Source organism: Spermophilus citellus (assembly GCF_964194105.1).
Source record: "Spermophilus citellus genome assembly, chromosome: 5".
Classification (NCBI taxonomy): Eukaryota; Metazoa; Chordata; class Mammalia; order Rodentia; family Sciuridae; genus Spermophilus; species Spermophilus citellus.
The window spans coordinates 4,606,784-5,107,481 of NC_138186.1; the positions used below are offsets into that span (position 1 = coordinate 4,606,784).

A 500,698-nucleotide genomic window follows, 5' to 3' on the forward strand; every position below is an offset into this window, starting at 1 on the left:
GGGGTTAGAAATGATAGTGAAATGAGATGGACATCATTATCCAAAGTATATGTATGAAGACACAAATTGGTGTGGATATACTTTATATACAACCTAGGGATATGAAAAATCATGCTCTATATGTGTAATATGAATTGTAATGCATTCCACTGTCATATATAAAAAAATAAAAAATAAATAAACCTTTTCACTTTTTAAGTTGATTATCTTAGGTTTTTGTTATAATGACAGAAAGCTTAGACAGAGACCTAGACAAACAAATGCAATGAGTACTTTTCTAAATTACTTGAAAGAGGAAAAAAATCCTTTGGTCTTGAATTTGGAATTAAAATTCTGTTTATGTTGAATCGTATGAATAGCTATTCATTGTTAAAATTTCATTTACATAAGTTTTTTGACAGAGATCTTGCGTACTTCAGAAAATCCTTAAATGACAAAACATATGTTCCTATTTACCTGATGTTACTTTAGTGAGGACGTCTTTCAGAAGCCCAAGAGGAAAGCATCCTCATGATTTCATAGCTGTTCCCTAATCCTGGAGTCCGTGGTTCTCACTCGTTTCATGGATATTATCTCTGCTTTCTGTGCGGCTGAAAGTAATGCTACCTCTTATCCTGCGGTTATCACCAGAAGCTGAGCCTCATGTGCATTCTGCTTCTTTCTACGAAACCCATGCCCTTTTCAGGAGCAACGCCCTCCTTCTCATCTATTCAGGTGCCGTGTAAGGTACGGTACCAAGTGGCCTGCAGGAGGGAACCTTCAAATGCCACGTCACCTATAATGGCAATAATAATACTGCTTCTCTCAAGCAGCCGACAGATAACCTTTTATCTTTTTCTTAATCTACAAGGATTCTGTGACTTTCATTCCGCTAATGATATAGAAGTGACAAGTGAAAAAGCTAAATGAAGATTTCATGACATACACCAGACGCACATTAGCAAAGGAGTCCTTAGAAACCAGAATGGCAGACAAAGACCTGCTTGAAGAGGAAGAAAAAGTGAGTAGCTCCTCATTCCTTACCTTCCAAGCTCATTAGGAAATGCTCTAAGGGACGTTTTGTTCTTATGATGTGACTCAGAGTCACACAAACTCTCCGTGACAGTGGCAATGTTGCCTTACAGGCCCCACATTGTTTGAAACATCCCATCTCTCGCCTCTCTTTGGGAACCCCATCACCTCGGCCTTTTTCCCGTGAACTAATAATGTGTTTCTCAGCTTGGCTTCAAGATCCTCTCTTTATCTGCCCCCCTAGATATTCCAGCAGCCGTACAAGAAGCTCAGTGGGCACATAAGCCTGAGAGCAGCAGCAGGAAGAAATACCAAGAGGGCAGCTAACCGCAGGTCCGGAGCTCCAGGGCCAGTTCTTTCAGCAATTCAATATGTTTTCCTCATTTTCTTCCTCTGTAAAACGTGATCTTCGGTCAGTTTTACACCCGGTTCCTCTGACTCTCTCTGACTATGGTGAAGACAAACTAGACACTGTTTGGAGGTTGTCCTTCAGGATGATTAATCTCGGCAAACACACAGATTGAAATTGAATTGGACGTAGGCAGGAGAAAATGGAAGAGAATCAATTATGGATATTCAGGTCGAGATAACCCAGAGAGAGGACAAGAGAGAATTTTATGGAGGCTGTAGAGGCAGAATAATTGCAGCGTACCAACGGGGTGAGTGTGTTGCCAGGGAGGAGGAAGAAAGGGAAAGAGACGCAACTCAGATATTAAGTGCAGGTAACAGATGCTATGAGTTTGAGAGAAAAGGCGAATTGCACAAGATTTTCTTTAATAATTCAGCGTGATCTTGCTTGAAGACGCGCAGGTTGAAATGTCTACCAGAGAGATGGAAGCTTTTCAGAAAACTTGTCCTTTCTGTGACAGCCAAGCAGAGTGTCATTATTGCAGGTGGATTACAGGTGTCTGAAAGACAGGCCACACAGTGCCTCCTACTCTGGGGTCTTGGTCAATTCCACTGGCATTTTTAATCTGTGCTTTATGCTTCTATCTTGTTATTAAAAGGAAAAGGGTGATGTCAGCCGACCTCTGTTGCTGATTGCATACACAGACAGGACTGCACTTCAGCATCGTGCCTGTTAACCAATGTGCTACTTGGGTCATTTTAAATGATGTGCCAAGTGGTTTTTGGTACTGAACATATCCTGGGCACTTTTCTTCTGATGGGGTCTTCAGCCACAGGACTGCTGACTTTGGATGCCATACATTTTATTTCTAAGGCTGTCCTGGGTGCTATAGCAGGTGAAGCAGCTCCACCAGCCTCTACCCGCCAGATGCGGGGCACCCTGCTCCAGTTACGACACTCACACACTGGCAAAGGCCCCCAGGAGGTGAAATCACCCCTAACTACTTGTGCTTTGAAACACCACTGCTTCAGACTGATGGGGGTCAGGACAGACTAGCCCAAAATATGGCACCTTGACATTTGAGAAAAGCCCAGACACAGGAGGGTCCCTCTGACCTTCTCCCTCCCTTCTCCCCTGAAGCAGGTCATGGAAGAATTCTCTGACCTTCTCCTGAAGCAGGTCATAAAGAAGCTCCATTCCCGAGAGGCCCTCCCCATACCCAGAGGAAAAGGACAGCTTTCTCCTCAGAGACACAGAGACACCAAGAAGAATCGGAGCAGACAGGCCTGACTGGGCTCATCAAGGTTCCTTACCATCAGGTCACGCGGGCTTTTGTGCAGTTGTACTTCCGCATGACTGTTCCTGCCTCATCGCACTGAAGTGTGAAAACACACCTTCCCCTCTTCCTTCAAGCCTTCATTACCGAGGGCGGACGTGGCATGTAAAATTTATATTAAATAAATGTGTATGCTTTTCTCTGTTGATCTGTCTCTTGTGGGAAGAGTCTTGGCTGTGAACCTAGGGTAGGTGAGAAAAATCTCTTCTACCATACAAGCAATAGCTTTTATATGTGAGCATCTAATTGGGGCTTGCTTTGTAGAGAAAATGAATCCTTTTTTTCTTTTAATGAGTAAACTTATTCCTTAAGATGCTTGATCTGGGTCTAACACTGAATTTTTTATATATTATGCTTTTACATTTCTTTTCTTTTTTGTTAAATTGAATGTCGTGTGTGTGTGCTTCCTTATTACAAATCAGAAGGTTACAATCATTTTCCATATTTTCTTGTGGTTATAATCATAGTTTGGCATCATTGATTGCAATCTTTTCTTTTATTGAAAGAATCAGCCTGACTGCATCAATTCATCCCCACATACAAACCATGAAAAATCTAACATGCTCATACTTGCTTCCACTTTTGAATGCAGGTATATTTTTGCTAGCTTTTCTTTAAGCCTAAAAAAAATTCATATTAGAATCTCCAGAGCCAGGATTCTGTGATCCCCCTCATCTCAGAAGGTTTCCACTGCCCCATGAAGGGTCACTTTCCCTGTCATTGAAAAGACTGGCATCATACATTTTAATCGATTTTGGTCAATACAGCATTCCACCTAGGAATTACCTCTTATTTATATGTCCATTCTCTTTCTTATCAACCACAAATGACAAGGAGCTGTGCTGAACAATCGTTGCCTTAATCCCTGAATATGAAAGTGTACATTACTCCAGCAACACGTTGCATTTAATGAATAAATAAGGAAAAAGATAAATGGACATGCCACAGTGAACGGATTTCAGACAAATTCTGATGGGAAGGAGTCGTAGAGTCCAAGGGTGTGCCCGCTGGACCCGGAGGAGAGCTCTTCCTCTGAAGAACCCGCCCTCATTCTCAGCCTGGACTCTCTGGCTAGATGCAGAAGAACCCACATGGGGGGGGGGCGACAGGCTGGCAGTGGGCCGGCTCACCCAGGGCCCCTGAGTTGCTTCAGTACCAGGACACTTGCTCCCTGACCTCTCAACTGACCCAATTCCTCCAGACTTCCCAACCCCTCATTCTCATCACAATGTCACAGTTTAAGAATGAATGGCTGCTCTGGAGTCTCAGGGACTCTGATCTACTCCTACAGCTTTCGGTTTTGTCTGGTGGGGCCTGGACTAATTACAAGTTTGGATTATAACACTTAAAGTTATCCCTGGCAGTAGGCATGGTTCAGAGTCTAGTTTCCTGTCGGATAACAATGATGGATGGATGGATGGATGGATGGATGGATGGAGGGATGAATGAGTGGGTGGATGATGGGTGGATAGATGGATGGATCAATGGGCTGATAGACACATTCACACAGATGCTAGGCAGAGAAGTGATAGATGATGGGATGGATGGAATGGTCCAGGACCAGGGGGCATGGTTCAGAGCCACTTCCCATTGGGCAAGGAATGCCTGTGTGCACACACTTAATATTGAAGTACAAAAATGTTTTACAAGAAAAATTAGCCTCTGCCTTACTGATCATTAGCATGCAGCTAAATACTTGAAGTTTTTACCTGAAAAGTGTAAACCTGAAGCAGAAACACTGTGCAATCTCCGTAAACATCATTCTTAGACCTGGACTTGGTTTATATCAGATATTATGATTTCTCCAAAGATACAGATGTTTGGGGACAAGCCTGTGACGGGAAGCTCAAAGAATAAGCTAATAGGGAGAACTCAGAGGCTAGATCCAGTGACTATAATAGCATACCTGTAAATAATTTTTTTAAAAAGACAACATTGCAAGGAGCATTTCCAAATGCTTCTACTGTGGCTTTCTTATTAAAAAAGCAAATGCTCTCCAGGTTCTGCCCACATCTTAAGAACTCCGGTCTTGGGTCATTTAAAAAAAAAATTCCACAATCTCCCCAGCCCTGGCCAATAAACAAGCATGACACACGAGCCCCAGGGGAAAATAACTATGTGTTAAAACACAGGAAGACAAGCTGAAGCTATTTTGTAGTTAATCTGAAGAGCAGGACATAATTAAGCCATTACACTTTGCTTATCCTGAAACAGGTGCCATTCGAGAATTCACCATTGACCCTTCTCCAATATGCCCTTCACAGTCTTCTATTGGAAATGATTTATGTTCTACCTCATCATGTTTTGGTAAATGACCATTTGAAATTTTTAAATCCATAAATAACACGTCTTTAATCGTTTTCAAAATTTACTCTGCTAAAGACAATTTACCACTAATATAAATTAAAATATCCTTGTGTTACATTTATTCTGAGGATTATTGAACTTTTAATTTCTTGTACCACTACGTCTTGCAGTAGACACTTCCTCAGGTTAAGCAATGCTTTTCAAATGCGTTGTCCAAAATAACAGAAGAAAAATAGAAACTTTTCCAACATGAAAGTAGGTAAAATGAATTAAAACACAAGTTCTGTTTCTAAGGAGAAATGAAAAACAACTTGATGTCCTATAACGTTAAATCTCAGAGCCTTTAGGAAAAGGTGGCAAATGCGTTTATTAGTTTCATGTACTAAACATAGCGTGAGGTCATCAACAACATGTGGGCCATTTGTCCCACTCCTTGGTGGAGGTGAGTCCTCAGCACTTGGTTGAGTCACAGCCATAAGAACAAAGATGGCCAACAAATGAAGTTTTCTGAGAGGAGACAAGTGCATCTGTAGTGAGCGTCTTAATTGCTCTAATTTAAGGCTGCTGTTTGATCAAGGGAAAGGCCGGCAGAGAGCACAAATATGAAGGCCAAAGGGGTGACATATGTAAGAGTCGGGGGTGGGGGGAGCACAAGTACAACTTTTTGCATAAAATATGTCCTCTGCATTATTTAGATCTTGCAACATCCCCTTCCCAGGAAATGTGGTCCAGTGGAACAGCCGGAAGCACACCATAAATTTCACAGAAAAACATGTACCTCTTCGCAGTCAAATAAATCAATTGGCCTCCACTGAATAAACACGACTCGGGTTTCCTAGATCACTCTTATCCTGGCTATCTACAGAAGCAGCAGCACCTTTAAATTTCGAGATTAAGTTGTCAGTGTCAGTTCTTAGGGCAGATTTTCTTGCTCTCGGAGTCTGGGAGGGGGGATGCGTGGCAGCACTAATTTCCCTATCCCACAGAACGGCTTCCTTAATCACTCAGACCTCCACTAGCCAGGGGGAAGCAGATGCAGAATCCCGCCCTAGCTTCCAGACACAGAGAGCCACGGATGTCCCACTTGAGGTTCCTGACTCGAAACCTAGAATTGCCTGAGCTGGGGCAGTTAGGAAGAGAGTTTCTGAGAGATGCAGGTCTTGGCTGGTCTCCCTGGGTCTCCATGAGGACCTTGGGTCAGCGGATGGTGAAAACACAGATGGGGCTCCCAGGACCCTAGAGAAGCAAACACGAGAGGAGGAGACTGTTTTCTAAATGGCCTCACCCATCAGCCTACCTCAGAGACAGCACACCTGGAGCTAAGGTCACAGATGCATGGGCTCAAAAATTAAAGGCAGCCATCAACCACTTCCTTCTTATTCATTATGACACTTCATTCAGGAAATCTCCAAAAGGTGAATGGAGCTTTTGAGCCCATGAAAGATGCATGCTGGTCACCTTGTCCTAGAGAGACGTGGGGTCAGAGAAGGTAGATTGATCATAAGTTAATAACAGCTGATCCACCTCTCTCCTTGGAGAGAGTGGAAATAATTGGCCAGAACGTTGGTTTTTTTGCATCGTGAACCAGGCTAAGTGTGAAAGCCTGTGTGCATGGGTGTGGGTTTGCCCTTAAAAAAACTTTACTAAAGACAATTTACCACTGATATAAATTAAAATATTTACCTCCCAAAATAAACTCCTGAGGGTCAGGAGAGAGACGGTGTTCATCCTAGACATGGGTGCACATGAGTAAAGGCTGAGTGATTTAGACTTTACTGTATTCTTCAGGTCCTTCCCAATTCCAAGTGATGCAATAACCCTTCCCTTGACTCTAGAATTCCTTCTAGATCCTTTGTATTGAGTCTCTCCAAGCCATTGTCCAATCTGTAAATGGAGATAATAATACAACTCTACATATATGTTAAAATCAAAAGCAGTGAGCAGATGAAAATACATATACTAAAATAAAGTTTCACACAGATGTGTCATTTTTGAAAGAAGACAACAATGCATAAAAACAAGAAAAAAATGAGGAAATTTAATCAAAATATAATGGCAAACTGAAAATCCTAACTTTTCAATCCTTATCTCCTGCTATTTACTGAATATATTTTGAAACGTTTAATTCACCTGGAAATCTTGAGTGAGAAATTTTATAATTTCATGATATATGAAAGTATTTCCTGAGTGAACTATAATATATACATTCAAGAAACTGCAGAGAGAGAAGCAGGTGAATTTTCAAGTAAATGGCTTCTATCGATTTACAGATCCTCCAACCCAAACTAGTCTCCTGATCTCACCTTCATCATTTCTCTCATTTCCTTTTGGTCTAATTAATCAAAATCCTTCATTTCTAGCCAGTTTGTCTTCCTGAATATGAATAAGAAATAGAATACCATTTGATGTTTGAAATTATGGAGGTAATCTCAATGACGGAAATGGATGGCCCCGGAAAAGGGAGGAGGGTGCCTGATTAAATATATTCATGAAGATGTCAAAGGTTTATAAAGCCCAGGCCCATGGCAGAGAATGCTGTGGACTGCCAGGTGTCCCCTGGAGAAGTGCATCTCTGCAAGGGTCACCACCATGGACAGCAAGCGGTCACCATGGAGAGGTACGTGCAGCAGATCACTTGGTTGTAGGCTTTACCATCACACCTGTGGGGTGAGTGTGCAATTTAGCTGAGAGCGGGAGGTTCGGGCTTATAGACTTGGAAGAACTATCTGACCATAGACCTAGGGAACAACTATCTATACAGGACACAAAGGATAAACCAGTGGTTCAGAAATGGAGGCATCGAATCCCCCTTTCTCTTGGGGACATTTGGCAATGACAGGAGACCTTTGGTATGGTCTTCACTGAGGTGCCAGAGGCCAGGGGAGGTGCACCTGTGACTAGCGGGATCCTTAGGTCCTACAAAGCATGGGACAGCCCCCACAAAAGGGCTCATGCAGCTCAAAGCCCAATATTGCTGGTGTTGAAAATAAGACTGATAGAGTCAGTGCACCCCAGTTGCCCAACTCACCCCAACTCCTGCAGGCAAGGCCAGCGTTACATGGCCCCTGAGCCTTCATGGGGACTGGCCACCTTGAACCAGCCCCTCTGTGGCCTTCCTCTCTGACACTGTCACGTGCACGAGGACAGCAGATGGGTGTCTTATTCAGCCTTGTCCATCTGGCTCAAGCCAAATGGCTTTTCTAAAGGAAAAGTGACGCAGTACAAACTAATCACTTTTCTTTCTTGGTGACATTTGCAGAAAAAGTAATTTAGAACGATCCTAAAATGTGTTTATAAAATGAACAAAAATATAGATTTGACCTCATCTTTGACTTCAACAATCTTTCAGATGAAAAATGTGTAGATAAATGCACTCAGAACGTCTATCCAAGTATCCATTTCCTAGAACTGCTTTTCCAATTTCTCTGTGTGCAAAGAACATTCCACTCACCCATAGAGATAAAATATCCATTTGGCCACACTATGTACTACAACATGCATAAGATAAAGTTTTGGAAGTGTCATATGTTTGGGAAGTTAAAAGTCCATATTATGAACCATTTCACAATATCACTTTGATTCTGTGCAGCTAAAAGCTTGCCTAGTTATATTTTATACCAAACAATGTTTGGGGTGTGGTTAGTGTTTAAGGTACTTGTGTTTAGGTACTTTTACTTAGGTAAATCTTTGACATTTGCCAGTTTATGTTGGATGTTTCCAACTGCACTGCTCAAAGCTCCTGTGGAACTTAGTTTTCTGAGAAGTGCATTTTTATATCAGATTCTTTTGGAGTAGTGTCACTGAAGTTGGAGGTGATTTTAATGTGGTGGCTTCATGCTGGTTCTTTCCTTTGGAGAGTGTAAATTATTGATATCTCAGAGGTCTGAATCTGTCTGTCTGTCTGCTGAGACAGTAAATTGGTCTGAAGCCACAACTGAACCTGGTCAAAGATTTTTAAAGTGAGAGTTTCCTAGAGCAGGGAGAGTGAATGAAAACCCAGCTTCCTGGGGAATCTGCACTCTCGAAGCCAAAGGAAAAGAGTTGTTCTTTACAAGGAGCAGCTGTACCTCTGAAAACACTGCCTCACGCTGCTAGGGTGGCTGCCGCTGCACAGGTGTAGGTGGAGAGCCCACAGGTGCGTACTGTGTGACAAGGTGAAGTGCAAAGACTGCACAGTATTGGTGCCTGTCTCCCCCACCTGCTAATAACAGGACTTGGGGAAAGTCACTTAACCTCTCTAAGCTGTCTCATCAGTATAATTTGATGACAATTACAAAGGCTCAGACTATTCACAGGCAATTGTACAACTCAAATTTAGAAAAAGAAATAATTGAAGCTTTGGCCAAGCATGAAGCCAGGGCATGGGATTGTCAGGATGAGGACGGGAGCCCAGGCCATGGCATCCCCGTCATGATGGGATGCTCCTCAGGCTCAGTACTAGTGCTCCAGCAACTGCCTGTTTATTCCTGTCGGGCATGAAGACGAAACACGATCTATGCTAGTCTTGTCCCCCGTGCAGAGATCAGACATTGAGCTAAAAAATTACAAACTCCAGGAGAGTCTGCAGAGAATCTGCAGGAACTCCGGAGACATTCAACTCTCTTAAGAGAATGACTTTGACATCCCGGCTCAGAATTAATTGAAGCTCCAAATGTTTGCAGAGCCCAGAGGGCCTCTGGCAGGAACACAAAAATGCAGGAAGCCACGCCCTCCTCCAATTCTGCGTGTCTGCAGGGATAACTTGACATCTAAGTGTGCACAGTGGATGGGTGGATGCTCCCCACCTCGCCTGTGATAACCTCAGCCGAGCACACCCCTAAGAGCGGCTTGTGTTCCTATCTAAGCAGGCTCACTCCTCCTGTTGCTGGTGTCAAACCTCCTGTGCAAGAATGTGGCCTCCCTGCCCATCTGTCCCAGCGGGGCTGTCAACTGCCAGGTGTCCCTCCGAGACCTGTTTGACCGTGCAGTCATCCTGTCTCACTACATCCATAACCTCTCCTCGGAAATGTTCAATGAATTTGTAAGTACCTCACATCCCGCCTCTCCCCAGGGCAGGCTTCGCACCGACCGCTGGGCTGTTCTACCTCTCAACCCGGAAAACCTGGCCAGCCAGATTTCAGAGAACATCTCGTTCGAGCTCAGAGAGGCACCATCCAAGAAAACATGGGACAGGAGGAAGGGAAAGTCTCGTGGAATCTCAAAGAGTCTCAAAGAACGTAGTGACCTTTTAAAACCGTATTCCACCTTATTTTTTATTAGAGGTTTTTAAAAATCTGAACAAACTGATATAAAGTCCTGCTGGGCGGGGCTCAGGAACAGTGCCGATTTCTTCTCCTTGCACAGAGAGGTCAGTTTCCCTGGGTCCTCTTCACTCAGCACCCTGAGGACACCCAGTAAGTAGCTACACAGCAGGATGTGAGTGGATTAGGCCTAATCAAGAGAGACTGGATCCATCCTGATGGGAGGGGAGGGGTCAAAATAGCTTTTCAGAAACTGAAAAACTCTAGGGCTGGGTTAGAAATGGAAACAGGCTCTGTGTCCTTGATGAAGGCCCTTGGGAAGCTGAGCTCTCCTGGGTCAGCCAGATGTGGACAATGGCGCTTCCATACATCAAAAGTCCTCCTTAGGGCATGTGGCTCAGGTTCCAGAACGTTCCTGCACACTCTTCTTGCCGTGCACCATATTTTCTGTCATTCTCCATTTCTGACTGGCCATCTCTTTCTCACTCTTCCTTGCATTCCCTTTAAACTTTCCCAATTTTTGTTAAACACTAGTTTTGAATAATAAATATTGATCTCTGTATTTTTTCCCTTGTTTTATTCTCAGTCCATGGCACAAAATTTCTTACATTTGTATGCCCTGTTTTTTTCTGACTCATTTTTTGACAATCCACAAAAGTTCTCTGAATTCCTGATGTGTTTGGTGAGGTGGGGGTGTGGGGATTCAGAGCAGCTGGAAGAGAAGCGAGATTTCCTATCACCCATCCAAGGAAAGAAGACCCATGTGGACTCGAAGGAAATGAGAGATTAAGTGGCTGAACCTAGATACACACGCAACGTTGGCATTTGACTCAAATACCCAAGGAAGATGGTGGTAAAAAACACCTCATAGATCTTAGGTTTGCTATTTTAGTGGTCGTTTTCCAAATTATAACTTGTAGGGAGGCGGGAAGGAAGGGTGATACAGCACTGGAGTCATAAAGGAAGTAGGAAAATGAGGTGGAAAACGTGAGATTCAGAGCTAATGGGAAAGAGTGGGCAAAGGGTTAGCACTTCAGGTTCCATGTTTATGCAGCTAACATTTTTAAATTACATATCCACCAAATGTCTTAATAATCTGGTGACGGATTCATTTGTTCAATTCTCAAACACCAACTAACTGGATCTCCTGCCTTCTCTCCAGGACAAACGGTACGCCCAGGGCCGAGGGTTCATCACCAAGGCCATCAACAGCTGCCACACCTCCTCCCTCTCCACCCCTGAAGACAAGGAGCAAGCCCAGCAGATCCACGTGAGTCCTCAGCTGGCCTCGTGCCTGAGCCACTGAGGCCGGATACGCGTGGCCATGCCGTCGGGCATCAGGGGCACCGTTGGGGGGTAATGGTGACCACAGGCACAGAGAAAAACGAGGAAGAGAGAGCAAAGGAAAATTGTCACAGTGTAGTTGATAAACTGTAAGAAAAGCCCAATGCTACCCAAGGATTTAGTGTGGGGGTGTTGTCCAGGCGGATGACATTATTCTGACCATGTAGGATTACAGATGCTAGACGGTGGGGACTGGATTGGCCATGGTTGGTAAATATCCACTCGTGTACATAACAAAGAGACGCAAAGGCAATTCTTATCTGTTACTCGAGACCCCTCCTCTGGAGCCTTTGACGTCCCTGACCACGGCCTTCTAGACTGCCCTCTGCTCTGCTGTGGCCTCTCTAAAACCACCTTCCTCGTCACTGAGACTCCTCCACCACGGGTCCCATCACACAGGATATCAGGTTTCTCACCAGTGCAGCTCTGACCTGGGTTGATGGCAGCGGTGTCTGCCTGTCCAGCCCCAGGCGTCTACCCAGCTCTGCCTGTTTTGTCAGGATGGCTCCGTTCTGATCCCCTGCCAGAACCACAGCCTGAACATGTTTTAAAGTAAACATCATCCTGTGTCCACCCCTCACACAGCACCTCTGTTCTCCCTCCACGATTTTCCTAGTGGCCTGGGTATTCTGTCTGTCTGCTGTGCTCATTAATAACCATGATCCTCATAAGAGAAAGAGGAGGCAGAGGAAGAAGAGGGCCAGGGAACGCTGGCTGAGGCCACCCCTGCCAGCACTTCACAGAGCGCAGGGTGTGCGTTCCTGCTCCTCCCGTTTCCCTGTTTCCAGTGCCACGCCCACTGGACTCTGCTCTTCCTGACCACTAGAGCAGCTACAGACACCAACACAGCAAGTGTTTTAAACCTACCCATGATCCTGCTATTCAGCATAAACTGGGGATAAAACTCCACTGGGACTTCCATCTGCTGTTTGATGATACCACTGTCCCCCCACAGGCTGCTCTGCCCGAGGCACGGGGCAGGGAGTTGTGCAGAGCCAGGGAGGCACACTGGGAGCGCCATGTTGTGTTTGTGGTCTCTTGGCTCCAATATCCCAAAATGAACCTAAAAATCACTGGTATGCTAATGAACAAACCCGGTTCATTAGTGAGAGCGAATCCTTGGGTGACCATGATCCGTGTCACTTGTCATGGATCCTGGTGGAATCTAGCTTTCCCAAGGCAGGTCCCATGAGTGCCTACTGATTTCCAGCAAAGCCTGGCTCCTCTCCACGGAGAAGCACAGCAATCACACCTGACAGATCAGACTGAGTGGGTAGATGGAGGGGGGGATTCCAGAGGGTAAACAGAAATGTTTCCCATGAGAACTCTCCTTGGAAAAAGTTGTCACTCAAATCAACTAGTTTTTTTGTTTCCCTTTCGTGCAGTCTAGGCCCTTGACTTAAATTTTACTTTTCTATAATTTTTATCATTTACCCCCAAATTGGGTCTACACACAAGAATAACCAAGAGGTTCTGTAGTTCAGCCTTTCTGAGCAGAGACCCCGTTAAGCGGTCCTGCTAATCTCTGCTGCTTCTAACGGGTCCCTCAACGTGGCTCCTCAGCACGAAGACCTGCTGAACCTGGTCCTGCGCGTGCTGCGCTCCTGGAACGACCCTCTGTACCACCTGGTGTCAGAAGTGCGGGGCATGCACGAGGCGCCGGACACCATCCTGTCGAAAGCCGTAGAGATCGAGGAGCAGAACAAGCGCCTTCTGGAGGGCATGGAGAAGATAGTGGGCCAGGTAAGCCCCGGGCGCCCGCTGTCCTCCTCAGGGAGGGAGTGGCCGCCCCTGTGGGAAACGAGCTTTCCAGCACCTCACTTGGCAGAAACAAAACTTGGTGTTCTTTTTCTAGACGGCTACTCAAGTAAGCCAGCTCCTCCTCACTGGTCGTGTCAGGCTCCAGTGTAACTGAGCCTAAGGGATCCCTCCTGATACTTGGCAGGTGCAGAGTCCCCTGTCCTGTCCACCACTCACCAAAGGCGCCTCCCTTCCTGGGGACTGGGGGTTAAATATTTTCAAGGGAAAGAAAACCAGAGAATAGAATTGGTGAGAGGAAACCATTCTTTGTCCTTTCTCCTCACGTCAGAGGACTAGAGTAGGGAAGGAGAAAAGAGGAAATCAAACCCAGAGGGAGCGGTCCCCTCCACCCCATGCTGCCCAAGGAGAGTGAAAAGAGGAGGTCACAGTGTTTGTGCTGTCCCCTGAGCTCTAGATCTCAGGTGCCACCAAATGGAGGAGTGTGTATTTCTGGAAAGTTCCTTATTTTATAGTTTAAAGAAAGTTGCTTCCCTCTAATATTTTAGTGCTTATGGATCCTAAATCAAAACTCATATCATTGCATTTAATCTCCCCAAATAACTTCATACTCAGATCGAATTAGTATTTTCAATATGTATCTCCATTCAGATAGAATCATTTCAACCCTGGTGAGATAACAGCTAAGCCGCTCTCTGAAGTTCTCAGAAATAATGTATCATCTAAAGAAAAACATATGATTATAGAGATAATAACAGAAGCAATTTTATATTTTTCTTTTTGTGTACTAAGTACACGTTATCATGTGTCATTTCTGTCATTTTCATGGAAGGAGAATATATCCAACACAAATACAAGGAACATATTAACCCAGGAACATAGGAAATAAACACCTTGATTTCAAGTTATTTTCCTCATTACCATGAGCCTACTTCCTGAGGTCACTAATTTATTCTATAATACTTCATTTTCTGATCCCTTTTTCCTACCATTTATTTATTCATTCTTGTTCCTATCCTTGTACCTTGCACAGTAAATTCTGTCTGAGGGCTCAAGCACCGAAAATTCAAGATAAAAAGCATAAGGCAAGAGACAGACAGACAGACAGACAGACACACACACACACACACACACACACACACACAAAGTTCTCATAGGAATCCAGATTTTAAAATATTCTCACATTACAGGAGTGAACTCAGCAGATCAGGTCTGTAATCGTGGGACTGTGCACTAGCTGGTCTCCAGGTCAGCTGACATCCTTAAAGGTGCCAGGATGGCCCCTTGGGCTCCGGGGGTCCTAGAGCACAAAGGAGCACATGCTCCCTCTCTCTGCTGTTGAGCTTGTTCTGTGACCCCAGTCTTGCCCCCAGCCCAACTCACCAGCACCACTGAGGGACAGCTGTCCCTCAGCACCTGCCCGCCCCTAGCTGCTCCTCCCAGCACCTCCCACCAGGGAGCTAGAAAGCCAGCCGCTGTCCCCCTTAGAAGCCTGGAAGGTAGCTTCCCTGGCAGAAGGAAAGACTACATCAGCAGATCATCTTCGTCACAGTCATCACTGAGCTGGCCACACCTTCAAGCAGTGAGTGCCACCCACCTCGCGCCTAGGGCTTTGGAACACACACGTATGGAGAACAGATTCAGTTCAAAGCAAGACACTATCAAAAGAAATCAGGTACGAAGGACACATGGGGGCAGATTCAGGAATGTAGATGTTCTTCAAATGAGAGAACAGAAACCAGCTCCTCCATTGTCCCAGGCTCAACTCCATGCCTACCTTCAAGGAACACCTTCTGGCTCTCTGTCTGTCTGCTCCTGCAGGAAGACTTCACCTGTGACCCCTTTAAAACTCACACACATGTTCTGCTTTGAGTTTTTAGATGACTACTAAATTTATGGTGCCTTCGCTTAGATACATAAAAACCAGAATCTATGCCTTTGGATTTATATTCTGATGTCTTCCCTAAATCTTGATTTAATAATTAGAAGGATGGAGGATCAGCAAACTCTAATCACGTGAAATAATAAGGGCCTTTCTTGGTGGTTAGGTTCACCCTGGAGTCAAAGAAAACGAGATCTACTCTGTGTGGTCGGGCCTTCCTTCCCTGCAGATGGAGGACGAAGACTCTCGCCTCTTTGCTTTTTATAATCTGCTCCACTGCCTGCGCCGGGATTCCCATAAGATTGACAATTACCTCAAGCTCCTCAAGTGCCGAATCGTCTACGACAGCAACTGCTGACTCCACTTCTGAGATGGTTCTTAAAGATCCATCCCTTGGCAAGCTTCTGTTAGTTGTCGAGCACTTTAATGCATGCTTGGGTGTATGGGTTCCTTCTCAAAAAAAATAAAAAAATAAAATCCGAATCTTTAGAAATGTCATAATCTGAAAAAGTCAATATGTCAAAGTTTTTTTTTTCTCCCTCTAATACAAAAATCAAAAGAAAATCTATCTCTATCATTGAGAAGCTTCTGTCAAAAATCATCACAAATAACAAAAGCTAGCCTTGCAAATAAGACGACCGGCAACTTACTTAAGAATCACAGCCAATAAATGTGGGTCAAGTTATTAGAGCCCTAGTCAGATTGCTATGACGCACTCTAGTCCTGTGAGAAAGAAGATTGAATTGTCAGGATCTTTACGAAGGCCAGCCACGTTCCCTGAGCTAACTTTCACAGTGTTGTGACAGACAGCGTAAGTACTAGGTGACAGCCGTGGCCCTAAATAGCATGAGATTTACTGAACAGTCTAAAAATTGTTAGGATACAAATGTGCCATGGCTTCAAATTCCTCTAACAGCTGTCTTCACCCATATTCCACTGAATTCCCACCCCCTCAGCATCATCTTGGACACATATACATGTTCCGGTCACTTAGGGCCTAACAAGTCCACTCAAGTTTCAACTCCATCTCCTCTTTGAATTATTAATACTTTCCCTTCCCTCTATAGTGGCTCAAGGGACACAGCAGGGACAGCAGGTATGGTTTGTTCCTGTAAGGTTTCATCCCCTCCGTCTGGGTCTCCATTCCCCTGGGGGATACGGTGGAATGGGATAGAGGAGCAGGAGAAAGGGAAAAGTTCTGAAATCACTGACCTACGAGGGGCTGCCACGGATTTCTCATGGCTGCAGGGGCTTGAGTTCCCTGAGGGACAGGTGTCTCTCTTGTGAGGCATGCTTGTAATCCTCCAGACACCCGCCAAAGGGGACACTTCACTCTTTAGTGTATTTATCAGAGAAATACTCAGACTTGACTCTCCTGTGCTCCCCATGGCTCCGCCATCTGTAGTGTTCGTTACAGCCTCTGCCATTGCTTGTCCTTCACCCTAAAGTCAAGGTCAGCTATCTGCCAAAGAACTCAGAGAGCATGCACGCACCAGAACACCTCCGAGCTGTGGAGTGGCAGTCATCCCGGACCACTGCTGACCCCTCCCTGGGGTCTCTACAAGTTCTCTCCTCTGTCCATGCAGCAACAGAGCAGATCAGAAAGCCGGGTTCTTTAGCAGACATTCACAGAGGAGGAAATGCCATTCTTCCCTTCTCCTCAGCCTAATAAGTAAGGATCCGATCAACAATCGTCTTAGAGTCAGCATCACAGACATTCTCTACCAGGCCACGGGGTGGGCCACCCCCAATACCTAGGCTTCCATTCATTGTGTCTGGACAGAGGTGAGCGGTGAGGGTTGTCCAGCTGCCTCTCACAGGGGCAAATGGGCCAGTCCTCTCCCCCGCCGTCCGTCCAAGGCTTGCTGCTACCAGGCTGCTTCTGCCCCAGGAGCAGGGGCAGGGCTCCTGTGGGCAGTTCTTGAAGGAGTGGAAAAGCAACGGGGGGCATCCCTTCAACATCCTGATGGACTGAGATACAAAGATGGAGTGGAAGAGAAGGAAAGAGAAGAAGGAAGGAAGGACAAGGTAAAGGTCACTGAGTGCAATATCCCCGCAGAGGATCAGAACAGCTAGAATCCTACGCTTGGTAAAAACCTGCGTCTTCCTTTATTTTTATGCCCCAAAGGCAAATAGCATCCAGTTCTCCTTCCATTTCTCCTTTCTCTCCTCTCACTTTTCTGAAAAGTCCAATCTTATCAAGAGCATGTTTGTCTTTAATCTGAGTCATTATAGCTATAGATAAGCAGAATTTGGAATCTCTACAGATGATAATTCACGAAAAATTTCCTACTTTGTTATTTTTAAGAGGAAAAATAAATAAATAAAAACAAAGAAGGAGAGAGAGAGAAAGCCTGTCCCACACTCACAGAACCATCCCCGGGCAAACCCATCTCTTCCCTCAGGGCCAGTTTTGACCTGGGTCTGCTTTGTCCTGTCACTGTGGTGACCCAAACCTTTCAGAACACAACAGAATACCTTGCCCCAAATCAATCTATGAACTGCTCTCTTTCCTCCTGAATTCTTGCAAAATGTCAGCACTCTCTCTCTCTCTTTCTCTCATATATCACTATTTTTCTTTTAAAAGGCAAGGGAGTAGGGGGAAACCTGTATATACTGCATTTCTAAGTTATTTATCATTGAAAATCTCATTGTTGCCCATTTAACTCCCTTCCCTTCAGTCTCGTTATTTCCAACAGAGAGGATGGTATTTACCAGGGGTGAAATTTGGCAACCGATGACAATGCCATTGTGTGACAGCCACATTCACCATTAGCAGCTTCATGTCCTCTTCTCTGACAGAGCGTTCATTCCAAGCATCAATTTAAGACTCTGGCCAACAACTGGGGGGGGGGGGGTGAGAGTAAAAGGCCCCTGCTTAGCTGTGACATATAAACTGAATGCTGTCATTTCCAGACTCAATAGAGCAGAGCCACAGGTGTTCTGTAGAGTCAGCAAGGGGCAGCAGGAGAGAGGATATTTGAGAGGCACATAACAATCACTCCCTTTCCAACTAGAATCAGTCCATTTTATCTTCTTCTTCTATGGATTTCCATGTAAAATTACACTCCAAGAAATAGCCCTGCCCTGCTCCAGCAAGAATAACAGCAGTGGTGTTGAAACTGAAATCAATCAGTCGAATCTTGAGATTCATTGATCACAAGCCAGCGCACAATAAGGGCTTAGCCAGAGGGATGGAACAGGTGTCTTCTAGGAGTCTGCTCTCTGGTTGTAAAAAGAGGGCCATGGTAATATGCAAATTAACATGCTGCACGGTAAAGAAAGGTCCCGAAGAGAGGAGTGACTCACAAAGGGCCAAGGTGGCTCAAGGCACAGCTTTGGGACCTGCAGATGTGAGAGCCGGCAGGGTCCTGGAGAGGCTGTGCTGATGGCCTTGTGGCGGAGCTCTTGTGGAAGACTCATCGGCAAAGCAGGAGACTGCCTATCTGCTGATTAATCTGAATTCACTAAGATTTAGGTGTCTTCGATGTCTTGAGCAAAAAGACCTGAGATGTTAGTACATATAGTATCGTAAGCTTTCATTAAATAACTGCCTTTGACTTAAACCTAAGAAATGCCCATTTTTTAACAGACATTTAATATCTCTCATTATTATGTATTATCCACGTTACAAAAAACCCAGTAAGGATCCTCTTTGCATTGTGGAGGGTCATTTATGTTCGTTTAGAGAGTCTGTACTTATTCTGTGAAGGAGTGGAAAAGCAAAACAGCTTAGAGCAAGAGAGCATTGTGTCCAAAATTGAAAAATAGAAATATGAATCTGTTTGAGGGAATTGTAGGAGTATGGGACTAGTAGAATAAAAGAGAAGGGCCCCAGAAACAAGTTGAAATGTTATTATGATGCTCTACAAGAAAATCAATGAGGACCCATCCAAGGGGAAAGAAGCAAAGGACCTGCGACATGCAGGAACATCAACAGGCCTGACTCTGCAGGAAACGAGGCAGACAGAAGAGTCAGAGACCCAGGAATTTGAGAATATGTGAATGAATGAAGGTTGGGAAAATCAGAGAGGAGAGAATGAGTGCTGAGTTTGGGTTCAAATGTGTATGAATTTTGTTTTCCTGTATTTCATTGACTTTGTGCCAGCAATCATCAAAAATATTGTTGCATAAGCAAATCACAGAAATGAGCACATTCAAAAGCTTCTACTAAGCCAGGCACCATGGCGTACACCTGTAATCCCAGCAGCTCTGGAGGTTGAGACAGAAGGATGGCAAGTTCAAAGTCCGACTCAGCAAGGGTGAGGCGCTAAGCAACTCAGTGAGATGCTGTCTCTAAATAAATTACAAAATAGGTCTGGGGAGGTGCTCAGTGGCCAAGTGTCCCTGAATTCAGTGCCTGGAACCAAAAAAAAAAAAAAAAAAAAAAGAAGAAGAAGAAGCTTCTATTAGACTATATACCAAAATAAAAGAATTGATACTGCCCCGTGGCGAGCTGGCAGTTACTGGTCTCCTTCAATACTTAATTAAGACTTGCAAGATAAAGCTCAGAGGAAGGATGAAAACCAAATGGAGTCAACCCATTTCTTTACAGACCCGGGCCTTTCAGCACTTGTCTACTTTCTCCAAGAATTTCTCTTCTGTTCAACTTCAGAAGGGTTTGTTTCACTGAGGCTCTAAGATGGACGAATGTTCTTCAAACTTATGCAGACACGAATATTCTGAACATTCTGTCTATTCAGTTGGAAGATTTTTATCAAGTATTTTAGGGTAAACTCCCCCCCAAAAAGATATATCTTTTTGTGTTGTGAATTTTGAAAATCTCCTGTGTCTAAAGGACTAAACTTCCAATTATTTTGATTCTACATCACTTCATCAGTGCCCCAAATTATATAATTTTAAAAATCTATGCATTTATGGCATTTAAAATTTGTGCAAAATATAAACAAAAGAACACTAAGATAAAAATAAATAGAAATGGAAATTCTAATATTTTCTTCTCAAAGGGATGAGGACATTCATTCTGAGGTCTCTGGACAAACGGATTCTATGTACACACACCTATGTGAACCACACGTGCTTAGCTATCATAATAAAATAATTTATTTTATATGCAAGTTAAATCAGGGCTCTTACAATGCCATGAGAAGCTGGGAGTAAAATTATATGTGAGTATCTCTCTTCATATGCATATATAAAATTTTGTAAGCTCAATCAAGTCATCACCATTAGCTCTTTTATTATTCCAGAAACAATTCATAGACTGCTAAATACTAACCCGAGTTTTATTACAGATTCCTTTCCTTCAAGAGTTTAAATCTCAAGGCACACTTAAAGCCATGGCCTACAAAAATAAGCAAAATCTAGTGTGGTCACCATTACACATATCCATCCGCATGGAGAATCAATGATACAAACCACAGGCACACGTTAGAAAAAGAAGGCACAGTCCTTCGGAGACAGTGCCTAGAGGAGCGTCCCGGTTCCTGGTGACTTCCAAAGAAGGAGGCACCCACAGCTTCCCTCACGTCTGTCTGGGGAGGAGTCTTCGCACCTCCTTCCCCACCCCTTGGTTTAAAAGAGACCCTGAGGGCTGGGATTGTGGCTCAGCCATCGAGCACCCGCCTGGCACTTTCCAGGACCTGGGTTTGATCCTCAGTGCCACATAAAAATAAACAAAAAATAAAACTATTAAAAAAAGAGAGAGAGACCCTGAACTTCCAGTTCACACAGAGAGTTTTTTTGCTCCACTGTCCACCCTAGAATTAGCACAGAGTGACGCCAGGAGATCCCTGATTGCTGCTATGAAAGAGACCAGGTTCAGGACTCAAGGGCTGAGCAGCACCCGTGAGAACAGGAAAGCCAGGCCCTGCATTTCCCCCCACCCAGCACCAGAAGGCAGCCAGGGAGGGTCAGGCCTCCCCCAAACGAACCAAAGCTCCTTAGAAAACCTGGGGGACACCAAGAAGCATCAGGGAAAATGGATGGGAGAAGTAAGCTCTCTCTCTCTCCAGTGGAGAGACATCGTGGCTGCCAAACTAGACCTGCAAGAGAGACCACAGAGGCCAGCCCCGGCCCTGTGTGTCTTTGTCTTCCGTGGGGATCCCACTACAGCAAGAAGCCTACCCAGGGGACACTGTCCCCCAAGGAGGAGAAAATTCCGTTGGCTGGGGAAGCCAGAAATTCCTTTCCATACTGGGGGAATTGGGAGGAGCGACTCAGTCATAGTCGACAGCAGAGCCTCGAGAGTCTTTAAGTCCCATAGGGCCTGAGACTCCCAGCCTCTACCCAGAATTCAGGGACAGCAGGGGACATCAGCAAGGAGAGTATGCCACAAGGACTGGCCAGGGAGGACTTTTCCTCCACGTAGATAAAAGAAATGACAAATGGTACATAGCAAAGTCAAATGAAAAATACATATTTTCCCATCTGTTCATAAAACATTCACCAACAACCATAAGAGAAAGTTCAACACCTTTAAAAGTACTGAGTTCATACTGAGCTCTAATAGCTGAAACCAGAAATTAATAAGGCAACAAGAAAATTTCTAAACCTGTATAAATGGAACAATACACTTCTCAACATCCATGGGTCTCAAAGGAAGTCTCCAAAGAAATAAAAACCCTTAAAGCTTAATGAAAATTAAAATACAATCCATCAAAACATGTGGAATGCAGCTATCACAGTACTGATAGAGAAACTTGTACCTCTAAATGGAAATGAAGAAAGTCCTGAAATCAATAATCAAAATTCCTAAGGAAACAAGTAAATCAGAGAAAGGAGAGAAAAGAGGAAATCATGCAAAACGGGAGTAGAAATCAACAAAACTGAAAATGTGCGATAGAGAGAATCAATGGAACAGCAAGCTGGTTCTCGGGAAAATGTCGAAAGAACTCTTAAACTTTGACTAAGTCTGACAAAGACACAAAGCACCAATCTTAGGAATGAAATAGAAGAAATCGCTGCAGGTTCTACACTGATTTCAAAGCTAGCGACATTACTGTGGTGAATTATCTGACACAGGCCACTTGGAAGGAAAAGAAGTTTTATTTAGCCCATGATTTTGGAGGTTGGAAGTTCCAACGGCTTGGTAAGGCTCTGGCTCTGGTGAGGGACCCAGGGTGGGTGACAAATGACACTAAAGCCCATGTCGGAATAAACTGTCACATCCCACACCAGGAAGCAGAGAGAGCAGGGGCCAGCTTGCTCCTTTGATAACAGCCTTCTTGTGAGAAGGACCTCAGGCTCCCAGGGGCCTAAGAACCTCCCACCCGTCCCCAACTAGGAAAGAAGTCACATCTCCCAATATACCATCAAGCCTCCAATGACCCGTGGGGGGACACCAAAGCCATACTCAGACTTATAGCGAGAGAATACCACAAAACGTGTGTACTCAAGTTCAACAACTTGGAAGAAATGAAACAGCTCCTCAAAGCTCACAAATTCAGACGACTCAGTCAAGATTGAATAGACAAATGGTCCATTAGTGAGACTGAAGCTATAATAGAAAAACTCCCCCCAAAGAAGTCTTCAGTCCCAATTGGTTTTACAGTAAAACTCTACGAGAATCTCAAGAAGAAATGAACATCAATTTTCCACACTCTCTTTCAGAGAAAAAAAAGAGAAAAAGGAACATTTCCAATTTGAGGAGGCCAGTATTTTCCTGATAAAGAAAGTGGACAAAAGCATTACAAAATTAAATCCAAGCCAAACTGCAGCTCAAAATCTGCATAAGTCTAGAGACAGGAGCCCTGACATTTATACAGAGTAAACTAAATCTGAGAATGTATAAAAGCTCACCCTAAATAACTTCCAGTCCCCACTGAGGTCTGACCACACCATTCGCCTCTTCAGAAGATTGAGCTAAGTCAGTGAGGCAGAGAGGGAGTGCCCTTTGTGGAATAGGATCACGGCAGCCGCGAGAGGACAGATCCCAGGCCTGGGTCAAAGCCGTGTGACAGAAGCTCATTTTCCCCATTAAAATGCATCATGACCAGAGTCATCCTCACTGGCCCAAACACAGAGACCCCCTTTTGAAGAGAATGAACAATGTTTCTCTAGAGTGAAGGAAGGACGAACCCGACTGCTGCGGTTACCTGCCACCTTCAAGTGCTCACAGCTACCAGGAGGCAGTGGAGAAAACCTTTGGTCCTGGGGCAGACCCACCTTCCCTTCATCCCTCGTGCATCCTGGCCCAGAGCTGAGGTGCTCCACCATGAGGTTCTGCATCGCCGCGGGCCCCAAAGCAGGGGGCAATTGACCGTGGAATGGAACGTCGGAAACTCGGAGCCAAGCTAATTGTCATGGTGACAGAAAGCTGCCTGACCCACTGACAATCCCTCTCGCCCCTCTGGAAGGACCCGGGTCCTTTCTGCCGTGTTCTGGGAATTTGGAGGCTGACACACCAGACCTCCTCCTCCTGGCTCCTTGGGCCTCCAGCTGCTCTTGAGTTTGGCCTGTGGTAGGCACAAGCAAGACATCAGAGACGGTGGAGAAAGGGGGCCGTGCAATCTGCTTCTCTGAAACACCCGAGCCCTGCCACAGGCCCTCTCCCAGGGCCAGGGCTGGCGCGACAGACCTCCTTTCAGACCCCAACACTAACTTGTCCCCTTTCCCCCACAGGCCCCGAGGTGTTAAGGCCTCCGGCTCTGCCTGTCCCAAAGATCTGCATTATTCCATGTCAGCTCTGACCGCAGCTTCTAATGAGCCCTCTGCGCTCTAATTAGCTCATGAAGCACTCCCCACTTTCCTCATTTGAAGGCGCCTTGTTTTCTGACAACACAGGTGTCTGCAGAGCGAGTGAATGGAGACGGTCCCTCCAGGATCTAGCACTTCTGTGCCTGCAGTAGGAGGGGGATACCTTTCTTCCTGCCTCCAAAATCACTCATCTGGGACCATCCTCAGGCATCATCAGACCAGGTAAAAATAACCGTAAAAACTAAAATTTTCAGTTTGCTTTTTTTTTTAACTTTTCATATAATTTGTAGATATTTCAGCCAATACTCTTGGCATTAAAAAAAATTTCTCACCTGGATAACTGCCCAGAGTAATTCAATGAATGTGCACATAAGGAAAGAATCTCAAATCAACTCTCCGATTTTAGACACATACACACTCACACACACCCCCCCACACACACACACACATACACACGAATGATTGTCACTTATATACACACATAAAACCAGATGGCAAAAATAACAACAGAAACTGTGCTCCCTGATTTCAGTCTAATGTGCAGTCTAATAAACAGGCTAACTCTTTAGAATTCTATTTTCAAAGTAAACACAATTGTGAGCATGCACTGCTTCGAACCTTGCTCTCCACATTAAATCTATGAACCTCATAACATCAAACATGACACAAGCACATTTGACATACACTTTAGAGGTGAAATTGCAATGAATAAATAAATGCTGAACCGTGAGCATCCTTGAGATAAGAATTCAAATGGATATATTGATACCCTCCTCAAAAGGCAAGTCACATTTTTTGCCACAGCGACGCGGAGCCCAGCAAATAGCAAATAGCACCTTGTGGAAATTGCAGTAACAGAAACTGAATAGTTCAGCTGTTTCTAAAAAGTCTCATTAATTCTATTCATATTTTTAGTAGTTATTATTCCTGTGCTTTAATTGCAAATAAATGCTTCTACATGACCATTAAGGTTCCATGGTCCCCTAAATTTCTGTTTCATGACTGATCATCAGTCTTCGCTTAGGCTGTACAATTACCAGCAAAACTCCTCAGGCAGGCTCAGATACCATCCGTGAACTTAGCCAAATATCACAGACCATATGTCAATATTTCTGCCTGTATGTCCTAAATGTATTTTCAAACTGGTTTTATTTGGAAGCTGACGTAACTATCAACATTACGGAAATATCTCCTTTCCTTTGGGCTCGATGCCCATGTTTAGAGATGTCCCTCCATAATTGAACATAGAGGGGGAATTGTACTTTTTATGGCAGTAATCTTTTTTTCTCTTTTCCCCCCATTTATTCAGCCAGGAAGAGGAAATGAAAAAATATGAGCAATGGAGTTGAACATGCTATAAACTTCTTCTATTTTTGGCAGGCAGCAGACCTATGTGCCGTCTTTAGGGTGACATGGGACAAACTTACTGCCTCTGTTTGCGTTTTGCTTATGCTAGGATTTTGTGTAGTACTATTTCTCTAAAGTGACATCAAAGTCCCCAAGGACAATATAGAAAATGAAGCCAATGCCGATGGCAGGGTGAGCCCAAGCCTCAAGATTCATATTGCTGTCATTTTTCAGTCTCTCTCTTTTTTTTCTTTTTAACAGAATGAAGCTTGCCTTGAACAAAATCCCATAGATTTCCAGATCCCGTATACCACCCCAAAGTAGAAAGCAGGAACGTTCTGTAAACATTTTGTGGCCAACTGGCCACAGCTCTGGCCAAGCAGAGGGAGCTGTTAAAGAGGAAGGAGACGCAACACAGAGAGAATGGTTCTTGGCCCTTAAAAACAAATGTTTGAACAAAAGTTAAAAAAACTCATTCTGATTTTATGAATATCCACTTGGCATCCCAAAAAATCAAATATTCATATTGTTTCTTCAACTCTCAACTACGGTATTTCAATTAGAAGGAAAATAGTGAATGGAAGACACTTTGCTTTCACTGGATTAAAAAAAAAAAAAGAATTCCCTGGAGGCCTAAGAGAGAGCGCTCTGGGGAGGCAAGCTGGGCCGAGGCAGATGGGGGGTACAGAGGGAGCCTCATCTGTTTCACAGAATGGACCGGACCAGGGCTGTGCTCAGAGAAGGAGAAAAATGCAAAAGTACTGCTTGCCACCAAACTGGGCCAGAACTCAGGGGAGCACATGAGTGCAACTTTAAAAGCAGTGAAATAAACTTGTGTGAACCGACATTTAAATCTAACAACCAAACATGACTTCTAAAATCAATGAGTTCAAAATGGCTCTCAAATTAACTTTTGAAGCAAAAGTTTTTCTAGGTGAGAGACGTCCTACAGGAGGCAAAAACAAAAAACAAAAACAAAAACATATCATGAAGCAATTTTCCTTTGGGGAGGTCTGTAAAGTTATAGAGACAACAACACCAACAAAAGTCAACTGAGACAACAAACCAGATATTTTGGATAAAATAATTTTAGCCCTCTATAGTGACGCTGTAGCAAGGTCTTAATTCCATTCAACTATTCAATAACACCATGGGCATCTTTAGATCTGAGTTTATGTAATTCACTAATTTGTCTATTGGTGAGTTATAAGGGGAAAAAAAGAAGCTTGAAAATCAAGTTGTTTAATGAGTCGATCCTTTAAGGCAGGCGTAGGTCTTCCGAGGTGAGTGGTGACATTCTTATCAGTAACACTCACGAAGACATCGCCGATGGTAACAATGAAGTCACTGACTTCCCACTTTAAACCATTTTGCAGACAATCCCGGAGTCATATCTTTTAGGTATGTATTGGTTTATTCACATATTTGTTATCTACTTCACCTGACTAGAGCATGAAGTGTGTTATGCTTGGATCTGGAACGTTCCCCAAAACTCCTATGTTGAAGGCATGGTCCCCCGTGCAGCAGTGTCCCGAGGCAGGGTCCTGGAAGTGTCTGGTCACAGGGCTCTGACCTCCTCTGTGGATTCCTCCATTGCTGTCTGGATGGACTCGTGGACTGCGGGAGGTGACGGGAACCCTGGGAAGGTGGGCGTGGTTGGAGAGGGGTCCGTGTGTGTGTGTGTGTGTGTGTGTGTGTGTGTGTGTGTCTCTCTCTCTCTCTCTCTCTCCCTCCCTCCCTCCCAGCTGTCATAAGCCAAGCACCTTTCCTCCACCACACTCTTCCATCATATTTTTTTTCGGCCCTGCAGCCACCACCTGACCTTGAACTAAAACCATAAGCCAAAATAAACGTGTCCTCTTTTAAATTTTTCTTGTCAGGCAGGTATTTTGGACACCACAACAGAAAGTGGACTAACATGAAGTAGTTGAGGGAAGACACATCATTCACCAAGGGCTCCAGGACCTAGAATACTACTTGGTACAGAGTAGTTGTTGAGGGAAAGAATAAATGGAAAATGTGATAAAATGATTTTGCTATACTCTTCCTGTTCAAAAAGTATAATTACTAATGCTGAGATAGTTGAATCTGTGGTTATTCCACTGGCTAAAAATTTCTTAAATAATAGCCTATGTCTTATTTTTTAATTTTTCTTCTTTATTATTTTTTACTTTTTTAAAAATTAATTAATTTGGGGGCTGGGGCTGGGGCTCAGAGGTAGAGCGCTCACCTAGCACGTGCGAGGCCCTGGGTTCCATCCTTAGCACCACATAAAAATAAATAAATAAAATACAGGTATTGTTTTCAACTACAACTAAAAATTTTTTTAAAATTACTTTATTTATTTTTACACAATTGTACACAATGGCAGCACAACTTTTCATTTCTCTGGTTGTACATGATGTGGCGTTACACCCCATGTGTACCTGGGGTAATGATGTCCATCTCATTCCACCATCTTTCCTGCCCCCATGAATTACTTTATATGGGTAAATGTTCATATAAACCTCACAAAAAAACTCTAATTACTTCCAAATATCTTTCAGTTACCTATCAGTAAATCACTAGCTTGTAAATTCACTACCAATATGGTAACAATCTCAGTCTTTACTAAAACATTCAGTTTCAATGAGACTCTTATAACTGTGATCCTATAAGGCAAATACTAAGAAAATACTTCTAAGCCCTTGGGTTGATAGCTGAAGAGCAACACTAGTAAGAAAGCTCTCTGCCTGAGAGTCAGGAAACCAAGTTTCTAGTCTAGACATTTACTTACCAGTTTGGGGAACTTGCAACAATCATTGGATTCCTCGGAGCTGACATGTAATCTGGTAAAATGTCAGATTTGATGATTTCTATGACTATTCTAGCTTTAAAAGTCTACCTGAGCAACACGTCTTGGGGGAAAGTAGACCCTAGGTAAACAATAATAGTAGATACCACCTGCACTTCTTACTAAATGCCAGACTTGCTTTCAACATCTCAATAACACACGGAGTCTTCTCCAGCAAGCCTAGGAGTCAGCTCTCATCTCTTCCATTTAGAGACGGGGATAACTTGCTCAAGGCCCCGTAAGACAGTATGTGCAGCTACAGATGCCAAGTGACCTGCCCCTTCCTGCGTCTCTCCCCCAGGATTACCTCCTACCCTGATGCTGCTGGCTCAGACCCTGCTGGGCTTCTGGTTCCTGAGAACACACATTTATTCCCTCCTCAGATCTTTGGCACATTTTAGAGGGCTCTCTCCCTGGCCCTTCTCATGGCTGGTTCCCCACATCATTCAAGCCTTGAAGGTCAGAGACCTGCCCCAACCCTTTTAGGCAACATTGTCATCATACAGGACAGCATTTCTTACTGGCACATCCATGATGATCAGAAACGATCTCATTTAGTGGTCTGTTAGTCCCTGCACGGATGTACCATCTGCCTCCCCAGTGCCTGCAGTCAGGCAGGTACACAGCAGCTATTGGCTGCAGGAATAAATAGATGAGTGGATGAATCAAAACCTCATAAAAGTAAGATTCCTACGTTCATCTTATTCATTCAAAAATTGCAAATGCTAAAGCAACTCACAGGATATATGGAATCTCTGACGTGCCATTTAAGTAAGAAGTCTTTTCAGACAAAGGAGAAATGAGTTTACTGACAATATTTAGTACCAGCATTTCTCAGAATTTCTGCTTTACTGTCAACTCCTATCAAAATAATTATGTAAACATTTCATTTTTTTATTAAATGAGTGTGTTCACTTCAGAGAAGAGTTCAGATCTTTTACTAAATCACCCAAGAAACTGAATGACAATATGAGTCATCAAAAACATTAAGCTCGCAGAATCTAATACTTCCAAGAAGCCTTAAATTTTATATTAAGATTTATATGCTCCAAGAGCACAGCAGACGTGATATAAAGGAACAGAAGCAGAGGTAACCGTGTTCCGTGTCCTCCCTGGGGAAGGTAGTAAAATATCACTTTATCAGCACAGAAAGAGCCTGAAGATAGAAGAGTGAGCAAATCCTGAGTGAAGTCTGACAGCAGGAGGGGCGGCTGGAAAAACACAGGGCTCCTGGACTCAGAGGACACGCAGCAGTGAAAGGTCACCGCTTGCTGCTCTCAAAACCCTCATGCTCACCTCCAGAAATTAGTTAAGGTCACTTTAAAAATCCACACAATACACTGAGGGCTAGTTAAAAAGAAGAAAAAAAATCTAGAAATATAATAAGTAGAATCAAGGTCAAGGTCAATTCCAATAGGAGAAATTAGTTAAAGCCAAGATTGGAGTGAAGGAACACATTAGGATGCCTGGGCATCCAGACTCCCACTAGAAGAAGGTCATGTAGTATTGAGGCTACGTCCTCCCAAGTGCAGCACAAGAGCCTTAGGTGACAGAGCCGTCAAGTGCAGGAGCATTATTCAGAGTGTGGATGCAGGGTAAAATGTGGCCCAGGACAGGCATTACCCTCTGAAGTTTAGGAGAATCTTCTCCACGGGTCCTCATAAAAATGACACTGGATGAGGAGCAAACTCAAGGGGGTCCTGCCCTGCACACAGCAACGTGTCCCAGGGCTGCTTCTCAGAAAGCCTTTCACGGCAGGCCAGGCCACTGAACCAAGGCACCCGTTCAGTAAGGCAACCATATGAGGGGCCTATGGCAATCTGCAGTTAGTGCACCTTCCTGCTGGGCCACCTGTCCTTCTCATGGTGAGAGTGTGTGTGTGTGTGTGTGTGTGTGTGTGTGTGTGTGTGTGTGTGTGTGTGTGATACTGCATGCTTTTCTCCAAGTGAGATATTCATGAAATTGGAGCATCAGGGACATGGAGGTATTTACCTGGAGTGCAGGTGTCTTGGGTCCCACCTAAGCTGAGATGGATGAACGTCCTCTGAGGAAAGCGCAGGAGTCTGCCTAACGGGACAGTGAAACACAGTTTCTCAAATCCCTTAGGGAAATGAAACATAATGTTCCATATACAGGTCTCCAAAGTTCTCCAGCAGAGGAATATGGCAAGCCAAAAACATTAGCCTAAAAAGTATAAATGTACACAAAGTAATCATGTCCTTTGGATTCTAGAAAGTATTAGAAAGTGAAACTGGAGCAGTTAGCCATGAACTCCAGGCCATTCTTCTGTATAGCACAGGTTGCAAAAAAATATGCTTAGAAAAGCAGGTGATTTAACCACGGCATAAGATTACCAGTGACAACCCTGTTGCATGCTACAGAGAGTGTGCCTAAAGCCATGACGTTCCTTTTAGAATGGTGCCCCTTGAGTCCCTTTGCTTATCAACAAATGACAGGCTAGGCGTCTCCTGAAGCCACCCTGGGGCTTGGCATGAGGCTCAGTGGTAGAGAACACGAGCAGGTGCTGGCACACGGAATGTCCCAGGTGCTCCACAGACAATAAGTTTACCTCTCCATTCTGGACTTTGCTTTATTATGATACTCCAGTAAAATATAACCTGAATTTAAGTATTTCATGATTATATTTACATTAACTTAAATGTTTTTATATAATGTATTTTATAATAAATAACTCTTACCTATTTAATATATAAATTTTGCAAAACATACACTCTGAAACCTTTGGCTATCCAAATATACCAAGGTTATTGTTTTTTATGATATTCTCTTAATGAGGGACCTGGGAAGAATTTCTTTCTTGGATTTGTACACAGGATGACTGCCCCTTGAACAGGCAGTCTATTTTTAAACATAAAAACTCTGTGAATTATAGAACTCACCACGTTGTGGTTTTCCAGTTGGTTGTTGGAAAGCATGGACCTATTTTTCTGTTCGTATAAGTGTGTGGGTTTTTATGGTATGCAATGAACATGTTCATGTTGTTTTACTTTTTACATTTAAATTATCTCTAACTTCATTTACTTTGAGGATTGTTATGTTTTCTTAGGTGTGTTTTTTGTCTGCTTTACATCTACAATAATAAAACAGATTTGCCTCAAATCTGCTTTTTCTTCACGCATAATATGGGCTTGAGTATGCTACCTTATTCTAAGAAACAAGAAAACTGGTAAATGTTTTTAATCCGATGGCTAAACTAGGGCCCAAATTATATTTTTGTATAGTGAATGAAATGTAGCTATAAGACAATGAGACTGATTATCATAGATGATGGTGGAATTAGTCTCATTATCTTAAAATGAGGAAAAGACAATAGATTGAGGACCTGTGTTTTTATTACTTCGGAACAGAATTGAAACAAGAGTGTAATTCCATAACATTATTAAAATCTAAAAATTAAATTTGTTTCTCTTCAAATATTGTTTTTGTTTTGTTGTTGTTATTGTTTGCTTATTGTTATTGTTGTTATTTTATTGACAACTATCAGAGAAAAGTTTAACTGCAAAATGAAATGAAATTCAAAATTTTTAGGACAAATTTAACTAAATGAGCTTATTATGGGATTTCTTAAATCACTCAGTATAGAATTTAAAACTTTATAGAATTTGTAACTATGTACTATTAATATCTTAATTTTTTGCCTTATGTTATAGAGAAATAATTTTCCTCTGTGCTATATCCAAAAATGTTGCTTGATGGATTTATCATATATTATTATGTGATTCAGTAGCCACTAAGGCAGAATAGAATGAATTTAATAAAGGTATAAAGAGACATTTTTGTTAACAACATTTGTTAACTATGGTGTGTGAAAGTCTAGCATGCCAGAGTTTAATATATTTAGAATATACATAGTTTAGAATATTCAAATAATAAAGTTTGAATAAGAATATTCAAATAAGTTCCTTTTCTATCCCCAAATTCCAGAGTAGCAGTGTTTTAAGCGTTTATAGTAACATCAATTTTCTGTCAACATGTTTTGATAGCAAATATTATGTTACTTGTGTTCTTCCTATTATATAAAGTATGGTTTTACTATTGTATTAAGATTATATTTTCTTACTTCTGCCAAATATTTTGTATGAAATTTTCTTCACTATCAAATAGAGTTTCCATACACATTGAATGACAAATATGAATATGTAAGTATTCTTAATTCAGAAAATGAGGTACAAAAAATGAAAACCATTTCCCTGGAACTACTTCTAATTACAAAACAAAACAAGAAGCCCAGGGCCCATAAGGCAGAGAGCGTGCAGAGGGCTCATGTGGAATCAGCCATGTTTCTTACTGAGACCTACGTTGTTTGAATGCACTGAATTACCCAGCGTGTTCACACTGATACAGCTATTCATTACCAACCTTCTCTGAAAAGACAGAAACTGGCCGAGAAGAAAGAGTTAACAAGTTTTCACAAGACGAAATTGGGGGAGAAAATTAACCTGTGAGGAACTTCTAAGAAAGAACTATGCAACTTTTTATCCAATATCTTCTAATGACTAAAAGGTGGCTTGGGAATCTTTTCTTCATCAGTAAAACCAACTCTAGGCCACCTACTGAAGTATTTTGGCTCTTCTTTGGTGAGAAGAATAGTTTGGGCCTGATTTTTAATAATACTACTTCTACACTCATCAGTCTCATTGTCTTACAGCTGCATTTCATTCCACGTTCAAAAATCTAATTTGGACCATAGTTTAGGTCTTTCATATAAAAGTCTTCTCTGAAATCTGTTCCAAATTCTTTCCCTAAGTGACACAGTTTGAATATTAAACGTTCCCCAAAGACTCATACACTTGTGGTCCCAAAGGCTTGGTCACCATCCCCTGGCACTAGTTGGAGGTGGGGAAAATTTAGGACATGGGATTAGTGGGAAGAAGTTAGGTCATTGGAGATGTGTCCTTGAGGGTTCATAGGACCCCAGTCCCTTCCCCTCTCTCTCACTCCCTCTCCATAATTATGTGAGAGACCCCCCCTGCCATGTACTTCCACCATGATGTCCTAGGCCACCATGGGCCCAAAGCAACAGGGCCAAGTGACCAGGGACTGAAAACCTGAGCCAAAATAAACCTTTCCCACTTATAAAGTTGATTTGCCTTAGGTATTTGCTACAGTAATGGAAAGCTGCCTGACATTAAACAAGATAAGTATGGTGGGAAACAAAACCAAGCCTTTTTTGGACAATCCTATGATAGTTTGAACACTTGCAGTGGATTCTGGCTTCATGACTCTAGTAATTAGCAAATATGAACCATGCATTTATCAGGTCTCAGAAGGTAAAGTTATCAATCAACTGACAAAGGATGTCACTTGCAACCCAATCACCAGTGTCTAGAGGAAAAGTACTTTACACATTAAAAGTATTATTGTATTTTATAATAGCTTCCAGCAAAATCAGAAAATAGTGTAACATTAATGGACTTGCCCAGTGTCATTAATTAACTGTGTATGTAATGATTTAATCTTTTCATCACCTCAAAATGAATGTACCTTTGCCTAGTATCTGAACTAATGACTTGAAAATAAATAAATATAATGCTTAATTCTGTTGGTCTTAAAAAAAAAAAAAAAAACAAAAACAAAAAACCTCTATGCAGTGGGCACAGTGGCGCACATCTGTAATCACAGCATCTCCAGAGTCTGACACAGGAGGATCACAAGTTCAAGGCCAGCCTCAGCAACTTAGTGAGACCCTGTCTCAAAATAAAAGAATATAAAAAGGTCTGGGGATGTTGCTCAGTGGTTAAGTGTCCCTGGGTTCAATCCATGATACCTAAATAAATAAATGAATAAAATCTATGCAACAACAGAAGAACCACCTTTAAAATTAAAACAAATATATATATGTAAAAAATGAATCTTGTTTCAAACAAGAGCAAAACTAAAATTTCAAATAAGCTGAAAATTTTACTAACAACAAATTTCCCTGATTGCAGTTATTTCCAACTCTAGACTAGATTGATAGTTTTATGATTAAAAAAATCCTTAATCCCACTAGTTCATTTTCATTGGCTCTAAGAGGTCCAAGAGGACAAGTCTAGAGATGAAAAGAAAATATTCTTTATCCAAGACATAGAAATATCCATGGGGAAATTCCAGCTGAGACCTAGGAAACGGATCATCCTAGGAGGGAGGGAAACGCAGAAGCCCACAACTGGACATTGAAGAACATTAAGTTACATTTAGAAAAGTGGAAAACCATAGTAGTGAGAGAAGACGACGCCGAGGTGCAGATGACAGAGGACAATGTGGAGTCAACACACTAAAGCTAATCATCCCGAGGAGCAGGGTGCCCTCAGCAATGGTGAAACCCCACCAGGTGTCACAGGGAGTGAGCACTGGGCACAGCCACCGCACATGGCAAGAGATGGGTTAGATGACGGTAGAGAACAGGTCCTCAGCAAGAACACAGAGCAAACCCAGAAGGTCAGGGTCATGGAGACATACAGAGGCCTCCTGTGTGGACCTTTGATCTTGATACTGTGGTCACAAAATGAACAAAAATGTTAGAGCAACAGCTGTGCTAAAAAATAAAAACAAAAACATAAAATTATGAGATATGTTCTTCACAACTTTGTAACGCTTTTTAAACATTTATGGTTGCCTTGGATGGATCAGCTATTTCTTTATTTCACCAATCTTTCTCTCATTTAAGTAATATTATAAATACAATTTCCTGCATCACCTAAAAATATAGTGGGACTTAATCATCTAGTTACAGTGTAAAGTGCAAAACAGTGGAGAACTTTTTCAAAAAGAGAACTTGGGGTCGGGGAATAGCTCATGGTAGAGCAGTTGGATTAAATCCTCAGCATCAAATAAGTAAATGGGTGCTTAAGATCCATTCATTTGAACGCTGTTCCACAACTCTGAGTATCATGTAGCAATTTGCAGTGCCACCAGCAATGTATGAGTGTAACTTTTCCCCCCACAACACGAGCAAACACCTACACGCGTGCATGTTGATTAAAGTTTTCTTCACAGATTAATCATACAATGCTTCATAAAATATGTTTGCATTATTTCTAAAATGTAACTCAAGTATCAATCATGCTTCCTCTGAATTGCCTTAATAAATTCAATGTAAATTGAAACAAATTACACAAATAAAATCTAAAGGCTGTTAAAAATCATACTTAAGAGGCACGTGTGCCACAGAGTCAATAACATTCTTTCAGGCCACATTCAGAAATAAAATGAATAAGAAATAGCCCTCAAATATACCTAATAACCCCTCCAGTGTTCCTGGTATGTAAACCCAAGGTTTAATTTTTTTCTTAGAGAAGCTTTAAGTTTAAAAGAGACTGAATTTTTAATGCGTGGCCATTTAATCACCCTTTAAAAATCAGCAGTCGCGTTACTGCTGGAAGAACAAATTGACCCCGAACAGTCTAAGACAAACATCTCTCTGTTTGGGATGGAAGGGCCCCTAGCACAGCGGGGGGCAGGTGAGAGCACACCTGGAGAAAGGGAAAGTATCAGTTGTTACAGGGAAAGGCAGATTATAGTTGCCCGTGACATTTGTTGCTAATTATAACAATCAGCTTCCCGGACAACCTAGGATAATGACAATCAGAAGCAGGTCTTCACCACTTCCCCCGGGCTCCTCAGCCCCTGCCTTCCCCTCCGTGGGAGTCAGGTCCTTCTTCCTTCCTCTGACCCTTTCCTCACACCATTAACAAAGAGCTCTCGTCTTGGGACTGAGCAAACTTTCCGTGAAAAAAGTATGAGGATACATAGAGAAGAAACAGTATCCTCTATTTAAGCAAATAAGCTATACATGGTGAATAAAAGCAAAAATAGATATCATAAAACAAAAAAATTGTATATACTAACTAAAATAAAATGACTATATGTGTGATTTGACTTACTCTGTGCTGATTCTTTTTTTTTAAATTTGCTCTTTTTAGATACATATGACCGTAGAATGTATTTTGTAATGTTATACATATAGGGAGCATGATTTATTCTAATTAGGATCCCATTCTTGTGGTTGTACTTGATGGGGAGGTACCCTGGTCATGCATTCAAGTACAAGGCTAGGAAAGTTATATCCAATTAATTCTACTGTCCTTCCTATTCCCCTTCATTCATTCCCCTGTGTCTAATTGAATAAACTTCTATTCTTCCCCTTCCCACTCTCACTTGTTGTGGGTTAAGATCTAAATATCAGAGATAATATTTGACATTTGGATTTTGGAGCTTGGCTTATTTCATTAGCATAATATTCTCTGCCGCAGTCTTGGCTGGGCACAGAATCACGAGCCACTCAAGCAGGAACAAAACTTTATTTTTGAAAAAGCCGCCAATACTCCGTAGGCGCCGGCAAGCCAAACCCGGTCCTCCCACGCAGGCGTCTACCAGAACCGTGCCTCTCCCCGAACCGGGGGGCCTGGACCTCCCCCGGAATTACCTCCTACTATCCTTCCCCAACCAATGGGAACTCTCCAGGAGTCCCGTAACATGAGTCCGGTAGCAGGCCAAGGTGAACAGCAGGAGCCCAATTTCCATATGAATGTAAATCTTAACATAATCATATCATCTCAGTGGCTAGCTGGCGTCACTGTCACTTTACAACCAAAGGTGCCATGCCTCATATTATTTGCTTGTGGCTCCTAGCAATTCTCCAGTTCCATCCATTTATTGGCAAATGCCATGATTTCACTCTTCTTTATGGCCGAGTAATATTCCGTTGTGTATATATACCACATTTTCTTTATCCATTCATCCATTGAAGGACACCTCATTTGTTTACACTGCTTGGCTGTTGTGAATTGAGCTATCAACACTGATGGACTGTATTACTGTAGTATGCTGATTTTAAGTCCTTTACCCAAAGAAATGGGATAACTAGATTAAATGGTGGTTCCGTTCCAAGTTTTCTGAGGAAACTCCATACCACTTTCCATAAAGGCTGCACCAATTTGCAGTGCCACCAGCAATGTATGAGTGTAACTTTCCCCCCCACATCCTCACCAACATTTATTGTTACTTGTTTTCTCTATAATTGCCATTCTGACTAGAGTGAGAAGGAATCTCAGTGCAGTTTTAATTTTCAATTCAGTAATTGCTAAAGATGTTGAACATTTTTTCATATATTTTTCAACCATTGGTATTTCTTCTTCTGTGAAGTGCCTTTTCAGTTCCTTTGCACATTTATTGATTGGGGCATTTGGTGTTTTGGGTGTTAAGTTTTTTGAGTTCTTTGTATATCCAGCAGATTAATGCTCTATCTAAGGTGCTGGTGCCAAGTATTTCCCCCCATTCTGTAGGCTCTCTGTTCATGTTCTTGATTGTTTCCTTTGTTTTGAAGAAGAATTTTTGTTTGATACCATCTCATTTATTGATTCTTGGTTTAAATTCTAGCACTTATTGAGGAAGTTGTTTCCTAAGCCCACATGATGGAGAATTGAGCCCACTTTTTCTTCTAGTAGGCACAGGATCTCTGGTCTAATCCTAGGTCCTGGGTCCACTTAGCATTGAGTTTTGTACAGGGTGAGAGATAGGGGTCTAATTTCATTTTGCTATTGTGGATTTCCAGGTTTCCCAGGACCGTTTGTTGAATTGGCTCTCTTTTCTCCAATGTGTGTTTATGGCATTTTTGTCTAGTATGAGAGAACTACATGTGGGTTTGTCTCTGTGCCTTCTACTCTGTACCATAGGTCTTCAAGTCTGTTTTGGTGCCAATACCATGGTCTTTTTAATACTATCACTCTGTAGTATGAGTTAAAGTCTGGTAACATGATGCCTCCTACTTTACTTTTCTTACTAAGGATTGCTTTAGCTATTCTGGGCCTCTCATTTTTCCAGATGAATTTAATGACTGCTTTTTCTATTTTTATGAAGAATGTCATTGGAATTTTAATAGGAATTGCACTAAATCTATATAGAACTTCTGAAAGTATGGCCATTTTGAAAATATTAATTCTGTCTATACAAGAACATGGGAGATCTTTCCATTTTCTGAAGTCTTCTTTCGTTTCATTGTGTATGTTTATGTTCTATAGTTTTCACTGTAGAAGTCTTTCACCTTTTTTGTTAGATTGATTCTCAAGTATTTGGGGTTTGTTTTTTTTTTTTTTTGAGGCTATTGTGAATGGGACAGTTTTTCCAATTATTCTTTCATCTGACTTGTTACGGGTGTAGAGGAAAACAATTGATTTGTGGATATTGATTTTTTTTTTTTTTGAGGAATGTGAACAAAAAATTTATTTGCTCATTTCTTGCATTTGAAGTACTCTTCGATGACATCCTTGGCCTGAGATTCTTTGCCATAATCCTTAACAACTACACAACCGCAACCAACCACTTTACGGGGCTTGCCCTCTCGGTCAATTTTACAGAGGCCTACCCATTCTCCTAGTTTCTTGTTGTCATCGACCTTAATTAGATTGATTTGGTGTTCAGCACAAAGGGCCTCCACCCATTTGACATACACAGGCTCATTACCGTTGGATGCAAGTACACAGAGATGGGCCTGGCGCACAATTCCTCAAAGTCCAGATGCTTCTGCAGCAAACATCAGCTTCATGTTTCATTCATTTAGCATAATGCTTGATTTGCTAACTGCTATAAATGAGGCTCAGAATCCTCAAAACGAGAAAAGAGCCACAACCTACAGGTTTTACATCCTGCTACATTTGCTGAATTCATTTGAGTTCTAGTTTTCTGGTGGAGTTTTTTTGGGTCTTCTAAATATAGATTTCTAAATATAGAATCTGTATGGTCCTGAGTTTTTCTTTCCATGTATAATACCCTGGGTCACAAATCCTGAAGTCATCGGCAAATAGGGATAATTTGAGTTCTTCTTTTCCTATTTGTATCCCTTTAATTTATTTTGTCTAATTGCTCCAGTTAGAGTTTTCAGGACTATGTCGAATAGAAGTGGTGAGAGAGGGCATCCCTGTCTTTTTCCAGTTTTTAGAGGGAATGCTTTCAATTTTTCTCTGTTTAGAATGATGTTGGCCTTGGTTTTAGTCTATATGGCTTTTACAATATTGAGGTGTGTTCTTACTATCCCTAGTTTTTCTAGTGTTTTGAATATGCATGGACACTGAATTTTGTCAAATGCTTCTTCTGCATCTATTGAGATAATCATGTGATTCCTGTCTTTAAGATATGATAAATTACATTTATTGACTTTCATACGTTGAACCAACCTTGCATCCCTGGGATGAACCCCACTTGATCATGGTGCACTGGAGCTTTCTAATATGTTTTTGTATGTGATTTGCCAGTAATTTATTGAGAATTTTTGCATCTATGTTCATCAGGGATATTAGTCTGAAATTTTCTTTCCTTGATGTGTCTTTGTCTGGTTTTGGTGTCAGGGTGAAACTAGCTTCATAGAATGAGTTTGGAAGGGTTCCCTCCTCTTGTATTTCATGGAATTCTTTGAGGATTATTGGTATAAGTTCTTCTTTGAAGTCTGGTAGAACTCAGCTGAAAATCTGTATGGTCCTGGGCTTTTCTTTTTTGGTATGGTTTTGATGCCATCTTTAATCTCATTGACTGAAATTGATCTGTTTAAATTTTCTCTGTCATCTTGATTCAGTGTGGGTAGGCATGGTGGTGCCTATAACCCCAGCTGCTTGGGAGGCAGGGCAAGTTCAAGGCCAGCCTCCATAACTTGGTGAGACCCTGTCTCAAAATTTAAAAAGGGCTGGGCATGTAGTTCAGTGATATGGGCACTTTCCAAGCATGCGTAACACCCTGGGTTACAAATCCTCAGCAGGAAACAGAAAAAAGAAAAAATCAGAAAATGTAATTATAGAATATTAGACAAATAACAGTCTAAACAGCATAGTGCTCAAAAATAAATAACATTGTCCTCAATGTTCTAGTATAATTGTCATGTAATTTAATAGGTATATGATATACATATTCAGAATAGATACTCAAATTCTTATGTACTTTTAATATAGCCATGGTCACTATTTACAGAACCTTGACCTAGTCTCTAATGCCATAAGCAATGCCGTATGCCAGGCAGTTCATTTACTGAAATGTGTTCAAGTAAAACAGCTTTTGGATGCAGACTCAGATCCAGGCTTTGCAAGACCCACAAACATATAAGGTTTCCACCTTAAGAAAAAAAAAATCACAAAACTACGGGTACGAAATTAAATACAACAATGATTATTTATTTGAAGGGAAAAATAAATCACCAAGGATTTCAATTGTGTAAATTCTAATACACAAATATTATTTGTTCAAGAAAATAAGATTTTTACAAATAAAATTTCGAATGGTACCCATCTCCGTAATAATTTTTTCCTACATTTTCAATCTTTTGATCACTTTATATGACAAAAAAATTACAGTATGTTTATAAAGAAACTAGACAAGAAATTTAGTGTCTCTTCAAGAATAATTAATTAAAATTTATTTTGAAAATTTAATGATGATTCTTTTAGCTTCTTGTTATATTATACATTATTAGTAATTCCATTGAAAGTTCTGTTGATAACTTTGTAAAACTAAACAATTATATGTGTTTGCACATATAACTGTAGGATTATTATTATTTTGCACACACAAGGTTCTAGCTCTCCACATTTATTTATTTTTAACCTTATTTTTTGGCCATCATTTCCTTGCTCAGCACCATAGTACATGTTCGCATGGCCCTGACACCTTCTTTCCAGATTCTGGGGAGAGCAGGAGGGGACAGAAGCCATTCCTAACCAGTGTGCCATCACTGTTAACTCTGCATGAGACTGTGAACCACATAAACCTATCCCCCTTAGTCAGAATAAACACCCCCAGTCCGACCTCTCTTCAAGTGATCACCAAAAATACCATTTGGCATGTCGATATTGAGTGGGGGGGGTACATATGCTGATTACCGTGATTGTATGTTATACTTACATGTTATATGTTATGCTTATATGTTGTACTTACATATGTCATAACATGTCAAATCATCTACTTAATATATGAGCACTTTATTATAGAGTATTGACACTTCAATAAATTTTGACTCAAAAGAAATACACCAGGAAGCACCTAATTAGGAAACAGAAAACACACAAATTTAAACGGAGAAGATTTGACATGAAAAATAATTAACCAAAATGAGAAGTAATGGCAAAGATGTAAAGAAGATGCCAATGGAAATGCTGGGTTTGAGGGAGATCACACAGGGAAGGATAAATATGGACGAGGTGCTCTCCTCAAGACCAGTTAAGACCTTGTCAGAAAATTACACTCACAGCTCAGCTCAGGACAGAGAGACCCCTGGAAGGTCTGAGGCAGAGCTGATCCATGGGTGTTTGGGCAAGTAGGAAATGCAGACAAAACAACCCTTCAAGTTGCAGGTGAAACAAACCTGCAAACATCACAGAAGAAGTCAGGTTGTCAGGAATACACTCTCTGGTAGGCACGAGGGCCAGGGAAGTTAGTATCCAGGCAGGAAATCTGGGCACCAGCCCAAGGGCATGCAGATGGGCCAGAGCTGATTGGAGATGTGTAGAGGAAGGTTGGTGTCAGCAGATGGCTGACCAACAGAGCAGAGCAAGCTTCATCATCAAGAAGGAAGAGAGCAAGGCTGGGGCTGGGGCTGGGGCTCAGCGGTAGAGTGTTCACCTAGCACACGCAAGGCTCTGGGTTCGATCCTCAGCACCACAAAGAAATAAATAAATAAAATAAAAGGTATGTGTCCATCTACAACTAAAAAATAAATATAAAAAAAAGAAAAAAAGAAGGAAAAGAAATTGCTGTCACCCCATCCACCCATCTTCTTAATGTTGTTGCAAGCCAGTGTGATAAGACAAGACAAAGAAATAGAAGGCATCCAAGTAGGAAAGGAAAAAGTTAAACTATCATTATTCAAAAATGGTATGACCATCTGTGTAGGAAATATTATGAAATTTACCCCCAAAGCTACACAAATTAAACGTTGAGTTTAGCAGGGTGCAGTGGTACAGGCCTATAATCCCAGAAACTTAGCAGGCTAAGGCAGGAGGATCACAAGTTCAAGGCCAGCCTGGGTGACACAGTAAGATTCTGTCTCAAGATTAAAAAGAAAAATGGTTGGGGTTGTAGCTCAGTGGTCATTCACCCCTGGATTCAATCCCCAGTACCTCAAAAAAATGAGTTTAACAAGATCATCATATCCAAATTTAATACTTAAAAAATAATGATTCTATTTTTATGGATTTACAATGAATAATCAGAAATTAATATTAAAAGATGTGGTGCCATTTATACAAGCACCAAAACTAAGAAATATTCAATTATAAAACTGACAACAGGCATGTAAGTATCTCTATACTTAAATATATAAAACTTTATAAAGACATATTACAGAAGACCTAAATAAATGAAGAGATGCACCGTGTTCATGGACTGGAAAATTCAGTAGCATTAAGATGACATTTCTCCATGAATCAATCCAGAGATTCTACATACTCCCAAACAAACCTCAGCAAGCTTTCTCATAAAATTGACCAATTAATTATAAAATTCATCTAAAAATAGCCCAAACAACTTGCGGATGAAGACTGATTTGGAGTACTTAAACAAACAATAAGACTTATTACAAAGATACAGCACTCAAGACAGTGTGGTATTGACATAAAGATAGAGAACCATCAATGAAACAAAAAGTGATGTTAGAAATGATTCCACATACCTGTGGGAAATTGACTTTTGACAAAGTCCAAGAGGGAAAGAACTGTTTGTCAACTAATGGTACTCAAATAACTGGATAGCCACAATGAAAAAAACACCCACAAAAACTTCAATTCCTACTTTATACCACATACATGCATTGCAAAAGAACTGTAAAGGAAACTGTTCTGAGTTATGGTTAGTAACTTGACTGTGGGGAGGGCTTATGTGTATATGTATACATTAAAACAGCAAATTGTACACCTCAAATATGTGTAACTTGTGGCTTGTCAATTGTACTTCAATAAAGTTGTTTTTAAAACTGAGGTATTTGTGTGCACTTATCACCTAAGTATCTTTCAGTGAATACACTCATACATACAAGTGCGCATTAGATATATTTAACAGGCACTTGTATTCATAAAACAGAACTTCTATTATCACCACTTGCTGGTTCTCATCACAAATTTACACGAGCACTTTATGAAAGATGAAATGTGTTCATGTGTGGGAATATTGTTCCAAATGAAAAAGCACTGCTTCTCGGAAATTGAGAGGAGATGTGTGGGCTTGGGCTTTTGACACAGTCTCAAGAGAGAAAGAAATGTTGGGATTCAGGCAGTTGGAGAGAACAAGGGGGCTGACTGGCCACAAAGATTGCCTATTCTTGCCACCAGTGCCCACACAGTAGGGTGATTAGCCAGTTCTGTGTCCGGGATTCAGAACTACAGATTCCCATGATCCTGAGCAGCAAGAATACGGGAGATAGTAGGATCCATGGAACCAAAAGGAAGTGTCGATAGTTTGGGATCTGATCCCTTCTATTTACATGAAGAAATCAAGGCCAGGGGAGATGAAATAACTTGTCAAATTTCGGGTGATGGCACAGGAGGTCTAGGACCCTGGTTTCTTGTGATCCAGATCCTGTGCCCCTCTCTTAGTGTCTTAGCACCACCCTTTGAGCATCTCTCCCCCTCGTACCCATTAATCATTTCCTTGGATAAAAGCATCTTCTTCTTCCATTTTGCATTAAGTGCGGTTTTGTTTAGCTCTAATGAAAAAAAATATCCCTGCAATTTCTCCCTTTGTCAAACCTATCCTCAGACTCCAAAGTTGACCTTTCTGAAAATTAGCTATTTAATTTATACACACTTGGACAATGTCCCCTGGCTTTGCACCTGTTTCCTTACCCCTCATTTTCCACTCTCGGCGCTGAAGACAATAGTCTCTGTCCTTCATCTAGAATAATTGTTTGAAACGCTCTTTACAAACAAGAGTACCAGGCTAAGGGTTGTTTTTATAGCAAAAGACTTTTTAAAGACCAGAAGAATATGCAAAATTCCTGGCACCTCAAAATTATATACTACAATCCTGAAAGAATTTAACTAGTTTAATTTTATACTTATGTATTTATTTTTTTCTTTTCATTTTCCTTTCTAATTTCAAACCATTTTATGCTCAGTCAAACTCCAGAAAAGCTTTAAAAAGATTAAAATCGTATAGTGTACACAAAGCCCTGGGTTTGATTCCCAGTAGTGCTAAATTAAATAAAAATAAAATACCCATAAACTCACCAGCCAGATGTAACTACTTCAAATATTTAGCATTTTTACATAGTAGCTATATATATATATATAAAGACCAACCAACACATTTAATAAAAATTAATGAGTTTTAGACAAAAGCTATATGACAGAAATCATATTATTTATAAATTATATGTCTTTTTTCAATTAACATATAATCCTTTCCCCATAACAGAAATTCTTTGCAAAATCATTCCTAAGAGATACATATTATTTAATCATATGGTCATACCATTATTTAATCTTTCTTCCATTGCTGAATACATTATTTTTAAGCTTTTATTATAAAAGTGAGATCAATTATATGCATATGAATCATTGTTAGCGTTTCTAATATTGTCATAAGATACATTCCTGGAAATGCAACATTAAGTTTGAAATTTTTAAATTTTCCAGTGATAGGTGGGCATACGGGCTAATTCAACCTTACATAGTTCTTCTTAAAAAGATTGTGTGCCACTTGGAAAGTAGGAATGGGACGCATACAAAGTGTCTTTTTTCATGCATAAGCAGCTTGCAGGAATAGCAGCTATCTAATTTTAAACATTTTGCTTTATTTCCCTTTGTAGTAATAGTGGAATCAAGTTTGCACACAAATTCCCAGGATCTGGACATTATGGTGGATCTGAAACGGAAAGCTGGCATTGCTTACAAGGCCAGTGCCTAGAAGATCTGTTGAAGATAAATGTTTAATAAGGGCACGAGCGCCTGGCGTCACCATGGTGATCAAGTGAATCTGGGAATGCTAAGCGAGGAGCCCAGTTAAGTAAAGAAAGAGGCCGAGGATACAGTGGAAAAGACTCAGCCAAGAAGGATCCAAGGGCGTGGCTTGGACAAAAGCCACCGAACCGCTAGAGCACGAGTTTCCAGTTAAATCACGCAAATGCCACGTGTAGTTTGCTTTCGCGTTTTGCATCTGCTTGCCAGACCCCTGGCGAGCTGGTCAGGGTGCCCACCAAGTGCTCTTCGTGACGCGGGGCAGACCCCAGAAACTGCCAGGCGCGCCCAGAGTGCCTGTGGGTGCTGCGCTGGGCTTGGTGGTGCAGCGCCAAGGCTGCGGGCGAAGGGGTGGGATTGGGGGAGCCCAGTCTGCACCCAGAGCTGCTGCTGGCTGTGCTCGGACATCCTCAAATACCGTGAGACTTCTGCCTGGGAAGACGGCACAAAAGACTCCAAGGAAAAGATGATTCCAGAGGAAAGACCACACCCTTTGCCACTCCTGCACGAGCCGCGCCTGGAGTTGAAAATGCGTGTGCCCGTTGTGTGGACGCACACTCTTTAGGTTAGAGAAGATGTTCATTACTGACGTTTCCCTGTTTAGAAGGAAAGGCCAAACGGTGGGATGAAAGAACCCGGTGCTGGATGTCCCCTCGTTGATTGGTGACTCTTGGTTTCCTCATCTGTCCTGTGAGGTCCCTCCCCCAAGGAGCTGTTGTGAGGACAGTGGTACCCAACGGAGCACTGGGAACATCATAAACCCCTGATAGAATACTAGTGTCAGCATTATTTATGAATCAGCTTAAGAGATACTGAAGTATTTCCAAGGTATTATTAGTTTAGAGTCATAGGACAAAAGGCAAAGTGGGCCCAAGTGTGGATGAGTATAATTATTTGAGAGGAGAGGATTTTTTTTTAAGTCGACACCTGATTCTTCCTTAGATATTTCCACTACCAAGCTACACGTGCTTTTGCCAGTGTACACATTGACTTGCAGACTAAGAAGTCAGCTGTGATTGCATTTTAAACCTTGGAATTGTGTCATCTTTAAGGAAAAGTCACGTCCGGACTGCTCTTCCAGTTGGTGGCTAGAGCAGGAACTCCACTCCGCTGAGCTCACAGGAAGTCACCCAGGGCTTGTGCTGTGACAGGTTTCCATTCAGTGGGGACGGGTGGACCCTGAGATTTTGCTCTCACCACCTCCTAGGCAGTGCCTGCCCCATCCACTATGGCACAGGACTCAACCAGGAGGGCCATTCTTCCCTTAAGGGGACATGTAGCAGTGCCTGGAGACACCTTTGATTGTCACAACTGCAGGGAGATACTGCTGGCCTCTATTAGATAGAGGCCAAGATGCAGTTCCACTGTCCTACAACACACAGGATGGTACTCGTCTCAAAGAACTGTCAGGCCAAAGTGTCAATAATGCCCCAAATGCCAATTACAGCAACATTGAAAAACCTAGGAGTAAACGAATCTAGCCCTCAGAGTCTCCCTCACTTAATGCAGACACCTAGCAGGAAGAACAAAATGCACAGTCCTTGATTTATGACTGGATTTAAAATTTGTTTTTTAAAAAGAAAGGAGAGGAAACAAAAGAAGCTTATGGGGAGGGAAATAACATTTAAAATATGTACTTCACCCCTGAAGTAATGACCACCTTGGAAACTACAGCCCACAGAGGGTCACACAAACCAGATGCCCCCTCAGGGCAGGAGCTAGCTCTGCTGTGTGGACGGATGGTTGTGAGGCCCAGGGGCCTGGCACAGTGAAGATGCTCATCTCATCAGGATCACACTAAAGGCATGATGTGTCTACACGGGAGGTGTCCACAAGTGACGTGTCTACACAGGAGGAGGTGGCTTGAGGGCTTCAGAGCTGCCTACCCTGGGTAGCACAGGTAACTGCCCGGAGATAAGAGGAACGGGGTGGCTGTCGGTCATAGGTGCAGGGCCAGTGCGCCCCCCCCCCATGCTCTTACTGTCCAGGACACCAGCACATCATTTCAAAACACCCTTTTCTAACTTGTCCTGCTCCTCCACTGACATCTGACAGATGATTGTTTTCGGGCAAACTAAGGTCTGACTCTTAGAATGAAATCAATCACCATGTTTATCAATAGATTTCCTTTTCCTGAATTTCCAGGTACCTCAAGGAGCTTATTTTTGTAAGTTGCCTTGAAGAGTCAGCAAAGATATTTTCATCATATTTATATATAAAATCAGCACCAGCTGTATTCAGAATTTAATTGACCCACTTGGGCAATCATTCATGTAACACAATAATTTATTTTAGGTCAAGAGAAAGATAAAAGACAGAGGTTGGAGTTTAAATAAGAAACAAATCAAGATTATAGAGAGGGTTTATCACTTTTAAATGGTGTAAGCAAGGTTCCTTGAAAAGAAAAATTAGTCTTCTAAACACAGAGTGAATGTGGGTAGACGTGCACCTCACACAGGCCAGAGCTATCATATGTCATGGGGCTCTCGGGGCATTCAAATGTGGCAGTCTAAACACCGAACAGAAGCTCCCTGTTCCAGTTTCCACCACAAAAATATAATGTGCATGGCCTTTTGTGTGATGCTGGTGAGATCAGAGGAATAAAAATGAGTTGGACCTCACATCTGCAAAGGGAAAGTGGACACTCAGCTACCCACCTAGTGGGTGAGGCCACGCTTTGTGGTCTTAAGATCAGGAAAAAAAAAAAAAGATATGTCCTCAAACAGAAAGGAGAGAAATTAATGGAATTCAGAAATCAGGAGTCTGATGGGAGTCTTTTGTGTGTATTTTTAAACCAAAGTTTGAAGATGGTATCTATGTAGATTAACTCCACTAAGGTTCAGAAAATATGAAAGTGTTATCTCCTTCACATTCTCTGACCTTTCTCCAATTTCCAAGTCAGTTAATCAGTATTATTAAGCACATATTATGTTGCATAATAGGACCAGGTCTGTAACCAAATGCCGGGATGGAAAAGGCCTAAATTCCTTTTAAATGACATAGAACGGAGGTTAGAGAGTGAATCCTTCCTGAAGGTTTTCTTTTTTTTAATCCACTGAGAGCCAGGGAGTGAGTGAAAAGACCCGAGGGCGGGCACTGTTGTTTTCACTTTGCCCTGAGTTGTGTGATGGGCATAGAGAGAAGGCCTCTGCCTGGTTGTAAAGTGCTTCGCGGCTCCCCCCACTGGGTAGTGACCACCGTGGGTGGTCTCCGGCATCGCTGTGAACCTCACAGCAGAGTGGAAATGTCCACATGATGAAGAGCAAAGGTGCCTTTTGGCCACGTGACGCTTTTCATTCTTGAAGCACTGGTCAATTTCATGTCCATCCACAGAGTCTGGGGATTGTCAGGAACCTCCCCCAGCAGGCAGAAAGGATTGTGGGAAGCAGGGCAGATTTTATCTGTCTTTGTATCTCTCCACCCATCCATACCTGGCTCGCCCATAATTAAATGGAGGCCAAATCAGGGTAAGCCTATCTACAAATTCTAAATGAATTCCTTAAGTGGTCTTTGTAGGAGAATGCTGGCCTTTTAAAAGGAAACAATTAGGAAGAAAGAGGTTTACAAGCGGGGAGCAAAAAGCAGGTTTGAGCTGTGTCAACACCAACCATTGTTTCCATTAGGCTACAATTTTCATGATATTTTTTAAGGATGCAAAATAAGGTTAGCTGGAACATGCAATTCTAATCCTTTCAGTTGCTTATCACTCTTCAAACATTCAATAGCCGCCCTTAATACCATTACCTCTGGGACAACATTTGAGCAGGCCCCTGCAATCTAAGGACAAGAGACCCAGGAGAAAGACTGTGGTTTAAAAGCCTGGTTAAAGATTAACACAAACAGTAATAAGAAGGTTCTCAGGAAAGAAGCAGGCCAGCTGTGGCTGAGCCCTGCTACCTGCTGCGGGTTGCTAGGCAACGTGGGCCTGCCACTGCCCCTAGGGTGTTTCACTTTACAGAGGATTTTTGAAGGGGAAGAGGGGGAAGGGGGGGTGGCTCCTAGTGAAGCTGATGTAGCTCCATATATATCCATATGAGTTGTTGTGTTATTTCTTTTTAATAGGGAAACGATGTCACTCAGGCCTTTCAAAGGTAGAACGTACTCTGTAAAGCAGATTTTTTTTTTTTGTATGTAGCTGACAAAAATCTAGCAATAACATGGAGTTTTAAAAGTGACATTTTGACTCTAAGGGAGGAATTATTTGCAATTTGTTTTGAACAGAAGCTTAGTTCATGTCAGTGGTGAACCTCCAGACAATCATTAGTTTAAACTGCCTGCTATGTGTTTAAAAATTTCAGTCAATTTAGAGCTGATCTGAATTGCAAATGGGATGGTAATAAGCCATTAGGGAACTGCCTATCTCTGTTTTGCACTTACAACCCTCTGCTTTAAGGAGTTCCAACTACACTGAAATATGAAAATATCATTTTAATCATGCGCACTGTCGACAAACACAGAAATGCTGGAGATTCAGAAGTGGGAAAGTGGCGTTCAGAGGCTAAACACAGGAAACGGTGACGAGAACGAAGAGCCACGTAGAACCTTTGCTGCAAATTATGTACAGTAGTAAGTTTTTCCAAAAACAAATATTCAGTTTTGTTTGTAATGCAACACGGCTCTCCAAGCCCAACATCTGGATAAATTTATTTTCTTTGGATTTTGGAATTACAGTTAGCCCAAACCTTTTTTTTATGAGGTCACTTGGGAAATCAAGGGAAATGCTTCTATGGTCAGATTTTAGCTTGCAATACACATAATAAGCTTTTAAGGTGCTTATCAATAAGAACTCTTCTTTAAACAGCCTGTTTCAGGATTCTAGAATACTCTATGTTAACGCTAGTCTCAGAGCCATCCATGCTGAGAAGTATTTTATTTTCTCAAAGTGATTCAGTTCAGAAGATCAGATATTAGTGCAAACATACATTGTGAAGGATGAGGTGGAATCTCACCCAATCCTTAGGTTTCTCCATTGTCAGCGATACAGTTAATTGACCAGAGAAGCGAGAATATGAGGTGACCTCTCATATTTTCAGCGGGTAAGGTTCTTGACTCTTAGACGCTAGTTTCTCAAGCCATTTGATCTCAAAGGAAGGCAGGACCAACCCACAGAGGAGCTGAGGCCTGGGCAGCCAGCTGTGTCCAGTGACTTGATACTGGTCTTTCAGCCTCTGAACTACACACATTTCTTCCAGTTTGCCTTCACTGGACTTGACTTTGCTTCACCTGTATTAATAGGACCCCAGAAATTCCATTGCTGCCATTTGTAGGAGTCTTTGGGAAATATGGAGACTTACGAGTGATTCATTCATGACATGCTTTCTCTCCACCAATTAAACATTTGCTAAGATGAAGACAAAGTGCGACATCATTGGTAAATATAGAAAAAGACAGAATTTGAATAGGGCTGGGGGGGGTGCTGGTTGGAATTTAACTCCAGGGGCCTAGTTACCCACAAGGTCAGGGTTCTGGCCAAGCCCAGTGTTTGTTCATTCCCTTGAGAAGGGCAGGCCAGGGCATGAACTGTGACATCAGTTATGTGGGTGAACGCATAGCCTCCCAAGTGTCAGCTTGTCTGCCACATCTGGACTCAAAACAATAAAAGATGGAATAAAATAAAATTTTAAAAAGAAAAAAAAATGTCCCCAAACACAGCATCTCTTTTTTCTCACACTACATCATTTCACTCAATTTCAGATTATTCCTCTTCAAACCATCCTCATGATAAGGAGAGGCTCCAGCCAGCGGGCAGTGTGAAGTCGTAGTGGACCAGTGGTGCCCAGGAGTGGGCCAGGGGGGGCGCTGCTCCTCTGCCCCACGAGGCTTTCCTTTATTTACTCAGCTATTCACTGACTCAGCAAATGTTCTGGGGGTCTCCTTTGGGTGCATGGAATTGTACTGGACATGCCAGGAACACAGACCAAACCAGACCATGGACCCTGCTCCCCAGGAATGGACTGAAGGAAGCCAAGTTCAACGTGAGTCGGTGCGATCGGGATGGAGGTGGAGATGTGAAAGGCACAGGCAGTAGGCCTCGAGGGCCTGTGGGTCAGCATCCTCAAGACCTGTGGCTGTGGACTCCGAAGGGCTCAAGGGCAGACTGTTCCCTGAACTTGAGAGACACTGCGCCACTGGAATAACCCGTTTCGCCTCAGCTAAACATGGAGAACTTTGTTCCCTCCTCGGCTGCCTACCTTCTCCACAGAGCTGTTTTCAATCTTCTCAACTCTCAAAACCTCTAGCTTCCTATTCTTCCCCTCACTTGCAGACGATGATCTCAATTCCCATCCTGCAGAGAAAATGAAAGCCACCAGCTGGAAACCCACTCAACTTCCTGCCGCCAGCCTACACAGCGAGCAGGATCCAAACCCTCACGCTCTGGGCTCCCTCCATGAAGTCCTGCTCCCTGCACTCCCAAGCCCTGCCTCAGGCCCCCTGGCCCCTTGGCTGTCTCCCAGAGATCCTCCGATTGATTACTTCCCTGCTCCATCTTTCAATGTCAAGCCTTCCCCTCTGCTGCCCTGGGCTCCTGAGCTTGCAAGATTGTGCAAGTCTCTACTCTCTTACAAACAAGGACAATAACAAAAACCCTCCTTCAACGTCCTGTGCTCTCTGCTCTGTCCTCCATCACCACCGCTAGTCACAGGTAGCTGCTGAAATTCAAATCGATGAAAATTAATTGGAATTTAAAACATTCCTCAGAGGCACTACCACATCTCAAATATAGAGGACACACAGGGCTAGAACGCATACCCAGGAACCCGGGGACAGGGCCTGCAGCTTCTGTGTCCTCTACTATAGTCCAAATTTATTGTGCACAGATGGTGCTGATTACTTTGTATATGCTACATAAGGAGTAGTGTATGCCATTGGACGCTGACATATATGTGTATTCGGATCTGAAAGACAAGCAAGTATCTAGCATGCATACCCAATAAGCACTATCAGAACCTTGCCCAGAACCTGGGAGGGAGTAAGTCACAGAGTCTTAGGCTAGAGCTCAAATCATCCAGAATGGGTTCAGACGAATCACACTGTTCTCAGAACGTCCAAAACCACTTCTCAAGATTTGAACAGTAGGGCTGGGGATGTGGCTCAAGTGGTAGCGCGCTCGCCTGGCATGCGTGAGGCCCGGGTTCGATCCTCAGCACCACATACCAACAAAGATGTTGTGTCCACTGAAAACTGAAAAATAAATATTGAAATTCTCTCTCTCTCCTCTCTCTCTCTCTCGCTCTCTCTTTAAAAAAAAAAAAGATTTGAACAGTAATACTGATGTTCATATCTACCTTCATAGAATTATATAGGCACTTAATTTGAGGAGTAAATTTCTAAAAATTTTTTTCAAAGGAGAGAGAGAGTGAGAGAGAGAATTTTTTTTTTGTAGATAAACACAACACAATGCCTTTATTATTATTATTTTTTAATGTGGTGCTGAGAATCGAACCAGGGTCCCGCCCATGCTAAGTGAGCGCTCTACCACTCAGCCACAATCCCAGACCCAAGGAGTAAATTTTTTAAAAAATGCAATAACACATTTCCCTCTACCCTACTCCCCCCCTCCCCGACACACAGAAAAAATCGGAATAAAACTGCAACTAAAGTCACAGGCAGTTACAAATCCAGACACCCATCAATCAAATCTACCTAAAGAGTTGAAGTTTCCTGTGTGGCCCACTCATAAAGCCTGGCCTGCACATGGCTGCCTGGTCACTGGCCTTACTGCTCATATGGTCATGGAGTGGTCACAGAAAATCAAGTAAAATCCAGTGCTCACGTCACAAATTGAGGATTCCTGGGTTGCTCACAATGACCTCTTGGAGACTTGCTGCTGCTGCTGCTGCTGCTGCTGCTGCTGCTGCTGCCTGAGAGTAGTTAGAGGCTCAGGGGTACCCTCAAGCCCCATCCCAGAGCCAGGGTCTTGAGGAGAGCAGGCTCCTGTCTAGGCTGTCCCCAGCCAGGGAACCTCTGTCTTCCCTCACCAGCTCACTGATCCTCTCACTGGGCCCAGACTCAGACATATCCAAAGCCAAAGGCTTCACCATCTACAACAACCAAATTTTTTGGGGGGGATATTTTATTTTTATTAATACATATTAATTATATAAACTAATGGGATTTAGTGGGATATTTCAACACATGCATATAGTAGACACTGATCAAATTCAACTTTTTTATCCTCCCCCCCCATCTATTTTTTAATTTAAATTTATTTGTAGAAATACGACCATCTTGAGTTAGTGTGGCCAGGGGAGGAACACGTTTCTGCCTGGTCTTCCCCACTCTGTACATCCTTCAGCCTTTTCTGCTCCACAGACACACACCCACGGAAGATTCCCCACTCCCCAGACTAAAGGCTGATTTTGCTACCCCAGGATTTAGCCCTCCCAGCACCGTTGGCCATGGGAATCTTGGTCCACGACAACGTTCACACACATAATGAAATGATATAGAGCTGGCTTTTTCCAAATATATTTACCTATCTCCCAATCATTAGGATGGCTACTACCAAAATAAAAAATAAAACAGAAAATAACAAGTACTGACAAAGAGGTGGAGAAATTGGAACCATTGTTCGTTGTTGGCAGGAATGTATCATGGTGCAACCAACATGGGAAATAGCATGGCAGTTCCTCCAAAAAACTAAAAATGGAACTACAATATGACTCACGACTCCATTTTTGGATATATCCTCCAAATAATTGAAATCAGGGTCTCAAAGAGCTGTCTGCACACCCGGGCTCATGGTAGCAACTATTCACAACACCAAGGGGTAGAAGCAACCTCAATGTCCTTCGGCAGAGGAATGGACCAGCCAAATGGACCAGAAAAAGGGGTACAAACGCACAATGGACTCATTCAGCCCCCAAAGGTAAGGGAATTCTGACATATGCCAACATGGGTGCATCTAAAGGACATTATGATGTGAAGTACAGTCAGTCTCCAACGGAAAAATACCATGTGGTTCCATTTCTAAGCGGTAGCTAGAGTAGTCAAATTCAGAGGCAGAACGTGAAATGCTGGTATCTAGGGCCTGCAGGGGCGGGACCAGGGAGGTTTTGTTTAATGGGTACAGAGTTCCAGTTCTGCAAGATGAGACAAGATCTGGAGACAGCCAGTGGCAAGAGGTGAAAAGGAACCGAGTTCCACTGAGCTGTGCTCTTAGAGATGGCTAAGACCAGACATTTTATGTTATGTGTACCTCGTGGCAATTTCACGTACGTGTGTGTGTGTGTGTGTGTGTGTGTGTGTGTGTGTGTGAGAGAGAGAGAGAGAGAGAGAGAGAGAGAGAATGAGTGTCTAGCATCAGGGTAAGCATTTTGCATGAGTTGCTTCACATTATCTTCACAACAACCCTGGAAGAAACCATCATCACCATTCTCTAGACATGGGCACTGAAGCCTTGAGGGATAAAGTGAGGTGCTCAAGGCTACACAAACAGAAAGGAGCAGCCCCTTGATTCAGGGGCTCATGATGATCACAATTATATTGTCACTTCCTGGCCAGGACTGTTTGGTGCTACCCATGGTCAGCTTCTTGCACTGAGTTACTCATTCAGATTCTCCTCTGGTGGTTTACTCTTCTGGACTAGTCATAAGGCATGTAGAATTATCATCTTCTGTCTGTTAAAGAGCATATTCTTTGTGGATCCCAGTGATTCGACCTCCAGTATATTTCTGTCTTCCCAGGTGTTCAGAGTTGTCATGAGGATGTACTGCCGAACCTGCTTTGCAGATCTCCTGTGATACCTCCAGGATCCCTACATGGCTGCATCCTCATTATCATTTGTAAGATGGACACACTGAGGCTTTGTGAAGTTAAGTAACTGGGTCACATATCCAGGGAAACTGAGAATTGCTTCTTCCCACATTGATGTCCAAACTGTCCCGCCAAGTCACACTTCTCTCTGCTGTGTGACTTCCGTTGGGTTCCTGAGCAGTTCAGTTTCTTGATCTTTAATTTGACCTTGGCTTAAGTATCCTTTTAGATATTAACACAGTGTGGTTATCTTTCATGTAATATGTATGTTTTTAAAGTCCCTTTAAAGAAAATATTTTCATCGGTTATCTTAGCAGTAGAGTTGGAAGGTTGGGATTAATGAACTCTCAGTTCTGACATTTTTTTTTAATCTGTAATTCTATTACATGGCTGCATTAAAATAAGAAGTCTCATAAGAAAGATTGAGAAAGAGATGGAGGAGCATAATTCTAAGAGGCCATAAGTTTCCTTGTAACTTTGATGCCTTCCTGCAGCCTAATAGGTCTAGCCTTAGAAGTGCACCCTCTTAATGGGAGTTTCCATATAACATACTCTTGACAGCATTTATTATTAATGATCATCCATGAGTTAGGAAGGCTAAAGTCATGTGAATGGAATCCAAAAGTCAAACAAGCATCTCTCAGAAGCAATTGAACCTTGTCCAACTGCAGCATACTTTTGAGAATGAGCTAAGGAGTAACACAAGAAAATGCTTTGCCTGAGCTGGTGATTTAATCTCTAAAAAAGTGTCACCAGAAATGCAGATGGAGGGAGCGGAAAATGGCCATAGTATTAAGAAGCACACATGGCCAGTCTCACCACAGCCAGCTGCGTGCGTAACTTTAAACCAGATGGATTCTGAAGATTTGGATGCAGCTATATTTCTCCGTCTAACATTTCCTAGCTCCTCGGTGTTGGCAAACGGGGTCAGGCTTGTGAAGGTCAAATGTGTTGAACTCCTGTCAAACTTTCCAGGGTGGGTCAAAGTCAATAATTTTCATCTTAATACTGAGGCCACAGTGTCAAGTCAGAAATCTACTCCGTATGTTCATGACCTTACTTCACAGAAATCCTAAAAGGTTTCTTCTGGAGAGCCCAGTGAGGTTCCAAACCTCCTCAGCCTCATAGGATTGGTTCCTCTGAGCCATTCAAATTATACTTATATCATTTGTGCCAGGCATGGTGGCACACAACCGTAATCCCAGTGCTCAGAAGGCTGAGGCAGGAGGATGGTGAGTTCAAGGCCAGCCTCAGCAACTTAGCAAGGCCCGAAGCAACTTAGTGAGACCCATCTCACAAAAAAAATAAAAATAAAAATAAAAAGGGTTGGGGATGTGGCTTAGTGGTAGTGGTTAAATGTCCCTGGATTCAATCCCTGGCACACACACACAAAAAAAATTGTCATCCTTAGTGACAATCTAGCAGACTAGATAATGTCATGCACAATGTCATTCAATTCTCACAACCAGCCAGCAAATCCTATGGCATGTCCCCTTTTCCAGAGACAGAAGTACAGATGGGAACTGACTTCTTCATGTGTGTCTAGTTGGCTGTGGCCTCTGCTCAGTGCTGAATCAAGTCTACCTGACCCCAAGCTCATACCCTTTACTACGTCACACTGATTCTCCACCTGTGATCTTTTTAGATTTTGAAAATGACAGATACTCTGTTCAAAACATGGAATACACCCTTATTTAGGAGGAAAGTGAAGCCCAGCAACAGGTTTTCTGTCCCTTACCCCAATTCTAGCTGACCTTCCCGCCAAGGTCATGCCATAGTGCTATCGTCCTGCACCTGTTCACGTGGATCTTTAGCACTATAGACTCACCATTCTGGAAAAAATAAAAGGTAAGTGTCTTGAATTTGCACCTGTAAGGTGGTTTTGTTTGAATGCCCATTACTTGTCTCTCTCTTTGTGTGTGTGTGTGGTGCTGGGGATGGAACCCAAGACTTTGTGCATACAAGGCCAGCACTCTACCATCTAAGCTAGATACCCAGCCCATCTCTTTCTTAATTAAACTGCTTTTGCAAGTTTTCAGAATCTTGCCATCCATTTAGTCCCTTCTACAATATAAATTCTGAACTGTCTCCTGTAGAACTGAAAATACTCATTTTGCTAACATTTGGAAATTTTGAAGCTAAAATGGAAAAGTGATGCTACCTGATCAAAGTACAAGAGAAAATCAAATCACCAGAGCCCAGGTGACTCGCCCTGATTCCCAGGCTCCAACACTGTGTTCTCACTGAAATTCTCTGTAGTGTTACCTTAAGAGAATGCAAATCTGACTCTTCCTTGGAAGATGCAAGTGAAGACAACTTTAAACTTCTATATAATAAAATATCATATCACCAGGGAGTCTCCAGTTAAAGATTTTTTTAAAATTATGAAAATTAAAAGGTTAAAAGAAGCCCCCATTTTTTTTCTTACATCTCCACTCTGTGTCAGGTACCCTGTTAGAGGTTTTTATCATGTATTTCTTTCTCAGGATAACCCAAGAAAGTACGTTTACTCTCATTTCATAAATGAAGCATCTGAGGTCTTAACAAGGTCATGTAATTTGCCCAAGGTCACACAAGGAATAAATGGAAAACCTAGACTCAGAATTAATCTTTAATTCCAAAACCAATTCCTTTTTCATTTTATTAAACTGTCACCTTGAATTTTAAAATACCTGAGGAAATAGTCACTTAACTATATTTCCAGCCCCTAATAACTATTATAGGGGAATTCTTACACAGTAATTCATACACCAGTAGAACTTGCCAAGTAAACATATTTTTAATGATGATGACCAAAGCATGCTCAGATGGCCATTTAAACAGGTGAGGTGATCATTCTGTCCCCCCCCCCCACCGCCTCGTTTAAACAAGGTTTCCATTCATTTAAGAAATATAACATGGCAGGCTGCATGTTAGGAAGAGATAAGGCATGCCTCAGAACCAGTGTGAGCGGGTGAAGGCAGAGACCCATGGTGTGCGGGGGAGACAGTGGCACAACATATATTTTATCTCAAAGAAGCATATGCCGAGAGTCTTTTCATGGACAGCCTTAAAACCCAAAGGGGGAAAAAAACTACAGAGTCTTTTCCTTATTTTCCTCATCAAAATGAAATGATCTATCTTACTTACCTTATGTTTTTGCACCATAAACATAAAATGTGAATAAATAGCAGTGCAGACAATTCCAAATAAGTTAGTACAATACCTATTGAATTGCTATGATGCCGTTAATAGTGAAATGAATCACATCGCACAGCTCATTTGAATCAGCTGTCACTTTGTTCCATTTACCTTTAGAAAGAAAGGAACAGCAATTGAAAAAAGGAGAAGAACATCACCAAACTAGCCATGTTAAGAAATCGGGCCGCTCCGGAATCTCGGTGAGACTCCTCGGGCTCGTGCCCCAGGGCCATTCCTCTTCTGCCCTTTCAGAAGCTCCAGCTCCACCACCTCCTGGCTATTCTGTTTCTCCCAAGACCACTAGTGCGATAATGCAGAACCCACCCCCCAGGACCATTATCACAGGGTCACGTCAAGTGGGAGGAAAACTCTGTGCTTCCAAGTCCTGGATTCTCTCATTTCCTTACAACATGCTCCTTTATAAGTCTGCAGGTGCCTTCTGAGTGGACACCTGGCCAGGACTCCTGCCCTGCCGGCACCCAGGTTTACCCTCTCGGGGTCTGACAGTGGTTTGCTCAGGCTGGCCTTCCCCAGCACAAATACTGGGCCACCCCACAGCCAGGGAGACGGGGTGCCCCTCTTCCTCAGCCACCTTCCCTCCCTCAGCCTTGGCTGTCTCTCAGCCGCTCCTCCTGTTCAGCTGGCGTTTGGTCACTACTGGCCCTGACGTGCAGCTCTTGGATTGGGTTGCTCCCATTCCTGTCCAGAAGAAGGGTCAGCTAGCTGGGCTCCAGGCTATGGCGTGGAAACTCCTATGGTGTGATTTAGTGAGGGTGTCTTCCATGTGGCACAGCAACCACTTCCTGGGAGGATGAGATGAATTCTAGGTAGGGCAGAGGGGTGGGAGGGAAAGGGAGGGGGGAGGGGATCAGCAAGGATGGCGGAATGTGATGGTCATCATTATCCAAAGTACACGTATGAAGACTTGAATTGGGTGTCAACATACCTTATATACAAACAGAGATATGAAAAACTGTGGTATATATATGTGTATTAAGAATTGTAATGCAAAAAAGTCCATGTATAATGGCAAAAATTTACATGAACATACTTTATATACAGAGATACGAAAAGTTGTGCTCTATGTGTGTAATAAGGATTGTAATGCATTCCACAGTTGTCATGCATTTAAAAAAATAATAAAATCAATTTTAAAAGTCAGATATAGAAAAAAAAGGAGAAAAGAAAGAAAACTTTAGAGTGATGTCTCTGGCACACTGTGGCCTGGGAAAGTTCCACCACCATCTTCCTCTCGACTTGCCTTGCATCTCTATTCACCAATATCCCATAGAACCTCTGAGAGTCCTTTCAGATACTTTTTTTTTTTCCTTGTGGTTACTTTTCTGCCATCTGGTGCCATGTTATTCAAAGGAGCTTAATTATTCTTCCAAATATGCTTTTAATATCATGTGTCCACATAAGCAAGACAACCTAACACACTGCTAAGATAATCACTGAGGAAGAATACTGGAAGATGCTATATCATTCTACCAATCAGTACAAGCCTTTCTCAGCATTGGACATGATTCAGAGTTAACTATGGGGTTTTCAAAAAAGTATAGAAGTCTTGTCCCAAGATTGACCAGACCCCCTACCAAAAGATCAGGCTGCCATTCTAATGTGTTTCTGCCTGAGTTATGCTGTACTTTCTCAGGTGGCAAGAATCAGAGACCTGCTCAGGGGGTCTCACACAATGGCTATATAAGGTCATATGGGAAAGGAGCCAAGCTCCAAAACCTCTCTCTGCAACACGTACCAAAGATCAGAGGCAGGACGCTGGTTGACTTCTTTTTAAGTGTGTACTAGTGCCTAAGGATCAATTCTAGAATTCACCTCATTGTGGCTCCATCAAGAAAACAGGGATTACTCTAAGTATTTCAAGTGGAAGGAATTTAATACAGGCATTGGTTTCGCAAATGGTGAGCTTTTTCACATAGGACATGCTTTTGTTGCCCTGAGTTCCCTTCACCAGGTTTGAGCATCCATCACCCAACCATGGCAGGTGTCAACTGCCAAAACATCAGCCTGCCATCTTCCCCAGAGATTCCTGCTTTGGTCAATAGGAATGGACTCCATTGAGAGGTCTGGCATGCTATGCCCTCCCCCCCGGGGGGCAACCAATAGCCAATGGTTGATTCAGACGTGCTGTAAAAGAGCTTAGCTTTCTCCCGCATACAATAAGCTCTATTATTTGATTCATTCTCCAGGGTCCACAGCGGGAACAACTGAAGCTAGATGTTTTCTGAAACCACATCTTTGCCTACCCTCCCCCCGTCTCCCTCGCTAGATTCTTCTGGGAGCACGCTTCAATAAATCAGTGTCACAAGAATTCCCATGTCACTCTCGGAATCTAGGGAATCCAAAGTACTATGTCTTATGTATTTTAAACTATGTCTTATATGTTTGCTTTTCTCTGCCATGATATCTAACTTAATGTTAACCCCCTATTAGGCATTTAAACAAATGTTGTCTGGTTGACCAGTGAGAATAGCTACAATCCAAATACCTACAAGAGTAAAGACGAGTAATTTCAACCTTACAGATGTAGACACCAAGAACATAGCTGCAAAATACAGAAAACCGGGCCGTGGAAAAATCTGTTCACCTGTCTTAACAGCTGATGTAAGTCACAGTTAGTCAGGAGCAGTGACTGGTATTGAATGTGAGTACTGCCAAAATGATAGGATCAAGTGTGTCGTTTGGAAGCGGCATACACACCCGGAGAGAATGCGAAGAGTGTTGCCACTGAATACTTGCCATATGCTTTGTGGATAGATTGTGTCATCGTCATGACAGCCCGTCCTGCAGAAAGGGTCTCTGAGAAAGTCAGAGGACAGCTCTTTTTCTGCTCCGTCCCCCTGAGACTACAGGAGCAGGTTTCAATTAAGGACCAGGAAGGAATGAGAGCCTCTCACAGCACTAGCAACGCGAAGTTTCTACCCTATTCCACATTACTATGCTCCGCATCATCCTAAAAGGAAAATGAAGTATGTTTCAAAGACACTGAAGGTCCTGGGCATCACAGGAGACCCAGCCTGCCCCTCCTCCCATAGCCTCCTCGTTACACAGCGTGGTATCATGGTGGTGCTGAATGATCGTTATTAATAATGTCCAGAAAACGTACATTCCCCACACGGACACACGCTAGCTGTTCCAGGTAGATGAGTCAGGATTCGTTGAGAGGCCAGTAGCAGAATCCCAACATAGATTAGCCTGGCACTACATCACTTGGGAGGGGAGTCCCCAACACCTTCTGGAGAAACCCAGCTGTCAAAGGTCCCGCAGCAGAACCCTGGGGAAAGACGCCATCCGAGGTGCTGGGACCTGAGAACTAAGGAGGCAGTGTTACCCAAAGAGTTCTTTGAAATGACATGAAATTCTAAAACTATGGTTTTCAAACTTCAGCATAAATCACCATCCCTTGGGCAACGGGAAGAACACAAGTTTCTGAGCCCCAACCCAATGCTTCTTTTAACAAGTGCCAGGTGATGTTGATGCTGCTGGATCCGGCACCTCCAATGGGAACCATTCTTCTAGGAAGGGTTAAGGAAAATAGGTGCGTGTGATTGACGCCAATGAAGGCCAAGCGTGAAAGCCAGAGGCCCTTCTGTGATCTCTCACCAGGAGACTCCACTTCCTGCCACAGAGGAGAGGAAAACTGGGCCCTACCCTCACTTGACAGAGCAGCCAAAGTCCTGCCCAGGGAAGCTCCCCAACCAAGGCAGGCAGTGAGACAGAGACCAGGACCTGAGGTCACAGTGGGACTTTCCACTTGAGATGGGACAACATAGAATAGAACCCAGCAAGATTTTGAACCTCAGAGGGTCTTGCCATTGTGAGGTCTGCAGAAGGGGCCTCTGCCTCCCAAATAAGAGCTAGAATCCTTTGCTTTATTAAAGGCCCCCTTGTCACGAGATGGCTGTGCTGCCATCACTGTGGGGTCCATGTCCATCAGTCCCTGGACCCCCATAGGCCAGACCCCAGGCCAGCACCTGTTTTGAGAACTCAGCCCACGGCAGCCAACCTCCAGCTGGTGATGCTGACCACCCCAGAGGACTCTTCTTTCCAATCCCTGTCCTCCTCACCTGTGAACCCGGTTCTGCTTCACCCATAATGCCCTCCCTCGGCCTTGTGTGTGCACCACGCAGTGTAAATACCAGGTCCACACAATAGCCACTCTGTGCCCAAGAGCCTCTCTGCTATCTTCTCTGATTCAGTTTGGGGGAAAAAATCTAGAAAAAGGCCCTTAGTGGTCTGGTTTGAGTTACACGTTCATAAGTTGGACTAAAATCTGTGCCCAGAGCCATAAAACACATGATAAGAACATCCTGAGCCACGTCCCCACTGGTGGCCAGAGTCAGGGACTGTTGAAAGGACAGGATCCCAGTGAGCAGTTTCGAATATGCCTGATACTGATCCATTCCAGCCTTCCATGTGTCCTCAATTAAGATAACAGCTTAACAAGGAGAGGAGAGAAAACGGGAGGGGGCGGCCGGGGAATGGCCACCACTTTACCACAGATTTCCATCTCCAACAGAGTGGACCCCAAAATCAGGGGTTAATATGGAAATAAAAATCAGAGGTTAATCTTTGTCCTAACCGTTAAACTAGCTTCAGCAGAGGCTGAACTTCCTGGAAGACTCGGGGAACCGCAGGAAGCCGGTGGCTCAGCTGGCCACAGACTCCAAGGGCACCCGGCCCGTGGCTGGTCACCCATTGTGTTGCATCCTGCCTCTGTATGTGGCAGGGGGACAAAAGAACGTGAAGCCACCTGCTTCCTGTTTCCTCACCTTGTTACAAGTGAGGAAGTGCCCTTTTTCTTTCCTTTCTCCACTTTGAACAATTATAGGAAAAATTTTGATGGCCCAGTTGGGTCACATGCCTGAGTCCAGGACCAATCCTAGGAGACCAGGGGAGCAGCTCCTCCGCCCTGGAGAGTCTTGGTTTCATACTCGCTACGAGAAGGGAGATGAATGATCTAAGGACATGGAAGAACCATGTGGCTCCTGAGCCAGAAAGAGTGTCTCCCAGAAGAGGGGATTGCCTTTCCTAGTCAGCCAGAATATTAGGGAAATCACAGACTGGGTTCAGAGGACATGATGACAGGGCGTGCTTTCTTCCAGAAATAGAGGAAGCCACATGCACAAGCCTGGCACAGTTTAGAATATGAAAAAATAATTAAAGTGGAGGAAGAAAGGAAGGTCTAAATCCTCCTCCCTCTTTTCCTTCTTTGTAAAGACGCAGGAAGGAAAAATAACCAGCGGTAGGTAGGATACAGTGCCTAAAGACCTTCCCCAAAGCCACCAAAGCAGATGTCATGGTTATTTAGATGAGGCAGCTAATGCCTACAGAAATGTGGCTCATTCAAACCCGCTACTTGGTGGTAGGGACTGTGACTCCCAGCCCAGGGCTCTCCACAGTGGGCCTCAGAGCTCAGTCTAAACCTCACTCATTGGAGCTCCAACGTTCTAGACCATGATTGTCCATATTCCCCAATTATCAGGGATGCTACGGTTTGGAATTCTTTCCTGAGCTCACACAAGTTTTTCCATGAGAAGCCAAAAAAAAAATAATAATAATAATAAGGTTTAAAATACCACTGGAGTGTAGAGACCAACGTAAAGTTTCAAAATTAATATCCTGGAGCCCAAGTTTTAAACCCAATATGTTCTACCCCGGCACAACTATTTAAAAAGGAATTTAATTACTTACCTTATAATTGCCTCAGAACCATGAGTTCTTAGAAATTTAAATTCTTTGCAGTTTGCCAGAGCCGTGAGGAAAGCTCAGTAACAAGAAGAAGAGTAAGGCTTACGTCTGTGCTCAGAGAACTGAGAAGGCATCTAGCCTGTCCAATAACACCAGAAAAAGGTGACCGTATGCTCGACTCTGAAGGAAAAAGTGAAACGAATTACTTACATTGGGTCTGAATGCTTTTGGAATTGCGAGGATAATGGGGTTCTGCTCATCACTCAGGGTATTCAATCGCCTTAAAACATGAAAAGAATTATTAGAATATTTTCAGGTCTTGCTTTAAAGCTTATATAGCAAAGGTTGTCGTCTTGCTTCTCGAATGACAGAGGAAAAGTAACAAAAAAGTCCAGGGGTGCTCAGGGCCCTTTACAATTATAGTTTTCCCATACTGTGGGTCTGCCCTGGAATTTGGTCTTGGCGTCTGGGTGGTCATGTACTTGGAAGTGGTCACTGTGCAGGTATTATTTAAAGCCATGGGATCACAAGAACGGCCCAGGGAGTCAGGGCAGATACAGTCATGGAACTGGAGTTCTGGGTCATGCCAACGTGGCACCCTTACCCTGAGTAAGGGTGAGGGGAACTGAGATGGAAAGACAGCGAGACAGGAGGAACGGGAGTCTATGTGGCCCCGGTGAAGTGGTCCAAGACGTCAAGTGACAGAGTGAGTTGAAAGTAGAAAAAGGTGTTTGGACTTGGCTGCCTGGAGGGTGGAGGAGAGTGGACAAGTGACCCACCATAACCAACTGGACAAGTGTGGGAGGAAACGGAAGGGGGGGCCTGGGGCCACCCGTCACGTGACTAGTGTCAGGAGGGCCGAGAAAGGGGTGACGCAGAGATACGTGTGCTCACACGAGCTGTGCCTGAGACCCGAGCACCGTGCTACGCTGATAGGGTGGCCGGGAGGGTAGGGGAAGGAGATGATGGAAGGACTGAGAAGGCCTAGGAAGCAGGATCCAGCCCACAGATGGTGGACAGCATACTCCTTAGAAACAAAGTCTGAGGAGGAAATGGGGAAGAGAGTTCTGGGAAACTGAGGCCGCAGTAGAAGGTCTGAAATGATCCTCCAAGGCAGCACTAAACAAAGGAATCTGGGGAGAACATACCAGAACAATTAGACAGCAGTCAGGATCCTCCCGAGGGCTTCATGCTTGCCTCCTGCTCTCTTCACCTGCCTGTTCACAGATGTGAGTGCTTCTCAAGAAATCTAGATTGGACATTGGCTGGAGTTTCGCCAAGAAGAGAGGGAAGGCAAAGTCTCTGCAGTCATGTCCACAGAAGCGGTGATCATGACAAACCAGGCAATCTGCCCTGAGTCAGGAGAGACGGTGAGATGGGTGTATCAGGGAACGGCAAGAGGTAGGGGTTTGCAGGATTGTTGGAATTGGATGCAGCAGAAGCGAGTGAGGAACCAGGGAATGCATTTGAACAGTAGAGTGCTTAAGACTGAGTTCCCTAAAAGGGCACAGTCCTTGACTGTTAGGGTCTGTAAACAAGTCAGGATGGCACCTGGCATTTTGCAGAGGGAGTGGTTTGTGAAGTAACGCCAGGGAGCCATTAAGTGTGGAGATTCCTTATTGGTTGACTGCTGTATCTAGTTTATGTAAATTAAGATAAGCTGTGTGGAATGTATATATACCCCTCCTGTCCTACAATAAAGGGCTTCCACTCCTGCTGTATCAATGTACACAAGTTGCTCGTCACCCCCCGGTTAGTTTGCTGCAGCCAGACTGCAGCTGTGTGGAATGTATAAATACCTCTGTTGTCCTACAATAAACGGCTCCCACTCCTGCTGTATCAACCTACACAAGTTGCTCGTCACCCCTCCCCCCCCAGGTTATTTTGCTGCAGCCGGACTGCAGCACTTGACAGCAACCAATGTGCAAGAGAGGAATGGACAGGGGGGTAGAAGGATAGGAAGATCACCAGAGGAGAAGAGGTCAAGGGACGGAGGGCACCTGGTGTTGGAAGGACCAGCTGCCCAGGTCCACTAATTAGGAGACTAGTGAGACTGCAGTGAGGACCTCAGGGTTTCCATGGTAACCGACAAGCCCTCGCATTCCCAATGCATGCCCAGCTGTAGCTCAGCGACCTCACCATACCATGACAAGAAGTCCGTAACGGGCCTCCGATCTCAACAGGTAGCATCCACAGTCACTGTCAAGAGGGAAGCAAGAGAAGGGAGCCAGCACATGCTCTTAAATGCTCAGCTCAGCAGCCAGATGGAGGAATTCCATCACCAAAGCATCACCTGCAGTCGCTCAGCACCCACAGGCGCCTGGTCACACCCGCAATGGTTGGTGAGCACTCCAACCTGCCACTGTGGTGACAGTCCCCTGTTAAGAATCGTCAAGGAGGTGAGATTTGGGGGAGAGATGGTGCACAAGGTGAAAATTCTTCAAAGAATGAAGGGAATTCGCCCGGAAGGCTGTAGGGATGGGGTCCCAGCAGAACAGTGGCCTGAGCAGCCAGGGCACAGAGGGCTCATCTGCTGGAAATTCCCCTCCTGCTCCTGTGAACTCTTCTGAGACCGGGTGCTGACCTCCAGTCTCTGGGTGTGGAGTGAAATGTTCCATCACTTAGGTTTTTCCTCAGGCAGTGAATTGTGAGCTCCTCAGGAATGGGCTGCCATGGGTCTGCTGAACACCGGCTCAACGTCTTCCCTCCGTGGGACACTAGGTTTTAAAGAACGAAAATGTGGGAACAATAAAATTTTACTGAACATGATTTATTCTTTCCTTGATGATTTAGAAGGCACCTTTAGCTCCTCTGGTGACTTGGGGACAGGCCTGTGAGCATCAATTATAATTGAACTGTGGATGTGCGTGGCAATAACTCACATGGGTTCCTTGCACACTCAGGCAGGGCAGCAGGAAGAGTAACTGCAGGAGGGGATGGAAGGGCCTAGAGACGGGGGACTGACCAGGTGGCAGCCTTGCCCCAGGGGTAAAACAGCAGTTGAAATAATAAAGTTCAACACGCAGAGAGGCCTCGAGTTTCATTCGGGCTGACACTCGTAACCAGGAGGCAGTGTCCCAATGCTGGGGACACAGGACCAGAAACCATTGTATTTACATTGCGGGCAGATCCTGTCGCCAGTCCAGCAGGTGACTGGTTAGAAGCAGATGCACGTGTTCGATTATTGGATTTTTTTTTCTTTTTTTTGTATGTCGTAGTTTATTAACCTAAAGCTGGAACTTTCAAAGAACCAAAGGAGCTTCTGATCACTGTGAGGCTCAGGACAGGATCTCGTTCACAGGAACCTGAAAGGCAAATAGGAAACCAGAGGATGAAGCACGGGCCGGGAAAGGGAGGAAGGGTCCCAGTTCAACACGAGCCCAGGCGCCAGGTTGAAGTGAGCAGGCTGACCCCAGAGCCAGGCACCTGCGATCAGATGGGGCTCCCACCAGGGGGGAAGGGGGAGAGGAGGAGGCGGAAGGGAGGAGACAGCCCACTGACCATCATCTTGGGACACCTCAGAGGACGCAGGACTGACTCCAAGAAGGAGAAGGTGAAGAAAACTCAGATTACTTCGCTGGACTGCCAGGAGGGCTCTGCCTACTTGCTGCTATACCGCCTGCCCCTGGCCCGCCACCCTGGGAACTCCCCCAAGGCCTGGGCTTAGCGCCCTTACTTGGAAGCAGGACAATGATACTAAGTGGGATAGTGGAGGAGAGGTCTTAGCAGTGAGACCGGATGCGCAGAGCAGAGCCCAAGGATACTGTTAGCTCAGTGAGGGGTTTGCTTAAGATCTTCCTGTCTCACAGACACTTCACTCTCCCTGACCATCGTCTTTACCCCACCCACGAACCCAGCCCCGCTCCCTCCACAGTGGAAAACCAGGTGGAAGTTAACCTGGATCCAAGTTCTGAGGTTGAAGAAACCTGGGTGCCCTGGGTAAGATAAAAGGGTGCTCCCAGATGTGCACCGAGGCCCGAGATGGCATGCAGTGCAGAGAAAAGAAGATGCAGCCAAGACCCTGGTCAGATCGGGTCATTGGTCATCAGTGGGTGGAGCTGACTTCTACCCAGGGCCCTCTTTTGCATAAAAGAATGAGGGTTATTTGCACTTTAAGTTTATTTTTGCTTATTGAAGTTTAAAAAAGATACATAATTTGCCTTGAATCATTAAGTTCAATTTGTAAATCTTCTTGCCTCCTTATAAATCTAGTAGATGCTATAGATACAATAAAGCAGTTTTACAGGGAACTTGGATTGGTGTTTGATCAACTCAAGTAACACAAAGTACATTTCCCTTAAAACAACCAGTCTCATTAAAAACTTAGTGAATTAAGTCCCTTTAAAATTTAAAACTGCATTTATAAACTGAAGTACCCTACTTCATATGCCTGATTGACTAAATTTATGTTCTTAACAAGCAAAATCTTTCCAAGTGGTGAACAAATCTTTAAAGTTTAAATAAATTAAACTTACAAATGTAGCAAATTAAAAATTCTCCTAAGTATTTCAATACTGATTACAAATTTATTGGTATGCATTTCAATAAGAACAAAAATTACATGAATTGATTGCATATTTAAAATCGCAACTAAAAACCTGATTTCTCAAATTCGGTTTAGTGCTTTCCCATTTAAAGTGGAGTCAGGAATGGGCAACCCCAGGAGCTTATTAGAAATGCAGAATCACAGACCCCACCCAGAACCACAGAATCGGAAGCTAAAGCCCTAGTCCAAGACAGGGATATTTTTTTTGGTGTCTGAGCTGCAGTAGGTGGCATGGTCCTATGGTCCATCCATTCATTAATTCTTGATTCCTTCCCTTGCTAGTAGCCTACAGCAGTCCAGAAAGCCAATTATTTCACCAGTCTCATAATGAAGTTTTCCAACTAGAGGGAGCAGAAATATTATATTTTAAAAGAACAGAAGGGTGCTGGTGAAATCAAGTCTGATCAATTCTAAGGACCATACTAGGCACAGAAAGAAAAGAAGTGTAAGGAGATTGCCCTCACTGGATGGAGTTTACTGCCTGAATCAGCAGCAGTAGAATAGAAATCCCCGTGGGAATCTCACTGAGAGACAGATACCAGATTCTTCTAGAAAGTGGGGTGGGCAGTGTGGCAGTGGGTATAGCCACGTATCTTCATTTTCAAATGAAGAACATTGGTTAGGATGCAAAGTATAAAAAGACACATCGCCAGGCAGGCTGTGGATGTGACAAGAACATCCTGGTGAAAGGGACACTCACATGTTGCTAGTGGGACTGCAAGTTGGTGCAACCACTGTGGGAAACCAGTATGGAGTTTCCTCAGAAAATTTGGAATAGAACCACCATTTGACCCAGCTATCTCACTCCTCCGTCTATACCCAAAGGACTTAAAATTACAACATTACAGTGAGGCAGTTTATAGCAGCTCATTTCACAATAGCTAAGGACCTCCTCTCCCCAGAGTAGGGTATCAGCAAGTGGGGCCCACTTGCAAAGAGGAACAAGATCAGGTGGGTGCAAAACACGGGTGTGGGGGCTCGGAGCTGGTGACCTGATAGAAAGTGATACGGAAAGCAAAGGCCCAACACCGCCTCCATCAATAATAGAATCATGGAAACTCGTTCCACGTGAAATGTGGGAAGAGCTTCCAGCCAACATATCAGTGGACGCACACTTCAATTATGGTCATTATGGATGTGAAATATTCCTCAAGTGTCCCAAGGAGGCCAGCGCTGGCTAATGGGGTGATCTCTAGTCATTTGTATAGTTGGATCTACCTTGATGGGATGTTGCCATTAACAGGGTCATTGTGTTTTCTCATGAGGGTCAATTAGTGGCAACAATCAGAGCTTAAGGTTGGGGGAAGGAAGGAAGGAAGCAGGTGAAAGAGAGAACAGTTCTTTCTTGAGCTGGAACAGTTGCAGGCTACGTCATTGAAATACAATTACTTTGTCAGGGGACTGTTGAGACCAGAGGTGACACGGTGTTCTGAGTCCCACTCCCCAGGTGTTGAAGATCAAACAACCGAGGAATGCCCCGGCAAGAGCAAAAAGGTTATTTACAGGATACAACAGAGAGAGAGAGACAGAGACTCTCTGCCCAGGAAGGGGGTCCAAGTTGGTGGTCGAGGGAGTGGGCTACCCTGTCCCTTTTATCCTTTCTTCCTATGCCCTCTGCTCCCCTTATCTTGCCTATGTGGCTAAAGGTGGGACAGGAGCCGCCCAGGGGTACAGGCAGGAAGGGAGTCACCCAGGGGCTACTCACCAACACCTCCTGGCTGGGAGGAACGGTTCCTGGAGGGAGGAGAACTTGGCCACGGGTGGAGGAGGGAGAAGTACTGTGGAGACATGAGTGTTTTATTTCCTTTGAATCAGCCCCCATCTTCCTGACCCAACCGTTCAGTACCTACACTGACCCCCACCCCCTGCCTCACAGTGACTTATACAATGGATTCTTGTGACTCTGTCTCTTTCACCAACCAAGATGAACGGACTTCTCAATCCACTTGTGGGCTGTACCACTGGACTGCTGGTTTACACAGTTGCTCTGCCCAGAGGAGAATTACTGCTTCCTGGTGGTTTGTAGTTTAGAGATTGTATTAATTCAGGTTGGTACCAGAGTGGTTGCTTCTAGTGGGTCTGCTAATTCACTTTGGGGCAGACCCCATTAAAGCGGATGAAAATTGCCAAGACCCACTAACCCGACGCTCATCCAGATTTCGTTGGAAACAGACCTCGTCCTGATAATTGGAGTTGTTAGAACCCACTTTGATTTTATTAGTAATAATCCACATTTCTGTAGTCCTTCAGTTTACAAGGCACTTTCTGATTACCCACATTCGATACCATCACAATAATCTAATCAAAGGATGTATCCATTTCCTAATGCCGTAACAACAAATGCCAACAATCTTAGTAGCTAAAAACACAAATTTATGTTATTGCATTTCCAGAAAATGGTTCCTCCTGGGGAGCATCCAAGTTCCGACCTGGTCCAGTGCCAAGAGCGCCTGAGGTCCTTGGCTTCTGGCCCCTTCCATTTTCATGCCCCTGAACCAGAGATTTTATAGATGAGGAAAACAAGATCCAAGGAGGTGTGATTATAATCATTTTATTAATATGGAACAAAACCAACTTAAAACTGGTGGACAAATGTTCACCTGCTGCTTGTTCAACTCCAGGAGGGTACTTCAATCGACTGAAGTTGCCTACATCTACCCACAGAAATGAAATTGAGTGAATGCCTTCTAAACCAGTGTGAAGTAGAAAATAAACCTTGATTTTCTACAAAAGGAAGAAATTAAGTCTCAGGAAAAAAAGAGATACAAAAAATCATGGTCAGTAGAAAATAAGCTGGACGAGTATAAATCAAATATAGCATTAATCACAATAAGTATAAAGGATAGATTGTTTATTGAAAGACAGGGATTTTTCACATTAATGGTTTTTAAAAGCACTGATCTGTTTCAAGAAATGATATATTTGAAAATTGAAAAGAGAATGGAAACATTCAAATAAAACTTGTACAGTAATATACTATCCGACATTTAAAATTGAAATAAGTCAATGTTTCCTTGAATTAAAGTGACATGACAGAACACATTGATTTAAAATTGCCAACAAATAAGTATCAAGTTGTTAATGTGGTGAATGTATAGGAACCTTGAACCACAACCTTTCAGCAGCATGCCAATGTTTGTTTCCTGGTTATAAGGAAATACCCTAAAATGCCTTCTCTGGTTAGAAAAATAATCTGAGTCTCCCCTTCTGCAAAAATCATGAATAATCCCATGCTTAAATGACCCTCCTCCTTGTACCTCTTATAAAATAAATACATACATAGATGAAAAACTAAAATTAGAAAATAACCTTTTAGGAAGGCTGAAGAATGGCCCCATTCAGTCAAATAGCTGTTTGTTCTCCATGCACCAAATTGAGTCATCCCCAACCCCAGTACCACCTCCACTGCTGAGTTAGCTGTGGCCGGGGTCTCCTTTTGTTTGTTTGTACTGAATCAGTGTTCTATTTCAGGGGGACAAATCTCCGAGCACATTAATCATTGGGTTAAATGAATTGCACTGTTGATTGCCTGGAGGAGACCTTAATTTCTCAAACAGATAAGTCCAATTGGAAGCTTTGCTCTCCCAGCAGTTCTCAATGTGTGGTCCCCTGAGTCGGCATCACCTGAGAACCTGAGAATGTGTTAGAAATGCACATTATCTGACCCATCCAGGTCCCCAGGAGCAGACGTTCTGTGGGTGGGCCCAGCAAGCTGTGTTTTAATACCACTTCCAAGCCAACCTGATTACTTGAGGACCGACTCTCTAAACAAGTTCAAGATTGGCCCTCAAAACCCAAAAACAAAATAACAGAAAGGTAGGATGAAATAATAGAAAGCAGTATGGGATTTCCTGGGCTTTATTTCCCTTCTGCAGATGCCTGAAGACTGAGATGAATGTTGCACTAAACTCTTTAAAAATGCTGAGAAATACAAATAATAACTTCCATTTTCCTAACTCAATCACCCATTTACGACATGGCATTCTTTATCAGTATAATCATGTTAGAAAGTCCCCATCCTGACCTACTTGTTACACAGAACAAGAAAAATAAATAGGCTTCTTAAATAGCAAATTCTTCTAACACATGATCACTAGAAAGAGACTTACTGAATGGTAAGAGAGGAATTTAGGGTTCATTTCCAAGTCCAGGGTTTTCAAATAAAAAGATCTTTTAATGGCTTCATGAGTAAAAGCTGAGTTGACGTTTTAAAGTACAATTTCAAGTTAATACATTTGTTGTGTGTGTATCATTTGGAGAAGATGCTAAGAAGTTGGTGTGTTTAGGGTTCAGATCAGCTTTGGGAATTCAACAAATACAACTGTCAAACATAAACCTGCAGGTATTTGTCTTGAGTTAAACCTGAACAATTAATGTGCTATGTGAGCACATAAATTTACCGAGGCCGGCTGGGGAAACCCATCACTCACCTTTAATCCCTTTTTAATCTTTGAGATGAAAGAGGAGACTTCAGGCCAGGATTCCACTCGAGTACCAGGGGTCAGAATGGGATCTTTAGCAGCATACAGAAAATTCATTAGCACAACAACCAAGACCAGAGAAAGAGGCAGAAGCCACGTTTCCTAAAATAGCAAGTACTCTTTTATGTCTTGAGACATATCAGCTGAAAAGAAACCATCAAGACTTGAAAATTTAGCATTAAAAGCTCATGTGCATCTTATTGTCATCCGGTCTTGTTCCACAATTAAGAGAGAAGGGTAACCGAGGATATAAAAATCTACGATCCACGTTACACAGGGAATGGTTGAACCCATGGCTTATTTTTACGTTGGAAAATATAATGCTTAGAAAATGTTTCTGTTTGAAGGAAGATTCATTGGGTTATTTTCTATACCTTTAACTCCAGAAGATAAAAACAGAACCAAGCAAGGAAAAAAAAAAAACTTAAAAGTTGACTAAAGACCCTCTAAGTCTTTTTTCTAGTACCTTGAGCTATCCTAAATAAGAATAAACCCTAATAAAGTGGGAAGCTGCTATTCCTACAATACCCAAAGACAGGGTAAATGGAGGAATTTGTGGAATTTCTGCATTACATGAGAAAGAAAAATGGAGAAAGAAAATATGCTTTAAAACAGGGGAGCAGATAACAGAAGACGCTGTGATTTGAACCTGCTCTGCGGAGTTTCCATGTTTGAAAATCAGTCCCCAGCTGAAAAGAAACTACAGCATTGAGAGGTGGTGGGACCTTCCGGGGTGAGAACAAATCTAGTAACAAACATCATCACTGTGGGAAATCATCATCCACGATAAGGACAGCAGGTGAGAACCTCATTATCTTAATTAGGATTCTGGTTTTCCATTCATCTATCTGGAAAGCGATAAGGACATTGCATTTACAAGTCATTCCACCAAACTCAAGCTTCCCAGAGAAGATTGGCCTTGGGGTCTTTGGTGGACTGTGTAACTGTCCTCTGTCCTCTTTCTGTGGCCATAGCAGCACACCTGAGATGGGCCATTGGTCCAGGAAAGACGAATAGCTTGTGGTTCTGGAGGCAGGAGTTTCAAGACCCAGGCTGCGGGACCTGGCCAGAGTCTAGAGAGGCATCATGATGTGGCACAGTAGTCAAAGGGCAAGTGAGAGGGTACCCGGAGCAAAACACACCGGGGTGGCCTGGCTGCTCAACAGCTGGCTCTCCCAATGACCACTCCAGTCCCTGAGAGCAGCTCCAACCCCTCTCCTTGACCTAAGCACCTCTCTCAGATCCCACCACCTCTCCACCATGTAAATCCCACAGAGCAGACTCGGGCCGCAGCGCCCCCTGTTGTTTGCCCCCTGTTCACTGTAGAAGGACCACACAGCCCCACCCATGGCCACGTGACCTGTGCCTCTGGGGAGGTGGCAGACACTTCCCCATCCCACTGTAAGGATGGCTTGCTTTGGCCCACCAGCACAGGAGCTTCGCACACGCAGAAGCGTGAAGGGGCACTGGTTGTTTCTGGAAGCCTCGTTGCTCTTCCCCTCAATGACACTGAAACAGAAAGTATATGGCACAGCCATTCCTTCTGCTGCTGCTTCTGCACGAAGGCCCAGGGAACAGGCCTGTGGCTGCCAATCCGCTAGCGGGCAGATGGAATGAGAGCAGGCCATGAATGCTGGTTCATGTGGATTAATGGGGTTCTACAGTTGTTGCTACTGAGCAAATCTGAAAAACAGAAGTGTAATCCCAGGTAAAGAGATTGGCACAAGAAGTGGGGTGACATCAAATGGGAGCCGTTGGCCTCAGAGCCAGCTCGCAGGGGATGAGACACGTACCACGGGAGGCTGAGAAAAATGACGAGTTAAGCTACGTGGTCAGGTGATGTTTGGTTAAAATGCCCTGCATGGTGGCCTGGAGGACCTCCCCTGCACCCGCGGAACTTGGGGCTTCAGACAGAGATGACAAAGCAGGCTTTTGACAGGATGCTTAGGTTGTTCACTTCTCAGCCTCCGGCAAGTTGCCACAAGAATGAAGGGAACACAATCAAATGGAAATGAACGGCAGGGAGAGTACACCCAGACTCCACTGCAGGCAGAGTGCACAGGTGCAGTGACTGGACTTTGTGTTTCATCTACAATTAGAGTAAAAATACTGAGCAACTCTCTAGCAACAAAAGTCAGACGTGATGGCAAGGCAGAGACCTGATTGTGAGAGTGGTCCTCACCTCCTAAGTTGAACACTGTGCCTGGTTTTGCATCACCCCCATAAACTCTTTCAGTTGGGAAAAATGCTCAGGATGAAAAGGATGTGTATAGCTCATCCCAACAGCCAGTAAATCTAGATAAACCTAGGGAGGCGGATGGATCTATCGGGCACCAACGGGAATCTGACAGACCACACGGGCAGAAGCCCGAGCCATCAGGAATAAGGACTATGAAATCCCAAAGGGTAAAAGAACTCTGTGGGGGGGGGCACCAGATTTCTACCATAGGATATTAGACTGCGGAGTCTGCCTGGTACCCACAGAGGACACACTGTCCAGTGCTCTCTTCAGATATTCAAGGAGGATGTGGGAAAAGAAAGGACATCTCAGGAGATGCAGTCCAGAGCCTCAGACAACTGGATGGAGAGCTATCAGAGGGCTAACGGGGGTTCATCAAGGAGTTGTTGTTACTGCATGTTTTAGTCAGATCTTTTTGCCACTTGGACTACAAGACCTGACAAGAACAGTTTTAGAGGAGGAAAAGTTTGGCACTCATGGTTTCAGAGTCTCAGTCCATGGTTGGCCGACTGCATTGCTTTGAGCCAAAGATGAGGCAGAACCTCAGGCCAGAGGGCCATATGGGAAGGAAGCAGCTCCAGACCTAGCAACAGGAAGCAGAGGGAGTTTCCGTCCCCAGGGACAAAATAGAAATCCAAAGGCACACCCCCAGGATGTACCCCCTCCAGCCACACCATGCTGCCTACAGTCACCTCCCCATTAACACCCATCAGCAGATTAATGCACTGATTAGGTGAAGGCCCTTTTAACCCAATCATTTCACCTCTGACTCTTTTTCCATTATCTCACACATGAGCTTTTGGGGACACCACGTACCCAAACCACATCATTCCATTAAAACTTACACAGCCTATTGATTAGGAGATCAGAATAGAGATACAAAATAGGTATGTATGTCTAATAATTGCCTTGAACAACAGACCACAAAGCACTAATTTGAAGTTTTTACTTCAACTATATATAAGCTGGGGTTAAAAGTATACTTATGGAACATTGTCTGATACTTAAACATACTGAATGAGTAACTTTTTTTTCAGAAATTCAAGCATAGGTGAGACAATATCAAAACTTTTTAGAAATGATATCTGGCTAAAATGAAATTTCACTGACCTTAATAAACAGGAAATTAAAACTTCCTTATACACAGTACATAATTTCAAGTTGTATTGTCTGACAATCTTTGTCTTATCATTGGAGAATTTAATCCATTTACCTTTAGTTACTGTCACATTTGTTTCAATATACCATTTTGCCATTTTTACAGGTATCTATCTTATGTTCCATTATGGGCCATCTTGGAGATTTGGTGGGATGGGTTTCAACCCACTACCATAAAGCAGATATCTCAATAAAGTGAGTTGTGTGAATTTTTTGGTTTCCTTAGGAGTCCTGTACCCTAATAAGTATGCACTGTCACCATGCTATTCTGTCAGTGTCACGTGTTATAGGTCATTATGTCTAATTAAAATCACTTTATTGCTGGAAATGCTAATGACCATCTGAGCTGTTGAAAAACAACATGATGCCAATAAAGTCTTCCCACCCAGGGTTGCCGTAAACCTGTGATTTGTACAAAACACAGTATCTACAAGAAGAAAGCCAAGTGCGATGAAATGTGGTGTCCCTTACTTATCCTTCTTTCCTTCTTTGAATTAGTCCACAGTTTTTATTATTTATGTAATTCTGTCACTTCATTTGTAATTTTTCCTTTCCTTTCTGCCTCTCTGTGCCTCCCCCTGGGGTCACATTGAACCATATGAAGAATTCAGAATTCTAGAGTCAATTTGTGATAGTGAAAAAAAAATCTCATCTTTTGCCTCTATGGAAATGTTTTAATTTGGCTATTACCTTGGAAGAACACTTTCACAAGGTACTGAATTCTGGACTGGCAAATAAGTCCATAATCTCCATTTTTTATTCTCCTCTTACCTGACTCCCGTCATTTCTGTTGAAAAGAGCTTCTTCAAATGTAAGTTTTACGTTGTTTCTTCAGTTTCCTCGTGGCCTTTTTAAAGATCACTTTCCCTACGAGGTACCCAGGTACAGCTTTTGAAGAATGTGGAATATTGACTTGAACACTTTCGTTAGGTATAAAAAATTCCTAGACAGTGTTTATGCAAATATTGTTTCTATTTCACAAATCTCTTTGGGATTTTTTCCTTAAACTCCATCTCTCCTCAGTGTGTTTAAATGTGGTCATTTGCCCTGACTTTTCTTACTGTTCATTAATCCTATGTTTTATCTCACCTAATTGATAGAAATGATCTACTAAACTCACCTAATTGATAGAAATAATCTACTAAATTCTTAATTTTAGATAATGTATTTTTCAGTTCCAAAATTCAACTTGATTCCTTATTTTTTAGGTTTCAGGCCTCTGAAATATTTTTCTGCCATTTTCTCAAACATACTATTTAAAACTCTTTTAAAAACCAGTCTGATAAATTTAATACGTGAATCACATTGGGGTCAATTTCTACTGTGATTTTTTCCCCCTTGGCTTTCAGTGGTTTGCTTGGTTATGTAGTGTGCCTTGACTTTTAAAATCTATTGATCATAGGTCTGTGAATGAAAGGTGTGAAACTGGATGATGACCTGCCTTTCTAGGTGAAGTGGGTATGTTGGTCTTTGGCGGACAGCAGCACAGCACTCTGACCCCGGGAAGGCACACTGTCTGCCTTGATACCTGGTCTGATTAAAAGTTTCCCTTACACTTTGCTCTTAGGATGTGGACTTCTCCAAGTCCCAACCAAAAGCCTGGGGTCGTTACCAGTCCACACCTCAGCAGGCTGCATTTCCATCTTTGTCTCCCCAAGAGTCACTAGTGCTCAAGTCTCGGCTGACTTCAGCCTAGAAGTTTGGGGATTTTATTCCGTACGCATGCGACTTAGATATTAGCTAGTAGTTCATCTGCAGGATTCTGACCCCACTTCTCTGCAGATTCTTTCCTCTCTAGGATTTTGGTCTTAGCATCCTAGCAACTTGGGCAGCTCCAAGCTGCCGCTGTGTCTTCTGGGACATTAAGACTATTGCCAACCCTCACCACCACTCTATCCCCGAAGGTCACAATGTGGCAGATGCCCTTGAAGGATCACAGAATACAAAACAATCACTGTAGTAGTCATAGTTAAGCTGTGAGCAGCAGCAGGTGGAAAACCAGGGAAATCATGGCTTGCTGTTGATGGTTCCTAAAGAAGGCAGAGCAGGAAGTCTTGGTGGAGACAGGACAACCATCTCATGGCTGTTTACCCAAGCTGATTTCAGTTTCTGCCTGTGGTTCTGGGGTGATCATCAACAAGTGCCTACTTTTACTCTCAGAAGTGGCCTAGGTGAAAATATAAATTGCAAGTTCATCCTGGCCATAAATACTAATTAAGGTGTATAGAAAAATGGCTTGGGGCCTACAGAGTGAGCACATTCCAGAAACAAAAAGGGCTGTCAGAGAAACAGAGGCAGGAATCAGCATCCTGTGCTCAGGCCCAGCCAAGGGCAGAGAAGGTCCTCAGACAGAGCCTGCAATGGAGACTGAGACCCTGAAGCAACGGAGAGCCATTGTCAGGCAAAGGTACAGGCAGGGAACATTCTGGAATCACAGTATTCCATATGAAAAACCATGTTGACGTGAACAAAGGCACAGGGAATCAAGAAAGAGCGGAGAGAACGGATTCCATTAATGCACAGGAGGAAAGACGCAGTCTTACTGAGGGATGGATAGCACTGAGGCCCACGCCCAGTCCAGCTCAGGAGACTGCGTAGATGTTCCTGAGAAATTTTACTGCAAAGTTGATTGAACACATGCTTTCTAGTGAGAGCGACCGACCCATTCTACTCTTGTTATAGGAATAAGAAAAGACCAAGGGAGGTCAGGGAAAGAGGGTGAGAAAGCAAAAGGAACGCAGTTCTGCCCCTGTTTCTGAAATAGGAGCACCTGGCATGAACATTTGAGGACCTCTGTTATCATGGCAACATGGACACCCTCAGCACACAGGTTCTTTTCTCTGGAAAGACAGCATCCCAGCTTGGGCTTCCATAACAAAATGCCCCAGACTGCCCGGCTTAAGCAGCGAAAATGCACTTCTCCAGTGCTGAGGCCGGCAGGCTCAATATCGAGATGCCGTGCCCAGCAAGGCTGCTTTGTGAGGCCTCTGTCTTCGCATCCTGTCCGCCAAGGTCAGGGCTCCCTTCCTCGTATCTGAGGTCGCAGTCCTATTAATTACGGGCCCTGGTTAATGAATTCTACCACCTCAATTGCCTCCTAGAGACACGATCCCATTGAGAGTTTGGCAGATATGGGGGTGAGGGGCACATTTTTGGCTCACAGCAGATTCATCTTTCAGTTCTTTTCTTTTACCAGCCTCTCAGGGTCCTTTCAGTTTGTATTTTAGCCGAGCAGCTGAGGGTTGGTGGTCATCCAAGATCCAGAAGACAGGAATGCACCAAACCCTCCTATGGCCTTCTGAAAAGGAGACTGGAAGACACAGATGTTCCTGTTTTAGTGGCTAAAAAGTGAGAAAATTAAAAATGTAAGTCTACACAGACACACCAGCAGCGGGGAACTGTGTCATCTTCTGACCCCTGTCAAAAGCGACCTCTGGGCCATTGTCCTGGGCCTCCTCTTCCCTGCCAGGGCATAGGAATCAACCCTGGCAGCTCACTGCCAACTGCAGACCCACCGTGCAGAGAGGCCCCAATGCTGCATCATTTACCTCATCCTTTCCTCCTACCTTAGGAAACAGTTTTGAGCAGTTTGGTTGAGGTTTACCACATATATGGTAAAATTTGCATTTTGATTATATAATTCAACAGCTTTTGGTGTATTAGTGTACCACCATCACCTAATTCCAGAACCCTTCAATCATCCTGAAAAGACCTTGTACCCCTTACCCTCACCTCTGATTCCCTCTTCCCATCCCACTGAACCACTAATCTCCTGTTTCTAACAAAATTCATTTTCAAAATGACATTGAAAATTCATAGCTTGCATTTGTTTCTCTATTTAGCCTTAAACAACTCAAAGAAATAACAGTTTCGATTCCAGCACCAGGGCCTTGGATATCTCATTTTGTTTGGTTTGGGTCAATAGAGTGGTGACAGAGGGACAAAAGAGTGGTGACAGAGAAAGAAACCAGTCAGTTGGGCCACTGTTGGGGGTTTCCATTCTGCTACGACTCAGCTCCAACGTGGCTCGCTCACACGGAGGAGGTGGGCACCTAGAGAAGCCTCTGCCTGAAAGCCAACCCACGGTTCTGCTCCTCCAGGCAATTTAGAATAAAAGTTTGTTAGATCCCTTTTGCAGTTTGACAAAATAAAAACACAGCAAGAAAAAGAGGGAAAACCCTCCAGCGCTCTGCCTCTGTCACAGAGAAGTCTCTTTGCTCTTCCCTCAGGTGTGAACACAGCCACGTCTTCTGGTTACACAACCAGGACCACGTGTGTCCGCGAGTAAGTCCCTGGCAGTTCAGCTCATTCAGAGGTGTTAGAGCCTGGTCAACCCCGTGGTTTTCAGAGGTGATGCGTTTTTCTCAGACTGAAGCAAACCTTTCTAAGACTCCTGCAAGACTTTAAGACTTCTTCCTATTGTTATCTAAAACTAAATGCTCACTGAACATTAGCCAGGCTTTAGATAATAGGAAACAGGAGAAGTCACGGACAGAGCCTGCGGTGTTGAGAGACTAGGGAGAGACGACTGAATCCCTCAACATTGACAAAGAGCATTTGGACAGAGCAGAGAGTGGGCAGAGGACGCCAGAGGAATGAGCCATTTATTCTGTAAAAAAGAATATGCTGTAATCGTCATGATTGGGTTTTAATCATAATATTTAATATAGCTCAAAATTCTTAGCAATATTGAAGTTAAAGATGAGATTTTTATATCTATCAAACTCAGACACAGAGTTTAAAAATCCACCCCTGGATTGGTATTTATGATGCTAAATAAGGCACAGCATGAAATCTGTGCACTGACAAGCAGTAGTCCTAGGAAAGCCCAGAGGAGAGATTTCTTCTGGATAACCCCAGAGGGCTTCACAGAGGAGGCAGTATCTGAGAAAGAGGATTGACGTTCCTGTGGAGCTGGACAGGCAGGTACAGAGTCCAGACTTGGAAACACAGGGCCTGGGTGGGGAGCTAAAGTACTCAGAATAGCCACTGAGGTCAGCACCCTCGGGGCCAGAGCTGCTCCTTCCACCCTTCCCAGGGAGAATGCTGAATGGCAGGGGACAGACTGAGGACCCTGCAGAGGTCATGCAGTCCGGGAAATAGCCCCAGGAATGAAACATGGTGGGAGCCCCACGAAGAACTAAGGGGAAAGAGGGGAGGTGGTAATGCCCCCAGGATTCCAGACTCCACAAACAAGAGTAGTGACACCCTTCCAGGAACCAGGACCCAGGATGAAGAGCCAGGGTGGGTGACAAGGTGACCCAGACAGAGGACTAACATGGAGTCAACATTAGCATGTGGGGCTGGGGGCAGCAAGGCACAGGCTCCACCTTCTCTCCATACGGTCAGTAAGCACCTTGGTGCTGAGGTCACCCCAGGCTACCTCCCCACTCTCCAGCCTTTGGGCCTCATCACAGGCCCTGGGCAAGCCAGGGGACCAGGTGTCAGCCTCATGCCAGCCTTCACTGTCCCCCAGAAGGGGAGGCTGATTGAAAGGAGTCCAGATGCACAAACCCACAGGGGCCCCACGTCACCCTAAGGGGCTCCTCCAGCCTCCCCCGCTCTCCATGCTCCATAATGCACCAGACAGCCTTGTTCAAAACTAGATCAGGATCAAACTAGCTCTCTAGGAAAGATCACGGATGGCGCCTCAGACAGGCTCAGCTCTTCAGCTGACCAGCTTTCCTCTCTTTGACCTTAGTGTGTCTCACTGAAAAATGAAGCGAAGAGTGGTTTTCCGTAGGGACTGAACTTCAAGGGTGTATTGGTGTATTTAGAAAACCTGGACTGGCTCCTGGGGAGGACTTTTCGTCCCCCTCTTCCTAGGGAGGAGGATGGGATCTGGGTACAAAAAGTCCAAACCATCAGTTCAACATCAGGTAAAGCCACAGAGACGGGATGAGGACACCTGTGGTGGCAGGTGCCTCAGTGTTCCCCGTGCCAACCCTAACTGGCACTGATTTGGGGTCTGGCTGTGTGATTTTATTTTCTCTATGTGCTTCATTTTTTTCCCTACAAGATTAGAAACTCTCTAAGAACAGTTTGCACCAATCATTTGGGGTCTTTGACTCTCAAATACGACACACGTAAGCGTCACAGTACAACGAGGTGTCGTTCCACTCACTAGGGCTGCTGAAACAGAGTCCCAAGGCGGGGGACCTACACAACAGAGGTTTGTGTCCTGAGGGTTCTGGAGAGCAGGACAACAGCAGGGTGGTTTCTTGAGTCCTTTCTTCTTGGTTGGTGGGTCATAGTCCCTTCCCTGGTCTTCTTGGGGTCCTCCTGTATTTCTGTGTTCCTCTTCGCCAGAGGACACCTATCCTGTTGGATTGGATCCCACCCAAATTATGCTATTTATGGATCTTCTGTCCAAATATAGTCATATGCTGAGGTACTTGGGGTTAGAACTTCAGCCTGTGACTACGGGGGGACAAACTGCAGCACACAGCATGCTTTTACCATAAAATAGCTCTCTCCAGTTTGCAAGAGTCCAAATCCAGCCGTCTTCTCACCCTGTCACACCACCTGTCTGACAGGAGGGATTGACAGTGGCCAGCAACCTAGAAGACCACACCAGCTACCTGTTGGTTACCTGTGCTGTGTCACCAAGTGAGAAGAAGCACACACATCTACCGTCACCTCTGAAAACGCAGAAGGTGACACAATAGAAATACGACCCTGGGTCTACTTTCAACCGAAAATTAGTGCCTTCACTATAAAACCTGTTTTGAGTTTTCTGATTAGAAACCTTGATTGGCAGAATCATCCTCTTTGATATAAAAATAATATTCCAGGAACCATTAAGAAATTTGGTTTCTGTAAACCAAATATTCCAATGGAAAGCACAGGAGAAAGAAAGTAAAGACAGGAGTCCTTGATGGCTGACACCCTGAGGCGCTTCTCACCCCTGATCCCAAAGGCTCTTGCCTCTTCTGACCACTTGGGCTGACAGCGCGTGCAAACACACCGTCGCTGTTCAGCACCTGTTGATTTAATTGAAGCTAATTAAGCTTCACCACTCAGACTGTACACATTATTGAGCACCTCTTAAAATGCCATCAGAACTACCTGTCTGCAGCCTCTTGGCTCTCGAGGTCTCCCAGCCCTGAGCTCACAAATCCTTAGAGCAGGAGTGGGAAAAAGGAAGAGGGGAGGTAATATACTTTTAGTGAGAACTCATTACCAAATAAGGTCACAATCCCATTAATCCCCCCTCCCTCCTCCCCCCCTCCTCTCAAAACTTTAAACCTAAAAACCAATTCAGTTTTACGGGGAGAGGTCAGTGTTCCGATTCTCCCACCCCCACATTTCAAAGCCATCATTTAAAATGCCTAAGCGACTTCTAGTAAGCCAACCTCCTAAGACAAGAAGGGCCATGCAATGCAAACACAGCTCCCTTGGGACCAGAGAGTCCACGATGGGTCGATGGGTCGGTTCTCTATCCATGTGGGCCCTTTGTAACGTGCACCTAATGGGGAGCCACAGCTCTTGTGGGCAGGGCTTATCAGAAATGGCAGCTGAAGCAAACCACTCGGGCTGGCCCTCTCCAGGGGTCAGACAGTTTCCTTCAACTTGATCCTGAAGATGAAGAATAGCTCCTTGCAGGTGGGGCAGGCCCTAGTTTGTGGGACTACAGAACCCTGTTGTGAGGGAGCCGCGGGCCTCGCTGAAGCAGAAAGGGAACGTGAGCACCATCGGTTTTAAGAGAAAAGCTAAGTAGGAATCTTTCCCTGCCAAGAAACACCCCGAAACTCCCACGGCTTCCTGCACTGTGACCCCCAGGTATTCTGCCATGACCTCGATCCCTTGGGTTTCCAGGGCCCCAGTCCTGTTCTTTCCTGACACCCAAACCTTGCTCAATAGGTCTATGTTGGATTCACAATAAAACTGGAATGTAAATCTTGAAGATCAATCCACTCCTTTATTAAAAATTGTTAAATAAGACACAACGAGGACGACTACTAAATACAGAATCAAAGCCTTAATTAGTGACACTTGAACTTGAACTTGAGACTTCCTAGTTCCTGGTTCATCCTGCTACTCTCTGACATCCCAGTAGGGCCCTGCGGTTGGTAAACTAATGCAACAGGGTCCACATATTTACAATTTGTTCTGGATCTTAAAAATGAGTCATTGCATTTACCAAAGAATTGAGCCTGATTTCAGACAGAGAGTGTGCCACTCTAGAGAGACGACCAACGGGAGCTTCAGATGAGCTCGGCCGTGCCCTGGCTCACTGTTCCGCCCCCTTGTTACTCTCCTGCCGCCCGGAAAGCCAGACCAGCCGCGGTGCGTGAGGGGGCTTTCAGTCACCCTGTGACACCCCCACTGACACACAGACCATGTTTTTATTTATGGCAGGATAATACTCTGAAATATTAGCTTGTGTTCCTTGATCCTTGCCCCTGTTATTCAGCTAAAGCATTTTTTTTATTCATTGCTTTGGAGAAGATATAAGCTAGCACAAGGCTAAAAGAGAAAGATAAATGGAGTCGATTCTTATTGTAAAAGCCAAAGTTTCAAGAAGGAATGGAAAAAAAATAATAAGCCAGAGTCTTGAGAGTATACGCGATAATGAAAGCCAGGTCCTCTTACTCCCAAACCAGACAAGAGCACCCTCCTGCACTTGGGGTGGGGGACTAAGGGAGGGAGGGAGACAGCTGATTCGAGCCGGCTTGCTGGGCCCTCCAGAGTCATTCAAAGTGCTCAGCACCTCAGAGTCAGACTTGGGGGTTTCGTTTTCCAAGCTCCAATAATTTCATTTGGTTCAAAGATTTATTCCTTTCCCTTTTTGCATCTGTAGGGAAAAGAAAGACATTTACTGCACCCATCACTAGGTTTCTGGATGAGACCCCAGAGTGAACGACAGATTAACAAGAGAGAAGCAGGCACACACTTGTGCTATAGGATCCTTGGTAAGGAAATAAAGACCCCAAGAAACAGGGAAATCTCTATATAACTAATGTCCCCCCAGGTCTGATGAAGAAGTGGTCAGTCATGGAGAAGCACAGTTGGGTTGTCACTGGAGGAGGCTCCACGGACCTCCCCGAGAAGGGAACCCCAACTCTGGATGGGGGTCCTCCATCGCAGCACGTCAGATGCTGAGGCACAAGCAGAGATCTGCTTAGGAAGGCGAGGATTGCTCCCTCAAGGGACCGAGATGCAGGGCGTTTGCCGCACAGGAGCCGCCTTGAGCTGGAGGGGGTCAGGGCGGAGGGCAGGCCCAGGTCTGCACCTTCTCCTGGCCCCTGCTCACTGAGCGCCTGGTGCTACTTCCTGCAGGCAAAGGCGGGGGCACACGGACCCTGCTGTGCTGGCTCACGAGTCACTCATGTTGAATTCCAAGTTTTCCTGGGCACTTTGCTCTTGAGACTCGGGAATTTTATTTTCTTGAACCCCAAGATTCCTCCCTTGGGACGAAGGGGTGCTCTGATGATAATAAACTGGGGTGGGGGCTTCTCAGCGTCTGTGTGTCAGGTGCTGCCCTGCGCCCTGGGTGTTCACAGAATGAGGTTCCTTTTCTTCTGAGGATGGGGAGGGCGCGTCTAGGGACCTGCCTCAAGGGAATCAGAGAACCCCTCCAGGTTTTGTGACCTGTTTCACACGACAAGGCTGAGTGGCCCTCCTGCTCCTGCAGGGTTCTCAACTGTCTTTAGCCTAATACACTTAGAACTGAGGCCTCAAGGGAGGGTGCTGAGGGGTCTGGTCTTCCATGACACCACATGGCCCTCCTGGGCTCTCTCTGTGCCACCCACGCCCACCGTTCTGGCATGGACCCCAGTCTTCTGGGTTGGGTCTTCCATTCATTCTTTCCGCAGCAGAGCTTTTGTAGTGACACATTTTCAAGTATTCAGACTACAGGGTCTTGATTTCACACATGAGCAGCCACCTTGAATGTTGACGCCATCTTATGAGAGAAGTCTCACTTTCCTCTACTTCCTCTTACCTGAACTCCCCCCATCCCCATTAGAGACCCACCCCATGGTACCATGACCCTAAGCCAATCCCGAAAGACACGACCTCTTGGCTCTGGAAAGCCCAGGGTGCCATGGACCTCAGCCAATCCCAGGCCACTCCTACCTGCCCAGCTCTCAGGCAGGCACCCCCAGCCTGTCCCAGTGAGCCACAGTCAACCTCCAAACCCCCGCCCCACAAACACTGAACACCCAACACTCGGGGCCTCTCTCCTCTCTACAGAGGGATGGCCTTTGGCCTTTGTCAGCTTTGACAGATAAACCCTCCTGTGGGTCTCTGCCTGGTCTCCGTCCTTCATTGCTCGCTCCCCAGTCTCTCCCTTTCCTACTTTCTTTTCAGCAACCGCTTTTGGTCACACAGTGAGTCGTCCATTTCTCCCTCCCCATTCTGATTCCTGAGAAACCTCGGGGGACCCTTCAAGACCTGCTCTGCCTGTTGTGTCACACGTGATGTTAGTAGATCTTTGTCCCCAGTTTCCAGCACAAGAGCAGGCAAATGCCCTCAGGATCTTCTGAGTGAGGGGGCGAGGGGCGCACCTTCTGTTGTTCATCATGAGCCCCTTCCAGCCACACCAGGACTGAAGCTGGCCAGGCCGCTCCTGCTGGGCCCTGGGTAGCCTTGGGATGAGGCTGGTGGAACCACTGAGATTGGAGGGTCTCATTACAGCCCCACTCCTCTCCTGGAGAGACTGAGCTGGCCACCAGTGGTTGTGCTTCAATCAGTCAGGCTTTCGTAGGACCCTCCATGAAAACCTGGAGGGTGGGCCACAGCGCCTGGGATGGTGACCACAGGGAGGTGTTGGGGGGGGGGCGCGGTGCGTTGGACAGCCAAAGCTGAAGAGTGAGACAAGTTAAATGACCCCAGATGAGTAGCGGTTCTGGCTTGTGTCAGGGCCCCTTTCAGACTCCTAACACTTATTTTTTCATTTCTGGTTTTCACAATTATTCATTCTTTAAGTTCTTTCCAGGATCATCATGTTGGAGGTGAACTTAAAACCCTCAGGCAGAGTAACTAGAAAAGCAAAGGGAATAAATAAGAATTGGAAACAAGAGAAACTGGTTCACACCTCTCTTTTCACGAACAGTCTTGGGATCCCATGAAGTTGGGTTTTCCGTCCCTGGCTGGCCTGCTCTCTACATTCATGACATCCCTTGAGTGCAGACAGATCGGAGGCCCCATTTTCTCTGGGTCTGTAGAGACCATCCCTCGTCTTTTTTATTAAGCCATAACTTGTCATGGCGTACTTTTTTTCTTGTTAAAATATTTATTTTTGTTCTCAGGTTGTTGAGGATCGTTAGATATTTCTGCTTTAAAGTGCCAGGGAATTCTCGAAATGACACAGAACGCCTCCACGCAACCTGGGTTTCAACCAGTCAGTGACATTGTCGGTACGACGCAAAGAGGAATAAGACGGATGACTACCTTTGATCAGCTCTTCATTAAAACAGAAATGTCACCGTCCTGACTGAAATACAGAGTCCTCTGCTAGAGGCTGGCATCACGACAACTGGCCACATGATGAAAGCCACCCAGTGACCCTCTGCAGGCACAGAGGGCAGAGCATAGGAGCCAGTTGCCATTGGGGTGGCAGAGGCTGAGCCCCTGCAGAAGGACACTGGGCTGCGTCCACGGAGGTCTCACAAGCTCAGACATGACGCCCCATGCTGCTGCGATGGCAAGAAGTAGAGAAATGCCCAGGGAGCCAAGGATGGCTTAGCTGGGTCGAAACCGGAACCCACCCCAGCAGAGGAGTGAGGGATGAAGGGGAGCCCCTTCTGGAATTTTGTCTTTATTCCATATATTTCAACTTCTTCAAAAATAATAGGGTTCTTAGAACGGATCACCGGAGACTTTGGAAGCCAAATGCACAAGTATTGCCAAAATGGCTGACGTGGGAGGTGGACCCCGACTGGGCTCGTCCTTCCCACTTTACAGGACATCCTCAGGTAATCGGGTCTCAGAGGCGTGGTCCAGCTCTCGCTTCTCGGATTCCGTCGTCCCTTGCTCACCATCTCATCCCAGGCCTTCATTTCAGCACTGTCCACGGTCAGGAAGAGCGCTGACCCCGAAGTAGGTCAGAGTCAGCTCCGTGCACCCCTGGGTTCTAGATCTGAGGACCGAACCCACCACAGATTGTAAATATTCAGGGAAAAACTCATGTGGGTTCCAAATACAGACAAGCTTTTTTACTTGTCATTATTCCCTCAGCCAAACAGTGTGACAACCACTCACCTAGCATTTACATGGTAGTAGGTATCATGAGTAATCTAGAGGTGACCTCAAACATGGGGGAGAAAGTGTGCATGTTATGTGTAAATACTGAGCCATGGTATAGAGAGGACCTTGAGTGTCCACAGAGCTTAGTTTTCTCAAAGGTCTAGGAACCAGTCCCCTTGGATACACAAGGACATCTGCAGATGCTTTAAAAGACTCTTTCCTTACTACCCAAGAAGCATGCATGCATAATCCTAGAATACACATTCCTCTAGGGCCAGGGTCAGCAAACGTTTCCCACGAAGGATAATTAATAAATATTTGAGATGCTGTGAGCCCTGTGTCCAGTTGCAACCACTCCCCTCTGTCACTGCAGCCCAGGAGCCACCACAGACTGTGCTGCTCAGCTTTCCATTGCTGTGACAAAATACCTGGGAAAAACAACTTAAAGGGGGAAAGGTTTATTCGGGCTCAGGGTTTCTGAGGTTTTAGTCCAGCACCACTGTTCCAAACATCATGGTGGAAGGGCACGGTGAGGCAAAGAGTGTGGAGCCCAGGAAACAGGAGAGAGCAAGGAAGGGGCTGGACTGCCAATATCCCCTTCAAAGTTGCGCCCTCAGCGACCCACCTCTTCCAATTAGATGCCACCTCCTCCAAGAGTAAATGGGAACGGACTCTTCAATATTTGAGACTTTGGGGGCCATTCCAGATCCTAACTGTAACGTTTTATTTGCAAAAACAGGCTGCAGACCAGACTCAGCCCACTGGCCATGCCCGTCAGTTCCTGTACCACAGGATATAATTCTGTACCTCACTCCAGCGTCCCCCTCATCACACACCAGGGAAGGCACACTAATTCTCTCAGCATGGCTAAAATGACTTTTAAGCTTCTTTAGAATGTCTTGATCCTTAAAGAGCAGCTATGTCCTTACAGGTCATCTTTACCACCACACGCAAAGGACTGCTGCAAATAAAATGATGTGGATGAAGTATCTGTCGACCCCACATTTTCCATCCTGTGTTCTGAACCACACCATGGACTTCCCAGGTACACGATTCTCCTTCCTTTAGTCAGTTCTCTGTTCCTTGCCATCAAAATCCTAAACAACCAGCTAAGTCAATTTTCCCTTTCCTGAGATTCACCGCTCATTTTACCACTGAAGGTAATACCACTTAAACTATTTACCATGACTCTTATTATTTTAACTTGACTGCCTTTCGTGAAAACCCATCACAAATTTGTTATATCTGTCTCTGTGGACTTCCACAAAGATGAACATCTTTAAGTCATCTTTAAAACCATTAGCATTACAAACCTACAGGAGAGTAGTAGTACATTTGTGAACAACTTTGAAGCGTAAAATACTCTTATTATAAAGTTATTCCTTACTACGATGCCGTGTGAGATGGCCAAGAAAGTGATCGTTGTCCCACAGGGAGAGAACTTAATTGTGTGACTCCTGCGAGGCCTCCCATAGCTAACAGTGCCACTCTGAAGAATTCTCACGGGTGCATTTCCCTCTTCCAAATGTGCGGTAAGTGCTCCTGCATCGGTGTCTTCCTTCCTGTGTGTCAGATCGCGAGCACTGAGTGACTTCTCTTCTTCTGCCACCTCCCTCCACAAACCGGCTTTCTCACCCTGCGAAAACCAACATGTGCTGCTTCTCCCATGGGGGTCCCTGGAAAACCAGCTGATGAGGCTTGTGAAGCACTGCGTGTTCAGAGTCCAATCCACACTGAGTGACGGTTAGGACAACCTGGGACAGTGCAGGAGAATAGCTTTGTGTCGGGGTTGGACCTGCTTTCTCTGGACTTCTTGCGAGATTCTGCATTGCCAGTTTTATTAGGTGGGTGCTGCAGAAAACATGGCAGAGATCCGTCTGCAGAATCTGCAGGAATTATGTTATGAGAGGTCACGGAGACACTCAGGAGACTTCCCTGAATACAGTGACACACTCTGAGCTCTGAACTTTGGAAAACACAAACATCTGGGGACATTACATTTTTGTAGCTATAAACAAAATACCTGACAAGAACAATTTAGAGGAAGTTTGTTAAGTTTGGGAGGTTCAGCTCAGAGACAACCGACTCCATTGATCTGGAGTCAAGCTGAGGCAGAGGTGGACGAGAGCCACTTAGTCCATGGCAGCCGGGAGGCAGAGCAGACACGGGAGCCTGGGTCAAGATATTTAAGCCCCCTGGGCATCTCTCAGTGACCCTTCTTCTGGCTACACCCCACCTGCCTATAGTTACCACCTAGGAGAGCAGTTCTCTCAAATTATTAATCCATCAAAAGGATTAATCCACTACCCAGGCTACAGCTCTCATAATCCCATCCTTTCATCCCTGGTTGCTGTTACATTGTGTCCTAAGCTTTGGGGGGACATCTCTTATTCAAATAATAGCACCGCGACCTATTTTTCTCTTGAAAAAGAAAATGGAATGGGGTATCAGTCTTCCAAGCAGGCAGTATAAGAGGATATGGAGCGTGGCTACCATGACTTCTTCTAGCTCTACTGCTGAGTAAATTGCTCCTACACTGCAATCTTGGGAAGGCCTAGCCCCTCTTTCCCGTATTCATTCCTCTTCTTTGGTCATTAGAAGAGGCCTGGATTTTTCCACCTTCATGAAAACAATTGAATTTGGAAATTCCTGGGTCCCAAAGTGCATTTTGGCTGTCTTTTGGGGGGCGGGGGGGAGGACACAACTTACATTTACCTCTCAACTGAACTTGGTTAAGCCTGGGGAAGATGGTTTTCTGTATACGGATCCAGGACGTTCCCAGTCCCTACAGTATGATGTTGAGGACTCGGATGCGAGGTGCATTTCTCATGTGGTCCTTTGGTCTTCGCTGTCGCTGTGGTTGAAACCCTCATCCTCACCCTTCCTCTGCCAAGGCATTTCCTAAGCAGCTGATGTATGACCAGGGTAAAACCGATTGTTAAGATAATGGGCCTTGTTCAGACTCACATGCTGCCATTTCTCAGGGGGTCTCTCTAGCCGTCTTCAGTCTGGAATGGTTCATTAGTCCTTCCTTGACTTTCACAACTTTGACACTTTTGAAAGTTATGGTCCAATTATTTTGTAGAATGTGCCTCAATTTGAGTTTATGATGCTTCCTCCTGATTAGATCCAGGGTTTCCATCTGTGGCAGGAACATCACAGATGGCTTCTTTGCATACTGTCAGCTGACAAACAGTTTTGATTTATGTCATCATGACAGTGTTCACAGGGATCACGGGTGAAGACGGTGTTTGCCATGTTTCGCCACTAAAAATTTTCTCCTGTGTTAATAGTAAATATTGTGTTGGGAGAGACATTCGAAAGTACATAAATATCTCCATTTGATCAACATGGCTCTATGGCTTTGCATTTTTAGTGGGTTATAATATATTATCATCACTTATTTTGTTTGCTTTTGTTTTTGTTTTTTAGATAAAATTTTAATAGTTAATATGTGCATAATCATCATCATTTACTTGGATGGTCAAATCATTCCCATTGGGGCCTAAGTAAGATTCTTTCTGCATCCTTTAGACAAGGTCCATCATTCCTTGAGCCCTTCCCTATCTTCCAGCATGAGATACTTCACATTCCATTTCCTCTACACCAGCTCTGGAATTTGGTCATTTTCCCAAGAAGTTTTCTGTGTCCTGGTATTTAGAAGCCAAGATGAGGGTGCTAAGTGTGTTCGCTGTTATTGTAGTCACGCTCCCAGGCCATACCAGCAGACCAAGGTGGGTGATACCACACACCCACACACCCACTTACACATACACACACACACACACACACACACACACACACACACACACACACCTACAGTATTCCCATGAAACTGTCTCTCCGGATCTATGAAGCTTATTCCAGGATTCCTCACAGATACCAGATTTCTGGATGCTCAAGTCCTTTATATAAAATTGTGAACTATTTGCATACAACCTACATGACCCTCCCAGTTTAAAAATTGCCTCTAGATGACTTACTAAACTAATACGAAGTAAATGTTATGTAAATGGTTGCTCTTCTGTGCTGTTTGGCAATAATGAGAAGGTAGAAGCTTTACATACTGAGTACAGACACAATTTTTTAAGAAAACATTTTCAGTTCAAAGTTGGAAAAAAAAGGTGGGTGTGGAACCCTCAGCTATAGGGGGCTGGCTGCATCTATCTGCATTTATTAAAATTACAATTTCATACCAACAGCTCCAGTTCCAATATCTTCTCCTTTTCCATATTTGTAGCTTCCTTCTCCGACAGTGAGAACTGGGCTTCTGTCACCTTTGAAACACTGGCCTGTTTGATCATTCTACCATACGTAAGCATTCCTTCATCCCCCTCTTCACCCTACCTGATATTCTCCTCAGCTTACGTGGGCTTTGACCCCCCAGCCCCACCACACACACATAAAGAAGGACCCTCCACACGGAGGCCATCTGCAATTTTCTTATTCTCCGATTCACTGCAGTGAGTCCTCTTGTCATGGAGTGGGTTAGATGGTGTCCCATCAAAATCCACCTCCGCACTGAGCCTTAGGCTATGACTGTTTGGGGAACAAGATTCTTTGCAGAGTTAAAAATCTCAAGACAAGATCATCCTGAATTAGGAAGGGTCCTTAATCCAATGACAAGTTCCCTTACAAGAAAGAAAAGGAGCAGACACAGGAAGACACCATGGGAAGACGGGCGGAGGCTGGAGTGGCCCACAGGCCAAGCCACACCAAGGACTGCCAACACCTACCAGTTGCTGGAAGAGTGGCCGGGATAGTTTGTCTCTCACAGACCCCAAAGGCCCACCCTGCCCACCAGAACTCTGGCTTCCAGAGCTACGGGGAAAAAAGTTCTGTTGACTTAGTCACCAAGTTAGATGTACCTTGGCACAGCAGCCCTGGGAAAGCAGTACGGAGTCTGGTGCCAGCGTTAGGTCCTGGACATGTCTTTGAGGGGTCACAATGCAACACACCATGCATGCAGGTGCCCTCCTCCCCTGGCGTGAGCTCCCGTCCCCCACACCAGACTGCCTCCATGTGTGACCACCCTCCTGACGCCACCCAGGCCCTAACACCCCTCACCAGGCTGCCCTCTTCCAACAGCCCTTGCCTTCTCTGGTCTGGAACACTGTTCTGAGCCAACATGGCCCACTTCTGCCCGTGACATGACTTGGGGACTGAATTTCAGAGTCAGATAGAAAGAGAGGAGAATCCCATTAACTTGCCACCTCAGTGTAAATTAATTCCGACAATGGAGGACGAGTATTGCTTCCCTTTTCTACCTTCCCATTAAGACAAAGCATACTTGCTTTCTAAAATAAAGTGAAAAGTGTTAAAATTGTCCCCATGCCTCTATGTGAGGTAAACACTTGTACTGTTCTTGGCAGAAAAAAAAAAAAAGATGTAAAATCTTTTTTTAAAAATTGTTATCTCTTATTGTCATTAATTTCATCTAAGTAAATGTGACATTTTTAAACCATAAATGTACTCAGAAGTCCCATGTACTGAACTGAATACAGTTCTTCAGAAATTAAAAAAAAATTCATCAAAAAAAAATGGCTTCAGATGTCGCATCTGGGATATTTTTGTCATCTTCCAGAGAAATTCCAAGAAGCAATGAATATACCAACTTCATGAACCACAAGGTTGCTGTAGAGCCCTAACGGAAGGCTGAGTATCACAGGGAGATCTTACAATATTTTACTGCAACAATGAAGTACTGAGTTGAAACCCTCTCCAAGCCCAGGGTCTTTAAAAGGCCATTCTCACATCTCTGAAACAAGGGAAGAAAGTGGGAAATAGCACTCATTCTGGGCTCATTTTCCCCCCAACAGAACACGATAGAGAGCATTGAGACTTCGCCAAAATTCAGAGAAAAATAAAGACTATAACTCTACTTCCTCAAGTTTATTTGTAAAGGTCCTGTCTCTCTGCTTTCCTTCTCAGCTGTTGGGACTGGCGTTCACTCCTGCAGATAAGTCACCATCTGATGCCAGATTGGAGCAAAGTTTATTGGTCTCTTTTGTTATGCAGCACTGAACTACAGTGGAAATTTTATTGCACATTTGCTGTTTTCAATTTCCCCAGATTGTTTAACAATTCTGTGCTTCGGAGACATAAAAGACAGGCCAGAAACCTGAGGCCACACTTTCCAGATCGAACATGACATTACAAAGTGACAGCGCTTGACAATTTAGCGTGTGCTTTCAAAGCCATCAGCCGAGGCCGCTGCCAAGAAACAGAAAACAGAAAGTCTTGCTGAGGTGGAATTTGAGAAGATGTGATTCCTTTTATTCACTGGCAAGTGTTGGCTAGAATTAGTGATCAGCAGCGTGAGTGAGAACAGAGACAAAGTTACTTGGGGGATAACTCAGTACCCACGCCGGTCCTCCCCTGCCACAGAGACAATTCCTGTCACATGCAGTCACCTGCCCACAGTCTGGACACTGTGGCTGCCCCTTCTTGCTAGTTTTCCAATGCTAAAGAAAATTTGAACAGTGATGGTCAATATAGTCATTTCTCAAGTGGACCTATTCCCCTCTCATCAAAAAAGAAGGGACAGGATGAACAAAAAGTGCTTTTCTGTGTTTGAATTACATTTTGCTGTATGTATGTGGGTGACTGTATGACCAACGTGATTCTGCAACCTGTACACTCAGAAAAATGAGAGATTATACCCCATTTGATTCGAATGTAATGATATGTCAAGATCATTGTACTCTCACGTGTAACTAATAAAAAAATAAAATGAAAAAAGAAAAACAGAAAAGAATTATATTTAATACCACAGGAGACAGAATTTTTTGGAACCCTTAAAATCTAGACCATGGCCTGCAGTGTTTTGGCCACACTAACTCAGGCCTGTAGCACAAATTGTACACAGTCAAAGCCTGTGGATTTGGTAGTCCATTGGCAGAGGCTCTTTCTTATCAACAATTTTGAGCTTTAACAAGGTAAAAAATGACACTATTGATTATCCTGGTTACAAGATTCTACCCAGCATTCACAAACCAAGGCTACCTTTGTCAGGCAATTTTATCACATCTTGCTTTGAAAAATTGGTGATTGGTGTTGATTATACAGTTTACATATTATAAACACACTAGTCTGTATTGTAGTGTGCATTTTTTATGTTTAATATATTACCTATCACACATTATAGCTCTGTATATAAATGTACCATGTACATTAATTTGTGGTGTGTATGTTTTAATACTTGGAACATGCAACAGAAAGCGGTTACCAGAGTGGGGTGGGATCGTGTGATTTCAGCTCGCACAGGTGGAGCGTGCCTTACCTGAAATGCTTGGCACCAGAAGCATCTTGGGTTCTGGACTTTTTTTTTTTCCCAGAAACTGAAATTTATGCATTTATATAATTAAATACATCGTGGAATTTTTCATTGTGGTGTCATCGTCACCATTTAAAGTGTTCTTGGTTTGGGAGCCTTTTGGACATTTGCATTCAGGATGCTCAGCGTGTAATTAATACTTACTTTTTGTTCTTTGAGCTTCGCTACTGCTACTTCCTTTGACAATGAACAGATCTCAGGTCCCTGCCTGTCATCAGCCTGACTGTCATCTCACATTTTAGTGGCCCTCCTTGATGTCCCACTGCCTCTTAGGTGTGGTTAGTCTACTTTGCATGAATAAAATCAATATATAAGTCTACCCACAATGTGCAAGTATATCACCTGCTCTTGTGTGTTTAGAGGAAGGTGGGAGTCTTCGTTTACATGACGGACAGAATCATAGAACCAAAATCCAGGCTGGAGTTAGCCAGCATCCAAGGTTGGCAGAATCTTCTCTCCAGTATCAAATATCTTAAAATTCCTGCCAGGCTTCCAGTTTCTGGACCAGAAGCCCTCACCGTGGTAACTGACTTCTTCTTTCCTATCTTCAGCCTGTAGCCCCATCACCCCCTTTTGTCCTGACTCAGTCTGCACCACTCTTCTCTGTCCCCACCTTCCCCACATTTCTTCCTGGGGTTCCGAGCCGTCTGAGCCAGCTAGTCGCTGACCTTCTGCACCCTGCTTTGCTTAGTCGATGCATCTTTACACACCGCTCTCTATGTGATTCCTCGGTTCTCTATCTAGGAAAGTATTTCTCAAGAAAAAAAGTGTCTCTTGAAAAATACATTTTACAGTATGATTTAACAAACATATCTCTATGCCTACACACAGAGAGTTGATCCTCATTATTCACAGATTCTGTTTTTGTGAATTCACCTACTTGTTAAAATGTATTTGTAATTCACAAATCAATACTCAAAGCACATTGTGGTTCACCCACAGATGAGTGTACAGCAATGAGAAATGGAGTCACACGACACACATTCCCAACTGAGAAAGGTGACATGCCAACTGAGAAAGGTGGTGTCTGCTCTGTCTTCTGTTTGGGCTCGCATCATAAACAAGTGTCCTTTCTGTGGTCTATTTAATATCACTTTTTTTTTTTTGCATTTGTGTGTGCGTTTATTTTTGGTTATTCCATTGTTTACAATGGCCTCAGTTCATTTGCTTTGCTATAACAAAATGCCCATGACTGGATAAATTACAAGGGAAAGAGGTTTATTTATTTATTTTTTGGGATGATAGTTCTGAAAGGTTAAGAGCATGTCACTGGCACCTCTCAGCTTGTGGTGAGGTCCTAATGTTGCTGTGTGCATGGCTGAAAACAGGAAAGAAAGAGGACACATGAGAGCTAACCTTTCCTGCAAGAAAAACCTTACCCCATCCCTGAGGTGCATCTTAACACCAGTACACTGGGGACGAGGCCTCAACACAAGTTTGGGGGTGGGGGGGCAAATGACATTCAAATAAAAGCTGTCCCCAAGCACAGGGCTGAAGTGCCAACTCGTGTTTCTAAGTTCAAGCTGTGGTGAGCCTGAGGGGCACAGTCCGTGTGTTCCAGGAGCCTGGGCGGGCAGGAGCTACAGTGCTGTGGGCTGCACGTTCAATGTCAATGACTCAATCACACATATTAAAACAGGTGTCTTCCAACAGTAACCTGCGGATGAAATCTCATGACCAAAGGTTCAGAGGACCCTGCCCCTGGAGTCACCCGGGGAACCACGGTTCCGTAATCACTAATTCAGGGTCGGTCACTGCCAACAAACACATAAATAAATACCTAAGAGCCAAGGGTATAGAGCTAAGATAACTGTTTCACAAAGACCCTTACTAACTGCATTTTGTATTTTCCATGCTACTTTATTCTATTTCATTAAAACAAATATGTTGATTGTGACCCATTTGATTTCACGAGTCAAGATCCAATGTTTTCTGTTTCTATAACAAATACAACCGATTATAAAGAGCAAAAGGTTTTCTTAGCTTACAATTTTGGAGGTTTCAGTCCAGGACTGATTGACCCCCTTGGCTTTAGGCCTGTGGCAAGAACAGGTGGCAAAGCAACTCACTCACATCGTGGCTGAGAACCAAAGGGGGAGGGGAAGAGGGAGGGGCTGTATCCCCCCCTTTCTGGGGTACAGCCCCAGGAACTGCAAGACCACCCTTGGGCCCCACATCTCAAAGCCTCCACCACCTCCCCAAAGTGCCTGGCTGAGGACTAAGCCCTTAACACACCTGCCTTTGGGGATCCTTTCAGATGCCACCTTCACACTGATGTAGGTCCCACTAATAGAAGGTGAAGCAGTTTTGGATTGCCCTACAAGGCCCTGCGAGACACCACTTCATTCTAGGTCTCAAATGTCTTCCATCCCTACTGGTCCCGTCATCTTGGCCAGACTTGGGAGATAGAAAGGGGATTGGAAGGTCCTGGGACAATTTCTGCTAAGTCCCACTGAGTCCTGAGCCCCGGGGTTGGAGGATCAGCGGGAGGCCCAGTGAGGCCGGATGGGGGATTCAGACATGCAGAGGCCCTGTGGCCTATGGCCTCTCAGGTCTGCCAGGCCACAGGACCTTGGGATGGAGACCGCTGTGTGCGGATCGTTTCTGATGCTCTGCGTTGATAGGCTTATTTCAACAGGTGGGTTCAGACAGTTTGCACACCCTCATGAAGTCCATGTGCTCACTCTCACTGAAATCAGAACAAAGCTACGTAAAGCCCAGGTCTTGTGGTCAAGACCTCTGTGTTTTTAAAATCAACTCAGAGTCCTCAGGGCTGGACTCATCTTTCTTGTCTCTGAAATTTTTTGGAACTAATTGTTTCATCTTGTAAACTTGCCCTCTGAATTGGATGGAGAGGTTTTTGATGATTGATGTTAATGTTTTAAACTAATAATCTGATTAAGAAATCTAAAATTTCCTTAGATCAACTGTATTTGTCATTTGTTTCATGTTACTGCATCTTTGCTAAAAAAGAAAGTCAGCCCCTCCTCTCCAGGGGGATGGGCTGGGTTCAAATCACGCTTCCACTGTGAACAGCAATGTGGCTCCAGGTCCTCGGCTTCCTATGTCCTTAGCTATGAAACGGAGGTCGTGCCGACGCCTTGCTGGGTTCTGGGAGGAGAGAATGAGACACCGCACGTCACATGCTTCAAAGGGTGCCAGGTATGAACTGCTGATCAGCATACCTCGGTTATCATCGAGGTGATTGTTGTGCACTCTCCAAATCAGGCCCCTCTCTTTGCTCTGAGCTTCTTTGTGAAGTCTTCTGACGTGAAGTCAACCAGAAACTCCTTATGGAGCTGGATTCTCCAGGTGGTGGCAGACTGTCCCGTCCTTCCTTCTGTCTCGCTGGAGTCTCCGGAATGGCTGTGGAATGTGCTGGGAACGCAACATCCAGGACAGGAAGGAGCTGCTTGGAGCCACAGCCCGGAGGGTCTTACTACTCCCGGGTAAGAGCCCAGGGTGGGCTGCTCTCAGGGGTCCCTCGGCTGTACTGCAAATGGGACACAAGCTGAGGGGCCTCCACCCACCCCGGCCAGCTCTCCTGAGCTTTGGAGGACTGACTATCACAGTCCCAGGCCTCTGTTGTCCCTTGATGCCCGTCTGTGAGACATGAACCTGCTTACTGGTTTTGGGGTGTTCTTTCTCACTTCACTCAGGCAAGTGGGTGACCAGTTCACAGTGAAACCACTCTGCATCCCATTTTTTCTTTTCTTTCTTTTTTTTTTTTTTTTGGTTAGAGGGTTACCAGGGATTGAAGTCAGAGGCACTTGACCTCTGAGCCACACCCCCAGCCTTATTTTGTGTTTTACTTAGAGACAGGGTCTCACTGAGTAGCTTGGCGCCTCCCTTTTTGCTCAGGCTGTCTTTGAACTTGTGATACTTCTTTCTCAGCCTCCGGAGCTGCTGGGATCACAGGTGTGCCCCACCACGCCTGGTGGTGCACCACAGTCCTGTCTAAGGTGCCTCTTTCAGCTCAGGGGAGAGAATCTGGAAAAGTGGTTCAAGAAAGATTGGATGGTTCAAGATCTTACTGTGTGATAAGCAAGACATGAGACTTTAAAAATACATTGTCATCTCATCGTCCCAACTTTCAAGGTGTGGATGGCATCGACTTTTGTAGGCAAAGAAGTTGTGGATCCAAATTTATCAGCTGGCTGCAGGTCACACATTTGATGTCACCACCATCTCTCAGAAACAGGACCCAGGGATGGGGAGGAAGGCAGGTCTCTGCCTAGCTCTGGTCTTCTTCTCCCTTCTCACCCTCCCTTGCCTTCCCAGATGTGATAGTCACTGCTGGAAAGTTACAAATACGAGGAGAACGAAGTCACTTACAACCAGGTTGGAGACAAAAGAGTCCCAACAGCAAAGGTTGTGCAAGGGCTGCATCAGCAAATAACGATCCACACCTCATTCAAGATTTGGTATGAAATATTTTTTATAAGCTAGTTATATTAATTATTCGCTTAAAATTATTTATTAGATATCTTTATCCCCAAAAAAATCTTAATTTCATCACACTGAATTTAACCAAAACTCATTCTGGATTTAGCAAAAATTAATTAGTGAGGTGGTTTCAGAGAATACCTGAGTGAGAAGGAGCTATTTATCACCCAGAATTTAGCATGTTAAGTATTTAACAATTGTAATGGCAACATCAGTATGCACTTCTGCTACTGAGTGTCATTTAATCCTTAGTGTGATTTTTCCAGTTTATATGTACTGGAGTCGTTCTATCTGATATGGCAGCTGCTGGCTAGTTGGGGCTATTTAAATTCACTAGGATGAATTTAGAATATAATAGCGCTCCTCAGAGGCACTGGCATGTCTGGCTGGTGACCACTGTACTGGCCAGCCACAGACAGAGGCATTTCCAGCACGGCAGAGAATTGTATGTACTGGACAGTGAGGTTCTAGAAGGTTCTAGACGACATTTTTTAAAAATTTCCTTAGATCAACTGCGTTTGTCATTTGTTTCATGTTGTTACTGCATCTTTGCGGAAAAAGGAAGTCAGCCCCTCCTCTCGTTTCTGAGACAGGAGATGTAGGATCCTGTAAGATTAGTGGTATTCATTTTTTTGGTAATTTTAGTAGAATTGACCAGAGAAGCCACTGGGACCTCTAGCTTTTTCATTGGGAAATTTTTAACTCTGGGTAGAATTTCTTCTATTGATAGCAACGGTGCAGGTGGACTCCAGTTTCCTACTTCTCCTGGGGTAAAATCTTGCATGTTGATTTCTTCCAGTGGATGTGTTCATTTCCTCGTGGTTGTCAAACTTATTGGCATTCAATTTCCATGACGTTCGTTCTCTTGCATTTTTGCGTTGATGGGATTTGTGGAATGGAGGTAGGTGTCTAGAGGCCAGGCACGCCGCTAAATACCTGCACCGTGGGACAGCCTCACAGTAAAGAAGTCTCTGGGGTTGGGAGTGTGGCTCAGTGGAGAGCGCTTGCCTGGCTTGCATAGGACCCTGGCTTCAATCCTAGCAAGACGAAAAAAGAAAGAAAATTAAAAAAACCAACAACAACAAAGAAGTTGTTTCTGGTCCCAATGTCAGTAAGCACTGAGGGTCAGATATGCTGCTCTCGGGGTGACGGCACAAATCCTTAAAATTCTACCGTCATTTTATAGCTGATCTTGTACTGTTTCATAAACCAGCAGCTTCGCAGCCTCAGAGTTGCCTACCGAGGCCCCTTTCCGTGGTCTACAGCTGTCACACTCTGATCTCTACCTGGGAGGTAGGTGCTGCCACACGATGCTACAGTTTTCCCTTCACACAGCCACATGTCTTATAAAGAAGTTAAAAGAAAAACGGCAAAATAAATGCAGTGGACTGAATGTCCGCGTCCCTCCTTCCTCCAAATCTCACGTTGAACCCCAAGCCCAGTGTGAGGCTGCCCCCCAACGGGGTCTTTGGTAGGTGACCAGGTAATAAGAGTGGAGCCTCAGTGGAATGAGACCAGTGCCTTCACAGAGTCCAGAGGGCTGGCTGCCCCCCTCTGCCATGTGAGTGGCAAGGGGACGGCAGCCGTGGACCTCCAGCCTCCAGAACTGTGATGTACATTTCTGTTGTGCATAAACCACTCGTTCTGTGGTAATCTGTTTCAGCAACACAGACTGACCTGGACAACGCAGTCCTATTCATTTTACCCAGATACTGACAATTCCTGATGCCCTTTGTTCCTCTGTAAGTGTTGAGGGCCACAGCCGAGTCCGGATGACGCATGGCATTTTTGCCAGAAGTAGTGGTTGAGAGGTGACGCCAGCAAGCCATTAAGATGATGACTTTTGAGTTCTTGCGGAGTTCCCTTTGAGTTCCAGTTGAGCTCTCACGGGGATTCCTGAAGAGTTCTCATTGGTTGGGGAAGTGCCGGAGGAGGGATTTTCCAGTTGGTGGTTCCTGGAGGAGCCGCAGTAGTGTTGGAGAGAGTTCCCGGCGAAGCGTGTGTGGAGAGTGCTGGTGGAGTTCAGAAATAAAGTTTGTTCCTGCTTCAGTGGCTCGTGATTTGTGCCCAGCCAGACTGCGGCATGTAAGGATCAAAATTCCCATTTACTCAGTTTCTATTCCATGGGATTTCTTTCACAAATGTCTTGTATCATGGGCTGACTAATGAGGAATACTTTCAGCTTTTAGCTTTCTTTCTTAAAAAAAAAAAAAAAAGTCTTCATCTAAATTCTTAAAGGGTATTGGAGCTGGGTATAGAACTCTGGGTTGACAGGACGTTTTCCCTTCTTCTTTTTCCTCAGCACTATACATGTTCCATATGTTCCATTCCACACTGTTTCCTTCGTCTTGGGAGAAAACTCAAGGGCGGACACACAACGATTCCCCGGGTGCTTGTAAGGTTTTCCCATCGTCCGGTGTGGGCTTCTCTGTGTACCCTGCCTGGCATTGTTGGCGTCCTGAATCTGCAAATTGTCGTCTGTTATGGTTTGGAGAGGGGGTGTCCCCAGAGCTCCTGTTAGTGCAGGAATTTTCAGAGGTGAGGTGAGTAATGGGGCCAGTTGTAAACTGACCAACACACCCTGCTTTGAATGGACCCACCTGGTGGTGACTGTGGGTGGGTGGCGCATGGCTGGAGGGGGTGGGTCACCACAGGAATGCCCCTGTCCTTTTCTCTGTCAGCTCTCTGGCCTCCCTGAGCTGAGCAGCCTTCCTCAGCCTCACCCTTGTGCCATGAGGTTCGGCCTCATCCTGGGCCCAGGGCAATGGAGTCACCAACCTTGGACTCAGACCTCTGAACCTGTGAGCCAAAATCAACCTTTCCTCCTCTAAGTTGGTGTTGCTGGGTGTTTCGGACACAGCAATGTCCTCCATCAAACTGGGGAAAATATTAACTATTATTTCCTCTAATCGTCCTTGTTGTATTTATGGTCCTGGGGATTGAACCCAGAGGTGTTTAACCACTGAGCCACATCACCAACCCTTTTTACCTTTTATTTTGAGACAGGGTCTCACTAAGTTGCTGAGGCTGGCCTTAAGCTTATGATCCTCCTGCCTCAGCCTCCAGGATGCTGGGAGTATGGACAGGTACCACCACACCCAGCTCCAGTATTTTTTTCTGATGCATTTTGATCTTCTATTTCTGGGACTTCAAGAATATGTAAATTCAGCTCTCTGATATTATCCAACAGATCTCTGAAGCTCTGGTCCTTTTTGTTCCCATATGCTTTTTCTCCATATTCTTCACAGTGGATAATCACTATGGATGTATCATTACTATGGATCTGTCTTAAAGTCCACCTATTCTTTCCTCTGTCAACGCTACTCGACTATTAGTTTAATTTTGTTTTCTTTAGCTATTGCACTTTTGGGTTCTAGAATTCCCATTGCTTCCTTACCTCTCCTGCATCTCTGCAGGGATTCCTCTCTTCATTCCCTAGAAGCATATTGGATTTACTACGTAGAGTATGGTCATGACGTCGCATATTTTAAATACTGTCTGTGACTTCCAACACGTGGGCCATCTTGCTGTTGAGGTCCCCTTGTCCTGATTCTCTGTGTGCCAGATGCATTTGGATCATATCCTAGACACCATGAATGGTAGAATGGAAAAGCTGAATTCTGTTCTTTTTCTCCTGTAAGTGTTGTTCCTTTTAACTTCGCTCAATGGTAATTTCGGACGACAGCCCTGGTCCCAGCTCAGTGCCTGCTCTGTAGCTGACATGCTCCAAACCTGTTCCAGGTGAGTGTGAATCAAGGAGGAGCCCTGCGTGAAGGAGACAGAGTGGAACCCTCCCTCGTAGCCTCCTTCCTGGGTCTCCCTTCTCTCTGGTGCTGAGGTTTTTCTGGACTTGTTTTTCTGGTTGCCTGTGAGGAAGGACCTCAGCCTCCACCTGCAGTCCCTCCCGCTGCGTGCCAGGTCTAAAGAGCCGGAGTCCTGAGAACAGGCGGTCCCTCCATTGGTTCCCCTTCTCCCTTAGACTCTGTCCGGCTCTGTCTCCTCTCAGTGCCATTAAGTCACTTCTTTGTGTTATGTCTAAAATCCCCAGCTGTCACTGGGCAGGGTGCCCGTCCGTCGCCCCACCTGGTGAGCAGGCAGAGTGAGATGGTTCCTTCTCCTTCCCGGCTCACTTGGCTCCAGGAGGCCTCTGGTCAGTGAAAGTGCTTCTCTCTTCTGGTTGGAAACTGGAGGTGCCCTAGTGTTTTTAGGCTGTGTCTGTCTATGCGTTGTTTCCAAGCTCACCCGCTGGTCAACAAGGCTCTCCCCGGGACTGGCCGTCCTGGATAGGCCTTGCCATTTCATTCTGTGACTTAAGAGCCCAGGTGCCAAAAAGATGGAGGGAACTCAAAGAAGATGTGCTTCGGTGATGGGATTCTAAAGTAGCAGTAGCTTCAGGGAGGAGTGTTTCTATGGCGACATGGAAACAGTATTGTGGGCCCCACATCTGGCACCACCAAGGCACTCATCACGTCGGAGCTGCTGTTTCCTCATCCCTAAAAAATGTCCACTTCAACTCAAACACTGCTTTTGGCCACTTAGGAAAAGTGCCAAGACATGATAAGTCCGAGTGTCACGGCATTCAGTGAACAGTCCCCCCTGCCCAGGGTGCAGTGGGATTGACCCACCCCAACATGAACACAATCACTGACCCACTCTTTCCCCTCATAAAGGAACTCAGCCCTGTGTGCCAAGAGTCCTGTTGCCTGTGTGTGACGACGGTGGCACCTTGCAGCTTGCAATGGTCACCGCTCAAACACTTCAGGATTGCTGGGAAGGTCATGAATGACCCCTTCGAGACCCCTAGGGGGTCATCCCATCTCTTCTAGTCGGGGGTTCTGTAATTTCCCTGTCGTCCTGAATCTGTGGGTCTGTGTGTCTTTCCCCACTGTAAGAATTGCAGCCTGAATCTGCTGGAAGTCTTCAAGCCAGGGGACTTCAATGAAAAGGGGAAAATCTTTAATAAGGCAGGACATCCATCCTGCGGAGATTACGGGACACCTGGAGATGGGTTTAAAATCATTCGACTGTGCACTGATGGAGGACTACGCCACCTCGGAGTTACTCGTGGGCACTCCACGTGCCACTCACTGGCCTTGACCTGCCTGTGCCTGTGGGTGCACGGCCAGTAGCCTCCAAGTCTCCACCCAGTCCTGGGACCTCGCTGCTCTCAGTGGCATCTCGGTCACTGTCCTCCCTGCACTCTCCGGGACACTTTCCACTGCCCCTCCACCAGGGCATGCACCACTGCAGCTGGAAAGCAGGCCAAGGTGGACAGACCCTGTCCAGGAGAAATGAATGGAGACACAGCTGTGACCGAAAATTACCTAAAAGTCACACCACGTTAAAAAGTAAAATAACGAATTCTAATAATATTTTAATTCAACACACTTAAAAAATTAGCACCTTAGCACTTTTCATTGCTAATACTGTAATCAATACTAAAATGGATGAAATATGCGTTGGACATTTCTTTTAGCAGGTTAGGTCTTCAGCATCTCTAGAGCGGAGTTTGTCCCACGGGGACATTTGAGTTCATAAGGCCACATTCTCCGACAGCCAGGAGTCTCAGTGGAGCTGACAGTGACCACATTGGACAGTCCCTGTTTTGGACTCTTTCTTTTCCCTTTTTATGCCTTTGTTATATATTTAATTTTTTGTTGTCATTTAATGTTGCCCAACTATATCAGGTTCAAGGCAACCAGAACTGGAGATAAAAAAAATAAAATAAAATAAACAGGTATAAATCTGGTAGTCTGTGAAACCCAGGACTCTTCCTTTTTCCTTTAATATGAGAACCTCCACCAGGGCGGTGTTTCTTTGTGATAGAACTTCAACTGTCGTGTCTCTGGTCTACTTGGAAACTGACTCCCTTTAATTCATGTCAGTCCATAGACCATGACTGAGTAAAGAGATCCTTCGGTCACAGCTTCAAAAATACAGGATCACTTTTTCTGGACACTGATAGACTGTTAGAGGAACAGAATTAGAGGTAACCACAGCAATTATCAAAGAGCCAACCTCTCACTGCATAAAACCGTCCCTGGAGAGATAAATGATTCGCCTAAGCTCCAATAGCTAGTTAGCGGCAAAGCCAGGTCAGTAATCCATATTGAGAGTTCTGATGTATCTTGAGCTTTCTGCTACAGTGTGTGGATTTCACCCACTGGTGCTGATGCGCTTCTACTGCGTCATCAGTGTGTCCCCTATTTCCCTCTCTGAGCTCTTAGTCAGGGCATCCTTGAGCAAGGAACCGGCCCAAGAAACTTCTAAAGCTTCACTGCAGGCGAGTTCTAAATAGAGCAGTCAAGTCCAAGGCACAGCCCTGTGACAGACAGAGGACCCTGGAATCCAGTGAAAAAGTGAGCGGTGGTTCTAACACTGTTAGGAAGGAGCTGTGAAACCTCAAGCAGATCACTTCACCTCTCCATGACCCGGGCTCTGTCTGCACAGTGACTGGCAGTGGGGGGATGAGGTTATTTCTAAGATCCCTTTCAGTTCTGAGATACTTATTCTAATTCCTGCTAGACCAACGGTTACATGATCGTAACTGTTCTAAGTTGGTCTTCTACTTACAAGAAAGAAGATTGCTGCTGGCTGTTTTGTTGATGGAAACTTCTAGGGACTATTCAAATAATACTGAAGGTTTGCGCAGAATACAAAGTTAAATCTCAAGAAATTACTAATATAATGGTTTTTCTCTAAGAACATTGCATCCTATCTAGTAAGCCTTACACAAAACTATGGCATGGTTAAAATCACACTTTTCTTCTATAAATTTTATTTTACCTAAATAAAAGTGATATCTTGTAACAATATTGCATGGATAAAATTTCTTATTCTTTTTTTTTGAGGGGGGGGGATGCACACCAGTGATTGAATCCAAAGATGCTGAATTACCAAAATTCACATCCCACTGAATTACCAAATCATCAGATAGATTTAGAGATAGGGTCTCGCTAGTTTGCTTACAGCCTCACAAAGTTGCTAAGGATGGCCTCTAACTGGTGATCCTCCTGCCTGAGCCTCCTGATTTGGTGGGATTACAGGCGTATATCACTCTTTTTTTTTTTTTTTAAAAGATTCAAACTGGAAAGCTAGTAGTCATACTGGAAATTTTGGCTTAAGATATCAACACTGCCCCCATCTTCAGTTCATTCAAGAGACATATAGATAAAACCTTCTCTGGGGCAGGCACTCCCCAGTGGCAGGAAAAACTGATCTAGTATTTGTCCCCATGGATCCTATAGACAGAAGGATAAATTTAAAGTAAATTAAACTAGTGCTCTTTTATGGATTGAGTATATAATAGAGCTGTGTCATCTTTCCAATATTAAACATTGTTCTAAAAAAGCAAACAGCTATATAAAAATATAGACTTTAATCCATGTCAACCTTTCTACCTGAACATGTGACTGAGCAGGCAGAGTTGGTATAAGGACTCCAAAGAGACTCCTGGAGATTGAGTAGGGCCCAACTTGCTAAATGTTTCTAAGTAGGTGGGTTCAGTCTAATGTATGAAGTATGATATGTCAAGAGCTTTGTAACGTTGTGAACAACCAATAAAAATAAAAAAAGAAAAAGAAAAAAAAAAGTTCCTACCCCTGATTCCTAGCAATTTGCAATATGGAGATTTGGTTAAGAGCAGGGATGAAATGTCCAAACTGTTTGCTGACTCTCATCTGAATTGGCTCTCAGAGATTAATATCTTGCTATAAGATTCTTTTTTTCTTATAGTTGTATGTATTAAAATAAACCTTAGGGATTTCATAATTCTTTAATTAAGAGTCCTCGGACTCTAGTAAAAAATTAATGGTCAACAAACATCACGCCTGTTACTACTGTTTTTTTTTTCTTGAAATAACGTGAAATGCAAAATTTTATAGGATATTTTTCCAATCAGGAAGTGTAAAGAGATCTCCTTAAAACTACCAATATCATAAATTCTGTTGCACTTTTCATTCTGAAAATAACAATAAAATTCAAGGTCCCGGGGGTCATTCTTGCAAAATATTATTGACATTCCTCATTCTGATAGCCAGAAACCTAAACCAAGTGGGCTTTGTGGTATGAACTTTGATTACCTGGCAAAAAGATGAAGTAAGGGGGCCCCGCAACAGAACAACACATAAACCCACAGGAGCCTGGGAAGGAAAACGGTTTATTAGGCACAATGGCCTCCGCCAGCGCTCATCGAGCATCTTTTGTAAGATTGATGTCGACTTCAGGTAACAGGAGGGGCTGGAGAAGCCCAAAATCAGAGTATCAAATACATTTGAAAAGAAAACAGGAGGACAGAGGTCACTTCTATAAGGCACCAGCCAAATGCCAATTTTTATGTACTGACTTCTTTCACAATATTCAATCCCACCTGATAATTGGCAGAGAACACAAAAAGGCCCTTCTCTCCCATGCTGATGCATTCACTCCGCTGGGGCGAGTGGCGTTTGTATCCACAGCGACAGCGAGCAAAGCCCCGGGGAGATGGCTGCCTTCAATTGCACCCCGCCTCCAGCCTCCCCGTTATTAACACACACTGGCCCCCCGGCTAAGAGACGGTCCATAAAGGCATCAAAGCAATGCTCTTCTAACATTTCTCTGCTAGAGAACCAAAGGGTTTTTTTATTAAGAAAAAATATAAAGACAAGCCAAAATATCAAATATCCAATTCAATTGATGTTTCCTGAATACCCTTCATTTAATAAGCCTCTCAATGGTTTGTTAGAAGGAAGACTATATCTCACAGAATAAGATACACATTTTATGAAATCTCCACAAAGGAAGGATGAGCAGTCCTGCCTGCCTTAGAAAAATTCCAATTTTTTAAAAAACTTGGCTTCTCATCTTCATCTCCATGCCGCACTGTCTAAATAGAAGTGTATAATTCACGGGTTCTGATCTCAGAAGTCACAGTAACATGTGTTTTCTCATCTATGAACTCTATGACTATGAAGCCTCTTCAATTTTAAATCATATTCTAAAACCAGCAGGGCAGATTAACTCATCAATATCACCATTAACATTTACTTGCCATTAGCTGTTTAGAAAATCCCAAGCCGGGCACAGTGGCGCAGGCCTGTCATCCCAGCATCTTGGGAGGCTGAGGCAGGAGGATTGCGAGTTCAAAGCCAGCCTCAGCAAAAGCGAGGCGCTAAGCAACTCAGTGAGACCCTGTCTGTAAATAAAATACAAAAAAGGGCTGGGGATGGGGCTCAGTGGTCAGTACCCCTGAGTTCAATCCCCAGGACCAAGGAAAAGAAAATTCCAAGTGTCTTTTGTAATATGAATCACCAGGATATGTGGACAGAAGGGACAGGTGGCCTTTGTTTCCCAGGACACACCCCTGGCTGCTCTAGCTGCTGGGGGGACCGTCTTTAAGAAAGAGGCTGTTCTGATGCAGGCAATCAGAGAGGCAGTTAGGAAACCAGGCTCTTGGTGCTTTGTTGGGGGGCTCAGGGTGCTCAATGGAGAGGTTGGCCTAGTCAATGAGGGGCAAGTGACCCAGGGAAACGTGACCACAGGGAGGACTGGAAGGACACGGGTCAGCTCAAGACTGAGGGATGCCCTGGGCACCGGGCGCTGTGTCGCCAGGAGTCAGGATGAGTGCTCTGGAGGAGCGCCGGCGCCAGCATGAGTTTCCCGTAACGAGATCACAGCCTTAGGGCAGCAGAGGAGTCCTGTTGGCTCCATCTGTCTTCAGCCTTATTCTAAACAGACAAGAACCAAGCTGCGCTTCGGTGACATCCCCAGAAGCGAGTATGTGAAATACAAGCCAACAGTAAAGCGCCAGACGTGCCAGGCCCACGGCCCTTCAGGGACGCTGGCTACCTCTGGGGGTCCCCGGGCTCCACGCTGAGCTCTTGGAGTCAGGATTCGTCCATCTGACTCCCCACAACCAATGTTCCCATTAAGGAGAGTGACCCCCAGTAAGGCTGCCAGGACCCCAAGCCAGATCCCCCGTGTCCTTGGCAGTAGAATGACACCCAGCTGTAAAGGCAAGAGCAGTTGTAGGATGGCAGCCTTGACCCCAAATTGTACTGAGCACAGAATGTGCTGGAAGGGCGTGGCATTCGCGACCCCACTACAACTCACATCACCTTTAGTTTATGAAGGTGCAGAAATTCATTAAAACGTCCCCCGTCCCATAGACCATGGTACCAGGAGTGAGAATCAAGCAGAGTCTCCCAACACCAGGCCCAGGCCCTTAGGCGACACCACATCTCTGCTCACTGCCTCCAACGAGGTCTACCAACAAGCCAGACCAGCACGGGCTGCCGCGTAGCAAGGGGGAAAGGAGACAGGGGTCCGAGAGAAAGGGTGGGGAGGGCCCTGCAGGACCTCTAACACTGCGGGCCAAGTGCTGGCTGGGGGAGAGGGGACTGGGGAGATGGGAGAAGGGGAAGATCTGCCTTGGGCTGCTGAAATGTAGTCAACCCCCCTTACCTACGGTCTAGTTCCCAAGGCTTCAATTATTGGACGTCCACTGCAGTCTGAAAATATCAAAATTTCATCCACAAATGTTTTCAATAACTTTTTCAGAGTGCATTGTAATAATTGTTTTATTATTGATGATTCTTATCTCTTACATGCTAAATGTGTGAATTAAGCTTTATTGAAGGTGTGAAGGTATATGAAGACCCATAGCACAAACAAGGCGGGGCGCCATCTTGCAGTTTCGGGTTGCCTTAGCTCGTACCCCCAGGGATGAGGGGAAACGACTACAGGAGCATGTCGTCTATGGGGTCATTAGCAGCTGGGCCTCCAGGGTTTCCATTTCCCACATTTTAAGCTTCGTGCCAACTCTTCAGACAGACTGGACTCCCTCTTTGCTCACAGGTAACCAACACCAGAAGGATGATCTTCCAAGGTAAAAAATCTTCTGCTGTTCGTTTATGTATATTGAACAACATAATAGCATTATATTTTAAGAAAGAGTCATCATCTTTGTTTTCATATTCAAGTTTTAAAATAAATCATTCCATCTGTGTCATCACTGAGGGAATTAAAATTTGGTTGATTGTGAAGAGTTCTCATCACAAATAATATTTATCTTCCCCTTTGTCTTAAATTTTTACTGAATTGTTGAAATCCTCCTCCCTTTTTCTCCAGAATTTTTTATCTTTGAGACACACTGAAGAATATGCACATACCACATCATCATACCCACAATGTATCAGCTCACGGTCATATGCCGGTTATGGTGCAGAGGCCACGTGGGGCCCGTGGCCTGTGTCTGTAGATAAAGCTTTATTGGAACACAGGCACATTTACTCCTTCACATGCTGCCTACGGCTGCTGTGCAGCTACACCAGCTGAGATGAACAGTTGCCATGGAGATCAAATGGCCCACAAAATCTAAAGTATCTGCTATCTGCTACTGTGCAGAAAGAAGTCGGCCGGCCCCGGCCCTCCACCATAGCCAGCCCAGGAACAGAAGCCCACGTTGTTCTTCTGCACAGCCCAGTCCACCCACTTGCTCATGTGTGAGCCTCCTGGTGTCTGGGAAGAGGTTTTCAAGCACCTGGCACCAAGATGAAGAAGGGGAGAGGCTGGGAGCAGACCAAGAGCCCATCCTGTGCAGGGGCTGTGTGGTGGAGAGGCAGAGGAGGACCAGGCAGAGTCAGGAGGGCCTCTGGGAGCCCCCGGCACGGACACGTAGGTAAAGCTATCAAGGGACTGTGGACACTTTAGCTCTTCAACATGATAAAAGTGTCGAGATGGTGTGGAAGAGAGGTGGATGGTTTGTGCCATTAGGAGGGCCGATCAGCTCCACTTGTCTGGTCATAAATCCCTTTCCCCAAGTTACAGGGACCCAGTGATATGGGGCACTGGACAGAGCACAGTGAGGGAAGCTGTTTAGCCAGCACCTAACTGGGCTTGGTACCCCACCACAACCATCTGCTGAGTTTCCTCTTGGCTTACCCAGCAACCACCCCCAAAGGCTCAGTGATCTGTGCTTGACCTTGCAACTGGAGAAGCCAGCCCCACCTGTGCACAGGAACAGGTAAATGATGGGGTGGGAGGAGTGTGCTCACTCCTCTGGCTTCTCAATCCCCAGCTGCAGGTGAAATGAATGCTACCAACTTACCCTGTCCAAAGGGATATGTAGGAGTTAGGCTTCACCAGAGCAAAGCGTCCTAAATCGTACTTTAAACTGTGCTCTTTTTGTTTTGAACACACAAAATTCTTACCTCTTTGGTAAGAATGAAAGCCAAACAATAAAAATAAATTCTTACCAACGTAAACAACCAAGTAAGATTAAAGATTCCATGTAATTGATTTATTTTTAATCAAATAATAAAAATTCAGTTTGTGTACTGGACCCTGGTTATGCTTTACATAAGTTAGGCATCTATGCATTAAAGAACGTTAATAAAAATTTTCCTTATGCCTAGGCACAGTGGCACATACCTGCAATCCCAGCTGATGGGGAGACTGAGGCAGGTAGAGCCCAAGTTTGAGACCAGGTTGGGCAATTTAGCTTTGAGACCCTGTCTCAGACGAATAAAAAACTACAAGGAACTGGGGATGTGGCCCAGCAGGAGAGCACCCCAGGTCTAATCCCCAGGACCCAAAGAAACAAAACCAAACCCTCATTTTCCTTAGTTGATTTTAAAATGACATTTTATTTCTATATCTTTACATTTAAATATTCAAATGATTACACATTGACTTAAACAAAGGACTGTAGAAGAAAAGTCAAAACGTTAACTTATTAAAATACTAAAAATTGCTTTATTTGGAAGGAGAAGCACACAAGGTAATCTTTTATTCAACAAATACAAATTGACATTTTATTCAATTATGAAAGATTGTTAGTGTGGTTGGAAACCTTTACAATAAATATTATTGTGGGGACTCTCAAGGCAGGCGAGGGTTTGATCTATTGCTTACAGCGTCTGACCATATATTCTATTTTAGCTTGAAAAGCTATATTTATATGCTTAGATATGAACACTGCTGGATTTTTTTTTACTTAAAGAAGAAAATTGATGGGCTTCTGGGCTCTTTCTCCATTCGATGTTTGGGGGGAGGGGTGGTACTTTGTGGTGAAATAAAAATGTGTTCTTGAAAACATATGTATCTAAATAGTTCTGAATATTTTTAAAAACCTAAATGAAAACAGAAAATCCACAACTAAATTTCCTCTTGCCTTTTTACATGTGGCCAAGAAATCCAGTGCTACAAGTTTATGAAGAGCTACATTATTCCTCCCCCTCACTTTTAGTGTAGCTAAGCTTCTTGTTTACTTGGGATATCACACTCCTTTCTTACAAAAATTAATTTCAAATCAGAAAGGCAGGATAATAACTACTTTCAGCACAAAAAAAAAAAAATGCACCAGAAAGAGATTGCAGCTTAAGCACAGATAGCATATAATTAGAATGAGAAAAATCAAAGTATTCTTGAACACACAGTGCTTTAATTTTTCTCCTGATGGACTTTCAGATTATCTTTAAAAGATCTATTAAAAATCCTCCTCTTGAAAAGATCTATTAAAACCACAGACACTTGGAGATACAGGAGAGGGGAAAAAATGGGTCATCTTATAAAATTGATTATGTGAGCTCTCTGCATTCAGTGCATATGTCAGCAACAAGGAAAAACAATCCCCAGATAAATTCTGCAGATACTTCCTTCTGGAGAAAAACCTTGGGTCTTTTTTGTGCATTATGAAGCAAAGGGGTGTGGTGGGGGAGCAGTTAGGTTTCATCCATGAGCATAAACAGCAGGCTGGTTTTCTGAAAAGAGAGCCAACCTCAAAATAGCCCAGAAAAAAATTATAATAAAAAAAGGGTATATGTTTTTTTTCCATCTATATTTGGAATTTTGACTATCTTATTTTAAACAAGCCAGAGATTGCAAGCTTCAATCTGTTTGGATAGAAAAGAATTTATGTAAATGTTTTGTTCAAGCCCAAAAGGGAAAGAGAGTTTAAATATACAGGGCGTGGAAGATGCATGTCCAACTTCAGAACAGCCCTGTGCACAGAAGAGCAAGGACAATCGACCTTCTGTTAGCCATTCTCAGCAGTCCTTACGCTTAAATATCTTGCGATTTGCAGCGTCGTTTTAATGACCCCAACAGTAAGAGATTAACCAAAATTTCATAACTGTCCTGCTCTCCTCCACTCATGGCCCTCGGAGGGTGTGGGGCAGGCAGCAGGGGAGTATCAGGAGGTCAAAGAACAAATGGAAACAAAATCTGTGTTTTGCACTCTTTCTCTGCACTTGAGAAAGAAAAACGAGTCAGATAAATCTGTATAATGCTAAACCAAATCTCTTTAATTCCAGTCAGCTCCTATCATTCAGTCACTGGGTCTGTGTGTGGAAAAATTCATGCTAATTCCCCCTAGCAACAGCCTCAGCCTATCAGGAGACTTTATGTCCCATGCAGCTGCCAGCCAGAGAGAATAACTTAAAGTAGGTCAGGCCTGTATTTCTAAAAATGCTACGGTCTAGTAACCCCACTGTCCCGTCTGTCTGCCCTGCCCCATAATAACCTCAATTGCTTGGTGACACAATGACATACGATCCCGTTAGAGTGCAATCACATCATGCTACATTATTCTGCTGCGGGCGTGACTGCCGGGTGAAGGACCCTCGGAGGGGCAGCATTAATCAGGCAGGCATTCATGTCCACCAGCTCTTCTCTCTGGAAATGGGGACTGCATTAATGACCAGCTGTTTGAACTAACACAAACAAAATAATGTCTTCCACCCTGTTGGGTGCGCGGAACACACTATTCTGATCTGGCAGGTTCCGCTTCTTGACTAAATCGAAGATGTAAATTAAATGGGCTCAGACAATGTCAGCTTTGGCAACCTCAAAGTGAGTATATTTAAATTATATAACATGTGATTCAAAAAGCTATTGATTTAATACACACAGCTCTCTGCCTGCCGACAATTTTCCCTAATCCACATTAGAAAAGGAAAATGCATACGTGGGTAATGCAATACATATGTGCATGTTACCCAGGAAGCCAAAGGCACAGAACTGAACTAAAATTGACTTCTCTTCGGGCACAGAAACAAAGCAGGTCAGGAGTAATTGTGCAGTGTGAATACAAATACAGATACAGAATGAGAACGTGAAGGGGCGCCTAAAACAAATAAGAGTAAGCATTCCAAGCCTGCCAGCCAATCAGCTCCTCCCTTGTCTCTTTGTGATGCTGTCATAGCACCAAAGTCTCCAAGCACAGGAGACCAGGGAGGGGAGCGAATGTGGCCCTTGAATCTCAGCAACTGTGGGACCCTGGCTTTCCACAGGATTATGAACACACTGCTGTTTGGCTTTAAGACAATTAAAGCTCCTTCCCGGCTTAAATGAGAGCTATCAGCAAAGCTCAGAACCCCACAGCCATTTTTGAATTCTAAAAGGGGAATGTTAGAATTCAGTCTTCGCTGTTTGCTTGAATGTAACTTTTTACTTCTCTCCACTGAAATGCACAAAAATAAACAATGATGTGTGGACACAGTGGAAACTGGCAGTGCAGCTTCAGGGAAATGTGTTGATAGAGCTCACAAAATGAGCCTGCATTTTTAAGGGTTCACTGTATCGTTTAAGGAACATAATGAACATTAGCCCCCCCCCCCATGCACACACATGCAGATTGGCAATTCAGCCTTCAGTTATGCAGAATTCAGCAAGTCTTCTACATGTAATCCATCCATATTTGATTTACAAACACAGAAAATTTCTTAATCCATCTGCCCTTGTTTGAACTGTGTGTGATAACTTAGTTATGACTATCTCCTTCACTCTGTGGCACACATCACATAGTTATTCTTGGAGAGATACAGTCACTGACGCAACCATGAACCGCTAATTACAAGCTGCTGACATTCTGCTTGTCTGTGCAGCTTTGAAGTCCTGTTTTTCTCTTCTGGGCTTGCTCCGTTTCCTTCAGCTTCTTTCCCCCTTCCCCCAGCCCCAACCCTGACTCCCTCTTTCCTTCTTTCCACTTGAAGCCCCTCGGGAATCACCCTAGGACTATCTGGAGAAAGGGGTAGGAGCCATCAAATTCCTCCCCTTGTTTTTCCCCTCTCTCTGCCCTCTCTCCCTGCACATAGATCTGCAGCTTGAAGTACAGTAATAAGATCCTCACCCTGCCCCGCCCGCAGGAATGCATCAACAGCTGGCCAAACATAATCCGACACACAGAGCTGCCTTTGTAGGATTAGTAACAAACAGGGCAAGGGCCAGACAGGCATCCCAGAAGAGCTCCCCATGATAACTGGGAAAGCTCCTCACCCACCCCAGGTTGGAGCTGGCTCCACCGAGCTGGGATCCGGCACCACGACTCTCCCCTCTAAATCCACAAGCCTGGAATGCCTGGTCCCAACCTGGTAGACAGAGGCTGCCTGGAGGACACTGGCCTCTCCAAAAGGCAAGTTAGATGCAAGCGTTCTCCATGTTACAGTGCCCTACTCCGCCTCCTGGCACACGCCCTGTGAGACTCAGCACCAGTCACTGTCGGGCTATCTGTGCCTGCACCTAACCATCTAGCCGTGAGCCTGAACACCACCTCTCCTCCTAGAGAAGGGTTTCTTTTTTTTTTTTTTTTTAATTTGAGGCAGACCCTGGCATTGTAAAGCATGTAAATATAACACCGTATTCATCTCCACCAAGCATTTAGCATCTGAAGCCTGTGGTGGCCAGCTGGTCTCAAAGTCATCTGGGATACATTTATTTTGATTAAATTGATCACATTTCTATTTACGGGATAGAATTTTTCACCATACTGAATACAGCTGTGTTTACAGGGATCTGTAGAAGAAGAAGAAAACAAAAACCCGCAATCAGCCCCAGCCCAGCACAGAGCATTCAGAACTTCAAGGAGTTAAAACCGAGGGGGCTTGCTTTTATAATAAAAAGAAAATTCTGCCAGCAGCTGCTCTGGCCATGCTTTCTGGCTAGTCAGGAAATGGGTGTTGAGCTGGAGCCGAAAACACAAGCCGCAATCAAGCCCGATCCAGCAGGGTGACAGACTTCCTGTGCAAAATGGTCAGCAATCCCCCCAAGTCTCTGCCCGCGTGGACATGCATTTCAATCATGCTGCATGGCTGCTGTTTTCTCTGGGGACACTGTATAGTCACCTAGCCCATCAGTTGCTTCCTTGTCAGCACCGGGGACATCCAGGGTACAGTTTACAGTTCCTCCATCCATGTGCGGGGTTATAAATTATGCCATCCTCCCTAGACGGAGAGCGTAGAGTGCAGAGCGAGCGGCAGACGACCACGGCATTCGGCATCTCCATCTCCACGCGTCCCCTGACTCTGCCCTTCTCCAGCTCTGCCTCGCCAGGCAGACACATCAGATGCCTTGTTTATTCATCTTCAGCTCCACTCTAGGGTGAAATGCCACCATATCTCGGCCTGGGCGTTGTCCCCTGACCAAATCCCCGAGAGCAGACCCGGGCTGGGTGCAAGGAGGAGATGCCGCGCCCTCCCCTGCACAGCGAGGTGGGCATTGGACGTGTAATATTCCTAGCTCCCCTGCCCAGTCCTTGGCATCCTCTCTAGCCAGCTTCACCCTGTCCTCCAAGTCCCCTCATCCAGCTGCGAGGAGACCCTGGCCAACGCTACGCCACCAGGTCCTTCTTCTGCAGGGCACAGAGACACCATTCCGGTTGGTGTGCACCACGGCGAAGCCCAGGAGGGTGACGGCAGAGAGCGCAGGTAACCAGGGTAAGCGTGGCGTGCCATGGTGATGCAGCCCTGGAGCTGGGAGGAAAGACAGTCTGGCTTCAGAATGTGAAAAAAAAAAAAAAAAAGAAGAAGAAAAAGAATTAAAAAACACACACACACACACAAAACAGCACAGCTCTGCGCCTGTGGGGGTGGAAAAAAAACAGATACAAACCATTAAAAAAAAAGCAGAGTTAAAAATCAAATCTCAAAACAAAGCCAAAAAAAAAAAAAAAAGGAGTACAGAGATCTGAATACTTCATGCGACTTTTATTTCTGATGTTTCTCGGTTTATTGGCCTCCCCGCCCCCTCCCAAGTCTCCCCGGTGCCTGAACACTCCCGTCTGTCCACGAGAACCGAGTCACAAATGCTGTTGCTCCAAAGTGCCGCAGACCCAGCATCACATGAGAAGCCACATGACGGACTAGAGTCGGCTGCTGATGTGGTCAACTGTTTCGGGAGGCAAGGGGGTGGGAGGGAGAGAAATCTCAAGTGAGACATGCCCCTCTCGCACTGCCAGGAAGATATTTCCTTAAAAGAACAATGGGAAGCCTGCATCGCTGGAGAAATGCTTGAGCAAACATATACTTTTACATATGCACACTTGTGTGGAGACCATGGGCATTTGAAGCCATCGGGGATGCGGTACCACTGACTCTAGCTGGATGGCAGCAATATTATTTCTAGCGTGTGTTCATCGGAGCTGATTCCACGTAAGTGGATTCCTGAAAAGCACACACCGTGTCTTCATAGCATGATCAGGCTTGGAAAACCAATTCTATTATCTCTCCTTGCAATCTGTATCTGAACCTGCATTCTGAATAATTTATTTTTAGACTAATAAGATGCTTGCCAAGACTGCTCCCTTTCTTCAGCAACGGCGCAGGCAATGTTCACCCAAGTGGGAAAACCATGTCCTTTTGTAGGGAGAAGAGAGAAGACGGGTTTTCATCGATTAAAAAAAATAAATAAATAAATTGCAATTCCTTATTTAAAGGCATACAAACACATGGCCATATAGTTCCCTCACAATCAGTCATTAAAAACAAGCAAAATACCTCTGATTCATGGAATTGACATGTCTCTTATTTGCAGCTTGGGTCTCATGCTGGCGAGTGGGGGTGATTTTCTAACATAGTACATGGCTGCAGTCAGAGTTCGTAAGCCACATGGATGCTGCTACTTCTCAGCCAAGCGAGAGCCCACAGTGGCTTTCTGGAGCACCCTTCTGCCGAGGTGCAGCACTGCCGGGTAGGTTTCCTGGTTACAATGAAGCATGGGATGGCCTCGGGGCCTCTAGATCTTGTCACCTCCCCTGGAATCAAAGAAGTTTGGGACATCGTTCTCAACATGTGACAATGACATCTTTTTAGAAAAAGAGTGGATCATGACAGCCGACTGGAATGGGAGGCTCCTTAAATAGGTGGATCACTGTCTGCCACTCTTCTTCTCTGACTCTGCAGTTGCCAAGGTGATGACCATCAACTCCTTTGTGGTGGCTCATCAGCCTCCCCCTGAATGTGACGGGGACTGTCCCCATCACTGGGGGACCCGTGTTGAGCAAGACAGGCATGTTCTCTGCCATCTTGGAGCTCAACATCTAGTAATTGCATGCGTCTTTTTAAAAATTCTTTCAAATACTACCTCCTCCCACTTTGAATACTCCAAAGTTGATCATGGGAGATGCCCGGCCGCCACCTCTCCACTTTCCTCTCCATCATCCCCCACATCCTATGGTTTCTTTCTTTACAAACGACCCTGGAAGATTTCCTCGCCATTCCCTCTGGGGGAAGGCTCCACCCTCAGCCCCCGCACTCCGCCTCCCCTCTGGTCTCCCTCCTTCTGTTTCAGTCTGTTTGTCTGCCCCCGGACGACTCCTCCATCACCACACTCACGATGTCACAACTGTTGTCCACAGGATCTCCACAACCCTCCGTGCAGCACTGAGGACGGCCCCTTGTTCCTTCATGCTCATGTGCTACCACTCAAGATCCTGTCACCTGCTGGGACACCCCTTAGACAGCGTGGTCCCTTGTTGAATCAGAAACAAAGTTTGGCTTATTTTTAATAACAGGCATAAATCAGTGTTAAGGGAAACAGTGACACAAGATGTACAGTCTCTGCCCGTAGGAAATGTACCCTTTTGCTGCGGGTACTACCCATGTGCTTGCCTAGCTGTCTCTGAGTCATATAAATAACAAATAGGTCTAATCTATTCTGTTCTCTGTGGTTGGATAAGAAGTACCATACATAGAAGGGCTGAAAAGGGAAGAATTACTTCTACCTGAATATCCCGAAAGGTTCCCAAGGGCCCCCAGGATTTTCAGTGAGCTATGAAGGGTCTGTCCAGCATGGGGTAGGGCTCCAGTATGCAGGAGGAATACTGGAGAAAAAATGAGGAATACTGAAGATAAAAACGAGCACTGTATGTGCCAAGTCTGTTCTAATCATCTTAGATATATTAACCTACTAAATCTTAACAGTCCTATCAGGAAAATACTTTTTAAAATGTTATTTTCAATGATATATAAGAGAACTTAAATAAGTTGCCCCAAACCACCCAGTGAGTAAGTGAAGAGGTGCATCTGCCCCCTAAGCCCGTGGCCATAACCAGCAGGCTTCGCTGTCCCGGAGCACAGGAGGATGGGGGGAGGAGATCACACAGATGCCTGATGGGGGTCGACGTGGTTTGAGCAGGTCCTCAGTTTTGGAGGAGTGGAACTGGAGGAGAGGCACAGCCCACCTTCCCAGGCTACTGGGAATGGTGAAAAAAAATGGCAGGATAATGAATCTGGAAGTCGTGCCCAAGACGGAGGGAGAAGAGGGAGTGAGCCTAAGGAGGCAGTCAGGGGCTCCTCCAATGGCCTCACCCCAAGGGACGGCACCTGCACTCTGGTAGCAGCAGCAGAAAAACCCTTCACACAGATCTTTATGAAGAAAGCAATGGCGTTGCCCAGGTTTCTGGGGGGACAGGGAGGGATGGTGGCACAGTCCACTGCCTGGCTTTCAAACACTCCTGGAACTTAGCAGTTGTCTCATTCATCTGCTTCCCCAGCACCTACCAAAATGCTCGACAGCCTTTTTAAAAATAATGAATAAAAAAATGAAACCCATGAGAAAATCAGAAGGAAAAACCCACCTGTGAATCTGGTATTTTGCTGGACAGCCAAGTGGTTTTGGTGGTTGGCATCCATGGTGACTTTCCGTACTGAGGAAGAGACTCCGTTTCTTCTCCACCTTTCCCCAGGTTTGGCTGCTTCTTGCCGGCCCCCACCGCACACCTGGGCTGCTGCTCTTGGAGCTGTCCCTGGCCAGGCTGAGCCTGCACTACCCGCTCTGGGTTCAGCCCACCCTGGTCAAGTTTCTAACTGGAAAGCTGTGCTTATCAAGGTGATAAAATAAGTGTGCCAACAACTTGAACTTCTTTTATTTGTTTAAATGGCAAAGGGATAAACCACAAAAGTTTATCAGCCTTCTCACAGGATCTCAGCTAACCAGAATACTACATTAACAAAGGCACCTCATTTCTTGGCCCGTTAATGAAGGTTAATATGACATACTGCCTCTGGCTCTGGAAGTAAAAAGGGGTGTTATTGCCTCATATTATAGCTGGGGGGAGAAAAGTGTTAATAATCTTTCTCATCAGCAGTAAAGAATTGAGCTTTTAATACCCAGATATATTTTAGTAAAAGTGTAGTATATCATCTAAGCAGAGTTCGAGAACAATGTTAGATAACTAGGGCATTCGAAAGTCTACATACATCAGAGACTCAAGAAATTTTTTAAATGCAGCCTAAGACAATTTTTTTGTTGGGATATATTTCTTTCTTTTATCACTTTAGATATTTCTAATCATTTCTAAACATAAAGGTGAAACCTTGGATCTTGGAAATAATTGACTTCTTTTGAATAAATGGCTAAATGTGTGAACAAGGTCATTGTTCAATTCAGCCACGGGCTTCTAGGCATTAGGTGGACCTGCCAATCCAAGAGGGATCATGGATCCATGAGAGAGGGGCTGAGATGCTGAGGAACCACATAGGCCCAGAGTACAGTACTGTTTAAGAAAATAGATGCTAAGCTTTGTCCCTGAGATCTCGGGACACAAGAAGGATGTGATGATAGGAAGGGAGGGGCCCGGGGCTCCACTGGACGGTGGCTAGAGGGCTTAAGAGACCCTCCATGTTTTCTGAGCTCCCCCACTGGATGCCCAAGTGAGAGCAGCTCTTCAGAGGGCAGATTGGCTGAGTGGCTGGTGGCTGGCTGCTGGCAGGGGACAGACTTCCCTCTCTCTGCTTGCCAGCATCATTACCCTGTTGCACTTTACAGGGGCCAAGTGGCATGTTGGAGGTAGCAGGCCTGTTTGTTCACCTGTGAGGGGTCTGACCTTAGGCTTTCCAGAGCTCTGTCAGGAAGTCGGTTTTTCCATACTCTTTACAGTAAACAAAGACAGTGTGGCTGGGCTCCAAATGTTACAGAAGGTCAGGAACCAAACTGCCTCAAAGACAAAGAGCGCTTCCAGAAATTGAAACACAAAATAGATGGGAGCGCCGTGGACATTCCAAACTGCGCTCCTGTTCACTCTCAGTGGTGGCTTGGAACAATGTGACACACAGCCGGCGGCCACACATAATAGAAACAGAATCATGAAGCCCCAGGTGCTGGAATGCACCTAAAGGTCACCCACCGGCTGCAGTCTCCACGGTGAATGCTGCCCTTTAGGGTATCTCCTCTGTGCAACCTCCAGGCTCTAGGGACACTGCCAAGGGCTGCCCACTCAGGCCGAAGGGAGAAGCCTCCTTGGAGTGCAGCAGCCTGAGTGCATGAGGGCCCTGGGCCAAGAGGTCCAGCCCCTGGCAGGGGTGCTCAGGTAGGTAGCCTCTGTCCACCGGTCACAGCTTAGAAGTGTGGGGCTCAGGTCTACTGCCGTCTGCATTGCGGCCCCTGATGTGGGGGACCTCTGTCACCGCTGCCCTCAGCCTTCCCTCCTCTACACAGATACTCAGTCACTTCAGCCGCCACCCTGCGCCCTCATGTCCGTCCAACCTTCCCCTTCCCACGAGGAACACCGTCCAGTTCATCAGCAGGGTCTTAGATGACGTGCCTCAGGAGCAGAACACCAGGCCCCACCGTGTGGCCACACGCAGCACCCTGGCCCGTAGCGACTCTCCCTCCAACTGAGTGTATTTCAGCACGCGCAGCCTGGCGGGCCTTCACATGTCACTCTGGGGCCTCTTGCAGGGCTCGGCTGTGCTGGGTACACACACCTGCCCCCTAAATTGTGCTGCTGCCATCCGCAAGCAAATTGCATTTGTTTGCCTGGGTTTGGGGCACCACACGTGAGAAGGTTCTATGGCGTTATGAAGGGTTTAAAAAGGAAAGACGTAGTAGTCAACTGCCCTTGAAGAAGACCTGTCCGTTGTCCCCATGGGAAGACCCAACCCGAGGACCCAAGATCCTACGGGCAGTGGCCACACCTCTGCCTGCCTGTAGCATGGCCGCACCGCAGGGAGCAACCAGGGGCTGATTCCATCCACCAGCCTGACGGGAGGAAAACCACTGGACATGAAGCTGGGCGCTCTGGGTTCTCGGGTCCTCTCTCCGCCAACTGTTTCCTTGCACCTCAGTCACAGGGAGGTCATTTCTCTTTTTCCAAACCTCAAAGTGGGGACCTCCACCACAAGCCCCTCCGCCCAGCCCTACACCCCTCTAGCAGCTCATGTCTGAGACCTTAATTAAATTTAAAAAGTCTCTTCTTTAATACAGAATAAATGAAATATCCACTAAAGTTTCCCATAGACTTTCATTGAAGTTAGCTGAAATGTCTCGTGAAATTGTGTCTCAAAACAAGTAAGTAAATGGGTAAATGGCAACTTCACAAATCAAAAAACGCATGTGTCCAGAAGGGTTTTGTTTTTAATGTGCCAACTAGGTAAATTGGGTACATCTGACTAGGGCTCCTGGAATCTTTACTCTGATAAAGTAACAGTTTGAACAGGTGAGCCAATTACTGAGCTTCTTGCGGCAAGGACTAAATGTCATCATGTGATATCATCACTTTCCTATAATTCAAATGGCTTTAATTAACTACACAGAGAGAACCTTTAGGTTGAAAGATCCAATTTCTCTCACGTTTTTAACCACAGCTGCCTGATGTCCATCAGCAGTTCTCACAATGGGGACACTCTTCCCGCTCGGAGCCAGCAGGGAGGGAAGGATGGCCTGTGGTCAGGAGGGGCATGTGCCAGCTCACCCAAGGTCTTGCTGGGGAGCAACGTTAGCTGCACGATGAGGTCCTCAGACAGACCCCCCCCCGACCCTCGGAACACTAACCTGACAGTATAACAGTTGGCCTGTTCACTCTTATTAGACGATGCATTTTTTCTTAGATTAAAAGAACCAAAAAATAAAAATTGGAGAAGTGGTTGTCACATTCTCAAAACCCAGTCCCATTTTGGCCCAGGCTGTCTGTCTGCACATCTTTCCCTTTTTTGGCTCAGCTCTGTTCCCCTGGAGAACAAGCCGTCTGTAGGTGCATAGGTTCTAGCTAATATCTCTGCTTATGTGTCAGGGAGGTGGAATAATGTTCTGGTTTTTGAAGATCTTCTGTAACGTGTACACTGTCTGTATTAGTCTCTTTTCTGTTGCTATAACAAAATATCTGATGCTGGGGACTTTCTATTAAAGATGTCTATTTGGCTCACAATTCTGGTGGCTGGAGGGTCCAAACAGTCTGGTACTAGGGTCCTGGCATGAGATCCCTGACTGTGTGGTGACATGTGAAGAAACAGAGAGGGAATCGTCCCCTTGAAGAAGGGGCCAGCCTTGGGGATTGACCTCACTTTCCCGCCTACTCTCCTGAGAACTTGGTCCTAGGTAGGGAAGGTGGAAAATACTGGGGAACAATATTGACCAAGTTATACTGTTGTATCATGTGCAGGTACAAATATATAACATCAAATCCCACTATCATGAATGATTATAATGCAACAGTAAAAATTCGGACCAACAGAACTCACTCCTTGAGATCCACATTAACCCTTTGCAAAGGCAGCACCTGTGACCTAATCACCTTGCAGGAGGCTCCACTTGGGAAAGGTTCCCCCTGCACCCAACATTGCCACAGAGCACTACACCTCCAGCACATGAGCTTCAAGAGACACCCTCAAACGATATTCAGACTAGAGCACTACCCCAGCTATTTACAATCCTGGAGGTCCACAGGTAGTATTTTCTCCAACTTTCTCTCATTTTTAGAAGCCTCAGCACTGAGTCCAGTGACATTGTCTAGCCTCAAATCCCTATGTGGAAGCCAGGCCGAGACTTCTCTCCACGGCCCCCAGGCTTGAGTAGCACACATCATGCAGCTATCTAGTGAGCCTGAACAAGAAGCCAGAGCAACACGATGCATATGTGGTCCAGGCATGAGCCGTGACACGAAGTCAGACATGAGCTTATTGAGATTCCAAAATACACCTCAGTAGCAAATTGTTACAGCGCCCAGTGGCATTTAACATGGACCAAAGTTATAGATAACTGTTTATTGACGGCAACAGAATAGAGACTTTAAAATGCAGTCAGCACAAATGACCACATCTCCATTCAAATAGTGAGGTCGACTTTCAGAGGAAACTTCAAAAATGACTTAAATAGCCACATTCAGGATGCCAAACACAGACAGTGGCACATGGCTGCTAAGGCAGCGAATCTCCCTCAAGCAGTGGAGGCAACCTGCAGATGGGCTCCGTCCGCATCCCAGGGCCTTCTCTGCAGGCCCCAAGAGATCAGTGTCACCGTGCCTGTGGGAATGAAGAGACAGGGGAGGGAAGAAGAGACTTCCACATGGAGAGGTTCGCCCTCTCCTCCACTGGCTCAGTGAATGGCTTATGCAAAATTCATCCTCTATGATCAAAGACCTAATTAGGATTTCAAGAGAGAGTTCTGGAACATGGAGATGATTCTGGTCCAGTTTGTAAAAGCCAAGTGGGGCTCAGTGATCAAGTTTTCTTCATGAAAATATTTGAGCATAGGTTAAACACTGGTTCTTAATTTCTTCTCCCAACACACACACACACACACACACACACACACACACACACACTGCATAAATTTTTTTTGTGTGTAGAATAATGTGTATATATATTTAAGATATAAAGTTATAAAATATGTATATTTATTCATGTACATGAAATTATGTAAATTATAGAAGAGATTATAGCATAGATCATTTTCCTTAATAGTTTGCTCCCACAGTGATGCTCCATATTCAAAAGATGAAGCTGTGTTATTACTAACAATAGTCAAAAGAATATTCTATAGAATCTAAAGAAATGTTTTAAGTATCCAAATATGTGGATATGTCAGCCTAAGTGCAGCACTTCTTGGTCTGACTACTTTGGAAGGAGAAACATTTATTTGTAAGAATATGCCAAGGAAACCTGAACAATCTTATTACTCTCCAATTACAGAGGCTGCAGCAAGACGTATCTGTTGGTGAGCAGACTGTCTGGTGCAGGAAATGTGAAAACTTGGGGAAAGAATAATTCCAATAATATCGGGCCCCAGAGGTCTTGCCCCAGCTCCCATGACTCTGCCATGCATGTCTCCCTTCGTTCCCTCCCTCCTACCCACCCCAACAGCCCCAAACCTAATCAAAGGCAGACATCTTGCTTGGGTCTGACCAGGCCTCTGCGGGTTATTGTGAAAACAGCAGACCACAAAATTCAGGGAAAAAAAAAACATTTCTAACATGTTTACACTAGTGAGACCCATTCAGATAACATCCTATAGAGTGTTTCAGAAAATTATAGTGGGGAGGAGGTTGACCAGCTCCCTCCTAGCACTGAGGTGGTCCTGGGAAGAACGTGCGGTGTATAAATCATGGTGTGGGGCTGAGCTGGGCCGGGCTGGGCGAAGCGAAGCTGGCTCCAGGGGACAGGAGAAGAGAGGGTGAGCCACACGGACCCCTTGGTCACACCGATGACAGGCAGCACAGATGAAGTGTCTGCGATAGGGACTCGGGCTCTCTAGAGGAGCTTAGGAGCATCGTGGGTTTTGTCACCAGTCAGCAAGTGTGCTGTCATCTTTCTCATTTGACATACAAGGAAACTGAGACCTACAGAGATCAGAAGGTGAAGGATCGATGGAGGCAAAACGCACACCTCCCTCCCCTTGACTGCAAAGGCTGTGCTCTGGAGATTCCAGCCTCAGCACAGCAGATTAAGTTCAAAGGCTCATCTAAATCAAGGAAGAGGTCTGAGTGGACAAACGGGGTCAAACTCCAGGCGTCCGGGTTGTTAGAAATGGCGCCGTTGAGCGGCACTGAGAACATGGAATCCCAGAGCGGAAGCTGCTTGCCCTGGTCATGGGCCTCAGCCCTGTGACCACTGTACACGTATGTGACTGACGCCCCGGACGGGTACATGCTACCTGCGACGGGGCCTGGAGGGGCCTGGAACATCTCCTAGAGCCAAGCCAACAAATCCAGCTGCCAAGCCTGCTGGGAAGTGGTCCCACCGCAAAGGCCTGGATGGGATCTGAAAACAAGAGAACTTGGAGTTATCTCAGAGAAAAGACGAGGGGGTGAGTGGGAGGTGAGATAAATGGGGCCAAACTCCTCAACGGTGCCACATCCACCATGGACCAAGTCTGATGAGCCACAGGAAACAAGATGGTGAGTTCCGGATAAGAAATGTCCATGGGGTGGAAGAACCACCTGTTTTATGTCACGTTCCAAATAACCAGATCACAGTGGACAGCCACTCCAATAATGCCTGCATGATACAGAGCATTATTGAGAATAACTCAATTCGCCAGGAGCTTAAGGCAGCCGATACTTGATAACCTGTCAGGGAAAGCAGAACAATAATTACAGAAAAGAATCATATCCTCAGAAAAACAAAAATTAATCACACTAAGTTGGTAAAGCCTATCTTACAGACACATAGTCTGGACTTGCGCTTTCAAAATACTGGTTTTCTTTTCAATGTGATGCCAATTATTTAATGCAATGATTTTTTTTCCTGTTACTTCAAAAACTAGACATATTCTATGACTCCTCACACCTGGCTTTCTTAAAGAATCTTAAGAAATTCATGATCACAAAGGAGAGAATCATTCTTCAGAAATTAAATGACGATATATTTTGTTTCTGTAGCAGAAAAATCAAAATGATGACAGTTGTATTAAAAAAAAAATCTGTTACTCCCATCACTTGAGGTCGTATTCGCTAATCAACATCAAACTGATAAGCAAGTTTCATTAAGTAGCATTAAGACTGAATTGAAGCACTTAATTGTACAATAAAAACATTTAACGTTTAAAAATTTTAGAACAGTTGCGGATATGCAGAAAAATCACAAAGACAGCATGGAGTTCTCAGTTCCCATCATGCATCTCACACCTGGCACGATTAACAAATAACCATGTGGTAGCAACTGAAGCCCATTCCTTGTTCACATTGCCTTATTTTTACCTACTGTCCTTTTTCCGACCCAGGGTCCCCTCCAGGTCACCCCATGACATTTGCTCGTCATGTGTCGGGACTTCTCAGGCTCCTGTTTCTGAAGGTCTTCACGGCTTGAGGCGTGCTGTTCAGGGATTTTGCAGAAGGTCCTACCACTGAGTTTGACATCTTCCTTAGGGATCCTCTAGGGTCATAGGTCTGGAGGAAATCCCAAAGGGAGAGGGTCATTCCCACCACATTACTCTAAGGGAGACTCCACCTACTTGTGGGCAAAATAGCTACATAAATTATTTGGGATTCTTCTACACAGGGAAGTTGCCTCTTTCCCATTTGTTTACTTAGTCATTTTTTTTATATAAGTACAGACTCATAGGTTTTTATTTTATACCTTGGGGTAGTATACCCAATACTACCACAAGAAAGAAATTTTTAATAGTGATATATTCACATTCTTTGCTGACACCTTTTGAGTCTTGGCCAAAGAGGCTGTGGGTAAGACAAAGTGTTTGGATGTCAAGTGCGCCTTCGAGGTTGAAAAGCTACATATCTGCAGAGACATTTGGGGATATACACTCATTTCCCGGGGAAATTTCTTCCCTTATTTCTAGGATAAAATTCCATATGTAGAAAGTGGCCTCAAAGTCAAGCATGACTTAGTTATTTAAATTCTGTTGGGAGATGCCGGGTCTATACCTTACTCTTAGAAATAACTTTGATGATATAAATGAGTATCACATAATTGGATACATTGACTATGTATATTTCAAGTATAATCATGAACAATGCTTGACATTCTAAAATTATTTGAAATGGAGATAGCACCATAGTTTAGGACACAGACATATATTTGGAAGTTAGAGGAATATAATAAGTGTTTTAGGTATTTGCTACAAATTATTCACTAGTACAAAGTAACGTTAGGTATAAAAGGCATACCAAGGTTCCACAATTAAGAAACAGTGCATGAAAGGAATGAGGCAGAAAGACACAGAACACAATATAGATTGGAAGGAAATAAAGACAACAAAAAGTAGATTTTATTCCTTTTTCCAACAACTCTTTATAGAGCACCTCCTATCTGCCGGCCACCATGCCAAGGGCTAGGTAGATCATGCAGAGAAAAAACTAGTTACCACCCTTGCTCCCCTGGAGTCTGAGGGCAGAGAGACATGACTCAAGCTAGCGGCGTGGCTGCACCATCAGGCCTGGCTGCTCACCTGGCACTGTCCCCAGGCGGAAGGACTGGTCTTGGCCTGGCTCCTCGGAGAAGCCTTCTGAGCCCTCGGCTGAGAGGACAGTGTCTTCTAGGCCTGAGGCCTTGGGCCACCGGAGACAGTTTGTGCCAGTGATCTGCAGGACAGTGAAGACCTTTGTCATACCCCTGCTTTGGGCCGTGCCGCCTCAGACAGAGTTGTGTGGCCTGGAGACTGAGGAGATCCATGCTCCGTGCCTGAGCTCCTGGCCTCCAGTGAGGTCCCCGAAGGCAGGCTCTCGGGAGCTTCCTGGGTTGACGACACTCCACATGCGGGTTCGCGGTCGTGGTCGGCTTTGTCACTGTGACCCCACCAGGAGAGGATGACTGGAAACCCGGCTTGGTTCCCCTCCACCCCGCCCTGCCCACACCTTCCTTTTCCTGATTTAAACCTGCATCCTCTCCGTGGACTTAACTGGAAACGGGCATGGCGGCTTTTTTGTTAAGTCCTTCTACAAATCATGGAGGCGGAGGATGTTCTTGAAGATCCTCGACACCTCACTGTAATTAAAACTGGAGGTGTATGCTCTGAGGCTAGGCGGTGGGGGGAGCCTTCCTGAAGAAGAGGGGTCAGAGGGGTGGTCTGCCCGATGCCTCAAGGTGGGGTGGGGAAGGCGGGGAGAGCTTTCTAGCAGGGGGCAGTGCAGGTACCCAGGTCCTCGGCTGGAGCCAGTAGGGTCTGTGCAAGTAACCAAGTGGGGACAGGCAGGGTTGGAGCAGAGAGAGAGCAGCAAAGCTCCATGAGAGACGGGCAGGCCAGGTCTGGTGGACCATGTCAGGACTTGGGTTCTTCTTCTAAGACTGGTAGGATGCCCGGAAAGGTAGCAAGTGAAGGCAAGATCAGCTGGTCCTCTGGGATGAGCATGAGAACTTATGGGAAGGAGGAGTAGACAGAATGAACACAGAGACATGGTTTTATGCAACTCAAGATGAGAGACACCACATCCCTGGCTAGTGGGGTACTGTGGAAGGATGTGGAAGGGAAGCTTTCAGTAGGGAGTTAGCGGACCAAGTTGAACGGTGTGATGGCAAGTTGGAAATGAGAGAAAAGAGGGATCGTGGTATCTGGGTGACATCTACCTTGTGGCATATGCAAATGACAGGAAGGGGGCTACTTACAGAGACAGAAATCACTAGGGGAGACTGATTTGCACTGATTCTGAAAATGAAGAACCAGAATGCTGTGCATTGGGTGCTGGATACTTTGAGATTGATGCACCTTTAGATCTGACAGAAGAGATTTGCTGAATCCGTAGATCCTTAGCTGATGTAAATTCAGGTTTCATTCACAAGTTACAACTGCAGCCGCCCAAGCAAGGAGCAGGCCATTTGCCCAGAATACTCCAGCTCTTGACCCATCCGGACTCATTTCATCCTTACAGCAACTGGACGAGGCTGACGCCACACATCTTCCTATTCAACAGACACTGGGAGTGTGGGGAGCTGTGTTCCCAAGGCATATGGCTGAGATATGAGCCCAGGCGCCCCATCTCCATTGCTTGTGGCTTCACTTACCACACCCTGGCACCTCGTGTGATTAGCCAAGGAAGGAGAGGAAACTAACTTGGAGACAGATAAGGGGTCAAAGACAAGAAGGAGAATGAACATTGAGAGTATCGATGTTGACTAACTAAATGCAGAGAGGACGTGGAATCTGTAGCCAGAAATGTGAGCAAAAGGAGGAGACCAGGAGACCCAGGAAGCAAGAGAAATGGGGTTTCAAGTCAGTGGGAAGGATCCACTTGAGAGAGAGAGGGGTGAGTACCTGTGAGAGGAGGGTGCACCAGGGGAGCAAGCATCTCCCGCCGTCAGGATGGGACATGTCCAGGCAGCCAGGGTTGGGCTGGAACCGCATTCACAGCACCTGCCATGGGAACTAGTGAGACCCAGGCTGGGACCCTGCCCTGCTTGCTCCCTGACATCCTCAGGGCCATGTCCCTGTGTGCCTTGGCTCGCCCACCTTCTCTCAACCCCGGCTGCCCTGCCTCTCTTTGTCAGTCACTTGACAGGTGCTGTTTTTTCAGTTGAGAATGTTCTACCTTCTCCCACCTCTTCACCCCCTTCTAGACTAATAATCATGTTCGATGGAGGCTGGTTGATCCACAAACGGCCCTCTGAAAATCAGTGTGATTTTGGCTGTTTGTCCCAATATGCTTCTGCTTTTGGTCACCAATATACAATCTTTCTCGACTTGAATCATATTTAAAGACATAGTATAGTATAATATAGCCATATTTTTATACTCAGGCTCCTATTGGTCACTCCCACAAATACAGAAACACAGGCAGATGCCATGTTATTTTATACAAAAAAGGCTAGTTTCAAGCAGATGACACACCTGTACTTAACATGCAAACTACTTCCCTCCTACTAGCCAACATGGAAAGCCACATTCTAATCAGAACATCAATCTATTCATTTACAACTGGATGTGCAACTGTTAGTTCAAGCCGACGTCCTTGTCAATCCGATGCATGTCTTCACCCTGGGCCTGCTACGGCTACAGATTGGTGAATCTCACATAAACTCTAGATGGGAACAGAAAACAGACCCATGGCTTCCAGGGGCCGGGGGCTGGGAATACAGGGATTGTTTTCAAAGCGGTAGGAAGGCATCTGGGAGGGTGAGGAACTCTTCTAAAACTTGACCATGACTCTCTTTAGCATAATGGCTCATGGTTTGTGGGTGCTCAGAAGAACATCAGAAGTTTCTTCCTCAGGAATCAGTTTGGGTACCAGAAATTCAGATAGCAATGTTCGTGGGAGTGTGGTCCTTGGAACCCTAGAATCTCAGGTTCTGATCCCAGCTCTCCAGCTGAATGGCTTACTAATAAGCAATGTGTCACCCCCAGTTCTGATCTGTAAAGTGCAGCTTGGGCAACGGTGATGTTCTCAAGGTCCTTCTGAATATTATGAGCAGTACAGATAAAGCTTTGAGCACGCGCCTGGCACACAATGGATGTGCGTCTTATCAGCAGTTTTGCTCTCGTAAGGTTCAAGCCCTTTATTCACGACTTCCTCTCGGCCAGACGGTGACTGCGAGGCATCAACCCTTGCCCTTGTGACTTTCCTCTCTAGACTTTCCTGGTCACTACCCTGGTTCTGTTGACGCAGCCTTGTTCAAAACAGGATATAATGCTCTGATTATGTTTCTGATCAACAAATCGTAAGGACTTGCCAGTCCGTGCCTCTCAGATGTTTTCCCAGAGACCACCTTGATCAACATCTAGGGGCTTCGTAATCTCCAGAATCAAATATTTAAGGAAAAACTTGGTTTAGCTGTTCCTCAGAATACATCATATTCATTTGTGAGGAATTTGTTGAATTTAACTCGTAAGAGAGTCAAGAGTTATAGCCCAGTGGTTAGGGTGGACAGTCTCTTTGGGCCCGTAGACTTGATACCATTGTTTAAATGTCTTTGAAGAACTAAGACGGTACCAGGAGTTGGGACCCTTGGACAGATCTGTGAGAACTGAGACCCCAAAGAAAATACTATCACAGAGATATCACAGAGACAATGCTTAGAATGGCAAGCTTCATTGTGCTGGGGTGGTCATTGCTAAATTGGGACTCGATATGGGCAGAAAGTGAGACAATACAGGGCCCCTCTGGAAAGCAGTGAGCACAAGTCCAGTTCCGGGGTGCTGACTAGAGCAACCTGAAGACGGAAAACATGAGGGGCTGAAAGTTGAGAGGACCACTGTACCCAGAAGGCCAGGAGGTGCCAAGCCAGTGACAAGACTCAGTGGAATGAGAACACAATTTGGATCCAGAGGACATGCCCCATTTTTATGATAGCAGCCTTAATCCACCAGTTCTGAAGCAACAGTTAAAGGAGTGTGCCCAAGATGTGCCCCTCGCCCGTCCGAGCCTGCGTGAGAGGACGGGAGTGCGATCATAAAGCCCACTTGCTGTTATGCCAAGTGATAATAAGGACATGTCGGGGGTTTCAAGGACATGGTGAGACATCTTAAAACATCCCTACATACCCACATATCCCAGGAAATAAGGGTTCAAGCTTTAAAGATCCTTCCAGGAAACAGGAAAAAAATCCCAGCTTCTGGCCTCGTAGCATTTAGAAAGGGAGCTTCCACTCTATTACGAAAGAAAATACCTACGGGGCTGAGGTCAGTCCAAGCAGTGAGAGGGAAGCACAGAGGCATGACAGGATGGGTGGCTGGTGACAGGGAACAGAGGCAGAAATGTGATCTGCCTGTTTCAGAACAGGAGGGTCCTAGGATCAGAGGAGGTGTAAGCAAAAGTTCCAGGTAAAAGAGAATGGCTTGGGTTTAGATTCTCCCTATTCAACCCCACACACTAAAGCATAGAAAAAGGAAAAGAGGTCCGTGAGTACCAGGGAGAGGGGGCGACCACCACAACATTCACTCTGTTTCTACTAATTCCTTTTAAAATTTTTATTCCTTTTTAAAATTTTTCATAAACATCTGAATAAGAATCCCCACAGCCTCTTTCTCTAGGTGAATCTACAGGGAGCACATGGAAAATGAGGGTGCTGGTGGGCAGGGGGGCGGCAGGGTCCTCCTGCGCCGGCTCACAGTAGCTAGAAGCTCTCTGTGACAAAATCTCCATGGAAAGTCATCTAACTTCCCTGTGCCCCAGTTTTTTCATTAGCAAAACATGTTAATAAGATAGTGATAGGAGGGAAAAAAATACATATTTCCCAAGGACAAGTCTCGTTAATAAATTACCCAACAAACCCAACAAGCTCTCAGAAAAGAGGAAGAGATCCATCATTTTTATTAAAGTGTGGCACGGTGGAAAATAAGGCCCAGAGGTCTCTGTGGCAGTAGCCTGATGTCATCTGAAGCATGAGCAAGAGGAAGAAAAAAAAATTGTGGAGGAAGGAGTGGAGGAGAGATCTCCTTGCACAATATGCAACATTGCTGGACAGATTCCAAATGCAGGTCCAAATCACCCTTGAAAACTTAAAGAAAGTCACATATCACAACTGTCTCAAAGCTGTCACCACATACTCAGAATTTATCTTCTTTTAAAAAAAAATCACAGAAAAAATACTATGATTATATCTGCTGCTCATCGTGTTTCATAAAGCAGATGCACATCTTTTGTCTGGAATGTATTTCAACACACGCGTGACGGACAGTGTGTGTGCCATGCTGGGAAATTCAGGGTCGGTAACATGGTGAGCCACAGCCATTGGAGTCTCATTTACGCAAGGGGACCTGAAAAGGTTGTTGGATTGTTGTTTGTTTGATCTAAATAATGATCCACCATGATTTTTATACTGAAATGCCCAGGTCAAGTTGGGAGCATGGGTCTATCAACCAAGCAGTTCCTGAAACAATACACTGGGACACACAGGGAAGAAATGTGGTTTCTGACCTCCTGGCTTCTTGGAATGTTGGGGGAGAGAGATCAGACGAATGGAGTGGGATGCAGAGTGGCTTTCAATGCAACCAGAGGTAAGGGCAAGGCGGGGGCCAGGCTAGACTTTGGGCACACGTGCAGAGGGTGGTGGCTGAGCTGGACCCGGGAGATAAACAGGAGTCACCTTGGTAGGGGAAAGAGGGGTTCGCTTCGGGGAGAGAAAACAGCAACATGACCCATCTGGAGAACTGCAAATGGCCACCGTGTCCACAAGCGCAGGAGGAGCAACGAGGTAAAGGGGTTTCTATGGCAGGCTTTCCTAAACCAGGTGGCTTCTCCCTTGGAATTTCACCACAAGGGAGCAGGGAAGGAGTGTGCTGAAGAAGATCAGGTGGGGGACAGTAAAATGAGCAGGTTTTTAAATTCTCGCCCACACATAGATGTTTTCAGGCAGACCAAGAGAAATAGGCGAGAAATCATCGGTGGACGGAATCCAGGGGAGATGGCTGTGTAGACCAGTTGTGTGTGTGTGATTCATGATTGAAAGAATGGGGGGAATAGATGAATTCTAGGTAGGGCAGAGGGGTGGGAGGGGAAGGGCGGGGGCAGGGGATCAGCAAGGATGGTGGAATGTGATGGACATCATGATCCAAAGTACATGTGTGAAGACATGAATTGGGTGTCAACCTACTTTATATACAAACAGAGATATGAAAAAAATGTGGTTTATATGTGTAATAAGAATTGTAATGCAAAAAAAAAAAACAACCAAAGTACATGTATAAAGACATGAATCGGCCTGAATGCACTTTATATACAAAGATATGAAAAGTTGTGCTCTATATGTGCAATAAGAATTGTAATGCATTCCGTGTCATGTATTTAGAAAATAAAATTAAGTAAATAAAAGAAAGAAAGAAAGGATATGTGACTGGTTACAGGAGGAAGACAGGAAGATGCTCTCGGAGCCTCGGTCGAGAGCCAGGCTTCGGCCTGACAGAGCACAGCCCAGAAGCGGGGGTGGGCTTGGAGGGGGATTCGAGGGACAGGACACCGCCAGGTGAGGAGCGAGTGTTTGAGCACCACCTCAGTCTCTGGCACGACTTGACATTTGCCTGAAGTCTAGAAATTCTTTTCTCAGAAAAATGCCCACACCCAGCACTACACCATATACGGTACGCATATTCAGGGCATTCACAGCTCACCTTTGAAACCTCTTCTTTCAAGAAGCTCCCAACACCAAATCAGACAAAAACCGAAAGGGAAACCCGAGGGTTAATAAACACAGACCATCCAGGGGACAAATCTGCAGAGAAAAATCAGAGTGAGGAGGAAAGCCCAGACGGAGGGCCAGCTTGGGATCAAGCAAGATGCAAATTTCCAGCCTGAATGAACCTCAAGTTAGAGGCAACGGCATCAAATTCACTAAGTTAAGTGGAGTGAGAAATGAACATCCGCCATGGACTTGCTGGTCCAAGGCCAGCCGGTTGGAGTAAGGAAGAAGAGGCAGCCTCGGTGCACACATTCAGAAAACAGCGACTAGGCAGCCTGAAGGAGGGTGGGAGGTGAGGGGAGACTGTTGCTCAGTGCTCATGGATGGGAGAGGACAAAGCTGGAGCACGCTTGCTGGCCAGGGGCAGAGCAGACCAGAGAGAGCAGCCGAGACCAAGGAGAAAGGAAGGAAAAGTAACTCAGAGACTGAAAATGACCAGGAGTCACTTTATGAAGAAGTGACACAGAGGAGGGCGATGGGGGAGATCATATTAGAAGGTGCTCCTCTTGTCTTCTCCATGAAGGTTGCACACACCGAGGGACGACACAGGCTGAGTGGTGGCGGTGGGAGAGGCGGGCTGAGGTCACAGAGGAGCAGGGTGTCTTGTCCACCACCGCAGGCCGGGGCCTAGCAGCAGCCCTGTGCACCATGAAGACGCAATACACTGAAGGAACAATGGCCGTCAGAGGAACCAGGAAAATGTGACCAGCTGATGTGTCAACGGAGAATGGAAGCTAACCAGGGAAAAGTAAAAGGTATTTCTCAGGAGAGAAGGCCCCAAAGTGCTGTAATTTATTTATACGCCCTAATGGAGAGCTCCGGATGACCCGCAGGGATCTTAGGAGGGAAAGATACGCAATCTCCTCAGGAGCTATTCAGGCTTGCAGTCCTCATGCATCCTTAGAAAACAGGTATCCTTTCAATGAATAAGTAATCACTGACAGTTGGCAGATAAGACATGCAAGTTTCTTACCCAACACCCAATACCCTTGGCAGAGATGGACAACGGAAAAAAGTTAGTTAATTGCACTGTCAGCTGGTCACCCGGACTCGGAGGCCCACATAGAGAGAAGACAGACAGCCAGGTCTGCAGGCTGCTTGGCTAGCCGTGTCGGTCCAGCAGATGAGAGGCCGGCTAATCTGTGCTTCGTATTCCACAGATGATTCTCTCACTCGAACGCCATTCAAATCTAAAAACAAGAATCCCTCCAAATCCCAAACAACAATTACCCAACAACGGAACATGGAAGGCATGTTATTAAATCCCCTGATGAAAGGCTGATGGTCCACGCTCCCAGGGACTTGGGCCGCGTGGCGGGTTACGGATGATGTGCTCAGGTGTCTTTTGAATCCACACCACACCCAAGGCTTCTCAGTGTGTTCACTTGTCCTATTAAAACTGTATTCCACCTTCCCAGGTCTGAATAATTTGTATAAAATTGATTGCTACAGTTCTCACTAGAAGCTCTAATTGCATTCCTGGTATAACTTAGAATGATAACCTTATCTTAATTAGTAACGTGATGCAGAAATGCTTTTGAAAGCCTCTGAGAATTAACCTGCATTTTAAAACAGAAGCCCTGAGGCTTAAAAAGAGAGAGAGACACATTTCTGTTGAATCCATAAGCCAATGTTAATTTACCAAAACTACAGAAGAAAATAATCACATGACGAGAAAGACGAGGCAGAGCAACTAGCATCTTCTCTGATCAAGTGGCTCGCATTTCTCATCCCAGAATCCCACACCACGTCCTCCTCGGGCTTAGGCCTCCGAGGCACCCACTGAAGAGCCTCGCTCTGGTTATTCTGAGGACACTAACCACCATCAGTGGTCGCAGGGGTAGGAATGGGTGGACAGATACACAGGAGGTTTGCATGGTCCTCCCCTAGGACTGTCGTGCACATCCTCTCTCACAGGTTCCAGCCTTAGCCTCTCCTCCTGTCAGCACCAGTTCTCTCCATCCCAGCCCTCCTCATTCACCCAGGCCTCCTAACATCCCTGCCAGGCCCAGCTTAGTATCTGAGCAACACCCCCAAAGAACAAGGTGCCCGGGAGAGGAGCTGTGCTCTGCATGTTTTCCGTCCATTCTGTCACTCTGGTAAACCCGTGTATATTGGTTGGCCCATCAATGGTGATCAGGAGCCAGCACACTAGGACATATGAAAACTAACATTTCAAACAGCCACCTTAAACTATGCTATGGCAAAACAGAGGACTCTGCAGTGAGTCATGACTGTAAACACCTTACGTAGAGGTTAAAGATTTTCCAGTGTAATGCTTACAAATCGGGAGTCTTCTAACAAACGCTGTGGAGTTCAGCATCTACAAATGGACCAGGAAAAAAAATGGGCACTTTTTCGTCATCCAAGACTGTAACCATATCCAACCCCAGAAATGCCCAAGAGTTGCTATTTCAAGAGGAAGGCTCTCCTGACCTTAGGGAGGTCTATGATTTCCTCCTTAAGCCATTAAACTAGGGGTAACCACCTTCCTATAATGTGATTTGGCATTTTCTTATTTGAAACTAAGTGTGGTTCAAAATAAATAAAGTATCTCCTCCTTATTAGAAGTTAAAGAGAGGTTTTATTTACATGTAAGAACTTAGGGTTAAGAGAATGTTAGAGAATGACATCATTAAAGAATGACGATATTAGAGAATGGCATCTTTAGAGCTGAATTTAAAACTCGTGGAGAGAAGTTAAAGGGTAAACACTTGTAACATTGGATGTAGGAAGAGTGGCATGCCTCCTAGCTTCATTTGTAAGCATAAAGTAAAATTAAACAGGAGGAAGCAGATGCATACTAATATGAGTTCAAAACTAATTTTTAAAATTGGTGACTGCTCTTTTCAATCGTATTAAAGAACTATTTTAAAGTACCTACTGTGTGCTGCAATGATAGGTAGGCAAATTGCTCTTATAAGATAGCAAGTCGTGATTTCAAAGAAGCATTACTGTGTGTAGTCTATGAGGGCACATATTTACATCAGCAGATATTCCACTTTTGAGTGTCATAGAAACATGGATGCTGTTGGGCATATCTCCTCTTATTCAAAACTCTACCTCCAGGCTTGAGAAAGAAGACGAAGGACTAAACATATATCAAACCCGTGAAAATTCAGTCAGAAAAAAACCCCAAACTAAGTGACATTTTCATCAACAGATATTTTAAATTGAGTGACCCCAAATCTATCTGACAAGATTGTTCTAAAGGAGGAAAGCCCGCACAGGATTTCACTTGCTTTTTGCTTCACTGATGTGACAGGCACATACCGATAGCATCTTCAGGTTGCAAATCCTGTCTTTTACCATTGCAGTTATAGTCTCATTTACAACATTAATGTGCTAAATAGGGACTGCATGAAAATCTCCAATTATTTTCAGACATTCTATGTAACACTGCTGCTAATTTTAATGCCCTGGCTGCACTATCATGGTGACCTCTGCTGGGATCCCAACAAGGATTCTTCAAGCTCCTTATAAATGCATTAATCACCTCTATGAAAGTCACTGCTTGCTTTTAACGAAGATAATGTATGTTACTGGGATTACACCACTGCTTGCAGAATCATTAAAGAAAAATAGACCAGAATTTATGATAAAGCCTTTGGACAGCAGGACACTATTTTAACCATAAAAATCACAATTGGCAAGGACAGTGGCCAAAGCAGAGGACCCATTAAAGACTTATAATTAGCATCAATCAAGGTGACACCACTGTTGACATCTTTATTACTTTAAATACACTAATCAAATACTTCTGCATGCAGATGGAAAGCCGGGTGGGTGGCTAGATTCAGAAGACATTCCTGTGGACAGAAATTGGAAATTATCTGTTTTCAAGGTAAGAACAAAGTATTGGTGATACAGAAGAACTCAAAATGGGCCTCAAGGGCATGCACTGTCACCAAGCATTTCTAAATAAATTCACAGGATCGGGTTCTTCTGGGCAATCCATGGGACCTATGGAAAAGTGACTCAGGGAAAAACCTAAATATGGGGTCACTCTGCACCATAAATAAATAGCCAAACACACCTGCCTATCATTTCCTCATTTCCTAGACCCTTTCTTACCCATGCACTGGAAATGAAAGATAAAGGGAGAGCAGAGCTAGGTGTTATTTATTTACAGCATTACAATAGAGGTTGTCAATATCATCTAACTGCATCGGGCTCAATTCCATATCATGCAGGCTCTGAGACACACTGCTATTTTTACTGCTCATATAAATATTTCAGTCTTAATGAACAAGAAGTTGCTTGGCATCTTTGCCACCCCTTGAGCCCATATGGCATTATACCTTAATGACTGCAATTTTCACAAAAGCACTCTTCCCCAGTTTCTGGCTTTTCAATGTTCACCAGCTGAATTCTTGAAGTAAAGGGCACAGAGCATGAGGAAAGGCCCGGGAAGTTGTTTTCAGATAGAAAAATCTGGCTTGGAATCAGTTCAGAATTATGGATGAAGCTCCAGCAAGGTATCTCTCAGGGATACAACCTTGTCTTTGCCTAATGAGGTTATAATAGCAAAAACTTTGATTATAAAGGTGATGAGCCCCAACAAAGTTCAACTGTATTTATAGGTTTCTTAATTGGTGTGTCTATCCATAGGTTTACAGAATATATTACATCTTCTGTGAATTTGACACCTGCCTCTCCAGGGGGAAAAGTGTGTGTGTGTCCATCCAAAGCTGAGCAGAGTCAAAGGAAATTCTGTACTGTTTCTTCCCAAGCAATAAAGAGGACCAAGGTCAGAAGATGAGCAACAGAGCAGATCAGCTGGAAGGAACAAACTACTCAAAGTACAGCACCCACCACTCACCGAGAGAGTAGCAATTAGCTCAAATCCAGTTCCGTTTTTAATTCCACAGTCACAGGGAGGGCTTTTAGGATACCGTGATAGCTGTTGCAAGGAAAATCACTTTGCAATTTGGCCACTGAAAATCCCCACTGGTTGAATTCAATGCTTATCAAACGGTTTCTAAAACATGAAGGACTCCCAGTCCTCCCAACTTCTCTCAAAGAATGACAGCGAACTCCTTTGGCTTGTAAAAGAACAGGAGCCCATTTCACCTGAAAAGGGATCTATGCTCCTTCGAGTCATTCTGCCCACATGAAATTTTGCATCCTCCCTGTGAAGAGGACCATCCACCCTGCAGATGAGGTCAGAGACTGAGCGAAGCCCCAGGCCCTTCCAAGGGATGTCTGAATGTGACCTTCAGCACCAGTGGCACGGCGCTGACCTTGAGCTGCTCTCCTACATTCCACGACCTTATTAATGAAGGGGAGAGGCCACACATTTGGATGAGGGTGTCCTACAGTAAAGGCCAGTTTTTAAGTGCACTTTGCCAAGAGAAAGCTGTTCTTAAAGAACCGGTTAGATGGATATTAAACATGGGAGCACCCTCTTAGTCTGAACCTCAGTTGGCCTCATTTAGGGCTTGGTCATCCTGCCACCCCATGCCAAGACTTTTTTTTTCACTTTTAAGAGCCATTTGATTCTCACTGACTGATTCTCACTGACGCACAAGGAACAGGGAGGGTTGTGAAATGCTGGAAGAGACGGAACTCACTACTGGAGGAACCGCCAGCCAGACCCAAGTGCCAGTTAACAGTGCGTCAGGGATGAGTTCCCTGCTCTCAAAGGCCTCTGTGTTCAATCCTTAACAAAGGATCTTGGCGTAAGCAAGGCTTCAGGGCTGGGAAATGACACCAGAAAGGGCCCGTCCCCCCTTCCTCATCAGAGAACATGCATTTGTAAGAATCTGCTGAAATGTGTTCACAATACTTCCAAAAAAGAGGTGAATTAGAAAAAAAAAAAAAAAACCTTGTGCCAGTAAGTGCTACTCTTCAGAACCAGATGCAGACATATTTGAAGACCAGCTAATTTTCTTTCCTACCCTACTTCAATAGCCCAAAGCTTATTAGTTCATATTTTCCAACTAAGATCATTTTTTGTATCAAAAAGTGGAGAAAAGAAAAGATGGTGACTCTGGGAGAGCTCAGTGGAAATGGGGGAGCCAGAGGGAAAAGCAACTGCGTGTAAAATGCATGCTACGTAAAAGGGAAAAAGCAAGACCTGTCTAACCACAATGGGAAACACCCGCTACCTCATGTCCCCTGCGAACTCTCACAAAGTCCCAATTGTGTCCCTCATCTCGTTGCCCCAGTAATGGCTCAGGTGATATGACTTCAGCCTATGTGGACCACACAACACAATCTGTGTGAGTCCAATGAAGTTTTGCAATTTTTTTTTTAACCCAGGTGAGGATTCTTTTCATGACATTTACACATTGCACAGTGGAGTCCCCACCCATGGGTACAACAAGCTGTGGACCATAAGGACACTGAGTTAATTAACAAACCTGTAGAAAACTCTTACAAGCCGTGGGTTTCTTAGCAGTAGAAATATTCTCCCAATCGAGCTGCAAATATTCCAAGAAATCACTTCAGACAGTATATGTGTTGGGTTGTCATTTTTCTAATGTGATACAAAAGTAGATTGAATTTAACTTGAACACCTTTAAAAATGTGTTGCCTCGGATCTGATAATGATGAATACCAAGTACCTAACCCCAAAGCTGACCCGGGCAGGCACACCAAGATGTGGGTGTCCTCACCCACATCTTTCATTAGTGCTGATTAGTAGAGACGGGCAGGAGAAATTTTGCTCAAGTGTGAGTACTCTAAAAATACTAAATGTAAAGAGAATTGCAAGGAAATTAAAGATGCAAATTTACAGTACTCTAACGACAGTATAGTCTGACTTTGAAAAGTCATGTAAAAGGGCCAACCCACTGTCTTACCATCCTAAAGGAAATTGCTTTAATAGTAAGTTAAATTGGTGGAGGGTACTGCATGGTCCACTGAACCCTGTTGGAAAATAAAAATTCTTAAGCAGGGAATAAAAAAATCTGTTCTGATACATACCATCAGAGAAACACACAATGGAGGTATTCGTAAACACGGCTGGTTACAAAACATACTTGCAATGGAAAAAATATGGAGAAAATCCTATAGATCTGTTTCTACAATCATAACCAATATCTTAACCAATTCACTTAGGCTCAATACTGTGAATAAAAAAAAAAAAAGCTACAAGGAAAGGTAACAAACATATATGAAGGGGGAATGTCTGAGCTGGAAATCACAGCCTCTCTCCCGGTTAGACCAACATGCAGCTACCCTCAAAGACCTGGACTTTGGAGAAGCGACACACACTCGTTGTCCCCAGCAGTGCCTAGTAAAGCAGGGCAAAGACACAACTCTTCAGGGCTCCAGGTCAAGAAGAGGAGGCGTAAATCCACTAATGCTGAGGCAAATGCATAGACAGAGGGGCGAAGTGGTCTCTGATACTTTGTACTGAAGTCCATATGTGGTTTGCAGCTGTCTCAGAGAATACCTTTGCTCTCTCATCTCCATAACCCGTTTCTTTCCTGACCATCCTACGGACAAATCCACGATACATAAAGGTAGATCATTTCTAATCTAATAGTGTCACAAATCCTTTGAACTTACACACTATTGACATTGACATAGAATATTGACCTTGAATTTATAAATCACTGATTTTGTTGTTGTTGTTCTCTACATCTTTCCTAGGATGTGAAAGAATTGGAAGTTTTTTTTCCGTGGGCTGCTGTTGCTGTTTTGCCTAGAGGTACTCAAAAGCTCTCACATGGACAGATTCTTCTAGAAAGATGTTTGTCTAAACAAATCAAATTGGAAGAATCAATTGCATGCTAGATTACAAGAGGATATCTTCATTTTACATGCATCCTGATAAACCACTGAGGCAATTTTTCTTTAAATTTAAAAAAAGTATAAAAGGACCTAAAAAGTAACTGAGGCCCTATGGTCGCACACAGCACTCAGGGGGTTTCCCAGGGAAAGACAATGAGGTCCACTGGAACAGCGTTTGTGGTCATTCCTGACCATGGAAGGAGGCTCTGAGCTGGAGGTGGGCCTCCTTCTCCTCTCTCTCCCCGGCTGCCTGCTTCTGGACGAGCCCCTCTGTTTCCTCGCCTGAAAGGTCTCCATGGTGAGGTTGACATTCCTCCGCATGTAATGGCGGGGGGGGGGGGGGGGGGGGCAGGTGGGAGGCCCCACGTGAAGGCATTCTGCACTCCATAAAATGCCCCAAGCACATCAATCATAAACGAGAGCACTCTACATATGTAAGTCGTCGTCAACCAAGAGGAAGGCGGACCAGCGCCGTCGGGTTGAGATCATACATCACAGCACAGATGTGCAAAAGACGTTTTTTTAAAAAAATGGCCTTTGCCACCACATGATGGACGTCACATGGCTGGAGAGTCTTCATTCCCAGGTGGTGTTAAAACACAAAACAAAGATTCTAAGCTGTTTCCTTGCTGTAAGTCAGGTTCCCAGAAAACAGGGTTTGGTAAATATTTGGGGTCCTGGTCTCCTGTCCCTCCCCTCTGCTCCTGACTCAGGGTGGCTCCTCAGAAGAAGGTCCGTGCAGTGCTGGGGCACAGACGGAGGACATCTGCTCTGGCTACTCCTCCAGGACCGGGCGAGGCCCAGCAGGTCCTGTGCGGTCGCACTGTGCTCTGCCTCCCTGTACCTCGTTCCTAGAAGTGTGCGATGGTCCCCTCAGGGTCAGTACTGGACCATGATTGCTCTAACCACCTCCCTTGATTCACCAGGCTCCTCTCAGTCTCAACTCTCCCGCGTGGCTCTGTCCCCTAAGGGGACCTCTGCTGGCGAGGGACCTGGAATCCTACAGAGGTTTCCCTGCCATGTGCAGCTGTGGCCCCGCAAGGTGTGGGGACCGGCTTGTGAGCCCAGCTCTCATCCTACCTGAACATCAGGGTGGACTCGAAGACACGGGGTGTCTGGGGGAGGTGAGTGGACGGGCTTTGTCCAGCTGGCGACGTTGCACCTCTACTGCCTGTGCCAAGGGGTTTCTCCAAAGCCTCCCAAGGTGCTTCTGAGGTTCCAGAGGGGCAGGGAGGCCTGCTCCACGGCTCACGCCTCACCGGACACTGAGCAATGCCACCTGGAGTGGAAGGCTTGGTTGCCAGCCTGGGGAGCCACCGGAGGCAGGGCCCAGTGTGATGGGGTAGGTCACTGGAGGTGTGCCCTCCCAGGGGATACCCGGGTGCCAGTTTCTTCCTGCGTCTCTCTTTGCTTCTCTACTCCCATGAGGTGAGCAGCTTTGCTCTACCTCTGCCATAATGCGCGGCCTTCCACACGTGCAAAACTGAAACCTCTGAAACAAGAACCCAAAATGAGACTTTTCTCTTTATAAGTTGATTTTCTCAGATTATTTGATCACAGTAATGGGAAGCTGACTAACACGATCTCAAGAGTTGTTTTTGGTTGTAGTCATCTTGCTCTTGGTCCCTACCCTCCGTGTGTCCTCACACACTGCCTTGCACCTCTGGAGGGGTCTGGCCTTCCTACGCGGTTCTGCCTCAGTGTGTAAAACTCCGGTCTAGATCTCCAGGCTTTCTCCTTGATACATAAATGGGAGCTTTAGAATTTTCAATGAGTCCTGGCTTTCATCAGAACTTCTGAAAATGACAATGACATCATTCTAGAACCTTCGAGAACCATCTGCCCTACTCGTAAAACAATAAAAGCTATCAATCCTGCCCGTGAGTGGGCAGCTGTGGGGTAAGATTGACAGGAAATTTTAAAAACCATCATGAAGTGTTTCAAATTGTATCCTTACTGACTTAGACATTCCAGGACTGTGGAAGATTCCAAGAGTTTCTTGAATAAAGGAAGATAACTTTGTGAAATGACAAGTGGATGCGTAAACATTATCAACCCATTGTATAGATGAAGAAATGGGACCCAGAGAAGATAAATGATTTTCCAAATGAAGCAGAGCCTGAAATAGGTGACGGCAAAATTTAAGCTTGAGGATTTGTATTGTCACTGCAGGACTCTTCTCACCACGAATACAGAAGTTTCTTAAAAGTATCTGTCAATCCAAGAGACGCAAATACAAATACACACTCCCGTCAATGACTTACATGCACAGCACACGCGTGTGCACACCCAGCTGTGTTGACGGTGAGGAGAGAGATCTGGCACATCATTGAACTTCTTCATTTGCTCTTCTTCACTCCGCTAGCTTTTACTGAATACTTCTGATATGACCAACACCGTGCTAGCCATCTAGCAGGAGGATTGTCCCTTCCCAAATCAGCCGTGTGGGTGTCGAGTGATTTCCAGGACCACAGGGCTTCGAGGTTTTTCCAGTCCGTGGTTTCCTCACCTCCAGTGGTTACAGGATCACACACAAGTCCTACAGGTAGAAGTCTCATTACACCCAGAGATGTGATCACTGACTTAGGTGGTGAAACATGCTCACGTCCAAAACCCTGCAAACCACAAGGAGAAAGACAAATAGAGAACACGCAGTGAAAGTCGCCGGAGCCGCCGGCCTCCACTTCCTCATGATTCATCGCTGGCCATTTCATTTTCCCAGCATCTCAATGCCCTACAAACTCCTCCTCTCCTGAGCAACCATAACTGGCCTCATCCTGCATGCCGTAACCACATGCAGGATCACAAGAATCTTCTGTCTGTTTTAACCTGTGCATTAATGATTTGCTGAGCCAAGCTAACCCAAAACGAATTGCAAAGACTGTGTATGTATAAGAGACCTTTGGGCACTATATGTAAATATATACGTAATTATATGTATGTATATATACATATAATTTATATATATACACATACACACACATATAAGTATATGCATGTATTTATGTATGCAGATATATATACACATATGTTTTCATATAAATTTATATATTTTAATCTATAAATGCATACATTTATACCTGTATGTAAAACTTGATAATTCTTTTTTTTTTTTTTTTTTGTACTGGGGATTGAACCTGGGTGCATTCCCACTGAGCTACATCTGCAGCCCTTTTTTTAAATTTTGAGATAGTGTCTCACCAAGTTGTTGAGGCTGGACTTGAACTTGCAGTCCTCCTGCCTCAGCCTCCTGAATCATTGGGATTATAGGCATGACCACCACGCCTGGCCCATTCATAATTCTTATGCATCTATATTAGATGAAAGATAATACGTCCAATGAAATGAGATTTCAACTGCTTTATTCTCTGCATGTTTTACTCATTCATTTTCCTCAACTCTGACATTTACCAGTGATCTGAGACTCCCTCCAGAGGTATGCTAAGACTGACTTAGTGTTTAAGTATCTGGTTATATAAAGGTTATATGAGAATAATGCAAATAAATTTTTTTGGTAGCTAAAGATTAACTAAAATATTCAAATACCAAATGTGATAAAGGGAAAAAGTAAAATAAATATGTCAAATTCTGTTCCTCCAAAAGCTGAAACTGAAATAACTTTTCTAAAACATTAAGTTCCTTGATTTCAAAATGGAACTTAATAGGCTGCTGCATCACTTAAACTATTAATTCTAATTAAAAAAGAAAAAGTACAATTATTCCCTAAATACTGAAGAGTTTAGAAATATTTTAGGAGAGGAAATAAAACACCCACAGTCATTTTTCCTCTGGGAGGGGTGGAGGCATTTACATATCCCACTATGGAATTATATATATGCTAATCACATGCTAATGTAAACATGAAAAAAATGTTATATGGAAATTACAAGTTGAAGAAATACCAAAAGAAAAAAAAATTGCAAAGGCAAAAGAACAGGTCTGCTTGAAAACAATGTCTGCCATCTTGCTTATTCATGTGTAAACACCCAATATGTGCAAGGCTTTGACATCTCCATTCGTTTGGGGGGTTTGAATCAGCTATAAATACACGACCTTTAATTGTGTGATTGATTTGTCAGGAACCCTGAGATGTTTTACACTGGAGACTAACTTCATAGGAAGACAAATATTTTCATAGTTTCCAAATTGACGATGACTTCTCCAGGAAATAAGACCCTCTGAGCTAATTGGTTTGTTTGTTCGACCAGCCATACATATTTTTCACAGCAGAGATCACATTTTTAATCTTTTTTTCAATTTATAGCAATACTCCCCAAAATGCTTGACAAGAGCATTCTGCAAACCTCTGTAGCTGGTGGAGGGCAAGGGAAGCCCCATTCTCCCATTTATATTTTAATACAATACAATCAGACCTCTCTAGACAAAATATCAGGAAAAAGGCACGGCACCCAGTGGGTTAAATGGCACAAGTTCTGAACCTTTCTTCCAGGTTTCTGTGCCCTCCAGCAATAAACTGGCTTTTGCATTTGGCAAACATATGTAGAAAAGTAGGCCAAATATGGCCGATGAATGTGGCCAAGTTCTTTCATGTGACACACGGTGACAGCCAACCCCAAGTTCCCAATGTCAATTCAATTTCCAAATGAAAACCTTACTTTTTTTCAGTAGTATGTGTTAATATTTAACATACAGACATAAACAAAACCAATTCACCTGTTTGGAGGAGAAATTACAAACCTGCAGAACTTGTATCAGTGGAGACGTGACCATTTAGACATAAGATGGATGTTACGAAGATGGACCTGAGGATTCGCCCAGGCAGTAAGGATTTAGAAGCATCAGGGAAAGAAAGGATTGTGCAGAACAGCTGACCACCAAGAGTCAATCTCTGACGTCAGATGAAACTTCCACACTGTCATTGAAACGTCAGGACTTCCAGAGCCACTACTAGTTGTCGAATATGGGATTAAAATGTTTCAACATTGTCACATGCTTTCAAATGTTGATGATAAACTTAAACAAATGCACACGCTTGCTATAATCTGATGTTTTGAGGCATCAGTGATAAAGCACGGAGGTTTAAATCTCCTTGTCTTCAAAGACTGTGGTGACAGATCTCGGGATTTCAGTGGAAACCCCAAACCCGGACTACCTAGATTTCAACCTGTTTCCTCAGACTTTCCTTTTCAAGCCACTTTCTTTATGTCAAGGAAGACGACGGCATGATTGAGCCATTGTGTCTGTTACACATGACTACATTAGAGTGACAGTTGCTGACTGCAGTATGACCAAAAAGCTGTGTTCTGACAGAGTGTGTATCAACACACATCAGCAAAGACGAAACAACTCTTTTCTGGCTAGCACATTAAAAAAAAAATTATACAGGGAAATGTGAAGTTTAATAAATGTCTCTAAACAGAGATGCATCTTTAATTCACGTAAGGAATATATTGAAAACGAGCAAACTGTGAATCTTTTGAAGTATCATCAGCAGCTAGAAAAGCCTAAAAGACTTATCCTCAGGAAACGCCCAAAACACCTATCCCAGGTACTCAGCACGACTCCCTGCACCTCCTCCACTTTGCTGTTCTGCTGGGATGGGCTTCTTTATCTTCTCTTGGAAACAGGCTCACTCCCGTCCCAGGCCACGTCCGTCCGCCTCTGTCCCCACTTTCTCCTCATCCTCAGCTCTGGGGAAAGTGGGTCGTTTCTACCGACCCATCCTCTGCACTCCACACTTATTTCTGTATCCAGTGGATTCTGGTTTCCGTCTTCTTAGTTCTAGAGGAACTGTCAGGGCTAAAGTTACAGATGATCTCCTAAATGCCAGGGACACCTTCCACCCTTCACCTGCTTCCACGGCTCTCTTCAGCGTGACCTCGATAGCATCCACTTTATTACATCACACTTCCCTGGGAACCTCCATCAAGGTCAGAGTAGTCCCCCCTTCCCGTCTGTCCCACTCCTTTCAATCTACCCTCCGACTCTGTGGTACACACAACGCTCACGAGGACTTTCGCCCCAGCCAGTCTGGGCTCAGGTCTCAGTTTTTCCATTCACAGGGTGTGAGACTTTGGGCCACTCATGTCCTTTCTCTGACTTGGTTTCCAATCTGAAACCAGGGGACCCTGCCAGTGATTACTTGTTATCACTCACTTGTGGGCCAGGCGATGGGGTGGGGGTTGTGCCATCTGTTATACTGATTGACTGGGCAGACACCGAGGCCTACGTCTTGGAAATGTGACCTCATGGATCCTGCTCCATCTCTTCCTGTGCTTCTGGGTCCATGATTTGCTCCCAGGCATGGAGAGATTGTTATGTGCCTTGGTCTGGCTACCGTGAGTTTTCGCCAGTGCCGGGGGACAACAGGGATGGTGGCTCTTGCTCCTGTGGCTTAGGGCTTTTATTCTATAGAAGGGGGGGAGGGTGATACAGTGAGACTCCATGCCCGTTCCTCCACAGCTGATCCATCCTCTCCGGCCTTCACACAAGGAAGGAACACGGCCCCATCTTTCTATCACAACCAGTGCCTCAGGGCGGAGGAACCTGCCGTCTGCATCCTTGCTAACCCACACTTAACCTCTATCAATTTGTTAAACATTTTCATAGAATTCTTCTCACCAGTGACCTTATGCACCTGTTCCAGACAGGCACGGGCTGGCACCTCCTTCTCTGTGGGGATACCTGGCCTGGCTTAGATTTTAAGTTGCTTGGTTTCCCTGAGGCCTGTGCACTCCTATGGGTTCAGGAAGTCATGTGCTTATGCACACTCTACCCTTTTGTTGTTGCAACATTGCTTTCATTCAGCATCACATTTCAAGGAAAAGCCCCAAATACTGATTTTTCAGACAACACCCCAAGGTACTTTAACAGATAAAGGAAAATCTTCTCAAATGGAGAGGATAGAACCTTTGACTATTTATTTGGGGGGAAAAATGAACCATTCCCCATACTTTGTATCACCCACAAAAATGGGTCCTTGGTTATCAAAGATCTAAACATAAAAATAAGTCTACCCACTTTCTGGGGGAAACAAAAGTGTCATGGAGGAGTCAAAAACATCAGGCGGTACAAGAAAACACTGACAATAAAAGAAAAATGTAACCAAATGGATTTCATCAAAATCAGCACTTTTAGGGCTGGAGTTGTGACTCAGTGGTGGAGCACTTGCCTAGCATGTGTGAGGCACTGGGTTCAATCCTCAGCATCACATAAAAATAAGTAAATAAAATAAAGGTATACAAAAAATTAACACTTTCACTCATGGGAAGATATCATTAGGAAAATAAGAAAACACCAATATACATTTTGGACAAAGGACTTGTTCGATTCAGTGTAGGCACAAACAATTCAATTTAAAATACACACAGAGAAGACTTGACTAGGCACAGCACAAAGGACTATGGATGAACAGCCAACCAGCCCATGGGAAGGTGCTCATCATGGTTAGTCATGATGGAAATGCCATGCCAGCCAGGAGACACCACCATACACCCAGCCAAGGGCTAAGACTCAACCCACCAATGACCCCAGATGTTCATGAGGACAAAAAGCCAGAGCCCTTCTGCATTGCTGGTGGGTGGGCACTGGATATGATCCTTGGAAATTGGTATGCAGATGTCTTATAAAGTTAAACATCTACCCTTTGTATTTACCCAAGAGCAAGGTAAGTCTATATACACAGAAAAAAAAAAACTGGCACAAACATATCCCTAAGAGGTTATGTATAATGGTCAAATATTGGAAATAATCCAACTGTCCATCAGTCAGAAAACAGATCAACAAACTATGGGTCCACATGTCAATAGGTCACGGTGAAAGGAAAGACCGCAATGGATCACAGCTACATGGGCATCAGAAAACCTCAAGAGGAACAAGAGTCAACCAGGAAAAGTGCACACCGAGCCCTTCCACTCCTGTGACACTAGTCTACGGTGAGAGGATCAGAACAATGGTTGTCCTTGGGAGACCAGGACGACTGGAAAGAAAGGCAGGAGCAATCTTCCTCTGGAAACAGAATGTTCTAGACAGCGAGAGGGGTGCAGGTGGCATCAGTTATACATCCATCAAAACTTCTCAAACTTGTGCTTAAGATTATACATCTCTAAGTCACATCAAATCAAAAAGCCAAATGTGAAAGACAGATAAACATGCACACACAAATATAAGAAACGGCTTTCTCTGAGTGCTACCTGATTGGCCCCTCCTTCTCTTTCTGACATGCCTTCGTCACAAAGCTTGCTAAGATCTGACGTTCTAGGATGTGTCTATTAATTCTCTCTTTGTCTGTTGGAATAGATGCTCCTTGAAGATCCGGGATTTTCTTCGAGTTTCCCTTAATATATCCAATGGCAATGAATAAAAAGCAATCACCTCTTTGGATACTGAGCTTTGAGTGGTTTTCTTAGTTTCTTAGTTGTCTAATGGAGGGTTTTAAAACCCATAGGAGAAGAAGCATAGTTAAAGCAGTTTGTGATCCATCAACACTATATCATCTAAAAGATGATTAAGTTACAAAAGATTAGCTGCTTATGGAAGACAGTCAAGGTACGGCACCGTAGATATTTCTATAAAACAGCTCACTGTATTGTAATCTTTCTTCTAAGAACTGTCTTCCCAAAGCAAGAATAGGGCATGGGGGGTGGGCAGAGAGCACCCTGACAAAGCAGAGCTTCTCTCTAACCAGCTCAGTCACAGGGATTGCTTCATTCCCCAAGTTCATGGCTTTCCCTTGACTCCATGGATAATAGGAATTCGTTATAAGATGGCTTTCGGAGACTGGAGTAGCCTAGCAGACCCAGTCAGATGGAGAATTTCAAGCCAGGCCCTGTCGGAGCAGTTTCAGATTTATAACTAATTAGATCCTGTGCACACCTCACCTGAAATCATGTTAGCAAGACCCACGTCAAAATACATTTACAGCTAGCAGGGATGCAGCACACACCTTTAGGCCATCCCAGGCAGCACTGTAACAGGATTTTTTCTATCTCAAGATTCCCTTAAAAGCAAAAAAATAAATGAGTTGGTTCAAGGAAGCCACAGATACAACTCCAAGATTCCAGAACAGAGGCATCTTGGTTACCCAGGAAATATATAAACAGATGGATAATTATAAACAAGTACAAACCCAGAAAAACTCACCTAGGGATACAAGCACAATTTTAAAATATAAATATATAATGAATGAAGAAAATTAAAGAGGAAAAAAAATAATACCTGATGAATACAGTACATTATTTTATTATGCAGGTATTTCTCAAGGTTCGGGAACCTGATTGCCTAACAATCCATTAGAATCCACGTTTTCGAGTGCCTTGCAGTGGACAGCACCACAGAGCTCTCAATTAGATGGAAGGAATCTCTTGAACGAATGCAAACAGTTTGTTTGACTCCAGCAATCCAACCTTGTTCACATAGTCGGAGCCTCTTCGTCATTACACACCTGCAGGCACAACCTCCGACTCCCAGAACACAGGAAAACATTCAAGTGTACACAGAGGGACCATCTGCCTGATGTGTGGACAGAAACACACTCGTCACATCAGACACGCCACCTCCACGGAGCTCAGACACGGGGAAGAAATGGAGGAATCTGCAGAGGGCCTTTAATTCTGGGTGCTCAGACCGTCATAGCTGTGGCAGGGAGCGCGACAGTTTTCTGTATCTCTCACAGACGTCTATTTAGATATTTCTGGTCACATATGCCTTGCATACACTCTCTGAATTATTAATCAGAATGGGGACACAGCTCCTCTGAGGAAATGGCATATCATCATCTGGGTGAAGCTCAAAACCTGGAGAAAATAAATACAATCAGGGAAACCCTGCCCCCAAATCAAAGCTCGGCCCCCAATTTGACTCACTATTGTCTTTTTTTTCATAGTCCCGTGGCCCTGGATCAGCCCCCGGCCCGGCCTCCTCTGTTTACTCCACTCTTATTTCTATCTGAAATGAAGACCCTTGTCAAGCGGCAAATTCATGCACACATTAAAAATAAATAAAAAGGAGAATGCTGAGAGTTCAGGACAAACATTTTTAAAGGCCTTTTCTTTCTCCTTGAAAAGATGAGCCATCTCATGAGCCGCCCTTCAAGGCTGTGGGAGAAGCAGTCACAGCGACCACTCCAAATGTTGTCACCAGTCCCAGTTCAATCACACACCACCCTCAGGATTCCTGAAAGATGACAATGGTCCCATGATTTAGATAAAAACACAAGCCACTGTCTGTCTCTCTTTCTAACCTGCTTCCTCGGGTGATTTGTGCACAGACACAAGGACTCTTGGGAAGCTAAGCTATGTCTGAAAAATCGGCCAATACCTACATGACAGCGGTTTTTCCTAATCATGCCAATTCTGTCTTGAGGAGGAGCTGACTCTGAGATGCTGGTGCTTTAGCACACAGTGAAGTAGAAAGAACATTTCCCACCTAGTTACTTTGCAGACTCACAGGGTGCCCCTGCCTCTTTGGCTAGTCCTTAATGTTAACTAGTAGCCATGTCCAATAGCTGGTCTGGCTCTGCATTTATTCAGACCCTTGGTTTCGATGCTGAACACAATACTGGAGCCCACAAGCTGAGACAACAAACTGACAGCCTCTGACAGTTCGTGCCTGGGCCAAGATCTGAACCACGAGGCAGGGCAAAACTCCCATCTGCTGTCCATCTGCCATCCTGCCCCTATCAAGAAAGGTTATATCATGAGCTGCAGACAGATGGGCATTGCAAAGATCTATTAGGGGGAGAAAAGAGTCTGAGGCGATTAGAATAATGACCTTTGATTCAACATGGAAAGCCTAGTAATAATGAAAATCATGCATAATTTCAAGATCTTTTAATTTTATGAAACAGATATCGTTTCTTTTACCAACAATAAAAATAAATGATATCTGTATTCTATGCAGTAAGCATAACATGTGCTAAATACAATATACCCTAGAAGAAAAGATGAAGGAAGAGCATGCATGTATATGTCTTCACTTAAAGTTGCTTTTCTCAAAGGCACATCAGTGAATTTCAACAATGCTATTAAACTCATAAAAACAGAAATCCTTTCTGAGTTGCCAGTAGTGTACATTTTCATCAAGAGCCTATTCTACATCAACAGGAACTAGGATAAGTCAGCTCATGTATTAAACAAAAACCTTGAGACATAAAGAGAATAGCAAACTCCTGAGCTAAAGCAAAGCCTGTGTTAGGTTTCCAGAGCAGAACACAACTTTCACAAGACAGATGCAAGCCCTAGACAAAAGGCAGTGGCTCAGCTCATAGAAAGTGCATGCTCCATGTTCCAGGCTGAGCGCTAGATGCCTAGATGGAGAGGGGCGTAAGCCTTGTGTGGTCCTCATCTCCAAGGAGATTTCGGGTCATGGGAGGGATGGCCAGATCAACTGTTTACTAAAGCGGATTGGGTCAGTATGAATAAAGGGTATGGAACCACGGGGCTGGTCCTTGAGGAGTGATATGAGCACCTAAGTCGTTCAGAAAAAGTGAGAATTTTATATGTGTGCTGTGTTTTAATTTTCATATGCTTTTAATAGATTTACAAAATTTAGTTTTTGTTGACAGTTTATGCAGGAGAACCAAATATGGATAACTCATGGTTTGAAGAAGGAAGAACAATCTCTCAAGACATGTTAGAAATGTTTAGAGTGATATGTACATCTGGGAACCATTTTTTTTTTATAGTAAAATGTCTTCCAAAAGTTGACATAAAACAGAAATTCAATTGACAAATTGCTGAAGTAATATAGAGTGAATTTACCTAATGTGAAAAAAATGAGAATTATCTCCACAAAAACAGTTTATATGAGAAAGTTTTAAGTATCTTTATTTGTAATAGCCTTGAAACAAAGGCAAGCCAAGTGTCCAGCAACAGAAACCTGGACGATGACTGCGGCATATTAATATGACTGAATACTCCTCAACAGGGGGAACACAAGGCCACACACACAGGAGTGAGCAACACCACCAGGAGGATCGCTGTGCAGCTCCGCGTACTATGAACCCTAAGTCCTCTTAGACAGAAGTCCTGCACAGACAGAAGCATGAAGAGCTCCAGGTGGCGGATGAGGGGCATGGGAAGGAAAGGGGTGAGAGAGCAGTTTTAGAGACAAAGGAAGTTCTTCCCATCTTGAACTAGGCTACGTAGGTAGAAAGTAAACACATAAGTGAAAAGACAAGGAACTTTAATATACCATGTGTGCCTTTCACTGAAGGCAAATCACATCTTAATTTTTTAAATGTAAAAGATTAAAGTCATGGGATAGGATCATTTGAAGACTAATCAGGTAAGTGTGCTTAAACCCTTGGATTCATATAACAAAATATCTAACCAAATAGTACATCATTTTAAAAATGATAAATTCTGATCATTGTTATTTCGGTACCCACAATTTCAAGGGACAAAAAAGAATAATAAATGCTTGGAAAGTGCCCACTAGGTAATTCCTTCATCAGAACTGCAATGTGTTCCTTATCTGACTTATAGTGAGAGGACTTAATCCAATTTGGGGTCAGAAGGGCATCTTAAGCATACGGAAAAGCTCTCGAGTTACCACCTACCCCTACATCCTTTATGTTCTAAAGAACCATCCAATCGCATTGTTATATAAATTGGCCTTGCTGCCCCCATTCCTCATTTCCTTGAAAAATCACTAGTCAGACCAAAGGAGGTAAAAATACAGAATGTGTGATTCACATCAGCCCCTGATCACATTCTAAGGGGAAAAAACTACCATCCTGCTTCCATAATGCACATCACTCAAACTCAGTATCTATCCTTTGATGTTTGTGTTTCATCATTATATAAACTGAACTTCATAAGGAAGTTGTCACCAACCCACCATTTGCACTAGACGAAAGGAAACATTGTCACCAATGTTAATTTTAAAGTCTTTTTCTTAACTAAAACTAATATTCAAATGGCCTCAAAGGGTATTTAAGAATTAAACTTTAAAGTAATAGTGTTACTTTGCTTCCTATACAGCTTGATTCTGATGGTTCCAAGTGCTTCCTATATAAAAATCAACTTTCTCTTTAATGATCCAGGGGAGGGCTAAGGGGTAGAGCACTTGCCTGGCATATACAATGTGCTGGGTATCATGCCAGCAATGCAAAAAAATAAAAAATAAAAAAAAATTTTAAAGCAAAAAGAAAAAGAAAGAGTGTAAGGAGAAAACATAGTATCCACTTCCTTGCCTTTGAACTAAGAACAGAAAATTGTCGGAGTGTGAAATGTAAAGCAAAACAGCACACAACAGCTATTTTCATAAACACTGTGTGTGAGCCTGTGTGTATAGAACACACTCTGCAATAACCTTTCCTCTTTGCTGCACAATTTGTTCACGAAAAAAAGAATTTGTTTTGTCTCGATGGTTTGGCTAACTTTGATAGACGTGTTCTGTGCTCTGACTTATAATATTTTTTTTCTGGAGACATACTTCAATAGGGGTTCCAGTTAAACCACAGAAGGGTAAGCTCATTATATTTCATTTCTTATACTGCTCACAACTAACATTCTAATCAAGTGTGTGTGTATGAGTGAACCATCTGAGGCCCCTCAAAAGCAAGATGATCGTTAAGTAAGTCAAACCTACAAAAGTGACCTGCAGAGCCATGAGCTTACCTGATTTATCACTTTTGCCTTTGTTTTTTCTTGTAGAGTGTGACCCTCAGTATAGCCCCAGCTGCAAAGGAGTGACGCAATGGTAGCCTGCACATGTAGATAAACTATGAAATGAACACTATTTTTCTAGCATTAGAAAGAGTGACTCCTGCAGACCAGAATTTTTTGGAGAAACCCAGGACAAAAAAAGGGGGATTCCATAATTCTTTGAATGAATTTCACACAAGAATGAGCTAAGTGCACATGAAATAGCCCCACGTGAGCCCAGCGAAGGCTTTGGGAGCTGAACGGAGACTTCAACCTCGTGTGCACATCCCATTCTAACCACTGAATTGAACAAGCATAGGAGAGACTCACCAGTATGGCAGGTCTTAGAGAATGAAGATTTGGACCACCTGTCATAGAAAGTGAGATGCAATGCAGTCTGGATTTAAGAAACTTGGCTACATGCTAAAATAACAGTATTGTTCTCTCGAGTATTATAATAGGAATGTTCCAATTAACTCTACAGAACAGAAGTTTCACAATATCCATAATACCTTCCAAAATCAATATACAAAGAACCAGGAAAATGGGATTTCTCAAGAGACAAAGCATTATATGATTGAGCTATTAAAGACATTTGAACAATGATTATAACTATGCTTCATTATGTAAGGAAAATACTCTTGAAATTAGTGAAATTGTATACTCAGTAGAGAATAAAATAGTAAGAAATGAATGAAAATTGTGGAAGTCAATAACTGAACTCAGAAGGAGTATGCAAGTTTATACATAGATCAATACAAATCATCTGACCTAAATAACAGAAAATGATAGTGAAAGACAAAGAGTAAAATAAATGAACAGAGCCTCAGAGACCCAAAGGATGATTTCCAAAGATGTTAAATATGCAATTGGAGTACAAGAAAGAGAGGAGAAATTGAGGGAAAAAACTTTAAATAAATTGTCTGAAAGCTAATTTGATAAACACATAAATTTATGGATTCAAGGAGCTCAGCAATCCACAAACTCAAAACCACATTTAGTTGCATCACAGACAAACTGATGAAGACCAAATATAGAGAAAAAAACTGCTGTAAACTGCTAGAATATGTAGCACACTCATTATACACGGGGAATGTATTAAAATACTAAAAATTTCTCATTAGAAGCCACACAGGCCTGGTGGTAGGTAGCACTTTGGGGCTGGAAAAAGAAAACTGCCTACCCCTAATTTTATAACTAGTGAAAATTTTCTTTAGAATAAATGTACTTTCAGATAAAAAATGTGAGATAATTCATCCAGGAGATGCAATATATAACATTGCTAATAGAAGCTCTCCATGCTGAAGGAAAATGATACCCAGGGGAAACATGGATCTTCAAGAATGAACCACGAGCAACAGAAATGGCAAATTTTTAGGTAAGTACAAACAGTATTTTTCTTAAGTCCTTTATAATACACATAATTATTTATAATATTTTTAGGTCTAGTGGGATTTTCAATGTATATAGATATATATGAAAACTATGACATAAGGGTTACTGGGGAATAATCGATTACATGGTTTTTTCTATGTTCTATGTGAAATGGTACAGTATTAACTCTAAATAGACTTGGAAAGTTTGGTATTTGTAAATAACTCTCAGAGAAAATACATTAAATGATAAAATGATTTGGCCAAAACACAAATAGTAGATGAATTGAAGTGGAGTGTGAAAAGATGTTCAAAAAAATCTAAAAGATGGGAGGAAAGGGCGAAGTGAGAATTGAAAAGGAGGAGAAAGAGAATACAGATAATTTCATGTTGAGTTTAAATGAGACCATGGTCAAAAGACTTATTCAGATTGATAGAACAGATATAAAAATAAGAAAATGCATTGGCTGTGAAGGTGTTTAAATATAAAGAAAATAGGTTTCAGTGATGAATTTAAAAATGTACATTATGCACGTAACAAGCAAGGAATAGAACTTTAATATGAAATAAGACAGAGAACATCTCCAGAGATGAAAAGGAGTGTTTCAAAGGATATTGGGGCAAATCACCTGGTAGACAGTTATCAGTGATGAAGTCTAAACACCGGTCAAGACACATTGAAGGCACAGGGAAGTCAGAGGAGCTCTGCCACAGCAGGCCCCCCCAACCCCCCCTTGAGTAACCAATCCACAGGCCTCAAAGAGAGGCAGCAAAGTCACATCGCTCCCAACAGCATGACTGACTGTCCTTGTCTCACTGACATTTGTAAATCTTCCTCCAACAACTTCAGAATATACGTTAATTTCAAGTCCGCATGCTGCATTCACCAAGACGGATGACGGTGGGCCACTGACAAAGTCCCAATATTAAAAATAATAGACACCATGCAGTGTGTGTACGCTGACCACAATATCTGAAAGCAATAATAATACCTAGGGAAGCTTCAAAGATGTATGAAAAAAATGTATGAAAAAATGAAAAAAAACACACTTCAAAATAATGCATGAATAAAAGATAATATGTGAGGCCATTATAAATTATCTTGAATTACATCACAACCAAACAGTGTTCTAAGAGTTGTGGGAGGGAGCTGAAGAAGTGCTGAGGGAGGAGCACAGACACTTAAGTGTTTATTTTAGAAAAGGTAACATGAAATTAATGACCTAAGATCCCACCAGAGAAAGCTTTTTAAAAAAAGAACCAAGTTAAACTCCAAGTAGAAGGGAAAATCAGTAAAACACAGATATCAATTAAAAATAAAACAGAAGAAATCCAATACCTTAGCTATTTGAAAATATCAGTGTAGTTGACAACACCCTAGGTGGAATGTTCAAGACAATGAAAGATGCTACAGATCACCTGCATAGGTATCAGGCATAAAGAGAGTCAACTGTACAGATCCAAGGAACTTCAAAAGTATAGGATGATAATATTACACTAAAATAGTAAAAAACAAAACAAAACTATACAAAAGAGACATGTTTTTGGAAAAATACACTTACCAAGTTAAAACATGAAAACCAACACACACACACACACACAGAGAGAGAGGGGGGGGGGAATAAAATGGTCAAATACGATGCTTAAGAAAAACTCAAGTATGCTGGTGCACACCTGTGATCCCAGGTACTTGGGAGGCTCAGACAGGGACAGGAGGATCACAAGTTCAAGGACAGACTGGGAAAATTAGTAAGGTCCTGTCTCAAAAATAAAAAACTTAAAAAAGGTTGAGGATGTAGCTCAAGGGCAGAGTACTAGCATATGGGAGGCCCTGGATTCAATCCCTAGGAGGAGAAGGAGGAAGAGAAAGAAAGACAAAAAGAAGGAGGAGGAAGTAAGGGTGTAGGGAGAAGGGGAAGTGGGGAGGAGGGGAGGGAGGAGGAGACGAAGGAGGAGGAGGAGAGGAAAGGAGGGAGGGGAAATTAGAGGCCAAATGATGCATTCTGGCAAACTTTCAAGGAAGAAATTACACTTATTTTAATAAATATTTCCAGAAAGTAAGGAAATTGGGATCATCACCAGTATAGCATTAATGCCAAAATCTAATAAATTGCAAAAAAAAAAAAAAAAGAAAATCACATTCCTTCTATAGATATAAAAATCCTTATCAAAATGTTACCAGATGTAATTCAATCATACATACATGTGACCATTTTACTAAATATAAAATAACTTAATAAAATCAAAAACAGTTCATAACACACACACACACACACACACACACACACACCTTAGCAAGTTTAGAATAGCAGGTAACTTTCTTAAACTAATAAGGGGTACCAACATAAAACCAACAGCCAAAAATCACATTTAAAGGTGAAAGATCAAAATCTTTGCCCCACAAGATAAAGAATAAGGCAGGAACACCAATTTTCAATATTCCTATTAAACAGCTTACTATAGGACTTAGCCATTAAATAAAAAAAGAAAAAAGAAAATAAATAAGAGATAATGATCAAAAGAGAGAAAATTGCCATTATTTTATAATATATGATTATTTGCATAGAAAATAAAAAAGAACTTATAAAAGTCTACATAGAGTAATGAAAGAATTTAGCAATGTGCAGAATAAAGGTTAATTTAAAAAGTATTCTATAAGGACATCTTAGGGGGAAAAGCTTTTTCAAATCCCTTCTGCAGTTGTGGGTAAGAATAATTATTTAAAATAAATCTAAGAAAAAGACATACAAGATCTCTGTAGTAAAACCCACAAATTGTTATAGATTTTTAAATATATAAATAAATGGACAGAAGTACCATATCCATGGAAGGCAGTTCTCTTGAAACTGATCTAAGATTCAAGATAATTCCAAACTAAGAATTTGGAATTTGTTTGTTTCTTGGTAAAAAAAAAAAAAAAAAAAATCATAATTTTATTCTAAAACTGATATGGAAATCAAACAACCCAGATAATCAGAAGTTGGACAAATCACTTCACCATCAAGATTTGGTATAAAGCTAGTAATCAAGTATTTGAGTTTTGGGAAAAGCATGCTCTACCAAGTAAAAGTGTCCAGAAATAGACTCACAAACATGGCCACCGGATTCCAACAACTGGGTTAAGGCCATTCACTGGGGGAAAAGAAGATCTCTTCAGCAAAGACGTAGACAACGACCATGCAACCTGACCTGAAGAGCTATTAATGGGAAACAACCCACTGTCCAAGCAGCGGGAGAATGGATAAGCCCGATAAGACACACTCACGCACAGAACGGGACACTTCTGGGCAAAGGGGAAACCAAGACAAAGAAACAAAATGCTCACACGCCCTGTAACAGAGATGACTCCCAAATCACACACGGAGTGAAAAGGCCAGGCAATATTACACCACAAACCCGACGGACATCAAGTTCTAGAACATGCAGCTAATTCATACTGAAAAAAAGCAACTCATGATTACCTGGGGGTGGGGTTAGAGAGAGAGAAGGATTGCAAAGACCTCTGGGGAAAGCTTAGATGATGATGGAAATGTTCTTTATCTTGACTGTGGATATGGTTTCAGTATATAAACAAGTCAAAACCGATTTAATTGTTAAATGTGCAGTTTATTGTATTTTATATATATAACAAAACATGAAGATAGTCCAAAATTTAAAAGCTGCAAATACATATTTGGTTTAAATAAATTTCTTTTATCTTATTTTAACTCAAAATGATTTTGGCTTTCTAAGGAGGAAAATAATGCATTTGACAAGATGCCACTGTATTCAGTTACAGTATTGCTAACCTCTTGTTATTTCAAAATGTAATACTGTGCTGTGTTGCTTTATGTACTTTCACTCAACCAGGTCCCAGTGGAACACCTACCCCTGAAATGCTTAATCTCATAATTTATCACATGTATGGAATGTTACACTTAAGAATAATCTATAAGAAGGGCCGACACAGTAGTGGTCAGAGTATTAACAAAAGCAATGGATTTTACCAAAGGGGCCACTTTCCTATATGCAGATGGTTATCTACATGTGACTATAATTATAGATTTAACATAAAATCTTAGTAGTCCTATTACAATCCAAAAGACCTATATTTACTTGGTAAAAATATGCATGAAGTATTACATATATCCTCACTTAAAGAAATATTGCTAACACTTTGCATACTTATAGCACATTTATTTTTGAAGTGTTTTCATACCTATTAAAAGGAGGTAAATGTGATAGAGCGTTACATTACCCTCCAGTGAGGAGAACTTTTAAAGATATGCTTTGCTTCCATCAGCTGAAGCAAAGCCTCAGGCCAATAAAGTGTGGAGGTTGGGATTGATTATTTTTTAACTCTCAACTTTACAATCTGCCTCATTATCATCCTCATGCTTATAAGGAAATCAGGACCAAAGGATGAAAAAGTAAGGAGTTGTGCAAGGTCACACGACCCGTCAAGGTCAGACCTGGAATTAGAGATCCAGGGGTTGCACAGCGAGCCTTGAGCCCGTATGACAGGACACACACTCATCGTCTGCAAGACTCCTGAATTTCTGCCTGCACGGGGAGGAATAAACAAACAAACAAAAAAAAAAAACAGGCACAGGCGTAGGATTCCAAGACACGTGGTCTTTTATTTTTGCATCTAGAATTCCCAGGGCACCAGCTCAGGAAGAAAAATAATTCTTTGAGAAACTAGAGCTATAATTCATTTCATCTCAGTATCTTTTTGATGGATATTTAACAAATGTGCGCTCAATAATATGATGACTAGAATTCCTTCCCTCAAGGATAATATTTAGGAAAAGGTCAGTTCGTAAACTTAATAGGGTAATTGGAGGGTGGCCACAGAGGTTCCCAGCAAAGATGAGGCTCTGTGTTCACTTCCTATTTTACCTGACGGGTTCTGGGTGTTTGGTTAGAAAAAGTGCACAGCCACACAAAAAGGGCGTGTACTGGAGGACTGTGGCTACTGGACTTTAGCACCTACTCTATTCTTTAACAACTTGGGATTTGGAGGAAAAGGATTCAACGCCTTCTCCTGTGAATCAAAATCACGGGCTGAAGCGGTAAGTGTATCTGTGATTCTAGCGACTCAAGAGGCTGAGGGGGGAGGATCACAAGATCAAGGCCAGTTTCAGCAATTTAGCAAGGCCCTAAGCAACTTAGCAAAACCCTGTCTCAAAATTAAAAAAAATAAAAAGGGCTGGGATGTGGCTGAGTGGTAAAGCACTTGTGGATCCAATCCCCAGTACCAAAAAATAACACACAGACACACACACACAAATACACACACACACACACACACACACACACACATCATTTCAACCCTTGAAAGTAGGAGCAGATGAATAATTGCATTTCCTGTAATATTTTAGTATAAAAATTTTCAGACCTACAGAAGAGAGAATTATTAACTGAAGAAAATCCACTTTCCTTTCACCTAGAGTCCATAATTAACATTTGGTTATATTTTCTTTTCACCAGATACCTGTGCATCTTCCCTCCCTCTGTCCTTTGATCAATCAGTTTTAAATTTTGATCCATTTCAAAGGTAGTTGAAAATATCAGTAAACTTTATTCCTAAACTTCAAAATTCCTTAGTGTTTTATAAGCAAAATTCAGCTGCAATACAACACACAAATTTTACATGTGCCAATTGATAAGCTCTTGTGAATGTATATACCTGTATGGCACAAATGTCCATCACGATGCAAAACATCACCCCCCCCCAAAAAAAATTTTCTGCATAACACTTTCTGGGCAATCCCTGCCCCACCCCTCCTCTTCTATTTTTGTACTTAATTAGCTTTGCCTGTTCAAAAACTTCATATAATTAGGACCAATTTTATTTGTTTCTCTTTTATGTAAGTTTTTCTTTGTGCAGCATAAAAGTTTGGGCAATTCGTCAATGCTGTTGCGTGAATCAGTACTTTGTTCTTTTTATGGTTCACAAATATGATCCCTTAGTTTTCTACTTTTATCTTGATGGACACATGGGCTCTTTCCACTTTTGGCTGTTCTAAATACAGTTGAACATTTTGGGAAGAACATTCTTGTACATGGTTTTTTTTTGTGTGTGTGGCTCACAGGCTTTTATTTCTCCTTGGAAAATACCTAGAAGTGAAATTGTAGGTCTGAATACAGGTGCATATACTTTTATAAGAAATTCCCAGGCTTCTATCCAAAGTGGTTGCAAAATTACACACTCACCAAAAAGTTAAGCACTCCAATTGTTCCACATCCTCACCAACATTCAGCTGTTAGTCTTCTTTAGCCCTTCTTATGGAGGTCTTTCCCTGTGGTTTATTTTGCATTTCCTGAGCATGCTGAGTAGAATCTGAGTATATTTTATTTCATGTGCTCATTGCCCATTTGTGTACCTTCCCTTGTGAAGTATCTGAGATGGTGCCCATTTTACTGAATCTTTTTCATTTTTGAGCTGTAGAAATACTCTGTGCATTCTGCCTACCAATCATCAGATATGAATTTTATCAATTGTTTAACAATGTCTTTCAATTAGTTCAAGTTTTCAAATATGATTATGTCTCATTTGTCAATTTTTATGGTTTTTGCTTTCTATAGACTTCCTTTTAACTATTCCCCACATTGCAAAGATATTCTCCTGTTTTCTTCTGAAATCGTTATTTTACTGTGAGGTCTGTGACTCATCTCAAGTTAGATTTTGTGACTGGTATGAGGAAGGGATTGATGTTCCAGGTATACCACTGCTATTTCTAAAAGTATTTTCTTCTCTCCCTTGTCAACTATATAAATGGGGATCTACTTCTGAGCTCTTAATTGTGTTCTATTGATATGTTCATCTCTTTTTATGTATGCATTTCCAAGTTTTGATTACTATACTTCATAATTGTGGAATCTTATAATGTGATCCTTCTGACTTTGCTGTTTCAAGGTCACTCTGGATAGTCTAACTCTAGTACATTTTCTATAAATTTTGGAACCAGTTTGTGCCCCAAACAAACAAGAAGTCTGGTGGTGCTTCAGCTGGGATTACACTGAATCTAGAAATAACAATACCTCAAGGATATTACGGATGTTAATCACTAATGAAAATTCTTTTTATGTACTTAGGTCATTTTTCATTACTTCCAGCAATGTTTTAGTGTTCGGTGTAGAGAGTCTGCATGGGTTTTTCTAAAGTTATTTCTAGGTATTTGTTTCATCATGTTCTTGTATGTGAAATTTTAAAAATAATTTTTCCAATTCACTGTACTTGCATGTAAAAATACATTTGTTTGTATGTCAGCAATTTATCCTGACCTCTTGCTAAGTCATTTGGTTTTTACAGTTGTTTTGTACATTCTTTGAGACACTGCTGTCAACCATGTCATCTGTAAACAGTTTTACTGTTCTTTCCAAACTATTTTATTTTCTTCTCTTATTGCATTAGCCATAATTTCTAACAAAATAATAATTGAAAGAGGTGAAAGTGAACCTAGTTATCAACATTAGGGCAGAAGCATTCTATATTCTGCCATTAACTAGATAGCTATAGATTTCCTATAGATTCACTTTATCAAAGATCCCAACCATTCCTACATTGCTTCAAGTTTTTATTTTAAACAGCTGTTCTGTTTTCTCTATGATTTTTCTACATTATTTAATCATTAAATGGCTTTTCTTTGTTGTGTGGTTTTAGTAAATTACACAGATTGATTTCTAAGTGTCTAACTTTGCATTCCAGAGATAAACCATTCAATTTGGTTATGATACATTATCACATTTATGCATTACCATATTCCTTTTATAACATCTTTTTTTTTTTACAAATCTTATTTGGTATCTGAACTATGCATAATATATAAAAGGATGCATTCCTACCTCCTCTATTTTCTGAGAAATTTTGCACAAGATTGGTATTATTTCTTCCTGAAATGTTTGATAGAATTTTCCAGTGAAACCAACTTAACCACCACCCCCTGGCTATGTTTTGGTGGGGAGAGGGTTACAATAATTTGACATGATATCAAAACACAAACAACAAAGAAAATAAGTTAAACTACAAAATTTAAGCCTTCTGTACAGCAATGGATACTACCATTAGAGTAAAAAGACAACCCCAGAAAATGAGAGGAAACACCTACAAATCATGTATCTCGGAGGACCGTAATATACAGATATATATTTTTAAAAATCCTATAAATACAAACAAACAGATTCTTTACCTTGTTTTGTTTTGGAACTAGGAATCTAACTCTGGGGCACTTTACCACTGAGCCACATCCCTAGCCCTTTTCTTTTCTTTTTTTAATTTTGAGACAGAATCTTGCTAATTTGCCAAGGTTGGCTTTGAACTTGCCATCCTCCTGCCTCAGCCTCCTGAGCCCACTGGGGTTACAGGCCTGTGCCACTGTACCCAACACAAACAAATTTTTAAAAAGTACAAAACATGAATAGACAGTTCTACAAAGATACACAAATGGTCGATGAATACATATAAAGATGTTCAACATCACCAGCCACCAGAGATATACAGATCAAAACCACAATGAAAGACCACCTATAACCGTCGTGATGGCCATGAGGTGGGGGACCAAAGACCCAGAAAATAACCACTGTTGGCAAGGACATGAAGAAATAGGAGTCTCAATACACTACTGGTTGGGCATGTAAAATGGGGGAATTGATATTGAAGACGGTTTGGAGATGCCTCAAAACAACACAGAATTATCATCTGATCCAGTGATTCCACCCCCGGGTACACACCAAAACTGAAAGCAGGGTCTGGAACAGATATCGGTGCACACACGTTCACAGCAGCAGAGTTCACAACAGAAAAATGGGAGCAACCCAACCTGTACTGCAGGGTGAACAGGCAAAATGCACTGTGCACATATAATCAAAGCTACTGAGAGTCATCGTGATGGCCCAGGCACCGTCTAAACATCTTGTTTGTTTTATGTCTCCTCTTCATAATAACTCTTCAAATTACATAAGACCTGCACTTTGTATAAGTGAAAATTTAGGATTGGCAGAAATTGCTTAAGTAACTTACCCAGGAGGCTAGAGTGTTCATTAACACAGCCAGGTAGATTGCGCTCTCAAGTTTCACTGCACCGGTGGAAAATCATGGCAGTTTGCAAGGTACACAGATAAATAGCACGTCAGAAATTGTTTTAACACAGGGCACTCATAAAATAAGCAGTGGCTCTACTGTTAAGATTGATTTTTAAAATCAAGAAAGAGATCATTTGTCTAAAACATATTAGATCCCAAATCCAACATCAGAGATGCCACTGACCTAATTCTCCAAATGTAGGCACACTGAGCAGTAAAGTTAGTTACATTTACCATCAACTATGGAGTGGAACACCCTGACTCCTTTTGTTTCAATATTTTATTTATGCAACTGTGTTTATGAAGAGCTCACAGCTAAATAAGTTACTGGCTATGTTTATACCTTCATTACCAGTTCTCTATCATAAACAGGCCTGAAAAGTTCATTTGTAATAAATTAAACAGTAGAGTGCCAATTAATAAAGAAAAAGACACGGTAAAGAAAATCTCATTTTTGCAGCCTGGGTTGCCCAAAACATCCAACATCTGATCTGATGCTAAAAACAAATAAACACTGCATATCTTTAGTTTCTTTATTGTTCTCTGGTAACCTGAAAGCGGCAGATCATATTTGTTTCTGAAGATGTTTCATTGTGTAAGGGATTTAGATCATGAGTGAAAAATAAAATTAAACACCAACGGTATCAGGCACAAGGCAAAACGTGCCTTGACCTAGCAACCTGTGGGCACAGTTGGAGAAAGGGAGGGTAGACACATGGCACCAACATGCACTTCTAAAGAGTATTTCCTTCATTTGAAATTACACATGAGCAAAAAGAAGCCAGCAAACTCCTTGTTTTTCTTTTTTTAAGGAAGTAAACTCTATCCACCCGCATTTCTCACTCATAAATGTGAGTTAAAATGCTCCAAGATTCTCAGCATACAGAGAGCTGGGGAAAAAATTAGGTCAACAGGGTTCAGTGTTGACAGTGTATCCAGCTGTTTATGGCTTTTCAAATTTTCCATAAACCTAACTGGTATCAGTGTATGTAGAGTTTCTAACACTTCCAGCTAGGGAATACTTCAGAGAAGAAAAATGTTTTCCTTCGAGTTTACAAATGCCATTTGGTCTGATTTTTCAGCGAAGGTTTGTCTAGTTAGATTATGAGATTTTTCCTGGAGAGCAACAGTGAGAGAATGTCTCTCATGCTGTCAGAGAAAGAGTTACATTTTCAGTCCTTGGAAGAAACATAGAATGTGATGGGCGAAACATCAAGTGGGTGGGGAGCTGTGAGCCCGTGCGAGCTTCCAGAGAGATCTCTAAGAAAAAGACGTTCTGAGTAAGACACCACGCCAGCACACTTGGCTACAAAAAATAGAAGAGATAGGGTGTCACGGGGCAGGACGCACAGGGCAGGTTCTTACCCAGGCAGCACTGAAGACCAAGCCAGGAGCAACTTAGGAAAACCAAGCTCCGAAAACTGGGAAGACTCAACACAGAAATTGAACGCATAGGGTCAGAGGCTGGGTCAGATGTAGCTGGGATTCTGTGTGGAGGGAGAGGACAGAGACCAAGAAAGCCCCAGGAAGGTGTCTGCAAGTCTTGGTACCACCGAGTCTCTGATGAGCGTGCCCAAGGCCAGCGTCAGAAACGCCGACGGCTAACAGCAGCGCGGGGTCAGGTTTCCTCCCTAACCAGGGACTCACATTGGCCAAGCAACCTGCCACGCCATGCCCTGTCCCTCAAGTAGTCCAACAGAGGTTTGGGGCTGTGATTTCTTTACAAATGATCTCCATTCTAAGGTGAACCTGATGTTTTAAAACTCAACATTTTCAAGGCTACCAAGTTTGAAGTTCATAGTGTCTCCCGGGGCCATATTCAGGAGGCTGCATTAGAGGACCAGGTAGGTCTCCAAACTGGTCCAGCGCCTGGTGGGAATCCAGGTGTAAGTGCTGTTCAGGTGCCTGCCTGTTCCCCTGTACACGGTGTGGTGATTGACAGCAGGAGCTCGAAGTCCAGCTGCTTGGGTAAATCCCAGCTTCCCCCTCCCTTAGCTCTAGGATCTTGGGCAAACTATGCCATGTTGCTGGGATCAGTTTCCTCCACCAAACCATGAGGAAAAGAGGAATACCTACCCCGAGGGGCTGTGAGAGCCCGCTGAGTCCTACCGAAGGCCTTTTGAGTAGTGCCCTGCTAGAAGAGAACGGATCCCAGAGTGGCTTCTTTTGACGTCACACTATGTGACTGTGAATAACCACGACGTTTTTTTCTTTTTACTTGACTCCAAAGTATTCTATTTCAAGGAATTCCATCAAAGAAAGTTGCCCCTTCTGTGTCAACATCTGCCAAAGCCCCTCCTTCAAGAAGTGGAAATTCCTTGGCTTATGGTCAAACAAGATGACTAAGACTTCATCTATAAATCTACAAAGACTGAGAGAAGAAATGGCCCCCTTTTAACATAGTTGCTATTTCAATCACCTGGCTGGGCTCAAAAGTCATGAATTAAGGGCCAACTGCTGATGTGTGCACCTCAAAGACACCCACACCCGCTCGGCTCGGTGACCACCGTGGTCGTAAGAACGGTGACAACTCAAATTTCACCAGCTGTTGGCATCACCTCCTTCACCCCATTCCAGGGCCAGCTTTCCCTGTGGGCATCCTGTGCACCCCGCTGGGCACTCCCTCAGAGGCTGCGGACACTCAGGGGAAAAGCCAAGGGTCAGGCTGGGACCAGGTGAGGGGAGAGCCGCTTTGCCCGGTGTAAGAGGCCAAAGGGGGAGCCCTGTCTCGGTGCCAGCTGCCGCCAGCGCTGCCTGCCTCTCAGAAGCTCGACAGCCCCGTCCTGTTCCCCTTTCCTAACGCCAAACTCCACCTCCTCATGAGTTCATTAAAAACCACTTAAATTCAGGTGTTTTTGTTTCTTATGCAAATTCCAGATAATTTTTTTTTTGGGGGGGGATCAGTTACCATATATAAGGAAGAATATATGTATTTAAATTAGGAAGAATGGAGATTCGACTAACTGTATTTACAGGGTGGCGTTTTGCCCACTACCTTCTTCAAATTCTGCTTCACACTGAAAAACATGACGGAGCACGTAGAAGAGGAAGGAGCCCCATCCAGGCCACTGAGAGCAGGGGAAGTGTCTGAAGTCTAGTAGGCACATTGGGTGAGTCGCTGGGGAGAGCGAGGTCCAGAAAAAGAAAGCCCCCAGACACTTTGTTCTTCGACATCACCCATGAGCATCAGCCGGCAGCAAGGAGCAGAATCAACCCACCTAAAGTCAATTATTTTCACAGAATCCTTAAAATACCTGCTAGGTTAGCCGTGTTGGTAATCTTCTATGGAACGACATTCATCAGCAGGGAGGGAAGGGGGAATTCTGAGCCTTCTCCAAACCTGTATCCCTACACCATCTACTATGGCAGCCATGAGCCAGAGAGGGCAATGAGTGCTTCTCATGCAACACACACACACCAGGGTTCAAAGACACAGTGGGAAATAAAGAACGTAAAATACCTCAGGAAGTCTATATTGGCAGCTTTATTGAATTCACAATATTTGGGGCATATTGATTTAAATAGAACATTATTAAAATTAATCTATTTTCCTTTTTACAGTTTTTATGAGGCTACTCAACATCTTAAACTTATTGGTGAGAGTTGCATTTGAAGTCCACATTATATATCTCTTGGCCACCCCTGGGCTAAACTAGTGAGAGAAAAAGAGATCTTTCAAAGTCAGCTTTCCATTACTATAACAAATATCTGAGCTAATGAACTTATAAAGAGAAAAGGTTTATTTTGGCTCACAGTTTCAGAGGTTTCAGTCCATGATTGGTTGGCCCTGTTGCATTGGGCCTGTGTCCTCAGCACGTCATGGCAGAGAATGTGAAGGACTCTCAGAAAAGCTGGCCAGCTCCTAGCTGGGAAGTTGAAGAGGAAGAGGGCAGGGTCCTGCAGTCACCTCGTAGGGTATGACCTCCCACTAGACTCACCTCCTAGGGGTCTACCACCTCTGATACTGCCATGCTGGCGAGCAAGTCTTTCCCACGGGGACCTCTGGAGGACACTCAAGGTCCAAAGGAGAGAGCAGGGTCAGAGAAAGAAGGGTGTCGTCATGAGGGGCGTCCCCGTCCCAGGGCCGGAGGCACCTTGACACAGAGGTCTTAACGGCTAGCTTCGCTTTTAATAGGCAAGTCTGTTAAAAGTATCTGTAAACATTTATTAAACGATGTCTCTGGCTTTGCAGTGATAACAAATGCATTGTACAGATCGTTGTGGACACAAACCCTCCATGGACGGCAGCCGGCCCTGGGTGTGGCACAGCTGGTGGGGGACACAGACTCCAGCCTACGCCCTCCTGCCAGAACCCACCCCCTCAGCAAACGGCCCAGCTCCCTGCCCTGCCCCTGGCCTCCTGGACCAGAGGCATGTGTGTACTAAGGCTCCGCAGGATGCCGATGGAAACAGCTTTTAGAAACTCCACCTCAGTGCTCATCCTCTTCGGGGTCTCGCCAGTTATTTAAAGGTGCAAGAAATTAGGAAAAGGAGAATTGGGAATCTGGCTGGTACAACGGAAAGCTGTTCCCCTTCGCGGGCATCCCAGGCGACGTGATGGGCTCTGGTGCTGGAAATGAGGCACCGCCTGAGACTGCACTCTCGGCTGCCTCACCCTCGCTCCTTTCTATTGATTAGTATTTAATAGCAGCCAAGGCAAACGAAAGCACAGACCCTCAGCAGAGTGGCCTGATGAAGATCAAGATCCCAGCGCTGCCCAGGGAGCTGCTGAATCCCAGCACAGTCCTGCCTGTGGGAAGGCTCCCCGATGGCCCAGGTCCCCTCCCCAGGTCCCACCGCTAGATCTGGACATACACTTCTGGGAGAACAGAAAGGACCCTTTCCTGTTGGACAGTTCAGCTGCTTATCATCACTGGAGCTGGCCTGAAAGCCAAGGATAAATTACCGCCCTCTCTTACCACCAATCAGGAAAACAAAAGCAACAGTGCAATTATCAGCACGAGGCTACCAACAGGATGTGAAGGCCCACATAGTTCAGGAACACATTGTCACAAGGCTCGGTGGCCCTCTGTTGTTCTGATTGCTTTAATCACAGAGATCCCACATTTGTATCTTCTCCATATTTACACCAAACCTGAACAAAGAGTTTCATTTTTCTGTATGTAAGAAGTCCGATGGATTGAACTTGTCTCCAGGCCCCTTACTGTCTGCACCACGGACTTTACCCAGATGGTGTGCAGACACGGACAAGGAACTACACCCAGCACTCCTTCACTGGGGCTTTCACTCTATGCACCATGTTTAAAGGTTCATTATCTGAAAGCTTAAAGTAGTCTTACAGGGTTAAATAATGAAAGCAATTTTTATTCTCTAAAATATAAAACTTTCGTTTGATAAAACTGTAAATACTAGAGCACAACACGCAATCACCAGTACCCAGCCACAGAGCACCCGTCCTGCTTCTCTATCTGCAGCCCGGTCTCTCACCCCCAGATCTCTACCCCAACAGAGTTATCCTCAGTATCAAGTTCACGCAAGAAATAAACCGACCCATGCGACGTCTAATTCTAATTCTAGTTATTGCTTCCTGAGTTTTCCAGAACCACCACATACCAACAGCTGCATTTCCAAATGGAAAACAAATTTTAGGATGGAAACTCAGATACAGTAAGTAGGGCCAACCATTGTTCTCTTGGAATGACACTGTGGAGTCCTGTGTCTTTTCTTGGAGCAGTTTCAAGGCGGAAGTGACACCATGCCCAGTTCACTAGCTCAGTTAGGTCTGCCCTGACGCTGGGGTAAGAATCCAAAGTGCTCAGACACAGGCCACATCGGAACAGCTCTGAAGTAAGTCACAGAATTGAGTGTTCGGGGGAAAGTTCAAGGGCAGGAACAAACGCCCTTTTTTCTCCGATGGAAGTCCTCGCCCGGTTGACCCTATTTATTATGTAACACAGGAAAAGTCGCGTTTGCATTTCCTACCATCTGAGGATAGGTGTTTCAATTAAGCTATTAAATGATAAAACGAACACCACCTTGCCTCTAACCAACAGTCAGGCTATACAACTGAGCCCCGAGCGATGACAATTTCCCCTGAGTTCTGTGACTTTAGGAGGGTGGGAAAGCCACATGCAAGCAGTAGACACCGTACCTCCAGCTTTGGGTCTCTGGACAGGTCAGCAAAGCACAGTGTGACACCCCCATGAGACCCAGGGGCTGACCCTCGGCTGCAGCTCCCAGCCAGCACTGACCCTAAGAGAAAGACAAGACACTCCACGTCGCATGGCGTGGCTGACTTACGATGCTCAGGAGGTGAGGTCTTCTAAGTGCATTTTTATCTGGGTGTTTTTGGCTTACAATGGGATGTGATCCGTTCCTTGAGCAGCACCTCTTAATATACTTCAGCCCACACTCCAGGGAATGATCCCACGGTCTTAACACTGAGCAGAGGTGAACAAGAACTATTCAGGCACAAGTGAGACTGGGGATATCCATTTACCTGTGCTCTCAGAGGGGGGACTGAGGAAGTTGGAAAAGAAGAGGAGGAGGAGGAGAGGAGAGAGACAAACAGTCCCTTTCGCACAAGCTCTACTTTTGACTTACACCTAAGTGTCACTCAGTGATACGAGGCCACATAATAGTAATTAGACAACCAAAGCCAAAACAGTGAAATCCTGCGTCCTGCCCGTCAGGCTCTCCGAAGGTCTTGGTGGTGTTTTTAGGATGGTAGCTGTGGCTAAAGACGCTGCCTTTACGGTAGCTGGCAGGTGCGCTGTGGAAGGAGCACCAACCCAGGGATCCACATCAGTAGTTGTCATCGGACAATGTCAGACAGCTCCCCAGCTCTCCATGCATGGTGTGGTCGCGGTCTGTCCCCCAAGGGGCCATGTGCTGGAAGCTTGGACCCCAGGGTGGCGGTACAGAGGCAGGGCCAGCAGAAGGCAACTCAGTCATGATCTAATTAATGCTGGTCTCCAGGCTGGGCTGGGTCTGGCAGGAATGTGTCAGTTCTGGGGAGAGTGGGTCACTGTAGAGGCCACTCCAGGTGCCCGGTGTCCTCTGCACGTGGCTGTTTCCTTTTCTGTCCTCCACTGAGTTGTGACACAGCCAGGAGGGCCCTTGCCGTGACATGTCTCCATGCTGTTTAAACCTCCCAGGCCTCAGAACTGTGAGTCAAGCAAACTCTAAGGCACCCAGCCTGAAGTGTTGTGCTATGGCTACACAAGATGGACTAGGACACCCAGTAAGTTAAAAATGTCCAAGACAGAGATGGGTATGGCACCAGACTTCGCCCCAGTTAAAAACAGCAACGGAGTCTCTGCTTCACACTCACCAACACAATAGGAGTGTTCTCCTCTCCAGATGCCTCTGACTATGTCTTCTCTTTCAAATGGGCCACCACTGGGGGCAGCACTGTTGCGTTTTCTCTTTCTGGATGTGGTGCTGTCTGGCCCTCATGATAAGGTCAGAGTCAGATCAGGGAGCTAGGGAGCCACTGGTGGTTCACCCAAGTGACCGAATCATGAAACCGGAGGGTGACTCTAGACCAGTCTTCCAATACCCACGGGAATCCTCACTTCTAATCTCGCTCTTTACAGCGGGCGAATTCCTGGCCAGGTTCTGTGTTTATGCCTTTGTTGGATGCACATCAACACGGGTGCCAGGAACAGAAAAATGAGAGAGAACAAAGAGAGGGTTCTTGAAAATTAAAAGTCTGATCACTAGAAACGAGAGTGAACGGATTAGAAGAAAAAGATGGCATCTCCCAGAAAGTGAGGAGAGGGATAAGGCCGTGAAACACAGGCAGGGAGGCCAGCCGTGCAGAGGGAGCGAGGGAGGACCCAGCAGGGGCCCACGGGCACCTCCGGGAGAAAACCAGGGGGGTCCATCCAGAGAGCAAGACAGGCCGTCCCAGGGCCCAGGGGCACGTGGCTTCTGGATGGCTCCAAGTGCCACACGGGATTCATAAGAGGCAGACATCATTCTGAAATCTGAGAACCAGGATTAAAAGAGATCCAAAAGTTTAATGAGAGAAAACAACACTGAACCTAGAAAGAGAATTCAGTATTTTTTTTTTTTTAAGGCTTGTATTTCTCCTCTCAGCAAGAAAAAACAAAGATCAAAAACTTCAGGATTAAGAAGTTGTACAACAAGGTCAGAGGTCAAGTTTGAAGCCCACTGAATGTGTTTGGTTTCAATCAACGATCCAGTGAGATGAGGGGTCTTCATTGAACTCCTTGCATTTGACCCCTTTCACAGAGACACGGAGGTCAGGAAATTGGGAAAGATTGTAATCACAGCATCTTAATTGGCCATGTAGTGAACAGGATTTGCTTAGATATACAGAAACATCACTGGCTTTCCATTTTCAGCATCAGCCTGAATATGTAACGTGAGGTTTTCAAATTGTGATGCAGTTAACAACCCTAGTGGTGGCACAGTGCGCGCACAGTTTATACATGTCGGAAAGTGGAAGGGGAGAGCGCTAGAGAAGAAGGCACGTGCCTCACCTTTGCCTCATAAACTAGATTTCAAATGTACTATGTAAAGTTTCCCAAGGAAATCAGAAGTAGAGCTTTAAAAAAAGGAGGGGGGAACAGTCAAAATTTGACTTGAGGAAATTGATGGAACATGGAGACATTTCTATGGGCCAGGATTGGTGCTGGGTTTGGGTGACAGTCTGTTTTATAATTGATTCAAGGTCATTATATTAGTGATTGACAATTAAAAACCAAGAAAAAAAATCGCATGCTGTGTTTGAGTCAAGTTCATAGATGGCATTGCTAGTAACATGTGAGACACCACTTGGGGACATGTCATGCAAGAGACAAAAGATTTCTTTTAATTCACAGGCCAGATAAGATCATTTGCATCCCAACAGTGCATCCCAGGAAGGACTCTGGAGGCTCGGGCAAGCCTTTCTTGGCATGCGCTGCTCGCTGTTGAGCCTTTGGATTCAACATGTATTTTGTGGGTTCAAATGAAGAGGGGGCTAGCTGGGCGGCCCTCAGCCAGAGGGGCCTTGGCCACCCTGGTTCTGGGGGCGGGAGCAGCGCTCAGTCACGGGCCTGGTCCTCTGAAAGCCCTGGCAGCCCCACGACTCTTCACACTCCTTTGTTCTTCCATGTAAAATGTTCCTCTTGCGGATCTTTCCAGATCTCTTGCTTCCGCAGGGTTTTCCTCTGCGGATTCCAGCCACTTCACGCATGTTGTTGTGGTCACCTTGGGTGCAAAGGTGGTTTTCCAACAGCTTGAGAAGTAGAAAGGTGAACACCAGGAATCTCATCTCGAAAACTGACAGGCAGAGAGCTCAGTGTGACTCCTTCACAATAGCTAGAACCCAATCCCTGTCCCCCAACGTCCCAGGCGGCTTCTTTTGGGGGTTCTAATGATATTAGTGTAAGCACCCCCAAATCCAGACAGAACACACACCGCCCAGGGCACATGGCCACATGGATGTCCAGCCCCCAGCTACTCTAATTGAAGCTATTTGAAAAATAAGATGAAGAGCTTCATCTGCAAATGAGCGGATTGCGTACATTGCAGCAGGACCTTGGGGAGCCCCACACAGTCCAGCTGCCTTTCTGAACTGCTCAGGATCCACGGACTTGTGCTGCTGAACAGAAAAGTTTGAATTTCAGTAATGAAAGCACAAAAAAAGGTGGAATTTCAGTAATGAACGCACACAAAAAATTCCAAAACCATTCTGTTCGAGTTTTAGGATTCGCAGATTGTTTGCCCTGCTCGAAATCCTGAGGGTTAAAAAACTTCTTTCAAGGGAAAAAAAAAACCCAAATAAACTCGAGGTTTTTCCTCCGGGGAGAAGAAGTTTATTGTAAACAGAGCCGAAGGGGAGAGAAGAAGGCGGGGGCCGAGCAGAGTGCCTGTAGAGCAGCTCTGGCACTAGCCAAGGCAGGAGGTCACCTCAGAGTGGTCTCCCTGATGGCCCCGGCTCTCTGCCAGCCAAGAGTTCCCTGGAGGGGACGTCCTCCATGCCAGACGAGCAAGCCGCAGGCCTGGGGAGAGAGCAGAGCTGGGGACACTCCCCCAGCATGGGCCTGGGCTCCACTTCCTACCAGCAGGCCGAGGAGCCCTGGGCCAGGAAAAGGCAGCCCTGAGCCCAGGCCCAGTGGACGGCAGGCTGAGGCTCTCCAAAGACGGGAAGCCTTCAGGTGGCTCTAAATTAAAAGGAATATTGTCAACCACGTCCCTGGGCCCTGAAACCCCCCTTCTCCAACCCGCTCCTCCTCTTCTTTTTAAATTTTACAAGCTCTGTGATTCAGCAGTGGAAAGTCCCTGAATATAAATTCAGCATTCTGTCCACCCCAGGAGCGCCTCCCGGCTGGCTGTCACCAGGAGTGCGGTATTCAAGGCTCTCCTGCGATTCCCAGGAGTCATTTCACGTGTGTGTGTGTGTGTGTGTGTGTGCACGTCTCGTCCTTGTCTTTCCCTCTGTAGAATTATCCTCCTTTATGTGAAGATACCTGGTGACCATGAGACACCCGGGGTCAGGAGAGAGGCGTCCCCTGAAGTTTCCAGCCCTCCTAGAACACAGGTCCTGCCTTTAGGAAACAGCACTAGTGTTCGTACAGCCGCGACTGCTGGGTGCGGATTTCCACCAGCCACCACAACGGTGACGCACGTCCAGTACCCAAACACCCAGGCCATCACTCCTGCCCGTCCAAAGACACAGATGCTGCTGCCCCGGTCAGAGGGTAAATGACACTGGTGACCACAGCTCGCTCTCACATGACAGGAGGAGCCTGGGCGGGGCCTTTCAGTGACAGCCCCTCACAGACCACACCCTGCTCCCTCTTCACATGCATGTCAACCACGGCCAGAGGGAAGGGATGAAGCACATGACGTGGTGGCTCCTCCGGCCTCTTCTGAGGTGTGACACCTGTGACCTCTGCTCACAGTTCATAGGCCAAGACCAGTGACTGAGACAGGGGGCAAGAAAGTACAACTGCACCAACTGTCCCCAAGGAAGTCCACTGACATATCCAGGAGCCCCTGGATGTGGCTGCAGGACTCACAAGGTTGGAAAGAGCAGGAACGAGGCAGATCTCACGAAGACTCATCGATTCCCAAGAGACACAGATACTGGGTCCCCTCTTCTCATCTCCTCACCTGCTGCAGGAGCCCACAGCTGCCTGCCAAAGAACTAAGGAGCCAGGACTAGAAAATGCACGCAGGAGGGGCCTGGCTCCCAGCTCCCAGGGCTCAGCACACAAGTGAAGCCAGACATTCCTTCTGCTGCTAAAGATAACAGAAGAGGGGAATGGACACCGTCACCGATGTCCTCGAGGGTGTCCCTGGTTCTGTACAGGAAAGTGAAGGGGGGCTCACTCTCTGGGAAGCGTGGTAAGACTTGCCTCATAAAGATGCATGGAAAGAATTTCGTTGCCACCCATTTAGAGGGGACCCAGAGGATATTTCATCACTTGCCTATCCCTTAATCCAAATTCAAATTTTCTCCCCATGAGACACTGAGGGACAGAGTCTCCATTTTAATGTGATCAAGTCTCTCTTTGTACATACAGAATAGCAAAAGAATGTCTGCACAAATCTTGCTTTCCCAAGGAACAGTCCAAAAAATTTGTTATCTTAGAGAGAAGCTGAAGGTCAAATGGGAAAGGAGACAGAAGAGGAACCTTATTTTCTCTAGCTCAGAAATACTTTCCTAGCATTCCTTCCCTGGTACATTAACCCTGCCCTGCACCCTGAACTTCTAAATGGGGAGGAGTGGAGGAAATTTATTAGCGGGGACTTGGGAGGCTTTTAGTAATGGTAGACTTCTGCTTACTGTTTACTAGATACATGGAGAGACTTAAATAAAAAATTCATGCCAACAGTATTTATACAAGAGACCAGCTGTTCTCATTTATTCCAACAGACATGGTTCCACAGGACTCCGAGCTCCATTATCCCAGCTCAGTGAACTACTCTGGCAATGACTGCACAGGTCTGAAGCACTTCAGGTCCCAGAGCGAGGGGCTCACTTAGACAGGAGCTACAGACAGCTGATGCTAAGACCCTGAATTCTACCTCAAAGCTATCAGACTGGACCAAGAAAGACACACATCCCCATAACACTGGGTCAGCCTACCTTCCGCCCAGTACATGCCCAAGACAAGGGGGCCCAGGCACCTGCATCTCCGTCCTCCAAGACGACCAGGGCAGGATGATGCCTGGTGTCATGGTAAAGCTCCACTGAACTCAAGCCCTTCGCCCTCAGCTGCCATTGTGTACAGCCATTTCCAGGGAAAGGTTTGGGGACACTCTGACTTTTTAAGTTTTAAATCAGCATTAGGAGTGAATATTTTTGGTGCCAAGGACTGGACCCAGAGATGCTTTACCACTGAGGCACATCTCCAGTACCCCCACTCCCCATTTTCTTAATATACATATATTTTATTTAGATACAGGGTCTCACTAAGTTGCTTAGGACCTCACTAAGTTGCTGAGGCTGGCTTTGAACTTGTGATCCTCCTGCCTCAGCCTCTGGAGCCACTGGGATTACAGGCAGGGACCACTGTGCCCAGCATGGAATGACTTTTGAGCCATAAGGGAGCAGTGCTTGAGAGAACTGGCTTCTATGTCTTTCCAGGGCCAGTGTAAGAGGCGCAACTGTATTGACCATGAGGCTGATGACGGTTTTCTCAGCACGGGCTTTGGGCCCAAAGTTAAAGCATCTCACTTAAACCTTAAAACAACCCTTTAAGATGAGCTAGTGATATCCTTCCAAAGATCTACAATAGGGAAAAGGAGAAAGAGAGTAAGCTGGAAGTGGCAGGCCCTCCGCCAGGGGGTCAAAGCCAACATGACCAGCAACAGGTGAAGGTGACCTGTCACATGGTGACCTTGGCCTATCACATGAACACAGGGACTTCACCTCTGTGCTGCTCCCCTCAAAAACTCATGATCCAGTTTGATCTTGAGATAGATAAATTCCAAGTGAGGGGGCTGGGGCTCAGTGGTAGAGCACTTGCCTGGCATGTGTGAGGCACTGGGTTCGATTCTCAGCACCACATATAAATAAATAAAATAAGGTCCTTCAACAACTAAAAAATATATATATAAAAAATTCCAAGTAAGGAGCATTGTACAAAATACTCTTCAAAACTGTCAAGGCACCAAAGCCAGGGATAGGATGAGGAAGCCCATGGATCAGGGATGTCTATGGAGATGCAACTAGTAAATGAGATGCGGTACCTGGGAAGAGATCCTGGAACCAAAGGGGCCATTAGGGACAAACTAGGGAAGTCAGAATTAACAGCTGAGTGTGGTAATAAGAGAGCATCAGAGCTGTGCTGCCCCTTGATTCTGACAAGCAGACCCAGCAAGGAAAATGGTGACAAAAGTGGAAATCAGGGGGGTGGCCGATGGCCTCACTCTTCCTATCTCTGCAACTTTTCTGTAAATCTTAAAACTATTCTAATATAAAAAGTTAAATTCAAAAAAAATCTCTGAGGTTGATGCTTTTACCTCCATGCTAGAAGAATTATAGGTTAAATAACTCCTCCAAATTACAACCCCAAAGCAAAAATACCTGGGCAGATAAAATCACTCCACATTGAAGCCACCAGCGGAATCAGTCTGCAAGAAAAGTCCTTGTGTGAGTATTTCATAAAAACCGTTTTATGCCAGATACATTAAGCTGAGAGAACTTATTTCACTTATCTCCCGAGTAATGAAACACTTTTATTTTAGCATACGTTTGAGTCCGGGGGCCATAACATGACTTCCGAAATATTTCATCTTTATTTCCACCGCAAACTAGATCGACTCTGTCAATGCCATGGGATGACCACATTTAAAGAGAATTCGCTTAAGGGTTTACCCAAGCCTCTGAGCTCCCCAGGAGCAGTCGCCTCAGCCATGGACACCCAGTGCAGAAGGCCCCAGCTTGGGACCATTCTCACTGGCCACACGCTCTGTTCTCACACACACCCTGGATATTTTGGAGCCGGTGAGCTCAGCCCACTCGCTGGGGGACAGGAAGAGTGGGTTAAAGTTAGCAGTCCTGCAGGAGGAAATGACGGCATTCACAGGAGGAAAGGCTAACCCACACTTGGAGTTTCTTCAGACAGGGAGACTCGAGATCAGCTATGGTGCTCCAGAAACCCAGAGCAAACCCGGTGCCCTCTGAAACCAGACGGCCACAGCGTTATCTCCCGAGCCAGCGTTTCCCACAGTGGAAGCCAGGCTCTCTGGGAAAACTCCAAGGTCCTCCCCAGAAGGCCTGAGCAGGCCAAGACATATCCTTTTTTTCCTTGGGACTTGCCAAAATCAGACAGTAGGATTCAACAAATATTTCTAAATACTGTACTTAATATATTGTTCCCTGTGAGAATGTAAAGTGGAAGGGATCCAGCAAGTAAGAAAACAGGCTGCTCTCTGGGAGTGATTAGATTAGCCAGCCTGAAACATGTTTTTCTCCATTCTTGTTCTACAAACAAGTCTTTTTTTTTTTTCCTTTAACTTGATTTCTTGAATTAATGATTTTACCATTCTGACCTTGTCTCAGGAAGAGCAAAGATTCTTTCTCTCCCGTTTTGTGCAGCAAACTGTGCAACTACATAATGGCCCCTTATCTGTTTTTTTTTTTTTTTAAAGAGAGAGTGAGAGAGGAGAGAGAGTGAGAGCGAGAGAGAGAGAGAGAATTTTTAATATTTATTTTTTAGTTCTCGGCAGACACAACATCTTTGTTGGTATGTGGTGCTGAGGTTCGAACCCGGGCCGCACGCATGCCAGGCGAGCGCGCTACCGCTTGAGCCACATCCCCAGCCCCCCCTTATCTGTTTTAACAGGAGGGAAGGACAGATAGAAAAGGGGGGAAGCCAATCTGACCAATTTTCCCACAAAATCACAGCAAACCAGCAGCAGGGGTTCAAATGGGCTGACTGCCAATTCCCTGGTCAGTGGAAAGAGAACCAAACCCAAAGTCAGACCTCTCCCCTTCCCCACCAGGGAAGAAACGCACCACGTTCAAGAAGCCACAATTACCCCTGTGCAGTGCGCACACACACACACACACACACACAGAGACACACAGACACAGAGAGAAAACAACGTTGCAACTGGCACTAACCCAACACAAACGTCTCCTTTCAAGAATTGTTACTATTTTTATAACCGAACTCATGAAAAAAAAATCTCTTCATTTTGTAGCCCTGGGTGCTGTGGCTGGAATTTTAAAACTTCTAATCTCATACCAGTGAGAGAGGCTGGAGTGCTGAGAGGTCACTTGGAGGGCTCACTTCCAAGATCAATCTGGGACAGAGGGGCTGGACAGAAGAAGGGCATCTGGGTGCAATTCTGGAGCTCAGAGACTCATTTAGAGTTATCAGGTGACCACGTCCTTGTCAGCCCGAGTCCTGCTGCCTCCCGAGTCCAAGCCTCTTATTAACACCCTCTGCAGACCCCACGTTCAGTTGGGTGGACACCGACCTCGCCACACTAAGCTCCCACCTTCAGATCCTGCCCGCTCTCTCTGGAGAGCACCTGCTGAACGTTCACCTGAGAGTGGGTTTCAAAGCTGAAAGCCCACAAGACAGGGAGGGGTCGGGGTTTTCAAAGGCCTCACGGATAAGCTCTTAAGTGTTCTTCAAAGTTTTCATTCAGAGTGTCAAGTCTTCCCCACGACTTCCATATTTTCTTCTGGCTTTCCAGACAAATGAAGCTGTCAACATGATAGAGAAGGTTCCACCGTGTGGGAACGCATAGAGCAGATAAGACACACATGTATGACTACGAAGCAAACTAGAGCTGGATGCTCCTTTTTACCTGCTGCTATCATGGTGTTTCCCTCCCTGGTGCTATTAACTTTGCTATCCAGTTACCTGGATGCTGAATTCATTCGGGAAGATGCTACATGAAGAGCACACAGCAGCCTGGTGTGGTGGTGCCCATGCCTGTAATCCCAGCGGCTCAGCTGAGGCAGGAGGATCCCGAGTTCAAAGCCAGCCTCAGCAAAAAGCAAGACACTAAGCAACTCAGTGAGACCCTGTCTCTAAATAAAATACAAAAAAGGGCTGGGATGTGGCTCAGTGGTTGAGTGCCCCTGAGGTCAATCCCTGGTACACCCCCCCAGCCACGCCCCCCAAAACACATAGCAGCACTGAACAGTACCTAGAACACAGTGGCACAAAAATATATGCTCAATCAATCAATCATCTTTGACATCTGATAAGCAGTTACCTCGAAAGAAAGAAAGAAAGAAAGGCAACAGAGGCAAGCTCTTAAGCTCCTTCTCTTCCTGGTATTCACAAATATTTCTAAATGCTTATGAATATACTCTTATGGCATTCTTCAATATTTAATATGCAGTTATACATATTAATATTAGGAAATTATTAAGAACAAACAGGCAAGATAAAGACAAACCACTCAGCAAGAACAACACTGGCTGTGTGTACATACATGAATGTGAGCCACACATCGTGTTGGGTTCTTTTAAAAACAAGATCACAGAAAATCTACCTCACTGTTTCATGCCTCAGCACACCAGGGTGTTTTATATTGTATATTACTTCTAAAATGTATCTGACTGCCCTAATGTTGTTCACACATTTAAACAAAGTATGTCAGAAATGGGGAACTTTGTGATATTCTTACAATTCAGATCTTTACATGTTTGACCACAGTCTTGGGAAACATCTGCCCTGAAGCTGAGTTGCTGTTACTCAGGGAAAGCACATTTTGTTGCTTTTGATTTTGCACACTGTGAAATAAGTCCCAGGTAGCATGTAAAATATTTCTCCCAAATAGTATGTTTTCTCTTAGACACATAGTAATATTGGATTCTGTAATCACTCTTCCACTTAGTTTAATAGTTAAAAAGTGAGTCTTTACATTTTTCCAAGAAGTAACCTACCTACCTATATTTAAGTAATAAACATAACATTTTGAAGCCTCAGCTCAAAGTTATGTACCCAAGAGCAGGTGCTAGTACTTTGAGGGACTAAGAATTTTATAAAAGGTACAAGGGGAGAGGTCTGAAATCCTAGCTAACAGTTTTCATCTTTTTTTTTAATTAAGATAACTCAAAACTTACATGGAAATTTCCTAAAGTTCCATTATATCCAACGGATTCTGTTTTTAAATAGATACACCTGTGCATGGTTCACCTTTCCTTGTTTTTCTGAGGAGCACCTTCACCTTATCACCTGAGTCTTGAAACTGTCTTAAACGTTCATACTCTCTCTTTACATCAGGGCTCACTTGAGTTTTGCTTTAAATTGGTGTGCAACTTGTGCTGCACATGCATATCCGTGAGCCCATACAGCTGTGCACACCAGCCTATACCTATGCATACGTGCATGCCTGTATACACATGTCCATGTGCACTTACATTTGACATGTATGCACAGCTTTTAGACCTCTCCTTTCTCCCCTGGGTCTTGGTAAAGCAGTTCATGTTGGCGTCTTTATGTTTACTATATTAAAGGAGTGATCCAAGAGACGTTCTCACGGCAAAGGACAACAGAAAGGAAAAAGACACTGGTTCTTCCAGATCTTCTCCAAGCCACTTAGCGGTGAGGGAGGAAAGGGAAGGTAGGGCTGCTGGGAGCACATGAGCTCCTGGCTCTGTCCCCAGGCACAGCGGGCTCTGAGGGGCCCTGCACCCGTGGGCACCGGGAACATAACTGCCGCCTGTGGGTGAGATGCGCAGGTCCGCCTGGGTCACGTGTGCTTGGGAGAAGTCGCTTGCACACCTGCTCCAACGGTGTGCCTGGGCTGCGGGTTTCCTGGGTGGTGTTGGAGTGCTGGGTGACTGCTCCACGCTCGCGGGGGGCCCAGGGAAGTGGGCTGTGCTCAGAGCGGTTTGCGGTGCCCCGCGCTTCCACTGGTGTCAAGAGCGCGAGTCTCCGAGGGCGCACGGCTGCCAGCAGGCTCTGCGCACCCTCCACCGGACGGAGAGGGGCCTTAAAATAAAACAAAACAAGAAGCTTTAGCAACCAGGAAACCAGCAAGCAAAGGAAGCAGCTGTCTCTTTTGCTTTGAAATAACCCGTGAGAGAGAGGGAGGGAGGGAGACACACACACACACACACACACACACACACACACACACACACGGCGCCGCTGCACCCTGGGCCACTGATCTCACCACCTTCAGGCCTCCGTTTTCATAGAGGCTTTTCATTTTTCTTGACTAAGCAAATTTGCTCCTTGTCCAAATTATAATGATGATCATAAAATCATTCTGACCTGGGGTGGGAGGACGGACAGGGGGCTGCTTCAGCATAGGCCACCGCTCTCTGTAAAGTCTAGGAGGGCTCTGGCCTGTTTTAGCACAGCCCCGGTGTGGCTTTGCACCTTCTGACATCAGCAAGGGCAGATCCCCTCTGTCAGGTCTTTGGGACACCCCCAGGAAGCCCCTAGGAAACCCCATCAGCCATGTAGGCTCCAGGCTAGTGATCTGCACAGCCCCCTCTGGCCTCCAGGCCCCACACCGGGCCCTACTATCACTCTTTCTTGCTCCTCTACTGTGAGTTTTTGGGGCAGTAACCACAATTTTAGAATTTAAAAAAAAAGGAAAAACTAATGAAGGGACTATCAAGCAGAAAATATTTATCTTCCAGAAAAGTGAACTTGCAAAGTACACAACTGGCAGAAACTTCACCAACTGGAGCGCCATGAGCACTGGTCTTGTGAACTCCTCCATGTACCTTCTCAGGAACTTTTTTGAGAAAATCCACCCAAACTGCAGTGACCATGTTCAACCCCAGGTGAAATCGCCACTTCTACCCAGTTACAGTTCTGCCGGCCTCAAGGGTCACCCTGGGTATTCCCTTAGATTTCGACATGGCCCACAGTACTTTGGTGATGTGGACAAAAGGTGTATAAAGCATAGCAGGTCTTCTTTCTCCGTCTCCGCTCTTTCCCCCGATATTCTCCCCCTCACTACTCGCGTCCTTGGGCTGGCCAGCAGGGCCAGATGGCACCGTGAATGGAAAGACACCTGAGCGAGTCCAGGAGCCAGGTCTGGGAGTGGACCCCAGTTTAGGCTCCCCAGGTAGGCCTGCACTTCTGTTCCTAAAACCTGAAAATGTAGGGGTCTAAAAACAACGTTTTCTCCTCCCAATTTTCCATTCTGGGACCTCATGTTGATATTTCGTCCTTCAAAATTTTCTTGCTTTTTTCCAAAAAGCATTTCATTGGAACACCAGAGTTTCCCAGTCACTGTCAGGATGGGAGACAACACTGCACTGCTATCTGCTACCATTCTGCAACAAGAGCACAAACTTCAGCGAAATATCCACATCTAAAGGAAACCTGTCTTTGCAGGAAGTAGAAAAATAGGCGGAAACCCCTGCATTTATTAACCATGTACATAATAACCAGGAAGCTCCTACCCGCACCTGGTGTGGCACCCACTGTGTGCTGGAAACTTCTGAGAGATGTTAAAGCTCATTAGAGAGAGAGAAGGTGCCAAATGAATGCAATAATAGAGAAAAAATGTTTGGAAATTTGAAGAGATCCGTGAGCACAGAGCTAATACACCCCCAATGCCACCATGGGAGCCTGACAAAAACTAACCCTAACTCCTGACTTTAAGAAAATGTGTTTGTGTGGTGCTCTCAATTCTGCCTCCTTTTAGGACTCTGAACATCTTCAGGTGACAGGGTCACTGTGGAGCTGGAAGAGTGGAGGGTGGGCAAGAGGGAAAAGAAACGCCAGGAGCTTAGGTCCAAAATTACACTTTCAGTCAAAAGAAAACCAGGAGTCTATTTAAATGGACTAAAGGATAAGATTTTTCTCAGTTCAGCTCGCGCCACCCTGAAGATGTCGGTTTCTGCTGGATAATTCCCTGAAAGCACCATAGAGTTTACATTGTGAGTCAAAACCAGAAATATGGAAGGTGCGCTTCGGAGTCCTCCCCATTGTCCCGAGCAATGGAAATGCTTGTCAAATTTTATAACACGGTCGATGGGACAATAAAGGGTTGGTATCGATTCACCTGTGACACACGGTGACTAACAATTATAACGCTGGATGTGTGTAGCGATCCACCTGGATGCCACGGGGACCATTATCAAACCTATATTAGAGTTATATAACTTTGCAAATAAACATTCTCCTTAAAATAACCGTTTCAGTGCATCCATGAGAGCCACACGTTTGAAAAACCAAAGCATCTTTGGGATCACGCGCTTGGCACCTGCAAGTAAACATGCTCGCAGCCGCTAAGCCGTCAAGGCCACAGCAGTGACAGCGGCTCCTCAGCTCCATCAGTCCAAGCTGGGCCAGATCCACGAACTAACAAACATTTCCAAAATGCAGATCCCAAAAGCCAGGGCACCTGCAGGAACCTCTGTCCCCATCACCTTTCTCTGTCCCCTTCAAGTCTGATGATTTGGCAGTTCTGGGAACTTTTCCGAGAGGAGTCAAGACTCACTCTGCCAGCCCCAGCTGTTCAGAGCTCAGCCCAATCTGTTCACGGAGCTGCTGCACTATAACAATAATGTGGCTACAGTTCACCTTCATTTGCTGCAAAGATCATTAACTATCCCTCAGAGAGACAGTATTAAAGAGAGAGCCCGAGGCATAACAAATGGAGACCCCTGGGTAGTCCAGTTCAACACAGGTAAGATGATGCCAGCCAGGCCACCTGACAGGGCCCACAGCCAGAGGAGAAGGGGAGAAGGCAAGGGCAGGAGGGAGGGAAGCCGGCCGAGGGAGAGAAAGCCAGGAGGTGCCTGGCACGCACACATGCCCGTGTGAGGAGAACAGAGAGCAAAAGGGAACCGTGAGACAGAGACAAGGGGACATTAACGTGAAGTCACAGTGGTGACATGACTCTGCGTGTCTGGCAGCTCGCATTCCACTACAGCGGTGCACGTAGACTGGTGGGGACGGGAGGGCGGGGGGGTGCAGCAGTCTCCCACAGGAACATGTGACACCTAGACACCTCACCTTCACACTGGAGCACCCACTGTGAATTCAGTGAGACCTGCGCTTAAGTCGTGCATCTGACCTGCCATTCATACAGATGCTGAATCACAGTGTGCTTTCCTCTCAACTCATGCACTTGATTATTAAAGGCTTAACGTGAGTCTCATTTGAATCTTGTTCCCCAGACACTTCCCCGGACCAGCACTGGGAAAGCACCCTGTGATCCGAGTCCCCTTCCCAGAAAGTTCTGCCTGTTATAGACACACCTGGGAGCTCTTGAGGCGATATCAGCAGCATCAAGGACTGAGTTGCAATCATCCCCTTAATCAAAACCAAATTCCAGTCAATAAGTGAGTAGAAAATTGGTAGCAAAACGGCAGTTCCACAGGCGGGTCCTTCTCCTTGAGATTCACCTCCTTTGGAAATGCATAGATAATGAACTGTAACAAAAACAGCAGCTCTCACTGTTTACTTCTCCTTAGTGAAATCCCTCCCCCCAGCAGTGGTCCCCAGCTGGGGGCCATGGGGTTCTCCAGGATGCTACTGTTGGTTGTCACAGCTGGAGATGGGCATCTAGGGGCAGAGGCCAAGGGTGCTGCCCCACATTCTACCAAGCACAGGACAGTACCCGTCCCCAGCAGGAATTATCCACCCCAAAAATATCAGCCGTGCGGAGGTTGAGAAATGCTCCAGAGACTTAGTCAGAAATCCGCCCCCCACATTTCAATGTCCTATATGGTTTTTATTGTCAAGCAGAAGAGGATTCGAATTGACATCTTGCTATCATTAAAATACCTTCTCTCCAGAGAGTAATAGCATTTGAATCAATGAAAAGGGGCCCAGGAGCAGAAGTTGAGCACTAACACAGAACCACAGTGGGAGTCCTCTGAATCCTTCTGTGGCGCCAAACTCTGCCCAGGCTCCAACCAGTGATTTAATTGCTCAAATGTCCAGAGTGTGATTTAATTCACCCAGAAGGATGCTTTCAAACATGTGGACCCAAAGACTCCAACATAAACTTTATGTTTATAAAGAAGAAAACCCCCTTCACCACATACACAAAAGCACACCCTCCCCACCCCACCCTGAAACCCGAGACTCTATGTAAAGTCAACTGACTGCAGGTAAAATGACTCTGTAAAAATTAAATTGGCTTGAAATAAAAGAGACTCACCTGAGGGGTGGAGGGGAGGGAGTTGGGACTTAACCCTTTCCTGAAGGAAGAGCCCATCCCTTTCTCCCCAGCACGCCTGGAGATGAATTAGCAGTTCTTTGATGTGCTCACTGTCCTCACCCAGGAGCTCGGGAGTCACCGACATTTACAGGGCTCTGAGGTAACTCAGTGTGAGCTCAGGTCGTGTCCTCATCTTGCCCAGGACGCCCCGCCTGCTGCCCTGTGGTTCCCACCTGGCTGGCCCTCCCCCGGCCCACCCTCCTGGCTTCCTCTGGGCTCCCTGTGTGGCCCCTGTGGGAAGGGCTGCCGTGCCAGCTCCCGGCTTTCCTAGAGTCCTCCTGGCAGTCCCACTTGCAGCTCCTGGGAAGGCAACCAGGAGCGCGTGCAGGCTGGGACAGGGTAGACCTGGGACCTCCAGCCCCAGGAGAGCGCGTGTCCTGCCCTGTCGGGAGGGGAGCAGCTTCCGAAGTCTACCCAGGCTGCAGACCGTCCTCCAGCTGTTGTCCCCAGGCAGATTTCCCCTGGACAGAACAGGCACAGGATGGCAAAGGGTTCATTCAGGGACTGTGGCCTGGGAGCACGGAGGATAGACTGGAGACTGGCGGGGTATGCCCTCAGAGGAGGAGAAAATACCCAAAGAGAGTGTGAACCCGCTGTTTTTCAGCTAAATGTTCCCTTTTATGTGGGTAGAAAACAGACGATGAATTGGGCAACTTCGTGTATGAAACTGTCCCTGGGTGATTTAAAAGGAAAACGAGGGCCCAGTGTTGCCACAACTCTGCCCACTTCCCAGATCTACCCCAAAGCTGCTGCTGTAACCGCCGCTGGCAGAATTTCTCACCAGCATGCTGGAGGTGACAGCAGGTGATTCATGTCTGCTGTGAGGAGGGAGAAATGTTAGGGGCAGAGGGATGGGATCATCTGTTTTATAACCAGGTCAATCATGAGAACTCCTACCAGCCAAGAGACTTCTACCCATTGGACCGTATTAAAAACCAAAGTCCTGCCCCATCAAACCCAGAGGGCAGGAGGAGGGGTCAGCAACGCTGCACACAGGGCACCAGGAGAGCGTGCAGGTCCTGGCAGAATACCCCCCAGAGAGTCGGGTTGGCCAGACTCTCATCCTGAACACAACACAACTCCTGAAGGTGCCTGTCCTGAAGGTGCCCTCCTTGGATCCAAGGGGTTAGGGAAGGCAGGGAGCCTGGAGAGACCAAACAGAACAAGGGGAGACAGCAGACTCCCCAAGCCACACCCGCAGCCCGCACCTGCTTTTGTACAGTACCAGGTCCCTCAGGCCCTTGGGACTCACGAAGCTACATTCATGCACTGTGCTGCGCTCCTTGGTTATTAGGTTGATTGAAAAATTATAAAGATTCGAATCACAGAATGAATCTCATAACAAAAGACAGGCTCCTTTCACACGCCAAGAACTATGCGCTTTCTCTATCCCTGGATTGAACGTGAAGTTGATCTTAGTATCTCCAAATCTTCCCCCATCTCCTCAAATCAGATCTCCATGAACGGTGGGCCTAACTGGGTCCTTAGTGATTTATTTATGGCTTCTTGCTGCGTTAGCTGCCCAGTTTACTAAGAAAAGTTAGGGTTCACAATTCAGTTGCTTAACTGTAATAACTAGCGTCAGGAAAATTTTCTTCATTTAAAAATTTTTTTTTTCCTAAATGAACATGGTAGGCGCTACGTTCCCATGCATCTTCTTGGAGAATGTAAATAAACTTCACTTGCTGGTATTTATCAAGAACAGTCCGTGTCATTTGTGGTATTAGTGACTTACCACAGGAAAATCACTTATCTTCCTCATGATCCTAGACAAAGTCTGCCGGATTTTCTTCCACTGCAGAAACAGTAAGTCAGACCATATAAAACACCCTTCACACTTATCTTAGCCATCTGCAAAGTTTCGTATAAGCACAAACCACTTAGCATCACGTCAGCAGCTTCATGTTGTCCCCAGGAATCCTACATTATTAAAACGTGAGCATTTTGCTGTCCCCGTAAAAACCCCAAATTAGCAAATTTCAGGTGCTCAACTGAGGAAGTCCCCACACTGTAGAGTCATGTTTAATCAAGGTCAAGTCTCAATAAAGCAGAGAGAAGGGGCTGGGGATGTGGCTCAAGCGGTAGCGCGCTCGCCTGGCATGTGCGGCCTGGGTTCGATCCTCAGCACCACATACCAACAAAGATGTTGTGTCCACTGAGAACTAAAAAATAAATATTAAAAAATTCTCTCTCTCTCTCTCTCTCTCTCTCTCTCTCTCTCTCTCTCTCTCTCTCCTCTCTCACTCTCTCTTTAAAAAAAAAAATAAAGCAGAGAGAAGCAGTGACGTAGGCTCTTGGGTAGTGACCAAAGAACCAGATTCTAATGCAGTCACAGAAAAACAGAAACCCCGAGAAGACCCTGGAGACGCACGGCAGAAAACCTGACCCTCCCTGAGGCAGGTGGCTTCGTTCTCCTTCTCCCTCTGCAGCATGCCAGGCTGCTAGGGAAGATGTCCCCCAGGCCAACCAGAAAGAGCCAGAGAGAGGGAGCAGGAAGCAGGGGGCAGGATCACCTCCCAATTTGACCCATAATCAGAGTGGCCCAGCGATGGGTAGAGGGATCTGGGCACAGAGGCATCTCTTTTGGAGTCCGTCAAGCTCCCAGTGTTCCGTTTTCCTGACTGTGAGATAATAATGGCGAGGATTCCAGCCCTTTTCCTACCCTGGCTCGCCACCTCCTGGGCCTTCCCTCCTTGCCCCCATCTTTCTGCCCTACTACGCATCCTTTGAAAGATTTAGCTCACATATCCGCTCATATTCACCGTAATTACTGCCTCCTCCTCTGTGTGTCTGTAGAACATTCCTTCTGCTAATAGAGCCCTCTTTACACTGTCTGGGGACTTACTGGGAACAGGAATTCCTGCCACCAAAGCCAAATGCCTTGAGGACAGATTCAGACTCTTATCCCCAAGGATGAGGGAGGGTCTGGAATAGAACAGGTGCCCAGTACACCTGCTGAACCAGTGAATGGGCACAGGAGCATCAAAACTACCCAAGGATGCCAAGAAGGCTAGACTGAAGAGTCTCATTTGCATATTTCCTACCTTCTACCATCCACTTAAAAGGACTGTAAAGACAGAATATTTTCAATTCTAAAGGAAAATAAAGCCCCAAACAGAAAAGGTAAGCAGCCTCCTGTAAATTATCATGAGGAGTGGACTTTTCAAGTCACAGCCCTGAAACTCCAGTCCTCTGTACGTAAAGTTCTGTTCATCTCTCCCAAGATTTGCTTCTCACCATGAGTGTGGTTCAGGCCGAAGACCAAGATGACATGGGCCCCCTGTGTACAGAGACACAAAATCTCCCACATTCTCAGCACTCACTGGGCCCAGCTGAAATTCTGGGTTCCTGGAAGGCTGCCCAAAGAGCTTCTCCTATTGGTTCCAAATGACTAAAATCCTCCCCCAGCCTCTCCCTCTGCCTTGAGTTATATATTTACAACCACTGTCCTAAAAAAATGTCCACTACTTATAATTAATAAAAAATATAAGCTGGGAAATAAATACACACACACAGAAATATTTCCTAAGTCAACTGAGGCCAAAGTCAAAGTTCTCAGGGAGCCACAACCATGAGCTCATCGGGCTGCAGAATGCTGAGGAGCCAGGCGGTCTGCACCCGACCACGCTCACCCTGGGACGCTGACAACTGACGAGTCCTCCCATACTGCAGCAAAGTAATGGCATCTACTGCACAGTCGTGTCACGCGGGATCAAGGGGAGAGCAGCTGGTGCTCTGTGAGGAACACAGAGGTGTGCGGGACCTAGGCATCCCATAATGTCCAGGGTTTTGCTGTGGAACCATCTTCATATGGCCTTGACTTTTCAGTTATTTTCAAAAAAACATTCCTAAAGATGAGAAAATGCTCCTCAGGGGCACATCTCTGCCATGATGTCACAGCTGTGTTGCGCACAGAAAGCAATGTAAGAACTGGATCCCAGAATACAGATGCTCATTGGCTGACGATGAGGTAACCTCCCAGTAAATCCACTGTAAAATAAAAGTATCCAAAGTGGAAAACATTCAGAATACCTCACCTACAGAACACCACAGCTCTGCCACACCCCAATCCATGAGCTGCCAGGCCGTCTCCTCAGGATGACCTGGAGCAGAGCTCGCTGCCACCGCGCAGCGTCACCAGGGTATCACACTGCATACTGCCAACCCAGGACCAGATCGAAATTCAGTATCTTGAGCTGTACTTTCTATTGAATGAACATCGCTTCTGCAACATCAGAAAACTAAAACATCACACTGAACCATCTCTAAGTCGGTTCCTGAATGTGTTCCTATAGGACATGAAATCATTGAAGGGTGAGAAATCACAACTGCCTTCACCAAACCCCACAGGTTTCACTGTGACCCGCATGCTGGCACACACACAAAACACTTTTTGAGCCACATGCATGATAATAATTAAGGAGCCTGCTATGTGCTGAGAGCCATAGCTGAGTGGAAATGACGCATGGCATTTTTGCCAGAAAGGAGTGGTTGCAGCAGCCATTGAGATGATGATGGTTATGTTAAGCTGTGTATTCAATTGTATATTAGACCCCTGCTGTCCACCTCAGCCTGCTACTTTGGAGTTCTCGGGATTCCTGGAGAGTTCCCATTAGTTAGGAAGTGCCAGAGGAGGGATTTTCCGGTGTGTGGTGTGTCCCGGGAGAAGGCTGCGTATCTGGCGTTAGTTCGAGTTGGGAAATAAACTTTGTTCCTGCTTGAGTGGCTCGTGATTTGTGCCCAGCCAGACTGCGGCAACTATGGATGCTTATTAGCATGTTTTGGGCCAGGTTACCTGATACTCTGTCCAGTCAGAACAGTTATTGTCACAAGCATCTTCACCATCACTAATGCCTTGGGTAAAAGGTAGATGAAGGAATATGTAAGGGAGAGCCCAGTACACAGATACTCCATGGTATCTTTAAACTCCTTTCCCCACCCCGTTTCCCCCTCCAGTGCTGGGGACTGAAGCCAGGGCCCTGGGCCTGCTAGGCAACCCCACTACCAGCGAGCCACATCCCCAGCCCAGCTTCCTCTCCCTTTTGAAAGAAAAAAATAATAATAATAATCAAAGAAAGCAGAATTATTTTTGGTTTTGGGGGGAAAGATAATTCAAACACGGTTGATGGAAAAGTTCTCTGTTTCATTTTTAAACCAAGAAAACCCGCTGCATTAGGAGGAGGAGGCCAAGGAAGAGCAGGTGTTGACCACAAAACTGTACCTAGGAGACAGACGGTGGAAGGCAGTGCCCGTGTCCGGTCAGCTCTGAAGAGACGGATGCTGCTCTCTTCCCTAGGCTGGGTCCTGGCGCTCAAAGGCAAGTAGAGGTGTAAGATGCTGTTCACTTTTCACTCTGGAGACAGCTGGTATGCGGCATCTGAGAACAGGGAATTTTATATCCTCCTAGAGTAAAATATTGAGCATACATAAGTCATCTAATAAAAATCAGATTTTATGTTCTCTCCCCTCTCCATAACTAAGCAACATAAAAAAATTAAAGGATGGACAAAATTTCAAAAGGATTTATATGGAGCCCTTTTACCCCAAATCTATTATTCAAATTATCTTTGCTTGTGGCCGAAAGGTTTTGATATTAGACTATTAGACGACAGGAAGAGAAGAATTCAGCACCTCACAAGGACACAAGGAAAGGTTACAATTATTTCAACTCTCAATAGCCCATGATCACATACTGCACCTCCAAATGAGCCCTACAGAGTGTCCACAGAGTAGCTCTCCATGCAAGTCCCTAGAGAAAACTCACACAGTATCACAGGTGAATAAAAAGTCAATAGTTTTTTTGCATTTTTTTACCCTTTAGGAGATGAAGGGTCAGAGAGGTCATGTGATCTGATGAAGCTGGTGCTGCCTATGAAGGAGGAACTGGAACCCTGAGTTTCCAACTTTCAGAACCTCAGGAGGAGAGCTGCAGACACCACCGGCAGAGAGCAGAGTGGGCCCCACCAGGGAGACCCAGAGGCGCTGCGTTTTGGGCTGTAGGTGCACGGAGCCATTGAATCTGCTTGTCAAAGGGAAGCAGTTACAGACGTCAAACTCAGAAGCACATCTGACACCCTCTTCCCTCTCCCTAGGCTTCCTGGCTGGGTGCTAATCTGACTTCCAGGTGCAGATACAGCATTCATCTGAGCTTTGCCAACGAGTCACTCCAACCTCCCCAAATTCTGAGGTGATATCACATTGATGCTGATTTTCACTGTACTCAGTCACTTCTCCTCAAAAAATTTCACTTTCCTATATCATGAAGATCCAAGGTCAGCTTTTATGCAGTCCACTCAATGCACAACAAGAAGAAAAATATGATTGGACTGACACTGACGATTTGAGTCTTAAAAAATGCATAGTACTCCTTATCCTCTTAGATACAGTGAACAAAAACCATATTCACATTCACGGGTAACCTGCTGCAGTCACGGACACACGTCTTTGTGGGTGGCTCTGCTTCTAGAGAGGTGCAGAGGTACTCTAGAGAATTGAACTGTTTCAGCCCAGAGAAAGTAATGAGGGTAAGGTGAGATACAATACGCACCGAAACCAGGCCTTGTCCCCCAACACAAAGCACTCGTTTAAAAGAGTCATCTCTACAGAGGTGGAAAGTAGAAACAGCTTTAAAATGTACTTGGATTACTAAACTGTTGGCACAGGCCTGTGATCCCAGCAACCCAGAAGTCTGAGGCTGGAGGAGCTCAAGTTCAAAGTCAGCCTGGGGAATTTTTTAGCAAGACCCTGTCTCAAAATAAAAAAATAAAGAGGGCTAGGGGTGTAGCTCACCTCCGGGTTCAATCCTCAGTCCCCAAAAAAAAGCTGGGGGAAGAGCCCTGGTTATGATACAGTGTAGCTTTACTGTTATTCCTGGACAAGTGCCAAATGTAAAAAATCTGATTTACTCCAATTTGGAGTAAAAGGACAACACAAAACACCGTCAGGAAATATGGATGCCTGGCTAAGAATCTAGGTCAGACAAACTGTAAAAAGGAAAGCTTGCATACGATGTTACATATAAACTAATATAACAATGACTGATTCTGGGTATTTATGTTACAAGGCATGCAACGTTATAAACAGCTTTTATTCAGTTGTTTCACACCAACACAAAGTTCACACCTTCAATGGCTCCACATGTGGTCCATGATGAGGAGTCCATGACAAGTCCACAAGTAAGTGTACTTTAAAACAAGAATAAGGACAGTCTGGCTTGCTGCTCGTCCTCTGAGGAACAGGCCTTCATATAATAAAGTTAGACTTCTACCTTCCAACAAAATGTTGTTGGACTTCATAAGCAGCTACACTTCTTCTGAAAAGCATCCACAAACCATCAAGAGATCCACGAACTTGCTAACTTTGAGAGACAGACGTTAGAAGGGTAATTAAAATTCTCCTGTCTTTAGAGAATACCTAAATACATTCTGCTTCCATTTTTGAAGTTTCCAAAAGAAGCAATTCCAAAATCAACATCTAGTCTTGAACTCATCTTACGTGTGTTTTTTTTTTTTTTTTAATTCTACAGAGTCTCCTTTCCGAATACCTAGTAAAAGATAGGATGCTGAGCCTTTTGCCTCATTTTCTTCCAGGGCTTTCCAGGACTCTGGCTTGACCAGTCTCCTCCGCTGGGTGGGGCAGACTGTGCACTTTGTGTGTGGACCATGTTAAGGGAAATAATTGGCCTGAATAACGTGTGATATTTTGGGGGCAATAAAAGATACAAATAGGATAATCCATAATAAAATAACTAAACTATTGACAGATGTATTGGACTTAAGGACACAGAATGGCAATGCTGAGAGAAGCCTTCATGACAAGCAAGGCCACATCTTATTCCATAAATAAGGATGTGAAGTCCATAGACACCCAGAAACTGACCCTAAACATAATCCTACTGAGCAGCAAAACCAAGACTAGACTTCCAAACTTGACTTCTGACAAGTTTTTTATTATGGCACTGGAATGAATTTTTATACCATGCCTACCATTTTTTACTCAGCCCTACTTGTTCCTCATTTATTTGGTTGGATGTTAGTAACTTTTTTCCAGACTTCATCCAGCATCCTTATAGTACAAAGTCGTTGCTCAGGGCTGAGCAGGAGCAAGGCCTCATGGACCTGAGGGCACTGGCTGGTGTCCTGGAGTGACAGGCAGGGCAGCCATGGGGACATGGGGACACTGAGGGGCACACAAGACAGACTGACTTCCCAGCACTGCTGGACACAAACCAGCTGCAAGGGCAATGAGATAAGCCACTCACCCTTCAGTGAAGAGCATGTCAAGGAAAGGAAATAGGTCAGGCAGCGCCATTAGTGAAGAGTTACTCCTGCTACCAGAAAATAAAGCTGATGGAAGACGGAGCTTCTTTCTCTAAGTTCCAGGTACAGCAAGCAGAGCAGACACTTGGAGAAGGGCTTCTGCAAAAGTCCCAAGCTCCTCAGGTTAGAGGAAATAGCCACTGTTTCCTTTCCAGATTTCCAAATTTATTTCCCAGTGTGTCATTGTGAGAAGTCAGAATCATGGAAAAAGAAATTCCCAGCTCCCACAATCGACCCAGACCGACACTGGTAATACAGAATTCCCAGAAAGGAGTTTTAAAACAACAACAACAGAAGCACTCTCCTTGTTTAGCTTTCCAGGTCAAAGTTAGGTTAATATTTCCCAACTCACCACCAGAACTGGAGAAAATTGAGCAAGAAGGCTATCAATATGGATTTTGCTTTTATTGTTTTTTAGCTCTACCATTAGCAATTTTTGGATCTTGGGACAATTCCAGTGGATGGAGATCAGAAAATGAAGATTGTTGGTTTGTAGCTTGCTCTTGATATTTTACAGGAGAATGGTATGAATGTTCATTCAGACCACAGCTCTACGAGCTTCTTCTACCAGGTGCAGAAGCAAGTTCACCCAGGAAGCAAACTGAACAGATTACAGATTGTGACATGCAGCTACCTCATCTAGAAAAACCACCAGAGAACCAAAATGTCTCAGCATCTGACAAATGATGAAAAGAGAAGGAGTTATAAAAATTTCCCTACACTCAAGCCACAATGGAAGAGGCTGGATCCCAATCCAGAGTTCCTGATGCCAAGTGCCCTTACCCATGTGTGTATACTTAACATCTTATCTCTCTTCCTCACAAAACTAGGGGGTGGAACCACCCCACGACCCAGCTATCCCTCCCCTTGGCATTTATCTAAAAGAACTAAAATCAGCATACTACAGCGATACAGGCACGTCAGTGTTTATAGCAGCAAAATCCACAAGAGCCACGTTATGGAATCAACCCAGATGTCCGGAATAGATCAAGAAAATGTGGTATACACACAATGGAGTTTGACTCAGCCATAGAGAAGAATGAAATAATGGCATTTACTGGTAAATGAACAGAAATGGAGAAAATCATGCTGAGTGAAATAAGCCAGACTCAGTGAAGGACTGAATGTTTTCTCTCATAGGTGGAAGTTAGAGCGAAATAAGGGAAAGAAGGCAGTGGGGGAGGGGATGCTATATCATAAAGATAAGGGAAGATCAGTGAGTAGAAGGGGAACAGAGGGAGGGAGGGAGGGAGGGGGATATGGGATGAATGTATTAGAATCCTGCCATATACATATATAAAGGGCCAAAGGGGGTCCCACCTTTGGGTAAATGTAGAAGGTGCCAATCAAAAATAAATGAATAGGGGAAAGGAGGGGGCAAGGGGGTAGGGATGATGGTGGAATGAGTTAGACATGTATGAAGACACGTGAGGATACCTGTGCACAATCAGTGACTTGAAAAGTCGTGCTCAGTATGTGTAATATGACCTGAATCGCATTCTGCCATCGTGTATAACAAATTAGAATAAATAAATAATTTATTTAAAAAGAAATGAATAAAGGAGTGAAAGTAAGATCAGTGGAGGAGGGAAAAAATAGAGGAGGAAGGGAGGACAGGGTGGGGGACCCCCCTCCCTGAAATCAAATTTCTTCCATTTGTGATTTTGTCAAAACAAATCCAAATACTGTGTATAATTATAATGCTCCAATAAAAAAATGTATTACTTCTTACTTTTCTTTCCCTTGCTGAGATTTGAAGAGCTGAGCATAAAAGGTTTTTGAATGTTACATATGAGGGGAATTCATCATTTCAGTTGTCCACACACTCTACTCCAAAATTCTTACTGATAACACAGCGTTGGCTTTATATTATCTTTTGGTTCTCTCATGGGGGAAAACAACCTAACTTTTGGAAATTAAAAAATATGAATTTAGCATATATTTTTAGGGGGCAGGGAGAAACTAATAATTTTACCTATCTTTGTCTTAGAATCAAAAGGAACAAACCTCAGGTGGAAAAGCCAATCCTACCCTCCAATCATACAAACCCAGCCTTGCATGTCGAGACCTATAAAACACAAAGAAAGGCACATGGAGGTCAGGAAAGACCCCTGCTCACCAGATCTTCATGTTTTAGGTCACTCCGAGGTTTGGGGGGTGAATGAACATAAAAGTTTTTGGAAGAACAGCTTTTTAAAATTCAAAATCATGATATTCTTTCTTCTCCCAAGAAAAGCAATCTGCAGATAATTAAGACGTGAGCAGAATGGCCAGCGCTCCAGATCCTATCAGCGTGCAATAATTAGCACTCAGACTCAAAGTCATGAAGCGATCCCTTTGCTATGTGATTCAGAAGCCCTGGCTCTCTATTTTCAGATTAAAATAAAGACCAAGTGACTAAGCTTCAACCACGTCTGAATGTCTGTGGGCCACTTTCCCCACAACCAACAACCTTACTTAAACTCCCAACTTCCAAACTGCTAGAGCCATGGAAACATTCATGACGATGTTCCTTCACCAAACCTCAGCTTCCCTCCTGCTTCTGCCCTGCCCAACCTACTCACTCCACAGCAGGCACCAGCACCCTGCTCAGCTATTCCCTCGGACCTCCGTACCTGCACCCAACACCTTCAACCATAAGAAAACCAGAACCCACAGAGAACTCCGCCAAGGCCACACGCTCCTAGTTCACTGAGGACAATTACGCAACCTCAGATTTTTAGCCCTTATCTTTTCAGCTGCCATGGGAAGGCTGTGTCTGGGTAGCTCAGTCTGTGTGGGGCAGTTCCTGGCCTCCAAGTGCGCATGTGTGCACACACACTACCCCTCTGCTGTGCCACACAGGGAAAATACACACTAAGTTTCAAATAAGCTAAGCAAGTATTAAACAACCAAGGTATTGCTTTGCTACTGGCAGAAGTGAAAGGCAGCTATTTATTACAAACACATTACCAACAAAATATTTTTTTGTGGAAATAAAAAATAACAGCTACTCGTTTTTCCTCATACATTCTATTGTCATGTATACCTATGAAGAACAAATAAAAATTTAAAAAATAATTTGGTATTTATCAATCACTAGGGATTGAATACTATACATCTTATATAATCTCCATAAATGCAAATTTGTAATTCCACTTTTACAGAAAATAAATGAGGTCATGAGAAGCTGAGTCAGTTAGCCAGGGCCAATTGGTAATAGCATCAGAATTCACACCCAGAGCCACCACCTCGATGTCCTGCTGGTCTCAGGGTGCTGCCTGACCACCAGCCCCTTGTAACAGTCAGATCTGGTCTGGCTACTGACCTGCCGAAGGAACTCAAATTATCATCGGTTTACCTAATAAAACTATGCAAAGTGCAAAATATTTTTATGCCAAAATGCCTTTGTCCGTAGGTACCATTAATGCTCTTTTTTCGTTATCTCCAGCATGTAAAAAGCATGCACCTATGACATTTAAACAACGTAGGGCCTTCTGTGTGGTCTTCACCAGCTCCAACCTCCTTCTGCTGGCTCCTTAACTTGCCACTGCCTTTCAGTCAAAATTGCAGCAGCCAACGTCCGCACTGAGAGCGCTGTTAAGGTTTGGGAGACACTGACCCTGGGGTAGAGAGAACTACTGCTCTACCGCTATCTCTTTCACTGTCCCAGGAAAAGTCATAGTTTTACTTTGGCCTCCTCTTTAATTGAGGTTCTAATTGAGATTCTTGGGACTTTCATAATCTTAATCTGATTTCTCCAGATAGAAAGATTATAGAATTCCCAAAGAAATCTACATCAATAGTGTAAGGTTTTAAAATGACTAAGAGATTGATGTCAGAGCAGCAGCGCTTTGCAGAAAGCCAGCAACATCAATCAGACGATGATTTACTGAATACTAACTTGTGCTGGTAAATTCTCCAGAAGGGCTAGCCTATCTGTTCCTCCCGCACAGTCCCCAGCCCACCTTGATTCCACCTGTCAACATGGAGCCTACACAGAGCAGAGCCGGGTCCCCTCTTTCTTCAGTGCACCTCGCTGGCAGGCCCCAAGAGCTACCTGCAAGAGTCTGGTAAGATTCTGGGTCCAGTCTCGTGACCTCACCTGACCCTGCCTCTGTGAACATTGCTCATCTGCTGGAAAGGGGCGTGTTCCCAAGCCTCTTCCACATCAGCAGTAGAAAGGAATTTGCAGCTCTGAGAGCTAAGTGACCTGGACAGAAGAAGCTGTGGGAGGGAGGTGACACTGGGGGGAGGAAGTGCCCTGAGGTCCTCCTACTTCTCAAGCTCCCATGGCTCTCTGGCTAGGCAGTGTAGAGAAGGCCAGCAGGCCGTGGAGGGTGAGCAGGAGCCCTGCCCTCCCCTTGGCCTTCTGGCTGGGAAAGGCCGACGTCTCTGCAGCACCCCACACCCCACAGGGAGCCTGGGGAGAGGCATGGACTTGTCTGACCACAGCGGCCATGCCAGCTACTCCAGGTGTCCCCGTATCTCCCTCAGAAGATGGACATGTACTCTGACCAACATGGGGTCAGTGAGGGTGGATGAAAGTCCATACAGTGACTTTCCAATGACAACCAGAGCTCTTGGGGCTGCTTTCTAGAGGTAAGTGGGGGGAAGTCTGGGAAAAAGAGGGAAACCTGAGTGTTTTCTTCCAGCACCACCATTTCAGCCGTCCTGCTGGGCTGCGCAGAGGGGCAAAGTGGTGTAGCTGTGGGGGAGCACTCTCCAGGCCAGGGGAGCACTCTCTAGGCCAGGGGCACACACTCCAGGCCAGGGGAGCACTCTCCAGGCCAGGGGAGCACTCTTCAGGCCAGGGGCACACACTCCAGGCCAAGGGAGCACTCTCCAGGCCAGAGGAGCACTCTCCAGGCCAGGGGAGCACTCTCAGGCCAGGGGAGCACTCTCCAGGCCAGGGGAGCACACTCCAGTCCAGGGGAGCACTCTCCAGGCCAGGGGAGCGCTCTCAGGCCAGGGGAGCGCTCTCAGGCCAGGGGAGCACTCTCCAGGCCAGGGGAGCACACTCCAGTCCAGGGGAGCACTCTCCAGGCCAGGGGAGCACACTCCAGGCCAGGGGAGCACTCTCAGGCCAGGGGGGCACTCTCAGGCCAGGGGAGCACACTCCAGGCCAAGGGAGCACTCTCCAGGCCAGAGGAGCACTCTCCAGGCCAGGGGAGCACTCTCAGGCCAGGGGAGCACTCTCCAGGCCAGGGGAGCACACTCCAGTCCAGGGGAGCACTCTCCAGGCCAGGGGAGCGCTCTCAGGCCAGGGGAGCGCTCTCAGGCCAGGGGAGCACTCTCCAGGCCAGGGGAGCACTCTCCAGGCCAGGGGAGCACACTCCAGGCCAGGGGAGCACTCTCAGGCCAGGGGGGCACTCTCAGGCCAGGGGAGCACTCTCCAGGCCAGGGGAGCACTCTCCAGGCCAGGGGAGCACTCTCCAGGCCAGGGGAGCACACTCCAGGCCAGGGGAGCACTCTCAGGCCAGGGGAGCACTCTCAGGCCAGGGGAGCACTCTCCAGGCCAAGGGAGCACTCTCCAGGCCAGGGGAGCACTCTCTAGGCCAGGGGGGCACTCCTGCCTGTGAGAACATAGGCAGGCTGCAGTGAACGGCAGGGAGGCTGGGATACTGGAAGTCCAGCTCACAGGCCTGTGATTAAATGTGAACTTGCTAGTGGCTCTCCTCACACACGAGGCAAAGAGTCAATGTTTGATAGACTGGGACCCATGCCAGACTCCAGCTCAGTGGCCTCTCCACAGGGGAATAGTTCAAAGAAATGAGATGTAGCAAAACAAATTGTGCCAGCTGCAAGAAAGCCCCAGCTCACAGGTCAGACGTCGGAGCCGTCCTCTGGGTGTCTGGACACAGCAGGCTGGCTCCTCCCCAGGGACTTGACATTTGCAGAGTTTCACTGACCATCCTGTCCACTAGGCAGAGTTGAAGGTGGGCCTCTTCTGGACTTTACGTCCTCAGCATTGAATATGCTGGGTCCCTACTGTCAAATGCAGTGGCTCTTGAGCCCCTGAAATCTGTCAATTCAAATTGAGACACACCACAAGTTCAAAATGCACAGTGGATTTCAAAACTCAGCATGGAAAATAAAGCAAACATCTCATTCATTCTTTGATTCATACAATATTGAAATATTTTGATATAATAGGTTAAATAAGTAAATTGTATTGGTAAAATGGATTTTCCAATTTCTCTCTTTGTTTAATTATACCTGTGGCTTGCATTGTATTTACATTGGACTGCACCATTCCAAGAATCCCATAAATGCTGTTGAAGGAAAGAATGGAAACTAATAATAAAAAAGGTGAATTAACATTAGCATCAATGCTTTTAAAGTCAGTACAGAACTAGTCATAGAAATGTTGTAAAATAATTGAGGCAAAACTTTTTTTGAAATAACCTCTGTATCTGGAGCTATGTTTTATTCTGAGTCATATGCTATGATAAAATGCTTACTAATCACCCAGGCCTCTTAAAAAATGAGGCAGCAACAGACTCTGAGCCAGGCCACACCACGGAGGCCAAACTCAGCCATCAGGACTGCGTTAAGGACTGAGAAGAGCAGAACAACCAGCTCACACACTGTGAGGGATTGTCAGAGATGAAACAACCAGTCAACAAGTTTCCAAGCTTCTCTTCATCCTAAACAACACTGTACCCTCAGTTCAACTGATGGCTTTGAATATATTCTTTTAAATTGTTTTTTAAAATGCACAGCTTTCTACCATTTTTTTGGTACCAGGGATTAAGCCTAGGGGCACTTAACCATTGAGCCACATCCCCAGCCCTTTTTATTTTTTATTTTGAGACGGGGTCTTGATAAGTTGCTGAAGGACTCACTAGATTGGGGAAGCTGGCTTTGAACTTATGATCCTCCTGGCTCAGCCTCCCAAGCCGGCATACCTGGCCTCTACCAAATATATAAAACATGACTAACTTCAATCTTTATTAAACTATTCAAAAAACTGAAGAGCAAAGAATACTTCCTAACTTGTCCTTTGATGCTGGTATTACTCTGATAAAAAAAAATCAGACCAAGACACTACTAGAACTGAAAACCACAGACAATATCCCTGAAGAGCACTGAAGCAAAGTTCTAACAAAATACTAACAGACTGAGTTCAGCAGCATATTAAATAGATTGTACATCACAACCAAGTGGAATAATTCCCGGAGTGCAAGGATGGTTCGACGTACAAAATCAATTAATGTCACAGGAGGAATTAGCATAATAAAGGGAGAAGACACATGGTCATGTCAAGTGATGCAGAAAAGGCACCTGACAAAATTTCACAACAATCTATGAAGAAAACACTCCACAAACTAGGAAGAGAAGGGAATTATCTCCACATAGTAAAAATCATGTATGAAAAACCCACCATGAACATCAGGCTCAATGATGAAAGATTAAAATCCTTCCCTCTAAGATAAGGAACAAGGCAAGGATGTCTGCTTTCACCACTTTATTCCATATGGTACTAGAAGGTTGGGGTAAGAAGGGGACAAAGGCATCCAAACAGAAAAGAAAGAAAATTATGTTTGTTTGCAGATGTCATGATCTTATATATAGAAACCCCAAATATTACACACACACACACACACACACACACACACACACACATCCACATGATCTTTTACATTAATAAATGAATTCATCAAAATAGCAAGACATAAAGTCAAAACAAAAGTCAGTTTCAGGGCTGGGTTTGTAGCTTAGTGGCAGAGTGCTCGCCTAGCACATGTGAGGCACTGGATTTGATCCTCAGCACCACATAAAAATAAATAAATAAAGTAAAAGTATTGTGTCCATCTACAACTGAAAATATTTTTAAAATACCAGTTGCATTTCTGTCTTGGACAATAAACAATTTCAAAAGGAAACACAAGTAGAATTCCATTTATAATAGTATATCATAAATAAAGAAACACTGGGGATTTTATCAGAGGTAAAAGATACAATGAAAACTACAAAACATTGATAAAATAAATTAAATATATAAACAAATGGAAATGCATCCCATATTCATGGATTGGAAAATTTAACCTTATTAAGAGGTCAAGGTGATCAACAGATTCAATGCAATCCATATCAAAATCCCAATGACAATTTTTGCAGAAATGAAAAAGCCCACACTAAAATTTATGAATCTCAAAGAACCACAAAATAGTCCAAACAACCCTGATATAGAAAAACAAATCTAGAGGTCCCACAGTTGCTGATTTCAAAACTTACACAAAGCTATAGTCATCAACTAGTGTGGTGTTGGGAAAATAGAGACATATACATGACTTTTGAACTGAATAGAGAGTACAGGAAAAAAATCCTCCCATATATGGCCAAATGAATCTTGACGGGGCGTCAAGACTCTTCAACAGGGAAAGGACGATATTTTCAACCAATGGTGCCGAGAAGACTAGATACCCACATGCAAAAGAGTGAAGTCGGGCTCTCATTTAACAGCACATACCAAAAAATTAACTCAAAATGGATCAAGGACATAAAAACAAAAACTAAAACTACCAAATTCTGAAGAGGTGACAACTGAGGGCAAGACCTTCACGATGTCGAATGTGGCAGTGGTTTCTCGGCTATGACACCAAAGCCATGGTCACCACAACAAAAACAAAAGGAACTGCATGAACACTTTCAAAACTTTGTGCATCCAATGACACAAGCAAAGGGCTAAAAATGGAGCCCAAGGAATGAAAGACGATGTTTGTACATCGTATATACCATAAGGGATTGATATTCAAAATCAATGAAACACCTAAATTCTACAACAAATCAAACAACCTGAATAAAAGTGGCAAAGGGTAAAAGAATTTGAATATCTATTTCTCAAAGGAAATTACATAAATGAACAGATGCCCCCAAACACTAATTATTAGGTAATACAAAGCAAAACTACAACGAGATACCGCTTCATACCCGTATGTATGGTCACTATTTCAACAACAAAAACAAAAAAAAAAAAAAAGCCGGAAAATAAATGCTGGTGAAAATATGGGAAACGGAACCACTTGTGCACCACTAGTGGGGTGTGAAATGGAAGAGCCACTGTGGAAACCAGTGTGGCCGTCCCCCAGTGCAAATGGAATTTCCACATCATTCACCCCTTTCACTTTGGAAACACTTAAAAGAACTGAAAGCAGAACCTTGAAGACATATTTGTATCCCCGTGATTCCAGGAGCGTTTTTCACAAATACAAAAATGTGGAAGTAAATCAGGAGTCTGTCCGTGGATGGATGGATGGGCCAAATGTGGCAGGTACACGTAATAGAATATTGGTCTCTCTCAAAAAGGAAGAAAATTCGGACACAGTCTGCAACACGGATGAACCCCGAAGACATTCTGTGAACGAAATAAGCCCTTCCCAATGGACTCACCCAGGTGCCTAGGGCAGTCAGTCGAGTGGTGTACTCGGGGGCTGCTAGGAGGTGGGAGAGATGGCTAGTGTTCCAGGGTCTAGAGTTTGGGTTTTCAAAGATCAAACAGTTCTGGAGATGTTGGGTGGCGAGGGCTGCTCAGCAGGGACAATACCTAACGTCCAGGGGCTGTACACTGAAGATGGCGGAGGGTATGTGTATTTTACCAAAAGAGGGGGAGAGGAAGGGGAGGGGTGGGGGAGAAAGAAGAAGAGAACAAAATGTGAGGAGAGTAAGAGGAGGTGGAGGTAAGAAGCCAGAGGGGCAGGAGATAGAAATGACCTTCAGTCATCCAAGTGGGAATTTGCACATGTGCCTCGTGACTTCCTGCAAATAGCGGTGGAGTGGCACTGCCCTGGGAGTCAGCCGGTCTCTGGAATGACAGCGTGACTTCCAATGCACCTACACCTCTGCATCTGGGCACAGAAACCCGCAGAGAGATCCACAAAACAGACCACGTAGACGGACACACAAAAATGAGGGGGTTTGTGTAAGAATTACTTATTCTTTCAACCCACCTTCTGTATTCTAAGTCCCTCACCAGTCCTCACCCAAGTCCTGCCCAAGTCAGGAACAATAAAAACCAGCAAGGCAAACAGCAAGAATAGTCCTGCAGATGATAAAGTGTTATTGCTACACTGATCTAATAATCATAATATGATTATTAATAACAGTGTATATTAATAATTACACCAACAATAATTATTAATAACGTAGAGGGCACTGCACGAAGCACATTGAAGGTTACATTTTCCACAACAACCGCATACTGTGAACTCCATTTCTCAGATGAGAACCCTGAAGGAAATAAAATGCCTCGACCAAGGACACAAGGGAGAAAAATCTGTCCTTTCCTGGAGTCCTCTTTTCTACACGACAGAGCAAAAGAATGACGTGAGAAGAAAAAGAATCAGAGTGAAAAGGGAAGGCTTCTTCAGCGCAAGTTCTGCCCTGAATGGCAAACAGCCTTCTCCAGAGCGCATCTCTTTCTAATGGACTTCATGTGCAGGGAAAGCCGCGAGACTGGAAGCATCATCGAATCCTCTGGTTCTTAACACACAGCTGTGACTGATGCCTGCCACCACCAGGTTGCCATCCTCACGCGCACACCCTGGAGCTCGGATTATTAGGCAATTCCGCGAAACGGGACTGAAAACCCTCCGAGGAGCCATGAGCTCCTGCATCTGCTGGACTCATTTCCAAACTCGCCCGGAAACCCAGAAAATCACCTTCAGAGGCACCGTCAGATCCGCGCTTCGCCTCACAGGAGGTGCTCAACTACCCAGCCTCCCAGCAGCCCGGCTCTTCCCTTTCCAGGTATGGGGTTTGGTGCTGAAACTCTCAGACGTCTCCCCTGACAACCAAGCCTTCCTCCAGCTCTGCCCACCTCTCCTGCCTGCGTCCCTTTTTAAGAAGGGGAAACAGAGGGTACATGCCAGGCTGTGACCCCCGTCTGGGCTTGGCCAAGCGGGATGGGTGATTCAGGTGTGTGGAATGGAGGTTTCCATGGCAACGAGACAGCCAGGCAGGCAGGGCCCTGGCAGACTCTTTCCACCAAGGTAACAGAAGCCACTGTGCCACCTGAGGGTCAGCCCAACTCAGAGCTCCCCAGGGAGGACAAGGACCTGGGTCTGCTTGGCTCCCACTCCCACCCCCAGCCCTGGGTTCCTTGGGTCAGGTATCTTTTCTTCTTGGGGAGGGAAAGGACTCTCTAAAGTGAGTTGCTTGGGAGGAAAACTCATTGATGGCTAGAAATGAAGAAGAAAGAAGCTGCTCTAAGACATTTAGCCATACACCCATGGACACCTGCCACCGTCTTCCTATGACACCCCCAGCCTCTTCCCCCTACACCCATGGGCCTCTACAAATCAGGCACAGTGACAATGACTAATAATAAAACACAACAGTGATAACAACACACTGCAATAAAAGTGTCACGAATGTGGTCTTTAGCTTACTCCTTAGTGTACTGTATTATTTTTGAAATATGGTTGATCACCTGTAACAGAGAACTCAGAACTCGAAGCCTCAGGTAAGGGGGACTATAGTATGCATTATTTTCCCCCTTTCTCCTTCCCCCTCCCTCCCCCTCCCTCCCCCCCCCATGGTCTTTTAAGTTCCTAATTCCTGTAAGGAATGGCCCTTTCCCAGGATCACTTCCCCAAGGAAGCCCAGTCCCAGCTGACTCCCAGCCTTAGGGTCCTTCCAAGGTGCACAGGGAGCTCCAGCTTCCCCGTCACAGCAGTCACCGCCCATGACTGCAAAAGCCTCTTCTCTCCATGATGCCCATCCCGCTGCAGGAGGGAACGAGAGGGTGCCTTGTCTGCCATTGACTTAACTTGGGGAATGGCATAAAGCAGAGGGTCAAGGGAGACGAACCAAAAAATAATGGATGGGTAAAAGAATTCGTGAAAGGACAAAGCAGGGGGTGGATGGTGGCTGGAGGGGCAGGACCAATCTCAAACAGCACCGACCACATCTACATCTACATCGTCATGAGCACCGAACGAGAAAACGTTTGGGAAATTCTCTGGGAGGACTGTAATAAGTCTCTATATGTAGTGCTTCCCAGCAGGAGGTTACATTATAGGGAGAAACCTGGAGCTTGGAGCAGCAGCAACAGGATCCACCAAGAGCACTAAGGTCACCAGAGCAGGCTTCCACCTGCAGCAGCACACACGGACTGTGTGCCTGAGAAATAACCACGTCCTGCTCTCACCCATTCTGGATCCAGACATTCGTGTTAGCCACAACTTCTCACTTACATACCTTGTTCATTTCGATTAAATATTACTACAAGTTGAATGTCCCAATTCCAAATGGCACCAGAAGTGCTTCAGATTTCAGAGTTTTTTAGATTTTGGAATATGTGCATGTCAGCGAAGCATCTCTTATCAGGACTGATCACCATATAATTTAAAATTAGGTTTGAAAGTCCCAGGTGCAGGGGCTACTTGGGAGGCTGATCCAGGAGAATTGCCTGAGTCCAGGAGTTTTCAGACCACCCTGGGCAACATAGCAAGGTCCCTCTCCAAATGGACAAACAAATGTTAAATTATATTTGAATTATAAAAATAAAATAAATACTAATTTAAAATAATAATTACAGATAGCTGTCAAGGGACATTGAGAATAGTCTACGTTCTTCAGCTACCTGGTGACAGAGCCTTAATTCCCTGGAAAAAAGGACTTTTCTCTAAACCCTATAACTACGTGTCCTCTGAAAAATGGTGTGTGTGGTTGTCTCCTCCACATTTTACTGTTCACAGAAATGGCTTTTAGGAGTCTGTTCTTCACTGCTTTCTCCATGAGAACACAGTTGTAAGAAGAATGAGCGCCAACCTGCTTCGAGACTTGACCTTTCCAGGAATTCAAACCGCTCTCCCGTCTCTGTCTCTCTGTCCCCAGCTCTGGCTTAACCACCACCAGCAGACCCAGAGGGCAGCATTTTCTCTCCCTCCTTCTGTGCTTTGCATGATGTTCAGAATAGTACCCTCTGCCCAAAGACAACTTAAAAGTTTCAAAAACACAACTCAATGCGAGTTGCCCTCTCAGACTATTTACAAGCACCACAGGAAACAACACGCCTGTGTGGGATCAAAAGAGAGGGCCAGCGGAATGTCACAAGTCAATACGCATGCATTTCAGATGACATGTGACGCGCTCCTGATTCAGAGCAAAACAGTCCACAGTGAGGCTGGGACAGGAAGTCAAAGCTGGCAGCAGCCCACCGCTGCAAAGGGGGAAATAAGTGGTGGTAACTCTAAATGAAAGAAAGAAGCCTGAAATGCTCCTGTGACCAAACCAGGCAATTAAAACATTAAATGTGAAATCCGAGGCTCTGTAGATTTCCTAATATGGTATAAGTGCTGACTTTCCAAAATGATGTTTTCTCATCTTTCAACATATCAAGGAGCATGCCAAAACCCCAAGGAAACATTTCCATTTTGAAAACAAAAATAAACCACACACATCCATATTCTATTAATAACACTGTCTTGCCCTGAAGATCCTGAACCCTTAGTCAAAACCCCCACTGCATATCTAAACCCTAACCTTATTGAAAACTCCACCCAAGAAAAGCTGGACCTGCGCCGTAGTGAGTTCACTAGGGCAGACCCTGTCCACTGTCCTTCCTGGAGACCTAAAGCCATGTCCCCATCATCAACCTGTAAATACGTTCTGCATCTCCAGCAGCAGCATTCCTTAAGAGAGGAAAGTTGGCACAGGACAGCACAGGTTCAAGCCAACTCCTCAACATTTACAGGGACAGGGAGATAGAAGAATGGAAGCTTGGAACGGAAAAGCCCAGAGGAGGTAATGCCCAAGTCCAGGATCCCCGGATCTAGACTACACTCCCTTGACCTGCCAACAAGAACCAAGAAATCACAGGCACGTGACATTTTATGTTTAAAGACAGTGGGGGAGTGATGATGTGGTGCTCCTTGGCATCAATTCAAACACCTTGGAGCTGTATCCCCTGCCAGGCACTGCCTGGGGCGAGGACAGCAGAAGTAAGTGACCTCAGTTCTGCACCCAGAGTGCTTCCATCTTCCAGAGAAAAACAAGAGCAAGACACAACCACACAAAAGAGCATCACAGGTCACCTGCTCCTTCCTAAAAGGCGAGCCACGCAACTAGCAGGATCCCTCCAACCGCAAAGCCTGCAAGGACAGCTGTAGGTCTTTACGTTCTGAGTCGAGGGTTCTATTTTGTCTCTGGGGCAAGAAGAGGGGAGAATCAAACCCACCCTGATCAGGTAAGCTGGGAGAGAATGAGCGCGCTGACTCGCGACACCAACTTGAATGTAACTTCAGGGAAAGGAGGCAGCACGTGTCCAGCGACATGGAAGCTCCACCTCATTTAAACCGCAGGATCCGAGATCAGAGGCTGCCCCAGCCACCTGCTGGTTGAACTGGGAGAGTTCACTCGCTCTTGCAGCCTCGTCCTTGCATTTACCAAATGCAAACACTTCTCCAAGCAGGTGAGGTTGGTTGCCACACTTCACAAATGGGGAAACTGAGGCACCAAGAGGTCCTGTGTCCTTAAAGTGGCTAAGTTATGATTTGAATCTCAGTAGTCTGGCTCCAAAGTCTGACCTCTGAAGCTTCGCGCTGCACCACTTAGAAACTACTTCCTTTGCAGCGAGGGTTGTGCTGGCCCACCCAGCACAGTGCCTGACATTTAGCAAAATCTGGAGGACGCTGAACACTTCACCTCCCGCTCTCCCTCGGCTCCCTCACCACACTGTGGGAGGCTGGAGACAAGCCTCTGCACACACAGAAGGCAGCGACGTCAATCTGCAGGGCTCAGGAGCTCTGGGGCAAGCTGGAAAATGACGCTCTGTCTTTATCCCTCGGCCTGGAACAAGAGCTGTAACTCAGGCAGAGAGGCCCAGTGTCTGCACACAGAGGCTGCCTCTATCTTTCAGAATCTGCATTCCAGGCACAGCACTGAAGACAAGCCCTGGGAAATTGGAGGGTTTGTGATTCCTACACGAGGAGCTATATGTGTATATGTCAATGGACAAACACACACACCACACACACACACACACACACACACACACACCATCCCACATCTAAAACTTACATCCTGACTACCACAGGGGGAAAATAATCTATTTTCAAGAAACTTCCACAGCCTACAAATTGGCAGAGTTTCTGTATCAGGCTGTAGCTTGCTTTAAGATGGACCAGATATTGCTGGAAGCTAAAAAACAGAGTCTCTTTTTGAAAATTATTAAGAACAAATTAAGCTCAGCGGCCCAGGGGAGCTGTGTTGTAAAATATGAGAAATTTTTGTTTTCCAGATCTTCAGCAGTATTTTCATGAACTAATGACATTAAAAGAGAGGACAGGGGTTATTTTTGTATCTTGGTATTTATGTAGAGTATTATCAAGAAATGTGTAAATGTTATCAATTATGTGTTCAGCTGGGCAAGTACTGACCCACACAAAATAGGGGACTTATTGTCACTTGAATTTTTCAAAGACATAATTATGCATGTTGCTAACTATGAGAAGTTTATTCCTGATACCAGGTAGGAATGCTGTCTACACACTCCCTCAATTTTTCCCTTAATAAAAAGTTCCACTTAATGTTAACACAATAGAAGAACATTATTTCATACATGAAAAAATATCACTACAATCAAGTATTGAGACAGTTGCTCTGACCCTGGAACTTTGCTAACATAGTTTAAAAGTCATTAAAAAGAAAGCTGACCTTCCACAGATTCAGTCTCCGTCACTGTGGCTACTGGGTTCATTGATGCCTGCCAAATCTTGCAAAACGACAGTACTGATCTCCATGTGCATTTCAAAAACTATAAGCTTCCATTGTGAATAAGCTTCACTTTCTACTTTCGGACTCTATCCGCAACCAGCCTGCCTGTTCTTGGGGCATCTCCCTAAGAGCCAACAAAGCCCAGGTGCCTGCTCTGTGCAGCAAGCTCTTTACATGTTTTAATTACAGTTTAGCATGAGTGATTGAGGCAAGAGAAGGGATCTTCATCAAATGTTCATTAGAAATGGCAATTTTCTATCAGGGAAACAAAAAAAGGCATCCTTCATCTTGTTAGTCTGAAAAAGTCCCCCAAATGTGAACTAGCCCTTTTGTAGTCACATGCAAGCCACATTTAGGCTCCTGGCTCAGCCCGGGACACGTGAAGGGGGGCTCGGTGGGCAGGAAGAGGAAGGAAAGGGAGTTAGCAGTCAAAGAGAAAGGAGGGTTTCTTGGGCTTTGTAGACCTGCAGAAAACAGCTCTTTCTAGGTCCTATTGAAGCCCTTAACCTTGGCAGGGAAGGCTTACTGTCTCCACAGCCATTTCCAAAGTCATTACAGTGGCTAAAGAGCAAGGCGGCAGAGCAGTTTCTGGGTGTATGTGTGTGTGTGTGCATGTGTGTGCGTGTGTGTGTGTGTGTCTGTCTGTGTCTGTCTGTGTGAGTCAGCGGAAGCCAGAAGCCTTACAAAACTACTTCAAACAAGCTGGACGAGGATAGCTTCCACCTCCAGACAGTGAGAAATTGCATTATCCTACGGGATGTGGCCACCCATGCTCAGTGTAGATAAGTGAGAACATTCTCTGCTCTGGCCAATAGGAGACCTGCAACCACAGCTGCTCACAGAAGCTCTGGGTGGCCTCCCATCCCGCGGCTCCAAATGGTTTCAAGGCAAAAAAAAAAAAAAAAAAAAAAAAACCACTGCTGCAGGGTGGCGCTCCCAAGTGCAGGGGTGGAGGGAGGGGCCAGCCCCACGGAGGGGGCAGCTGCCTCCCACAGGTGCTCTCCAGCCCCTCTTGGGGCTCCAGGCAATCAGAGAGGTCTCCGGCTGACTCCTGGCAAGGGGCCTCTGTGGGAGCAGGCCTCCTCACCAGCCCACAGCAATAAAGGCAGACTGTGCCCGGGAGACCCTGGAAACGCTGGAGAGATTTCCCTGGGAGGCAGTTCCTGGTGCTCCATGAGGAAGAGAGTAATTATTACCAGTTGGTGAAAGAAAGGGGCATTCCAAATTCAGCTGGAAATGAGAAAGAAACCTCACCGGCCCTGCACACAGATGCACAGTCCCATTTGAGAGACACAGCCAGATCAGATCAAGAACTTACGTGTGCAGGAGTATTTTAGACTTAACTGTCCTCTAAGAAAAAAGATCTTGGAGCTGGGGAGGTGGCTCAAGCGGTAGCGCGCTCGCCTGGCATGCGTGTGGCCTGGGTTCAATCCTCAGCACCACATACAAACAAAGATGTTGTGTCCGCCGAAAACTAAAAAATAAATATTAAAATTCTCTCTCTCCCCCCTCTCTCTCTTTAAAAAAAAAAAAAAAAAGAAAAAGAAAAAAGATCTTGACATTCTAGGAAAAGTGTATGCAAGTTTCAGTAGAAGCTCTTCGGAGATATCATGATTTGTATAAAAAATTGACCTCAATAAAAACATTCCTTTCACTTATTTAGTAGTATCTGAGAACCAGTTTTATGGTACCTCTTGCTTTCTTATATTCCTATTGTCTCCATTAAAAAAAAATATTTTCTTGCCTGCAGTTACTATGTAGAATGCTGCACCAACAAGAAGTCAGAAAGTATCAGATATATCAGCTGATAAAATAATGAAATCTTACACATGTGCATAGAGTCCCAAAACAAGTCACCCCTCTACAGAACCCAGTGCTGCATACAAATTCTTTTGGAAGAATATATCTATTTTATTTATATATATGTACACAAAGAAAAGGCCATTGAAGATTGTGTGCATACTGATTAAGAAGGGATTATAGGATACAGTAGGCAGAAAATTAATGCTGAAATTGGAGTACTGGCCACCAAGTTAGTGCTGGCAATAATATTTCATGCAAAACCAACATGGACCTAGGTGGTAAAAATTAAATACGAGTCATCTGGCATCAAGATCACTGAAATGGAGGTTGAAAGGCTCAGCTCGGCCCTTGATTTGCTTGGGGGCCTACATCAGGTTGGGCTACACCTCCACCATAACATCTGCAAAATGGAGATAACACCTCCTGCTACCTACCTCAGAGAGCTGTTAGAAGATTAGGAATGAAAAAAGAAAATCCTCAAAGCCCTTTGAGTTGCTCATAAATATGACACCCAACGTAATGAAATACCAGCCCTCTCTCCAAGTCCTGAGAAACGCTCAGCCATAGAAATAGAAAACAGACGCCTGCCAGCCACAGGGCAGGCGCTCCCTGGGCCCAGCGCAGTGATCAGGGAGGGTGGGCAACACTGTCCTCAGCTCCCAGGGACTCAATGGGGAAACTGAAATTCACATCTATGCAGACTAAATACAACACCCAGAAAAAAGGAAAAGAAAAATAGACCAATTTCAACAGACTGCCATTCCATGCAAAGAAGCAGTGCTCATGACGAAATTCCTATTTTTTTCCTTAAAATTCTAGATTTGCAAGAAGACAATCAAGTGACAATATAACACAGGCAGGTTTTCAGGCCGTGAAAAGTCTCTTATTAAAGCAAATTGGTTCTCTAGAGGGAAAATAGCCCCCCCCCACACACACTCTAAACAATATGTAGAGCATATAACACATAAATTAGAGTATTTCTAATTAATCTGTACAGGAAACAAAGGCTATACTTGCCTGTATCTAGTCATATATGGAATTACTTATGGTCCATAGGAAATTGGAAGAATATCATCAAGTATTCATATGTATCCTACGATATTCTGAATTATAAAAAGCTTACAATTTGAATTTATCAATTAATAAAGCACGTTATATATTTTTATTATATCAAGCACTTTTGGATCATGTGTCAGGTTACAATATAAACATAAGTAACACCCAATCCCTCGTTGTTCTCATGAAACTCAAAGCCTAGCAAGAAAGTCATAGACAAAATAAAATATCATGCAATCTGGGGAGAGTTTGTATCAGGCATAAACAGAGCGCTAAGGAAGAGCAGAGGGTAGAGTAACTGATTCTGCATGAAAAGGAGAGAGGGAGGGTCTACGAGCACTTCAGGGAACTTGTCACCAGAAGGAGATCTTGCAAATGAATAATGTTTCATACACAGAGAACAAGGGCAAAGGCCATTCTAGATTCATCAATGGCAGCCACATCTCACGCACATCGAGGAGTGTCCTCGTAAAATGAGACACATGGGCTCAATCATCAGGACGGGCCTGAATTGGTCCCAAAGCCTCTGTGGGGTCCCACGCACATCGAGGAGTGTCCTCGAAAAATGAGACACATGGACTCAATCATCAAGACGGGCCTGAGTTGGTCCCAAAGCCTCTATGGGGAAAGCAGTGTTCACGGGATGAAATTTCCCTTAAGGGGACTTGGATGTGTATGAGAGAGGTGAACTGGCAGGAGTGGGGAGGGGCACTGACCTTTGGCCTGAGATACACATTGTTTGTTATCAGTTTAAAACTAGCAGCACGGCTGAGGCCAGTCCACCCAGGGGAGGAGTGGAGATGCACAGAGCCTGCCACACTGACCTGGGATTCGGAAACGCTGGCACCGGCCTCTCCTGGAGAAGTAGCGGGAAGACCCACATGGGGGGGATACAGGGTGGGAATAATGGCTTCCAAGGATCCCAATCCCAGACACAGACGTGTTATTTCTTTGGCAAAGACTTTATAGATATGATAGAGTTGACCATCTCAAGAAGGGGAGGCTGTTCCGGATTGTCCCGCCGGGCCCTGGGTGCCATCATGAGTGTGCCTACCAGAGGAGGCCAAGGCAGTTGCGCTTCAGGCAGGCGACTTGCTCACGGAGCAGGCAGCTACTGGGGTCATGCAGCCACAGCCAAGCAACGTCAGCAGTGGCTGGGACTGTCGCCTACGGCCCTGGCGGGAGCTCAGCGTTGCCAACACCGTGCTCTGGCTTTAAGCCACCCCACTTGTGGTAATGTGTTATAGCAGCCAGAGGAAATCGATAGTGACCAAAAACTCACCCCTCCAGGTGTCCTTGGGTGTCACATCACCAGCCCTGATAAGAACAACTCAGTGGGAAGACGCTCCAGCTGTGTAGAAGTTGAAGTCCAAGCAGAAGCCTTAGAGGAAGACGCGATTATTAAACTGAGCCACTGCTCCAGATTCAGCCATAGGAATCCAGGTAAAAGACCAGATTAGGTCACTCGAGATGAACTGCAACGCACAGCCAAGAAATGTGCCCAAGGTGCTAGGAGCCACAAGCAAATAATATGATGCATGGCACTTTCGGTTGTAAGGTGACGCCAGCTAGCCATTGAGATGATATGATTATGTTAAGATTTACATGCATATGGAAATTGGACTCCTGCTGTTCACCTTGGCCTGCTATGGGACTCATATTACAGGACTCCTGGAGAGTTCCCATTGGTTGGGGAAGGATAGTAGGAAGGAATTCCGGGGGAGGTCCGGGGGGCCCCCCGGTTCCGGTAGACGCATGCGTGGGTGGACCGGTTTTGGCTTGCTGGGGCGTACGGAGTATTGGCGGCTTTTTCAAAAATAAAGTTTTGTTCCTGCTTGAGTGGCTCGTGATTCTGTGCCCAGCCAGACTGAGGCACCAAGGGGGAGGGAACTGGGTCTGAAAGTACTGGGGACTATCAGAGGTCGTCATGAGGCCACCAAATCTGGTCTGGGATCCTCACTGTCAGTGCCCATTGGCTAGGGAAGAAGTGAGGGGGGTGGAAAACACTTATATCCACCCCATCCCCATCAGCACTGACCTGGGAACTGTACCAGGGTGAGACCATCAAATCCAGCACATTGGTAAACACAGGTGTGGGAACATTATGGCAATGAGACAGACGGGGTAAGGCACAAACTGCTCAAGATGCTCAAAAGCTTGCATTGTGCTCTTCAGCCAATGGGAGAAAGAGCATAGGAGACCCAGCCCAGAAGGGTGGCAGTGGAGTGGGATCTCCACAGCAGATGCCATGGCCCACCAAGGTGGCAGAGCAGGACTGGGGATGATCAGGACCAGATTCACAGGTGAGAACAAAAAGGAGGCAGGGTGGAGAAATGTCTAGAGGGTGTGTCAAGTCACCTGGACAGGCACTGAGGGCTGAGGGGGAGGGGGCTGGGGAGAGGGGGCTGCGGGCAAGGGGCAGCCACACTCTTTGAGATACAAACGCAAAGGAAAAGGTTAGAGTTGAGCAGAGAGAATGAGCTTTGTTCTTACTGTATGGCCTTCAAGGTGTGGTCAGGTCCTACCAGGGGTGACAGGGGCAGCCAACAGAATGTGGGGACCCAAAACTGAGAGAATGAAAGAATCGTTCAAGTGTTTGAAAAGTTACTTGCAATGAGCTGCCTCTCAACATTTCCCTTCCAATTTATCACAATGAAAGAAACCATAAAAAGAGTCCTAAATTTTTAACATCCTAAAACACAAACTGTTTAAACTATACTCAAATCACCCACTTACAAAAAAAACCAACCCCCCCAAAAAAAAAGAAAAAACAACTTCACATCTCTCTGATGCTTTAAAGTAAATGTATCATAAATTTTCTAAGAAGGGGGTTCAAACTCTTGTCATTAGCCATTTCCTTTTTCTGTTAGTTTTGTGGACAACTGGCAGGACACACCACCAGGCATGGCCATCCAGGGACTGGGGAGACTGAGAAGGAAGTTCAGTAGTGACCCCAAGAATGATGATGATAGAAAAGAAGGCACATTGTTCAAATGTGCAGCGGACATCAAGTCAGGTGTGGTTGGAGCAGGCAAGGTGGATCTGAGAAAGAGCGGGGGAAATGTGCTATGTTCACGAAGATCCAGGAAGAAAATTATGCTCGTCAGTTGTGGAAAAGACTCCCTGTGCTCCAAAGCCCCAAACTCGCTACCAAAACGCTGGGTATACAGTGGTGCCCTATTGAAGAGTACAAGCTGCAACCTGCTCTAGCCCGTGCCTTCTCGCAGCTAGTGCTCACTACAACGTGGAAATGGCTTTGAGGGGCAGTGTGTGGAGGTCCAGGTCAGAGTCTGCAGGTATGACGATGTGGGAAGGGAGCAGGGTGTCACGCAAACATGTGGGGATGCTCTGTGCTCAGCAATTGTGCATGAGAAGACAGATAAGCCGCTTGACCTGGCGACAGAACCCCGACAGGGCACAAGAGGCAAGGAAAGGGCACCGCTTCTGTCAGCTTTTACTAGGAAAGCCCCGTAAATACCCACGGTGAACATAAAGGACCAGGGAGCACGTGTGCAAATAGACAGCAAGCAGGAGCACAGGCCTCGTGCGTAAGCCCCGCTACAGAACCACAGCTCAGTGTCTCCCATTACACTCGAAGCTCATGGGAAACCCAGACGGCAGGCTGCTGTTCCAGGACAGTGTCGGCACGAGTCCAACCTGCCCAACAAATCACCGCACCACGTTATGTTTGCACAGGATCTCAGGAACGCCGCCCCAGGCGACGTCTCCTTGGATCCCCAGCAGGACCCTGCATGTGTTGACAGCCCCAGGTTTTGACCCTGGATTCACTTCACTCTCCATTCCTTAGTGACGACCCTTGAGTCATCCCAAGGACATAGAGAGGTAAGAAACAACACCTGCCCTTGGGGAGTCAGAAAATGGGCAGGTAGCAGTTAAGGCAAGAAATGAGGCACCCAGGGAGTATGCACTGTGGGGCTTTCAGTGCAGGGGTGGTGGGAAGGAGGATGGGAAGGCAGGCTGAGGGTCATCAAATAGGAGAAAGACGGCTGAATGCAAATACGGGTGAAGAAGACCGGAATAGATTAAAAGGGAGCCGGATGTGATGGAAACCATCAAATAAACATGAAAAGGGAATTCCTGCTGCCGAGGGGAGGCCAGCTGACCTAGGGACCTGGGCTCTAACTGGAACCACTGGGAGTCCTACATCAGGGAAGAAAGCTAGAACATGGGCCTTGGGGGCCTAGGGAGGAAGTCACCCAGGGCTAGGGGTCTGGAAGGTTCTGCTGAGACTCCTGTGCTCAAGGCCTGAGTCCAGCTGGTCCTGCTATGGGAGGAGGTGGAAGCTGCAGGAGCTGGGGCCTTCCTGGAGAAGTAGGTCACCAGGACGTGACCTTGAAGGCCATATCTTGTCCCTGGACCTCTTCCCCGTCCCCTCTGCTTCCTGGTCGCCATCAGGTGAGTAGCTTTGCTGCACCAGGTGCTCTCTGCTAGGATATTCTGCCTCTTAAAAGGCCCCAGCCAAGAGGGCCAAATAACCATGAACCCAACCATGAGCCAAAACAAACCCTTCCTTTTCTAAATTAATTTTCTGGGATATTTTGTCATAGCAGCAGGAAGCTGACTAATACATCAGGGAAGACAAGACTAGATAACTATGTTTGGAAGACTAGTTAGCTACACTAATGTGAATTTGAAAACATGAACTCCTGGGAGGCGCGGAGGCTATGGCAACACTGAGGGACAGGTGGCAGAAAGAGCAGCCAATGAAGAACAGGAGGTTTGCCTGTCTGCTTGGATAAGGGGGGTAGAGGGCAGGGGAAAGCTAAAGTCAGGATTGCGCCTCAAAGAGCAGGTGAGTACGGCCATCATCAATAAGCTGTGGGAAGGAAAGAGAGGAGCTGGGTGGGGAAATGACTGTCCTTTGAAAACTCTTCAATTTGAGCCGGGGAAGGGTGACCCAGAAGAAATACCTCCGGAGAGGACGGGGATGAACACGAGCGGTCTAGCCGGAGGGTCTGTTGGAAGTCATTAATCTGGAAGGAAGTTGAAACAATAATATAGGCTGAGAGAAACCCTTGAGAGAGAATGCACAAGTGAAGGGCTAAGCAAGTCTTGCAACTTCTCAAACACACATCATAGCTTTTGATTTTAGTGGCAAACGATCAGGAAAAATTCGAAACCAAAGAACTTGGAAGCACTTCAGAGATGGGATTGGACTTACAGGGGGACTACAGTTCTCAAAATATTCCAAAGACAAACATCTACCAAGCAAAAGTCATCCTGAAATATCAAACTGTTGATTTCACCGTCAACGGCGACATGAAGTCGAGTTCTGTGGAATCTGACTATGTAAATAAATTACAGCCAACTAAGAAGCTGACTTCAATCGCTTAACACCACGACAGGAAACAGTGACCACCATCTCCAGTAGGTACCAGGGCCTGGTACTGTTAGCCCCTCTCACTGACACTATACCCACCACCATTGAAATCCATGTGGATGGGTTCCTCGGGCCCTGAACAGGACAAACTTCTGTGACAAAGAGCCACACAGGGTTTCTGCCACTAGGAAAGTAAACCAAATATTCTCCTCAGTTGTTTTCGAGCTTCTGGTAGAGGACATGAAGCCAGAAGCCATTTCCTAAGCTTTGCAGACAGAGGGTTCTGGAGCGTGGCCTTCAACGGAGGAAACATGCGGCTTCTGCTACGAAGGAAAGGACAGCAACGGGCAGGTCCTACCTGCCAGAGACATCCCAGGGATCCTATGAGAAACAAAGATCACGTTGCCCTCCTGCTTCCCTCTCTCCCCTGCATCTTCCAGTGTGCACCAAAACTAAAGAGGAAACCACTTTTTTAAGCAATACAATCTAAGAAGAATGGCTGATATTTCTTTAAGACTGATTATGTACCTGGTACTGTTCTAAGCTCTTCAATCTTCACACACACCAAAGTGGGAAGTAGTGTTGCTGTTATCTACTTGGTTTTACGTAAGGAGAAACCAAGGCATGCAGAGCCGGGACCCCAAGCCCACCACCTCGGGACTGGAATCCAGAGACAAAGACTGCAGCTTCTCACACTCCACCCCCTGCCTCTATACTGCTCCACAGATCTGTGCCCTGACACATCGTCTGCTAAAATAAACCATTGTTTAAAGACAGTAAACACTGACTCTGACCTAAGTGTTTTTTGATTATTGCAAAGATCTCCAAGAGGACCCGACACAAACAAACCCAAAGAGAAGAGTAACACATACACACAACTTTCTGAGGATAGCTTTCCTTAAAACAGACTCCATTTGGATACGGAGAAACTTTTGACCATGTAGGGTGACGAGAAGAAAAATGGGAATGAGCGAACTAGAAGAAAAATTGGAAGTGTCCACTGCTGGACAAAGATTTTTCAAAAGATTCTCCCGCCGGACTCACATGGATTTACCATGGATTTTGGACTACATGAGGTTATCTTATGATAACCTCATGATGTATTTTGCAGCTTACTGTCCTAACTTTCCCTAATCTTCATTTAAAACTGAGTTTAAAAGAATTTCACATGGATCTGATGCATGATCTTTGCCAAGCCCAGAAACTTTCTTTAAAGTTGATGTTTCAGCCTGAATTTGTGAGGAACAGATTTTAATTGATAGCCTTCACAATGAACAGCCACATGTCTAGTGTTATGACTCCTCCTAACATTTCTCTGGACCCCTGCTCTTGTTTGGCTAATTCTACCTAAGACATACTTATTTATCACCTTATGCCAAAATTTAGAGGAAGAAGTGCTCCTGAACTGAGTTCGCAAAAGGCAGAGAAAAATGCAGCCAACCAGCTACTGAACAAATGGTAGTTTCCATCTAATTCTCTTTCGAATTTGGAGAGAGGACAAAATGAATTTGTGATGCAGTCTGGACCCGTTGGTGATCCAGAGGCTGACAACACGGAACACAAGTATTCAGCATGGCACTCGCTTCTCCCAGGCCACATCATCAAATGGGATCTCAGAGTGCAGCATCTGAAACCACCGTGTCCTTAGGGGTCCCACAGAGTCCTGGCAAACCCTCCCTTCAGCCCACAGAGGTCTGGGGAACGTGACAGGGGTTAGGGAAGCCACCATGCTCTTTCCTGGCCTCACACCTCTGACAGGAGCAAGGCCGGGTGCAATCACCATCAAGATGGGCGCCATATGAGTGCAGCTGGATACATACAATCTCCAAGAAGACTTCACATTCCATGTTACTGAGAAAAAAAGAAGCCATCAGCACGGCCTCTTAACAACTCCATTTTTAAAATTAGTTACTGTCAATGGCAGTGGAATGGCATGGTATTTTAGGACTTCTCTACACTTTTAGAGTCTCAGCTGCACAGAATAAAACCCTGAAGGAGTAGAAACCCAGACTCCGACATCAGTGACACAATACTTCCCTGACCACACTTTCTTCTTTCTGCCTTCTTCCAAAAATGTTGCTTAATGCCTCCTCCTACACATAATGGTGTGAGCCAGTGTTTTCCAAACACCATGACACAGAAAACTAGCTGTTCACATGCATCCTGAAAAGCAAAGACGTTGTGCTCCAAGTGAGAGAGAGATGCCATGCTCTGATTCTTCCTCCTTGGGAAGGCACAGTGTGTATTAGCACATTCAAGACCCTGAGAAGCCCAGGGAAACTTTGTGAACTGTGACGTCGCCTGCTCAATGCATTTTCACAAATTCCTAAGTGGGGGTACACAGACTGCACGGCACAGGGTGTGCGAAATGTTCTACGCCAAGCTCAGCATTCACGATTTAACAATCTGACTCCAGTGACCCTTAATCCTGTTCAACAACATCCATCGCACAGTGGACCTTATGCCTCAGCTTCCCCTACACAGCAAACCTCTCCTCCAGTCAAGTTCATCTCCTTGGTTTCAAACAGAGACTTGTCCCACCATTGGGATCAGCACTCCCTCTTTGAGGATATCTACACAGAATTATTTGGCTCAATTTAATCCCTCAATTCTTGAGATAAAACCCCGCCTCCTCCGAGACTCCTCCAAACATCACCTTCCCTTTCCTGAATATGCACTTCAAATAGAATGGTGCTTGTGGGGGACTTACTCACTGCCCATCTTACAAGTCCTCATTTGCTGTACGTACACTGGTCGCCCAACTTCAAAGAACTGGCTGAGAATGGCTCTGAGCTATTGGCTTCTGCTAGAAATATCTAACACAGGGTATTTTGCTCGAAACAGAGCAGATATTCCATACCTAAATGTAGACCAATTAGGAAATCCATGCCAGTATCCACCCAAAGGTATTTCAATGCCACACACATAGCTTTCAGAATTAAATTACCAACTGACAATAGCATGACTCAAAAATATGTTAAGAGCTGGGCACATTTTATTTACTGGAAAACCTTCTGTCTTAGTAAAGAATAAGAACTCAGGTTTCCAAATTGAAATCTCAAAGGAAACCTTTAAGATTAATCAATGTACGTGGATTTAGCAGGCAACATGCTCAGCCCTTAAGAACCACCCTACCATCTGTGATAACAGGATTCATTCCTTACTGTCTATTCTGCGAGTCAAAAATCACCACTTCAGACATATTTGGGGGGTATGTAGAGAAGTCTTCCTTTACTCCCTGTCCAAGACAGCCATGGGAGGGGCCTCCGATGACACTTGCCTCTCCAAGCGTGGTGGAAATGACGTGGTACACCCATCCCTACAAACAGGAGAAGTTCACCCCTCGCAGAGGCAAGAGATTGTCATCGCTGGGCGATCCAGTAAGGAACCTAAATTACAAGTCTGATGTGACCATCTGTGGAAGTGAAGGGTGGGTGTCACACTGTCATTCACAAGCCCGAATTTGCCACGTTTTTATCTGCACATAGTTTTGGCAAGGTATACAAGATGAGCAGGTCATTCAGAGACCCACTTTGAATACGAAAAACATCAACGCTTTCCTCTCTTTCCTGGATCAAAGAAAGAAGTTGCAAAAGAAAATCCAGGTTTTAATAATTCTTTCCTTTAACACATTAATGAATGCTTTATGGGATAAAGAGGGAGCATACATTTTTATCTTATTATAGCTTTAAAAAAAAAAAAACCCTTAACACATTCACAAGTTCTTTCATTACCAAGTAAATGTAACTTAGTTCAACAAAGACTTAAAAGGTGTCACTTACGGAAAGCTCTGGAACCCAACCTGCTTGCTAAGGCTCCCTACAACACACGCTCGCTCAGGTGGCTTCCTTTTTACCCTGGGATTTCATACTTCTTTCATGTCTTCTGAAATGCCTTTTTTTTAACCGTTTTGTTAGACTGACTTAATCTTGTGGTCATTAATTGAACATAATGATTTTCACCACTGTTACTCCACAAGCAAAGCTCACCCCCATCCTGCCCTCATCCTTTAAGGACTGGCCTTTGGTGTGTGATTGTTGATGTAAAGTGGAAGCAGCAGACTGGAAACGGCAAACTCAATCCAGATTCAGGTCAGTGCTGCGGCCGCTGCTCTCCCTCAGAGCCCGGCCTGCTTACTCCCTGAAGAGCCAAGGTTGGGGTAAGCTATCCGGAGGGATGGCAAACACACAACCCGAAAAACCTCTCGCACTATGGCCCGTGTCCAAAAGCTTCTCATCACACATGTAGCCTACGGAAAACACAAATACACCCAGAGTATTTCTCATTATAGGCACAGTGAGATATGTAATGGAAGGTGGACGAGTATTTATACACAGAAAAAGAAACATAGGAAACCAGGCATCTTCCGCAGTGAAATCGGGGGGTGACTCTATTATTAAAAATGAGACCCTGGAATTTTGTTTTGGTCTGATTCACATCCGTATTTTATAAAAATGCCTAAGTTTTTTTTTTTTTTATTTAATGCAAGTGTATTTCAATCACACCAATCATCAAACATAAATAATTAATGCAAAAAGTGTTGGGTGTGCTGAAGCACCCCAACTAGCATTTTTTAAAATTTATTTTAATCAGGTATATATGGCAGCAGAATGCATTTTGATTCATTGTACACAGTTGAAGCACAACATTACATTTCTATGGTTGTACACGATGCTCACTCATATATGTACCCAGGGTAATGATGTCCATCTCATTCCGCCATCTTTCCTACCCTCATGCCCACCCACCTCTCCTTTGCCCCATCAAATCTCCTCCATTTTCCCATGGCCCCTCATTATGGATCAGCATCCACTTATCAGAGAGAACATTAGGCCCTTGGTGTTCTGGGATTGAAAAATGCCTGAGTTTTGCAGGAAAGGTGGTGGCCTATGGTGCTAACCTGCCCAGAGGCCTGGAGAGCACACCCCCACGCTCCCCAGGAGGCTGCCCCTGTTATTTCCACATGGCGATGTTTCATGGAGATAATCACCAACAGGTCAACCTCCAACCAAAGGGCCTCGGCGTTTTTACCTCCTATTAAATTAAAGAGAACTTAAAGGCATTTAGCTCAAGTTCCTCTCCTTTAAACATGTCTACCACAGAAGAATCTTGGGGATATAACTCCCCAAGTTTGAATTGGACCCCCAACTGGTTCATCTTTGGATACAAAATCACTGTTGTTCCCTCTCAGAGCTCTGAAGCCCGTGGATTCGGTACCGGCCAGCAGTTCCTGCAGTCATCCAGGGACGAGGGTAACTCCCTCTGGCCACCTTCCTGGTATCTCCATCCTCCTGCGTAACTGCTGCTCACTCTGATTGCTGGTGCAGACCCCACAGCTGGCCGGTGGACCCTCTGATGGCTAAATGAAGGGGGTCTCACACCACTTCACCTCGCTCTGTCAGGGTCACAGACCCCAATTTTCATAATGAGTCACTTCAGAAATGCATGTGGTTTTTTAAGTAATCAAGGAAAGAATCACTAGGTATTTCTGGGATAATTCTTCCATTATTTAACAATCCACTCCGACAGCCCGCCTAGGCAAATCCTGAAGGCGATCAGGTTTGGAGCGGGCTAGGCAGGTGGCACTCTGGAATCCTGTTCTAGATCCTCTTTCTGTATCCCAAACACCTGCAAAACAGCCATGCTTTGACCCCTTGCTTCCAAGAGCCTCGCCCTGACGTCCATCCCTGTCCTGAACCCCTCACTGCAGCACATGCCTGGCTGGACACTTTTACCTTGAGCTAGACCACGGCTTCTTAAACTCCAGTGATCTACAAACCCACTCCTGCTCTGGTGTGGACATGGTGTGATCTCCGAGGCCTCCTGTGTTGGGGGCATGGTCCCCAGTGAGCGATGTTAAGAGGTGGTGGAACCTTCAAGAAGTGAAGCTAGATGAGGGGGAGGCCACAAGACAGGACTCCTCCTGGTCACTGTCTGGCTTCCTGTCTCTGCATTCAACCCTCCTGCACAGTCTGTCTTTGTGACGCACCTACCATGAGACCCTCACAAAGCAAGCATGACTTTAGACCTCTAGAATGGTGAATTAAATTAACATATTTTCTTGGGCCGGGGTTGTGGCTCAGTGGTAGAACCTTGCAGGAGTGAGGCCCTGAGTTTGATCCTCAATACTACATATAAATAAATAAGTAGAATAAAGGTATTGTGTCCATCTACAACTAAAAAAAAAAAAATTAAAAAACACCTTTTCTGTATAAAGAACTCAGCCTCTGGCACTTTATTATAGTAACAGGAAATGAACTAATATACTCATATTCCCAGTACTGACTTAAATCACAGTCATCACTATCAGGGGAGTACCTCCATAGTCACCAAAATCCATAGATGCTCAGTCCCTTGTTTGAAATGGCAAGGTATCTGCATATAACTTACATTCATTCTCCTGAATATTTTGTCATTTCTAATTTCTTATAATACCTAATACAATATAATGCTACCTGAGTAGTTGTTATACTGTATAGTTTAAGGAAAAATGAATGACATGGGAAAAAGTCTGTACATTTTCAATACAGACTCTATCTTTTTCCCCTGAATATTTTTAGCCTGCAGTTGAACATACAGATGTAAAATCTGTGGCTATGGAGAGCTGATTATATTTTATTACATTTTCAAAATACATACAGAAACACAACAAGGAATAAACTTCTTCTGCTTATAACTCCCTTACAACTAGAAAATCAAAACAAATGTAATTTAAAAATTCAAGAATAGCTCTACAAAAACCCAGAATTTAACAATACTGACTGAATGCAACAGACGAGGCTTTGCTACAACCGATTTGCCCCTTGTGGCGTGATCTTGGTCAAGTCCTTTGAGCTGGTGGGCAGCAGGATGGCTGGATTCTCCTATCACTTTTTCTATTAGACCTCTATCAGAAAATGAGGTCAGCTGGCTAATGTTGGGGGGAAGCCATCATTTACAAATCCACCATGAGCCAGAAACAAAGACCGGTCCTGAGAGGCAGGCACACCGTAAACACAGGTGCTCAGGCCTCCGGGGTTGACCTGGTTATAAAGTTGCCTTCAGAGGATTCAGAAGGCGTTTCTACCAGTTTATTATTGTTGTCAAAATGAAAACCCGACGTTGACCTGTTCTGGTAGACAAGTCCCTGTGTGTAGATGTGCGGCAGTGAGGGCTACGGAGCCCCAAAGGCGACACTTCTTCCCCTACTTGCAACCCAACCAGAGTGCCAAGGCAATGCGGTGCACCCAGCCCTGTCTTACTGACATGGCTCCCGGACTGCCGAGGCCTGCGGCCGGCCTGCTGGACCCTTGGGAAACAGCAGTGGGCAGGGGAGTCACCACTGGGGAGGGTCGGAGCGCATGGCCACGTGGCACCTCCACACAGGCACAGCAGATCTGAGGCATGGGGGGAGCCCGTGCCCAGCCGAGCCCACGTGTGATTGCCTGTCACCCTTCCGTGGCCAGGCCTGAGCACCACAGGGTCTCCTGCTGCAGAAGCCGGCTCCACCCATCCGACCACCTCACCTCCCACTTCCTGGCCTGCATGGAGAGACCAGAAGGGGGGGGACCTGAATGGGAGTGGAGACTGGAGAACTGACCGACAGCAGTTACTATGTTTCCAACCTTAATTAGCATGATTGTGGACCAATAGCATTGATACTTCTTCCAAACCCTAATTAGCATAAGTTTGGGCCAATAGCCATGACCCGAGTGCTCTCTAAAGCCCCAAACTCTTCCTGCAGACACAACTTCCTGTTGAGGTGCCTTCTGCCTGGCAAGTGGGTTTTTGTTTCTGTGGGTCACTAAATCTTGACTCTTACGCCTGGTTCATTCTGGTCTGTGTGTTTCATTCTTCAAGTTCACCAAAGAGCCTGGTAGAAAAAGGAACTGAGGGTGAACTGCTAGGGTCCGTTGCGGCATTGGGGGGCACGGCCTGTTGTTAGGAGCTGCAACGCTTCTCGGCTGCAGAAGGGGAGAATCGAGTTTCATCTTAAAATTCTGGCTTTCACTACTAAGAATATTCTGCTCTTAAAAAGAAGCTCTTGGAAGAGGCCAACGTCTAACTTTAGGATCACTGTATTGGAGCCAGCTGGAGGGAAAGAGGGGAGAGGGAAACCGGGGAGGGGGTGGTAAGGCAAGGGGAGCCACTGTGGAACCTTCTTTTAAAGTGCCAGGCCTCTTCAGAAAAAGATGACTTTCCTGGTGTCGCTCAAGAACGGGTGCTCCACAGGTCCACAGAGTTACGCCCAAAGAGCTCAAAAGCAGCAACCCTCCCCAATCTTTTCTACCTGCCTTTGGAGAAAGCACAGATTTAGTCCTACAGCAAGCAACCCCGCAATGACAAGTTCTGCAATGTCTTTTGCTGGTACGGCCCGACCCTCAAAGGCAGAGAACGGCTTGAGCTGAAGGCAAAGCAGAGAGGTATCCATCCCTAGGAGGATGCTCACAGTCACACTCGCAATGTTCTAACCTCAGGCAGCAGGAAACAGCTACGCTCTCAACAAATGGAACTCACCAGCCTTTTCCCAGGGTCTATCAGGTGAGACTTATTCTGGAGCCTACACCTTTCAGGAAAACTACACTGCAGGGAAATCATCACCATCAGCAGCAGTGCTGGTGATAATAACAGCTCGCATGTGTAGTGCCCGGCACAGAGGATAGGAGAGCTACTGAGATTTTTTTTTAACCTCATGACTATGAAACATGTAAAATTACTGGAGAAGATAGTGACATCTATGACATTTAAATATTTATAAAGAGCTATTCCTATAACCATTAAGACTGGAACCCTGGGAAAGTCCTTACCATGCTCTGACACAGAAGGGCTCAGTATGACATATAATCATCCATGTACAATGGACTTGTAAAGAACTGACTACGTGCTGGGCCCCGATGGCACATGCCTGTAAGCCCCCCGGCTCCGGAGGCTGAAGCAGGAGGATGGTGAGTTCAAAGCCAGCCTCAGCAATGATGAAGCACTAAGCAATTCAGTGACACCCTGTCTCTAAATAAAATACAAAATAGGGTTCGGGGTGTGGCTCAGTGGTCCAGTGCCCCTGATTTCTATCCCTCACCCCCTGCCAAAAAAAAAAAAAAAAAAGAATTGAGTAGATACAAAACTGTTTGTGACGCAGGAGAGGTTGAAGGGTGTTCTTGTAAACTACCGCCACTAGTTTGCAAGGGCTGCTCTGTGAGAATTCCGCAGACGGGCAATACGTGACCGTCGACAGTAACCCACGGACTCAGGGCTCTGGAGGCTGGACTTCTGAGAAGGTGTGGCAGGCAGGTTTGGTCTGAAAGTACTACTGTCTTCTGATAGCTGTCCCCTAACTGCCGCTTTCCAGGACGGCATTCAGACGGGAACCCCCCGAGGGCTCAGGGCAGCTGCCCCCTTTTCACTGGGGCCACAGCTCCAAATACAGCCCCACTCTGGGGTTCTGGGGGTGGGACTTCAACACGGGAGGCCTGGAGAGAAAGCACTCAGGTCCCAACACACACCAGGAGGACAGAAGACATGCCCCCCCCCCCCCGCGAAGCCCCCTCTGTGGCTCCCTCCAGGTCCCACTCCCTCCACGGCTCTTCCAATTGCTATCCTGCACTTGATGATTTTACCAACCACATTTGCACATTTTAAAAATCTTATAGAACCATTTAAAGCAATAAATTTCCTTCTAAGCAGAGCTTAGGCCACACCTCCTACAGATTTTGATATATTGGCTACACATAATTTCATCATTTCAAAATGTGCTCTGGTTTCCCCTTTGATTCCTTCTCTGGCCTATGGGTTACAGGGAAGTGTGTGGTTTAATTTCCAGATGGGGGGGTGTGTCTTGATGGCTTTGTGTTATTAACTTCTAACTTTGCCATTGTGAGAGAAAATCCTTTGTATGATCTCAATCTTTTTTAAATTATGGAGACTTGTTTAATGGCTCAGCATATGGTCTTACATTCGGAATAAAAATAATAAAGTTAATAATAGCATAATTTAAAAGCACAGGTACAGCCACTGTGGCTGTTGACTCAAAATATTATAGGATTACTGAAGCAAATAATAGCAAACTCAAAGTTTTTGTTTGTTTTGTTTGTTTTTTAGGTGAAAGTCTGATTACCACTCATGGGAAAATGGACAAAGAATTTATTTTTAGGAACCCAAGGATTCTTTTTCACTCAAAGTGGTAACAAAAAGATGTTCAATGTTACAGTCATACCCTTTCTTTGGAAGACAATCCTACACAATTTCCAAACCAAATATTAATCGCTTACTTTATTTCTAGCAATTAAGAGAGTAGTAAGAGAGATTTTTAAAAAAGAGTTTAGGACTTACCCTGTAGCAAATTGAACTGAATAGCTATTTGACATTTCCTTGAGAAATGTCCAGAAAAAGGGGATTGTCTAGCCCCAAGGCTTATATTAGAAAGACAATATATAGTAGATATTCAAGTCACTTTTTCAGAGATTCCCAAGTATACCCTAGGAGAAACAAGCATATAAAACTACATTTGTGTTTCTAAAAAGATGGTAACCTAAATATATATATATGAAAGTTCCAAATGAAAAAATACTCAGTTCTTACTGCCTTACTTACTTTAGGGAAACCATTTAGTTAAGCACATTTTCCTCCAAATCTATTTAAACCCTGAGATTCAGAAGTAAACCTTATTTAGAGGACTTTCTTAGTCAAGGATTTGACCTACATAAGTTATATAAATCAAAAGCCAGGCAGCATCCTCCAAGGCAGGGGCCAAAAGCGGTTTAAAATTGTTCAGCCTTGGGATAGATAAACATGAGCCAAAAGAAGTATAAATTTTCCTGAATACATTGTATCACACAGCTAAGCAGAGAAGACATTCAATGCCTAATTTTCAAACTTTTAAAGGGAATTTCCCGTGAGTACCCTGGAGCTGGGATGCCCTAATTCTGGCCCCATTCACGGCCATATTTATGTGCCAGCTGTGACCTTTTCAGATAAGACCCATGGATCCAACATCTGGGGGCCGCTGCCTTCTAACATGCTCTGAGTAACACCGTGTACACAGAGCTGTGGTCTGACCGGATTCCTGCTAGTGCAAACTTTCCACGGGCCAGCCTGTGTTAGGGAGAATTCTCCTTTGCAAAGACCCTTTTGGGCCACTCCCACTGAAATCCTGTCTCCGAGCCAGCAGAGAGCCTCATGCACCAGGTCGTTAACTGTACATTTTTCAGGCATTACACCAGGTTTTTCTTATACAGTTCCCTATTAAAATGGTTTAGATTCCAACCCAAGCCTTGGGAAACAGAGCATATCGGATCTTGAGCCCTTCTACAGCATCTGCAGTGGGACCAGAGTGTTGTAATGACATCGTCTTATACTAGAAAGAAGCGAATCCTCACTCTAGGAACCAGGGGCAAAGCCTTTTGTTACCATGGATTGCAAAATATTCTTGGGACAATTTTGATTTTTATAAAATTACTCTTGGCCTTAGCCTGTGGTTACTTTCCTATCATATCACCACCTTTATGGCTCATTCTTGTCAAAATGACAAGGGAGAATTGATTTCTTTTGGTGCGGTATCCTTACCAATGGAAACTGCTATGCACTGATTGACAGGTATTAGAGGAAGGAACTATCAATTGATTTGAAATAAACAAAGCAAAATCTCTACTTGTGACTAGCAGTCCATAAAGACAGCACTTTTTCATCAGTAAATTTCTTTAAAATTCATGAAGAAGCCCAAGTCAACATTCCCTCAACTTATTAATAAATCACAGCTTTATTAAAGCAATTCCCACTAACACAGCCCACATTAAAGGCCACAGTCTGCAGGGTCATCTTAGTGATAAGTAAAAGAAAAGCAAAAGTCAAATGGAAAACATCACTTAGAGTGACACGGTGATGCAGTGGCAACTCGGAGGCTCTGCAGTCAGGAGGTCTAAATCCAAATTCCAGCTCAACACTTGAAGACTTTATCAAAGCTGTCAAGAGGCTGTTTACTCATCTCCAAATCTGCAAACCCCCCCTCCCCGCCCCGACGAGTAATGGACTACACTGGGTGCAAAGATGCATTTAATCGTATTTAAGAACACACTTCCAAGGCCTTCCCAGCACTTTCTAATCATGAGCCCATGGCACGGCGGCTAAGTGCCAGCGACCACCTCGTCAAGAACAAGAGAGCCACCGGAGCAGCCCTGTGGGGGGCACCCGGACGTGGACAGGAGGGACTGCTCTTCAGTTGCCTTCCTTGTAAATACTGACGGAGAAAGAGAACGAGAGGACTGGAGATGAGGGAAAGGAAGGTCCCACTTTCAAGAAGACAAGAAAGAAAAACAAAAAAGGAGAGTCCCAACCCTCCAGGCCACCGCGGCTGTTGCTGTTGATCCTGGACCAGGTTCTTGGCAGCACGTTCAAAGGACGGTTTGTGACGGCTCCAGAGAAGCAGGCAGCAGTCCAGGCAGGCGGCACGGGGTCAGCAGGGACAGGGCAGAGCCTCTCCTCCTCTGGCAGGCGAGCAGCCCGGCACACCAGGGAAATACAGTGGCCACCGCATGTTTGGACGTGAGTGGGGAATGTGACAAGGGCTCTCATGACAACTTAAAGGACAAGATTTTAAAATGCAGGAGGATGCCAGTCCAGTGGCCAGAGGGCCAACAAGGCCTGCTGTCGGCATCCAGTGGTGGGCGGTCTAGGGAAGGTCCCTAGGTGGGGCCTTGTCCCGGGTCCCTCTGCGTCAACTTTTTATTTTTTAACCAAGGACCTGGATGAAGCCTGAGGAATATCTGTTCAATATCTGTTCAATATTCATGTGAACAATTAAAATCCAATATCTGTGCGGTGCTTTATCCTCTCCCTTCTGTCCCCACTGTCTCTACATTCAGTGTCCCTGACCCTCACAGCTATTCCAAAGGGAGTCAGGACGTCCACTCTTCCATTTTGGAAACGAGGAAACTGAGACCCAGGGCAGTAAAGGATTCGTTTGGTGTAACAAAGCCAGAAAATAGCAGAGCTGGAATTTAACCTCAAGTCTCAAGGCTCAACTTTACATTTTTGACCAAAATCTGAGACAGGCAACAACCAGAGATACAAGATTCTAAATAAATAAACAAATAAATAAATAAATAAAAATCTTGACAAGCAGAAGGGAGAAGCAGGATCTGAGAATCGACTTGGAGCAGAGCACCGGAGTGCGGTCCCTGTTCACACGGAGGTCCTGAAACATACCGTCTGACTTACAGGATGGCAAGTTAGCTCATCCCACCAACCTGCATTTTGTAATTTAGAATAAAAAGGATTATAGTTCTCCCTTCTCTCTGTAGGTCACAACCCACTGGGTAAAGAGATTTATCCAGCAGATGTGATATTTACGATCCTTTCAACCCTGGGGTTCAGTGTTCAGGTGTAAGGTATATGATGGCTAAATAAACATATTTTAAAGTGAATGCTAACAGCTCCATCATATGATCACTATGACATCACACAGGGAAATAGATCAGAGAGCCTAAATCCCAGAATGCCAAGTTTATGGAGTAGTTATTTAAAAAAAAAAAGTTCACAATAGCCATGTATACACCACACACAATCTTAGCACAGACTCCCGACCACAGGGGTCGCATCTGAACAACGTATCCAGCACTACTTGGAGTACAATATGGAAACCCAAGGGACATTCTGGACACCAGGAAGCAGAAATGGTGGCAACCATTCCCAGGCCTTCGCTGCTCTTCACCCTCTCCATGAAGTTCTGCCCAGCAGCATCTTTGGAGTCCGTGCAGAAGGAGATGCCTGGAGGTCGCTTGTGTGCAGAACTTGTGGACAAGTTTTCCCAAGGGACCTGCTCTCCCTTCTCATTTTGACTAAGTGCCAAAGGGCATGGATTTCCAAAGGCAGGAGAAACTCCATCCAGCCAACCAAATGGAGGGGTATGGCAGCCTACCAAGACGGCATCAGAAAATAGGCAAGATTCTCCAAATAGCGCAGGAAATCCATATTTAAGCATATGCTCCATTTCCTATGCCAATAGCTTCTAAACTTGTCAACCTGTGCCTGCCCTCTGGCATCCAAACAGAATACGCTAGCTCGATTCTACTTTCGTACCAAAGTTCCTTCTAACTAATTCACAGCTACTAAACTTTTGCCTCCTAATATCCTCAGAACTTTGAAAACCACTTTACATGGTACCATCTTCTGCTGTTCTCATCTTGAAATGTCTCCTCCTCTTCTATTTCTGACTCTTCCCACGAGTTTCCTTGTTCCCAGCTTCCTGTGATCAACACCCAGGGCGAAACTCATTAAGTAAACAGGCTGCCCCAGAGGGGGGCGGGAGGAGGAACTAACTAAAACCCACACCACCACACCCGCTGCTCCCTGCTCCGGGTGTTTCTCCAGGAGGGGGAGGCTAACAGCTTACTCCGGAGCAGTTCAAATACCTCCTGCTGGGACCTGGGCAGCCTCTCCTGCCATATGCACCCGGTCACCAGCCAGTGCCTCTGAATGCCAGCGAGAATCTGCAGATTAATGCCACTCCTCCCAGCCGCAGACCTGCCACGGCTTTACTCCTTTTAACATTATAGGAACGCATCTCAGGCCCCCAGTTTACGGTCTGTGCTGATTTTCCTGATGGCAGCCTTACGCCCACCAAGACAGAGCATCCAGACAGCAACCCCAAGGGCAATGTAAGGAGAGTTTTCTGATTATGTCATCCAACAGGAAGCCTCACAGAGACTCTGGGATTAATGTGTTTTCCACTGGAGCTGGGCTGGAGGCAGGCCGGAGGGAGTCACTGGAACAGGGTGAGGGAGGGAAAACTGTTGGTGGAGGTGGCCTCTGTCACAGGACAGTTAGAGGGGCCACTCACAGGTCCCCGCGTCCTCAGGCCTCTGAGCGAGCAGATTCTGTCTGCAGCAGGGAGCAAGCTGTCTGAGCGCACCCCACCCAGAGCAGCTCTAAGCCATGGCAACGTTCTTGCTCCAGATGGCATGGAAAATAATTTATAAATGACAAAAGTTCAAGGAGTGTGTGCCAGCTGTTCAGCCCCAGTTCTCTGGCCACCCACTTCATAGAACTAAGAGCTTTCAATCAACTCCCGGTTCTCGGAGGGCCTTCAAACGGCCCAGAACATGTGTACAATATGTTCTCAGAGAGAAGCTGGCCAAATAGGAAAGATTAGAAAATCAAGAGACATAAAAATAGAAAATAGAAATATACACTTGTTTTGTCCCAAATCATAATCCCCAGCAGGGACGAGGAACAAAGGACTTGGCATTTCTGAAGCCACACCATGAGACCTCCTCGTAGCCTCCCAGCTTCCTTTCCACGCAATGAGAAGTATCTAGAAGCCCAACGATGCCATTTCAGTGACCAACGATGCCATTTCAGTGAGGGGCCGTCAGCATTTTGCTGTCCTCCTTCGTTTGCTCCGCCACATCCTTATATTCAGAAAGTATCTTGGCTCGGTTAACCGAGGGCCAACTGCCACTTGGGAACCTAGCACCCCTCCCCACCATTTTACATTTCCGTTCTGAACACCTGAGCAAAACAAAACTTTAAAAGACCACCCTCCTGCAAAAAGAAAGACTTGCCTCCCCTTTCTTCAGGAAGAGTGACGCAGGGGCTGTTCGAGTCCTGGGAAACCACTGGACCCAGAGGTGAACAGAGATGATCGTACCAACTACACCCTCCAAGCTATTTAAAAATCTAACTGGCCGAGGCAGCAAACGCAGCCTAAGCCACTTGCCACTTCCAGAAGAGCCAATCTCAAGCACGGCAACCACCGTCGCTTAGGTGGTAATTCAAGCAGAGAGAACTTAGGCTCGTCAGTGTGCTGAGGTCCATCTGCAGGACTGACGCTGGCAGGCACTCTTGATTGACTACAGAAGCTTGCTAAGTCTCAGCCCAAGAGAGCTCTGGGGGTGGGGGACAGACTGTGAAGGATGATAAGCAGGAGGCTGAGATTCTATCACTGGAGGCACCAACCCACCCACTCACTGCCGCTTTAGGCTTTTCCATAAATAGCTCTCTTAAAGGAAGGCTCATAGGAGGACTCCGAGGTGATGTGGTTGTGACATACATGGGGGTCTGCTAAAAGAGAGAGAGAGAGAGAGAGAGAGAGAGAGAGAGCTTCATGATAAAACTTATACTTATAGCACACCATTTTAAGTGAAGATATTTATAATCGCAAAAGATGTTGAAGAACAATCAGAGCCAGCCGAATCAAAATAACAAAATGGTTCACCAAATTCATTTTTAATCTCACAGGAGCGCTTGGTGGTGGCCTGTTCTTTTAATACCATGGAACTCATTGTTCAGTTTGTACATTGTCTTTTATGTAGTGTTCATCAGTGAATGAGAAACAGAAGAGTTAGGAGAGAAAATGGATCAAGCAATCCAGAGGAACACGGAAACCAATCATCTTCCATACTTTTTAAAACACATATATTTTCTGTGTTTCCTAGCTGTTACTACCGATAACAAATCAGCAATGCAGAGTAGAGGTTTTCTTAACAAGTAAAGGCATTTGGACACCAACCCAGAGCTGGGTAGCAGATAGAGAGATCTGGCAAGCATTAAAATTATGCTGAAGATACTATGAGGATTAAATTTCATACCAAAGAAATTGTATTCACTGTGCAAAATATCTCCAGTTAAACAGATTATTCAAAACTTGGGACTGAATACATTCCATCAAGCTGTCAAAAAACAAGGCTCCATTGTCTCCTTTCTTTGCCTTGAGGAACTTGGACAGACAGCGACCAGACAGGGCTCAACTCCCCGGCCCGCAAGGGTGAATTTCTAGAGGACAGTCTCCTGTCTGCAGAGTGAACTTCAAACAAGTCGTTCTGTAACTTCAGACTCCCTGTGTTCGATTTTTTACTAAATTAGTCTGAGTTTGAGGCTGCTTCTCACCCAGTTCATCCATCAAACGTATAACCCATCAAAACCAGCACCACCGTCCGTGTCTTTAACAAAATGATAATTATTTAGAACACAGAGTTGGAAACAAGGTAAAATTACAGTGGTCTTCGCCGTTAGGTGTTCTATGGCGCATGGCATAAGCAGCAGCCCTCCACACTCCGTACCCCAGATCCTATTCCAGCTATGAGGTCTGGCGGGTGATACCCGATTCATAATGTTCTCACCCAAATAAACAGAGGATCAAAAGCAGACCATTAAAACGACCTAGAGCACCGCTGTCCCGCAGAACTTTCTGCAGTGATAGAAGTGCTCCGGACCAGCCTCTCCACCCTGGCTGCCCCGCAACCACGACACCAAACATCTCAGCTGAGGCTACCGCAGTGGAGGAACCGAAGCTTCAGTCCACTGTGATTCTGTTTCCTTAAGGACCATCATACTGGATACCAGGGCTCTCAGAGTCCAAATTGGTAGGAATAAAAAAGCGACCACTCAGGTCGGGGGTAGAACAGTAGTAGAGAGATCTTGTCAGCCGCGAGCAAGGCCATGGTGTGATCCCCAGGGCAAATAAAAAAAAATTTAAAGGAAAAAAAAATTACCATTGAACCCTGGCTCCAAATAATGTTAAGATCCTGAAAGAAAAAAAAATTGAAACTAGAATTACGATCTATCCTTAGAATAAGGCAAAAGATCTAAAGGTCTGCATTTTAAAATTTTGCTCAGTTGATTTTCTGTAAACTAGACTATTTTGCACACCACATTAGGATCTAAAAACAGGCAAGGAATTGTGTTAAAAATGGGAATCAGGCCACCCCATGAGTATTCAGGAAGGTAAAGTACCACTGAAAAAAATATTCATTTTGCTCTGTGGGTACTACTGGTCCTTGACTTTAAGAATGGAAAGCTGACAGCTCATGCCTCCGTCTAGCACTTCACAATCTGCATGCTCATACCTTGACAGACACAACAAGGAGCTGATCTTGTCAGGTGTAAACAGTGTTTTCACACTTCCTGTAGATGTTCGCCTTCGGTATTATTCAACATTTAATTAAGTCAAAACACCAGCAAAGATCTGGCTGTGAGTTTCAGCACCCGCTCTACGTGACCCAAGTGACAGAGACAGAGGTGGATCCCCACCCTGTAAATGGTATTCCAGTCCGACACCTGGCATTGGCAGGAATGAACACAGTGCCAGCAGCCCAAGCTCAGTGGTCACCTGGACACATTGGTCAGGCTCCACAACCCTCCTCTGCAGGCCAGTGGGGAAGCCACATCTCAGTCAGCCTCAGCTGGCTTATCTGACTGAAAAATGGGGATAACAGGACGACTCAACGCTCCGTCAGCCCGGGGCAGAACGCCCTGCGTGCAGAAAGCAAACAGTAGGTGTACGCTCTACTAACCTCAGGAGCATGATGAGATTATCTTTGTCCATTTCAAGTTACAAGATCTCTGATGCAACCCCCACCCAATTTCAACTCATTCTTGGCTCTGAATGAACAGGGAAAATCTTATTATCCAGTGTTTTTTTTTTTTAACCACACAGGACAGGTGAGGCTCAGATGCATCCTGTCCAGATACTCAGGATGATGTCGTCTTCAATACAGAGAAGGAAACAGCCACTTTACCCCAGCAGTCTTCCAACTCTTATAAACATGCTCAGATGTTACCAGACACTCGTTTTCTTCTGCAAGAGAGATTAATGAGGCAAGAAGTGCCCATGAAGTCAAGATTCTAAAGCATGATAAGCTGAGGGGACTTCAGAGGCTACGCAGTCTATGCCCTTGGTTTTGTTTCTTGGAACCTGGGCTCTAGAGGGTAAAAAATGGACGTTAATATTTACTTAGAGGTCAGCAGTTCTGTGATCCTCGTATTGGTTTACTGGAGCCTTTTTAAGTGATGATAGCAACAATTACAGCAAATCATAATGTGTATGTGAAAATGCATATCGAGCATGGACCGTTATTATTAAGGGCATACGGGGTTTTACTTAAGACATAAATGGCCCAAGTCAATGGCTTGAATAAACACAATGGTTTTAAAAACATTGTTTTTTAAAAAAGCACAAAAGATAAATGTATTAGTCTGTTGGATATTAAAGACAAGTTCAATGCTTAGAACTTCATTGCTTTAGTTTCTCAGCAACTTATTTAGAAATCGCACTCATATCCTTCTCCTCTTCAGTAAGAACCTGAAACTACCTTTGCACTTGCCCTAAAGGGGGTGGGGGGTGGTCCCGGTGTTCGCTCTGGAATCACGACGGACGACTAAGTGCCATTTGTACAGGGCAGCCTGGACTCCCGCGACCTCCCAGCCTGTCCCGCAGTGGCCGGGTGGCACAGAGCACTTCTCAGCAGCACAGCAATATGCACACCATGGTGGGCCAGCAATGAGTGCAATGGCCGGAGAGTCTGGAGGTGGGCGGGAGGAGAGGTCGGGAGACATGGAGGCGATTAGGGCCTACAGGGTGGGCTGGCTCGATGTGTCGTCTCACTGTTTTAACACACTGGTCTTGAATGGGAGAGAATGGAAGAGTAACCAAGTGCTTGTTCTGTCTACCAAATGATAGAAAGAATGGCTTAGGGGATGCAGGTCTCCTTGGGGTTACAGGGACACAACAAGTGACCAGGAGAAACAGGTGAGGGACCCCAGTGGCCAGGAGGAGATGGAATCTGTGGTCACTCAAAGCAGAATAAAGAGGCCCGAATCAGGGGTGTAAATGCAGATCCAGGTCCTGCTGTAGGCTGAAGCAGGAGCAGGTTCTGGGAGCCCAGGGGACGGACACCAAGGTCAAGAATAGGGCGCCATAAAGAATCATCCCAGGAAAACCTACCAGATCCAATCAAAGGAAAATTTAACTCTGTGGCGTTGCTACATCTGTCCCCGAAGTCGTGACTCCTGGGTTTGCAACCAAAGGCAGCTTCTCTTCTCCCAGGAGGCCGCCTAGCTGGTGCTGGGCAGAGTCTTCTCCAGCTGTTTCCTGGTGCAGCTGCTGGGGATTCTGAATGGCTTAAGGGCTGGCGCCTCTGTGTGAAGGCTGAGTGTCCACTCAGAGGCCTGGAAAGGTCTGTCATGCTCTCAGTCATCCTGCGGCACGGGCCTTGCTTTTGTAGAGCTTATATCCTAGGACACAAGTAGGACAGGACACGTAAGAAATTAGCCAAAGAAGTGAAAGATAATGTCAAAGAGATTAAAGAGGCGAAAACATAAAAGTGACGTGCTAAGAGTGACAGGCAGGGCCCGGCCGGGCAGGGCCAGGTGACTTTGGACAGCATGACCAGAGAAGGGAAACCTGGGCTGAGAAGAACAAGGTGCTCTGGACACCCACAGCAAAAAGGAGCCTCTGGTGTTTCTTTAAAGCAAAACAAATGTTGTTTGAAGAAATCAAAGGGGAGTGGAATGAGCTAAGCTCTGGTTTGTGCCAGGGACCGTGCCCACCACCTGGCACTCATTAGGTCCTTAGTCCTCAGCACGGGTCTTGGGCTCCCTGTGACTGCTCACACTTGGACAGGTGAGAAGAAAGCCAGGTGCATGCAGGTGAGGCCAGCTGCCCAAGGTGAAGACAGAACAGTCACCTCCAAGTCTGTCCAGGGAGGGGTTGAGAAGCAGCCTGGAAGGAGGTTTGGTGAAGGCAGCAGCAGCCTGCGTGGGGGTGTCAGTGATCAGAACCCCACAAAGACAGAGGCAGGTGCTGAGGAAAGGCCTCAGAGCCAGGGGGCAGGCAGGACTTGCAGGTGAGATAGCGGCTTCACCCTGAGCCTTGGGAGAGGGCTGCGGACGCTCAGAGGAACATGGGGCTCAGAGGCTTTGGACAAAGACCGTGGAGTGCCTTCGATGTGTCAGCTGACTAGGGCAGGGTGGCTCGGAACAGCTGGACACTGACATCCTGACAGGTGGGTGGAAATATGAGCTTCAGAGGAAAGGGGAGGAATTACCCGGCCCTGGGCAGCTCAGAGCGTCTCTGTGCTGTCCCACAAAGAGTGTGGCATCCACGTTGGCTCCAAGAGCCCGTCCATCTCTCTCTAACCTCAGGCCACATGGAGCCACCCCCCAACATGACTCACCCCAGAAACACACAGAAACACACACACACACATACACACACACACACACACACCCATGATGAATTTAATTTTAAGTAATGGCCCTATTACACAGAGTCCAAAAAGACATGCAGAATGACATTCTGTTTGGATTCAAATGCATAGTGGTAAAATGCTGTGAAATCACGTGGGCTTCGTTTTTTTTTTTTTAAATGTTATTCAATTGATGTCATTAAGAGAGCAGAATTAGTCTTGTAATCATTCCCTTATGAGTTTGGCTGTCTGTCTTTAAAAAACGAAAGAGCACTCACTTCTGTCCCAAGCCATCTTATTGAGGGGGAAATTAGTTGAGATAAAGACCTCAAAAATCATGTCTCAATGTTCATGTGGGAAGAGGGAGAAAATACACGTCAGTAATGACTGCTGTCCCTCACCAAGCCAACCGCCCATCCGGAGCTCGGAATCCGGTGGCCACACCAGAGAGGGCCAATCCCTCCCCTCCTGCTTGGGCCTTCACCTGGCCTACCACCCCAGCACTCTGCTAGCATGCAAACGTGTGACTGCTGTTTTGTGCCAAGAACACTGTGAATTTCTGAAAGTCAGTATCCACCACAGCCACAACACAGGGGCACAGTTGTGAAAAAGACCCAAACTCGAGCTCACGGCATTATTAACCAGAAACCAAGAAGATGCTCAGGACATCATTTTCTCCTTTCTATCTTGTGACTTTAGCCATTGAATCCTCTTTGTGAGCCGCAGAAGAGTCCAGTTTTCCTAACAAGCAGACCTTCCTTTAACTCCACAAGGGAAACCCGCAGAAAGCCAGCCTGTCGGGGGACCGTGGTGTGGTGGACGCTGCTTGTTGGCAAAGGAAGTGGACCAGGAATCAGACAACGTGGCTCACGGTGGACTTCTCCCCTCTCTAACTCTGTGACCCTGAGGGCTCATCTCACCTCACTGAGAAGGACTGTCTTATTTACAGTGTGTTGTGGTACCTGATAATACCTTTAAGTATTTATCTGGTATTTTGTACCAGAATGAATCCGTGAGCGAGGAGTATTGCTACATTCACACCTGTTAAGACCTGTCAAGTTCTATAATGACTTTAGAGCCATTTTATGAATGTCTGTATCATCTTCATCTTTTATGGGTTCCGAGGGCTGACAAGAATACTTATGTGTTTGTCAGCTTTCTGTTGCTATCAATGAAATACCTGAGAAAATCTATTTATAAAGACAAAATGTTGACTTTGGCTTAGAGTTTGGTTCCAGCCCATGATTCCTTGGCCCCACTGCTTTGGGACCATGGCAGGGCAGGAGAAGGTGGCAGAAGAAAGCCACTGACCTCGTGGCCCAGAAGCAAAAGACCATGTGGAGGTGACTGGAGCCCCGTGACATCCTTCAAGTGTATCAACGCAATGACTAAAGACCTCCCACCAGCCTCGCCTCCTTCGGGGCTCACTGCTCCCCAGGAGCACCCTGCCTGCAGCCATGCCTGGAACACGCAGGCCTTAGGGGACGCTGACCACCCACATGCCAGCAGTGTTCTCTCCCCATGGGGAGTCGTTTGTGCTTTAATAAGATACATAGAAGATGATGAGCTAAATGCAGAGCAGCGAAGCTACTGTTTTAAAAAGTGACTTTTAATTCACAAACGAGTATCACCCGCGTGAAAATGCGATTTTAGTTTGAAGCACCTAACACGTGTATTTATTTCAAAATTCATATGGAAAAGCCAAGTGCACAGACACCTAAGTCCACCTTGAAAAAGAAGAAAAATAAGCAGGACCTACTGTACCAGATGTTGCATTAAAATAACGAGCTTTATTAACAAGACACTGAACTCCAGTTTAAAAAAAAAAGACCAGGGGGTCAAAGTGTCCCCCCATGAACTTGAAGAAAAAAATCACCCTAGGAGAAAACAAAACTAGGTTCCCGCCAACCACCCGAAACACAGGAACTTAATGGAATGGGTGAAAGACCTAAAGGTAAAAAATACGATGACAAAGTCTACATTTAAAAAGGCAATTTTTATAAAAGATAGAGAAAAATTTATTTTGCAAAACTCCCAAAGTAAAATATCAATGAAATGAATTACATCCAAATTAAAGAGTTCTGTTTATTTTTTTAAAAAAAGAATATACTGGACAAAGTTAATAGAAAAGTGTCGGGTGTGGATGAGTCTGTGGTTAAAGTACAAAAGCTTCCAATGGAAAATTGTACAGTGAATTTAAGGAAAATTTGCATAAGGAAAAAAAAACATGAAATAAGCATATGAAGAGATAATAAAATTCATCAACAATCCGATGAGAGGAAAATAAAACAAAAAGATGTTTTACAAGCAGTATTCAGAAGTAGGAACACCAGAAACCTTACAATGCCGAGTACTGGTGGGAAGGTGGGTATCTACCCCCCATGCTGCTGCTGAGGACTGAGTAAATCCTCGGCGAAGCCTTGGGGAAGTTACTTGCATACACATCTGAGCTGCGTCCACATGCACCACGGCCCAGTGAATCGACTATTAGTCCAGATCCCAAATCAAATCCCCCCTGGTGCTTTCTAGTCAGGGATGTGTGCGGGGTGAGACAGAGACAATGCTGATTCCCAGCCCTGGGGGAAGCATGGGAGTAAAACGTGACTCGGGCACACTGTAACACCCTGGAGCGTGTGGATCCCATGAACTTGATGCACCCACAGCAATTCTGTGCACTTGGAAACAGGGCAGAGGGGAGGAAATACTAAGAAAGACAATGGGATATACAACTCATATAAATTAAAGTGCCATCACTATAAATTTAAAGTAGGGTGCTGTGTGCATTTCAGAACATGCCCACTGACCAGGGCAAGCACTCTGAATGGTCGGGCTCTTGAAGAAATAGAAAGAAGGGGAGTGTGTGTGCCTGCCAGCACTCACGGGTGCCCACTTGTGCAACCAGTAGGCCCCGGTGAAAGCAGGCACGGATGTATGTGTGTACATATGCGTCAAACAAGAGCCTCCTGACGTAGCACACTGTCGTTTACATGGAAGGTTCTCTTTTGATACTGACCTTTTCTTTCTTTCTTTTGGTTCTGGGGATGGAACCCAGCAGAGCATGACCACTGGGCCACATTCCCAGGGTCAAGTTGCTTAGGTCCTCACTAAGTTGCTGAGGCCGACTTTCAGCCTCTCCTCCTGCCTCAGCCTCCTGAGCCACTGGATGACAGGCGGGGCCACCCCATCCAGCTCCTATTTCTTATTTTTTGACGCTGATCTCTGGCCTCTAAATCGGCCGTCTGACCTGCCAACGGGTTACAACTTCCCACTTTAAAGCCCTGATGCAGACAATCATGGGGGGGGGGGGGTGCTGGCGAGGTGCTGGCGCAGTCACAGGAGCGCCCCACACTCCCCCCGGAGCCTGGAGTCCTCAAGGACACTGCAGGCACCGGCAGCAGAGCTGAGAGGAGCCGGTTCTCAGGCAGCCTTCTCCAGGGATTCCTGTCCCTGGAGTTGCAGGGGGCTGGGACCGCTCCGTCATGTGACGCTGGCCTAACAGGCACTTCCGGAGGGTGAACTTTTCACCCCTACTTCAGCCCTGCCTTGTGGGACTGAGGCCAAAACTCGGGCAGGAAACAATATGCCAGTTGCTAAGACACAAAGGGATATTTTAAAACATAGAGGGACACTTGAAAGCATTCCTTAAACACACTAAAATGAGACGTAGAACCGTGAAAATAGGATCCTTCTCTTAGAATCAGAAAGTTTGCCAACAGGGTTGCAGTACGAAGGTCCTAAATAATCAAGTGGAAAAGCCCCAGGACAGGAGTGGGTCACACAGGCGCAGAGAGAGCAGGAAGCTGTCCGAGGAGGGGGAGACGCCAGGCAGGAGATCAGAAGAGTCCACAGGCTGCTCCCAGCCCTCAGTTCAATAAACAGAAATTAAATGGACACAAGAATGTCTCCCCCAAAGCAAGTGACTGTCAGCTTCCGGGGATAGCTCCAGGTCCTCCTTCTAGGAGAAGGTCTGCCCAGAAGCACATTTTGGGGACCAGTGCTGCAAACATCCATTTTTAAGTGGTCTGATGGACGTGGAGAGTGCTGAGCTAAACAGGGCTGGACACTCCTGGGGGAAACGAGGCTTGTGAAGAGCTAGTACTGGACATGGGTTCTCTCGCCACAGCTGTGCCCACGTGCAGAGGTGAGGAGGCACGCGGCCCTGGTGGTCACCCCGTCTGCAGCCACCGTCAGCAGAGGAGAGGAAGCAGCACGTTAAGCCCTACCCCAGCTGCCTGGAGGGCCACCATTGTAGAGGGGTCCCCGAGAGCCAACCACCAGAGCTTGGGTTTGAAGGGGATCCACAGAGGATTAAGTGAGGCGCTATTTAGAACAAAACAAACCAAAAGGCTATAAAGAACTATTTTCCATAGAATCCCCAAAGTGACCTGAAGAAGAAGGATAATCCACATATGGAAAAGACTGGCTTTGATTCGGTAAGGTAGGAAAAGGTAGAGAAGTAAATACATGGCCATGCAGGTAAAACGGGAAGGGACTGAGGCCAGCCACAGGAAGGAGGGCAGGCGCAGAGGAGCCAGACTGGGGGTTTAATTCATTTGCCAGTTTATGGTCCTTAAGTGACAGGTGATCCCACAGTACACATACCACACGGGAGACACTGACCAGCCACTGTTGCAAAGTCTCTTTACCTGCACATCGGCTCACCCCACAGCTCTGGAGGGCAAGGACTGTCCTTTTTCTGCCCATGAAGAAACAGACATCAGGATTAAGGGGCAGAACCGAGACTGGAAACTAAAGCCGGGGCTTCCTGACTTCAAATTGTCTTTTCAGGAAGCTTACTTATTCCAGAAGTAAACCTAAGTGAAAACAGATGAAGCCAAAAAAAGAAAAAACCCTCCATTTAAAAACACACTAGAAGGCTGGGGGTGTAGCCCTGTGTCCACGGAGCGCACGCCGAGAGCAGGCGAGTCCCTGGTTCTGCACTGAAAAACAGAAATGAACTAATTAATAAGAACAAACACAAAAATGCTCAGCTCTGGAAAAGTATCCGTGTCAGAGTCACGGTTTTGAGGTTGTCCTGTGGTTATTAAGGACAGTATCTTTGGGAAGTTGGGTGAAGGTACGTGAAAACTGTGTGCGACCTGACTCATGACCTATCATCAGTTTATAGAACAATGGGAATGGATGTTTGGGAAGGTTGTATAGTAATTTCTCTTTGGACACCTGTAGGTGTGCCTACAGGTTTTGAAGGCTAGTTCTCAACTGTCTGCAGAGACCTAAGGTGATAAACCATGCCAAACCCCTTCTATCCCTTCAGCTCAATAAGCTTCTCTCAGGTGTGTCTTACTGCATGGGGCCGTGCTCTGTCTTCTTCACATTCCTTCTTTGCCCACCACCTTTTGCCTACAGATACCAAGGAGGTACAGCTACAGTCACATCCAAGTTGAACCCACCCAAGAGTCAAAGCCTTCATAAGGGCAATTTGGTCACAAAATGTATGCATTTATCCTACGAATTCTTAAGCTACTTTTTTTTTCAATAAATGGGACAATTTTGAAGCAGCATTTATTGAATGCCTTCTTGTCAATAAATTTACTATCACAACATTATGAAACAAAAAAATACCAATTTTACATAGAAGGAAAAATAGACTATGAAAGACTGATTTGCCAAAGTCACACAGCTATTAAGAGGCAAAATGAGGATTGAAACTCAGATCTCTAAAGATAATACACCTCCCATGTACCTCTGCTCTGCTACACATTCACTCCTGTTCAAGAAACATGGATTGTATCCGATACCCACCAAGTTTTAAAGGCAGAATATCCATTCAACGCACGTTCACACATTTTTTTTTTTAATTCCTAATATTCATTCCTGGCTCCTATTTAAAGAAAAAGTTGGTTCCTAAAGCTGAAGAAAAATCCTAGAAGAACGAAAGAAATGCAAGTGTATTCCAAGCAACGTGTGCACGCTCAAGTGGGAGACCGGAGAGGAGCTGCTGCCAAGTTCGTTTTGGCCCCATTTGATACTATCTCACTGATCTGAGTCCAACTTACATTTGTTTCTCTCCATCTTTGCCTCCCCCACTTCCTCTGTATTCCAGAAGCATATAAAAAGCATAGCAAAGAAGCTGGGTAGAGTTTCCAAGAGCACTCTGAAACACTGTCCAGTACGGGAGTGGCTCTCTGGTCCCCGAGGAGCTGCGTTCCAATCAGGAAGACTCTAAGCACCTGAAGCAGATCCTTACGGGGCCCCGCGTGACAAGAAACAAGATCATCTAAATATTGGTTGTACAAACAAATGTATTTGGGGGAGAAACAGTTAAAGAGAACTAATTAAACTTGCCTTTTCATCTGTACTGATGCACAGGACATTGTAATTTCGTGTGATTCAACCTTCAAGCTGGATATACTTTTTAATTCAAACTTATATGTTAAGTCTGTAATTACATTTAATTCTACTTCCAGCCTTTGTTCCCCAGCACTGATTCCTATCTATTCAACTCTGGTGCCAGTGAACCTCAGATTTCTTATGCTTAAAATTAAGCACCATCAGAACTAAGCATTGTTTTTGAAGGTCAGCAGACTTCATCACGCTGACCTTGACTTCCCTCCACATTTGGGGGCCACTCTACATAACTGGTTATTTTATAAAAAGAACACCTAGTTTGCACTCAGTCTTGCTTTTCAAAGGGTCAGTGAAAAGGTGGGTGCTTGGATGGTCTTTTTGTAAGTCACCCTACCACGTTCCCCATACGGTGAGATTCAATGGCACCCCCAGTTCTTTCCTTACAAACTTCCTGGTGAATTAGAGACAGACCTATATTAGTAAAATGGGAAGGAAAACACAACTTTCTAGAAAAACAGATACACAGGCTACAAAGCCTGTCTGTTGTTCTTACTAGCCAGGCATGGCTTGGTGAACCCCACCCAACAGTGTCCTTCTCCTGCCCCAAGCTCAGGCGGTCATGCTATAAAGTTCAGTCCTTCACCTCAGAAAAGAAAGCAGAAATAAGATGCGACCAAAATAGCTGCGTCAGGCTGTGCTAACCTGGGAGAAACCACGGGAAATATTTTAGTGCCCTCTCTAACAGGTTCACACTCTGATGCAATAAAGTCAGCAGACTATTAGAATTCAGCGTGATGTGGAATGTCACCAGACGAGCACAGGTTGCCAGGGAATGTGTAGAGGGGCCTGAAAGAGGAGTGTGGGCACTGACAAGTGTTCCGTAGAGCAAGAGCACCCAGGGTCTAGGAAAGTGGACAGTCTGCATCCAGGGAGGTCCTAAAAATGACTGACAACCACGAGAGTTGGAGGATGTGCAGAAATGGGAGCCCTGGTTGTGGCTGTGGGAAGGTAAAAGGGTACCTACTGCCACATGGGAAAACAGTCTGGCAGTTCCTCAAAGGATCCAGCATAGAATTTCCCCAGGACGCAAAGTTCCACACTAGGGCTACATCCAGGAGAAGCCCAACACACGTCCACACAAAAGCCACACACGTGTGTCCACAGTAGCCTGTTCCAGATAGCCACCAAGTAGAAAGGACTCAGCGTGTTTGACTGATGGGTGGACAGACCAGACGTGGCACATTCCGAAACGTCTTGCTGTCAATGAAGTGATGACGTCGAGGAATACCACAACCCCCGGGACTTGGTGCTCTCTGAAGGAAGCCATTTGCCAAGGGCCCCACAGTCGATGATTCCACGTGGCTAAAATCTGCAGAACAGGCACATTCTCAAGTGCAGAAGGCAGACTAGGAGTTGTGGGGGCAGGGATGGGGTGTGAGTACTAAGGGTGTGGGGTTCTCTCTGGAGGAAGACCACGTTCTGGAATTCCATCGTGGTGACGGCCGTGCCATTCTGTGAATGTGCCGAAGAACACCGAACAGCAAACTTTAAAATGCCACATCGCGAGGCCTAAGAGTTATCTCTCGATTTTGAAAAGGGAGAAAAAGGAAATAAGAGGAAGCAAGACCAACAACTCAGGGGTCAGGAAGAGGGAAAGCAGAAGAGGGAAGGGGGAGGGGGAGGAGGGCGGCCTGTTGGGTGAGGGGGTGGTGCCGTCCAGAGCACGGGGAGGAGAGAGTCCAGAGGGCAGCCAGTGGCCAGTCCTGCATCAGGCAAAGGCATTGCCAGGGCAGGGCAGGGCTGGGCGCAGACAGGGTGAGGGAGTCAGTGCCACAGCTTCTGCCCTGAGTGGAGGGAGGGAAGTCCAAGGTCAGTCGTGGAGCTAGAACCACCTCTGTTAAGAACAGAGTGAGAGCGGGCATCTGACTGGTAAATAGGCCAGGTCCTGGAGTTTCTCACACCGGCCCTGTAAGCACATCTCCATATCAGACCCTGCAGAACGATTCTCCTAGGCACAAGTGAAAGGGGGCATCTTAGAAGAGATTTTCTCCTCTGCTCGGCCTCTGGGATCCCCAGGTCTGAGTGGACCCCAGCTTATTTCCCGCTGCTTCCTATGGCAAGATGTGCATCCTTTTCAAGGCTTCCTGTTCAGTTTTTCCATCGCTTCAGTCCTGCGGTGGGATGTGTCTGAGTTTGTTTTCTTGCATTTTGTGATACCATTTTAACAACTGGATACTGCAGACATAAAAAATGTATGTGATTATTCTTAGTAGGAAGCCTTTCGAAACCCTCAGGCAAAACAAACCTCCCCCCTCCTTCATTACATCTTCTCTTTCTCGACCGGCATTTTATAATGACTTCTTCAACATGAAGAAACCAGAATTCTGGGCTGGGGGTGTAGCTCCAAGGTAGAGCACCTGCTAGCACAAATGTGCAAGGCCCTGGGTTTGCTCTCCAGCAGGGGCGGGAAAAAAAAAAAAAAAGACCAGAATTCTAATTGGTATCTTTTAGATCTCAAGACAGGTTAATAACTTTTGTTCTCCATGCTGAAAAACTAGTAATTCATGTGTAAATAAATAATGTTAACTTTTGCCTGTAGTTTTTGAGGTTGACACAGTCTGAACTGGAAGATCTTGTCAGAAATGTCCCGATCAAGACGGGGATTTCCACAGGTGGTAATGGAAGTACCCCAGGTGGTTCACCTACGGAAAAGTTGGTGCCGACTAGAGGGGTGAGTGCGGGAGGAGTCACAGGATCCCTTCCTGCAGACAGTGGCCCCCGACCCCACGTTCTTTCCACCTTAGTTACCTGCAGCCGATCTATCTGCGCAGGTGAAATGGAAAAGTCCCTTACACAATTCAGAGGTTTTAAATAATTTTTATTCGATTGTCATGATTGTTCCATTTCTAGTTATTGTTGATCTCTTAGCGTGCCTAGGAACAAATTAAATTTTGCTGTGTTTGTATAGGAAACGTCCTAGTTCTATCTGTGTGTACAGACAGAAGGCCTTGGTATTGTCTCCCATGGCTAAGGGGGGAGGACTCTACACCAAGGTTTCCAAAAATATTGAAGTCCCTGTTCCTAGACATAAATATATACTAGCTAGCATTTTCTGAAAGCTTCCTATTGAGCAGGTACTTTTTCACATACATCCTCATTTTTTATGACATTTTACAGATGAAGAGAATGGATTGCCTAGGAACCAACAGAGCAGTACTCGTACCCAGCAGGTCTGACTCTTAGATCCAAGTTCTTATCACTGCACATGCTCCTCCACCCTAAGGAAGTCCCAAATCCTAGAGGCATGAGGAACGTTAGACTGCTCACCCCACTGTGTTGCTAGTGCTTTCCTAAATAGGTAAATGTGTCCAAAATTCAAAATACCTAGTCCGGGGATACAGTAAGAAGAGGCTGAATCAAGGGGAGGCAGCTTCCATTTTAGGAGAAATGCCAATTAGTGGGCTAGGTGACCGCCATGTGCTGATGGGTCTGAACTCCACAGAACCAAACAGGAACGGCCACCCTCAATGTGACCTTCACCTCTTCCTTTGTCAGTGCATTTCCTGCCCTCGTCATTCACAACCCACCTGGGCTCTGATCAATACCTCCTCCTTCTCTCACTCAAGGCCAATCAACCTCTTCCTTCACTTTTTACCATTAATTCAGCTCTGTCCTGGACAATAAGCATTTATTAGGATAAGAGATGATTCCATTTGTTCTTTTATAGCCTTTAAGAAGGAAGCAGATATATATATTGAATATATAGATATTTGTGGGTACATGTACACACACACACACACACACACACACACACAACACTATGCAAATGTCATGTACAGTGTGTCCCAAGCTCAACTGGGAACCCTTCAGGGACAGGACACAGTCTGCAGAGCCCCGAGCAGGTGGCAGGATGCTGTCCATTGGGAGGTGCTGTGTTTCCCAACTCCTTGCAAACATGTGAACATGCTGAGGTTCAACGCAGGAACGTGAAGCGAGGCCTCCAGTCACTCTTCGCCCCGTGTGTTTCTGCCGAAGCCAACATGTCCACCTTGGATCCTGATTCTTGAATCTCGTTTCCTTGGTATTTCTGGATAATACCATCTTTGTTTCCACTGTTTTCCCTGAAGAGTCAAAAGGTGTGCCTCTCCTCTCACAGAGGAGTGAAGAACCCTGGGATGTGTTGGTGTTGGGACTGGTTTGGGGGCTCAGAGAAGCATCTTGAAGGGTCAGTGCACGGTGTTAGTGTCCAATCATGGCCTTGCTGCATCTCCATCAGCAGAGCAGGACAAGGGACCCCTCCCCACAGGGCAGCTGCCCCTCACCATCCCTCTGGTGATAAGTGACAGACATCATAAGTGATATGTATGCGATAGACGTCATCACAGGGCAATAGTCACACGCAGAGTAAAAGCAACATAAAATTCACCCGAGCCAGGATCCCTCGTAAGCACCTTTAGTGGTGTGAATGGTGTGGTCCTCATAGTCCCCACGCTGGGGACCCTTTTAGTGATGTGCGTGTTACAGATGAAGACAGAGGCAGGAAGGGTGATTCACTGGCTCCGTCACCTGCTGGTAAGTGGGAAAGGCAGACTGGAGCCACTCACTCTCCCGTTGATCTAAAATGACTAGCCACACACAGGACACCCAAGACAGTGACCCTAAGGCAGTCCAGCGTCCTGGTTGCCTTCTCCGTCACAAATGAGTGAATCTGGGTGGGTACACGAGTCACACCAGGAGTCAGAAAAGCCCTGATGTACAAAACCATATCTTTTCCTGTCCAACAATTTCACAGAACATCCAGACCTCAGAGTCTGATTTGAGGACGACACCCCGGCAAGTCTCTCATCAAATAAAACGAGAGAGAATCCGGGTGCTTATGCCTTTTAACTTTGTACAATAAAATAAAAACAAAAAGCTAAGCATTTTCATCCTAGTCATTTTTTAACTTTTTATTTCAAAAGAATTTCAAACTTGCAGAAATGCTGCATGAGTGGTGTGTCAGCTTTTTGTCATTGTGAGACTAAAACACCTTGTCAGGACCACTCTGGGAGGAAAGATCTGTTGTGGTTTCAGTCCATGGTGAGCCACTTATTCCTGCAGAGTGACATTCCGTCAGGCTGCCGAGATGCCCCTTTACCCCTCGTGGGTGATGTGACCTGGGACCACTGGCAGGAGGTCATGCCTTCCAGGTCACTCAAGGAAAACGGCTTCTCCATGGCACCTGGTGGTTACAGAGACAGCCCCTCCTCCGGCTTCTGTCACTGGTAGCACCGGAGATCCCCTCCCCAGGGGCATTGCCACGGCGCCTGCCCAGTGGTGATCCTTCTAGTGGATGGCATTCTGTCCCAAGGAAGCGCTTACTTATTTACACCAGTGTGGACTCCTGGAGTCCTCCTCTATTTGGTGGGACACAGTCTCTATAATCTCAAGGCTCAGATTGCCCCGCATTAGACAAGAGATTAGCAGGACCCCTCAGGCTGGCGGCTGGGTACTCTGGGCATCCCCCCCATCTATTGAGTACTTCTGTATTTTCTGGCATAATTAGACACTGCAGTCCTCTCGCACCTTATCTGTCCAACTCTCAAAGACCTTTCTCAAAGACCTGTAGATCCCTTTAGCAAAGATGGGCATTTAGGAGAAGGTGGTCCATTTGCTCCTGTCTCCTGAGAGTCACTCATCGGCCTGTTGGTTGAGTGGGATTTGAAAATGCGTGTGGAGGATGTGCACGGATCCAGTCAAACGTCTAATTATACTTGAGCATTTATTTCAATGCACATGTTTTCCCCAATCCTGAAATCCACGTACATTCACACTGATCCTCTAACTCCCACCCACAGCACAAGGGTCAGCCCCACTCGCCTCTCTTAGTCTCTCTAACTCTCCTCTCATGATGGGAAGGGTGCAGCCCCCAGTACCTTCAACGTGTTGGCTTCTTGGCCTCCTGGGGCCTCCTTGCCCAGATCTGCCTAATGGCTTTCTCACTAAGTTATTAAGGCAGAAAGGAGGGAAATGGAGGGAAGAAGCAAGCAAGGCAGGCGGCCTGTCCCAGCATCTCCAGATCTGTCCGTCCGTTCATGATGCAAACACCTCCAGGCCACCAGCCACACACATCAATAGTGAGCCGTCTTCTGACACCCTGCCATCATCGATGGGTGAAGAAACACAACTGCTCACACACTAGGATTTTGATGTATGAAAGAATGTTACAGAGGAATATGAATTTTAAGCACCAGGTATGAGTTGCAAAAACGATAAACCCAGGTACATCCTCACTCAGCAAATAATGGGGAAAGTGGGGTCACAAAAGGAGACAGGCCCTGAAGCAATCAGTAGCAAAACAATCCCGCTTCTGAGTTCATGACCCTATCAATCACGGTGCCACGTCACCTTCGAAAATGCTTCCCAAGGAACTAACATACAACTTGAAAATGTGTCCACTGAGAAATATGCAATGCCACAAAGTCCCCAGAGAAAAACGTCCAAGGACAAATGTCACAGCCTACCTTGAGCAATCAGAAGAGAACCGCCTTGCAGGAGGATGTGTAAAGAGACACTTGGATACTTAACCCTGAAGATGGTTCCCATATGCCACCAACACGTCCTGACTTTGGAATTCAGCGATTTCTCCAGTCACCATAGTTAGCATCACAGGGGAAACATAGAGAAAGGAGAACTGGGACAAGCAGGAAGCCCACCTTGGCTATGGGGAGGATGGAGACAGTGTGGTGGCTGTGTCCACGTGAGCACCACGCGGCAGTCACACTGGATCCCTCCATGGACAGAGAGCACCTGCTAGGAACGGGACTGAACCAACTTTTTGCAACATGGTCTCTGCTCCAGCATCAAGCTGACTTCAGTGGGCAGGTCATTCAGATTCCTAGTGCAAGAGAAATTAAATCCCTGTCCCAGTGAAGACGAGCCGGGTGAGGAGGGGAGGCTTTGTCACGGTGCACAGTGAATTGTCATCCTGTTCCCCAGTTCTGAGATGAGTGTTGTTGGCGGGATCTTTAACTTTTCCAAACCTCCACTCCTTATCCATCCAACAGAGACGATGGCACCTTGTCTCAGAGCCGGTGTGCAAATCAAGTGAGAAAGCATAAATGGCACTTCACGTGCTGATGGTCCTCCGCATAATAAATGGCAGCCCCCAGTCGCCACCACCTTCTCCATTCCACCGCCATCACCATCACAGCAGTCGTCACTAGTGCCTTCAGCGCTCACTCGCAGGGTGCATTGTGGGAGGCGAAGGCTGTGTGAGATGTACAGTGGTCGTTGTTCTAGACTGAACATCTGTGACCCTCCAGAATCCATGTGTTGAAATCCTAACCTGCGGTGTTCCTGTCTGGAGGTGGGGCCTTTGAGACAGGATTAAGTCATCAGGGTGGGGTCCTCAGAGATAGCAGTGGTGTTCTTCAAAAGGGACACGGAGGAGCTGTCCTGTGCAATTTCCACCATGTAACAACACAAGGAAGTCAGCAGGCTGAAGCCCAGAAGGGGGTCCTCCCAGAACTGGACCCTGCTGCCACCCTGGTCCCGAATTCCAGCCTCTGGAATAGTCAGCAATGAACTTGTGCCGTGAAGCTAAATACCCGAGGGGACTTTATTATAGCTCATTGGTTTATAGTCATTGGTTTATTATAGTCATTGGTTTCTGGATTTGACCTCACACTCTCCTTCCAGACGACCCCAGTTCTAGCCCTCCATCCCCAGATGCCGCAGGAGGTCAGTTTACCCAACAACACGGGTATGTATGAGAGACAGAATCCGTCACCCAAAATGATCCTCTGGTCCTTTGCCACAAAAGGGATAAGTTAAGGATAAAATTTCAGAATAGAATTACAAATTAATAAATGAGCTAATATTATAGAGAGGGAAATGGCAAGACTCTTAAGAGATCTAAAACAGATCACAGACATAAACAGTCTTCAGGCAGGCCAAAAATGGTGGATGTCTCTTCATAAAGCATGACTCCTGGCCGACGGGGCTGTGTTATATTATTTAAAGGTTGGCTTTTTTTTTAACACTCTCTCTCTCCTCCCCTCCAGAAAATAAGTAAGTGGGGGGTTGGGGTGAGAGATTCAGTGGAATACCAGGTGCACTGTGGCTTTCTCTCTAGTTTAAAAACAAAACAAAACACTATTGTTGCTCAGGGCTTCAGTCTGGCCTGTCAAGCAGGAATTAAAATCTCTTTAAAAGGAAGCTTTGCATGGTTCATGTGTCATGTGGACATGAGCTGGATCGGCTTACAGAGGGGGCCACAGATAAGGCACCCAACAGAGGCCAGAAGGAAGCCGCCTCCGAAAAATCTGATTTTTTTTTCCTCATCTACCCCGGCCCCTCCTTTTGTCTTCTTTATAAGAACTGGTACGATCCTTGAGAAGACGGAAGAAAGAACCACCTCTGTCTTTCCCTTTGTTCAAAGCAGCACTGGATTCTTGAAATTAACCCTTCAGGAAAAAAAAATCTCCACCTCCCATTTCTAAAGATCTCTGTCTTGAAAATCATGAAACAAACAACAACAACAGAAAAACATCATTTTATTCTTCTATGGGCCCTTTGGTGTTATGAAGTCCAAAGGTACAAATCCTGTTCAGCAAGGACTGTTGGGTTGATTTTTAAAGAATGCATCAAGTATTAGCTGGAAATTGGTTGTAATCGCAGCCACTTCAGGCTCCATGGAAAGGAATTGCAGAGGCTGGGGTGGAAAATTGCAGGGAGCCAAAAAGAAAATTGAGGAGGAGAAAATGATGACTGATGGCTTTGGTGCTATTATCTCTGAGAAGACTAAGGACATCAGGGCTTTGGGGAAAATGGCATGGGTGACCTTGAGAACGAGCGGAGACTGAGAAGCGGCCTTGGTGTGGCTTCCCGAGGGTGGGTGTCGGCAGACCTGGGCCTCCACTTCCACAGGAATGATACAGACGGTTCCGATGAGCAGCTCAGATTTCCCTTTTGCACATGGAGCCGAAAGCTGCATCTCCAAAAGGAACCAGTGTCATGCCCTCCCTGTGACATGTGGCCTCTTCAGGAGCTGTGGACTAAAACTCATGATGGTCCCTGCACGACCTTGGGACATGAGAGCCTGGAAGTGAAGACCCAACTCTGTCCACCGTGACCCTTTCATTGCTTTCCTCTGTCACTCCGTACAGAACAGGGAGTCCCCAGCCAGCCAGGGCACCCAACCTAAGCTTCCTGAAGTTCTACTCAAATGAGACCTGGGAACAGATCCCGGACCCTGTGCCTGCAAGGGGGGCAGATCCCCACCCTACAGCTTGCTGCAAGATGTACTTGCCGACACATTGCCTCAGATAAATTGGTTAATCTCGGGATGCTTTCATTAACCTCAAAAATTACTGTGATTCCAAGGAGCTTTGGTTTACACAGGTCATACTAAGGAATATCTACCATGTTACAAGCTGGCACTGAGAAATGTTTAATATGTATTATTCCTTAAAATTATTTACAAATCCAGGGCTAAGGTTGTGGCTCAGCGGTAGAGCATTTGCCGTGCATGTGTGAGCCACTGGGTTCAATTCTCAGCACCACATATAAATAATTGAATAAAAAAAAGGTCTATCAACAACTAAAAAAAATTTAAAAAATAAATAATTTACAACCCATTACTGTAAGCATAATTGATATATTTTTATGAACCATTAGATTTTTCCAAAATGATTAGTGGCAAGAGTAGTGCTGCTGCATGCTGGTGGGGCATGTTTAATGTTGGTCTTCACAGGAGACAGCCGGAGTCGCCTACCTGCGGCAGTAATCACATCATTGGCAAATGGAGAAATCACAAAATAGCCTTTGCAGGTAATTGTGGATGTTCTCTGTCTGATCACCAACACCCAACTGCATGGTAGTTTCCATGGGCATCTCAACAACTCTCAGTGAGCCTTCCACAGTCTGCTCTATGAACACCTATCCGTCTATCTAGCACTTCGCATGGATCCCTTGTCCACACCAGATTCCACATCATGACCGATCATTAATGAAACATGGATTCCCTGATCTGTACAGAGGCCCCAGATGCACAGGGAACACTTCACTGTGATCTTGGAGAGAGAGTGATAAGAAAGGCAAACACCATCCCATAATTATCAAGAAAAGGTTTGACTGTGAAGACCACCGGGAAGGTCAGAGAGACCAGCCTTCTACAGACCACCTCAAGAACTACCAATAGCTCACGCAACTGCCCAAAAACAGGGTCTGAGAACGTGCAGGAGTTTTCTGGGTCAGAAGGGGTTCTTGGGCCAAAGGACTCGAAGGTGAAACGTGCCCCAGGCTGGCTTCCTTCTAAACAGGCTGATCTCCAGGGCTTCCAGGCCTTCTGCTCAAGGAAGAAGAAACTCACTGGATTTGATGACGCTCTGAATTCATGTGAGCTTCAGCAACCACCACCCTGAAGAGCCCAAAGCTGAACCCTTAAAGGTCTCAGGACAGTAAGCCAGAACCCTTTACTATTGGCATTTCACCTCTCTGCTAAATTCTGAGGTTAGGGACCCTGCCACTCATCTAGGGCACCCCGACTGCTGTTGGAGAAGTCTAGTTTCTGGTCTAGACCATTCTCCTCCATCTTCAATGCTAACTCCTACAGCAGGTTCCTGACTTCTCCTGCTCACTACTGTGTCCTGGTGCCTACCAGCAGGGCCTGTCCCTGTTCAGAAAGGAAAGCTCTTTAGGAAATTGGATGAATCAGTGTAGATCTGAACACTGTCAACAGGCTCCTGGTAAATGCCACCACCTAGGTGCACACTGAGAAATGGCAAACCCAGCCCTCGACCTCCAGGGTACAGTGACATTGGAACAGAGAGGGAAAAAGAGACGAACTATCTATCGATAAGCCAGCTTGGCTTTATTGGAACTACTTAATCCACGGCTGTGTTTGTAGTGAGACCCTCGTGCCCTTTAGAAACTCGGATTTGATTTGAAATTCAACCCCTAACTATTTTTAATTCAATGAGATGCAGAAAGTCACTAAAGAACAAAATCCTGCTGCAAATAGGCTGTTGTTGCAATGCAACCTGATCCTCTACTTAAGGAGAAAAATAAATGATCCTTTAAAGATCAAACTTCTGTCAAAGTTGGGCAAGAAACCACACTTTGACTAAAATACTCCCTTCTCAAGTATGTGTGTGTGTGTGGGAGGGGGGGGTTGTGGGCATATTGTGTGTGTAGTCATGTATGTAGTCGTTTGCAATTTGTGTGTGGTTGTGTGTGTGGTTGTGTGTGTGGTTTGTGTAACTGTGTGTAGTTGTGTGCACATGTAGCTGCATGCTGCACCTGTTCTCACGCTCCCTGTTGGCTGCAGAAGCCTTCCCCTGTTCCTTCGCTCACAGCAGCAGAGTGGGGTAGGTATGGAGAGGAGGGGCAGAAGGCTGGCTTCACGAGTAGCCTTATATTTCAGAAGTTTTGATCGTTTGGATTATGTAGGTTATTTTTTTTTATCGTCCTACTTGGGGAGGAAGTCTGCCTCCTCGGTGGGCAGAAGTGGCTGTTTGTGCAACAGAATTGATTATCTGCTCAGGATGGCTTAGGCTGCAAGACTATAAGAAATTGCAGGTGGTTTTGGTTACAAGGGAGCCATCAGTCTTCCTGAACTATTGACACGGTTTTATGTACCGTAGTCTCAAATCACTCGCTAAGGTTACTTATTCATCCATGAAATCTAAAATTTGGAGTCCTACCCAAGGGAAAAGAGGATTTAACCTGAAAAGTCCACTCTCCCCCGTCTCACAAGAGCATTGTGTTTTACAGCTGGATGGAAGGAAAGGCCCAGGCCCTGTGAGCGGCCACCCCAGAGTATCGCCCGTGTCCAGACACACACCTTGGTTCCAGTGATAACTGAGAGCCATGAATCCCAGGGATTGGGGGAAGCCACTGAAACTCTTTTCACAGCTTTGACTTACGATGGGCCATGAACTAATAAAAACTACAGTGAATATTTATTTTTCTTCAACAGCATCCTCGTAACCAGACAAACTGCAGATAAAATCAATTCCAGTCTGGTCCCAGAGGCTTAAAAGTTATTAAGCACATGCTAACACTGCTGCCTGAGAAGTCATGGTTGAATCATGACACAAAATGCCGAGAGTGCACAGCTCCTTCCAGAAACAGAGGGAGACGCTGCTGCCGGGGCCCTGTGGTTCCCCAGCACAAGGCGGACCTCCGGGAGAGGCCGGCTAATGGATGTAGGGTCAGTAGTTTTAAGCTCAGGATGCTGGATTGAGATGAGGCAGCAAACTGTTTTTATCAGCCTGTTTTCCCAGTATAAAAATTCTCTATCTGGATCTAAACTCATGGATGTTGTTATACCTCCATTCCACGGTCCCCCTCTTAAGTCTCAAGTGCTCTGCCAGCCCGTGTTCCATCCACGTTCCAACCAGGCCGTTCCGCCCTAGGACCCCGAAACCTTCGACCCCTCCAGTCATCTGAGGAAGAGCTTCCTTTCCTTCCCTCCCTTCCTCTGCCTGATTTTTGGGTATTTTAATTCACAGGAACATTATTCAAGCAAGACCTTAGTCAAGCGGATATCGGGACAAGATGTGATGATATCAGTTGTCAAAAGAAAGGAGCAGTTATCACGGGGAACAGAAGAACACCTCAATAATACTGCAGTCTCTGTTGTTGTTGATTTTCTTTTTCTTGGTTATCATTGTCTTGAAGCATGCAGTGTGTGGATTTGACCATCACTCTACGGTGTCATCAGAGGTGAGATATACTGAAATCCTCAAAGCATTTCATTTGTAAAAGAGAAAGAGGAAGAACAGACGCAGATCCAGGATCTTGGTGAACTACGTGAATCTCAGTCAGCTTTGCTCCCCCACCTGGCTCCACCGAGGGCAGAGGCTTCATTTCCTGACCAGTGGACAGGAGTACAATATAGGGAACAGTAACTGACCAGGACAGTAACTGTCCTCTCCTCCTCCCTAAGACGAGCACTAACAACTTCAGCTCTGCAGAGAGCTCTTTTTAGCACACTCTCTCTCTCCTTTCTGGAAGCATAATCCAGTATGAATATTCTCCATTCATTATGAACCATCATGAAACTTAGTTCTGCTCACATAAAAGCAGAATCACCATTCCCTCGGTTTTCCCAACCAAAATAACCCCTCCCTCCTTGTTCTGCAATCAGTTGGTCACCAAACCCCTTAATCTCGATTCTAATCTTTTAAATTGCTCTCACATCCCCCTTTTCTCTTCATCCCCATTTTCCAGAATATTCATTTCATTGTCAGGAGATAAATTAATACAGATACAATTTATTCAATAATAAAATTACAGAGAAGTCACCATGGAGCACTGAATTATAGAGTTGAGCATCACATTAGTCAAGATTAAAAGCACTGGTGTAAGTGAAATCTGTAAACGGAGCGCAAACATACAGCCTGACATGGAGGTGTTTTCTTATGGCGATTGAAAACCTTCCCACCAGCCTGATCAAGAGCATCTGAGAAACAAGGGCTCTGGGTGGCAGCCAGGGTGAGGCTAGTGTCATCTGAAATGACTGGAACACAGCATCCAGGCCTGAGAACACATAGGATCAGACCTCTTGCAAAAAGTCCTTCAGCTTCTACTTCAGTATCGTGGGGCAGATCAGATCAGACCAACCTTCCCACAGAGGACTGGAGTAACCAGGAGAGGGAAGGTGGTTAGAGGAACAGCCTGCCAAGGTTCTGTGATGGGTGGGGACTGCAGACAAGTGACATCTGACCTCTCCCTAACCCACTGAGACTCCACTGCAGATAGGGCACTTTTAAAACTGCCAGACACCTGGGATTCTATGGTAAGACCCGTATTTCAAATGTCAACAGCAGGACCTCAGACTCTCGAAAGGAATGTGGTAGCCGGGGAGACCCAAAGGGGGCCTGTGTGGGCAGAAGGGAAGCCCCTGCAGACAGAAGGGTGTCATACAGAGTGCAGTGACAGCCTGTGGGACAGAGGGGTCCTGGCCACCTGTCCTGGCCACAGAGAGTCCACCTCCAGAATTTCTAAACAACTCAAAAAACTCAATGATTAAAAAAGAAAGTAATCCAATTAAGAAATGGGAAAATGATCTGGAATAGACACATCTCAAAAGAAGAACTACAAATGGCCAACCTAGGAAAAAATACTCAATGTCATTACCAAATTCGACAAGAGACCATCTCACCGGGATCAGAATGGCCACTATCAAAGAAAGAAAGAAGAAAGGAAAAAAATAATAACAAATGCTGGTGAGGATGTGGGAAAAGGGAACCCTACTATCTGTTGGCGGGATTCTAAATTAAATAAACTGCCACTATGGAAAACAGTTTCTTTAAGAAACTAAAACAGAGTACGACCAGCAATGCAGCTCCCCACCCCGAGGATGTACGTGAGAGAAAACGAGACACCTTCCACCCTGTGTCTCCTGCAGCATTGTGCCCACAGCTAAAACGTGGAATCAGCTTAGGGGCCATCAATAGGTGAAAGACGAGAATGTGAAAAATAACCAGGATGAGTGTTATTCAGCCATGAAGCAGGGAGAATCCTGCCGTGTTCTGCAGAACAAGCAGAACTGGAAGACGTCATGCACAGTGAGGGAGGCCACCAGGGCAGGTACCACACGTTCTCTCTCAGGTGTGGAGACTAAATCATCAACCCGACACGGTGAAGCAGTGAGTGCAAGGAACGGTGCGGGTGTGGGGCGGGGGGGACTGGCGGGTTAGGCGTGGAGGGTAGATGGCTGGGTGTCACCAACTCCTGCTCCATGTGTGAGTGGGGCCATCACACTGAACCCCGTTAACATGGGGCCTATTTTAAAAGACAGTTCTCTGTACAACTTTTCTAGGGAGTACTTTCACGTAGATGTGGAAATAGAGATTAAAGATCTGAAGACTGAAGGGGATCTCTAGGTCTCCACTGATCTGTCCTGTTCAGTATTTGCGCCAGTCACCTGAATGGCCACTCATAGAAAATAAATACAGAAAATAGGAAATTCTAAATGCTCAATGATATTTAAGGATCAAAAATGTGATCCTGTGCACCATGAAAACAAAATGATTCCCCATACCAAAAAAAACCTTATGATTTAGAGCTGAATTTGTCTAGTCCTGCCCTTTAATACCCTGCATTCCCACCCCATCATTTCCAAACTGTCAAAACCTTTCCTCCCTTGAAGCCCCTTTGTAATTCCTCCAGCTACCCCTGACCTACCATCTATTACATGCCTCCTGTTCCCATTATGGCCAGGCACTGTGTTAGTTCTAGGGCAGAAAGATTATATTCCTTGCCTTCTAAGTGTAGAGGTTTCCTGGTTCTCTCCCAATTGTATCCAACTGAGTGTAGGCACCTTCTGTCCTACAGTGCCCATGACCTTCACCTGGTCTCATCTGTCACCTCAGCAACCAGAGTCTCCCTGAGACAGACACTGGAGTCTTCCAGCCAGGACACAACCCACAGGTCTCACACCATCGCGGGTCCATAGAGATCCATCGAGCAGGGAGGGGAGATCCAACTGTCGCGATGGAGTTCAGTCGACAAAGACAACAGGCACCTTTAAGATTTCAAAAGTGAACTCGAGAACTCTTGGGTGGGTGGGCCTTGGCTGGTGATGGACAGTGCATTAGCTAATAGAAAGCCGGGTGGAGTGCAAAGGTCTTCCTGAGGTTGCATGCTGTTCTTAGTGGGTAGGAGAGAATCATCATGCACAAGGCCCACTGCCCAGCCAAACACCCACGGAAACTAGGTGGCCCGCACGGCTTGCAAAGGGTCTCAGAAACCTCCCCACCCAGCCTGAGAGCAACTGTGCACCCATTTCCACAGCCCAGGAGAAGGCTCTCTACTGCAGTGCCTCTGAGCCAACCCTTTACCCCTCTCCATTAATTTCCAATTCTCCTGCTCTAACCCTGACCCTCGCCCTGAGTCCTTCCTACTCATCTCTCCCAACACCTCTGCTCCTTTGGGGCTGCCTTCCAGGTGCTGCTTCGTCTGGACCCCTCTTCTGACCTCCCCACTCTCTCAGGTCCCTCCCCTAAACATGCCCATGTGCTGGCCCATAACCTTGAAGGTGATCCTGAAGTCCCTCCTGTTTCTTCCTGACATGGCGTCCGTCTAGATCCAGGCCTCCTCCACGTATAAGAGAGTGGTCAAAACCATAGTCGGCTCTTAGTGCTGTTTGCAAAGAGCTGTTCCTTTGGTATATTCCTCTTTTCTCTCCCAAAGCGTCCGTGGTGACTCTCCTGCCATCTTATGAAATCAACCTCACAGGAGGGTCACACTGAGCCAGCAAGGCACTGCCATCTCAAAGGTGGCACCTCGGGCAGCACAGGGAGTCGGGAGCTGTCAATCAGGGGTCCCTCATACACCCCCAAGGACTCAGCCATCACCAAGAGAGAAGGCTCAATGATCCCAGGGTCAGAAAATCAAGGGCAAATGTGGTCAAGTTGCGATCGTGTGAATGAGAAAAGTATTCACTAAGCATTAGGGGCACAGCTCAGTGGTAGAATACATGCTTAGCACATGCAAAGCCCTGGGCTCCATCCCCAGCACCAAAAAGGAAAAAATATTTATCGAATCCTGTCGCGTCTACCCGCCGGCAGGAAAGACGACAACAGCAGGATTCTTCTTTAACACACTTTATTGGAAGCTTCCATGAGGTATAGATGAGAGAAAAAGGGCCCCCGGGCCCGAAAAAACCACCCCTTATATACTTCAGCTGCAGCCCTGCTCGTACACCATTGGACAAAGAGTGCATAGCAACACAGCAGCAGCCAATAGAATGATAGACCCAGCACTTGCACATAATGCAAGAGACACCCAGCTCCAGCTTGTGCAAAGCAACAAGCACTTCTTGAAAACAGTTTGTTCCAGGAGCTGGACAATTGATACATTGTATTCTAGGGAGTGGCTGAAAACAAAGAACTGGGTCTCAGCCCAAGAATTAGGCTCACGCCCACACAAGGCAGCACAGCAAAATGGCTCTCTACAGTTCCCCCCTTTTGTTTTCTAAAAACAATACAGGCAAGAGTAGAGGTGAATTGCCATTACTCATGCTAAGCCTTCAACCAGGAACCTTATCAGACCCAAGCAGGTCAGGACGTTCCCGCATGACCGGTATTGGCTGAATATGAAAACAGACACCACAGATCTTACAAGGCCTTGTGAGCTGGCCTCCTTGACGTGCATAAACTTCAGGGCTGGATCCAAGCCCTGGGGGCCGGGGGGAATCCACTGCCAGCAGTGTTTTCCTTTTGTTTGTTGCACGTCAAAGGGAATCAAGTAGCCCCTGTCTTAGGTCGTTCACTGCCCTTACATTGCTTACCCGTCCTTGGGGAGGCCCCATTCCCCTGTCTTAGGTTGCAGTGCAAGCGTGAAAGTTGCCCGTCTCTGGGTACTACAAGATCAGCTCGTTGTTGCCAAGGCGTTTAATGGTATCTACTCAGCCAGTCATTATTAGGTCTCTGAGGCTGAACTGTGGCTGTATAGAAATACAACGACAAACAAGTTGGCAACACCCTAAAAGAACGGCATGGGTCCTAAAGCGATAGAAAAGCACTAGTGTGGAAACCCATCTGCGTGCAATGGCAGTAAAGCCGGCAGAGTGCAAGGGCTTTCCAACACTAAGAGAATAGCAAGAAGAGACATGTCGTTCCCAGTGCAATGTCCGTAAACTTGGGGTGCAACGACCATGTCAAAGATTCACTGTTTAATTTGCGCAAGCCAAACTTGAGGTGAGTTGCCATTTTCTAAAGCTGCAAGAGCTTGTGTGAGCATAGCCTTATCATGAGCATTGCGGGCCTTAAGGCGACAGAGAAACCACAAGCAGAGAACCATACCGAAGCAACACATTGCACCAATCTCTGTAAAGTGCTATGCTTCACTTTCAGGCCCTTGGAGCGTAACAGACCATCTAGGGCCGAGAAAAGCGGACTTGAAGGTGCGGCACCCCTGACACAACAACAAGAAAAACACAGAAAACAAAAGACACAGACGACAAAAAGAACACAGAAAACAAAAGTGAAAGCACACATTGCAGCTGCAATAAAATATGAGGCCTACGGGGTCCCGCTCTCGGGGACGAGGGGTCCGCTCACGGACGAGGGGTCCACTCAGGGACGAGGGGTCCACTCACGGGACGAGGGGTCCACTCCGGGACGAGGGGTCCACTCACGGGACGAGGGGTCCACTCCGGGACGAGGGGTCCACTCAGGGACGAGGGGTCCACTCACGGGACGAGGGGTCCACTCACGGACGATCGGTGCACCACTCCTGTCGACTGAAAGTTCTGATTCTCCCGGGTTTCGGCACCACTTGTCGCGTCTACCCGCCGGCAGGAAAGACGACAACAGCAGGATTCTTCTTTAACACACTTTATTGGAAGCTTCCATGAGGTATAGATGAGAGAAAAAGGGCCCCCGGGCCCGAAAAAACCACCCCTTATATACTTCAGCTGCAGCCCTGCTCGTACACCATTGGACAAAGAGTGCATAGCAACACAGCAGCAGCCAATAGAATGATAGACCCAGCACTTGCACATAATGCAAGAGACACCCAGCTCCAGCTTGTGCAAAGCAACAAGCACTTCTTGAAAACAGTTTGTTCCAGGAGCTGGACAATTGATACATTGTATTCTAGGGAGTGGCTGAAAACAAAGAACTGGGTCTCAGCCCAAGAATTAGGCTCACGCCCACACAAGGCAGCACAGCAAAATGGCTCTCTACAGAATCCAGTATGAAAATAGCCACAATCAATCAATCATCAATTCAAAGAATAGCAAACCACGACATATTTCTAAATAATTCTTCCAGAGCAGTAGTTTCAATTAAAACTACAGAGTATTTTAAGATAGTCTGTGAAAGGACTCCTTGCGTTTTTCCACCAGTCATGTCGACGTGCTACAAAAGGAATAGCACTCTGGTTTAGCCGACGATGAAATCCCAACCTTGCTTACACTCCAGAGCAGGTACAGTAAGACTAAGCCATGCACAAGCAACGTCTCATGGTCCACCTCAATAAGAAAGCATTTTCTTACATGCAAAAGTCTCTCTCAAAAGTCCTCATTGGTAACCTCTGAGGCATACACACACTCTTAGTTTAAAAAGAAGGTCTTTTCTTTCTTTCTTATTTATTTTTATTTTTAAAATTTATTCTAGTTTGTCATATATGACAGCATAATGTATTTCAATTCATATTACACATATAGTGCACAATTTTTCACATCTCTGATTGTACACAAGGTAGAGTCATACCATTCATGTCTAAAAAGAAGGTCTTTTCAACCAGAGCAACTTCCGTTTTTCTTGAGTGCTTAGTACTCCATGCCAGGTCTTATTGGAAGCACTTCAGGTCCATGATGCATCAAAGCCACATAGACAGTCCTAGGAGACAGACTGCTTCATCCCCATACAACAGATGAGTGCAGCAGAACACAGAAATTAAGTCAAGTTGGCCCCGGGGCACAGCTGGTGAACCACAGAGCAAGCACCCACTCCCCGGCACTGCAGCCCCACGTGTTCCGTGGGGCCCCAGAGATGGTGTAGACGCTGGTTGCATCATCAGTACTCTATGCACAACACTGGGGGACAGATCTATGCCCAGCCTCCAGGAGCCACACCCAGGGGCTCACCAAGGAAGCGGCTCCCCTGGTGAGGTCAGGCCAGGACTCACAGTTCCAGGGAATTCTGCAGCTCTGCCCACCGTCTACCCTGTTGGCTCCAGACCCCTCTGGGACAGGAGAGACGCCCATCAGGTTCTCAAGCTCCAGGGTGGGTCTGGAAGTACTGGGGGCTGCCTTATAGGAAGACACGGCTCCTGTTCTTCAGAGACCCGGAGGAATAGCCTCTGTCCCATCCTCTCCATTTCTGAGGCACCACGAGTGCCAACTGTTTCAATGCAGGCTCCGGGGAGTTGGCCAACTTCTCGACTTGGTGAGAGTCCCATCTTAGGTCCGTATGGGACAATCCTTCTGGCCACACAACTGTGTGTTGTGTATTTACCTGCAGGTATGTTCTATTTTACCTTTTTATTTTTTTGTAAAAGTATACTAAGTCAAGTCCCAATACTATACACCAAAACATTTTTATACTTTGTCTTCAACTGAAAGCATCTGATACAGAGAATTTGATCAAGTAGTAGATTTTGATGTCTTAATAATTAAGTATATTAGCTGAGCACAGTGACCCATGCCTGTGATCCCAGTGGCTCTGGGAGGCTGAGGCAGGAGGATCGTGATTTCAAAGCCAGCCTTGGCAACTTAGCAAGGCTCTAAGCAACTCAGCGAGACCTTGTCTCAAAATAAAATATAAACCAAAAGGGCTGAGGATGTGGTTCAGTAGTTAAGCTCCCCTGGGTTCAATCTCTGGGACGAATAATAATAATAATAATAATAATTAAGTATTAATAATAATTAATAATTCACTGAGCTCACACACAAACAAAGTTCAGGTCTTCAGAGTGCCTCAAAACAGTCCATCTCTAGCCTCCCTCAACTCACGCAGCCCAAGATCCAGCAGACCTAGCTACCTGCCATTCCCCGAACCTGAGATGCCCTTCCTCTAATTCATGCAACAGATGATGACTTAGTCAGGAACCAGAGTTGAACAAAGAGATGCAGCCTCTGCCTAATGAGAGAGCAGGTCTCCTTCAAATCATCATGCAATTGATGCACCCTGCAGCTGTGCTGGGGGCAAAGGGCCTGAAGAATGAATGCGGGGGTGGAAGCAACTGACCTAGAGAAGTCAGGCTTCTCCCAGGGAATGTCTACTGCATCAAACCAGCTAAGAGAGGTGGGTGGTGTTTTCCAGGCAGAAGGCTTCTGGCTAACGTAGGAGGCAAACGTGAATGAGGATGTGCAAAAGCCCTGGGGTGATGAATATAGGGGCCAAAAGAAGATAATAACCTTCTCTGCTTTCAAAATCCCTCCTCTTCCTACTGCTCAAATGTAGCTTCTCCTGTGGGGCTGTTCTCTCCTCTCCATTGGCACTGTAAACTGACACCCCTCGTTCCATTATGGTACTCTTCCACCCTTCTGCTAGCACTTAGCTCACTGTATTGCAATTATCTGTTTATATGTCTGTCTCCCCCAGTAGACTGAGGCTCCATGGCGGACAAAAGCAAGAAGTATTATCTCTGTCTCTCTCAGTGCACAGGGGCAAGCACATTTTAAACACTCGCTGCGTGTTTATGAATGAAACGGAGCCATCTGAGCACACCGCACACGCCCAGACACAAACACATTGCCCTGAAGATGCATCACCTACTTTGTGAGTTGTCTCCATTCCCTGTTCAGACTCAGCTGTAAAGGAGGAACTTTTTAGAAAGCTCTTTCCCCCCAACCTCGATGAATCATAAGGTGTTGTTCACTTCGGCATCAGAACCATCTACCCAGACTTCGTTAGCACAACGTAATTCATTTTATAAATATCACACAATTATCTAATTTCTAAAAGTCTCTGCCTGCTTTGAAAGGTGCTATTTTGGAAACAAGTCCTGGCTCGTCCTAGGGAAATTCCCAAACCAGCGCTGTAATTGCTAAGTTTATCTACAGAGCTGAAAGGCCCCAGAGGACGCATAATCCCCTGCCCTGGACACTCAGCAGGGGCACAGCGGAGGCGGTCACCTGCAGCTGGACCCAGCCCCGCCCAGCCACCTGGCCTGCCTGCCCCTCCAGGCAGAGGCCCCTGAGCACAGCCCAGGAGCTTCCCTTCTTCAGAAGAGGGCCCAGCGGGGCCCCAGACCGCAGCACCTGGGGGACTAACAGTGGCCTCTTGCTCACTACCTTCTGCCCGGCCTTCCAGACAGGACCCGCAGCCCCGAGGTTTTCCTTACATGGTGTGAGCAGCCCCACACACTCTCCTCCCACCCCAAATCCAATCCCACCCTTTTAGGGAGAGGAAGCCCAAAGGAATCAAGATTAGGGTGTCCTGTTGCAACCCCACCCCAGGCCTCTGGCTATTCGATCCAATCTGGGCTTGTGTGATAGGGCCCTGCCCTGGGTCTATCTGTACCTGTCATCTTTACAGGGATCCAGGGGAGGCTTAGCCTGGTCCTCTGGTAATTTAAAACCGCACCTCCCGGAGCTGGGCATGAATGCGAGCAGATGTGGCTTATCATTCCCATTCGCCAGCTCTCTCTCTGAGGCCTGGAATTAAGGAAGACCATGTCCCTGAGAAGGCAGGCGCCCACTTCCCCCTCTGCCAGGCTCAGGCCTTCGAGGGCAGGATGTGGACTGGGAAAGGGGCCCTCGGCCGGCCCAGGCAGAAGGCTGGCCTTAGATCTCCTCCCTCCAGACTGAACTGTTCTGTGGGCTGCAGGCCAAGTGTGTGAGTGTGAGTGTGTGTGTGTGTTGGTGTATGAGTGTGTTGGTGTGTGAGTGTGTGTGTTGGTGTGAGTGTGTGTGTGTGTGTGGGTGCATGTGAGTGTGGGTGTGTATGTGGGTGAGTGAGTGTGGGGGGTGTGGAGGTGTGTGTGAGTGTGGGTGTGTGTGTGTGTGAGTGGGGGGGTGTGTGAGTGGGTGTGTGAGTGTGTGTGGGTGCATGTGAGTGTGTGGGGGGGGTGAGTGTGTGTGTGTGTGAGTGTGTGTGGGGGTGTATATGTGAGTGTGTGTGTGGGGGGGTGTGAGTGTGTGTGAGTGTGGGTGTGTGAGTGTATGTATGTGTGTGTGGGGGTGGGTGTGTGTGAGTGTGGGTGTGGGTGTGTATGTGTGTGCATATGTGTGTGTGGGGGTGGGTGTGTGAGTGTGAGTGTGGGTGTGGGTGTGTATATGTGTGCATATGTGTGTGTGAGTGTGAGTGGGGGTGTGTGTGTGTGGGGGGGGGTGTGAGTGTGTGTGTGTATGTGTGTGTGTGTGTATGTATATATGTGTGTGGGTGTGTGTGTGTGCATGTGAGTCTGGGTGTGGGTGTGTATGTGTGTGTGTGAGTATGTGTGTGGGTGTGTGTGAGTGTGAGTGTGTGTGGGTATGTGTGTGTGTGTGATCTGGCGAAGGTGGAAGTCAGTGCTGTATTACAGATTTCCTGCCTTTATCTCTGTTAATCATAAAATCTCCTGGGAAGAAGGAAAGGAGTCTGAGATGCCAAAGGAAGGGGCAGAACCGTTAGGGAAAGCCCAGCCGGCCCCGAGGAGGGAGGGCTGAGGCTGGTGGCGTAGGGTCTGCGCAGGCCTCCGCAGGATGGCGCCTTCGGTCCCACGTGACCCCATCTCCCTCCCTCTCGGGGTGGAAGCCATTCACTTTAGGTGGCTGGGGTCTCTTTTCCCTCCCCAGGACAGAGCTTAGGGACAGCTGTGAAGCTAGCAACGCCAGGCTACAGTGGGTGAGGGAGGCCGGCCTCAGAGGCCTCTGCACACACTCCCCTCTGGAGGACAAGGATGTGGCCAGTGTTGGTCCACTCCTGCTGCTATAACAAAACCCCTCGGACTGGGGAGTTGATCAATAAAGAAACTGATTCCTTGGAGTTCTGGAGGCTGGGAGGCCCACGGCCAAGGAGCCCGCCGATGTGACCCTAGCAAGGAAGGGCTGGAGCTCCATCCACAGGTGGCCCCTGCTGACCTGGGACAGGAGGAGCAGGGCAGTGCCCTTCACCTTCTTCATAGCAACCCTGATCCCATCCATGGGAAGAGCCCTTCCAACCTGTGGCCTCCAAAGGCTGTCTCTGAATGCAGCGGGCAGTGGAGATTAAGTCACATGTGGCTTGAGGAGGGACACTACAGCAGCTAGAAGAGGTCCTTTCACGGGGACCCTTTTTGTAGCCTTTTCTACTCTCTCCCCAAAATGTGCCCCTTCGCACCGTGTTCCCCTGCACATCTGCCTTGGGGGAAGGTCACCCCCAGGGCCCTCAGAGGCAGGAAGTCAACCCCCTGACCACAGCCCAACATCTGGCACATGGAAGGTGTTTCATGTGGATGAAGTCAATGGACTCTCCAGCAGTTTGGCTGTGAACATGCAGCCTCAGTCACACACATCAATTTTTCACAGGTCCACTTTGAATTCCAAAGAGTTGACACATCTAAGGAGCCCACATTCAATCAGAAATCATTCTATGCTAGCACTGGTCTTAGTAGGCACATCCGAACCTATAAAAGTAGCCCTGGTTGGCTCCTAAACTTCTTTATTTCCCCCCGATTTTGACATACTCTGTTGTAATGAGTCTTTACTGAGTAACTATCACCCTCACTTTTAAAACCTTCACAGGGACACTGACCCTGGTACAAAAACCCATTCGCAGCCCTGTGGAGATGCCCAGGATAGACTCCTGCTCTCCCCGTGCCCTCCCCTGGTCGCTGGGCCTGCCTGTCCTTGGCCGTCCTAGTCCGATGACGTTGCCTTTAAGCTTGCTGCCTTGGTCCAGCCAAAGTCAGAACTTCCCCCACTTGACTTCAACCCTACTGTAGATGCCGAGCACCCAACCACAGGAAAATAGAAGGAAATGGTAGGAAATGTGGCCCTGGGGGCTTCTGCAGGTTGAAGTTTGGTCTGATCCTTCCTCACCACAGAAGCGCAGAGGAAAAGGATCCATATTTAATAGAATAAAGACGCTTCAAAAATAACTTAGGGTTAGGCCAGATACTGCTGACTCCAGCCGTGGAAACCGAGTCCTCCAAACAGATAACAACCACGGCATGGAATCCAAAGTCACAGAGGCAGGCTCAACCCTCAGAGGCATATTGCAAAAAACACAGAAAGACTGCTCTTCCTGAAGCAGCCCACACACCTTAAAATCTAGAGAAGGGAGCCCCGAGTTCTGCTGATGTGTCCTATAACCCCGGTTCAGCCAATTTTCCCTGTTAAGGGACAGACAGTCCCTGTCCTAGCTGCCCCATGTGCCCTGAAGCCCCAAAGCAGCTGCAGTCACCAAGTGCATCCACTGATGGACCCGGCTGTTCCTATAAAACTTTATTTACACAAACAGATGACACAGGCCAAGGCTGAGCTCACGGACAGTGTGAAACCGCTCTCTGTTGTCCCGCTTGGAGCGTGGTTTGTCTGCCAGCTCTGCCTGGCCTGGTGGCTCAATAAGGGACAACAGGAACCAGGCTCTTCTGGGATTGAAGACCATCAGCGCTGACTGAAACGTCTCCAGTATGGATGGAACCCAGGCCTCCACTTTAAAGTAACCCAAGTCTTCGGAAACCGCGTTGTGTGTCCGCTAGCCGGACAGGTAGGAGATACACAGAAGGTAAGTCTGCTCTGGAAATCAAAGCAGCACTCCAATCTGCATATAGACATCGAGGCTGATCAACTCAGTCCCCCACCATTGGTCACTACCTGGAGCGTCACAGAGATCAAAATACATGAAAAAGTCTATCTCCAGAAGAAATCTGCACTGAACAGGATCTTATGGCTCGTGTGGAGGAACCCTTTAACGTACACAACAAAGAAATAAACTTTAAGGAAGAGCGGAACTGTCACTTGCCCGACATCACAGAGCTAGGATGTAGGGCAGGTGTGACCACATGACAGTAAACTGTAAGCTCTAACAAGGAGGCACCACATCCTCATGGCCCAGCGCTGAGTCCTCGGCTTTGACCCTCCTTCCTGGCCCCTAACAGGCAATTAGGAAAAACTTGTTGAATAAAGGAATAAAGAATCAACAACGGAGGGAAGAGAGGCCAGGCCGCTGAGCTTTCCCATGGAAAGGTGCATGGACAAATGCATTCTTTGTTCCAAAAGAATATTCTGACTTTCATCCTGATGTTGAACTGTACATTTAGCTCCTCAGACACCACAGAAAACTGCTGGACTACAGTGAGTGGCTAAAGGAGAGGAAGAACCACTCAAGGCAACGGATTCCGGCCTAAAAAACTGTTAATGCACCATGAGGATCTGTCGTCTGGAGCATCCAGGATGCTTTCTCTCACACCAGGACTCAGTTGCTGATACTGTCTGCCCAGGGTTTCCCAGGACCTGCAAAACTGTAAGCCTGGTTGCTCAGAGGGGTGGTGCCTTATTGCATGTCTCTGCAGCTGCCTATCCATCACCCTGTGACTTCAGGGCATACAGAGCAAGAGGCAGGATGCACTCCTGACTGCTCCTGCCTGTTCCCCTTCCAGGCTGAGAGGAGGGTCCTCCTCAGCCACCCTCAGCCCTGAAGTGCCCCACACCCCCAGCTCCAAAGTGGAAGGTCAAGTGGAATCAACCTGCATTCCTTTCACAGGTGTTGGCCTTTGAAAAGGAATGCAGACTTTGAGCTCCATTTGTTTTCAAAATACTGCTTTTTCTTTGAACCAGCATGGAATGTGTGACTTTATTCACAGACAGGCAATTTCAGAGCCACCCAGTTTTTATATGACTTTTCAATATTTCAACTGTCCAAAAAATGTCCTTAAAGAATCCCACTATAAATGTCTAGAGATAACTTTTCTGTGGAAAAGTCATATATAACTATGTATACCTGCATGTATATGTGTGCATACTTATTTTCTCGAGGATGAGAGCCTTAATTATGAGTGCCAGATTCTTCAACAGCCACTCTGGCCAGACTTTCTCTGCTCTAGCAGTGACCATTCAGTAGCAGGAGAAGGTCCTGCTCTTTAATCCCTTAGCTTTGTAAAGAAAAACACTACCAAATATGTTTGGCTAGTGCACAGAAGTTTTGCAAATTTTGCTAACTGTTGCAACTTAATAAATGAGATTAAGTTGATCATTTACAGAATAATTAAAAGGCTTTAAATATCTGACCTCTGGAAATCAGTATTTTAGATAACACTTTCTCAGTTCTTCTGTTATTGATACAACATTCTTCTGAAAAACAAGATGCATACTGAACTCACAATGAATTTTGAAATCATACTGAAAAGAAATACCAACACAAGTACTTTTCATTTTACTTCAGCTATACCTCATTTTCCAGAGTGGAAGCACACAAACACACCTTCATAGAACTGAAATGCCAGGATTCAAAATAAATTCAAAACATTTACAAGATAAATTCAGATATCTGAAGGGGTTTTCCCACAATTAAATTTGTAGTGCTATCAACAAAATCGGTTTATTTTAAGATTGCCTGCCCAATATATAAATTTCCCTTTGTGTTTGAAATACTTTTATCAGATAAGATAGCTTTTGTTTAAACTGCTATTTTCAGAATTTGCTTTGGGGGTTTTGAATGCACACAGCAGAGTAACTTGAGATTTCCTAGGCTGCTTTAAAATGTGTTTCTTCTGTCTGTTTGTATTTAGTAATTTCCTGTCAAATAACCTCACATAATTAACTTTCCTTGCTCAAACCTACTTTTTTTCCTATTCCTACTTCCTGCGGACGGTAATAAAATGCTGATTACATTGGGCTGTTATCTGCCTCCCTCCTCCGCCCCTCCCTGGCTCCCTTTGTCAGAGCCCACAGGGTTTCAGCAGTTCCTGGGGGGGAGGGGGAGACCTGGACCCAGCAGAGCCAGAACTGCCTGTGGGAATCCCTGATTAGCCCTCTGCAGGGGTAGGAGGTGGGTCTGGTTCTCCTCCCAAGTTCCAGAACTGAGACCAGCTCCTGCGGAGCCCGGGACTCCCTCTCCTTTCCTTCCTCACCAAAGACGGTGGTGGCTGGGAGCAGGCCATTCCAGAGCCCCGGGACTGAAGCAGGCCCACAGCAGTGACCAAGTTCTATTCATAGACAGGAACAGAAATTAAAGCAGGTGGTTTCCACGGCCCTGGGCCTGTCGGTACATGCTACTTCGTGATGACCCATCCTTCGTGTCTCACCGTACGACTTTCCGAACGTTTGTGTGGGCTTCCAGAACACCCCGACCCACCACCTTCAAACGCACCAGGACCCGCTCCTACTGTCATTGACACATTCAGCCTCCAAATTCTCCCTTTCGGGAGGCTGTCCTCCACATGGTAGCAAGGTTTTTGCTTTCCATGATTCGTTTTTTTATCTGACCACTATGAACACACCAAGCCCAATAATTCTTTGCTGTGCTGGGGACCGTCCTGGGGAAAGTCTGGCCACACTCATGGCCTCAGCCACCTGGAGGCCAGGGTATCTTCAATCTCTAATCCCCACAAACAAAGCATCTCTGGACACTGGCAAGTACACCCCCTGCCGCTCGCAGGGGAATCACTTTTGATGAAAATCACTGATGTACATTAAACTCAGAACAGAAAGCTGCGTCCCTGAGCTTCACACCCACAATAACAAGTGGTAAAATAAATAAACACCAAGCCACCTCATCAAGCGGAGGATTCCCTCTAGAATTCCAGCAAGGTCTCCATTCTGATCACCAAACCTGAGCACATAATGATGCCACCTTCACTTCATGACAGTGGCTTGAGATCACAAGTGACATCCGCCATGGTCCCCAAACCACCACACAGACTAAAGGAGAAATCCCAGGACACAGCCCCCACTGACATCCTCATGTCCCAGAAATGCCCTCTGGCAGGCGAGGCCGAGCCACAGGCTGGGGAACCAGAGTGGGGGGGGGGGGTGTCGGGAATCTAATCTGTGCTGTCCTGGGCGGTAGCCACTAGCTACGGCTCTAGGGACACAGCCCCCATCCCAGGCTGGGTCACTCCGAGGTGGGTGCCCCAGAGTGGAGCAGCAATGTGGGCACGGCTGGCACAGAGGAGGGTGTCCCTAACGGCACTGCTGATGGCACAAATGGAAAACACAAGGACCCACCCTGGGAAGGCCCCATGTACAGTGGCACGCGGGCCTGTGACATCCATCCAGCCATCTGCTCGGGAGGAGCCTACTGCTGCTCCAGGCCACAGGGAGGGGACTCGGAAACAGGATTCTGGAAAAAGGAGAAGTTTCAGAACACAGTGTACCACGAGAAAGTGCTTTTATAATGTGCAAATACAAGCAACGTTAAACCTGTTATATGTGTGTTTAAAGGCTACTGAAACCTGCTTTTAACACCACAGTGTGTATGTCCGTCTCCCTTAATCAGAATCCCACTAATAATCCAGGAGGAAGGGCACCTTCATTTGGGAAATCCCAAGGAAATAGTGCAGTTGAGTAATGATCACCCACGGCTGCTAAAATCATATAAGGACAACCAGAAGTTAGGGTCCTCCTGAGGGAAAGGGAGGGAGGACATCAATCAACCCAACCAAGCAAGCCTCCCAACCAGCGCTGTGCAGCACAGAATTCCCAGGAACTACAGGAATCTCATCTGTGCTGTCCTGGGCTGTAGCCACGAGCTAAAAATGGCTAATAAGTTTCTGAAATGTTGCTGGTGCAACTGAGGAACTAAAGTTTCAAGCTGTTTGTGTGTGTGTGTGTGTGTGTGTGTGTGTGTGTGTGTGTGTGGTGCTGGTGATTAGAACCCGGGGCCTTGTGCATGAGAGGCAGGCACTCTACCAACTGAGTTATATAGCTTAAAATAATCACATGGGGCCCATGTCCATTTTATGGGACAGTGAAGTTTGACATCTAATTACAATTTATAGGACATGCAGAGAATAAGAGAAAACAATGAAATTAACAAATTGAAACAATGGGAAGTTCTGTAGCACATTCTTAACAAATGGAAAAAATGGACAGAAGCAGGGGGAATCTGTGGGTTAATACAATCTAAGAGACAGGGTAACTGACTCAATACACAGAGTTTATTTAGATCCAGATTTTTTTTTAAAGTGTAAATAAAATCAAGACCACCAGAAATGTGAACACTGACGGGCTATTTGGAACTACAAAGGAATGCTGTTAATTTTTAAAGATATGATAATGGTACTGTGTGTATGTGTCTAAAAACAAACTATCTTTTTTAGATAACACATTACAATGCTTGTACATATTCCGGTTGTGGAGGGGAACAGGTATACCTGCCACTAGATGGACCATGAATTGACCAGAGTGGGCAAAGAGCACACAGGAAGGTCCACCACAGTGGCCACCATACTGTAGTGCAGGACTTGTTTCCCATACACAAAGTTCTTTCTCTCTCTCTCTCTCTCTCTCTCTCTCTCTCTTTAAAAAAAATAAAAAATAAAAGTACAAGGTTATCGTTTTACTCAAAGTCTTCACTTTTAGGAATACATTTCCCTAAAACATAAATCTGGAAATACATGAAGTGATTGGCATTGCATTTAATTTGCCCATTAATTCAGGTTAGTTTGTTTCAGCGTTGTTTGCAGATACAAAAAAGTAAAAGTGCACTAGCAGGTAAATGGTACACCCACACCATGGTGCATTACTCAGCTGTAAAAAGAACAAAGAAATTCTCTAGATGTGCTAAATTTCAGTGGGAATAAAAACAGGTAGAGCTTCATGTGTATAAATATTCTATGTATCTTGCAATCTTTTTTTCTGTGTGTGAATGCATATATATGGGAACAGACAGACACAGGAACTTGGAAAACAGGAAGAAATCAACAACATTTTCATGGTACTCCCACTAGAGGTTGAAAAATTTTGAGAGGCAGATTGGTATACTCTTATATCTCCCACTATATTTCAAATGTACAATTTTAATACAAAAAATTATGGTAATATTATTGATAAAACACAATATTTCCAACTTTGTATGAAAAGTGCTAGCCAATGAACTAAGATAATAATAATAGTAGTAACAAAGTTGAACTAGAAATAAGAACTTTGAAGCTCATATTAGTATATGTTATCTACACAGACAATCAAGAGAATCTAAAAATTATAAGAATTAGGAAGAGTTTAATAAGGATCCTGTACACAAAATAAACATTAAAATTTGAGAAACATTGTTGTAAACCAGTAAAATCATGCAGAAAACATAACGAAAGCAAAAATGAACTTATTCATGATAGCAACATATAATATAAAATTCTTAGAAATTCAACAAAATATGTATAAAATTACTCTGTTTAAAAATAAATGGAAATCACAGTAAGTGGAGATAGATATTGCATTCATGAATAGATGCGAAATTGAAAAACAATCTTAACTCACCTCAAATTAATCTACACATTAAATGCAGTGCTAAAAAAACACCTGTGGTGTGGGGCGTATGATACACTGTCTTAAAATGTCTGTAATCCAAAAGCCAAGAGCAAGTACGAAATTGTACAAGAGCAAAAAATTGGGGAGACGTTACCTACAAGGGAACAAAACTCCACAAAGCAGTCACTGGACAGGTGACCATGGGACAGGATGAGACTCCCAGCCAAGATTCACAAACACACGTAACTCCAGGACACAGAGGGGTCTCTGCAAAGCCTGAGCCTGAGGCCCGGGAAGACAAGAGACACTCAACTGGGAGCTGGCGAGGAAGTCCCTGTGCGGTGGGAAAGACATGCGCGTCACGGGACGAGCTACAGGGCGCTTTTCCATGTGGTGGGCTGTGACGGATGAGGGTCAAGGACACGTGGGTGACCATCAAGAGGTGTAAGAGGGGATCTGGGAGCAGGACAAGACTGTACTTGGTTAACAGTGGACACAAAGAGGAGATGGGGAAGCCGAGCTGGATTTCCACTAGGATCCCTGGAATCCAGAGGCGAGTCCACCCCACCTCCGCTAGGCGAGGAGCAGAAACACAGCAACCAGCTTGGCCCAGCCTGAGCACTGAGCTCTGGATCCCACGCACTAGCCATAGGATGGCACCCGCTGCTGTGAAGGAGCAGGAGCCCTGGCGCCCAGCTCTGGGGTGAAGCCCCCCTGGGTAGGGCACAGTCTGGGCTCCTGGGACTTCAGGTTCTGCACTTTTACTAGGATCCTGAATACTTCCTTCGCCTCCTCATGCCTCAGTGTCCCCACGGGTGAAATGTAGATGAGAATAGCACTCCCTCGCAGGACTAATGTGAACATTTAAAAATTTAATATGTGCAGAGCACTTAGAAAAGTTCTCAGAAAACACTGAGCGCTCAATAAACGGGAGCGGTTCTCATTACCAGCCTGCGTGCTCAGTGCCTCTGGGCCCTCGTCCTTGAAATCCCTGAGCCTCTGCCTCCTTTTTCTGAAAACATAATATCCCCGTCTTCATAACATCACTGGGCGGTTTGTGGGAGAAAATAAAAGGGAAATGGCTTCATAAATGGCAGTACTGCGGCCCCAGCAGTCACACAGCTGCATTCTGTTCTGCTGTCTCTCAAAGAAGTAGGAGCTCTGCTTTCTGTAGAAGTCGATGCTGGTGAACTCCTTGAGTGGCCAAGAACTTCCAGCAGCAATTTCCTTTACAAAATGAGCTGCTCTTGGTTCATAATAAGAAATTAAAGGAATTTTCTCCAGGACATTTGCACACTTATCAGCCAGGTACAGTGGACGGTGTGCAGCCATTGAGATGTCTAAACAGTCTAGCTGACCATCAGCAAGGTGAGGAGCATGCTCACACCCGCTTGTGCAGCTACAAGCGGGTCCGGCTTCCCTGCAGAGCCTTCTGGGTCATGTTGAGCTTTCTTTTTTATTGCTCCTGGTTATTTTTTTTTAATTGTAGCAAACTCAGGATAAACTTTTTGATGAAGTTTCTTTTCTGAAAACTCATCTCAGGATATGTGAAGAGACGGAGGCTGCGGGAATGCAAAAGCAAAGTCAGAGGATACAGATATAGGAAGGGAAAATGGGTTATTTTAAAGTCAGTTTCCTAAAATAAACCCTCCTTGGCACTCCTAATCCACTCTCTAGGCTGGCTCCAGACTACTTAAAAAGAGGTTAATTGCTTTGTGGATTAGTCAAATCTTCCATTCCGGTGACTAGTCACAACTTTCCCGGTCTCTTTTACTTCTGATAATTTTATTGATTGTAAACCTCCTTTACCAAAGCACACAGGGAAAGGGATCACGAGAAGAAAATATATACATAAGTGTGTGTGTGTGTGTGTGTGTGTGTGTGTGTGTGTGTTAGTCTTGCTTTCTATTTTCAGATAGTTCTGATAAAAGTTTAGAAGGAGGAGGAAATAACTAATAGCTAAAAACAAGGGCGTAAAATTATTTGAGTTAACCCGGGTTTAATAAATAATGCAAAGCATATCACCATCAGGAAGCGGGTCCCGTCAGTCACTTTTTGATGCCCAGAGACCAAATCTGAATGTTAAATGTGTGAACAGACAGTGACACCGCATGCATTTTGTTGGAGACGTAACTGCTGGTGTTATAAGTAGAAACTCAAGACAAAAGATAGCTAAGAGCATCAGTACCTGGGGCCCCATCCTGGGAGAGAAGTCAGGAGGAAGCAGCCCGAGGAGTCAGCCAGAAACATCCAGCGGACCTGGGAAAGGACCCTCAGACCCCCGAAGCTGATTCTGGATGCCCTGCAGGGAGTTATTTCCAACAAACAGCTGGCTCAATCTTCCCATCTTTCTGGTTATTAAAAAAAAAAAAAGATCTTTACGTCACAACATACATAGAGTTAGTCCCAGGTGGACTGCAGAACTTCGAGTGGGACAGAGAACAATGAGGCTTCCAGAAACTGGCATGGGAGAGAGGAAGAGCCTCCTACACAGAACACAGAAACACCTCGTCGGAGGGAAGGCGAATGAGGAGTCTGACTATACGAATATTCAAACCTTCTGTTCACCAAAAGCCAGCTTTGTGAGCACAAAAGACAAACCACAGAGTGGGCAAGGATGTTTGAGACTCGCAGAACTGTCAAAGGGCTCATTTCCAAAGCATACAAAGAACTCTCAGATGTCAAAAGGAAAAATAAAATCCAACCCCAAAACAGGCTGAATAAGCTCTTCAGAAAGAGGATCTCCAAATGTCCACTGTCAGCTCCATTAGTCATTAGGAAGAAATGCAAATCAAATCTAGGATGAGATGCTACAGCACACCCACCAGGGCCGCTAATGTGAAGAACAGATAATGCCAAGCACTGACGCAAATGTAGGCAAGAAGATTCATGTGCTTCAGTGGTCGGGCAAAAGAGTATAGTTAGTTTCAAAATCTGCTTGGCAATTCCTATCTTAAGGAAATGATCACAGATACAAAAATTTCTAGGCACAGTATGTCATGCAGCATTATTCATAATGGTGAAAAGGGAAAGTTCAACAATAAGGACATGTAACTTATGGCAGAACGGCTCAGTGAAATATTACACAGCTATAAAAAGTATACTTGTGACGCCACCTCCGTGGTCTTTTGCCAATGGCCCCAGAAGTAGGGAAGATCCGTCTTTCATAGGAAGATGTGCTTGGTGTTCTGGTCATCATGATGTGACAAGGATAGTAACAAGCATGGACTGTGCTGTGCTTCATGGGGTATTTTAAGACTATGGAGTCTATTTCTACCCTCACACAGCTGAGAATCTTGGGTACCACATTCAATGCACGATCAAAGCCAAACAATAAGATGGAAATGAACTGTGCATCTATGATGCTGAGCAGCATCGCTCTTTTCCCAAGCTCTGACCTCTCGGGGGCTTGGAGGCTGGATTGGGCTCTTTCCAGGAGAGGCACTCTGGAAAACTGGTAGACGGCAGCATCCATGCCCTCTGACTCCGGTAGCCACAGTGGCAACAGATTTGTGCACAGTCTGATGACCCATGTCATGAAGTGGCAGCAGCAGTGAACCGTGGCTCCCATGGGGACTGAGTGACAGTGCTGGGCGGGAGCACACTCTCTTCCCTTGGAGGTCATCGCTCCCTGCAGGCCCTGACCCAGGTGAGCACCAGCCCGCTGTCCATTGGTTCCTCAGATCCTTTGGATGACTGTGACCTCACTCTCCAGTTCTTTGCATTCAATCCTTCTCTGCTGGACATAAACCAGGCTCAGTTTCCCTGACTGACCCCTGACTCAGAGTGACCAGGAATTTCTGCTACCGGTCCCTCTTTGAAACAGGTGAAATCTTCCTAGACACACACACACACACACAGCTTGCTCATTCCACACCAACTCCTTTTAGCTAATTTTACCATGATCGTGCATTTTCTGTTAATTGTAAAGACTGGAACAAGATGACAGAAAAATTAAAATTTGTATCTCCAACATATGACAGAGATTCATACTCTCTTGGATTAGTAATGTTTATCTGTAAGAACACAATAACACATTAAGTACAGCACCATGTCCCCAGAGCTGTGGACGGTTCTGTCACCACTGCAGGGCTGGCCGGGCTCTGAATTACCTATGAAAATCATGGTTGTGCGCAGGAGTGTGCGGGTGCACACACACACATCAATATCAAATACCCTTTTTATTTGTCTCCCTATCTAGGTTTACATCATAATTTGATATATACAAAACTTAACTAAATTTCACCATAAAGCACCTACGACCATGCAGGGTTCATGAACAGCACAGAAGTAACGATGCTCCAGGACCGTCACTCAGGATCGTGCAGGTGGGGAGAGGGAGGCAGCTGCCCCCAAGCTCAGGCAGGATCGGGTGGGACTCCTGGTATGTCACCCTGCACAGAACTACATGCCTGAGCAGAAGACAGAGAGTTTGGGGACTCAGAAAAGCAACTGGCATCAGGCAAATCACAGACAATGCCTGAAATCAAAACTAGGATCAAACTAGCTGTGAGTCCCCCCTCACCCCGCACTCCAACTGTGGCCTCTGGTCAGAACTTGAGACGTGAGAGCCCTGGAAACGGCAGTGACGGGAGTTCCAGTGCTGGCTCATGCCACAAACGAAGGGCCCATAACAGGACAAGTCCGGAATCCCTGGCTTGGTCTTGGGGTCAGCTCTTGCGCCCTGGAACCCACACAGTCCCAGGGTAGCAAGAGCAGAGACCGTAATGATATGTTCATGGAGGGGAAGCTGCTCCCCAGCTGCTGGAGGACCCAGGAGGCCAACCTCCTCTGCTTTGGTCCCCTCTGTCATCCTGTCCCTAGGGTCCAGCAGAGGCTCAGATAAGGACAGGCACAGCAGAACCTGGAGGACCAACGTGGAGAGCCCCAGGGAACCAAGAGCATCAGGGAGCGTGTCAACAGGAAAGTGGTCCATAAAATTGTTTATGAGTTGCAGAGGTCATGACCAAACCATAAGGCGTGGGTGAGACTGCCCTTACACACCATGTCCCCCGAGGCATGAGGACAGACCGACCCCAAAGAGGTCCCTGACTGACCTAAGTGGGGGGTCCACCCAGAACAGAGTCAAGAGCCCAAGGACTTTGAAAAATAAACTGACATTGAGAGCACCCCTGCGGGTAGGTTAGAAATTGCAGCCTGAGCCTAACCCAGTCGAATGCCTGCCTTAAAACAGAAAGAGAAAAGAATCCACGCCTCCAACAGGTTCCTCACGACTCGGCCTCCTAACTCGATCTTCAACGTACCCAGGAAAGTTCCCAAGATCACTGCACACAGAGAGCCACGAGAACTTCAGCTCCCACAGGAAGAGGCTCCACAGACTCTCCAACATGGCACAGAGGCTGAGGTTATGGGGAGACATTCAAAGACTCGGCCGTGACACTGAAATGCACTTACATGACACCTACAGCTGAATGACAAATCATGAGCATTCTTGAAACAAATGTTTAAATTAAAAGTATTAGCAAGGAAACAGAAAATACAGAGTGGGTTTTTTTTTTTTTCTTTTTTGTCACTGTGACCAGAAGGCCTGACAAGAACAATTAGAAGAAGAAAGGCTTACTGGGCTCATGGTTTCAGAGGTCTCAGTCCATAGGTGGCTGACTGCATGGCTCTGGCCCACGGGGAGTCAGGGCACCATGGCGGAAGGGCGTGGTGCTGGAGGAGTACAGCTAAGGGTATGGTAACCAGGAAACTCTGCTCACCAGGAGCAAGACAAACCCAAAGGCGGGCCCCCATGACCCATCTCCTCCAGCCACCCCCTCCCTGCCCAGAGCCACGCCCAGTTAATCCATTCAAGGGGATTGATGTACTCATTAGATTAAGGCTCTCTTAACCCCTTCATTTCACCTCTAGTTTCTTGCATTGTCTCACATATGAGCTTTTGGGGGACACCTCATATCTAAACCACAATAAGAAGAGACCAATGGAAACCTTAACACGAAAAAGGCACTAATCAAAATTTTAAATTCACTGGATGGACTCAAGAGCAGCATGAAGACTGACAGAGGATAGAGTCACTGGACTTGGAGAGAAATCAATAGACTACAATCCAGCCCGAACGAGAGAGAGGAGAAGGTTGGGAAATCAAAAAACCAGGCTTCAGAGACACACGACTCAACAACCAGAGACCTAACATTCACGTCCGTGAGGTCACCAAAGCAGTCGAGAAAGAATGTGTGCTAAAAATATATGTGAAGAAAGCACACTGGAAAAGTTGGCCGTTTAGCCAAAGATACGAACCTATATCGTTTGAAGAATCTGAGCAAACCCTAAACAGGGTGAACCCAGAGAACCCCCAAAGAAACCACTAAATATGAAGGACACCGAATTTGGAATGAAGAGTTCCAACCCTGGACAGGGTGACAGCTTATGACATCACAGGTGCAACCAGTGGCACATTGTATGTGTGTTTTACAATTAAAACCGTCAAGAAATAACTTTCAAAGCAGCTAGCGTAAGATGATTTGTTCCATATAGAGAAGTAATCAGAAGGACCCCAGATCTCTTGTACAAACCGTGGAGACCAGAGCAAACCAGAACCCATCCTTGAAGACCAGTCACCCCAGACTCTATCACCATGAGAACCTCTGTCAGGAATAAAGGTGAATCGTGGAGGAAGAAAACCTTCAGAATGGATTGCAGAATTCTGTTTTGGCAGGATTGCTAGAGGAAGTTCTTCAGACAGAAGTAAGTTGATACCAGAAGGAACCGTAACTCACCACATCAAAGGAAGAGTGAGTGAGATGGACCACTGAAGCAGACCCGTGATCCTCCTGAGCCCTTCAAAGTGGGAGTGAAGGTCGGAAGCAGAAAGGGCCTGATGGGACTCCTCTGCAGGTCAATGTCCCATGAAGACAGCAGTGGCACAGAGGAGGACTCACAGAGGGACCGTGAGGGGTAAAGACTGTGCCCGAGGAAGGGAGGCACTAAGAACTACAGGTGGACGCTAAAAATCCCCGTGTGTCGGACTCTACGGAGCAGCACTCAAACGCTACACAGAGACAGGAAGGTCACAATCACAGCCGTCTAGTTGCTATGCAATGCTAGAAATGTTCAAGGAACCCAAGTACGGCAGCAAAAGTAAAGAAGAAGAAAGAAAAAAGAGATGGAATCGTGGATCTAAAACAGAATCTATTATGATCACATTACACGTACACCACCTAGATACAGAGCTAAATGTCAGCGGCTGTCAGATGGGATTGACAAAAGACAGTTTGTAGGGGAGTGTAGCTCTATGGTAGAGCGCCTGTCTAGCATGCATGAGACCCTGGGTTCCATCCCCAGCTCCACAGACAGACACAATTCAATTATTCGACAGCCATAGAAAATCACTCCAAATATATTTATGTAGGATTGGAAAAGATATAATGCAAAAACAAAAATTTTAGAAAGCTAGAAAAACAATCCAATTTTTAAAAATGGCAAAAGACAGGGAGAGACATTTTAGCAAAGAGGCTACACGGATAATAAATGAGCACATGCAAAGATCCTCAGCACCATTAGCCGTCAGAGAAATGCAACCGAAACCACAAGGTGACATTACGACACCCCTCTTGGAATGGTGAGAATAAAACACAGCAGCAAAACTTCATTCTGGCAAAAGTGTGGAGAAACTGGACACTCATCCCCGGCTGGTGGGACAGACACGAGTCAGCTGCTCTGGAAAACAGCTTCTCACAGAATGGGAGATCAGCAAATCAATCAGCAATAAAACTGAACAAATTATTGAAACCCACAAGTCGGATCGCTCTAGGGAATTACACAGAGAAGAAAGACAATCTTTAAAAGTCACATACTGGGTGACTCCGTTTATATAGCCTGTTCAGAATGACATGATTATAGGAAAGGCCAACAGATGAGTTGTTGCCAAGGTCAGGGTGTGGGGGAAGAGATGAGCCTGGTCATCACAGGACAGGACAAAGGGCCCTTCGCATGGGAACAGCTCTGTACCCGACTGTGATGGACACACAAAGGTGTGGCAAGATGCCCTGAGCTGGAGACACACACACACACACACACACACACACACACATAGTACACGTAAAACCGGGAGAACATGAACAAGATCAGTGATTTACAGGAACAGCTAGAGATTTAATATCAACATGAAAATCCCTAACCTAGTTTCTTTACTATATGCATTATCTATTTTGGGGGAGGGGGAATACCAGGGATTGAATTTGGGGGCACTCGCCCCCTGGCCCACATCCCCAGTCCTATTTTGTATTTTATTTAGAGACAGGGTCTCACTGAGTTGCTTGGTGCCTCGCTTTTGCTAAGGCTGGCTTTGAACTCCCGATCCTCCTGCCTCAGCCTCCCAAGCCTCTGGGATTACAGGCGTGCGCCACCTCACCCAGCTATGTGTATTATCTTAATATTTGAAATCTTATCTATGCGTTGGGATTAAGCCTGAAATGGCTCCAATTGTCTGGAAATCGCAGACTCAACGGAGTCTGCCCACTCTTGTGCTGCCAGCAATGCTGCACAGCACAGTGCGACCACGAGAACCAGGTTCTAGAAATGCAAGCTCTGGCTAGGCAGGTGCCTCACTGCTTAGAAGTCATCAGAAATGACTGTTTTTTAATAGGGCCTCTTTACCCTCATTTTTCTCTTTCTCCCCCTGCAATCTGTTATTAGCAAAAACATGGACTGAAGGACTCAGTGCTGTAAAACATAGTTAAATCCAGGCTGAGATGCTATCTGCCCCGACCTGAACCAGTCGGCCCAGCTGCAACTCCCCTTAGGTAAGTGTAGACACTTTAGGGTTGCAAAACCCTCCTTTTCTAAAACATGAATGCCTTTCAGACACTTGAGACGGGGAGGAGACTTTCTGGTCTGGAGGCAGTAAGGCTGGACCTCATAAGCGGAGGTCAGGGTGGAGACACTTTGTAAACTGTCAGAGAAGTTGGCTGTGATATGTAAGCCAGTGTTCCTGAAATTTCTAATTTTAACTTCTACTCTTATCTCCAACAGGTAGCAATGCAGCTATGTTAAAGGTAAAAGGAAAATAAGCGAAAAAGTAAACAGTATGAGCAGTACTAACAGACATACCAAGCCTTTTTACCAGGGACCACATCAAGAAGCCGTGTCAGCACCACAGCCTCCATCTGCAACTGACACTCACTCGACAAATATTTATTGACTGTCTATTGGGTGCCAGATGTGATACAGACATTGCTCTTGGGCAATACCTGATCCAGTGGGGGACACAGACATAAACAAACTATTACAGCTCACTGTGTTTGCTGGGACAAAGGGGCCCCAGACAACGGTATATTGACAGAGCCCTCGCAGAGACCCGTTGGCCAGGCTTCTGAGTGGGAAGAAAGATTCAATTCCCACAGTCAGGGAGCGAGAGAAGCCGGAGAAGCGTGCTGCACCCTCAGAATGTGGAGGGACCTTGAACACAGGAGGAAGACAAAGGAAAGCCCAGGGTCCCCAACCCTAGAGGCTCTGAGGCAGGGGAAAGAAGTATAAGAAATCTCCCCAAATATCCTAACTCTAGAGTCAGGCAGATCTATTGCAGTCATCTAGCAAGAAATAGGAGATAGAAATAGGAGGTGGAACTAAATGATAGCCCAGAAATGGAGCGGAGAGGGCTCCTTCCAGGGACATTCAGCAGATCAAGTGAGAAAGACTCCTGATGGGTGCCCTCCGCCTGAGGAATAAGGAGTCGGTCATCCCAGCCTCCACCTGGATGACCTAAAGGTGGAGAGGACATGAGGACACAAGGCTGAGTAAAGCAGGGGATGGATTCGCCTTGAACGCCTCGGAGTTCAACATGCCAGAGTCTTACAGCATAACTATGGGAACGTGGAGGCGGATTCTAGGACAAGAAGACAACGGGAAGTCGAGGTTTAGGAGTCAGTGGTCTATAGGAATTGGAGTCCCTGGGACAGGAGACATCAAACATGGAAAAAGTATGTTTAGGGTTATTGTAAGAAATGCTTTCTTAGCAATCACTGACGGGAAAGCGGATTTAAAGATTAACTGTAAAGTTTCTATTATTTCTAAGAGTTTGCACACACTATCCAAAGTGATCTTCAAAGAGCCCATCATGGGCAACTGTCTACCTCGACAATGGACCCCACCTCCCAGGGGAAATGAGAATCTGGCTCACCACCCGCCCCTCCAACAGCCAGGAAGCTGAGCCCACAGGTGGCATGCACTGTCACACTTGAGCTCCACGGAAACCCAACACATCCACCCTGATTCCCACCCATGACCTTGGCCCTTCCCCTGCTTTATTTGGAGGGTGGAATATATCCATATGCCCATTAGCACTTCTTAAACCAGATGATGCAAAAACTGAATACAGTACATTAATAAAGAAATAAATACGGAAAGGAAAAATTATTTCGATAGCTATGGGAAGGCAAATGAGAAGTCAGAACTACAGCAGGAAATACCACATGATTCAAGTAAAAATGGTTTCCTCGCTGGCAAATGTCAGGGTATCCAAGTCCAACCAACTTTCTTCCAAGTGCTGGAGGACTGAGGTGGAGGGGACAGTGTGGGAGGACTGAGGCGGGGGGGCGGGGCAGTGCAGGAGGACTCTGCCAGCCTTAGCTGCTCAGGAGCCAACCTAAAGCCCGAGCAGCCCCTGGCCCTGCCTATAGAGAAGCTGGTGTTCAGCTGCTGCCAGAACCCAGGGAAACCAACGTGCTAAGCGTTCTGAATTGAAATTATTAGCAGCCCACTTCCTAGCCAAACCTTCAACAGCAAAGGACTGTCAAGAACCTGAGGGATCAGGAATGGGGAAGAGCAGAGGGCAGGAGGCCCAAATCCTAAGGCTACCTGGGCTCCGGTGCCTCCTTCTTTCATCCCTCAAAGCCGTCCCAGGGGCACCTCTGTGGCAGCAAGATTGATGTACTCAGAGAGGAAGAACAACACCTGGGGACTTTGGCTCCTTCACCTAACGAGCAATTCAAATGAAATGTTTGACTATTTGGTGAGGCCTTTCATTATCACTAGAGAAATCTCTAAAAATACAGAAATATGAACTGCTGGTGTCTGCTTTGCCTGTCTTAGGGACTCAGAGGTTGTGGGGTGGGGAACTTTCCTGACTCGCCCTAAGGGTTTTCAGACTCCAGTGTAATAAAGATGATTGAAATGCATATCATGTCAACAGACCCTGTCTTGCAAAGCAGGTAACCAGAGGACAATACCTCACTCATCAGAAACAGCCAGACATACCTATAGGGTATGCAAAGCAGGCCAACAGTCTCCTAGTTCTGTGATCTGAAAAGGCAAAAATAGTTTAGTACAGATCTACTGAGAAAAGAAAAGTGTGCTCCCCAGTCCCATGATGGTGTCATGCCAGCCGCCGGTCTCAGGTCAGCTACAGTGCAACAGGAAGCTAAGGACAGGGATGAGAAGGCCCAGTTCCCCCAGGACCCTCCCCGTCAGGTCTGCAGCCTTGCTAATGACCTGAGGGAACAACACTCCCACTGTGCAGAGTGCAATGACAAACCGCCCAACTGGTTCTGCCATTTCAAAAGCTGGTCCCATACATACACAGGAGAATCCCATCTGCAAATCCCAGAGGGTGCCATCAAGGAACACACAGGCACTTCCAAAGTAGCTAAGCCCTTCAGAACCCCTGCATCTCCACCATGAGGCCTCCCATCCTGACCAGGGGGAGGCCAAATGGCGACCCTCCAGCAGCAACTGAAGCAAGGGTGGCTGACGGAAAGCAGAAATGTGGTCATCAATCATAAAAATGGGGGAACATGAGCTCTTTTTAATTGTTGGACTTTAATACTCACTCTTGGCCAAACCAATTAAGGTGTCCTTCTATGCACAAGGCTCTGGTGTGAACTGTGGGGCGAGAGGGGATTCGCAGTTTCCGCCACCACACCACCAAGTATTCGCTTGAGCCTTCTCTTCTAGGGAGGCTGTGCTGGTGTCTCTGCTGTTTGTCCTCAGCCCTCCTTAAACTATCAGCACATAATAAGCATCCTTTCAATAAAAGCAGGAGTGGAGGCGGTCAAGGCTGTTCAGGACTTCCGAAGGCCTGAGAAGACACAGCAAATTTAGGGCCCCGGTCAAGTGTTTTTATCTTTCCACTGAGAAAGATACTTGTGACCAGAGGAGTCAGATACTGGAAAGAATGCAGCCTCTCTAACTCTTTATCATTTGTAAATTCCCTGCCTGATGTGATAACAAATATCACTTTTCCCTCCGTTCCACTGGTGAGGAGAAAAAAAAATAGTCACTGTGATAACAAAGGTGCCATTATTTCTGGTAGCATGTCCCTGGGTCCTGTTAATGATCACACTTGCAGTCAACTAATGCTCAGGGTTCTCACATCACTAAATAAATATTACCTGGTGGCAAATATTAGGATCCCTAACTCTGCATTCCTGCGAAGTCAAGACACCTATCAGAAAGGTCAAATCTTGGTAAATAAGGCCGAGCCCCCACCCTCAAAATCCCCTATTTCAACACAGATACCTTGGCCTCCCACCCTCAATGGAATTTCCTACCAGACACACATCAGTATTCGCTGCAATTGTGTCCTGTGTGGCGTGACATATTCAGTTAGTAAAAGTTCATAAAGACAGTGGGGGCTTTCGGATCAGGCACTTGTTAATCCAAGATTGTTAAAAACAGGTGGTTCGTGGACACCTTGAACTTATGGTTTTTAAATTTCTGCACATAACCACTTTTCTCGGGACAGTATATTTCAGGGTTCCTAAATTTGCAGACTCGTACAACCCTACCCATTTTAGAGTCCCTGATAGCCCACCAGTGGTTCTCAATTCTTGCTGTGAATCAGAAGAATCTTTGGAGAGATTTTATAAAAAGCACACATCCGAAGCCCACACTAGAATAAACTAAACTAGAATAGTGACAGGATTCAGGAATGGGATTTGAAAAAATAAAAATAAAATAAACAGCCGGAGGAATTATAATATATAACTAGGGTTCAGAAACATGGCAGCTCCCCTTCATTAGTCTTTTTATTTTTATTTAATCACTGAACTTGAAACCTGGGAGAACGGCTAGAGCTCAGAAAAACAGCCCACTCCTCTTACAGCTCAGAGCCAGATCCGCTGAGCAGCTGGCAGGACTGGATAGCTCCTTACAAACAAGGTCCAACACACACTGCTTTAAGTTTTTTAAAACCACAATTTTTATTTTTCAAAAATCACAAAATTGGGTTGACCAGTCCTCTTTCTCCTCAGTCCTCAACCACCTCCTACGTCTCTTCTCTCACAGAAGTCGGCCGTCTTTGCAGCTCCGTGGCAAAAATTCACCTGTATCTACCTGAAGGCTGGAGTAACCGTATTCACAGGGACGCACCAAGGTGGGGAATTCATTATCAAAACTACACAGTCCACACGGGCCAGCGCCTCACCCACAGCCAGAGGTTCCACTTTATCAGAATTAAGGTGACCACAGTTTTCTATCCTTCCCTTTACAGCTGTTTCATTTTATTTCTAATTGTCAAAATCCAAGACCCAGGCGCCACTGGGCGTAAAGAGCCAGGCTCATCCCTTCAGGGAGCTGTTTACACATCCTGAACCAGGAAGCCAGGCCCTTGTGTAGCAGATCAAATAACAGGCATTCATCCTAACCAGAGGTTTCCAAAAAGCAATTTGAGTCTAGGGAAGAGAGGAAAAGAAGGAGGTGACTTTTCCTTTGTTAAATCTTACAACAAGTTGACATCCAGATGGAGCGAGCAGCCTTCTTCTCAGCAGCCTTCAGTAGCTGAGATAATTATACGACGGCCCACTTGATGCAGGAGTCCCCATTGAGAGAAGCAGGCTAAATCCCAAGGGCAGTGTTCCAGGGTGCTGAAAAGCACCCTTTCAGGGCACACGCACAGGGTTCGGGCAGGATCTCTCCCGCCCACTGAAAGAGCAGGGGAGAAGAGGGCCGAGCCCCTTCAGGTCAGGGACCCAGGCGGGCAGGGCCGCAGTGAGAACAGTGGACACCTAAGGCTTTCACATATACCCTACCATCTCCTGCAACCGATAAAAGTTCTTGTTCCACTTCCCTTAGAGCCAAGGGCAACGTCTTTATACGTCCAGCAGAGACGGGATGAACGTTCGGTGGGTGGAAGGAAAATTCCAGGGCACAGTTCCAACAAACAGGAGAATTTCCTCCATGACTACCTGAGTATCTTAACAGTGCTCCACAGAAAGCCCCAGGCCTCACCCCAAGGACAGCCGCCCTCCTGCTCTGTGAACACTCTCCCACCTTCGTCTCTGTTGGGGCGGAGTGTCTGGCCCCTGCCTGCAGACACAGCACACCTGAACTACATTGCTTATTTATCCTTTTATTTTCTGTTTCCTTCTACCGAAGTGTTAGTTCCATGAGGATAGGAAATTGCATGTTTGCTTACTGTGACTGCCAACATACCTGGGATAACGCAAATAATGCGTAGGAAAGAAGTAGCCAATCAATGTTGATTGACTTTGTGTTTCAGAACTAATGAATTAAATGTGCAACACCAGAACACTGGTCCAGTCCCCAGAGATAGGGAAAGAATGTATCAACCTATTCACAGAAAATGCTCTCCCGTTCGCCCTTGCTGAAGGTGGATGTGACTAAGGCCAACCTGAAGCCTTCCGTTAAGGAAACTTCTTTTCATATATGTGATAGTAACAATCTATAAAAGCACAATTGTGCCTTTTATGATGATTTCTCCAACCCTGTTTGCAATATCACCAAGACCTGGGCAAGAGACACCTTGACCCTGCCTTGATTTTGCCCACGTAGGAAGGGCTACAAGGACCAAAGGCACATGTGTGCCAGAACCCAAAGTGCCCTGAGGTCTCCTGCCAGATACTGGAGTTCCTGTCCCAACAGCCTGAGCTGGCTCATCAAGCCTGAGAAGGCACCCGCCCCCAGGCACTGTCTCCACCCTGGGGTGGATGGGGTCTCTCCCCACATCCCCCAGCCAGGCTCTGAGAGGCTGAAACCCCAAAATTCAAATTTGGCCTTCACATTCCTTTAAAAAGGTGGTTGTCAGTGTAGAACTTCTGAGCATGATTTCTTGGGAAGTTCTTTAGTTTGATTAATAACTTCCAAATATTTAAGTATAGAGTACTTGCGTATTCATTCACATTCCCTGGGCCATACAAACCTTAGCTGCATAGTGGCCTGGGAGGAAGGCCAAGAAAGGCTCAGGGTGGCCAGCTGACTTGACTGAGGACCAGAAGACCCAGAACCCAAGTCCAGTTCTTCACAATGTAGGTATCGGTGAGGAGGCAAATCCCTCCCTCAATGTGACCATGTACAGAGTGTTTGCACGTTGCATAATTATAGCAACCATGGAGGTTCCCAGAGGGGAGGCCAGGGGTCCAGTAACTCAGGGTCCACCCTCTGCCTAGCATCTGTGCTGTTCCCCAATACCACGGCAGCCCAGCGCAGGAGATGGCTGTCTAAACAGTCGCCCTGCTTGTGCACACTTGCAGATCCTATGCGGCGGACGGAATCCATGCTAGAGGCGAGCAAGCAGCAGCACAGGCCCCAGGAACCTCACAAGATGAGGCCTGAGGCTTCTGAATGTACCTCTTTACAACTCTAAACCCAGAAGTGCATTAGCGTTCTTGCCAAACAGGCTGTGCAGCAGTCAAGAAAGCCCAGGAATAATACCTCCTTAAGACCTGTGCTTACAGGGACCTTTCATCCAAGAAATTCAAAGCACTTTACAGACTCAGAGCCAATCCTGTAAACACTCCAGAGCTGTGTGCAGGTGGCCAGGGTCATACTCAACTCACAAAGAAACTGAGGCAGCTGACAATCTTAAGTACGGTTCTTTACAACAATCTTTGCTTCTTGAAAATGGATAGCTTTAAACACGAACCAGAAACAAGCCACTGAAATACCAGGAAAAAGGATTTTGCACTATTTTCTTGGCAATCAAATTGAATGTAACAAAATTAAATACCATGCTACAAAAACCTAGACCTTGCTGTACTTCTTTCAACCAAACGGGCCATGAAAAATTTATGCTCAGTCCACTGCAAATGGCTTATCATTAAATTTGAGATACGATTGCCTTTCGAGGGGTAAATTCCATAATCACAAATTTTAAGACAGAAATTTCAACTTTTTTTTTTTTTCCCCAAATGGAATCGGGCTTTTACACCTTTGACCAAAAAGCACTTAGCCAAGGTGATTAGCATATTCTCTCTGGATGAGATGGAATCAATATCCAGCCCTGGAGACTGGACACATTTGCTTTTTAGTGGGAGGTAAATGGCCCCAGGGAAGCTGTCTGAGAGAAGTGGAAGAAGAGTATGTTCACAGATAAGGGAGGTCAGGGCTCAGGAAGAATGAAGCCTGTAAGTCACTACTGCTGTTATCTTCACATGACCAAAATAGCTAGCTGGCACTGATGTGCGTACCTGAAGGTCAGGTTCATCACAGCAACATCTAGTGAGGGGCTACTGTGCGCCACTCACAGCATTATCTGCACATTAAGTAACCTATTTCACAGGCCAGCAAACTGAGGTTCAGAAAAGCGGGTACAGACCATCTCATAGAGCTTACAGCAGAGTTAGAAAAGTGCTCATTCAATACACCCATCTATATAGAGAATCTGAGATAGGAAAATTTGTAAAAATGTCTAAAGAATTTACAACCCAGTAACAAAATACACAGATAAACCGACATCCCGGAGACATGGAGAAGGTGACATGGCAATGCAGTGGGCAACAGAAGGAGGGTCCGGGCAGCAATAGGAGGAACACTGCAGAGGGGACAGGCAGATGGAGGGGGCCTGAACTGACGGTGGCTTCCGCAGGTACATAAAGACAGAATAGGGCTTAACCTGGATCTCTAGGTTATCCCCCAGAGAATGAGGACACAAGCAGCTAGTGGGGGACCCTGGAGCTGGACCAGCGCAGTGGACAGGAGTTAGACATCAAGAATCATGTCTGCAACTGGGTCCATCTAATTTCTCCAGCCAGGCACGAGGCCAAGACCTCCGTGAGGCCAAAAGCCTGGCCCTGGATTCTAGCAGAGTGGCGTATGCCTGAAATGACTTCACCTCAATCACCAAAGGCAGTTATTGCTTCTTCATCAGTATGCTCAGAGCTGGCCCTGAGAAGATGGCTACAGGAACTACTGGTAGCTCTTCATTGCTATTATCCTACTGACACGTCAGAAGGGCCCAACGAGGTAAAGTCTATTGACCAGCCCCATTTTACAAAGAGGAGGATTGAGGCCAGACACGCATCTGCTAAAGGACACTTCGTGAAATTCACGTCCCCACAAAAACATGCCAAACGTAAGTACAAAATTAGGTGGCTAGGCGTCTTCTGTGTCCCTAACAGTGAGCAGGTCCCTTCTCCACCACCATGACTGAATGCCACAGACTCCCCGGTAGAGGACACAAAGCTCATAAGCCAGCTTCTCAGCCATTGCGTGGCCTCTGCCTCTGCCTCTCCTCCTACCTGGGCCCATCCAATGACATCTGCCACTGAGAACGCACGTCCCAGCTGCTAACCCCCTCCCCAAGGTGTTCAATCAGCTGCCAAGACACCAAGATGGAACTCTCCTCAGTTGCCTGGGCTGCCTTCTCCTGTTGCCACCAACCCCACCAGAGGCAGTACTGATGACGTCACCTACAGACTCCACATGCCACACCTCCTCTGTGAGTCAGTTCTCTTGAGCTTTTTGCTTTTATTCTTAATACACTGCAGTCTTCTTGGGTTTCCAACACGACTCCAGGAGGAGTTGACCTGGAAAGTCATCCAGGGAGTTGTCTAACTGCTGCCCTGGATCTATCTCCGCCTTAACACCTATTAAAGCCTGCTTTATGTCGGCACTGCTCCATTTGACCGGGGACTCCTTCAGGCAAGCACTAGGAGGTGTGACATTCACAGATGCAGGTTGCTAGTGGCATTGGCTTTTCGGGTCAGTGCATGGAGTATGAACCTTCTAATCCCGTTGTGAGCTCTCTGAGACTGTGTGCGGCTCTTTTTACTTCTCTGTTCCTCGGTTCCTTGTCTAGAAAATGGGCTAACAGTATGAACTCCACAGAGATGCTGTAAGACTGGGAAGGCTCTTAGAGCAATCCATAGCACACAGTAAGCACTCAAAAACACTAATTGTTATCATGAACATAATTCCATACACATACAGTTGACATATACGTATATACATGCATATGTGTCTGCATGCACATGCATGGATTTATTCATTGTTTTTCTTTTGATTCATTGAGATACATCTGGCTACATTGCCAAGGCTGGTCTTGAACTCCTGGGTTCAAGTGATCCTCCTACCTCAGCTTCCTGAGCAACTGGGACTTCAGGTACAGCCCTGGCACTTTTTGTTTCGATTCTATAGGCACAAGCGACCGCTACTTACCTTTTGCATATCTCCTGTCCAACCCAACTATGTCATCCCATAAAAATGAGGTCTTTCCAAAGGTCCTTGGGCAGTCATAAAAAGAAACTTGTGGAACATAAAACACCAGACCTTCAGACAGGTTCAAATATGTCTGGATTCAAAAGTATGAATGAGCAGAGATAAGGCCCAACCCCTAATACCTAATACCGTAACCATGAAAAGTCATGTTTCTCCATGAATTTAGAACTGCCACCTGGAAAAGATGCATGTGCTGTGGATGGGCGGGCTGTGCTTCTGCACAGCAACAGGAAGCCTCCAGCTGACCCGGGGCTGCTCTTTCCCCCCACTCAAGGGCTGCTCAGGAATCATGACAGCATGTCTTGCGTTTTGGTTGACACCCCAGCATAAATCCAGCTCATACCAGACTGTGTGATCTCACCCTGGGACGCAAGCCAGAGGTTTCTCCCGAGATCTCTGAGGTTATCAGATCTGCAAAGTGCTTTACTTGCTTTCTCTTTTAGCCCATTTTTTTGCAAAACAAAAGGTAGCACAGACCACAGGAGACACGAAGGTACAATCAAAAATTGTCCACACTCCATTACCCTAAATTACCTGACGATGAATAAATATTCATTGTTCCCTGGTTTCAATAGAAAGTAAACAGCTACTAAAAAGGATCTGATCTTTGTCATGCTTTTAATCTCTTCCGTTTCTCTTATATCAGAGAAAGAATATTCCTGCTTCCGGACCAAAGGGTATCTCTCTAATACAACCTCAAACAAGCCCCATCCCAAGCCTCGATTTCTTGTTCTAAGTTTACTTTCTTCTTTCTTTCATCTATCCATCAACCTACTGCAACCCACTAATTGCAGTGCACCCCAGTTCTCTACAGGATATCTATCAGTATGCCTGAGAGGGGAAGCTACAATTCCAAGGCGTGGATGCATTGCCCTGCCTTTGTTAGCTGAATGATATTGAGCAAATCTCTCTGCTTTTCTGGGCCTAAGTTTCTGCATCCATAAAATGAAGCTACGCTCTGAAGACCTTGACCACCCAAATTCTCACAAGGTCATTAACCCACAGGGATTCAGATACAGAGCAAAACACAGACTCCAAAAGGGCTGACCCCACTCCCAGCACCGGGTGTGAGCTCTGAGAAGCATTCCTGTGTGGGTGCAGGGCCCACCTTCGGAAAAAAAGATCAAGGCAACTGCAGGTGGGAGAACCCATCTCTCAACCCCTAGTGGAACTGAAAAGTGTGAGTGCTCACAAGCACCTGGGGACAGGGCTGTCGAGAAGCCCGGCGACATGAAAAGGGCCCGGACATCATCCCATGGCGTCAGGCAGGGTATTTTTGTATCTTTTGTGATTGGAAAAGCAAATTGGGCAGACAGGGTGTTTTTAAGGGAATGGACAATTTATTAGGTGCTATAAAACACAAGTAATCAATAAATAATATTTCAATGGAATCCAGCCTCTTTCCCCAGGTTCTCGTCAGGAAAGACCACACTGATGCCAAAGCGTCCTGCTTGGTTTTTCCACTCCTCGCTGTGAAGTCTCCTGTGTGGACACACAAACTGGGAAGGAAGCTCAGAGCAGAGGGGGCCACAGCATGACGGCCCAACCTGGAGGAATTTAATCAGTTAATGTCTCAGGATCCACCCGTCCAACATTGACAGCTCACAACCAATGCAAGAAGCCACTCTCTAAAATGGATTCCTCCCCCTTGAATTTGAGACCTGGACGTGGGTGTTGCTGGACTTCCCTGGAAACCTTCCAGATCCGCACTTCAGTCTCAACTGTGAGGATTGGATTTTGTTTCTAAAAAACAATAGTGAATGGGTTTGCTACTGGCTATTAAGTCTGCTTTCAAGAATAGTTTGGGTATTCCTCTCGAGGAGACTCTTGTTATTTCCATCATGTTAATTTATTTTCAAATTTTCCCTTTCCCCCTCGGTCTTCAATCCCCTCTCTCGGTGGTGTGCCTAAGTGCTCAGGTAATATACATACAAATGCTTCGACAGACAGATGGGCAAGTACCATCTCCTGGTGCCCATGCCTCTTAGTGAGAAAAGCACCCAAAACAGAGTGCAGCGATTCCACCTCCTCAAGTGCTATAATCATCTCTGCAGGGGATAGTTCTGTAGCACCACGGATATATAAATTAAGACTACCAATAATGCTTGACAATACAATGAAGTGAACACAGTAATATTCCCTTCTCTAGCACACACATAAAACCAGAAAAATTACAACCAGTAGCGAAATAAAATTGTTAAACCATTTTTGCAAAATCAGTGCTATTTTGTTGTTTTCTTTCTTTCTTTTTTTTTTTTTTTACTCCAGAACATGATTTTCATGTAGCTGAACATCCACTCCAAGAGTGTGAACCTCCGAACAGAAGATTTTCTTAAGCTGTAGGTTTCTTACCAGCGTTGGAGATCATTCTCACGGGCACAGCTTGTCAGGTATACATGCAAGAAATCTCTACTTAGAGGCTCACCACAACTGGACAGCTCTTATTTAATTCCTGAAAAACAAAAAAGAAAAGGCAATCAAAGATAACTTATTATCATCCTCATTTCCAGTTGAGGAAATTGAGGCAGAGAGGTTAAAATAATTTGCCAAAGAATACATTGCTAGTAAGCGGTCAGAGTTGAATTTGAACCTGAGAACTCTGCTTCCTGGAAGTAGTACAGGATCCTTAATTTCAAAAGGGAGAGGGAGTGGGTATAGCTCAGTGGTAGAGCATATGTCTGCAAAAGGGAGGGAGCCTCACCTATTATTTGCCCTACGTCTTATTACAAAGGCCTGACTAACAGCATCCAATCCTAAAAGAGTTGGCTATAAATATACCGTAAGGACTTGAACTTTGCCGATGAGACATTTTCTCCTTGAATCGGAGCTCTGGCCAGCCTCCCTTGGGATGATGGGATCAGGGAGAGCCCAGGGCTGTCTCTACCCACCCATCCACCTGCTTTCTGTTATCCGGAGATATCCTGCCTCCCGAAGGGCGCACATACCAAAATAAATAAATAAATAAACGTCAAGGCCGTCGATATTTACATCTCATGAACCTGAAGGTCAGTTCAAAAGGGCACTGGTTATTTATGGGAGTGCCTTAGTCACCTAGGGCAGATGGGAGAAAGGAAGGGCTTGGACCTGTTCCCATTTTATCTTTACAACCTCTAATAGAAGAAGTTAACTGTGGACTGCTAAAGCATTCCAAAGTGAAAGGTGAAATTAATACTTTTAGCATAAAAACATCGCTTATGGCAGTCCATGTGCATGAATCTAATGTTCTCAACACCACGAGTCAGAAGACCCTCCCATGACACTGTGCCATGAACGAAACCTCCAAACAATGAGCAGCTCCAAAGTGGTGATGTCCTTTTAACTGTGGGATAATTTTTGTTTCTAGATGCCAGATCTGGAATTTTTTCCAAGTATAAAAATAAAGCACGGAAGCCTATATCTAGAGCCAGTGGTAATGAAACAAACCACCTGAACATTTTCAAATGCCCTATGCAACTCTCCTAGAGCGGTTCTGCATTACGAAAAGAATACCCAGATCTTGCCCTTGCCAAGGCCTGCTAAATATCTTCCCCCTAAATACACAGGAAAGAAAGTCTGGAGTCTTTTGTGAGGGTGGGAGAGGTGCTAGGGACCGAACCAGGGTCTTGTGTATGCTAAGCACATACTCTATCCCTGAGCCGCACCCCAGCCCAGAAAACAAACTCTTTATCCATCCCCCCCAATTGCATCTACTCAAAACTGAAGTTTGTGTAAATGAAAGAGTCCAAGAAACAGAGGCCAGTATGGTAAGTACACTCCATCCCTCAAAACATGTTGCTGAATCTGTCATCACACTCCAAATGACAATAATTCTTTGACTTTAAAAAAAAAGAATTCTGGTTCAATAATTAGGCCACTAAGTTTTCCAACAACCCAAGAATCTCAAGAAACAAAGAGCAGGAGGAGAGCTATAAACGCCATCACAGTGTTCCCAGCTTTGACCAGGATGGAGACACTAACCTGTCAACAGATATCTCCTGGAGAAAATAAAAAGGGAAATTCAGAAGACTCTTCTGCTTGCAATTAAGAGGTATGTCCAGACAGTATCAAGAGTTGTGTTCTCCCATTTGAAACCCAAGTTTTATCTTCCTGTTTTGACTAGTGGGCTCTTGACGAAGGCTTGTGGTGTTATAAATTACCCCATTACTCACTCCCTCAGGTAACCCTGCTGGAACAGGAAGGAAGTAAATCTTGGAGTGGTGCACTTATATCCCTTAATCATACCCAGGCATGCCCTCAAAGGCAGTAAATCACCATCCTGCACACATCACCATGATTCACACCTGCAAAGAGCAGAGACGACAGGTACTGAGAAGTACCATGCCAAGAGAAAGGCATCTGGATACACGAAAATTAACAAACTGAGGCAAACCAGGGCTGGCTCTTCCCTGACAGCCATCACTCCGGCAAGTGTGTCATTCTAATTAAGGGTCATCAGCCATGTTAAAGGCAGATTTTATAGAGCAAAGCTTTCCAAACAGATTCCAGGACTCAGTACCCTTTTTAAAGCTCTTCTAAAGCTAAACATTGACATTGTATTCACCTACTCGGGCATGACTTTAGTTAGGACCATTGGTCGTATGGTCGAGCTAGCTGACCATCCTCTCAAACTCTTCAGGGTAGACACATGACCAACCGTATGTTTTAAGATGCTACCTAACTATAATCAAGAGCTCATCTAACTTTACAGAGAAGCAGGAAGGAATTAAAACATGCCATCAACACTGGAGAAAAAATATTTGAGGTTACCCTGTCTTCTAAGACGATGCGCCCATTCACTACATCTGGAGCAGAAAGAGGGAAGGGGGTTTTCAATCATCAAAGAGCCTTCTTTTACTCCAATTACAAAAGAATGCAAATTGCTTCCAGGTTGGTGTGAATGGTACAAGTCGGTATGGACTGTCCCATGCAGTACAGGAGGCCACCGCTTCCACTGGTCTTGGGAGAACCTGTCGCAGAAGCACCTGCTCAGTGACCGTAAGCACAGATCTCTAGCTGCAGAGGTAAGCAAGCGCCCCGCCCTGCTCCTGCCAGGCACATGCCAACAGAACAAGACCAGATGATAGGAAACCCCTCCTGCAGGCTCTACTCAACCTTTACACCGCGACACTTAGTTTTACATTTGACTCTGCGACGTGTGTTTTACATCATTCAAACTTTTGGGACGAAAACTCACACACTGGGGGAAGAAATGATGCTGTCTGAGCGAGGAACAGGCCAGATGGACAGAAGGTTCTACTCTGCCTTCAGCGAGATGGTTGCCCCAAAGATCAGCCTCTGAGCTGGCCAAGGGCGGGGATTTGCAAGACAAAGAACAACATGTATTTTTGACAGCTGTGCATATATATATACACACACACACACACACACACATAGGATAGAAGTCTCCTCTAAATAAGAACCAGCATGGCACATTTAAATAGAGTAAGGTAATTGAAAATAGATTTTTTTTTTCTGTAAAAGAATGAACTCAATGCGACCACCCTTTTAAGTTTGCATTATTTATTTATTTATCTTATTGATTTTAAAGGGCTTTCTAATAAGATTACCCGTCCTCCGTGGTAAGGCCAAAAGCTCTCTGACTGCATGGGAATGAGCTGTGGTCTGCTCCACTTTCATCACGAGACTCTCTCACCCAGACTGCGTCATCCTTATATTAAAACAAAAGCCTCTCCGTGGACCCGGGGGATGTGCTGTGCGAACACTACTGACCGCACTGTAGCCTGGATGGGATGCTCACACAGACACCTTGCCCCCTGACGAAGCCCAGGCCGGCTCATAAAAAGCATCCACACTAAAACGCACGGAGATGACCTCGATGGCCACTCCTCCACGAAACCCGAGTGCCTGGGGTCACTTTGACCCTCCCGGGGGCAGGAATGACTTTGTGGACGCTCTATCTACGTTTTTAATCACATTTTTATTTCACCTCCAGCTTTAAAACCCATCAAATGGAAGGAGGCCTTCTGGGTAAACACTCCCCCTGACTCTCGTTGGGGTGAGGAGAATGTCATTTCTAGACCCAAAGAACAATGCAACATGAACCACAGATGCCCGTGTCTGTCAGATACGGAGTGTCCACAGATCAACCCGTGGCCACCTACCCTGCACGGCACCCCCGATGCACTCACAAGCCGACAGAGGGAAGACGCTTTTTAGCTAAAAATGGAGATGTCAGGCAGCTGCTTGTCAGACTTTAAAAATGATCCTTGGGAAATCTCAAGGGCTTATGCTCCCTAAAACAGCAAGTACATGCTTTTTTTTTTTTCCTTTTCCTTTAATGTAATAGCAGTCAACCACAGTCAAGGTCAGAAAAAGTGTACTTGGCCACCTGAATAACTCTACCATATTTGGTATTCAAAATTAAAAGGCAGAGAGTTAAAAGTGGTAGTTAAGTGCTAGATCTCAACTTAAAAGTTTAAAATTGGGGCAGGACATAAACCAAAATAAGGACGCCTCATTTAACGGCAGTTAGCTCACTTGTTAAGTGCACTCTGATTCATACACACAGTCAAAAAATAGGACTACAGCTGACAGAGAGCAGCCAGCGTCGTGGCAGACATGTTGACTGAGCCATTATGTATGCACGGAACTGTCCTGAAACTGTGAGGCCTGCCCCAAGCAGGGCCAAGAGTAACTGAGCATCATTAAAATAGCAAGATCCATAAAGACACAAGGAGGGCAAGAGTGCAGTCAGCAAAATGTCAGTAAGTCACCTCCTTGACTCTGTCCTGCTCTTAAAACGCAGCCCTCAGACACCGTGCGCCCACCACACAGAAGGCACCAGAAAGGGGGCCCCCAGCTGCAGCCAAAATGACAGCCTAGATAGAGCTTGTGGGTTCTATAAATGGTGGCTTGAGATTCGGGTTTCATTTTTCTGTCTAAATAAAATGTCCCTGGAAATGTTCTCCGGACACAATGGAAGCACAGAAGATTTATAGACAGAGTGGTTCACCAACTCTTTTTGCTCCAGAGCAGTTAAAGGACGACTAGGTCACGAGGCCCTCCTACCTGCCACTTGGCTGTTCCTAGGCTACACAGAGGCTGGGTCCACCACTGACCCAGGATGTGTTTCCTGTGTCCACTTCGGCACCAAACAATAAACCACAGACACTCAACCAGAAAATCACCATCTTCCAGAGCATAAAACCATATTCCTAGCACCCAGGTTATAAATTTTGGGGGAGGAATGAGAAGGGTTGGTGGTGTGTGGGAGCAGAGAGGAACCTTTTTACATGGCCCTAAGGGTATATTTTAGGTTTCATGAAGCTCAGACTGAAAAACGGCCCAGTTCTAGCCTTGCCTTCAAGGTATCAGTGTGAGTTTTCAGCTGAAAATCATCGTGGGTTACTGGTGAGTGTTTTGTGTCAGTCGAATATACACAGGTTTTGCCCACCACCGACCAAAAACGTGAATGACTCGAGAGCCAGGCAGGGAAGCATAAACATGTCTCTGTATCTTTGTCCTTTTGTATAACAAGCCACTAAAGAAGTTCAAAGAGACACCGTGTGATTCCAGAGCCCTGAGTTTATAAATCTCACAGCTAGCATTTCCCACTCGGGGGCAAGAACAGATCAGAAGATGAGGGGTATTTCTATTCTTCAGGACAAGGCCGGCAGCTGCTGTCCCCTTTCTGCATACATGCGAACTTATTTATGCATTTGGTGTGTTCGTGGAATTTGCCAGTTTGCTGGGCTTGACACCAGAAAGATGGCTGAACATTTGCTGTTGTCCATTTGCTGACCGACAACAATTCAAGACTTAAATGCCACATTCAAAGAACCTGACCAGCTGGGAGGAGGCATTGAAGTCCTCGATGAAGCAAAAGTCAGAAAGGAAATACCATTTTCTAGTCATTCAAATAACCCTTTTCCGCACCCTCTCTTCTTATGAAAGTTGGCCCCGCTCCTAGCATGTTTCAATCAATGTTCACAACGGCCACCCAATCAGCAGGCGCTTCAGGTAACTCCAGCCAATTCTGAAGTTGAGCCCAATTAAGCTCTTGTCTTGCACAGTTTTGTGATGAAAATCGAAATCCCTTTAGATGGTAATGAAATCCAAACCAAGCCCCTAAAGTTACTGAAGGGCAGAAACACAACTAGGAAAAGTTCTAGTACCCTCTTCCGGCATAATAATAGATTAAATAAAACTTTGTGTACTTATTCAAAAATGCCTCGGTCTGGTCCTCTTCATGCAGCAAGAACAGGAAGGTCTAAATGACTGTCATCAAAGTCTTCTCAAGTTGTTCTCGTTTTATTATCAATTGGCAAACTGAAATTTTATATCTTCCACCGCATGTTGCAAACGTCTTAATTACAACTTTACTTCATTTATATTCAGAAATACACTAGTATTCTGCCAAAACAGAATAATAAACTTAAAAAATTGATCCATTAATTTGAAATTTTCCCTCCCAGAGACACTTTGCCCTTCTTTTATGTATCTTGGATTAATGTCTGGAAACATCTTTTATACCAAATATCTTGTCCCTACTAAGGCTGGAATGCTGAATTTCTACAAATATATTTGTTGGTACTAAACAAATGCTCAACAACCTTCACAATTAACAAACGGAACACAGGCCCCAGATGAACGCCAGCTACATAAACAACCTGAGCACAAAAACACATCTCTACCAAATCAGTGACATTCTCAGACAATAAATAGCCCATTCCACGTCACCGGGCCACCCCAGGAACTTCTGTCACCTTCTCCGAGTCCACAGACTACAAGGGACACCACCTACACCAACTCTTAAAAGAATGCATGTGACTAATATTGGTTCTTTCCAGCTCTAATACTTAATGAAAGTCTCTAAAGTTAAGAAATAGAAAACTCTGTATTTTTACAGACAGTCTTGCTACATGGAAAGTATGCAAGTGTGTCCAAAGCCGTGAGTTTGTCCCACTAAGCAGATACCCACAAGATGTCAGGAGCACCAAGACTGTGTAGGCTGCTAATCACCACCCAAATCCCCACCACTGCTGCATGACTTAGGTGGTCAAATCCCCTGGATAAAATTCCTAGCTATTTCTGGGCGCAGTGGCACATGCCTGTGATCCTATTGGCTCAGGAGGTCAAGGCAGGAGGATCCCAGGTTCAAAGCCAGCCTCAGCAACGGCAAGGCACTAGGCAAATCTGTGAGACCCTGTGTCTAAATAAAACACAACATAGGGCTGGGATGTGGCTCAGTGGTCCAGTGCTCTTGAGTTCAATCCCTGGTACCCGCACACCCAAAACAAATTCCTAGCCATTAAACCCTTCACATGAAGTTGTTTCATGTAGGGATCCAGTGGCCAACGTCTCCGGGCAGGGTCAGCTGAACAGGTAAATCGCAGCAGGAGGGAGAGTAGAGGGAACTCTCCAATTAGGGAGAAGAGTTTTCCACCAGGGTGGACCACAGCAGGGGAGGGGTGAGGAAACAAATCAATCCAGGAACCCAACCAGGACAGGCCATATTTTACTCCACTTTGAAGCAGAAAATGTCAGGACTTGGCTTCTGATAGTGGATGAGAGCTCAACATTTACATTTTGATAGTCTGCTCTCCCAGTCAGGTAAACACAACATAAAGTAATTCCATTCTTTCATCAAATTTCAGAAATGAGAACAAAAATCCTCTAAGTAAAGGCAGGCACTATCTCTGTAAAAGCTCATCTACCCAAAACATCAACATCGAGGGAAAGTCTTGCCATGTGGATCTCGAAGCACACAAGGGGAAACCCTGGTCTACGGACCCCCAGGCCAGGCTTCATCTCCAGGGCCAGGGCCACTTGTTCCTCATGACTATTAGTCTGGAAAAAAAAGTTTAGGTTTCACACCAACATTTAGAAGCTACAAAAACATCAAAATACTGGCCTCTTGTAAAGTAGAGCAACATTCAATCAGAACTAGAAGATAAGGTGGGCAGAGGCCTCCATCACTGCATGTCCAAATAGGTTTTCACCTTCGAGTATCAGAATGAGAGGATCTGAGCGATGGATCAGCAGAATCCTGCCCAACTGCACGGCCTACGTGAAGATGATGCTTCTGTGTCCAGTGGTCAGGCCGGCTCCCCACAGTTGCCCTGATTCTCATGCAAAGAAATTCAGCTTCAACCTGGGAATTCCCAATTTTTTTTTTTCAGAGATGCAGAATCTGATGAGACCCAGTTTCAGAGGAATCCGGAGCCATACTGCTCAGCCTCCTTCCCAGGATGTAGCAGGTGGCCACCTTTTATGCATAAACCCTAGGTTTAAAGCACCCCAGGAACCCGGTAAAACAAAAGTTCCAAGGAGCAGAGATGAGTCAGGGAATGGCAGGAGGCCTGCTCTGGAAAGCTAACTGACTGATAGAGGGGACCATAAAATCAGCATCAAGCTGGTGGGTGATCCAAGTGGCCAATTCCCACCTTTCCTTCTTCCTTTTTACCTAGACATGACGATCCCCACCACCTGTGCCACATCAAGCATAAAGGGACCTGAAGACCACCTGCCCTTTCCTCCTGGGGGAAGCTGAAGAAGACATTTCGACCTCACTGGTCTTGGGGGCACACGCTCCCTGTGGTCTGAGAAAGTCCTGGGACTCAGCTGGCCGTGAGGAGCTGGCAGGGAGTTCCGCCTCCTCCCCTCGAGCGCTGGACACAGACGCGTGTTTTAAAGGTGAGTGAAGACAATTTCCGCTCTTTTTCTGGTATCACTCCTTACTGTGAAAAGGAGTAAGAATTAAATAAGGCCAGAGACCACCAGAAGGTGAGCAGGCACCATGGGGGTGGACCCCAACAGCCAGGGGATGCACAGCTCTGCAGGAGGCTCACAGCAGGACTTCCCTCACCTGCTCTCACCTCTTACCTTCCCTCAGCCTCATCAGCTTTGCTCTGTAGGACACAGTAGGACACAAGGAAACATCAGCTGCACATTAAGGAAAAGCCACAGCCCGACAGGACGGGACACGCCGAGACCCTCCAACAACCCTCCTAGGGACAAGGGAACCCAGGGGCCTCGCGTCTCCACCCAAAGCATCGCAGCAAGCACAGCGTGCTCCTGAATCCTGTTTCTATGTTCCAGAGGGAAAAAGCCTTTCCATTCTGGGTCTCTCCTGAAGGCCAGGCCACCTCCTTTGTAAGATCCCTTCTCCCACTGGCCCTGACCCATAGCCCAAGAGTGAACTCATCACTTGCTTAAAAAATATATATAGATAGATAGATATAGATGTCTGCACACCCTTGTTCATAGAGCAACATTCACAAAATAATGGTGATAAGAGCCTACACATGGAAGCAACCCAAGTGCCCATCACCAGATGAATGGATGCAGCGTGAAGTGTACAATAGGTTATTATTCAGCCTTAAAGACGGTGGGGTGGATTCTGACATCTGTCACGCACCGAGGAATCCTGAAGGTATGACGCTAAGCGAAATCAGCCAGTCACAAATGGAACAACAGGAATAGAAGAAATGGCAGTTCTAGGGGCTGTGGGGAGGGGAACAATGAGTTGTTTCATGAGTTTTGCAAGATGTAAGGCTCTGGAGATTGGGTGCACAAGGATGGGAATATTCTCAACACTACTCAACTACATACTTGAAAAGAATGAAAATGGTAAGTTTTATGTTATATGTTTCTTAATCATAATAAAAAAATAAATTAAAAAGACATATATTTAGCCCACAAACTGGAATCAGTTGCTTTCTCTTCTAAACTACCTCTGAATCCTCAAGAGCTAATTGGCAAGAATCACTTGCCTCATATGGCACCCCTTGGATCCCCTGAAATAACAGGTGCTGGCATCACTGCTTACTTTACAGCCAAGCAGGCGGAGGTCCAGAGTGACTCAGTGTCTTTGCAAGATGGCGCCCTCACGGATGAATGAAGGGTGCCACATCTCAGCTTGTCTTACAGAGCCTGCTCTTCCTCCTAGATGACCTCACCATTCCTGCAAGCAGGCTTCCCCCACCCAACCCTCCTAACAGCTCTCCCAAAGGTCACGGTCACCTCCCTGTCCATTCCTGGGCTTGGTGGGCTTGTCTACACTTGGCTTCTGTGGGAGGCGATGCAGACTGACCCACCCTGGCCTTCTGGACACAGTCTCTTCCTCCACTTTCTCCTGATAATCCTACCGTCTGACCATTCCTTCCTTATCATGTTCTTAAGAAACAGAGTCTTCCTCAATTTCCGCCAAAACAATGGCTAGTCAGTGACTAAATAAGTAGTGAAGTTACAGTACTTTAGATTCATTTCACACATTCTCAGGGTTGTTTTTGTTATCTGTTCTAGATCTCTGGAGACAGGTTCTCTAGAGTTGTCCACGAAGGTGGGGAGTCTCTTTTACTTACCATACGCCTCTCAGAGCCGAGTGCAATATATGACATGTAGTAAGTTTCACAAAGAATTATTAAATTTGATCTTAATAGAACCAAATCCTTGTGTTCAAAACCACTTTTCCCAGCACTCTTCCAAATTCAATGAGAAAATTTCCCCAACTACTTAGCTGTCACCCTCACTCCAAGGCCAGATAAGGTTCATCAGGGGCTCCAGGGAAGATCTAAAGCAGTTGAAAAGCTTCACAGCGTTACTTCTCAGATCCCTGCCATATCTCACCCCAGTACAAAAGCATTAAATGAAATTAGAATATTCCAATTTTCCTACATGTCCACCTACTACTTGAACTAAATACTTGAAACCCTAACACAAGAAATTAGAGGAAACTCGAAAAGTGTGATCGTTCCAGTCAGCTAGATTTTGGTGAAGAGTATGTTCACTTAGCTGTAGATTAAATTCACCCCACCATGTCCCTGCACAGCAAGTTACACAACCGTCCCCTTTTATCCTGTTATTTCCTTAAAATAACAGGCTGCTTCACCAGCACCCTCTGTAGGTGACACACCCGAGGCTGGCCCTACATCTTCCTTTGTACTTCATCCTTTTTTGAACAGGACATGCGGAAGTCTACTTCTGATCTCTGACCTCAGGAATGTTCTCCTATTAGTTCTCTGCCCAGCATAATGGAATCCTAATAGGCTGCTGGGATTCGCTCTGCAAAAATCAATGTTGTAGACCCAGCAGGCAACTCAGCTGCTCCAGTGGGTGCGGTAATGCACACAGCACTGGGTACCCCTGGGTAAGTCACTGCTCCAAGGAATGGACACTTACCCTAGGGAACTCACAGCTGGCCTTCCTTTTTTTATTACAGCATTATAATCACACATAGTATTTGGGTTCCCACTGACAAAAGCATAGATGCAAGGAATTTGATTTTTATTCCTACTCCTCCACCCCATTATCCCCTCCTCTACTCCACCGACTTTTCTTTCACTCCTTTATTCATTTACTTTTTATTGGCACCTTCTACATATACATAAAGGTGGAATCCCCCTGGGTACATTTAGGTGTGTATATGACAGGACTCTGTTGGATTCACTCCATGTTTCCTCCCCTTTCCCTCCCTCCCTTCCTCTCTTTCTCCTCCTACTCTCTTATCTTACCTTATCTTCATCCTATCTGATCCCCTCCTCCCTCTTTCCTCTATTTTGCTCTAGCTTCCACATAGGATGGAAAACATTTGACTTGATTTTCTGAGTCTGGCTTATTTCACTTAGCATGATTTTCTCCATTTCCATCCATTTATCGGCAAATGCCATTATTTCCTCCTTCTTTGTGGCTGAGTAAAACTCCGCTGTGTGAATGTGCCACATGTTCTTGCTCCATTCGTCTGTTGACAGGCATCTGACTGGCTCCATGTCTTAGCTATTGTGAACTGAGGTGCTGTAAACATTCTAGTGATGGTCTCTACAGTATGCTGGTTTTAGTCCTTTTGCATAAATACCAAAGAGGAAAGATAGCTAGTCATATGGTGGGTCCGTTTCTAGTTTTTGGAAGAATCTTCACACTGCTTTCTAAAGTGGTTGGATTAATTTTCCGCCCCACCAACAATGAATGAGTACACCTTTTTCTCCACCTCCTCACCAACATCTATTTATTTATTTTGTATTCTTCATAATTGCCAATCCGACTGAAGTGAGATGAAATCTCAATATCTCTGATTCCTAGAGATATTGAACATTTTTCATATCTGTTGGCCATTTGTGCTTCTTCTTTTGAGAAATTTGTTTAGTTTTTTTTTTTTTACTCATTTATTGATTGGGTTTTTTGTTTGTTTTGTTTTTAGCATTGAGTTTTTTTATATGTTCTGGATATTAATCCCCCATCAGAGAAGTAGCTGGCAAGGATTTGTTTTCCCGTTCCATAGGCTCTCTCTTTCCTCTCTTTGTTTCCTTTGTTGCTCAAAGCTTTTTAATGTGATGGCATCCCACTTTATTGATTCCTGGTTTTATTTCTTGAGCTTTAGGGGTCTTGCCGAGGAAGTCAATGCCTGCACTTATATGATGAAGTGCTGACCCTAGGTTCTTTTCCAGCAGTTACAAGGTTTCTGGCCTAATTCCTAAGTCTTTCATCCGTTTTGATCTGACTCTTGTGCAGGGTGAGAGACAGGGGTCTAGATTCATTCTTCTACATATGGATATCCAGTCCTCCCAGCACCGTTTGTTTAAAAGGTTGTCTTTTCTCCAATGTGTGTTTTGGGCACTTTTGTCAAGGGTCCGATGACTGTAGGTATGTGGCTCTGTCTGTCTTGTATACTATCCCACTGGTCTCCATGTCGATTCACTCAGATCTTCTTTAAATGGATTTTTTTGTGTGTTTGATTTAGGTATTGAGACTAATTCCCCACCTTATTTAAAATACTTCAAAAATACTTACAAACCTGTAATATGGACAACATCCAAAATATTTTTTTTTTGCACAATGTAAAAAAGAAAAAATTTCACCAAAGAAAGAAACGTGATTACCGAGTAGTGTTGTGAATTTGGGAAGTTGGCTGCTACGAGAGAGGGGATAATTTCTTTTAAGTCTAGATGGAAAAAAGAACCAACTATCACCGTAACACACTGGTAGATTGAAATGGGGCCTTACAAGGAACATGGAATCCAATATCAATTTTTGAGAAAAATTATTTTTCAACAAACGAAAGGTCACTCTTTGATAACACAACTGTGATGGCCCAAGAGGCTGACCCAAGAAAGCCTACCTTTTTAAGATGGAGAAGATGCCTTAAAAGATCATCTCTCTTTGAAAGAAGGAGGAAAGAAGAGCCTGTCTAAACTTCTGAGAGTGACAGAAAACACGTTTTCTTTTCATCCCGCGGTCGTCTTCGATGACACCCGTATCCAGAGTTAAGGCTTTCTCAATGTTTTGCTGCTGTTGTTGTTTTATAAAATGCATCTATGAAATTATCTCACCCAGCATGAAGGCTCTGCTTTCAGAAGGCTGCAGTCTCTGAAGTCCAAGTATGTCACTGGAACGGATGCTGCCCAGAGAAGGTACGGGCGCCCAGGGGGTGAGGCGGGCGGACCTGGGAACCCCCGGGGAAGACTCGGCACACCCTCTCTTCAGCGGGGTTCCCTGTGTGTGACAACAAAAGAAAACTGACTTATTTGGTCAATATTATTGTCTCCAAATTCCCTGCAGTGGACCCTCTTGCTGTCTGCAGAGGGGGCTCGCACTCCCACCGCCCCTGCTCTGGAGACCTCAAGAGCACATGTGGACCTAACTCTGCCACTGCCTTCGTGGGGTCACCGAGCTGCCACCCTGCTACCCGCCGTAGCTCCTGCAGTCAGCACCTGTCCCACGACCCTCGTTTTCTGTTTCTTTCCTTCCTCCCCGCTGGCCTATGCGGTCCTGAAGGTCGCAGACCCTGACTTGACCTTCCCAACATTTCCAAGTGCCCCCAGCACAACAGGTCCTCGGTAGGGCCATTAATTTAAGGGAAATCCGTGCTGCACCTGGAATGAACCAGGCCCTGCTCTGGGAGCCGGGGTGGTGACAGGGAAGGAAACACACACCAGGGTCAGTCTGGGCAAGCTGACAGTCCACCATGTTCCTACGGGTGGACAGAAGGCTACTAGAGAACCAGCTCCTTCTCTCCTTGACACTTGGAGATCTTACACAGAGAAAGAAGTAAACCTGACCCTGACCTGCAGTTACAAATCTCTACAATCACGAATGTGCAGTCCAAGCCCCATCAGAGTCCTCGAGTTATGAGTGGACCTGTTCATCTCCTTTATCAACAACCAATATCAAAAGATGGGAGATGGGACCCACGTGTTGCCATCGGACGGACGATCATTCAGACCACACACTGGAACGTCTACTCGGAGGCAGCCAGGGTTATCTTCAAAAATGGGAAAGTGAGGGCTGGGATAGAGCTCAGGTGGTAGAGTGCTGGCTTTGCATGCATAAGGCCCTGGGTACAATTCCCACCACCACCAAAAACAAACCAGAAAAGCATGCTGGGAGAGATGCTGAGGACCAGGCTTCCTCCACCACCACCGCTAATTCTAACAACAGCGCCCATCCTCGGAACGTTTGCAGCCTCAAAATCCTTTCATTTCACTCATGTTCCTGCATGTGAACCCTCACATGGCAGCTGATGCAGGGGGCTCGGATTCCTAGTATCTTGTGTCTATAGATGCTAAGTGGAGGCTCAAAGCGGTCAGGTCCTTTTATGCAGTGGGTAAATTATAAGGTCAAACTAACAGGAGAGCCACGGACTGCAAGGTCGACAGCAGGTTCTAAGGACGGCACACCACCTCAAGAGGAGACATGGGACACAGAGTTGGAAACACACCAAACACTCAGGTGCAACACAAGTCCTCTCCCCAACCATGCCCCACCCCCCCCCTCTTGCACCCCTACGTTTTGGGGTTCCACAGGCCAATCAACCAGTCACCGCCAACGAAGACTACCCTTCCTACAGAAGTCAGGGGCAGACCTTCCGACAGTGGCCTACCGGTGCTCTGCATCATGCCCTCATCGCCCCTCGACTCTGGAGCGGCTCCCCCAGCTCACTAACATCCTGTCCAAGACAGCAGGCCCTGCTCCCCAAGCTCTGGGAGGGCCAGAATGTCACACACTTCGGCCACCCTGGTCGTGGGCACGCTTTGTGACCGGTAGCAGGATGAGTCGTGAATGAATGCACGAGGCCCCACTGCCCTGTGAAAGCTGCTCAGGAGTTTCTGCTTTTCCTCCATCGCTGGCGCCATCGGAAGGCGGAGGCGCTCCCGGCTCCCCGTGTGCATCACGCGCCCGCCGAGCCCAGATGGTGCCGGGTTTCTGCGGCATGTGTGTTGCATCAATATTTGCTCATTGATCTGTTGCTCAAATACCACGACTGAGTTGTGTTTGTCTGGCAAATCAGGCGACTTTAATAATTAGTGTCTGAGGTGGGAAAATGTCTTCTAAAACACTTCGAGGTGAATGGGAAGGATCAAGAGTGACCCTGGCCTATGGGAAGTGCACGAGAGGGAAACCCATTCCCTAGCCCAAAAGAATCGTGAAATCAACAAGAGCAACACTGTCTGTGTCATTCTACACACACACACACACACACACACACACACTCAGACACACACACACACTCAGACACACAGAAGCATGCCAAGTAACAAAAGTACCTCTGAGGCTGATGGAAACCTGCAGAGTCACACCACTGTCACTGAAACGCAGATGTGTCAACTCTTGCTCTAGCAAACTCAAGACTCCTTCTCATGTCTACAAACACCGTACGTTGTAATTCTTCTGACAAAAGCGCATGCACTAAACTATTATTAGACCCCCTAACCTGAATGGGGTGCTTTGAACCAGATTTCAGATTCATTAAAGGTTAACTAGAAACTATCAGTGGTTCGAGCTTTTTGACTGGAGCGGGTTGGGGGGATTGGAGAATGTGAGAGTTAGCTGGGAGAGCACAGATCAGTTAAAGCCCCCACCCAATGAAAGGAGCCTTTCTGTGGCTACCACTGAGACCCTGAGGAAATGCATTAAAAGTCCATGTTTCCACTTAATGAACATACTTCATCTTTCTTTGATGATAAAGAATTTTCAGGTGGCACACGGTTATGTTTGGAATCAATCTCTCAGGTACTGGGAGCTACAGGAGATGTGATCAAGGAACACAGAGGCAAAGGAACACAAATCTCATGTCCAGGAAAACATATAAAATTTAAAATCCTTAATATGTCTCTGTCTTCTAAGAGATGCTCAAAGGAAGCCAGATTGGTTAAAGACCAATGATTTTTGGATTCTGTTTATCTGGGGTTTAATTTTATCTTCACTGAAAAAAAATAATTTGATGTTACTATTGATGTAACAAGGAGTCAGATCAGACCAAAAGACAATAATGTTGTCAAAGCTTAATTGAAAACTCTCCTGAATTATTAATAATAGCATAATTCCTGCTTCTAGCTGAATACATAATTATCTTAATGGAAGCATGCCCAATGATAAGACTGTATTGCAATAAAAAAAAACTACTACACCTCACAACATAGAGTTGCTTTGGACCTATGTGCAAGGTCTTTTTTTGTAAATCTCATGACATCTGAAATATTTTAGGTGAAGTCACCAATGTAAGAGACTTCCAATCGTCAGTCCTAAATACAACTCCCTTTCTTCACACTCCACTTGCCCTTTTAAATCTTTCCATGTCCACTTTTCCTAAAGAGAAGCACAACCTTAGAGGACACCCTCCCTAGAATGACCTTAGAAACACGTGAAGACACGCCACCCGTTAGCGTACTAAAATGAGAGCCCACCCTCCTGCCAAGGAGGAGGCAGAAGCCCTCTAACTGTGCACGGTGTCGTGTCACCAGGGTAAGGGAATGGAAAGCCTCTGAGGAGGTGGCCACAGTCCATCATCTGGGAAGCCCTCTAGAGTCAGGTGACATTCAGACAGAACAGAGGAAGGTCAGGAGCCCTGGAACAGCACCTCACTGGCCTGGACACATCCAAGCCACATCGACAAGCTGGACAAGGTGGCTACAGCCAGCAGGTAGAGAGGAAAATGGCAGAGGTCACAGAGGTAGTGATGACCTGACTCCCCCAACCCTGCCCAGAAGCCCTGGTGGAGCCGCTGAGGGGCAGCGGGGTGGTGAGCAAGGGACCTGGCCGTATGGAGCCCACCGAGCCAGAGTGGGCCCGAGGAGCAGCGATCCAGCAGAGTCAAGCTGGGAGGTGGGGGCTCACCTGTCCCACAGGTGGAGTGCCACCAGGGTCTGGGGCAGATGCCTGCTCCTCGCAGCACCACAACCCAACACCCCGAGCACCCACAGCTCCTGACCTCAACCTCCTGCTTCCCACAAGCAGAAACCGAAGTAGGACAGAATAACAGGATGGTGGGGCTGACCAGAATCACTGCTCCTTTTCCAAACCCTGACCACAGAAACCCCTAGACCAGCAGACTCAAGTGACGAGCCCTCCTGGAGCCCCTCTTGTCATGTGGGGTGACCTGTTTCTATTCACACTTGAATAAACCCTGCTCTTATGGCCACTCATCCTGGTCTGTGGATTTCAGTTTTTGGATTCGTGAAACAAGAACCCAGAGAGAAGTCGGCAGTGAGCTGCTGGGGTCTGCTCAGCGCTGGGGGGTGTGGCCGCCACCAGAGCTGCAGTCTATTTCGGGGCCTTCACATTGTGCAAACCCCACCTGCCAGCAGAAGTGCAGAAACTCCAGCCTCCGTGGGAGCAGATCCCTGGACCTCAGAGTCCTGCGTGCAGTGCAGTGGACGCTGTGGCTACCATCGGCTCCACCGCCAGGTCCAGGGCCTGCTGCTGAATCACAGCAGCTTACGAGACGGTGGAAACCGCCACTCCATCCTCCTCAGCTCCCATCTCTAGACGGAGATCTGCAGCTCATACGCCTAGTGACGTCTACGGGCCCCGAGTTGTCAAAACCACTGCCACCAGGCTTGAACCTGCACTTCAACTTTTATAAGGCAGAAGTAAACGTGCCCCATGAGCAGTTCAAAGGTTGAAGAAAAAGTGGAAATAACAGAAACTCACAGTGGGCACCCCACCTCCTAACTGCCCTTCCTCCTTCGTCTCCTGTCCCAGCTGGGGACAGCTACCCAACCATCTCCACTAGAGGGATGAGAGCCCTGCTGCCCCACATCACACCAAGCCCACCCACTCCACCTCCAAACAGTCCTCTGATACAGCTCTCCCAAGCAGCCCAGGCCCCTGCCTCCATCCAGGCCTTCATCCTGTTTGGAAGTGCTTCATCCAAACAAAGTGCTACTGCATGTCCCCCCATTCCCCAATTCCCTCCACCCTCTGTGCTGTCGGAAAAGGGATTCTGTTACCATGCACACCTCACCACCATACCTATGACCCCTAGATCAAGACCTGACCTGGGCTTCGCTCCGCAGCCTCCTCTTCAACCAGTGCCCCTCTTCTAACCCACCAAAGCGAGATGCCTGCCATCGCTGGCCTACCTACTCGGTGATGGCTAAAGCTCATATCCCCTCCTGCCCGGGGAACAGCCCCTCTTCCTAAGGAGGATTAATTCCACTTCATTCTTAAGAGGCAGAGAGTATATGGTGCTCTGATTCTAGCCCCTGAAGAAGGGAGCAGTTCCACTCCCCAGCCTTTACCACACCTTCCTAAAAGGCCATTTACGTCTCAAACCACCCCACTCTCTAGATTCAGAGCTCCTTAAAGATGGAGACCATTTCCCAGGTCCCCTCGAGTTCCAGAAGGTAGCACAGTGGTACCTCGCAGATGATGGAAGGGGAAATAAAAAGGCTCAGCTTCATCATTTATCGTTGCCTGATATTTATAGAGAGGAGACTGTAGGAGAGTGTTTTAAAAAAATAACACTGTGGCAAGAAGAAAAAGCAAACTTTCGAACAACAGAATGCGGTTTTAAAACAACAGCGACTTCAACAAACGCCAGAAGCATTTCCAACTGCAAACCTTGAGGGTGTCCTGGTCTCAGTGAAGTCTGCGTCCCTTCCAGAGGCTGTAAGGAGTGACAGGGAGCCACAGTGCATCCTAGGCCAGTGGTGTGGCAGTCTCCCTGGGAAGCAAATCCCTGGCTGTGGATAAACATGAAAGCGTCTTCTGCCTACTTACCCACACTGCTTTCGATCTTCATTTCCCCAACATCTTAGGGTCTGTTTTCTTCCTGTGTCATTACCACAGTTGGATGGCTTAAATGAGACTTGGTGGGGAACATGGGGTCCAGAGGGAATCTTATTCATAAGGAAAGTGTGAATCCCAAGGAGAAGCCAGCGTGGAGTGGGCCTTCCTCCCCAGTTGGAAACCATGCCATGAAATCTGCAATTGTTGGTTATGGCTTGTCCCTGAAGGTGCGTGTGTAAGGAGCCCGGTCCCCAGTGTGGCAGTACTGAAGGTGATGGGACTTCAGAGTGGGCCACGTGGAAGACGAGGTGCTGACTGCCCTCCTGCAGGGGTTACTGCTAATCTCTCAGAGTGGGCAAGTTCCCAAGGAGAAGGTGGTTCTAGAAAGACGAGGCTGGCCCTCCTGTCTCACCATGTGACAGCCATCTATCTGCCTCTCTCTCTTGGACTCCCTGTCTCTCTCCACTGATGGTCTGCACCTCCTGGGAACTCTGCCTGCATGAAGCCCACCACCGGACGCAGTCCCCCAAGCTTGGACTAGAAGTGTGAGCCAGAACAAACACTTTACAACTTACCCAATCTGTGGTGTCGTGTTATTAGCAACCCCAAACAGGCTAAACAAACTCTGTATAGATCTAAGTTTGCCAGCATTTATGCCAAAAATAATAACAGAAAAAAGGAGAGGGGTCAGGAGAGGGGAGAGGGACTTGACAAAGTCCACGTGTGCGAGTCTGGCAGTGCAGTCACGTGCCTTCTGCTGGCCCTCTCCCGAGAGGCATGTCCTCATAAACCTCCTGTGAGCTCAGCCCAGAGCAGGAGAGGGCAGGAGTCCGGGAAGCAGAAGGCCAGGGTATTACCGTGGAGTCAGCAGACAGCCGGGCTCAGACACAGCAAAGACCCACAGGGAAAACCACCACCGGCAAAGGCGGCCCAACTCCTGGGAGACCGGTAGTTAGAGAAAGTCTTTTTTAAACTCAGTGGAAAAGGCGCACATACAGCAGGCACCAGGGTAATTACCAAAGCCACCGGCACGTCTGCCAAGCCTGGCTGATGTGGCCTCTTGACCAGGTTTGGCTCTTGGCTTCTGCTGCACTCTGGTCCCCAGCTCTTCCTCCTCCCACTACTAAATACACCAGTGGTGACCTGCTCCACATATCACGAACCCCAGCTACCAGTCTGCTGGGTTGTTGGCATCTACTACAAACGGCAGAGCCTTTGTGAAACAGACCTGAGCTCTCCAAAACGACTGCAGCATTATATCCAAGAATTCATTTCTCCATCTCCAGAGGTCATTGTGAAGGTTCCCGTCAAACGCACACAGCCAGCGAGGACCTAACGCAATCAATAACGAATTTTTGCTCATCGACTTCAATGGGAAGACTCCTGTCACTCAGCCGCTGCCGTGGGGGAACCAAAATGAGCTCACAGTTCTGCGCCACACCCCACCCTCCAGTCCCTCCTTCACCACCGTCCTACTCACATGTGACAACAACCCCCAAATCACTCTCCCCGGCTGCTCTGATCAAGCCCAGAGCCAGATATCTGTGGATGTCCTGGACGCTTCAAGAGCAGCCTGCTTGAAGTTGAGCTGCTTGTGACACTGACCACCAGCTCGAGTTCTTCTTGACCCAGCTCTCTCCTCCGGCCTCACATAGAGCCAGGATAGCCATCATGCCCAGCTCTGCTATAATAGCCAGAGAAGTCCTCGGTCACACGGAAGGGCCTCTGAGCACCTCTCCGCAGACTCTAGCAAGTGGTGCTTAATTCCCTCCAGGCCCACCCTGGGGGCACATTTTTATTCTCTCAACTCTCCTCTATCCCAATTTCAAAAGCACTAGAGGGCATTCAACAGGGTCTGTTCTGTGCACGATGCAGGAGGGGACGATACGCACTTTATGAAACCACTATAAACCTGTCTGAAGTCAGGGCCAGAGAAAGGTGCTCACGTTTCACCGCAGTGGTGTGTCCAGGGACAAGTCCTCAGAAGGAAACAGGAACACGCTTCACACAGCCTCCCAAAGAGCAGCCAGTTGGTTGCCCAGGAACGAGACGCAGAGCCAGAAAGGACCTGGACGGAGACTTAAGAGGCGAAGGAGGCAGGAGCCAGTACCCAGGACATCAGCCGTGCTGAGAGCCCACCACGGATCTAGTGGCCCTCGGCGATGACAGCCAGGCACACTCGGGGTCCCTTCGACACCCGAATTCTTCCAGCCTGCCCTCCCCCTGCTGCAGTGCAGCGCAGTTGGAAGCATTTCAGGAGAATGCACTGCCCCAGCCTCAGTCTTTCCATGCAACTCATAGTGAAAATTTCTAAGAATAAAGCATCGAGTTAGGAGGAGCCAGCTACCAGGCACGACTCAGTTCAACCTTGGGGGAAGGAAGGTTTTGGTCAAGGGCTCCGTGTCACTGAGCTGCTTTTCCTTGTTCTCTTTGGGAGTAGAGTCACCATTTCCAGGCGTGAACCACACAAGAAGTGTGGACTATAAACTCTCTGGGCATCCCTGGACAGCCCAGAAACCCGCAGCTAGAAGGACAGAGCTTGTGTGTGCGCTGCCTTCTATAATAAAATTATTTTTCCCCCTGGGTTAAGGTGATTACTCAAACTCTGGAGACTCCTCCTCACCCATCCGGCCCACTCGCATTTTCCTTAGGCTGACCGACTCTAGGAAAACAAGTATTGCATTATGCCTGACTCCTTGGAATGAGATCAGTTCTGGTTTCAGATTCCCTTGCAGAACCACCCCAAGGCCATAGACCCTGTAAAAACCCCAGATGCCTAACAGCTCAGGAAGGCCTGGGCTCAACAAGAAAGCACTACTTAAGTAATAAGCGGCCAATGCATCCTCAACCCAGACTGGCACCTCCTGGGGTCTCCTCCCAGGCGATGGGCAGGCCCACATCTGTAAACAAGCCAGTCTCGGGCGGCTCAGCTCCTCCAAGGAGGCAGAGGCTTGAGCCCAGGGTTCGGCAGTGATTTTCTCCAAGTGGCACCATCTGCACACGCCCTGCCAGACTTGCTGACAGAGCAGGCTGCGTAGACCATTACTAATCTGCCAGGGTCAGCAGGGTCGGCCTGCCACAGGATGCCTATGGATTTCAAAGGCCAGCCTTCCCTCCACGCCAGCTAATCAATCTAAGTTGGAAAGCCAGCATGTTTTCATTTCACGTTTTTTGAAGCTCTTAGTGTGGGAATCGCTGGCATGTCATCGACGTCCGGATACTACTTCAGTCACATGACACCTTTGGAGCAGGAGGCTCCCACATTGATCCTTGGCCAGAATTTGGTGACCGGGCCAGGAGGACGACTTTCATCAGGCAGCAAAAGCCTTTAAAATCGTGACCCCAGGGAAGGACATCATGGGACAACACTCAAAGTCAACTCTAAGTCCTCTTAGCTGAGTCTGCAAAAGACTCATAAAAGCCTGTTTACAGTCAGCCTAGCAGAAACGGACCATGTGAGCCCGGGCAGTGTAACCAGAACCAGTAACTCAAAACCCGGCCTCACTCCCCGTCTACTCCAGAGTCCACCCCCCAGTGCTGCCACCTGTCACCCACTGCCCATCAAGTGCTTACCAAGCCTCCACTGTGTGCCAAGGGCTCCGTAGGCCCCTGAGCATCTTTCTTTCACCCAGGGACAGGATGACTCCGAGTCTAGTACACAGAGAGTGGGCGAGACAGGTCCAAGGGCCCCCTGAGACAGAATCACGTCAACCCTGTCTTCAAAGTGCCACCATCAAGCACCGGCAAGCTCATTCCAGGCTTGTTGCAGTAATGAAATAGAAGACCCTTTATATAATTCTGTAAGTAAAATTTTTTTTCCTGTGGGGTGTCATGGCCAATTACTGTAATCGCTTCTTTGTAGACAATGTTATTCTAGATCTTCAAGTCAAACTATGACTCAATCTGATAATCAAAACTCCAACAGCCACAAAACCGAGGCATTGCTATAAGCACTGAAGAAACTGGATCTTTTGTTTACAATAATTAAAGGTTTAAAGAAATGGTGAGATAAGTGACCTCATCTTCCTCTTGCTTAGATATCAGTTTCTTAACAAAAACTTAATAGAGTTTAAACTGGGCAAAAGAGGTAGGAGCAGAAGGAATTGGTGAGCTAAAATATAAGTAATAATTTCTCCAACCCAGATCACTCTCCTTATAAAACTGGTCTTGTGAAGGATGACGCTGGAAGATTTGCCAATCAGACTCCGCCACTGGGGTACAATCAGAGAAGCAGGTTTTACATGAGCTCCTGTTGAATAATTCCTTCTTCCATCTCTTTCAAGCTCCAGGCAACTATAGATAACTCCCAGGTAGCTTGGCTACTGAACCATCCGTCCTTCCCAATTCTGCCTCTTGAGAGGATGGCTCTGTATCATCCAAAAATAAGCCACACGGTCATTTGGATCCTCTCCAGCTATTCCGTGTTGCAGAATCATTGCTATCTGCATAGCCTGGAGACTGTGCGACAAACCAGAGACCCGTGGAATACGAGCACTGGATGTGATCGCGTTTCACGCTTACTCTGCCTTTCCAAACTCCTGGGACCTCAGGGGCCCTACAAGAGATCTCACTCCATTTAACTTAGGAAGTTAACATCTCCACATCCCAGGGTGGCTCCTGGGGCCTTTCAGGAATCATCTTGCAAGGTCTGAGTTCACACATGAGGCTCTTCACGCCAAGCCTTGAGACCTCCTTCCCCGTCTCCAGCCCCTAATCAGGCCGTGTCTTCATCACGCTGGCCACCAGCGGCTCCTGTTTAAACAAAGACCGCCCAGCCTTCAGCTTCATTTATCTCCGTCTGGTTCTGCTGGAGAGAGATAAGAATCTAGACAGAGGCTTTTGTAGAGTTTTACCTGTAACTTGTTTAAACCACCAACTACAAACACAAGCTGAGCTTTGGAGCACCGCAGGTGCCAGGTGCAGGGATAACCTGCACAGGCCTGGGCTTCCGGTGGCGGTGGCGGCGGCTCGGAGCAGAGGCTGCAGGCAGACTGATCAGAATCAAGAAGCCGGGGGCAGAACAAAAAATCCTTGAGAGGCCTGAAAAGACCCATCGAAGCAAGAAGGTAGCCAAACAGTGACCAAAGTATGCCTATAAAACTCAGAAATGCATCCAGTGACCAAGGTCAGGTGGAGATGGTGACCAACCCCGTCTCTCAAACAGCCCGAGAAGGAAGCCCCACCACCTGGGGCGACTCTCCTGGCAAGGACAGACAGCACCTTCAGTCTTGCCTGCTTCTGTTTGATTTCTAAGCATGTAATCGCACTCACCAGCCTGTTACCAAGAAGCAGGGTCTGCATGTATCAGCTCCCTTGCCAACTCTCCATCACTGGGTGTGACGACTGAAGCATCAACAGGCTGGGGTTGGAGATTAGTGGTAGCACTTGCTTAGCATGCAGGAGGCCCCAGGTTCCAGCCCCAGTGCATACAGAGACACACACACACACGTACAAACCTTCATGCTGAGGCTACCTTTACAGAATCGGTGAAAAGAAGAAACAAGCTTTATTTTCCTCTCTGACTTCTCTGACCACTTAGATTTTATCTGGTTTAGGAAGATTCTAAAGGAAAACTCCTACAGGAGACTTAGGAACCCAATCCAGCAGGAAGATGGATCAAAGGACTCTAAATGAAATGTTGTGGTCACTCTTCCTTTAGGTGCCCTTAGTATCTGCCCAAGGGCTACCTCTGTGACGAATCAAAATGGCTTGCCCCAGGCTCACAGGAACCAGATTCAAATTACAGTCGAGGTCTGATTGTGAAAACCCATCAATGTTAAAAGTGCCAATTTTCTTTAACATTTAATACCTTCACTCCATGTAAAGCCACCCTCTACACTGGTTTTGAGATCAGCATCCGATCCCCAATTCTGACTCAAGGAAGCCAGCTGTGACCCCTCGGTGGACGTCACTGAGGACACCTCATTACACCTGAGACACGCTGACTGCAGGGTGGGAAGCAGATCACCAGGTGGACTGGATTGTTAAGGAGAGGAACAAAGATGAGCCTGAGAAGTGGAAAGAGAAGCAAAATCGCAAAGGAAAAGGGTTTCTGTGCTGGGGAGAGACATGCAAATGCCAACCTGCCCGAGTAAGGATCCGAAGTCCACCACGCAATCCAGAAACCCCCCAAACACTGCGGGGCCAGATCCAAAGGGATCGTCACAGAGCTGACCCACGCGGCCACACTGCACTCCACAGCGGAATGAGGCCAGGGCGCCACACCATCGTGGAGGTGCTGAGGCACCATCTCTCCCCGAACTATTTTTAAAGTAAGACATTTCTTCCAGATGCCCCATCTATGTTCCCAACCACATGCACAGTTCAATCAACAGGGCAACCCAAATCAGCCGACTTTCAAAGGAGGCTGAGGATCCTAAGCTGTAGCCAAGACTTTCCTCATCCCTCGAGAACCTGGGCATCCCCCGAAACATCACTTCTCCATTCACAGAACTGCAGAGTTCTAGCATTTCAGAAGTGCAAAAGGACCCGGGAATCCGCTGGGAAATCTTCCTTGTCACAGACAAAGATGGCAAAGCTTCGTCAAGGGACCTGTCCACAGTCACACAACTGGAGACCAACCAGTCAGGCTTCCGGGCCAAACTGAAACAGGGGGACCAGGCAAACTTGCTTCACCTTCCCAGCTCATCTGTCTAGCAATACATTGTAAACAGCCCGAGGTTTCTTTTTTAAAAATATCTGAATTTGTACATTTAAAAATAAGAAAAGTATGGCAATCCTTAGTCAAATAGTATTTTTATAACCACCTTTGAAAGCAAAGCACATGTTGAAACTAACTGGACCACCCAAGTTAAAAAAATCTAGTTATTCCATTTAATGTTTATTTGGTTTGTTTCTAAATGTGTATTTAAGTGGCAAAGTCATAAAGGGAAGAATTAATGATAATCGATACCAGATCTGCAACCATGGAACTCTTCATGGGTTTGCAGTAAGTAGTGAAGGCAGCCGGGAGAGGGAAACGTGTTCCCAACTGAGAAAATTGTGCGGCACTTGAAAGGCAAGTCCCCGGCGAGGCACTGAGCTCTGAAGGCAGAACTATCCACAGGCCAAGGCTCACTCCTGGGAGGGACCTTTGCCACCAGGAAAACATGGAGGTCTTAATTCTAAGAGGGAGGTGGCAGAAGAGACTCGGCGCTGGAGAAGAATGTATTTGGTGCCCTTCTGGTGTCTGCAAAACTGTATGTCACAACTCTAGATTCCAAAATGAAGTGCAGACAAACTTCAAAAGACCCAGAAACAAAGGGTGCGTTAATGTCCAGATGGTTCATATTCCTGAGGAATGTTCACTGTTCATTTGAAACTCAGAACACAGCTCCTCATAGAGATGATACCATAAATAGGGATTAGGTTTCCAGAGCAGCCTCTAGAAACATGTTTTTAAATGTCCACATTCACCTGAGGTAATGAATACTGCAACGTATGGAACCAAAGGCAGAAGGAGGAGGGAAGGGCCTGGGGCAGGAGAGAGACGGAGAAGACTCTCAGGGGCCACCTCCCAGTGGTCCTTCTCCCTGCGCCTCGGAGCTCCAGCGAAGGTCAGGGCACTGGTCACGCAAGCTGCCCTCTGCCTCCCCGCACACCCCGCTCCTCCTCAATACCAGTCCTCGTGGGAGAGGAGGAGGAAGCAGAGACAGAGGTGTCCCAGTCTCCAAGGGCCCACACCTCCAAGAGGCAACAAGGCCAAATGAGCAACCAGACCTGCCAAGCGGGCAGGAAACATGGGGCACAGTGGCTGTGGCAGGAAGCAGGAGCAGAAGGCTCCGGACACCACACCTGGAGCTCGAATGCCTGGACCAGCCCCCCGTGGGCCTGCTCCATCCTCCAGCTGTGAGAACCTCGGCCTCCGTGCACGAAAGTGATGGCAGTAAACTGTGGCCGGCCCCTGGAAAGGCTAGGCAGTGCTTCTAGCAAACGGACCATTCTCTCTGGGAACAGTGGACGTACAGTGGACGGGCTGGTCATGGGCTAGCAGAACTCAAGGCCTAGCGCGCTTTACAGAGGAACAGATCATTTTCCAGAACTTGAATGCCCAAGTTCAGCTGCTCGTCTTGAGGCATCTGTGCTCTGTGTTAGAGGAACCCTCTAGACATGGTGACCCGTCATGACTGAAAGACTCCAAGTTCTCCAGGCTCATAGATTAGGGCAGGGCCTGGAATTTATTTGATTATAGTGCTGGTCTAAAACAGTGAAAGTCTCTTGAAGTGCTTATAGTATATTTTTTCAAGAATAAAGTTCAGTTCCTTATAAATAAAATGCACAAAACCCACCAACCAATAAAGGGGGTGGTCCTGACTGTGAAGCGTGAGCCAGCTGCGAAGCAGCACTGTCTTCAGCAAGGCCGGGCCTCTTCTTCCCGACGGCTACAGGTTAGACCCCTCCCAGCCGGCTCAGGGCACCTGAAAGCAGTGTTGGTAAAGTGGAACTAAATCTTCCTTCAAACTACGCCCTGGATTTGCAAACATACACTAAGTCAAAACTAATACCACTCCATGGGCTCAAATTAGGCGCGGCTTGGGCTGCGTGCCTTTACACATGCTCCTGGGCTCTGCCCCTCCGGCTTCAGACAAGTTCAAGCACAGACCTGTGCACCAGCGTTCTCCTGGGCGATAATGATCTCCTCCGGCACCCAAGCCCGAGACCAGAGGAGTGACGCTGACCACGTGTAGGGGCACAGGCTCCCAGTGCAGGCTGACGTGACGAGTTAATTCAGCTGTAGCTGAATCCACATATGCAGCAGCATTATGTGGTCCTGTGGCTCCAGCAAATCTCCAGATAATGAGGGAACCACGTGACACACTGGGAAAGGCACTGGGCTGGATCGGAAGACCTAGATTCCCCATATTGATTCTGCCGGGCCATCTCCAGGGAAGGGACAAATCGCGCTCTCTCTGGGACGAAAACTTCTCATCTGTAAAATAGAGAGCAGATGCTCTCTCCTAGCACAGAATCCTAACTGACATGAAAACTGAAACGCGAAGCTCTTGGTATGGCCCTCTGTCTGGCACAGGGAGCCTCCAGGATATACTGGGGAGCACATTCACGGCTTTCAAGATGACTTGATAGGGTGGCTTCAGAATGCAGCTGTGCATAGAGCACTATTCTTACCACTCCTCCGAACACCACCCTGAGGAAAAAGGAAAGATCCTCACGCTGAGCGCACGCAGGCGAGTCCTTAGCTCTCTCCCGCTATGCCTCCTGTGAAGCAGGATGAGCACGGTCCGTGGCTAGTGAGGAGATGTGGCCGCCTCCAACGACCCTCCGGGGGAAGCCTCTGGCCGAGGACTCCCAGCAAGGTGACTTCATTCCACCTGACGTGCCACTGACCAGTGACAGCACACCGTCCTCTGGTGCTGTTGGTACCTGTGTGTTATGTACGTGTCTTCCCCAAGAGGCGCCCCGTAGCTCTGGGGCCAGGCATACGTCCACCTCTCTACTAGGGAGGGCATTTAACAGGGTGACTCAACACTGTTGGGCAACAAGAACATGAGTCGGCAGAGCCTCAGGTGGGGCCTCCTGAGGTGCTCCAGTTTTTCCGGGGAGTCCTGTAATCTTGCCAGTGGAGGAAACCGTCCCGGGATGCCCTCCCTAACCAGTCCTACCCCTCTGTTCCCCTGCGCTTCCCTGTTCCTTATTCTGCAGAGGCCGGGAATCACACTTCCCCCTCAGGATAGGGGAGTATGGGTGGGCTCTCCTCTCTGCCCTTCCGCCCTCAGGCCTGCGGTGTTGGCTTCTCTGCGTGACCTGCGTTCCGATTCATCCACGGGACGTGGACCCTCCAATAGTGGGAAGTAGACAAAGAAAAAGAGTCTCTGCAGATTCTTTTCTTTTCCCCCTGAGCCCTAAATCTGTTCAATCTGATTTAAAATGAACTACTCTTTTCAAACCCAAAGGAAGTGGGTAGCTGGCCAAGATGACAGCCCAGCCCTAGCAATCTGGGCACAAAGATCTTATGCTTCATAAGAGGGTTACCTGGACTTCATCACTACTCAGAAAAGGCACTCAGTGGAAAATTGAGCTCGGGCTGGAGAACCACTTGGTCCTGCAAAGAACCATTACAATAAGAGCCCCGCACAAGACTGTCACCTCCTCGCTCCTTTATTTCCTAAACCCAGAGCAACTTTCCCCTTCTTGTGCACCAACCTATTATCCTCTGTCAGCTTCAAAGGGTAACTGCCCCAAAGCTACATTTTCTCCATGAAGCCTCTTCTAATAGCATTCCCTAGGAGTGCTCTGCTTCCAAACTTGAAAGGAGCCAAGCAATCTCAAGCCTCTGAGATTTAACAACTTGGTGTGGTGTGCCTGAATCACATACTCTCTTCAACTCAAACCATAATCCTCCTTTAAAATCTTGACAAACAGAAAAAAGGATTATATAAATTATCACACACACCACAAAAAAAAAAAAAAAAAGCCTAGGGTGCTGATACACAGAATCCTGCATCCACTTCTCAAATGGTTCCCTGAGTCTGGAAAACATTAGGGAAGATTTCTTATATCTATATATTCCTCTATGAAGTAGGTTTCTGTTACAGTGCGTGGACATTGTGTCACATCATGCTCACAGTTGTCCTTAAGCAAATCAGGGGCAGGAGCCTCCTTCCACACAATAAGGGAGTACATGCCTCGGGGTTGCTTTGTCTAGCGTCTATCTTTTGTGGGACTCAGGGAACGGCCTTACTCACAGCTGACAATGGAAACTCCATTCTTTTTTTAAAAAAAACATTTTTTTTTAAAGAGAGAGAATTTTTTAATATTTATTTTTTAGTTTTCGGCAGACACAACATCTTTTTTGGTATGTGGTGCTGAGGATGGAACCCGGGCCGCACGCATGCCAGGCGAGCACGCTACTGCTTGAGCCACATCCCCAGCCTGGAAACTCCATTCTTAAAAGGAACCCACTTCCATTTGTGCACAAGGAGGCCACACAGCTTCCACAAACAACCCACTGAAGGGGATGGCCGGGGCCTTCGGGGCCACCTTTTCATCTCACCCACAACAGTGGAGAAGAGCTAGGAGGACAAGCCCCAGGACACTACATTTTCTAGGTGCTGGCCACTTACTGCCAACACTTCTGGGGTGCATCTGGACAGAGGATGCGTATCCGATGTCATCATGCCACAGGAAGGAGACTCTGCAAAACTGGGTTGAGCGTTTCCATCTCAGTCGGCAATTTTCACTCTCGCTGGAGCAGCCAAACTGCTGTTATTAAACCCCTTTCCCATCTTGATAACGTCTCGGGCAAATCCCATAATTTGAGGTTCATTTTTGGTGATGACACTCTAGGTGTCATTTTCCAGTTTTATTCTCAAATTCAATTTTGACCTAATACAAGCCCCTGCCCTGACCAGGCAAAGCTGTGAGCTGGACTCTGAGCGCGGAGGTCTGGCTTCTCCTCTCCTGCTTGCTCCCTGCAAGACCAGGCAGGAGCTAGGAAGGAGAGAAAGGGCAAGTTGTCCCCCTCCAGGACCAGCCAGGACCAGCCAGGATTGTGTCTCAGGCTCCTGCTGGCTGGTGGCACCTGTGCTGAGGTGCAGCTTCACCACACAGCTCCCTCTGTGGACATCCGACCTCTGCTCCGGCTCAGCCTCTCCCTCTACCCCTTGGCTCCCAATCACGAAGCCAGCTTCTACAGGAATGGTGCCCGCAGATGGCTCGGGACCTGCCACCACTCAGCGTCCACTTCACCCCAGGAGAACTTTCTTATGAGCCTCCCAGCCAACGGGAGACGTGGGGGTGCTCCACCAGCGTCCCTCTTCCTGTCCTCCTCTCTGCTTCTCTCCTCTCCCACCCAGGGCAGGTGGGGAGGCCTGGCCCAGCAGGCATGGGACAGGGGAGCCACCGCTGGGCATCCCTCTGCCAGGCAACCCTGAGTCTGTGGGTGTGTCTTCTGGGCTTGTCCCTTTCACCTCCTGCCTAAAGTGCATGTTGGGAAGGAGATGGGTCAGCTTTGCTTTCCCTCTGTGAAGTTCTCAGGGAGGACCCTGGCCCTGAGTGGGCATGGCTCTCTTTAGACAGTGCAGTTTCCAAAGTCTCCTCTTTATCAACTGTCCTGACCACCTATTATAAGGGGGCAAGAAAGGGCTACTCAGCTGCCCCACACGCCATGGCTCAGAACACCCCTGTATCCAGACAGGCAGACACTGAGATGTGGGGCTGGGGAGGGAGGTCTGGTGGGTGTAACAAGGTCCACTCCGGGGCCACAGAGTGCGACACCCCTTGGCCCTGCTTGTGAGTCACAATGACCAGACTCTGTATCCCATGCTTGGTATCTGGTCATCTGACTCAGCAGACAACCAGGCTTTGCCTGTTCCTTAAAACTGAGTTATTGTTGATTTCTTTGTGTGTCTTTGTGTGTGTGTGTGTGTGTGTGTGTATTTCATCATGTTTCTGGTTCCAACACTAAGGTGTGCTACTAGGTTACGCTACCAATAAAGTTTCAGTATTATAACCCCTGTTTCTGTTATTTACAAAGATAGTTTAAACTACCGATTCATTTTAGTAATTTTAAGCCTGGCCCAAACATAGCCCTATTGTACAAAAGCCTTGTTTAGTGATAAATATATTGAAAAGATGACAGTAGTATGTTTGTGAGTCTTTAATTTTCCCAAATCTGCTTTTGAATGATCTCACTTTGTGCTTATAACCATCTTGCCTGACAGTAGGACACATATCTGTATACCAAGAGGTTGGAAAGTTCATCACAGGGAACCAGTTAGGTTTGCTGGATATGAGGAGGCATGAAGGAGGGGATTTTTCCTTTATCTCAAGAGCCACCAAAAAAACAAAACTAGAATGCACTGGAGAGTGCTGGTATCCACGTAGAAGCTGAAGAAACTCAGCCAGTGTTCTTCTGTTTGTGATTAGATCCCAAAAGAGGTCCCTTCCTCTATGTCAGCTGCAACCTGGGTTCCAAGCAACACCCCCTCCCAAGACCCCAGCGTACTCTATTTCCAGGTGCATTCCAGATGTGCTCTTTTGGATCACTACATAAACAACCTTGAAGAATAGTGGTGAAATGGTTAGGGTTGCACCACAGGTAATGATTGTATTTATATATTTATTTGGTACCAGGGACTGAACTCAGGGGCACTGGACCACTGAGCCACATCCCCAGCCCTTTTATTTTTTATTTTATTTAGAGGCAGGGTCTCACTGAATTGCTTAGTGCCTCCCTGTAACTGAGGCTGGCTTTAAACTCACAATCCTCCTGCCTCAGCCTCCCAAGCCACTGGGATTACAGGCATGCGCCACCAGACATGGCAATCAATTTTTGATTTGTAAGGATCTATGTTCACAGTTTGCCTCACGTTAATATCCCTAATTTTAGAAATGAGGAAAGTCATTTTAAGAGGTTGAATGATTTACTGAAAGTCTCACAGCTACTGCGGGCCACGTTTGGGACTCAAACCCAGATCTTTCCGCTTTAAATCTTGCACGGCTTTTGCCCTTGCGGGTGGAAGAGTTCTCCCCTGACATTTAGCATATTGCCCGGGCGGGCGGACTAGTTATTCATTACCATTTACTTACAAGTTCTCAGTAGACCTTATCTCATTGGATTTCCCCAGCGGCCCCAGATGTAAGATAAGATAGATATTCAGTCTATTTTAAAGATGAAGAATTTGAAGCTTAAAAAAGCTCGCTTGTCAAAGGTTTTGCAAAATAGCAGACTTCCAACTTCCCCTCCACTGGACATTCACCCCACCGTCCAACAGACCACTCACTTCTGAGGCATGAGTGCTGGCCCTTTGGTGCAGAATCCAAGGAAATCAAAAGAGGGAGTGATGAGCACGTCAGGCAAGGCCTAGAGTCCAAAGAGCGGGTGGACGAGCCGGTGGACGAGCCAGTGGACGTGAAGATCCCCATGAGCATGCCCACCTGCTCTCGGCCACAAGAAGTGAGGGGATTGACATGAGGCGGGGGTAAGAATGAGGTAAGGAAAGGACCCCCGCCATGAAACACAACATGACATGCCACAGGGAAGGGGACAGCACTGGGCCCAGGGAGACCACGCATCTCTGCAAGACAAAGGAAACTGGAATGGCCAGCAGCAGAGGGCACAGGTCAGACGAGACACTGCTACCGTTTGCATGTATCCCTCCAGAGTTCACACCTTGGAACTTAATCCTCAAGGTCAAGGTCATAGACATGGGGCGCTTGGGAGGTGATCAGGCCGCGAGGGCTCCATGACTGTCAGTGGGGTTAATGTCCACCAACAGGCTTTGGAGAGCAGACTCCTCCTCTGCCTTTTCCATCACGTGAGGACACAGCACTCAGCCCCTTTGCCCTTCTGCTTTCCAGCATGCAAGGCCGAAGCAACAAGGTACCATCTTGGAAACTGTCAAGAGACACTGGATCCGCCAGCACCTTGATCTTCAACTTCCCAACCTCCAGAAGAGTGAAAACTTTTCTATTATATACAAATTAGTCACTCCAAAGTATTTTGTTATAGCAGCAGGAACATACTGAGACAGAGGAGAAGTTCTCATGCTCCTCTGGAGACCTCAGAGGGAACCCTCCTATGTGGCTATGGGACAGGTGCCAGCAGTGTGGAGGTCATGAGCAGAGGTAGCCACGGGGAAGCCACACAAAACTGGGCTCAAGGGCAGGCCCACCTGGAGGCAGCAAATTGAAACTGAATGTGATATATTGATACTTCATTGTTAGGCAGCCTTGACCTCAAAGATGGTCCCTAAGCCACCACTGGTAACCGGCTCACATTTTAAATGTGCCCTCCCTTTTCTGAAGAAGGGAGAGGTGGACATCTTCATTTATTCATCAGTTGTATCATCTATGGCTTCAGACCTTAAGCAGCCAAGCAGTTAAAACCCAGCTTGCTGAGGGACACTGCTGCTTAGATGGAGAAGGTGCCCAGCCAGAAATGTCCAGTATGTGGCCTTCCACTCAAAGGTGTGGCAGATCCTTATTGAGAATCTTCTTGACATTGCCCTTTGTGACTTGCCCAAAATAATTCTTAGAAATACCACAAGGAAGAGAAGGGAAACACTTGTAAGTGGATATTGATGGAAATTCAATATCAAAACTCATGCACATAAAACCTCAGACACGGGGGCTGGGATGTAGCTCTGTTGGATGCCCAAGGCCCTGGATTCAATCCCCAGCACCACCAGAAAAAAAAAAAAAATCATCAGATAGGATACAACTTGGTCTTGCTTTTGTTCATTGTCATCCTGTGTTAGTCTGCTTTCCATTACTACAACAAATACCTGTGATAAGTCAAATTACAAAGAGGAAAAATTTAATCTGGCTCACAGTTTGGGGGATTTTGGCTCTAGACGGATGGGCCCCATTGCATCGGGCCTGTGCAAGTACATGACATCATGGTGGGGGACAGGTAGCAGAGGTAAGCTGTTCATTGCCTCATGACAATGGGGCTGTGAAACCAAGGAAGGGTAGAAGAGGAAAGCAAGACCCCACCATGCCCTTTAAGGACTCAACCCAGTGAACTAGGACCTCCCACTAGGCCCTACCACCTCCCAATAGGGCCACACTGGGGACCAAGTCCTTAACTGGGGCCTTCGGAGACATTCCAGAACCTATAGCACATCTGCAAGAAAACAAGTCAACTTGTTGATAAGCGGCCCCCAACCCCTGAGCACTGGAATCACACCCAGGTCCCCAGGCAGGCTCCACCACTCAGCCACACCCCCAACCCCTAAAATGGTATTTACAAAAGCCTGCCTGGAAGGAGGCGCTAAGTCACACATACATCCCACGCACCTGGCTCTGAGCCCACCCTTGGCCTTCACTCTCTGATGCTCACTCAACACACTGCAAGGCCACTCTCATTATCCCGTTTCCCACATAAGGAAACTGGAGTTCCAAAACTTGAAATAGCTGGCCTAGAGTCGGGGAAAACAGTATTCAGACCCGGGGCCCCCGCTCATGAGGCAATGAACAGCTGGACGACCAGCTCAGCTGCACAGACAGCAACCGGCCCAGGAAGGAAGCCTCACACCATCAGAGGAAATCCTCCCAGATCAGGACTTCAAAGGGCCAAAGCCTTTGAAGCAGCACTCCAGCTCCAGGGCCACACCTTCACCAGGAACACGAATACAGAGGAAAGTTCAAGAGGATACCGTTGGAATGCAGTATAATTTTGAGGAAATGTTAAAGAAACCAAATGAAAGCAGCTTAGAGGCGAGTTTAAGGAGCTGATCCACAATGACCTTCAACCCTGCAAGGAGCAGGGTTGAGAACTCGTGGTCCTCACTTTACATAGAAAGAAACTAAGGAGAGAAGGCACAGATCACAGCTCTGGCTTTAGAAGCACAGTGTGGACAGTCAGGCAACCTGTGGGACTCGAGGGCATGCACCGGCCTGCAGGGGGCTGGGTCCCCAATTGGGGTGACCCCTCACTGCCCAGCTGCAGTTTGCTCTCCTGTCACGTGGAGATGCAGGACTAGGTGCCCACCACCCACAGGAGCAATCAGAGGAGCTTCTGGATGCCCCCTAACTCTGTGCTTCACCGCGCAGGACGGGGGAGGGTGTAAGCATATGAAACAGAAGAGGCGCCGTGGACACGCTGTCAAGGCAGAGGGTCCCCAGGAGGCTACTCCCGAAATAGACCTGCAGCCGGTCAATGATTTGTCACATGATACTCCTCTCTGGCGCTCTACCAACCACTTTGGGGTCATTTTTTCTCCTTTTCAGATAAATACTGAGAGGCTGGGGTAGGAGTGGGTGATGGTCTCTAGGTGTCCATTTTTACAGCCCTTTGATTTGCAAAACAAGCTTTTAAACTTTCAGTTAATTTCAAGTGCACCCCCTGCCAACCTCCACCCAGCCCCCCTCCCCAGCCTTTGATCTCCTGTGTTCATCATGTTGATTTTAAGTCCGATTTATCTTCCATATAAATTGAGACCAGGTCATAACTTCCCTCTCTCTGCTTCCCCCACAGGATCTTGCACATTCAAAGTCAAAGTCAGAATCAATATCTAGAGCAGTGGTGGGGGTGTGGGGGCGGGTGCTCTCTGCCCAAATTACCACCTTTCCATGTCCTACTGTAAGTAGCTTCAGGCAGAGTATCTGGAAGCAGTGAGAGGAGACGGTACCCAAGTGCATGATGTGTACCCAGTGTCCCAGGAATGGAGCCATCCCATGGTTAAGGTGGCAGGAGTAGATCATCAGAGATTCTGCACAGAATTAAGTGCACAAGCCACTTTTGCAAACCTAAGTTTCCCTCAGTTTCATAATGAAATGAAGAATAAGGAGGATTAAGGGCAAACTGTCAATTGAAAATTTAAAAAATGACTGACACGTCACTTGCACTGGGCTTAAGCCTTTGTGAAGCTATTGCCAAACTACAAATCCAAAGGATTCTACTGCAACCCTTCAAGCAGAGAGCACTGGAGAGACTTTACTAGGACAGAATGGCAGGAGGAGCCCAGGACTGTCCTGGGGAACATTCATAGGACAGAAGTCTCAAAAATGTGACAGATCGTGAGTGGCCTGAGGTTTGGGTTCGTGAATCAATGTCAGAAAATGTCGCTGGTCCTGACTGTGAAGAATGGGCAAAGAAGAGATTGGAGACTGTGATTCTCCGAAAGCCACCACACTGCTTTGCCCCTCTCCAGCAGGCCTCTGCCCTGGGGGGCACGCAGCCCCCGCCCCCCACGGTCCTCTGCTATTGTTTAAAAACAATAGCCAGCAAGACACAAGCCATTTCTAGAAGCCAAATGTCAAGTGAGGACGGGGTGAGGCCAGGCAAGATTCAGGACACAACCCCCACCACAATGGGGGGCACTTGTGTGGGCAGAGGGGATGGCCCTGGGGGCATGGGAGGGACTCACTGGTGTCTGTGGTGGAGCCAGTAACTGCAAAACTGAGTGGCTGGACCTCTGACCTGTCCACAGAGTGTTTCAGAACACCTAGGAGAGAGGGACCCAGAGGGTATTCTTGTAAGACACCCCAGGTAGGGGACTGTTTTCCAGACTCCATGTCCAGGCCTCGTCCAGGCCCCCTCCGTGGGGAGGGAGCCGCAGTGGCCCTCCTTCCCTCCCCAATGACTGACAGGTACTTCCCCACCTCCTCTTGGTGGCTGAGCTGCTGGGTCCCCCCTCTGACACTCCAATTTGTGCAGATCAGCAGCTAGTCTGATGGCAGGAAAAGAAGGTCCAGGTGTTGGGGGAAAGAAAGCTCTCCGTAATCAGCATTTTCCCTTTGCCATATCAGATGCCTGAAATATTATAACTCGAGGGCCCTTAATTTTCTGCAGATTTTTATTTTGCCATGTGAATGAGATCTTTGAGTGCAGGGAAGAGTCATCCCGTAGGAAAAGCACGAGCAACTCAGCTCCGAGCAGCCACTTCCTTGAGCAACTCAGCTCCGAGCAGCCACTTCCTTGAGAACCCCAGCAGGCCGGCGGGCAGGGACATAAACACGTCTCCATGCTCAGAGACCAGGCCTGAGCTCAGTGAGGCACGGGAGGGGGCTGCCTGCCCTCCCCCAAACATGGTAGGAAACACCAAGTATGAATTCCGATGAGCTGGAGTCCACGTGGAGACAGAAACGCTGCTGGGCTTCGAAAACAGATTTTAAAGATTGATTTCTACACATTCATTTTAAACAGGCAAAAAGGGAATCCCTGGATTTTAAGAACAAGAAGACTTTCCACAGCCATTACTTTTGCGGGAACTAGAATAGGGCTTAGACGTCACTGTTTCCAAGCCACGGGCCATATTGACATAACGTTTCGGTGCAGGGGATCTTTTGGATGGGTTCTATTAAGGAACTCAGAACACTTTTATCTGTTTTTTAAAAAAACTATTCCAAAACAAACATGCAATGAACAGCCCTCGGATTAGACACAGTGGGTCAAGGATGGCCCGGTTAAGGGATATTATGGAAAAGAGTTCTTGGTAAAGAAAAGAAGAGGTTCCCTTGTGGTGAGATACCACATGGTCAACCTGCTGTTTTATAGATGAGGCCCAGACAAGTGAGTGATCTATCCTGGCTAGGAAGTAATAGAGCCAAGACTCGCTCAGATTTCCTCTTGCTCACTGTATGTTCTTTGCACAGTTTAATAATTCTGTGCATCAGAGACTTTTTAGTTTTCATTATACATAAGCAGCCTGGATCACCTTGTTGGGCTGGCCAAGCTGAAGCAGCTTGATGCCGCCACTGTGGACCCTGTTGTCAGTTTTCCATCACTGTAACAAACACCTGACATCACCAACTTATAAAGAAAAAAGGTTTGTCTTTTGGCTTGCAGTTTCAGAGGTTTCAACCTAGGATCCCCATTGCTTGGGCCTGTGGCAAGGCAGCACATCGTGGCAAGAGCATGTGGAGTAAAACCACTCACCTCATGCCCAGGAAGCAAGGCGGAAAGAGGAAAGGACCAGAGTCCCCTGATCCCCTTCAAGATCACAACCCAGTGACTTCAAGACCTCCTGCAGGCCCCAGCTCTCAAAGGTTCTATCACCTCCCAACAGCACCATTCCAGGACCAGCCTTGAAGATGTGGGCCTTGGGGACCTCTGAGATCTAAACTGTGGCCGTCTTATACACACTGCTTTGAAGGCATGACCCCACCAATACACACGTTTGTTTTGGATTTGGCCAAACATAGTGGCTTGAGCAGTAGGCCTTTACCGGCACACAGTGCTCTAGGTCAGAAGTCCAGCCCACAGTGGCTCGGCTCCAACTCAGCCCCGCACAAGGCAGAAACTGAGTGTTGGCTGGTCTAATTTCTTATCGAGAGGCTGTGGAGAGAAGTTCTACTTCTGAGCTGGTCCTGGTCTGTGTTGGAATCCAGCTTCTGGTGGTCGTAGGAGCATGGTCACATGTCCATGTAAGCCGTCGGCTTGCAGAAATGACTCACCTCCAACTTACCACCCGCAACAGCCCATCAACCCCCTTGTACTCTGAATCTCTGACTTTCTTCAAGCAGCAAGACAAAACTCTCTGCTTTTAAAGGGTTGATGTTCAGGCAGGCTCACTTGGATAATCTCCATATCTGAGAGCAATTAGGCCATATAAAATAACTCATGGTGGGAGGGAAATTATCCTACTGCTAGTGTAGAGAGTATTCCAGGTATACACATCTGGGAAGGGATGCTGGGGGTCAATATTAGAATGCCATCTTCTACATGTGCTATAAAGACATCTTTGTTTTTCTCCCAAGGTTGCCAAATTACAAAAAGTCACTCTGTCTGCCTTTGGAGTGGTGAGGTGACATGAGCACAAGTTAGAAGGCCCTTTCACAGGAACAAGCGCGCTCTGTTGGCTGACACTGTGTGTGCGGCGGGGGGGGGAGTCTTTCCACTTCAATCAATGTGGCAACCAGGTGGAGAACGTGGGAAGGGACAGATGAGACAGAAGCCAACTCACTGGCCCAGCAGCAGCAGGCAGCTCTCATCCGTGACGTCAGACAGACAGTCAGCACGAGCCTGGTCCAGAGGGCCCTTCTCTCTCCCTTCCCTCCCTGCTTGGGGTTCAGGCACGTCCACTGGTTTCCTGGAGCCACACCTATCGACTCAGAGGACAAGTGCGATGCTCGTGATACTTGGTGCTCAGTGAACAGTTACCTAAATGATCCGCAGGTTGGAGGGGATGCTGATACCTGCCCGCGATGCTGCTGGCGTGGCGTGGTCAGCTGTCCCCCTGTGTGAGTTCACGGTCTCAGAAATGGAAAGGGGGTTGGAAAGGCCTAGGAAATGCAGCACTACCTCACTTCCCTTCATGGTCTCCACTAAGATAACCCTTGAGGAGCCTCTCAGAATGCAGACGTCCATCCCTGAGAACCAAAAGACCAGTTCCACATTGTGGAATCATCACAGGCGCGAGGTACCTGCTGGAGAGCTCAGCATGGAGCCTCATCTAGCAGGAGAAAGAACCCTCCCAGAGCTCCCAAGGGCCTCTACAGCGGGGGCTTGGGGACTGTGTCAGAAATGCAGAATCTCAGGCCACCCGAGCCAGCAGCTCAGAGCACCCACATCCACAAACCCCAGACACTATATACTCACAGCCCACGGCGCTCATGTACTTCAACACTTTTTGCTCTTGAACGTGTATCAATTTTCATGTGTTCCAAATTCAAACGCAAAGAAAGAACAATAATAGCAATTTACAATAGGTTAGGGACCCAAGTTAAGAACTGTCTATATAAAAGACACAAAAATACCACAAGTTACGAAATCTAATTGAACTTGGTTGGTTTTTGGTTTTTTTTTTTTTTTTTTTGAACTGACATTAGGCAATAATTTTACTTATTATAAAAATTTTCTTTATATTTTAGTTTCATTTAGGAAGTGAAATGATAGTATTCATATTTATAATTTATATTTCAGGTTATAAAAATTGCAAATTAGCTAAAATAACCAATTTTAGTTTTACATGATTATGAGCTTAAAAAATATTAGCTTCCCCCTCTTATAATTTTTATATTGATTATGGTAAAATAAACATCTGCCATTTTAACCATTTTTAAGTGACATTAAGTTCACATTATTTGGCTCCCATTGTCACCATTTAGCCACAGAATCTTCATCTGACAAATTCCAAACTCTGACCCATTGAACACTACCTCTCCGTTCTCCCACCCAACTCCCAGGCAAATGCCAGCCTCTGTCTATGAATCTGCCTCATCTAGGTATTTCATTTTGTATTTAACTTATTCTATGAAGCAAAATGTCCACAAAGTTCATCCATGTGTAGCAGGCCACAGAATCCCCTTCCTTTTCAAGGCTACATAGTATTACACATACACACACTGTCTATCCATTCATCTGCCCGTGGATACTGGGGTTGCTTTTACTTTTTAAATTTGCTTCTAAACTTTTTTTTTTCATTTTTTTGAAAAGTTGTCTTGAGATGATGTGAACTTTTATTTTGGTTTTGTTAAAATATATTTTTCCTTCTAAAAAACATAAGCGTAGAGGTGGACTGTAGGCACCAAGATGAAGGAGTCTGCCATGCCTTTGAAAATACAAGCAATAGCAAAACTACAGTCTCTTCCAAGATCACCCTCATCTTCTCTTCCCTACCTGGCTGGACGATGCTCATGTCCTCAGAGGTAATTATCTAAAAAAAATCCTCTCATTACCTGGCAGGGAAAAGAATGGAGAGAAAACCAATCCGAATTAGGAAAACTACTGAACTACAGATTTTTTTTTAAAGCAAAGCAATTTTATTACTTTCAACCTATGGGAAGCTAACAAATTATCAGAGGAGCCCTTAGGCTCATATTTTCTTGAACACAGGAGAATCCTAATAATTACCATATCAAGTGCTACTATGGAAATAGGGACTTTGGAAGTACTTGGGGACACTTAAAAACAGCTTACACTCTAGGGTTTTTAATACCCCACCACCAGTACCCAGCACACTACTACTTAGCTACTAATTTGCAGCACTGAGAAAGGTTTGCCAAGAAAAGATAAACTTGAGCTTCACACTGGGGATTAGCAAGTTTTATTATATCCTAACTTACAATGAAAATTCTGCACCATGAACACATTTCAGGGGAAAACAGAAACACTTGAAGGGGAAACAAAAAAAGATGTAGAACTGACTAGGATATTTCAACTCTTCAGGTCTAGGTTTATTTGCAACCAACAAAATTAGTCAGAGAAGGAAAAGGCCAGAAGTAATTCCCACGACACGGTACACGTTTAACAGAAAGACGAAAGCAATAACATGGTCAAATCTGTGTGGCAAGAAGAGGTGATCAGAGATGAAAGTAAACTAGGATATATGTTGAAATGTCAGACCCCAGCCAGTCCCTGCGGCTTGACAAGGCTTCACCTTGGAAGTCTATTCTCAGTTCCAACCCTCAACTTCCAAAGTGTAGTAAGAGTGGTCGGTCGCATATAAACAAACCCATCCTGGTCCTTTCATTTATTTTCCCTGAACATTTTTTCAAACTGACAAGTGATAGAATTAAACTGACAAGTGATAGAATTCATCAAGATGGTTACCTCTGATGGGTGTGGTGGCGCACACCTGTAGTCCCAATGGCTTGGGAGGTTGACCTAGGAGGATGGTGAGTTCAAAGCCAACCTCAGCAACTTAGCAATGCCCTAAACAACTTGGTGAAGCCCTGTCTGTAAATAAACTATAAAAATGGGCTGGGGATGTGGTTCAGTGGTTGGTTAAGCATCCCCTGTGTTCAATCCCTGGTACCCAAAAGAAAAAAAAAATCTCGTTCTTCCCACCTGGATTTGGCATCCTTAAAGGGGATGGTGGGATTCTTTTTCTACCCCATGAATATTCTATAGAGATGCAAACTGTTATAAAAATAAGCACAAAGCAAGCATTTAGAAATAGCACCTTGTCTAGGGCTGTGGGCCACTGTATATCTTAAAAGGACTACGAGGGCCTTGCAGTGTTCAGTTTGGAGGGGGCGAGGACCACAAATGTTTCAAATCCATCAATTCCCATATCCCGTGGCTCCATCTTGACAGCTAAGTGAAGCAACACAGGCCAGTTCTGCACTGGCTGGGTTCTGTGATCGGTGCCAACTTGGATGTTATCAGTAGAAGCTGGGTCCAGGGAGAAGGTGTGATATGTAGATATGGAGGGGAAAAAAAAAACACAGAGAATTATCATGGGGGGGTGGGGGAGGGCTGACAGATTGCCCTTCGTTATCTTTATCCCCTTGTTTTTGTTTTTATTAAAGGGAGAAAAATAAAATATAAATGCATTCTCAGAGACTGATTATTCTGCTTAATGAGGCATACATTAAACATCTTTTAATTAACCAAAGAGTAGATATTGGTAGCTACTGCTCGCTGCTGAGGATGACAACCACTCCGCGAGTCAAGCTTCCCGCCCTGGAAGGGCTTATATTCTGTTAGGAGACGGACCTTTGCACCTCCCTGGTTACGGCTCCTCCTCCCGGAGGGAGAGGGCAACCTGCTGCCCCCAGCTTCTTCATACTCCAAAGCAGTGAAGCCAACAGGTCAGCAAGCACGCTGTCCTGGGGAATAAGCACTGGGCACAGCATGCAACCCAGGCTGCCTGGCCTTGCAAGGACAGGGACTGGCAAGAGCGGCAGCTCTGGCCTCCAGCACCCGCTGCCCTCTGCGCCATTCCAAAACGGCAGCCTTCTTGCTTCCTGGCCTTGAACATGCTCTTCCTGCTCTTTCACCTTCTGAACACTCTTCCAACCTCCCTCTCCAGGCAAGGCGGCATTTGGCTTCAGCACGCCAGTTTAGACAGTCGGCTTCTCTAGAGGCGTCTTCAAACCCACCTGTCACTCAGCCTCCCCCAAGTTCCTACAGCCATTGTGCTCTGAGGCCCATGGTTCACTAAGCAAGCAGCACCCTAAGCCAATCCCAGGATTTCTACTCTGGGTCAGCTGAAGTGAGTCTTGTTCATATGATTCCATCACATTATGTCATGCAATGTGTGGTGCTCAATAAATGCTCGCTGAATCAACTTGAAACAAACTCCAGATGGTGTAGTTCCTTGGCTCTTCACAGGAGGAGCCCTGCCACCTTCCTGCCTAGGCCCCCTCTGAATCACCTGCAGATCTCGCCCCCGCATTGCTTGTCTACAGACCAAGGCAGGGACTGCCCAGCTCTGCGTGAGAGATTCTGGAGGTGAGGTCAGGTAATCTGTGTTTTGACTTGCGTTGTTTTTGATGATCAGCCAGGTCTAAACCCTTGGACTTCACATACTTTCCATTTTCACTATTTCTGGAAGCGCAGCCCTTGGCTCCTGTTTCAGGATACTCCATTCCCATTTCACGATGGGCGTTTACTTCTCCAATAAGCCTAGAGCTTCCCGATGCCCCACGGCACCTTCTGAGTAAGTAATAAGAGGCATGAATTCTTTTCAGAAATGTCATTTCTTCATTTATTTTATTTGTTCAACACAAGAACTGACTTAGCTTCTCCCAGGACTGATACTCAGCTTTGTAGAAAAAGCTGTTCACTAACAACTTGATCTTGAACTCTTTCCTCAAAGGAAGATTTTTAAAGCATGGCATAATTATGTACGGTTCCAAATCAGGACAAAGTGGGAGGTAACTTCCATTTTTAGCTCTAAAGTGGGTGATCATGGCCATATGTAGCCCCTGAGTGTGGAGATCATACACTAAATATAGAACGAGGCCCGTCTATATGGTATAATTGTGGATTTCTAAGTTTCAGTCTCCAAGCCACAAGAAACGAAGGAGCTATTCAGAGAAGTGGATTCGCTTTGCAAATGTTCTATACTTTACCCAAAATTACCACTTTTTTTTCCAGTCAATTAGGTTGCAACTGACAGAATGTTAGACTCTTCCCTCTCCTATAGGGTCTTGATTTAACATCTGAGCAGCCATCTTAAATGCTATGCTAACTGCCATCTTATAAGTACAGGAAAGCAAAACTTCCTCTTACCTGAACTCCCCCCACCCCCATTAGTGACCTTCCCCATGGTACCATAACCCTGAGCCAATCCCAGAAGGACACGACCTCTTGGCTCTGGAAAGCCCAGGGTGCCATGGACCTCAGCCAATCCCATGCTATTCCTACTGCCCAGCTCTCAGGCAGGCACCCCCAGCCTGTCCCAGTGAGCCACAGCCACACCTCCAAACCCCTGCCCCACAAACACTGAACACCCAACACTCGGGGCCTCTCTCCTCTCTACAGAGGGATGGCCTTTGGCCTTTATTTGTCAGCTTTGACAATAAACCCCTCGTGTGGGTCTCTGCCTGGTCTCCGTCCTTCATTTCTCGCTCGCCCGCCGTCTCTCACTTTCTCACTTTCCTCCTAATTTATATTCTGAGGATTTTTGGTTGGCTTTGGGGGTCCCCCCTCCAGAAATGGTGGTTGCCGATCACCTCTTCTACAATTATCACTGCTACTTCCCAAACGTCCAGGCCCCTGGATGGACATTCCCGTGCCCCGGGCATCTCCACGCTGCCGAGGATGGAGCACTATAAATAGAAAAGGCAGCCATCAGTCATGGGTAGAAAATAAAATGGCAGAGACACAGCCAAAGACAGGGGAGAGAGAACCCCAGGATGAAAACAGGGAGTCGAAACTCCCCACAGGATCTCGCTGGTCTGAGCAGAGGAAAGCGTGGTCTGTAAGCTCCGGACATCTCCAACACGGGGCTTGATCAGAAGCCCTGGTGTGACATCCGGCTTTTGTTCCCGTCCAGAAGAGCCTTTCAGAAAGAAAGGACCCAGAGCACATGCAGAGGAAGCTGCTAAGCCACTGGTTCCTAATTGGATCTCTAACCCCACTAGAGGAAGAGGAAAATGGATCTGCCTACTGTTTCCTTAAAATCTGCTACCGCCTTATCTGAAACCTATAAACAATGTCCTGAATACTGTACTGTACTTGGGTTCAAAAGTTCATCCATATCTGGAGAAGTGGGAGCCGGCTCCCCGAGGAAGGACAGAGCTGGGGGCTGCAGAGGGGAGAAGTGTGACTGAATCTGGCTCCTCCCACTCAGACCATCTGCAAAAGCTCAGGTCTCTGCAGCTATTCTGACCTTCAGGCCCAGAGTCCTTACTCCAACTGCACCTGCCCGGGATTAGGTTTCCTGCTAGTGAATGATTGTTTCTTTCCTTTAGTCTGCAAACAGTTGTCACATGATCCAGTGGCAGCTGAACAGTGGGAGCCGGCCCCTTGCAAAAGGGCTAAGCAGGACATGGAGTGATTCATCTTCAAAAACCTGTTCCTGAAATGCTTTTGCATGTTTATATCGTGTCTTGTTTCAGCTCAGATAATTAAAGCCTGCTAGAGACAGAGATGTAACCTGGAAAATAGACCATCTCTCTGACTCATTAGCACTCCTAAGGATGAATGGGACTCATTGTCTCTCCCTTTTCCCTTTGACCCTGGAGGTTGCTAAATCTATGGTTTCTAGCCTTGCAAAAACTTGAAAAAGGGGAAACCTGAAAAGGAATGTGGCAGCTTCCCATAACAGGAGATACAGTTGCACAGCAGACATCAGCTACACCTGCTTGCCAGACACTTGCTAATCCAAATGACGTGTCCACAGCCTGTGTAAAATAACCCTGGACAGCCGCTCCGTCCATGATGGAATGGACAGGGAGAGGCATTTCCACTTAAGAAAGAGTTGGAAGGGGAGGGGAACTTACATAACATTTGTCCAGGCTATCGAGAGACTCTACAGGACAGTCCAGGCATTCCATGGAGCACACTATGGTTATTCACAGCCCAAGTCAAATATTCCAGGAATATTTGAAAGGCTACTCTAAACAAAGAGAGAGAGAGAAAGAAAAAGGAAAGAAAGAAAATAGGTGGATCCGTTTATTTTCTGAGCATAGTATTAATGACAAGGCTACTCTCAGCAAAGAATCATGGCCTTCCTTATAAAGGTCAGCTATATGCTACTGAAAGGAAACTAACAAGTATAGCTATTCAAAATTCTTCCCCAACCTTAATTGAAAGTATTTCTCCCTGGGTCAGAGTGAACCAGTAGGGATGGAGGAGTGTCAAATTCCAGATCTCCAGGCATCCAAAATCAGTGCAGGGGTCAGACTTACAGGGCAATGTCGTTCCTCCTGAGAGCTCTACTCCTGTTGGGGGAGACTCTTGCCCATCACACACGCACACACAGGCATGTTCCACACACCCACAAAGTTACAGCTCAGAGGAGCATGCATGAAGTACAGACACAGATGGCCTTAGCTGTCTGACTGCAGAATTTCCAGACATGGAGAGACAAAGCTAGGTTTTGAAAAAATAATAAAGAAAGCACTTTTCCTTATCTCCCGGCATCCCTCACAACCAGGAAGCTGCCAACCTTGGCTGCAAACCTGCTAGGCGATTCAAAAGCTGATGGGAAGAACTTGCATTCCCTGCATCAGCACTTGACGTGGGTAAATGTCAACTGTGGGTGCCCAGGTGGTGAAAAGCGTCTGCTTACTTCTAAGCAATAAGGCAAGGCAGGCTGAGTAGTGGTGGGTGTGGCTGTGGTGTCCAAAGGAAGGCCAGAGTGACCAGCACATGAGAAATACAGCAATTCTTGCCATGTCCTAACTGAAGGGCCTCATTTTAGGTTACAAAATGAATTTCATACATCTCAGCTTTTTAAGAGAGAGAGAGAGAGAAAGAAAAAGGAAAGAAAGAAAATAGGCGGATCAGTTTATTTTCTGAGCACAGTATTAATGACAAGATGACATCACCAACAGCCAATCAGAAAGCTCTCTGGTGTCTGATGTTCTAACACCATTTCATATTTATGGATAAGCACCAGAAGGGTGTCAACCCTAAGCTGCATTTCCCTCCCTACTCACTTCTAAATAAAGTGCCTGCTTTCATTCGACAGCCAAACTGCCAAAAAAAAAAAAAAAAATCTCTTACGGTCTCCCTTCCTCCTCATCGCAGCCTGTTTTCTGCAATCCTGAAACAATAAGTGGAAGACGGGGGAGAATGGCTGGGATCTATGTCGCTGCTTCCTGCTTCTGAACAGCCCTTGACTGACGAGCCAAAGCCCAGGATTCATCTGCAACCCCAAGAGCAGCAGCGGCCAGCGAGACTGTATGCAAAGGAAGGGTCAGGACTCTGGGCACTGGAGAAATGGAAGCAATGCTTCCCCATCCCAACCATCTTTACTTTAAATTATTATCTACTCCCACTGCTTCCTGACCCTCTAAGGTAGTTCTTGAGAAAGCAGAAAGTTAGCCCTGCCCCGGTTAACCCCAGGTCAAGAGCAGACTGGACCATTCAGTTGAGCACTCCCCCAGATCTACAGAGGACAAGCATCCCCCTCACACCCCAGGAACAGGGAATCAGGGACAAACGCTGCTATCTATGATGGAGCCTGTCCTCAGGGCCAGGGCTAATGAATGACTGAGCTGCTGGGAGATGTGGCCAGGACATTTGTTTTCAAATTTTCAATCGAAAATCAACAATCCATGTGAACAGAAATTGATAATTTGTCTCAAATACTAGGATGCACAAAGGAGGTGTTTGCATTTATCCATGAAAAATTCCTGCCCCAGACAACTGTTCCAGGTCGCTCCAGACCTCAGCTAGGGATGAATGCAGCCCTTTCTTTTCCCACACCCTTCACCATCTGATGGCATATCAGGGTCTCTGGTCAAGCTCAAGAATCAGAATTATAACATGTAATAAAGATGCCTGGCCATGCAGCAAAGATGACAGGATTTGGCAAGCTGGCCTGGAGCCAAAGTGAGTGACAGATTTTGAGCTGATGTTTCTTTCCTACAGATTTAACAATGTACAAGGAGGAAAAATTAATAATTCACTCAGAACAAATTCCATGCCTATCAGCTGCCTTTGGTTTGCTACAAACTAGGCTCCCCCCACCCCCTACTTTTCCAACCTTCCCCAAACATCTAAATAATATGAGTGCAGCTTGTCCCTTCTCACCATTCATGGGTTCAAAGGTTAACTGGGAAATTGGCTCAAAGGGAGACATAACAGGAATTGGGATCCTCACTCTTTTGGGGGCTAAATAATAATGAGAATCTGCTCATTTCTCTTAACACGCACCCGTCCAAGCCAAAGCATAAAGATTCCTCTGGATGGCCAGCAGCTCACATATCTTACACACAGTCCCCACCCACAGTCTTCTACCTGAAGAAGCCCCAGCCGGGTCAGAGGATCACCAGGTAAGAGAGACGCAAGGTGTGAAACGAAGAAACAAAGGATCTGGCCAGGAACCCCAGCCATCGGGGGCTAAGAGGTTGGGGGAGTCCTCGTTTGGGTTTTGCTTTTCAGATGCCTTTAAAAAAAATAATAAAGCACAAGAGAAGGGGGGGGAGAATTCCTTTTGTCCCATATGCTACGTAATGGGTGCTGTCATTTTGGAAGTTATAAAAATTCACATCAAAGACAAAATAAAAAGCCAGACGTGAAAATCTGAGCACTCAACATAAAGGAACAAATTAAAAGTCAGTATTCTGGTTTCATAAATCCAAAAATAAATATGTAGGCAAATGCTTCTAAGGGATGTTCTTCCCAATGCTATTCCCTAATGCAAATGAGGTCCCCTCCAACAATGTCCCTGTTAGAAGGCCGCTCGTGGCTCCAGTTTGGGTGTTCCATGTTAGCTGGCAGAAGGGAGAACTAATCTGAATCATCCAAAAATCACTTACATTTGGTTTTAGTTGCACTACATGGGAATGGTAAGTTGGCTTCCCACTCCCCTCCCTAATTTAGTTTAGAAAAATTTTAACTTTTCATGTTCCCTCAGCACAAACCAACCACTGCAGACTGTGGCCGGCTGGCAGAAGTCACTCACAGGTTTTGTTTTTTAATTGTCTTAGATAAGTCACCAACACATAGCTAATGGTGGTGACAATTAGCCTCAGCTCAGGGTGCCAATGTTACTAAGTGTCCAGGGGTCTAGGTTAGCCAATGGTGTAATAATGTAGGTGCAAGCAAAGGGGTGGCCAGATATGGCCAGGCAAGACTCACTGAATGAAAGCCACGCATCAAAGCCACCTGGTTCACTCATTATACCACACCCTTATCAAAGTTCCCTGCTCATAACCCTCATGCTTTCCCCAGCTCTTCAGAGACAGGGCCATCACTCAGATCTCCTAAGATATCCAACGGCCATTCAACAGACATATTCACAGCACACCCTCGTAAAAGTCACAAGTGGCCTGTAGAATTTGGACTCTAATTCCAATTTTGGAGCACCTACTCAACACTTACCCGAATCCTCAAACTATTAGAATACGTGTCTGGTGATTGGGCCCAGTAGACAAGGTGAACCAGGGCTAAAACTGCATTTTTTTATGAAAATTAGAGAAAGTGCCCACCATCTGTTTATGAATCACAACATTTGCTTCCCTGGCTGTTTTCATGGTGAATTCCATTTCCTCTGTGATACCAAGCAGTTGGCACATAAGTATCATTTGCAGTATCTTCTCTGCTCTTCTTTATCTCACTCACTTCGTCTTTTCACCCAAATCCACTCAATTTCATGTTTTCCGGCTATGCAATCCCTCACGAGGCATGAAGAAGCATCATGTCTAAAATTCACAAAGGAAATTTATAAGGAAAAATTTAGGAAAATATGCATGTAGAAGGGGTATTCCCAAAATATGAGCACAATACACCAAATATCTTTTCTTGCTTTCCCTATAGTCTCCACCATTAGGGGAAAAAAAATAGGTTTGATCCAAATCAATGGTCAAATCAAACATAGGTATTATTTCACTATGCATGAAATTTTGGACAATAATACTTTAAAATCACACTAAAAAGACTCAGATGCCTTGGCAGTTCTGGTGGGGAGAAAGCCAGGGAGATACATACATACACTGCTATGAATCACTTCTCTTTTCATGGATAACACGATTAGTCCTTAGTCAAGGCTATAGGTGAAATTGCAAGAGCCCAGTAAAGCCACAGACACAGAATAGAAAAGGACCATTAACACACCACCTCCTGCTTCTGAGCACTTCCCCCAGATTGACAGGGGGCAACTGTGCCTATCCCTGGGATAAGCAATGGAAACTCCAACCATTTGCAATGTTAGCAGACCTTGATGTGCCTCACTGCGTATTCCACATCCTGTCCCCCCAAACAGGAAGTGAGTCACAGAGCTGAACAACTACCCTATGGTTTTCAAAGGAAAAGAAACAGAACTTCAGAGTTAGCTTCTTATTCTGAAACAATGCACACCAAGGCCGTCAAGTTGCTCATTCTGCAATAATGACCTAGGTCAGTTCTTCCACATTTCATCTCAAGGGTTTGCATCCCACTCAATAAGATTTGATTTTCCATGTTGAACTAAGGTCTCGAAATGCAAGTAGCAGACCCACATTCGTATTCACACACTCTCTTATATTTGCAGGCTGTGTCAACAGAGAATTGTTTATAACATCAATTTAACTAAGATTAAAGGAGGATATGGTTATATCAGCATAATGAGGCATGTTTTTCACACAGCAGAAAAAAAAAAACAGAAAATAAATGAGCACGAACGGAATGTTACTCAGCCTTGAAGAAGTGGGAAATCCCACCATTCGCAACCACACGGATACAAGTGGAGAACATTATGCTAATAAAATAATCCAGACACAGGGAAATACCACACAACACCGCGTTGATGAGGAACCTAAAATACTCAAACTCATAGAACCACAGCATAGAACAGTGGTTACCAAACTAGTGGATGGGGAAGAAGAAACAGGGAGGAATTGGCCAGAGGGTACAGCTTTCCTCTGCAACATGAGATGGATGAATTCTGGAAAATGAGGGCATCTAGTTAACAGTACTGCATTGCATACTTAAATTTTTGCTAAGTGGGTAGATCTATGTCAAATACCCTCACCACAAAAGAAAATATTTTTAATTAAAAGTGAACAGAGGTGTTGGAGGTAACTCTTGGAGTGATGGATACATCCGGGGCCTGGACTGTGGTGATGGTGGCATGGTTGCCCACCTTTGTCAAGCTGCACACTGTACAATACATTTGATGCATTGAGGCTTCTATGTCAACTATTCTTAAATAGATTGGTTTAAAAAAAAAAGCATGGAGGAGCACTAGACACAGTGACGGTGGCCTAATAGGCCCATTTCTTCTCATGGGTGTGCACGCACATGTGCATGGTGCTGGGGATCCATTCCTTTGACTTGCACTCTGGAGCCAATCAATACAATGTCTTAAGCAATGATTTTTCCTGGCTTATGAAGCTCCTTGGTTCCCACCTTCTGCCGAATTATCACTAAATTTAATATTTGGAAAGAGGTCTAGAATATGAATTTCATAAAACATGGAGCAATTACTAAAATACTTATTCCAGCATATAATTCCAGTTGACAACCGTCATAGTCCAGCTATCTAAGAGGCCTGGCTATGGCATTTAGACAACTGTTCAGTACAAAACAAGATCAGACGCTGGAAATCCATCTTATATATTCTGGGGAGGTGGGGGTGGAAATAACCCCAGATCACACTCAAGAGACCCAGCCAATTTTAGCCTGCAAATCACTATAATGCGAACAGCCAGATACAATACCTCAGACCATTTGCTTCTTCTAATAGTCTAAAAAAGAACTCAGCCTTATATGAGCAATACTTTTTTTATCCCTTGAGAAAACTCTTCTGAAAGCTGGAGTCAGATTTTGAGTAATGGAGAAAACCCCACACATTGAGTAAAGGATCACTACTGGCAGCCCAGGTCATCTCACAGAGCTGGGCAAGACGTGCCCTGCACCGAGGGGAGGTGGGAAGGCGCACAGGTGCAGCCCTGCTTGCCAAGCCATGCCCTGTAGACAGAAGGAATACCTTTTTCTAGTTCATTAGTTGTTGGCAACCCTGTAACCTGCACATACTTCAGTATGTTATGTAGCTGTAGAGAGCGCTGCAGATTATAAATAGGCATGCATACTTATTACATATGTAATTTACACATGTGTTTCTGTAAATGACAGTCAGGTCAAGAATACCTTATCCAAAATGCATAGAACCAGAAGTATTTTGAACTCTTTCAGGTTTAGGGATATTTGCACATACATAATGAGATATCTTGGGGATTGGACCCAAGTCTAAACACCAAATTCATTTATGTTTCATATGTAATTTATATATACAACCTGAAGATCATTTCACACAATACTTTTAATAATTTTGCTTGTGAAACAAAGCTTCTCAGTGTGGGATTTTCTGCTTGTGATATCACATTGGTGTCATGCAAACCACTCACTCCAGGAGTTTAGGAAGAAGTATCAATGAGAGTGGCATTTCATTTTGAAGGGTATGTGTTTAAACATTTTGGGTTTGGGGCTTTGAAATATATTAGATCTCAGATTCTCTGGTTAGTGATATTCAGCCTGGATATCATTTCAATATCCATAAACCTGATTCCATCCAACTCAGATTTTGTAATGTATACATGTAAAAGCTGAGCCGGTCACCTAGCATTGAGCAGGTGTTCTGATGGAGAACACAGAGTTCTCAATCTGCATCCCTTGGAGTAAGGAAGGAGGAGGAGAAGATAATTCACCCAGAAGAGGTGAGAAGATGGACAGAATGAAATGCTAAGAACAACCTGGAGAAAAGAGAAAAGAGAAAATGGAAGGAATATCTTTGGACAGCCAGGCCCAGGGAGGACCAGGCTGGCAGACTGCACCTCCCAAGGTCATTTCCACTCTCATCCCATTAACACGCCAGCCGAGGACTTCAGGTGCTCTAAGCATGAGGCACTAACAAAGCCAGAGCCATGGGTTCATCCATATGTGAATCATGCTGTTTCTGTTTCGGGGCCATAGATTGTGTGCATAACTCAAATTAGCATCTCACATATGCTCCTACTAGTCACAAGGGAGGCCAGAGCCAGAGAAGGGGGATGGAGCCATAAAACCATCAGCACTGCTACAAAGACAGAAGTACCCACCTCCAGGTAACTGCTCTCCCTATGTGGGCCTCCAGGATCAGCCTCCCCCAGGGTCAAAAGCACATAGTTACATCAAGACCATCCACATTCCAGGGCCACCCCACACTGCGGCAGCCTCCCTCCAGAGCATGTCCTTTCTCTCCTGGGAGGCTGGAGGAAAGGGGCACGCTGGAGGCCCTAAGTATTTGCATATTTCTACTGAATTCAAGACCATGGGCCTCAAATGTTTTTATATACCTGCAGGACATTTAGGCAAATAAGCCTTGGAAATTATCTTAAAACCGAGAAGAAAATGTTTAAACAGACACCCTTTAAACTTGCATACCACTCGCCTTCATTCGCCCGTCCCCAGACTCCTGGAGTGACTGGTTTGTGTTAGAGCCTCATGTCCCCGCAGTATTGAGTAAACCAAGCAGCTCCGGGACAGTGACAATCTTCGCTGGCTGTGCTTTTTTATTAGTGGCTTTATAGAGAGACTACATTTTTTTTTTTCTAGATGAAAAAGTTAGCTTCAGGCTCAGCGCTTGCATACCAAGCTTCAGCTTGTGGTGAGACTTAACAGTCTCGTAATAAACCCTCGAATGTTGGGAATTACGATGCTGGAGACCCTGACACATCAACCACAGCTGGGGCTGGGCCTCCCCTGTGCACTCAGTCCCCAGAGCCAGGGCTCCGGGACGGCTGAGCCCTGAAAGCAAAAACTCACCAACAGTAAAAACTTGTAACTACAGCCACGGAGTGAGGACCAAGACACACTTCAAAAAGCCCTGGCCCAAAATGATCAGAGAAAACAGAAACATGGGTTCACATAAGGAAAAACACCAAAGTGTGGCTTCTCGTGATGAGAGAGAGGAAAGAGGAGGAGAAAACACACAGGAGGAGAAAACCCAGGGAAGGAGGCTGGGTTTCTGACAGGCAGGAAGGCCGAGCCCAGCAAGTGCAGTTGCTTCGCGTCTCACTTTACGTATTATTTGTCAGTTTAAATGTGAGTGTGCGAAAAGGAAGGAGTTGCGTGGGACACTGCCGTGGAACATCAGCACTAGAATCTCCTCATTTCTGATCCCCTGACCCAAATTCTAATCCTGCTCAAGACCAGGGCCTGAGTATTCTCCAGGGAAATGAAAGAGTGGAGCAGTGAAATCCAATGGCTGGGGGACTCCACGGTCAACAGATCTCACAGATGCAATTTCCATAAACAGCCCTGATTTTGCAGACAGGCAGCTGTTTCCAGTATAACTTTCTTCACCGTGCCATAAACCACGTCACTAGGCTCCTCCAGGCACCTCCTTCGTCCCTGGAGCTGGAACAAGCAGCCAAACAAGAGGCACATTATATGTCGGAAGGTTTATGGGCTTCCCATGCTGCACCCCGGTTCTGCGGATTCAGCAAAGATAGGTTCCCTTTCTGAGTTTCCAAGTCCTTCTATCTTCCAACGTATAAATAAAGAAATAAATAAGAGGAGCCCAACACTCTCAGAGTAAAATGTGCTCAGAAACAGGGAGAAGAGCAAGGCCTCATTCAAACTGACATTCATATGCAGATTGGGTGTATATTCACATATAGGCACAGACGTGTATACATATGCACATAGCTCTCCATGCACACGACCTTGCATTAAAGTTCTGGATATCCCCTCGGGAACCATCTCAACCACACGAGCAGCTTAAATCGCCTCCTTTTAAGAACTCCCTGATAGGAAAGGTAGCAGAATAGATAGGAAAGGTAGCAGAATAGATAGGAAAGGTAGCAGAATACAACAATTACTAATAGGGCATTATGTAAAATTGTGGATGTGTAACCAACGTGATTCTGCAATCTGCATTTGGGGTAAAATTGGGGGTTCATAACCCACTTCAATCTAATGTATGAAGTATGATAGGTCAAGAGCTTTGTAAAGTTGTGAACAACCAATAAAAATAAATAAATAAATAAATAAAAAATAAAAACAGAACTTCAGGTAAAAAAAAAAAAAAAAAAGAACTCCCTAAATTCTCCTCCCCCCAAGAGGCAGTTCTCCCAGATTAAATCAACTGTGCCCAGTTACTGATTTAACAATGGTCGACATGATGTCTTAGACTTCTCAATACGGCAGAAGCCATGCAAATTCCCTAGGAAAAGCACTTCCCATCTCGAATCGCTCTATTCCCTGGGCCCGCGGCACAATCCTCTCTAGCGACGCCGGGTAGCGACAGTGAGACCATTCTGGGTTCCTACCATGACCTCCAGCAGGCCAGTATTTCAAATGCCCTTTTAGCTTACACTGGTTTCAGCTGACAGTGGGTCTATGGAGATGTGGCCCCGTCGTGAGCCAAGGAACACAGGTGTATCCCAAACCTCTATGTATGGGCCTGACAGGCCCCTCAGCGTCAGCAGGCCCAAGCCACTGCCACAGCCCAGCAGCCACCCTCCGGAACAACTGAACTTAACCAGTGAGACCACCACCCATCCAACCAGAAGCCATCTCATCACGGCTCAACCCTGCTCCTTCTATTTCCCAGAGCCATCGCTGTACGATACCATCTTACTTTTCATGCTTCCTTACCCTCTTGTTTACCACCTCTGTGTCCCGTCAATTGCTTCATCTACAACCTCACAATAGAAACCGCACTGGTTTACAGCCATGAGTAGCCATTCGCTTGCACCCAAATGGCCCGGTGAACAGAGCAGATCTATATAGTTTTATTCCTGGGAAATTCAGTGAATTTTAAAATGTGATGCCACATATTTTGTGCCTATGTGTAAGATGAAGTTAGGTTCCAGCTCAAACACCTGTCAGTGAGTTTTATTTCTAACTATTTGTAAATATCTTTAGAAATGCTGGAAGGTCATGTGACTTTCCCCGCCCAAGCCTCCTGGGCTGTGCCCATGAAGGCCAGTGTGGGCCTCCAAGCACTGGGGCCAAAGAAAGTATTGAACCCCCAGAGTGGGCAACCTCATCTCCCTAACAGTCTAGAGTCAGCCCCGAACACTCCACATGAACACCTCCAATTATAGTGACAGTGGCCTCCGTCTCTAAATCCTCCACCTGTGGCTGCAGTTGGTGTCTCCCCGGGCTTCCCTTGTCCTGGCTTTCTAGCTCCACTTCTCACTCTTCACCTCCTTTGCAAACTGCAGAAAAGCTGAGGTCCAGGGAGCCTGGCTCAGACGCCATCCTTTCTAGTCTGTTCTGCCCTTACTCCATCTCACTCGTCTCTACAGCTCTTCAACATGTTTCTCCCACCTGAGCCTCTGCTCTGAGCCCCCAAGCTGTAACTCCACCCACAGCCTAACGACCCCCTCAGACGTCTCAAAAGGCTCAGCTGAATCACTTCCCACCCACCACCCACACCAACCCACGCCAACCCACCCTGCTGCTCCTCAAAGCTCAGACCCTCTCCTTGCTCAGGAATACACCTCTGTCTGTCCAGTCCTGCCTGTGAGATAGCCTGGAGTCACCATAAGACCCGCCTCCATCGGATCCATCACAAATTCTACTGCACACCTGCCTGTCCACCCGTTTTACCACGTGTGCCAAGCAGAGCACACAAGATGAAGCAGGTACACCCATAAATGCTTATTAAATGAACACATTAATGACTTTTTAAAGTGAACTGCTTTAATTTCCACAAATAAGAGGCATTTCTGTGCCATAGGACAGACTCTTCCTTTCCCACGAACACCTAACCATTACTCAAAAACATCATTCTCCACCCAGATGCCAGTTCCTCGGCTTCATGTGCTTGCCTCCCACGGACACACGCCGGGCGCCTTCCTCTTTGCTCTCGGGGTCCCACATTTGAGCACACAGTGAGGCCTCCGTGGCCTGCCCAGGGCTGGGCATGATGCACCGCGCCCTCGTGGAAGGTCAGCATGTGGGAAACAGCAGCCAGGCTCGGCACTGAGGTTTGAGGGATTTAGGTAATAAACTCCTTCTCCGTTCCTGCTCTCTGGGGGTGGGGGAGTTGGGAGGAGGAGGAGGAGCGGCCAGCACTGGTGTGTGCTCAGGGCTCCTGGACACCACTTGTCGCCATTCTTCTAGGAGTGCAGTAACTGCGACCTCCCCCGCCCTGGTGTGGTCAGGGCCCGGGGGAGCAGGGAGCCAGCCACTTCCTGGGAGAGAGATGGCGGCCAAAGACTCGCAGGTGAGGCTCGACACTGTAGCACGTGTTTTCCTGACTGTGGAAAAAGCTGTTAGCAAAAGGCCCGACCCACAACCCCGTCAACCCCATCAACCCCAGCACCGGAGGAGAATCAGGCCCAGCCAGAGCTTCATTAGCACTGAAGAGTCCCCGTCCAAGACAGGGCTCCCAAAGCCGTGGTGAAGGGGCAATTCCACCGCAGACAGGACAGCCTCCAAGGCCCCAGGAGGCAGAGGGGCAGTTCCCACCGTCCTTCTCATACCCAGCGTTCCCATCTGGTGTGCATTTTTTAAAGCTGAACTCCAGGCACCCCGTGCTTCTAGCTCTTTGCTCAACTCCCGCCCCTTCCATAAATTAAATTAATGAGGAGTTTTCTAAAAGAGTCCATTCTCCTAAAGGCTCTGCTATGCTGAAGTTAATGGCTCTGACACACAGCCAGGCCCAACAGTCACAGCAGCCATAATTCTTGCGACAGCTCCAAAACTTACCCTCAAATGTCACGGAGTCCTACCCTGCTCTTTCTTCCCCTTTGATTATCATGGTCGCCCTCCTTCCTCCCCTCACGTTCTACAGCAGACTCAAGTGCATCAAAGGAGCCAGTTAAGGGTGTGGAGATTGAGACACATTCAGTCTCAACCTCATGATCTCGTCCTTTCTTCCCACACGTGCCTCTAAGAGAAAGGGACAAGTGTTGCACAGAACAAAACAAAACCCCTCTCCAGCAACCAGGGACGGGCGTTCTTCAGCACCCGCAGCTCACGAGACGCTTGCACATGGCCGCCACGTGTGACTCATGGCCATTCTTAACCTGAGAAGCGAGAGGCCACCGGAGCATCAAGCCACCCCCACCGTGGCAATGACTTCACGAGCCGACGCACGGCAAGACGATGATCAAAATGATGGAAAAACTCAAACACAACTGCAGGGAAACCGATCTCAACACACACAGTGGATACAAGGTCCAGGGAACATAGACGTATTCAAGTTCTTAAGCCTCAAGGCAGAAAAAAATACATTTACCAACTGGCTTCTCTGTTGTGAAAACAAAACACAAAGGATCATTTGGGGGGGGGGGGAGTAAAATGGATGCGGATTCCTGGATCCACAATTTCTACTAAGACTCTGAGCTGATGTGCAGAATGTTAGAACGTGTGCTCACAAACGTGGAGGAAGAGGAAGGGAGACACAAAGGAAAGAAAGCTGTGCTGGCTTCCACTAACTGGCTGGGTATCCGAGCCAGCAATGATTTCAAATAGTTTGTCAATGTGCTCCAAAAAACAGTGTCACCTAAGGTCCCAGAATAACACCCGCAGCTCACGTGATGGTAATCTGATGGTCAAGGGGAGACTGTAGCACAGGGATGGGCACTGGAGGTGAGACCTTTCCCTGGAAAATATTTATTTAGAAGATAAGTGATTAGACTTTGAAAACCCAGCATGTGTGCGATATTGCTTAGTCTAGGCTGCTTCATCTCTGCATGCCTAATTACAGCCTTCAATCCACAAAGACCTTTAAAGTTTGAAAGGCATTTCCACATAAATTCATCTCATTTGATTATGTAACAGTCCGTGGAGGAAGCATATCCACTTTCTAGATGAGAAAGTTGAGAATCGAGAATATCGAAAGTGTTTTTTCCAAAGTAACTTTCTTAATTTGTTTTCTGTTGCTATGACAAAATGACTGAGGCTGGGTGATATATGAAGAAAAGAGGTTTATTTAGCTCACAAGGGTTGAAAACATCCGTCCAGTCACTGATGAGGACCTCGTGACAATAGCATCACAAAGGCAGGGGTACATATGGAGAAGATCCCATGGTGAGACAGGAAGCCAGAGAACGGAATGGGGCCCGACTTGTTCTTTACAACTCGCTCTCAGGATGACTAACTGATCCTGAGACTCCGTGTTAATCCCTTCCCAGGGCAGCGCCCAACAACCTGGTCACCTGGCACCAAGTCGCACACAAAGGTCACGCCACCTCTCCACACCACGCTCGGGGGACCCAGCTCCCAACATGGGAGCCTTGGGGGACAACTCAAGCCATATCTAAACCACACCAGGGACACAAACAGCAGGTGGCCAGACAGAACACGACCCCAGAGTCCTCGGGAACAGGTTCCAGGTCACGCTGTCTTCAAGTTCACGCAGTGGAAGGAAGCCAGGCGGGCTGCCAGTCACTGATGCAAGGCCACCGCGTGCAGAGTCACACACAGGTGGGTCACGCGTTGCTTCGAGACGATGCGCGCTTACTTTGGATTAAGGACCATCCTTGGGTCCCTCTGCATGTCCCAGCCCCTCTCCTACCGTCATGGGGCCCCTGGAGCCTGTGGTAGTTTGTCTGACCCTGAATGGCACTGCGGCTGCCCAACAGGTTCTTAGGGACAGTCAAGTGTGCGTCTTCCTGATCCATCTGACCCTCAAGAGGACCGGGCACAGTGCTCCATGAGAAGAATGCCCACCGTCCCTGATACGGACGCAGGCGTCTCTCTTCTGGTTTGCGTCACATGCACACATCACGGAGGCTCAGAGTGAGAGCAGACCACCCAAGAAGAGTTTCAGGACCTCAAGGTGATCACGCTGGGTCCCCAACAGCCGCTGTGTGTTCAGAGAAGAGGCTGCTGTGGCGGACCTCAGTACCCCTGTGCGACCCCAGACCTGGAGCCGAGCACTGGGTGCTGCAGGAGGATGGCCTCGGCTGGAGGACCCCTCCGCCTGCAGCTGTCCACTAGTCCTCCCTCCCTCCCCACTGTCCCCGCAGCGGCTGGCTCTCCAGCGCCCAGACCCAGGTAGGTCACCGAGCGGGTGTTCTGGCCTGAAGGCCCCGTCGTCGCCGGCCTGAACCCAACCTCAAAGCAGCAGAGCAAAGGGTCCCGGAGCCAGGGATGGGGACACATGGAGCTGTTCTGCTAGAACGGGGGTCGGGCGGGGGTGCAGCTCGGAACGTGCCTGGCTTGCACGAGGCCCCGGTCCCTCCCCAGCACTGCAACAAATGAAAAGGTGTCCGAGGTCCTGGGTGGCTTCGATTCTTGGTGGGTGAGGAATAAAAAGGCTCTTCTCTCACAGCTTACTTCATGCCACGGCGGGCAGGAGTCCTGACACTGGCTGACCACATATCCCGCCTTCAAGGCACATATTCCCAGGCTGCTCAGCAGGACGGTACCTTCCAGAAAGAAGGAATTATGGGAGACAAGCAGGAGAACCTGCCTCCCCCCCAATGGACATGTTGCTGACGGGCAGAGGGACTCTGAGGGACCCCTTTGTTCAGGTGGAAACTGGGAGGCATTCGAAGACCCCGGGGCAGCTTCTCTGGAAGGGTCCCTTCTCCATCCGTGGCTTCAGTTTCCCATCAGGGAGGGGACGCTGCTTTGCCAAGAACTGGCACCAGGAAGAAGAGGGGCTCCTTATAAATATGGTCCAATTCACTTCAAGCCACATTTGCAAAGTCGGCACGGAATCTGAATTCAGAGCTGGAACACAAGGAGGTTTATATTCTAGAAGTAGCTGCAAGAACTTAAGTCAGGGTTGGTTCTTAAAGAAAACCCGTGAGTCTCTTCTGAAATCACGACTTCCTGGTCCACACGGCTGCGGGAGGTTCTGAGAGGAGCGAGGGGACAGCCCCGGCCCTGGGGGATGCCCAGTGGGGATTCATGCTCGTCTTCCCACGGCTCTGCAGGCTCTGGGTCTCACTCTACAGTTTTGAAGACCATGGGTCCATAAGTCTCATCAGACCAGGGGTAGAAAATGTACCTACTAGGTCCCTGGGCCTCTTGGAGCCCGTTAATATGTTTTTTCAATGACTTCCTACTGTGGCAGTTTCGTTACATCACCTTTCGGCCCCTGGTCACTGGTATCCTGCTCATTCTCCAACCTGCGCTCTCGGTTGTTGATCTCCTGCACACCCCCGATGGCCACAGACAGCACAGATGCACCCCACGGCTCCACGGCTCTCAGGCACTTCCTGCAGGCGGCCGGCTGGCCCAGCTCACAGCCCGCCTCGGGAATGATGCCATGGCAGCTGCACGCCACCCTCCTTTTTTTTTGACTAAAACCAATGAAACTGCCTTTTCTCCTCTCACCACAGGTGCCCGACGTCAGGCAGCAAAACTCAGTTTTTCCGTGGTGAGTTGGAACCTCCACGATTCATGTCCTCAGGGCCGAGGTGCAGCTCTGTGGAATGTCTGCCTGACATGCACGAGGCCCTGGGCTTGGTCCCCGGCACTGGGGGCGGTGGGAGCATGTTCCTCAGCCTTGCCCCGAGGGGCTCGAGGACCTGGGCTGCTGGCATCAGACAGGCCACCCTTGGTACACTGGGAACAGAGACGCTGTAGATGTCCTTTGAACATGGCAAGGTTGCTACACGAGTGTTCTCTCTCCCAAGAGTCCCCCACCTATGTGGGGGAAGACTCCGTGTCCACCCCGAGAAGCCCTGATATCTCCCAATACTGAGATTTCAGCCCAACCCACCCTGAATCGGAAACACCGGGCTGGGTCACCCAGATAACACCTTCCCTGGTAAAGTGCACCCGCAGCTCAGAGGACGTCTCAGCGATGTGCACCCGGGTCCCTGGACTATGTGAAACAACAGGAGAAAACCCAGTGTGGCTCAGGGTGTCCCTCTAGACAGCAGGAACCTTGAAGACAAGAGTGCATGGGTTCTCTGTTCCCCTACAAACTTCCAGAAGCTGGATCCAGGGGAGAAAAGAGGTCTTTGCTCTTATTTGGGTTTTGTCCCCTCCATTCACATCTTGAGAAAGTCTAGAGGAAGACAAAGCCAACTGCCACCTTAAGAGAATGTCTCTACGTTGCTCAGACATGAACCTGCCTTCCCCGTACCCGAGACCTGCCTGAAAATGAGGTTCCTCAGTAGCCTCAGTTTCCGCAGGTCCATGGTGCAGGGCAGCAGGAGCGGTTTGATCAAGCGCCACAGCAATCAGATGCTGGTCGTCTCAGGACCACACTTGAGAAAGCCCAGCAGAGAGACAAGTGCTGAGACAGAGCCAAGTGAGGGATGGAGCTGACTCAGGGCTCTGGAGACCTCCAGCAGCTTAGCCATGGCTTATCATGTCTTCCTTTAGCTCCAAGTGTAAAGTGAACTCAGTTAAAACTCCACAGAGCACACCACAGGCAGAAAGAGGGCTGGTGCAGGCCCTCCTGACACCCACAGTGGCACCTGGGTTTCCCTAGGCAGGGCCCTGGCACGAGCTTGCCACCTCCCCTCAGATGTGTCCAGGCCCAGCCTCTGTGTTCCCCAGCTTCAGGGGACACTGTCACCTCAGTCACCTTCATTTTAAAGAGCCTTTTCCATTCCTGACCAATATCTATTTCCTCTTTATTTTTGTTCTTTCACAAATCACACCCACTGTCCTCTGTACAGCTACACTATTTAAAAATTTTAAGTACCATGTTTGTTTTCTCAGATGAATTTCATACAATTGTGAGGTAGAAGTGTGATGAGAAGATGGGATCCAACTCCCCCGACACACACACACACACACACACACACACACACACACCCCTGCATGGGCTGCAGAGGAGACCCGAACGGATGTAAAGAAAAACAAGACAGAAGAATCTCAGGATCAGGCTAACAAAATAGCCATTCCAGTCATGCCAACTGGCGCACAAAACACAGTCCAAGAGAGAGGAAGGCATGACTTTGAACACAACTAACACTCCCTATTAAACATTTATGACACATAGATTGGGTGAGCAGCTGTCAAAAGCAAGAATGGAAACAGAAACCAGGAGTCCAAACGTCCAACGCTCGTCAATAAATCAGGCAACTTCGCTCCACAATCCAAAAGAGCTATTTCTAACATATGGCTTAAATATTTATATTCTAAGTGCTTTCAGCATATAGTCCACATTATAAACATTCATGACCATTTAGCCAACTCCATAAGCAACTAAGGCCAGGCCAGGCCAAACGCACATTCAAACAAAATAAACACTCCCCCTCAAATGGTTCCAAGATTGACTTGATAACCTGACACCCATTCGCATTTGCCCTTCCTCCTCCCAAAATAATGTCTTTGGGGAGATTTTCCTCTCATGTGACAAAAGATGGTGTTCCTGAGGCCAGAGAGAGATGAGAATAGTCCCAAAGATACCAAGTTTAGGACTTGAAATCAGCCAGCCTATTAACTCTAACCGTCAGGGAATCCAGCTGGTCACTGGGTCTGGGGTGACATGGATTCATCAAGCGCGTGTTGGTGTCCAAGCCAGGCACGGCGCTCCTCTGAGTGGATAAAGTTTCAGTCCTTGCAAAAGGATTCCTGCATCCCAGGAGAGAAGCCAACGTAACCCGTCAGCAAGGACACTCAGCCCAGGATCAGACAGGGGTAAGTGTGCACAGGAGAACCCCGCAGGATAAGGGCAGAGCGTGACAGGTATTCAGAAACAATCCTGCCGTCTTAAATGAGGTGGCCAGAAAAGCTTCTAGGAAGCTGCTCTATTAAATGTGGACCAAATCCAGCTGTGAGGACAATACTAACTCCCCCCCCCCACCCCAGCTGCTAAAAAGTGGGTCAGTAGGAAAAGCTGCAAACTGCTTACACACAGTGAATTAGAGGACACTCAGGAATTTGAAGGAAAGACAGGAAGAAAGACAGGAGGCCAAACTGCTCCAGAGACCAGCAAACAGCAAAGGGAGAGGGGCCTCCCTTCATCAGGCCAGGCACCGGAGCTGGCCAAGACCCTTCGCAAGGCCGGCTCAGACGCAGAGGGCTGCGTGAAACCAGCCACGGGAGGAAAAGCAAGGAGCCCCTGTTGGATCAATTCCTTTCAAGTCCTCTTTTCCAGACAATGTCCAAATGCATCAAACGCAAGATAAACACGTGTTACAAGATTTTACAAAAGTTGTATCATTGTGATTATGATCAGAGGCAATTTTTATTATTCTTAATAAAGAAGGGATGAGCTTCAAACATCCAATCCCCAATGTAATTCTCATTTAAAGCATGCACATTTTTTAAATTACCAATATCATATATTAAAGGGCAGGAAGCAAACACTTTAGAAGTTTGCAAAGAGTGGAATAAGCCTTTGATATTTTAAAGGAAATAAACATTTGAAAAGTCCACAGCTACAGAAAAGCCATAATCTATTTCAGACTAAAAGACACAATAAAGTTGTTGCTTTCTAGAGCTGGGATTAGAGTTTGGTTCGGGCTTCAATCACTCATGCTTTTAATCTGAAATCGGCCCTTAAAAGCTGTAATGAATTAAACAACATACCACCCACAGAATCAATTGTAAAAATACACTGTAACTAAAAGCACAGTGACTCAATCCACTTCCTTCCTCATTTTTCCATAATCCATCTGACCCCTTCCTGTCACCTAATCTAATCACTGCTGGGGTTTCCATTAGGTTAAGATTCTCTCGGCTGCACAGTTGAAGGCCCTGCATTGGTTCTTCCAGACTTAAGGGACAATTTTTATAAATGTCTCTATATACAATTGAATTGTTAAAATGTAAAATAGACAGTGATTCAATTCCTGGCTGTGCCTTCCAAGTTCAGGGTGGCACCCATAGACAAGGAGTCCAGAAACTGAGTGAAGGGGGGAATAAAAACATCTCCTTTCCCCCACTGTCCAGTAACTGGAAATATCCTCAGACAAAGACACACTCGGAGCTTGATGGACACAACCTCAAGTCTAAGTCCAGTCCCTCTCCACAAATGCCAATGATTTCCAAAGCACGGGCACTTCATCCAAAGCTCACGGCCACCTTCAGACCTAATAAACGTTTCCTCAATCACGGATACACATTTCCAAACCAAGCTCTGGGTTGCAGAAGTTCATGTGTGCAAACTGGCTTTTGGTTTCACCCAGACCTGAACTGGTTGCTTCCATAACAGGTTCTAGAACCAAAATGCTTCCACCGCAGAGAAGCCCCTCAGAAACCTGGTGTGTGAACTTCTCAGCGTCCACACAGGGAAACCTCTATCTACTGTATGTAAAGGCAGGCGTCCAAGTAATTGTCTTGGTGTGGGTGGTAAATGAACAATTTCATTTGGATGTGTATCACCAGTAGAGAGAGGGGTCCGATCTTGGGTCCAAGGTCACACGCGGTTAATAGCGGGCCTTGCACAGATGTAGATCCATCCGGCTTCTGCACCACAGCATGAGGCTCATCTAGCTAGTGATTAAAGACAGGAGTGGGAAGAGTCTGACCCCAGGTGAGGCTCTGACTGGCAAGTTGATTCATCACCCATCTTGAAGACTAGAATTTAACTGGGGGAGATCAGAAGACTCTCAAAGCAACTGAGTTTTGGGCTGGGGATGTGGCTCAAGCGGTAGCGCGCTCGCCTGGTGTGCGTGCGGCCTGGGTTCGACCCTCAGCACCACATACCAACAAAGATGTTGTGTCCGCCAAGAACTAAAAAATAAATATTAAAAAATTCTCTCTCGCTCTCTCTTTAAAAAAAAAAAAAGGCAACTGAGTTTTAACTCTTTAATCTCTGCTGCTCAGGGGCCATCCTACAGCCTAACTGAAGTGCAATTACTTCCAGTTGACTCATTCCTCCTGCAGTTTCTTACTTACCAAACCAAAAAAAAAAAAAAAAGAGAGAGAGAGAGAGAGAGAGTCACTCTAATCAAACAATAATTACTTTATCCCATTTAATCCCTGCAATAACCCCTTGTGCAAGGTAGTATGCAAATTAAGGCCTCATTCACAAATAACTGAGTGAAGGCTCAGAGAGGTTACGTGATCTGCCCCATGTCACCAAGTTGGTAAGGGCAGAACCAGGGCCAAATTCAAGTCCTTTGCCTTTAAGAGAGCCATGGGCTTCCTTCTAGTCCATTATTTGGTCAGAAATGCACTGTCCAGAGCAAGGTTCAGGTGACCCCTGTGTGTCCATCTGGGGTAGATTCATTTCCAATGCAGTCGAAAGGCTTGCTGCTCTAGCTTACCCTTCCATCAGGAGAACTCTGACAGGTTGTGTCACTCTTAGAGTGACAGAATCAAACGCTACAAAACTGCCCGGACAGATGCACAAACCCCGAGTTGTACAGAATAACAGACTTCAGGCCACAGGACCCGTTTAAGGAATCTGTGGACACACTCCAGAGTTGATCTAGCCGAGGCATCCATCTGTCCCTGCCGTGGCTAGGATGGAAGGGAAGCCCAGATGCACCCAAACCTGGGGCAGGGCCAGGAACAGGAGGCCCATGCTATTGAGAAGAGAGCTGTGGGGACCTCAAGAGGTCACAGGCTCCTTTTAACCCATTCCTTGAGAACTGGTCTCCATCCATCGGGAGACTCAGTTTATTCATCTGATATTATCTCTCAAACCAACTGGGATGCAACTTGATATATTTTTCTTCAATGTTCTTGATAGCTGCTTGGGGTCATGCTTCCTGTAATCTGTCTTTTAAACAGATTTTTATTTTCAGTTAGGAAGTGGGGGGAAAAAAGACTTGAATGAGTTCACCAAAGGGGACTTGAATGTGGCCGGTAAGCCCATGAAAAGGTGTTCCCCCACCGCAAGCCATCTGGGAAAGGCAAATTAAGTCTGTAATGAGACACCGCTTCACATCTATCAGGATGCCTAAAATCAAAAACGGTGAGAACACCAAATGCTGGTGAGGCTGCAGAGAAACAGGATCACGCATGCATTGCTGGTGGGAAGGTAAAATAACACAGCCACTCTGGAAAATGGTTTGGCAGTTTCTTATAAAACTAAACATGCAATTACCATTTGGTCCAGCAATTTCACTCTTGGGTATTTATCCCAGAGAAATGAAAACTTATGTTCACACAAAACCTGTATGCAAATGTTCACTGCAGCTCATTCATCATAACCAAGATCTGAAAACAGTCCAGATAGCCTTCGACAGGTGAGCGGCTAAACAGATCATGGAGCACCGCTTCACGATAAAAAGAGATGAACTATTGAGGCAAGCGACAATGGGCGTGAGTCTCGAGAGCATTAGGGAGATTTTTAAAAGCCAACCCCAACAGGTTACAAACTGTATGATTCCATTTATGTCTATAAAGATTTTTTTAGCAATGGAGAACTGATTGGTGCTTTCAGGGAAGAAAGTAGGAGAGAGGAGGTGGAGGCAGCAAGGGAGGTGCTTGGGAGTTGGAGCAGTCCAGCACCTTGACCGTCCTTCGCCAGGGTGATAAAAATACAGACATACATGGTAAGATTCTATGGAACCCAAAGTGCACACACACGAGGACAGGTAAAACTAGAAATGGAATGAGACTGATAGGTTCATCAGTGTTGACATCCTGGTTATAATATTGTAGCACAGTTTTGCAAAATGTCCCCAGAAAGGGAACTGGGTACAGGCTATAGTGTTTCTTACAACTGTGACTCAATTATGATCTCAATTAAAACTTCAATTAAACAGATCAAAAACAAGCATTTGCTAACAGCTACTTTAATAATTTATTCATTTTACCTTTTTATTTTTCCCTTCTTTGAAACCAGGCCGCTCATTTCCTCCCCTTCCCAATCGGTTATCAAGTGACCTCCATTGAACATACTGGGAAAACTACTCCTTGGATCTAAGCTGATAAGTGAAATAAGCCTTAAATAAAAGAGGACTTATTAGGAGACTGCATTAGCATGAAGCTCTAGGACAAGCGAATCTAAGATGGGGGAAAAACAGAACAGGTACCTTGCCTGTGGATACGGTGACTGATCTGTGCACTAGTACAGTCCCCAAAATCAATGGTCAGAAAGAGTTTGCAACGATCCCATCTCCGTCTTACACATTCTTCCCAGGAAAAGGAAATTGCAATCAGCAGAGTAACCATGAAGCAAATTCATATAAAAGGTATCATTAAATCAGACTAAATTAAATTAAATCAGATGTAATTAGGGCCCTCTGAAAGTAATTTTGGCTAATACTTTGTTTACATGCAATATAGATGTAGCAACTACTGTCCTCAGGCACTTGCAGCTGCAGCTATATTAATTATTACATGTGCTCTTCATATTCCAGCTCAAAATACCCTTTATAGGTCTGAGGAGCTAATGTTCTCTTGCCAAAGTTCCTTCAAATGAGTGTCGGATCCCACAGAGGGAGAAACTCCCGTGAAATCCACATACTGACAGGATGTAACGTCACCGGGCTTGTACCAGAGATCCGTGTTTTTCTTTGTTTAATCACGACTTTATTCCACTTAGGGTATTTATTTATTTTGGTAAAATGAAGAGGGAGGGTGGACTGTTCTTAATTACAAGTATACCCAGCCAGACCCAGCCCTGTTCACGGCACAGGCGGGCCCTGCACAGACACGTCTGCTCGACTGGCCAGACATGTCAAGACGCTGATGGAAAATACCTCTGGACCCTCCGAGAGCGATTCCCAGGCAAGATATCAGCCAGGCGAGAACCCTCAACTGCCTGCTGGGCATTTGGGCCCCAAAGTTGGATCGTGGTCCCCAGGCTCGCTCCCTCTCTAATCCCGTTTTAGGTTGAACTGTCTCACAGTAGTGGCCAGAACCTCGGAATGACATCAGTGGTCCCATCTGCTTCTAGATGTTGCTACGGGTTTGAATCTTCACCCTGATGTCACTCCTTCTGACGTGAGTGGGCGCTCGGGTAACACGGGCCATCATTTGTACAATCTAGCATTCCCTGTTGTTAACAACAGGCCAGAGAATCACTTAATACATGAAGAAGGCTTTGAGCTCTTCTCCTATAAACATTGACTTAAAAAAAAAAAGTGTAAATCTTGAATAATGAGCAATCCCTTCCAGATAAAAGGTTAACACAGGATAATAATTGGGATATTCAGATAATATCCTGTGATGGTCTCCAGCTAGGGTCAGAAACAAGAAGTCCTCTCCCCCTTTCCACCCGCCTTGGAAAAATCTCCAGGTGCCCTTGACCGCGTCTTTTTGAAAAGCACATGCCTTTCAGTAGATAGAAGAGTGTTACACCACTGAATGCTTATTTTTAAAGCTCAGCATCTCTTTAGTGGTGAAAATCTATTGAGAAATTCCCTCCTCCTTGAGGCTACAGATCTCTACTCAGGCAGGGCTTCAACAAATGCTGATATTTCAAGAAACCTAATCTCTTAATGACTGGTGTCAGAGCAAGGAGGCCTCTCAGGGAGTCACCTTGCAATGCGCTCCATCTCAGGTGCATGGCAGCCCGTACACGCAGACCAGGGGCTGTGGCTGCCCCCAACAGAGCCTGGATGCCTGGCAGTCTCACACCCCCGGTGTCCAGTGATAAGCTAGCCCTCCTGTCCCTCGCTCAGCTTCCTGCCATCCTCCTCGGAGAGCAGGTCACTCCACAGCCCAGAACACACCCAGCCTTCGGGGGTTCCAAGTGTAGTTCATGGTGGGCGTGCAGTCTAGTGACCCTGGGAGGAGGCCAGGACAAGGGAGGTGGGGGGACGGGCCTCTCCCCACAGGCCAGCGGGAAGGTTTGGTTCTGAGCTACACTTTGCAGAGGCACATTTACTGGATGGGAGGAGAATCTGGGCCAAGTGAAAACCAATCACTTGTGGAAAAAATAACCAAGAAATTGATGCACCTTAGCAGAGGTTTCCAAGCACTCGGTGATAGGAAAGGCATAACAGAATGGGGGGCAAGGTTGAGGGAACCCTTCACATCTCCTTTAATTCACTGGGTAACTACATGGTTGTTGAACCTCAGCTCTGCACAAGGCCCCGTCCTGAGGTGCTGGAGAAAAAAATATTTGAGGAAAAAAAAAAAAGGTAAGATCTTTCTTTTTCAAAGGTAAACCTGCTCTCAGTTGATAGAAATAAGGTGCTAAACAAAAACAATGTCATATTAATTCATCCCCAAAACCACAAAAGAATTTTTAGTTCTCCAGGTTAGGAAATCTGATCTGTAGGAGGTGGATGGGATTTAGGCAGATTAGAAAAGGCCTCCCAACCCGGCGCTTGACCTTATCACTGGCAAGTGAAGATACTCGTGAGGATGGTCTCAACAGAGAGACCACAACCACTCGGTGGACACAGAATAATGCTCTCCTCCTTTCTGTACCCTGATGAACACAGACTTTCCTTAAAGACGAAACAGAGTTAACAAAGATCTCAGGTAGGAGGGGCGGTGCAGCGGGGGGGGGGGGGCTCAGAAAGTGGGACCAGGCCCTACCCAGCACGGCGACCCAGTCCCCACCCGCAACGTGCTGTTCAGGATCAAATCCAACCAGAGGCCAGAAGGAAAGAAACTGTCCACGGGGCCCGCCAGGGACTGCAAGAGTGACCAGGCAGGGGCTCGGCTTTCCTGCTGTCCACAAGCACCAGGAGACCTCCGGGATGTGTGTGTGTTTCTAACATTTTCAATGGATTGCTTTTCCTTCAGAAATCTCCTGGGCTGTTTGCAAGTCATAAGATCACATAGGTAGGGTGTAAGAAAGCCGGGGGTGATCCGGACCCAGGAAGTGGGTTTACAATCCACCACTGGTCTGTGAATAATGGTGGACATGGTGAAGGTGGCCGGCAGTCTTGGCTCTGCCCCTCGGTCAGTCCCCAGGGTGGTCAGGGTACAAAGCAGAGTTTGAACCTAGGACTCAAGCCAAGTTTTTAGGGAGAAGATCACAGCACCCTCACTTCCTTCAACAAGGCCAGCTCCCTCCTTCGAGAGGTTAAAGGACAGAGGGAGCCAAGACCAAGCTCCATGCGGGAACCCTCTCTGGGGTCATCGCTACCCAGCCTGCAGGTCACAAGCAGTCTGGCAGGGGTCACCCAATCACGTCCAGAGTAAACTGCCAACAACCCCGTGAGGTGTCCCCATGTCACAGATGATGTGACTGAAGTAGAGAAGGTCAAGTGACTCACAGGACCAGCTGGACTTGAGAACATGCCCCTCCCTGTCCTCTCCAGCAACCTCTCTGTTCCCTGGGTCCACCACAGCTTCTCTAGGCTGTATTTCTTCCCGAGAAATAGTGACCACAAAGGAAGCGCCTTGCTGGTCTTCAAGCACCTCCTGCTCTTCGGACGTGGCTGACAGACGGCATCACACCCTACAAGCACTCAGAACTGCGTGTCCTGTCTGCATGCCACTGACAACGTTTCTCCAGAGTCCCCTTTCCAGTCTGCTTCTTCTGTCACGTTTCAGCGGATGGCAGTTATGCAGCTTGTCCAGTTAACAATTGGCTTCTTCAATTCCCTTCCAGGGAAAGTACAGTAGATTCCACCCAGAATGTCTCTATCCAGCCCAGACATTCCCTGGCCACCACGAAGGAAGAAGATCAGGGTATAGTTAATAGGCCGGAGCTTAGCTAGTGAGGCCACCGTTGGAGGGTTGGGGCCTCGTCAAGCATCACTGGAAATCAAAGGCATTACAGGTGGCAGAATCCTAGATGCTTACTGACATGTGCCCTTGAGAGGATTTAGGAACGGAGTCGGGGAAGAGAGGTGATGCCAATACAGAGGAGAGACAAGGTAAGGCACAGGGGCAAGAGACAGAGAGCCATGGTCCCTGAGCTCCTGGTTCCACTTGTGGCTTTTGGCAGATGACGTGAAAGCAAAGTGCATCCAGCCGAAACTGCCCTTCAGATTGTAAAACTTGGATGGCTTCCTGGGTCCGGGAGACACACATCCCAGACCACAGCAGGATCCGGAGGGAGACAGGCAGTGTGCCCTGAGGCTGAGCCGTGATGTGCAGTGGGTCCAGGGCACGGAATGAATCTTTCACTTAATATAGTTCCAACTAATGATGGGTTTTCTTGACCCGTAGCCCCACTGTAAGTTAAGGAGCATCTTTCTCCTCCTAGAACCTTCCTTATGCCACACATGTTGTCATTAGAGAAAGCACAGCATTTCAGAGACTTCTTTCCCTCTAACCTTTGGAGATTGGGAAACGGGAGGGAGAGACTTCCACCACAGGGTCTGACTTCCAGTACATCCACCTTTAGGATTAAGGAGGCGGGAAGGAGGGAAGGAGGACCCTTTCCAATAGTCTCCATTTCCCTTTCCTTCGGTGGCACGTGAAGAGGCAGAGCCAGGGCAAGACCATCAGCTGAAGTCACCAACCTGGATGACACACCTTCTTAGCCTTCTCAACCACGAGGGGAAGCAGGAAGCACCTCAGCACCGCGGCCAGGGCAGCTCGGCCGTTCCAGGCAGCCACGCGTCACCGTGAAGAGCAAAGTGCTTGCGAGGGACACCTGCTCTTGGTAAGAAAACCTCATCAGCCCATAACGATTTTAATGTGCCATACTATATTTCTATAGACATCTCTGAACAATTAAAACTTGGTATGGTAAACTGGAATTGCTCATGCCCAGTTGCAAATTTTAATGTCACAAGCGGGTTCCCCAAGAAGCACTATTAACTTTAATGGTGACTGGCTGCTCCCTGTCAGTCATCCTCTGTGAAGTAACTGGGGGATATCTCCTCCTCCTCCGTGGGAAGGGGACCCAGAGAAGCAAAGACAAAGCAGGAGAGGAGCAAGGTTCCTGCAGAAAACAGAGGCCCCGTAGGGACCGGAGGGTGTGACCTTGAGGCCAGAAAGGATCACTAAGCACAGAGACCTGGAACCAACTGCTTAGAAACCAGGGGAGGGAGCAAACAGACCCCCTTAAGCAAGGAGCAACCTGCCTCTTGATGGAAGCGGAAGTGCTCAAAATACCAATATGCTTTAAAAAAAAAAAAAAACACACTTTATTGAAGTTTTGGAATTCCTTGATTCCTATGAGCCACAGCGGAATAGAAGACCTCCTCATTCTCATTTATTAAAGTGCTTTCATAAAAGTTAGATGTTCTAAATATGTGAAAGTGAAAACATTTTTTTTTTTTTTTTTTGGATACTGGGTTTGAACCCAGGGGTGCTTAACCTCCAAGTCACATCCCCAGCCCTTCTGGAGACAGGGTCTTGCTAACTTGTTGAGGCTGGCCTTGAAGTTGCAATCCTCCTGCCTCAGCCTCCTGAGTCACTGGGATTACAGGTGTGTTCCACCTCAACCCAGCAAGGAAAGGCTCTCCAAGGCTCATAATGCACATTTGACTAGTGCTTGTTCCCTGGTACAATTTCTTCAACTGTGTTTTTTGCATGGATATTATTGCACATGCAGTCTTTGAATTTTCTTTTACATGTTCCAATGTAAATTAAATTGTGAGTTTAAAGCAATGCCCAAACAGCTTCAATGTTTAGTATCTCTCACACACTTTCACTTACCTGATTCTCTCTCTATGGGTGGACATTAGGGGTTTCTTTTCCTCACCCATTTAAAGAGCTCTTTGCACATAGATTTCACGTGTCTACCAAGAAGATAAAAATATGTATATATTTTGAGGTACACAAGATGTGCATTCCAAAATAGGAATGTGCCATATGAAGTTTATCTCATCTCCTTTACTGAAGTAACTCTTACCACAAACCAACAATTAATAAATGATGGTAAGTTGGCCCTTTTGATTCCCCAGCTTCCCCAGCACCCCAACTGCACCATGTCTGTGGACTTTCTAAAACCCGGCTCAGCCAGCTCCGTGGAGCAGTTCCACTGTCAAAGCAAATAAAAGTGGGAGGATAAAAAGAAAGAAAAACAACTGGGAAGGGAGGGAGGCAGGAGAGAGGAATCTGTTCACATACCCTGCAGCCTGTGTCATGCATGAACTCTAGATCTCTCTTAATTCGCTTCTCACAATTTTCCCTGAAAAATACGTTCTCACATCCTACAGGGAAGGAGAAACCAGCTCAGCTCTAACAGAGTGCAGAGGAGAGGGTGAGATGGGTCCAGGAGTTCACGGGAAAGCTGGAGGGAGGCAGGGGGCCAGCCCAGGGTTTATGAGGGAGGAAAAGGGCAGGAGAAACACACACACACACACACACACACCCTCTCTCTCTCTCTGTCCCCAACATGCCCTTCACTTCTCTTCCTCAGCTCCAGACTGAAGGGTGAAGCCCCCTGGAGCCTGCAGAGCTCAAGAGGACCCTCCTCCCTGACCCTCCTCCCTCCCGGTTCTGCTCTGCCCGACACCCTCCAGGCTGCAGGGTCAAGCGCAGCTGGCAGCCCCAGAGCCTCAAGGTCAAGGCCCGGGTTGGCACAGGCTCCCACTGAGTGAAACTCGGCCTCCAAAGGAGGATGGGCCACAGCCAGGAAAGAACCGCTCTGCAAACAGACTTCCAAGAAGAATCAGCCTCTTGAAATCCTCCCTGCAAAAGTTCACACCGCAGAACAGCTGCTGCTTCGCGTCTGGGTTCTAATTAGCCCCGAGCTGGGCTCTGCTCCGTGGCCCCGAGTTCTACGCCCTTCCCCACGCTGCCCGACCCCCAAGTGCTCTTGGTCAGAAACTGGGTCATAAACTTGTCCGCGGAGCAGCGTCTACTGTCTTTCAACGGCGGTTCTGTTCAAGAGGTTATGATAACAACGGAAGAGCGGTCGCTCTGAGTCCTGGCATGCGTCTGCCAGGGTGGACAACGGCCCAGACCTGATCTTCTCATGGTCTCTTCTGGGTTCAACCATTGAACCTGACCCTTTTCTGGACCCATGCAAATCCTTTCTAGAATGACTGTATCAAATTTTATTTATCCCTTTTTTTCCCAGCTTTAAACTAACAGCTCTATGCCAAAAAAAAAAAAAAAAAAAAAGTTGCCGTATTACCCAGCTTCGCCCCTGCCAAGGCTCACACATGGCTCTGTCCTGCCGCAGAGAGGAGGCGGCCGGAGGGAGGGAGCCAGGGAGGGAGGAAATGGAGAGGGCAGCTGTTTTTTCAATAAACTCCAGCAGAAACCGTCCCACCCCCTGCCCTGTGTCTGCACAGCCCCAGCAGAGAGCAGGGAGGCAACAGCCGCTCTCCTGTCCCTGCGGGGCTCATCCCTGGCTCCCTCGCTCCCCATGCTCCCACGCAGCTGACCGTGGCCTCTTCAACCCACCCAGGAGGAGGAGGACAGAAGCCAGAGGTGGTCTCCGTTTCCTTGGATGCTGGTCCCCAGAGGGTTCCTCCCCCACCCGTCCCCACCCAGGGGCACACGGGACCCGACTGCTACAGAGCCCACTACAAGGTGCCCACTTTCCATCCCACACCTTCCCAAATATGCTGGAACCCTCTCTCCACCAAAAGACACAGCTGTTCTCCACAGTCCCTGGGCTCCCCAAGCCGCCTGTCGTCAGCAAACGGGCCTCTGGGTTCCCCCCTGGAGTGGGAAGGGAGGAAGGGAGGGGAGAGCAGCTGCAGCACCCCACACACACACTCAGCCCCAGCAAAGGCTCCAATTTGTTAACCTAGAAAACCCTGGGGCATTGCGATCAAAGAGGCCCGCCCCAGCACCACCTCTGATCCCTTCTTTCCCTTCCAGTGGGAAGGCAGAGAAGAGGGAAAATAAGGACAGATGTGTGCAAAACAGTAACACAGCCTCCTTCCCACTTGGCTCTGGGCAGGGACCAGATCACAGGCCCAATACCTCCCTTTCTGCCCAAGTGGGGAGATAAAGTACAGGGTGCAGCCCTGACCCCGCCGCAGGACCCTGCTGCCCAGAGAATGGGCCTCACCCCAAACTGCCGCTCAAGTCCCCAGCTGGCCTCTCTTTCTTTCTTTAACTTCTTCAGAGTTTTCTAGTTCATTTTGGTAAAACGATTCCGTTTACCGCCTGCTCTTAATTAGAGTTACTGTGGAACAGTCATTCAACTTTAAAACCCAGGATATGCATGTACATGAATTTTTCTTTTTAAAAAAGCCTCTTAGACCTTTCTCAAATAATTCAACAGTAACCAAAGATGGAAAATGTATGTTAATGTCAGTTTGGTTAACTGTTTAAAAAAATCCAGGTTTAGTTTGCATTCATTTAAGCCCAGAGCTATAACATGGCATCCATGTTGGTGGATGATGGGCACTAACTGAAGTGTATTTCTAGAATGCTTCTAGTCCCAAACAGATGCCGCATGCACTTGCTACAACTGAGCTCACCCTGGGCTGTTTTATTTGTTTGTTTATAGCTCCCATACTCAACCCTCTGTTTATTCTTCAAATTAAAAAAAAAAATAATAAGAGCCACTGATGCCAACTCCCGATTACCAGTGAAATCTGATTCTCTCTCTCCTGACCCTTCCTACTCTATTTCCAGGACTATTTAAGTCTAAAAGGAAGGAAGGGGCAGGAAAGAATCAAGTAGGGGTTGGAAACCCCATCGCTATGGCCTTGAGTTCCCAGGCTCAGGCCCGGGCAGGCCTGTCCACCAAATCCACCACCACAAGAAGAAAACCAATCAGCATCCTCAGTTAGGATGCTAGAACTTATCCAAACTGTGAGAAATGGGAAATGCACCTCCATGGATTGCCTGGAAGGCCCCCAAGTTCTCCCAGGCTCCTTCCCTCCCCACCCCCAGCTGGCTCAGAGTCCCCTCACCTCCATCATTACCCTGCACATAATTATTTGCAACCGGGCAGGAATTTTTATGAACTTCACTACATCCAAAACCCTCATCTCCATGAGGCCTTGGAACCTCCAGGAGAAATGAGCCCCAAAAGTGGAAAATAATAAAAACATAAGCTTCCAAAAGAAGTGAGCACCCGTGCTCCAGGTCTTTCTATGGAGTGAGAATCATGCAGCCTAAAGGTGACAAGCACCACGAGATGACCCCTCAGAATATCCAAGGTCACTCATCGCCATGATTCAGAAACTGAATGTCACCCAAACGCCCACGTGCTAACGGCTTGGTGCCCAGGGTGACACTACTGGGAGGTGCTGTGGGCTCTTAGGAGGAAGGGCCTGGCAGGAGGTCATCATGTCGTTGGGAGCATGTCCCTGCAGGGCACTGTGGGACCTGGCCCCTTCCTTTTTCTTTTGCTACTCGACCAGGAGATGAGCAGTGATCTGCCACGTGCCCACGCCACTGCCATCCAGCACCACCAGCCAAGGCCTAAAAGCAATGGGTCCCATCCCATCATGAGCTGGACCCTCTTAAAACTGATCCAACATCAACACTTGCTTTTTATAAGCTAGTTATCTCGTCACAGTAACACAAAGCTGACTAACACACTTATCCATAAGACTAGATACACAAACATCATTAAATTTCCAATTCATTTTTCCTAAAAATTAATGGTGTGGCTGGAACAGCCCTAGTCTCACCCAGAGACCTCCACCTAAAGTTATATACTTGCTACTTTAAAATATTGCTTCCTTATCAGGTGCAATGATGCAGCCTTATAATCCCAGTGACTCAGAAGGCTGAGGCAGGAGTATTGCAAGTTCAAGGCCAGCCTCAGAAACTTAGCAAGGCCCTAAACAACAAGACCCTGTCTCTCAATAAAATGTAAAAATGGCTCAGGATGTAGCTCAGTGGTTAAGCATCCCTGGGTTCAATCTCCAGTACCAAAAAATAAAAATAAATAAAATACTGGCTCCCTCTGCCTATCTGGTGACAAAACCATCTACCACATCTGCACTCTCTATAAATCCAATATGCAGCAGTCAAATAAGTCATCAATTGAGCAATATTACATATTACCAACAGGTAGGAAGCCTTGAACTGTCTTATATTGAACAGAGAAAACCCTAAAGAAACACAGGATAGAGAAGCCTTCTTCCATGAACACCAGACCCCTCATGATACTTTGGGAGGGAAAGATGGAATGAAAGAGAAGATGGAGAAATGCAAAGTTAAATGGGATTATTCAAGGACCTGAGGGCCCACAGTCCTTAACGCAGTGGTCTGTGGTTGGCCGTGGTTCATAGAACCTATGGGCTCACTATGGCCAAATGTAGTTCTAAGTTTGGGGGGAAGTAAAGCTGCACATCCCCCTCCCCCTTTAGCCTTCCTTCAGGAAAGAGCTTGACAATGGGCATCTATAAATGGTCAGCTGACCTGGACCTCTGGCCTGTCCTCCCAGGCAGCTGTCTCTAGAGTCAATTTCAGAATACACAAAACCAAATGTGACTGGAGGAGTTGGAGGAGAGGACGAAATGAGGATTACCTCACTAGAGCCCACGTTAACCAAAGCCAAATGCTCGGACACCCCTGTCAGGCTGTGGCAAGGCCGCCTCCAGGGCATCCCAACTCACACCGCTGCCAGGTCGGAGTCCAGGACCCCGGTGGTTATCCTTCAACCTGTCCACTTGACCAGAACGCGCCCCTAGTTCTTACAATCAAGAAATCTTAACGTTGGACTCTGACCTCTCTCGGTGTTTTAAAAAATAAAATGAGAGCTATCTCACATTAAATTTAAAAAAAAAATGCTTACACTGTTAGAAATACTGCTGGGAAATGACAAATTTTAAATCCCCTATAATATGATTATGGCTACTAGCATGAAAGGGGATTACTCTCAACTGAAATAGAAAATTAAGGAGCAAAACTCCAGATAAGACAGAATACAAACGAAGCTGGCAGCATCTCCCTTCCTGAAGGGCGCTCAGCAGTCGCTGCAACCTCGCTGGCCCAGGACACTTCGGCAAAGCCACCCCCGAGTCGAGACTTCGGCCAATTCCCAGGCACTGTGAAGAGCACAGCCAGGCTGTGCCACGCAGACGCTGCACCACGGGGTCAGATCGACATTCAGGCATCTGCGGCAGGATGATAAATGCCAGCCAAGACTTTGGAATTTAGCGCCTCTGAAGAAGCCCGTTAGGACGTTCCTGAATTAAATCACACACCCCACCCATTTTTGTTTCCTTGGTAGCTGCTACTTGCAAAAGCGCTTGGGAGGCCCTAGACACGTGGGTGACATCGTGGTGGACAGGGAGCTCCAGGGAGAAGAGAAGCTGCTGCCCAGGCCTTTTGCAGGGCTTCCTGGAGGGGTGGGCACTGCGTGGTGGCCAGGCCTTCACCTAAGGAACTTCCAGGACGGTGCCTCCTAACAGGGGAGGAGGCCACTTCCCGGTTTTCATAGGAAATGAATGGCCTCCAAAGGACGGGTTTGAGAAGGCAAGAGAGAGAATGGCTTCTTCCCAGTAAATGTGAAACACATGGTTTTCTTAGAGGGTTCTGTCCACCCTACATCATTTCACTTCTGTGAAAGAGACAAATCATGAAGATTTAAGCCCAATGCCCCGCAGAGGAGAACATGCATTTCTGTTTAAAGCCAGAGGCGCAGTCTTTGAATAATGATTCCAAAGGGAACCCGCACCCTCCCACTGAGCCGCAGCATCCCCCGTGCTATGGGGGAGTGGGCTGGACTCGGCCTCCATGAGCGATCTGCTCAGTGGACCATTTCCAGGATCTGAAAAAACCACTCTAAGCCAATGGAAAGGCAAAGGTCTCAGTGGGAAACGTGAGGCCCTGCCCCCCACATGGGCGCTTTGGTTCGTTAATTATCTATGTTCTCGGTGCGTCTCTGGGTCGGGGTGCTTGCTCTTTATTTCAGCTGTACAGAAGAATCATCTGGAAAGCTTAAAAAAAAATCCAACAGGTCTCCATGAGGTTCTAGAGCTGGGAGCACTATTCCATCCCCATCTGACACCAGCCGCGCTAATTCATCATGATACTCTGTCTCGGGGGCTTTTGAGGTGACCTGCCACGCCAGTCTTCCGTCATCCTTCTCTCCTTTCCCTGGATCTCCAAGATGCTCTCATGGGAATATCTGAGCCCCTCGCGCCAGGCTCCACTCAGGTGCCACTTGGCCACTTGCACAGGATGTGACACCATGTGGGAAGCTCAGTTCCCCACCCCCACGGCCCTCTCTTGTCTGTCACAGGCTCGTCTTGAGAGCCTGGGTGGGTTTCTCCGGGGGTCCTGGTCAACTTCCAAGGAATCCCTGACCACAGGAGAGAATCCTTACCACCGCCTGTCACTTGGTCCACATGCTTCTCACAGACATCTCAACTGTCAGTCTCACCCCAAACACACACCCTGCGAGGCAGAGCCGTGCCCTGCTCCCTGAGGGACCAGGGACCTGCCCACAGGAGCTGTCCGTATGAGCCAAGGCCGCGTGCACCGAGCCCTGCCCCACGCACACACCGTCCCTGCAGCCCGGCTGCGTCTCCAGTGATGATCGTGTCTGGGTCAGACAGGGAGAAGGCGGCCAGGACCTCAGTCAACTTGCTACAGAATCTTTATTTCTGGGAAATCTATCCAAATACACAGACCCAAATCAGGAACTTAAGAAAAGCAGCAGCCTAAGATTTGAAAATCCAGTATCTTAATGACCAAAACACAGCATGCTGGGCAAGATGGCCTTCTAGATGTCTAGATACCTTTTAAGTTTAAAAAATTAAATTACCCGGTGCCTCCATTAATGCCACCCGTGGCATGCCATTTTCCACACGACGCCATCCACATATTTGCTTAACGTTTTGACCCTAGAAGTGGAAGGAGCTGATGGCAGGAGGCTCACGGTTCGCTGAAGGATTGGCAGGTGCCAGGCTGCCGCCTTCCACGCTTTATTCCACGTGATTCCCACAACCCAGTGGAGGAACCTCGGAGACTCCACTTGATAGAGGTGTCAATAGACAAAACAGCAAGCCCCTGGTCAGCGTGGCCAGATGATGGCTGGGATTTGCAGAGAACCCTGGCTGACTCCAAAGCCCTCAGGCCACTCCTGGGAACAGGGGCAGCTTGTCTTTCTTGAGTGGGTGACGTATTAAAACCCCTCTCCCCCAGCCACTGAAAAGGGGAGGCACGGGCACGAGGCCCAGATCAGTCCCCAGCTTTAATAGGAATAAATATAATATAATATAAATATATAAATAGGTCAACAGACAAAAGCAGACAGTGACTAACATCTGGAGAAGCAGTGTGTCTGTTCTACACTAAGGAGTTAAAATGTTACTTGTGACCCTAGAAACAGAGGCCAAAGTGGACATCCCTGCCGCAAAGAGCAAAACCAGGACCCAAGCTAGCTCTCGAGCCTTGTGCCTGAGCACACACACTCTCAAGGATAAGTAGGTCCTCTCACCCGGAGGGGCCACTCCAGGACCCCAGGGAGCCTGAAACCAGAGTATGCAGCCCTACGTAAACTGTCTCCTCCCGTGCACACAACCTCAAGGTCAAATCTAACTCATGCACTAGGCACAGCAGAGGTAAACAATAGGTAATAATACAACAATTTTAAGTGTACTACAATAAAAGTTATTTAAAACTTATGAACTGTTTTGCATTTAATATTTTTAGACCACAGTTAATGTGGAGATGGACGCGGCCATCAGCTCCCCTGTGCCATAAACGTAGGGTGCTGTGCCTCCATGCTTTCCCACTCTGCCCGAAACCCCTCACGACCTCCACCTCACTCTGTCAGCTGGAGAACTCCTATTCAGACCTCTAAACCCCATTCATGCCTCATCCACCTGGTTTTCTTCATATCCCTTTCCTCCACAGAATTAATAATTCTCCTCTCTGAATTATTTTTGTAGCTCACCCTCCATGAGGCGTACCTTTAATGTTATAATTATGTCCTAACTTTAAGTCCCCAGACCCTGGCAACCTGCCTGGCAACTCTAACTGTTGCTCAGTGAATGCTTCCTTGGCTAAATACTCCTTTTAAATCTCATTATGGATGCTTATAACTTAGATGTTTTATCAAAAGGCTCATACTTACTTGCTGCAGATATAAATAATGGTATTTGGATGTGGCTACCTGTACTTTTGGAACCCTAATTTCCCCTTCTAAGAAGCCCTCTTCCCAATTCCAACCTTTACAGTAGTCAATGCAGTCTTTCTCAAGCACAAAAACAGGTGCAGAAGAAAGGAACAGAATAGAAAGTCCAGAAACAAACCCGTGGGTGGATGGCCGACGGCCTCAGGCCAGGATACTGGAGGGACGTGATCTTGTCACGGGACAGTGGGAATCTGGATCTCCATGTGCCAAGGAAGGAGGCTGGGCTGTCGTACCATGACCACCAAATCAAAACGGAAGAAAGTCTCAAATGTGACACTTGAAAATGTAAGACCCCGAGAAGAAACTTATGGAAAGATCTCCTGGAATTGATCTTGGCAACGATCTTTTAAAATACAAAATCAAAAACAAACAACAGAAGAAAACAAGTGGCACTACGTCAAACTAAAGAACTTCTGCACAGCAGAGGAGGTGATCAACAAAATAGAAGAAGAGGACCCACAGAAGTGGAGAAAATTTTGTAAGCCATGTATTTGATAAGTGGTTAATATCCCAAAGACAAAAGGAGCTCATTCAACTCAACAGCGGGGGGCGGGGGGACACGCCAGCAAAGCACCTGAATAGAGATTTTTCCAAAGAAGAGGTACAAATGGCATCAAGTACCTAAAAAGGCATTGGTCATCCTTAACCCTCAGGGAGTCAGCTACAGCGAGATTCCCCAACACCTGTCAGCATGGTGGTTCTCAGAGGCCTCATAAGCCCCCGTATGGCAGAGGAGCGTGCAGAGCAAGAAAACCCTGACAGTGAGCCATTGTGAAAACGCTAGGAGGGTCCTCCCAACGTCCTACGTAGGACTGTTCTGTGATCTAGCACTCACACCTCTGGGTGTACATCCAGAGGAGAGGAAACTGCCATTGTAGAAATATTTCTGCACCCCATGCTCACTACAGCCAAGATACGGACACAGTCCCAGTGCCTCTGGTGGTTGAATAAAGAACATGTGATATGTATGTACACACCACACACACACACACACACACATTTCTAAGTGGGGTCGATTCTAGTGCTTCTAGTAGATTCTCTTCTTTTGTAAAACACAAATTCATAAGGAAGCAGTAATACTTTAAAAAAAATGTAAAATATTTTTATAAAACAACCTAAGCTTGGCTTTTGAAATTGCCTTTTCTATAAAATGTATTTACTTTTAAAGGTGAAATAAAGGGCACTGTGTTCAGAAGAAACCTCCATCCTGAGACGACTTCTGAGCTACTCTGGTACAGCATGGGTTCCCAGAGAAATGCAGAGAAGTGAAGATGTTAAAAGCTCTGCTATTTCCATCAAAAAAAACGACTGGATCTCCAGGGAATGGTACCCACACCCACATCCATGAGATCAATACCTGAGCACCCTCTCAGCGAGACGCAGCCAAGATGCGTGGTCTGAGGCCGGATGCCTGGGCGCAGGCTTTAGCTCCAGCAACTCCCAGGTCCTGGGACAAGTTAGCTTCTCTGCATCTTATTTTCATCATTTGTGAAGTTATGTGGAGATGCAATGCATGGAGATGTTGGATTAAATAAGTTCTCTCACAAAAGAGCTTAGCACAGGATTCAACATGCACCCAGCATCAGGTCAGCGTCAGGAGTAAAATCCTATCTTCAACACATAGCACACACTCAGAAACAGATTTAGCTACAAGAAGGAGCTTGTCTCTTGCTAGTTTAGCTTAGCTCTTGGGAAGGATCGGAGGTTCACACTTATTCCAAAAAGTAGATAAAACACTGGAAACATAGGAACAGGACGGCGGGACGCGTAGTATGGGTGCTGTGTCCTAACAATATGGACAGCTTCTCTCCTCCCCAAGAGACGAGTGGGGGACTGCACCCCAAGCCCTAGGGAGTCCTTGTTTGCAGGCTCTGTGGAGGATGCCGATTCTACAAGTCATTTTACATTCAATTACTCTGGGTGTCAGGCAGCAAAGTTTCTTAGCAAGAATTCCCAGACATGGATCTTTATAAATAAGATTTTTTTAAAAAACATGTTTGTCCCAGTGCGTATTTACCAGAGCAAGAGGGTGATGAAACCTAGTCTCGTGTCCTAAACGGGTTTTAACAGCCACATGTGTTTTTGTCCCCATGTGCTTGGGGGATTTCATAATCCACACTGGCCACAATCATTCAAATCAGGCTTCATAAAAAGTTTTGTTATAAACATAGCATTTTAAGTCACTAAGTCGTCATCAAGGAGTATTAAAACACACAAAAATATTTTTCCAGGATAAACAATTCCCAAAATACTATGGAGGGACTCAGACTTAAGCACCCATGTTCACATTAGCTGAAAGACAGAAGCCACCCAAGCACCATTTGTGGATAAACGGAGTGTGGTTTATACACATGGATGGAATATTACGCAGCCTTAAGAAGCACATCCTGCTTCGACATGGATGAACAGCCAATATCCTGTGATTCCACCTTGGAGAGGTGCCCAGAGTGGTACCTTTCCACAAAGAAAGGTGGCTGCCAGGAGCTGACGGGAGGCCAGAACCAAGGAGCCCGAGTTTGACAGGCGCAATTTCAGCTTGGAAAGATGAAAACGTTCTGGAATGTGGTAACTGTGCTCAGCACCAGGCCAACTTAATGCTCACGAACTACATGTTCGCAACAGTGAGTTCCATGTGATGTGCATTTTAGCCCAATGGAGAACATTAGGGAGCGCCTGCAACTCAGAGGAAAAGGAAGAGCAGGTCTCTATCAATGACCTTGGGCCAAAGAAAGTTCATTTGGATAATTCCAAGCAAGAGAATTCCCGAGGAACCAGGTTGCGACCCTGCCCTGAGGAAGGAGGAGGAGAAAAATCTCCCCTCTGTCTCACTTCAATTCAAAAAAATAGTACAAGCCCCAATCACTTTGAAAATTAAAGGGAAAATGAATCACACACTGCTGAGATTGGACTCTCAGTCCCAGCCCAGAACCCCAGAGCTCTGGGTGTTCACCTGGGCACCTCCGGCACAGCACCCCAGGAGTCCCCGTACCTGCATCAGAAGAGAACAGCCTCAGACACCACAATGTCCAACAGGAACTCAAGCCATTCATAATCTTTACTGTCCAAGCAGAGCCTGATAAATTCCAGTTAGGCTAATCCCATTAAGATCTAACACTGTTATCTTTTTTAAGTGAAAATGTATTTAATTAGGTCACAGGAAGGAAGGGGCAGTCTGGCTCCCCGGCTTCAACCCCCGTTTCTCGGGGCCTGCAGACATGATAGGAATATGGATGAAACTATTTGTTCCTGGCACATTTCTTCTCCTTCTCCTTGCCCTTCCTCCCTGCAGTCACGTTTATGGACATTTTACTGTACCTTGCCACCGAAGAGCTCGCAAGGGAAGAGTAGTTCTTCAGAAGTGAAGACGGGCAGAATATTTTCCATCAACACCACCTTCCTCCCACCCGCAGCCCTGGAGGACTGCGCAGGGAGAACCCCGAGCGCCAGGCTGCCACCACGTCTGAGTGCCTATTTCTTTCGCAACACTAAATAAAAGATCATCAGGCAAATGATCATTGACCTGGGAAATGGCAGAATCACACATGGTGTATCTCATTATCAAGGAGGAATGGAAAACGAATGGTTTCGTGGGCAGCAAGACACACAGACCTGTCCTGGTATTCAGAGTCCTAGGATGGCAGGTTCCAAAGAGCCATTTAAAAAAATAATAATAATAATAAAGCACACACACACATACAGAAGGTAGCCCCATCTATGACTGTCCAACTCTGGGGAGGCTGGAGGCTAGGATGATCCAAACAGCTCTTGGAGACTCTAGCACATCCCTACCCAAGTGTCCACCCCAAACAATCTCTACCTGATGGAGTCCACGCCTGGGCATCTCTGCACTCACCTGGCTTAGTATGATCTGGAAAGATAAACAGAAAGCTCCAATAGATTCAAATTATTTTTTTCTGATTCTTATCAGATAAGGTGATTTTCATTTATTTGGATTACAGGTTTCGCTAGAATTAGAAACAGGTGGTATATGAATATTTGGTATTGCTAGGAGCAGATTTACGTATCGCCAGAAAACAGAAATTTTCTAATCACATAAATCATAAATTGTAATCACACAAAAAACAGGTCTTTCGATTTCTCTTAGATGAGAAACAGTTCTTTAAAAGGCCTTGGAATCAGAGCTCTGGGGCCTACAACTCTCCAAAAACCTGCCAGACGGTGAAGAGTCCACAAAACGGCTTGGGAAATGCGTAAATGCAGGTTTATTGTCCTAAAAGAAAACAGTTGACTGAGACCAATCAGGTTTTAAACGTCTGCTATCAATTAAGAATAAGTAAATTTATGAATTGATTAGATTTTTTCCTCATCTTGGCAAACGAAATCGGGCCTTCGCTTCCGCCCCATCTGCCCTCAGCAGGGGAGGAAAGGGCACGAGACAAAATCAGCACCAGCATCAAAGAAAACACCTCCGCCCCGTATTTTTTATTGGAAAAATAAATTTTGTTTTCCAGTAAGCTATTTCGTTTTTTTTTAAATCTGTTTTTCCTCAAGGCTAAAGTTCTATTTATTTTTCAATGAGGCCCACAAAACCTCCCAAATGCAACTTAGATCTGCATCTGGCTGATCCTCCAAATGTGACCAACCCAATTCACGCTGCTCATTTTCTAATGAGTGCTGCGATTTGGGGAGAGCCAGCAAACTAACCAGGGCTCCTGGGCAGCAGCGGGCAGGCAGGGTGAGCCAGTCCCACAAGTCAAGCTCTAATCACGCCTGCCAGAAACCAGGGGGCAAAGGTGAAAAACCCTGCCAAGAACATCCATGGGACTGGTTTCCCTTTCCTTTTCCACAGACTATTTCAACACTCAAGCAACCAAGGCAGCTCAACCTTTCCTTTCTTAACTCAGGGACCGCAAGGACATCTTGAAAAATCAAAAATGCCTCACGCTGCAAAATGTAATATCAGTGTCCCCGACTTCCTTTCCTGGAGCCATATCCTCTTACGGGAAAGAGAAGGACGGCGCGGCCAGAGAGGGGGTGTGGTTGGCATGCTACAAAGTGCACACGTTTCTGACCAAGACACCTACAGACAAAGCTAGCCAGATCTCCTCCCCAGACCCAAACTGGCCAGAGACATGGCAGAAAGGGTCAGCCCCAGAGCAAAGCAAACCGCAAAAGGCTAGAGATGGCGGGAAAACTCCGAGTCAGCTCCCTGGTGGGGTAAATAGGAAACGGTAAGCCCCCCAGCATACCTGCTCAAGGGCTATGCTCATTCCCCTCCCACCTGAACCCCAAACCAAAGGCAAGTCCCCAGCAGTGGCTCCAAAGCAGGACAGCAAAGAAAGAGGCTTTAAACTCTGTGGGTGTAGAGACCCCAACTCCTCCCCACCCCACCCCACCCCACCACCCATCAAAGCCAGAATCACCTGAGGTCAAGGGAGGGCAAGGTCAGCCAAAGTCCTCTCAGGTGACTCCATTTGTCCAATCGGCCATTGAGAACCACGGGTTTAAAAACGATGTTAGAAAACAGAAGCCATTTTCCATATCAAACCCTCCCAGGGCTTTACTTTCGCTGGTCGGTCCTGTTCCAGAAAGTCAGTCACCACGTCCACCCCCCTGCTCCCAGGCACACTTCACAGTGCAGAAGCAGGTGGGCCTGCTGCTCTCCACAGCTGACTTGGGGCAGACCCCACAAGGAATGGCAGGTGGTTCCCTACCCTGGCGACCCAGGAGTGTAAGCGCACATGTCTGTGTATCTGAAGTGCCGCAGGACAAGTTATGATGTGCCACACAAAGGCAGATGCAGACTAAGGTGTGCAGAGAGCACAGAATCTTGGCCTTACACAGTGGCTTCCATTCCTCACCCCAAGTTAGAATCCCCTGGAAGGCTTGTGCCCAGCCCATCCCAGGACCCCTGACTCAGTCAGCCTGGGTGAGGGTCTACTTTTGTGCCCATCTGACAGTGCTCCTGAGGAGCTCATGCTGCAGTCTCGGAACCCCATTTTGAGAAAAACTTCTCTGGGTGCAAGTCTGACATCACCAGACATTGGAAATACAAACAGAAATGGTTCTTTATGGTAACTCTAGTTACAACTGGAATATTGAATACCCCTCCATATATGATATGAAGGACTTATTCTGAATTATGGTTTAAAATGAGAAAATAGTATTGATATATATGTATTTTATATATAAATAAATAAATTGATACATATAAAATATTATATACATTAAAATATATATCATATATATGATTTTTAAGAGTGTCCTTACTTTGAAGAAACATACATTGAAAAAAATAGTTGTAAACACTGCAGATAAGATTGACCCAGGCATGAGCCAGCCTCCTTCCTCAGAGGTAACCCTCATTCTGAAGTTGGTACTGAACGTGCCATGCAGATTTTATGTCACCACCGTGTACACGTATGAATACATAAAGACAAAACCAAAAACACGAAAGAAAAACAGCACAGACAAGTCACTGCAAGAAATAGGTAAATGCCCAAAGGAGAACCAGAGGGCGGCGTCAGGAACGCAGGGCAGCCCAAGGAACAGCCAGCCGCAGAGACGGCCACCGAGAATCAGTGTGACCTCTCTTCTGGAAATCCCACCTCTCTTCTGGAAATCCCACCCACAGAGCCTCTTACCTGGATAGGCCGATGTGCGAGCTCTTCGCCGGCCCCGTCCCCTGGGTGCTAGAAGAGAAAGGAAACCCGGTCAAACGTGAAAGGTCAACAGGAGGGGGACATGCAGCAGGGGAGGTTGCGAACTCAGGTCCACGACTTGGAAGGCACCTCGAGGAGCAACAGAAGGTCCTTTATTCAGCTCTGCCCTGAGACTGCAGGACACCTGGCCACTCTGGAGCCGGCCAGGGATGGGCTGCAGAGCGTGGAGTCCTGGACAAGGCTGGAAGCCTTCAGAGAGGCAGGGTCCAGCACCAGCTCTGACCTCCTGTTCTAAAGCAGCACCAGCACGTCACGAGGCCTTTCCAGGCCCCGACGTCATGATGTGGAAAGAGGAGGGATTTTACACCTTCTCCAGGGAGGCTCTGCACCTGCGGTGTAGCCGGAGAAGCCAGCCAGTGTGGGTATGCACGTAGACCCAGAGGGTTACTTTATGGAGCTGGTTTCACTTATTCTTTAACACAGTGCCGTAGAGCGAGGGCGGATAGCCACGGAAGCTCCAGACGAGAGACTGTGGCTGAGGGTGCACCATAACTTGCCCGAGGTCCCAGAACTAGCAATAGCAACAATGAAGACCCCAGCCAGCTGACACTACAGGAGAGACTGTGCACGCTACTCCACGGACCATACCCTGCAGCTGGCGTCACCTCAAAGCTACAGTGAACTTCAACTCCAGGTCTTGAGAAGAGCTACAAGATCACATCAAGAGTCAAACCATTTTCTGTGCCTAGCCTCATCCTCCTAAAAAACATCTGATCGTTTGTGCAAATGTGTTTGGTTACAAAATAACTTCCCGATAGAATATCCAACAAAATTAATTTATAACATTAATTATAAATTAATTTATATTAATTATAAAATTAATTTACTTAAAAGTTTGCATTTTTCCTCTATAAGTTAAAAAAAAAAGTTGATAACAGGTTATGTCTTTATTCAAGAAAGGAAGTTGGGAGTTTTGCTGTCCCTGAGAATTTTTAGAGACTACACTCCAAAGAACTGATGTCTTAAGCACTTGGTTCCAAAAACAAAGTTCTTGGCAATTCATGAAAGATTCAACTATTGCACAGAGTGGCTGTTTTATTTTTTTTAAGGAGAAATAATTATCTAAGGATTAGAAATATCCTGCCCTGCTCTTCGGCCAAGGCGGGAAAGCAGCTTCAGCAACTCTCTGGGGCACAAGGTCATCTCTGTGTGGCAGGGATGCTCATAATTGGCAGAGCACCTTCGTCCAGTGAATCAGGTGAAACGACAACCTATTAGATGGAGCGGTGGTCTGATGTGGGACCCAGCTGCTCGGCTCCCGCCAGGCTTCAAATAATTCAGCATTATCAACCTCCCCCATTAAGTACAATTAATGTTAGGAAATGGAGAAAATAAGCACGGGTAAATAAAATGGCTGACACACAGCAAGCACAGCAGAACCTACCAACTGTGCTCAGACAGCAGCTTCCCGGGCTCCCACTGACCTCGAGGTGCTAATGAGGGAGTTCTGCTAAGATTGCATTAAAAAACCTTCCCACACTTCGCCAGCCCCAACCCCAACCCAAACTCTCCTCCCCATCGCAGCAGGAGGCCCTGGCTAATTGGAATGTGCATAAAACGTGGCCTAAATTGGTTGTAGCAGCAAACACCTCGGGAGCATCCTGGACTACACAATCACACACACACACACACATAATCACATGCACATGCACACACATGCACACAGAGCAGCGGATTGCTTAGCTTTTTGAGAAACCCAGATGAACATCATAAATGTAGATTTTACAATTAAACTCTGTGTGTGATGAGTTCATTTTTTTCAAAAAACCAGGTGGAGTTGGTTTTTTGCAAGCATAAATCTCCCCATAAGCCTGGGTAATGACCAGAGACAGACATAACAAAGATGGCTGGTGAAAGAGAGCTCTGATCACATTAGCTTGGAGTTCTACAGGAAGATGGTTGCTCTGTGTATTTCCCTTTATACGTAGCAACTTCAAAAAAAAAAAATCCCTATTTTCTTAGTACATCTTTATGTAGGGAAGCCGAGTGCCTTTGAAGGCTCACACAAAACAAACAAGAGTCTTTACAAGTCCTCCCTGACCACCCAGGGAGAATCAAATAGTATTTTTTTCTCCAGCAGGCCACCCCAGGATACCAGGAATAAAAAGCAAAAGGAGGAATTCATCTTGCAACCAGGATGTGTTTTTCTAGTATAGTTATTACACTGTGTTAATCTAAATATTATGGTATATTCTTTGCTAGTGAAGCCCACAAAGATCTAATTATTCATTTACTGGGGAGAAGAAATTTTGAAAGAGCAGAAAAATAGGTTAAAATCTAGGAAGTAGCCGCGAGGGGGAAGATTAAGGAGCTTTCTTCTTAGAATCCCGAGAATTGAGCGCGCGGTGGGGGGGGGGGGGTTCAAGGTGCTCAGAATAGGAGGAGGATGGGGCCGGGGCCTCTGAGCTCCCCAGCACCCTGGGTGTAAATGCTCAGGGGCTTAGACTGCGGGAGCCATCTGGGGAGGGCAGCTTCCTGAGCCTCACATGGCAAAGCTTAGGAGCAGGAAAGTGGGTTAGAATCATCAACATCCTGAACCACAGTCTCTGATCACATCTTGCCCAGCACAAAATCTCCATCTGAGCCAAGTCAAGATCAGACAGCCACGGGCCTCTCCCACCAAACCCAAGCCGCCGTCCAGGCCTCCACTGGTGCCACTCCTCGGGAGTGTGGGCCACCTCTACTCTCTCCCACCAGCATGCAGATGGCCTGAAATGACTCACTCTCTCATCTCTGTTTGGGGTCCACCGACCTCCTCCTGGCTTATAGCTCTGCCCCAAAGGAGAGCTTTGGGATAGTTACTTCATCTCTTTTCCTGCCTCAGTTTCCTTATCTGTCAACGGGAATAACAGTGAATAATGCTCACTATCATGAACAGTAAATGAGAGCGTTCATCAGCTAAAACTGTTACTAAGGTTTAACAGGCTCCACTCCAACACCAATGGCCCCGCCCCTCATCTCCCTTAAGCCTTCCTTAACATCTGCAGACAAAAATAATCTCCCCTTCTGTAAACTCCTATCACACCTGAGCTGCAGCTAAGCCGATTCCTGGTCACTCTCCACTGGCCTTATGACCATACCGCTCCATGTCGGCACACCTACCAGACTGTCCGCTTTGGCGGGGAGAGGTGGCAAGTTTAACGCATTCTTTCCAAAGTCCTCTACACAGAACTTCAGAACCTCAGGATTCCTGAATTAACAGGACCCTTTCAGAAACCTCAACACGGCTGGAATTTTTTTCATACAGAAAGAAAAAAGTCCAAGTGAGACTATAAATATACTACCAGCAAGCATCAGCAGCTTCTCCAAGTCGAATAGGTAGATATACCAGTCGGTTATGAGATGGATGCATGCAAGGACAGATGGCTGGACAGACATAAAGACATACAGGGCAGACTCCCAGCAGCCAGCTACAGCATCTCAGATCCCCTAGAGGCCAGGGGACCAACACAACCTGCCCTCGCCATGCATGCATTCAGTTACTTAAATTCTTTCACTGTTACTCCTTTAAAACACTTTACAAAGTCCATACCAAGAGAACCCACCATGCTAAAGGGCTGGAATTAGTATTCTTTTTTAACTGTTGTTTTGCTTTTTGTTTGCTTGAACCCAGGGGTAGTTACACACACAAAGGGCTCAGCTATATCCCCAGCCCTTTTGATTTTTTGAGACAGGATCTAAGTTGCTCAGAGTCTTGCTAAATTGCTGAAGCCAACTTTGAACTTGCAATCCTCCTGCCTCAGCCTCCCGAATTGCTGGGATTACAGGTGTCCATCGGTCACCACGCCCAGCTAGAGTGCAGGTCTATTAATGGAGTGTAGAATTGTATTTCAAATCGTCCCAGAGAAACGCAGCTCAGCTTTACCTTATTCATGCCACAGGCTCCACTGCGTGGCCATTCCACATGCCAATCACGTGCTCAGCTCCCCAGGGAGCCCACAGATGAACCACTCCTGTGAAGAGCTCCCAGTGCAATGTCATCTCTTGCTCTTCTCTGCCTGCCACCTCCATCTGTCTCTACATTTACTCAGTAAAGTGCAGTGCCAGCATGGAAAACCCCGTCAGAGATAACGAGAAGACTGTGGAATGGCAGCTGGCAAGGCCCTTGGTGGGCACTGACATTTGAAGGTTCTGAACACAGGAGTCCATTTTCTTCACTCTCTAAGGTTCAGGAAATTCTACAAACTTCTCAGATGGGGGAAAGCTCCAAACTAGGACCTGGGGCGTCAGAGGATTTCCCACAATTCGGGGGTTCTGGGATTCCCCCACAGGGCCATGTAACTGACACTTGGCTGTACCTTGTCCACCTCTCTCCAAACCTCTGAGAACTTTGAAACGGCCTGAACGTGGAACTGGGCGGCACAGCACCTAAATGTATGGGACAGAGAGGAGCTGTGGAGAGCAGTTCCCAGCAACTGGTGATGGTGCACACGGAGCAAGTGGGCACAGCACTTCGACATTCCTGTGTCCTCCCTGGGTCCAGATGCCTGCAGCCTGACACATCAGTGTCTGTCTTGCCCGTTTCAAGAGACACCCCCTTTCACGTAACTTTCATTACAGTCTGTTCTCATAAATGTTCTGTTTTATTAGAAGTTGTTACTGTTAGTCCTGCACCGTGCCTAACTTACAAGTCAAATTTTGCAATGGATAGGGATGTCCAGGAAAAGTACCAGGGTTCTGGAGTTCAGGATCCCCTGGGGTCTTGAAACATGTCCCATGTGATTGGAGGACCACTGCACTGCCCCCAAGGTTCCAAACTTTTCACCTGTGTCACGACACTCTGTGAGCATCAGAGGGCAAGTGAGGGGGCCTTGCCCGCACAGGATCTTTCTGAATAGGATGGCAGCTTAAATGTCCCTTTGGAAGTCACCTCGGCCACCCCATCTGAAACAGCACTCCAGTAGTAGCTCGATCTCCGTGCTCGGCTGTATTTCTTCACAGCATGTATCCTTGCCTGATAACAAATTGTATTTTTATTATTATCATTATTGCCAGTCTCTCTGGCCAAACATAGGCTTCTTTAGGGCAGTGACTGTTCCCATCACCTCTGTGTTCCTGGCACCTAGAACTACACACGACACAAACTAGGTAGCGAATGATCCGCTATTAGATGAATAAGGGACAACACTGCCCGGGCCAGCGGCCTCTGCAGACCCTCTATACCAGGTTTCTAAAGACAACGGCTTCTCTTCCCCACACAGCCACACAGCTGTCCCTGGATCCTCAGGGGATTGTTCCGGGTTCCTTATATTGACATCCTATCTGAGCATCTACACACACCCTGCTGTATACTGAAATCAGCTCCAGAGACTTGAAATACTTGATATAATGCAGATATTATGTCAAGAGTTGTAACAGTGATATTGTATTGTTTCGAGGGTAATGATAAGAGAAATGCCTGTACGCTTCAATCCATTTGCAACTCTTACTAATATTTTCTCTGTGATTGTGGAGCCCGTGAATGTGGAACCCAGGGATAAGACAGCCCTCTGAACTGTACTTAAAGTGACAGCAGAGCAGAGCCTGGCCTCGCCTCTGAACAGGAACAGACCCAGAGGGAAAGGAAGGGGGTTCCCTGGATGGTCCTGCAGGCCCAGCTGTCCAGAGGGAGTATGGAGTCATTTTAGCCAGAAAGAAAAGCCAGGCGGCGGGGGGGACATGTTGATGACGGTCACTGGACAACTTCAGAGGCCAAGGGCACAACCCAACGCTGGGAAAAATAGGCCTGGAACTGAAGGCGGTCTCCTCACTTGGGAGGGTGGAGGGCAGCTGCAGGTGACAGTCTCCACCTGTGACTCTGAGGGCCCCAATGCCACCCAGTGTGTGGGACAGACTTAAAAACTGCCCTAAGAAGCACTGCACTGGAGACAGGGACAGAGTTCAGGCAAGAGGCTTCACGTTACACGAAGATGCGCTGGGCAGTGTACCTGCTGCTCGACACAGATAGAGAGTGCCCACTCACCCAGCTCTGGGAAGCACATGACAAAGAAAAGCATTTTTAAAACAAGTGCCTCAGTCTGTTTTCTGTTGCTATGACTGAATACCACAGACTGGGTAAGTTTTAAAGAAGGGAGGTTTATTTGGCTCATGGTTCTGGAGGCTCCAAGAGCACAGTGTTGGTGTCTCTAAGCATCTGGTGAGGGCCTCATGCTGCATCCCGTGGCAGCGGGCAGCACGTGGCGAGGTAGCAGGTATGCCAGCTTGGGGCTCCTCCGCTCCTTAAAAAGCCTCTAATGGAATGGTGGGGGCCACGCCTCATGACTTTCCATCCCAATTACCTCCACCAGACTTCACCTCCAAACACCAAAAATATATCAATTTGGGGATTCATTTCCCACACACGAACTTTGGGGGAATATATTCAAACTACAGCAATAAGGACATTAAAATCTAAAGATTTTTGCAAGCAAAATCTTTTTTAAAACCATAACAAAGTCTATCTTTTCTTCCTTCAAGTGGAAGCCATTTTTTTCTATACAAACCAGAATCAGGTTAACCACTGACCGGCAACAAAAGACCTCTCAGTCCTTAATTAACTTTTCAAAGGTACATTTGTGCAGATAGAGTTTTAGTTCAGTTGCAAAGAACCATCTGAGAGTGGTACTTCACTTTTCTTGCAACTTCAAGGATTATTTAACAATATCACTGATGCATTCTGGAATCCACACTCCATCTTTTCCTGCCCAAACTGAGACACCTTCCCAACCAAAAAAAAAAAAAAAAAATACAGGTTTTAATACAGTAAAAGCTACACTAATAAAACGCCTCCTTCTTTAGACAGGATGTTCTCTGTATCTGATACTACTTAAAATATGCAAAATGCATATTAGAAACTACTTTCTGTAGCCTGTCTACTCGAGAATCAACTTGGCTCCTAATGAAAATGGGATGATTTTCCACCTGCCCTGAACGGCTTCCAGCTACAGGGAGGAAAAGAATGAGATCTGCCCGGCCTGGAAGAGAAGCCGGCACTGAATAGTATTGAGGAAGGAAGGAAGAGGGGGGAAGGAGTGGGGAGGGAGAGGAAGGGGAGGGACTGAACAGATGGGGGAGGGGGCCGGCAGCCAGGCTCAGAATGCCCAGCCACCAAGAATGCACCCTCTTCACAGTCGTGAATGCGTCTCCCAGCAGAGGGCCAGGGCCCCACTGCAAAGAATTGGAGCTATTTTTTTTTCTCTTTTTCATAAAGAGTAACAGTAGCTTCTGCCAAAACGTATCCTTGACCCACCGTCTATCTTTCCCCTCCCCATCTGCGAGCTCTCCTCCTATCTATCATGAAAACAGACCCGCAGCTCCCCAGGCTCTTCCAGGAACCATCCTTCATTCACCAACAGCAACAAAGACATCTCTGAGGCGTGTCAACATGTGGCCCTCCACTAGACATTGTCTGAGCGGAGTTCTCAGACTCCGTCTTTGAGAAGCCACCCAAAGAGATTAGTGTTGGGTTTTTAGAAATTTGACCACCAGAAAAACTCAGGGTGCATGCCCTGTTAACAGCAGGTCTGTGGCTTTGGGGACAAAGCACAGCACATGTTATAAGCTCCTATAAATCAAAGAGAGTCCTCTCAGGCACCATCAGCCGGTGGGCCAGGCAGGGATCTCCAAACAGCCCCTTCTGAGGAATGTCCCCTCTTCCTCCTGTAATACATGGAAGCGGCTTTTGTCCCTGAGATACTGGGGTCCCATTTAGGACACTGGTGACCAGAGCTCCCCGAATACCGGAACCATGTCGCTGACACACAGTAGGTGATGACTATCCAGGACAGTTTCACCAAGGGACTGCCCAGGTACAAAAGAGAGCTCACTGAAAAACAGAAATGGGGCGCTCTGATTTTTGCTTTTCAAGAGTAGCAAGGGGGCGGGGTCATCTTTCAGGAATATATAAAAAGTTAATTTTTCCTTAAGACTCATCTCTTCACATTTTGAAATACAATAAGGTCTGAATTTTTATAACCCAGAAAATAAAAAATATCTGGGATTTTCTTGTAGGGAAGTTCAAATGGTGGAAGAGCATTTGAAATTTTCAGTCTTCCTAAAGATCAGAAGGACTTTCAGAATAATGCATTTTCCCCCTCAACAAAGGGCATCTGCAAGGCTTAATCTGCTGAAAAGAATCATTCTGACAGTCTTAATGTATTCTTTTCAGGAAAGGCCTGTTCAGAGAATTCCATAGGAAAAAAAAAAAAAAAAAAGAAAAACCAGTACCTCAGGACGGCACCAATCTAAAACCATTATGGCCCTTTATAAATAGAAGAGGCCAAAGTGTTTTCAGTATATTCCAGATATTAGATCAGGCTAGGAAATAGGAGTGATAATCCTGAATATTATTTATTTTTCACCTTCCCTTGGTGGAGTGATATTAAAACAAATTCTTGAATGATTTGCCAATCTTTCAAAGAACATCTCCCAAGAAAGAAAGCCACTTTCAGAATGCTGCTGTAAGACAAAAAATATCCTTAAGGTAGGAAACACTAAACTGCATGCACCTCACAATGGAGAACACTAACCTCAAGAATAAGAATAATCATAGTGTGATGTGAACACCAGGCAGTCTGCATGGGGTGGGGCGGCGGAGCGGGGGGAGTCAGGCTGTTTGTAAACATCTTCTCAAACGGGGCTAATCCTGCAGGAGAATTAGCGTATAAGGAATGTCACGACTCTTCTCAGGCCACTGGTCAGCTGAAGTGAAAGACCCAGGTGTAAATTCTTGATTCTGGTCTGCTAATTGAACCGACCCTTGCATTAATAATTGGGAGGATTCTATCTCAGGGCCGATCTGGAGGAAACCCATATTGGTTCTTCCCTTCAATTCTGGCGTTGCTCTTTCCTTCTGTTTCCCAGAAGAACAAAGGTCCTCAAGGGCCTGGAATCTCTCCCTCCTGCAGCTTCTGGCAAAATACAGAGAGTGTAGCTTCCTCAAGCGCTGGCTTCCAGGGCCCTTCCCCAGGACAGGAAGCAGGATGGTCCCTACTGTCCCGCAGAACATTCCAGGTCTCTGTCACACCTCGTGCTCTTCCCCAACCCGCGCACAGTCCTGAAACACACACCCCCAGCTCACAGCCCCCGCGCCATGTCTGTTCACGTATAACTGCCTGCTCCTAGAAAGTCGCTGATTTCTGCCTGGATTCCCTGGACACAGACTCAGTGACCAAGATGCCTCAAGTGGAAAAGAACCTTGGCGCCTCCTGGGTCTGACCCTGCCACCCCAGCTGGCCCTCCAGACGTCCGTCTTCTCTTGAGTGCCTCCGGGGAGGGAGGACTGGCTCCTCTGAAAAGCAGAGCTGTTGAGCAGTTTAATGGTCAGGAAGCTCTGTTTGATCTGGAGTCTTACATGGTGACTCAACAGCCCCAATTCTGTGTCTTAGGTTGGTCTACAATGAGTTTTTTCTATTAAAAAAAAAAAGTTGGACTGGGGTTGTGGCTCAGTGGGAGAGCGCTTGCTTGCCTGGCATGTGTGCAGCCCTGGGTTCGATCCTCAGCACCACATATAGATTAAAAAGTAAAGTAAAAAAAATCCATTGGCAACTAAAAAAATATATATTTAAAAAAAAATGTCTTTTCAAGGTTTAAAAACATCTATCACATTTGTCCTTAATCCTCTCTTCTGGAAGCTCACACACCAAGCTCTCTCAATGACCCCTCTTGGGGACCCTGCTTTTAGACCCCTCACCTTCCGAATAAAATCTGAGTGCTACTAATTATTATTCATGTCATGCACACAAAGGAAAAAAAATAATGAAATTTGTAGATCCTATTGGAGAAACAGATCAGAGTTTGAGGCAGGGCTGCCCAACCTGGGGACTCCATCCCCAGGACCCAGCCTAGGGTGGCCGGGATGGATGTAGCACCCCTACAGTCACGCACAGTCCCTGAACGAGAAGCTCCCTGCAAATTTTCTTGGTTCCCCTCTTCAAACCTGCAACCCAAGAGGGAACACATTCTGCAAGGACCATCTAGGTCCAATTTATTCCACCAATCCTTCCCATCACAACTAAAGCCCAGGTTTATTTTTCTTCTTCTTGACAACAAAGCACATTATATCTGCTTGAGCTGAATTTGACAGGTGACATCATGACATTCTACCATAGATGTTTGAGATTTTCTTCAATGAGTGTCTTAATATATGTGTACCTGACTCCCTTCCCATAAAGGGCTACAACTCTGTCTGGGGATGTTTTCTTTATTATTATTATCATTCTCCTTAAAAGAACACAGTGAGACCGGACACACAGTAGGGCCTCCAGAAGACACTGCAAAATGGAATTCTGTGACCCCTTGCAGGAAAGGCTTCGGGGACAGGCCACCATCCAGATTAAGACACAAACCTCACCTGAAGGGGAAGTTTATGGCTGTGTTTATTCACACCGAGTCTAAACAATGCCACCGACTTTCAGACGGAAAACTTAGTCCAGATAAACTCTGAGTCAGAGCCAGATTGGAAAGGAGGCCTTGGGATGCCTTCCCCTATGGGTTATTAGGACCAGACCCTCGATGCTCGAGTTATAAACACTATTAAATGATGCTGCACAGATTTATTTAAAGCAATGTTTGCTTTCAGATTAGACTTTAGCCTTCCACAAATTTCCCATCAGAATATGGTAAGAGTGGAGAGGTTTTTTGTGGTTTTTTTTTTTTTAATTTCAGCATTATTTCCAAGTATGAGACTCAAACTGCGTTGGTGAAAACAAGCACTAGCTGTAATTCAGCCTCAGGGGAAGGTCAAGACTCTTGGATGCCCCAATCCTCCTCTTCTAGGGCTGAAATGCCTGGGAATTCGGTGAATTTACATATTCTCCCTTGACCACAAGCTGTCACAGGGCGCTGGCCAAACTCCTGTCTCACTGCCCCGGATTCAAGCTGATTTATCTCTGCACCACTCGGCTCAGAGTTCACCTCCAGACAGTGACAGAGAGCCTGAAGGTGACAACCTCCTGCAGAAAAAGCAGCAGCCCCTTCCTCTGCTGGAAGTGGGCCCTTCCTCTTTCTCCCCCTCTCCCTCCTCTCCCAGTGCGAGTCTGTAAATTTGAAATTCCTGAGACCAAGGAAAAGTCAGCACGGCCCCCTCTGGATTCAGTGCATTTCTAAGTGAGCTGTGAGAACTTGGACACTCTACAGATCCTAGAAGAATGAAATATGAGCAGAGAGAAGGAAGTTGGACACAGGCGGAGAAGGCCATCCCTGGGAGGGGAGAAGCCAAGAGGAGGAAATATTAGGACAGGGTGCATCGCACTATCTGCAGTGACGTGCACTACTGCTGGAAGTCAAGGTGGGCTCCTCCATTAACATTCGAAAGCTGAGCTGCTTAATATGAACCCAATTTCATGCAGACAACTTCTTCTGGCAAAGGGGAGGCCCAGGACTTCAGGGCTGCCTCGATTTACCCTAACCAAGAGCAAGACTCTGCCTGGCCTGTCTGTGCCAAGTGGCTGGAGTCAGACAGGGGATCGCTTGCAGCAGGTAAATGATAATAATAATTTTGTGAATTATTTTTTTCATTATCACAAAACATTCCAAGTCTACCCAAGTCCACCCTTCCTACCTTTGGGAAAATCAAACAGGAAAGAGTGAGAACTCTGGGGAGGCCCCCACACAGGGACACAGCAGGCCTGGGACACATTCTCCAAGCAGATCTCCTGAAAAATAAATTCTGACTCTGTTTCTCTCCTTGAAACAAGCACTTTCACGTAGATTTATTCTGTTCACTAGAAGCCAATATTATCAGAGAGCCACTGGGCCAGGGTTTGGCCAGAACCAGGAGAGCCATCCATTTTAATTCCATAGCAGCGCCTTTAACAGTGTTAAGGGTGGGTGGCATGGGGACAAGGAAAACTATGTAACTCCCTTTAAAATAAGCAAGCAACTGGTAAAGGAAAAACTCCACCCTAAAATTCTATTAATAAGCATCTTTAAAAAACAAATGAGGTTGGGGATGTAGCTCCCTGGTAGAGCATTTGCCTAATATGCAGGAGGCCCTGGATTTGATTCTCAGGACTGAAAATAAATAAATAAATAAATAAATAAATAAATAAATAAATAAATAAATATAAGTAAATCAAATAAATGATTGGAAAGGATTGAAAACGATGTCAGATTAATCCATAATAATGTGCTGCGCACTTAGTAGGTGCTTCATAGATTATCACTGGACAAATGACGGAATTCTTAAGCACACCAGAATTTACTAGACAAAAACAATAAATTGAAGGTGGCCTTTTTCTATGTAAGGAATGCAGGAAAGAGAAGTCAAAATGGTATTTCTGCATAAACCTCCCACAAAATCATGATGGGAAGAAATGAGTCTAAAACAAAACCATTTGCTGAGGTGCAATATTTAGGCCATTTCTCTCTTGAATTAACCGAGTCTTCAATGAGCTGTGTCTTCCCCAGGAAATGAACCTGGCTCAGAAAGACAATAGGACACTGTGGGAGCTGGGCCAAAATCAGGGGGAAGCCTCACTGGGCTTCCTGCAGCTGGGGGTAAGTGCCCTGAGACAGTCTACCAGGCGGTCCACGGAGAATTGTACCAAGTGCCCATAATTCTCAAATTTTCTCCTCTCCCACTGGATCCGAGCTACCTCCACCTTCCTCTCTTTCCACAGTTTGTGTGGGCTGACGATTGCCTGGGGGCATGGTGTAAAATTCTCCATTCTCTTCAGGAGGCTTCCTATTTTACAAGTTTATCTTAGTGCTGATATTCTATACTTCAAAATAAGCCCTTCTGTTTTAAATTACTTAGCTACAAATCCCGGGGAAACATCCAAGTCCAGGTAGGTCCTTTAGAGTTTTCTCCGGTTCCTCTACTTAAGAGAAATTAAACTTTTATCTTTGACCCACTTTCCTCCCCTTTGAAAGGAATAGGAGTCATGCCTTACAAGGTCGCATGGAGCCCGCCAACGCTGCCACACAAATCCCAGCCAGGTGGACTCAGAGCAGAAGAGCAGGCTCGGCCAGTGAGCCTTGAACAAAAAGCGTCCTCTCCCACTGTGTGATTCCCGAGCTAAGAGGAAGCCTGCGTCTGGAGGAGGCTTTATTTCTTAGATTACAAAAGGGACTGACTTTTCATAAACTCCCAACTGGATGATACACACGACATTTTCTTCTTGGCAATTTGATTTTCTACTAAATCTATTTTGTTGCAACAGTTGTCACTCATCTTAGAGACCAATATATATTATTCTCATTGCACAAAAATTGATCTTCCACTTATTTTACATAAAGATGCTTATGTAAAGTTGAACAGATAAGTTTGAAATTTCTCATCCAGATCAATATTATCTTTAAGAATCAAACCTTTCTACAATCATGCACCACACCACAGCTTCCAGTCCAGGACAGACCATGCATACAGTGGTGGCTACACCATGTGGCCCAGGTGCGTGGCAGGCTACAGACCTGACTTTGTGTAACTGCACTCCATGAGGTTCACGTGGCAGAGTCGCCCGAGGATGTGTTTCACACAGCCCATCACGTCATTAAGCCACACTTGACTATAAGTGGGCAGACCTAGAGGTCAAGATCATTGGTTGCTGGAAGAAAACCAGGGCTGAGGTCTTGGAAGCGAGGAAGAGTGGCTCCGGTCTACTCGCCATGATACTTCCTAAATAAAAGATGCCCAGGTGGGCAGCTTCCTCTGGTCCCTGGACACCACCACACCTGCAGGGTGCTCTGGAATGCAAGCAGCAGGGAAGTGATCCTTGACCATGGAGTACACTCGGTGCTGAAGGCACACAGGACAGAGGCAACGGATGCCAGTTTCCTCCATGGGGTACCCATAAGGATGACCACAAGCCCCAGCTGCCTTGGCCTTCATACAGCCACGGTACGGCCTCTCCAGTCATGGCTTTATGTGATGTTCGCTTCAGATGTTCAATGTGAAAAATGTCCCGTTTTACCTCGTTTGCAAACCTGAGACCCCTTCGTGAGTTTGTGGAATGCTTTAAATAAATCAAACACTAAATGCCTTCTCTAAGTTTAATTTAGTTATGAGAACTGATCAGTTTTGCTGCTTTATTTATTCATTCATTTATTTATTTGGTCCTGGGGATTGAACCTGGGGCACTTTAACACTGAGCCACATCCTCAGCTCTTTATTATTTATTTATTTTTTTTGAGACAGGGTCTTGCTAAGTTGCTAAGGCTGGCCCCAAACTGCCTCAGCCTCCCAGGGCACTGGGATTACAGGCGTGTGCCACTGTGCCTGGCTCAGTCTTGCTACACTTTTTAAAGGAAACTCTTTAAACAAATGATGAAACATCCACTGCGTTCCACCAAATTCTATGCCTAAGAATGAGGAGGAGCCAGATGATCACAGATCATGGATATGTGGGATCCGGCAAGCAGCAGGAAGACAGGGTACTCAGCACACGGGCACCAGTGTAGTTGAATAAGTCAGTGTCTGCACAATCCAGAAGGGAAGTTCTAACAGAAGGACACAGACAACAATCTATTGTCCGTGATGGCAGAAAGAAGGGAGGGGCACATCACACCACCCCCTTATCTGCCAAGCAGACCCAAGCAGCTAACAGAAGAACTAAAAAATATGGACCCGTTTGTTCATGGAAATGCCTCCTTTCCAGACTAGAGCCCTCGCCCTTCGAGCTGTCCGACCCAGTCAGTTAGCAGGCGAGGACCACCGAAAGAGCAACCAGGTTGAGTGAATAATGAATGAGTAGCCAATGTTGTGAACGATGGATTAATAAACTGAATAACTGGCTTTCGTGTGACTGATTTGGATTTTCGGAACTGGCCAATAGCACAACAAATGATTTACGGCTACAAAACGCACTGCAACTCTTCTGAAGCAAGTTCGACCTTCTTAACGGCTATGAGTCCATTTCCTTAAAATTGGTAAAAGAGTCTCCCCCATTTTTAACTTTCCTACTGATTAAAAAGACAAAAATATAAGAGATTTTCCTTTTTTGTTCCCTACCCACCCCCACTGCCATGTACACAATGCAACTCTTGAACAACTTTCCCATGTAAAATAATTTTCAAAACTCATGAATTTATTCTGAGAAGCATATTCAGGAAAGAACCAACCCGAATTTAGGCATTTCTTTCTAGGGATTTAAAAGAGTCTGGGCCCCCGAGCCCAGGAGAAGCCAAAACTCAGTTTCAGGTCATTTCTAGGGCAGACCTGAAAGTAATTCTGAGAACAAAAGAAAACAAATAACCTGTGCACCAGTTGCTCCAGGTTGGGATTAGGATGGAAGGGACGACTTAGTTCTGGTGTCACCAATCAGAACTTGCAGCACATCTAACAAGATAAAACCTCCCAGAAGTAACTAAAGAGTTTCCTTTCAATAGAGGTACTGGCTGTGAACAAATAAAATATTTACAGGAACTTAAAAATGCATATTTGCTCTTATTTTTGTTCTCTCAGCAGACAACAATTTAGAGACACTTGTTCTTCATTATTAGAACAATAACCACCCATCTGAACAGCTAAAATGCAACCCTTTGCCAATAGTTAGTGAGTAAATTATGCTGGAATGCTTTATACTAGAATTATGCCAGCATTGGTTGATCATCTCTTCCCTATTCTCTTTTTACTAAAAATATATATAATTTTGCTGGGTGCAGTGGCGCAGGCCTGTAATCCAAGTGACTAAGAAGGCTGAGGCAGGAGGATTGCAAGTGTAGGTCAGCCTTAGCAACTTAGCAAGGCCCGTCTCAAAATAAAATAAAAAGGGTTTGGAATGGAGCTCAGTGGTAGAGCACCCCTGGTTTTAATCCCCAGCACTGCCAAAATTAAAAATAAAACTTTACCTAGAAAAAAAGTCTTTGTCCTCCTGCTTTCCCATGTTCTGGAAGATAATCAATCCTCAAACAAGCTCTTTTTCATAGTAAACCATGCTCTGCCAGAAGCCACACCTGGGGTACTTCTAGCTATTCCAAGTCCTACACATCTTTGGAAGATGGGCTCAAGTCATGCTTCACTAGCTAACTGTGCCCCCTCACCCTGAGCACCTGTGTGAGGAACCCCTGCTATAAGCTATTACTTCAACAATCAACCATGAACTTTGTCATCCCTAACATCAGTGCTTCCAATATCCAGCCAGTGTCTCCCCATTTGAGGCCAGGTTGGAGGCCAGGTTTGAGTTCCAGGTTCCCAGAAGGACAACTTATCACTTGCTTTTTTTTTTTTTTTTTCTCCTTCTCATATACCAGAAACTCAGCCCAAACTTCTAGAATGGACAAGTGAATGAAACGTAGAAATGACTGCACACCACACCATTGAAAGTAAGCTTTGGCATTAACCACCCACATGCTCAGGTGACTTTTCCCGCAGATGTTCCAAAGCCCCCTTGAATTATCCAGCTCATTAAAATGAGCCATGAGTGCAGGGTTAAAATAGCAACACACAAGTGCACTCACAGGCTGCATTGATAATATGGTCTATTTAGAACTATCACGATCGAATAAAATCTAGTAATTTTAATATTATAAAACAGGGCTTTGGCTTTGTGAATTGTAGAGTTCCACAGTTGGAAATAATAGGGCCCAAGCAGATGGGGAGCTGCTTTGGTTTACCTTGGCTTGCATGGGGCTACTGTATTCCAAAGCATCCCAACAGGTGGCTACTCAATGGTTCCAGGTGCACTTCCATATTTACCTCCTTGGTCCTGCACTGGCTGGATAGAGTCAGAGTGGCCAGAGCTGGAGGGAATCCCTGGGCCAGCCATCTTTGGCCACTAGCAATCTTATCCATTCACCCTTGCAAGTGTCCCTTACAAACATTTGACGTGTGCCATAATGTGGAAAAGCATGAGAAGTAGCCAGAACGACTCTCCCACTTTGCAGCTGGGTCAGTGAGCACCAGTACCCTCCTCCCCCAGGCACAGATGGTCGAAGTCATCAAAGCCTGCTGTAATATAAAACCAAAAAAAAAAAAAATCAACCAACAGATACACTCCAAGAGAGAGAAAGAGAGCTAATGGGCTTAAAACTAGAGAGTATTCTGCACGTCCAGTTTATTTATTGTGGGGAAAATAAGTATTATTATAGCTGATCTCAGAGTTGCTTTGGGGGAGGAGCTGACATTATTTAGGAAAATATCTTTATGAGCCACTTGAGGGCAAGGGGAGGAGGAGAGAAAGCCAACAAACTCTGTGGCTGAACCTCTCTGCAAAATGGTGTGGAAATTCGAGAACAAAGGGGAGAGAGAGGGAGAGATAAAGAGGACAGAGGGAAAACCCAGGCAATTAGCAAAGCCAAGTCTAGGAGAAAAGACAGCCTTAAACCAAGACACAGGGACGTTCAGCCTGCAGCTGTCAATCAGCAGGGTCACTGTGGTCCTAAGGCCCTCGCTCTGGCCAAACCTCTGCAAAACCCATACTTGTGTGATTTGGTTTTATTCTGTGAAAACCATGAGAAGGAGGCTACAGTTTATGTTTGAACAGAGCAGAAGACAACGAAGAAGGCCAAGATGGCAGGAGGTGACAGGTTCCGTGGGAGACAGAGGCAAGGCAACAGGTGTCCAGAAGACTGCTGGACAGTCAATGACCTCTTGACATGGGTGGGGAGGAAGCAGGCTTGAGCCTTCCAGAAATCTATGAAAGGATGATATGAGGAAACCTCGTCTGCATCTCAAGAAGAAGGTCAACAGCTCCATCCTGGCCTGCACATGTCCGTGTGTGAAAGACACACTCCTGCCGTGACCATGGGTGGCACATCGCAAAGATAAGGATCGATTTCACTCCACACAATCTTTTAAGCAGCCTCCCTTAGATTCTCAAATTGAAACCCTCAAAGCCAGATGAGACTTTTTTTATGTGTTTTCTGTAAAGTCACACATCACCCAGGCCCCAACCCAGACATTGCATTTTATTTAAAGAAAGAAACAGGGACAAGGGGTGTAACACACTGCAAGAGGACCTGCTTAGCATGCACGAGGCCTAGGTCCAAAGCCCAGCACCATTAAAAAAAAAAAAAAAGAAGAAGAATAGGGTTTGCCCGACTTCTTCCATAGCAACAAAGGTCTATGGTCTTCTGTGGGTCAAGACACAATGTTGACAGCAGAAGCTCTCTAACAGATAATGTATGGATCTAAACTTGTCACGGAGTGACGCAATTACTCCTGCATATTCTCAGATGCTCCCCCGGTCCTCAGTACCACGTGGCCTTGTGCTGTGACACTGTGATGGGTGGTATGTGGAGGATGGCAGGGTGAGGACAGGGCCACAGTTTCCCATCTAGTCCATGGTCCGGAGCTGTCACCCCCGACACCCAGGGCAGCTGTTTTCTCAAACATCCCATGGAGCAGAGCTATCCACAGACACCGGCTCTTCAGTCAGCTCTGCTGTTTCAGGGGTCTGGACTCTACCATCCAGGGTTGAAAAACCGGGGTACAAATCTATCAAGGTGCTTGCCACAACTGAACTATAGTATTTGTATAAAAGGAGTCGGCTATTGTCTCATATTTTTAAAGATATTTTGCAAAATTAGTCAGTTATCTGATCCCACTAGATTCAACCACAGTTGATGGTATCAAAAGCTGGCAATCAAAGAGTTAAAATCTCCACTTCTGTCCCTCATTATGTTTAAAGGACTGTTAGCATGCAGACTTACTGCTCTCACAGAGCTACCAAACAATTCACTGTTCTAAGAACTCCTATTTCCTGACACAGTAGCTTATAATTGTGTTTTCACAGTGTTTAGTAAAAACATTCAGCTTGTTAAAAAATAAAAGGACTCATAATATGGAATTTACTATTAAAAAAATCGACTAAGATTTATTTAGAACACATTTTTTTCTCCCTAAAAAAAAAAAAAATCATTCTCCCACACATTTGGATAACACAAAGACGATTTTTAAAACACTGATACATTTGAAAACTTCCCCCAAAGGAAAGAAGCCCAGTCTTTGTGGTAACATGTTCCTTCTCAGAGAGATATGTCACAGCTATATCACTGGATATATTGATTCCACGGCTTTTCAATTTAAAAAAAAAAAGGTGTCTCATAAACCCTGTATTATACTAAATCTGGATCGTGCATTCAGACAAATGGAAGCCATCTTGAAAAGTAAAAGAAATCAATCACTTTTCTGCAGAAAAGAAAAGAATTCTAGAACACGGTGACTGGAAACAATAGCTATGGGCAGAAAAAAGTGACAAGACACATCGCAGCTCATTAAAAATCCAGAGGATATTGGAAAAGGCACATTTAATTTTCCCACCTCCACCCAACTGGCTGAAGGACATTTAACAAATACAGCACAGAAATGGTGTTCTATGAAATCAAAAAAACTCTTCTGCAGTCTGTTTCTTAACCAAAGCAGGAGGAGGAATGAAGCCCATGCCCAACCCTTGGCCTTGACCAGAATTAAAAGAAACAGAAGGAAGGGAAGCAAACTGCTGGTTAACGAGGCATGGCTGGCACACAGCAGCAGTGCCGGGTGACCGAAGGGCCACCAGGTGGTCAAGTCCACTGCCTTTCTGTTCACCTTGCTCCATCCTGCAGGGTTCGAGCTGCTGACACAGCTCCATGAAACCATAGACACTAAGAGTCACCAAGGACTGTAAAAGCTCCTCTGGCCGGGTCCTTTGTCTCCTGGCAGGTGCAGGTTGAGTCAAATGCACCTGCTCCAACATGTGAATCTGAACATGGACATGAACTCACAAGTGGGAAGGTCCACAGCTGACCTCAGGTGCACTGACAATACTGTAGAAATGACCCGAAGGCTGTGTGGGTAAGTGTGCACGAAACAAATGAATTTCACATTGAGACTTGTCTTCCACCCCCAAGATACTTCTTATAGATAGGCCAGGCATTTCAGATAAGGGGTGCTCAGGCTGTCCTGCTACTCCTCATTAGAAAACACGCAGGTGGAGCCTTCTCTGCCCTCTCCAGCCTGCAGGTGTCCCCCAAACGATGGCACCCGCTCAAAGTCCATCCTCCTTCCTGATGGGGGTCCCAGGCTGACAAGATCCTTCCAGCACACAGAAGCTTGGCGTCCCCCACCCATCACGGGGCTACCATATCCAGGACACCGAGAGGAGTCATAAGCCACCTTCCACCCATCGAGGATGGCGAGGAAACAGGTTTCATGGTGTGACACTGACAGACATGTCCACCAAGAGGCACCACCAACCCAAGCCAGGCAGCGCCCGCGCATGGGGGAAGACCTGCGAGGCGGTGGTCAGTGTGCAGAGCTTCACTGAGGGAAGGACCCCGGGGGATTTGCTGGGAAAACAAGGAAGGGCAATGGTGGGGGCTGCGGGGACCCTTGTGCCAGGGCAGAAGTGAAGAGAACCAGACTTCCTGTTCCCAAAGCCAGCCACAGGCCACACTCACATGGTGGTCATCCAGCACACTTAGAATAAGCCCTCGCCCTGCCTGTGAGGCCCCAGTGACCAGCCTGCACCCCCTCCCCATCCCAGGCATCCACGTGACCTGCCTCGGGGCCTTTGCCCTGCGGGTCCCCACTTCAGACGCCCTGCCCCTGGAGCTCACAGGACAGATGCCTGGTGATTCAGAGCCAGGCTCCAAGAAGGTCTCTTCTCAGACACCCTGCCTGACCCAATCGGCAGCACCCACCGGGCACCTTCCCAGCACCCACCTCCACCCTGCAGAGCACTTTTCTTGGTAATTCCACTTTTTACTGAAAGCGGTACTGTTGCTTAGTGCAGTCTCCATCATTCACAGATTTTGTACTGCAGATGCACCTGCCTAGGACTAATCTCTAACCCCAATCTACATGCACAGTGCTCTTGCAAAACTTCACACACACTCAGAGCGATGACATTTTTGAGTCCCCCCTACACATTCCCAGCAGAGATGGAACAAGAGACAGCCTGGCCTTATTTCAGCTCTGACACTGTCCTTCCTGTGGTCTGCCTAGTGATTTTTTTTTTAGTGCTGTTTTACATTTTGGTGCTTTTTGTTGGTGATTTCACTCTTTAAATGGCTCACATGTAGTGCCGAAGCTGTTTAATGTCCCTGAGTGCAGGAACATGGGTGTTCCTTACAGAGAAATGCCTGTGTTCGATAAATTTTTAGGCCTTAGTTATAGTGCCACTGGCCACAAGTTCAATGCTAATGAATTGATGATGTATATTAAATAAAACATATGTATCTTAAATGTATATTAAGATATTAAATGTAAACCTTATTTTTTAAAAAATATACATAAAACTAGGTTATATATTGATCAGTAGACAAAATTCTTGCTGCCAAGATGAGTGTGGTGGTGATGCACACCTGTAATCCCAGAGATCTGGGAGACCAAGGCAGGAGGATCAAAAGTTTGAGGTCAGCCTCCTAAGTAACTTTATGAGACCTTGTCTCAAAATTTAAAAGAAAAAAAATAAAAAGGACTGGGATGTGTCTCCGTGGTTAAGTGCCTCTGGGTTCACTCTCAGCACCAAAAACAAACTTGCAGCTAGAGTTTCAGAGAAATCCAAGCCTGGATTCCCTGAGGAGCAGTTTCACTAACTCCGTGTTCACAGGGACTTTATACAACTATTAGAATAATGAGACTCCACTGCATTTTATTTTCATTATCTGCGTGTTTAGAGATTCGTGTTTAGAGACCTTTTCCTGGATTTATCTATTTTGTTCCTGTGAACGCCGGTGGTAGCAGTAACAGAAATGGTTAAAAGTTCCATTTTTGCCCTTAGTTTTCAAATAAATGCTTGCGTGCGGATGAAGCGAGTTTACACAGCAATTTCAAAATTGGTCATTCCCAGGGGGCAGACACTGCATCTGTCTTGTTCAGGGCTGGGGATCACCCGCATCTAGAACAAGGCCTGGCACAGCGATTCCTATTAAAAGTCTCATGAATGAGTGAAATATTCCATGACAGACGAAATCCTCTTACTCTCACTTCCCCTGCAAAACTATGTGCCAAGTCTCAGGTACTAAATTCTCGCTCTCCTTCAACTGGGTTGAATAAACATCTGAGGCAATTAGCTCTGTTAGGGTGGAGAGGTGAGGACTGACTTGCAAAAGAGGAGACATGGGCTTCAGTTCTCTCTCTGAATTGCTCTGTGTGTGTGTGGAGCGCATGCCGACCTCTCTTAATCTGACTTTTCTTGTGTAGGGATTCAGGATAACCCTCCCCCCAGCACAGGACTGTAATAATGCTACACAGTTCACAGAATCCTGCCTGGCCCTCAGTTCCTACCTGCCCTTTCCCCCAAGGAATCAGAAAAACAGTGCAAACCCACAGCCACCTCTTTTATTCGCAAATGATTTTACATTGTAGCAAAATACAGATGGCATAAAATTTACCTTTCTAACCATTTCTAAGCGTTTGATCTTTCTTAAGTGAAGTCTCTGACGGGGGTTGCATAAAGACAGACCTGAGACTTGACCTTCAACACACAATGAGATTGGCAATAACCCTGTAAACTTGGATTTATGGTCCTTGACCCTTTTCCACCATCTCAGTCTCCCCAACCCCCAAGGAAACAGGCATTGTTCTCAAACAGCCCGACCTCCTCATGCTCCAGATGATCCTGATATTCTGTGAGTGGCTCTCCATTTTATGTGACCTACCAGGCTGGCCTAGCTGGTGAGATCGAACTGAGTTCTTCAGGTTCTCCTACTTATCCATCCATGTTGAGGCAGCTGTGGATGGTGGCTAACACCCATTTGGGGGTCTCACATATTAAAATACTTTTATTAAAGGCACAAGAACTATTCTACACTACACTATCTACACTATCTGGAGTAACACGGGGCTCAAGAGGCACAGACCAGGAAGTGCACACTTACGGTATCACACACCCCAAACAAAGCTCAGCCAGCAGCACATTAACTGCCACAGAAACAGCTCAAGGAAAGCAAACAGCATTCTAGTGACCTCACACTACCTCATTTTATAAACACCAGGAAAACTCTTTCCACACTGAGCTGCTGAAAGAAAGACTTAGGTCAACTGATAAAGCTTTCTTGTGCAATTTCAATTACATTTTCAAAAAACCAAAGTGAAGTTTGCTGAACCTGTAGAGAAATTAATCCAGGGGAGTTGAGCAGAGGCTCTCCTTGTTTGCTGAAACCGAGTGAGCAGGGCCTGGGCCTCCCGCATGGGGCACCCAGGGTGACAACAGGGGGATCGGATCGCAGGCCTGAGCTGCATCCACAGATGTTCTGATGGACTGATGAACGAAAAGACTGCCCCTCACTCCTCTCACTTCATCTTCAAAGGAAGGTATCACATGAAAAGGTTTGGGACTTTGAAACATGCTAGGCTGGTTATGTAGCTTTTCAAGAACCACCTTATTAGCAAACAGGGTCGCAGGCTGAAAGTGGCTCTGTATTTCAAACCCACCCTCCCAGACTCACCGCCATAGAAGTCATGCCCACATTCATATTGTCAGGAACCCTGTATTCCAGTTATCCACTGCACATCTGGCAATTCCAGCCCAGGAAGGAATCCTCCGCTGTCTACGTGATAAAAACACGACTAACTGGATTAATCCACTGGGTTTTTGCTTCTGTGTACATAGTATTAAATGCATCAGGAGGAGGAGGAGACAGGGGACGGTAGGGAAGGAGGAGAAAATAAACAAGGAGATGGCAGACTTTAAACCCAACCATTCGAAAAGCTGCAGGAAACGCGAATGACCTAAGCATTCCAGTTAAAATGGCACACAAGACCAACCTACAGGGAACGTCAGACTTCATCATGAAACTATGAAGGCTCCTATTTGAACTCACCTATTTTAAATTAATGTTTGTCATGAAGCCGGGCACCATGGCCTACACTAGAGTCCCAGCCACTCAGGAGGGTGAGACAGGAGGATCCCTTGAGCCTGGGAGCTCAAGACCAACCTGGGCAATATAGAGTACCCCCATCTCCAAAAATAATAATAATGCTTGTTCTTCTAAAGTGTTGTTGGGCCAGACATGGGTGGCTCATGCCTGTCATGTCAGTGGCTCAGGAGGCCGAGGCAGGAGGACTGCAAGACAGCCTCATCAACTATCGAGGCCCCAAGCAACTTAGTGAGACCCTGTCTCTAAATTTAAAATACAAAGGTCTGGGGATGTGGCTCAGTGGCTAAGCACCCCTGGGTTCAATCCCTGGTGTGTCAGAGAGAAGAAATATCTACAGAGCATATAAAATACTAAGACTAGAATAAAGAGTTTGTACAAAAAACAAAGTACAGAGGAAATAATGAAAGTGCAAATGTGTTTCACAGAAGAAAAACAAGTATATCAAATAAAATATATAAAGATATTCAATCTCATTAATTACCCAGGAGTACAAATGAGAGCCCCGAGAAACTCTATGCTTACCACAAGACCAAAGGTAAATCAGCAAGGATATTAAATAATGGGAATATTTATTCACTGTGCATGAACATTTGATCCAAGCACTTTGGAAAACAAGCCAGTATTGTTGAACAAAGTTGAATGTGTGCGTGTTCCACAACCCAGGCCTTCCACCTGGCCTGTACCCCAGAGATACACTCGCCCCCAGGACCAGGATCTATGACTGTCCACCGCAGCAGCCTTTGAAGTGGTTCAAACTGCAAACAGCCTGACTTGGTGTATCTCCACTCTGAAGCAGACAGGCCCTAAGCTAATAGTGACCAGGAACGCTGGAAGGGGAGTGGGAGGCAGCCATCAGGGATGCACTATTAGGCCAACCCCGGGTGGTGGCTGGAGTGGCATCGCGGGGGAAGCCATGGCACTGCAGGGTCGGAGGGGCCAGGCAGGCACACCCCAGCTCCAGAGAGCTGCTGGACAGAGCCGCTGGGCAGAGCCGCTCCCAAGGGCACGTGCGGCCTTCTGCAGTGTGCACTGGTAGCTCAGCTTTCTGCAGAGGGATGAGAGGGGCCCCCTCGGGCACAGAAGCAGGGGACAGCAGCTGGAGCTGGACGGAGCACCAGGAAGGACTCAAGAGACCTGGGCGAGGCTGCAGCCGCTCTCTGGGACTGACGCGGGAATGGGCGCTGATGGGAAGCACCTTCGTACCAAGGAGCACTGGGTGGCGGTGACGGGGAGGCTCTGAGCTGCTCACCTCACGACACAGGTGATGGCCTCCAAAAGCCAGGAGAAACGGGCCATCCCGTGTAAAGTTCTGAAATGTGCACAATCCAACAGTCGTGAGTTAGGACGCGCAGGTGCGATGAAGTCAGAGGGCAAGAAAATGAGAAACGCAGAAGTCGGGGCGAGGCGTTATGAGAAACGGACCCACAGACTGTGTCCGACCTGACCCGAGTAATTGTTTATTTCAAAAGAAACTTCAACAGGAAAAAAAGTCGCATGGTTGGAGGCAAAGTAAGGAGGCCTGACGGGAACATAAAGCCACCGGACAGACAGAAGATGTGCAGACTCACCTCCCCAGCCTTTATCTCAGAAATTCATGTACCATTTTCATGTAACCAATATTTCAAAAAAGCAGAGGACTGAAATAAAGGCAGAACATATTCACATTCTGATAGGTGAGTGGAAGAAGGACGGATCTCCTGTTCTGTACTTCCTACCCAAAACACACGTTCCTTTTATATTAATAAAACCATTTAAAGTTAAACGCGGCCCCAGAACCTCCCCCTTCCTTCCCACTCCTAGTTCTACCATCTTATACCCACAGCCAATCTAGAAAAGGAGGGAAATCAAAGTCCCTGGATTCCCTGTTGTGGCTATTAACAGAAACAGAGATCCCAGGTTTGCTAATTCAGAGGCACATTTACATTACCACAGGCATCGAGGCCAAGAAAAAAAAAAGTAGGCCAATTCTAAAATAAATCATCTGGTGGGCAATTAAATACCTGATGAAAGTTGAAGGGAAGAGAGAATCAGAGCACCACAGGTTAAATTCTGTTCTAACCAATTGCCAGTGACTGTTTCCACCCTCCCATGAAGGGACCCGAGCTGGATTTAAGTTATGTCGAATATCACTGGAAACAACTCAAGTATTTAAACTATATTAAGAGACTCGGTGTGCTTACAACAATCACAATAACAATTTCTTATTTTAAAAGATTATAACGGAAAAGGGAAACAAACTGCATGATCCACACAACTGCTGAATCTGAGAGGACTGAAGCTCTCTTTCATCAAATGTCTTGTATATTTTGTCAAACCATTAAGTACTAAAATCATTTCTGCTGCTTTCAGAAGTTACATGCCCCACAGGGTTGCTTCCACTATTTGAATGCAAATTTAAAATCAATACCAACCACCCTATCCATGCTAGGACAAAATAAGTGCTTCCCAAGTGTTGCAAAACTTCTCCTCACTACTAGAAGCAGGTGAATCTGTGATACCCTAAAATGTATTTGTACATTCTATTAGCAGAATTGTGTTTTGATGATGCACTGGTTAGTACTTCCTCCTTCAGAACTCCAAAATCATTAAGGCTTAGGCATTCATAATCTCAGAGGCCTCTGTGAATAGGCCCGAGGGCCCCAGGAGCACTTAAAAGCTAGTTGGGGGGAAAAAGAAGTGCCTGCCCGAATAGCTTTTGTAAAGCAACGGAGCGTGAATCTCCTTTGTGAGCCCAGGGTGCTTGGACTGGAGAAGGCAGTGGTAAACTCCTGCTCACCCAGACAGCAGTATCTGCCTCTGGGTTTCCAGCCTTGACCCCTGAACAACCCACTGCTTTTGCCCTGTTCTTTTAGGGTGACTGTGTATAACAAAGGTTTTGCAGGAATGTCACATGCCCTACAACATCTATTTCAATCCCAAGTTCTCTTAACGACCAAGCATGGCGACATCAAGCTTTGCACCGGAATATAGGAGAGCAAAGAGAGAAGAGAGGAAGGCCCCAAAATTGAGGTCCAACTGGGTGCACTTGGTAACTCTGTAGGAGTGGCAGAGTGCTGCTCTGCATCTTACAGATCTTACTTCAGAAAAACCCTGAAACCCACAAAGGCTGAAAGATGAAAACTTGGAGTCCATCATAAATATAACCCGTGTACTTCATGTATTGAATTTGATTATCTCTCTGTGTACGTATTTCTTTCCATTTAATAAAAGAAAAACCTCTTCTGGTTTTCCAATAGGAAAAGCCACCCTCAAAGGAGCTGTCTGGTACCATGAGGTAGGATTGTCACCCAGGCGATTTCAAAGGGCCTTTCAAACCCCCCTCTGATAACTAATCTGTTATCGGGCAACCCTTATGAGAAGTCTTTAAAGCATCCATAAACAATAATTATCTTTAAACAGGATCCTAAAATCTAAAGTCCCTGGATAACATAGATTTTTCACTTTGGCCTCCCTCAGAATCTGCCTCAGAATTCCCTCCCAATCTCTCCAATTTAAAAAAAATAGATTTATTTCAAGCAAAAGCTAATAGCAGAGTACACATTACAACAGATTCTGTAAACATTCACCTTGCAAAAAAACAGGTTTAAAATAAAACCCGTCTTTGAATTTAGAAAAGAGGACAAGACACAATAATACAAGGATGTAAAAAGTAAATGAGGAAAAATCTTTACATCACCATTTACTTTTCCATTTTAATTAAACTTGAATTCCAAATGATGCTGAGCTTATTAACAAGATAATTCTTTATAAGACACTACTGAGCAGGTTCCATAAGAATTTTATGGTTTGTCAATATCAGATGGTTGAGAGTAATCTAAGAATTTAGTGAGTCAATAAAATTAAAGGCCATCGTGAGGCACCCCCCCAAGTCACCTAGAACTCCTTTGAGGACCAAGGGGAAGCTTCCAGTTCCTTGCAACATGGCCAATTAAAGCAACAGCTCCAGCCCTGACTTCTCCGTGTGCCCCTCAGCATCCCTCAGCTTCTCCCACAACACACAGCTCCTGTGCTTAGAGGGGCAGGGCGTGGCTGTGTATTGGGGAAGTCGAAACTGGATTTTTTGCAGCTGGAAAACATCTACAGGTCATACACAGACTTAAACATTTCAGATAATCAAGTTAAATTTTGAATCACCAAATGACACTACTTCCTAGGGTGCTCTGTTTACCCCAAATAAGCTCTGTTTACTACGGGCTCATTTTAATCTAATCTCTGCTTCTAGACTCAGCCCTCAGCAAGCCACAATGTAGACTCCAGACTCCCAACATCCTGAAATAATCACCCTATCTAGGTGAAGTGTAAATGAGGAAATGTGGGTGCCCATGTGTGTACACAGGAAATTTTAAAAGGTTGAAAAGATGCTGAAGAAGCATCAGAGGGTATTGAGGGGAAATTCCTTCAAACTCAACACGAGCCTTTTGGAAATACAGGTCGGTGGAATCTGGTCTGAAGGATCTCTTAAGCAATAAAGCATCTGCAAACACATGCAGTAGAATTCTCCACATTCTTGAATAAGACGTGGTTTCAAATGGTAGAGATGGAAATCGGAGAATTATAGCTCAGACTGCAGTGCTGGGTCATGCTTCAGTTTCACTAGCAATGTGTCATTTTAGTTTGATATTTACCAAAAAACCAGGGCGGGGGCAGGGGGATGAAACAAGAAGTATGCAAGTTAAGCATCACTTAAAATTCAGATCCATTACACAGGGAAACGTTTGTCAAAAGGAAAAAGGCCTCACACGGGCCGTTGGTCCTCTGAAATTACAGAGAGGTTGACCTCTCCCCTTCCATGGAGGAAGGCTGGCCCTGGGGGTGGACCTCAGTCACCGAGTGGGTGAGTGACGTGCACTGTGTGGCTTGCACATCGACACCAGCACCTTCCACACCACGCTGTCCTCCCGCTCAAATTCAGTTGTCACTTCTAATGTTTTTTCCCCAAGATAACAATACCTCTGGGAAAGCCACCACCAGCCACGGCAGAGCAACCACGCAGAGGACCCGAGAGCTGAATGAGCCCATTGTCTGCTCCTGAACAAGAGGGCTATATTCATGGGGCCAGAGTGAAACGCAGATTAGGACAAAGCCTTGAAACTCAGAAACCAACCAGAAGGAGCCGAAATCCCACTCAGATTTTTAAACCTACGATTTCTTGGCATCATTTTGAGCGTTTCTATTACAGAATAAAAATGTGATAGAAATTCATGAGGGTAGCAGGTATCCGAGTGCTTTCTCTGCCTGTTCCTTCTGAGTTGTCACAATGCCTCCGTGGGGAGGGAGCAGAATTGCCTTCATATTCTAAAACCAGGCTGAGGGAGTTGGAGATGGGCCAACTTATTGAGCACTGTATTTTATGCTTTGGCCAAAGACATGAATCAAACCAGAATAATATTAGTTTACACCTACATCTCTGGACCATGTACCGAGCAGTGTACCATAAACTGCCTTAATTCGTCCTCAGGGCAGCCCTGTGAGGTGGCTCAGGGCAGGTGAGGTGGGCCGTGTCCCCTGCTGACCAGCACCCTCTGAACATCGTGATGGAGGTGAGTAAATCTCAGTGAATGCATCTCCTTTCTCAGCACAGAACTTAGAAAACACTTCTGCAGGCTGCCTTGCCCCACAGGTGATGGTGGCATCCCCGATCAGGTTAGCCTGGCACAACCTGCCACTGGCACGTGGGCAGTTTGCAGAAGGATCTGACTCTCCTGGAAGGACGCAGCTTAGATGTCCAGTTCGGGGGCCCAACGATGGCCACAAAACTGCGTTCCCAGAGCAGAATGGCGCTGGGGCTAGAGCAGTCTCAAGAAAGAGGATTTCCTGGCAGCAGCGCAAACCACAGCCGCCATCGCTCAGCAGGGCACCGCAGGAGGTGGCGGTTTCCTGCCACGGCTGTGGTTCTCAGAGCGACCATGACCTTCTCAATGGCTGCTCAACAGACTCCATCTTGTCTTAATCAGTCTGTTTCTGGTGCTTGCAATGAGGGACCCCAGGGCCAACACTCACTTCATGACACTCATTCTCTTTAGAAGAGTCCTCCAAGACGCATAAGATGCAACCAAGCAAAGCTTTGGGGAAATGGGATGGTATCTAGGCAAAGGCCCTGTGGTAGACAGGACCAACCAGAGTTAGCGTGGCAAGAGGCACAGATGGAGAAGAAGCTGATAAAATGAGCCAAACTAGTGGGTAGAGGCCAGCACAGAAGGCATGGCTAGTCCACGACTGGTCCTGCGTGGCATGAAAAGAAATCGCCTTATTAAAGCCAAAATAAAAGTAGACATAAGAACACCTTTGAAGTCCTACCTAAGAAGTTTCAGAGCAGGACCAAGACTTCATTGCAGGGAAGGCTTTCAAACAGGTAAAGACAGTCCTGACATTCCTGCAGGTCTCAGTGGTTCCACAGAGGAGCACAGCAGGCCTTGGACTCCCCCAGTAGCCCTCTGGCTGTACTGGTCTACTGGTGGAAACAGCAGATCTGCACTGAGGAAACCTGCGTGGACGCCCTTGGGCTGCCCTTCCTCGATCCATAATCTTAGGAAAATGAACTTACAGTATCCGGGCAGGTTGCCCAAATCCATAAAATGCACAGGAATCTGCAGTCCACACACCACCTAGAACCACGGGATTGGAGCATAGCGGGCACGAAGGACAGCCGATGGCTGACCGAACCCACGTATGACACACAAGTCACCAGGAAAGAGCACAGAGGGTGTAATGTAAGGCGTCACATGACACGGGCCTGGACACTGTGCTTGGGACTCCCCTGCACTGCTCACCCGTGCTAACCACTGGGCAGCGGAGAAGGAGGCCAGGGAGGACGTCACGGGCCGAGTGGTAAGCTCTTAAGAATGACTCAGGGCATGCTCTGCCACCACATGACTAGAGGGGACATCTGCTGTCTTCGCCTGCATCTCCTGAAATAACTCCTGAACCTGAATATTAAGGATGATTAAGGAATATTAAGGATAATTTAATCATCACAAAATGGATTCCTAGAAACCAGTGTGGCCAACTACGCAATGGCATCTGATAAACTTGGTCAAAAGCTTTCTTTCGGTCTTGAGCATATTTGGCCACAGAACAGTTTGGAAGCAGTGGATTTAAAATATCAAAAAGAGGGCTGGGGATGTGGCTCAGCTGGGAGAGTGCTCGCCTTGCATGCAACTGGCCCTGGGTTCAACCCCCATGCCACAAAAAATAAAAATAAATAAATAGATAATATATCAAAAAGAAACTGCTTTTCTGTCCTCCACTTGAGATGGCTGCCCTACCACGCCCAACCGTGTCAACTGAGGACTCAGGGCTCAGAAGGAAACTGCAAAGATTTGCCTAGGCCAGCCCCGCTCCATCTACCTGGAAATCCACCGCCTTCAGCAAGGAGCAGTCGTGACGACAGGAGGTTCCACAGCCTGCCCGAGGACAAGCCGTGTGTACAAACACTCCCAGCCAGCCCTCGAGGAACGCAGCATCGACCAGACGGCAGAGACGGGCCTAGGACAGAGAGTCAGTCTACACGCTCCTCCCTGGCTGGGAAGTGAACCAGAGGTGACCATGGAGAAATGACAGCGGCAGTCAGGCTTGTCCTCAGGAAAGAGGAGCCACTCCAAGAACCACTTCATCCACCAAACGGCTGCCCACCATCCAGGACCATTCAGGGCGCAATGTGACCGGGCCCAGATCTTCCTTTCCATTTGAATGAAGATTAAATGAATTTTGAGCATAATATTCAAGGGTGATCAAGGCCAAGAGAGTGGCAGGAAGCCCCACAGGAGAGAAGTGAGGAGAGGAAATCCTCCCAAGGAAAAGCACCAAGAATCCGCTGGAAACAGCCTCCCCGAGGATCCTCCCTAGGAAGTGTGCCTTTTGGTGACACAGTGAAGAGCACAGGAACCAGGCAGAACCGAGAACTGGTGAGCTCTTGGGGCCTGTTAGCAGGCTGCCTCTGACCACGACCTTACCATGCTTCTAAAGAGGCGGCAGCCCTGGGGGAGCAGCCCCGAATCCCGGAGCATGCCACCCAGGACGTCCCCTGTGTTTTTCCTTACTCACAAGAAGCCTGTCAATCACCGCTTTGTGATCTTTTGATTGGATGCCATCCCCGTTTACTCTGACCTTCACTGCTCCCCAGACGTGGTATTTCTGTGAAGGTGTGTACGTGAAATTCTTCTTATATGTCATAGAGATGCCATCTGAAACTGAATCTCATTCTAGTGATCTAGCATTAGGAACACCCAACACTGAGTACCAGCTCTGCAGACTACCAAACTGGAATCTTACTACTCCTGCAACTACATTTCCACAATTACAACCATTTCCAAACTTTAAGTATCCTTAATTTTCCAGGATGTTTGCCCAAAGTCATTATTTCTTTCCATCAACATAGTTTGGATCCATAAGAAATTCATTCCAACACAGGTTCCCTGATCTGCACATCGACACCTACAAGCCACTATTTCTAAGAATAACTTGTTAAAAATCTATTTTATTCATATTGGCTTTGGTGGTAGAGACAAGACATGATGTTCAGAACTCGTATGCAATCTACACACAATTTTACATCCATAAATTGCTTCCAGCCAGCCCACTACTGGAGGACAACCTTGGGAATTTAAATGACTGATTTACCCAAGGAAATAAAGTTCATTTTTAGTAAGTGGGGAGGGGGGAGAAATGTTGATTTACTTTACTTTACTGCCTGTGAATCTCCTTTGGAAAACAGAAGTAGAGTCTGATTAATTAGATTAGCCAATGCGGTTGTTGTTTATTCAGTTGGGCGAATCAATGCTTCCCTGAACCGAGTTCAGCTTCACTATACACTTGCCAACTTATCCAGGTGAGATGGTGAGCGCTAACAGCCCTTCTACCCCTCAGCTCCCGAGAATCTCTTTTCCCAGGGTTGATCTGATCTTTTGTGATTGATGGCAGACACCTCAAGTCCCTCCCTGCCCTCCTGAGCACATGGAGAACTCACCTACAGAGGACAGGAAATTGACTACCCTGCTCTATTTCCATTTTTAATGCTTACTAATTTTTAGCAGTTTTCCTTTCCCTATTGACTTTTATTGCGATTTTTTTCTCTGTATAAAAATATCAAAAGATACAAGATATATTTTTATTATTAATGACAGCATATTATAAGATTATTAGAAAAGAATTCTTGGAGCTATTGCTCTATTTTTAGAAAACTTGTGGTTAAATGTCTCAAATTGTTGCTAGTTTTTCTTTCTTCCTTCTTTTAATGACCTGTCTTTCTAAGGAAGTCCCTTTCATCTGACTTGCTACACAAAATCACTCCTGATTCATTTGTTACTGAGATTTACCAGAGTACAGCTGTTCAAACAAAGTCCTGGCCTATGAAAGCCTGGGAAAACTGGGAATGATAATCAAATTAAAATTCCTCTACATTCTTTTTAACGGAGCGCAGACAATTTTGTTATTTTATATTTAAAACATTAAAATTAAAAGGCCCGAGCCCTGTAGTATCTTGGGCTGCATTTTTTCCACTAATGATCTAGATGACATGATCAGAATGAAAAAAATTTAGGAATTCAGCAACAAATCAAATGAACTTTTCTATAAGAGATTTTGTTTTCGATTTTAAAAATTTGGAAACCCAAGAGGACATGGCCTTGAGATCCTAGCAGCTGGGAACCACTGGAGATTACTTGGCTCTAAATGACAGGCGTAAAAATCTAAGTGCTGGTGGCCTTCACCTAAGAGTCTCAGGTGGCATCTGGTGGCTATCTGACAACACTGATCAGCTCAGGGTGGACCCTCAAGTGCTTCTGTCCAAAGGCTGAAAGCCACCTGCTCCAAGAAAGCCCAACATCTCCCTCATTCTCTGAAAATGAGAAGATTATAGGATCAAGGTCTCCTTCCAGTTAATGAGCCACAGGAAGGGGCCTTGAAAGTCGGAAGACAGAAGAATCAAACCAGGAGCGCATTCACCTTCCCAATCGATTCCTCCTCTCTCTCCAGGGCTCCCGTATGCTGAGGGGCTAGCAGGGATTTCCAGGTTTCTTAGATCAAACAATGTCTGACGCCATGAAGAAGTATTGCATCTGTCAGCCCAAGGATTGGAATCTCCTTCTTACCACTCCCCAGACCCCCAGCTCCAGTCTGCCCGCCGCGGCCAGTCCCCTGTGTGGGATACTCCCGCACAGGTAGGACAGAAACCTCCTCACCAGTCTACCTGCTTCCTTCCTCCCATCGTGGAGACACTGATCCTTCTAGGAAGCATTAGGATTTATATATGTCTATACACTCACACACACACACACACACACACACAGGGGACTGAACCCAGGACTGCTTAAGAGCACTCAACTACAACGCCAGGCCCTAGTTATTTTTAAGACAAGGTCTCACTATGTTGCCAAGGCTGGACTCAAACTTGCAATCCTCCTGCCTCAGCCTCCCTAGTCACTGGGACCACAGGTGTGCACCACCACACCCTGTGCATCAGGATCAGCTCTGAACACCTGAGTGGTGCTACAGTAGGACCAGGATCTACACAGCATTCCAGCCAACTACCTGCTTCTGCTCAAGCCCCACACCACAGCCAGGCCAGCTGCTTCTAACACACACACACACACACACACACACACACACGCACACGCACCCTGTGACACAGGTGACAGCCTCCCTGGGCTAGTCCCCTCCCCTCTTCTTTGGACTTTCCCTAACTCCTCAAATCTCTGCTGAGATGCCGCTTTCTCCCAGTTCTCCCTCTAAGTCTGGGTTAGATAACCCCCCCACACACTCCCTCTCCCAGGGTGCCCTGAACTTATACCTTCCAAGCATTCATCAAGTTACACGCCAAAGCCATTATTAATTTTCTATGTTCTCCTAGAACAGAGTCTCCATGAAGACCAGGGCCCAGTCTGTAAGTGTTAGCCTGAAATTCCTCATGCTGGAGTCTGGCCCCTCATCAACTGTTCAAAATAAATATCTACTGAATTATTCCAAAAATCTAATTAATTATAAAGTTCTCACTTAAACAGTCCCTAAAGTCTCCACAGAAGTGGTTTTTTGTTTGTTTGTTTGTTTTTGTTTTTGTTTTTAATGAGCTGGGAAAAGGGTCACTTAAGAGAAAATTTTTTTTAAAAAAGGCTTCCAAAAATTTAACCTAAAAGAGCAACACATAGGTGCTCAATAAATATTTATTATCGCATAAAGCAATAACCAGGGTGATAAAGCCAAAGTACATTAAAGAGTGTAATTTTTGGAATTAAATCCACTTGCCGGATGCTGAACAGGATGGAAATCCAGTCCTGCAGGTCACGTGAGTGCTGGGTCTGACTAGACCTCCCTCACCAAGTGCACGGTGGCCTAGATCCGGGTCTGGATCCTTTCTGCTGTTGCTCCTATGTTATTTATACTACCAGCCACTGCTCCAGACGTCAGCCCCATACAAAGCCAGTTCAGAGAGGACAACTATGAGGGTACCATTAGTTCTACAGATTCTCAGGCCAAAAGAGTAAAATGAGAGAAACCAAGTTCACCCATTTCTCTCAAATCAATCCAAGAAGATCTTGCCACGTTGCACAGTGGCGATTCTGTGCTCATCTGAAGTCACCCCTGCCCTACAGTGAATTTTACATGTTTCAGCTTCCTTGATAACTTGAAGAATAAGGGTGATGAAATAGTTCCTCTGGCCAATTATAGTCTCTGTTTACCATTTACCCCAGGCTCCTGCCTCAGCAAGACCTGAGATCTGGGTTTAGATATTTACCATAAAACAAGCAGGAGTCAGAACTTGCTTTTACCCCTTCAAGTGCACCCAACGCCAGGAGAGAGAATCCAACGATCCTGTCCCCGCAGCTCTCCACCCTCACCTCCGCCTGCTCCCTGGCCCCTGTGCCCTGGGCAAGGATCCAGGCCTTCCTCTGCTTCCCACAGGCCCCTCCCTCGGAATGCCACCTCTCTGGTCTCATTCCTCACCCTGTCTGGTGCCCAGCACCCTCTGTCTGGACCTTAGGGCCTTCCCCACCCCCAAGCAGAATACATTAGTCCCTCCCTTGACCCGCCTTTTTTTCAAGTCTCAGGCCCCTCAACACATTAGAGGTTCCAACTACTCTCTTGTATCCACCTCCCACCAAGCTGAAAGCTCCTTACAAGCACATATCATATCCATATTTCCTCCATGCAGAAAATCATCCCCACAACATGGTAATCAATGAATAACCATCCCTGTACCCGATGAAGGCCAGACATTGAAATGATCAGAATGAGACTAAAACTCCACCCATCTTTATTCTATAGAGCATTAAAAATCAAAACAGAGAACCAAAGACCCAAGTACTATAATTAACTTGCTATCTAGTCTGAGGGTAAGTTACAAAACTAGTTGTCATAATGATAAGCAAATGATTCAGACTCTGGCAACCTAACCTTGAGCTGTTGCTCCAACTTGCTCCGGAGTTGGAAATAATCCAAAAGAGGCAGTTTAGAGATTTTAAGTAACTCTGGCTCTCTGGACTTTTTAACATTTGCTCAGTGACTATTTGCTGAATACCAGCACCCTGCATGGCTGGCCTTGAGTCTTGGTGTGCTTTCTGTTGCTGTAACTGAGTACCACAGGCTGGGTATCTGTAAGGAGCGGAGGTTCATTTAGCTTGTGGTTCTAGAGGCAGGAGTTCAGGGACATGCTGCTGGCCTGTGCTGGCCACCAGAGTGTGGTGAGGGGCATCACATAGCAAGGCAGAGCCCGAGAGTCAGTCTCATTTCCTCACTTAATAAAGCCACGGATGCCCTCATGGGGACTTCACTCTCATGATGTCATCTATTTCTGATTACCTCCCAGTGCATATGAATTTGGGGATTGAGTTCCCAGCACATAACGACAGGGGGGCCATAGTTAAGCCACAGCATGTCCGTAGTAAGAGGGCTCCCAGCTCATGCTGGAGAAGACCCCCGGCCTTGACGTCATTGTCTTCAATGTAGAGAAAGAATGAAGCCCGCCCGCGCCATTACTTATGGATGTCATGTGAGTGGCAGACACAGATCGATCGTGGAGACCCAAGAGGCTGAGGCCGCGGCTCTCCCTACATATTGCTGGCATGATGAGACGGGCATGTGCTCCTGTACAGGACGGCCTGGCTGCGGCTCGGGTGGTGACCAGGGCAGTGGAGGGCTGAGGTGCCTCTGCCTGCAGGAGGAGCCCCGGGGCCTTGGGACTCCTCGGGCTTCCTCTCTGGCTGGGAGGCCCAGCGCCCAGATGCCAGGGGCCACATGATAACTTCCAGCCGCAGCTCAGGCCCCAAAGTCACCTGCTTGCGGGAGCCACTGAGCAGGACTGGCCCCCTGCACCCTGAGCCCATTATTTACTCAAATAGAGGAGTTCCCTGAACACACATCACCAGGAGGTGGCTGCGGCCTCCAGGGCCAGCCCCCTCTAGTTCTCAAGGTCTAAGCTGTGAATATTTACCTCTATTTGTCTTTGTTGCATTGAATGCACGTTTTCAGGTTGTGTGTAGTTTCCAAATTTTGTAAAAAACAGTCAAACATGACAGCCTTTTGTTGTCTTTTTAACATTTCTTTAGCCTCATTTTTTACCAATCCATCATCCCCACGATGCATTCTCTCAGACTCGATGTGCCTCCCTCCGTTAGGCCAGCGATGGTCCCTGCAGCTCACACAGCAGTCAAGACACCTTCCATGAAGTCACAGGACCTCAAATGTCCACCTCTTGGGGACCACAGGAACAGCCATGATCCAAACTGACCATTGATATTTCAAACAAAGGGTTTATAATGAAAAGTTTGAGAATGAACCGTAATTTGGAATTACAGGGAAAAAATCTTGTGTGTATGTAATTATATGGATTTTTTTCCCTCGAGGATGGCTTTCAAGAAATCCTCAAAAGAGGGCCCCTCAGCTTCTCTCACACCTCCAAATGAAACCCTCCACTAGTCCAGTGAGGAAAACCCCTTCCTATATCAATGTGACGCCATTTTCATTTGTCCAGTCAAACGAGGCAAAATGCTTTTAACTTAAAATATGACCACAAGATGCACATTACACACCAGGCCAGAGTCAGAACCCAAAGACTCCAGCAGAAGCAGCAGCAAGAAAGAAGAGAAAAGGCCTCCAGATAATTTATGCCTGAAAAGCTTGGATCACGAAGAAGGAAAAAAAAAAAAAAAAACTAGGTCACTGTGACTTGACCTTCAGAAATAAGCAGCAACGTCTTCTTCCTACTGACCTAGAAATCACCTTCCAGGCCCGAGTTTCGTCACCATCCTACAGAAGGTCACTAAAAACCTCAGCACTGCCCCAGGGCTACAGAGAACCCCAGGGGGGTCCCTCCCCACCATATGCTAGAACCCACACGGGGCAACCATGGCAGGAAGGAAGCCACCCTCCGTCCAAGATCAAAGAGAGAATCTGTGCCTCCCAGCAAAGGGGAGTCTGTGAAGAGAAGCACCTGGGCTCCTGGGTGGGAGGAGGCTGGCTTGGCTGCACTGGACACATAAGACTAAAATGGACCTCGACCTACGTCGCTTCTGTGGTCCGGGGCTGTCACCACAGGGATTTGCACGTGCAGAGCCCACATGTGACTTGTGCTGCAATCTACCTGATGCCACCCCTGGCAGTGTGATTGCTTTCGCCATCAGGGGAGTGACATCTGCTCTGCTGGCACCCAGATGGAGGCAGGCCGAGGGGAGTCTCTGGTCAGGCTCTGTGGCTGCAGTGTCCACGCGGTCTTCTCCCCTGGGCCCAGCAACCTTCACCTCGTCCCACTGCACGCCTCCTCCACAGCTTCGCGTGGGAGTCTCCTAGTGGCTTCAAACCTAACGCTTCCTCTCGTGATCCAAGTTACGGACAAACTCTTCCTCACCAACAGGGTCACTCAGAGGCACTTGATTTGGAAACGCATTCAGCTTCCCACCCAGGATGCTGGTCCTCCTCCGGCCTCTCCCTTGGGCTCTGCCAGTATTAGCACTCTGGGGCGGGAGCTCAGTGTTTCCATTTCCTCTGAGTCTGTGTCTAACACCCATGTGATTGGGCTCCTCCTACATTGGTCCCCTGGGCCAAAGATTACCCATATCAGGAATAACCCTGAAAAAATAAAATACTGCTTTTTGAAAATTCTGAGCACTCGTATCACAGAAAGGATGTAATCCTAGCCCTACCACTGAGCAGCTCTCTATCCTCCCCAGCCTCTCCTTCCATGTCTGCAAAGTGGGGAGAACGCCTTCCTCACCAGGCTGTGAGCTTCAAATACGCGGCTGAGCAGAGATGGCTGGTGCCCCAAAGCCATGCTCTCAAGAGTTAGGAATTTACTTATTCTGAGAAACTTCTTCATGACTGTGGACAAGGGTGAATATTAGCTCAAAATTGTTGGGCTTTTTTTTTAAAAAAAAAAAAAAAAAGGTTGGGGGGATATACAAATAATTTACATCCCAAGAGCAAGCAAGCATTCCTGTTTAAAAATACCCAGGGTCCATTGCGACAAGCCTTTGGTCTGCAGAAACACTGAATTTCTGGCTTCTTTCCTTTTCCCCAGCTTTGTTTTCTCCTCCCCTCTCTCTGTAAATGAAAATAGCACGTGGGAGAAAAGTTTGGCAAAGTCCTTATCAGCAATGATAAGAACTCTGGGTGAAGTCCTCCTGGGGCACTGCAGGGTCCAGCCTCTTGAAAGGACCCATTAAAGGCTCCAGTTGGGGCAGCCACATGAGAGAGACACACATGTGGTTTTAAATGCCTGAATTCCATTGTGCTGTTGAGGTAAAACCCAAGCAGAGCAAAGAAGCTGATCCCTTCCACAGAACACATGGGCCTCCATTGTGTCTGCGACCCCTCCAGGTATCTAAGGGCCGGAATCAAATACAGAAATGAAAATAAACAAAAGCCCACTACCTGTCCAAGTTTGGTCTTGCCAGGAAAAAAAAAAAAAGGAAAAAAATGGTAGTATTAAAAATAAGTGTGTTGTGGGACGACTGTGGACTTATTTAGCCCATTCCGCAGGATTTTTCAGGATGCTACAGGGCCAAAGATTCTTTCTGTCATTGTCCAACACAAACAATAAAGAAACTCAGCCAAGTGCAAAATCCCCAGGAGAAACGAGCTGCAATTTAATTAGTGAATAATTGAAGCAATTTAAATACAATCCCAGGCATTTTTTAAAGTAATATTTGAATAGACATCTGCTGCATCCACTAAGTGTTCCGGGGAAACACAATAATCCCCAATCCCTCGAGATGCCACCGTGATGAACAAGACTCTGTTGTTAGGGCAAGACCCATGATTCACAAGAAAACTCTAGAAATTCTCCCTCCTGACACATACTCATGCCCACAAAATGGATTAGACAGACAGACCAACCCAGTACACATTCGTCACAGTCTTTTGAAATGCAGAATAAGGGGCACAGGATTGAAACTCGGCAGCACTAAGCAGGGACCCCGGTGCCTTCACTACCTTTGTTCTTTACTACTGCAATTTCTTTATTTACCAAATGGGAATATCAGTACCTATCTCACATGAGTTTTGAATATTAAATGAGAATATTTACAATAAAGCACCACATCACCGGTACTTGAAGATGCTGAAATGTTGAAAAAATGGAGACTATAAACCACTGATAAGTCACGATTACACCTTCTACCATAAGAATTTTACTATCCTCACCTTAGAGACTTATTTGTATGTATGAAATATTTGACCATGTGGAGCTTCAGCTTCATAAGAGGAAGAGAAATGGGGAGACGAAGGGGGTACGGCAGCCCAGCGACCTGAATGCATTTTATACACTTAAAAATGATTATGACTGCGGGTTTTAGATTATATTCATTTTACAATAACCTCTTTAAATTATTAAAAAGTATTTTGCCATAATAAAATCCCCAATAGCCAAGAAGAAATCCTCTGCCTTTGGCCTGGTCAGCTGAAGGAGGCCAGGGAGGGGCTAGGGACACGAGACACACGACAGAGCCCCAACACTTGGCAAAGGCACATACGCACCCTAGGACCTCGGCCAAACTTTCATAAAGGGGTTTTCCCCTGAACCTTTGTTAACTACACACACAACAGATTTCTGAATAGAGGAACCCACACACTGGGCACCAAACTCTCAAACTCCCACCCAAGCCTCACACACTTAAAGGGACAGAAATGGCATTTGTTCTGAACACAAATCAACACATGTACTTGAGACAATTCAACAGTTTACATTTGAAAATGTCTCACAGACTCCTAGCACATGCTACATCACGTGTATTAAAAATACAAAAGAACCCCAAAAAGAAGAACCGGAATCCCTGTTGTAACTCGTGTTCTTCAAGGGGAGGGACATTGTTGATCTGGGTGCACTTGGAGTTGTGCCACATGGATGCACACAAGTCCAGGCACAGGCATGAGACGTGGCTAAGCATCACTCTGGGTGAAAAGAACCCTGGGGGCCCCACTCTGCTGTCACCAGCTGGGTCACCATGTGCAAATCACCCAGACTCTCCAGCCCGGGTCGGCACACTCAGGAGATGACTGCACAGGACCCATGAGGTGACAGGCCCCTTTAGGTTCTGGCTCTTGATTCTCTCTGCTCCATCCCAAGCGTTGTCTGGGAGATCTCATAACACGAGGTATCAACCGTTCCCTCACCCTGACACAGTACAGGTGAGAAGAAGAGAACGTGAGAAAACATCGACCCAGAGGCCAAGAGCCAGCCGTAAAGGATCTAGAAGACCAAGGCTGGGGTGAGCCACTTTGTAACTTGGTCCCTCACTCAATTTCACTCTCTCCTCACCCGATTACCTGGGATTAGTACACCCATAATCTATGTTCCAAGAAAAGGGGACAGTGCAGAGTTTTCAGGACCCAGTGGCAGTCCTGGCCCCAGTTCCTGGAGCTACTGAGTGTCCTCTGAGTGTTAATCGTGGTGGCGTGGCCAGCCCTGTGCTGAGTCTGCACCGCACAGAAGAGAAACCCACGTTGCCTCCGCCTTTGGCCGTCGGGACCCGTGCTGGGCCTCCACTAGGGGTGCTTTGGTGAAGTTTTTGTTTGAGGTACTGGTGCCCAGCCTTAGTCGTCTAGATGTCTTGACATCTTCTGTGGTTTCCACTAAGGTGTTGATAAAGGTTGCAAAACATTCTAATCCGGTTCAAAGTAGGACACCTCACAGTGCTGAAGGGGCCCATCAGGTCTTTTATAATAAAATAACTGACAACTTAAAAGTTGACGTTAAACTCGAAAGAGCCTTTCATCTTAAATTCTATTAGATCCTTCCAAGTTTTATGCTTAATTTATGTGAAACTTCACACTCTGAAAGTCACTAGGTGCTATGGTTTGGATCTGGAGGGTGCTCCAGAGGCTCATGTGTTGAAGGTTTGGTCCCCAATGTAGGAAAGTCCTGGGTGGGGTTTGGGAAAGGGATCAGATCAAGAGGGCTCTGACCTCATCAGTGGATTGATCCATTGATGGACCCACAGTTCAGTGGACTATTGAGAGGTGGTGGAAACAGGAATTGGGACCGACTTGAGGGCGCAGGTCCTTGGGAGTTACACCTTGACCCCCCCCCTTCCTCCCTGCTTCCTGCCATGAGCTGAGGCGCCACCACCCTCCCTCTGTGATGTTCTGCTTTGCCAAAGGCACAGGCCCCAGTGATCCCAGACTGAGACCTCTGAACCCATCAGTCCAAAGAAGCCTTTCTTCCTCTAAATTGATTTTTTTCCAGGTGTTCTGTCACAGTGATGGAAAGCTGGCTAACAAGCTGGGGGAAAGACTGTTCTTAAATTTGCACGTGGGAGGGGTACTGGGATTGAACCCAGAGTTCTATGCATGGCACAAGAGCCCCTTTCACCAAGCTGTAGCCCCAGCCCAGGGACACACAGAGCTGGCTAGAATTCCCTGTTAATAACTAAATGATCACAAGTCATACATTTATATAATCCACATTTCTAGCTGGGGGGTCGGAGCCATGCCTGTAACCCCAGCAACTCGGGAGGCTGAGAGACAGGAGGATCACAAGTCCAGCCTGAGCAACTTAGTGAGATCCTGCCTCAAAACAAAAAAACAAAAAGATTGGGGACATAGTTTGGTGGCAGAGCACCCCTGGATTAAATCCCCAGCACATAAAAAAAAAAATCCACATTTCTAGAAATTCGCAAAGTTACGTGTGCAGTTCAGAACTTGAGTCTAGAATTTCTAGAAAATACCAATGAAAATTTCTAGAAAATACCAATGAAAAGAGAGACACATTAGCCTGGAGAGCAAAGATGGGCAACACTCAGGATCAAAATCCTGAAGAGCATCTTCCCTGGCACTGACCACCCCCTGAGGAACAGTGTGAGATGGAGTAAGAGTCCTGGCCACTCCATTCCCGAGAAAATGGACAACCTGCTACGTCGGTGACCCAAATTCCTCACCCTCAGGTTTTCTTTGAGGAATGGGCTTGGAAACCGTCCAGATGGTTGCTTTCAAAGCCCTAGCACACAGCCCTGGCAAGGGGAGCCTCACGAGACAGAAGAACAGTTCATGATGGCAAAGAGCAATCTGGTCTCACACTGAAACACTGCGCTCACAGGCGGGCAGCAGAGGTCCTCCCAGAAGGTCCTTTTTATCATAGGCCTCTAGACTGTGCCTTCGTCCCCAAGTCCCAAAGCTGCAGTCCCCCTATGAATGACTTTGTCCCACCTCCACACACCAGGCCCAGCTGGACTGAGCATCCTGCGCTGCCTATAGGAGCCGTGAGTCTCAAACCTTTAGTCCAGGCACTGCCAGGCAGAGCAGCTGCCCTGAGAGTCCAGGATGGAGAGCGTCCAGGGAACTGAGAGGGACCTGGAGAACCCCACATGGTGCCAGGGTGGATGCCTGGGCTCCAAGAATAACAGGAGACAGTTGAGATAGCTAGAACAACAGGACAGGACAGGACAGGACAGGACAGGACAGGACAAGGAAGGGAAAGCCACCCCCAGCCAGGCTCCAAGTCCTCATGCAAACTTCCATCTTGCAAAGGCTGCTGGGAGATGGGAGTGTGCGTGGTTTCCAGAACATAAACCAGCTATGCCAGCCATGGGGGCGCACGCCTGGGACCCCATGATTCAGGAGGCTGAAGCAGGAGGATGTCAAATTCAAAGCCAGCCTGAGCAATTGAGTAAGACCTCGACTCAAAATAAAATCACATACAAAGAACTGGGGGCGTGGCTCAGTGGCAGAGCACTTTTCTAACATGCCAAGGTCCTGGGTTCAATCCCCAGCACCACAAAAGAGCAGCAAGAATTTAGACCATCTATAATCTTGGCTTTGAGGTTGTTCAAATCTCTTTGAGAGTATGATACATAGTGCAACGACGTGGCTACTCCTTGGGAGAAAAGTCTCTCTTTGTAGAAACTAAATACCCTTTTGTAGAGATCATTCCTTTTCCTAGAAGACTGACCCAATGTGCAGTTTAATTATGCAAAGACCTCTTGGGAGATGGAGACTCTACGGAGGCCATGCTGTGGGGATCTGGACAGCAGGGTACTGACAGCAAAATACTCTCCAGAGACAACTGCCACCAACCAGCCCTTCGAAGACAGGAAGCAACAGATGTGTGACAGGAAGACACAAAGGTACTTCTGTTTGCTGACAGAGCAAGGACTGAAGCAAAGCTCCTCCTAGATGAGACCATGGACACTCCATGAGATGGGTGCAAACTTGAAGCAATGGCCTGGCGGGGGACACCAGAGGTGGTTCTCCACGTGCTGGACTGCTGTAATAATCTGATGAGGGCTCAGATCTGCTCCCCAGTACCAAGTGCACCCCCACAAAGAATTACACACAGCTCCTGAGGTCTCCTGATCAACATCCCTGAACATTCAACATGGACACTCAGAGCTAAAGCCCTACGGACACCTGCATTATTGGGGTGTCTGGCTGGAGCTGCATTCAGGCTGACAGCTCTGCGGTGAGCCCATGGCTCTCCTTGAAGAGGACGTGTATTCTTCCCATCAGTCATCCTGAGAAGGGACAGATCTCGACCGAGGAGGTGAAGGAAGGAAAACTCTTGCTTCTCTCTGAGTCCAGTGGGCCCCTGGCCCGCCTCACGGATAGCCTGGGCCTGTGCATTCCAATAACAACCCCCCCACACACACAGCTGGCTGGAAGCGACCCTCTGCGCTCAGCTCTCTGCTCTCCTCCACCTTCCACAAAGTCACGTTGAATGTGACAGCCTCGATTCAGAAGTCTTTGAGGAAGCCGGGGAGAGTCTCTGTGGAAGCTCGCACCGGAGTGATCAAAGGGGGAAGAGCCCCGTGGAAGCCTGCGCAGTGATGCTGGCCGTGAGCCCCGTGGCCACGCAGAGCAAAGGCGCTGGGAGTTGAAGGAGGCCACGCGGCCGGGCGGGAAACCGTCACAGACATAAAAGGTGGCCGATCCAGGACCCTTCCAGAGCAGGATGAAGGACAGGACTCGCAGGGGAGCCCCAGGGCCTGCTGCCCCACAGGAGGGCCATGGGCCAGTGGGTCCGGCCCACCTGGGACTGCGATCCCAAGTCCATTCCCTGTTGCCATAACACCTGGGACTGGGCACTACCTAAAGAACAGAGAGCGAGTTGACTCCTGGCTCTGGAAGATACAAGGCCAGGAGCATGGTGCTGGCACCTGACGAGGGCCCCCTACTGAGGTGACACAGGAAGGGCACCACACTGCAGGATGGAGCTGACACCCATGAGCGCTCCCTCTCATGACAAGGCCACACACCTCCCCAGGCCCTGTGTCCACACGCTTGCCCTGGAGACCATGCATGGGCTGGGGCAGGTCACACCACTGCACCACCTCACCTCGGGACAGAGGCCACTGGGCTACACTAGCAAGACTGGAGGAGGCCAAGACTGAAGACCACACAGAACAGAGGTGGCATGATCACGTGTTTAACATTTAGGAAAGAAATAATAATAGGACATCAGATCTTGCCACACTGTGGCTATTACAGGGTTTGGATGGAAGAGTATAGGCTGATTAAAAAAAAAAAATTGTGGCTGATAACCAGCGTTCTTGCCTCTTTTTGGTTTAAATCAAGATTACATAGCATAATTTCACAGTAGGGTTTTAAATCTTAATGAAAGTGGTGGCTTTCTATACAGATTTCAATTCTTAAAAATAAGCCAATACAAAATGAGGGATCGTGAACTGCAGTTGATTCCCATGCATGTGAGTGTTTGTCGGGACCAACCCAGTCACTATGTATAACCAGTGAGCTCTAATAAAAAGGAAAAAGTAAACAAATGATCCAGAAGAAATTAAGAAATACAGAAAGCAGGGGCTGGGGAGTGTCAGTCAGTACTAGATGTGAAAGGCCCTGGGTTCAATCCCCAGCATCAAACAAAAAATGAAACAAATCCTTCCCAAAAAAATACACAAGAAAGCAGTATATAAAGTAATTTATACCAAGCAAAAGCCTCAGTCCCCATCTGGTTTTATTGGCCAATTAAACTAAGTTTCAAGGACCAGCCATTTTCACGCTATATAAACTGCTACAGAACTTTAAAAAAAAAAAAAAAAAAGAAAGAAAATTTCTAAAAAGATGCAAAATCACTACATAATTTATAACCCTACCTATAAAACAGAGTGTTGGATCTCACTTTGCATAGAGTATGGGCGTGTGGGGACTAAAGCCCAGAGAGGGAAAGGTTTGACCAAGTGCACACACTCGGGGCACAGCCAGCTCAGGCTCTCCCTACTGTCATTTAAAATGAGATTATTGGATGGAATTTACACAAAAACACCAAGTCCCCAAACGTCCCAACTCTAACATCTGCACTTGAGTGCTCAAGAGTCTACCTGGTCTGCGAGTGGAGCTAGACAGAGGGGTTAACCCAGCACAACCAGGTACCGGGCACCCGTATTCCCATACCTTCCACTTCATCGAGGTCTGGGATGTGTGTCTGATACCAAAATCTTGGATAAAATGCTTTGCCATTCAATATTTTAAATCTAAATAAACTACTGCATCATGTATTGATTTTATTTCAGATGCAGTTTCTCCAATGCCTTAAGAACGGTAAAGTCTATATTACTTGTCATTCTCTTAAAGATCATTTTCTTGGAGAGGAGAAAGTAGTCAGAAGTGTGATGGATTTTCTTCTGATGGATATGGGGGCTCACCAGCGTATCAACAGCTATGATAGATCCATCCAGCTGAAGCGTCCTCTCGTGAAAGAAATAATAATGGGACATCAGATCTTGCCGCACTGTGGCTATTACAAGGTTTGGATTGGCAGAGTGTAGGCTGATAAAAAAAAAAAAAAAAACAACTCTGTGACTGATAAACCAAAAAGAGGCAAGAAGGCGGGTTAAATTTAGTCCCATAAATATTATACATTACACACGAGTTCTCAAAGAAGAGAATTCAAAGCCGGAATCGTCTGTGTACATCCTAATTTTACAGATTAGAAAACTGACGCTCCAGACACTACTTATTTTGTCTACTGAATTTTATCAGACCCAAAAGAGACACCTAGTCATGGTTGTTTAAAAAAAAAAAGACCTAGAACTTCCCATTTCCTCCATGCAATCTGCATTAGACCCCAAAAGAGGAACCAGTAAAGAGACCCACAAATCATTCTGCTTCAGAATCTAGCAGTGCACACACCCCAGGCAGGAGCTCCACCCGAGTTTTATATTCATAATGATTCGGGGCTTAATCCAGAAAGATTCTGGATCCAGACCTGGAGGAGACCCGCTGGTTTCTGAGGAGGCTGACACCATGATATGAATTATTGATCTGCCCTCACCAGCTCTACATCAAACGCAGGAAAAAGGATGGGAACAGCAAACAGGGCCGACACCAGCCAAGCCTGAGCTTCCCTCTGGGTCTGAGGAGGCCAAGGAGAGACCTTTCAGTCGGTTCTGGGACCAAGTGACCGCCTCCCGGCCTCCCAGAGAAATCCACTGCCCTCCCCAGTGACATCTCCACTCATCTCAAAAAGAAAGGCCTCCGTCCACTGGCCTATTCCAAGGGCTGCCCTTGTAGCTTCACTTTTTATATTTTCAGCTCTGGATGTTACGCAACTGCAAACCTCAGTGTCTCCCTAATTTTAGATGATTAAAAAAAATGTTTTTAAAGCACGTAGGACTTTGTCACCGAAACCAGGTGAAGACAAAAGCCGTGAGCCAGACCTTGTGCAGCCATGTTGGTGTGCCAGAGCACTGCTTAGATCACCTGTGTCAGGAGTCAAATCGACAGGGAGTTTAGAGAAACGTGAACTAGTAAAAGAGAGATGATTCAGAAACGTTACCTTGGGTTTCCTGAGAACATTCAAATGTGTGGTATTAAAATATCCCCTAAGATAGTTGTAGCTTTGTGGATTGGTCTCTGTGTCCTCTATTCTGTACCATTGGTCCACCCGCCTGTTCTGGTACCAGTACCATGCTGTTTTTATTACTATTGCTCTGTAATATAATTTGAAATCTGGTATCGCTATACCACCTGATTCACACTTCCTGCTTAGAATTGTTTTTGCTATTTTGGGTCTTTTATTTTTCCATATGAATTTCATGATTGCTTTATCTATTTCTACAAGAAATGCCATTGGGATTTTGATTGTCATTGCATTAAACCTATAGAGAACTTTTGGTAATATCGCCATTTTGATGATGTTAGTTCTGCCTATCCATGAACAAGGTATATTTTTCCATCTTCTAAGATCCTCTTCTATTTCTCTCTTTAGGGTTCTGTAGTTTTCATTGTATAGGTCTTTCACCTCTTTTGTTAGGTTGATTCCCAAGTATTTTATTTTTTTTGAGGATATTGTGAATGGAGTGTTTTTCCTCATTTCCGTTTCAGAAGTTTTGTCGCTGATATACAGAAATGCCTTTGATTTATGCGTGTTGATTTTATATCCTGCCACTTTGCTGAATTCATTTATTAGTTCTAGTAGTTTTTTTGTAGACCCTTTTGGGTCTTCTAGGTATAGAATCATGTCATCCGCAAATAGTGATAATTTAAGTTCTTCTTTTCCTATTTTTATGCCTTTAATTTCTTTCATCTAATTGCTCTGGCCAGTGTTTTGAGAACTATATTGAATAGAAGTGGTGATAGGGGGCATCCCTGTCTTGTTCCAGATTTTAGAGGGAATGCCTTCAATTTTTGTCCATTCAGAATGATGGTAGCCTGAGGCTTAGCATAGATAGCTTTTACAATGTCGAGGTACGTTCCTGTTATCCCTAGTTTTTCTAATGTTTTGAACATAAAGGGATGCTGTACTTTGTCAAATGCTTTTTCTGTGTCTATCGAGATGATCATATGGTTCTTATCTTTAAGTCTATTGATGTGGTGAATAACATTTATTGATTTCCGTATATTGAACCATCCTTGCATCCCAGGGATGAATCCTACTTGATCATGGTGCACAATTTTTTTGATGTGCCTTTGTATCCGATTTGCCAGAATTTTATTGAGGATTTTTGCATCTAGGTTCATCAGAGATATTGGTCTGTAGTTTTCTTTCTTTGAGGTGTCTTTGTCTGGTTTCGGAATCAGGGTGATGTTGGCCTCATAGAATGAATTTGGCAGAGCTCCTTCTTTTTCTATTTCCTGAAATAACTTGAAAAGTATTGGTATTAATTCTTCTTTAAAGGTTTTGTAAAACTCCGCTGTATACCCATCCGGTCCTGGGCTTTTCTTGGTTGGTAGTCTTTTGATGGCTTCTTCAATTTCATCCATTGATATTGGTCTGTTCAAATTGTGTGTATCCTCCTGACTCAGTCTGGGCAAATCATATGACTTAAGAAATTTATCGATGTCTTCACTATCTTCTATTTTATTGGAATATAGGTTTTCAAAATAATTTCTAATTGTCTTCTGTATTTCTGTAGCATCTGTTGTGATATTGCCTTTTTCATCCCGTATGTTAGTAATTTGAGTTCTCTCTCTTCTTCTCTTCGTTAGCATGGCTAAAGGTCTGTCGATCTTATTTATTTTTTCGAAGAACCAACTTTTAGTTTTGTTAATTATTTCAATAGTTTCTTTTGTTTCCCCAGACCCGGGAGTCAGCATAGCCAGGGGATGAACCCCAGACCTGCCCACCAGCCTATTCTGAGGGGTCTCTAGGTACTAACTCACCAACACCCACAGGAACCCCGGAGCTGGGTACTAGGGTTAGGCCCATGGGAGGCACCTGAGCCCTGGGAGACGCGGTCAACACCAAGGCCCAACAGCTGGCGTTGCAGACTGTTTCCACAGCAGCTGTCAGGACGATCCGCAGGGAAAGTAGAGTGGTTTAGGTCATGCAATGGAAAAGCCCTGGGCTAGCCTAGGAGGACATGGTGGACCCATCCCCTTCCCCAGAGAGGCAGGGCAGATTGTCCTCTTAGGCCCTCTGTCCACCATCGCTGCACGTTGGTCATGGTGAAAAAAAAATTGAAACACTACTCATCAGCTTAGGAGCATAAAAACAAAATCTGGAATGCCTGTCCTGGAAAAACTATGGCAATGACATCAAGTGAGAAAGGTCTACGCTAACCAGCCAGAGGGCGGGGAGGTCTCTAAAATATATGGTGGGATTTCTTAAAAGACAAGTTGCATGACCAGTACTATCAGAGGCTGAATAATAGCCCCAAAGACAGCAGACCTTGATCCCTGGAAACCAACCGTAAATGTCACCTTACCCAGAAAAGGGGTCTCTGCAAGTGCCACTGAAATAGGCCCTTTAGGTGGGAGACTGTCCTGGGACACCAGGTGTTCCCTAAATACACTCACCAGTGTCTCCGATTGTTAGGCAGGTGTTCTACCACTGAGCGACACACCGGGTCACGAGTGTCACTGGAAGAGAGACAACAACGCGCCTTAGTCGGGCTTCATTTTGGGACAGGGTGTTTTAGCTTTCTCACCGCCAAGACTATAAGACCTACTCGGAACAACTGCAGAGGGGAAAAGTTGATTTGGAGGCTCACGGTTTCAGAGGTCTCAGTCCATAGAGGACTGGCTCCATCCCCTGGGGCTCTGGGGGGAAGAGTGGGGCAGGGGGAGCTGCTCACAGGATGATCAGGAAGCAGAGACAGAATACCACCTGCCAGATACAAATATATACCCCAAAGCCATGCCCCCTGTGCCCCGCCCCTCCAGCCGCACCCCACCTGCCTTCAGCTGCCACTCCATCCCATCAGGTGATTAATTCACTGATTGGTTAAGGCTCTCACAACCCAGTCATTTCCTCTCTGAACCTTCCTGCATGATCGCATACATGAGCCTTTAGGGGACACGTCACATCCAATCCATAACATGGGGTTTCGCTGTTGCCCAGGCTGGCCTCAAGCTCCGGGGCTCGAGTGTCTCTCCTGCCTCAGCCTCCACAGCAGCAGGCTCTGCAGGGGGAGGCCACCAGGCCCCACTGGTCTGGTTTTTGTCACTATTAACAGGATGCCTAAGACTACGTAACTTATCAAGAAAAGAGATTTACTTTGGTTCACGTTTCTGGAGGCTCGGGAGTCCAAGACAGGGCAGCCACATCTAAGAGGGTCCGAGCTGCTTCCTAACATGGGGGGAATCAGAAGAAAGGGACAAACAACAGGGGCAGCCCCACTTTATAACAACCCACTTGCAATAACCAAGCAGGTGAAAACTTAACGGCTTAATCACCTCTTGTAACCCCACCTCCCACCACCAGTACAGGGGCAGTCAATTCAACACCAGCTCCAGAGAAGATAAGCTACATTGCAGAAGGCAATGGGACCGAGAAGCAGAGATCTAAAGATGCTGGTCCTGAAGACTGGAGCACTAAGGCCACAAGCCAAGGAATGCTCAGACTGGGAGGGAGTGCCTCTCTGTTGTGGCACTTTGTTACAGCAGACATAGGAAACCAATACAGTGCACAGGCTACATTTATATTAAGAGGAACATACAGGCTGGGGGTGTGGCTCAGCCGGGAGAGGCTTGCCTCCCATGCACAAGGCCCCGGGTTCAGTCCCCAGCACACACACAAAGATGTACATATACACACACAAATATTAGGAAAGCATAAGGTTGACAGGATGACCTTGAAGGAGGTGGGAGCAGGGGAAAGCAGAGGAGGAAGAGACAGAAGGAAGAAATGGGTGTCCACTAGACTAGCTCAGTTCCTACCCCTGAAATCAGTTCCATCTGCTCCTTGAGGCCAAACCTCCACCTGAGGGTTTTCCTTTGTCATTAAAAAAAGGTATCATACTGCACCTTGCCAGAGGAGATAAGCCCCCGTGTGCATTTTAACTCAAAGTTCAGGGACACACCTCCCTGAAAAGCCATCTGTTGAGTGTCCCAAGTGTTGAGCTTCCACTGTTCCCCACTTTGTTCCCAGCCTGAGCCACCATGGCTCACACTGGCCCAAGACAGACACCTGCGGGAAAGGAGAGAGGAAGTCCCACGTACCCAGACCCAGCTCTGACGACCCCCCAGAGACCCCGCGGTTGGGAACAGTGGTGCCGCAGTCTTGGCTGGGCACAGAATCACGAGCCAATCAAGCAGGAACAAAACTTTATTTTGAAAAAGCCGCTAACACTCTCAGCGCCAGCAAGTCAAAAACCGGTCCTCCCACGAGGGTCTCCGACCGGAACCGCGCGCCGACCGGAACCCCCCGTCTCCTCCCACCTCCTCCGGAATTCCCTCCTACTATCCTTCCCCAACCAATGGGAACTCTCCAGCAGTCCCGTAAAGTCCCGTAACTTGAGTCCGGTAGCAGGCCAAGGTGAACAGCGGGAGTCCAGTTTGCATATGAATGTAAATTTTAACATAATCATCTCAGTGGCTAGCTGGCGTCACTTTACAACCAAAGGTGCCATACATCGTATATATGCTTGTGGCTCCTAGCATTTGCCCCCTTCTGTTTAATTAAGCAACAAGCAATGTGGCTAGGGACCGTGCCTGGTAGGTTGTCCAATTTAACATATGGTTCTTACCCGTCATGGGAGAACTGACCTTTAGGCGTCAGCTTCCTGTCTTAGGTTGAATCCACTGTAATCAGAGCAACCCGTCGCTGACTACCGGTCCAGCATTCAGCCATGCTTGTGGATAGGCCTATGCACCAGTGGGGGGGTGAGGTTCTTGCCTCACCTCTGTTGGCCCCCAAATTTAGCCTTGGTGCCAGTGGGGGGGTGAGGTTCTTTGCCTCACCTCTGTTGGCCCCCAAATTTAGACCATCACTAGTAGAAGGGAGGAGGATACAGAAATGCCACGACACCAAGCCAATTGACGGCTCCTTTGGAAAAATTGCGTCACTGGTGACACCATCAGCAAAGATATGCCAGTATTACCACAATAAACATGGGGTGAGCTGGCAAGGAAATTGCATCACTGGTGACACCATCAGCAAAAATATGCCAGCAGTACCACAATTCGGTGCACCAGATGATATTTCACAATGTATGCAACTGATATATAGTCCAGGCAAGTTCTGCAAGCAGTTCAAATTGGAGGAGTCTATCAATATGTCCATATCCTCCCAAAGTAAATCAAGTCCTTGATAGCATTACTTGTTGAGTTATATTCATTGATGCATCAGTTTATACAGTTTACTGTGATAGCTATCATAGAAGCTGTAGTTTGGTTTTATCTCAGTCTTCACTGGAATTGGGATGGAGATGGAAATTCTGGCAATGATGGTAAAGAGACATTATCCTGAACAGAATTATTAAATATAATAAAAAGAAAAGGTGAAAGTAAACAAACAGATCTGTTAAACTCCTTTAAAAACAATCCTTAACAGCCGTTTACCAAATTTAAATTAGTAAACAAACAGATCTGTTAACCATCTTTAACAACAATCATAAACAGCTGTTCACCTAATTTAAATTAAACCATATAAATCACGTGAATAAAGAAAAAATTCGGATCCATTTTTTCATGAGCGCTCCTCATATAAGAAATATGGACATACACACATACAGACATACAACACAAAACAGAAGTGTGCACACAACATACAACACATAAGACAATAGTAAATAAAGGCCTTGTAACTATACTTAGGTGAAATCTCCATTGCAATGTTTAAAAACTCCACAGTCAAAAAAAAAAAAAAATAAATAAATAAATAAATAAATAAATAAATAAATAAAAAATAAAACACAGTCAAAAAATAAAACTGATCAGAAAAACATTAACCTAGGTTTGTATGAGCTCAAAAATAAAATAGAACTTTATGATGTGGAAAAATGCAATAATAAAATAGATACTGAAAAAAAAAAACCTTGGTTAATCACTGTCGCAGATGTAAGAATAGCCAAGCTGGAGCTCTGGATGTCAGCTGTTATGGATTTGAGTCAAATCATCTTCTTTTTCTGTAGAAATTGTTTTAGTTAATCTCTCTGGAATCCAAATCGGTTGCTGTTCATCCTGTGGGAAAACACAGACAGCGCCCCGATTCCAGACTATCACTGGATCCGGGCCTTTCCATTGTCCTGTTAGAATATCTTTCCAAAGTACCTTAGGCTTATGTACATTTTTGGGGTACAAATGTCTTTCCGCAGCACTAAGTCCCGATGAATCTAAATTTAAAAAGTTTAGAGTAAAAAGGGTTATTTTAAGTTTATCTTTGGGGGATATATACCCCTTTCCAATTCCCTCCTTTTGTTTTAATAAGTACATTTTAATAGTTTGATGAGCTCTTTCAACTATGCCTTGTCCTTGTGGATTGTATGGAATTCCTGTTATGTGAGTAATACCAAATGATGAGCAAAATTGTTTAAAAGAGGAGGAAGTATAACCAGGACCGTTGTCCGTTTTTAACTGTTTTGGAACGCCCACAGTGGCAAAATTTTGTAAGCAATGAGCTATAACATCTTTAGTTTTTTCTCCGGCATGAAGGGAGCCCATCAAAAATCCGGAAGAGGTATCAACTGTAACATGTAAATATTTTAATTTTCCAAATTCTGGCAAGTGTGTGACGTCCATCTGCCAAATATGGTTAGGTATTAGTCCTCTAGGATTGACTCCAAGATTAACTTGTGGTAAAAATGTCACACAATTTTGACATTGTTTTATTATATGTTTGGCCTGTTCTTTAGTTATTTTAAAACGCTTTTGTAAAGTATTAGCATTGACATGGAACCTTTTATGAAAATTTATAGCTTCTTCTATTGTGGAGAAAATATGTATGTCATGTGTAGATTTATCTGCTAGTTCATTGCCCATACTAAGGGCTCCAGGCAATCCTGTATGTGCCCTGATATGACCTATGAAGAATGGATCTTTTCGGTCCCAGATTAGACTTTGTATAGCGGAAAACAAAGAGAAAACAGTAGAGGAAGGGGAAATCCTACCAGCATCTTCAAGGGAATTAATAGCATTAACTACATACTGACTATCAGAAAATAAATTAAATACAGAATCTTTAAACATCATAAAAGCTTGTAATACTGCATTAAGCTCTACCTTTTGAGCTGATTGTTTGGGTACTAAAAATGTAAAAGTTTGATCAGGAGTAACTACTGCTGCTGTACCATTGTTTGACCCATCAGTGAATATATTTGGAGCATTTATGATAGGGGTTTTTCTTGTCATTTTTGGAAAAACTACAGGATGCTTAGACCAAAAAGACAACAAAGGATTAGATGGTAAGTGATTATCAAATGAAACACTAGTTTTACACAGGATTATTGCCCAAGTATTTAACTCATTAGCTAACTCATCAATTTGATCCATAGTATATGGAGTAATAATTTTATTGGGAGAAATCCCAAACACTCCCTTAGCTGCTTTTATTCCTTTGAGTATTAATTGTCCTACAGCCTCAGGATATCTAGTAAGAATAGTGTTAGGGGAATAAGATAAATGTATCCACAATAATGGACCTTCTTGCCAAAATACTCCTGTAGGAATATTTTTTGTTGGTAGTACAATAAATAATAAAGGCAAACTTATATCAATTCTATCCAAATGCATATTTTCCATATATGTTTCAATGATTTTTAATACTTTTCTTGCTTCAGGCGTTAACATGCGGGGTGAATTTGGATCTGATGGACCTTTTAGAATATCAAATAAAGGTCCTAACTCTCCTGTTGGTATGCCTAGATAAGGCCTTATCCAATTTATGTCTCCCAATAACTTTTGAAAGTCATTAAGTGATTTGAGTTGATCTACTCGTATTTGAATTTTTGGTGGACGGACCATGGTTGAGGATAATAGAACTCCTAAATAATTAATTGGAAGATTTAATTGTACTTTATCTATTGCTATCTCTAGATTATAATTTTTCAATAAATTTGTAAGTGTGGCATAACATTCTAGTAATGTGTTTTTATCTTTATGTGCCAGTAACACATCATCCATATAGTGAAATATTTGTAGTTCAGGATTTTGGTTTCTAAGTGGCTGGATTGCTTTATTAACATAAATTTGACACATAGTTGGGCTGTTAGCCATCCCTTGAGGGAGTACTTTCCATTCATATCTCTGATCAGGACCTTCATGATTCAGTGCAGGGATAGTAAATGCAAAATGTGGACTATCCTCGGGATGAATTGGAATTGAAAAGAAACAATCTTTAATATCTATAACTAAAACATGCCAGGTTTTTGGTAAAGCAGACAATTGAGGAATCCCTGATTGAGCAGGTCCCATAATAACCATCTCATTATTAATGGCTCTTAAATCTTGTAATAATCTCCATTTACCAGATTTCTTTTTAATGACAAAAATGGGAGTATTATAGGGGGATACGGAAGGTTGTATATGTCCTTCCGCTAACTGTTGTCTGACCAAGTCATGGGCTACTTGTATCTTTTCTTTAGTCAAGGGCCACTGAGGAACCCACACTGGTCTTTCTGATTTCCAAGTAATTTTGATTGTCTCAGTGGCCCTTTCTGAAAACCCAATTCATGTCTATTTATTTCTTGATCTATTTGAATAGGTGCTGTCATACCTTGTTCTTGTTCTCTTAATCTTTTTTCTTTCCTAAAGCCTTGTTTAGCCCTAGTAGTGGGCGCGTTAGGATTGATGTTATTTGTTAATGTCAATCCTAATTGATCTAGGACATCTCGTCCCCATAAATTTACAGGAAGATGATCCAATACATAGGGCTGTATAGTTCCTTCACATCCTTCAGGATCCCTCCAATCTAATACCATAGCACTTCTATGGGGATTTGTTGCCACTCCTAGGCCTCGAAGCGTTTGAGTGGCTTGTTGTAATGGCCAATGTTTTGGCCATTCTTGACGAGATATGATGCTGAGGTCAGCTCCTGTGTCCAGCAGCCCATTAAAGTCATGTCCTTGAATTTTTAATTTTAGCATTGGGCGAGAATCTAAATTTAAAGACAGCATAGCCCAATCTACACCTGTGGAGCCTAATCCCTTGGAACCTCTTTCTACATTACAACTGGAAAATTTATCATGCAGGCTGGGTATTATTAATAACTGTGCTATTCTATCTCCTGGTGAAATTACTGATATACCTCTTGGAGAACTAGCTATAATTTTTATTTCACCTTCATAATCGGGATCAATTACCCCAGGACTTATCATAAGTCCTTTTAGTGTAGAAGAACTGCGTCCCAATAATAAGCCTACTGTTCCCTGGGGAAGAGGTCCTTTTACTCCTGTGGGAATGATTTGAATTCCCATCTCTGGGGTTAGTACTGCTCTGGCAGAGGCGCAGATGTCCAGCCCTGCGCTCCCTCTAGTTTGTCTGATGAGGGATTTAATGGATAATGCGTCCTGGGCACTACCTTGATGGGGCTGTTGGGTTCCTCCATTGCCCCATATATTTGTGGTTTGGGGCCCCGGGGCATTGGGCCCTCTAGTCCGTTTTTTGGCAATGGAGCTTGATACCTTTCTCCACGATATCGTGGGTAAACACTTGGTCCTTGTCCGTTTTTTGATAACGGAATACCCTCTATGGTGGTTTGAGAACGGCATTCATTAGCCCAATGTTTCCCTCTACGGCATCGTGGGCAAATACCTGGTATTCTATTCCTTTGATATCCAGCTTTGTTAAACCCTCCTCTTATGGGGCAACTCCTTTTAAAATGTCCTGTTTGATTACAATTATAGCATGTTCTTGGCCTGGCATCTAAAGCCTGTTGTACTGCTGCTAAGATTTGCCCCTGTTCATTAATGTCTCTACATAATTTAATATATGTGTTTAAATCCTCATGTCTCCATGGTCTAATGACCTCTCTGCAGCAACGATTTGCTTGGTCATAAGCCAGTTGTTTTATAAATGGCATTACCTGTTCTGTATTTCCAAATATCCTAGAGGCTGACTGAATAAGTCTATCTACAAATTCAGCATAAGGTTCATTAGTTCCTTGTATTACCTTAGATAATTGACCTTGTAAGTCTCTATGCCCCTGTAAAGTTTTCCATGCCCTAACTGCATCTACAGCAATTTGTGCGTACACACCAGGGTCATATTCAATTTGTTGTCTTTGACCCTCATAAGGTCCCTTCCCCAAAAGCATGTCCATATTTCTTTGAGGGTACCCAGCTTCTGCATTTCGCCTAGCTGTCTCCATGCAAAATTCCTCATTGGCAACCTTCCATAACAAATATTGTCCTCCGTTTAGCACAGATCGACACATGTTAGCCCAATCTGCTGGTGTCATGTCCAAGTTGGTAACAGATTCAACCATGCTTATTGTGAAGGGAGCTTGCGGCCCATAGGTCGTTACAGCCTCCTTTAATTGCTTTATTGTTTTGAAATCTAAAGCACGGTGAATTCGTTGCCCTCCTGCCTGCTCAAGTACAGGGCATGCTAATCTTTGGGGTCCTGCCTCAGAATTCCGTCCATCAACTACGGTAGTTGAGGGCCGCTCAGCGGTAGATGGAGCTGTTGGCTGAGTTACGCCCTCTGGTGATAGAACGGAGTTGGTAGCAACCTCCTGTTGTAATTCTCCACCTGATGGCTGCTTGTCCTCTAAGCTTGCTTTCTTTAAATTCTCCTCTGTCTGACTAGCTTGAGAGACCTTCTCTTTTGCTTGACCTAGCGTTTTTTCTACCATAGTCTGGACCTCTAACAATTTACTTAACAGTTTTTCGGTTTGTTTTTTATTGGATTCTAATCTACTATAACCTAACCCAATAAGGTAGGATAAAACAAAGCCGAAGCAGAATGAAACAAAGACGGAGCAGACAATGGTTGTATCAATTTTCTCTTTCTCAGGGCTGAATAACTTCAAACCTTGAGTCAACCATTTTTTCCAGTTCGCCTGAGAAAATTCTAGGGCTAGGGAGCTCGAAATGAAAACAAAATAAATCAAAACAAGAACACATTGTTTTCTGAGAAGGTCATCCATCCTGTCGCCTTCCCTCAGGGGCGAGCAATTTACTCACCTCTAAGCTTCAGGCGTTCCCCGTACGGGCCGCCAAATGCCGCAGTCTTGGCTGGGCACAGAATCACGAGCCAATCAAGCAGGAACAAAACTTTATTTTGAAAAAGCCGCTAACACTCTCAGCGCCAGCAAGTCAAAAACCGGTCCTCCCACGAGGGTCTCCGACCGGAACCGCGCGCCGACCGGAACCCCCCGTCTCCTCCCACCTCCTCCGGAATTCCCTCCTACTATCCTTCCCCAACCAATGGGAACTCTCCAGCAGTCCCGTAAAGTCCCGTAACTTGAGTCCGGTAGCAGGCCAAGGTGAACAGCGGGAGTCCAGTTTGCATATGAATGTAAATTTTAACATAATCATCTCAGTGGCTAGCTGGCGTCACTTTACAACCAAAGGTGCCATACATCGTATATATGCTTGTGGCTCCTAGCACAGTGGCCCCACGGAGATTGCTGGGACTAGAGGCCCAGGCTGCACAATCCCACCAGGCCAATCTCAAACCACACTCCTGCACCCCAGGACACATTCCCCCAACATCTAAATGTCTCGACAAGGGAGGTCCCACACAACCTTCTAACACAGGCCACTCGGTTTTTTCCTAAATCTGAAGTGCTCTGGTAAAAGGCAAGAAACACTGGCCCAACTCACACCCCACATCCAGAAAAGTGTTTCTGTTAGAGATCAAACAAAGCATCGAAACCTCTAAGAGACTCAGAGGAAATTACCCCTTCAGGAAATTTCTTCTATTTGCCAAAAGACCAGCTGGTGGCCCCAATCCAGTCATTCTCACAATTAGGCAAAGAAGAGCGGCAGAGAAAATTCTCGGTGATTTCTACTGATGGTCAAATATCTCTTTCCTGATATCCAAATAGGACTAAGACTCTGCTTCCCAAATCCCCCAACGTTCTCTCAAATGTGAAGCCCAGATGCAGCACTAAAGAGGGGGAAGGAGCAGGCCCGGAGCTCAGGAGCTGCCCCTGCCCGAGCTCCAGGGCCTTACCTGTGACCTGGCGGCAGGGCCTGGGTTGTGGGCAGACAGAGGTGAGCTCCCGCCTCAGCGGGTCCCCGGGAAGACGGCCGGCCTGTCTGGAACTCCTGCTACTTTGATTTCCCAGCCATCCCATTTCCAAACTGAGAGTGTGACAGCTTGCCACCCCTGCAGTCGACTGAAAGTGTAATAATGGAAAATGAGATGTTATTGATTGGAAAGGGAGGAGAAGCGACCACAACGGTGTCATCAAGTCAGAGAGAAAAGAAAATTAACAGATGAATTCTTCAGGACTGAGACTGGGTTCCCACCCCCTACAGATGGCAGAGTTCTGAGCAGCAGTCCCCAGACAAACTAAGATGTGCACGAGGCATGTGAAGCAATCCTCCCAGCACACTCCAAGCCTCCAGCCACAGGGAATTCCTCACTCCCGAGCACACCAGCTCACACGCATGTGCGGGATCCACGCTGGTGGCAAGAGCGTGCACACATACGCACGCACAATAAACACACACACTCACACACACACACACACACACTCTTCATCTTGCAGTGGTGGATGAGCAAGACAGTTCCTTTTCTCTTCATGTGAAGCAGTCGTTGGGTACAAAAGAGCTGCCACTTTAAAATGCACATAAAACTGTGTATTTTAAAGGAGTAGTTGATATTAAATGTGCATCATGGCCTCCAGGGAAAGGCAGGCATGCCCAACTTGATTGTGAAGGAAGCGCCTTCCAATTCTGTGACTGTGCACCTAAGGACAGGTAGTAAGATTTTAGAGGGCTCAGGAGGCTGAGGCAGGAGGATCACAAGTTCAAAGCCAGCCTCAGCTACTTAGTGAGGCCCTAAGCAACTTAGCAAGACCCTTTCTCAAAATTAGAATAAAAAGGGCTGGGGATGTGGCTCAGAGGTTGAGTGCCTTTGGGTTCAATTTCTGGTACAAGAAGAAAAAAAAAAGAGATTTTAGAGAAATTATCGAGATGCTGAGTATTTTCTCCTACACCTGCTGGTCATTTGTGCATCTTGGAAGAAATGTCTGTTCAAGTCCTTAGCCCATTTTTAAATCGGGTTTGCAGTTTAGTTTGTCGTTGGGTTTTTTGCCATTGAATTGTGGGAGTTCCTTAACTCTTTTGGTGAGCAATGCCTTATCAGATGTGTGGTTTGCAAATATCTTCTCAAATTCCAGGGACTGCCTTTGCACTCTGCTGAATGTTTGGTCTGCTGTGCTTTTTGCTTGATGCCACTGGTCATCCAGGAAATGCAAAACACAAATCAAAAAACCACAACGGAGCTATCACGTCATGCTTGTTAGGGAGGCGATCATCAGACAAGGAAAGATAGGTGTTGGTAGGGCTGTGGAGGAAGTGGAACCCTGGGCACTGTTGGTGGGTTGTGAGCTGGGGTGGCCACTGTGGACACCAACATGGAGGAGCTTCAAAGCGTAAACACAACTCCCACGGGACCTGCAGTCCAACTCCTGGAGATTCACCTGAAGGAACCGAAATCAGGATTGCGAAGACATACCAGCAGTCCCAGAGTCACTCCCATGCCCCAGCCAAGATGTGGAAACAACCCAAATGTCACCCACAGGTGAACGGACAGAGAAAAGAGGACCCGTGTGGATACGTGCATATCTTTAAAAAGAAGGATTCTGCAATATTCAGCAACATGGACAAACTTGAGACCATGAAGGAAGTAAACTAAGGCAGGCAAAGACAGAAGCCACAGATCCCACTCACGGAGGCACCTACAGTGTTGAAATTCAGAGATGCGGGGTGGAATGGGGGTCACCAGGGAACAGAGAGGGAAGAAATGGGGAGCTACTGAGCAGCAGCTATAAAAACTTCAGTTAAGCAAGATGAATGAATTCCAGGGATCTGCTTGTATGGCTCTGTACCTCTAGCTACGGCATCGTGCACTTCAAAACTTCTTCAGATGGTAGATCTCATGTAAATTGTTCTTACTAGAATGAAATATTTTTTTAAATATTTATTTTTCAATTGTAGTTGGACATAATACCTTTATTTTATTTATTTATTTATATGTGGTGCTGAGGATAGAACCCAGGGCCTCGCACACGCTAGGCGAGCGCTCTACCACTGAGCCACAACCCCAGCCCTAAAATATATATTTTTTAATGGACAAAGATACATGCAAGAGTAGTAGAAATGAGTAGTACCCTTGGTAAGTGTTTTTTGCTAGTGAATATTGCCATTTTATTAGTTACTCAAAACACGCAATTTGTCAAACAGATAGCTAGCTATTCAATATTCAAGCCTGAACATCCTTCAGAGAAATGCGACCGCCTGAGATAATATCAATCTCTGAATTCTTAAATAAAAAAACAATACATTTAGAAGAAATGACTGCTAAAAAATTATGTCATTTTTTAATAATTTAAATAAAATTTAGACTTAAGTTCCAAGGTTTCTTTCCCAGAATAAAACAAGTGTTTTCTCTCGACAGCAGGCTAATTTATTTGTTATCTTTGAGAATTGATTTTTGACCGTGGACTCAGGAAAAACAAAGATTTTTTTTTACACGTAGAGAGAACACTGTGGCCCAGTCACTGATGTAGCCCGCCATTCAAGGCATCAGTGAGAAATGGGTGCAGAGACAGACTCTGGGAGTATTTAATACACTGTATCGCAGCTCTCCCCTTGGCCTGGAGCATGGTGGATTCCATCAGAATCCATAGGAGCGTTTGGGATGTAGTAGCCAGAGGCTCTCTGGTTTAGAGTCAAAATGGCCCTTGGCAAGACAACCAAACCCTCAAAACTTGAGTCTCCACAACTAAAAAATCCTCCCAGAGATTTTCAGAGCATTTAGTGAGAAAGGAAATGTGAGGGGCTTGCACAGAGGTACCCCCAAAATAAGTCACTCATGAACTTGTTGCTTATCATGCTCTGACTTCCCTCAGAGAAGAGTGAAGTTCACTCCGCGTGTCCCTAAAGAGTGGCCACCTGATTCGCACCCAAGCCCCAAACACAGGAGAGAGCCTGACCCCGCACTGGGTTCACCCCGTGTTTGCCAATGTGAGTTAATGTTTCCCAAGTATCCTGTCCCCAGTTTTTCCACACTGTGCCAGTGATGTCGATTGTTCAGCAGATTATCTCAGCAAAGGCTAGCCAGCGGGTGCTTGGCAGGTGTGCCCAGGTCTCCTGAAGAAGCACGGCGCTGGGATGCCTCCACCCTGAAGCCACCCTCCTGGGTCACACGGTGGTTCTGCAGTGCTTCAGACTGCTGCCAATGTCAACACGGGCAAATTTAGTGCAGAGAATTACAGGCTGCGATACTTTAAAAATACAGAAACAAGTTTCTGGTGCCAGTGAGTGGTTCTGGCCCGGGAGGGAGTGGCGAGGCCCAGACGCACTTTTCTATCTTTGTCTAAGCTAGACGTGGGCAGGGCTGGCCTTTGGTCACCGGCAGCAGTTCCTCCTGGCCAGCCGCTCCAAGGGCACTTTGAAATCTCCTCTAAGAAGGAAAACCCAAAGTAGAAAACGGGCCTCGGCACATTTTCAAGAACCCAGGCTCCTTGCTGGTGTGAGCGTCACTCTGGAGACACGTCTGCCACTCACTGCTGAGGCCCTCAGATGGTGCAGGAGAGTTTTAAGACTCCTTCAAAATACTTGGTTACTAAAACACATGGGACAAATAACGCCCCAAAGACTGCCACCAAGTATTCATTCAGTGAGTAGGTATGAGGCGCCTACTGTATCCACAGCTGCACTGGGCACCAGACGCTGCAGTCCCCGCTGGCATCTGCCTCACCTCCCTCTCTACCCGGCCCTGCTCCGACTTCCACAAGCTGCCTCCCCCTAGAAGGTCCCCTCCATCACTCACGCATCGGCCTCCTCCCAATCGGCCTCTGGAATGCGCAGTTTGCCCAAACACAAAGGACCCCTTTCTGTTCCCTGCCATCCAGACTGGGATTCCGGGAGAGGACACTTGCTATTGGGCCTCTGCAAGGCAGCAGCGTGACCTCCCGGCAGGGGCCACCCTCCCCATCAGACAGCGCTCCGTCCACCTCAGCCCCAAAGCTCGGCTTTCCCTGTTCTCTCGGTCACCTCTGCCCCTCTTTCTCTTGAGCCAATTGAAAGACTGTCCTCTTTGTGTTGTGTGGCCATTCCAGGGCTCTTTCAGTGGGGACAGGACACAGAGGGGCCCGGAGGTCAGCAACTCACAGCAGAGAGGGGACAGTTCTTTCACTCCTTTCCTTCACCGACCAGCGTCCGGAGTCTGCTGGCTCATGGAGCCTCAGCCACCTGTGCTCCGGGCCAGCACTGTCTCACGGGCAGCCGGAGGCACACAACGGAAGGTCCATGTGACGTGGTCTGAGTGACTGCCCAGAGCAGCGCTCTAAGGACGTGTCACTTGCACCCAAGTAGCTGTTCCATGTCACCTTCCCGAGCGAGGGGGGTCTTATTGTCTTCAGCCTGGGAGACTAGGAAATGTGTGCTCCAGATCTCCCAGCTCCTGCTCTGTGTCACTCCGTAAGCCACCCAGATGCTTCATGCCACAGGACCCAGAGGCCACCATCACACAACCCTACCTCCCCACTCAGTTGGCAGGGCTCATCCAACTCTTATGGCTGTTCATCTCTTCTCAGCCTGCACCCACAGAGACTGCAGGTCACACAGTATTCCTTCTGAAGGCATCTCTGCCTGTGCGAGGCTGCCGGCCTCCAAGAGGAGGCATCTGAGGGACAGAGCACCGAACAGCGGCAGGCAGTCAGAGCCAGCAGTGTGCGGGGACAACCCAGGGCCACTCAGGTCAGCAGCAAGCCCTGCCAGAAAATAACACACCTTACGTGCCAGTCCCCTTCCAGTTCCCTCTATTCCACCTGCCAAGGGGTCCAGCCTCCCAAGAGGCCTGGGGTGAAACAGTTGTTGCTGTTTTTAGCCAGCAAATCTCACATTAAAAAATCATGTGGATCATCACAGGCAGTAAGAAAAAAACGTAAGCAGGGTGCAGTGGTGCGTGCCTAAAGTTTCAGCTACTCGGGAGAGTCACAAGTTCAAGGCCATTCTGGGCAGCTTAGCAAAACCCTGTCTCTAAAAAAAAAAAGAGGCTGGGGATGTGGCTCAGTGGTAGAGCATTTGCCTAATATGTGTGAGGCACTGGGTTCGATCCTCAGTACCACATAAAAAACTAAATTAAAAAAAAAAAAACCAGGTGTTGTGTCCGTCTACAACTAAAAATATAAAAATAAATAAATAAAAATAAAATAAGAGTGCTCAAGATGTGCCTCAGTGGAGAGCACCCTTGGGGTCAATCCCCAGTACCAAAAAAACTGAAAGAAGAAACAACCCCAAGGTTGACATCACACGCCCAGTATTTTCAGGGTAGAAGTATTTGCATACAAGGTTGCAGGGTTTCCGCCGCCTTGACAGAAGCACCTGATGAATAGAGTAATATAAATGCAGAAAATGTACCACATTATAATTCCACAAATTTCTAGTTCTCTTACAAATAATATAAACAATATACAGCCCTTCGAAATCAATTCCAGAAGTGCAGGGCTGTCGATATCCAATGAAATTATTATCATTATGTAGCTTTTACCTTAGATGTGAAAAGCTGGGGCCCTGGTTCTAAAACAATACCCCTCAAGCACTCTCCTAAACAAGTGAGAGATTTAGCTCCGTCTCTAACTTGCTCTTGTCTCCCTCAATAGCACACTTAAAAGGTCTTTTTTTGGGGGGGTGGGGTACTGGGGATTGAACCCAGGGGTGCTTAACCACCAAGTCACATCCCCAGCCCTTTCTAAAATATTTTGTTTAGAGACAGGGTCTCCCTAAATTGCTTAGGACCTTGTTAAGTGGCTGAGGCTGGCCTTGAACTGTGATCCTCCTGCCTCAGCCTCCCAAGCCATTGGGATCACAAGCATGTGCCTGCCCACCATACCCAGCTTAACAGGTAATATTTAAATGTCAAATGAAACCGTTTATTCCTAAATTGTTTCTGTGGTCTTCTAGTAAACAGAGCAAATGTGACCCAGGGAGGCCAGAACGTGCTGCTTGGAGGAGGTTCGAGCACCCAGGAAAGGAGCTGTGTGCCCCACTCGCTCCTGCATCTCTGCCCCTGCATCTGTGGTTTGCTGATGGGAGAGGTTTTCTCCCCACTAAGTCGATTTTCATTCCCAGTTCTTTAGCAAGAACTGCCCATATATTAGTCTTTCATTATGCAATAATGCCCTGCTTTCAGACTCTCTCTCTATTTTGGTACATCCTTTTAAAGTAAAAAGCATGCCATTAAAATGCATTTGTTCCATTGAGTCAGATTTTTAGACTCATTATGATGCCCATTGTTGACACAATAGCTCCTTCAGATACACAACAATCTGTCATAAGAGGCCCATACTTGGATGGTTGACAAAAGTGTTTGCAAAGGCTGCCTTATCAATGCAGTCGCTGTCAAAGACATACATTAATATCGTCCTAGTTAAAGAGTATTTATTCTAAAAAGTGCAGACCATTTAAATAGAAAATGACTTCATGAGCTATTTCTGCAAGTCCAGTTGCTTTTGAAAGCCCTGTGGTTAGATACACAGTGGCATAAACCAAGAGCCACTAACGAAGCCCAGAACCCCCCACACCACTCTGTTCGATGGTGGCCTGGTTTCCCAAAGTCATTGATATCCCATCCTTTCCCATAATCAAAAGCATTTCCGACTTCAAATTGCGTTGCAGACTTCATTTCAGACTTCAGTGACCTCTTACGTCAGGAGAAAAGAAACGGCTTCTGTGAAAATGACGTGACCAGGTTCAAAATACTCAGGTTGGGTCATCTGTTATCAAAATAAACCTAAAATAAAACTGCATCCTCCCCCTCAGAAGTGTGAAGACTAATGCTGAACTAGAAGGTGGCGTGTCCCTGCAGAGTGAGGTCATGCTCTATTCTAATCGTGCCTGATAGACTGGGGACACAAAGCCGATATTCTGAACAATTAAATGCCAAACGGAGCCCATGCCAGGTGAGAGGAGGAGGACACACAAAATATATTTAGTTTTCACTTTTAATAACGTTTTACTTCCTAGGGTTCCTTTTACATTCTGATTTCCACCCTCCTCTAGAATGCAGATTAACAGGCTTGATTTTGAGGCCTTCTTGTGCCTTTAGAAATACAGATCTGGAGCTAGGGAGGTAGCTCAATGGTACAGCCTTTGCCCAACCAGATAATGACAAAATCGAGGTTAGTGTTTACGTTCCTAGGTGCCTAATTCAGAGATCTCCACAGAGCTGCTTCTTGTCTTAAAAAGCAATACACAACACTAGGTGGTCAGAATCCTGCTTGAGGAGAAGAAATAGGAAATAAATGTGTAGCTCAGGTGATACGTATGCTTTGTGGCTACCAGTTAGAAATCAAGCCCACCAGGTGATGTGTAGACCACATCTCGACAAAACTCTTACATCTTTTATTTATTTATTTATTTATTTATTTATTTATTTATTTATTTATTTATGTTTTAGGTGTAGATGGACACAACACAATGTCTTTATTTCTATGTGGTGCTGAGAATCGAACCCAGGTCCTGCCCATGCTAGGCGAGCGCTCTACCGCTGAGCCACAACCCCAGCCCCAAAGCCCTGAGATCTTTGAGAGCCGATGCACTCTAACATCACCAAGTACAATTGGCCAGGCAGGTGCTTAGGTCTGAAACAACCCATGGATTTTAAATCGTGTGCTGTACTCATAAAGACTACAGATGGCAGGCACTGAAGTGGTATGGAAAACCCACGTGAGAAGATGTTAACACATAAGAGAGGTCGCAAGAATTGTTCAGTTTCTGGGATGACTGGCCCCTCCTAGAAAGATAATGTGAATCCCTGTTCTAAGCAATAGACCCAAATGACATGCAGAAGTAAAAGAAGCCAACAATAGGGAAGAAAAAGCAGATAAAGACAGTAATGCTGAAACAGAAAAGATGGTAACACAAAGGAAAATTCATAAGCAAACAGACTAACGTGCGTGTGTGTGGGGGGTGTGTGTGTGTGTGTGTATATATATATATATATATTAGTATCTATAATGTAAATATGCAGAGACATTATATGTATATATATATATTAGTATATAGACATAATATGTGTATACATGGTTTTTTTTTGTCTGTGTGTGTGTGTGTATAAATCTATGTATCAGAAAGCCCCATTCACTGAATTTCAAAGCACATGGGGTCTATTATTGCTAATGACTCCCAAAGTGAACATCTTTAATAGATAGAGAATATATAGCATATACAAATAGAAAAATGTATAAGATATGTCTAGGAACTGCAAGACTAGTAAAAAATAAAATAGGGGGAAAATATTCAGGCTCAATGGTAATCAGAAAAAATAACAATAAAAATTATTTCATGCCATTTTTTATCAACAAAGTGGCTAAAAATTTTTACAGATGATATTCGGAGTTGGTGGGGCACAGAGTGAATAAGTACGCTTAGAGCCAGCTCGTGGGGATACGAGTCAGGGACGACGCTTCAAAGGCTATAAAATTACTACAAAAATACGTGCTCATTGGCCCTGTAATTTAACTGTGTATTTACTCTGAGGAAATACAGGATCAGGAGGCACAAAAGATATCTATATATGAATATATATATATATATATATACACACACACCCATGTATGTGGCTACTCACTGCAGCATTGTTTATATAGTAAACTTTAAAAAAGAATGTTAAACAGGAGGAATTGATTAAATAAATTTTGCTGTAAATATTTGTCTGATATAATACTAAATAGTCATGGGCTGGGGTTGTGGCTCAGCGGTAGAGCGCTCGCTTAGCATGAGCAGGCACTGGCTTTGATCCTCAGCACCACATAAAAAAATAAAAAATAAAGGTATTGTGTCCAACTACAACTAAAACAAAATATTAACAAAAAAAAGAAAGAAAGAAAAAATAATAATACTAAGTAGTCACTGAAATTTGCTTATAAAAGAACTAATACCTTGAGAAATGGTCACATTAAACTTTAAAAAAAAAGAATCAAGGGGCTCATCAGTTTATGATAAAATTATTTTTATATGCATATGTTTCTAATGAGATTGGATACCCCAAAATATTAACTATAGCTCTCTCCAAGATGGGGTGACTGTTGGTACTACTAACTGTCTTCACTGAGTTTCTTGTAGATATTCAAATTTCCCAATATCAACATGTTTATCAAAAAATTACTCAGTCTAGTGGTTGTTAAAATGTGCTAATATGTTAAGATATTAAAAATAAGCTCTTTAGCATATTAGTACAATAAAATGTGACCAGCTGATAAAGTTGAGCGGAATCATACTGAGGATTCTGGGGTGGGGAGGATCAAACCCATGGTGATCATTTTTTTCCCTATAACTTCCAAACTCTTTAGAATGAAAAATGTCAACCACACACAAAAGCAGAAAAGGGAAGAAAGTGAGCTCCCAGGGACCCACCGTTCAGCTTCGACAACCACCTGCTCAGGAACAAATGGACTTCTAGACTACAGACTCGTCGTTGTTAAACATGATCAAAATAACACCCTCGCACTTAAGAATAATCGTGATAATCCCTTAATGTCACCAAATACCAGGCCACGGTTTGAGTTGTCCCAATTGTATCATAAATGCTTTGCAGAGCAGTCCGTGGGTCCAAATCGGAATTGCAAAGGGGCCTACACGTTCTGGGAGTCTCTTAACTGATGCATTCCCCTCCACCTCGCTTCTCCCTCTATAATTATTTCCTTGTTTATATACTAAACAATTGTTGATCTAATCTGAGTGTTTGTCCCACAGTTTCCCAGGACCTGGATTTACTGAGTGCACCTCCTGATGTGGGCAGCACATTTATCTCACCTCAGTTTCCTGAAAACATGCTACTCCGGTTCTTTAGCTTGGTCAGGTTCAGGAATGACCTTTCTGATAACTGTACCCCATGGTGGTAGGAATGTGCTTCCAAGAATCTGGTCTGTTTCTCTTTTGAAAAATCACCACCTATTGATAATTACTGCTCAGACACATGAGTTCATTAAGGACTGAAACTGATCATACTCCTCCTCATGGAGAACGGGAGCACTTCTAGAAGCTTCTCTTCTGCTATTTGGTTGCTGTGAGATACAAGTTATGTAGTCAAATATGGATACAGGTTGGATTCTTTCTCTTTATTTACATCTGCAAAATAATGACCTAGTTCTTCGCATAGTAATAATCCTTACAAAGTGCAAATCTTCCCCCATAACCTACAGCACCTTCACAGAGGGCACCAGGCCATGAGCAGCCTGGGCCTGGCCTGCCTCCCCAGGACTATCTTTTCTGGAAACTTCAGTGGTCCAGCATACTGTGCCTCCTCCTGCCACAGTGCCTTTGCACAGACATTACCTCAGCCTGAAACACTTTCCTGTCTCTTACCTCCAGCCGTAGTTCATTTTGGTTCATCCTTAAGATCTCATCTTAAAGGCACTTTCTTTTAGGAAGCTTTCCCAGTCCCCCAGAACAGGGTCAGGTTTGTGCATCCCATGTTCCCTTGCTTCTCAGCCCTGATCTCAGTTTGTAACTGAACAGTCCCCAGTGATTCCCGCAGGGCTGTCTCCCCTCACCCAGCCCCAGCAGGAAGCCCTCAGAGCAGCTGTCACGTCTGTTTTCAGATGACCCAGCACCCAGCTCTGTGACACCACATATGGGTTCTTGGTGTATCGTCACACGTGGAAAGAAGACCGAGGGACTGAGTGTGTGTGTGTGTGGGGGGGGGGGGGTTCTAATATTATTTGCTTATTTTCATTCATTCAAAAGGCTTTCACCAACCAGAACAGCCATGTGTCAGGCGCGCGACAGATGCCAGGGATCTTGAGCTGATCTAGCCTAGAGAGTGGACGAGTGAGCAGGCAACTCGGAGACGGCGTTGACAGTCTGCCACAGGGAGGGCACAGAGTGACAGCTGGGCACCTGGGCAGAGGGGACAACAGGCACAGCTAGGTAAAGCAGGGTGCTCTGCTGGGTGAGTGGCCTCCTTCCCACAGCCAGACAAGCTAGAGGACAAAGGACCAGAAGAGTCTCTCTAAAGACATTCGTCCCCACCTGACGAGATTCCCTTATCGTCACGATTCAAATACTCCCTGCTTCTGCCCCAAACGTGACGCAGGAAGCTAATGACGACAGAATGCTGAGACCACAAAGAGGCAGCTCAGGTTAAGGTCCCAGGACAACGGATGCCCAAGGGATATGCACAGTCGGCCCCAAGGCCCACAGCCACAGATTCAGCCTGCGGATCAAAAGTGTTCTGGGAAAAGAAAAGAAATTGTGTCTGTCCTAAACTGGCTCAGACTTTTTTCTTGTCATTATTCTCTAAACAATATAATGTAACAGATATTTAATGTAATAGCTTTTCTGTTGTAGTAGGTATTATAAATAATTTAGAGATGGTTGGACATCAAGAGTTGGTAAGTTGCATGGAAATGCTTCAGCATTTTGCACCAGGGATTTGAGATCATGGATCATGGTATCTGACGGGGTCCTGGGACGGAACCACCAAGGATACCCAGCTGCATTTCACAGAGAGGGAGGAAAACAGACCACCAGTTCTCTCAGTGATCGGGAACCCACCTGATGCTTGGTCACTCTTCGCAGCATATCTGAAAGATCAACCTCAGCTATCGGGTCCAACAAATCATCTCATCAGCACAGACGTCCTGCAGAAATACAGCTCCACTGGAATTCAGAGTCCTGATTGCAGAGCTGGGACTAAGTCCTTAAAACACTGCCTTGACCCGTTCCTTCCTCAGTACTGGGATTGCAGGGGCAGAAATGCCTCTTGCATCTTTCCATCCCCAGTTTTGGATTCTACGACCTGGCATAGAGTCAGCCCTCGGCAACCACAGAATAAATGAATGAGTGACAGACAGAGAAGCATTAAGTATTGCAGAAAAGGTGATGACGATAAACAGGGTGACTATAAATTAACTGTCCAAATTCTGACACTTGTGAGAGTGAACAAGGATTCCCATGATAAGTGGAGACCCCCACTGTCCAAAGCAAAGCCACCCTTTGCCCCAGCACCAGGTTGTGGTCAGCCCATCAACCACAGGCTGAAGGCTCAGAAGAATTTGGGGATGTCAGGGACAGTGTGGTGCCCATGGTTACTCAAAACGGTGTCACTGATCAGGACATGTGAATGATAAAACAGACGAAGAGATACCCAAATCCACTTGTCTGCATGGGAATATAAGACACAGTCACAATGAGATCCCACTCTTACTCTGAGAGGAGGACTTCAAAATGGTCCCAGCTGCAGTGACACATGGGCCTTCCATGCACTGCTGGCGAGGGGGAAATTGCAGCAGGCGCTTTTGGAAAACTCTCTGGCACATCTACTAATGTTGACTAGTGCTTCACGTCCTAGCAGCTCCCTTTCACAAGAGAAATACACACATATGTTCACAAGAGACACGTCACCAGGAAGTCACAACATCTGCATTTATCAATTCATCATGCCACATACATTGAATAAACACAATTTTTACTTGCCAATTTAATATTTCTTAATTGTTTTAAAAAAACTGTGTCTGTACGAAACTAGCGTTCTTAGCAGCTCTATTCCTAAAAATCAGCAACCAGAAAGAACCTAAATGTTCTCCAGTTGCAGAACAGATAAACACGGGGTGGTGTATTTAAATACACACATAGGCCAGGCGCTGTGGCGCACCCCTGTAATCCCAGTGGCTTGGGAGGCTGAGGTTCATGAGTTCAAAGCCAGCCTCAGCAAAAGCAAGGTGCTAAGGAACTCAGTGAGACCCTGTCTCTAAATAAAATACAAAATAGGGCTGGGGATGTGGCTCAGTGGTTGGTGCCCCTGAGTTCCATCCTTGGTACCAGAAACAAAAAGAGCACCACGTGACAATGAGAAACTACCGCTTGCTACACCCAGCGATATGATCGAATCCCATGTGCAAAATGTTGAGTAAAAGAAGCCAAACACCAGGAGTCCACAGAGCACAGTCCACGGAGCACAGTCCACAGAGCACAATTCCAGGGAAGAATCATGAAACTTCTGTGTGGGGGGTTAATGGTCTTGATGGGACTCACCTTTGAGAGGAACAGTGATCAGGAGGCGCAGGTGACCTGTCAACATTCTTAACCCAGAGAGCTCCTTTCACCGTAACTGGTTGAATAGTCCACTTAGCGGTGGAGTGCTTTTCTCTATGCCTATTAACTGTAAGTTCAGGAAATGATATTCCCAAGAAATGACAATATCTTTTTACACCCCAAAGTTCTGAACTCTGCAGACACGTGCTGTGACGGAGTGATGGACGGTGTTCAAGATGCAGAGGCCTTTATCAGCACCGACTGGCTGCTTCATGTGCCCTTTCTCCTTTTCCACTCACTGTTCTGTTCCACGACAAACCGAGGCGCACCCCTGTGATGCCAGCAGCTCAGGAGGCTGACACAGGAACGTGGCAAGTTGGAGGCCAGCTGAGGAACTCGGTGAGACCCTGTCCCAAAGTGAAAGATAGAAAAGGGGAGGAGTCCAGAGGGGAGGTCGGAGGAACCATGCTCCTGGGTTCATCCCCAGCAACCACCACGAGAAACGAGGCCAAGGGGGACACCGGAAGACAACAAGGGAGGTCAGCGAATCTGGCTCACTGAGGAGGGACGGCCACCAGAGAGCTGCCACATTTTTGAGAAAACCTAAAAGCAATTTCCACATCCTCAGTGTGGAGCAGTCTAAGAGAAAGAGCACAACACTGCAATGCTGTCTTCCTACAGATTTAGAAGAACAGCCGCAGGAAATGAGAAGAGAGGGCTGGTGGTTAATACCAGAGGTAAGTGCAGGGGATGGACTGGGCCCATCAGGTCACAGGCTGAAGACGGGCTCCCAGGGCCTCCAAATGGAACTGCAACTGGAAGCCTATTTGCAATGACCAAACCCAGGTCCTGTGCTAGCGAGGCAACCACTCTGCCACAGAGCCACATCCCCAGGCCCCGAGACTCTCTAAAGAGGTGAGTGGCTTATTGTAGGACCCACAGGGGGGCATGATCCAGGGTGACAGGTTCCTTTGCCAGAAGAGGAAATCCGGACACAGTTATGCAGAGGAAAGACCATGAGAAGATGGAAAATGGCCCTCTGCAAGCCAGGGAGAGGCGAGAAAAAGCCCCTTCCCTCAAAGCCCTACGAGGAACCAACCCTACCAACAGCTTGATCTTGGCCTTCAGCCACCAGAACCAGAGAGAATTAATCTCTGTTGTTGGAGCCCCCCAGTCTGTGGTTCTGTTACTGCAGCCCCAGCAGCTCACGCACTGCGGAAAGGTAAGAAACAAATGCACTGGTTGGTGCTTTGCTGCCGTGTGTGTGTGTGTGTGTGTGTGTGTGTGTGTGTGTGTGCGCGTGTGTGTATGTGTCCCTCAGAGTATCAGCTCCCCAGGGCAGGGCTGCATCCACAGGGCTGAATTTATCTGTTCCGTTTATCAAGCCCCATCCTGCAGGTGTGCACTCAGACTTTTTTACTCTTCTGTTCGTGGGTGGTCGGTTGGAACAGCCAACTCACAGCCCTCCCCCCAGCCCCATTTTGGTTTCATCTTCTTTCTGCCTCCATGTGACCAGAGAGTCAGATGAAAAAGTCATCTTGCTTCTAGAACAATTGGTATGAGAAATGCCTGTCATGAAAACACAAAGAAAACTTCTGTCCACACAATAAATGAATAGAGGATTTACCTTCCCACCAAAAAAAGAAAAAGGAAAGAAGGAAGAATGAAGAGGGGCGGGTCACAAAGACGGGAAGGGAAAATGGATGACCCTAGAAAGTGGAGTCCTGGAGCGAGCGGTATCAAGTTCCACTCCAACCTCCCGTGAACATCATTTATCTGCGCGGCAGGACCAAGGACTCATCCTTGCGGTTTATTGAGCATCCTCATCTCCTAGACCAACTTCAGCCACAGAAAACACCGCCCGGCTTTCCTAAGTGTACAGAATTAATTCAGCTGCACCTGTCGAGAGACCTTCCGGAAATAATTTACAATAATTTGTCAAGATTAACCTTTTGAGAAAACATAAATTCGTCTAAATTCAAAGCGCTTCCAAGAGGGGCAGAGGTCCATTTTTATTATACAAATGCTGCATCAGCAAGTTGATAGAGGCAAAAAAAAAAAATCCCGGTGCTGAGCCAAGCGACTGCTCCGTTGAACTTGATCTTCGGAGCCATAAAACAGAAGCTTGCAGCTTCAGCACGGGCAGACGTGATTCACAGCCAGCTGCATCTTCCTCGGTGAGTCCTAGAAATGTCAAGCCCTGTAATTAACGAGGAACCCTTACAGGTCTGCACGCTCAGTTTTAAAATGACAAATGAGTCGTCCACTCCGCAGCCTTTAAAATGTTTGCAGGCATATGTTTTTAACACTCAGTAGCCACCTGGGCAGAATCAGAGGACGTCAGACATTCCTAGACACCACCCAAACAGCACGCAAGAATCCAAATTGCCTGCGGGGTGCACACTTCCAGTGCTGGGAGCGGCGCTGCACACTCAGAGCCTTTCAATCACCGGCCAGGAGCCCACAGGGGCACTGAAAGACAGCGGGGTACACCAGCACCTCATCCTGGATCCCCAATCGGACTTAACTTCACCACTGTCTTTTTTAATTAAATTACATCTAATCAAATATCACCGAAATTAAGCCAGCACCCCTGCTACAGAATTTCTATCCGGGGGAACATGGAGCAGATGAGAACAGTAACGTAGTCCAGAAACTGACCTTCAAGAAGCCAGGGTCTTCCCCAAGGCAATAATGAGTCCAGGAAAACCTAACAACTCGTGGAGTGTAAGTGACTTCACTACGTGCCATGGTAAGTACGAACACCTTAGCACACGGGAACGCTACGACATTTACAGCACACTCCACACAGGTGAGGCGATGCTTAAAAACATGGGAGCCAGGAGCAGCGGCACACGCCTGTAATCCCAGTGGCTCGGGAGGCTGAGACAGGAGGATCGTGAGTTCAAAGCCAGTCTCAGCAATGGTGAGGCACTAAGCAACTCAGTGAGACCCTGTCTCTAAATAAAATACAAAATAGGGCCACTGAGGATGTGGCTCAGGGGTCCAGTGTCCCTGAGTTCAATTCCCAATACCAAAAAATAATGAATAAATATATAAATCTATATAAAATATGTATGAATTTGGCCAAGTCATGCCAAGGTAGGTGAACTGAGACTTATGAGAAAACTTGTGTGACTATTCTGAAATAGTCCTTAAAATCGACTCCACTTTCCCTGGGAGCAAATGTACCAACTGACCTGACTGCAGCCACCTAGCGTGCCCCACGAGGGCCCCGAGCCACCACGAGGGCCCCAGAGTGACCCTAGTCTGTTTCTGCTGCACAGTTTTCCTGCAAATTAGCCAGTGAGGGTCACCACCCACAGAGCCCGGGAAAGGTCTCTCCCTGGCCCCCAGGAAGTCACTCCGCTTCAGCAGAAAGAAACCCCTCGTTCCCTCTCATCCCCTGGGCTGGAGTGAGCCACCTCTAGAGCCCTGAGCACGGTGCGTGTCAACTGAGACGCTTTGACAGCTCACGATGACCAATACGTAGATCAGCCATCGCTTCATTCCCAGAGAGAGATTCAACCGAGAAGTAAACTGACAGTCACCTCATTTCCAAGAAAGAGATTTGAAATCCTTCATGCGACATATTTGTCTATCCTACCCTCCAGGCTTTCTACCTGAGCTTTTAAGAGCAAATGAATACAACTTTACCACTCAGCATAGAGCAATGCCCAGGGTTCTGCACTCACGATTATTTTCAAGAATGAACTATTAATTTGTTGAGTAAACCGAGTATCTCCAAGCAAAAGAAAAAAAAACTGGCATTCATTATTGTCATTTAGTATAAAAAAATCTCAAATCTATGATTGATCAGAATACAAAAATAAAAATCCTTGAGAAAACAAACTGAGTAGGCTCCTCATGAGACACGAAGGAATCTTGGTACCCTGGGATTTCCATTTAAACCAGGAGTCGAACATGTTTCATATAATAAATATTTCCTAGGTCTACAAGCATTAACTAGACCTGCCTTTTTGCTTCTTTGGTGATGAGAAAATTACTTTATCTCCAGTCATTGTCACAGAAAAGCCAAAAGAGGTTCCAAACATACAATTACCAGATGAAAAGTGGTTGACTCCACTTACGTTTTTCTAAAAACACAATAAAGGAAAAACTGTATTTACATGTAGAAACAAAATAGCAAACCCCTCTATTTGCAATTCACCAGCTTTTTAACTTTCCTTCTTCTTGTTTTTAATATTTTTTTTAGTTGTGGGTGGACACAATACCTTTACTTTAATTATTTATATGTGGTACTGAGGATCGAACCCAGTGCCTCACACGTGCTAGGCAAGTGCTCTACCACTGAGCTGTCACACCCCCAGCCCCTTACTTTTCCTACTTCTTCGTCCCCCAAATAAACTCACTTGTCTTGAGCTGGAGATGATGTCTACAGCTTTGTAACTGCTTCTCTATTCACAGGAACCTGCGTGAGTTTATTTCCAAGGGAGAGAAAATTTGCACCCATCCAGTTCACCCTTACGATTCCAACACGAGAGAACACGTGACCCAGAAGCTCTTCAGAGATGGCCTCCTTTTCAGAAATCCAGTGCGATGCCAAATCAGACTCAGTGTCTGGTAGAGTGCTGTGTCCCTGGGTAAGTGCCAGGGACATGCATGCACCACCATCACTCCTACACACAACTCAGACAGAACGTGTCCTCAACAGGAACGACTTTCAAACATCTCCAGTAAGATCGGCTCTATGGCAAAGGAAAGATCCAAAAATGCCCTCTCATAATCTAAGCTACTTGAGAGGCTGGTGCAGGAGGATCCCAAGTTCTAGGCCAGCCTGGGAAACTTAGCAAGACCCTGTCTCAAAATAAAGTACACAAAGGGCTGAGAGTGTGGTAGAGTGCTCGCCTACCATGTGTGACTCCCTGTGTTCAATCCCAGCTCTGCACACACATACACACACACACACACACACACACACACACACCACCTTAACTTCATAGCAAAAGCAACCCAGGGAGATTTCCTCCACAGAAAATTCCTTAAGCTTGCCAACTGTTCCCTACTCAAAGATAAGCCAAATCTAAGATTTGAACAACCAAAGATTCAAAGGAATGAATACTTGAATTCAGGGTAGTCTAGACTCACCATCGTACCATCACTAAATACCAAAAAAATGTTCAGGGCAACACTTAAGAGAGTTTCTTCTTTTACACGAATGTCTATTTCTGTCCGACAGTTACACCATGTTGCCCAGGCTGCTCTCAAATCCTGGGCTCAAGTGGTCCTCCGGCCTCAGGCTCCCAAGTACTGGGACTACAGACCCACACCAGCGCCCAGCCAAAGTGTGTCTATTTCAACCAAGCTCTTCTCCATGATGTGGAACATAAAAAAATATAAGGGCCAGTTTTCTGTATTGGGAGGTGTGTTTTTAACCTACAGAAATATAAAAAGCATCGTATCTACTTTATTGGAAAATTTAATGTTTAACAAAAGGCATGTTGCTGTTACTAAAACATTCAAAGCTTCATTTTCAACCATACAGCTCATGGTTCTTTGGGGATGTCCAGCTGTGTGTGGACCGAGATTTGACATTAATCAGGCAAAGGTTTTATTAAAAAAATAACAGCAGGAGAACCTTAGTCAACACCAGCCTCAATCATCATAATTTCTCCCTAAATCTGTCAGGGAATCGTTAAATTTTATTGAAATTATTAATCTTTCCATGATGAGTGTTTTTTCCAAAATTAAAGGAAGATGAGAACATTGCCGAATTATTGGTGAAAGCTACAGCAACCATGTCCCCAACCACAGACCTCTGCTCACCAGTCCTTTATCATGAAGATCGTCTTACTTAGAATCAAGTAAAGAAAGGTACTTCAATTGTGCAAAAACTCTTTAAGAAGGTGCACCCCCTAAAGACAGGAAAACCCGTGTTTGACCAAGCCTCGGAGCTTTGGTAGGCCACAGTAACGTGGGCTAACTGTCTTCAGTGACCTCATATTTATTTGTTTCACCCTTCCCCAAACCAAGGCAAACCACAATGGCTAAAAGCATTTTCCTATCATAAATCTTATATTGCCAAATATATATGAAATCAGAAGAGAGCAGAGGGCTGGATGAGCCTTAGGCAGAATGCATGGCCTGGACAATACCTGTATCATGTCCCCTCCAGGGTCACCTTTCCACTCTGGATGCTCGACTCTGGCTTTATATTGGCAGATGCTTCATGGAAACGCACTAATGGAGTCTCTGAATTCTGTTCAATACCTCCAAGAGGCTAACTGAGCGTTGCCAGGGCTTTCCTACCTGTCAATGCCAGGCTTCTCTTCCCTAGCATCCTCCACGGCCCCTGTGCAGAAGCCACCTGAGGCAGACAGCGCGGACTGATTCAAAGTGTCCATTACCTCATTTCCATCAAACAACCACAGCAAGTCCTGCCACAGCAAGAGCAGGTAGCCTTTGGGGGGAAAATATTATAAAACGTCTTGTAGCATACATAGAGGGGAAATCAGCCAGTTTTTTTTCTATAGTTTTGCGTGTAAAAGAAAATTCTAAATAAAAAATTCATTACAGTTAATAATGAGTACCCAATGTTTCAAGCCCTTTGCAAATGTTCTCTCTATACTTAGAGACAAACATTATTCCCATTCCACAGAAAAGGAAACTAAGGCTTAAGAGAGGATAAGAACCTTGTTCCAACAAAGGTACCAGAGAGACATCTGAATCTCAGAGCAATGAAAGCTTTGCCATGGCCCCCAAAACTTAGAGGGCATTATGTTCTTTACATAATATCCAAACAAACGGTGGATTTCTTTTTTTTTTTTTTTTTTTTTTTGGTACAAGGATTGAACTCAGGGTGCTTAACCTCTGAACCACATCCCCAGCCCTTTTAATTTTTATTTTGAATCAGGGTCTTACTAAGTTTCTTAGGACCTCACTAAGTTGCTGAGGCTGGCTTTAAACTTGAGATCCTCCTGCCTCTGCCCGCCAAGCCACTAGGATTATAGGTGTGCACCACCACACCCAGCGAACAATGAATTTTTAATTGTGTAATTTTTGTTTTAGTTGCACACTGATGGGACAATCCATGTACCACACTCAATGGCTTTTAAAATCTGAGTTTTACATCTAGCTAGCAAAACTAATTACTTAAAAATAGGAGCCTCCAGACGGTATAAATGTGGGCTGTCCACACAGTAGCCACTAAACGTATGTGGCTATAGCATGTGAAATGAGGCTAGGCCAAATGAAGCTGTACCCCAAGTACAAAAATACTGAATTATCAAGAACACATACCAGCATCTTTATCTTGATGACATGTTAAAATGACATTTTCAGTACACTGAGTTAAATAAAAAATATAATTAAAAATAATTTCACCTGTGTTCATTTTTAATGAGGCTATTAGAAAATTTAAAATCACATAACGTGGTTCAGATTTATAGCTCGGGTCACATTTCTGCAGGACAGCATAAATAAACTGTTTAAGAATACGCTTCTGTGGAACACAAGGTTGGTTATTAGGGGCTTGAGATGTAGCTCGGTTGCTGAGCACTTGCCTGGCGAGTGCAGAGCCTAGGTAAGAACAGATTCGTTATTATATTGACACAAGACCCCAGGACACTCAGATTACTAGGTAAGCCCTTGATGACATCAAAACTTGTTGACTTTAATCATTATTCAACCATGGATTCATTCAGCAAATAATAATTTATTGAGCAATTACTACATTTTGGGTGAAATAATATGAGGTTTGTCGCATGGACCTGTCTCTAGGGAATTTCATAAAAAATATTTTAGACAATGTTGGAATCACCCCACTTAATTCTTCAGTAATTAATAGGGCTGCAGCTATTGGTAACCAAAGTAAATGGCACTGGGACATATCAAAGTATTGCAGAGAGAAAGGGTTTGGTGCCAACCTCAACCCAAGGATGCCATTAATTGGACATGGAGGTGAGGAGCCTTATAGCTAAACTCCCTAATGTCAAATCTAACCTTAATCAGAAAATAAGGTCAAACACAAGTTCAATTCCATGGGGGGAAAGGTCTCTTTCAAATCAGATCCTCACCCCACCCACGTGCATAGCCAAAGTGGTTTGCACATTAGCCATATTATTGTAGGTACCAGCTACACTTTATTACTAAAAACAATGAAGTGACTAAATTTTGCAAAATCTAGTAGTGTTATCAATATTTGAATGTGGAAAAGGGCAAAAATATAAATACTAACAAAAAATAAATCTCACTGTAAATCTGTAAAAATAAAAAAAAAAAAAACCAACCTAGCTATGCTCTATAGAAAAACAGAAACAAAATCACCAACACGTTAACCACAGAGCTGCATGGTGTGTAATTTCCCTGGCCTTTGTCGTTAGTTTAAACAATACTGGTAAAATGTTCTAGCGATTTACTTTAACTCCAACTTGGAGTTTACAATGTAACTGAGCCTCCTAAATAAATGGTCTGCAGAGACCCTGTGAATCTACAGGAGAAAATAAAATCCTGTAAGAATGTCATACTATTAGAAAGAAAAAAATACTCACCACCCGACCAAGTTACTAAGCCAAAATCCCAGATACTTCTCTGTGGCTTCCTCATACATAAAAACAAACTGTTTATACTTCCCAAAGAATAAGATCCCACAGTTCCCATCCAGCTAAAGCCCCAGTAAATACACGAAGGGTTCTGCTTGAGTAAGAACCAAGCTCACAGCTTCAAAATTACATTTCATGGAAGATTTGAGCAGAAGACATCTCGGCTTGGATCCAGAAATCCCAGAACGCTGTCATTTAGATACTGTCAGATCAGGAGAGAGAGCAGGCACCGGGGTAGTATCTAATTAAGACATCAGACCCTGCCCTGACGGACTTGCTCGTCTTGTTCTGCGAGATGAGGCTTTCCTGGTGGTTTTATTAATATTCTAGCACAGCAAAGGAATTGCTACATTAAAACGCAGTGTAAATCCAAGCTTCAAGTGGCAATAAACTCATAAGGTACTAAGCCTCAGGGGTACTAATTTCTTCTTTTGCAAATAAATGCCAATATCATGCTCTCTGCCTTCCAATAAAACTTCAAATACTAATCTCCAGGCTCTGAATTTCTGAACCCATGAAGAAATGAGTTCGAACACTCATAGTGGAGGGTCCGAGGGTGTAGAAGCAAGCACAGGGGATGACTTCCTCAGGGCTGCTGTGACAAATGATCCCAGGCTTTGGGGCTTAAGTCAGCAGAGGTGTCTTGGCTCCTGGTGTCAGCAGGGCCATGCTCAGGGAAGAAGGTGTCCTTGCCACTTGTGGCTTATGGGGACTCCGTGGCACTCCTTGGTTTGTGGCCACATCACTGCCACCTCTGCCTCGGTTCTCACACCTGCTCCCGCCCCTCTCTTCTAGGACATTTGTGATTGGATTGAAGGCCCACCTAGGAAACCCAGGACAATGTCCCCAGGGCAAGATCCTTAATCACTTGTGCAAAGACGATTCTCCTTCTTTGGTAACAGTGACAGGTCCCAGGACTGAGAACCTGATCATCCTGGGGGTGGGGGAGGGCTTACCCAACGCTGCTCTGCCCCCTCCTGGGAAGGTGGGGCTTCCTGCCATACAGTTAAAAAACTGAAAACCAAGCAAAGCGGAGCAGAAATTGGTGCCCTGTCAAGCACTCTCTGCCCGAGCTCAGGCGCGTGGTCCTGTGGGGCTGTGAGGCTCCGCTCAGCAACTCTCAGACTCTCAGCCTGGCTGAAGCCGTCATTCGGGCTGTGTTTCGGGGTCCCCCTCTGATGCTGTCTTAATTGTTCTTCGACTACTCCCCAGCTATCATGACTCTACACGGCTTGTTGTTGCTACTGCTTCAGGGTGTTCTTATTGGTCTGTGAGACCTGAGAGACAGGAAGCTCTCTGCTGCTCCAAAGTATTTTAGGATCCACACAAGGCATAAAATTCCTCACCTCTACCCTCTCCCTTTAAAATCAAATATAAGGGCCGGGGACATGGCTCAGTGGCAGATGAGCCTAACACACAAGATTCTGGCTTCAATGACTAGCATCAAAATTTTTTAAAAAGTCAAATATTATTTTGTACACCAGGCACAGTGGCACACACCTGCCATCCCAGCGGTTTGGGAGGCTGAGGCAGGAGGATCATCGTGGGTTCAAAGCCAGCCTCAGTAAAAGTGAGGCACTAAACAACTCAGTGAGTCCCTGTCTCTAAATAAAATACAAAGTAGGACTGGCGATGTGGCCTAGTGCTCTGAGTTTAATCCCTGGTACCCCCCCTCAAAAAAAAAAAAATATATATATATATAAGTTTCTGGTGGATTATACATTAAACCACAGTTTCAGATTGTTCATGAAATCATGAAAGAAATATTCAGTCATTATTTCCCAAATATATGTTTGTTGAGAGGTTGGTTCTGTAAAGTTTTATTAATGAGCATCCTCACAAAACCAGACAAAATAAAACTTAGCAGAAAGCATGATTCCATATTAAAAAAGTTTTTTTTTAAGAAAGTTAAGCTTTAGGACCAGACATCTCAGGGCCAGGCTCAGAGGGCCCGGTCAATTCTCAAAGAATCCACGCATGTTTGTGACAAGCCCCTTGTCCCCTTAAGTGACATAATGCAGGAGCCAGGCCTGGTTTTGCTCAGCTTTGTATCTGCTGCATCCGGTCCAGTTCTAACCCACCAAGGTTCTTGATGGCATGTGAAGGAGTGGCGGACAGGAGGGAAGGATGGAGGGACGGAAGGAAAGAGGGAAGAAGGGCAACCTCAGAGAGCCATCGGCTCTGAATGGCCAAACAAAGGAGGAGGACATAGAAGAACAGGAGCAAGACACTGGGACATGCAGACAGTAGCCCCCACACTCCCCACATGCAGTGTCACAAGAGGGATGTTGTCACCAGGTAGTGGGTCCCAGAGGGGAGCTCACAGATTCCCATGCATAGCTCTGCGGCAGGGTCAGCATGGCAGGGTGTCTGGGGCCAGGTGCAGCCTGGGTTCAAATCCCAGCTCCACGTCCACAGCTGCCATGTGCCCGCGTGCAGATGTGGGTAACAATCCCTGCTCTCTGGGGCTGCTGACGGGTGTAGAGGCCGTGTCCCCCAAGACTACTAGCAGATGGGATCTCTGAAGAGCTCCTTTCACCAGATACTTTCATCTCCCAAGATCCGCGCAAAGTGCTCGACATAAGCATGTCACTGAAAAACACCACTTAATTGATGCATCGTTCCCTATAGTTAATAATTTCTTTCCTCTCTCCCTCCCTCCTTTCTTTTCATCATCCTGTATCAACTAGATAAATACAGTTGCTTGAGTCAAAATTCAAAATGTACATAAGAGCACAGAGGGAACACTCTCCTTCTGTCCCCTGGGCTCCCGATTCCCAGGCCATTTGACAAGCAAAGGGGTTTCCATCGCCAGCTGCTTATAAATTAGGTTCACAATAAAATATTGTTTGTTCTAGGTTTAAGCAACTAGAAACAAAGCATCCTACTGTCCTTCAGTCACTCCAGGTCTGTCAGCGGGCCAGCCTGCACCACCCAGCTGTTCCCATCCCTCCTGTGGGCTCATCAAGCAGTCTGCTTAATAGAGACCCACCACACAGTTACTCCTCCATGACCAGTTTTCAAAGGCTCAGCACAAACTCTGAGATGCGTTGGACGTGAAGACGGTCTCAGCACAGCTCAGTGTTTTTTCGAGTGGTCTGCTGGTATAGGACCACGTTTCAATGGCACCCACACGGCAAATCAGTGTCCTACAGAAGGGCAGAAGTGACAGCAGATAAAGAATTTGGTTCTGGAAAGATGCTGGGCAACTTTGGGTTTTAGCAACATGTTAGGATCCAAGATCGTTCCATAAGAATGGGAGGTGGAATCCGAGACCCCTGGTGTTGGCCAGGATCCACGGAGGTGACTGACCCTAAGAGTGAGGTTGAAAGAAGATTAAAAACCAAGGACAAGAAGCAGCATCAGGACAGCGGAGCTATTCTGGGTGGAAAAGCAATGGAAGAGCCTGGAAGGCCAGGGTGTGCCCCGGAGGACACAAGTCGAGAGACTGCGTGACCAGGTCAGAGTCAGCAGGAAGGGGCAGCCAGCACTGATGCAGACTCCAGTTGGAAAACAGGATGGAGCCCACCTTGTTGTCTGTGGGACCAAGCACTCACCCTCAGAGCCCCTTTTCTGGGCACCTGAATTGCCTCCTGTGTTCAGGGGAGACCCCTGTTCGAGAGTCTCAGCATGCACAAACCCCAGGGGCTCAGGAGATGCCGCCCTGAGCCAGGTCCTGGCATCAGGATCCTGACAACATGATACTTCTTGCCCTTGTCTGTTCGCTTGCTGCACAAATACACTCCTCCTGCCATTTGGCTAGAAACCTATGCAATATATTTAGGTACCGCAGTTTAATCATGATAGAAAAGTTGGAATTTTGAATTAGGCTATGGAGTTGAGCAGAAATGGACAGAAGTTTTTGAAGAAAAACATTCCATGAACTTTCACCCAAATTCCCACACTGAGACAAATGCTGGAAACCTGTTACGATAGGACCAAGGTTTATTTACCCTAAAGACAGAATGATAGCAAGTGAATCTTGTTTGTCCTTTGAACTGTACCAATCTGCAAAAAGGAAAATAAAAGAAGCCCAGCACACATGCTTGTAGCTTTGGGTTACATTACCGTCTCTTTTATTCTAATAGCTGTGGCCGAACGTAGTCGGAATGATTCCAGCACAGTTGTCACATGAGCAACTGTGCCAGCCCTCATGGGTGCTCCATTCCACACCCATCTTAGGAACTAGTGTCCTGGGAGTGCCAGTGGTATATGACACTTCTCCAGAGGAGGACACAGACAGGAAGGACAGCTCCCCAAATGTCAATTTGTGGCAAGGAATAAAAGAAGGAGCAGACACCCAGGGTTGCCACACAGAGCCTGAGAGCAAAGAACCGACACTCTGAGTGTTTTGAGTTTTCAGACTTTTCTTTCACCCCATGCACCCCAATGAAGGAGTGTGGAAGGAGCTGCATAAAGCACCCTACTAGGCTGGCTCACTTGCTCTAACACCTAGAGTTCACCCTTCAAGCCAGCCAGGAGCTGTGCAGACCCAGAGCCAAGCCACCTTGAACCTCAATGACACACAACAAGGCATATACACCGGCCATGTAAGTTCTGGGGTGGCCTGCTGAGGGAGGTTCAAGTTCTCTTGGCTCAAGAAGTCTTCCGATCCAAGACACCGCACCACCGTAGGATTTGCTAAATTAAGGCAGTGACCCAGACCCAAGGAATGGGGGACAAAGCAGGAGGCCCATCTTGACCCAGTTCTGCTCTAGGTTTTTAGAAACCCCGTACTGGACTGGTAAGACCTCGGAGAGTACTAGATGCCCATCCTGGAGAAGCGAAGGCTTGAACCAGGAGGCTCAGGACTGCCTCTGGGTTAAAGCCAGTGCTCTTACCTGTGGGTCCTGCATCCCTGGGTTCAACCACCACAGAATAACCAAGTGCACCTGTAGACTTGTCTTCCTCATCCTGATCCCCTAACCACTCCAGGAGAACAACTATTTACGCAGTATTTTCAATGTGTTAGACAATGTAGAGATGAGGAATAGTTCAGGGGAGGATGTGGGTAGGTCAAAGACGATCACATCGTGCTGTAGAGGGACTGAGCATCTAGGATTTGGTTATCCAAGGGGGTACTGGAAGAAATCCCCTGAGGATACTCAGGAACCACCATATCTGTGTGGGAGAGGGAGAGAGCAAGGGAGAGACAGAGAGGGGCAGGGAGGACCAAGCCAGGGCAAAACCAGGCTAGAGCCAAAAAGAAGTCTTCAACTGAGGAATTGTGAGCCTGTCCACAGCTCTTCTTTGGAACCTGACTTGGGGGGAGGAGAAAGGATGATCCCCAAATCATTTTTATTTTGCTGTAGAATGAGGACTGGATGAACATTGTTACAAATCATGTTCCCAGAGTTCCTTACAAATAATGCCACCTTCCCACCCACAGGCTGCCTACAACCTGCCCTCTCAGGAATCCACAAATCCAGCAGAGTAGACCTCTTCTTTCTAAGCCTGATTAAATAGTTAGGCCTCAAAATATATCCACAGTATTTGCAGAATAAGAGGAAATCTGATCAACATGGAACCAGACAAAGGGTCAGGTGGAGTCGGTGCCTCAAGGGGACCTTTCTCCCTTCCTGGTGGACACTGTATATCCCTAATCTAGCGCAGTTGACAGATGGGCATTGTGCCATTTACCCGTTTGACCACGTGAACCAGACATTTCTCTGAACCTCCATTTCATCACCTGTAAAATGAGACTATTACTAACACTTAATACATGGGATTCCAGGAAGATCCAAATAAGATCATGAATAAGACATTGTTGCACAAATTAAAGTTTATGTAATGATTACTACTTCTCTGAGAACACTAAACAATCAAAAATCAAAATTCTAGACATCATATAGTATTTTTAAAGCCTGAGTGTGCCAGAAATCTATTTCAAGACCCCACAGTGATCTAAGCTAAATTACCACAATGATTTATTGGTATATCCTAAAAATAAAGTTTTTTCTGTTTTTTGTTTGTTTGTTCGTTGCTTCTGATCTTCAGAGACTTCTATACATGTATCTCTTGGGTCATCATCCCACTGATCATAAATGTGTTGACCCACATGTTCTGGGATTTTCCAACAGGGGAGGGAAAAAAAACCATCAATATTCTCCACCTCTGGAGAATCCTTACACCTCACAATCTTTTTTCCCCCCTGAGCCTCACACACGTTAATAAGCAAGGGCTCTACTACTGAGCCATAGTCCTAGACCAAAACATGTATTTTTTTAACTATAAAAGAATAAGGATAGGAGTATGAAAATACACTATTTTTTATCCACGCTCAAATACTTTCCCTCAGTTGTTGCCAAATTGCCCAACACTTAACCCAGTCTCAGCATCTTTCTGTATCTTAAGCCAAGGATTTGGTGGCTGTGAGCTTACACTTCTGCAAGATTATGAAACACTGTTGCAGAATGCCAGAAAAGTTACATGTTGCCTCATCACAAAGGAATGCTGGGCTTAGCAGCTGTCTGCCGTGGCCAGGCTGGGCTGGTTCTGCTGTTCACTTATACAGGTTAATTTTCAGAAATTCTTAATGTAATAGCAGAGAATACTTGAATAACCTGGGTCCCAATAAGATCAATGACTTCGATTTGCGTTTCTGGCTGGTTTTTTAAGCCATGATTGTGTACACACAGCACAAGGCTCTATTTTGTATGTTTAAGTCAATAATACATCTCTCCCCACCCCACAGCCTGTGGACGGCCGGGGGAGGTCCTCTCTAACTTTGTTCTGACACTTGGCACAGTATGGGTCCTTCCCAGGCCAGGGAGCTAGCCCATCAATCCAGGCCTCTCTGAGGATCCCCTTGGCCGTGACCAGTTGTCTTGGGCTACTATAGTTCTCAGGAAATCATCTTGGGGCTTCTCTGAAAGGTGTTCTCACTGATAAAAATATATAAAAGGCCAAGATGTGGAGAAACTGGGGCCCTCGTAAAGCTGTAACATGGTATTTCCAACTTGGAGGACAGGCAGTTTCTTAAAAGCTTAATAAAAATTACCATACCAGGGCTGGGGCTGGGGCCAACTGATAGAGCGCTCACCTAGCATTCATGAGGCACTGGGTTCGATCCTCAGCACCACATAAAAATAAAATAAAGGTTCTGTGTCCACCTAAAACTAAAAAGTAAATATTAAAAAAATTATCACATCAACCAGCAGTTCAATTCCTAGGTATCACCCAAGAGAAATGAAAGAGTAGGTCCAGACTAATGCACGAATGTTCACAGCAGTACTTTTTTTTTTAAAGAGAGAGAGAGAGAGAGAGAGAGAGAGAGAGAATTTTTTTAATATTTATTTTTCAGTTTTTGGTGGACACAACATCTTTATTTTATTTGTATGTGGTGCTGAGGATCGAACCCAGTGCCGTGCACATGCCAGGCGAGCGTGCTACGGCTTGAGCCACATCCCCAGCCCACACAGCTGTACTTTTGATGATAGCTAACAAACAGAAACAACTCCCATGGCCAGTACCTGATGACGAGGTCACCCAAGGGGCACATCTCTACAATGGAATACCACCAGACACTACAAAGGACCAAGGGGCCAGTACATGCTACCGCGTGGAGGGACCTCGTAAATCCAATGGTAAGCAAAGCAGCCAGACAAAAAGCCACTGTGTGGGTATACTCAGGTGGACACCCAGGACAGCTGATCTAGAGGCAGTGGCTGCAGAGTGGTTGCCATGGCAGGAATGGGCCAACTCGGAGGACTGGTGGTTCCTTAAAGGCTTAGGGTGTAAAAAGATCCAAAAATGGTGACGGCTGCCCAACTTTGCACATTTAGCCCCCAAATCACAGAATCCCTGAATTATGTGCTGGAAACACCTCCAACATATCGACTCACCCCTTCATCTCAGGATGCCAACTGAAACCATGAGGTTGCTGAGCTGTGAACGTAGTTAGTCCCACTCTGAGTTCCTCTAGTGAGAAACCCAAAAGAAAAATAAAATAAGATCCTTACTTTCTAAGCCACTGTGAGTTGAGAAGTGTCCTACTTGAGGCCCAAAGCATCCTGATGGATACAGACGAGAACCGCCCTCACCACAGCCTGCTCAGCATTGTGTGTTTCAGATGCACCTCTAATTTTGGACGAAGAATTTAATTTTTAAAATACACATTTGTGATGATGTGTGTGTTCAAGCATTTCTAACTACATTGTGATTCGCTATTAGGGGTTCTGAGGTACACTTAAGATGCTACCTAGGCAACTTCAATCCAAGCTTAGACTGGTGCTTGTCACTCAGCCTATCTCCGCCCACTCCTCTTCATGTTAAGCATGAAGCAAATGGCTTGAGCACCCTGAATATAACCCAGATACCAGCCATACTGGGTTATATCCCCAGTGTGCTTCATACCTCCAGGCTTTTGCACATTACATTTTTTCTTTCTTTTTTATTTTCCTGTTTGTCTTGTTATTTTCTTTGGGGGACAAGGGATTAACCCCAGGGGTGCTCTACCACTGAGCCACATCCCCCAAACCCTTTTATTTATTTTGAAACTAGGGTCTTACTAAATTGCTGAAGTTGACCTCAAGTTTATGATCCTCCTGCCTCAGTCACTGGGATTTCAGGGGTGGGATTACACCTGTAGTATACATTGCATTTTCCAAACCTAGAATATTCTTCCTTTTCTGAGCACATGACAAAAGGCCATCTAGGCGTCTTTGCTGGGCACAGGAGGTCCACACCTACAATCGAAACAACTTGGGAGGCTAAAGCAAAGAGATCACAAGTTCAAGGTCAGCCTGGGCAACTTAGCAAGACCCTGCCTCAAAATAAAAATAAATAAATAAGTAAAAGGCTGGAGATATAGCTCAGTGGTCGAGTGCTTGCCCTGAATTCAATCCCTAGTACTGCAAAAAACAAAAACAGAAAAAGCTATGCATCTTTTTAATTCCAAATCCATCTTCCCTGAGCCCAGTAGATAGTGACTCCCTCCGGTTTTAATTCTATACTTGGTGTGTATCACCTTCTCTGTCAGTCACTGCATGGGAACTGGCTGCCTTGTCACTATGACCCCTTTTGTGAATGAGAAAGGGTTTGAAGCCAAAATACAGCTCTAGCTCACAATCGGGTGAGTTTGGACAAGTCACGGCACTTTTGAGTCTTGATTTCTTCTTCTATGAGATAAAATATGGAGCCTCCCATCTCCCTTGGGCTGCTGTGAGGCTGACCTGCAATAAGACGTTTGAAAGTACCTCCATCAATTATAAAGTACCAGCACATTTGAGTTAGAATAGACGTTTTAAAGGTTCCTAATGGACCGTCCCTTTGAGGGCAAGGACAGGCTCTCTCTGTGTTATCAGAGTTCACCCAGCCAGGCCCTCCAGGACACTAGGGCCGAAGATGGGTCCTGGCTTCTCCTCCACTCCCCGGCTCAGCAGCACCCTCCTGCCTTCCCCTGGGAAGCCCCTCCTTCCCGGGGCTCCTCTCCAGGGGGAGCCCCCTCCCCTTGCTCTCTGGACCCTCTCCCCTGGAAGCCCAGGCCCTGACACCTCTGTTCTCTCCCCCCTGGTCCCCCCCTCTCACCCAGGCTCGTGGCTTTAATGCCATTTAATGGCTTCCGACTCACAAAGCCGAACCTCTAGATCACTTCCCTGAAACCCCAATGACTATCGAATGGCTTAAATGCTTAAAAAGTGTCTTAGTCCCAAGGTGTCCCAGCCGAGCTCCTGGTCTCCCAGCCTGCAAGCCCACTCCTCTTTGTTAAAGGCTTTCAGTCTTTCCAGGGATTTGAGCCAGAAATCTTGGAATCATGCAAGACTTTAACTCTCTCTTCCTTCCCACCCAAGGCACTAGGAAAACCTCTGGCCTGAACCGTAAAATGCATTCAGAATCCGACTCCTCACCGCTCCACGCTGCCTTTACCAGGTCCACACCACCATCGCCTCTCACTGGGGTCTCCCGCTCTCGCCTTTGCTCACCTCTGTTCTGGTCTCAACCCACCAGCCAGAGTCTCCCTGTCACACACGAGTTACATCAGGTCATTCACTGTCCAGACCCGTCAATGGCATCTCACCAACCTTGGCATCAACTCCACAGGCCTGGCCTTCAAGACCCCTGCTGTCTGCAGTGCATTCCTCTTTCCACTCTGACCTCACCATCTCCCCCTGTCCCCTGCGCTCACCCACTCCAGCCAGCTGGCCTCCAGTGGTCCCCTGTTAAGTCTTCCTCTTGTCCTTCCCTCCATCTGAGGCTCTTCTCCCTGATGCCTGGAGCTCCTTCCTCTGCTTCTTCATGTCACTTCTCTACGCCACCTTCCCCAGGAGCTCAACCCTCGCCATCTTACTGAACACTGCCCGGCTCCCTTCCTGCTCCTGTCTCCTTTCCCTGCTCCATTTTCCTCAATAGTGTGTCACCTGGGAACACAGGGCTGACTGTCTCTAGTACAAGCTCTAAGAATGCAGGGGGTGTTACTTATTTTGTTTACTTATGGGTCCCAATGTTTAGAGCAATGCTTGGCACATCGAAAGCGCTGCAAAAACAGTACCTAAAAGAATTAATGAAACCGGGATGGTGACACATGCCTATAATCCTAGTGACTAGGTAGGCTGAGGCAGGAGAATTGCAAGTTTAAGGCTAAGCTCAGAAAAAAAAAATCAATGAAGACAGGATGAATGAACAAGGTAGGTTTCCTACATTATGATCGATATAGTTCTAAACACTTATGTCTTTAATGAGTAATAATGGGCAGAAATATCATCCCAGTTCTCAGAGATGGCTGGCATTTAAGAAACCGACAAATTTGAGGCTATGAGGAGAAAACAAAATAAATTCGAACACAAACAAGTAACTTAAAAAACTCATAGCAAATAAGTAAGTAGAAATGGTACCCAGAATAGAACTAAGGACCCAGAGAATCACCTCTGGGACTTATTGTGAAAGTCAAAGTTAAAGAAATGCTTCTTATTAACTTATAAGATCCTTAGCATGTATCATAGTCATCAATTCTTGAAGGCACAACTACACAATCAGATTTTCTTCCTATGTGAGTTTATTGAAAACACCTTGGTAGATCTCTCTGATTACAGTATTTTAAACTATTCCAAGTTGATGAGCCGTTTTAAATACCTAAAACCATAAAATTTGATATCAATTATAAAGTTATTAAGCATATTTGTTTATAATCTAAACAATTAACAACATAAAGACAAATCTTAATGAATTCATTATTTTAAACTCTGATGTTACAAGTTGTTATGTTAGCAGTTGCTATGTGAGTAACATATAACTTTCTAACGTAAAACAAATGCTTTCAACAAAGTTTTAGACACGACTTTTTTCAAAAGATCTTTTCCTATGTTGATATTGATCGAGTCCATGTTTTTAAAATTTTTTAACACTATCATCTCTAGGCAAGTATCTGCTAGCAGATTACAAATGTGAAGAGGCAATTCTTGAATATACCTGACAGAAACTTTGTGAAGGTAAAATGAATATAATCTTCAACTTAAATAATCACTCAGAGAAAACAATACACCTAGGTAAATTACAGATCTAGAAAAGGAATTTGCAACTTGGAACTTCATTTCAGAATGATACACTAGTCTTCCAAGTACCATTTATATTAATCACGAGTTTTGTGTTTTTTTTATATACAGAAAGACCATTCAGTAAAGACTAATATTAGAAAACACAGCAATACTTCTTGGGCTCCTTATCAAGAAGTATTGATAACTCAGCCATTACTTTATATTTTGGCTGACAAGTGAATAAATAAAATTGTTATGTCTATCCCTAAGTCTGTTCATCAATAGCAATGGAAATAGAGTATTTGAGTAAACTGGAGTAAACCAGTGCTAGAAAGTCACCATTATCTCAATTTGCAGGTTCTCCTGAAGGGGAACAAAATGGCCACAAGGTCTGAGAGGAAGCCCTGACCTTCGGCTACTTACACATAGTCAAGATGAGTTCAAGAGTGTTTGATGAACTCAATGAACAGGCTTTGAGTTGGATAAAAAAGTTGACAGGATATATGTTCAGAGAAAAAATAATTAAAATACATGCAAACTGTCCAGATTGACTGTGAATATTTCTGGTTAATGTGGTTTGAAGTTTGTGGGACAATTAAGAAAGAAAATCTGATGTATTGAAACATCACTGATTCATTGTGAAAACTAATAACAGTATCTTTCATTATATTTTATAGATGCTCAGCCCTTACTGCAAAGTGTTTTCTTACATATGTGTTTTTCAAAAAATAATAATCCCCTCAACAACTCTATGAGATAGGTGTTAGGATACTCATTTTACAAGTGAGAAAGCCAAGACTCAAGGGAATCAAGGAACCTGGCCAAGGTACACAGTGATTGCCTAGGCTGGGCTCCCAGGTCCCTTCTGTTTCATTCCAAAGTCTGTCTAAGCCTCTGAGACCAACCCTGGCCTACTATTAGAAACGAATTCAAATATACCCACTTCAGATATTGGTGGGTGAAACACCTGCTGGGAAGTAAAACTGTACTCTCCACCTCAAAAGAAGATTCCAGCAGGTAAGCTTTTAGTAAAAACACATAAAGGGATCTGAAATTCCATTGGGCACACTTTGCTAGGGTATTCTTTACAGAAAATGTAAAGTAGGTTTCCCGAAGTTATCTTCCCGTAGCTGAGCATTCATACAAAATAATTATGACTAATTCTCATTAAGGTTTCCATGTCGGCACCTCTGTTGTTCAACAATTGGAAAATAAACTTCACAGGAGAGGATGTGTCTTAATTATAGAAGCCATCAACAAATCAGAGAATCTTACGGTGAAAAAGATTTCGTAAAGTTTAACTACACCTTCATTTTAGAGATCATAAACTGAAGTTCTGGCTGGCCGAGGAGCTAAGTTTATACAACTAGAAATAAGAAAATCACAATACTTTTTAAAACTCATATCAGGATAAAAATGTTTTAAGTAATTCCTTTGACCGGACCATGGAAAGAAAACTCTCATTTTCTAAGGCAAAACATCACTTAAACAAAGACAGTAAACACTATATCAGAACTAACTTTTTGCATTACCAACAGTATCTATGTGAATTTTCAACTGCATTCTCACAGAGATAAAATAAATAAATAAATTGTGAGATTTAAAAGAAAGAATATAAAACTTGGTAGCCACTATAAAACCTAAAAGTGAAGGTCAATCAAATCTACTGTACTGGTTCAGTCACTAGTCAAAGGTTTTTTTTTTTTTTTTTTTTTCTGATAGAACCTGTACTTTACATCGACTCCTTGTTATTAAAATTTCACTTAGTTTTGGCCACTTTTGGATTTCATGGACCAAAATGAAGTGTCAAAATGAAAAATAAATAATGCCTACCATGTAAGTTCGTCTAACAGAGAAACACCCACTATGATATTTACGAAGAAAATCAACCATAAATAAAACAGGGCATTTGCCTGCTGGACCGGTGGCTAAATCTCCTTAGTGGCCATAAACTCACATTCATTATATGTACAAATGTTAAAGAACACATTGTAAAGTTAATAAAATTTCATCAGAAGTACTCAGATGTCATTGCAAGTGAAAAAGGATCAATAAAAACCAGTTCCAAACAAGGAAATCTGAAGTTGTAAACCACTTTGATCAGGCCACAGATCAAAACTGGGAGACCATTCCCTGCAGGGCTACCTATCAACCCCCAGAGGAAGGGCTCACAGAGTGAGAACAAACCTTTCCAGGTGGAGGACTCCCAGTCACCAGAGTGTAGTAATCCACAGGAAGAAGGCATTGCCCCAAATCCCAACAAGGTAACTTTGAAGCAACTCCAATCCAGGAAGGATCTGATGCACCGGAGATCCAGGTGACCCCCTGATAGATCCAGTGAGAACGCTGCAGGACACAGAAGGTCAACTCCAGAGGTCCTCCAGCCACTGCATGATGCTTTTAGAGGCTCATAAGAATCACACCTGCATAATTAAAACGGATCAAGGTCAGCTTCCAAGTCTCTCTCTTTACACTCAGTTTCCTGACAAAAGCAACTGTCCCTTAATATAGCTCAGTCGTTGACATGAAAACTCACTGGTGCGCGACTCTAGCACCACAAGAAATCATAACTTGAACAAGTTAAAAGACTGTGTTTGGGTGTTTCCCCGAGTTATTAGCAGTGCCTTCGGTCTGACGTTTCATTTGTCTGTCAAGCGTGAACACATCCAAAAGTTCGAAGAAAGCCTCCAGCACTGGGAACAGAAGAGGGAGGAAAGTGGAGAAGGTGATAAATTATCTCCCTATTTGGACCCAACCCACAAAACACACCGGAGGATAACGACCTAAATTTGATTTGCAGAACCAATACACCTCATAATATTTAAATGCGTCCCAACAGCTAGAGCAAACATTTGCTCACTTCCAACAAACCCCCAACCTAGGTCTCCGAGATGCCTCTTGCAGTAGTAACCAAGTGACGGGAAAAGACAAGCAGCTTTTGTAGTGAAGTGGAAACACACGGAAAGAGATCCTAGATCAAATGAAGACGTAGGCTAGTTTTTGAGAGTCCCCTCCATCTGAGGCAAGAACCAACCTAGAAACATTCCAAAGTGAAGCGACTTGGGGAACAAAGTGAGGGAGTCTCCCTTCGCGGCCGTGAAGGAGGGAAGTGCGCTGCCCGCAGGAGCTGGAACAACCATCCCTCTTTTGGGCGGGCGTGGCCGGTAGAAACAAAAGGTTAAAACACAAAAGGCGGAGCGGAGGGCTGGGTCCAGGGAGCTCCTGGACTTGGGGCCCCCTTCCAGGCTAGAACACTGAAGTGGGAGGGGTATGCACAGCGAGAGTTGAGGATGGGTCCCAAAGACAGCAGGGGTCACTCAGGGTGGGTCCTGAAACTGAAAGGGACCAAGAGGATGGCCGGCTCCAACTAGTGGTCCAGGCCCCATCCCCTCCCTCCATCCCTGCATCTCTTGACAGTCTGGAGCTGGGGCTTCCTCCACCCCACCCCGGCCCCCAGGAAAACTTTCCAAACTCTCGTCTGTTTATTGGAACGCCCGGGACCGCAGAGACAACAGTGCGGCCCCTTACACCCAAACCTCTTCTGCACTCTATTGTTACAATCTTTTTGTGTCGTGCGTGGAAGACTCGGAGCGCTCCACAGAGAGTTAAGTTATAAAACGGGTGAAGAAATGACCCCCAATCCGCCCCTCTTCTTTTTTCAAGGAGCAAAATCGAGGCTGGAGTGGGGGGTGAGACTGGTCTGGTCCCCACCAATATGAGCCTATTCTCATCGCGTAAGTGCGCCACTGGGAGAAGTGAGCCCATGCCCCTCTCCAGATACCCTCCTCCCACCGCACCCTCAGCTCTTCATGGCAGAAGCACAAGAGGGAAATGCCTGCTTGAGTTTTGCCCATTGGAAACATAAAATGAAGTAGCACAATCCATGGAAGTTCGTTACAGAACAAAAGAGAAGGGAAAGAGAAAATGGGGGTACAGAGTGCCCTGGCCAAACTTTGCCACTAGCCTACACCGTGCCCGGCGGGAGCCGGGCGAGCGAGGGGCCGGGAGGTAAACAAGACGACAGTCTCCACTCACCTTCTTCCCCACTTGGTCGCACTCTGGAGAGACATGGTTTCCCTTGTTGCAGTCGGCGAGGCTCTAGGACACTTTTTTTGTGGCCTGACAGCAGAGAAAGTCGCGTAGGCACAGTTGCGAGAGGGAGATAGCCGGGCGTCCGGGGGAGAGGGAGCAGAGAGAGTTCATCAGAGTTCCCCCTTTTGTTCCCAGTCCCGGAGCAGACAAAGAGACGGCGAGCGGCGGCAGGTTTCTCCCTCTCACCCCTTCTTCCTCTCCCTCCCCTCCCTCCCCGCCCCCTCCCTCTCCCGCATCTCCCGCCCGGCTAGGGAACCTTCGCGGCGAGCCGGGGCTGCTCAGTCCCCCGTTGCTAGCCAGTCTGCCCGACCCCGTCTTCCCTCCACCTCGCTCCAAACTTTTTCTCAGGAAAAGCCGGTCCGGTACCCACCCCGCCAACCCTTTTGCCACCCCCAGCTTCCCAACGCACTCAAGTCTACGGAGGGAGGGGGGTCTCCAAAATCATTGTTTCCGGGAGATGCACCTCTTTGTTTGCACTTTCCCTGCCAATCAGTGTGAAAGATCCACTTTGGCATCGAGTTTCCGTCAGTTTTTCATCATCTCAAGAGACAAAATGCGGAGGGTCGAGGGTCAACCCTAGAAGATAAAGGCGCTTACACAATCAGAGGTGGGGCGCACGCGAGCCTCTCCATCCTCGATCCTCCACTCGATTCACCCTCCTCCATCCAGCACACCAAACAAGTCGAAGGGGCTCCAAGTGATAGAAAACTCTCCTCCTTCCCTCCCTCGCCCACCCCTAGCCACCCACGCCGGCCCCTTGGAGCGCCCTCGAATCAGCAGGACAAAGGCCAGCTTGGGGGTCCGGCGGGACCTTCACCCACCTCTTTGGGCTACCTGTTGCTGCAGGCGCTGTACAACTCGGTCCAGGGGCCCAAGGGCGGATTTCCAGCTCCAGCATCGCGCCCACCCGCTCAGACCCCAAATCCCTTCCTATCTCAAACTGCCAAAGAAAGAAGGTTCTCAGGATACCCGCGCTCCTCAGACCCTGGAGCAAAGCGCTCCGCACCCGTGACCTTCCCTACCCACTACCTAGTCCTCGCCCCAGAAGACCTAACTCGGGGTACCTAACTGCCTCCCCATTTTACATCCTCTGGTACTGGCACTGCCCAGCTCAGTATCCCCTCTTACCATCCCCTCCTCCGCTGCCTTGTCCCGAACAAAATCAGGTGTCTCGGGTCTGGAACAACTCCCCACCCTTCTCCAAGTATTTTGCTTGACCTCCGGAACTGGGGACCCCCATCTTCATCATCCCCCACCCTCGACCTCAGCCCAACTGTGGGCCCCAGCTTTGGCTCGCTGAGTGACTGACTGGGAGGCAGTGCTAATTTTCCTTCTAGATCTCACTAGAATTTAAGAAGAAAGCAGCGAGGTGGGAGAAATGGGAGAGAAAGGGGGCCTCCCGGGAAGGCAGTTTCTGGGGCAAAGGGGAAAAAACATTCCAAAAGGAACACCCACCCGGCGGCTGGCGGAGGACCCAGTGCGCACCTCGGCTTCCAGCCTCTTTGCTCGCCCCAGTCCCACCCTGGAGTTCTTAGCGGGCTGGTGAAGTTTGGGGACCGAGAGTTGGGGTAAAGGGAAGCCTGGGGACTTGGAAGCTGTGTTCCGGCTGGGGCTGGGGGAATGCCAAGGGCGGGGAGCAAAGGGCTCCCGCTGGGTCTGGAATGTCGCGGGTGTGGGTCTCGCCCAGCGACTCCCCGCCAGGTCTCTACCCAGAGCAGAACAAAGACACCGCGAGGAGCGCTTCTGTCCTGGCCTCTGGGCGTGCGCACCCCGCCCAGTGCTTCCCTCGCACCAGCCCACGCCGCGCTCGGAAACTTTGTAACCAACTTCCCCCAGAGTTTACGCGCGCGGCTCCCGGGCCCCAAGAAACCCGGACCATCGCCTCCCGGGACCAAAGATGCCCTCCACCCTGGCGCCTTCGGTCCCAGCCCGCGTGCGGGACGGTCCCCAATGCTAGGGCCGCGGAGCGCGCGCTTTCCTGAGCTCCCTCAAAAGAAGGAGTTTTGTTTTACTGTTAATATTATTTTTTTTTTCAGTTCGGACGCGCTCAGTGTTAGGCCGAGGGGTCGGAGAGAAACGGTGGCAAAGAGATAAAGGAGCAGCCGCTAGGAAGGCGGAGGGCGGCGGCTCAGGCTGCTGCGTGAAGCCGAGGGCGCAGGAGGAGTTGGAGTGCCGGCCGCGCCCGTCGGGCCGAGTAGCTGCGCGCCGCGATCCGCCCCGGGCTCCCCGTGAGCCGCCACCAGGCCGCGGCGCCGGAACCTGGGACCCACCGGGACCCCTCGCCTCCTCACCTGCGGGAACCGGGACACCTGCGCCGCCTCCTCCCCAGCACCGTCTCTGGGGCAGCAGCTCTCGTATTGGAAGCGCAGAAGCTCATCTTAGGTTGGGAATCTTGAACGCACCACAGCCCACCACACAGAGAAAACAGCCCCCACCCACTCCTGTCTGGCGCTTTTTCCTCTTTGTTTAATTAAGATGACTTCCAGAATTCTCTTTTGAGGAGAAGTCTACCCTCCCCCGGACAAACCCTTCCCTTCTCCTATCGTCAGGGATCCGCGTGGAAAATAATGAAAGGTCAATACTTGGAGACGATTCTTTTCCGCTGCCCCTCGAAGTACTCGAGTTGAGAGGGTCAAGTAACCAGGATAATTTCTAACTTCTAAATAACATCCAATAGCCGACTTACGGTGTACCCGGAGAACCTATGAAACCATTGCTGACCCTTTGAAAATATTTACTGTTTCTCTTTTCTCAAGAAATAAGGGTCGTTTGCTAGGTGAAAATGACGGCACCCTTCGGGTTTCTCGACGTTCCTGTGGGTGAGATACTCCTGTTACTGTGTTGGAGACTCCCTCTTTCTCAGCCCGCTTGGGAGCAAAATGAGAGCGCCCAAGTCTTTAGCTGGACAGAGCTCCTGTCTCTATAGCAGTGCCCACTCCTGGGTGGACCAGTGCGTGGCCTACTTGGGCTACCTTTTAAAAGGATGCCGCCCTTGCTTGGATGCCACATTTTAAACTTTTTTTTTTTTAAGTTAACACCACCTGTGCTCCAAGATGGATAGTTGAGAAGCCGGGGTATCTGCTCTGTATTGACAGCACTGGAGCGCTCAAGGCTTCCTTTCTACTTTACGCCAAGGCCATCTGACTGCGTGTCTCTCCCCTCTCTGTCTAGGGGTTTCTCTGGCTCTAGACCCCTTTTTGCTGATGCAGAGGATGGGCTGGAAAATGGAATGGACCTCAATCAATCTAAGATAGGTTTCTCACTGGGAGGTAGGACAACAGTCAAGGGCATCCCACAGACTCAGCTTTGAGTTTTAGTTACCTACAGCAGTGACTTCTCTCTAAGGAACATTGTGGGCTTGCTGGTTTCCTTCCTCCTTCCCTCCCCTCTTCCCTCTCCCCGCCCCTTTCTTCCTCCTTCCCCCTTCTCAGTCCTCTCTTCCCTACCCACTTCCCTTCTCTCTTCACTGCAGGTGCTACTGGAATCACATCCCAGAGAGACCCCAGTACTTGCCCTCAATCCTATGTCCAAGCTTAGCTTCTTAGAACTCAACCCAAGTTGAATACCTCTCCCATATGTTCTTCCTAAAGCAAGGGAGGGCAGTCAACTTGAAGAATGAAAAGGCAACATCAGATTTTCCCTAGAAGAGAAATTATTTTAGTAATAAAAGTGTTTTGAGTTATCTAGTTCATTTTCTATGCAATAGTTTAGGATCAGATATCTTACTAGATGAAACAGAAGTAGCCATAAGTAGAATCATATATCATGTATGAAAGTTTTATCCACAGATTCATAACAAACACAAAGAACTCCCTTCATGTGATGCTGGGGGCCAGTAATTAAAATCACTTCTATTGAAAAATGAGTTAGAAGTCACTTAGGAGGGAGGTGGGGTGGAGCTCAGTGGTCAGGCACGTGCTTAGCACGCATAAGGTTCTGGGTTTGATCCCCAGCATCACATGAAAAAGAAGTAACATAGAGGGCTTTTTATGCAGCGTCCAGTGAGATGGAGGACAAGCATATCTCGGACAACATGACCTCACGAGATCTGTGTGCCTTTCAGCAAATTTCTCAGGACACAAACTGGCCACTATTGCAACATGTTGTGTGAAATAATATATTGTCTCATTTTCCTGTGAGCCATCATTATGAACAAGTCATCTAAGGTCCACATAATTATAGCTCCCTAAGGCCATCCCTAGCTCTAGAACCTTCTCCAACCTAATCTGGCTACCTTCGCCTTTGCTGTTTTGAAATTCCCCATGGTAGCCATTAGTGCTAGTCATCAAACCCTGCTTTGCAGAGGTAGGGCAGTTCCCAGCCCCTTCAGATGGAGTCCTGTGGTTGTTTGGCCAGGGAGATGTGGGTAGAAGTTGTGTTCCTGTCTCTTCCTGGTGGAAGCCTTAAGAACCATGTGGTTTTCCCATGTTCCCTCTCCAGCTGTCACAGCTGATGCATCCTGGGTGCCAGAGCACTATAATTTGGATCTAGAATGTCCCCCCAAAGGCTTGGTGAACAGAGGGTGGCACTATTGGGGGATAGGAGAGGAGTTGAGGTCTCTTGGAAGGAAGCAGATCACTTGGGATGTGCCCTTGAAGGATGTATCATGTACCTTGCACCTGTTTTCTCCCCCTCCCCCTCCCCCCCAACCTTCCTGGCCACCAAGAGGTGAGCAGCTCTGCTCCACCTTATGCTCCACACCATAATATTCTGCCTTGACATAGCAATAGGGCCAAGCGACCCTGGACTGGAACCATGAACCAAAATGGATCCTTCCTCCTCCAAGTCATTTTTCTCCGGTTTCTGTCATAGCGATAAAAGCCAACACCCAGAGCCAGCCCCCAGCCAACTCTCAATGGTCACTTTAGTACATGAAAACTAAGACTTCCTGTCATAATCCACTGAGATTTGGGGGTTGCTTGTAACCCCAGCACCACCTGGGTGACTCTGGTCAGGTACTTTTGTTCCCTACCTTTGCACAGACACACACGTGGTTTCCGTATGGTTTGGAGATCTTTGAACATTCCTACAGAGGCTCACGTCCACTGCCCACAGTAGTGTCCAGGTGGGATTCAACCTCAGTGGTACAGACTGTGCTGGGCAAATGTTTTTTTAAAATAAAATGTTAGCTAATTTTGTTGAGGAAAAGGAAAAAAAAAAGCCCACCAACCAATTATTAGGAAGGGAGCAGAATTTGGGGCACTATGCCTTGTTTTTGCACCTGCCCACATGGTCAAGGCCTTCTGTCTTTGTAGTTGGCTTACCAATTGGATCAACACCAGGAATCTTTATCTTACTGTCTTTCTGGAGGCAAATCATTGGTTTTATTTACCTAATAAAACTGAGAAGTCATTAACTTCTTCGTGGGGTTATGATGAGGATTAAATGAGATACTAAATTAAAGTGCTAATCCGGGGGCTACGCATAATAATAGTTACCATTCAATTTCAAATACTCCCAGGGCGGGCCTAGCAAGTTCCCTGTGGTCAGAAACATTGCCTATTTGGAGAAGTTCTTCATTTTCTGAATTCCCAGCAATGATCACTTTATTGAAAAAATATTTTTAAGATAATGAATAACCATCTTTTTCCCTTCCTGAAAGGTATCTGGAAAATTAAAATACTGCTCTGTTTCTAAGTCCTACGGATAGTTGATTTTGCTTACACTCCTGCTGTTGCAATTCTATTGTTTCTAATTATTTCCATTTCTGAGGGTGACACCCTACAAGCTCCACAGGGCACAAGGCCCTCCCCACTCCTCCCACTGCTAAAAGGCTGTAGCAGTGTTTTGTGGGCTACCTGTTCACTCACACTCTTCTCTCTGAAGACACAAGTACCCCTTGCTCTCCTGCTGGTGTTTTTGATGTTGGGGGTGGAACCCAGGGCCTCTGCCTCTGACTCCACCCAGCCCCTCTACCTCCTATTTCCGATCCTCACTGGGCTTTCCTCTTACAGCCACCATTCCCTGTGGGCACACTCTGGAAACTCCAGGTGGGATTAAGTGTCCCTCCTCCAGGGCCCTATTGCCTGTCTACCCTTTCAGGAGGGAATGGATTTTCTTAAGAATGGAATCCAATTGGTGCATGTCCCCTGGCTCTGCCACTCACTAGCCCGAGATCAAGCTCATGATCAAGTCACTTTGCCTTTTGGAACCTCCATGACCCCACGTAAAATGACACACCACCACCTACATGGTAGGACAGGGAGACCAAACATTATCAAAAGTGAAAAGCACAGAGCACGCCAGCCTGAGGAGTAACAAGACAGCTGTCATTTATTGAGTACATTTTATTTCTAGTAGACGCAAAGACAGTTAAAATACTAGAACAGTAGATGATGAAATCTATTTTGATTCTCAGCTCTAAACCTCTGGAATTGCAATAAATGATCTTCCTTAAGGATGATGGACATTGAAAACAAAAGCTACCCAGACTCAGGGTACAAGAAGTTCCATCAGGAACTAGATTTACTAATCAGCAACACTGTGATCATTATATTGAAACATAGAAGGAACAGTAGACCATCAAAACCTTGAGAGACGGAAAGGAATCCGACGTATTTAGTTATCATATTGGACTGGAGAGTATGTCATCCAGGCGTCCGCGAAGTTCCAAGGATCTCTCTCTCTGTTCTGTGTACAGTTGTCCTTCTGAATCCAGGGGGCTTGGTCCTGGGACCCCAGCAGATACCAAAGTCAGTGGGTGCTCAAGTCCCTTATAGGAAATGAGGCAGCGTTTGCATGTAGCCCAGCCACACCCCTGTACATCCTTAATCATCTCCAGGTTGCTTATAACACCTTCTATAATGCAAATAGTTATGTAAATATTTATGCTGAATTTTTTTAGGGAATCATAATGACAAGAAAGAAAGTTTGCATAAGCTCAGTACAGACTCAATTATCTCTAAAGCTCTCAATTCACATTTGGTTAAACCCGGTGGATGAAAACCCACAGATAAGAAGGGCCAACTGTCCATACATGAAGCACTAATGTAAGGCTAGTTCCCATTTTCCCAATAAGAAGATGGTTTTAAAAGTTATTTTGACCAACATGAATATATGCACTCTCAGATCAGATTTGTACAAATTCTCTATGACAATTTAGTCACATTAATAAATGTAGAAGTCATCATTTAGTAACATTTCTCTCTTTTTTCAGGCCACTCGAAGTTTATGAAACAATTTTATTTTCTCTTCCTACACATCATTTGCCACTTGTCTCCCTTAATCAGAGTTCGGTATCTTTATTCTCATTTAAATGGCTTAAAACATTACAGCTCTTTGTGCTCACAATGCTGACATCATAAATCATTTCCCAAATACTCCTGCACATGATTTTAGCAATATTATTCAATGTGCAGTTGAGGAAGCCACCCCATGGCACTTTCTTTACTTTAAAAGACTGATTTACAAAGATAAAACTTGATGGTCACCACAGCACAACCCAGAAATAAATCCTTGTTTAAGTCCCTACAGGCTATCTTGGCCTCCTTTCTGTCTTATGTAGTTAGGTGGCTGCCCTAAGTATCCAAAAGCAGCTAAAGGCATAAAGGTGGAGGTTCACGTAGAACCCCCAGTAGAACTTGTTCAAGATAAAGGAGAGATTATATCGGAGGCAACTGTGTACAAGGCAAGCCCCTTTGTGGAGGACCTTTCCTGGGGACAGATCTTACCTTACATTTAGAAATAGGCTGGTGTAACCGTCTTGTTGCCAAATGCTCTCTTGGGTCATGGCAGAGCTTTTCCATGTATGGGAAAAAGAGATCCTGACAAACTCCACCTGGTGTCTCTCGGGACAGCCCAGTCGGCCGCACCTGCCCCTCTTGTTGTGCTGGATGCCTGAACCAAGAAGCATCTCCAGGTCCTCATCCCAGCAGAGGCTGAAAAGACCTGGGGGGGGGGGGGAGCTGGGGATGGAACCCAGGGCCTCAGGCCTGCAGGCCTGCACTCCACCACTGAGCCACCCCACCCTGCACGATAGCCTTTAAATACAGTTTACAATATTCCCGCTGTAGTTGGTTTCTTTTTCTCCCCAGCACCTCTACACATAGTGATTTTTTTACTACCACCTGACTACCCCTTCATTTGTGCTTCTTAAATCTCACTTCCTGTAGAATTCTTTCTGTTCTAGAACTTTGTCTGAAACCTCTCCATTAATCAGATGGGCGGAAACCTTTTAAGTAAAAGGCACCTCACGACTTGGGATCACAGCAGGGTTCTTGGGTGGTTGCCCTGTGTAGAGAAGGCAGTCCTCACAGCCCACAAGACTGAGGGTAGGGGAGCGGCAGAGACAGCCTCCCAGGAGAGGGAGGAACCCCATCCCGTTCTTGGTTGAGCGGCACCGAAGTGGGGTGTGACTCCTGGTTCTGTTTCATAACACTTACCTCTCATATCTAACACAGCATCTGCAACCCAAAGGCAGCTCAGTGAATACAAAGGCCCTTACCTGCTGTCTTTCAATTTTGCAATAACTGAGTGCTCCAAAATTCATGTAACTTGTCGTGGCTTTTTATTTCCTGTGGAAATACTTATTTGAGATGATAACAGCCTTAAACAAGAATAAAACTGAATGAATATTTTGCTTTGTGGAGAAAGGTATTATTAGATTTTCTCCTGCAGGCTTTAAAACCTAGACACACACACACACACACACACACACACACACACACACACACACCCCTCTCAAGGTCATCTTAGTCCTAGAAGTTTCTGAGACAGACATTTTTATTATAGCTTTGACTTAATCCAGAAAGCTTCTCACCAGGAGTCACAATTAGAAAGAGAGAAAGAAACACATCTTTGTTGCTTTTTATAGGTTGAGTTGGTTTTTTGTTTTGTTTTTCTTTTTTGAAACAGGGTCTGGCTGTCACCCAGGCTGGACTCAAGCAGGGGATCCTCCTGCCTCAGCCTCATTTGGCTGGATCTGCAGGTGTGAGCCACCACACCCAGCCCCTGCCACCTGGAGCCTTCTCTTGTGCTCTCTGTTCATGGCCCCGTGGCTCAGGTGTAACGTGGACTGCGAGTTCTCTGCCCCAGTTTGGAACAGACAACCTGGCCTTTGCCGGGGCTCTCCCCTGCCCTGTGACGGCAAGCTCTCTACACTGTTCCAAATTCACTTTCCCTTTTGGTTGATGTCAATCTCACAATCTTCCCTCTGTTTTGGAGCCTTTTCTTCTCTCATGACTTATTGAGTTTGCTTTTTATTTGCGGGCAAGCTCGGCCCTCATAAACAGAGCTGGGGACGGGTCCTTTTCTCTGAGCAGGCGGACACTCTGACCGCAGACCTTCCCAACCCACACCACAGGTGGCCCCATAAACAGCTGCTGGTAGCCCCCAAGGACAGACCCTCGTTTTCAGGGAACTCTACTGGGGTCATCATCCTATTTAAACTCGGGCAAAGAGGCAACCATTTGTCTTCTCCTTCACAGCCAGAAATTGTTCCCTGTAATAAATGACTTCATTCTGCAGCTGGAGCTACAGAGGTTAAATTTACAGCTAAGTACAATCCTTTACTTGTTAGAGCACCTTCCAGAGGATTCTCTCATTTATTAGCAAAAATATCACTCTGAGCCAGCAATAAAAGTGGGATGTGCTCAGGCAGAACTATTAAGAATGAGGGTGAGAGCCTGGCGTGGAAAAATCTAGATGATTAAACCAAAAGTATTTCTCGAGTCTCCTCCTAAACGTTGGAGAAGGGTCTTTTTGTATCCCCATGCCCAGTCTCCCCCAGGAGTCAACCCCTGGCTGTCTTCTCCTCCTATTCTTCCCCATGTCTGTGCAAGCTGGCCTCAAGGGCTGCTGGCTCCCACGTCTGGACCTCCAGCCCAGGTTTCCTTCCTTGAGCCAAACACTATAAACCCAGCCACTCACTGGACATTCCCCGACATGTCTCTCACATGCCTCACACTTGACATGTCTTCCCTCATTTCGTCAGCTTTCTACATGAACCAGAAACTCTCCTCCACCTTGCTTGTTCTTGTTAGCAATACCATGATCTACCCCAAAACATGAAGGGCCTTCTTCCCCCTCTTCCCTGCTGGAACAAAGGGCTATCCATCTTAGGTCCTTGGCATCTCTGACAGCCTTCCCCTCTTGTCCTACCCTCCCATCAGGTAACACCCTCACTGCCCTGTACCTAAGCAGTATAATAGGATTCATTATAGGTTGAACATTAGTGTCCCTGCACCATCCCCCAAACCCAACATTGAAGTCCTGGCTCATAATGTGGCTGTATTCGAAGATGGAGCCTCGAAGGGAGCGATTAAGGTTGAACAGGTCATAATGGTGGGGCTCTGAGTCTTAGGGTTAGTGGCCTGATAAGCAGAAACACTGGAGACCTTAGGCTCCCCCCACCCCTCTGTCCATGAGCCCAGGGAAAAGCCAGGTGAGGACAGTCAGAAGGTGGCTGTCACCTTTTCACTGTGAACATTCCCATACCTCATGCAACCACTGTGTCTAATTCACACCTTTCTAGAACCTGACACACTGCCTGCACTTTCAAGGTATATCTTCCCTATGAAGCTGTGTACCTTCTTTATCAATGCATTTGGAGTACTCTATCAGTGATGCCAAGAAGAGCCAGCCTCACCAGAAACTGACCTGTCACACCTGGTTCAGGGACTCCTGGCTTCCAAAACTGTGAGAAAATTAATGTTCTGTTGTTGAAGGCACCGAGTCTGTAGTTTCTGTTATAGCAGCCCACATTGACTCATACAGTCTCCACACAAGTCTCCTTTGTTATCACCACAGTACTACGCCCATTCCCTCTGAAGCACTGTTCCACCATGCTCTTTGTAAAAATTCAATGCCAGTCACATTGTGCCTGCACTTAATAGGTGGGAAAAAGCTATCAATGGCTCCATCCACTGCTGGAGTCCAAACTCAGCTTCTTTGATGAGCTGGCCATATTTATCTCTCCTACCATCTTCCCTGCCACACATCCACATCTCCACCCATCTTAATCACATACAGCTCCCTAATGGGCCTTCCCTCTGTTGCTCTCTGTCTCCCCTTCCCTCGCACTTCCACATGGGGACCCACACCATCCCACCCTACTGAAGGTCAATTCTTCAGCTGGGGTCTCCTTCTCATGGCTGCCTCCCCTGTCCTTCAACCTGCAGGGAGCTGAACCTTGCCTCACTTTAATGTGCCCCTCTATTAGGAGGTGCCCACACTGTCTGGGCTTCCTGTGTGTGTCTGCCATGGGAGGCCACATGCCTTATTTATCAATGCATGTCTAGCACCTTTTAACATCAGTGTCTGGCATACAGTAGGCACTCAATGCTTGTTTAATTGGAGAAATGACGGAAGCCTGGTGCTGAGGGCCATTGCCAAGTAGGAATGACGCATCGAAATTTCCTTGCCAGCGTACCCCATGTTAAATGGACTTGCCTTGGAATTTCGCTGTTGACATTGCATGTGTGTTTGAGAAAGGTGACCCTGCTCAAGGACGAGGGTGGATCCAGATTTAGGGTGTATCCTGCAGGTTTGAGGAAGTATCCCGCTCCTTGGGTTTAGGGCGTTCCCAGTTTAAGACAAGTTTAAGGCGTTCCCAGTTTAAGACAATATGGGTTTTAGGGAAGTTCCAGGTTTAAGTTTATTGCTGCTGGGAATAGGGCGTTCCTGCTGCCTGAGTTCCCGTTGAGTTCTCGTGAGATTCAAAAAGTATTTGGAAAAAAGCCTCGTGGAGTAGGAATGGGGCGGCGGCAGAACTGGGATTTCCCCAGAACGTGTGTGTAGAGGCCGGTGTGAGTTCGGGAATAAAGAATTGCTGTTTGAATCTACAAAGCTGTGAGTGGCTCGTGATCTTGTGCCCAGCCAAGACTGCGGCAGCCTGGGGGAAATATGAAAACAGGTTTTCCTTCCTGCTCTGTGAAGACACCTGACCTCCTCTCATCTCTGTTGATCCTGGTCTCTCTGGAATAGCCTCCGTGCTCCTGTTTGTTGGGATTTTTCCTTTCCATTTGGCATTTAGTTCTAATATGATGGATCCACCAGTCACAGGTTCCGCACCTTCGACCCAGTTATTGATTTCACAAAGGGATTCATAAATCCTGGTCGGATCCCTGAGAAAGGTCATGTGAACATCTCCTTTTATTCTGATATTGATTCTTTAATTACCTTCACATATCACCTGCTTACTTACCCACTGAGTTCGGCTGCCACTCCGCCCTTTAAACTACGTCTACTGAGGGTCCACCTGGTCACAAAAGCTTCCCACTCATCAAGCTGGAGTTGGTGCTGTTTGCCTTTCCCTCATCCCCTGCTGTTCCTCCTGCACCCTGTATTTACTCTGCAGACGCTGGGATTTGGTAAAATTTTCTATAAAAGTTTCAAGCTTTTTTGAAATTGAGTTTAAGCTCCAACTGAACTATATTTCTATTATTTTCACTCTCTGCGAAACTGGGACTTTCAGACACAGATACTCAGTGACCCCTTGTAGGATGTGCCTGGGTCACATGGCATTGACCTCTCCTTAGGGTATCAAAAACCACGTATGACAGCAATTTCTGTCTATTGTAACCATGTCACCAAGGATGTTTTTAGTCTCTCCACCCATGTCCTTTTTATGAGAATCTGCAGGAGAACTCTTTCACAGGTATTGGGATCAAAACATGTTTCCTTTATAGTTTGGCTTTAATCTTATGGGTAAGTCTTATAATTGAGCAGGCTTCCTCTTGCTTTAGTCCTGAAAAACACACAGCCAAATTTGCTGCTTTTACCTTGCACCTGTTCCAGGTGAGAAGGTAAACCGTTTTGGTGTGTGCTCATTTGATTCCTCACTTTAGTTTTTCTAGACCCTTAATTTCTGTCCAACAAATTATCTCAAAACTTAAGTTTCACTTTTTTTGTAGTTCTGTAAAACGTGTACATGAATCAGGACATAAGTAACTTTCAGTCTCTTTTTACAAGAGGGAAACTGAATGTCCTCGTGAGCTAATAAACTTACCGAAGGTGCTTTGTGAATGGCTAATCAGTGATGCCTGTCTTGCTAGACTTCCTCTGACTGGCTAGCTATGAAGTAAGTACTGCTTGGTTTAGAATATTGTGGATGCTGGGGACAGAACCTGAGACCTACATGCTACACCACTGAGCTCTGCCGCTGACCTAACTCCCAGCCCTAGAACCATTTAGATCTAACATGTGTGGGCTCTCTTCAGTCTTTCCATAAAAGTTTTAGTGTTCGACCCAGGAAAATCAAAGTCCACACATGACAACGTCTAAAGAATTGTAACTCATAACCCTGAGACATGAGGCCGTGGTCAAGTGCTAGACCCTCCCCACACACTTCCATTTTCATTTCCTCACAACTGTAAGAACAAGGAGTACATGCCTCTGGCCTCCACAGCTCTGAGAGATTATAGATGCAAAGGCACTTTAAGAAAGGAGCACTATATGAGTAATAGAGAATGGCTTTGAGTCAGAAAATACATCATTATCATCTCTACTTAATGATATCTTACACACAGAGCTTCTGACTCCTCTAAGTGGGACAGGTCACAGAAAGGATAAAAAGATATTCATGGGAAGGTTTATTAAGTTAAAAGAAATGTGACATTGTAGCCATAGAAATAAGGAAGGGAGCTGGGTGAAGTGGTGCACCCCTGGAATCCCCAGGGACTCAAGAGGCTGAGGCAGGAGGATCACAAGTTAGAGGCCAGCCTGGGAAACTTAGTGAGATCCTGTCTCAAAATAAAATAAAGAAACAGGCTGAGGGTGTAGTTTAGAGGAAGAATGCTCCTGGGTTTAATCTCCAGTACCATTTGAAGAAGGGGGTGGGAGGAAGAGGAGGAGGAGGAGGAGGAGGAGGAAAGAAGGAAGGGAGATGGGTCCTAGAGAAACCTAGATGCAGCTAGCCAACTTCCACTTTTGAATTTCTATACCTCCATTGTTTTTAATTATTTTTTATGGTGGTAAAATAGATACGACAAAACTAACCATGTAAAATAAAGATACTGTGTCCACCTAAAACTAAAAAATAAACATTTTTTTAAAAGCCTGCAGTTCAATGGCACCCGGCACATCCACAGTTTTGTCTGGCCATCTCCATCTTCTGGCACACCCTGTCATCTCCACAGAAGCTCTGCACCCGCCGGATAATTCCTCACTCACCGTCCACTGCTGAAGGCCCCATGGATCGGTCCTGTGCACGACTTTCTGACTCCTCAGGTAGAAGATCAAACTTCCTTCTATGCATGCTTCTCCTCCTGTCCATCCAGGTAATGGATTCTTTTTTTTCTCTGTGACTAATTTTCTTTTTCTAATATCTTAAATTTTAAACTATGACTTGCTTGCTCCCATATCTGGGGCATAGTGAGAATGTGTCACCTGAATTCAAACCTTAGCCTTGCCCGTTCCTGTGACCAGGTCGTATCCAAGTTTCATGGACTTGACTCCTG

The 500,698-nt window shown here is 45.9% G+C and overlaps 2 protein-coding genes across 18 annotated transcripts; one reads left to right on the forward strand and one right to left on the reverse strand.

The window, feature by feature from the left end:
* Positions 1-7,592: 7,592 nt before the first annotated feature.
* On the forward strand, positions 7,593-15,585 carry PRL (prolactin; the record flags this gene model as incomplete). Its single annotated transcript, XM_081296461.1, has 5 exons — positions 7,593-7,620; positions 9,851-10,023; positions 11,406-11,513; positions 13,151-13,330; positions 15,394-15,585. 5 exons carry the CDS (start codon positions 7,593-7,595, stop codon positions 15,583-15,585), a joined length of 681 nt encoding a protein of 226 aa, XP_081152587.1.
* A 165,681-nt stretch (positions 15,586-181,266) lies between these two features.
* LOC308649264 (uncharacterized protein) lies at positions 181,267-487,237 on the reverse strand. Of its 17 annotated transcripts, XM_081294907.1 has the most exons (12): positions 487,124-487,237; positions 486,246-486,329; positions 484,398-484,633; positions 389,124-389,171; positions 350,475-350,554; positions 313,921-314,083; positions 301,007-301,106; positions 241,872-242,161; positions 239,641-240,725; positions 195,180-195,361; positions 182,604-185,751; positions 181,267-182,399 (listed from the first exon to the last, which is right to left on the reverse strand). In XM_081294907.1, exons 1-5 carry the CDS (start codon positions 487,198-487,200, stop codon positions 350,529-350,531), a joined length of 471 nt encoding a protein of 156 aa, XP_081151033.1. In that variant the 5' UTR covers positions 487,201-487,237; the 3' UTR covers positions 181,267-182,399; positions 182,604-185,751; positions 195,180-195,361; positions 239,641-240,725; positions 241,872-242,161; positions 301,007-301,106; positions 313,921-314,083; positions 350,475-350,528. The 17 variants fall into 17 exon arrangements, 1 of the variants encoding a protein (XP_081151033.1); XR_014022059.1 differs by lacking the exons at positions 181,267-182,399; positions 239,641-240,725; positions 350,475-350,554; positions 487,124-487,237 and having other exon boundaries at positions 182,621-185,751; positions 313,921-314,066; positions 389,108-389,171; positions 486,246-486,569; XR_014022061.1 differs by lacking the exons at positions 181,267-182,399; positions 239,641-240,725; positions 350,475-350,554; positions 487,124-487,237 and having other exon boundaries at positions 182,621-185,751; positions 486,246-486,566.
* Between the last annotated feature and the right edge of the window lie 13,461 nt (positions 487,238-500,698).

What these genes read in the sequence shown, in the direction of transcription:
- LOC308649264 (XM_081294907.1), bottom strand. Translation starts at nt 487,200, where the DNA reads ATGCTGGAGCTGGAAATCCGCCCTTGGGCCCCTGGACCGAGTTGTACA. An exon ending in GCGACCAAGTGGGGAAGAAG is followed by an intron (nt 484,634 to 486,245) that starts GTGAGTGGAGAC and finishes TTAATTATGCAG; the next exon opens with GTGTGATTCTTATGAGCCTC. An exon ending in GGAGTCCTCCACCTGGAAAG is followed by an intron (nt 389,172 to 484,397) that starts GTTTGTTCTCAC and finishes TTTCTCTTCTAG; the next exon opens with CACCCAGGGGACGGGGCCGG.